We start from the raw sequence: 576,716 nt of genomic DNA, 5'->3' as shown, positions 1-576,716 counted from the left end.
GCGGTGTGGGGCCTGTCCCCCAAACATATGAGTTTCAGAATGGCCTGCTGACGTTTACCCCGGGCTGTGCTGAAGTTGGTGGTGAAGGTGTGTGGCTGACTGGATGAGCAGGTGGAAGAAGAGGAGGAGGAAGCCGAGAAGGAGGAGGTGGCAACAGGAGGCAAAGAATGTTGCCCTGCGATCCTTGGCGGCGGAAGGACGTGCGCCAAACAGCTCTCCGCCTGGGGCCCAGCTGCCACTACATTTACCCAGTGTGCAGTTAGGGAGATATAGCGTCCCTGGCCGTGCTTACTGGTCCACGTATCTGTGGTTAGGTGGACCTTGCCACAGATGGCGTTGCGCAGTGCACACTTGATTTTATCGGATACTTGGTTGTGCAGGGAAGGCACGGCTCTCTTGGAGAAGTAGTGGCGGCTGGGAACAACATACTGTGGGACAGCAAGCGACATGAGCTGTTTGAAGCTGTCTGTGTCCACCAGCCTAAATGACAGCATTTCATAGGCCAGTAGTTTAGAAATGCTGGCATTCAGGGCCAGGGATCGAGGGTGGCTAGGTGGGAATTTACGCTTTCTCTCAAATGTTTGTGAGATGGAGAGCTGAACGCTGCCGTGTGACATGGTTGAGACGCTTGGTGACGGAGGTGGTGGTGGTGGTGTTGGTGGTACATCCCCTGTTTGCTGGGCGGCAGGTGCCAACGTTCCTCCAGAGGCGGAGGAAGAGGCCGAGGCGGCAGCAGCAGAAGAGGCCGAGGCGGCAGCAGCAGAAGAGGTAGCAGGGGGAGCCTGAGTGACTTCCTTGGTTTTAAGGTGTTTACTCCACTGCAGTTCATGCTTTGCATGCAGGTGCCTGGTCATGCAGGTTGTGCTCAGGTTCAGAACGTTAATGCCTCGCTTAAGGCTCTGATGGCACAGCGTGCAAACCACTCGGGTCTTGTCGTCAGCACATTGTTTGAAGAAGTGCCATGCCAGGGAACTCCTTGAAGCTGCCTTTGGGGTGCTCGGTCCCAGATGGCGGCGGGCAGTAGCAGGCGGAGTCTCTTGGCGGCGGGTGTTCTGCTTTTGCCCACTGCTCCCTCTTTTGCTACGCTGTTGGCTCGGTCTCACCACTGCCTCTTCCTCCGAACTGTGAAAGTCAGTGGCACGACCTTCATTCCATGTGGGGTCTAGGACCTCATCATCCCCTGCATCGTCTTCCACCCAGTCTTGATCCCTGACTTCCTGTTCAGTCTGCACACTGCAGAAAGACGCAGCAGTTGGCACCTGTGTTTCGTCATCATCAGAGACATGCTGAGGTGGTATTCCCATGTCCTCATCATCAGGAAACATAAGTGGTTGTGCGTCAGTGCATTCTATATCTTTCACCGCTGGGGAAGGGCTAGGTGGATGCCCTTGGGAAACCCTGCCAGCGGAGTCTTCAAACAGCATAAGAGACTGCTGCATAACTTGAGGCTGAGACAGTTTCCCTGGTATGCATGGGGGTGATGTGACAGACTGATGGGGTTGGTTTTCAGGCGCCATCTGTGCGCTTTCTGCAGAAGACTGGGTGGGAGATAATGTGAACGTGCTGGATCCACTGTCGGCCACCCAATTGACTAATGCCTGTACCTGCTCAGGCCTTACCATCCTTAGAACGGCATTGGGCCCCACCATATATCGCTGTAAATTCTGGCGGCTACTGGGACCTGAGGTAGTTGGTACACTAGGACGTGTGGATGTGGCAGAACGGCCACGTCCTCTCCCAGCACCAGAGGGTCCACTAACACCACCACGACCATGTCCACGTCCGCGTCCCTTACTAGATGTTTTTCTCATTGTTATGGTTCACCACAACAACAAAAATATTATTTGGCCCAATGTATTGTATTCAAATTCAGCGGGATATAAATTTGAGGCCTAGTATTTAGGCGCTGGGTGACCGGTATGGATTTACTAACAGAATTAGACTTGGAAATGCACAGTAGCGTGTGTGTGAAGTTATTCTGAATGACCCTATGTGCACCTTGAATATTATATACCCTTTTAGGGATAGATTTCAAATAGCTCTGATATAGCAGAAACCACTAAATTATGAAATTGCTAAATTGGGAATTGTATTTCAACCCAGAACAAAAAATGTGCTTTGACGGACACTAAATAACTTTCCCAGCCACAACAGGACAGCGGTAACCAGAGATTTAACGGGATATAAATTTGAGGCCTAGTATTTAGGCGCTGGGTGACCGGTATGGATTTAGTGACAGAATTAGACTTGGAAATGCACAGTAGCGTGTGTGTGAAGTTATTCTGAATGACCCTATGTGCACCTTGAATATTATATACCCTTTTAGGGATAGATTTCAAATAGCTCTGATATAGCAGGAACCACTAAATTATGAAATTGCTAAATTGGGAATTGTACTTCAACCCAGAACAAAAAATGTGCTTTGACGGACACTAAATAACTTTCCCAGCCACAACAGTACAGCGGTAATGAGAGATTTAGCGGGATATAAATTTGAGGCCTAGTATTTAGGCGCTGGGTGACCGGTATGGATTTAGCGACAGAATTAGACTTGGAAATGCACAGTAGCGTGTGTGTGAAGTTATTCTGAATGACCCTATGTGCACCTTGAATATTATATACCCTTTTAGGGATAGATTTCAAATAGCTCTGATATAGCAGGAACCACTAAATTATGAAATTGCTAAATTGGGAATTGTCCTTCAACCCAGAACAAAAAATGTGCTTTGACGGACACTAAATAACTTTCCCAGCCACAACAGTACAGCGGTAACGAGAGATTTAGCGGGATATAAATTTGAGGCCTAGTATTTAGGCGCTGGGTGACCGGTATGGATTTAGCGACAGAATTAGACTTGGAAATGCACAGTAGCGTGTGTGTGAAGTTATTCTGAATGACCCTATGTGCACCTTGAATATTATATACCCTTTTAGGGATAGATTTCAAATAGCTCTGATATAGCAGGAACCACTAAATTATGAAATTGCTAAATTGGGAATTGTACTTCAACCCAGAACAAAAAATGTGCTTTGACGGACACTAAATAACTTTCCCAGCCACAACAGTACAGCGGTAACGAGAGATTTAGCGGGATATAAATTTGAGGCCTAGTATTTAGGCGCTGGGTGACCGGTATGGATTTAGCGACAGAATTAGACTTGGAAATGCACAGTAGCGTGTGTGTGAAGTTATTCTGAATGACCCTATGTGCACCTTGAATATTATATACCCTTTTAGGGATAGATTTCAAATAGCTCTGATATAGCAGGAACCACTAAATTATGAAATTGCTAAATTGGGAATTGTACTTCAACCCAGAACAAAAAATGTGCTTTGACGGACACTAAATAACTTTCCCAGCCACAACAGGACAGCGGTAACGAGAGATTTAGCGGGATATAAATTTGAGGCCTAGTATTTAGGCGCTGGGTGACCGGTATGGATTTAGTGACAGAATTAGACTTGGAAATGCACAGTAGCGTGTGTGTGAAGTTATTCTGAATGACCCTATGTGCACCTTGAATATTATATACCCTTTTAGGGATAGATTTCAAATAGCTCTGATATAGCAGAAACCACTAAATTATGAAATTGCTAAATTGGGAATTGTATTTCAACCCAGAACAAAAAATGTGCTTTGACGGACACTAAATAACTTTCCCAGCCACAACAGGACAGCGGTAACGAGAGATTTAGCGGGATATAAATTTGAGGCCTAGTATTTAGGCGCTGGGTGACCGGTATGGATTTAGTGACAGAATTAGACTTGGAAATGCACAGTAGCGTGTGTGTGAAGTTATTCTGAATGACCCTATGTGCACCTTAAATATTATATACCCTTTTAGGGATAGATTTCAAATAGCTCTGATATAGCAGGAACCACTAAATTATGAAATTGCTAAATTGGGAATTGTACTTCAACCCAGAACAAAAAATGTGCTTTGACGGACACTAAATAACTTTCCCAGCCACAACAGGACAGTGGTAACGAGAGATTTAGCGGGATATAAATTTGAGGCCTAGTATTTAGGCGCTGGGTGACCGGTATGGATTTAGTGACAGAATTAGACTTGGAAATACACAGTAGCGGGTGTGTGTGAAGTTATTCTGAATGACCCTATGTGCACCTTGAATATTATATACCCTTTTAGGGATAGATTTCAAATAGCTCTGATATAGCAGAAACCACTAAATTATGAAATTGCTAAATTGGGAATTGTATTTCAACCCAGAACAAAAAATGTGCTTTGACGGACACTAAATAACTTTCCCAGCCACAACAGGACAGCGGTAACGAGAGATTTAGCGGGATATAAATTTGAGGCCTAGTATTTAGGCGCTGGGTGACCGGTATGGATTTAGTGACAGAATTAGACTGGGATATGGCCAAAAAATAACCACACTATTGCTGGTTAAATGCACTTGGTGACGGGCGCAGCTTGCCCCTGATGTAGTATATGGCCAAAAAATGAACAGACTATTGCTGGTTAAATGCACTTGGTGTCACAGCTTGACGAACCACACTACTGAAGGTTAAATGCACTTGGTGACGGGCGCAGCTTGCCCCTGATGTAGTATATGGCCAAAAAATGAACAGACTATTGCTGGTTAAATGCACTTGGTGACGGGCGCAGCTTGCCCCTGATTTAGTATATGGCCAAAAAATGAACAGACTATTGCTGGTTAAATGCACTTGGTGTGATAGCTTGACCAACCACACTACTGAGGGTTAAATGCACTTGGTGACGGGCGCAGCTTGCCCCTGATGTAGTATATGGCCAAAAAATGAACAGACTATTGCTGGTTAAATGCACTTGGTGACGGGCGCAGCTTGCCCCTGATTTAGTATATGGCCAAAAAATGAACAGACTATTGCTGGTTAAATGCACTTGGGGTGATAGCTTGACCAACCACACTACTGAGGGTTAAATGCACTTGGTGACGGGCGCAGCTTGCCCCTGATGTAGTATATGGCCAAAAAATGAACAGACTATTGCTGGTTAAATGCACTTGGTGACGGGCGCAGCTTGCCCCTGATTTAGTATATGGCCAAAAAATGAACAGACTATTGCTGGTTAAATGCACTTGGTGTGATAGCTTGACCAACCACACTACTGAGGGTTAAATGCACTTGGTGACGGGCGCAGCTTGCCCCTGATGTAGTATATGGCCAAAAAATGAACAGACTATTGCTGGTTAAATGCACTTGGTGTCACAGCTTGACGAACCACACTACTGAGGGTTAAATGCACTTGGTGACGGGCGCAGCTTGCCCCTGATGTAGTATATGGCCAAAAAATGAACAGACTATTGCTGGTTAAATGCACTTGGTGACGGGCGCAGCTTGCCCCTGATTTAGTATATGGCCAAAAAATAAACAGACTATTGCTGGTTAAATGCACTTGGTGTGACAGCTTCACCCTGATGTAGGCTTTAGCCAAAAAACAACCACACCATTGAGGGTTAAATGCACTTGGTGACAGGCGCAGCTTGCCCCTGATTTAGTATATGGCCAAAAAATGAACAGACTATTGCTGGTTAAATGCACTTGGTGTGACAGCTTCACCCTGATGTAGGCTTTAGCCAAAAAACAACCACACCATTGAGGGTTAAATGCACTTGGTCGCAGCTTGGATGCACTTGGTCGCAGCACCGCACAAGACACAAAATGGCCGCCGATCACCCCAGAAAAAAGTGACTGACAAACGGTCTGGGCAGCCTAAAAACAGTGAGTGAGCATTTGAATTTCAGCAGCTCAATGATGCACAGCTGCAGATCGATCGATTAATCAAGTGAAGTCCTTTGGAGGAGTTAATCTGCCTAATCTCGCCCTACTGTCGCATCCGCAACCTCTCCCTACGCTAATCAGAGCAGAGTGACGGGCGGCGCTATGTGACTCCAGCTTAAATAGAGGCTGGGTCACATGGTGCTCTGGCTAATCACAGCCATGCCAATAGTAGGCATGGCTGTGACGGCCTCTTGGGGCAAGTAGTATGACGCTTGTTGATTGGCTGCTTTGCAGCCTTTCAAAAAGCGCCAAGAAAGCGTCACAAAAGCGCCAAGAAAGCGACGAACACCGAACCCGAACCCGGACTTTTACGAAAATGTCCGGGTTCGGGTCCGTGTCACGGACACCCCAAAATTCGGTACGAACCCGAACTATACAGTTCGAGTTCGCTCATCCCTACCCGCTCCATGTAAAATCCTCTCAAAAGACAAGAGGGCACTGCCTCCGAATGGAGAAGAAAAAATGTAATTAGACTTACCGGTAATTCTGTTTCCTTGAATCCACCATGACGGCCACAAGTGAGATGACCCTTGACCTCTGTGGGGCAGGAAATAGACAGAGAGTTTAAATTGCCCCCAGCCCTCCTCACCCTCAGTGTTCCAAATTACCAAGGTAGGTGAGCAATATGTGTATTATTTGAGTATGTCTTCATACCCAATCTAGATATGTGAATAATGTATCTATATATATATTTATTTTTTATTGTGGGGGGGATATATATGGGCCGTCATGGTGGGTTCAAGGAAACTGAATTACCGCTAAGTCTAATTACGGTTTTCCATCTCATCCACCATGACGGCCACAAGTGAGAACTAACAAATATTTACATAGGGTGGGAGGCCGCCTGCAGTACTTATTGGACAAATGCTAAATCTGCAGAGGAGGCCAGATTAAGGCTACAGACGGATCCGCAGCGATAATGCAAACGCTTGTATCCGTTCAGAATGGATCAGTTTGCATTATTCTTTTAAAAAAAAAGTCAAAACTGATCCGTCCTGACTTACATTGAAAGTCAATGGGGGACGGATCCACTTTCAATTGCATCATATTGTGTCAGTGAAAAACTGATCAATCCCCATTGACTTACATTATAAGTCAGGACGGATCCGTTTGGCTCCGCATCGTCATGCGGACAACAAAACGCTGCAAGCAGCGTTTTAGTGTCCACCTCCAGAGCAGAATCCTTATCCATTCCGAATGCATTGGGGCTGAACTGATCCGTTTTGGGCCGCTTGTGAGAGCCCTGAAACTGGTTTCACAAGCGGACCCAGAAACACCAGTGTGAAAGTAGCCTAAGGTGATAATGTTTCACGAAGGTGTTGAAACTAGACCACGTAGCAGCTTTGCAAATCTGATCTAACGAAACACCTCCTTTTTTTGCCTAGGAAGAGGCAGTTGCCCTGGTAGAGATTGCTTTAATACCTCTAGGACAAGGAATGTTTTGAAGGGAATAACAACAACCTATAGTAGTTCTGATACAGCGACCTACAGAGGCTTTAGAAAGATTCCTTCCCCTGTTTCGACCTGCAAACTGGACTAGAAGATTATCGTCTTTCCTAAAGGTCTTAGATGCTTCTAGGTACTGTAGAATTGTATTTCTAACATCAAGGGGATGAAATCCTTCTTCAGCCTCATCCTTTGGAGGGACTGTAAAGGATGGTAAAACGATCTCTTGGTTTCGGTGATAATCTGATACCACCTTTAGGAAGAAGCCTGTTTAGTATCCAATTTTGCAAGGTTCTGGTGTGGGCCTGACTCCATGGAACTGAACCTATGCAAGATGTTAGAGTACCTAGTAGGCTCATCGCCTTCCAGATGGAGCATCTGTGAGCGTTTTGGAACTTTGTTACTTTGAGTTTGAGGGATATTATCTTGTCTTGTGGTAGATAAGTCTTCTGATATACAAAATCTAACTTTACTCCCAGAAACTTTATTCTTGTGGCCGGGGTAACATAGTAACATAGTACATAAGGCCGAAAAAAGACATTTGTCCATCCAGTTCGGCCTGTCATCCTGCAAGTTGATCCAGAGGAAGGCAAAAAAACCCTGTGAGGTAGAAGCCAATTTTCCTCACTTTAGGGGAATAAAAATTCCTTCCCGACTCCAATCAGGCAATCAGAATAAATCCCTGGATCAACGATCTCTCTCTAGTAGCTATAGCCTGTAATATTATTACGCTCCAGAAATACATCCAGGCCCCTCTTGAATTCCTTTATTGTACTCACCATCACCACCTCCTCAGGCAGAGAGTTCCATAGTCTCACTGCTCTTACCGTAAAGAATCCTCTTCTATGTTTGTGTACAAACCTTCTTTCCTCCAGACGCAGAGGATGTCCCCTTGTCACAGTCACCGTCCTGGGAATGAATAGATGATGGGATAGATCTCTGTACTGACCCCTGATATATTTATACATAGTAATTAGATCTCCTCTCAGTCGTCTTTTTTCTAAAGTGAATAACCCTAATTTTGATAATCTTTCAGGGTACTGTAGTTGCCCCATTCCAGTTATTACTTTGGTGAGTATAGATTTCTTTAGGTTTATCAACCAACCTAGCTCTGAAAGGGTGTCCATGAAATCTCTTATTATCTTGGAGGTTTCTTCTTTTAAACCTCCAATTATTAGAAAGTCATCCAGACAGAGGACCATATTTGATCCCTTTTTCCGTAGAAACGCCACCATTTCAACCACCAGCTTGGTGAAGGTTCTTGGGGCTGATGAAATGCCGAATGGGAATGCCACATACTGAAAATGATGGAGGGAACCCCTGGTATCTCTTACAGCAAACCTGAAGTACTTTTGAGGGGCCTGATGGATTGGAATATGATAGTAGGCATCTTTTAAATCTATCGACACCAAAAAGGTGCCCTTTGGAATCAGGGGAATGGTAGAAGCAACTGACTCCATCTTGAACTTCCTGTTCGTGTATTAATCTGTTTAAGGGTTTTAGATTTATTATTGTGCGGTAAGAATTGTCGTTTTTTTTTACCATATTTACTCAAGAAAAGTCTTGAGTAAAACCCCTGTCCTACTTCGGTATGAGGTACTTTTATTATGACTCCTGATCTGGTTAGGTCCTGAACTCCCTGCCTTGAATTCCCTTGTTGTGGGTTGTAATTGTGATTTTTTTCTGGAGGGATTGAAGAAAATTCTATCTTATAACCCTGTGCTAAGATTTTTAATGCCCAGGGATTTGATGTGATTAGTTCCCATTTTTCTAGAAAATTCTTCAACCTTCCTCCCACTCTGGCATCATTGTTTGTTTCCCTGCTTGTTTTGGGGATTGAGGATAAATCCCCTACCTTTGCCTCCCTTACTGTAGCTCTAACGACCTGTCTTACTCTTCCCACTATAGGGTCTAGACTGGGAAGAAAATGGACGAAAGGGTCTGTTCTTAGTTTCTTTTTCTTCCGGAAACCCAATCTATTTGTCCGCAGCTTTTTCCAGTATTTTATCTAACACTGACCTAAATATAAATTCACCTGAGAATGCAATTGAACATAATTTGGCCTTAGAGGCCTTTTCCCCCAACCAGGCTTTCATCCACAAGGCTCTTCTAGCTGCGTTAGACAAAGCTGCGTCTTTGGTGGAAAAACTAACAGACTTAGCCGATGCGTCAGCCAGGAAACAGTTGCAAATTTTAATAGTGGGATCGAATTTATGATGTCTTCACTGGGAGTTTTATTTTTTTAATGTTCATCTAATTCTGATAACCAGAAATACACAGTTCGGGCTAAAGATGTGGCTGTAATATTCGTCTTGACGCCAAACAATCGCTGCTTCCCAAGCTTTCCCTAGTAGGGAGTCTGCTTTGCATTCCATAGGATCACTTAACTGTGAAGAATCTTCAAACTGTAAGGCCGTCTTCTTAACTACCTTCGCTACCTGAATGTCGATTTTGGAGATCTCATCAAATATTTTACATCCGGCTGGATCAAATCTCAATCTATTCCTGAATTCCTTTGATACCCCTAGTCCCTTTTCAGGTTCGATCCACTCATCCAGGATCATATCCCTAATGTTTTCATTGATGGGAAATACTTCTACATTTTTTAGCTCGTAATCCCCCAAACATTTCGTCCTGTACCGTACGTGGACCTTATGGCTATAAGTAACTCCTTATGGCTTTAAGTAACTCTTCCATCTCACCAGAGGAGAAGAAGTATTTTTTGTCATCTTCAACAATTTTGCCCTCAGACATAAGTTCTTCCTCAAAACCTTGTGTGGAGGTAGAGGCATCCTCGTCAATGTCCTCTGGCTCAGAGGAGGATTGAAAGGATAATTTAGGTCTTTTTGGTGGTGGGATGGGGCTAGGGGCTCTGAGCGAGGCCATGGAAGATTTGATCTCCTCCTGGATAAATGCTTTTATCTCAGAAAAGATAGATGGTTGCTCTTCCTTCAGTACGTCTGATATGCAGACTTTACATAATTTCTTTTTGTAGTTATCCGGAAGTCTCTTGGAACAAGTAGAGTACTTTAGAGGTCTGGATTTAGACTTTGTTTCTCTAGTTCGGGGAGGTGCAGCTGGAGAGGGATCAGTGCCCTCCTGACGGGATGCTGGAGCTTCGTGTGTTGACATGGTGGCGCTGATGCTGTTTCAGAGCTGCATGAGCGCCACTTTTAACTTTGCCGGCATCTGATGTCATCCTTGTGCGCCGTAGCACTGCCTCCCCCATTAAGAATTGCTGGTGTCAATGACACGCGCACCACACAGCACGCATGCGTCCCGCGTGACTACCAGCATCTGCGGTCTGCATCCTGAATGCTGTGGAAGCCGGCTCGCGATAAGAACGCAACGCTGGCCCCTGCTTGAGCCAGAGCGAACGCCCGATGAGACTGCGGCAGTGGTAGGGAGACCTGAACTGAAATGGGTGTGAATCTGTGGAATGGACTTCCTCAGGACATGGTCACAACAGGAACAGTGGACAGTTTTAAAAAGGGTTTAGATTAAAGGGAACCTGTCATCAACTTTATGCTGCCCATACTAACGGCATCATAAAGTAGAAACAGGTGAGTTGATTTCAGCGGTCTGTCATTTAAAAGTTAAAGTGGTTGCTGAGAACCAACATCACAATCATTGCAGACTGGGCCTGGAAAAGAGTCACGGCCACCTGAGAAGAGTCATGGTTATTCATAAATTATTGCTCTCCCTGCTCACCTGCTGATGACTGACAGGCTTCTACCTAGTTTTCTCCCTTTCTCTCTAGGAGAGAACTGTCAATCATCAGCAGATGGGCGGGAGAGCAGGAGATTATGAATAACCATGACTCTTCTCAAGCAGATTTGACTCTTTTCAAGACCTGTGCTGCAATGATTATGATGCTGGTTCTCAGCAACCACTTACTTTTAGCTCATGAGTGACACACCGCTGAAATCAGCATTTCCGTCACTATTTTATTCTGCCTTCAGTGAGATCAGCATAAAGTTGATGACAGGTTCCCTTTAATTCTTAAAAGTAAATTACATTAATGCTTATAAAATGTGTAGAAATCTGAGTCTCACTTCCTTCTGGGATTCACGTCCCCACCTATCCTCTTGGTTGAACTTGATGGACTTATGTCTTTTTTCAACCGTATTAACTATGTAACTATATTTCTAAATTATTACTTTCTAGAATATTACATATGGTCTTTATTTTCTAAATAGAACATAAAGTATATGTCTTAATTTTGGTGACACGATAGTTCTGTGGTTTGCTAAGGATCAGTATTTATCAGCCTCTGTTTCCTAATTTACGCCTATTAGCCATAAAATGTTGTTCTCCTCTGTTTACCATTTTAACTAGTTTTCTCATAATTTAACAAGCTACCTATACTACATAAAATAATATTGATATACAATGCCTGAATAACACGTCCATATGCTATTCATGGAGTCTACAATGGAGAATTATCGTAGTAGTGTAATGTAATTATCACTAAGAAACAAAATCATTTTCACACAATGCCAGTCGGCTGCACCAAAAGCCGCCAAGAATGCTTGTATGTGGACTTCTGCTCCACTCAAGGGTCAGCTTTGGATTTCTGCACAAGATTCCACAGCAAATACATACTGGATTATTCCAACACGTATTTTAAATCATGTGAACATACCCTTAATGGTAAAGTTTCCTGAGAATAAAATTTACTATACAGACTGTTTAGATCATATACCTGGAAAACATTCAGCCTTTGTTGAAGGGCAGATGATGTACGAACTCCAGCTCTTACTAAGATATAGCATACTATATATGAAGGGGTTGCATAATGAGAAAATGAACTATCTGAAAACATTTTTTTATTACAAGTATACAGTGCTTTTTTAAATGTTACCAAATACTATGCATTAAATGGACATTTCCTGTTCCTGCAGCTCATTGTGAAGCTTTTCTGCATAGACTGGAGCAGATGTGGCAGAGTTATCTCATTGTCATACGAGAGTCAGGGATTTAGTGACATTTAAAGCAAAAATAATAAAACATTATCTCTCTTCTACAGACTTAAGCCTCATTCACATGTCCAGGCTCAAATCTGTGAAAAAGGTTGTCAGTGATGTCTCCATGAAGATAGCCATCAAGGATTCGTTTGTGGTCCGTGGGACCGTTTTTTGCTGTCCGTTTGTCATCAGTGTTTCATGTACACTGTGTAGCCGAAAAAAACATTTTCAAAGCATCTCTTCCTAATGATCCATGAAACACATGTTGCATCCATGGTTTTCATGGACCTACAGACTATAATGGGCGTGATGGATCCATGAACACAGACAAAATAGAGCATGCGTCCATGCTAAAACCACAGACCCACAGACCATGCTAAAACACGAATGTGTGAATACACACATTAAAATGAATGGGTACATGTGTTGTCTGTGGAGAACACGTACAGCACACGTACGTGGAACACTGACGTGTGAATGAGGCTTTACAGCTAATTAATGAAAATAAAGTCCCCTTTCAGAAAGGTACCCTGGCCAGATGCAAGGCAGGATAGACTTCTATTATGACGGAATGCCTCTTATAGACTTCCGTGGTGCATGCCGTCATAGAATTCCGTTATGGTCCGTGGTTACGGAATCCATTATGGAATTCTTCGATAACCCGAACGCTGAACTTGCAAATCACAAGTTCACTCAACACTAACTGTTATCTTGCCAAAGAAAGATGAACATAAGAAATAAAACACTACTAATGAAACACGAAATGAAACACTACTAATTAGCACATAATGTATTTGTTCATGGGCAAAATTGCAAACAGATTTGTAATCAACTTGATTAATCACATAATACAATCCTTCATCACAATTTGTCATAAAACAGATATATATATATATATATATATATACACAGGTAGAAGGGTGTGGGCAGCACAGCTGTCTGGACGGTACGGTCGGATATATATATATATATATATATATATATATTAAATAAGAAGTCACTTAAATTAGAGTCAGGTCTTTCTTTGGGATGGGAGACTCATTTGTAGGAGTACCAATACCCAAGAAGGTGGATAACTAAAAGACGATCGAGTGTTCACAAGACGTCTTTATCAGACACACGCTCAGCCTTTAATACCTTGAGTGTCTTATGTATCTCTATTAGAAATGAGTGAAGTTAGGAAAAATTAGATTCATGTGCTTCAAAGAATTTCGCAAAGAAATTTGATTTGTGACAAAGTAATTTGTCACGAATCAAATTTCGTTGTGAAATTCTGGGTATTCCTTTGTATGTAGCAGGCGCAATGATGGGGAAACGGCGATTGCATTGTCCCCCCATCATTGAACCCCTCAGATGCTGAGTTCATTGCTGGCCGCGGCATCTGAGGCTACAATTTAGGCCTTTCAGGGGCTAAACAAAAAAATTCTCGCCTTATCCATTTGCTTGCATAGAGGCCATCACAGCCATCTTGATTGAAGATACTGCACAAAATTTTGCGTGTTGACGTGACAATGTCACCACGTCATCACGCTGGCCGGGAATGATGATGGCAGTTCGCTGGTGTGGTGTCATCGTACGTCAGCCTGCCCAAGATTTTGTGTGGTTTCTGCACTCAAGATGGCCACGAAGGCCTCTTCACATACAAATGGATGAGGTATGTTTTTTTTGGGGGGGTTTTACCGCCATTTCAGGAAAAATAGATCTGTTACCACAAAGTGCCCGAAAAATTAAATTTTGTCAATTTGTTTGGCTTCAATTCACTCAACACTAATCTCTATGCCCTAGGGTGAGAAAAGATCTGTTCCAGAGTGACAGGAGCATTTTCTTTATAAAAAAAAGTATATTTTGTGCATTCCAATTGGACAACCCCAAATGTTACGCTACAAGGACAGTTTTTCTCCAAGACAGTTTTGATAAATGAGGGCCATAGTGCTATGAAGTCAGTCTTCTTCTGCTCCACCCTTAACCAGCTCTCATGCGATGTATAAAAGCACAATTAATTAATTCATTTCCAGGATAAAACCAAAGTAATATTTATCTTATTCCCGTATAATACAACCCCTCTCCTCCCCATCATTTCAAGCTCCAAAAAATTGCAGGAATCCATCATCTGCATAATAGTCCAGAGAAAAAGTCCCACTGGTGGACAAGTCACAGCAGCCAGAGATTAGCAGTCTTGTGTTCTGGAGAAATGTTGTATTTAGTCAGAGTCACTGTCATCAGACAGAAAACTAAACTGACGGAACTTGATCGGGAGATCTCTCCAAACATCCAAAGTGTCTTTGGTCATCTTCTCATCCTCATACTTGATGACAAAGTTACAGATCTTCAGGCAGGGAACCTCAGTACCTTTGTGCACCATTATAGTTCCCCATGGCTGTGGAACAAATATAATAAGGATATTAAGAAAAGCATTACAGTTTGTCACCCATGCAGGGAAGCCATAAATGATATGTCCTTCTTTGAATTCCATTTTACAGTTTATATACAGACATAGGGGGTCTTTTACGAACTGAAGAAAACTGGCATACATCTGTCGCAGATTGTGGCACAAAGGTTATTTGCAACGCTTTCTATGACTTTTCCTTACTCATACCAGGTCTACAAAAAGGCATGTGTGGCATGTGCGGGGAAGGGGGCATGCCTGTGTTTGGTGTAGAAAATGTTCTATTTCTACGCCAGCAAGGAAGCTGGCGTAAATTTAGACTGGCGCCTCTACATAACTTTGGCGGAACCACCGTCACTGTCTAAAACGCCAGTCTTAATAAATTAACCCTATATATTCTACATACAAATTAGAGTGATGTTTACAAGTCACACCCTATATTACATTCCAGAGCTGTATTTACACATCTGCTGGTCGTCATTGGAAACAGTCAACACATTTGTTGTCAGACACACCCCAGGTTAACATCAGACACCTGTGCAGTGCCTGGCACATGTACCTGGGAGAACCTCTTATAGATCATAGACTTGGCCCAGAAGCTTCAGGTAATGCTTCTGTTGAGGGAGTTCAGTTCGGAAGCTTTAAAGAGTAACTAAACCTTTGAATGAAATTTTAATATGATGTCCCTAATTCCCTAAAAAAACTTTTTCCAATATACTTTATTCATTTTGTACTTTTATTAGTGTTTACTCTACCTAAAGTGCACCATTCACTGTGCGCTTAAAACTCAGTTCTCCGTACACCGCTGACAGGTAGGAAAAACGCTAAGAAAAATACAAAATTAATAAATAAAGTATATTGGAAAAAGTTTTTTAGGGCATTAGGGACATCCTATTAAAATTTAATTCAAAGGTTTAGTTACTCTTTAAGAATTTTGAATGCAGCTCTGAACTATAATACTGGGACTGTAACTCAGAATCTGTAAAAGATAAGCAATGGAATGTCCTATATGTTCAAAACGACTCAACTTGTTATGCACATTAATTGTATAAACTGTCAACGATGGACACTCCCTTTAAGTTACTTGAGAAAATTGTTGGTCATAGGCTACCACATGAGTCCATCATTAAGTATGGAAAGCTTTATCAAATTTAGGCCTCATGCACACGGCCGTTGTTTGGGTCCGCATCCGAGCCGCCCCCATTGACTTCAATGGCGGACCCATTCACTTCAAAAGATGCGGACAGCACTCCCCGCCCAAAAAATATAACATGTCCTATTCTTGTTCGCGCTTTGCGGACAAGAATAGGCATTTTATTGACGGCCGTCCGTTCCGTTAAATTGCGAAAGGCACATGGGCGGCTTCCGTTTTTTGCGGATCCACGGTTTGCGGACCGCAAAAAACGGCACAGTCGTGTGCATGAGGCCTTATAGTTATAATTCATCAAGTATTCTTTAAAATATAGACACTTACCCGACCACAATTGTTGCAAATGATTTCACCATTTGTTTGGTAATCTGCAAACTTCTCTTGAAGGGTTTTATTTTCCCCTTTTTTGTAACGTTTCCTAAAAAAAAAAATTATTACAATATATACATTTATTTTTGCTTTTGGCTTTTAAAGGGGGTTTCCAAGAGTAGAATATTGATTACCTATTCTCAAAACAGGTCATCAATATCTGATCAGAATAGGTTCTACTCCTGGCACGCCTGCCAATCAGCTGTTTGAAGGGGCTGTGGCTCTCCAGTGTGCAATGCAGCCTCTTTCTAGACCAATACCGTCACATTTATTGGACACGTGGCCTATGTGCAGCTCAGTCCCATTTAAGTGAATGGACCAGGGCTGCAATACCAAGCAGAGCCACTATACAATGTACGGCGCTGTGTTTGGTAAGCTGTGGCTCTCACAAGACACTGCAGCCTCTAAAAAAAAAAAAAACAAAACTGGTTGCTGGGTGTCTGATCCTCACCGGTCAAATATTGATGACCTATCCTATGTATTTTACAATTGATGACAGCTATCAGCTAAAAAGAACATAAAATACATACTTGAACTTTTGGTCGGGAACAACGTGATGCATGTCTTCTATCACACGAATGTCAAGTCCAGAACAAACAAGACTCTGACACTTTATACACCAGAAAGTAACTTTCCCAGGGTTCTTCTGGTAAACTTTTTGCAAGTCCTTCTTCTTCTTTACTTTTCTTTCAACAATGGTTTGCTTCTGAAATTCTTGGATCTTCAAAAAAAAAATTACAAATCTTGAAGACACTATGGCCACAATGGATTTCTAATGTGGAACTTTGAATTCCATAAAAAAACAACAAGCGTCACCTCTAGAAATAACTGAATTACCTTTTCAGCAAAGATTTTAGGGTCCATCTTCTGCACCTTTTGGATAGCTTTATGCATCAAGTTTTCTCTGTAAACATTAACACTGTCATGATCAATAGCCCCGGATGACCTAGAAGCCACCAGGACAACAGCACTTTCTTCAGCTCTGGCTCTACCACGGGCCTAGTGGTCAAAAGGAGAACATAGCTTTTATTATTCAATGACAGAATGAAATGCTAAATCAAAGTTGTATTGAATATCATAAATGATTAGCTATTTAAGTATATATAGATAGTACAGACTGAGCGCCCAAAACCTGCTCATCAAATCTGGGTGGAACCAACAGAGGTGCAAGCCCAGAGAGAGCAGACCGTGCCAGTAGTGTGACCAGGAAGCTGTGGAGGATGAGGCTCACTTTCTGCTGCATGGCCCTAAATACTCAGCAGGAGACTGTCTGATCTCTGCCCAGACCTCCATGGAGGAGGAAGAGACACTCTACATACTACTGGGGAAAGAGGAGAACACAGCGGCCATAGAAGCACAATATATTACTGCCTGCCATAGACTGAGAGGAGCCTGATGTGTTACGGACTCTTATACCCCCACACAGATATGTCCCCATCCCCCAAAGCTACCCTATAAACCCTCCCTGGATGTGTCCCCATCCCGACCCAATTATTTCTCACTTGCTTTGGCAATGCTAAAATGTATTTAGTCCTGACAATAAAGCTGATTTGAATTGATAAATAGATAAATGAGATTGATGATAGATAGATATGAGATCGATAAATCTGAAATAGATAAATATGAGATCGATAGATCTGAAATAGACAGATTGATATGAGATAGATAGATAGAAAATATCAACACCACTATAATTTTCAGTCTGGTGCAATTCCTCCAAGACTGGCAGTACTAGGTCCCTCAGTATAAATTTGCAGAAAAGAGACAGTACTCCAAAATGTGGTAAAGGGTGGTGGATCTGTGAATAAACGCAAGTAACGGTCCACACCCTTTACCAAATTTTGGAGTGATTCCTCTTTTCTGCAAAATTATAGATATGTAGATATACATATAACAGTATAGAGAGACTTGTAAACAATACGCATATGCATACATCTACAATTACCTGCACCATTGCAATTTCATTGTGGATTAAACCATACACGATAACTATGTTGCATTCCTTGATATCCAGACCCTCCTCGGCCACACTGGTTGCAATCAGTAGGTTCAATTCTCCGGTTTTAAATTTTTGAATCACTTTCTTTTGCTCATTCTAAAAACAATGACATATATCATAATTGACAATGTAAAAACCACCACTGAGGAAGGGGTAACATAAGACCCCGAAACGCGTCTGGTTCCAAAGCCCCCCCCAAAGGATCCAACTACAACCTACAGATCAATGATGAAGAATACCGCTCGGTAAATCAGTGCCTGTATCCACCAACATTCGGAAGCTTGAGAAAGACCGCCCTAGTGAATATTATTCAGGTGCGAACAAGCGGCCGGTGTGGAACTAACAGAGTCAAAATCCGTCCTAACTCGAAAGACCACGGTCGAATACACACCAAGACCAACGTCCAGAGTAAGACTCAGGCATTCAGCCACACCGAATGGTAAGACTGTTTGAATATATTATCTATCGTGTGTTGGCATACCGAGATTAATCTCAGTGGGACGCCACTGAGAAGCATTTATAGCGGGACGCCACTATATGAACATTCTTCAAGTATTCGCATGCAAGCTGATTAGTGGAAAAGACTTGATTCTGTATCCGAATATTGGTGCAATTCAAACCGGACTTTGTCGATTTTATTCGGATGTTGTTGATGCAACTGTTCCTATAAATCTTATCTCCATACAAGAAATTCGGACTGAATATTCGAATAATATGGTTGCACACCCCTGAATGTTGCTGGTGATTGGAATATTCTATGCGAACTACCACCAGCTATATTTATTGATTTTTAATAGACATTTAAATTATTTATGATATTTTATGTGATATATTTTATGTGATATTTTTGGGATTGTAATTGTTTCACTTTTGTTTGGATTTTATTATCTAGCACACTCCTTTTAATAAATTCAATATTGGTCTCATATCCGAGAGTGCCCAGTAGCTTTGATTTTCAGATATATCATAATTGATAATATATTATCAAGAGAAAGGCGGAGACTTAAAGAATAGGCAGATCAATTTCTTAATATAATTTGGATATATCCATACAAAGAGGTTAGAGCAGGTGGTTGCCATATCCCTTCCTCAACATGCCACTGAAACTGGATTGTACTGTACCTGAGTCATAGATTTAAAGTCACTGTTGCCTCCGGCTCCAATGATGTAATGTGCTCGGACGCCCACTTCTTTGAACTTTTCATTGTCACCGATCCACTCAGACAGAGCGACAGCACTCTGCCGAGTCTTGGTGAATATAATTCCTCTGGCTTTGCTATTCCTGGTAAACTCTTCCATGATGGATCTTCTAAGTTTAAGAAGTTTCTCGTTTTCATACTCTTCTTTCTCAGACAGTTGCTCAAGTTCTTTCTTGTGTCCTGAGTAAATATACAGTAAGTACTTAATATTTCACAGATGTGCAGAGTCTGAATTGATAAAGTATATCCTTAAGGCCTCCTGCACACGACCGCATCTGTATTGTGGGCCGCAAACCACGGATTCTCAAAATACAGATACTTTTTGTGTGCATTCCGCAATTCTCACTTTCATCACTACAAATGGCTATTCCAGTCCTGAGGATAGTGCCTTGATGGAAAATACAAATAATAAAAAATGTATGGCAGCACATGATTACACATGCAAAACATATCACTAAGGATTGGGGATTATTCTAGAATAAAGTGGTAATATACCTACTGTACATGAAAAATGTAAGCTCTTTGCGCACATTTTTGATCAAAGGTGTGTAGGGCCCATCTACCAACACCAAGGTGACCCCTGCAGATGGGTACCTAACACTAACGTTAGTAGATGGGCCCAACACACGTTTCAAAAATGTGCGCAAATAGCTTCTATTTTTTATGCATAGTAGTTAGAGTACCACTTTAATCTAGAATAATCCCTAATCCCTAGTTTTATTGTTTGCATCTGTAATGGTGTGCTACCATACGTTTTTTTATTTTTTATGTTAGTTTGGATGTGCTAGTCTAAATTTTCTTGTAGTATGTTTGGAGGGTAGCTCGCTCCTTTAGATTAAGCACTCCCCGCCCATCTGCCCAGGGCTTCTTAGCAGAGTATAAATATAGCTGGTTCCTACACCGCCCTGAACATTGTAGGCTTAGGCTAGGTCCAGGAGAGGCAATCCTGTTAGTGTTAGGAACCCATCTGCAGAAGCTACCTTGATGTTGGTAGATGGGCCCAAAACACATTTGATAAAAAATGCAAAGAGCTTGCATTTCTCATGTATAGTAGTTATAGTACCACTTTAATCTAGAATAATCCCTAATCCCTAGTTTTATTGTTTGCATCTGTAATGGTGTGCTACCATACGTTTTTTTATTTATTATGTTAGTTTGGATGTGCTAGTCTAAATTTTCTTGCTGGATGGAAATACAGTTGTGTGCATAAACCCTTTATCTTGGGGCTACTCTAAGGGTCCATTTACAGGGACAGATTTTGGCGGCAAAAACCACCAATCAACCATAGGGCAAATGGGTTGGTGCCGTTTAAGGACCTTTTGCACAGGTGGATACAGTAATTGCCTAGATTATCACCACATGAATAATCTTTACTACTTACTCTTTGTCAAAGGCCCTTAAAGAGTCACTACAATCAAAAAACTATAGCACATTTTAACAGTCTATCAGTGAATATTCTAAGTTTTTTTAAATATAATAAACTGGTGGTTGGTTTTCTAGATATAATCTTTTTAAGTCACTCCATGTATTCTACTTTCTGTCCTGGCTCTTTACTTTCATCTTTATTTTCACTTTTAGCACAGCAAACCACCTTGCTTGACTTTCTCAGTCAGACCATTACTCTGACCAGAAAGAGCCCCCCTCTAGTGAATCAATTAGAGAATCACACATTGAGGGATGGAAACTGCTGATATTAAAAAGACAAACAGCCAAAACTTTTTAATTTTTTTTTGTATTAATATTGATTTAAAAAAAAATAATAATAACCCTTTCTGGTGGAAGTGTCCCTTTAATTGACGGTTATCAGTAGACCTCACAGTTAAATTTATCTGTCTTGCACAATAAAACTTCTGTTCAAAGGGCATTTGATTGCCGTGGGCCAATAGCTGGGACCCCACTGATAACCAGAACTGGATCTCAAGCCTCTCATTCCCCATTCCTCCTCATTGCAATACAGCAGTGAGAAGGAACATCAATGGGGCGGTAATCACACAGGGACTATGGATCTGATGAAAACAGCGGAAAGCTACCCCACAGATATTAAATGGATTGGCAGGGTGCATGTCTGACCACCGATTCATTCAAGCTCCTCTACATTGTAGTCATGTAGTGATAAGGAATGGGGATCTTGGCACCCCTGTTCTAGTGGTCGGTGGGGTTGCCGCGGTGGCTCGTCTAGGAATCAGACCTGTTGTCATCGTAATGTTGACCAACCATTCATTCAGCTCCTATCAAGCAAACAGATCAGCGCTTACCAAAGAATAAGTCCATCAGGAATCTATCCGTCTCATCGATCTTTTCAGACAGAGAGGCTCCATCAGACTCATTCAGCATTATAGCCCTCTTCTTCTCCTCAGTATAGAATTTCAGAAGATGGATAAATGCGTCACTCATAGCGGATCGTGTCATAGATCTGCAGGGCATCATTGTACTTCTTCAGATGATGTGCGCAGACGTGCTGCCTACGATTCTCTTCCTTGGCAGCTGGAAAGAAAGTTGTGATAAGTTAGATATGTGACAGTGGTTATTGCTTCGTGCAGCTTTAACAATTGTAAGCACTTTTAAAGCATATAACAAATTAATCAATAAGGTCAACATTACTGCTATAGGACGGATGAACCTTAAACAATGATGCCCACAAAGGGTTGAATTAGAAGATGCAAACAGCTGTCAGAACCAGCAATTAAGGAGGACCTGTCGCCTCTCCTGACATGTCACTTTTAGTAACTACTTGCACTCCTTTTTGTAATAACGATTCTTTTTTTATGACTCTATGATGTGCATTTCTTTTATTATTCCCGAATGAATTACTAGCAGGTTGCAATTAAGGGTGTTACCGGTTGGGGAAGTGCCCCTGCACAGTCTGACATTATCCAATCAGTTTTGCCAGTGTCAGACTATGCAGGGACATAACGCCCATGTGGACCTTCAGTACAAACTGGTAGCAATTCATTCATAACTTACAGCAGAAATAATAAAGAATGGCACAACATAGAGCCATAAGAATAGATGTTCCAGAATTGTCATTACATAGGGAATGCATCGAGTTGCTAAAACAGACATGTCAGGAGAGATGAAAGGTCCTCTTTAAAGGGACACTGACAGGCCCAATTAGCATATTTAGTTATATATATATGTCAGTACAGGTCTTATAAAGTCTATTAAAAACATCTAAGTAGCCCCCCTGTCCACCTTATAAATAGGGAAATATAAAGTTTTATAACCTGCTTGTCCGGTCACCAATCTGCCCAAGGGGCAGGCGTTTCATCTGAAAATGCGCCCAGCCAGCCACTCCCAACTGCCGTTCTGAAGCCCCGCCCAGCTCATCAATATTCACTTCGCTGGGCGGCGGCTACAACTATCCACGGTCACGATCCTGCGCATGGGCAATCGAATCCTCCTGGCATCGTTCATGTCTAATCTTCTGCGCCTGCGCCCCACCGTGGTTAGATCGCGCCTGCGTACACACCCTGCCTGCGTCCCCGAGGCCGCTGCAGCCTCTGCCTCATGCGCCAGGCACTGTTCATAGCAGCGCTTCAGAGCGCTGCTCACTCACATCTCAAAAGGGGTTAATGATAGGTGCCCATGCGCAGGATCGTGACCGTGGAGAGTTGTAGCCGCCGCCCAGCGAAGTGAATATTGATGAGCTGGGCGGGGCTTCAGAACGGCAGTTGGGAGCGGCTGGCTGGGCGCATTTTCAGATGAAACGCCGCCCCTTGGGCAGATTGGTGACCGGACAAGCAGGTTATAAAATGTTATATTTCCCTATTTATAAGGTGGACAGGGGGGATACTTAGACTTTATAAGACCTGTACTGACATAGATATAACTAAATATGCTAATTGGGCCTGTCAGTGTTCCTTTAAGCTCTTGCGGACACAGGGTGTACCTGTATGCCCTGATGCCCCGGTACTTAAAGACACAGGGCGTACAGGTACGTCCTGTGTATTTATCACCGCAGCGCGGCGGGCGGTGATCGGAAATGGGTGCCTGCTGAAATCAAATCAGCAGGCACCCTGGGTCAATGCCGAGGGGGGTACTGTGATCCCCCCATATCGGCGATCGCTGCGGATTAACCCCTTCTATGCCACTGACCGCGGCATAGAAGGGGTTTGTGTTTGAGTGAGCCCATCGAGTCCCTGCGCTGCTGTGGAGGGGACTCGATGTCTCAGAAGGCAGCCCGATGCCGTGCAGAGGCCGCCCAATGACTTGCATGGCATCGGGAACTGCCTTCTATGGGAGCCGAGGAGGCAATGCATTACAATACAGAGTGAAGAAAAAAAAAAAAAAAGTGTTTTTAATAAAATGAATAAAGTAATAAAATTTATAAAGTAAAAAATAAATAAACGCCCTTTCCCCTTATTTTTATATATTTTTTTAAATGAAAAAAAACAAACACACATATTAAGTATCGCCACGTCCGTAATGACCGGCTCTATAAATATATCACATGATCCACCCTGTCCGATAAATACCATAAAATAAATAAAATAAAAACGGTGTAAAAAAAAGCAATTTTTTTCACCTTACATTACAAAAAGTGCAACACCAAGTGATCAAAAAGGCGTATGCCCCCCATTACCTCATCCCACAAAAAATGAGCCCCTACCTAAGACAATCGCCCAAAAAATAAAATAACTATGGCTCAGAATATGGAGACAATAAAACATAATTTTTTTGGTTTAGGGGGTGCATCAGGGGGCCTTCAAATGGGACATGGAAGCTTAAAATTATCCCAGTGAAATCAGCTTTCCAAAAAAAATATGGCGTTCCTTTCCTTCTGCGCAATGCCGTGTGCCCGTTCAGCAGTTTACGACCACATATGGGGTGTGTTATTTCCTGTTTCAGCTACACAGCAAGATTCATTTCTCTCACAAGCAGGGGTTGTCTCTTTCTGTGAAATCTGGCAGTATTGTACTACTGTGACATCCTTTCCCTTACTTCATGTTTGTTTTCAGCTCTGGAGCTCACAGAACAGATAAGAAAGGGTAAATCACACTTACAGAAAAACAGAATGCTACTATAATCTTTAAATGCTGTGCAGAAGCAGTTCTTTTATCAGACTTAGGATCTCAGCTAGCTCTGGCATGCCTCCACCTCCTCTGTGTGTCTGTTACCAGGGACGGATCTTGCAACTCAGGTGGAAGTGAGACCCCTAGTGGCCATGACTTTACAGCTTTTTTTTTCATGCAGATGCAGGTAGATTTTCTAAATGAAGTGATTTAGAAATGTGCTACATTCTCTATTAAATGGAAATTATATTAAAATATAGTGACTCTGTATTTGTAGAATTATACACCATAGATGAATGATATGCAAAATGTCCACTGAATCACTCGCCTTACCTGTTTTCATTTTCTGAACTACCCACTGTTCATAAGATTGGGAGCCATGATCATTTGGTGGGTACAAATCACTAAAAGTTTCAATACTTTTCATCATATCTTTAATTTTGTCACCAAATGGGTTCTGTAAAGAAATAAAAGTGCATGAAGCCAAATAAAATAAGTGACTGTTTTGGATTCAAGTATTGACGAATTCAGACAAAAATTGGATTCCACTGACTATTGCAACCAAATTCCTGCTTAGGTTAGAAATGAATGCAGTGATCTGATTGGTTACTATGGAGAAAGCAACTATTTTTGTCTGCACTAGATAATGTCAAATAAATCATGCAGAAGTCGATTCAGATTCTATATATATCCAAACTTATTTTATAAAAGTATAAAACTCTGGCCTACCATCACCACTGCATACAGATGTCTATATGTCCCAGTGAACAAATTACTAAAGTTGTAAGCGGTAAGCTCCTACACTCCCCCTTCTTGGTGACTTGAGGCAGTCAGAATTTTCTAATTTAATTCTAAATAAAAAGGGATTTGGAGCAATGCATCGGAAGAACAAAGCTCTGGTACCTACAAACATATATTATGAAATTAAACAGCATGAGGTTTTGGTCCTAAAAATGAAACTGGAGGTCACCAGGAAATTCACTAATAAACCAGGCACAATGCCTTGCTGTGCTAGCTCAGCTGAGAGTAATGATACCTTTCACTTAGCGATCCATTGGTTCGTTCTAAATAAAAAGTACTTTTAATCCATATACAAATGAGCAGTTAAGTGCAGCAAGGGTAAAACAGTGGGTAACACTGACATGGAAAAGGATCTAGGAATTTTAATAAACAGCAAACTAAGCTGCAAAAGCCAGTGTCAGGCAGCTGCTGCCAAGGCCAATAAGATAATGGGTTGCATCAAAAGGGGCATAGATGCCCGTGATGAGAACATTGTCCTACCACTTTACAAATCATTAGTTAGACCACACATGGAGTACTGTGTACAGTTCTGGGCTCCTGTGAACAAGGCAGATATAGCAGAGCTGGAGAGGGTCCAGGGGAGGGCAACTAAAGTAATAACTGGAATGGGGCAACTACAGTACCCTTCCGGACAATCATCTGCTATATTAAGAAGTGTAAAGGGGCCTTAAAGGGATTGTCTGAGTTATTTTTTTGTTCTTTGTATGTTTCTAACTAGGCAAATGTAAGGACTTTACAATTCACTTACTTTATCTCCAGTTTCTGCTTTCTCAGATTTCACTGAGGGTCACATGACCTATGATGTCAGCTCTGATGATGTTTCATGCACAAGCCTGAGAGAGCAGATATGTGTCTGTACACGAGACATCACTGTGCTGGCCACGCCCCCTGCACTGCCATCACTGTGCTGACCATGCCCCCTGCACTGCCATCTGCTCTCTCCCTGGATTCTTCAGGAAAAACTTTAACCCCTACAGCAGCACAGACTCAGGGCTGAAGGCTTTACTGAGTAGCTGCAGGCAGTGAGGAGACAAATGCTGGGCACAGGAGCTGACAGAGGAGTTCTGCAGAGCATTGCACAAGAACAGGTAGGGAGAAGATCCAGTGTGTATCAGCAGTGTTATTGTACAGCTGGGACTTTTAGTCCTACCCATAAAACATGCTGCTGAGTCTCTCAGCAGGCAGACATGTCATTCAGGGCAGCACTTGTATTCACTCCCTTTGCAGAGCAGGATGAGGGGCACACATATTCATGAGGAAAACCTCAGAGATTGTAGTTATTGCAGGTAAACAAAGGGCCAGAAGAGAACCAGAGAAATGAGGAAATATATATTTTTTTGCCTAAAACTTGCTTAGTTATATATTGCTGCCCATCAGATTTACAGTGCTACATATATATATATATATATATATATATATATTTTATAACTCGGACAACCCCTTTAAGAACCAATAAACACAATGATTACCTTATTGTTATCTTCTGCAATCTCAATTTGCTTGTATGGCTGCTTCACTTGGTTCTGTAACTTAGCAATGTTTTCTTGTACCGTCTTAATCCCAGAATCAAGGTTGGCACAAATCTAATAGAAGAAATTATAACATACATTTAGATGATATACTGTATTACTGTTTACTTATACATTGTGAAAGAAATAAAAATGGCAGAAAATATGGACGTCAGTTAGCATTGTGCCTTGGACACGTAATATACGGATTACACCTATCAAAAATAATAAGTTATTGGCCCTTTGTAGTGTCTTTCTCTAGGATGGGACATCCGAGCAGGCTGTCTCCTTGATCCAAAGAAAACTAGCAGCTGACCATCGGTTAATGTCACAGTAATCCAGATATGATTGGGTGTGGGCAGTGGCAGCCTGAGGTTCCTTGGGCCCAGCAGAGGAAATTATTCTCAGGGCCTAACCCCTATATTATCAATAAAGTTTAATTGAGTTTTGATTTAACTTAAAATAGACCCTTGTGGCAAGTGAGTGGCTTCAAAGTCAGCTCCAAATGTATTTTTTTTTTGTCCTGGACCTTTGGAGCCCACTATGGTATCAGAGTCTTGGCCCACCTGAGGATCCTCTGGTACTCTGGTGGGCCATTCCGACGCTGGGTGTGGGTGCATTCTACTAATAGAACAGATAACACCTGCAATTACTGACAACTTGGGAAAGATGTGATTCCTACGAGCAACACTGAGAAAAAGTTTTATTTTACAACAGTTTTTGGTTGTCAGACTTGACAGACCCCCTAATCATTTTGCTCAGCTCTAGCCTATCATGCACTAGAGCAGTACATTTTCCTACATTTTCCAGGTGCAAAAACTATACTTCCCAGAAAGCAAACAGATACTGTAGATCAAAATATACAGACATTGAGCAAAACAAGACAGTAATGCTCTGAAGCCTGAAATGAGAATGCAGCTCCAGACAGTACTGTTTATCGCGAATATCGACACTTTGAGAATTCGCGAAGATGTAGCATATAGTGCTATATATTTGTAGTCGTGAATATTCTAGATTTTTGTTTTCATCAGTAACCTCTCTTCTTGCTTGTGGGCCAATGAGAAGGCTGCAATGTCTTTGTCTGAGCTTAGCAACATCCCTAGCAACTAATAGGAAAGTTGCCTACCCCTTACTATATAGGAACCTCCCCAGAAGCCATTTTCTGCTGTTTTTTGCAGTTCTGAGAGAGGGGAGTGACATTGCTGTGCTCTGTGATTTCATCTGGATCCTATTCCTTATCCAATTACATTAGATAGTTAGCTCATATATATAATACAGATAGTTAGTGGGAGATAGTCAGTGTATGTTAGATAGTAATATAGTGTAGCTGATAGGTTCCAGTGCAGGGTGTTAGGTAGTGTGATAGGAATTACTGTTTCTCTGCTGTCCATACATGCATGCTACAGACACAGTGCTGTGATGTCACAACAATACTTAGTGCACCAATCAGTAATATCTACTCAGACCTGATAAAAGGTGAAGTTGCATGTATTGCAAAAAAAAAAAATATGCGCATCATTAGTGCTGATTTGCGCAGTCGTGAAAATAATGACTGGAGATCAAGAATTCTAGAGTTTGCGAATTTATTGCAAATATTATGCAATTTTTTTTTGAAATATCGCAAAAACTAATATTGCCTATGCCGCTCATCACTACTAGACAGTACTACAGTCTGTAATTCCAGAAAAATGTAAAATAATGCATTCAAATTTATAGATAGACTCATTCAATATGAAGACTGTAAAATCAGCAGTGGACACATGCGCTATAGACTTACTTTTAAGATGTGCTCTTCAGCTTTCTTACTGTTATTAGCCCCGCCAACACCTGGCGATGCCGTCAGTCCCAGAATCTGGGGAAGTGGGACCACTGGCTCTTGCAACTTCTGCAACTTTTTGTTCTCCTTTTTCTGTTGCATGTAACGTAACATTATATTATTGTAGACACCGCCCTTCTGGGTGTGGTGACATTCATCAATAATGAGGAGGGAAATATCTGAAACACAAAGCCTGAATGAGCAAACTTAGGCCCCCTACATGTCTCCATACTGCCATCTTGGAGCAGAACTTAAGAGAGATATATGTAACGCACAAGAGCAACTACAGCCCAAGGAGGTGCACTCAGTCGGGTGGACTTACCCTGTCCACACCCAGAAACAGTAAAAATGAAGTGAAAGTAATTGGGCACTCTCAAGATATCTGAACCAATTGTAATTTATTAGCATATATAATAATAAAATAGCAATAAGCAACAGTATATATTGGCAGTAATAATAAACACTAAATATCAATATATATAACACATAACTTGCAGTAAAATCCTATAAAACACCTGGAACATAGAGATCTAAAATGTAATAAAATTCGAGGAATAATAATGAAATACTCGATAATAAAATGTTCGTATAAATATTCAGCCGAATATTCGGATGGAAAAGTCACCCAGCTAATGATAGCGATAACCAGTGTCCTCTGATGTTGTCCTATTCGATTTAATCACAGGGGTATCCAAAAAAATCTACAGTCCCAATCCACTGAACAGACTTTAAGCGGCGTCCCGCTTATAACATCCACCAGCAGTGTTCCACTGGACTAGGGGTTATACGAATAAAAGTGCAGGATGAAATCGCTGGATAAACTTGAACGGTCTTACCGTCTCCCTTGGTAGTTAAACAAAGGAAATAATATGGTCCTCCGAGATGTAGACCAATAGTTTGTCAATGAATTTGCACACTGGCAGTTGTTTAGCACATGTGTTCAGGTCTTCCACATGGACTCAGGCCTTACTGGTTATATTCCAAATGAGCCATTCGTGTGACAGACGATTCCTTCTTAGCGACAATCCACTAAGTTCTCCAGCTTCCCAAGTGGTCCAAATTTCTGGGGTCCTGTCCAGGCTAGATGCGTTTCGGGGTATCATATTACCCCTTCCTCAGTAGCTCTGAGGAAGGGATACTGAGGAAGGGGTAATGTGATACCTGGAAACGCGTCTAGCCTAGACAGGACTCCAGAAATTTGGACCACTTGGGAAGCTGGAGAACTTAGTGGATTGTCGCTAAGAAGGAATCGTCTGTCACGCTGAATATTTATACGAACATTTTATTATCGAGTATTTCATTATTATTCCTCGAATTTTATTACATTTTAGATCTCTATGTTCCAGGTGTTTTATAGGATTTTACTGCAAGTTGTGTTATATATATTGATATTTAGTGTTTATTATTACCGCCAGCTAATTGGTTCAGGACTAGGATCATTTTGATTTTCAGGACCAGGCATAGCTTTTTGCATACGTTAGTTTAATTGTTGTTTTTTTCATGTATGATGCAGGCTTCTTTTCATATTATTTTTATACACATATATGCTTAGGCCTTTTAAAATTTTAGGCCTATAGCTTGAAAAAAATAGTAATAAAAATAAATAAATTAAAAAATCCACTTACATTTTTAAAAAAATTCTGGTAATTTCGTATTACCCATTAATGGATTTTTTTTTATATGTGTCCCTCATTGTGTCCTGCCGAATGTCAGGTCAAAGATTTCCATCAGCCCTGGAGAGAAGACAGAAGTCAAAATGACTTCTGTCTTCTCTCCAGGGCTGATGGAAATCTTTGACCTGACATTCGGCGGCCTGTACATACAGCCGACTAAATCCCACACAGTAAATGTACTATGGCACAGGCTTTAGTGACCTGGACTACCTGCTGTAAATATACTTTGGGCGGTCCATAAGCATTTTAAATGGTCAAAATTGGACATTGTATAGTACGGTACATGGTGATCACTTTCCAATAAAGCTGGAACCAGCCCTGTACTTCAAATGGATCCAGTAACCTCCTCATTCATTGCTCCAATTGATCTGCTAAATTCCCTTAATTTAGCAGAGGGGTGTGTCCTTTCTCACGGAGTGTGTGTTTTCTGCAGCAGCTTTCTCCCTATCACAGCTCAGGGGGCCTGTCCTTTCTGCTGCAGCTCTCTCCCTGTAACTGTCCCAGCTTCTAACAGTCAATATGGCTGGTGGCAGTTGAAGGATGGAACTGAGCATGGGAGACCAACCGCTGTAGGTGGGGCACCATCAAAGAAAATATCTCACAACTTGCAGCATTTTTTGTAACAGAAAGTCAATTACAAATTTAATTCGTTTTTCATGCAGAATTAACATAACATTTAATGGTGGCACAACCCCCTTTTAAGGAATAATAGGGTATTACTAACTTACCAGACAGTTGGACTCCTTCTTCTTCATCTTCTTCTGCTTTAATTAGGGAATTCTCCAATATCTGGGCTGTGCAGAGAATGACATCATGCATCTTCACGACGTCAGGAAATGAAATCTTCAACTGGCTATCTCCACTTATTTTGGTGACAAGGTAGCGATCCTTCATGTATGGATAGAACTCACTGCGGAAATGCTGATCAACCAAAGGAACCTAAAAAACATACAACCTTTAAGGTTTGGTTCTTCGTCTTCTCATGTTCATGATCTTGGTGATAATACCCATTATGGTTTCTTTTAAAGGCTATGGACACCTTCTGGGGCAAATTTGTTATGATTGTATCCTATTTGTTTTGGGCTAAAAAAAATGTTTTACAATAGATCTTTATTAAAAATGTTTATCCGTTTCTGAGTTACAGGGTTAAAAATGTGTCTGTTTGCAGGCTGTCAAATTTTAGTTTTCTTTGAGCTCCATCACTTGACGGTTCATGTGTAACTCTTATCTCTGATCTACTGACCTCAAACACTCATTATAGCTAAAAAAAAATTAATTGATGAGAATATTACTTCAATAAGTGTTTATGAGTTCAGGAGATCAGAGATAAGAGTTATACCTGAGCCGTCGGGAATTCAAAGGAAATCTGAAATCCTGAAGACAGACAGATTTTTAACCCTGTATCTCAGAAATGGCTGAACATTTTTAATAAAGACCTACTGGAATGATTTTTAGCCCCAAATAAGTAAAATGAAATCATAAAAAATGCTGCAGAAGTTGTACATAGCCTTTAATTCAACTCTTTCTTATGTATAATAATATATAACAGGAAAAAGTAGCAATTTGCATATCGTATACCTTGTTGACCAAGACAATAACTTTTGCTGGCAAGTCATTCTTCTTTCTTTCATCCAGATGGTGCCTTGCAATGTACACCGCCACTCTGGTTTTCCCACTTCCTGTAGGCAGGCAGATAATGATATTCTCTCCATCTAAAGCTGGCTTGGCTACTTCCATCTGGTAATCTCGAAGTGTCATTTTAGGAACCGGAGAGGCTCTGCCTTTTCTCATACTATCTTCGTTTTCTTCTACTGTGAAAGAAATTCATTAAAAAGTCAAAGAGTTAAGATAGACATATTAACAAGATGGTTAAAATAAAAAAGCTATATGGAGATGGTTGAAAGTCCTCCTCCCCTACATCTGAATGGTGGTTTCAATTGAAATTAAAGGGACATCTATAAACTTCCTGGATACTATTTGCACAATTGCAGGCTCCAATATCTGAATGGCAGACCTCATTTCATTAAAGGGATATTATGGTAGGTAAAAGTTATCCTCTATCCACAGGATAGGGGATAACTATCAGATCACTGGGGATCCCAGCAGCACCGATCACAAGAATAGGGGCTCCATACCCCCTGCAGGCCCAGTACTGCTCCTCTGAAATGACCGGAGCGTCCGCTTATGGGACGTATGGGGCCTGCAGGGAGCAAGGGGCCACTGTTCTCGTGATTGGTGGGGGTCCCAGCTGTAGGACCTCACCGATCTGATAGTTATCCCCTAGGGCAGTGATGGCTAACCTCTGGCACGCCAGCTGTGGTGAAACTATGACTCCCAGCATGCTCCATTTATTTCTATGGAATTCTGAGAACAGCCAAGCAAGTGTGCATCTTGGGAGTCACAGTTTTAGAACACAGCTGGAGTGTCGGAGGTTAGCCATCACAGCACTAGGGGATACCTTTTACCTACTGGAATACTCCTTTAATGCAGCTGACTCTGAGAGAGATCCTCTGTTGTGAAGTCCCTCACTCATCCCCTTTATCCTTTCTGATTTGGTCTTGAACTGAACAATATACAGTCACAAGAAAAAGTATGTGAACCCTTTGGGGTGATATGGATTTCTGCACAAATTGGTCATAACATGTGATCTGATCTTCATCCAAGTCACAACAATAGACAATCACAGTGCTTAAACTAATAACATACAAAGAATTAAATGTTACCATAATTTTATTGAGCACACCATGTAAACATTCACAGTGCAGGTGGAAAAAGTATGTGAACCCCTAGACTAATGACATCTCCAAGAGCTAATTGGAGTGAGGTGTCAGCCAACTGGAGTCCAATCAATGTACATGACATTGGAGGTGTTGGTTACAGCTGCCCTGCCCTATATAAAACACACACCAGTTCTGGGTTTGATTTTCACAAGAAGCATTGCCTGATGTGAATGATGCCTCACACAAAAGAGCTCTCAGAAGACCTACGATTAAGAATTGTTGACTTGCATAAAGCTGAAAAGGGTTATAAAAGTATCTCCAAACGCCTTGCTGTTCATCAGTCCACGGTAAGACAAATTGTCTATGAATGGAGAAAGTTCAGCACTGCTGCTACTCTCCCTAGGAGTGGCCGTCCTGTAAAGATGACTGCAAGAGCACAGCGCAGACTGCTCAATGAGGTGAAGAAGAATCCTAGAGTGTCAGCTAAAGACTTACAAAAGTCTCTGGAATATGCTAACATCCCTGTTAGCAAATCTACGATACGTAAAACACTAAACAAGAATGGATTTCATGGGAGGATACCACAGAGGAAGCCACTGCTGTAAAAAAAAACAAAAAACATTGCTGCACGTTTACAGTTTGCGCAAGAGCACCTGGATGTTCCACAGCAGAACTGGCAAAATATTCTGTGGACAGATGAAACCAAAGTTGAGTTGTTTGGAATAAACACACAACACTATGTATGGAGAAAAAGAGGCACAGCACACCAACATCAAAACCGCATCCCAACTGTGAAGTATGTGGTGGGGGCATCATGGTTTGGGGCTGCTTTGCTGCGTCAGGGCCTTGATGGATTGCTATCATCGAAGGAAAAATGAATTCACAAGTTTATCAAGACATTTTGCAGGAGAACTTAAGGACATCTGTCCACCAGCTGAAGCTCAACAGAAGATGGGTGTTGCAACAGGACAACGACCCAAAGCATAGAAGTAAATCAACAACAGAATGGCTTAAACAGAAGAAAATATACCTTCTGGAGTGGCCCAGTCAGAGTCCTGACCTCAACCCGATTGAGATGCTGTGGCATGACCTCAAGAAAGCGATTCACACCAGACATCCCAAGAATATTGCTGAACTGAAACCGTTAGGTAAAGAGGAATGGTCAAGAATTACTCCTGACCGTTGTGCACGTCTGATCTGCAACTACAGGAAACGTTTGGTTGACATTATTGCTGCCAAAGGAGGTTCAACCAGTTATTAAATCCAAGGGTTCACATACTTTTTCCACCTGCACTGTGATGTTTACATGGTGTGGTTAATAAAAACATGGTAACATTTAATTCTTTGTGTGTTATTAGGTTAAGCAGACTGTGATTGTCTATTGTTGTGACTTAGATGAAGATCACATTTTATGACCAATTTGTGCAGAAATCCATATCATCCCAAAGGGTTCACATACTTTTTCTTGCAACCGTACATAATACAGAGTAAGCTGGGGAGTTCTATGAAGCCAGTGGAGAGCTCCACAACTGGTGGTCTCCAGCATGACGGGTTTAGCATGCCCAACTTTTAGACTGTGACATCACATGTAGACATCACTGGCTTGACTACACCAAACTAGTTTATATACATTTTGGAAACTCTGTTTTCCTACCCCGGGGATGGACTTATGTATTTAGCTGTTTAATATTGGATATGCAGCTTCCAATTGCCAGTCCTTTGTCTTAGACCATTGCTAGGGCCTAGAAGTTTAGAGTCTGCAACTGAGCAAATGTTTTGGAATTGGTATCTGTAATTCTTGTGGTCGGCAGGTCCACATAATACATTTGCTTTCCCATGCAGTACTTTTTTCCCCATCTTAAAAAATGGATCTTAGACGGAAATGGCTCAAACGGATGACAACTGATGCAACAAGATATGTTTTTTTTTTACAGGATCCATTTTTAAAAATTTTTTTTAAACAGACATGTCAGGACAGGGGAGAGGACCCATTTATTAGATTATTATCTTCAATTTTAAAGTTTTAGAAAAGGGCCACAATGTTACACCTGACTGTGGTGACCTGTTCATTAGTTTGAAGCGTTGCTGCTGCTAAACACTGACAAGGGCAGAAGGATCATAACTAATGTGACTGTATGAGCTTCACGCTGAAGCTGTTCTCTACTCCATTGTGCACTGACATTAACTTACAAAGAACTCACGTGGACAGAGATCGGAACGCTCACCCCCACATTACATACTGTATTCTGTGAGTCATACAAACACATGAATCCTAATAGATTTCTGCACTATTTAACAGACTCAATACTTAGCCGTGAATTGTGATCTTATACTAATATATAACCAACGCATGAGGAAACTGTGCTCCTTGCTGAAACATCATTTTACGTTGCTGGTATAGTTGTGTTAAAGGAGTTTTCCATGCCTTAACCCCTTTGCTACCAGCACTGTACATGTACGGCGCTGGAGAGAAGTGCAAACATGGCGCCAGCTCGCACGTGCAGCGGGATTCATGGCCGGCGGGTCTCCGCTGTTTGAAATTGGTCAAAATGGCCAATTTGCCATTTTTTCATTGCTTCTCTTACCCCCAAAAAGTTATAAAATGTGATAAAGTCACACACACTTCAAAATGGTATCAATAAAAACTACAGATTGTTGCATAAAAAATTGAGTCCCCGCACAGCTCAGTAGATATAACTATAAAAAAGTTTTTCAAAGTTTCAATTTATTATTACACTATTTAAACATTAAAAAAACATATACCGTACATATCTGGTATCGTTGTAATCGTACTGACCCAGAGAATGAAGGGCACAGGTCAGTTTTGCTGCAAAGAATACGCCATGGGAACAAAACCCATAAAACCATGAAGAATTACAGGGAAAGAGCGGCAGCTTGAAAGCACACACCTTCCCCCCTCCCCTTGAGCTGTCATAGGGAGAGAGCTGCAGTAGAAAAGACATGTCCCCTGAGAAAGGACACCCCCCCTTAGATGCCAGCCTGAAGAAATCTAGCAGAACATTTGGAGCAATGAATGGGGTACAGGGCTGGTTCTAACTTTGTTAGAAACAGATTGCCTTCTGCTACATGATATCCGATTTTCCTTTTTTAGATCAATCATTGCATAACCCCTTTAAATATTAATGGAGGTCAGGATAACTGTGAAAAGTGGGGGACAATCAGCTCATCAGATGTCTTTAACATCATGACCAATGGTCATAAATATGGTATTTCGGCATGTAGGTGAATAGGACTGAGCTGCAAAACCAAGTACGGCACTGCGCTTGAGGAGCCTCAAACTGCTGATTGTTGGGGGTGCCAGGAGTCAGATGCCCACCGATCAACTATTGATGACCTAATCCTGAAAACCCCATTAAAGAAGTTCAGATTAAACAGGGCTGGCAGTAATGGTGCCTGTTATAGCAGCAGTTGTATATCATTTTTTAAAAAGTTTTACAAAGAAAACTATCCGGCCAAAACTCCCCCAAAACTGTAGTAACTCGCTTGAAAAAAAATTTGGTTTTGGCACACGACCCTTACCAAGTCTGGGTACGTCTAGCTTACCTGAAGCCAATCATCATTTAAATGCCAACACTACCCCATTAAAAGAGCAGAGAGTCAATGGACATAGTTACACCTCGCAGACTTGTTTGAATTTCTGCCCCAAATCTGCTGTGTGGGAAAATACCCTAATGAAACCAAAAAAACAGAAATCCCATACTTCCTAGGCAAAGTCTGTTCGCAGCGCTCAGCATTCATAACCTGGAAAAGTCTTGAGGCAGATGTTAATATAAGCTGCTTTACTTGCTAAATTTTCACCATTATTTTACAGATCTCTACCCTTAAAGGGGCTGTATTAAATTAGGGGGAAAAAAAGTCATTTTTTTTTTTATCCAGACAGCGCCACTGTCATTGACAGATACAGACAGATGACAAAATACTGACCTATATTTTTATCCTTTGACTGTGACAAGCGTCGAGTCGTCTTGACCACAACCCCACAATCAGCGCAGTCACGTTTTCAAAACTATTTCACATTCCGAACTGCACTAAAAACTCTGGTCTTAAAAGAAAACAATCTGGAAATCTAATTACATTAGCATTTGCAAAACTAAGGAAATTAATGACAAATGCTGAATAAGCAACTCTGCTCGGAACAACATGTCCTGGAGGGACACGGGGAGTCGGGCAGGGAAGTTTAGATAGTACAGAACCTGTTCCGGTCAAGGTATAGGAGGCAGCACAGTAAAGACGACCTCCTGTTTCGTAACTCGCTTCCTACAGACATATTTATGTGGTTTTGCAATTTCTTTTACTGATCTCCATACATACTGTTATGTGTCAGAATAGTCTCTTCACTGTTGATACACTGCAGAGGAAATTCAACTTTCTTGAACTATTTTCTTTCCAGTGGACACCACCTAAGTACAAACTTCTACATAACCAGGACCTTCCCAGAACCATGGGCAGGCCAAATAAATGCGCAGGAACCTGGCTGTCCCTTGGCAGTCGGACCCTCCTGGCTGAGGCACCACTTTCAACTGCATCTGCGTCCTTAGGAGTTGAATACAATGGATGGTGAAGCCTGGAGCCATCAGCTCCCAGCTCCATTATTCACCCTAGTGACTGGCGGTTTGGGGCTGGCAGGCATCTAGCCGCCAGACAGACATGAGCAGATCTGCACTGGGAGGTTTACTCCATTCATTGTGGGAACGTGAGCTAGGTAAGTATTTATTCTGGAGACTGGAGACACTTAAGAGGCATCATATTGTTTTCAAGGCACATAATGGGGGCACTATTCTGTGTTGGGGGCACAGCAAGGGTAAAAAATAACCACTACAAAAAAAAATGTCTGTTCGTCCTGAGTCCCTTAGGCTACCAGTGCCGTACATGTACGGCGCTGGTGCGATGTGTAAACATGACGCCCGCTCGCATGTGCAGCTGGGCGTCATGGCCGGCAGATCTCTGCTGTTTCATACAGCAGAGACCTGCGGCTAATTACCGTGACTGGCAATAATTCCGATCGCAGTAATTAAATTCTTTAGAATAGATGCCGTGATCAAGTGGGATCAGGGCAGCGAAATGCGCAAAAACCTGTAAGCTCATGCTTCCGGGCTTCCTACCTATGCCCCATGTGTCCAATCCGGGAATAGGTAGTTGCGCTGAATACTGGTAGCCTTACTGAGTAGGCTAACAGTATTCAAACTGCAATTCTTATTTTGGCCACCAGATGGCAGGCCAGGATAAGAAATGAGCAAAAGTGAGCAAAATAAGCTAATAATAAATTCCTGATAAACCAAAATAAAAAAAGTAATGTAATAGGCTCATATATGAGGCACATAATGATCACAAAAATATAAAATAAATTAAAAAAATATATCAAAAATAAAAAAATATATAAAAGTTTTAATCACCCCTCTTTCCGTATAATTAAAAAAGAAATACCTAAATAATAAATATAAACATCATGGGTATCACCGCGACCGAAAATGCCAATACTATTAAATATTCTGCAAAAAATTAGCCCCTAAACAGCTCAGTAGACATAAGTGTAAAAAAGTTATAGGGGTCAGAATACGGTGATATAAAAAAAAAATTAGCAAAGTTAAAATATATTTTTAAACTATTTAGACATGAAGAACCTACACATAAGGGGTATCGTTGTAATCATACTGACCCAGAGAATGAAGGGCATGGGTCAGTTTTTGCCATAAACAAAACGTCGTTGGAACAAAACCCGTAAAACGGTGGAGGGATTGCGTTCTTTTTTCCAATTCCACCCCATTTGGAATTTCTTTACCGCTTCCCACAACATTTTATGCCATAATTAATGGTGGCATTAGAAAGTACAACTTGTCCCGCAAAAAATAAGCCCTCATACAGCTATGTGACCGGAAAAATAAAAAAAGTTATGGCTCACGGAAAATAGGGAAGAAAAAATAAAAATGCAAAAACAAAAAAACCTCCGGTAGCCAAAGGGTTATTTTTTTCCAAAATTTAACATTAGTTTTTTACCACAAAAGGCTGCAAAACAGACAAGTGAAAAAAACACTCCAAAACCCATAAACCTCTCAAAAACACCAAAAAAAACTGTGTGACATTAGTTTAATAGTGACCAACATCTAAAAAAAATTTAAATGGTAGCGAAAGTCTGTATTAATATTGTATTTTACCTGATCCCTTGCTGCAGTCAGGGCTGTCTGTTGACTTGTTACAACTTGAATCCAAATCTGAAATAAAAAATCATTTAATTGCATAACTTTTTCCATTACAGCGCTTCCTCCACTCTATTTCTATACAAGCTTGGGTTCACATCACCATTTCGTTTTCCGTTATTCTGAACCGTCAGAAGAACAGAAAAAAAAAACTAAACAAAAAAAATACGGATCCAATATTTTGAGCAACCGTTGTGCTGATTTTGCATCCGTTTTAGCCATTTTCCGTCTGAGATCTGTTATTTTAGATGGGAGAAAAATAAAGGATCAGTTTTTTTGTTTAGTTTTTTCTTCTTCCGACGGATGAAAAGACCGAAAAAACTAAACGGTGATGTGAACCCGGCTTTAGTGTGTCATCTGTCAGGTCCTGGGAGAAGGCCCTGATTTTGTGTGTATTTTGCAAGGTGCTGTGATGCATCAATGAACTTATAGCGTATGAATGTTTCAGCGACAAAAAAGTAGATGAATGCAGTTTGACATCTCCATGGACATCTGCACCAAAAATATCTGCTAGAAAATATTGGGGCACTTTTATCAAGCTAGTCCTGTCTTTGGCTATAAAATTAGGTGTATGTCATTCGTCTGCCTTTCTTTTGCCGAGCATTTATTAAAAGTCGTACAGCCATTGATGAAGTAGACTTACCTCTGACAGTTGTTTTTTAGTAGTTAGACGGGTTCATATTCACTTAGATTGGTCTAATTTACTTGCGCAAAAAAAAAAAAAGTTGCATCTTTGTGGAGAAATTTGCATGTCTCTAGAAAAATGCGACTTAGTGCAAAAAAAAGTTGCACTTTATTACTCAAAACCGACGACGAAAAGTACACCAACCCTGGGGGTGGCCTAGAAATTAGACCGACAATTCAATAATCCACAGCACTCGCCGGTAAATGATGAAAATAGTGGTGATTTATTCACTCAAGCAGCCAGTATACAGCGACGTTTCGACCTCAGTTGGTCTTTGCTCTTCTTTTGTGATTTATATACTTTGGTGCCCATGTGGACTTTTATATGTGGGTGAGACGACCCAAGAATGTAAAAAAAGACTGACACAGCATAAGTCTAAAATTCGTAAACCTGCTTTGGACCTCCCTGTCCCGGAACATTTTTTCAAGGCTGGACATAACGTCTCACAGCTGAGGTTCCAAATTATTGATGGGATTAGACAGCCCCGACGAGGAGGGAATCGAGAGACCTTGTTGAAACGTCTAGAGCTAAAATGGATTCATAGACTAGACACCCTGGAGCCCAGGGGTCTTAATAGGGACTTTAATTTGGGGGATTTTGCCTGATTTTGTGATCCTCATTTCATACCCCTTTATTCCGTGTATAGGAGCTTTTTTAATACTGTAATAAAGACCAACTGAGGTCGAAACGTCGCTGTATACTGGCTGCTTGAGTGAATAAATCACCACTATTTTCATCATTTACCGGCGAGTGCTGTGGATTATTGAATTGTCTGGATGAGTTGGGACCCCCAGCCAGGATCCCTATCTGCACGCACCATTTGGCTTGTAAGCCATTTCCTGGTCAGTACCCAAATGAGTGGGATGAGTAGTGCTGCCAACCCCTGAATTTTCTAGAAATTAGACCTACATACATAGGTCGGAAAGAAGACGCAAAAGTTGGAAAACTTCTGAACTAGGCTCAAGAATCAAAATAGTCGAATGAGACGCAAAAGCCTCCAAAACAGGTGCAATTTCAGTAGTAAATGTGACTAAAAAATAAGTCAGTCTAACGGCTCATGCACATGAACAATTGCCGGCCAGGCCTGTATTACGGCTCGCAAACAGCGGGTCCGCTATAAACGGGCAGCGGCCATTTGTGCACTGCAATCCGGAAGGTGCGGAATGGAGGCACGGAACCTTCTGTCCATGTCTCTGCACCGCAAAAAAAAAAAAAATAGAACATGTTCTATTTTTTTGCGGTGCAGACCGATCACGGACCCATTCAAGTTGAATGGGCCTGCATCCGTCTGTGGTAGCCATTCAGATGGAGCCCGTGCATTGGCAACAGCAATTTGCGGTCCTCAATGCATAAAATGGGCGGCACATGAATGAGCCCTAAAACAGCATTTTTTAGACTAAAAAGAGGCGTAAACATTTTGGTAAATGTGCCCCATTGTGCGTTGGTTTTGTGTTATAATAAGGTAAGATAAGGTTTTTTCTCTTGTATTTCCTCCTATTGGAACTATAATTTTTTCTCCAATTAAAACTCACATCCTGAAAAAGCTTGAAAACAGCGCCACCTGCTGGTACATTTTGAATATGTCAAATTCTGTTTAGTTCACGGTATTTACATAGCATCAATATATATGCCCTCTTTATAAAAAATCTATCCATATAATGCTATCTCCCACCTCTTTATAAAAATCTATCCATATAATGCTATCTCCCATACAGATTTGGGCGACTTCCTAGGACGAGAATTAATTGACATGAACACAAATGTATGCCATCCATGCAGGGATTTGCCACATGAGACGTTTGATGATATAGTAATGATTTGTAATTTACTTCTACTGGAGTTTGGATCAAGGGGTCAAGAACAGTCTTAGGCCTCCTGCACACGACCACGTCACGTTTTGCGGTCCGCAAAACACGGAAGCCGGCCCCGTGAGTTCTGCAATTTTCTGGAACGGAACGGGCTGCCCATAATAAAAATGCCTGTTCTTGTCTGCAAAACGGACAAGAATAGGACATGTTCTATCTTTTTTTGCAGGGCTACAGAATTGAGCAGCGGACAGCACACGGAGTGCTGTCCGGATCTTTTGTGGCCCCATTGAATGGAATGTACATAAGAGTTGTGTCATTTCATACACTTTGCTAGTACGGTAACACATTTTGTTTTTTCCATGCAGAAAAAAAACGCAACATGTGCAGGTGGCCTAAGTGTGGCGCACACAATGTGGATTTCGGGCGCTTTTTCTGCGCAGATTTACGTGTAGAAAAGGACCAGCAAAGTGTATGAGATAAGATGACGCGTGTACACTTTGCTTTTTCCTTTTGTGCAGAAATGGACCTGCCGTGTGGATTTAGAAATCTGCAACATGTCAATTGCTTGTGTGATTTTTGGTGCGGATTTCACCTTTTTCAATTGAAGAGTGAGAACTGCGGCAAAACCACATCAAATCCAAAAATCGCAAGTAACAAATGTGGCTTTTGGTACGGAAACGCTCAGAAATCCTTACGTTTTTTGTGCGGGTATTCTGTTTTGAAATCTGCGTGTGCAGGTACTCTATGGATTTAGGGGGTAATTTATCAAACTGGTAGCAACCAATCAGATTCCACCTTTCATTTCGGAAAGCTCGTTTGGAAAATAAAAGGTGGAATCTAATTGGTTGCTAGGGACAACTAAGCCAGTTCTACTTTACACCAGTTTAATAAATGACCTCCTTAGTCTTGGAGGCTATGGACACTTTTGCAACAACAAAAATTATTGAAAAATAAATAAATAAAATTAAATAAAATATTTTAACAACTTTACAAAATATTACCCTTCTGTGTGTGCTGCTCCAGCGCTGGCCTATGTGTTGTCATGCTTACAGACTACAACAAGCCCTTTGTCTAGTTTGTGAGCGCTTCCGTGGGGTTTCTCTCCGTGCCTCCGCACCGCAAAAAAATAGAACTTGTTCTATATTTATGCGATGCGGACGGATCATGGACCCATTGAAGTTGAATGGGTCTCGATCCATCACGGCAGCAAATTGTGGTCCCTAATGCATGGAACTGCCGATCAACGGCCGTGTGCAAGAGGCCTAAGAGTATTGCCGGAATTACTTCATTTTATATTTTAGATACAATGGGGAAATAAAAATTGGTTGTGCAAATAATCCTTAAATAGACTGTCCAGCCACCAAAAGAAAAGAAAAATGCTAAAACATAATTACTACATTTCAACACCATTCCCATTCTGATAGGCCCCTTGCAGACGAAAGTCGCGGATTTGGCCCGGATGCTTTGTCAGGGAAAATCGCGCGATTCCGCTAGCAAGTTCAGTGAGTTTTGTCCGTGATTGCATTCCGTTGTTCAGTTTTTTTTCCGCGCGGGTGCAATGCGTTTTAATGCGTTATGCACACACGTGATAAAAAACTGAATGTTTACTCACAACATCTCTTAGCAACCATCCGTGAAAATCGCATCGCATCCGCACTTGCTTGCCGGTGCAATGTGTTTTTTCACGCAGCCCCATTCACTTCTATGGGGTCAGCGTTGGGTGAAAAATGCAGAATATAGAACATGCTGCGATTTTCGCACAAGTGATGCGTGAAAAATAAAAAAACGCTCATGTACACAGACCCGTTGAAATGAATAGGTCAGGATTCAAGTCACGCATTGCACCCGCGTGGAATACTCGCTCGTGTGAAAGGGGCCATACTTCCCGGGCTCCTGCGATGACGTGTTGACATGGCTATATCACCTGTGCGGTGCTGACACCAGTGGTCACACGTCCATGTCATCGATGGAGCAAGAAGTGCAGAGACCAGCGCAGCATCCGGGGAGCACCAGGAACGGCGGGGATTGATAAGGTATGTATGGCTTCTTATATCATTCTACTGTAAGTTTTTTTTTTATATGCAAGTGGCTGGACAACCCCTTTAATGCTATTAGGGCTCATGCATACGACTGTATGTATTTTGCGGTCCGCAAAAACACGAATTCGCAAAAAATACGGATGACGTCCGTGTGCATTCCGTATTTTGCGGAAAGGAACAGCTGGCCTCTAATAGAACAGTCTTATCCTTGTCTGTGATGCTGACAATAATAGGACATGTTCTATTTTTTTTGCGGAATGGAAATACAGGAAAGGAATGCACATAGAATAACTTCCGTTTTTTTTGCAGACCCGTTGAAATGAATAGTTCTTCATAGGTTCCCCCCAAAAAACGGAACAGACACGGAAAGAAAATATGTTCATGTGCATGAGCACTTCTAGACATGTGGCTAGACGTATGACCCACTACTTACCAGAACACTCTGAGTATGACATCTCACATACGCTGCTCTCGCCTGTCACATCATGGCTGTCATTCTGCCGGTCAGTCACTTCAGAACGTACGCTGTCATCTAGACAATTGCTTTTATGATTTGCAGGGTCCACATCTATTTCCTCAGCCCCATCTGTTTTGGAAGCAATACGGCTGTTAAAGGCTTGTAATCGTGAGATGTACGGGGAAGGGATAGCTGACAGCTACTGGAGAATTGGAGATGTAAACTGAATACCCAATATGGCACCACCAATGAGGCCAGGTGAGGCGATCGCCTCAGGCAGCACAGGGTGGGGGCAGCCAAAGGGCCATGGTCTGAAGAGAAGGGGGTTAGGTTAAGAAATTGGCATTGGGGAGGGGCGCACAAGGGCTAGGTGCACCCCTGGGTCCGTCTAAGGTCGCGTTCACCTCTCCAGCAGCAGATCCGGCAGAGACAAACTTGACGGGTTTCTCTGTATCTGGCATTGCTGGATTCTATAGTTCGACGCTGGATCCCCATTGACAGTAACAAGGTCTGGCGTTGACCTGGCTGGGTTTCGGCCAGACAAAAGCCATTGCATGGACCGGTCGACAGCTGGCATTTGTGCCGGATCATTGTGCTGCAGGTGAGAATGTGGCCTTATTGATCTAGTGGGCGATTGGAAAGTTGGAGAAAAGGAAAACGGTACAGATATCATGTTACCTATAAATTCTTCATATGTGCCTCCCGTTAACTCTTTAATGAGCTCCATCTTTCCCAGCTGATTTAATATAGCCACAAACACTTTAAACCAGTCCTTCTTCTTAGTGATCCTGCTGAGAAGTTCCCTGTTGGCGTCAAAGGCGTTCTGTTTTCCATTTATCTGCAATAAATCATAGTAATACAGATGTAACAGGGAACTTCATTCACCCAAAAACTCATGTCATGCAGTCGAGGAGACTGGGTGAGAACTGCACAGTGTGAACCTGGCTTAGGGTAAGGGATGCCATATACAGGCCACTAATGAGTGCAGAATGACCATAGTCATGTCGATCTGCGTTTGTTTAAAGAAAATGTCTCACCCAAAATTTTATCTGCAACCAGATATATCATTTTTATATAACCAGTTTTTATTTTCTGATCGCAGATTTTTTTATTCTTTTTCCTGAACATTATTATGGGGGCGGCCATCCTACCTGAGCTGTTCTGAACAGCATCTAGAAAGCATCAAGAAAATTGCTTTACTGCAGCCCCATGGTCCATAGACACAATGGTCAGGGGAGGACCTCAGTGACTTCTATGGGAGAGTTTTCTAGGCCACTCTGTGACCCATGCAGAGGTCATTGTACAAGGAAAGAATAGATAAGATCTGACAATCACCTACTGTGAATGGTGGATCCTGTCTTATCTATACACAAAGGTGATACAATTACAGGCAGGATTAGAGTTACAGATAAGCAGATAACTGCAGAAAAGTGATCTGTACAGACCAAGAAGTTGCGCCTATTAGCTTTGTGGCCGGTGCAAAACCTGAAGGATTTTATGGTTTTTGTGTAAATATAGATGTTGACATGGAAAATAAAAACATCAGCGAAAATATTTTAAAGATATGTTAACCCCTTCCCGACTGCCATACAGCTATATACGTCCTATCTGCACATTCCCCATGCAGATAGCAGGTATATAAACATTAGGGCAACTCTTTAATCCAAGTGCTTGAATTACAGACGTGGACAAAATTGTTGGTACCCTTTGGTCAATGAAAGAAAAAGTCACAATGGTCACAGAAATAACTTTAATCTGACAAAAGTAATAATAAATTAAAATTCTATAAATGTTAACCAATGAAAGTCAGACATTGTTTTTCAACCATGCTTCAACAGAATTATGTAAAAAAATAAACTCATGAAACAGGCATGGACAAAAATGATGGTACCCCTAGAAAACACAGAACATAATGTGACCAAAGGGACATGTTAATTCAAGGTGTGTCCACTAATTAGCATCACAGGTGTCTACAACCTTGTAATCAGCCATTGGGCCTATATATATGGCTCCAGGTAATCACTGTGTTGTTTGGTGATATGGTGTGTACCACACTCGACATGGACCAGAGGAAGCAAAGGAAAGAGCTGTCTCAAGAGATCAGAAAGAAAATTATAGACAAGCATGTTAAAGGTAAAGGCTATAAGACCATCTCCAAGCAACTAGATGTTCCTGTGAGTACAGTTGCACATATTATTCATAAGTTTAAGATCCATGGGACTGTAGCCAACCTCCCTGGACGTGGCCGCAGGAGGAAAATTGATGACAAATCTAAGAGACGGATAATCCGAATGGTAACAAAAGAGCCTAGAAAGACTTCTAAAGAGATTCAAGGTGAACTTCATGCTCAAGGAACATCAGTGTCAGATCGCACCATCCGTCGTTGTTTGAGCCAAAGTGGACTACATGGGAGACGACCAAGGAGGACACCATTGTTGAAAACGAATCATAAAAAAGCAAGACTGGAATATGCCAAACTACATGTTGACAAGCCACAAAGCTTCTGGGAGAATGTCCTGTGGACAGATGAGACAAAAATCGAAGTTTTTGCCAAGGCACATCAGCTGTATGTTCACAGACGAAAAAATGAAGCATATCAAGAAAAGAACACTGTCCCTACTGTGAAACATGGAGGAGGCTCTGTTATGTTCTGGGGCTGCTTTGCTGCGTCTGGCACAGGGTGTCTTGAATCTGTGCAGGGTACAATGAAATCTCAAGACTATCAAGGAATTCTAGAGAGAAATGTACTAGCCAGTGTCAGAAAGCTTGGTCTCAGTCGCAGGTCATGGGTCTTGCAACAGGACAATGACCCAAAACACACCGCTAAAAACACCCAAGAATGGCTAAGAGGAAAAAATTGGACTATTCTAAAGTGGCCTTCTATGAGCCCTGACGTCAATCCTATTGAGCATCTTTGGAAGGAGCTGAAACATGCAGTCTGGAAAAGGCACCCTTCAAACCGGACACAACTGGAGCAGTTTGCTCATGAGGAGTGGGCCAAAATACCTGCTGAGAGGTGCAGATGTCTCATTGACAGTTACAGGAAGCGTTTGATTGCAGTGATTGCCTCAAAAGGTTGCGCAACAAAATATTAAGTTAGGGGTACCATCATTTTTGTCCATGCCTGTTTCATGAGTTTATTTTTTTACATAATTCTGTTGAAGCATGGTTGAAAAACAATGTCTGACTTTCATTGGTTAACATTTATAGAATTTTAATTTATTATTACTTTTGTCAGATTAAAGTTATTTCTGTGACCATTGTGACTTTTTCTTTCATTGACCAAAGGGTACCAACAATTTTGTCCACGTCTGTAAAGCTTCTGCCCCTGCACTGCCGATGTCATGGACAATGCAGAGTCCAGTAATGCCGGCAAGGGACCAATTAGAGAGGTCCCTTGCCAGCAATCTCTCCGATTGCACAGACTAACCAATTGGATCGCTGCAGTGTAAAAGTCCACTCTGCAGATCAGAGCCTGAAATCAGGTACTATATGCTCCGTGCCTCCAATCTGTGCCCCCAATATGTGAGCCCCCTGCCCCGATCTGTGCCCCCTTCTGTGCGCCCTGCCTCCATCTTTGCCGGCCGGGCACTGTGTATGTGCCGACAACTCTGCCCGCCTGCCCCTATCCATGGCCTCTGTCCTCATCCATGGCCTCTGCCCCCATCCATGGCCCATGCCATCTGTGTCCCCTCCCCAGTTCTTATCTGTGCCCCCTTGTGCAGTGCCCCTGCTGTATCTGATGGTGGCGCCTCTGTTCCTGAGCCGCCGCCATCAACAGCGAGTGTCAGCTGTATGCTGACACTCTGCTGTAATCTCTTAGATGACGCTGTCAGCGGCATCCAAGGGGTTACAGCGTGGGACAGCTAAGAGGGTTTACATAGGTTGTAAAACCTTTTTTAAGTAATTTGAGGGGTTTAGTTTCTAAAATGGGGTCATTTATGGGTGGTTTCTATTATGTAAGGACCTCAAAGTGACTTCAGAACTGAATTGGTCCTTGAAAAAGTCGGTTTTGAATATTTTATAGAAAAGTTGAAAAATTGCTTCTTAAATTCTAAGCCTTCTAACATCCTAAAAAAATAAAATGTGATTTTCAAAATCAGACATATAGGGAATTTGAAGTAAAAACTATCTAATGAGGTATCATTATCTGACTTTAATGCATAGAAATTCGAATTGAGAAAATTAAATTTTTTTAAAAAAAATCTGTAAATTTGGGATTTTTGATAATATAAAGGTAAAACTTATTGACGCAAATTTACCCTTAACATTAAGTACGAGATTTCACGAGAAAACAATCTCAGACTGGCTTGGATAAATAAAAGTATTCCAAAGTTATTAGCACATAAACTGACACATGTCAGATTTGCAAAATTAAGCCTGGTAATGAAGGTGAAAAATGGCTTGGTCTTGAAAGGGTTAAACATAAAAACGATATTTAAACAATAGGTCATTTTCTGATGACCCATTCACTTTAAGAGGGCTTTCACATGGGCCAATGTAAAAAGAATGGGGGATGAATGATAGTTATTACGATCATTCATCCCCCTTTCAGTTTGCATGTTGTCGGAATCACATCCCCTGTATACACAGGGCGATGTACTGCCAACAAATCACGTTTTAGCCCTCCTAGTTCCTTTGTTTGGTGATTGGTGGCACCATTGCACGGACAAATTATTTCTTTCTTTCCTGATAATTGCCCCGATCCCTGGCTGGTATAAAAGCGCTCTGAGTTTTATATTAGTGGATAATTAGACTATTAGGGTCGGCCATGCATTACATGATCCAAAATGGTATGACCATGGTGAAGGAAACCTCTGCTGGACAAGCCCTTTAATGCTATTATAGACATGTAGCAACATGTCTACTCTGCTCCTTGGAAAGCTGAGTAATACAAGTGAAACTCGAAAAATTAGAATATTGTGCAAAGTTCATTTATTTCAGTAATGCAACTTAAAAGGTGAAACTAATATATTAGACTCATTACAGGCAAAGCGAGATATTTCAAGCCTTTATTTGGTATAATTTGGATGATTATGGCTTACAGCTTATGAAACCCCAAAGTCTCAATCTCAGGTCCCCTTTGCTCAGGGGGTATGGGTTAATTAGCTGACTACAGTGTGACACTTTGAGCCTAGAATATTGAACCTTTTCACAAAATTCTAATTTTAAGCTGCATTACTGAAATAAATGAACTTTTGCACAATATTCTAATTTTTTTAGTTTCACCTGTAGCTGATCTGGTCCTGAGTACAGATACAACAGGGGGTTGGAAAACAGCTTTTTTTTTACCGTTTTGCTCTCCTGTTGATGCCTAGCTAAGCAGTACTGCCATCCAGGAAAGCTGGGTAAAAACCCTTGTGAGAGCTGCAATGGCTGTTTGACCCAGTTTTACCATAATTTATAAGTAGGAAATTCCTGCTGAGAATTTTTAACTTGAGGTAGGAGGATTGTGTTAGCTTGATCTTGATATCACAGTTGTTCTGCCATGTTATGCCTGTGCCCAGAAGCGGATTGGCCATAGACCTTACAGGGAAATTTCCCGGTGGGCCGATGACCAGGAAACCCCCTGAGCCCGTCTCACGGCTGCCCAGTGGAAGTTTTCCAGGATGTATTTTGTGATGGTCTGTGGTATTTGGCTCTGTTGGGGTGGTATAATGTGCCACAGTATGGTATTGCTGGCCCTTCCTTCCATCAATTTGGACCCGACTACAAAACAGGGCCACTTTTAGTATATTTTCCAGGGCCACTTTAAGTACCCAGTCCGCCCCTGCTTGTGTCTATGAGGCTTTAGTGTGTATTAATAGACATAAAATAGTGTACAAAGTTAAATTTATTTGCACATGGCGCCACCTGCTGGTCATTGTGGATATTGCAGTTGGCAATAAAAAATAAAATAAAAACTACTGTACTGTACTAATTCAATAAGAAAGTGCTTTTGCTTCTCACAGGGGATTTCTCAGAAGCATAACTTTGTCACATAATTACAGGATATTTAAAATTACTTTAATTACATTAAAGTCAATGGAGTTGCGTGACATATGTCTGTGTGCCAGAATGGGACAACCCCTTTAAGGCTAAGACTACATGGCAACAGAAAGGTTTCTTGTACTGCTGGTCAATGGTGTTGCAATGCAATATACTGCGACGTGACTGTTGCAAGAAATCCAGACTTTTGCTCAATATAACTCGCACACAAGTTGCATGCGAGACGCGACGCGCCTGCGACATATCTGAGACTTGGCTGTGTTTTCATGTCAGCCTAAGGCTACGGCTACACGACGACATTGATGTCGCACCAATGTCGCGCGACAATTTTTATGATAGTCTATGGTGTCGCACTGCGACATGCTGCGACACGGCAGTAGCAAAAAAATCCATCCAAGATGGATTTTTCTTGCGACTGTCACGTCGCAGTCGCAGCATGTCGCAGTGCAACACCATAGACTAACATTATAAAAAATGTTGCGCAACACATGTTGCAGTGTAGTTGTGCCCTATGTGTCGTGCACCACATGTCATTATGTAGCCCTAGCCTAACAGTTGAGCTGGTTGGGAAATACCTTGGGGGTGATTTACTAGAAACCGGCTTTTTGCACCAGTCATAGATTTCCCCCTGCACTGCCATAAGATTTGGTTAATTTATGACGAGGCGTGTGTCTTGACATAAATTTGGCGAATCTAAGGCAGTCCAAGCACTAGGAAAGAAAAACTACTCCAGCCCCCAGATGGAGTAGTTTTCCACCAACATTTATACCCGTTTCCAGCACGGCCGCTGACACGCCCCCTAACTGCCGAAATAAATATTGTCACACAGCCGGTTAAAAAGGAGACGTGGAGCATTCTTGACAACGGAAATCAGCATCTAGGGAAAAGGGAGGGGAGTTGCGGGGATTTAATTTGATACTTACCATATGTTATGTACTTTTTCTTACTTATAATGCACTAGCTATCCACTATAGCAGTGACATCTACAGCACCCCACCCCCAAAACAGTGACCTCCACAGCCCCCCACCCCTAAACACTGACCCCCCCCCCCCCCTCACAGTGCCCTGTCCCTTAAAATTGGACTTCCACAGCAGCCCACCCCCCTAACTTTGACCTTTACAGCAGCTTTCCCCTTTAACAGTGACTTTCACAGCATACCACCCCCTTGACAGTGATCTACACAGGGGCCCGCCCCCTTAACAGTGGCCTTTACTGGATCGGGGGCGTGTCCTTTTGAACAGCTCACTCTAAGACAGCAGAACTGTACTGTCTGAGTGTGAGCTGCAGGGAGAAAGTCACCCCCCCTCCCACCCCTGCAGCTGACAGAAGTTGATTTTTACCTTCATTTTTTCAATCCCCGTCGGCTCAGGAGTGGGAGGGGCGTGGCCTAACCAGATCTGGGCGTGGCTTAGCAAGACCTAAAAGTTAATTTGGCTCAGGCGTGGGAGGGGCGTGGCCTAACCAGATCGGGGGCGTGTCCTTTTGAGCATCTCACTCTAAGACAGCAGCACTGTGCTGTCTGAGTGTAAGCTGCAGGGAGAAAGTCACCCTCCCTCCCACCCCTGCAGCTGATAGTTGATTTTTACCTTCATTTTTTCAATCCCCATCGGCTCAGGAGTGGGGGGGGTGTGGCCTAACCAGATCAGGGCCGTGGCTTAGCGGGACCTGGGGGCGGGGTTTTAAGTCTTTTGAGGGTGGACACATTGTGGCAGGGGGTGTGTCTGGGCTCCTTACTGCAAGAGTAACGCCCCTCTAGGCACTTTACTGGCTCATTTGCATACCAAATAAACTAGATTTTCAGAGGATAAAAACATCTATTGCTGGAACAAAGGCACATCTGGAAATAAGGTACTAAGTGCTATTAGGCCATGGCTTTACTTCAATAGCGATTTATCCTGGTGACAGATTTCCTTAAAGCTCTCCTACAGCAGTGAAGATAAATGGCTGGGTTGTTATGGAAACCTGGAGTAAAACTGTATGTGGAGGCTGGAGGACCTGCAAGCTTCTATTGGCTGATAAGGGTCATGTGACCAAGCTTCTATTGGCTAATGCATTTTTTTGGGAATATCTCAGGAACGATACGTCCTAGAGAGCTGAGACCTGGTCTAAAACCTTCCCGGACACCTGATGTACCTGTGTGCCAAATTTCGTGATTGTAAATGCGACGGTGCAGATTCGTTTAGTGGACATACACACACACACACACAAGTTAAAAATTAGTACAAGAGAAGCAAGCAAAATGGATCGACCCTTGATGCAGGCATAAATTGTGATATTTCTGCCTAATATACAAGAAAAACAACAATATATAATTGCTTCAATTTATCCTGTACCACTGAAAATCTGTCTAGTTATGCAGCAATTCGGTATATTGCTCTAGTCTACAACAACAGATTCTGCAGCAGCAATACCTAATGAATGCACCAGTGCAGGGGTCAGCGACCTCCGCCACTCCAGCTGTTGTAAAAACTACAATTCCCAGAATGCTCCATTCACTTTTATGGAGGTTCTGAGAACAGCTGAGCAAGTGTGCACGCTGAGAGTTGTAGTTTTGCAACCGCTTGACTAGCTGCACTACTTGGACAATTTCCCTTACTCCAAAAAGTTACAAAAACTCACAATGTCCGCGTCCTCCTGGCTGCATATTTCTTTACTGAGGCACATCGCTGTCGTCTCTTTAGGCTCCAGTTTTTTAAGCAGCCTCGGAGATAGCCAAGAAATCAGTTTCTCGCAGTAGTCGTACTTGGCCTCTTTTTGGGGGGGTGGTAGGTTTTCGGGGCTCAGGTACATTTCAGCTTGGGTACATTCTGCCTCCCTGACAGCAGTGACAAACTCTTCAAACCAGTTGGGCCTCCTGGTTTCTGATAAGAGCCGATCCAAGAGCATTCTGGCGGCCTCCTGGTTCTCGGTGGCAGCTTTGGCTCTTAATACTTCTTTAAACTCCTGATCCAGACTGTGCATGTAGTCCAGCACCGGTATCACCTGGATGTGGCTGCAGATCCTGGATCTGAACATGACTATCATGTTTTCATGGATCTCGTTGCTGTTGTCTTGCTGCATAGTTGCTTTTCGGTAAAGCTGACGCGACCCTGTAGAAGCTTGTGTCTTCTTCTCTCCAGCTGTACAGATAACACTGTCTCATGCATGCACTGCAGTATTGGAGTCTGTCTTCCTGATCTTCCCCCTCCCAGTTTATATAGAACTGGAAGTCTGGTTTCAGTTTCGTTTCTCTGTTCTATTATCTCAAAAGTCCTGCCCTGCTCCTCTCTCAGCTGGGGCTTTCACTCGCTGCTGCGTCACAAGCTGGAAACTAAAACTGCCTGAGGGCGAAGAGAAGGGATCAGTTTCTATTCTGATCCATAAATGATACAGTATAAAGACACATTTACATGGGCAGAGCAGGCAATTATTAGCAGTCCATACGCCTTGTGTAAAAAGTAGACTAACCCCCTTGGCTGCAGTAATTTCTTGCCAAAATGTACACCTCTTTTTGGTAAATTTTTTGCGGCCAAAGTCCTGGCATCTTCTGCATGCCCCCGCCACACTCTCGACACTCCTATGTGTTGAAGGCGGCGCGAAAACACCAGTGCAAGAAAATATTTTTACACGAGCGTTCAAATAGTTGCAGAGAGGGGGTCGTCAAAAACTAGAGTAAAAATGTCCGTCGCAGTTTACACAAGACAACGGGGGTCATTTACAAAGACCAGCGTTCTATGCACTGCTAGAGAAGTTGCCTAATTTAGGATGAGGTATGAGCCTCGTCATAGATTAGGCGTATCTCCAACAGTCTGTGCGCCTGGAGTAAAAAATACTCCAGCCCGTGACTGAAGTACTTTTTGCTCCTCTTTTACATCTGTTTTTATTAGCCAGAACCAAAGTCCTGGGCCCGACCCGGACCTAGCAGCGCCCTCCCATTCTCAAGTGGATGCACAGCGTAAAAAAACTCCTATTGTCCAAAAATATATTGTCGCAATAGTGTGTTAAAAGTCGCAAAAAGGGGTCTTGCAAATATTTTTATGACAAACACTGGCGTAAGAATGTTAGTAAATGACCCCCATTGTACTTCCCAGAGGTGGTGATTTTGGTGTCAGCATCAACAATGCTTTGATCCATTGAAAGAGCATTTGGTCAATCAACGGTGACTGGCAGCAAATGTACAAGGGACGATTAAAGAAAACGAGCATTCATTCAAATGTTTGTTTCCAATAATCAGCTCATATAGGGTGACTTTTATGGTTGCAGCAAATAAAACATTTTCAATACAATTGCAATACAATTTTCCAATATACTTACTGTATCAATTTCCTTCTGTCTTCATGACCTTCTCCCACTATGGCAGACCCACAGAGGCCTTGCCCGGTTCTTTAGTGTACCTGTACTTTTAACAGACTTTTAATAAGGGATATTTCACATGACCAGGCTCGTTCCGGAAAGCACTGGCTTTGTGAGTCCCTGGCTTTCTTCTGAGGTCTTACAGTCCACGCATGTAAACTATTACGGTACAGACGGAGGTCATGTGTGCTGTTGCAGCCAATGGCTGGCCTCAGCTGTGATGTGTGCCCAAGCAAAACATCACTCCTGGGTCAGGTGCCGTTCAAGGACTCTTCACCTCTTTGACCAAGGCCGGCGTCAGCACCCGGCATACCTGGGCAAGGGCCGGGGCCCACAGCACAGCTGCGAGAGGCCAGAAGCAATGAGCGCTTCCATCAATACAGCTCCCAGCGCTCCCCCCCTCCCCCCTTCAGGCCGCCGGTGCTCTGAATGGTGAAGCAGGAAGACTTCTCCCTGCTCCACCATTCAGGGATCGCGCTGCCGGCTCTGTGCACACAGTGCTGCATAGCAATCTGTGCCTGCAGGGAAGAGAGGACCATGAGCTTCAGGAACGGGACAAGGTGAGTAGTTACTCTGTGTTTTTGTTTTTAATACAGAGGGGTCACAGAGGTCTTTATTACTATGGAGGGGGTGTGGCGTTTCGAAAGTCAGCTATATACAATCACGCACCTGTGTAGAGCAACCTCTAGGCGCACGGGAGTGACTTGTTGAATTTGACTTTCTCCACTTACAGCTTACGCATCAGACACCCAGGCGTTAATCAAGTAGCCTTTTAATCCAGAGATTCTATTACAAGATGTTGCAGGGTAATCCAGATGGTAAAAGAATTATGCCTACAATAACTTCTAACTCAGAAGATGGATGATGCTACTCAGAAAGCTGAGCACACTATGAGCAAGGTATCACTGGGAAAACAGGGAGTGGCTAGGCTAAACTAACTAGAAGCCTGAAAAACAGAGGGGGGGGGGGGGGGGGAGAGGAGCATACCAATGCACAATGCAAGATACTGGAACAGGACACTCCCCGTCTGGTATTGGTAGATACCACTATATATATGCATACAACGGAATTGTATAAAATAACAATAGCTTGCAGATGCAAATAATGTCCATCTACCTGAAAAGGAAATATGCAATAAACATTACTCAAATCAAAAAAGGATAAGTCTTCAGTTCGGGCCATAGAGCTGGTACTGGAAACAGTCTTAGAAGATATTGAGCTTCTTGGGTAGAAGGGATCTCAACATGGAAGTTCTGCAGGCATGAGTAACACAACTTCTGTAACAGGGCGGAAGAAGGTCTTGATTACTCCACCTCTCGCGGTTCTTACTTCCACCTTACAAACCTTCCCATCCGAACTGGAAATGACTTTAGTAATAAGACCAGTAGGCCAGTCGAGACGATCAACTTGTTTGTCTCTTACCAGAACAAAATCTCCTTCCTTTAAATTAGGCCTTGGTTCTTGCCACCTTCTGCGTTCTTACAAGAGGCAGAGGTACTCTCTTTTCCACCTTTTCCAGAACTGACTGCCGAGATGTTGTACCTGCTTCCACCGAAACTTATAAAGGTTGTGCTCTTTTATACACTCGCTCATCCCGGATTTTGGCTTTAGATCTTTGTCTAGTTTTTTAAAGGACTTCAAAGAGTTTCCAGCATTGTCAACATCGTACTGTGCAACAATGTCTCCTCCTTCATTTACATCTGGAGATAAAGGTTCCGAGTCAGAAGAACATTTAGCTTCCACCATTGTCTTAGATGTTCTACTCCTTTTAGAAGAGGCTGTATGGTCTTCTCCTTGACTATGGGCCCGGCTTCTTTTGGTCTCCTTGTCAGGTTTCTCCTTGCTGAGGAGCCTGGCGGAGTAGTTCACCATGGGGTCACACTCCATGTCTGTGGAAGGTTTGGAATGATCAATGACGGATTTGTGGGACCTGCGTCCAGGAGCCGGGACTGTGGGAATATACTCCAGATACCGTCTCTTTCGTCCATCATGTCCTGCAGGGTCTAAGGTATATTTGCAGGGCTTTGCTGGCTGCTTCTGGGGGGTCATTCCTGAATTTTCGGAAGGGCAGAGGTGCTACCCAACTTTTGTTATTATCCTTGAAGAACTCTCTGTCCATGAGGGTAACTAATTCCTTATCTTCCGCTGAAGGAGCTAATGTATTATTCTTAGCAGTAACTTGGAAAACCATTTCCCCTATTCTGTTATTTAATTCTTCCTGCCTAACGATGGGGTCTTCTCTCTGGATGTCTTGGTTTTCAGCTTGGGGCTCTCTTGCACATAGTAGTGGTTGGGATACTGCCTGAAGTAAGAAGTTTGTCCCCCTCTTAATACGTTGGTTCTGAGGGAGTGTACTTGGCAGGGTCTGCGGATTCTGTCCAGACATACATCCCCCACGATGACCCAACCCACTGTAAGTTTCTGGGCATATGGTGCGTTGAAAGGGCCATTGCGAAGTTCAAGGATCTTATGAGCCTCGAGAATGTCTCTACCTAGCAGGAGTAAGATCTCTGCATGGTTATCAAGGGGAGGAATCTCTCTGGCTATGTTCCTGAGATGAGGGTGATATTGTGCGGCTTCACTTCAGGTGTTGGAATCTCATCCCCTGCCTCAGGGCTTTCATTTCCAATGAAAGTGGCTGCGTTAATAGTGGGCACAACCCCTGTCTTTTTAACGGAAATTAAACCTTTAGGGTTTCTCTGTCTGGGACTGAAAGTCTTGTGTCTCTGTTTAGTAGAGCCAAAGATGTTGATCCCCAAGGTGTTGAAGCTCAGATCGTTTTTGGCTCTAGCTGCCCTTGATAAACTTACAGAAGAATAAAAATGGTGGAAAGGGAACGCGATGTTGCTCCTTGTATTTTGAACCTGCTGTTGCCCATTGATCTTGAATATTGAGGGGTAATTTCTCCACAATCAGGCCCACACCATGGGAGGTATCAAGTAAGCTGAGACCTGGTAGCTGCGGGTGTCCTTTGACGATTTCAAGCTCAAGAAGAAGGTCACTTAATTCCTGGAACCCTCGGTGGTCTGTATTGGATAATTCAGGAAAGTCGTATAGTCGTTTATATAAGGCACATTCAACTACTTCCGAGCCGCCGTATGTCTGCTCTAATCTTTCCCATGCGAGACAAAGGCCTTTGACTGGTTCGTAGATATGAACAGTTTTGAGTCTATTGACACAGTTTGAAGACCATGGACCTAGCCATCTAATTAGTAAGTCAAGTTCTTGCATAGGCGGAACACCAAGGGTTTGAACTGTTGTCTTGAAGGTGGCCTTCCAACTTCTATAATTCTCTGGGCGATCATCAAAGTTCGTAAGGCTAGTACTGATGAGGTCCCTGAGGGTGAAGTACTTAGCGATTTCTGATGCGTCATTTCTTTTCTGCATCATGGCGACGGGAACTTCTCCCTCACTGGTGTTATTGGCACCATTTGATACCCTATGTTTGGGGGTTGGAAGATGGAATAGAGTGGCAGCTGGGTACCGCGTAAGCGAAGGCTTCACATCTGGTAATCTTGGCGCCAGCGTCTTGGTTGCTATGCGACTAGTCTCAGGAGGTTTTAATGTGATTTGATGAGCTTAAAGCGGCTTGGTCTCTAATGGCGCCTAAAATTCTGTGTAAGGTGCCAGAGTTTTGAAAGAAAGAGAAATGTTCACTGGACTGGGGTCAACTGTATAGTTATCGGCTGCCTCTTTTTCTACTCGCATGAGTTCAGCAGGCTGGCGTGCAGAGGCCGAATCTTCTGGTGCACATGCATTGATTTTGCTTTGGTTTAGGACAAATTGCAGGGTACGCCTTTCTGAGTCATTAGATATCATTAGAATTCTACAGTAACGGGCATGAATAATCACAAGAATAGCACAGTTAGGGGCATCTGACATTAGCACATCGCTAATGTCAGCCAGTTTAATAGTGAAAATTCTAGTGACAGAAACCGTTTAACATTAGCAGCAGATTCTGGTACATAAAATCCCCATAACGGGGCTGCTGGCATACAGGTCGTGTTCCTCACGCATTGGGCTCGGACTTCATCTGTTCATGGCACTCTCTGGCCATATGGCCGTACTGTCGACAAGTCCAACAGAGGGGCCCCCTCTTGACGTGGGGTGCTGGGGTCATTTCCGGAGGCCTAGATCTGCCTTCATCTGGGACACTTCCAGCCGAAGTTCTCTCAATTCTGTCCGCATGACTCTGAGTCTTCAGATGCAGACCGACCTCCTGTAGCATGGGTACTACTCACTAATATCGCCGCCACAGGCAAGTACTCTTCCTCTCTCTCCATGGTGGCTAGGTAGACACTGTAGAATGCCATTTCGGCCGTCGTCTGGGTCATCTCTTACCAATTTTTCCTGTAAGAACTTGTCTGAGAGCCCCACTATGAACTGGTCTCTTAGTAGCCGGTCCACCTCCCGAAAGGCTCCCATGGCCTATGAGTCTTGCCGCTGTATTTTATTTAGCGTCTACTGTAGGGCATTGAAGAACTGCATCAGGGTCTCGCCCTCTCGCTGTGGTCGGTTAAAGAAGTGGCTCCGCAACTGCACTACTTTAGCACGCCCCCCTGGGCTCTCTTCAGCAGGGAGAATATTTTCTCTAGGGTGTCTCTCTCAGATTCGAGCCTTACCATCACTGTCTGTCTGACATCACCCTCTAGAGCCCCCAATGCAACCTCTGCCCGCAGCTCGGGGGTCAGGTTACACATTCTAACCGCACTTCACTTCCTTTCAGTCCAGTCCTGCAACGTCATGTTTTTACCATCAAATTTTGGCAGATGACGCAATAGTGTCCCCACAGGGATGTACCCTACTGGGGCAGGCATGCAGGGGGCAAGCTGTATCATCGTTGTTTGTCTCCCGCCCCGTTCCCGTCCATAATGGTCGCTGGATCCTGCCGACTACGCCAAGTTGTAAGTCATGTACTGGGGTGGGTTCCCCAGGATACAGCGAAGTCACGAACGAGGAAAGCAACTCCGACACCCGATTTTGCAAAAACAGAATTTTACTAACACGTGGTACTGAAAACAACCACAAATGCTAAGAACATAAAATAAATTTACATACACCCAGCCCAAAGGCTGAGACCCCTGTGTTGCACTGCACAATGCCCTCTGATGGATGCCGAAGGAAATTTTGCTGTACAAAAACTGCCTTGCCTTACCTATTATTACCCTAAAGCAAACACAAACAATTGTTTGGGTGCTTATTACGGGCTAGCCTGCGGTGCAACACAACAGTTTATAATCTTACTGTGCTCTATAATATTCCCCCTCCCATAACTAGTCTGGTGGCACATGCCTGATTATTAATCCTGAGCAAAACGCTGAACTAGATGGACTTCATGGGGCAGTTTATCAGCTCTTAAATGTGCAATGTCCTTGTAGTAACAGTAGCAACACTTTTGGCCCGACACAAAGCAGAGACCCTAACTAGCTAACTACAGGCCTGGTCTCAGTCTCTGGGCGCTAACTCTGCAATGAGGTGAATGCACGATCTTACCGATCCGGGTCTGCTCTTTATCCGCTGATGACTCTGAACCGAACAACCAGTCTCTCCAGCAAACATGATGTCACGCATGAATTTAGCAGATAGCTGGAACATATAAATAAACAAGCGACTGGCTTGATCCCAAACTGAGGAGCTTATAGGTGAGCCCTATAAAACCCTAAGAGCTCTCCCTGACTGCTATGCACATGCAAGGGTCTGCATGGTAGACGATTGCATGCCCGTGTACCTAATACTGTGTGACACCTGAAAACCCTATAATAGTGAGGGGACACGGCCACCGGCTCCCTGCACTTAATACAGACGGAGTCAGGGTCACCTAGAATCAAGCCAGCAAGGAAACACAATAAAGTAAAAGACTTATCTGTACAAACAGCAGAAGCAGCCTCCAGCAGTGAACACCTCATCCTGGAAGTAGTATAAACCGCAAAGTGAGGCCGTATGGGAGGAAATCGTAAAGGAATACGATTAGTCGAAATAAGTGACACCTGGCAGAAGGAAAGGAGATGAGAAAGTGAAACCAAAACAAAGAACATCATACAAGAGGTAGAGAAAAACGTCTGCCAGATCTTCTCACAGAACTGGCGGTGACACATGAGGTCCTGCAGGGTATTAAGCTTGTTCCTCAGCTCTTATTAGCCTTTCTGGAAACCGTCCTTCTTTTCCCTGGACAGTATCTGGGTCTTGGACAATGATCAGCTTTACTCAGCTGCAGCTGTGGTCACTGAAGGGTCTTCTCACTCCTGGACCCATCAGATTCTCTGCTCAAGCATCATTCCTCAGTCTCAGCTCTGCTTCTAAGATGACTGCTGTGTCTCCTTGCTAGCAGGTTCTCAAAACCCCACCTCCTTTGAATATTCAAATATCTGCAGTCTGTTAGCTGTGTTTAAGAAACAGCGGCATCTTGTGGCAAAACAGCAGAATGTCAGTCCATAGCAATTAATTGAATTCACACAGTGTTCAAACAATGAGAGCTGTTTCCCATCTCACACAATGACCTCTGCACAGGTCACAGAACATGCCTAGAAAACTGTCCCATAAAAGTCAATGATGTCCCCTCCTGACCATTGTGTCTATACCATAGGGCTGCCGTAAAGTAATCTTCTTAACGCTTTCTAAAAAATTTTTAACAGCAGCTCACAGGCAAGATGGCTGTCTCCCCAGTGTCAGACTGGTTTGCCTTGGGCCCACCAGTAAAATGTATTTTGGGGGCTCACCATACGGATACATTCAAAAGTCTTTTTTATATGAACTTAGGCTGGTTGAGGTGCTGTACAATAGCTATCTATAGGTAGTGCAGTAAGTCTATTGTGTCATGTGCTACTTGTGCAGGGGGTGGTAAACTAGTGCCCTCTTTTCTCAGGGGCCCACTGGGGGATTCACCTATACCCTTGTAGGCTAGTCCAAGTGCAGCGTCCCACTCAAGTAACTGTGGGCCCCGCAAACGTGTTTTTATCATGTATTAATGTCATGTGATATGCCTGTATTTTGTATTTTATCTCCTGTCATATTCTCCATGTCACAATGTGATTTTACATGCAAATGTCCTTTATACAGGCCTAGTCAGGGTGCACTACACTCGATTCTCCACAGGATGGAGCAGTGTCAGTGAGTATAAATAGCTTAGCTCAGACCTAAGTTAGGCTGTGCAGTCATATGCCGTGTGTGCAGTCCTATGCAGTGTGTGCAGTCCTGTGCAGTCCTATGCAGTGTGTGCAGTCCTGTGCAGTCTTGTGCAGTCCTGTGCAGTTGTGTGTGCAGTCTTGTGCAGTGTGTGCAGTCCTGTGCAATGCAGTGCAGTCATGTGTCCTGTGCAGTTGTGTGTGCAGTCCTGTGCAGTCTTGTGCCGTGTGTGCTGTCCTGTGCAGTCTTGTGCCGTGTGTGCAGTCAGGTGCAGTGTGTGCAGTGCAGTCCTGTGCAGTGTGTGCAGTCCTGTGCAGTGTGTGCAGTCCTGTGCAGTCATGTGTCCTGTGCAGTTGTGTGTGCAGTCCTGTGCAGTCAGGTGCAGTGTGTGCAGTCCTGTGCAGCGTGTGCAGTCCTGTGCAGTCATGTGTCCTGTGCAGTCTTGTGCCGTGGGTGCAGTCCTGTGCAGTCAGGTGCAGTGCAGTGCAGTCATGTGTCCTGTGCAGTTGTGTGTGCAGTCCTGTGCAGTCTTGTGCCGTGTGTGCAGTCCTGTGCAGTGTGTGCAGTCCTGTGCAGTCTTGTGCTGTGTGTGCAGTCCTGTGCAGTGTGTGCAGTCCTGTGCAGTCTTGTGCTGTGTGTGCAGTCCTGTGCTCACACCGTGACCTCACACATAATACCCCTGCAAGGTCTGGCATACCGCACAAGCCTGATTGGGGGCACTACAGGGGGCAGTATAAATATTGGCCACCACAGGGAGCATTATAAATACTGGGGACACCCTTACTAATGAGGGCATTTTGGGAGAAGATTAAATACACACTTTAGCAGACAGCACCACACATAATATGATTACATACACAGAACACCTGCTTGGCAATTTTTGGAAGTTTCAAACCAGGGAATAAGGAGGACAGTTTGCATGTGCAAGGTGCTGTCCGTTCACCCTGTCCCACCTATCTGACATGTATGGCATATCTTAGCGGTCCGCAAAACACGAATTCACAAAAAAATACGAATGATAACCGTGTGCATTCCGTATTTTCCAGAACAGCTGGCCCCTAATAGAACAGTCCTATCCTTGTCTGTGATGCAGACAATAATAGGACATGTTCTATTTTTTTGTGGAACAAAAACGGAATGCACATGGAGTAACTTTCGTTTTGTTTTGCGGACCGATTGAAATGAATGGTTCCGTAATAAAAACGGAATAGACACGGAAATAAAATATGTTTGTGTGCATGAGCCCTTAGGCCCAAGAAAGCTACTGAGAATAAGAGGGGTGTGAAACAGGCTAGGGCAGCGCTAAGGATTGCCCATTAGTGCCGGTGATGTTACCGGAACACTGCTAGGAGGAAGCCTCTGCCTAGCAATGTAAGTTTGTAAAGAAAAAGGCCCTTGCCCTGCGCTGTTGGAGAGCATCGGAACATGAAATGCTCCGATGCTCATCTCAGGGGGGCTGCCTGGGTGAAGAAGGGGTTATGTTCAGGCTCAGCTCTGAACCCGGACAACCCCTTTAATAGTCATTTTACTAGTTTTGAGGTTTTAATGATACAAAGGTGACTAGTCATATTGGTTGTTGTGATGAGCGGATGGTTAGCCTGTCCCCGGCAGATGTTCATCGTGTTTTAAGTCAAATAAACCCAGGGAAAGCTGCGGGCCCGGATAATATATCTGGTCGGGTTTTGCGGGAATGTGCTGATCAGTTACATTTTTAACCTGTCATTGTGCCAAGCGGTTGTCCCATCATGTTTTAAGATTTCAGCTATTATTCCAGTTCCCCAAAAAATCTGTAGTTGTTGGTCTAAACCAGGGGTGCACAACCTGCAGCCCCCAGAGCCATGGTTTGCGGCCCCCATCCTTCTGGGAAGAAACACAGCTGATCGTTCGATCAGCCGTGTTTCTGTCGGGAGCGCCGCACAATTGCAGGATTACAGCTCCTGCAGTGTAGCAGGACGGGTCCCCAGCTGTCAGAGACAGCATGAGACCCGAGGAGAAGACAGAAGCAGTGTATCAGCACTTCTGCCTTCTCCTCACACAGGTGAGAGGTGTGATGTGCAGTTTAGACCCAGCGATCACGTGATCGTCGGGGGCAGAGGACTGCAGAGCCTCACCAGCTCTGCCCTGTACAAAGCCTCGCTCCTCTTATGCCCTAAGCTGAGTTGCGGTTACAATGCTGCACTGCTCTGTCGCTGGAAGATAATGATGGCCTGGATGCAATGCCACAGTTTGGCCACTAGATGTAGCACCGTTGATGGGAGCTCAGCTTCATGGAGGGAGCTCAGTGGTAAAATTGCCAGCCCCCTTGTAGTGGTAAGCAGTGGCACATCCAGTATGTCACCCAATTTGAAGGACAGTAGGCATCCCCTCATAAGCACCTGATAATGGCATATTGGGCAGAGTGCCGTGCATACCGCGTGTTAGGGCACTTATCTCTCAGCGGAGGATGAGTGAGCACTATGCTTTTCTGCAGCAGGTGAAGAGCACTTGTTCCTTCATCCAGATAACAGAACCAGAAGAGTGTTTCCTGCAGAATGTGGAGCAGCCATGCTGGGATGTCATGTGTATCCTCTTCTAGGGGTGCGCCAGAAGAGGGATGCCGCTGCATAAAGACTAGCAAAGGTGCACGAGACTCAGAGATGACAAAGTGGTGCACGAGTGTTGGGAGTGGAGCACTGTCCTATGCCAGAGATGCGCTGAAGCCTGAGCCACAGACCAGGCCCGGGATCACAGGCTGCAGACCAGTTGTGGAGCAATGTCCCTGACTAGGATGATGTGAGGCAGTCACCCTGGTAATGATGATCAGGAGATAAATCACCTGAGCAGAGTCTGTATGAGCATGGACATCTGAAGCGTTGCAGCAGAGCAAGTGAGAAGTGGAATTGGTAAGAGATGTCCAATTTGCCTGCACAATACTAGGCAAGAAAAAGGGTGCGCAGAGCAGTGCTGAGGGAGTGTGGCTGTCCATATAGCTGTCTATTGGAAGAAAATATACTGTACAAAAAAATACAAATAAAAGGAAAATAAAAGTGCAAAAAAAAAAAAAGAAAGTCAGACCTCTTTGGGGACAGTGCTGCAAAAATATATGAAAGGAAAAATTTTTTTTTAGCAAAATGATGGAAAATAAATAAATAACATACAAGTAAAAGAAAACTACAAAAAGGTAAAGTGCAAAATACAATTGTTCACTGTTATATTATGGGGGCGCAGAAGGAAAGGAATGCCATACGGTTTTTGAAAGGCCGATTTTGCTGGACTGTTTTTTTGACACCATGTCCCATTTGAAGCCCCCCTGATGCACCCCTAGAGTAGAAACTCAAAAAATGACCCCATTCTAGAAACTACACCCCTCAAGGTATTCAAAACTGATTGTACAAACTTTGTTAACCCTTTAGGCGTTCCACAAGAATTAATGGAAAATAGAGATACAAAGTTAGTAAAATCAGTTTTGAATACCTTGAGGGGTGTAGTTTCTAGAATGGGGTCATCGGGTCTGAGAAACCCGGGCACAGGATTACAAACCCGGACTGTTCGGGTCATTCCCGTACGGGTGGCAACCCTACGTATTGGTCAATCAGCTGAGGGTGCTATATCAACTTCATTCAGCTGAGGCTGGATCATTTGGAGAAGAATAACATACGTGCACAGACTGTATGTTTGCCGGCTTTAGCTCAACGCGATAACTTCTCAACAGCTGGTGGGGAAGCTGAGGTACGTTGGGGTTTGGCACTGCCTTGTGTGATTGGATTTTGAGTTTTCTTACAGGTCGAACTCAATATGTTAGGATAGGCAGGATTGTATCCGATTCTGTCCTAAGGAATATTGGAGCACCGCAGGGCTGTGTTTGAAGCCCATTGTTATTTACTAGGTTGACCCATGATTGTTGTCATGCTTCAAATCATATTATAAAGTATGCAGACGATACAACAAATGTGGATCTTATTTAAAATAATGATGAGACGGCATACAGGGAGGAGGTGAGAACTTTTGCTGAATGGTGTACAACTAATAACTTTGAACGCTAAAACATAAGGGAGTATTAGAAGGGCAGATGATCGCTAACAAGTGTACGTATGAACGCTCGTTATCGATCATCTTGCAGTGTAATATCGCCATCGATTGCACGATGAACGAGCAAACACTCGTTCATCTGGCAACCCCGCTCTTTCATCGTGCTGAAAGATCAGTATTTGCTGACGGCAGATCGTGCTGTCTAGTTACAATCTGCCGCCGGCAAACCACTGTACAGCATAGGGACGAGCGATAGCAAAGTAATCACTTCTCCCCATGTTGCTGAGGAGATCGCAGCATGTAATAGCGGCTAGCTAACAAGCAATTGCCGGGACGGAACGCTTCCCTCCTGACAATCGTCTGCGTGATCGGGGTGTCTAATACACCCTTAAGGAGTTAGTGATGGATTTAAGAAGGAAACCCCCTAAGGGTCCATTCACACGTCCGTTGTTTCTTTCCTGATCTGTTCCGTTTTTTGCTGAACAGATCTACCAGATCTGGACCCATTCATTTTCAATGGGTCCTGAAAAAAAATCAGACACTGTGCTGTCCGATTTTTTTCAGGACCCATTGAAAATGAATGGGTCCAGATCTGGTCCAGATCTGTTCAGCAAAAAACGGAACAGATCAGGAAAGAAATAACGGACGTGTGAATGGACCCTAAGTATGAGCCTATGATAATGGTACCTTGGCTGAGATTGTTCACAGTGTAAAGTTTCTTGGGGTCCATGTTTCAGACATTCTGACATGGTCTTCGCATACCTCAGCATTGGTTAAAAAGGCGAATCATAGCCGGTTTTTTTCTGCGGCAATTAAAGAGAGCTTCTTTTAGCTCCTTTGTACTTAGAACTTTTTACCGAGGTATGGAGGCTGTACCAGTATGAAAAAAAGGCGTTGCAAAAAGTTTTAAAGGCCGCTGAGAAGATTATTGGGGCTTCTTGGCCTAGCATTGAGAATGTGGCTGAAAACGGGCAGCTCATAAAGCGAGAAGCGTTATTGGGGATTCGTTGCACCCTTACCACAGTCTGTTTAATCTTTTGCCATCACGAAGAAGGTATAGGACAGGGGTCAGCAACCTCTGGCACTCCAGCTGTGGTAAAACTACAACTCCCAGCATGCACACTTGCTTGGTTGTTCTCAGGACTCCCATAGAAGCAAATGGAGCATGCTGGGAGCTGTAGTTTAACCACAGCTGGAGGTTTCTGATCCCTGGTTTAAGAGCTTGCAATGTAACACACATCAGTATATAAATAGTTTTTATCTGTCAGCAATTAGATTTTTAAATAATGAGATGAATTGGTAGGGCCTTAATTATTTTATATTTCTGTATGTATTGTTTTTTAGGGTGCTATCTCTTCTAACTTTAATTGCATGCTTGTAATTTCATTTTCTGTGCTTCTCGTACATTGAAATGACAAAATGACAAAAATAAAAACTTTGAAAAAAAATATATATACTTTTTACATCACCATATTCTGACCCTCATAACTTTTTTATACTTTTTCAGGTATTGCTCTACATTTCTTGATGCTACATTATCATTTATATATTACTTTCTTTCTTGACATTGACTTGGACTTTAGATTATCCCGGACTGCACGTGTTTGGACCCTATTGTGGACCTTGGTGGGCTGTGTATCTGTGCCTGGTTTCACTTTTCCTGGCACATTGTTCATTGTATACAATTTTTTAAGTGTTTGTATGTTGGTCCTGTCTAATAAAATTGTTTCACAGATTTTATATCTATTGGATGTGCATCTTTTTACGGTTTTCTAAGCTCTTTGGCTTCTTGGTTATCGAGCTGCATGGGGGCTCATCTTTTGTGGGATGATTTGTAGTTTTTATATAGTACAGGCATTTCAGATGCAGTAATGTCCATGATGTTTATTTTTTTCTATTGGTTATGTATTTATTTTTTATTCTAGCGGAAGGGGGGTTAAATTTATATATATTTTTTTTTTTTTTTAGTCCCTCTAGGAGGCTATAATATGCACTAGTCAGACTTATTTGCGGTTATCCTATAGAGTGCTGCCACCTGCAGGCCTCCATAGAAGCTGAATCTCTATACATCTTTTGCGTCCCCACTGTAGTGAACGGGTCTGCATCTGACCCACAAAAAATGCAGATCGAACACGGACCCAAACCGCAATCCTGTGCATGAGCCCTAAGGGTGTACATATTCATGCAAGACATTATTTATTCACGCATCAGTTCTGCGTTGCGTGGAAAACGCAGCATGTTTTATATTTAGCGTTTTTCATGCAGCACTGGCCCCATAGAAGTGAATGGGGCTTCAGTGAAAAACGCATTGAATCCGGAAGCAGGTGCAGATGCAATGGGTTTTTCACTGATGGTTGGTAAGAGATGTTGTTTGTAAACCTTCAGTTTTTTATCACTCGCTTGGAAAACGCATCAAAACGCATTGCACCCAAATGAGAAAAAATGTGAACAACTGAACGCAATTGTGGACAAAACTGTCTGACCTTGTTTGCAAAATGGTGCGAGTCGCACTGAACGCACCCTGAACGCATCCGGAGCCAATCCATCAGGCTCGGGTGAAAGAGGCCTAAGGGTAGAAACGTTTCTAAAATAATTATTCTTGGTCTGATTTTTTTTTTTTTTTTCATAAAACTAAAATCTGACATTTTAACAGGATTGTGTAGATTTATTATTTATTTTTATTCTTTTATATATAGTGATACCCACTGTAAACTGGAACAGGGCAGTGATGTTACACTATGGCCTCATGCACACGGCCGTTGCGGTCCCCAATGCACAGGCAACATCCATGCAGCGGGCCGAACCCATTTAACTTGAATGGGTACGTGGTATGTCCGCACTGCAAAAAAATATGACATGTCATATTTTTTTTGCGGTGCGGAACTGCAGTAAGCCGGATTGGAATAATGCACTCTGACGCTATAATATGCAATGACTAGATCAGGTGTAAATGATAGTTAATAGTTTTGTTCGTGACGCCAATTGCAGCGTGCGCACAGGGTACAGTCTCAGGGCCCTTTAAGGTGTTGCAACTCACGTACCAGGTTAGGAATGCCAGAGTGGTGTAATGTCTCTGTGTGATAGTGGCAAGAGTGTCAACGGTGTCTCCTACCTTGGTACAGCTAGACTCTGGGATCCTGGCTCACTTGCAATAAAATTTGTGTGTTGCTAGTAGGAGTAAATGAGAGATTTTGTAGCAATAATTGAGATCCAGACTTGGAATATAGTTCAAACTGGTCTTTACTATATGCAGCTTTAATACATGCGAGATACAGCAATAGTCTTAGTTCCCAGCAGATATTGGCAATGTGTGGCAGGGATCTGTCTTCTGTATCTATCATGTGCCTGGAGCTCTTTGCAAGATAAGTCGTCTGCTTGTGGCTCTGTAATGTGGCAGGAATTAATATCTTCTGCGCTTACTGTCTTCTGCTGTATTGGGGACTGACTAGCTGAGGAGGAATTTGGCTTCTCCTGGTCTCTGGACGGTACTCACAGTTGTGCTCACAGGGTATGCTTCTTCCTGGAGTTCTGGAGGTGGCTGCTTGCTTTCTACCAGCTGAGGTTGAAGGCTTAGGCTGGGAATGATGATCTTTTGTCTCAGCCAAGACAAGATTCTGTCTTGGGAGCTCCTACTCGCACAGCCTTCCCCTAGCCGCGGTGGCTGGCACACTAACTGAACTTCCTTCCCCACCCATTAGGCAGGATGTTGGAACATTCCACACCTCCTCACAGAGGGGGAGCTAAACTGGAATGTACTATTCCAGTCTAGAAACACTAAACTGTAACTAAGTCCCTGTTAACACATTGCTGCCACCTGCTGGTGAACATGAAAATTACAGCAAATACATTTAACAAGGGTTTCAATGCACATTTGTGAGAATATTAGATAAAATCACATTAGATGACAGTATAAATACACTTAACAGGTTGTAGCGGGGTAAAAGAATTCGTAACATAACTCTGGGATGTTACATTCCCCCTTACTTCGAGTTAAGCCGCCCTCGGCTTATGCTTAGTAGGGAGAGGAACCAGCTCTAGGTACCCAAATAAGTACAAAGTGCTGCATGTATTACATATATGACATACACAGACAAAACATATAACGGCTATCCCAAGGTTCCTGCCCGCATGAGTAGGGTGTCCAATTCACAGTTTCCCTCTCTCTGTATAACCAGTAAACCAAATACTGCACTAAGCAAACATTACTGACTGACTTTGTAGTGCTCTGGCCCTAAAACACCAAAGAAAGCATGGGAGGTCTTTATTCCGTAATCCCACCTTTATGTAATGGAATGCCCGCAAATGAAAGGGTGGTTTTATCCTGTATTCCCTTCCTTGCACCAAAGTCTGAAAAATATGGCTTATAGCACGATCACTATGGTGACTAAGGGTAGCTAAATTGTGGCTCTAAGGCTTGAGGTACCATACCTTAGGCAAAGGCTCAGAAGGGGAGGAATTTAGCGTCTCCGTGGACTTCTGGCAATGTCACAGGATGAGGGTAGTATAATCCCATGGAACTCCTGGAAGTAAAACACCTCAGGATGGGAACAATTCTGAACACATAACAAGTGGGAAGGAGGAGTCTATGACTTCTAACCATTCCCGAAGCAGCGGGGTTACCCGTGTAGTTACTGGACCTGCCAGGACTCACCACTTGGTCCTACCTGTGCACTATGAGTAGGCCATTAGTATTAAGCGTCCGCATGAAGGCAGTCCATATAAAGAGAGGAGAGAACAAGAGCTGTAAAATAAGGCATACTGAGTAAGTTGCTACATTTTTGCTTAAGTGCAAATATCACAAATAGTGCATAAAGGTCACATTGCAGCACCTGAAAGAGAATACACACAATGGGCATTGTTATCTTAAACGTTGCATAACAGGTAAACTGGTAATCAGTGCAATAGCATAGCTATAGAAATCGCAAAGAGCTCAGGTATTCGTCGTCTTTTCTTTGGGTGCAAGCTTTTAACATTGCAGTAAACATTTTTAATAAAAGTAGTGCAAATTTTTTTATTAATGCAAGGGTAAGCTCAAATAAATCTTAAGTCCTTTGACTTGAAGTGCTTAATGTTGAATCCTCTGGAAACGATAAAAAGTCCATTGTAATCCACAGTAATGATAAAAGTTTAATTGTAATCCAATGGAAATATAAAATAGCAGCTTAAGTACCGTAGTTCCACAAGGTTATCAAGTAACCTGAGAAAGGGGGTAAAACAATGAACTTGGACGTGAGGGGTTAGATGTAGTTGAAGGGGGAAGTCCTTACAGCTCATGACCATCAGGGTGAGGACTAACTAGGGCAACCTGAAAATAAAAACGTTAAAACACAATGCCAACGGGTCCTCACCCATCAGGAACAGTGCACGACGTGGCTCCCAAATAGTTCCTTATTTTGTTGAAGAGGATGCATTTTTAAAGAAGGACATCCATGTCCTCCTCGCTGCTTGAGCTACTGAAGCGCATCAGGGGGGCGCTCTTGCCTCTGGTAGCTCAGGGTTGCAGAAGTAGTGGTACGCCACTGCCCTCTAGTGGTGTCCTTGGGTACTGGTTGTGCAGACAGCCTGGAGAAAGCAGCTGTAACCTGCTGCAAGCCGGGATCCCTAGCCGGTGCAGAGGCGGTTAATACCTCCGGCTGAAGGGGTTCTGGAAAGCTACTTGCAGGTGCCTGGGGCTTCTTCCAAGGAAGAAAATATGTCAGCACAGAGTTATTTATTTGGCCCACCTGCAGTGTTGGTGGTGCGGCCAGGTCAGGGAATAGTGGCTCGGGTTCTGGCCGGGGCTGTTCTTTGCACCTTGTGACGAAACCAACCTCGCCACGGTGTTTTGGAGGGGGCTGGTTGCTAGCCTCTTGCCTCAGGATTATGGCCCATACTAACTTTAAAGAAAACAGGCCGGCCGCACAGCTTAAATCTGTCTTTGGAATTGTGTTTTATGTTATTATGCGTTCAGTTAAATTGTATGTTATGTGAGGGCACCCAGATAGCTAATATTATTGTATTTGTGTATTCTGAGTGCCATTCACCTAATGATATGCACTCAGACTTGAGCTATCTGGGGATATGTTAAATGTCTGTGTTTGCTGTGGGGGTGTGCCATTGTGTATTTGGGTGGTGATTCCTGTCCTGTTGTTCCCACATGTGTATTGGTGTTTTCCCTTTGTCCTGAGACATAATTGGATTGCTCCTCGGGTGTCGCCAGGCAGAGAGGAGGAAACCATGATGCATTGTGGGGATGTGTTGTGTCTGTGTATCCTGAATTTCTGCATATCTGTACTGTGTCGCAGTCTCCATTCTGGTCCCCTAAGGGCGTGGCCACCAGATGGGGACCTGCATAAATACGGGCGGGTAGCCCTCAATAAAGTGTTCCTGTTTTATCCTTCATCATGCTGAGACTGGTGTTTGGATAACTGATCAAACTGGGGGATTGCTATACGCTGAAGATTTGCTATACTCCCCTGGCATAACTACTAGCTCTTGTAAGAGCTGTTCCTGCTCTCTGGCTGTAGGAGAGGTTCACCCACTGGAACCTGGAGCCTTGTTGTAGGTCCAGCGTGGGTGGAGGACGGTGAGACCCCAACCAAGCTGCGGCGGTTCGTGGGGTCTGCAGGGCGTACGGTGTCAAGTGGAGTGCTTGGAGTCCTCGGAAAGCACTAGGAGCATCTATCGACGGAGGTACCCGGTCGGGGTGCCAGGAGATCCGTTGCATTGGTGGCAAGCAGTGGGATGGCGTCCTAGTGTGAGGAGAAGCAGCTCGGAGACACCGTTCGTGGAGTATATTGAGGGCAACGCTAGTATCCGTACAGCGCCCCTGGCTACAGCAGGATGGAATCGGCTAGTCTTCGAACAGCGTTCCACTACGAGGAGGATGATGACCCGGACTGGAGGGATGCAGTCCGGAAAGGCGTCTGGCACGAGGCCCTGGAAGATGTACAGCGTCGGCGGGGCGAGTGTCTCCCCAGTGAGGAGCAGCAGTTGCGGATGCGAGTGGCCCTGCGAATGCCCCTTCTGGGAGAGGAGCCCCTGAATGAGTGGGTGACAGAACTGGAGAGCCTGGTATGGAAGGAGCTTTGGCTAGATGACGCCTACCAGGCACTCTGGTGGTATGTGATTCGGCACTCTCCCTGGATGGCTGAGCACGACAGACCCGAGGGTGAGGATTATGATGGCCCTGGCCTGTTGTTTGAGGCCTTCGCAGAACCGGAGTTCGGAGATGCTGGAGGGTCCCGGTTCTGGGATATCTATGACTACAGAGAGGCTATGCATGATTGGGCTACAGCGAGAGAGGTGAGACAAGACCTGGCATCTCTAGTCACAAAGGAGTGGGAGCTGGAGCAGGACTACCAATACTTCTTCAGCTCAATTCGGTCCCAATATACACTGCCAGAGAGCTGGGTGGCAGTCCCAGACCTACAACCCTACAGCTGGGAAGACCCGACTGAAGTATCCCCTGCTTCAGTACCAGCTACAGAGGTAGGGGTCCTCATAGACTGGTCCTGTGAGGAACCACAACAGGCAGGTGGAGAAGGGACCGAGGGCTCTCCACCGGGATGCTGGGATGCTGGCCCAGACCCTCAGCGGCAGCCGGAGTTGCCAGGTGTGGACGCAGGTGATCCTGACTCGAAAATGTTGAGGGACCTCACAGACTGGTCCTGGGAGGACCCACAGATGGCAGGTGGAGATGGGACCGAGGTCTCTCTACTGGCCCTACAGGGATGCTGGGCCGCCTGCCCAGATCTCCAGCGGCAGTGCATATCACAGGGAGAGGAGACAACCGGTCTCTCTCCCCAGCGGCAACCTGAGTTCCAGGGGGAGGAGATGCGGGGTCCCTCTGCCTTACAGCAACCAGAGTCCTGGGGAGGAGAGGCAACCGGCCTCACCTTCCACCAGCAGCCGGAGATACCGGGAAAAGGGGAACACAAGCCCCTCTGCATGGGCGCAGATGAGACCGCGGGCTCGGTGCCAGTCCTACAGGGATGCTGGACAGTCGGTCCAGATCCCCATCCATCTCCGCAGGGATACCAGGAGGAGGAGGTAAGCGAGCCCTCCCCTTCCCAGCTACTTCCCAACAGAGTTCTGGGGGCAGGGGATGAGCCTGCGCTACCCACTGATTTCTTCCCAGCGGAAGAGCTGGCATCAGGGCAGAGCGCAGTCGGCCTCTGCCCTCCTCTATCCTCTTCTCCAGAGCCGGACATCCCACAGGCTACCCCAGCGGAAGAGCTGGCCTCTGGGCAGAGCGCAGTCGGCCTCTGCCCTCCTCTATCCTCTTCTTCAGAGCCGGACTCCCCACAAGCGACCCCAGCGGAAGAGCTGGCATCTGGGCAGAGCGCAGTCGGCCTCTGCCCACCAAGTACCTACAGCTCCAAGCTGGAGAACCACAAGGCAGCAAGGAGTCGCAGATGCCCGCTCAACAGCTGGGGACATACGGAACAGAGCCAGGCCCCAAAATTCAACAGGTCTAGTATGGGGTTGTGGTTGGACTGCCAGACTAACTCAGGTACTGACCGTGAGGTCAGGTATCTGGTTAGTCTTCCCTGGAAGGGGGAGATGTGTGACGAAACCAACCTCGCCACGGTGTTTTGGAGGGGGCTGGTTGCTAGCCTCTTGCCTCAGGATTATGGCCCATACTAACTTTAAAGAAAACAGGCCGGCCGCACAGCTTAAATCTGTCTTTGGAATTGTGTTTTATGTTATTATGCGTTCAGTTAAATTGTATGTTATGTGAGGGCACCCAGATAGCTAATATTATTGTATTTGTGTATTCTGAGTGCCATTCACCTAATGATATGCACTCAGACTTGAGCTATCTGGGGATATGTTAAATGTCTGTGTTTGCTGTGGGGGTGTGCCATTGTGTATTTGGGTGGTGATTCCTGTCCTGTTGTTCCCACATGTGTATTGGTGTTTTCCCTTTGTCCTGAGACATAATTGGATTGCTCCTCGGGTGTCGCCAGGCAGAGAGGAGGAAACCATGATGCATTGTGGGGATGTGTTGTGTCTGTGTATCCTGAATTTCTGCATATCTGTACTGTGTCGCAGTCTCCATTCTGGTCCCCTAAGGGCGTGGCCACCAGATGGGGACCTGCATAAATACGGGCGGGTAGCCCTCAATAAAGTGTTCCTGTTTTATCCTTCATCATGCTGAGACTGGTGTTTGGATAACTGATCAAACTGGGGGATTGCTATACGCTGAAGATTTGCTATACTCCCCTGGCATAACTACTAGCTCTTGTAAGAGCTGTTCCTGCTCTCTGGCTGTAGGAGAGGTTCACCCACTGGAACCTGGAGCCTTGTCGTAGGTCCAGCGTGGGTGGAGGACGGTGAGACCCCAACCAAGCTGCGGCGGTTCGTGGGGTCTGCAGGGCGTACGGTGTCAAGTGGAGTGCTTGGAGTCCTCGGAAAGCACTAGGAGCATCTATCGACGGAGGTACCCGGTCGGGGTGCCAGGAGATCCGTTACACACCTCAACCTGCTATCCTGAGTTTCTTGCAAGCATCTAACTTTCCCTGCAGAGCCTGGGTCTTCCTACCAGGTCTCTGGGGTGACTGCAGGGGTTAACGGTTTGGCCAGCAGGGTCACACCGGCAGCAAAGGGGCCTTGGACGGAGCGCATAGGGGTGTATTCTACCTGGTCCCCTGCGTACAGGTTGTGACGGGCCTGTGGTAGATAATGTCGTTTCACAGAGTGGCGGCGATCTCTGACCCAGAGTGACTATCTTATAGAAACCCTACTCCTCTCTCTACTGAAAACCAGATACCAGTCCCAGTGCGCCTGGCCAATTTGGGGTCTCCTGGCTGGGGGTCATCTACTACTTGCTTCACCTACTCTTCAACGGCGGATTTGTATTCCCAGGCCATCTGGGCATAAGCGGTGATCTCCCAGGGGACTTCAGGGTTTAGGCATCCCGGTTTGACAGTAGTAGCAGCACTGGACGGCGGAGTGGAAGTTCCGGCCGCCTCCGCCGCACCAGTAGGTGTCCTTGGCGGAGCAGGCCTAGGCCTGTTAGAGGTATCGGGACCCCCAGGGAGCGGTGCAGGGGCAGGTACGGACCGGGGCTGGGCCTCATGGAGTGCGTCTGCTCCTACCAGATGTCGCGGCCGGTTCCGGTGCTTCCTGGTGGTTATCGCGGGCTTCAGGTGCCATTTGCGGTGCAGGCTGCTCCAAAGCCTGGGCAGCTGCGTCAGCGGTGTCTTCCGCGGGTGCAGGCTTAGCATCGGCAGCCATCTTGGGGGACGTCTCGCCTTCGACGCTGTTAGCAGTAGTGGCGGAGGGATCCACACCCTCCGAGGTCCGGACTGTAGACGCAATGTCCTCTTCTCTGGTGGCGGCATGCGCTGGCGCTGGGGATGCTCCGAACGTGCAGGGGCCAGCTCTCTTGAAAAGCTGAGACCCGGATCTCAGGTGCGGTGGTCTCATAGACAAGCTCTCCCTGGATAGCCATCTGGTCCCATTTTGGAGGAGGGAGCGCCATCTTCCTTGGCTCCACTGTCGGGGTGCTTTCAGGAAGTGAGGGTGGAGCCCAGAGGGAGGAGTCTGCACTCCCTTGGCTCACAATGCAAAGTTCTCGGTGGGCAGGCTTTAGATTTCCCGCTTCTAGGGGGGCGTATTCGGCATCTTCGCACTCTTGAGGGGGCGTTCCTAAGTTTTCCCGCTTCTGGGCATGAAGAAGCAGCGCCATTTTGTGAATATGGCGAATTAACCCTTTGAGTGCTGGAGCGCACGTTTTAGCGCTTTCTGGCACAGCAATAAAGTCAATTTTCAGGGGTTTTGCACAATCTGTAGGCCTTGCAGTACTATGAAACATGCAATTTGATCCGGTTAAGCACACAATTGGATCCGGTTCTGTTGGCACACAATTCAATTCTGTTGGCACACAGCTCGATCCTGTTCCAGTGACGCCAAAATATGCAGTAAGCCGGATTGGTGATATGCACTCTGACGCTATAATATGCAATGACTGGTTCAGGTGTAAATGATTGTTAATAGTTTTTGTTCGTGACGCCAATTGCAGTGCGCGCAGGTTACTGTCTCAGGGCCCTTTAAGGTGTTGAAACGTATGTACCAGGTTAGGAATGACAGAGTGGGGATAATGTCAATAGTGTCAACGGTGTCTCCTACCTGGGTACGGCTGGACTCCTGGATCCTGGCTCATTTGCAATAAAATGAGTGTGTTGCTAGTAGGAGTAATTGAGGGTTTTGCAGCAATAATTGAGATCCAAACTTTGTATAAAGCTCAAGCTTGTCTTTACAGGTTGCAGCAGTAATCCATGTGAGATACAGCATTAGTCTGAAGTCCCAGCAGGTATTGGCAATGTGTGGCAGGAATCTATTTTCTGCTTCTATCATGTGCCTGGAGACCTTTGCAGGATAAGTTGTGTGCTTGTGGCTCTGTAATGTGGCAGGACTGAATAGCTTCTGCGCTATCTGTCTTCTTCTGTATTGGGGACCGACTAGCTGAGGAGGAATTTGGCTTTTTCTGGTCTCTGGACGGTAATCACAGTTGGCTCACAGGGTATGCTTCTTCCTGGAATACTGGAGGTGGCTGCTTGCTTTCACCGGCTGAGGCTGAAAGGCTCAGGCTGGGGACGATGATCAATGTCTCAGCCGAGACATGATACTGGCTTGGATCCCTAAATCTGGGAGCTCCTACCAGCACAGCCTTCCCCTAGCAGGGGTGGCTGGCATACTAACTCTAACTTCCTTTCCCACCCATAAGGCAGGATGTGGGAACATTCGACACCTCCTGACAGAGGAAGGGCTAAACTTGAATGTACTATTCCAGTCTAGAAACACTAAACTGTAACTAAGTCCCTGTTAACACATTGCTGCCACCTGCTGGTGAACATGAAAATTACAGCAAATACATTTAACAAGGGTTTCAATGTACATTTGTGAGAATATTAGATAAAATCACATTAGATGACAGTATAAATACACTTAACAGGTTGTAGCGGGGTAAAAGAGTTTAGTAACATAACTCTGGGATGTTACAGAACCACGGAAAGAAACACCACGGAAGCACTCCATAGCGCTTCCGGTGTTCCGTTCCGTGACTCCGTTCCGCATCTCCGGAATTGCGGACCCATTCAAGTGAATGGGTCCGCATTTGTGATGCGGGGTGCACACAGCCGGCGGCCGTGGATTGCAGACCTGCTATTTGCTGGCCGCAATACGTCCATGGCCGCCCCAACGGCCGTGTGCATGAGGTCTATAGCTGTCATTAAAGGGATTGTGCAGCGATTTATACTCAGGATAGGTCATTAATATCTTATCTGCAGGGGTCCAACACCCGGAACCCCCACTGATCAGCTGTTTGAAGTGGAGGCCTCCTGTTTATTACACTGCCCATTGTCTCAGTAGTGCAATGTAATGATGAGCACTCGCTCTATTCACTTAAATGGAGTGAACACTACGCCACTGCATCACAGGGCACAACGCCAGACCCCTACAGATCAGATATTGATGAGAGTTGCACCTTTTTTTCTGACCCTTTTTATGCAGGTATGCCTTATGTTGCGCCTGATTTCGTTGCAAACACAGTCTACTTTCTACTCCACTCCAAGGCTTATAGTACTTTTCTGCCTCTGTTTTGAGTGGTGAGTTGCGCCTACTTTCATAAGACATGCGCCTAATTTCAGCTCACTTGTGCCCCTTTTTATGCGCACACTAATTAGACCAGTTTTAATGAATATCAACCTGTCGTACTAATAAAGAACCCCCAAAGATCAGACTAATGCCAATACGTCAAATATAATTCATTAAGTGCTTGATAAATAGTCAGCAAAAGAAACAAAGATGAAGCAAATATGCCTGTCTAATTGAAAGGCTATAAACAGGTGAGCTTGATAAATGTCCCCCTATCAGCTTCAGTCAATCCAGAAATACAATGCACATATAAGGCTGAGTTCAAATCAGCGTTCAGCCTTTCTGATCTCCTGCTCCATTATAGGAGCAGGAGAATGGAAAGGACAGATTCAGCACATAACTGAGCCAAACTGAGCCCTCCGGCCTATAGACTATACTGGGGTCTGTTAGGTTTCCGCTCAGAGGAAGATTTTTGAAGCGGAGACAGGGGTCCGTAGGCTCCGTTTGGCTCAGTTATGTGCTGAATCCGTCCTATGACGGAGAAGAACGGAAAGGCTGAACGCTGATGTGAACTCAGCCTAACCCTTATTTAGACAAAGTAGCGGCAGAAGAAAAGAATGAAAATGGATACAAATAGAAATCTTTTATGACGATTGTAGGAAGGCGCAAGGGTCCGTCGTTGACGGAAGGTATGTGTCACCGAGGTTCCTGGCCTCGGTGAAGTAAGAGCCGGTATTTTTAGGTGTCAGCGGCAGCTAATACTGATTGACACTTTGCTATTTTAGTATCGCTGTATAGCTGATCCGGGACGGCTCTTACTGGGAGTAGTCTAAATGATGGGTGGGTGACTACTCCCCACGTTCTAGGCCGGGTCTTGACAATCGCTGGTGTGGAAACTGAGCCCTGTGCTGGGCTAAAAAAGCTGAGTGTGTGTTGGGAAACCAGGCCACCTAAAGCCTGCATTTTGACTGCTGGAGGCAGAACCGCCAACAAGGTGACAATTTTTTGTTATGCACAAGCTTTCTACTTGGTTTGAACAAACACCAACCTTGCAAATAGTGTTTTTTGTTTGACCTTATGTGTGAATAAACAGGGACATTTGAATTAGAAAACCTGTACTTTGCCTCTGTACTGCACCCACTTATCCTAACTACCAGAGCGAATCCCTACACGATGTTCTGTTTTTTCAGGTTTCCCGTCCTTATGGCTCTCCTCAAGGAAAAGAAAAGGCTCTCCGTAAGGAAAAGAAAAGAGCCTTTAAATCTGGAAACAAGGAGGAGCTTAAAACTGTGCAGAAGGAGCTGAGAAGGAAGATCAGAGAGGGGAAAACCATCTACAGGAAGAAGATGGAGGAACAGGTGCAGAAGATAAACACACGCGGGGTCTGGAAAAGCCTGAAAACCATCTCAGGTCACAAACAGGGTCAAATCCAGACTGCAGGTGACTTGGGGTGGGTTAATGAGTTGAACAAGTTCTTTAATAGGTTTGACGAGATACCCACCCCTCCCCTGACCCAATCCCCCATGCTGCTACAAACACCCCCCATCTTCTTCCCCCACCACTACCATCACTGCCTGTTCACCTCTTAGCAACCTTACACCACTCGCCTCCTCTACACCAGAGGACTCCATCGTTCACCCCACTCCCCCCATGCCCACCTTGTCCTTCACCACCATCCAGGTGAGGAAGGAACTACAGAAAATCAAGGTGCGTAAAGCTGCAGGACCAGACGGCATCAGCTCCAGGCTCCTGAAGTGCTGCTCAGACCAACTGTGTGGCATCATGGGTCACATGTTCAACATGAGCCTGAGGCTGGGGAAGGTTCCACAGCTGTGGAAGACCTCCTGTGTGGTACCAGTGCCAAAGACCTCACACCTGAAAGACCTCAGCAGCTACAGGTCGGTAGCATTGACCTCACACTTAATGAAGACCCTCGAGAGGCTGGTTCTCAACCATCTTCGCCCCCTGGTGAGGTCTTCATTGGATCCACTGCAGTTTGCCTACCAGCCTAGCATCAGGGTGGATGATGCCATCATCTACCTCCTACACCGAGCTCGCCTGGAAGCACTGTGATGATCATTTTTTGATTTCTCCAGTGCTTTTAACACTATCCAACCTGGACTTCTGAGGGACAAGCTGGAAATGGCAGGAGTGGACCACCACAGGTCACATCGATACTTGACTACCTCACAGAATGCCCACGGTTTGTTAAATCTCAGGGTTGTGTCTCTGACAAGCTAATCTGCAGTACAGGGGCACCACAGGGAACTGTGCTGGCACCGTTCCTCTTCACCCTCTACACTGCAGACTTCTTCATCAACTCCCCAGGCTGCCACCTACAGAACGTCTCTGATGACTCTGCCATAGTCGGCCTTATCACAGGTGAGGATCAACGCGGGCAACGCGCTCCAGATCAACGCGGGCAAAACCAAGGAGCTGGTGGTGGATTTCCACAGACACAGGCACTCTGCTTTGGTTCCGGTGAACATACAGGGAACGGACATTGAGGTGGTGGACTCTTATAAGTACCTGGGTGTTCACTTGAACAACAAACTGGACTGGAGCCATAACACTGATGCTCTTTTCAAAAAGGGTCAGAGTAGACTCTATTTGTTGAGGAGACTGAAGTCCTTTGGAGTGCAGGGGATGCTCCTAAAGACCTTCTTTGACTCAGTGGTGGCATCAGCCATATTCTATGGTGTGGTTTGTTGGGGGAGCAGCTTATCTGTGGCTGAGAGACAGAGATTAGATAAGCTCACTAAGAAGGCCAGCTCTGCCCTAGGTTGTCCCCTTGATCCAGTGCAGGAGGTGGGTGACAGAAGAACTCTAGCAAAATTAATATCATTGTTAGACAATGTCTTTCACCCCATGCACAAAGCTGTTGTGGAGCTGGAGAGCTCCTTCAGTGACAGACTGCTGCATCCTAGTTGCACGAAGGAACGTTATCGGAGGTTCTTCCTCCCAGCAGCGGTTAGGATTTATAACCACCACTGTTTCCAGAAACCCAGTAGTGAAATTTTAAAGTAAATTTTGTGTTATGTTTTTCTTGTATTTTACTCTTTAACCCCTTCCCGACCTTTGACGTACTACTACATCATGGGAACCACTGCGTTCCCACAATTTGACGTAATAGTATGTCATGGTGATTGCGAGGGCAACGGAGAGGTGCGTGCGCAATCACTGCAGGGGCCCTGCTGTATCCACTGTAAAAGCCGATGCCGGCGGATTAAACCCTTCTATGCCGCGGTCCACCCTGACCGCGACATAGAAGGGGTTTGTGTCGGGTGAGTGATCGCATCGAGTCCCCGCGCTTGCATGGCATCAGGAACTGCCTTCAATGGGTGCCGAGGAGATTCAGCCTCAGGCTGGGTCTCCTAGGCAACCTGTTAGTGTATGACTCAGTGTCATACACTAACAGGCAATGCATTACAATACAGATGTATTGTAATGCATTGCAGAGGGGATCAGACCCCCAAAAGTGAACATCAGAAATAAAGTAAAGAAAAAAAAGTAAAAAAAATGTGTTTTTAATAAAATGTATAAAGTAATAAAATTAATAAAGTAAAAAAGAAAAAAAACGCCCCTTTTCCCCTTATTTTATAATAAAAAACAGAAAAAAAACAAAGACAAAACCCACACATATTAGGTATTGCCGCGTCCGTAATGATCGGCTCTATAAATATATCACATGATCCACCCTGTCTGATAAACACCATAAAAAATATAAAAAGGTGTAAAAAAAAAATTCCATTTTTGTCACCTTACATTACAAGAGCAACACCAAGCGATCAAAAAGGCGTATGTCCCACAAAATTGTATCAATAAAACCGTCACCTCATCCCGCCAAAAATGAGCCCCTACCTAAGACAATTGCCCTAAAAATAAAAAAAACTATAGCTCTCAGAACATGGAGACACTAAAACATCATTTTTATTGTTTCAAAACTGCTAATATTGTGCTAAAGTGAAATACATAAAAAAAAAAATACATATTAGGTATCGCCACGTCTGTAACAACCAGCTCTATAAAAATATCACATGACCGAACCCCTCAGGTGAACACCGTAAAAAAAATAATAATAAACTGTGTAAAAGAAAAAGCAATTTTTGTCACATAACATCACAAAAATTGCAACAGCAAGTGATTCATAAGGCGTATGCCCCGCAAAATAGTGATATAAAAATATAACATGACCTAACCCCTCAGGTGAACACTGTAAAAAAAAAGCCATTTTTGTCACATTACATCACAAAAATTGCCAATCAGACCGTCATCTCATCCCGCAAAAAATGAGACCCTACCTAAGAGAATCGGTCAAAAAAAAATAATATATGGCTCTCAGACTATGGATACACTAAAATATCATTATTTTGGTTTAAAAAATGCTATTATTGTGTAAAACTTAAATAAATAAGAAAAAGTAGACATATTAGGTATTGTCACGTCCGTAACGATCCGCTCTATAAAAAAGTCACATGACCTAATCCCTCAGGTAAACTCTGTAAAAATAAAAAATAAAAACGGTGCCAAAACATCAATTTTTTGGTTACCTTGCCTCACAATAAACATAATATAGAGCAATTAAAAATCATATGTACCCCAAAATAGTACCAATAAAACTGACACCTTATCCTGTAGTTTCCAAAATGTGGTCACTTTTTTTAGTTTCTACTGTAGGGGTGCATCAGGGGGGCTTCAAATGGGACATGGCATCTAAAAACCAGTTCAGAGAAATCTGCCTTCCAAAAACCATATGGCGTTCACTTCCTTCTGTGCCCTGTCGTGTGCCCGTACAGCAGTTTACGATCACATGTGGGGTGTTTCTGTAAACTGCAGAATCAGGGCCATAAATATTGAGTTTTATTTGGCTGTTAACCCCTTGCTTTGCTACTGGAAAAAATGGATTAAAATGTAAAATCTGCCAAAAAGTGAAATTCTGAAATTTCATCTCCATTTTCCATTAATTCTTGTGGAACACCTAAAGTGTTAACAAAATTTATAAAAATCAGTTTTGTATACCTTGAGGGGTGCCGTTTCTAAAATGGGGTCATTTTTGGGTGGTTTCTATTATGTAAGCCTCACAAAATGACTTCAGGCCTGAACTGGTCCTTAAAAAGTGGGTTTTGCTTCCAAACTTCTAAGCCTTCTAACCCCAAAGTCCCCCAAAAATAAAATCTCATTTTCAAAATGATCCAAACATAAACTAGACATATGGGGAATGTAAAGTAATTACTATTTTTGGAGGTATTACTATCTATTATAAAAGTAGAGAAATTGAAATTTGCTAATTTTTCAAAAATTTTGGTAAATTTGGTATTTTTTTTATGAATAAAAATGATATATTTTTTTTAACTTATTTTTACCACTGTCATGAAGTACGATATGTGACGAGAAAACAGAATGGCCTGTATAAGTAAAAGCGTTTTAAAGTTATTACCACATAAAGTGACACGTCAGATTTGCAAAAAATGGCCTGGGCAGGAAGGGGAAAACAGGCCGGGGGTTAAAGGGATTAATTTCTAATTACTCTTATTTTGCTCCTGTTGTGAATGTGATTGCTGCTGTTATGCCAAAATTTCCCCACTGAGGGACAATAAAGGGATTTTCTTCTTCTTATGGATCTGGCCTTCCAATAACTAGATGAACCAGTCTGACGGCAAGTAACAGTAAAGTGACGATAAACGTGGTATGTACAAGGAAACTCCAAAGATACACATCACGCACGCAGGGTTACGGTGTGACTCATCGCTCTTCTATGTAGGGATAGACAGCAGCATTTACCATTGTAAGGATCGGAAAATATGAGTAAAGTGGAACCGAGACCAAGCTAAACGTAATATCGAAGCTCATGTGATATTTACATATAAACAGGTCAACAACAGAGATGCAGGTCATACATGAAAATGGATGGAAACAATAACAGTTGCTAATGGATGACTGCAAGCAGAGATATTAAAAACTATGAGTAAATGATATGGAAGATACATTGGAAAATATTCAATTTCTCATTATACTGTACAATGAATCTTTATTTGCTGAATGTATACTATCTCTTTCAGGCTAGGGCTACACGGCGACATTTGTCGCGTGACTTCTTGTCGAAGAAAAATCACGCAACTTTTTTATAATGATAGTCAATGGTGTTGCGCTGCAAAAATTGGTCCAAGTAGAATTTTTGAGCGAAGGTCGTGTCGCAGCATGTTACAGTACGACGCGTGACATATGTCGCAATGTAGTTGTACCCTTTTTGTAATGCGAAACATGTTGCCGTGTAGCCCTAGTCTTAGGTTTGGCTACACGGTGACGTGTCGCAGAAAAGCTGTGCGACACAAAAATCTGTGCGACTTGTCTGGAACTTGCTGTCACGTGACTATTTTAGAACTGCGTATCCTGCGCAACTTCCATTAAAGTACGTCTAGATTTTTCGTGACTGCAAATGTCGCATTGAGACACTATCACTGCATGCTTGGACGCGTGACACATGTTGTACCCTAAGAGCTTTTTCACTCAAGCAAGTTTCCCGTCCGGATGCAATACGTGTTGTGAACGCAAAGCATCTGGACTGAATCCTGACCCATTCATTTCAATTGGTCCGTGCACATGATCGTCATTTTTCACGCATCATTTTTGCGTTCGGGAAAAATCACAGCATTTTATATATTGTGGGTTGTTCACGTAGCTCGGGCTCCGCAGAAGTGAATGGGGCTTACGTAAAATACAGAAGGCAACTCGATGCAATGGAAGAGATATAGGTCATTATTCTTCAAATCGCATGCAATCCCGATACAATCTGGATGGGAAATAAAAACGCACTGAACAAAATCGCTGAAAAAAACGGATTGGATTTGCAGGCAAAACTATCAGTTTTTCCCTGAACAGACACAATCCTTATCCCTTGGGTGAAAGAGGCTTAAGTCTAGGTCTACATGACGACATTTGTCGCGCAACATAGGTTACAACTACACTGCAACATGTGTCGCACGACATTAATGTCGCGCGACAATTTTTATAATGATAGTCTATGGTGTCGCACTGCAACATGCAACATACTGCGACAGTCGCAGAAAAATCCATCTTGAATGGGTTTTTTGCGACTGTCGTGTTGCAGACGCAGTGCGACACCATAGACTACCAGTATAAAAATTGTCGCGCAACATTGGTGCGACAAAATGTCACGCGACAAATGTCGTCGTGTAGACCTAGCCTAAAGGTTGCCATACACATTAGTCTAAGGGCTCATGCACACAACCGTATGTATTTTGCGGTCCACAAAAATGGATCAGCAAAAAATACGAATGACGTCCATGTGCATTCCGTATTTTGCGGAACGGAACAGCTGACCCCTAAAAGAACAGTACTATCCTTGTCCGTGATGCGGAATGGAAATACGGACATACGGAAACAGCATGCACACGGAGTAACTTCTTTTTTTTTTTTTTTTTTTTTTAAATTGAATGGTTCCGCATACTGTCTGCAAAAAAACGGAATGGACACGGAAAGAAAATACGTTCGTGTGCATGAGCCCTAAAGCAGGGAGGCCTAACCTGCAGCCCTCCAGCTGTTGTAAAACTACACCTCCCACCATGCCCTGCTGCAGGCTGATAGCTGTAGGCTGTCTGGGCATGCTGGGAGTTGTAGCTTTGCAACAGCTGGAGGGCCGCAGGTTGGGCATCCCTGGCCTACAGATATCAGCCTACAGCAGGGAATGGTGGGAGTTGTAGTTTTACAACAGCTAGAGGGCCGCAGGTCGAGCATCCCTGGTCTAAAGTATATAAACCGGATGATTTCAACCAAAACGAACATCTGGCAGGTGAAACATTAGCCACAAACGATTGTTTTAGCCAACTGATGACAGACCGCCATTGTCTGAAAATAGGTTGCCCGTGTTTTACGATTTATTTAATTTAAAGAAATGTCATTTGTGGACAAAAGCTCTCTTTAAAAGGACGTTCCCATAAAGCTCTTTACCAAACATGCATGCCCAGTTTAAACAACTAGACTGGCCAATGTGGACTAAAATTTGTGTGGCCGTGTCTACGTGACGATCATTCACCAGACGATCATTTGTTCAACTGCTGTTCAACCGCTAACCTACTGCTAGCTAATGTGCTTGACCGTCTTAAGCATGTGCAGCGCAGCCTTGAATACCCAAAGTCATTGGGCATGTGCCCTATGAAAGCGGCCGAATGGAGTCTGTGCAGGATTCGGGAAGGCCAGGGGATGATGTTCCCTTAATGGGGGAACATCAATTAAGATATAGGAGTTGGGCACAGAAAGCGTGACTTCGAGGCGGAAAGTGTTGGCCTCCTTGACTTGAAGCAGCTAATATACAGTGGATATAAAAAGTCTACACACCCGTTAAAATGTCAGGTTTCTGTGGTGTAAAAAAATTAGACAACGATAAATCATTTCAGAACTTTTTCCACCTTTAATGTGACCTATAAACTGTACAACTCAATTGAAAAAAAACCTGAACTCTTTTAGGTGGAGGGAAGAAAAAATATAAAAATAAAATAATATGGTTGCATAAGTGTGCACACCCTTAAACTAATACTTTGTTGAAGCACCTTTTGATTTTATTACAGCACTCAGTCTTTTTGGGTATGAGTCTATCAGCATGGCACATTTTGACTTGGTAAGATTTGCCCACTTTTCATTGCAAAAACACTCCAAATCTGTCAGATTGCGAGGACATCTCCTGTGCACAGCCCTCTTCAGATCACCCCACAGATTTCCAATCGGATTCAGGTTTGGGCTCTGGCTGGGCCATTCCAAAACTTTAATCTTCTTCTGGTGAAGCCATTCCTTTGTTGATTTGGATGTATGCTTTGGGTCGTTGTCATGCTGAAAGATGAAGTTCCTCTTCATGTTCAGCTTTCTAGCAGAAGCCTGAAGGTTTTGTGCCAATATTGACTGGTATTTGGAACTGTTCATAATTCCCTCTAGCTTAAATGGGTTTTGCACTTTGTTTTAACTGATGATCTATCCTCTGGATAGATCATCAGCTTCTGGTCGGCGGGGGTCCAACACCCGGGACCCACGCCGATCAGCTGTTTGAGAAGGCAGCGGCGCTCCAGTAGCGCCGCGGCCTTCTCACTGTTTACCGCCGGCCCACTGACGTCACGACTAGTATCAACTGGCCTGGGCGAGGCTAAGCTCTGTTCACTTGAATGGAGCTTAGCCGCGCCCACGCTAGTTGATACCAGGGGCGTAGCGTGGGGGGGCCGGGGGGGCCGTTGCCCCGGGCGCCACACTGCAGGGGGGCGCTGTCCGCTTCAACAACAAAATCTTAAATGGCTGATGCTGTGTTTTTTTCTTCACACAGCAGAGCAGAGCAGAGTGAGGAGGCGGGGCGCAGTACGATCACACTGATAGGCTCCGCCCACCACCAGGCAGGAAAGACAGTGCGGAGCCAGGAGCCAGAAGAAGATAGAAGCAGAAGATGGCTGCCGCACTGTCCCTGCTTCAGCACTTGTAGCGGTCAGAGAGTCTATCCAGAGTCCAGACAGGCAGCCTGAAAGCAACCCTGACAGAGTACGTGACACTGCAGTCAGTGTCATTCCCAGTCCCAGCCTGAGTGAATTAGGTCAGTCACAGTGTGTATGTTGGCATGGGCTGAGGGTAGGCGTTGGGGGTAATATATGAGTGAACTAGTGAAGTGCCACTGTGCCAGTGCCATGAGAGCCATGCCAAGGCTGCCAAGTAGATGGCATCATGGCAGTCAGGGTGCTGGTGAAGGATGACCAGCCCAGGGACACTGACAGAGAGACAGTATGCCTCTCTGGGATGCCATCTGCAGTTTCTGCCCATCTCTGCTGCCCATATACCAGGCCTACCCTGGTATATGGAGTGGACAGCAGAGATGGGCACATGGCATCCCAGAGACAGTACTGTCTCTGGTCATCCTTCACCAGCACCGCCTGACTGCCACGGTCCTGCTTGGACTGGCTCTCATGGCACTTCAGCTTCCTCTTGGGCTTTTATATCCTGCTTTGGAATCAGGTTTTGAGCTGGGTCCCTGTAAGCTTCAGGGCTGCAGCCATGTCTGCCCTCCTCTCAGTCTCAGGTCCAGACAAGTATCTCTGCAGAGTCCAGACAGTCACTGACCAAGTTTAAGTCCCTCTGAGGCTCAGCCTAAGGGTCCATTCACACGTCCGCAACGTGTTTTGCGGATCCACGGATCCGCAAAACATGGACAGCGGCAATGTGCGTTCCGCATTTTGCGGACAGCACATTGCCGGCACTAATAGAATATGCCTGTTCTTGTCCGCAATTGCGGACAAGAATAGGACATGCTCTTAACGGAATTGCGGACCCGGAAGTATGGGTCCGCAATTCCGTATCTGGGCAGCACATTATGCTGCCCCATAGAAATTAATGGGTCCGCAATTCCGTTCCTGCAAAATGCGGAACAAAATTGCGGACGTGTGAATGGACCCTAAGGCTACTTTCACACTAGCGGCAGGACGGATCCGACAGGCTGTTCACCCTGTCGGATCTGTCCTGCCGCTATTTCGCCGGACCGCCGCTCCGTCCCCATTGAGCTCCGGCACAGAACGGCAAAAGGCCGCCAGACTGAAAGTACTGCATGTCGGACCTTTTAGTGCTGCGCCGGCGCTCCGCCCCCGTCCCCATTATAGTCAATGGGGACGGAGCGGCGGCACTGCGAAATAGCAGCAGGATGGATCCGACAGAGTGAACAGCCTGACGGATCCGTTCTGCCACTAGTGTGAAAGTAGCCTTAGACACTGAGCTGAGGCACAATTTTATAAACTAAACAGAGCCTGGCCTGCTGCACCACTCAGACCAGTCAGGGAGTGAGGGCAGCAGTAGTTGTATTTCTTCAGGTAACGATTGCTTGCTGCCCAGAGAGGTCATTTTTGTGGGGAAAATGTGTCTCAGCCCAGGCTCAGGAGGAGTCATTACTGGACCAGGATTAATAATGGAGGATTATTACTGTGGGGGCCTAGGTGGAATATGCACAGTGAGTAGTACTAGTAATATTCTTTCCCATAGGCCTATTGTGCATCAGATTCCACTTAGGCCCCCACAGTAATAATCCTTTGTATTAATCTATTGTTAGTCCTCATTAGGCCCCATGCCCCAGCCAGGCCTCACTGAGAATCTCAGAGGGCAATTTACTTTAATAATACATTAACAACAAAGAGGGGGCAAATACATTAATAATAAAGAGGGGGCCATTATATACAGGGGGAATAATATTATGGGAAATGGGGGACTATCTGTCTGGCTCTAGCACAGTATTGGGGGGCAGCAGGAGGAGTTGTTGAGACACCAGGAAGGAGAGGATGATAGTAAAGTGAGGAACCTAAAAAAATTCTGTGAAACTCTGCAGAGACGAGAAGCGGCTGAAAGAAGGTGTCATGGCGGTCTTATCTCTGAATGAAGACGTTGAGGAAAGTCTACATCACAGGAGAGGTCACTGGATGTAACAGGTATGGGGCGGTATTATACTGTAATAATAATGCCCACATATCTGTTTCATGGTAGGGTTGGGGGAGCAGATTGAGAATATCGCCCACCCTGCTGCATCCTGGCCCCAGACTTCAGGTCACACGGTGCGTGTTCTGAATTCTGGGGGCTCACACCCATCTACTACATTATCTGTACTCAGAGAGTTATCACTGTGTTATCTGAGGTGTTACATAGGACTGCAGTTGAATCTACTACATTATCTGTACACGGAGAGTTATCACTGTTATCTGTGGTGTTACATAGGACTGCAAGTGATCTACTACATTATCTGTTAATGGGAACCTGTCACTGGGATTTTAGAGCTGAGGACATGGGTTGCTAGATGGCCGCTGGCACATCTGCAATACCCAGTCCCCATAGCTCTGTGTGCTTTTATTGTGTAAAAAAAACTATTTGATCCATATGTAAATTAACCTGAGATGAGTCCTGTATGTGAGATGAGTCAGGGACAGGACTAATTTCATGTTAATTTGCATATGTATCAAATCGTTTTTTTTACACAATAAAAGCACACAGAGCTATGGGGACTAGGTATTGCAGATGTGCTAGCGGCCATCTAGTAACCCATGTCCTTAGCTCTATACCCAAAATCCCGGTGACATTTTCCCTTTAAAAGGGGTGTGCCCACGGGCTGGGGGGCGGGGGCGACATTTTTGGCTTGCCCCGGGTGCTGGCAACCCACGCTACGCCACTGGTTGATACTAGTCGTGACCAGGGCCGGACTGGGGATAAAAACCAGCCCTTTCCAGGTTGCACACCGCCCCACAGCATCGCGTCATTATTTACTTGTTTATAATAGGAGAAAGCAGTCATTTTAAAACACGTGTGTAAACATGAATATGAACTTTGCCCCACGATAGCTCTATTGTAGAACCCCCATTGTTCATATTATCACAGTGTTTTCCCAACCAGGATGCCTCCAACTGTTGCAAAACTACAACTCTCAGCATGCTCACACAGTGTTTTACCGCGCCCTTTGACCCGCCCCTTTTTTGTTGGCCACCTATTTAATGATTGTTGCATGCAACATTTTACTTGACCAGCTATTTTAGATATTCTACGGCAGTCCTGTTACAATCCCCCCCAATGAGCCTTTCGGCCAAATAATAAAGATATTTATAAAATCTCACCCATATGCTGCAAAAAAATCAAATAAAATCTGCAATGTAAAATCGATAATAAAGATCAGCTACAAACATAAACATATTTCACATAAAAACTTACAATTACTTGGCTTGGCCCTTGGGGATCTGGGGGAGCTCTGAAAAAGCTTTTATGCAGACGGATCTTCGGATCCGTCAGTATGAAAGTAACCTACGGCCACGGATCATGGATGCCAATCTTGTGTGCATCCGTGTTCTTTCACGGACCCATTGACTTGAATGGGTCCGTGAACCGTTGTCCGTCCAAAAAATAGGACAGGTCTTATTTTTTTGACGGACAGGATACACGGATCACGGTCTCGGCTGCAAAACGGTGCATTTTCCGATTTTTCCACGGACCCATTGAAAGTCAATGGGTCCGCGAAAAAAAACGGAAAACGGCACAACGGCCACGGATGCACACAACGGTCGTGTTCATGAGGCCTAACAGAGGAACAGGACGGGACACACCTCTCCCTCCCCTGCCGCAGCATAGACATCTGTATCGCCATCCTGAGGACGGCGATACAGATGACTATGGAGATGAGCGCTTCCACAATGGAATCGCTCATCTCCTGCTGCTGTGCCCTGCCGCCCCCACTTGCCACCAGGACCACGGCCTTGCGGCACTCAGGCCTGCCGGCCTATCGGTAAATTTTCCCGGTATCCCGGCAGGCCAGTCCGGCCCTAGTCGTGACGTCAGTGGGCCAGTGGAAAACAGTGAAAGGCCGCGGCGCTACTGGAGCGCCGCTGCCTTCTCAAACAGCTGATCGGCAGGGGTCCCGGGTGTTGGACCATCGCCGATCATCAGTTAAAACAAAGTGCAGAACCCCTTTAACTAAGGCCCCAGTTCCAGCTGAAGAAAAACAGCCCCAAAGCATAATCCTGCCCCCACCATGCTTCACTGTGGGTATGGTGTTCTTTTGGTGATGTGCAGTGTTGTTTTTGGCGCAAAACATATCTTTTGGAATTATGGCCAAAAAGTTCAACCTTCATCAGACCATAACACCCTTTCCCACATGCTTTTGGGAGACTTCAGATGCGTTTTTGTAGCCTGGCTTGGATGTTTTTCTTCGTAAGAAAAGGCTTTTGTCTTGCCACTCTACCCCATTCCCAGACATATGAATACGGGAGATTGTTGTCACATGTACCACACAGCCAGTACTTGCCAGATATTCCTGCAGCTCCTTTAATGTTGCTGTAGGTCTCTTGGTAGCCTCCCAGACCAGTTTTCTTCTCGTCTTTTCATTAATTTTGGAGGGACGTCCAGTTCTTGGTAATGTCACGGTTGTGCCATATTTTCTCTACTTGATGATGACTGTCTTCACTGTGTTCCATGGTATATCTAATGCCTTGAAAATTATTTTGTACCCTTCTCCTGACTGATACCTTTTAACAATGAGATCCCTCTGATGCTTTGGAAGCTCTCTGTGGACCATAGCTTTTGCTGTGGGATGTGACTAAGAAAATTTCAGAAAAGGCCAACTAGAGCAGCTGGGGTTAATCAGAGGCACTGTAAATGATGGCAGGTGTATGCTGATTCCTATTTAACATGATTTTGAATGTGATTGCTTAAAGGGATTCTGTCACCAGGATTTTACTTACTGAGCTGTTAACATGACCACATCAGTCTCCATGATTTATATTACAATCTACTAGTATTACTGCCCTGTGTCTTGTAATTTGTCTATAAAATCGCTTTTATTATTATGCAAATTACCTAAATAAGGAGCCCAAGAGGCTGTCCCTCTGTCCGTTGGAGCCCAGCCGCACCCCTTTTCCTTGAGCCCAGCCCCGCCCCACTGCTAATTTATTAAACCCTCATCGCCGACCTCATATGCCTAGTCAGAGCAGGACATGACAGTACCCCCCCCCCCTTCTACGGGTGACCTCCGGACACCCCGGACCAACCTTATCCGGATGGGATCTATGAAAAGCCCTCACCAGTCGGCTGGCGTTGACATCCAGCGCCGGAACCCACATCCTCTCCTCAGGGCCGTATCCCCTCCAGAGCACCAGGTACTGAAGGGAACCCCGAAGAATTCTAGAGTCGAGAATCCTGGAGATCTTGAACTCCAAGTTTCCCTCGACTAGAACAGGAGGAGGAGGCAATGGCGATGGTTCCACCGATTTCACACGTATTTTTTCAGCAAAGACCTGTGGAACACATCATGGACCCTCCAAGTCTGCGGAAGATCCAGCCGAAACGCTACAGGATTGATCACCGCAGATATTTTGTACAGACCAATAAATCTTGGACCCAGTTTCCAAGATGGCACTCTCAATTTGATATTTTTAGTGGACAACCACACAGATCATCCACACACAGGTCCGGACCAGTCACACGTCTGTCAGCCATTCGTTTATACCTCTCACCCATCTTCTCCAAATTCCCTTGGATCCTCCGCCAGATGGAGGATAAGGCAGAAGAGAATCTCTCCTCCTCTGGCATCCCAGAGGAACCAGTCCCAGAAAAGGTACCAAACTGAGGATGAAAACCGTATGCGCCAAAAAATGGCGACTTACCCGTGGACTCCTGCCTACGGTTATTCAACGCAAACTCTGCTAGGGACAAGAATGAGGACCAGTCCTCCACAAAGCACCTTAAGTAGGTCTCCAGGTTTTGATTAGTACGCTCCGTCTGACCATTCGACTGCGGATGTAAAGCCGAAGAGAATGAAAGTTGAATGCCAAGCCGAGGGCGGAAAGCCCTCCAAAACCTGGAGACAAACTGCGTGCCCATATCAGAGACCACATCCGAAGGAATACCATGCAATTTCACAATATTATCCACAAAAATCTGCGCAAGAGTCTTGGCGTTAGGCAGACTAGGTAAAGATATAAAGTGAGCCATTTTACTGAAACCGTCAACTACCACCAAAATCACTGTTCTCCCGGAGGAACTCGGCAGATCCGTAATAAAGTCCATAGACAAGTGCGTCCAAGGACGAGATGGAATAGACAATGGAAGAAGTGACCCAGCCGGTCGAGTATGAGCAACCTTTGACCGAGCACAGGTTTCACAAGCTGTCACGTAATTCTCAATGCTCTTACGTAACCCTGGGACACCAGATCACAGGTGGACTTACCACCAGGATGTCCAGCAAGGACAGTATCGTGATGTTCCTTGAACACCTTGTATCGCAGGCCCTCAGGAACAAACAACCTCCCTGGGGGACAAGAACCAGGGGACCCCTCCTGGGCTCCCAACCAGTGGTGTATCTTGGTTTTGTGCTGCCCTAGGCGAGACAAAACTCGGGCACCCCCCTAATATAAATTTGACCCACCCCTTCCTGTCACGGCGAAACCCCTTCCTCTGTAAACCCCACCCCTTCCTCTTTAGGCTCCACCCTTTCCTGTTTTGCATAACAATATTAAGAAATTTATCGCGATAACGATATATATATCGCAAGAAATACCAGTTTAAAAGAAAAAACACAAGGGTACGTTATACTGTATGGGGCAGCCTCAAGGAGACGTTATACTGTATGGGGCAGCCTCATGGAGACATTATACTGTATGGGGCAGCCTCAAGGAGACGTTATACTGTATGGGGCAGCCTCATGGAGACATTATACTGTATGGGGCAGCCTCAAGGAGACGTTATACTGTATGGGGGCAGCCTCAAGGAGACGTTATACCGTATGGGGGCAGCCTCAACGAGACGTTATACTGTATGGGGCACTGGGCCAGCCACAAGGAGACGTTATACTGTATGGGGGGCGGGGGCAGCCACAAGGAGACATTATACATACTGTATGGCATTGGGGGCAGACATAAGGAGACATTATACTGTATGGGGGGGCCGGGTGCAGCCACAAGGAGACACTAAACTGTATGGGGGATTGGGGGCTGCCCGGCTGCCACAAGCAAGTGTCTGTGTCATAAATAAAGGTGGGATGTCAGACTATCTATGGTGACCCTGGCCTCTCCTTGAGGCTGCCCCAGGCCATACAGTCTTTATGGGGCAGCCTCAAGGAGAGGCCAGGGCCACTATAGACAGTCTGACATCATGCCACCTTTATTTATGAGTCTCACTCTCACTGTGAACCTGCAGTATTTGCTTTTTAACTCTCTTGTCTCACTCTCACTCACTCCTGTTTGTTCCTCTGCCTGGACCTGGTCCTGGTCTGGACACTCCTCGCAGGGTAGGTAGACCAGGAGTCAGGCAAAGTGGCCAACTGTGTGAGGAGGGAGCCGGTCTGGGCAGACTTTTCCCGGCCGGCTGTGGCTGCCGCTTGTGTTTTGAATATTCTGACCCACTGCGCATGCGCAAATAAGACGACTCAGCGCAGGCGCAGTAGGAGCCGGAATTTTCTGCTACTACGCCTCCTACTGCGCTTCGGGCATGCGCACTGGGCCGGAATATTCTGCTACGGGGCCTGCGCCAACAAACCCCCAGCAGAGCCAGTCAGGAGCGGAGGGAAGAGACGCACCTCCCACGTCACTACTGGAAGTGACGTGAGTAGCAAGGCCGGGTAAGAAAAAATTCCGGAAACACCTGGGGTCGGGAGGAGGAGGGAGGAGATAAGTAATAAGTCACTCCTTCACTATGCGGCGCCGGCGATGCTGCCGCTCGCAGCGGCATAGTGAAGGATCGGATCGATCGGCAAGTATTTGTGTAGGCAAACAAGGCATTTTGCCGCCCCATTGGCAAGTGCCGCCCCAGGCAAATGCCTTGTTTGCCTCGCGATAGATACGCCTCTGCTCCCAACACCTCCATCTCCAATTCAGGGTACAGAGCGGAGACCATAACCCCATCCGCTAAAATCGGCGCAGGATCCTCTGAATCACCTCCCCCAGTAAAGCTGCGAGACAAGGCATCTGCCTTGATGTTCTTAACCCCTGGGCGAAAGGTAACCACAAAATTGAACCTGGTAAAAAACAGTGACCATCTAGCCTGTCTAGGGTTCAGACGCTTGGCAGATTGGAGGTAAGCCAAATTTTTATGGTCTGTATATACTGTAACGGGGCGAGACGCCCCCTCCAACCAGTGACGCCATTCCTCAAAGGTCAACTTGATAGCCAACAACTCTCTATCTCCAACATCATAATTCCTCTCGGCGACCGAGAGCTTCTTGGAGAAAAAGGCACACGGGACCCACTTGCCAGGGGATGAACTCTGTGACAGCACCGCTCCAACCCCCACTTCTGATGTATCAACCTCCACTACGAATGGCTGAGACACATCCGGCTGCACCAGAATGGGAGCAGACGCAAAACGCTCCTTAATAGCCAAAAAGGCCTGCAATGCCTCGTCCGACTAAACGGAGACGTCGGCGCCCTTCTTAGTCATATCAGTGAGAGGTTTTACTATGGTGGAATAGTTTGAAATTAATTTTCTATAATAATTCGTAAACCCCAAGAACCGCATCAAAGCTTTCTGATTCTCTGGTCGGTCCCATTCCAGAACCGCCCGGACCTTTTCGGGGTCCATACGAAAACCAGAATCAGAAAGCAGATATCCCAAGAACGGAAGCTCTTGCACCGCAAACAAACATTTCTCCAATTTGGCATATAACTTATTCTCCTGAAGGATCGTCAAAACCTGTCTCACATGATCCTGATGGGTCTTCAGATCAGGAGAATAAATTAAAATGTCATCCAGGTAAACTACTACGAACCTCCCCACCAAATGATGAAAAATGTCATTGACGAATCGCTGAAATACTGCTGGCACGTTCGTCAACCCAAAAGGCATAACCAGGTTCTCAAAATGACCCTCGTGCGTATTGAAGGCTGTTTTCCACTCATCCCCCTCCTTGATTCTGATCAGATTGTAGGCCCCTCTCAAATCCAACTTGGAGAACACCTTGGCTCCAACAATCTGATCAAAAAGGTCAGAGATCAAAGGCTGGGGATATGGATCCCGGACCGTAATACGGTTCAATATCCGGAAATCCAAACACGGTCTCAGTGATCCATCCTTTTTCTTTACAAAGAACAAACCTACTGCCACCGGAGACTTAGATGGCCTAATATGACCTTTTGCCAAACTCTCGGCGATATACTTTCGCATGACCTCTCTTTCGGGTTGAGAGAGGTTGTAAAGCAGAGACTTTGGCAACTTAGCCCCCGGGATGAGATTAACTGGACAATCATAGTCTCGATGAGGGGGTAATTCCTGAGCCCCACCCTCCGAAAAGACATCCGCAAAATCTGAGAGATACTGAGGTAAAGCCGTAATGGACACACCAGAGATAGATGTGCTAAGACAATTATCCGAACAAAACTCACTTCAACCAATGATTTGTCTCGCTTGCCAGTCTATAATTGGGTTATGTTTAGTCAACCATGGCAACCCCAAAACTATAGGAGCTGGCAAATCCTTCATGACAAAACAAGAGATAATCTCAACATGTGAATCACCCACCCTTAAGTGAATACCATGAACAATGTGAGTAAGGCTCCTTTGAGAAAGAGGGGAAGAATCAATTGCAAAAACTCGAATCTGCAAGTACTTAGTCCTAGATTTTGAAGGAAAAGAAAGTCAATTAGGTTTACCCCAGCACCACAATCAAGGAATACTTAAACAAAAACTTTCCTTGACTCTAGCGCCACCATAGCTGGAAGGAGAAAACGGGTACTGCAGAGAGCTTGCATACCTGCCTGCTCCACCACACCATTCATGCTACCAAGGAAGTTTTTTTTTTTTTCTTTTTCTCTTCCACCTGCGGTTTAACACAATAGTAACATAGTTTGTGCAATTTCCTAAAGTCTCTACTATCAGAATGGCAAGAAACCTGACCCAACTGCATGGGTTCCTCCGCTACCCCAGAGTTACCTGTAACATCACCCAAGGAGGCAGTAGAGACGAAACCACTCACAGAAGGGATCCCTTGCGCGGAGGGAGCCCTACACCTTTCTCTAAAACGTCTATCTAGCCGTACTGCTAAAGACATGGCGTTCTCCAAAGAGTCTGGGTATTCATGAAAAGCAAGGGCATCCTTCAATCTTTCAGATAACCCCTGACAAAACTGGCCACGTAACGCGGGATCATTCCACTCTGATTCAGTAGCCCATCTCCTAAACTCAACACAGTAAGCCTCTGCAGTATGTTCCCCCTGAAATAAATTACGTAATCTCGACTCTGCCATCAAGACCCGATCTGGGTCATCATAGATTAATTCCAGAGCCTTAAAAAATTCCTCCACCGACCGGAGGGCCCGAGAACCGGGTGGCAGAGAAAAGGCCCAGGATTGCGCGTCCCCTTTAAGCAGATAAATAATTATACCTATCCTCTGACTCATATCACCTGACGACGATGGATGCAGCCGAAAGTACAATTTGCAGGACTCTCTAAAACAGATAAAGTCATCCATACCCCCTGAAAATCGATCAGGAAGAGCCACTTTAGGCTCCACACAAATTTGACCTGCACCTGATGCCAGAGCATTCTGACACCGTGTGACCGAACCACGTAGCTCCGCAACCTCTAGGGATAGCCCCTGCATGCGGTCAACTAACGCTTCAATTGACGCCATCACAAAACCGCTGAGCAATGACAGTCAAAGTTATGGTGGGTTATAATGTCACGACGGACGTGCACTCAGACTCACAGATAAACGAACAACCAGGCTCTAGGCGAGAAGCAGGGGAAGGGTCACCTCCTAGCTAATCCCTGACCTCTCTCCCTGCACTGCTCAGCCCACATCCAGACCTTGGTGGTAGGAATGATGTGTCCCCGTGCCTGGGCTGAAACACCCTAGATTCCCTGAGATGGTGAAGAGGGGAAATAGGAGCAGCCTGCTCGCACAGAACCTGGATGGGAGAGATTACACAAAACAACCAAGACAGCAAACAACAAAACTAGAAACCACACTTATCTTTTCTGAGCTGGAACAGACAACCTTCCTTCCTAGCTTCCAAGACCAAAGTGATTTCTCTATAACCCGCTCAGAGCAATGGGATGGAGTGCTATTTAAACTAATGACCCCCACCCGTGCACCTGATGGGAGGCGGATCCAGCACGGCTCCAAAACAAAATACTAAACACGTGCTGCTATTCTGGCCGACCTCCGCACATAGTCAGAGCAGGACATGACAAGGGCTCACACGTTCATGTGCAAGAGGCCTTAGACACTGATCGGCCTGTGACCGCAGAGCTGAAAGCAGTGCAGGACCGATGTGGCTCTTGGCTTCCAGGCACAGCATGGCAACGTCTCATCTGGCACGTTGAATAGGTTCTGGGGAGCTTGTGGGGTGCAGCGTTAGAGGCGGCAGAAATAGAACAGGAAGAGTCTGCTGAGGAGGAGACTGGAGGATGGAGTAGGAGGAGGAGAAGAAGAGGCAGGGCTCCATGCAATCCGTGGCGGTAACACCAAATCCACACAGGAGCCACAGGGTTACATGCTTGACAGCCATCAGAAGGTTCACCCAGTGGGCAGTAAAAGTTATGCACCTTCCCTGCCCATGTTTGCTAGACCACGTGTCTGTGGTCAGATGTATCTTGGCACAGACACTGTGTGCCAGAGATACATTCACTTGCCGCTGAATGTGGCCATATAGCTCTGGGATGCCCTTTTAGGGAGAAATTTTTCCTTCCGGGGACCTTCCATTGCGTTGGGCCAATGGCCACAAATGTTCTAAAGGCCTCTGAGTCCACCAGTTTATATGGCAGTAGTTGGCGGGCTAGCAGTTCCGACAAGCCAGCGGTCAGCCGTTGGGCAAGAGGGTTATCCGGCGTCATCAACTTTTTACGCTCGAACATTTGGGCCACAGAAGTCTGCCTTCTGCCAGATGAATGCGATGACAGCACGATGGAAGGTGGAGTGGAGGACAAATGGGAGGAGAGAGGAGAAGAGGCAGGACGTGGAGCACCGGGAGTGTGGCTTTGTGGGTTCTGACGGCGTTGCTCCCACTGGGCTCGGTGATGGGAGGCCAGGTGCCTTCTTAGGGCGGTCGTCCCTAGGTGAGTGTTGGGCTGACCGTGACTGGGTGTTGGGCTGACGAGCGTTGACAGCACAGGCTGCAGATGGCAACACTATTGTCAGCAGCTGACACGTTAAAAAAAGCCCACACTGCGGATCCATGTGCCAGCGTCCTGGGAGCGCAAGATGTGACCGTGCGTGGTGGATGGCTCGCTGCAGATACATTTGCAGTCTGCTTTTTGCCTCCTGTGCCCTGCGAGCTCTGCCTGCTTCTCCTCCCTATCTGCTGCTCCGTCTCTCCCTCTGAACTCCCCTCCTCTTCCTCTCTTGTGGGCACCCACGTGATGTCCATCGACACGTCATTGTCACCTTCACCACCACTGACATTAGAAATCTCGGAGTAGGCAGCAACAGCGGGGACCACCCTCCCTGGGCTGATCTGGGTACTGTCGTCAGACCGCTGGGTGGCTACCGTTAATACCTCCTCTTCCTCATCTGATGCCAAGAATGGCTGCGCATTGTTAAGGTCTGGGAAAGGATGGGAAAATAATTTCTCTGACTGGAGTGGAGGGGATGTGGTGGTGTATTTGGGGGTGCACACAGCAGAGAGTGAGGAGGGTGCAGATAGAGAGGATGAGGAGGGTGCAGAAGCAGAAGCTGAGTGAGCCACTCAACCAACTGTGGTGCGTCCTTTGAAGTAATCACACTCGCCTTCTCCAACTTCCCACTTAGGTTCCGGCCGCCTGGTGCCCCTGCTCGACCACTATAACCCCTGCGGAGTGGCCTGCCTCTTCCTGTGCCTGTCCTTTTCAAAATGACCCTGTGCCTAAGTCCCTAGAGAAGAGCAGTATTTGTGGAAGCAGGTATATCGCAGGCCTCAATCAATATTTGGTGGAAACAGGTATGTCAAACCCCTTAAAGGGAGTCTGTTACCACCATATGGCCATATACAGTGCTTACATTGTCCTATAGCACACCTATACATGAATGTTATGGTACCTTTGTTATTTTCTTTAGACTTGCAGAAGCTGATAAAACTGAAGTTTAATTCATATGAAAATGAGCACCCGCAAGTGCCCAGGGGCGGCGTTCACTGTGTTGGAGCCCAGGCTGCTCCTGCATTTTTTCATTGTTCCCCTGCCCCAGCCTATGCCTATGCCCGCCCTCCTATTCCCTTGCGTCATCCTTCGGTCCGGCCGAGATCCCGCGCCTGTGCACTGTCCTCGCCGGGGCGTGTGCACTGTGATGCCAATTGTGGGCACGGCATCGCTTTAACTACTGCGCATGCGCTGGCAAACACCACATTGCTGCTGGTTTCGCGCCGTTTGCCGGCGCATGCGCAGTAGTTAAGGCGATGCCGTGCCAACAATGGGCATCGCAGTGTGCATGCCTCGGCCCGGCAAGGCAGTGCGCAGGCGCGGGATCTCGGCCGGACTGAAGGATGACGCAAGGGAATAGGAGGGCAGGCAGAGGCTGGGGCGGGGGTGGGGGAAACAATGAAAAAATGCAGAGCAGCCTGGGCTCCAACACAGTGAACGCCGCCCCTGGGCACTTGCGGGTGCTCATTTGCATACAAATCAAAGTTCGTTTTTCCAGCTTCTGAAAGTGTAAAGACAAAGACAAAGGTACCCTAACATTCATGTATAGCTGTGCTATAGGACAATGTAAGCGCTGTATATGGCCATATGGAGGTGACAGACGCCCTTTAATCGGCATTTTGTGGAAACAGGTATATCACACCCCTCAGTCAGTTTTTTGTGGAAGAAGATATAATACACCCCTGTCTCAATCAGTTTTTTTGGGGGCAACTGGTATATCACACCAGAAGAAATTATTTGTTCCAAGAGCGTTTCCCCTCTATATAGCTGCGGTATATCAGAAGAGCCGCACACAACTGCTGCACAGTACAAATGCGCTATAATACACTATCTATGTATATGAAAGTATATTATAAGTATATCGCACCCCTCTGTATCACACATATTGATAGCACACCTATACCAGTCCTTAAAATGACTTTTGTGGCCCTATTAGCTAGCGTCTGGTGTCCCTAACAGCCTGTCCCTGCTCCACACAGCAACCTCTCCCAATACTGGCAAAACACTGAATGTAAAATGGCGGCCAGATCAGGTTTATTTATAGGGTAGGGTGTGTGTCCATGTGCTGAAACGTCTCAATTGGCTGTCCTGTACCACCTGATGGATGTGTCATGGGTCAAAGTTCGGCGCAATGCAAAAGAATATGGCGCCGGCAGACATCGACATATGTTTGCATGTTTGGCGAATCGCGAACGTGCAAAATTCGCCGCGAAATGACCGCCAGGCAAACCGCAAGACCATCTCTAGTCTGGAGGTCTAATGGGGGTCTGATTGGGGGTCTAGAGGTCTAATGGGGGTCTGATTGGGGTCTGGAGGTCTAATGTGGATCTGGAGGTCTAGGGGGGTCTGGAGGTCTGATATGTGGGTCTTATCTGAGGTCTGATATTAGGTCGGGGTCTTACATGGAGGTCTAATCTAAGGTTTAAAACTGGGGTCTTATCTGGGGTCTGACAGAGGTCTAAAGGGGGTTTGGTCTGAGATGGGGGGATCTCATTTAGGGTTTTATATGGGGGTCTGATGTGAAAGGAAGAGGGATTTTTTTGTACTAGCGCACAAAATAAAGTGTTGTTTTGTCCTGATGCAAGTACTAAAAAAGACGTGTCAGGAGAGGTTAGAGGTCCTCTTTAGTACGTCATGGCCTATGGGTGTAGTCACAGAGGTGAAAAGAGTGCACTTGGCCTCCGTCGGGCCGGTATATGTCAGTATACACTTTTTTCTCACTGCGCTTTTCTATGTAGAGGCTATTCTGCAGTAAAAGTACATGGAGCAGTATATTGATGGGGGCCTAGGGGGCGCAGCTCTTCGGCTCCTGATTGTGTAGCCGCTGCCCAGGAACATAGGAGACTATGACATATTCAGTGTAAGTGCATTTCCCATATACTGCATACGATGTGTGAACAGCGCCTTACAGGTTATACTCACATTTTCAGTTTTAGGGTACTTTCACACCTAGCGTTAAAGTTTTCCGGTATTCAGTTCCGTCCCAGGGGCTCAATCCTGGAAAAAAATGCATCAGTTTTATCCTAATGAATTCTGAATGGAGAGCAATTCCGTTCAGGATGCATCAGTTCAGTCCCTCTTACGTTTTTTGGACGGAGAAAATACCGCAGCATGCTGCAGTTTTATATCCGGCCAAACATCCTGAACACTTGCCGGAATGCCGGATCCGGCCTCAAGTTTTCAGGCAAAACAGATACGATTTTGCGGTCTGCGCGTGCACAGACCTTTAAAAGTGTATAAAAAATAAATACTGGATCTGTTTTTTCGAATGACACTGGAGAGACGGATCCGGTATTGCTATGTATTTGTGAGATGATATCCGTTTACGTCCAGATGCAGTAATCCTTTGACGCAAGTGTGAAAGTCCCCTTAATTTCCATTAAAATGTATTAATGTCGGATCCGGTACCAAGTGTTCAGGAAATTGCCGCATTGACGGATCCGGTTTTCCAGTCTGTGCATGCGGAGACCTTCAAAAATGTGAAAATAATAAATACCGGATCCAGTTTTTCCGGATGACACGGGAGAGACGGATCCGGTATTTCAATGCATTTGTCAGACGGATCCAAAAGCAAATGATATCGGTTTGCATACGGATTTCCGTATCCGGCAGGCAGTTCCGGCGACGCTAGTGTGAAAGTCCCCTTATTCAGTAATATACATATAAACATTATTATTTATATTGTAATACAAAGTGACCTAAACCCCGACAAACACACGGCGCCCCCTCCCCGCACACGCCCTGCACTCAGTAATCGCACTCCACGTCAGTCAAAACTACCAGCACTTCACAGACATATTTGCGATCGCAGGCGCCACGTGACCCCTGCCGCCGACCAATGGCAGAGCGGCAGCTGCAGGACCGGTTTACGCCGGTAGGAAGATGCTAAGAGCGGAGAGAAGGAAGGGGGAGGGAGAGCGCGGCGAGAAATGACGTCACAGGGGAGATGGGCGGAGCGATACGCTAGGGAAAATCTAGAGCTTACGCCTTAAGGGAGGCAGTTAGCCAATCAGAGAAGGCCGGGCCACACCCAGGGGAGGAGGCTGACCAATCAGAGACGAGCTTTGACAGAAGGCTGCTTGTGGTACATTCCTTGCACTTCCCAGATTGGAGATAACACGTAGTAAGTGCAGCTCGGCGCTACTCTCCGTACAAACCGAATTATAACGGCCCCGGATCGTCCGCCTGCAGCCGGAGAATGGCGTATCCTGGATACGGAGGGGTAAGTGGCTCTCCCAGGGGGGAGCTGTGTGCCCACATGGTGTAGTGCGCCCCTACTGGCGTCCTCCATCCCCGGAGGAGGCGCATTGTGGTCGGGCGGTATCTGTGTGCGTGCAGTACGTCCGTACCTTACACACATGGGGCACGTTTATCACATACCCCCATAATAGGGCAGGCCAGGACATGCCCGCCAACCAAAGGGCCCCCATCATCCCCTTAAAGAGGTATTCCAACCTCCAACATGTATCCCCCCCCCCCAGGGCTCACCCCACATGGTGTATGGGGCAGGGAATGTATAGTCACATATGGGGATTATTAAACATAGCCGTGCGACAAAACCTGCAACCGCTAGGTGTGTATGTACCTGAACACTCCTCTGCGGCTGTGTTGGGAACCGGTGTCTTCCATGCTGGCCGACTGACCCCCACTGGTTTAAATCTGGCCGAACGTACTAAGTTTTGGCGCGACCAGCTGCCCATCTGACGTGTATGGGGGTCCCCTGACATTAGGGAGAAGGCGTTCATAGCTGAACATGGCCGACTTGGGGAGATGGGTGGCCGCTAGAGGTTTCCGTCAGTGACTTTCTCCCCGTTCAGAACACGCGCATGCTCGGCTGATCATGCGTGTGCGCAGGGGGTTGGGTTCAGCGAACGCCTGTCTGAAATCTTTGCCAGCTTTAGAGATACCGCCTGGCCCGTGGGTACTGTAGGTGTTATCCGCTGATTTCTGAGATACCAGCCGAACGCCTCAGTGACTGCCATAACCTGTGCCAGCGGAGTGGACTGGTGCCCGCGATGTTCTACACCCATCCTGTGTGATTTCCGTACACCAGGGATCCGACGACCCAGCTGTTCTGAAACTACAACTCCCAGAATCCTCCTTTCACCTCTATGGAGTTACAAGAACAGCCAAGTAATTGGGCATGCTGGGAGTTGTAGTTTCACAGCAGCTGGAGCGCGGAAGGTTGCCGATCGCTGCTGTACATGGTGGATAACCATGGCGGCAGATTTCTGCTCTCAGCCAGTTGTCTCCATTACCAGCCGCTCGTCTCTGTCCTGATACCCGTTTTTGCTTCTCTTCCAACTTGACGGATGGATACATCAGGAATGCCGGGGGCTGCTCGTACACGTTCCCGTCGCAGGAAGGAAAGCCGATATTGTAACCAGTTTCACAGACGTTTTTCCTTTCTTACCTGGAGGCTCTATAGCCAGTCTATAAGGGCCCCAGACTGTAACGTACCGACGGTGTTCGGTGTCGCCACCCACCAGAGGAATTGTGCAGCTCTTATTGGATCTCCATCGGGCAGAGGCTACTGCCAGATAGCGGCAGAGGCGGTGTAGTCTCAACTTTAGTAATGTGTATTTGGGTATTTGACCCATGAGGGGGCTTCTGTAGTGGCTGGAGCTGCTGTAAAGAGGGGCTTCCATTCTGGAGATGCTGGTGCAGGCATGTCTGACATGGTCACCCATTAAAGGGGTTGTCTGGGTTCTGAGCTGATCCCAGGCAACCCCCCCCCCCAACTAGAGTAAGGCCTGTATTACACCAACAGATTATCTGACCAATAGTTGGTGTGTATAACAAAAGATCTGTCTGTGTAATTGGGCATCATTTTTTTCTTTTCTCTTTACGTACTGTTTTTTGCGTTCCATATACGGACCGTATACGAAACAATTCGTTTCAATGGATCCGCAAAAAAACGGAAGGTACACCGTATGTCTTGCGTTTCTGTTCAAAGATAGAACATGTCCTATTATTGTCCACATGAGACAAGGATAGTAGTACAGTTCTATTAGGGGCCAGCTGTTCCGTTCCACAAAAAGCCATACGGTTGTGTGCAAGAGGCCTAATATTGGCCTTGGTGGTGAATAGTGTAAATCGGGGACCCGCAACCTCCGGCACTCCAGCTGTTGTGAAACTACAATTCCCAGCATGCTCTATTCATTTCTATGAGATTTCTTCAAAGAGCAGAGCAAGTATGCATGCTGGAGTGCCGGAGGTTGCCTACCCCAGGTGTGAGTGGTGTTGGGGTGTGTGTGTGTGTGTGTATATGGATATAGATATAGATATTTTTATTTTAATTACGGTAGTTTTTATCTTCATAGTCACTTGCATTATGACGCTGTGCTCCCACAAACCAGCAGTAAAATGCATCGAGATCGAGAGGACTCCTGAGGTCTCAGACATAATGCAGAGGACTGAAGGATTTTACTGCTGATTTGTGGGAGCACTGCGTCAGAGTATGAAGATAAAAATTACCGTACATAACCGTACTCGGCACCACTTGCACTATTCTTCGCTTAGGGCTTGTTCACACGACGGCAGAATTTTGGAGCTGAAAACTTGCTAGAAGCCGTGAACGTTCTGCCTCCCATACATTTCAGCCACTAGACCGCTCTGCGATCCTCAGCGCAGCCTCGCACTGAGGAGCATCGGAGGCAGAAAGGACTCGCACTGAGGAGCATCGGAGGCAGAAAGGACGCGGCCGCTGGCGGGTGCCAAATTCCACTGGGAAAAAAGCTGTCATATGATTGGGCCCTTACTCTAGTTTGGAGGCTGTTTTAGAGCTAAAAGATTCACTTTAAGGCCTGATGCACACTACCGCGCTTTTTGCAGATCGGATGTGGACCCAGTACACACAGAACCTGTCCTAATCACACAGGAGGACAAGTTACTTCAGAGCAGTTGGGTAAAGAGCTCACTTGTCAGAGGTTATTGTCCTGAATACAGTTTAATGTGATTTTCAGATTAATCTCTGTAGGAATCAGGGTGGATTTGATTTAAATCATAGTTTTCTACATAAAGACTAATTCTTGCTGGTATAACTTATAATATGCAAGTAGATGAAGATTTTTAGAATAACAACTTTTCATATTAGTTTGATTAGGTTGATTTTGCATTCATAGGTTTGTAGCAGTTAGGATTAAGGTCTTTTTCTCAACTCTGTTCATGTTATAACATTTTTGCTGTGAAGAGGCCTGTGATCTCTGCTGAGTCAAATTCAGTTTTGAGAACTGCAAAAGTAAACAAAGCATCTGTGATGATATCTTGTAGGCAGAGAGACTGCCCAATAATCTTCAGCTACTTTCACACTTGCAGCAGTGTGATCCGGCGGGCAGTTCCGTCGTCGGATGATGTCAACTGATCAATGCATTGAGAAAATTTGCAACCTCTTAAAAGGATGCATGGCAGGGTTAAACAAAAAAATAAAACTGTTACCGGTGCTCCAAGCTCCCTTCTCCTCCGCTACCAGTCCCTGCTGGACCGGAGGTATGACGTGCCTTCTACACGGCTGGCTGTGGTGCCGTGTGCATCCTGCCTGGCAATATGAAAAGGGGTTCCTGGTCTCGAAGAATAGGAGGTTTCCAAGTTATGTTGATTACAGGCTAACTGCAAGGGTGTTGTTGAAATAATAGAAAAACCCTTTAACTCCTCTTCCGATGCAGCACTGCCGCTTTAAACCCCCCCCCCCCCCCCCGCCAGGCTGGCATAGATTTCAGTGATTTTAAATGAGTCGGGATGTGCGGGTCTCGGACACCTTTTTATTATAGTTTTAAATTGTTGCATAAAATAGGGCCTATTAAACAATTTGTGACTTTCTGGTGCGGGGGAGTGGGGCTTAATAAAGCTTCCTCAGTGTCCCAAAGCTCTTCTGAGCGCTGTGCTTCGTTGTTCTTTAGGTTTTGGATCTTAGCGCAAAAGTAGGATGGATCTGCTGTGGGATCTAACCCTGGGTTCACACCTGAGCGTTCTGAAAGGAGCGCTCTGTATGCGCGATTGTACCGGCGTTTGCAATCGCGCATACAGAGACAGGCGAACGCCCATTGTTGCGCGTTCCCGAAAGTCTATGTACGGGAACGCGCGACAAGACGCCCCAAAGAAGCTCATGTACTTCTTGGGGCGTCGGGCGTTTTACAGCGCGATCGTACGCGCTATAAAACGCCCAGGTGAGAACCATTCCCATAGGGAATCATTGGTTTCTCCTTGTTGAGTGTTTTACAGCGTGTAGGAACGCGCTGTAAAACGCTCAGGTGTGAACCCAGCCTAAGATGAATAAACCAGTGGGTCCATTTTAATAAAAATTCAGGATTACTCACCGGTAATCTGTTTTTCATGAGCCCATGACAGCAGCCTTGAGAGAGACCGTCTCCATCTAGGACAGGAAACAGGAACTTTCGTGGAGAGCTCTTAAGGAGGGACTCTGCCCCTGTAGCACCAGTTAATTACGAGAACTTGTCCTAAACACACTTTTTTTTGGGGGGGAAGGGACTTTGCACCTTTCATTTATATACATTTTTTATTTTATTTACATAAGTACCGTATTTAATGCATGTGAAAGTGAAACATTGGGTGGGAATAAATCCTGGGTGCTGTCATGGGCTCATGGAAAAGCGATTACCGGTAAGTAATCCTGAATCCCCTACTCCCATGACCGCACCCTTGAGAGACGACTAGAACTAGCTTTGGGGGGACGACAAAGACGACTACAGCTTGTAACACTTTCCTTTCGAAGGGTAGACTATCATTAGAATCTAAATCTAACTTGTGGTTACAAAAAAAAATGCATGGCGACTTCCATGTAGCTGCCCTACAAATTTGCTCTAAAGATGCATTGGCCCTTTCTGCCCATGAAGTAGAAATTAATCTGTTTGAATGAGCACCGAAACCCAAGGGGGGACTTTCGCCTGCTGAGGAATAGGCCAAAACGATAGCCCCTACTATCCATCTGGCTAGGGTTCTAGATTAAACCTTATTACCCTTATCCCCCCCCCCAAACTGCACAATAAGCTTAGAGGATTTCCTCCACTGACTGGTGACATTCGGATAATGAGACAGGCTTCTTTTAACGTCTAGACAATGGAGCCTCCTTTCCTCTCATTCTTAGGAGATTGACACAAAGATGGGAGAACAATATCTTGGGACCTATGAAAAAGAGAGACCACTTTGGGAAAAAAGATGGGTCCGGTTTAATGAGCACTCTGTCCCCCAGGATGTTAGTATAGGGAGGAGAGGTTGAAAAGGCAGAAATCTCATCCCACTCTCCTAGTTGAGGTGATGGCCACCAAAAAAGCAGTTTTAAAGATAATGTTTTAATAAATCGTTTAGCGGTTCAAAAGGAGGCGCCATCATCCTACCTAGACAACCTAGATTCAGATCCCACGGGGGAACAGAAGACCTAATTACAGGTTTAATTCTACTTACTGCTTTAAAGAATCTCCTAATCCAAGGATGATTGGCAATGGGGAAATCAAAAAAGGCACTCAGCGCAGAGACCTGTACTCTAATGCTGGGTTCACACGGGCGTTGCGGGTGCATTGCTGGAAATGTGCGATTTTAATTTTTTAACTTTTTGTTATTTTATTTTTTTTCCCCGCGAGTGCAAAGCGTTTTAATGCGTTTTGCACACGCGTGATAAAAATTGGCATGTTTGGTGCCCAAACCCGGACTACTTCGCAGAAGTTTGGATTTGGCTTGGGTGTAGTGTAAGCTACTAGAGGACAGGAGGAAGAAACACTAGGCCCTGGATCTCCCAAAACACCAGGGCCTAGTGGGTCCGGAGTGCCGGCAACTCCATACACCGGATGCCCAGAACCCCCCGACTGACGAGCTGAAGATGGCCCCAGATAGCAGCCGGCTCTGACATATGTCAAACTCATGTCCCCCGAGTGCACTACAACTCCCATCATCCTGATAGCTGTAGTATGCCAGGCAGATGGATTTAGTTTGCACGCTGGGGGCTTGACAACCTAGTAGAGAGTCTTCGCCGCACCAGGTAACCCCTTAACCTGGAACACATGCGGGGTTCCTGCAGCCTAATCTTTAGCTCTCCACTATAGGTCCTATACATAGGACAGGAAACAGGAACTGGTGCTACAGGGGCAGAGCCCCTCTTTGAGCTCTCCACGAAAGTTCCTGTTTCCTGTCCTGCTCTCTCAAGGCTGCTGTCATGAGCGTAGGGGAGGATCCAGCACCAAGAAGAAGTTGTTGGAATTAAACTTTCTATGTGTGAAGGTAATCGTGATATATGGAAGGGATTACAATAGGAGAAGATTACAATTGAAAGGAGGCTGTAGGAACCTGTATGGTGTCTGTAGCCTGGATACAGGATGAGATACGGCCTCCGGCCTGGATACAGGTCCTGGACACTGATAAGTCACTGAAGCTGGCGTCCAGGCTGGTCCCATAAATGATCAATGAACCATAAATCTGGTGACCGGGCAGGACAAAGGAGTGGTGTAATCTGGAGAAGACGTTCCTGGGAGACCCTTGCTGCTGAGAAATGCCAGTTGGAAGCCCGGCCATGACTGGCATTTCTATCTGGGTGTGTTTTATTAATGGTTTGTGTAAAAGCTTTAATTGCACGGATCACTTTGGTCAGAGCTGAGCACATTAGGCGCCTATTAGTCCTCAGGGGTATCACTAATTCCTGGAGGGTGAAATGTAATTGGCTTGGTTCACAGGATAATAAATACAAGACCTTTTTATATAATCCGAATCCACCACCACTACCTGACAAGCGTCCACTTCTCCCTTTACACCAGTGTTCTCACTCAGTGGTCGGACGTCTTGGAGCTGACTTCTCTGAATTGTGATTGCCTGTTGAGTGTTTGACACTGGCAGTGTGTGTAAAGCGGCCATTAAAGGGGGTATCCGACCCCTGAAATGCCCCCTCAAATATACCTGGGCCCCTCACAGACAATATACTTGCCTTTGTTCCCGGCACCTGCGTTGCTCCTGGTCTCCACACGGCTGCCGCTGCTTCTCCCCATTTGTGGCTGAAGGCATCGGGGGGGTGGGAAATTCTGCCAACGGTGGATGGGGACAAGCCTCCCTAGCATCGTGTCCATCAGATTCTAGCTTATTCAGACTGTAGTTGTCTCGTGACTAAGTTTGAACCTAGCGGTTACGGATTTATATTGGCGGGGTCTGACACCTGGGACCCCCGACAATCAGCTGTCAGAGGCTGACTCTTTAAGAATGCTTCGGTCTCTTCCTAAGGGCTCATGCACACAAACGTATTTTGTTTCCGTGTCCGTTCTGTGTTTTTTTTGGGGTGTGTTTTTTTTTTTTTTTTTTTTTTTTTGCGGACCATAGTGGAACCATTCACTTCAAAAACTGAATATAAAATAACTCTGCTTTTCTCTTTTAACACATAAACATAGGAAACTGTATTAAGGCTATTAGCAGGTTTAGGCTACTTTCACATTTAGCGTTTGGGGCTCCGCTTGTGAGTTCCGTTTAAAGGCTCTCACAAGCCGCCCCGAACGCATCCGTACTGCCCTAATGCATTCTGAGTGGATGCGGATCCGCTCAGAATGCATCAGTATGGCAGCGTTTGTCCTCCGCTCAGCAGGCGGACACCTGAACGCTGCTTGCAGCGTTCGGGTGTCCGCCTGGCCATGCGGAGGCAAACAGATCCGTCCAGACTTACAATGTAAGTCAATGGGAACGGATCCGTTTGAAGTTGACAGAATATGGCTCAATTTTTAAACGGACCCGTCCCCCATTGACTTTTAATGTAAAGTCTGGACAGATCCGTCTGAGCTACTTTCACACTTAGATTTTTTTCTAAAATATAATGCAGACTAATCCGTTCTGAACGGATCCCATCGTCTGCATTATATGAGCGGATCCGTCTGGGCAGACCCCAGACGTATCCGCTCTGAACGCAAGTGTGAAAGTAGCCTTAGCTGTATACATACACGCACCTAAAGAATTATTAGGAACACCATACTAATACGGTGTTGGACCCCCTTTTGCCTTCAGAACTGCCTTAATTCTATGTGGCATTGATTCAACAAGGTGCTGATAGCATTCTTTAGAAATGTTGGCCCATATTGATAGGATAGCATCTTGCAGTTGATGGAGATTTAAGGGATGCACATCCAGGGCACGAAGCTCCCGTTCCACCACATCCCAAAGATGCTCTATTGGGTTGAGATCTGGTGACTGTGGGGCCATTTTAGTACAGTGAACTCATTGTCATGTTCAAGAAACCAATTTGAAATGATTCGAGCTTTGTGACATGGTGCATTATCCTGCTGGAAGTAGCCATCAGAGTATGGGTACATGGTGGTCATGAAGGGATGGACATGGTCAGAAACAATGCTCAGGTAGCCCGTGGCATTTAAACGATGGCCAATTGGCACTAAAGGACCTAAAGTGTGCCCAGAAAACATCCCCCACACCATTACACCACCACCACCAGCCTGCACCATTACACCACTACCACCAGCCTGTAACAAGGCATGATGGATACATGTTCTCATTCTGTTTACACCAAATTCGGACTCTACCATTTGAACGTCTCAACAGAAATCGAGACTCATCAGACCAGGCAACATTTTTCCAGTCTTCAACAGTCCAATTTTGGTGAGCTCGTGCAAATTGTAGCCTCTTTTTCCTATTTGTAGTGGAGATGAGTGGTACGCGGTGGGGTCTTCTGCTGTTGTGGCCCATCCGCCTCAAGGTTGTGCGTGTTGTGGCTTCACAAATGCTTTGCTGCATACCTCGGTTGTAACGAGTGGTTATTTCAGTCAACGTTGCTCTTCTATCAGCTTGAATCAGTCGGCCCATTCTCCTCTGACCTCTAGCATCAACAAGGCATTTTCGCCCACAGGACTGCCGCATACTGGATGTTTTTCCCTTTTCACACCATTCTTTGGAAACCCTAGAAATGGTTGTGCGTGAAAATCCCAGTAACTGAGCAGATTGTGAAATACTCAGACCGGCCCGTCTGGCACCAACAACCATGCCACGCTCAAAATTGCTAAAATCACCTTTCTTTCCCATTCTGACATTCAGTTTGGAGTTCAGGAGATTGTATTGACCAGGACCACAACCCTACATGCATTGAAGCAACTGCCATGTGATTGGTTGACTAGATAATCGCATTAATGAGAAATAGAACCGGTGTAGCTAATAATTCTTTAGGTGAGTGTATATAAGCTATGCTAGCAACCTATCACAGGTCCTAGCTGGCCGGCTACAGTAAGTTCCTTGTATTAGCTTTCTGTGCATGATAAATGCCATTTGCTGAAGTGAGACGACCCGTTTTTAAGAGTAACTTATCTTTCATAAGACTTTTGAAGTGTTAGAAGTTATGAGATCGGTGGGGGGGTCTTTGTGCTGATACCTTTAATAAGGGGTACCCTATTAGGGGCCCAATGTATGTAGGAGAAGGACTGTACCAGAGGTGTTATGCTCGACCGTAATGGCTGCCCAACAAATTATTGTTCAGCTGACAGTTACCCAATGAGTGCAGAGACTTGGGATTTTCCGCAGTGGGTTTTCATACGGCAGCATTTTACAATATCTGGTCCTCCCCATGGCTTTTGTTTCCTGCTTGGCTGCAGAAATGAGGTGACCATATACCCCATGTGACTGCTGGGGCATCGATTAAGCCAAATTGGGTGGGTTTTGGCCATGGCCACCGTGACTCATTCCCGAGTGGCTCCACCTCCTTGACTCCTGAAAGGTAACTTACAGGAACATCCTTTCATATTGCGCATGCGCCGGCCGGCTGTCTTTAGTTGCCCGGCGCATGCGCAATATGAAAAGCTGTTCATCTGCCCATAATGGGCAGAGCAGTGCGCAGGTGCGGGCCAGTTCCCAGCCCGCCGTCCTCCTGGTGCCGCTCGTGACATCCGCCGGCTGGAGGTGTGTTTTTCTGGGCACATCGCCCAGTAAAGCCGCCCCTGGGCACCTTCAGAAGGTAATTTGCATAAGTTTAAAAAGTGTTATTTTCATTATCTGGGCGAGGGACACATAAGAGAAAGGTATGATCGTAATGAGGGTTAAAGAGTCTATAACCTGATCTGAGCGGTCTAAAACGCTCAGATTAGGTGAAAGACTCCCTTTAAAGGGGTTTTCTTGTTGTCTGTTCAGGGTAGGCCATCAATATCTGATCTTTAGTGGTCTGACTAACAGTTCCCCCATCCTCCGCCCGCCCCCTGCCGATCAGGTGTTTGAAGAGGTTGCCGCCTCCTCACATCGCTATACGTTGTATAGTGGCTGTACTTGGTATTGCAGCTCATCCCCATTCACAAATAGACCATAGGATGAGTGATGTCACAGGACATTATTACTGGAACACGTGTATGTAGGAACAGGCATCCTCAAACTGCGGCCCTCCAGCTGTTGTAAAACTACAACTCCCACAATGCCCTGCTGTAGGCTGATACCTGTAGGCTGTTCGGGCATGCTCGGAGTTGTAGTTTTGCAACAGCTGGAGGGCCGCAGTTTGAAGATGCCTGATGTAGAACCTGGCCGTTCCCTCAAGACTGCGGTGTTGGGCCACATTCACATTCCCGCTTGGAGATCCGGCAGGCTGTTCTGGCACAGAGCAGCCTGCCGGATCCTGTACTTCACCGCCGGATCCCCATTGAGTGCAGTGAGGCTAGCGGTGATCCGTCCACTTCCCAGCATAAGGCCTCATTCTCTCACATTTTCACAGACTGTGCTGAGTGCACAAGCGCACGGCGTCATTGGTTGCTATGATGCCGTGCGCTTTGTGCCGCTGTACAGTAATACTCATATGATCTATACGAGTGTATTACTGTACAGCGGCGCTTATGCACTCAGAACAGCAGTCCAGGTGAATGAGGCCTAAATGCCGATTTCAGACGGACAAAACAGTTGCGTGCATTTGCTCCGGATCAGGCAGCTGGATCTCCTTAACGGAACATAGCCTTAAAGGGGTATTCCCATCTCAAGGATCTAGCGGCCAGAGGTGGTTTGGAACTGCAGGAACAGCCAAGTGGGCTGTACTACTGCGTGTTTCCATAGCTCCTGTGCAAGTGAATGGGAGTTAATGAAATGAGCTTTGCAGATTTTTTTTTTTTTTTTTAGTACTTTTATTTCTGCCGCATGTGAATGTGCGATCAAATATACTCCATTTACCTGAATTAAAGGCGAGTGGATTTGATGAGGAAAACAGTAGAATCTGCGCCTAAATTTGGGGAAGAAAATATGCATAAACTATGCTGCTGCTGTGTGCATAGGCCCTTACCAGGGTGTGAACAGCAGGCTCGGGCCTTGCACACATCACGCAGCACCTGCTCCTGATAACTCATCTATTTAAGGTCTCTGGTTCTTGTTTCCCCAGCCCCCCACCCCACCCCCATCACCAGTTTGTCGCGCTTTATTCTTTTCCAGGAAACCAGTGCAAAAAAGAACTAATGTTTAACAAGGGGGCTTTGTATACGTCCTCCCATGTTTTATTGTAATATCTAAGCACTCTTATTGGTGGACTTATGGTTCATACTGACAAACTGATTTATACTCTACACTACACTATAATATCCACTTTTAAAGGTTGTCACCTGGAATCTGGTACTTGTGTTGCACACCATAGTCAGAATTGACATCTTTAACTAAACAGGATCTTGAGCTTGTGTGTACCATGGGTAAAATTGGGTGTCCCTCTAGCCTGATTGGCTAAAAGGGGTCACCTGATCGGCCCTGTCCTGATTGTGACAGGTCCTCCTTACGGGTGGTAGCCTGCAGAACTGGCAGATTATCGTCATTGTGCACCTTCTGTTCCTGTTGCTCAGCAAGACCCTAGAGAGCTTCTCTCTCTCGAGATCCGGCCGGTGTCTAAAAATGACAGCGCGAAGGCTGCCACCGACTCTGCCATGTTCTCCTATCAATGTTCACTGTATTATACTTTGGCTGGTCATTTTCATGTTCCACCTTCCCTGCTCTGAGCGGACGCCCCCTTTTGTCAGAGGTGGCTTCCTGATTTGGGTGGTTTTGGTAGTTTTAGGCAGCGGACTTGGTTGACCGGGGTGAGTGTGCAGCCATTGATTGTGATAGGTCTGTTGGGGGGGGGCGGGGGGTTGAGCAAAATGGGGGAAAGATGATGGGGAAACGGTTTTACCGATATTCTGTATTTTGACCATTATCGGTATCTGCATCTATTTTGCCGATATTCTGGTAACTTGTTGGGAACACAGATCGCGCTGCTCTCGGCGCTCTCCGTTCTCCCTCAGCAGCACAGGGGAGAAGGAAGCAGCGTCTCCCTCCCTCTGTGCTGCCGCCAATGAGAGGAGGGAAGAGAAGGGGAGGGGCTGTGGCCACTGCGCCACCAATGAAGATAAATCTCTCATTTATTCATATACAGGGGGCGGGAGCCGGCTATGCGATTCTGCAGCTCCCGCCCCATGAGCAATAGCTGCGATCTGCGGTAGTTAACCCCTCAGGTGCCGCGGATCGCAGCTACCGCTCATAGAGGTCGGGAGTCGGCTATGTGATTCTGCAGCCAGCTCCCGCCTCCTGTTATTAATGAGAGATTTCTCTTTATTGGTGGCGCAGTGCGACCCCCCCCACCCCAGTATTAAAAACATTGGTGGCGCAGTGCGCCCCCCCCCCCCCCCCCAGTATTAGTCATTGGTGGCAGGGGCCACAGGATCCCCTCTCCCCTGCTCAGTGTAATCCTGGGGCTCCGATCGGTTACCATGGCAGCCAGGACGCTATTGAAGCCCTGGCTGCCATGGTAAGCTCCATGCTGCTGTGTGCACAAAAATTTACAAAAAAAAAAAAACACGTTAACAAACATATAAATTTTCTGCAGATTTGTGTAGGAATTATAATTTTTTTTAATGAAAATTCCTAGAATATCGGTATAAATTATTGGCTATCGGCCTGAAAGTTCACAAATTATCGGTATCGGTCCTAAAAAATCTATATCTGTCGATCCCTGAAAGATGATGAATTCTGTTTTATCCATGTTAAGTTTTAGAAAGGTAGAGGGGAAGGAGGATATGGAAGATGAGGTTTTGGAAAAGTGGGAAGAGTAAGATGAAAGGAAACATTGTTTGCATAACTATGTCTGTAATTACCTTTTGGTTCCATTCTGGTATTATTCAGTACGTGCACTTAAAGGGCTTCGGTCACCCCCAATTTAGCCATTTTCATTATCGGACATTAGCTATTTGCTAATGTCAGATGAGTCCATATATATCACTGTTACCTGTCTCTGTGCTGTAATTTCAGTAAAAATCGTACTTTTATAATATGCAAATTACTTCACTACCAGCAATTTGGGCAGTTACTTGCTGGTAGCCGCAGCATCCTAGGACTATAAACGCACCCCCTCCTCCACTTGATCAACAGGGCCAGTGAGCGCTCTCCTCCTCTCGCTGGCCCTCTCTGCCCATAAAATCTCGCTATGATCTACTGGCCCCCCACAGCTGGGAAAAGCGACAACCAGATTGGAAGTGTGCACTGAGTGGTTGTCGCTTCCCACCCCCCATAAGGTTTGAGCCTGGACTGGAGGCCATCGATGTATGAAGTGTCGGTGGAGGCAAATCTTTATGCAAATCGGGCTTTTCCATGATTTTCCGCACTTCACCTGCTGCCTGATCTCGGTGACAACTCAGGTTGTTGAAACAGATGAAGCCGCTTCTTTGTCTGTTTCTGAGAAAGTTGGATGATGACTGTAACGGACCGTTTCGGCAGACAAGGGGTTAAAATCCATTTAGGCGATATGCCCCTTTCTGAGAGACAGGCACAGCTACTGCAGAACACCAAACTCCCGAACTGGATACAAAATAGCACTCCAAACTGGAAACTCGCGAATAGCTGCCAGCAGACGAACAGGAAAAGCATACAATCAGCTTACACTCCTGGCAATCAGTCTCCAACAGCATACAAGGAATCCCCCCCCAATAACGAGACAAGGCTCCGTGTTGAGGGTCCAGCAGTGGTCTGACGTGCTGGCACACCCAGCCTGGTTTTTATTACAGTTCTTGCAAATACAGGACAGATACAACACATCCCCACAATGCATCATGGTTTCCGCCTCTGTCCCGGAGACAACCGAGGGCAATCCAATTATCTCTCAGGACAAAGGGAAGTCGCCAATACACATGTGGAGACAACAGGACAGACATCACCATTTAAACACACAATGGGACAATAGAAACGCACCCACACAATTTATAAATTCCATTTTATAAAACATATCACAGAAACCCCAAAACATGCAATAACCCCATAACTAATATATCCTCGGAACCGGGGGATCTGGGTGAACCACATATCCAAAATTCACCCACATCCGTTCAGTAGTTTGGAAGATACAGTTACACTGAAAATATACAAGTTATACAGAAAATAGTCACTAATAAATGTGTCCCCTGTTTGGTAGTTTCAAACTACTGAATGATGTCTCTGTGCACCAAATACAGGCAAGATAGCACCGTGTTGAAAAGTCAGAACAGTGTCTGTGAGTTAAAATGGCCGCCATCTATTGTTCTCACCATGTGCTTCATCCAAGCAAGTAAGGCAAATGATGCAATCCAGGGACAGAGGGCTCCGTCCCAAGTGTCTTAAGACCCAATAACTTAAGGGACCATAATCCCAGGGCAGGAGGCTGGCAAACAGCCCCCTCCAAAACACCGTGGCGAGGTTGGTTTCGCCACAATGACCAATATGCTGGCCGCTGTGACCATTATCTGCCAGCTTTCTGGCACTCCTGAATGGCAAATCTGGGTAACCATTCAATGCCACGTCCTCTGCCTCATGCCTTTCCTTCACTAAGCAGATTTGCCGTTCAGGAGTTTAGGAAGCTGTGAGAGCTCTGCAGGCAGCAATACTGGCTGTCACCCAGCTTTCCCACTGACATAGAATTCTGTAAGCTATCCTGGTATCTTCAGATGAATATTATCACGTGACAGTATATCGTCACTTGCCCTTTTCTTCCACTTTCTACTCCATTGCCAGGAAGCTTGGGTGCAAAGGTTATTAGAGGGGTTCTCCTGCTATAAAAGTAGGGTGTCGTAGTCTGCTGATGTGTGGACGACTCATATGAAATACGTTTTTGATTGATCTTCTCTCCGCTCCCCCTTTCTACAGCCGTATGGAAACATGAACCCACAAATGGGAATGATAGGGCAGACAATGGCACCGAATCTACACGGCGGCTTCTATGGACAACCCCAGTATGCTGCAAGCGATCCGATGTGGAGCTACTTCACAGCAGTGGCTGGACAGGTAAGATCTGTACATGTCATGTCCTCTTACAGCGTTTTTTCTAGAGTCTCTGCTTTCTCTGCATCTGTCACGCCCCCTCCAAATTGATTGACAAGGCCAGACAGGCGTGATGACGTTTTCGCTGCCTGGACTTGACAAAGTGCAGAGGGCACGGCAGTTGCAGAGAGAGCAGAGCCTCTAAGTGTAACGGCAATGCCCCCGTTGCTCCTAGAGGCTCATTTGCATATAGTAAAAAATAATCTTTCTCAGCAATGTGGGCACATGGGACCAACACAGATGCCCTTAGCCACTAAGAGCACCTCCAACACGTTAGGCAAATTCATAGGTGCAAATCTGCTGACAGATCTCCCTTTAAAAGGATTCTGTCAGAAGTTTTTGACCATGCTGAACTGCTAACGACACTAGGTAGTAGCTGAGAACAGTGCAAACATACCTTCTTGCAGAGCTTTTATTATCAGGAGTAGTGTGGATATGAGCTTTAATTCTTCCAGTTTCTGGTCCTTCAACTGCCCTGGAGGCGAAGCTTTACTGTGAAGTGCTGTCTACCTTGAGCTGCATCTGAGCGACAACTCTAGTGGTCTCCTGGTTGGATGCTACAGCTGTCACTCAAAGGGGAGGGGCCTTAATGCAACTCGGTGAAGGGAGCTCTTCACAGTGAAGCGCCGCCTGCAGTGCACTTTCAGGAGCAGAATGGGCAAAATAAAAGTTCATATTCACACTACCCCCTGAAAATAAAAGCTCTGCAAAGGTACAGGTGTCCTCTTCCCAGCCCCCACCTAGTGCTGTCTGCAGTTCTACATTGTTAGGTTTGCTGACAGGCTCCCTTTAAGGGTACATTCACACGACCCTAGTGCCAACGTGCCCATGAGTGCACAATGGCACCACGGTAGGGTGAATGTTCACATGTGCGTTAGAGGCTCTGTTCGGGGCCTTCGTCACAGATCGGAAATAGTGGAGAGAAAAGTCTCGCCTACAGGGCAAACCTTCTCCAGTATGGACCCCATTATAGTCAAGGGGATCAGTTCAGCTCCATCCCTGTCAGTTGTGTGCCATATGCCGTTATTTTTGTTGTTCTGCTCCTATAACCGAACAGAAGAATGGAAATAGATAATGCTGATGTGCACGTGCCCTAATACTGGAGTGTCTGAGTGTTGCCGGGCCTCTGGTGGGTTAGCGGGAGGCGTCAAGAGTTTTTAGTTTTCAGCTGCTCCGGGTTTGGAGCCGTTCTGATGGCTTCATTATTGGGAGTTTTTACATCAGTAGTTCCCTAAAGTTCTCCGCTCCTCATCATAGAGACGTTGATGCAGTATGTTTTAGTTCCTGCTAAGGGGGACCTGACCTGTTTCTACCATTCATGGTAGCCTTTCACAAGAGGCCTGAAGATCTGCTTTTCTTCTGTTTGCAATGGAAATTCTGATAAAGGGTAAATGATGAATGGTGTAATGTTATGTCATATCCTGTGTGAGGAAATGCTTGTACTTCTCAGAGCTCGTTCTGTACATGTCTTACAAATAAGATCTTCTAGGAAGTCTAGAGGGAAAACGGATACCCTGTTAGCCCAGTACAAGGCCTGAGGGCCGTCACTTAAAGGAGTTATGCACTCCTTTCCAGATCTATGACTGGTGTGACCCAATTTGGTTATGGTAATACTTGCCTAATGCCCGGCACTGGGTCCCGACTCATGGTCCCTCACTGGCCGCTGCTCCCCTTGCACCATGTGAAATGGTCGCATGACCCAAGGAAAGCAGATCACTGCTGCGGCCAGTGATTTGGCTGCAGCTGCATCAACAAAGTAGTGAAGGCCAGGGAGCGAATGAGTTGAGACTCAGTGCCAGGGATTAGGCAAGTATGATCACCAACTTGGGTCACGTCTGGTGCGTTCCTGATAAATGCTTGACATGTAAAAGGATTTTTAGGGATGTAAAGGGGTTGTCCGAGTTATGAAAAAAAATATAGCACTGAAAATATGATAGCAAGTTTTATACAAAACAAAAAATATATATATTTCCTAATTTCCCTGGTTCTTTTCTGGCCCTTTGTTTACATGCAATTAAAACAATCTCTGCCCCTCCCCCTGCACTGCTAAGGGAGTGGATACAAGAGCTGCTATGAGTGCTGGGAGAATCGACAGCAACTTGTAATTGTAGAACTACAAGTCCCAGCTGTATAATGACACTGCTAATACACACGGGATCTCCCCCCTACCTTCTTGTGCAATGCTCTCTAGTCTGTCAGATACTGTGCCTAGAATTGTCACTGCTGCAGCTAGCCAGTCTGTGCAGCTGAAGGGGTTAAGAATCTTAGGAGAGAGAGAGCAGTGAAGGGGGGCGTGGCCATTTATCAGAGCAGAGAGAGAAGCTGACATCGCAGGTCATGTGACCCTCAGTGAAACCTGAGGAACCAGCCACTGGAGATAGTGAGTTAATTGGAAAGCTGTTATTTTTGCTTAGTTAGGAACATGGAAAAAAAAATAACTCTGATAACCCCTTTAAAGATATTCCAGGTGCTGTCCCTTTAAGAGAGACCTCTTTAATTTAGCAATTCTGTATTTGTTTCTGTAAAAACCAGTATGGGCGCTGATGCATCTCTCACAAACCACACCTTATCTGTAGATCAAGCGCCCCTTTGGTCAACAGTTTTGCAGCCAAGTATGCATGTGCTGTGATGAGGAAGATGGGAGAAGGCGGTTCCCAGATGCCTGGCAGGGGCTCATCTCTCCTGACATCTGCGATCGGGTGAGAGGCGGCAGGCTGCCAGACACATTAGACCGGGTCCATATCACCGTTCTGTTTTCCATTCTTCTGATTCATCAGCAGAACAGAAAACGCCAGGAAAAAAAAAACGTATTTTGTATCTTTACCATCCGTCGTGCTCCGTTATGTACATTTTGCATCTGGTTTAACAATTTCCGTCTAAGGGTACTTTCACACCTGCGGCAGAGGATCTGGCAATACGGACGCAAACTGATGGCATTTTTCAGATGGAAATGCATTAAAACACCAGATCCGTCTCTCCAGTGTCATCCGGAAAAACGGATCCGGTATTATTATAGTTTTTTTTTTAAAGGTCTGCGCAGACGTGAAAACCAGATCCGTTTGCCGGTACACTTAGAGCCGGATCCTGCATTAATGCACTTCAATGTAAATTAATGCTGGCATTCCGGCAAGTGTTCAGTATTTTTTAGCCGGAGATAAAACTGCAGTATTTTCTCCGTCCAAAAAAAAAAACGTAAGAGGGACTGAACTGATTCATCCTGAACGGAATGCTCTCCATTCAGAATGCATTAGGATAAAACTGAGCAGTTTTTTTCCGGTATTGAGCCCCTAGGACAGAACTCAATACCGGAAAAAAAAAACGCTAGTGTGAAAGTACCCTAAGTCTTTCTGCAACTGCTACAAATTGAAAATGAACTTTTACAATGCTTCAGTTCTAGATGAATGCTTTCTTGCCTGTAATCACTTTTGGGTGTGTTTTTAACTAAATGCTCTTCTGTAGGATGGTGAAATTGACGCTGAAGAACTGCAGAGATGTTTAACCCAGGCTGGAGTTAGTGGCACCTATTCCCGTAAGTCCATTATACCCTGGTTACTGTCAGTACGGCGGTTTTACATGGAACATCGTTCTTAGATGTGTGGTGTGTGAGGGTTAAATAGATCCTGCACCCACTACCAAGAAAGCTGTGGATAAAACTCATGTTGGGTAAGCCCTCATGCACACAACATGGAGGCTGTGTGGCAGCATATGTGGCATCATACAGCTCTGTGCCAATGAGCTTTACGAACCTCCACATGCCCGAGTACAGCGCTCCGTCAGGTGCCATGTGGATCACGTATAATGGCTCCACACAAAGCTTAGCCGCAATATGACCGTGTGCACGAGGCCTTAGCGTAGGGAATAATGTTCTTGGTGATGTCACTGTGAAAGCGGTTAGGATGAAAACAGGGATCGGCAACCTTCAGCTCTCCGGCTGTGGTGAAACTACAACGCCAAGCATGCACATCTGCCTGACTGTTCTCAAAACTCATAGAAGTGAATGGAGCATGCTGGGAGTTGTAGTTTCACCGCAGCTGGAGTGCCGGAGGTTGCTGACCCCTGGTGTGCAACATCTGGTAGTGCTCCAGTGTTATCTGTGCGAGCCAGATGTCTTTCTAATGAGCTTTGATGGGGGGGGGGGGGGGGTGTATAGATTTGTATATGTTAAACTGAGTGGATCGAAGAGGCGCTACTGTCAACATGTTTATCACATTACCCTATAGGCCATTATGCTATGCATTTAAAAAATAAAAATAAAGTAGATGGGTTTTCTGCATATATCCTTTTTGGGGGTTTTCAGGGATTTTAATATTGACAACTTACTCTCCGGATAGGTCATTAGTATCAGATTGGCGGGGGTCCGACAACCGGGACACCCGCCGATCAGCTGGATGAAGGGAAGGCCGCACTCCATGCTGCCGCAGCCGTCCCTTGTTTGTATGGTTGTTGCAATACCAAAATTTTCATTCGATTTCCGATACCATAAAAAAGATACTTGATACCATTCAATACCACACGAAAAAAATAAAACTCCAAAAAAGCATTTTATGGAACGTCCGGCCGATAATCAAACAGTCTGATCCTATTTTTTTGGGGGGACAAGGTGACTAAAAAATGGCGTTCACCACAGATATTTTTTTTATATTTTAATAGTTTGCACTTTTATGGGCGTGTCTATGTAATATATTGTTTATATATAAAATTGGGAAAGGGGTGATTTAAATGTAATATTTTGGGCTTTGTTTTGTTTTTATTTTATTTATTTTTTACTTTTTATTTAATAATTATTAGCCCCCTTAGGGGCTAGAACCTGGGATCTTTTCATCCTTTGTCCTTTTCACCCTAATAAAGCTCTATTAGGGTGAATAGGACTTCACGCTCTCCCTTCTTCCCTGTCCATAGTACACACAGCAGCAGGGAGACTACCATGGCAGCCAGGGCTTCAGTAGCGTCCTAGCTGCCATGGTAACCGATCGGAGCCTCAGGATTACACTGCTGGGGCTCCGATCAGAAGCTGCCACCAATGAGGAGGAGGGGAAGGGACCCTGTGGCCACTGCAACCAATGACTTTAATACTGGGGGGTCGCACTGCGCCACCAATGAAGATACATAACCTTTTAATACAAATACAGGAGGCGGGTGCCGGCGGCAGAATCACATAGCCGTCACCCGACCTGTATGACAGGGCGGTGCTGTCCGTGGCAGTTAACCGCTGCACCTGAGGGGTTAACTGCCGTGGATCGCAGTGCCCTGTCAGAGGTCTGGTACTGGCTATGTGATTCTGCCACCGGCACCAGCCGCGTACAAAAGTATTGATAATTCGATACCCACTACAACCCTACTTGCTTGTTTACCTGCTTGCCGTCGACATCGCAGCGGTCAGCAGGCGTAATTACAAGCCGTCCCATTAATTTACTACACGACTCTGTAGTATTCAAGTGTATAGGAAGGAGCCGTCCAATAGAAGCGAATAGGAAGGCTTGTAATTGCACCTGCTCGCCACTGCGCTGTCTACGGCAAGCAGGTAAACAATTGCACGGAGCGCGGCCTTCCCTACATCCAGCTGATCGGCGTGGGGTCCCGGTTGTCGGGGCCCCCCCCCCCCCCCCCCCCCCTGCCGATCTAATATTGATGACCTATACTGAGGATAAGTCATCAATATTAAAATCCTGGCAAACCCCTTTAATGTAACCCTGGAATATCCCTGTGCTTATCTCTCTGCGGTGGAGGTGTGATTATATTAGCTTGCTCAGGGCAGTATCTCTGATTGCTGGTAATCATTGACTATGACATGCAGATAACCTTTCGTAGCACCTTTTTAGAGATCTATAACTTTGTGTCTTGTCTTTGCCAGGAGTTTTAAACTGGTTTAATACTGATTACTAGGGATGAGTGAATCGAGTTCGGATGAAGCATCCAAACTCGGTTGGCATAAAACTTTGTTGTAATGCTGTACAGTATTAGAATGTATTGGCTGCGATGAGCCGAAGTTATTACTTTGCAAAGTGTTGCGAGACTTTATGTAAAACTTTTTGATTTATTGCTGTAAAAAACCTTAGTACTGAACTCTGGTTCAGTTCCAAGTGGTACCTCCCGCTCCGTAGAGTATTACAACTAAGTTTTATGTGAATCGACTTCAGATGAAGTATTCAAAGTCGATTTGCTCATCCCTACTGATGACCTATGTTGAGGACAGGTCATCATTATCTGATTGGTGGGGGTCCGACAACCCCGTCTGTCAGCTGCTTGAACAGGCTGCAGTTCTCCAGATAGTGTTGTTGCCTCCTCGCAGCTTTTGCTTTTTTTTTTTTTTTTTTTGATGTGACTATTTGCAGGTTTGTACTGAGTGGATTGTGTATTCAAGTAAATGTCAAAATTTTATTGTCTTATTTTCTTTCTATTTCAGCCTTCAGTCTAGAGACCTGTCGGGTTATGATTGCCATGTTGGATGTATCCTTACACAGAATAGAAAGTAAAATATGAAAGTTTGTTGTCATTTCAAACACTTGGCATAGGCAGATGCCATAAATGCAAAAACAAGATTGCTGAAATGAGAAATGTAGATTTGCTAATATAAATTGCATGTAAAAAAAAATATATTTTAAAATGTAATTGCTGGGCCAAAAGGTTGAAATTGCAGGAAGCCTTTGACGTTCTGCCTAGTAGCAACCAAATACACATATACAGTCAGGTCCATAAATATTTTGAAAACACAATTCTAAAATGTTTGGCTCTATACACCACCACAATGGATTTGAAATAAAACAAACAAGATGTGCTTTACCTGCAGACTGTCAGCTTTAATTTGAGGGTATTTACATCCAAATCAGGTGAACAGTGTAGGAATTACAACATTTTGCATATGTGCCTCCCACTTGTTAAGGAACCAAAAGTAATGGGACAGAATAATAATCATAAATCAAACTTTCACTTTTTAATACTTGGTTGCAAATCCTTTGCAGTCAATTACAGCCTGAAGTCTGGAACGCATAGACATCACCAGACGCTGGGTTTCATCCCTGGTGATGCTCTGCCAGGCCTCTACTGCAACGGTCTTCAGTTCCTGCTTGTTCTTGGGGCATTTTCCCTTCAGTTTCTTCTTCAGCAAGTGAAATGCAGCTCAATTGGATTCAGGTCCGGTGATTGACTTGGCCATTGCATAACAACATTCCACTTCTTTCCTTTAAAAAAAACTCTTTGGTTGCTTTTGCAGTATGCTTTGGGTCATTGTCCATTTGCACTGTGAAGCGCCGTCTGATGAGTTCTGAAGCATTTGGCTGAATATGAGCAGATAATATTGCCCAAAACACTTCAGAATTCATCCTGCTGCGTTTGTCAGCAGTCACATCATCAATAAATACAAGAGAACCAGTTCCATTGGCAGCCATTCATGCCCATGCCATGACACTACCACCACCATGCTTCACTGATGAGGTGGTATGCTTAGGACCATGAGCAGTTCCTTTCCTTCTCCATACTCTTCTCTTCCCATCACTCTGGTACAAGTTGATCTTGGTCTCATCTGTCCATAGGATGTTGTTCCAGAACTGAAGGTATTTTTAGATGTCATTTGGCAAACTCTATCCTGGCCTTCCTGTTTTTGAGGCTCACCAATGGTTTACATCTTGTGGTGAACCCTCTATATTCACTCTGGTGAAGTCTTCTCTTGATTATGGACTTTGACACACATACACCTACCTCCTGGAGAGTATTCTTGATCTGGCCAATTGTTGTGAAGTGTCTTTTCTTCACCAGGGATAGAATTCTTCGGTCATCCACCACAGTTGTTTTACGTGGTCTTCCGGGTCTTTTGGCGATGCTGAGCTCACCGGTGCTTTCCTTTTTTTTTAAGGATGTTCCAAACAGTTGTTTTGGCCACGCCTAATGTTTTTGCTATTTCTCTGATGGGTTTGTTGTGTTTTTTCAGCCTAATGATGGCTTGCTTCACTGATGGTGACAGCTCTTTGGATCTCATCTTGAGAGTTGACAGCAACAGATTCCAAATGCAAATAGCAGACTGGAAATGAACTCTGGACCTTTTATCTGCTCATTGTAATTGGGATAATGAGGGAATAACACACACCTGGCCATGGAACAGCTGAGAAGCCAAGTATCCCATTACTTTTGGTCCCTTAACAAGTGGGAGGCACATATGCAAACTGTTGTAATTCCTACACCATTCACCTGATTTGGATGTAAATACCCTCAAATTAAAGCTGACAGTCTGCAGTTAAAGCACATCTTGTTTGTTTCATTTCAAATCCATTGTGGTGGTGTATAGAGCCAAAAATGTTAGAATTGTGACCATATCCCAATATTTATGGACCTGACTGTATACGTTGCAATGGAGTGGAAAAAATCAGCGGCAAATATAGGGGGGAGGAATCTGCAACTTGTAGAACCACAGTAATCACCAGCACACTAACACACCCTTTTTTTCACAAGACACTTAGCTAGACAATTGATAGCAACACACTGAGCATGCTCGACCTAACAAAGGTTTAGAACTATAGGTCGATGACACTACATTGTTCCGCGCGGCTCTGGGCCTGACGTCACACAGCGCGTCAGGTCACGGCGTGCGTACGTCAGGAGGTCAGTCCAGCGTGGGACCATGGACTTGCTGTGGTGTCCGGAGGCCCCCTGCTGGAAAGTTGAGTATTCAGAGCACATTGCGGGCCAGCGGGAGTAATAGCAAGCGCTTCACTCCCGCTCCGTGGTCACGTGACACAAACTAATCCTCGATGCAAAAAATTTGTATCAAGGATTTTCTTGTCGTATTATTCTTTAATTGAGTACTCGTTGCAGCCCTAATGTAGACCTTTGAGGACAATTGTTATTGCTGCATTGTACTTATTTTGAGCTAAAAATATATTTTTTCTATTGGTCTTTTATTTAAAAAAAAAATGTTGAGCCCCTTTCTCTGTACAGCCTTGATATTCTGTAGTAGAAGGCTCTGTATTTTTAAATTTATCCCATCAGGCAGCTCAGCTGACGGCAAGTGTTTGAGCTATTAGTAATTTAGAGAGATGCACAAAGTGAAAGTACGATTCACACAGCTGGACAGTTAATCCTTTCAGACAGAACAGCACAATATTTTTAATAAAAAAACAATTATTTTTTATTTTTAGCCCAAAATGAGTAAAATGCAATTACAAAAAAATCGCCCCCAAAGGTGTACATAGCCTTTAAAGCTTGCAGACTAAGCCTTTCTTCACACAAAGTTGGTGAACTACATTTGGCGCTTACATCTGGAGCTTTTGACTCCAGATATATCCATTGGACTTCAATTATACAGCAAATGCCAGTGTCAACATCTTTTCTTTAATATTTTTATTTTTTCATTTATAAAACCGTTTAGTAGACTAAGATATCCTATTAAAAGAGATACTGTAAAAATAAGTGTATAAAATGTGGAGATCTTCCCGAACTATGCCTACAATGGAAGACTTGCTGTGTGTGAACAGAGCCCTAACTGGTCTGGCTACAGCCTGTCTGTATGTAACATGGCAGACAATGAGAGCACCTTGCTTCAGGACAGAAGACTTCTGAGCTAAAGTTTTTTATTTCTCAAAGGAGGTAGTCTGTAAGTATAAAGTATCCGATAAACTCCTTAAGCAAACCAAAATCAGATGGACCATACTGGCAAAATGGGATTCAATGAATTCAAAGAGCTCTGGGGTGCATTAAATGCCTGGAAACAAAACTTCTGTGCCATTGATCGTGACAGAAGTGGAACGGTGGAGCCTCATGAGATGAACCAGGCCATACTGTCTATGGGTAAGTTACTGAATGTGTGCTAACCGGTTAACGTTCTGTCTTCTTCAGATCTTCTTCAAAGGGTTATTCCAATCTGAAAATGTATGGCCTATCCACAGGATGGGCCCTAAATGTCAGATACTTGCGGGTCCCATATGCGGGATGCACGCTGATTTTAGAGAATGGGTCCTCATCTAGCTCCACTAGGTATGGAGAGGTGGACATTATTGGCTCCCTCTAATGACCTCTATGGGACTTCAAAAATGGAAGTGAATGGAAAAGTCTCACATGCGGCCACCTTCTCATTCCCAGCAGTCTGAGATGTGGACCCATTCTTGAGAGGTTCAGTTTCCACTTCTAGGAACCTGCATTTATTGTAAATTTTATGGTATATTGTGTGGATGTGCCGTAAATGTCCAGATAGGAATAACCCTTAAAGGTGTTTTCCGGTAAATATTTTTAATAAGCTCCTCTAGTGCCCCAGAAACAAAAGATTCATATTTACCTGCTTCCTGTTGCTCTATCCTCCACACTGCCTCCACTCTTTCCATCTTCTGGTCCTGGCACTATAGACATTTGGCTGGCTATGGGCATGGTCAAATGCTCCAATCTAGCCAATGACTGGCTTCAGCAGTGAAGTGCTGAATGTGACCACTTCTTCACCACTGAAGCCAGTTTAAATAGAATGAGAGAATCATATTTACCTGCTAACAGCCATTCCAGGCCTGTATGGTGGTTCCCATACGTCCATCTTCTGGTCCATGGATGATTTACTTCTTCCCAGGCATGGGCATGGGCTTTGGATCCACTGAAGCCAATGACTGGCTTAAACAGTCACCTGTCTATTGTGGACACATCACCACTGAAGCCAGAGGTTGGCTGCAGCAGAACACATGACCAATGTCCATACTAGGGGGAGAAGTAAGCAAGATGTGGACTGGAAGGTGAACATATGGGAATGGTGGAGTGCAGGTAAGTATCATACTTTCAGTTGCGGAGGCATTTCGCAAGCATCTGTTAAAACATAGTTATTCCCAGACAGCCCCTTTAAGTCTATATCGGAATAGCTATTTATGATATTTAAATTTTTGCAGTTTATTTTATGAAATCTGAAAGTCTACAGATCCTGCAGCAATCGCAGCATTATGGTCCCATAGGGCTGATTCACATGACCATGCTCAGCCCAGCAAACATGTTTTATGTTTTGGCAGCACCTCTGTCCAACCGAGGCTCCCTGACCCAAACTGACAGCATCATAGTAATTTGTGACAGTCAGTTCATATGTGATCGTGGGTCTATTGTACTGTGCTCACGTCATGTATACAATAGAGCCGCAAATAGATATGAACTGACTGTATCAGGCTGGCGACACACGGGCCATGTTTCTGTTTTCGGACTGTAGGTGCAGCTGCTTAAAGTGTACATTAGTGATCTTAAAGAGGTCTCATCGTAATTTCAAGTCATCCTCTATCCACGGCATAGGGGATAACTATTAGACCAGTGAATGTTGCATCGGTTAGAACCCTACTGATAATGTGAATAGTGATCCTGTACCCCGCAGGGTCCCCTGAAATGAATGGAGCGGCAGGGCAAGCATGCATCCGGCCACTCCATTCATCTCTCTCTCTGTGGGACTGGCTGAGATGGCAGAGTACAGCACTGAGTTCCCATAGGGATGGATGGAGCAGCAAGGTGCATACTTAACCTGCTGCTCCATTCATTTGGTGGGTACAGGCCCCTCTTACTTATAACTGATGGTCGTCCAAGTGGCAGAACACCCACCGATCTAATAGTTATCCTCTATGCTGTGGATAACTTGAAATTGCTGGAATACCCCTTTAAGTGAACTAGTTTGTTGGTAGTTGCAGGGGTTTATGGTGTACTTATGGTGCAGAGGTGAGAACCATTAACAAGGTGCAAAGCTAAGTGTGCACAGATTTTAGTGACGGGTTGTCTCACTTCAGTTAATACAAGGCACTTACTAATGTATTGTGATTGTCCATATTGCTTTCTTTGATGGCTGAATTCATTTTTCCCCTCACCCATGACGGCACCCATGCGACCAGGACCTCCCATCCAGGACAGGAAACCTGAGAAGATAAAAAGGTTCACACCCCCACCACACCTCAGTTCAGTTTCCTGTCCTCCGGATAGGAGGTACCTGAAGAGCTCTGGCTCATTCTTCGTTTTGGTTCTCGCCTTAAGGAGCTGGGGAGGTCCGGATCTACCCTACCGTAAACGGGATCTATCCCATGCGGCGTCAGTCTCCTTGGGGAGCTGCTGCCTGAGACTGATCTTCCTCCTGCATTCCCCCCTTGCCTCCCGGGGAGCCGCTGTGGCCTGTGTTTAGGCGGCTCCCGGTCCGTTGCTGTCGTATGCCCGGCGTCCCACTTCCGAGATGGTGGCCCGCTCTCTTGGGGGTTCTGCGCTTGCGCGCGGGGACGGCCTTTTCCAGCACTTAGCCGTCATATCCGGGTGCTTGCTGGAAGAGGTGGAGGCATCCTCTGGCATGGATTAGGCGCTCTAAGGGGACCTATTGGTTTAAAGGAGTCGAGGCGCGGAATATAAATTGGCGGCAGGAGAAGACAGCCAGCCTTGGATGCACACAGTGCTGTGCAGGTTCCCACCAGTATGACGGAACCAGGTGAAACAGGACACGCCGACCCACTGGAATCCTTGAGGCCCACAAGCCCGGTATTGGTCCTGAGGAGTGGGGAAGCTGGACTCTACTACTGGTGAGATTTATTCTCTCCTAATTAATGGGGGTGTTGTCTTGCTTTATTGTTATACGCGGCAAAGAACCCTAAGAAATCATCCGGGAAAACGAAGAATAGAGTGTGGAACATGTAGAGTAGCCTTAGCTTCCTCTTACGAACTAGAAATGAGCGCTTTAATACGGTCATAGGTTAAAGCGTCCATTACTTCACTTGGTTGGAGTCGCCAAAGGTCTACAGACAAGCCTTCTTATTATAAGGACTCTGATACAGTTTTTTCCGATGAAGAGGATATAGAATCTGGCCAGGCCCTATTGGAGGATTCTTTCTCTTCAGATGAGGACTCAGCGGGGAGGGCTTTTTTTTTTTCCCCACCAGAAGATACCGAGCCATTACTGAAAGCTGTCAAAGCCACCATGCAATTAGAAGATGTAAAATAACCTATATCTTTTGCTGACCAGGTTTTCGAGGGTCTTGGCCCTAGAAAGCATAGTTTTCCCTGTTCATAAAAATATGGAAGCCTTATTAAAAAGAGAATGGAAAAATCCTGATAGAAATTTTTTAATTCCAAAAAAGTAAAGAGGAAATACCCATTTGAGGAATCGGTAGCAGGAATATGGCATAAAGCTCCGACCGTAGATGCCCTGGTGGCAAAAATAGCTAAAAGATTGGCTCTACCCTTTGACTTGGGATGTATAGTGGATCCTTTGGATAAGAAGGAAGAAGTCTGTCTTAGGCGTGCTTGGGAGTCTGCCTCAACCTGTCTTAAGCCGGCCGTGGCCTCCTGTTGGTTCTCCAGGTCCTTAAGACTGTGGCCTGATTAACTGGAGACTCATATTAGAGACAAAAAAACCTAGAGAGGAACTGTTAGCTTCCCTCCCTATTTTTTCCAAGGCCGCAGACTTCCTGGCGCACCCTTCTACTGATGCGATCTGGTTTTCTGCTAGAGCAGCTGCTATTTGGCTTAAATCATGGAAGGGGGATCAGGGTTCCAAATCTAGTCTCTGCTCTATTCCTTGTGAAGGGTCTAGGTTGTTTGGTTCTTCCCTTGATGACATCTTAGAGAAAGCATCAGATAGGAAGAAAGGGTTTCCAGTTCCTCAGAAAATGCAATTTTTATTTTATTTTGTTTCCCGTAAGCCCCAAGTTGTTTTTTTAAAAGACAGAGGGGTAGACAGAGTGACAGGAGAGATGAGAATAGATTTCCTAAAAGCCCCAGGATAATAAGCCCAAGGATAAACAGTGACACCAGGTCTCAGGTGGGGGGGAAAGACTGTAATTTTTTTTTTTTCTCCCAGCCTGGAAGGCAATATCTTAAAACAGAAGGGTCCTGGGGGTGATAGAAATTGCAGCAGGAATACATTTTCTCTCACACCCACAAAATGTTTTTGTTCAGACAGCCTGTCCCAAAAACCCGGACAGGAGAAAGGCCTTGGAACTAGAAGTTCTTTCCCTCTTAGACAAGGGTTCTACTCTCCACTTTTTTTTTTTTTGTAAAAAAAACAAATGGGACATACAGAGTGATATTAAATCTAAAGAAGCTAAAAAAAAAAGTCCCGGATTTACAAAAATTTCGGGTGGAGACCATAAAATCGACTGTAGATCTCCTCTTCCAGGATTGCTGGATGGCAAGCTTGGATTTGGAGGACGCATATTATCATGTCCCAATCCATGCGCCCTCCCGAAAGTATTTGAGAACAGCTGTCTCAGGGAGAATTACTGCATCTCCAGTCTCCTCTGTACCTTTGCGGTTTCAAGGCCCCCAGACTTTTCACCAAAATAATAGCAGAAATAGTGGCCTTTCTCAGACTGTCCGGAATTACACTAGTACCTTACTTGGCCTTTTTTTTTTTTTTTTTTTTTTTTTTTTTTTTTTTTTTTTTTTTTTTAGAATCTCTCGATCAAAAGAAGAACTAGAAAAAAATATGATTCCTTTGCTCCCTTTTAGGAAATCTAGGATGGAGGATAAATTGGGAGAAATCATGTCTGGTTCCTTCGCAAATTTATACCTTTCTAGGAATTCAGCTGGATTCCCATATGCAGAAAATTTTCTTCCGCTTTCAAGGAAAGAATCAATCAGGGAGCATGTATGGTCAGTGTTCTGTTCCTACCAGTGTACTTTCAGGTAAGCAATGGCGGTACTCGGGCAGATGACGGCAGCAATCCCGGCAGTACCTTATGCGCAGATTAACTCGAGAGCTGCAAGCAAACATCCGAAGATCATGGGACGGCTTCCCTTATTCCTTGGAACAGAGTTTCCATCTTTCTTCAAGGGCAAGACTCTCTCTGCTGTGGTGGACTATTCAAGAGAACCTGTCTGCAAGGATGCCCTGGACATTCCTAAATTCGATCATAATTACTACAGACTCCAGCCCTTGGGGTTGGGGAGCTCACTCCCAGGACAGTTGCTGGCAGGGCAAATGGGACTTGAACGTGAGGAAAACATCATCCAATTTCAAAGAATTAAAGGCAATAGAGGCTCTGAGGTTTGCAATACCAAAGGTAGAACACAGGAAGATTGTTTTTCTATTCCGACAATTCTACAACAGTGGCCTACATAAACCGTCAGGGAGGGACAAGAGTCCCGTCCCTTATACTCCTATGTCAGAACATTTTTCAGATAGCAGAGAAAAGAGCTTTTTCTGTCAGCAGTACATCTGAAAGGGAAGGAGAACGGCATAGCGGACTTTCTAAGTCAAGTTTGGTGCCTAAACAAGGACATTTTTTCACAATAGCAGTGTATAATGTGATGAAAAAATAATTCCAGCCAGCAAAGGAGGCAATATGGACAATCATAATACATTAGTAAGCGCCTTGTATTAACTTTATCTACATAAATGCCATTTGCTGAACTGAGACAATCCCTTTAAGTAAAGTATGTGTTTGAAAGCTCTGCATTTATTTGCATGCAGTTCTGCTGTGGTGCAGCTTTTACCATTTTCTGAATCTGATCAAACGAGATACCCGTCAGGGTCCTTTATGCTGAGACTTGACGATACAGACCCAATGCATGAGGCTGCACCTCTAAAGATTACCATGTCCCCTGCTGATTTGACTCCTTGCACAGTGTCCATTACACTACAGTGCACCTGACATGTTATCACTTAGCACTGCTCCAACTACATGTACACCAACCTCTGGCCTCAGCTGCTCTATGAAATCTAGGAAAAAAAACATGACCTTGAGTTTCTGTGATTTTTATTTCTAGGGTACAGATTAAACCCACAAACCCTGAATGTTCTAGTGAAGCGTTACAGTAAGAACGGCAGGATATACTTTGACGACTATGTGGCGTGCTGTGTCAAGCTCCGGGCTTTGACAGGTAATGATTTATCTATTCATAAAACTATGTGTAACCTCTTAACCCCTTAAGGGCCCTTGCCGCACATGTACCTCACTACTGGACGTGACTTGAGGACCAGGGATGTACATGACGCACCCGCACGTCACTGACAGCCGGACCCCTGCTGCATACATCGGCATCAGTGTTTTCGTATTAACCCCTTGTGTGCTGCTGTCAAAGCTGACTGCAGCATACTGCAGTGGCGGGGACCCAATGGCAGAGAAGGCAAGCCCGATGCCTTCCATAGGCTTTGGTATCGCCGCGTCTGTAACGACCGGCTTTATAAAAATATCATATGACCTAACACCTCAGGTGAACACCGTAAAATATAAAAACGGCGTCAAAAAAGCCATCTTTTGTCACCTTACATCACAAAAAGTGTAATACCAAGCGATCAGTCATTCGCACCCCAAAAAAGTACCAATCAAACCGTCCTCTCATCCCGCAAAAAATGAGCCCCTTTTGCCTCACAAAAAGTGTAATATAGAGCAACCAAAAATCATATGTACCCTAAAATAGTACCAACAAAACTGCCACCTTATCCCATAGTTTCCAAAATGGTCACTTTTTGTGAGTTTCTACTCTAGCGGTGCATCAGGGGGTCTTCAAATGTGACATGGCAACTTAAAATTATCCCAGTGAAATCTGCCCTCCAAAAACCATATGGCGTTCCTTTCCTTCTGCGCCCTGCCCTGTGCCCGTACAGCAGTTTATGATCACAAATGGGGTGTTTCTGTAAACTACAGAATCAGATTAATGAATATTGAGTTTTGTTTGGCTGTTAACCCTTGCTTTGTTACTGGAAAAAATGGATTAAAATGGAAAATCTGCCAAAAAAGTGAAATTATATCTACATTTTCCTTTAATTCTTGTGGAACACCTAAAGGGTTAATAAAGTTTGTAAAATGGGGTCATTGATAGGTGGTTTCTATTATGTAAGCCTTCTAACATCTCCAAAAAATAAAATGCGTTTCACAAAATGACCCAAACATAAAGTAGACATATGGGAAATGTAAAGTAATAACTATGATGTGAGGTATCACTATCTGTTTTAAAAGCAGAGAAATTGAAGTTTGGAAATTTATTTTTTTTGTAAATTTGGTATTTTATATATTTATTTATTTTTTTACCACCTCACATCCGCCCATAGGATATAAATGTCCTATGGGTGGATGTTTATCTCTAAATAGACGTTTTGGAGAGTCCATTCAGAGATGGCAGCTGCACGCTAATCGTGCAGCTGCAGAGTCGGGTGGCCCGCTGTCAGTCACAGCAGGACACCCCAGGTAGAAGGCAGGGACAGTTCCCAGGTGTCCCTGCCTTCTAGTTCGCGGTATACACAGCGCTCAAGTGCTGTGTATACAGATCAGGAAGCGATATGTGCTTCCTGTCCTGGCCCGGTGATCATGTGACCGCCGGGGCCTGGAGAGTGCAGGAGCTGTCGGGTCTTCCACAGACCTCGATCAGCCCTGCACTGAGTACAGCGCTGTATACCATTGTACAGCCTCTCTGGGGGGTGTATTTCCCCTGTAACTGGGACGTCTATGTCAGCCCCAGTTACAGGAGAGATCAATAGTGGGGAATAAAAAAAGTGAAGTTAAATGTCCCCCAGAGGTCTTGTATGACCTTTTATGGGGGATGCAAAGTGTAAAATAAGTGTTTAAAAAAAAAAAAAAAACGAATTAAAGGGTTTCTGTCATCAGAAAAATTGTTATGTAGCTGGCTGAAATTAGCGATGTGCTAATGTCAGCAGAACATAACTGTATCTGTATGACTTATATCTCCCTGCCGCCGAGTGCGCTAAATAATGACTTTTATAATATGCAAATGAGCCTCTAGGTCAGTGGTGGCGAACCTATGGCACGGGTGCCAGAGGCGGCACTCGGAGCCCTCTCTGTGGGCACCCGCACCCTGGAAAAAGTCTATGGTGTACCAATATGCCTTAGACTTTTCCTGCCATTCATCAGCGCAGGCGCACTATGAACAGCGCAGGCAGCACATTGAGGGTAGGCAGGATATTATAGCTAAATGATAAATTACATTGAAGATATACTATATTGGTATTCATTGCTATTGCAGTCTTGGCACTTTGCGATAAATAAGTGGGTGGTAGGGTTGCAGTTTGGGCACTTGGTCTCTAAAAGGTTCGCCATCACTGCTCTAGGTGCTAGTTGGGTGTTGCTGCAGCACCTAGAGGCTCTGTCCTCTCACTGTTTGGCACGCCCTTGTAAAGGTGACTGACATCCTCGATCTCCTTTGTGACCTGCAAATCCCACGCCGTCCATTTTAGTATTAGGCGCTGTGAGTGAAGGACGGCAGCAGGCGAGCGTCCTCCACTCACAGCGCCTAATACTAAAATGGACGGCGCGGGATTTGCAGGTCACAAAGGAGATCGAGGATGTCAGTCACCTTTTACAAGGGCGTGCCAAACAGTGAGGACGGAGCCTCTAGGTGCTGCAGCAATGCCCAACTAGCACCTAGAGGCTCATTTGCATATTATAAAAGTCATTATTTAGCGCGAACGGCGGCAGGGAGATATGTCATACAGATATGGCTAATGTCAGCCAGCTACATATCGTTATTTCTGATTACAGAAATCCCTTAAGTAATAAAAGTCAAAAATGGAAAAATAAAATATACATTAATTGTTATTGTAGCATACGTAACAACCCGCTCTATAAATATCACATGATCCACCCTGTCCGATAGACACCATAAAAGAAAAACTGTCCAAAAAAGCCATTTTTGTCACCTTGCATCGCAAAAAGTGCAACTCCAAGTGATCAAAAAGGCGTATGTTGCAATGAGCCGGACCGTGGTACGGTTACACGGACGCCAAATTATGCAGTGGGTCAGGTTATGGGTATAATAGTCTATGGTTTTGTTTGTGTCGCCAATTGCAGGGTGCGCAGGGTACAGTCACAGGGCCCTTTTAATGTGTTGTAACTCATGTATCAGGTTGGGAATGCCAGAGTGGTGTAACGTATGTGTGGTAATAGCAATAGTGTCTCCTACCTTGGTACGGCTGGACTCCTGGATCCTGGCTCACTTGCAATAAAATGAGTGTGTTGCTAGTAGGAGTAATTGAGGGATTTGCAGTAATAATTGAGATCCAGACCTTTGGTAAAGTTCAAACTGGTCTTTACTTGTTGCAGCATTAATCCACGTGAGATACAGCATTAGTCTGAAGTCCCAGCAGGTATTGGCAATGTGTGGCACGAATCTGGCTTCTGCTCGATCATGTGCCTGGAGCTCTTTGCAGGATAAGTCGTCTGCTTAGTGGCCCTGTAATGTGGCAGGAATTTATCTTCTGCACTTACTATCTTCTGCTATTTTGGAGACTGACTAGCTGAGGAGGAATTTGGCTTCTCCTGGTCTCTGGATGGTACTCACAGTTGTGCTCACAGGGTATGCTTCTTCCTGAAATACTGGAGGTGGCTGCTTGCTTTCTACCAGCTGAGGCTGCAAGGCTCAGGCTGGGAATGATGATCAATTGTCTCTGCCGAGACAAGATCCTGGCTTTGGATCCCTATATCTGGGAGCTCCTACACGCACAGCCTTCCCCTAGCCGGGGTGGCTGGCACACTAACTCAACTTCCTTCTCTCCCCATGAGGCAGGATGTGGGAACATTCCACACCTCCTAGTTCACATGAATGTATGGCTTTTATAGTTTTTTTGCGATCCGTTTTTCACGGATCCGTTCAGTTTTTGAGTTCCGTTGTGTTTCCTTTCCTTTTTTCCGTATGCCATGTACAGTATACAGTAATTACATAGAAAAAATTGGTCTGGGCATAACATTTTCAATAGATGGTTCAGAAAAAACGAAACGGATACGGAAGACATACAGATGTTTTTTTTTTTTTTTTTTTTTTTTTTTTTTTGCGGAACCATTAAAATGAATGGTTCCGTATACGGAACACAAAAAAAACGGCCCGTACACTTGCAAAAAAAAGTTCGTGTGAACTAGGCCTAACTGGAATGTACCATTCCAGCCTAGAAACACTAAACTGACACTAAGTCCCTACTAACACATTGCTGCCACCCGCTGGTGAACATGGAAATTGCAGCAACATACAATTAACAAGGCTTAGAATGCACATATATGAGAATATAATGTGAAATTACACAAGATGACAAAGTTAATGCCCTTAACAGGTTGTAGCGGGGTAAAAGTTTCGTAACATAACTCTGGGATGTTACACGTCCCAAAAAATGGCACCAATAAAACCATCACCACCTCCTGCAAAAATTGAGCCCCTATATTAAAAAAAATCGCTCAAAAAAAATATAAAATAAACTATAGCTTTCAGAACATGGAGACATTAAAACATTTTTTTTTTTTTTTTTTTGGGAGGGGTTCAAAACTGCTATTGTGTTAAAGTGAAATAAAAAATAAAGTAGACCTGTTAGGTATTGCTGCATCCATAGCAACCAGCTCTATAAAAATATCACATGACCTATCCCCTCAGATGAACACAGTAAAAAAAATAATAAATAGCGCCAAAAAAGCCATTTTTTTGTCACCTTAACATCACAAAGTGCAACACCAAGCGATCAAAAATGCATATGCCTCCCAATATAGTACCAATCAAACCGTCACCTCATACTGCAAAAAATGCAACACTAAGCCAATCGGTCAAAAAAAAAAAAAACTATCGCTCTCAGACTATGGAGACACTAAAACATAATTTTTTTTTTTTTTTTGTTTCAAAACTGCTATTGTGTAAAACTTTAATAAATAAGAAAAAGTATACATTATATGTATTGCCACGCCTGTAACTATCTGTTCTATAAAAATGTCACATGACCTTACCCCTCAGGTGAACGCTGTAAAATTAAATAAAAAACTGCGCTAAAACAACCAATTTTTTTGGTCACCTTGCCCCATAAAGTGTAATAATGAGTGATCAAAAAATCATATGTATCCAAAAATGGTACCAATAAAAACATCAACTCTTCCTGCAAAAAACAAGCCACTGCACAAGACGACCGGCAGAAAAAAAAAATACGGCGTTCAGAAAATGAAGACACAAAGTTTTTTTTTTTTTAGAAAAATGCTTTATTATGTAAAACTCAGACAAAGAAAGTAAACATATTTGATATCATTTTGTCCGTAACAACCTGCTCTATAAAAATAGTACATGATCTAACCTGTCAGATGAATGTTGTAAAGAATAGTGCCAAAACATCCCTTTTTTTTTTTTTTTTTTTTTTTTTTCCCTTGCCTCACAATAAACGTAATATAGAGCATTTTAAAATCATATGTACCCCAAAATAGTACCAATAGGACTGGCACCTTTATCTCCTAGTTTCCAAAATGTGGTCACTTTTTGGGAGTTTCTACTGTAAGGGTGCATCAGGGGGACTTAAAATGGGACATGGCATCTAAAAACCAGATCAGCAAAGTCTGCCTTCCAAAAACCATATGGCGCTCCTTTTCTGCTGCACTGTGCCGTGTGCCCTTACGTCAGTTTACGTCCATGTGTGGGGTGTTTCTGTGAACAGCAGAATCGGGGTAATAAATATTGAGTTTTGTTTGGCTGTTAACCCTCGATGTGTTAAAGAAAAAAATGGATTAAAATGGAAAATCTGCCCAAAAAAAGTGACATTTTGAAATTTCATCTCCATTTTCCTTTAATTCTTGTGGAACACCTAATGGGTTAATAAAGTTAGTAAAATCAGTTTTGAGTAACTTGAGGGGTGTAGTTTCTACAATGGGGTCATTTATGCTGTGTTTTCACTATGTAAGCCCCACAAAGTTACTTCAGACCTGAACTGGTCCTTAAAAAGTGGGTTTTGGAAATGTTCCTAAAAGTTTTAAGCCTCCTAAAAAAATAAAATGTTTACAAAAGGATGCCAACATAAATTAGACATATGGGGAATGTTAAGTAATAAATATTTAGAGATATCCCTTTGTTTTAAAAGCAGAGAAATTTTAAATTTTAAACATTGCACATTTTTCAAACTTTTTGGTAAATTTTGGATTATTTTTATAAATAAAGGTGAACTATATCGACTCAAATTTATGACCATCATGAAGTACAATGTGTCACGAGAAAATATTCTCAGAATGGGTTGGATAAGTAAAAGCGTTCCAAAGTTATTACCACATAAAATGGCAGGGTCCTGAAGGGGTTAGAGGGGATGTCTAGTTAGGAAATCTCATTTGTTTCTTTAGGGTTAGGGCGTCTCACCGCTGGGACCCCCAAGATCTCTACAGCAGGGGTCCCGAGTCTACATTCTTCCTCCGTGCAGAACCACAGTGAGGTGAGGCTTGAATGAAGATGCGACCATGCATGTATGGTACCGTTCCAACCAGTCTATGGGAATGACAGCGCTCAGCTGCCTCCATTAGCCCTATAGACCTTGACTAGAAGGACGCATGCCTGACTGCATCTAGGTTCAAAGTTTTCACTGTGGTCGGTCAGTGAGGGGGGAATGGAGGGACTCGGGACCCCTATCCTGGGGATCTTGGGAGACCTTGTGGTGGTTCCTTCTGGAACCTGACCTTTATCCCCTTTCCGGTGGATAGGATTCATAACAAATCCCGTAACAGGGGGATGCTCCTTTCAGGACTCTTAAGGTACGGTCACAGAGTTTTTTTTGGATGAGGTTTTGAGGCAGATCTTTCTACATGATTCTCAGCCAAAGCCAGAAGTGGATCCACCAGGAAGAAGTATAAATGGCTCCACCATGAAGGAGAAATATAAGGATATTTCTGAATCCTTTCGAATCCACTTCTGGCTGGAAAATCTTGCCTCAAAACCTCCTCCAAAAATCTGTGTGGCCGTACCCTTATCTGTTGCAAAGGGTCCTGGAATTACACGAAGTATTGAGATCAGTGGTCTCGTTGAAATGTGGGGGCGATTCAGGGGAGAAGGAACACTTGCTGTTGGATGTCTCCGTAGATTACAAGGGATAATTTGTCAGCAGTTTATCTGTGGGTGCTCTTCTAACAAAAAGGGGTTGTCCAAAGCGGACAAGACTATCAAAGAGCCCAGCAGAATTCTGACTTTCAACATAATGACTCCTACCTGATTGTCTATCACCATTATCGTCTTTGCAGTCCAGCCTCCTGTCTGCTGCTGATCAGGCGCCATCTTGAGTTTTAGATTTCATCCTACCTTGGCCAGTTTCACACGAGTGACCATCACACAGAGAGTGCTTCCAGAACATTCTCCTGTGAAACCAGCCTTTCTCTTCCTCCGTGCTAGGCCGGCAGTCCCATGATGTCTCATCTCTGCACAGCATCACATGGATAGCTAGATACTTTAGTTTTGGGTGGAGTTTCCCTTTTAAATTCAATCAGTTTTATATTATATCTTATCTGTATAGCTATAACTTGTACATTGATGCTGATCACAAACTAAAGTAAAGAATCCATACCAAAACCAGTGACACAGTTGTCGCCATATGTTTGCATGCGTGCCGTTATCCAGATGTGTGCAGAACTGTTGTGATGCATTTATTATTTATGCATACATCTGCTGTTTTTAGGAAGCACCCCTTTAAGGCGACAGTACATTCACTGTCCTGTATTTTAGCCAACTGCACGTTTCTTGTAACTACGTAACCCTAGTATGTGCATTAGGGCTGCACGATAAATCGAAAAAATAATCGAATCGCGATAATCGGCAAATGCGATTTGGCCGACCCGAAAATGCCGCGATTATATATAGGGGCCCCGCGCACATAACTGCCTTTTGCGTGTAAAGTGTTTTACTAGTGTGGGTTTACACTGCAGCGAGGTGGCCGGCCGGCGCGTGACTGGCGTCACTTAGTAACGCTCCTGCTTCCTGAAGTAGGAGGAGCGTTACTAAGTCACGTCAGTCACGCGCCGGCCGGCCACCTCGCTGCAGTGCATTGCATTCATAGTGAGTACAGAGGCCGGACCTGTTAGGAGAGAGATTGTTTCACTCACTCACACTCTCACTCACTCACACTCTCACTCACTCACACACTCACTCACACACACACACACACACACACACACACACACACACACGTAAAACACTTTACACGCAAAAGGCAGTTATGTGCCCAGTTTAGGACACACACACACTAGTAAAACACTTTACACGCAAAAGGCAGTTATGTGCCCAGTTTAGGACACATGAGGGGGACCAGCATAAGATGCTATATGTCTTAAGCTGGCCCCACTCATGGCCCTATGTGTCCTCCACACATCCCCTATAACGGTGCCCTCCACAGATCCCCCACATAACGGCGCCCTCCACAGATCCCCCACATAACGGCGCCCTCCACAGATCCCCCACATAACGGCGCCCTCCACAGATCCCCCACATAACGGCGCCCTCCACAGATCCCCCACATAACGGCGCCCTCCACAGATCCCCCACATAACGGCGCCCTCCACAGATCCCCCACATAACGGCGCCCTCCACAGATCCCCCACATAACTGCGCCCTCCACAGATCCCCCACATAACGGCGCCCTCCACAGATCCCCCACATAACGGCGCCCTCCACAGATCCCCCACATAACGGCGCCCTCCACAGATCCCCCACATAACGGCGCCCTCCACAGATCCCCCACATAACGGCGCCCTCCACAGATCCCCCACATAACGGCGCCCTCCACAGATCCCCCACATAACGGCGCCCTCCACAGATCCCCCACATAACGGCGCCCTCCACAGATCCCCCACATAACGGCGCCCTCCACAGATCCCCCACATAACGGCGCCCTCCACAGATCCCCCACATAACGGCGCCCTCCACAGATCCCCCACATAACGGCGCCCTCCACAGATCCCCCACATAACGGCGCCCTCCACAGATCCCCCACATAACGGCGCCCTCCACAGATCCCCCACATAACGGCGCCCTCCACAGATCCCCCACATAACGGCGCCCTCCACAGATCCCCCACATAACGGCGCCCTCCACAGATCCCCCACATAACGGCGCCCTCCACAGATCCCCCACATAACGGCGCCCTCCACAGATCCCCCACATAACCGCGCCCTCCACAGATCCCCCACATAACCATGTCATACCCAGCCGCGTCAGCGGCTCATATGGAAAAATCCAAGCAAATGGACCTCTAGCACAATTCCTTTAAAATATCGCATCGCGTATCGTTATCACAATTTTTAGGGCCCTAATCGCAATCGCACAAAATTCCCATATCGTGGAGCCCTACACATGCATCACCTTTTTATGTACATGTGGGTTTGAATGCACTAAAAGGGTTGTCTTATTGAAACAAACGTGTGCAATGTATTTCAGTGTTCTCCAACCTGGAGTCTTGACAGGTGGCGTGCGACTTCCAAGGCATACTGGTAGTTGTAGTGGAGATTGCTGTTCTAGAACAATTTGGTGCCCAAAAGACCTCTGGTACCATGAATGATTATGGGAAGGCAGGAGCACGCAGGGCCATTAAATTAATGGGCTTGTGGTGTAGCATCCGTGGCTTTATCCCGTTCATTTTGTGGTGTACGAGAGAAAGGGAGTAAAGGCTATGGCCACCTTTTTGGAGGCCTATTTTATTGATTTTAGATGTCTTTTGGGCTAACGCATATTTATAGGTGTTTTATTCCTTATGACATGTTTTAGCCCAAAATACATCTAAAATCAATTAAACAGGCCTCCAAAAGGTGGCCATATGTTTCACAATATTTAGCAAGCTGCAGAGAGTGGTCCCTCTCTGACCTCTCCTGGGCAATCTTCTAAGCTGATTTATGACCAAATCAAAGTAGACCTTGTATAATAAATCCCCTTGTAAGGTGAAACTCAAATAAGACTCTAGATGGTCTTCTATGTAGATGTTGTAGTTGCATTAGGTTTTATTTAGTTCATGCTTTTATTTTTCTCAAATATTTCTAAGAACTGACTGAAACAAAAATAACCTTTTACCTCTGTCCTTGTTCACACAGACGTTTTTCGACGAAGAGATGCCTTGCAGCAAGGAATGGTCAGCTTTATGTATGATGATGTAAGTATCTGCACAGTACTAGTTGGTATCACTCTGATCCCGCAGTGTTCTCCTAAATTATTCAGACTGATCAAATTTAGAAAACTTAAAAATCTAGTAGCAAATTGTCCACTGGGATTTCTTACAAAAACAGACCCTTTTCAAAATGAAGCCAATGAGGCGTTCAGATGATGTCATTGGCTTCTCTTTTCCTATGTGGGGGATCCTCCAGCGTGCCTAACATGACATGTGGACAGGGATTTTCCTAACCGGTTGTCCCCTTTGGAGGGCTGTGGAAAGGTTAATGCTGCATAGCTGAGATTCAGAGGTTACTCGACTCTCCAGACTGCGTCTTTGTCCTTGCAGATCTAAAAGAAAGCTGAACGCAGAGGGTTCCTCCTTGCACTGATGATGATGAGCGTAGGAGGGGAAAGGGCAGTGCAACTGTTATTGTAGGGTTGTTGCGATAACAAAATTTAGATTCTATTTCGATACAATATAAAAGTATTGCGATACTCGATACCACGCCAAAAAAGCCGCGCACATTACATAAAAAAAAAAAAAATAGCATAGTTTTTCTTTTTCTGTTCCGGCGTTCACCCCATAAGAGGTTTTTAAAATATTTTAATAGTTTGGACTTTTTGGACGTGGCAATATGTGATTTTGTTTATATATTTTATATGTAAAATTGGGAAAGGGGGCGATTTATACTTAATTTTTTATTATTTATTTTACTTTTTATTTAATAACTATTAGCTCCCTTAGGGGCTAGAACCTGAGATCTTTTTATCCCTTGTCCTATTCACCCTAACAGAGCTCTATTAGGGTGAATTGGACCTCACACTGTCCCTGCTGCCCTGGGCATAGTACACACAGCAGCAGGGAGATTACCATGGTAGCCAGGGCTTCAGTAGCATCCTGGCTGCCATGGTAACCGATCAGAGGCTGCCACTGCCACCAATGAGGATGAGAGAAGGGGACTCTGTGGCCACTGCCACCAATTATTTTAATACTGTCAGCGCACTCCATGTTCTCTGATCCTAGGCTACGTAGTAGCTCAGCCTAGTATCGATAAATGTCAAATCCCGGTATCATATTGATACCGGGACAAAAGTATTGATTGGGTATCGATATTTCGATACCCGCAACAACCCTACTCCATAGTTTTCTCTGTGATCGGGGGGGAGATACTCAGGAAGGTTCTCCCCGATCAGGGGGAGCTCAGGTAGTCTGGAGCAGAGAAAGGATAACACTTGCAGAGGAAAAGCTACATATAGAAATAGGCAGAAGTGATGTGTATGAACTCTGCCTGTCCTGAGCTTTCACTTTTAGCAGATTTTGTCCCTGCTCTGGTCCAACGTTTAGCCCCAAACATAGCTTTTTGTACCTTTTTTTTTTTTTTTTTTTTTTTTACAACATTTTACAGTTTGATACAATATTTTTATTTTTTTGACCAGGTCCTATTTGTGATAATTGTCCAGACAGTAAAGGTCTATATCAGTCAGCCTTACCGTAGTTTTGTTCAGGCCTCCTGTAATCTAACTCTGGCTTGATCCTGTCGCCATATACTTTGATGCTTCTTGTGTTTTCCTCCAGTTCTTTGTCACATTTACTAAGATGTTTTGCCTCTTTCTTCTCTTGGGCAGTTTTTGCTGACCACAATGGCCCTCTGAATACCCATGAAGAACATCATGCCAAACATGTGAATTCTACAAGGAAGGAACCAAGTGTATCTGTTGTATACTTTAGTAGCCGATAACGTACATGCGACATAAGTGCTGAAGCCTAATGCGTTAACTTATTTTGTATTTGTATACTAGGGCACAGGGGTCACTGTAATAAAATGTAATGTCACCCTCGCGGATCTGATTTTCTTCCCATTATGGGTATAAAAGCCATTATTTTGTTTTACGCATAAAAAGTGCCTGCTTGTAATACGTTATTATGTTAGAAGGGAAATTGCTGTCACTTCTCTCCTTTTTTTGAGTGTTTTGTTTTTGGGCTTTTCCATATAATATTTTAATCATGTATTCAGACCGATGCACAACTTTACAATGGAACAAATAAACATTTTTTATATACCGGTATATATTTTTTGTTGTTTCTAGCAGAATTTTGATGCATTTTCACGCCTTCCAATATCAAAAAAATAAGTCAGCGGTCCTCAATTTTAAGGAACGTGGAAAATAAGACGTGCTGCCCAAAGCAACCAGAGCTCCACTTCCAAACTTTAATGTACATTGGAGAAATGAAAGCTGCGCTGTGATTAGTTGTGATGTATTTTAGAGCCCATTGAGCCCCTCACTCGTTGGGCTGTTTCTTCTTCCATACAGATTGTCACCCATCTTCCCTAGAGTCTGCCTTGCTGCATAAGTTACCAGGGTTGAACTCTGGTAAAGATGATTAACAGGGGCACCAAACCACCACAAGAGTGCCTGCTTCTTCATAGCACAGGGTTGTGGGGTCTCCTCTTCCTCCTCCGCACAGCTTTGTAAGCTTTCTCTTTTAAAGATAACTGGTCTGCTCTACTGACAAGTCTGTTGTAATAGTGAATTGTATTCACCATAGTTTAACATCTTATCGAGCATCTGTGGTGTGCTGTTCCTCTGTTATTCCTTGTCGAAATGTATTATAAATTGACAACTGGGTGTTACTAGTTGTGGGAGTGTTTCCCTACACAATCTCACACTGTGCAGTCAGTGCCAGTAATACCAGACTGTAGGAGCATGCCCTTGTGAGAAGGGGAATGCTAACACCCAGTTTTCAATTGCAGTTTTCGATTGATGCACAAATTTCTAGGAGGAATAGCAGAGGGGCGGTATAATGTAGAGTTGTACCTGAAGATGCCCCAGAATTCTTTTTCATGGCAAATAAAATTTAGTGGAACAGACATGACTGTTCCGATCATGCCTAATATTTGAATTTATTTTATTTTTTTGCCAAATTAGTAGAAATGTTTCACGCTTGTCTGTACATTTCTTGCCACATTACACTAAATACTGTACATTTTTTCTTTTTTTTTTTTTTTTTTTTTTTTTTTTTTATATATACTGGTTACTCCTTTCATATTTTAACCCTGAAAGTTGTTCTTGCAAGAATCAAACACACATTTGTACTTGTGCAATCAAATGCATGTATTTTATTAGTGTTTTTTTTTATATATATTTTATTTTTTATTTTTAACACCACCATTTGTATAAATAAAGCTAGTGAATTTCAATAATGTCATCCGTATTTTACTGTGTACTGCTTGTCATATATTGGTAGCTCTCGTCCTTTTAAGACAATAGCATTTTGGTATAGAAACTGCGGAAAAACCAGACAATATAACCAGTATGCTTATGCTGTCTTAAAGGGGTTCTGCTAGAACAAGGGTCAGGAACCTGCATCACTCCAGGTGTGGTGAAACTACAACTCCCAGCACGCACACTTGCTTGGCTGTTTTCAGAACTCCCATAGAAGTGAATGGAACATGCTAGGGGTTGTAGTTTAACAGCTGGAGTGCCGCAGGTTGCTGACCCCTGTCCTAGAGCATTTAGCTTTTTTAGTTACCTGAAATGGTGCCACATTTGTCTAGGGCACGGTGTCTGGTATTGTAGATATACCCCATTTACTTGCATATGTCAATACTGCAATACAGCTTATAGGCGAGAGGTGCTGTTTCTTAGGCCTCATGCGCACAAACGTATTTTCTTTGTGTCCGTTCCGTGTTTTTGGAACCATTCATTTCAATGGTCTGCAAAAAAAAAAAACCTGAAGGTACTCTGTGTGCATTCCATTTCCATATGTCTATTTCCATTTCACCAAAAAAAAATAGAACATGTCCTATTATTGTCCGCATTACAGACAAGGATGGTGCTGCTCTATTAGGGGCCAGCTGTTCCGTTCCACAAAAAATACGGAATGCACAATGACTTGATCCGTATTTTTTGCAGACCGCAAAATACATACGGTCTTATGCATGAGGCCTTATACTGATTAAGTCAGTATAAAGCCTCATGCACACGGCCGTTGGGTCCGCAATTCCGGAGATGCGGAACGGAGTCACAGAACGCAACACCGGAAGCACTATGGAGTGCTTCCGTGGGGGTTTCTTTCCGTTGTTCCGCACCGCAAATAAATCTGACATGTCATATTATTTTTTTTTTGCGGCGCGGACAGACCACGGACCCATTCAAGTTGAATGGGTCCGGCCCTCTAAACAGATGTTGCCCGTGCATTGGGGACCGCAATTGCAGTCCCCAATGCACGGAACGGCCGTGTGCATGAGGCCTAATTCTGGAGAAATAGTTTATTTGTAACCTCCTCCACTTAATCCTGTCTCTGAGCTCTACAGGCAGTTCTTTCCTCCTCTGGCTTAGTTTTTGCTCTGATATGCATAGTCCTCTGTGGAGACCTTATGTAGACAGGGCTGTGTCTTTCCAAATCATGTCCAATCAATTGAAATACCACAGGTGGGCTCCAATCAAGGTGTAGAAAAATCTCAGAGGATCAAGAGAAATAGGAGGCCCCAGAACTAAATTTCAACGGTTACAGAAAGGATCTGAATACTTATGTCCATGCAAAATCGTGTTTGTGCATGTATACATCATCACACTCAATAAAAGACACCTTTGATATTTTAGAAACTACCGTTTTATTATCATAACAATGCATATATTCTCTCTAAATACTAAATCATTTTGCAAATATTTTGAATTTTACATAGTGAATTGTACGTTTCCATATTTACACATTTGTAAAATGTTTTCAAAATTTGATACTGCAAGCAATATAGAAATCCTAACTTTGATTTTTTTTTTTTATATTTTTTTAATTGGGCTATTTATATAGCGTATACATTCACTAAAATGTGCTACTTACAATATGTACATACAGTTATATACTTGTAAAATCAAGTGCATGCCATCCGTACCCAAGCAGGGGGACTAGCCCGGAGATTGGGTAAATATCCTTACAAAATATAGATACGTTACATGTGAATTGCTCACGTGGTTTCTAAACATGCTCACACTAATCATGATTGTGGGGTTTATTTTTTATTTTCTTCCTTTTGTGATCTGTGTCGTTTCAATAGCAAACGTGACCTGGCTGCTTCATCGTCTTGTGGGACTGTGACTTAAAATAGATGTTTTTAAAAAAAAAAAGCAACGGATCATCGTGGTCATAGGAAAAGTTAGGCGAACTGTCATATTACAACTAATACAATGCAAAAATTGAGTCAGGCACCGTGAAATAAAATGATATGGATAAACAAAATGAAAAAAGAAAGGCCATGTTGTACATAGCAATCAACCTGATCTCAGCTTTTATCTCTTAAAGGGGTTGTCTTATCTGAAACGAGGGATTAACCAGGCAACTCCCCTGCAGAGAAAATGTAGAACCCCATGATACCCATTCAGATAAGGCTTAATGCACACAGCCGTATCCGTTTTATGGTCCGCAGATCCGCAAAACACTGATTCCTGCCATGTGCTTTTCAAAGCTTCCCATTTCCACACATTCCCCCTATGCAAAAAATGGCTGAATAGGACATTTTTTTATTTTTTTTGCCGGGTGGCAGAACAGACATTCTGATGCGGACAGCTCATTGAAATGAATGGGTCCGCATCCGATCCGCAAAAAAATGTGGATCGAATGCAGACCAAAAATACGGTCGTGTGCATGGGGCCTAAAGTTATCAAAACTAACAAAGACTTCCCAACCAATGAAAAGGCAGCTTTCATTTTTCTTCAGCAGTTATAGAGATGAAAGCTGAGCTGTGATTGGCTGCCAGCTTTTTTTTTTTTTTTTTTTTATATTAAGGCTGATTGAGTTTATTTATGTTATTTGAAAAAGGATGAAAACTATATGGAACTATTTCACAAATCTACAAACCATATATTGCTGGGTTTGGTCTATAATCTCTAAAAATATCTATTTAAATAAATTAGAAATGTTAAAGCATACATGGATTCATCACTTAAGATCTGTACAATTTTCACAGCTTTTATTTGGAAGAATGAAAATCCATGGAGTGAGGCGTATCGGACCTACTGGTTTTAAATGGACAAGGGACGCTTTGGTTTAAGACTGGGGCATGTGTACAGTAGAGGGATGAAAAGATTATGCAGCCTTAAAGGGGTTGTCTCATCTGGATCATTGGTGGCATCATGCTAGGGCAGTGAAAAGCATATTAGACTTTTTCCAGGGCGTGGGTGCCCACAGGGAGGGCTCTGAGTGCCACAGGTTCGCCACCACTGTGCTAGGGTATGTCACCAATGTCTTATAGTTGCGGGTCTATCTCTAGAACAGAGCGCCCAAAGTTTGGGAAGAGTGCACTGCGCCGGCGTGGCCACCACTCCATTCCCTTCCATGAAACTGCTGGATGGAGTTGAGCCCTTGCTTAGCTATTTTCAGCACTCTCATAGAAATGAATAGAGGGCGGCCGCTCATTCACGGTGTGCTCTTGTTCCCTTTGGGAGCTTTGTTCTAGAGATGGGTGCGGGTCCCAGAGGTGGGACCTCTACCTATCCTAGCGATATGCCACCAATGTTTCAGCTGAGAAAGCAGGATCCCCTGTTAAACAGAGGAGAGAGTGGCTTCAAAGGGTGTATGTGTTTTTGGAGGACCCATATATTGGATAGCCCACTGGTCAAAATGGGCAAGCTGTAATACCTAATCTCCCCTGTAGGGGTGCTACAGGGAAATTGAATACCCTTTGGTTGATTCTTCCACAGATTGCCTTCATAAAGGCCTTCACCTGCATGACCAGCTTATCCCAACGGATAAACCAGTAACGCTCCCGACTCACCTGCTTGATTCTAAAACACGGATCGCTATAAAGGATGATGATGGTTGTTGGTATGTTTTGAGCCTCATTCCATTCCACTAAGAGATGTAGCAGAGTAGTTTGTCATTTGGCACAGCTCATCATGACATTATCCATTATAACCTAGTTTTCATTCCCCCTCGCCCAGAAACAAAACCACTATGGATCATGGGTTGTGTCTAGTATTGCTGTCAGCCCCGACTATGGGGCAGATATATTTAGCCTAGCGCCTAGTATAAAGTCTAATGGTGAAAAACACACCTAATTTCTTAACATAGTCCTCTTAATAAAATTGGTCCATTTTCCGCCGGTTTGTCCGCCAGAAATTGAGGTCATAGCTGCCATAGATTTGACCTATAATTCAGTTTGTGGTATAAATTATAGTGACTCTGATGGGCTGCAGGAGGCCACACCTCCTCCTGCTAAGCCCAACCCACTTTTGAAAAGCAACTTTAAGGGTAAAATGTTGTAAATTATAGCTGAACTACGGCAAACGGCATAAATGTCTACTTTTTTTTTACTTAGTTGCTAACTTTGCCGCAGTGGGTGAAATATACAGCAGATAAGATATGATCTTGAGCTTTTACATGCAAAATGTAAATGTCTTCAAATCTCATCCACATGTCACATCAGGGCACTGCAGTGTAGGAGGCAGAAAGGTGCCAATTGCACCAAAAGTCCATAATAAATCTTATGCAGCTTGCAAGGCATGTCAGGTTCTGTTCACACTTGTTTATTTTTCCATAAGGTTTCCTATTTATTTATTTATTTTTGCCTCTCAGAACAACATGCTCCTGTATAGTATACAGTTTTCAAACCAGCACCTGGATCTGAATACTTTTGTAATTGCATGTAATTAAAAATGTAGTACAGCCACTGAGTTATTCAATAAAATGTATCTGTACAGCGCCACCTGCTGCCTGTTCTTTTTCTAATTTCTCTGTCTTGCTCACTGAGATGGACACACATGCTCAGTTCCATCCATTAACTGCCACCAACTGCAGCAGAAAGGACTTGCCCCTTAGAAAAGACTCACCCCCTAAACTGTCAGCTTGAAATAAAACTAGCAGAGCAATGAATGGGGGAGATCTCTGGATCCATGTGAGGTACAGGGCTGGTTTTACAAAATTCATGGGATAACCCCTTTAACACCCTCCATTGCAGGACTGCAATGTAAGGACCAGGACTGGGTGGGACACCACACCTTGGAGATCTTTGGACTGTGTGGTTACAGAATCTTATCAGCGTAAAATCTTGGGTTGTTATCTTTGTACTTTACAGCATATACAGGATATTGTAAAATTTTTACTGCTCACTTACATGTCAATTCCTAATTGTAGCAGAGGTAGTTCAGCGGACTTCTTAAAGGGCTAGTCCAGTTTACAAAACCTATTTTCACTCACGTTGCGGAATGTGCGCAGCTAATCAGCGTTGCAAGACTGAAGTGCAAGGCTGGAAGAAGCAGGAGAGAAAAGGGCCGAGTTTCACTTTTTTTAAAAAAAAATTGTAAATGTTTTTGTTTATTTTGGACAACCCCAAATGGGTTGTCCTAAAACAGACCATGATCTGGCTGATGTATTGGACAGATGAGCCCAGATGCACAATCCTTCTCCATGGAAATAAATGGGAAACAGGAAAGGGGCAAGCTTGGCCGGTATGGATGCCGAGTCAGCCGCGTGACACCCAAAGAGTCTCATGTGTAGTAGGTCCTATTCTCATGCACAAGACATTTCAGGTGTTGTACACTTACATCAGCAGGTGGTCTCCCTGCACAGACTAATGGTGGATAGACCCTTTTGAAAAAACATTGCAGATGAGCATCTTTCAAGGGAATGTGGCTGAGCTGAAATATCAGACATGACCCATGGACATGGTGGCCGTGCTACAATACCAGGCATGACCATAAGCAAGTGTGGCGCTATTTCTTGACAAAGTATTATAGCAGGGGTGTAGCTAGTGGCAATTTGGCAGGGCTAATCGGTCTTGACAAGAGTATTTACATACAGGTCTAAGGCAGCAAATTAAGGGGCTCATTAACTTATATACGCCACGAAGGTGTTTTTAAGTCGCAGGTTTTGTCACATGACATTTCTCCGCTCACGCCACTTTTCCGACATGTCGAGAAAAGGGAGCGTGTCGTGGGTGGGGAAGACGGCAGTCTTTCAGACACGTCTCATTTATCATTTTCTATGCCAGTTTTTGCCATAGAAAATGGCTTAAATCTGCGCTCAATGTAGATGTAAGTCTGTCGCATGGCCTACTGGAGGAAGAGCTAAAGTTATGTGGAGGAAAACGCTGGTCTTAATAAATGAGCCCCTAAATCTTAGCCCAAATTGAAGGAAAATCTAGCTACAGCTCTGGTGGAGGTGGACACCACAAGTGGAATTAGACCAGAACCTCTCATTCTTGATATCGGTGTATGTTCCTGCTGTGAGACCACCAATCTACTCATGAATGAGCCTGTATCCCCCCTACCCATAAATACTGTTTCTTGCAAATCTTCTGCTTACTGATAGTGGTATTACTGCAGAGCTGACACTGTACACAGAATAGTAGACTGAAGATGCACTGATGAATGTGAAAAGCTTAAAATGATAATGTCCAGCGAAGGTAAATAGAGAACGATTTGTATCCAATTGGCAACAACCATGCACCAGGAAGACCTGACCTGACCACTAGGGGCACTGTTACATCACATCAATTCCATTAAAAATGGGTCGTCTGAGATTTTGACATTGATAGCCTATCCTTAGAATAGGTCATCAATATCTAATTTTTGGGGTCTGACTCCCAGCACCTTCTTCAATCAGCTGTTTGAAGGGGCACTCCGGTGAGCTCTGCGACCTACTCACAGCTTATTAAGCACAGTGCCGTACATTTTATAGTGGATGTGCTTGGTATTGCAGCCCAGACCTATTTACTTGCATGGGACTGAGTTTTGTCTAGGCCATGTGACTCATGAACGTGACGTCAGTGGCCTGATGTCACGTTCATGAGTCATGCTTCAAACAGCTGATTGGCAGCGGTGCCGGAAGTTAGACCGCCCACCGACTTTTAATTAGACCCTGGACAATGTTGTACAGAAATTAAAAAATCCACTCACCTATTCCTATCTACTTCGTTCCTGCGTCAAGGCTCTGGTCCCCACCCCTTCCAGTCCCTTGCATGTATACTTTCAGTTGGGGTCATGTGCATCACTGCAGCCATTTAGTGGTGATGCCTCCCCAAATGGCATGTTACCGCTGTGTCACGCAGAGGCCAGTGACTTTCTGCAGTGGGCCAAATGACCCCATTGGGAAGGTTACAGATGGACCTTCAGCACTGAAATGGAGTAACAGGGATTTTTTCCTTTACAGTGCCTTGAAAATATACTCTTCATACTCTTGAATTTTTGCACATTTTTTCACTTTACACACACAAACTTAAATATATTTTATTGGGATTTTTATGAGATAGACCAATACAAAGTAGTAAGTACGTGTGAAATGGAAAGAAAATGATACATGGTTTTCAAAATGTTTAATAATTAAAAATAAAAAAAAAACTGTAGCTTGCATTTGTATTAAGCCCCCTAAATAAAATCCAGTGTGATCAATTGTCTTCAGAAGTCACCTAATTAGTAAGTAGAGTCCACCTGTGTGTAATATATTCTTAGTATACCTACAGCTGTTCTGTGAAGGACTCAGAGATTTATTAGAGAACATTGGTGATCAAACAGCATCATGAAAACCAAGGAACACACCAGACAGGTCAGGGATAAAGTTGTGGAGAAGTTTAAAGCAGGGTAAGGTTATAAAAAGTATCCCAAGCTCTGAACATCTGACGAAGCACTGTTAAATCCATCATCTGAAAATGGAAGGAGTATGGTATAACTGCAAACCTACCAAGACACGGCGGTCCACCTAAACTGGCAAAGAGAGCACTAATTAGAGAAGGAGCCAAGCCATGGTGACTCTGGAGAAGCTGCACGGATTCACAGCTCAGGTGGGAGAATCTGTCCACAGGAAAACTATTAGTCGTGTACTCCACAAATCTGGCCTTTAGGGAAGATTAGCAAGAAGAAAAACATTTTTGATAGCAAGCCATAGGAAGTCCCATTTGCAGTTTGCCACAAGTCATGTAGGGGACACAACAAACATGTGGAAGAAGATAATACCAAAGTTTAACTTTTTGGCCGAAATGCGGACAACTAACACTGCACATCACCCTGAACACAACATCCTCACCGTGAAAGATATTGGTGGCAGCATCATGCTGTGAGGATACTTTTCTTCAGCAGGGACAGGGAAGCTGGTCAGAGTTGATGGGAAGATGAATGGAGTTAAATACAGGGCAATCCTGGAGGAAAACCTGACAGAGGCTGCAAAAGACTTGAGATTGGAGCAGAACAACGACCCTAAACATCCAGCCAGAACTACAATGGAATGGTTTAGGTCAAACCATGTTCATGTGTTAGAATGGCCCAGTCAAAGTCCAGACCTAAATCCCATTGAGAATCTGAGGACTTGAAAATTTCTGCCCACAGACGCCCTCCATCCAATCTGAGCGCGAGCTAGGATGCAAAGAAGAATGGGCAAAAATGTCAGCCTCTAGATGTGCAAAGCTGGTAGAGACATACCCCAAATGTAATTGCAGTGAAAGGTGGTCCTACAAAGTATTGATTCAGAGTACAGGGGGCTGAATACAAACGCACGCCACACTTCCCAGATTTTTATTTATTAAAAATTTTGACAACCAGGTATCATTTTCCTTTCACTTTACATACTTGCTACTTTGTGTTGGTCTATCATATAAAATCCCAATGAAATACATTTAAGGCTACTTTCACACTTGAAAGGCCGCTGGCCTAAAATTACTGCATGTCAGGCTTTTTAGTCCGGCGGCTTTCGCCGTGCTGCGCCGGAGCTCCGCCCCCGTCCCCATTATAGTCAATGGGGATGGAGCGGCGGTCCGGCGGCATGGCGAAATAGCTGCAGGACGGATCCGACATGGTGAACAGCCTGTCGGATCCGTCCTGCCGCAAGTGTGAAAGTAGCCTAAGTTTGTGGGTGTAAAGTAAAAAAAATATGGAAAGGTTTAAGGGGTATGAATACTTTTTCAAGGCACTGTACTGTCTACTTCATTGTCCGGGGTTTAATTAAAATTGGATTTGGGTTTGAAAAACCTCTTTAATGATTCGTCTGCATGTTTTGGCTTTGTTTGGAGCTGTAATTGGGCCCCTGCAGAAACGCATGTGGTCCCTACTGTTTCGCTGTATGCCTATGATTTCATACAGAGGCATAAAGGGGTGACATGCTCATTGGATGGTGTATTATGGAGAGGAGGATAGTTTCTGCGACGCGGCCTGACCAGCAGCACACGGAGGAGGCACACAGCTCAGCCATATGCACGTCTTTGATATTTTATTATTATTAATATACTACATTCATTAGATAATAAATCATACCGCCTCATAATGTATATCAGAGGCCATATACCAATGCAATTAGGTCACTGACTCACATCTCCCAGTCAGCAGGAAATGGTGAATGCAGCAGTGATTCTACATGACTGCACCCTGCACTTAACATGCATGTTTCCGGATCAGCACCCACATATAAAGGGACTCTGACAGGTCACATGATAGCACAATGCAAACAATAATTTCAGGGGACATTTTGCTACGGTATCAAACCCTGCTGAGCACAATGATGTAGTGTATGAGCAGCTGGGGTTGGTAAATCCCAAGTATATGTTATTGGAGATATTAATATGAAATGCAATATAATATTATCCAATCAGACCAAATGCACCGGTAACATCATCAGACATTTGAAGGGGTGTTCCCATCTTATAAAATGACTACCAGATATAGCCGATGGGCTCTTTCTGGAGTAAAAAAATAAATAAAAAATAAGCAAATAAACTTTTTTTTTTCCTTATTCTGGGAAATTGGTAATACTCTCCCTATACTGCCCCTAGTGGCCAAACCAATCATGTCAGATTTCCTGCATGAAGGGACGTAAAGATCCCTCTCTCAGTCAGCATAAATCCATACATACACATTAATATTGCTCTCAAAATGTTACATTACATTGCAAGGCCACAATCGCCATCCATTATTAAGGTGCATTTAGTGTGCCTCCGTTATATGTACAGGGATAACATATAGAAAAATAAACTTATTTTATTTGTGTGCTACATACTGTTTATGTGTAATGTTACATAATGTTTAATATGTGCCTTAGAAATCACAGTCAATGTCAGGTGTCCAGTGGGACCAGGAACGACATACTAGCGGGGACCTGGGAAGCATTGGTAGGGGTGTATGGGGCTGGGGGTATGAGGGTCAGGTAAGTATCACCTGTCATTCTGATAAAAAAAAAACAATGATAAATGCTTTGGAATGAGTGGATGACGGTGTCTCTCATGGTGCCCCAGAGTGAGATTTCTGCTGAATTTACAATTTTCTTTATTAAAGGGGTTATCTGACTTCAGCAAATTGCATTTATCATGTAGAGAAAGTTAATACAAGGCACTTACTAATGTATTGTGATTGTCCATGTTGCCTCCTTTGCTGGCTGGATTCATTTTTCCATCACATTATTCACTGCTCGATTCCAGGGGTATCTGCACTGCAGCAGGCGGCTGGGACAGGAGCTCCAGCACGGTCCCGGCCACCAGAGAGGTTGGTGCTTTTTCCTATAGTTTGCAAGCACGGCCACTGATGCTGGATTGCAGGGTGGTCATAAACCCCTGGAAACTAGCTGTGTATAATGCGATGAAAAAATTTATCCAGCCAGCAAAGGAGGCAATACGGACAATCACAACACATTAGTAAGTGCCTGGTATTAACTTTCTCTACATAATAAACGCCATTTGCTGAAATGAGACAACCCTTTTAAGTGGAGGAATCTTTTAATAAATAAAAATATACATTGTGCACTGCCTGATCCATTTTACCTACTTTTTATGTCGGAAAAAGTGCAATACATGCTATATAAATATAGTGCTTTATGGTATACTTACATCAGACAACAGGCAAAAAATTCTAACTCTAAATATCCCCCTCCCCTCTTACTGTTCTAAATCTCTTGCTTTGTTTCACACAATTTATTTTAAAACTGTATGTCTGTAGCCACCACCAGGGGGAGCTCCGTGCTTAGGAACTTAGACAGTTACCATTGAACTCAATGGCAGCCGTAAAAAACTATTTTCACTAAACTCCCCCTAGTGGTGTCTACAGGAAAAAATGTTCTAGCTGTACGTAGGTAAGCATGAGACGGAGTTCTGAGGTACCTCCTCCAAATTGCGGGCCCCATAGAAGTCACATGCCTGGCAAATGCTGGCAACGATTACCCAAATTTGACAAATCTGTAAGAATGTACCCCATCTAGCATGTGCGAGTTATAGAGCTAGTGTCTTCTTATGTGTCAGAAAGGACTTTAGGACACCTCTGGCATCTGGGCCTGGATGCCACCAGTACCTCTATAACTCAATAACTAGTTGCATATAAAGACATAACCTCAGACACACATAGCTTTCTTGTTTCCAGTTGCCACCACAACCATTGTGAACATCGCCACATTATACTTTGTGGCAATAGTCATACATCCATATTTTAATTCCAGGGTTAAACTGTAATAAAATGTCAAATTTTATTGGCCTTTAGTGTTATTTATTTATTTGTTCATTTGTTTGTTTGTTTGTTTATTTTTGTTAAAAATGACTATATCATCCAGCAGTATATGTTAGGAATTGCCAGGGCTGGGATGACTGGTAGGCAGAAGTGGCCACCTAGGGATCCATTGAGGATAGGGGTGCATTTAAAGGGGTTGTGCAAGATTTTTTATTTTTTTTGCAACATGCCCTCCCCCACTAGCTCAGACCTGTAAAGGGAAGTTTACCTACCTGCTTCCTGGCACTGGCTCTCAGCCAATCACTGGAGACTGGATCCCCTTACGTCATGACAAATGGTCATATGAGGCAAGGGGATCCAGTCTCCTCCACAGCCAGTGATAGGATGTGGCCATGTGAAACTGTATTTTTTCATGGTGGTTGCTCAGCAGAACAGCCAAGTTCTGGAAGGGTAGGATCGGGGAGACAATGCCGGGAAGCAGGTAAGTGAGCTTCCCTTTACAGGTCCCAACCCCTCCCTCCCGTCCTTGCACAAACCCTTTTAAGCCTTGCCTTGGGAACCCAAAAAAAATATTTGATTGGGTTTATAAAACCCAACATAGAAAACGCTTATATTTTCTGAATTGAAGCTCTGGTTTTAAAGATCATTGAGCTAATATCAGCAAAATCAATAGGGATCTGATCATCCTCAAAGGTGTCCTCAATAGAGGTATGAGCACCAATTTCCTTGCATAGGAATAGGGTTTAAACTTATGGCTGTCTGTAGTCACCACTAGAGGGAGCTTGGGTGCTTACTGAATACTGTTAATACAAGGGTAAGTCTAAAATTATGCACACTCTTGTTGACAGATGGAGATGTAATATGTAAAGAAATTATGTAAAAAAAATAATATATTTTTATTTTCTTAAAATTGATAAAAACAAATTCTACAGCCAGGTGGCAGATCTATATCTAAATAATAGTAGAAGAGTATGCAGTGAGCTGCCCTTAGTGGAGATTACAGGCAGCTACAGCGTTATAATTTCATTCTATATCTAATCAGATTTGGAGCTAGAAAATAATCAGAACCAACAGGCAAAATTGGGAATAATGTCTGGGACAGGTAAATTGAATATATATATTTTTTTGATGTCACAACGCTATGCAGCAACCCGCTTCTTCACATTCATATATGTAGTGTGATGGGGTTCATCAGCAAATGTTCGCACTGAAGTATCAATACACATTTAGCCAAACAGTGATATAGTCATTTACCAGACGTCGACACATGTGCTCTAGGGGGCACTAGTGAGTTAGTTTGTTCCTGACTGATAAATGAAATAGCTATCCGTCCGGGTAATTGTTCCTATCACAATAGAAATATTCTCATACTCTGCCATACACAGCACATTTGTTAAAGGATATTCTAGCATCTCGGCTACTCTATTCCGTTATGTTCCCTCAGGTGCTGTTCATCTGTATGCAAATACCCAGGACGTCTCTCCCGTCCTAAAATTAACATGCGGAAATGTTCTGGAAACCTATTAATTGCCCCAGGGACTAAAACTACAGGAAAAACACAGTAAAACTGAGACTTGTCAATCGCTTGGCAGAGCCCAGCATTCTGTGCGTAACAAGCTTTGCAAAAAAAATCTCCTTTTGGCCGTGTGGTTATAAAGAACTCAAGTTATTCAGCCATCAGTCACCCAAATCAGCATCTTGTGAGTCCATCAGATATGCACATAGATACATTTAAAGGCTATGTACACCTTCAGAGGCCATCTTTTGTGTGTGATTGCATTGTAATCATTTTTGGTTAAAAATCAGTTTTTAATTGGCCTTTATTTAAACTATTGAGCTGTTCTGTCACAAAGGGTTAACTGTTTTTCTACCTGTGTGACTGGTACTTTCACTTTCTGCCATCTAATTATTACTGAGAGGTCATAAAAACGTATTTAAGCCAAAAAAAAATATTGAAAATTCTCTTAATTTTTCGTGTTCTAAGGAGCAACTTGGTCAACTAGCCCTATGGTTTGTATAAAGCTGTCCAATATGTTTCCTATCAGGGCCAGTACAGGGTGGGTTTGTAGGGACAGTCTTTTGATTTCCTTGCACTATCAATTCTCAATACTCCCAGGAACTGAAAGGCCTAGTTCACACGAACGTATGGCTTTTATAGTTTTTTGCGGTCTGTTTTTCACGGATCCGTTGTTCCGTTTTGGAGTTCCGTTGTGTTTCCGTTTCCTTTCCGTTTTTCCGTATGCCATGTACATTATACAGTAATTACATAGAAAAAATTGGGCTGGGCGTAACATTTTCAATAGATGGTTCAGCAAAAACGGAACGGATACGGAACACAAAAAAACGGCCCGTACACTCGCAAAAAAAACGTTTGTGTGAACTAGGCCAAACTCACAGCCTACCGGTCACTATCCTCACCGCTTGAGAATGATAGTATCCACGTAGTGGTGCAGAACAGAAAGCGCCTGGGACTAATGACCTGCCTTGGGGGTAGTGGGTGAGCCTTGTACACAGGGTGATAGCTGATAACTTTTTACCCTTCCCAACATCTCCTCCATGATTACTGATAATACATGTGATTTTTTTCTGTTTAGAGATTTTTCATGATTTGGTGATTAAAACTTTATATAAAGTCTTTCAGCTTGTTTTTCCAGTAAAACTAAGCAGATTGGCACGTGGGGCTTGCAGAAATAAAGCTTTGTTCAAATATGCTGAGTGCTCCCAAGTTCCATCCCTATTCACAACAAGCCCCTCTTTTCCCTTCCTAATTGATAGTAGCAAAGAGCTTTACATATATTATCATCACTCACTGTCCCCAGCAGAGCTCACAATCTAAGTTCCCCGCCATCAGTATGTCTTTAGAGTATGGGAGGAAACACGGGGAGAACATACAAACTCCGAGCAGATGTTGTCCTTGGTCAGATTGGAACCTAGGACCCCAGCGCTGCCTAGCCCTGTCAATCAAAAAAAGAAAGAAGGGGCTTACTATGAAGAAGGATGGAACTTGTGTGCCCCGAAAAGCTAGGGTGCACACAACATCTCATTAGCATATTTGAACAAAGTGCTTTCTCTGCTAAATGTAGCAATGGATTAAAAAAATGTAATAATTTCATCCTCTCAATTGTTCCTTTAAAGGTTTAATCAGACTTTTCTCAGTAAATAACGTAAGAAGGAGAAGTCGGCTTGTTGCCGCTTCACCTGATCAGCATCATGAGGGTATAAACGCTTATTATTATATACCTATACATACAACCAAATGGTTTATATTTGGGCATGAGCTTTTTCCCAAACCAATTCAGCTTGGAAAATTTGTCTTTCAGATTAAAATTGATTCTATTTATAGGATTCAGAATTTTGAACCTTTCAAAAGCCCCATGGGCTGAGGTAGATGTTTAAAATAGAAGTCCAGTGGTGGTACCAGTAGTTCTGCAACAGGTAGCCAGAGTTGAATGATGGAACATTCACTCCCTGCAGCCAACACAAGGGGGAGCTCAGGAGCTTATTGCATACTGTTTTATTATGGAGTTCAATGTAAAAAAAAAAAACTGTATTCAGTAAGCTCCTAAGCTCCCTCTAGTGGCGGCAGCAGACAGAATTTAATCATTTACCCAGCAGATTTGGAGCTGTATATCAGGAAAAACTGAACCCCAACTGCTGTAAGGATAAATTACAAACAAATCATCTGCACAGAGTTTTAGACCTATTAAAATTAAAAAATAAATTATGTTCAAGTATGGACTTTCAGTTTCTCAATATTAACATTTATATTTATGTACATACAGTTTCATCCCTAAGGTTCAAAACACAAATAGGGGCATTTATCGAGGCTTTGACTTCATTACTGTGGAGTAAAAAGAAAATTACAAGTCACGGCATATTTGCACCATAATTTGCATCATTTTTGAGGTTCTCAACACTTTTCTAAAGTGGTTAGAAAAGGGGCCAGGGGCTTGGATCCTAGCTGGCATAGATTTGAGTGCCAGAGATGTTCTTGAAGGGGTATTCCCATCTGAGACAATGGGAGCATATCGCTAGGATATGTCCCAATTGTCTGATAGGTGCGGTTCCCTAATCTGGGATCTGCACCTACACAGACAACTGAGCAGGGAAGGTGGTGGCCGGAGCTCTCCCCGTAGCAATTTGGCACCGCACTTACGTGGCCACCCCTCCCATTCATTTCTATGGGGCCAACGGAAATAGCTGAGCCAGCGCTCGGCTATTTTTGGCGGACCCATAGAAATGAATGGAGGGCGGCTGCGCATGCACAGTGCGCCCTCCATAACTTTCAGGGCTCTGTTCTCAGTTCCCACCTATCAGACAATGGGGGCATATCCTAGCGATATGCCCCTATTGTCTGAGATGGGAAAACCCCCTTAATTTATTAAGAGGCATCTGCCTCTTAATACATTAGGCACATCTCACTCTGGCGCACAGGGGATCAAGACTGGAGTATGGGAACCAAAGAGCTCAAAATCAAACTTTCCATGTGATTTCTTTTCGATATCTTCCCAGTTCTGCTACTAAAAGGGACCTAAAACAAGTCAGTGGTAGTCTCCTACCCCAGTGTCCTGTGATCATTGTCAGTGCGACAAGAAGACAGGCGGATGCTGGGCAACGTGGCCTACGATATCCTGCAGAGTGCACCACGTGGAGCAATAAAACTGATTATGCAATAGTATAATATGCCAACAATACATGGTGTTTGCAGTAACTTCAGCGAAGTTAGGCTACCTGCACACTTTGCTGATTTTCGTAATACAGTACCAGCAAAGTGTATAAGATTGGACAAATCTCGCGCACACTTTGCTTCTTTATTCCGTGCACAAATTGACCTGCGGTGCGGATTTTGAAATCCGCCGCATGCCAGTTCTTTGTGCGGGTTCCACCCCTTTTCAAAGCAAGGGTGAGATCTGCGGCGAAACCACATAAAATCCGACCACAAAAACCTGCAGGCAACACATGAAGTTTTTGGTGCGGATCTGTTGCGGCAAAGGACAGAAATCCGCATGGAAATGCGTAATTTCTCTTACACAGCAGGTAACCTTAGACTTACAGATTATACTCTCTGGAAGCATTAAATAGTGTCTGACTCACGCCCAGTGGAAAGTATTCACGTTTTTATATTAATATTATGTCTTTCAGAAATAATTTAATATCATTCTTCATGCGATAAAAAAAAAAAAAAAAGTCGACTTCATAACATGCAAGTGTTAAAAAATAAAAAAATATAAGGTGCCTCGTGATGCTGGCAGTTTTATGTTTTAAGCGTACAGTCTTTCCATGATATCACATCATGACATCTCAAACATACCTTTAGTAAGCTTCAAATGTATCAAAATATACAGTACTTTTGCATATTAGATATCCATTATTTTTTTTGCCCCTGAGTCAAAGTAAAGAAGATTTTACATAGAAAGAGGAAAACAGCCATTAAAAGCACTTACAATAAATTTGAAGGTACTTAGAAAATGAACTCTTTTGGATTATTTTCCAGGAAGACCAGGGTCAGATTCATGCCTGTGCAGGGACATGTTCCCTTTGTGGTGCATGGAAGAATCTGGTAGAGATGTGTGTCTCATTGGGTTCAGATATGTTGTGCATTGCCTCGGCTGTAACTCTAGTGGAGGAGATTGGCGCTCTTGATCCAGGAGCGACGTCAGGTTGTCCTCCGAGGCTGCATTTAGGTGAATCGTGTTAGAAATGGATTCTTTGGATTTTGGGGTGGGCTTTTCAAAGTCCACTAATTCAGGGCTCTGTGAAAATAAATAAATAAATAAATAAATAAACAAATACAATGTTGCAAAATGAAACTTTGCTACTCCTAGATAAAAGGTTATTGAAACGTTTGTCGGCAAATTCCAGGGTGGTCCTAATCTTGCAGCCCCTATATTTAATGTTCTTTAGTCCTTAATGTAGTCATTTATGCAGTAATAAATGTGGATATTACGTTCTGGTCTACTGCAGCTCTTTTCTGTAATTTTCAAAAACATATTCTGGGTCACACAACAGAACAGTTCATTCTGTTGTAAAATGGTATCTCGTGTCATTTGCTCATTCTTTATATTCACTGATGATGGAACCAATTACAAACAGAAGATTATTCCTAATATTACATGAAACTAAACTTTCACTTCTGCTATATTTCCTGGCACAACTTGTGACACAGAATGCAAAGTTCACTGTTGTCATGGCGACGCTCCCTGCCCACTACCATCCTGCTATCTGTGGTGGGCACAGGCGCTCACCTAGCTTCTGCACAGGGCTGGCTGCCAGACTCCTGTGTCCATTGCTTCAAGCTGCAGCCTGGCTGCTAGGTCTGTTTTGGCTTGTGTCTTAGTTCCTATTTATTGAACCTCACCCTGCAGCACTGCAAGGGTTAATTCCCTTTTTGCTCGGTGTTCAGCTGTTTGACGAATGAGCTCATCGACTCACCTATATTATAGCTGCGCCGTTTGTTCCATCCCCGGCCAGAGCAATATATTCATTTTGGTTTCACTTGTTTGCTAAGCCCTGCATAAGAGCTATAATCCATTTGTCTGTCCGACTTCTAACTGTTTCCTGGATCCTGACTCTCTGCTGCCTGACCTGATCCTGTTCACCGAACTGATCCTGAGTCGGCTGCCCTGACCTCTGGATTGTTTAATGGATTCTCCTGAACTCTTCCCGCCCTGATTTTGCCCTTTTATTGAATATGTGTATTTCCTCCACAAACCAGTGTCTCTGATCCCCATGGGTCAGCAGCTAACCAGACCGGAACTATTTCAAGAAGTAGCAGCCTTGTGGCTCTCCTGCAGCGAAGGCCAGATCCCTGTGTAGGGGTTAAAGGGTGAAAACCAGGGGGCCACCAGGATAGCGCCCTCAGAGCAAGCCCAAAGTCAAACCATTTGGTTGGCACAGTGGTTCCACACTCATTGACCAAAACAACTGTATATATCCTGAGCAGTACGAGGCGATAATCTTTGCACTACATCACTATGTGAATTACCTCTATGCTGTGATGTCACTTTGTGCATTTTCTACTACTGTGACATCACTGTGCATATGATTTATGTGTTGTAAGGTCTTTCTGGCAATTATTCCTTTATGTTATCTTTACGGTGTGTATTATCTAAATGCTATGATATCTCTGCATGCATTATGCCTGTATCGTGGCATTACTGTGGGCATGTGCTTGTCCTATGACATGACTGAATTTATCATCTTTGTGCTTTGACATCACTCTATGCATTATCCTTGTGCTTTGACATCACTCTGTGCATTATCCTTGTGCTGTGACATCACTCTCTACATTATCCTTGTGCTGTGACATCACCGTGTGCATTATCCTTGTTCACCGCACTATGCTGTAGTTTTTGTCTGGCTGCCTCTCGGCATGTTTGCCGTGCTACCGCAGGACCTCCGGCACGCTCCCATTATAGTGAATGGGGCCGGAGCGGACTTCCAGTGGCAAGATGGACATGCGGTAGCATGGACCCGGCAGGCTGTTCCCCCGCCGGAACAGCCTGCCGGAAAAGGCTACTGCAAGTGTGAAGAGGAATGTTCTTTTCAGTGTACAGATTCACTGACTGAGAGCATCAGATTGTTATGTACCTGGCCAGCGGCCATGAGAAGGGATCAGGTAGCCCACTGGGCATCAACCCAACTGGAAATTTCCCTGTAGGGTCTATGGCCAGTCCGCCCCTGTTTGGCCATGTACTTGCCTGTGATGATGGAGTAAAGCTCCTGTCTGTTTTGATAGACGCACGGGGATGCTGACTGTTCACTTGTCTGACTGGCGGCCTCTGATATTCTGAATTGGCAGTTACCATGCTGTAGGCTGGGGGAACAAGTGAGGACGATCTCTGCAGGAGCTGTAGAATAGCTTGGATGTCAGCGGTCATCTGTGATTCTAACCTGTAATTATAAATAAACTGTGAATGAATGCAGATAATAAAAATCAACACAATAATCCCTGACAAGTAGATCACAGAGGAGGATGAGGCAGCTCTTTAGTTTAGTGTTGTGAAGTAGCTTGTCTTCCTGTGTGATAAGGACAGGTTCTGTGTGTACTAATAGGACGATGGCCATTTTATTTTCCCTGACGATTGTTCCCTAGACAAAACAAGCCATTATAAATAATGAAAGGTATTTGGGAATATATTTATAAAAAAAGTAATATTTAAAGAGGACCTTTCACCGATTATGACAATGTGAACTAACTATACAGACATGGAGAGCGGCGCCCGGGGATCTCACTGCACTTACTATTATCCCTGAGCGCCGCTCCGTTCTCCTGCTATGCCCTCTGGTATCTCCGGCCACTAAGTTATAGTAGGAGGAGATTTCAGTCACTAAGTTATGGTAGGCGGAGTCTGCCCTTGTTCTGCTGTAGCACTGACCAATCGCAGAGCTCACAGCCTGGGAGAAAATAACCTCCCAGGCTGTGAGCTCTGCGCTGCAATTGGCCAGCACTACAGCAGAACAAGGGCAGACTCCGCCTACCATAACTTAGTGACTGAAATCTCCTCCTACTATAACTTAGTGGCCGGAGATACCGGAGGGCATAGCAGGAGAACGGAGCGGCGCTCAGGGATAATAGTAAGTGCAGCGAGATCCCCGAGCGCCACTCTACATGTCTGTATACTTAGTTTACATTGTCATAATCGATGAAAGGTCCTCTTTAAGTATTTTCAGTAATTTTATTTTCTTAATTCCAGGAGAACCCCTTAAATGAATAATTTCTACAGTTGGGGCTTAGTTTTTCCAGATATACAGCTCCAAATCTGCTGGGTAAATGATTAAATTCTGCCTGTCTGCTGCCACCACTAGAGGGAGCTAGAAGAAGGACACACAGCAGTAGCCTATTCCCACAGCCACCACTAGGGGGCTTACTTTATTATAAGGGGGAAATTATCCCAGGGATCGGAGGAATGAGTGCAGTGCTCACAGCAGTCTCATAGAAGTGAATGGAGTGATGGACACGCATGCACACCACCTCTCTGTTCTCAAGGAGCTGTTCGGCAGCACTTGGAGACCCTGTTCTGGTAATCGCTGTGGGTCCCAGTGGTTGGACCTCCAGATCAAACATTTATCCCCTGAGTGGGGATAAGAGTCACAACCCCTTTAAGCCCCTAACATCCCATTATGACATGGTACACAGGTCGTTCCTGCAACATAACATAATAGTACATCATAGTGATGACTGCAGCGCGGGAGCTCTGTCTGCACCATCATTTGGAGTTGTCTGGCTGTATTTCACAGCTGTCACCTTCCTCTAATGACCAGGATCGAAGCAACTTCACTCCTTCAACCACCGGTCCCCCTAAAACATGATCACAGAGTGCCAATAGGTTGGTATGGCTGCTTATGGCCTAACTATGGTCCCCCAGGTCTGCCATCTTACTGCAACTATTGGCATAATACACTGCAATATAGAAGCAATGCAGTATATTATTTGAGCGATCAGGCTCATGTAAGTTCAAGTCCGCGAGTGGGACTAAAATGAAAAGTAAAATAAAATGTAAAAAATATAAATAAAAAAATGCACATAATTAATATATCTGTGTCCATAATGACTATGAAATGATCTCATTAGTTAATTAGAAAAAAGTTAACACATGGTGAATGCCTTAAAAACAAACCCTAAAAGTTTTTCAATAAATTATCTGTAACCCAAGATGGTGCCATTAAAACAAATAACTTATCCTGCACTAAAGAAGAAGCCCTAATAAGCTACATCGATGGAAAAATAAATTATCACTCTTAGAAGGAAGGAATGGAAAGTCTAAACGTTTTTGTCACATCCTAAAGACTAAAGTAGACCATAGCATTAGACATTTACAACTGAATGTTCCTCGCATAACCAGCAGAGGGCAGACCTGTACAATACTTTGCCATTATCTAATTCTGGCATCAGACCGATTCCTGATGCGCGTTACATATTAAATGAATATCAGCAAAATAAGGTTTTTAAGCTGTTTTGCAAATTCATATGGTATGAAACATGAGTGTAGACAATATCTATCTATCTATCTATCTATCTATCTATCTATCTATCTATCTATCTATCTATATCATGTCAATTTTGTCTGTCTGTCTATCTATCTCATATCTATTTTTATCTATCCGTCTGTCTAGCTCATATCCAGGGGCGTAGCTATAGGGGGTGCAGAGGTAGCAGTGCCCAGGAGCCTGAGGGGGCCCAAAGATCATGGTGCCACATAAGAAGACACTGGTATTGTAGAAAGTGCATGCTGGTCAGGTTACACCTCTGGCTGGCGGGAAGGGGTTAGGTCAGGAACTTGACATGGAGAGGTGCCCTTTAAATGTTTGCCTCAGGCAGCACAAAGACAATGTGCTCCCCGGCCCCTGGCCACAAAGCACTGAAGGAAGGGGGGCCCAAACTGAACTCATACACCAGGGCCCATGAGCCTCTAGTTACGCCCCTGCTCTTATCTCTCTATCTCAGGCATGTCCAAACTGCGGCCCTCCAGCTGTTCCAAAACTACAACTCCCAGCATGCCTGGATAGCTTACAGCTATTAGAGCATGCTGGGAGTTGTAGTTTTGCAACAGCTGGAGGGCCGCAGTTTGGACATGCCTGCTCTATCTTATATATACTTATACATCTGCAGTATACATCATGTATCTCTTATATCCATCTATTTAGCTTTTCGGGCAGTTTCAGTTGATAGCCCGGCCCTAGAATGCACCAGCAGAGGATCTGACACCCAACAATCAGTAGAGCAAAGAAATGGTGTTGTTAGTTTAGGTACAGCGCCATACACATGGTCTGCACCGCATATCAGCCCTGTTCACAGCGCCCCACAACTTATCCCAGACAACCTCTTTAAGGTAAGTGTGCCAAACGCAGCTCTGCTACAATGACAAACTGAGCTCTGCTACATCTGTATGCATATATATATACTGTATATTGTGGAAAGTCACAAGCATGGACCATACAGTAACTGTTATAGCAGGTTGTTAGAGTAATGGCGGCTGCCGTACAGAATACAGAATGGCATTAATAGTACAGAGGCTATTAGGAGATTATCCTCGACAGATGAAACATGTTGAGACTGTTCAGTTCTGGGTGAGAGAAGTGATGCCATTTCTTAGAAGAAGGTTCTGGCAATTTCTTCTAAATTCTATTATTTCTGCAGTCGACATGCGAGGCAGAAAATCTAAGGTGACATTGTCCCCTTTTCTTCTAGTCCCGCCACTTGAGCTAATCCTTCCTGTAGATCTCCATAATAAAGGCCCAAGGCGAGCGCCGAGGCTTGTGGCCGGATCGGGCTGGCTGGTAGAGCGCGCATTCACATGGAACATTAGCTACTGACACATGGAGAGGGCAAAGTCCCCGAGATCATCACACCAAATGCCAAAGACGGAAACCGCTCGGCAGAACATCGCTAGAAGAATGTGACTGTATGCTGCAACAACTCCGGCACCGCACCATGCAAACATGCACACAGCACTGACCCTGTAAAGGGGCCCGAAGACTCCCTCAGGGACCCATCGGCCAGGGGTGGACTGGCCATAGTCCCTACAGGGAAATTTCCCGGTGGGCCGATGCCCAGGAGGCCGCCTGAGCCCTCCTCACGGCTGCGGGTACTTAATGACCTGATGCATCGGCATCTTGGCTGGCGGCCTTATGCATCATTACATAATAAGACACCATTATGACATCATAATCATAATGCATCATTCATCACATGACAGCGATGACATCGAAATATATTGCGACCTTATAAGACTCGATTAGGATCTCATAATGCATTAAAGGGGTTATCCGAAACTATAAACTGCCCCCCCATATGCCGGGCCCCTCACACGGAATATACCCTGTTTGCTGAGCCACTTCCGGTCTCCGCACCGCCACTGCAGCTTCTACCCATGCTCGGATGAAAACATCCGGTGTCGGGGGAGAGCAGCCAATGGCAAGGGGGACGGGGACGAGCCTCCCCAGCGTCACACGTCTGCTCCCTCCAACACTGAATGTTTTTATCGGTGCACGGGGAGAAGCAGCAGCGGCGGTGCGGGGACCAGGAGCAGCACGGGGAGCGGGGTAAGTATATTCCATGTGAGGGGCCCGGCGTATGGGGGGGGCAGTTTATAGTTTCGGATAACCCCTTTAAGAAACCTAGTGCACTGTCATAATGCATTCGTATAGAGTTTATAAGACACCACAATGACATCATAATGCATAAGTTATGACATCATAAGAGACCGATACCACATTCTAAGGCATTAATACTGAAATCACAAGACACCATCATTTATAAGGCACCATTATGACATCATCATGCATAAGTTATGACATCATACAATAATTGTAGAGTTACGCCTTCGGCTTCATTGCTCAGCTTTTGTGAGGACCATAACAGTGTTCCTGGTGTGATATTTGCGAATCAGCAAGCCCAGGATGAACAGTGCTTACGGGTTTTGCTGCAGATGGAATTGTGGGAGGGCAGCGAAAAAGAAGTGAAGGACAAGGCAACATGAATATGTATTACTAAGCAATGCCAAACCTGTGACTGCAGCCTATGTGGGGTTTCTGGAACGGCTCTTCACCATATTAGTCATTTACGGCATAAATTGAAGTTCTGTTTCTCAGTGCTGAGTATAGAGGGTGATCAACCATGGCTGAGAACCTCTGGGGTTCTTCTGGATCTTTATACTGATGCCCTGTCCTTAGGAGAGGTCATCAGTATCAGGTTGGCGGGGACGACACCTGCATCCCCACCCATAGCTCCAGTATCAGAGGTAAGTGCTGGAGCTCTGAAGCTCTGTCCACGGGGTAGTGGATGGGGCAGGTTACTGCAGGGCTGCTCCACCTGAAGTGAACTACGTTCAAGGCACTGACCTGGCCTCCAAATTCACAAACCTTGATCCAACTGATCATCTGTGGGACGTGATGGAAAAACAAGTCTGGTCCATGGAGGCCGCACCTTGCAACTTACAGGATCTATCTTGGTGCTGGATACCAGAGGGCACCTCCAGAGGTCCTGTGGAGTCCACGCCTCATGGGACCTATACAATATTAGCAGTCAGCTTTAAGGGGGTTTTTAGCTGGTGACCTATCTTCTGGAATGGGCTGAGGCTGCGATACCAAGCACAGCCGCAATACAATAGACGGCGCTGTGCTTGGTGAGCTGAGAGAAGGTTGCAAGTACCGGTGCTGATCGGTGGGGGGTCCTGGGTGTCAGTCCCCGATCGATCAGATACTGATGACCTATCCAGAGTTAAAAAGTCTTGGAAAAGCCCCTTTAATGTTTTGGCTGATCAGTGTATGACTTTACCGAATTCACACATTCCGGTTTTATACAAGTGAATAATAAAGAAGCTTATAGGACAACCAGAGTTTGACCCCTTTACAAGCACCAGACCTACTTCTCTTACCTGTTCATCTGCTCCTGCATTAGATCTAACCTGTGCTCCACTTCTCCGTACGTCAGCTCATTGTCGCCTTCGCTGATCCCCCAGGCTACATTGTTCAGTGCGTTGGTTATGCTCTGCTGTGGCCTGACGTTTTCTTTCTCCCAGCATCTTGGGCTTGCTATATCTGTCACAAAAAGAAAAAAAATAAGATGTCAGTACCTAAATTTTTGTCCTAGATATAGCATGCTGGGGTCTGTAGTTCCACACGACTGCAATAGACATCAGATAGAGCACATTATAAAGACATACTGATTATGCAGCTCGCAGAGGACGATATTCAGGAGTATATAGGGGAAACACGGCTGTATCTTTAGAAAAAAAAAAATAGTTTAACAATGTGTATAGATTCCTATATGTATCCATGGTTACAGACTACAAACCAATCCTTTGTAGTCTGATAATCTTGTCATGTGTTTTTGTGTTTCTCTATTTCATCTCCTCCCGGGGAGTGGAGTAAAGGTGGGCATACACATTAGATAGCTGACCCCAAACGCTTCATTGGTCAACAAGAATTTGGCATGGGGGGGGGGGGGTGCCGTTTAAAGTTTTGCCTCAGGCAGCACAAAGGCTCTCCTGGCCGCAAAGCATTAAGGGAAGGGGGGCCCAAGCTGAACTCTTGCACCAGGGTCTATGAGCCTTTAGCTACACCTCTGAATAGTATTGGTGGTTTCTATAAAATGAGCCACAAACTCAGCTCTGCTACATCTATATTTAAAGCTAGCCATAAGTAAATCAACGAAATGGATCTATAAAAAAATTAATAAATTGGCAACGATTTCCCTTATGTTTATTGGTGCCGACCGATGGTCATGTGTCGTCCCACATAAAGCATATGCCCAGGGGCGTAGCTGAAGGTTCATGGGCCCTGGTGCAAGAGTTCAGCTTGGGTCCCTTTCCCTCATTGCTTTGTGGCCAGGGGCAGGGAAGCACATAGCCTTCCTGCTGCCTGAGGCAAAAATTAAAACTGCACCCCCCACCATGGCAAATTCTTAACCTAACCCCTTCCCTCCAGCCAGAGGTGTAACTTGACCAGCAGGAACCTTCTATAAAACAGGGGTCTTCTCATGTGGTACAAGGGTCTTTGGGGCCTCTCAGGCTCCTGGGCCCGGTAGCGACTGCTACCTCTGCGCCCCCTATAGCTACAGACCCTGCATATGCCCCTCTGATGCCCAGCATCACCCTAGTCTAAAATATTGGAGAAGTGGTCAGGTCAGGCTGTAATTTAACCCATAAAACAAGAACAAATAAACCAGTTGAACAGATATTTGTTCCAGTTAACACTGGTGGGGGGCATCTTCTTCTATCATAGTCTAAGCTTGTTCTTGTGCCCTAATTCCCTCTGCCAGTGTCGGCAGCAGGCCGGATACCTTTGATGTCCCCTTAAATCTATAGAGAGCAGTTTTAAGAAAAAAATGTTATTGATCAGCTTTGGTGCAGGCGGCCATGTACATCGTGTATCTCCGCCGGTATTACATACTGCAAGGTATCCTCCGCCTGATTGTCTGCTGTCTTTATTATAATGGAAACAGCAGTCCATTCCAACCTACCCGGGTGCAGGGTTACACGTCTGTTTCTTACAGACCAGATCATTAGATTCTCTGTTCAAGCCTAAACCTGTACAGATTACAAGGAATTCTATGCAGGTCCCAGCGATATCTGAACACAGCGCACCAGCGGTCTGCAAGGAGAGGGCACCATGGTAGCCTTCAGGGACCTTATTTGGCTCGATAAGTAGGAGAAACTCTAAGATATTCTCAAAGGGGTTTAAAGTGCCAGTTCTCCAACGTTCCCAGGGCAGACAGCAGCAATATGTGGACGTGCCTCAGCGCTGAAGGATACAGAATCTCGTGTCATTTAATAAGAACCAAAGGATGAATAATAGATAGATGATAGATAGATAGATAGATAGATAGATAGATAAAGGTAGATAGAGATATATAGAAATGGATAGAGAGATAGATACAATGAGAGATAGACAAAAAGACAAGCAGATGGATGGATAGATACATAGATAGATAGATAGATAGATAGATACCTAGATATGGGGATAGATAGATAGATAGATAGATAGATAGACAGATAGATAGATAGAAAGATGAGATAGATAGAAAGATAGATAGAAAGATAGATATAGATAAAGGTAGATATAGATGGATAGAGAGATAGATAAATAGATAGATAATAGATATATATATACATGGATAGATACCTAGATATGGGGATAGATAGATAGATGGATAATAGATAGATAGATAGATAGATAGATAGATAGATAGATAGATAGGAGAGATAAATAGATAGATAGATGGATAATAGATAATAGATAGATAGATAGATAGATAGATAGATAGATAGATAGATAATAGATAGATAGGAGAGATAAATAGATAGATAGATACTTAGATATGGGGAGAGATAAATAGATAGATAGATACTTAGATATGGGGATAGATAGATAGATAGATAGATAGATAGATAGATAGATAGATAGATAGATACAAAAGATGAAACATAGACAAAAAGACAGACGGGCAGATAGATAGATTAACTCTCTAACTAGATAACCAGAAATAGTTATGATATAGACAGATAGATACATGGAGATGGACCAGTCATACTTACATTAACCCCTTCACTTCCCTAGACCACCAGAGATACCAGAATTAACCCCCTGTCTGTCCTAGATCACCGATTACTGATCGTGCATGTAGACTATCTCTAAAGAGGAATACTGGAACATTTCTCACAGATGACACTGTTGTGCGATATCTAAGTGACATACCATGAGCCTCATGCAATTTACATCTACTGTATGACAGATCTTCCCGACACGGCTTGATGTAACAAGTAGGAGGACGCGGTTATTGTCTCGTACCTATAGGTCTAGACTTGATAAGAATAATTATGTTTTCTTCGGTTATTATCCGATTCTCCGAGGACGCAGTTATTACAATAAGTCACGGGGGCCACGTTTTTACCAAGAAGACACTGGTTTCTCTTTGTGCTTAGAAGCTTCTCAAGGACAACCTCAGACTTGCTGTAATTGGATTCCTCCACTATATAAAGCAATCGATAACATTAGACTAGGAGCATACAATTTGCTGCGAGACTACGGCCAAAAATAAATCCTCATCGGGTTTCATTGGAAGTCGCCTGTGTTAAGCTTTATTACATTATTTGGCTATTATCAGGTTTTGGATTCATGTCTTCTGTCTGTAATGTTTAAGTAGGAAAGCAAAATCAAATATAAAAATAAATAAATAAAATATTCTGCGCATTCCAAAAAGACAGATTTGGATCCTGCACAGACTTGATGAAAATGCTGACTTTTTTTTTTTTTTGCAGACTTTCTAAATTTAGCACAGACTAAAATCTGCAGTGGGTTGCCTTGGTAAGAGTTGCTATGGCTGCAGGGACACAAAGCCTCATCCGAAATAATTCTGTGGAAAGAAATCTTTCAGTTGGAAAAGTCGATCAGGACAAGTTTGGGAAAAGAAGCTTTTGAGCGAAAGAAAGAAAGAAGAAAACTTGCCTTGCTCCCCAATAACCTGCCCAACGTCATAGGAACTGAGTCAATAAGCAACATTCAGTAACTGTATACAAAATGTTTTGAAAAAGTTATTTATTGTGTGTTCTATGCCTTTAAAAGGGCATCTGTCAGCAGTTTTGTACCTATTACACTGGCTGACCTGTTACATGTGCGCTTGGCAGCTGAAGACATCATGTTCATATGTGCCCGCATTGCTGAGAAAAATGATGTTTTAATATATCCAAATGAGCTTCTAGGTGCAACAGGGGCGTTGTCGTTACACCTAGAGGCTCTGCTCTCTCTGCAACTGCCGCGCCTTCTCCACTCTGATTGACAGGGCCAGGCAGTGAAAATGCAATCATGCCTGGCTCTGTCAATCAAAGTGCAGGGGGTGTGGCAGGTGCAGAGAGAACAGAGCCTCTAGGTGTAATGGCAACGCCCCCGTTGCTCTTAGAGGCTCATTTGAATATATTAAAACATCATTTTTCTCAGCGATGTGGACACATATGAACAAGGGACCAACACAGATGTCTTTGGCTGCCAAGTGCACATGCAACAGGCAAGCCAGTTTCATAGGTACAAAACTGCTGACAGATGCCCATTTAGAACCTAAAGTTATAGATTAGAAAACTGCATAAATAGCAATTCCAAAACATAGTCTAATAAACCAGAATCCTTCCCTATACCAATGGATGCTGTAGACATGCATGCCAGCCAATATTTCTTACCTCGGTAAGACAGGCTTCTTTTCGTAAAGGTGATCTTATCAGAAGGGCACACAGCTTCTTCAAACTGAGGTGCTGGAGTTTTTGGGAAAGCAGAGCTAAGGCCACCAAGTTCTGCAAACAACGGCTTCTGCTCAGTAAGGGAAGAGGCCAACGAAGACGATCCACTTCTCCGTTTCTCAGCATTCGTCTTGTTATAGGAATAATTTCTCAGGTCATCTATGGAATTGTCTGAACCATCTTGGCTGTTGTCCTTACTGGCGTCTGCAAAATCAAAGGCAAACAGATGAGCAGTGATGACAACGAGCTTGCAGCAGACCCATCATTTCTATAACGTGTAAACCTACACCACACACACATATATGGCACTTACTTCAAAACAGTCATGATTTTTGGAGGACTGAACTGTAAAAGGGAGGGGGATGTATGATCATTTTCTTAATATTTTGGAGGTGCTTGAGTACAATGAGGAACTTAAAGAGCACCTGTCAGCATGATCAACCCTATTAAACCACGCATACTCCCTTGTTAGGCAGCCTTCACATAGTCAGTGTTTGGTCAGTGTATGATCAGTGATTGTCACACAGAGATAAGGTATAATGGAAATATTTGCCTTTTCTGTGTTTTTGACCTACACCTGGTTTTGGCTCACAATCACTAATGGAAATCACTGAGCACACACTGACCAAACACTGACTGTGTGAAAGTGATGGCCTAAGGGTGATGATGCTGTATCAAACGATCCGTTAGTGGTCGACATCAGTGGCGCCGTTGTACAGAAATATTTCCATCAGAGCACTGTTTCACCGCTGCCTATCCACCAGAGCCACTACCCCCTCACCTTATCCTCAGTCTCATGCGCCAGTAAGTGTTAAATCTGATGCTGCGAGCTGAACTGCACATGCACCAATAATTATCATATGAAATAAAGTGTTAGTAGTTTACCCAGCCAAGGTACTGTGCTGGGAGGATAGCCACGCTAACCAGTCAAGTCCTGGCTGGTTGACCTACCAGTGAGACTGGAAGCCAAGCAAATCGGATTCCTGGCTTAAGGTTCAATCCCAGAGCTAGATGGGTAATTTATGTCTGTTACTCAGTCATTGCCAGTTGCCTGTGATTTTTTTGCATCCTGGCTCCTGCGCTTTGTGCTACCCATTACTACTAAATGTGAACTCCTCTTAATCTGACTGTGGTTTGTTTTCTGGATTAACCTCTCATCTGCTGATTTGCCTTCTACAAATTCTCATGGTATCCTGACTGTGGCTTGTTTTCTGGATTAACTTCTTGTCTGCTGATTTGGCTTCTACTATTTCTCCTGGTATTCTGACTGTGGCTTGTTTCTGGATTAGCCCCTCATCCTCTGTTTTGCACTATACATCTCTCCTGTTTCTGACCCTGCTTATCTACTATTCTTTGCAATTCAGTATGATCAACCCTAACAGGCAGCATGACTGGTTTAACAGGGTTGATCATTCATGAAAAAGCCACAACATGTCAGACATAGGGGGTCATTTATTTAGACTGGCATTTTAGACGCCGGTCTTAGTAATCCCAGGAGCCGGCCTCTTCATAACTTTGGTGCATCCACCGCCGGTATAAATCTTTGCAGATTTAGAAAATGTTCTGCCCCTAAAACAAACCACACCCCCTTTTTTAGACCTGGCGTGATTGGGGAAAAGTCGCAGACAGATATACACCAGAAAACTGGTGTATATCCCATAGTAAATGACCCCCATTGTTCCTACCCATTAATGCTCCATCAAGCAAATGGAAAAATCCTACATGAATAATTCAAAATTTGGCGTCTGCAACAGCCATAACTCACAAATCAGCAAAAAACAAAACAAAAAAGTTTTTTTGTGCTACAAAAAAATGCTCTCAGGTTTCTTCCTCCAGGTGCCAGTGTGCTAATATGAATCGGTACCACACTGCCACTCCTTACTAAAACAGGTACAACATATCAGAGGCTGCCTTCCATATGCTAGTTGTTCATTTGCATTCACAGAACATTTGCATAATTGACATTTTTACTCATTTTCTACTTTTATTCTGCATGATTTATACCAGTATGTGTTCCAAATATGACTAAGATGATCTTATTTTTTTCCATATATTTTTAACATCATCTAACAAAATAAAATTTATCGCATTTTGCACCAACCCGAGATGAAGTTTTTCTTTAGCTTAGCACCATATGTTACCATTTCAACAAACTGCTGGGACATAAATACAGAAAAAATAGCAGAAAAGCACAAAAGGCAAGAGCAACCGAAAGGGGAATTTCCATCTTGTGAAGTGGTTGCTTGGTGGCCGACCCCAGGGATGGCTTATCCTGAGAATGCTTCTGTGGTGTTCCGTGTTTCCGTTCCGCAAGAAGATAGAAACTGTTCTATCTTTTTGCAGAACGGACGTATCACGGACCCCATTCAAGTGGATTGGTCTGCGATCTGCATGCAGCTGCCCCACAGTCGGTGCCGCAGCACGGGCACGGAGCCCTTACATTCGTGTCAAAGAGGCCTTAGGCTCAGTTACGGGTTAAAAACACTGAACAGGTGCATATCTTTTCATGATATCTTATCTGAGAGTAGGATTCGCTTCTGATTTTGGCTCACCATACACTAACTGCTGGAATTAATTGACCAGATAACTGAAGTGTGAACTCAGCCTCACAGGTCAATGTTAGCGTCAGGTATAATGTATAGATGCAGCCAAGCTAAACTTGACTCTGATAACACATGGCACGGTGTTATCTTGGTTATCTCGTGAGAAAAGCCATTGAAATCCATTGAAAAGTTAGTTATCTTTTTCTTGCCTTTCTTTACTTAAAGCGCTAACCATCAAGTTTAGCTCGGCTGCATCTGTACTAAACCGTTGCAGTGGCCCAAGATTCTAATATAGTGGGAAAGAGCTGTCTCATTTTACACCGTCTGCTGCTTCCACATGGATTGATAGATAACCTTTTGTTAGCCACTGATACAAGTGGAGAGGGTGTCAACAGTAAGTTTGTGTGGACGTCACTGTTTATTATTTCCTTCTTCTGATCCGTCAGAAGAACAACCCCCAAAAAAACGTATCCTGTCTTTTGAGCATCCGCCTTCACACGGTCAGTATTTGTGTTTAGTACCCACTCCTGCTTTTGACTTCCAAATCATGATCAAAATCTGAAGTAAAATACTGACCGTGTGAGATAGAGGCCTCGTGCTCAATTTGCATGAGTTTTGGCCATTTGCCTCTGAAATCAGTTTTATTCAGATGGAAAAGAAGTCCTGCATGAAGTACTTTAATGATCTCTATCACACGGTATTTGGTCAGTTTTTGAGGAGAAAAAATAGTGGCCCACAGAGTGGGGAGGGTAGCAACAGCAAGAGGCATCAACATAGTGGCCCAGTCACAGAGTGGTGAGGGTGGCAACAGCATGAGGAGTCAACATAGTGGCCCAGTCACAGAGTGGTGAGGGTGGCAACAGCATGAGGAGTCAACATAGTGGCCCAGTCACAGAGTGGTGAGGGTGGCAACAGCGAGAAGAGTCGACACAGTGGCCCAGTCACAGATGGGGAGAGTTGCAACAGAAAGAACAGTCAACATATTGGCCCAGTCACAGAGTGGTGAGGGTGACAACTGCATGCGGAGTCAACATTGTGGTCCAGTCAAAGAATGGGGAGGTGGGGACAGCAACAGTGGCAGTAACAGCACAAAATGGTGGCAGTAGGAGAAGATAGCAGCAGAGGCAGCAGATGTGTGGCATCAGGTGTGTGGCAGCATCAGAATAGTGGCTGAAGAATGTGTCCAAAAAGTAACTGGCCATTTTTCACAATGATCTAGCGCTGTATTTCTGTAGTGATGAGATCAGGGGCGTAACGATCGCGGTGCGACCGCGGGGTGGAGGCGATATATGGGCGTGGCTGGAGGCGGAACATGGGTGGGGCCTGTAAGGGGGCCCTTTATCTATTTTGCCCGGGGGCCCTGAGGGTTCTCAGTCCGCCCCTGCACACAGGCACGTCTTCTGAACGTTGCCAGCCCCGCCCCCCAGAGCGCTGCGCAACCACGCAGGGGAGAAGAAGGAGCCAGGGCCCTCACCTCAGTCCGTGTCTGGCTGCCGCCCACAGACAGACAGTGGTGCCCGACCAGAGAATATAAGCCCAAGTTGTGTGTCACTGCTGCCACCCTGCCCAGTGCCCACTCCAGTATACCCTGTATTGTCATGTCACTCACTGTGCATGTTAACCCTGTACTGTTAGTCACAGTACAGGGTTAATATGCACAGTGATGTCACATACAGTACAGCCAGACTAGGGTTAATATGCAATGTGACATCACAGTACAGGGTTAATATGCACTGTGACATCTCAGTATAGCCAGGGTTAATGCAAAGTGTTAATATGCACTGTGAATATAAGCCCTGTACTGTGTTGACAACAAGCCCCCTCCATGTATCTTTTTGGGAGAGTCGGAGAAACGCTGTATCTCTGCCTCTCCCATAGAGATGAATGGAGGGGGCTTGCCGCTCTGAAGCCTAGCAGAGCCAGCGTTCTGGGCGCTGGGCAGCAGATCGGGGCACACCCCCCCAATCAGACATCTTATCTCCTATCCTTTGGATAGAGAATATCTTGTGTTCGTGGGGGCCTCATTTTCGAGTTTCGCCTAAGGCCTCACAAAGTCTAGAGCTGCCTCTGGTCATCCCTCTGCCGAATGGTGATAATGCGGCTGTCTCTATGCAAGTAACTCAGTATACATCTGGCCATTTGCACAAGGAAAACTGAGGGACTCCCTGCCTCCATCTCCATAGCATACTGCCATGGTCTGTCGGGGTCATTTGCCTGGTCTTCCTCATTCCCCTCGAGCTCCTTATGCTCCTCCTGCTCCTACTTTTCCTCTCCTGGTGCTTGGGGCGATAAAACACCTATTTCTGTATACAATTCCTGGGCACTACTGCCCTCCTCCTCGTCCTCATCCTCCTCCTCATCCTCCTCCTCTGTCAGTTAAGCCCCTACAGGGCTCAGGTGGCCGTTAAATGTAGACTCCACGTTTCCTGTCCCCCTGGCCAGCCAGACTTATCAGCATCTGTTTCAGGATGTCAAAGAGTGGAATGACATCATCCATCCTGTAGTCCTGGTGACTGACAAATAAAGTGACCCCCTCAAAGGGCCTGAGCAAACAGCAGGTGTCACGCAAAAGCTGCCACTGGCTAATGTCGAAGTTACACAGGGGAGTACTCCTGTCTGCATGCATCATCAAGAAATCGTTCATTGCCTTCTTCTGCTCATATAGTTGGTCCAACATGTGAAGGGTGGAGTTCCAACGTGTGGAAACATTGTATATGAAGTGATGTTGAGGAATAATATTGTGCCTTTGCAGCCTCAAGGAGGGCATGTGTTTCACCGTAAGAGTGGCTGAAGTGCATGCACGGTTTCCTGGCCATTTTCAAGATGTCTTGCTTTTGGGTGGAAGACTTCAGAAACTGTGTTACAACCAGATTAAAGATGTGCGCCATGCCCTCCTTGACACAGCACCGACAGAATGTTCTCGGTGACCATGGTTCTGATCTTCAGTTGGCGAGGAGACAGCCAGCCAGCATTTGATTTGTTGGCTGAATACATGGAGCAGTTACTCATTTTTCCCAGGCCACTTTATGGTGACGCTGAATGTGTTGACGCAGGTGCGTGGTGCCAACATTGGGACCCTGGCCGTGCTTCACTTTCTGCCCACAGATCCTACATACGGGCGCGCTGATGTCCTCCGGTGACTTCATAAAAAATTCTCACACCAGTGAATATGGTATTTTGCCCCCACCACTGTGTAATGACTGGCTGCCACTGCGTCTATGAAGCCATGCACTGCTAGTTGTTTATGGACAGGTAGGCTCCTGAGTAGCAGACGGTCAACCCTGGGCACGTTTCGCTTCAGATCTCTCATAGCTACCACCCTGCTGGCTCATGGCCACGCTTGCACCCTGCTAGCTCAGCCGCACACTGCCACCCAGCTACTGTCTCATGGGTAAGCTGGCACCCTCACACCCTGATGATGGGGGTGAGGGTGGCACGTGTGATCATCCACTACTGTCTGCTCATCACTTATGTCACACTCACCAGTCTCATAGCCGCATCCCTTACCCCTTGCAACAACTGCTCCCACACGATTGTCATCATCGTTACTTGCACGCCTACAGGAGGAAGCAGCAGACCACTCCTCCAAATCTGGGCTGGGAAGTAGCTGCTGACTGTCCTCAAAAATATCCTCCTTGTTGAAAAACAGAGCATAGCTGGCGGCATACATCACTTGCCTGGCAGAAGGAGCAGCAAAGTACATGAAATTACAAAAGTAGATCCAGGTGCTGGTTTGCAGAATATTTTTCGTGGGACAACCCCTGTAAAAGAAAAAACGTTGCTCCAGTTCTCTCGGAGGCTCACATGACAGCATTCAAATCCAATAATTCAAATCACTGCCATTGTCGATACCCTTCAGAATTCCCCAGTGCCATGTGGCTGGACTGTGGCCTGGTTCACCATGAGAAGCTGCCATGTCTATAATAAAGTGTCTCAATACAAACACATATTCAAAAATGGCCAAGACTAAAAGGCACAGTCCTGGTATTCTGGAGGTCAACAGGAATTAATTCCCATTGTCTGACTTACATTATTATTACCCAAAAGGACAGTGATCTATTAGATAAATGCTAGGAAATAATTGCTTTTCAAACGCACAGGCTACAAATACCAGTTTAGAACTGGTACCACAAGCAACTCACGTGGCTACTGGCTAACCCTGATAACAACAGATGCACTCAGAGGCTCGGACTGGCCCACGGAGAGCAGATGAACCCCCCTGTCTGGCCATAAGCCATGTTGGGCCCCTAGTCCCCCACACTTAGATACATTGCATACAGTATGTCAACCGGTCTATATCCATAGAAAAACGGAGTACATTATCCAACAAACTACCCGGTGTATTATACATATATCAGGCTGAGATGACTTATAGGAGAAGACGCAGGATGGCCAGTGTCCTTTTTCTCCATGGACGCCGCAGGGGCCCCCATAATCAATCATTTTGCAGCATCTTGCTGCTGCCGTTTAAGCATGTGTTGCTGGCTCATATAGCTAGGAGGACCCTAGTGCAAGGCAAGAGCCAGTCAGCAGGATACTGACAGAACAGTCTGAGGCACTGACTAGGCAGCGGGCTACTGCAAAAAAAAAAAAAGCATTTGACACAGTTGTTGGAATTTGGGAACGTTGGTCAGGTGACATTTGCATTGGACCCCTAAAGTGAATTTTTAGGCTCTAGGCACCCCAGCCCGACACCGTCCAAACAACACTGGGCAGTATGGACACCCCAGTTATGTTCCGCTATGAAATACTTGCAGGTGCCTCCTAGTTCTCATTCCATCTTAATATACATCCTTGGCTTTTACCGGCGGGCTTAAAACCCTACGGGCTCCCCCATCTGAAATCCGTCTAAATCCTGTCATTATATTTGCCAGAGAAAGGTCAGCAAAAGAAGCCAGCGAGTTGTTAATTAAACACTTTTCTCAGCAACTCTGTCAAAATGAGGAGACAATAATGAGAAGCGACGTAACAAGCGCAGAAATTCTGGTTTTCAGCACCAGTGGAGACATTTCTCCTGTCATCGGAGTGGTGTCCTGTATGTACAATGGTAATAGATAATGAAATGTGGTAAGAATCCAAACTGGACTGTAATAGATTTGCTTTTACTACACTTTTCTCAACCTCCTTTATTTTCTCATCAACATCGAATCCGCAAAGGGTATTTATGTTTTAGCTACCAAATGTTCCCGGGGGATGGCGCAGTACAGTGAAATGTGCACCTCTGGTAAATTTTTCCATAGATTTGAGGTCCTCAGAATGCCGTGGTTTCATATACTTAGCTCCAAATCCCTTACATAGGCATCCATGATACATGATAAAATTGTGGCTAATGCTAAATCAACTGTATGCAGAACCGTTCTAAGCTCCCTCTAGTGGTGGCTGCAGAGAGAAAAAAAAACTGCTAAAGCTGACCATTTAGGGTGGGTTCAAATATGCGTTGTGTATTCTGTTATACTGTTATATAACTGAATTTAAGGAAGGAATGTAAAAAAGGAAACCTGCAGAGCAGGGATGCCCAACCTGTGACCCCCCAGCTGTTGCAAAACTACAACTCCCAGTATGCCTGGACAGCCTACGGCTATTAGGGCATGCTGGGAATTGTAGTTTTGCAACAGCTGGATGGCCGCAGATTAAACATCCCTGCTTTAGAGGCATTCTGTCGACATTTGATCTGTCGACAGGACTTTTTTTTCTGTCTTATTTAACGGAGCAAGTTGGAACCGTTATTTGTGCCCATAGAACTCTATTAGTATGGATCAAAACAGAATACTTCTGAAGGGTTCCGTTATGCATTCCGTCCTTAAATTCCGTTATATTCCGTTATAACCCTGTTATATGGAATGGTATAACGGAATATAGAATGCATATGTGAACCCACCCTAACTCTTGTAAGACTTAATTGGCTTTTCCCATTTTGTAAAGTGATGGCATATCACTAGGATCGGTGGGGCCCAACCTTTGGGACCCCGTCCAACTATTCACAGTTTTTTCCTGCATAGTGGCCTAGGCATTTGCTGTGCAGGCAACTGCAGCATAGCAATGGGACTGGCTGCAGTTCCCTTTCGGCAGAGTGGACTGGTACTGTGCAGGGAAAAGTTTGATACGGTCACAGCAAATCTTTGATGCAGTTCCTTAATTCTCAGGATCAGTGGTGATCGCAGATGTCACTCCACCGCCAATTCAAAAGTGATGGCATATCCTAGCTATATGCCTTCACCTTATAAAATAGGAATTTCACTTCAAAAGTTTTCTCTCTCTCTCTCTTTTAAAGAAGACACTCCATAGTCTGCAGTTTTCTTAAAGGGGTTATCCAGGCTTTATTAACATTTTATTTTACCAGAAAATCGCTGAAAGTCACCCTGTAATCCCCTCCCGCCATTGGTCCTCGGTCACTACCAATTTCTGATTATTTGGCTGGAGCTATGAGATCCTGTGCCTGCAGGTGACTACTCCAGCCAACCATAATGGATGCAGCAACCCTGACACTATAACGCATCACAGCAGAAAAAGTCTCCTCTGAATGCTTCTTTATGATAAATGTTGACCATTAAAAATGATGCTATGTGAACGTGGCCAGTCATGTGGAGGAGCTGAATGTCTAGGTCTCTTCTGAGCCAAACACTGACAGTGATGGTTAAGTTCAATGGAGAGAAAAACTGCAGTTACGGGTAGTACGTAGGGGTGCTGGGGCAGCTAGTGCCATGAAATGCTCACCTCGGTCAGTTGTGCAAGAGGCACAACACTCCTACAGGCTCTGAAGGGTGGCCTTGGTAGGCTTCTTGATGCTTGTTCTCCGGTCCGTGATCAGGCCTGATGCAGGGAGGATAGCTGAATATGCAATGGATGGGGGCGCAGCCATAAGACAAGGCACCAAATGATCTATAAAAATGCTGCTTATTGTAGGCAGAACTATTTGTTTTAGGACCACACAAGCCTCTTTGTCAGGTTAAATACAGGAATTGTATTGAACCTGATGAAGGGACCCGTCTGGCCCTGAAACGTTTTGTTCTGCCTACAATAAACATTTTTATAGATCCTTTGGTGCCTTGGATCACAGCATCACCGCCATCCACAGCATATTCAGATGAAGGTTATATTGGTAGTTTAGCAGATGTTTGGCCACTGATGTCTATTTAAAGGGAACCCGTCAGCCTGTTTTTGCCTTCCAAACCAACCGGAATACCTTTATGGTATCATGATCTGGTTCCTGATGGTGTCCTTATCTTCATTGTCTGACTTCTGAATGCACTAAAAATGATCTTCATTCCTCACTCCTGTAATATGCTAATGAGTCATTGCAAACCAAGGAGGCCGGCAACTACTGCCTTAAAGCTGAGACACCGGAGCCTATACCGGGCGAACGGAGCGGCGCCCAGGCATACTAGTAAGTGCAGGGGGACCCCTGGGCGCTGCTCTGCCCACAGGTATAGTTAGTTTTTAGTTTGTATACGAGTGAAAGGTCCTCTTTAATGAAAGTGAAATCTCATTTGAGCCAGACCTTACTGATTCCTGGACAGTAAATGATATGTCATGTCTACTGAGGACACAGCACATCGATATTGTGGATTGAATAACATTTACAGCCTATATATATATTTATATTTATAGAATACAGATGAAAACCTGAAATGCATAACTAGACTAAACTAGAATACCTTCATCTGATCTTCCTTTAAAAGACAATTTCCTTCTTCGAAGTTTGCAGTTCTCTCCTTCATATTCAGCATCTGTTTGTGATCTTAGGAGCGCAGCCTGGGTAATGAAGCATACACGTTAATGACCCATAGATACAACTATCTTATCTGAGCAAAGCATGTTATGGTACCAATAAACCCGTTTTATGCATGAGCAGAGTGGAAGATGGGAGTGGTAGTTTTGGTCCTAAGGTTGGTAGTAGTGCTCACAGTGGCCACCTTCCCCCCCCCCCCCCCGCTCTTGCTCAGCCTGGGCCTGTGCAGTGACTGGAGGGCATACCCTTTCTTGCCTTGGGGCACACCCTAGTCTTGGGGCTCCTGTCTGGTGGTGATTTAGGAGCCCTTCATGTGAAGTGTTTTGGCAGGGTGCCAGTGGCTGGCAGATGATGGAAGAGTCAGTAACCAGGCCAGTTGATATCAATAAATAAGTCTCTTTTTAGTAAAGTGTAGAATAGGAGTAGTAGTACATCCAACAGTAATAAGTCTTAGTTTCAAGTAGTTTGCAGAGCAATTCTTCTCCAACAGCATTGTATGGATAGCAGCAATGATGGGGATTGTAGTACTCCTCTCTGTCTCTCTCTGCAGCACCTTGGGCCTGAAATGAAGTTCCTTGTAAATGTTTCTGTAATTCCCGGGCTGAGGGGAGTAGATTTAAGTTAGGGCTGCTCAAACTGTCTCAAAGCGTGGAAGGAAATGCTAGCAATGTTCCCTCTCACAGCAGCAAAATATCTCTCTGTCATAAATGAATTAATAAGGATAGCCACAGCACTCTTCAGTTTATGCAAAAATGTTGTATTCTTTTCATTCCATCAGCAGCATACAATGCGTCGTTTCGACTCAAAGAAGTCTTTATCAGGGCTTAATAAAGACTTCTTTAAGTCGAAACGTTGCATTGCATGCTGCTGATAGAATGAAAACTGAATAAAACTGAAGAGTGCTGTGGATATCCTTATTAATTTGCTATCTGAAGGGATCTCTAGCCTGGACCTTTTCTCCGTGGGCACCACTGTTTGGACCTGATTCTTAGGTACCGGGACCATTGGTATGTTTTATCCCATGATGGGATTTGTAGTGCTGCTTACTATTTTGTATCATTCTCTGTCATAAATGTACACAATACCTTACTGACTGACTTGCAGATTCTGGACCTTCTGATTTCTCTTTCTCTCTGAAGCACTTTTGTTGATAAAGTTGCTTCCTCGGCCATACATTGTGTCAGAGATGAAGTTTCTCTGAGCTTTGGCCTAGCTCTGAGGAGCTTGCACAAGTAGGAGGTCCTCCTTCTTCCTCAGCTAGACTCTTACTACACACTAACATGGGGGTGGACCCAAGTCTATCTCCTAACAACCTAAAGGGATAAGCCAAGGTGTTAACCCTAAACTGTCCATACAGTGCTATTAAGTAAACAAATACAGTAAATCCTAACAATTCCATCAGCAACATAACATTACAACAATTTAACCTTTGCAGTGACTCTTTTTTTTTTTACGGCTTTTTATATTTTTAGGGCTAAACTATGTGGGTATCTATGACCATAGGACATAATATCCTGCATCCTCCTTACATAATCACCCACAACACACAGGCTAGACTTGATTTTCTGTTGGTTTGACAATATCATCCAACATCACAGTTGCATGGCTTCTTTCTCCACTTTCTACAGTGCAGCATGGGTCAAGCCTTTTCTAGCAAATCAAAATATGAGATCAATATCCAAGCTCCAACGCCAAGTTGAAGTATATTCAAGATATATTTAAAGATAGTGTTCTAGTAATACTAATAGTAACACATAATAAATATAGAAACGATACACACCTTTGAGATTTCATCTCTTAAATTAAAAGTCAACTCCAGATTTGTGAGAAACTGATCTGAAAATTCTGGATACATATCCAAAACTTCCAAAAGGTCATCTCTTTGGATTTTGTGCATATCACAATATGTCAGAGCTCGTACATCAGCATTTGATTTTCCAGGTTTGGCGTAAAGGTGGACCATCTCTCCAAAAATATCGTTCTTTCCTGAGGGGAAAAAACAAGTCTTTTAAAATAAAATATATCACCCCCTCAGACGGCAGCTATTATGTGAGCCGAAACACAGCTCATTAATATAAAGACTATTCATTCAGCTCCAATGTGATAAATAGTTCTCATGCATAAATTGGATGCATATATACCATAATGCTTAGTAAAAAGACAAGAAAAATAAAGAATATGTAATATGAAATACCACTAGTCTACCAAGAAATTCCAATAAACAACTGGAACAATAGGGATGGCCACTGGGCCACCAGGATGAATAACGTACAGAATAACCAAGCATGTAGTCTACGTCACCACATCAGCTAGTAGGCTACTTTATGTTTCAGTCATAAAACAGCTACACAGACACCAAGATGCCCAGTAGAAATTCTCTTACTGAAACACCCCCGTCTATATGCCCTGTTAGGCCATAAGAACTTCATAGATGGGGTTCCTTGCTCAGGACTTCCCTCTATGAGCCAGAACAGGGAGCCACACTATATGTATGGCTCCTGTTCTGCAGACCACCATGTAATACTACATTTCCCCTACAGTGACTATGGCCTCCACCTGCAAAATCAGTTGTTGCCCAGTGTGCCATAATTGGGACAAGGGCTTATCAGCTGATTCCCCTGGGGTTTGCATTCTTAAAGGGGTTTCCTCTGATGAGACAATCACAGTAACTCAATAAAATAATCCTACAATGACATATCCCTAGATCAAAAGCAAGTTCCACCAAATCACTGGAGCAATACAGTCTACTTGGTCCTGATTGGAGAGTGAGTGGACAAGGAGGTCCATGGTTGTAGACTAAATGAAAATTGGATACTAAATCACTGCATGTAAGGAAATAGACACTGGTGGGCAGATTCCTCAAGACTGACGTTTCATAGTCCACTGGAAAGTCCATTGGAGCAAGATGCACAACATGTATTAAGAGGCACAGGCCTCTTACTAAATTTGGCTAATTTTATGGTAGTCTGTGCATCAAGGTATCGAGTTTATGTCACCCAGAAACCAACATTTGTGGAAATTCCCTGTCTGTTTGAAGTCAGCATGAATCTGTCCCTGGACATTGGGTTAGGAATAAATTCAGAAAAAGACTTGTATGATCCAATGCCTTGATGAAGCGCATTATGCGCGAAATGCGTTGCTGGAGGAAGCCATGGAGGTTTTAATATGCTAAATTAAAAGTTATGTTACTGTCAAGGCGCTGGATCATACAAGTCTTTTCCTATATCAGCTATGAGCTGACGTAGATTTGAAATATAATTTCCACCACGTTCTGGTGGAGGGCTGTGCCCCTCCTGTTACGCCCCTACCACTTTTATCATCTTATGGTGGTGGTGCATCATAAATTATGACTTTCTTACTCCATAAAACTGGCATTGCAGCATTGATGGATCTGGCCCTACATATATAAATCCGTTGATTGTAACCAACTGCTTGATCCACCCTTGCTTTCCACATTGACAGGTACAACTTAGGGGTCAACTACTTTTTTTAAACTTTTAGTTTATTGAAATGGGCTGTTCAGTAGTCTACCCTCACCTGATTCAATTGTGCAGAAATAGGAGAGATAAAGCAGAACATATTAAACTGTGGCACAGAATGATGGTGCTCTGTGGACCAGGAGCCGTAATCTAATGGTCCACATGATCGTCCTACAGCGAACCTTGCTCAAAATTTGCTCAAAAATCTAAAAATAACAATACTGCTTTTCATTGGATCTACAGGGAACCCAGAAGATCTTACCTAAAATTGCCACTACTATGTCATCTTTCAGAATCTCAATAGAGCCCCTTGACAAAAAATACAACGCCGTGAGCACATCTCCTGAGTGAACGAGAGTATCTCCGGGGGGCGCATGTGTGGTTTTAAACTTCATAGCCAAGGCTCGTAGACATCCTTTACTCGCTCCGTTGAATGCCTTGCAGTTCTGTAGCAATGTTTGATTGAGATGCAGGCAAATATCTGCTTGCAGGCATTCTGGGAATCCCTTGAGTACCTGGGAATACATAAATTGTAGAAGAGCAATAACTTGATGGATTAGAAAGACATACAACACCAGGAAACAACCAGTGACGGGACACTTAGGGGTAAAATAGCCGATTTTCCCATTGGTCAACTAGTATAACTTTCATAAGTATGCAGGGGAACATCTCCACATGTTGGCAGAATTCGGACAATTCATGTGGTGCACAATTTTTGGAGTGATTAGTGGTACAGTTTATATACATAAGTATATTTTCTATGGTGCAGTTTGTCTCCCTTGAGAACAAAGAACTGGACTGTTGAATTTCAACATGCCCAATTCTTTTTTCCCCGATATAAATCAAACAGAAGTTAGCTGGACACACATTGCACATTAAGAAAGTCATTTGGACTCCTTAGTCTATTGTGTACGACCACCTTTATGTTAAAGGGCCTGCCTCCTGACCCTTACTTAGTTGCCAGGACCCTGAGGACTCTCTCGGTTTCTGCTCATACAATGTTCAAGAACCCTAGGCATTAACCTTTGATGTGTCCGCTAGACGGCTACATATGTCCCCAGTTCATGTTCACTCCATACAAAAATAATAGGTGAGCACAAATCCATATATTTGGAATCAGGGTCTAGTCCCAGTTCACATGTAGAGTAGAGTAACGGAATGTTCCAGTAAGCTCATATGCCTGGTAGGACTAACCAGTACCTCGACCAGGATATATGTTGAAAGTCACCAGGTCTCCTTCACAGTCTTGAACTGAAACAAAGTAAATTTTGCTCTCCTCTCTTCAGCCACTGAAAGGCTTCTATGACACAGGTCACTTGTCTCCTCCACGTTCCCAATCCTCGACAAGTATAACTGAGGAAAATCAAATGTAGTTTGCTCTATTGTAGGGGGCAAAAAAGGTGTCTGACTGCCAGGAAAGGTTAAAAACCATACATTTATTTGCCCTACTCATAAACTTCTTGTATAAAACAGCTTATCATAAAAGCATGTCGGCTCTACGCAATTTGCCCAACCCAGGGTTTCGTCCTCTCATGGCTTCTTTCGAGGCATGACCATACTGGAATTTTGTGAGTAGGACAAATAAGTGTATGGTTTTTAACCTTTTAACCCTACTTTCACACTAGCATTTCTATTTTCCAGTATTGAGATCTGTCATAGGATCTCAATACAGGAGAAAATTCATTGCCAATGGGAACAAAACATAACTGAACAGAACGGAGTGCACCAGAATGCTTTCCTTTCCGTTTGGTTGCGTTCCCATACCGGAAAGCAAACCGCAGCAAGCTGCGGTTTTCTTTCCGTCACAGCATGCAGAGCAAAACGGCATGACACACAATGCAAGTCAATGGGGGACGGATCAGTTTTCTCTGACACAATAGAAAATAGATCCATCCTCCATTGACTTTCAATAGCGTTCATGACGGATCTGTCTTGGGTATGTTAAAGATAATACAACCGGATCCCTTCATGACAGATGCAGATGGTTGTATTATCAGTAACGGAAGTGTTTTTGCTGATCCCTGCCAGATCCAGCAAAAAAGCTAGTGTGAAAGTAGCCTACCAGTCTACACTATCTCTCTCTACAATAGAGCAGACTACATTTGTTTTTTCTTGGTTAGGGCGCCTTCACACATTGGAGATTTTGTTGTAGAATTTTCTGCACCTGAAAATCTGTTCCATTCATTTGAATGTGGCGGCAAGCACATGGATTTCTGCAAGCCCCATTCAGGTGAATAGAACTAATTTGGCATGGAAAATCCTGCAACAAAAGCTGCCTGGTGTGAAGGTGTCCTTATACCTGTGGAGGATTGGGAACATGGAGGAGATAAGTGTGCTGAATAGTGCTGAGTGAATCGAACTCCACGAAGTGGAATTCGATCAGAATTTCAGGGAAAATTTGATTCGCCGTGAAGCTGAATCTCCTTATGCTTCGTAGTAACGAAATAATTTTTGGAATGGTGGTAAAAAAAAAAAAAAATCATACCTACTTCATCTGTTTGAGTGCAAAGAGCTGGCTGCCACCATCTTGATGACGTCATAACGGGCCACGCTAGACCTTCAATCAAGATGGCGGCAGCGGTGATCAAAAGGATGAGGTAAGTCAAATTTTATTAATTTTTAATTTTTATATGTTACGCACTAATATCAATGTCAGATGCCCCGATCAGCAATGAACGCGGGGTGAGCAATGACCGGGAGCGGCGCACCCACTACTTACAAAGAAATGCGCTGTGTGATGAAGTAATTCATCACAAAGCGAATTCTTTTTATTTTGAAACAGCCAAATCAAATTTTTCAATACTTCACCCCTCATTAGTGCAGAACCATTAATACCTGTGTCAGAGAGGCCTTTCAGTGGCTGAAGGGAGGAGAGCAATGTCCATGCGTTCATTTTCCTTCTCCCCTGCTTTTCCACACTTGACCTCTGTGTCTTTACTGTAGAAGTCTTGACAATTACTATTTATCGGGTTTTATATATGGGTCAATAAAAAAAAAACTCCAGCTGAGAGGCACTGTTCCCTTTGATCAGTGATTGTGCGTACAAGAGACAGGGTTGCCAACCTGAATCATTATTTTTTCTTGGCCAACTTATCCAAAATTCAAAAACGGCTAAAGTTTTTGACTGACAAACTGAAAAACCATAATAAAATAAAGATGATAAAGGTTTTAAGCAATATATGTCTATAGCACAATATATGAGTTCATTATCAACATTCAGTAATCTCAAAAATCACTGAATCACCATCAGTCTCCAAAAAAAAAAAAAAATTGGATGCAACAATTTTTTTTAAGATACTAGAAAATAGTCTTATTTTTATAGACTATCCAGGAATTTGCAGACAGTTGTCAAAACTGCTGACAACCAGAAATCAGGGGACTGGCAAGAATATGCCACACAAACCCTTCTCTTCAGTTTATATTATATTTCTAATAAAGCACAAGAGTGAGGAGGTCTGGCTTTATTACCCTCCAGTTGTATTTTCTGTAATGGACAAGTAGTCTGAAAATATTTGCATAATTGCATTGAAAACATTGTAGCCAAAAAAGTATAAATTAATTACATTAAAGGTAATGTCCCATGAAGAATATTCTACATTTTCCAAACCAGCACCTGAATCTGAATATTTTGGTAATGGCATATAATTAAAAATGTAGTATGGCCACTGAGTTATTCAATAAAAGTTATCTGTATTGCGCCACCTGCTGTTTGTTATTTTTCTTATTTCTCTGTCCTTCTCAGTAACAGGTGGTCGCACATGCTCAGTTCCATCCTTCAACTGCCACCAACTGGATCTATCGTTAGAAGCTGTGGCAGTTACATGGTGAGAGCTGCAGCAGAAAGGACACATCCCCTAAAAAATAACACACCCCCTGAGAAAGGACATGCCTCCTGACCTGCCAGCCCGAAATAAATTTAGCAGCACACTTGGAGCAATAAATGGGGAGATCTGAGAGATTGTCATGTACAATATGATGTCTGATTTTCATTTTTAACCCATAAAGTCTAACTTACACATAGCTATTGACCGAAACAATCCAACAAGGGAGGCCACCATACACATTACATGATCGGCTAAACCCGCCAAAATTGTCAGGTTCAGCCAACATAGATCTAATGTGTTTGACTTTAGGGTTTCTCTGCATTTAGGCTTTTAAAGGACCACGTAGGAAATACAATTCTATAGTAACTCAGCACAAACTGGATAAAAGACTTATTTAAAATTTTACAAAGTCTCTCTATTCATAAATTTTACAAGATGCGTTTTCATATTTGATGAAGTTCATTTTAGGCACTGTGACCCCCACCATGGAAGAATCTATATATACCGATGATAAATAAAACATATTTTACTTCTACTGGTTCAGCGTCAGATATTTCTAAAACCCAAAGACTCCGCTTTCCACTAAAGTGTCCATTTGAGAATCACTGAGAATGAAATGCATGTAACCAAATCAACGCTGCTGATGGATTTTCCTAGTGCCGACCCAGAATGCAGTTCATGAGCTCACGATTTCAGACACACACCCCGAGGGCAACTTCCATTGAAAGCAAATTAAGCCAAGACTGTTTTTGGAATATAAGAAGGAACTGGAGCATCTGGAAGAAAAACCCATAAACAACCAACTCTATGCAAATGTTGCCTTTGTCAGATGTGAGCCCATAGTGAACCAATGATCTCAAATGTGAGTCCTGATGGGCCTTGCTACTGCTGGACCCAGTTGTGGTAGACGGGCTGTGGGCATTCATTTTAATGGGGCCACAAAAGATGTGGACAGCAGAACCTGTGCTGTCCGCATCCGTAGTTCCATTCCACGGCCCCGCAAAACAGATAGAGCATGTCTTATTCTTGTCGGCGAACAAGAAAAGGGATTTATGTCATAGGGCTCGCCATGTGCGGTCCCTAAAATATGGAACGTACATGGCCGGTATCTGTGTTTTGCGGATCTGCAATTTGCAGACCGCAAAACACTTACGGACGTCTGAATGGACCCTAATATGCAAAAAAATATCCACACACCCACCGCCATAAAACCCAAACGTAAATTAGACAACTTATGCCTCCTTTGGGTAAATAGGGGCCTATGGACACCTGTGAAACATGCAATGGGGACTTACCTTATATCTATACAGCAAATGGCTACTGCAAAATGCAAATGGAAGCAACTGCAATGTATAATCTAGTTATTTCAAATTCACTCTAAGCAAGTCCATCATCATAGACCAAAACGAAGATTTTTTTTTTTTAAGTACATAGTTTAAAGAAAAATGCCCTAATTGAAAAGACAGTAGCCTCCTAAAAATTAAGTCCTAATAAGATCTAAATGGAGATCTATATTTCTTGGGTTAATAAAAGTCCCAGTATGAGGTCGCTCCTATCAGGGCATTTCCTTCAATTTATTCTGTAATGGGCACATCATTGGGTAACTAAGGGTCCAGGGTATGAATCCTCCTCATGGGCACTTAGCAACTCATCAAAAACACACAGAATGAGCTTGTGACAGCCAAAAAGGGTGTGTGATGAGGGTGGAGAGGGAGTGGGGCCAACAGCCCGGTACAGTTATCCTCTTTTAAGCCAGTTTTCTAGAGTAAAAGAACACTGAAATATTTTCCAGCCAGGGGCATCAATACAGGCACACGGACTGACGGATGTTGTACCTAATTTATGACGAGGAATATGAATTAGGCGCAGCCTACGGCTGCACCGGTCCATGATAAATCTGCCCTACTGTTACTATGTTGCAATATATCCCTCTGACTATCTTTGATTATCCCTCCTTCTTTCCAAATTTCACCTCATTTATCCCTCCCCCCCTCTCCCATCCATCCCATCCATCCCATCCCCTGTCATAAGAATTTTAAGAATTTTGCTAAAAAAAATTAGTCTGATAAAAAAAAAAACATTTACATTTTTCCCTCTTTATTTCACAACTTCCACAATCTGGGAGAAACATTACCTATGGGCATCACTTTTCTGGGCAATACTTTCATTGAAGCCATAATTATTCCATCTCCCTGAAATATAAATTTTAAGTGCCTGACTGGTCCAGAAACCACATTATCAAACTCCTGCTAGACATAAGGAAAGTTCACCCTTCTGAATGGATCGAACAGATTTGTAACCTTTAGACAGTCTCACTAGAGACCAGCCAACTTCAGAGCTATAAGAAGATACAACCCTGCCGGGCTATACTTTAAAATAAGTTTATTCCTGGTTTTATAGAAATACGTTCACTAGGGAACAGGCAACTATTGGCAGGCAGTCAAACAGGGAATTCATCATTATTTATAGAAAACTTCCAGAGACCACCCAACGATAGCCACATGTTGAGGTAATAGCAGGTGATATTAAAATAAAAAAGAATGTCACTATGAATGTGAGGAGTTTGGAAGAAAGACGTAACAGTGAATAATATTAACATCGGTGCTCATATACCAGCCTCTCACTGCTGACTTCCTGTAGGATGGAACAGCTGTCACAGAGCTGTTTTCTGGCCCAATGCTGTCATGCAGCCTACGCTTCAAAGCTAAGTTGATTAAGAGTGTGGTCAAGAGGAAGCGAGTTTTAAAATCTTAAGTTTTGCAAATATTAGTGGTGATTTTTTTTTTGTTAAATGCAATCATGTCATTATTCATGTTACGGCATTGGGCGTGGAACCACTGTTTCAACCTACATATTTGATTTTAGGCTACTCCTAAGGGCATTATACTGGCATACCCCTGGTATCCACCCTTTAAACCCTGTACAGGGATCTGGATGTTTCTGCAGAGGAACCACAAGGCCTCTACCTCCTGGAGTAGTCTTTGTATGATTGACAGCTGACCCACGGAGTCACGAGACACCTGTGCAGGGGTCAGGTAAAATAGTAGTCAGGGACAGCCTGAGTGAGGTCAGGGCAGGCAGAGTACATGCTATACCATAAATAGTCTGAGGTCATGACTGGCAGAAAAGTGTGAATATGGAGATCAGGCACAGGTCAGGTCACACAGCAGAGGGTAAAAATTTGGAAAACAGGCTGAAAGTCAGTAAACAGGCAGGCAATAGAACAGCACACCTTTGCAGGATACTAACAAGCTAGGAAACCTATTGCTCAGGCAGGTGCCTTCAGTACCCTATGGCAGCAAGCAATAGGCTGAAGCATATTAGGGAGCTGGCCTTTTAAGAGTCGGAGTAGCGGTGTGTGCCCCACGGGCAGAGGAGGAGAGGCCTTGCCAGCAGCTAGCAGGCAGGCGACAGCTTGCATGGAGAACCACAGGAAAGAGGAGAGCAGTGAATAGGTCCATCCACACCATTGGATAAGCAGTTAAGCAGTGTTGATCCCGGGCCTCTGTAACAATTGGTTGTTTATCCTTTTTATTATAAATTTCTAAGAATTAATAGAAACTAGGACACCTTCCTAGCTTTGATTCATATTACCAAACACCCTCTGACTTGTCTTCAAGAAGTTCTAGTTATAAATGGCTACCCTCATCTTCAAACTGTACCCCATTCCAAATCAATATATTGAAGATCAAATTGCATTTTCCAAAATATATAATTTTCCAGACAATGGGTACATATGTGCACCATAATAGGCAAGCTGTTCTGGTAAGGGTACTTTCACACTAGCGTTTTTCTTTTCCGGCGCTGAGTTCCATCCTAGAGGCTCAAATCCGGAAAAGAACTGATCAGTTTTATCCTAATGCATTCTGAATGGAGAGTCAGTCCTTCAGGATGCATCAGGATGTCTTCTGTTCAGTCTTTTTGACTGATCAGGCTTTTCAGAAAAACGTAGCATGCAGTATTTTTACCTCCGGCCAAAAAGCCTGAACACTTTGACTGAACGCCTGATCAGGCTTTTTTCCCATTGACTTGCATTAACGCCGGATCCGGCCCCGTGTGTTCAGTCAAACCGGATCCGGCTTTTGCATGTTAAACCCCAAAAATGTGAAAAAAAGTTAAAGTCCATAAATGGCGGATCCGTTTTTTCCAATGCATTTTTCCATTGTGATCGAAAGCCTGATCAGGATTCAAATGTAATCTGTTTTCACACGTTTTTCCGGATCCGGCGGGCAGTTCCGGTGTCGGAATTGAACGCCGGATTAAAACAACGCTAGTGTGAAAGTAGCCTAATGTTGGTAACAATGGACTTAAAGAAGACCTGTCACACAAAAATGCAATGCAATTGCCTTAGGGGTCCATTCCCTTAGGGTCCATTCACACGTCCGTTGTTTCTTTCCTGATCTGTTCCGTTTTTTGCGGAACAGATCAGGACCAGTTCTGGACCCATTCATTTTCAATGGGTCCTGAAAAAAATCGGACAACACAATGTGTGCTGTCCGTTTCCGTTGTTCCGTTCCGCATGTCCGATTAAATATAAAACTTGTCCTATTCTTTTCCGCAAAAATCGGATCCTGCTACAATACAAAGTCAATGGTTCCGCAAAAAACGGATGACATTCGTATGTCATTACGTATGTCATCCGTTTTATGCGGAATCCGTTCCTGGAAATTAAATCCTGCCCACAGAAATCACTTATTCACTTTAAAAAAAAATTTTTTTAAAGAAATCCAAACAACTTTATTTGCTTTGTGAAATTTATATATGTTTACATTTCTTGCGGGTCCGCAAAAAACGGATGACATACAGATGACATACGGAAACATTTTCAGGAACAACGGATCCGCCAAAAACGGACTGAAATTCGGGATATAGAAAAATACTGACGTGTGAATGTAGCCTTTGAGTGATTTTACTGTGTTTCAGCACCAGGCCAGAGTTACTGTGCACTCCCCGTCAGATTGTCATCACCATTGACTCTCAGCTTCTATAGCTCACCAGCTAATACACTATGAAGATACTAATTCCTGTAATTTGTGTATAAGCTTCTGAGTTGGTCTTACTGTTTTTGAGTACTGATTAATGCCATCTAGTCCTGTTCCAGCCTGTTGGTTCAGTTCTGGTTCTTGTTTTCGAGTTGTATTATAAGGTTATTTTTAAGTACTGATTGGTTCTGTCCCCTTTAATTTTGTCTCTTTTGTGTCTCTGAGTGATCTTAGAGACACATCTCAGGACATCCGTGATGCACACCGGGAGAGACTGAGGTGTATAACTCTGGTTACACATACACATTAGGGGGGACTCCACTTGGAAGTTTATCCTTGGTAGGATGTAAGTATTGATTTGCCCTATCTTCTGTACACTCTGGGGTGTTGGTCATGTGTTATAACGTGGTAGACTGCCATGTTTATAGCATGGGTGACCAGATCCCTACCCCTAGGCTAGTGATGTTTATTTACTTTTAATTTTTCTGCATGTGATTTGTCAATGTTATCTTATATTTAATTACACTTAGTAAATATATTTTTTCACTTAGCCTGTATAAGCATATTCCTTCACAAATAGTCAAATTCACATTTGAAAACACAAGTATCCCTCACTTACCTACCCCTAACCACAGACTCTTCTGAAGCTATCTCCAACCTAAAAATCTTCATGCTGAGCAGAGAGTACCGATGTGAAGCAAAGGATTGCTTAGATTCTCTATCTTTGTTTTGGCACTATCAAGTCTATTCAGGTCTTAAAGGATCTTTCCATGTTCTAGATGTTGATGACCTAGCCTCAGGATAAGTTATCAAGATCAAAAGGGAAAAGGTCCGACACTTGGCACCCCCACTGACCAGCTGTTCAGTGCCGGAAAAAACACAATGGACTAAGCTGGAAGCAGAAAGCTCTGTCCACTGTGTAGTGGCCGTGGCGGTTTCCTGCAGCTTAGCTCCTATTCAAGTGACCCTGCATGGACACTATACAGTGAATGGAGATTTCTGCTCTCGACTCCATTCACTGTGTATTTTTTTTCCGGCACTGGGTGTCTGTTGAAAACAGTTGATCAGTGGGGGTGGGGGGTTGGATCGCCACTGATCTGTTGTTGATGACCACTCCAGAGGGTAGGTCATCCATATCTAGAACCCAGAAAACCCTTTATTATTAGCAGTTATATAAATAGCTACAGTACTGTATATGTCTAAACCATGTTTCCTGCCGTTCTTTAATTATACTGTAGGTAACCATAGAGTGTGCTAATTGCTGAATAATTTCACAATAATTGGCAGAAACAACATTTCAGAAATAAAAGATTAATGTAGAGTACCAATTATCAATGCTGAAAAATAGCCTAATGCCTGAAGGAATGGTGATTTTTTTTATTGTTCTCTGCTTCAGTAAACAGATACATAAAAATCTAAATTCAATGACTTTACTCACAATGTGATCCATCTTTCTGACAATTACGTAAAACTAGATTTCCAAACACATAATATAAAAACATCACCGTTTATTGTGACTATAGCATTTAAAAAAAATAATGTCGTGAAGGGAACCTTCAAACTTTAACATGTTTTATTTTGCACTTACATAAAGGATATGTCTATCTTGGCAAACAATTATTCTTTATTGCTGCAATCGACCTAAAATTTTTAAAAATGAATCAACTTGGCAAATAGTCTTGAGCAACAATTTAAAGGTGTCCTACCGCTTTGTGCCTACAGCTTCTATGCTGACCTATATGTCTCCTGGGCTACAGACTACAATTACATCTTTGGTAGTTTGATCCCGAATTCTTTCTCCATTCCATCTGTACCCTAATTTGAGATAACTCAGCAAGATGGAAGGCAGTATGACTGCAGGATCAGACTACACAGGACTTTATTTGTAGTCTGTAACCACGGGGACACATAGGACTATACAGGAGCTGATGGGGCAAAATGATTAACCAAGACTATTTGCAAAGTTGCGATATAAGGTTGGATGGTTCTCCAATTGGATTGCGTGGGTGTTAGGAGATGGTTCCCAAACCAGATGCATATAATTAGTAAGACTCCTGTACTCCACTTGGGTTTCAATATAATGCTTTTATTCTGTGCGGTTCCAGTCAAAAACTTTTTTCGGCTAAACAGCCTTCTTCAGTACAACTGGAAAGGCATATAAAGTGTCACAATAAGTGTGCAAGGGCCTAGCTGCCACTAAAAGACTACTAGGGACGACAGGCACCAATCCTGAAGTCTCGTCACTATGCCTTGACCTTCTCCACCTGGTGCTTACTAAAAACTACTTTTTGTTTGAGGATGATTTTTACATCCAGAAACAGGGAACCGCAATGGGGGCGCACATGGTGCCCCCCTACGCTAATTGTTACATGACCATATTAGAAGAAGACTACATCTATACAAACACAGAGTTCCAACAACATGTTGTGACCTGGAAAAGATACATCGACGATGGAATCCCTACAGGATTTCTTCATCTATCTAAATTCCATCTGGCCTGAACTTCAATTCACCCTACACCACAGCAACACATCAATAAATTTCCTCGATACCATAGTTTCTAAAGATCTCAATGGCCATCTTCACACTGACTTATACACAAAACCCACAGACCGCAACAGTCTACTACATTATTCTAGCTTTTACCCCACTAGCATGAAAAAGTCCCTCCCACGGTTACAGTTCTAAAGAATATCCCGAATAGTAGACAACACGGAAACAAAAGAACTGAGAATAAACAAAATGTCAACACGATTTCACAATAGGGGCTACCCTGACACCGTGATAAAGGAATGTCTGCAACCCAGCCAGAAGGTCAGGGTAAAACAGGCCCAGAGGGTACCATTTGTACATACATTCCACCCCTTTGCACACAAGGTCCAACAGATCTTGCGAAAACACTGGCACCTCCTACACCAGGCGTACCCCCACATCGAGGCCTTTTCGCTCCCCCTCCTACCATGCAACAGACGCCCTAAGAACCTAAGGGACATGCTCGTACGGGCAGATGTGGGCTCCAACATTAGGATACAAAGGCAGATGCTCTTACAGACACAACACAGAGGCACATTTCCCTGCCTGCATTGCACACAATGCTCCCATGTCACAAAGGGTGACAAGATTTTCCACCCCCTAACCGGCAAAGGGCTCCCAATACGGGGTTTTTTCACATGCGACTCCACCAATGTCATTTATGTCATCAAATGCCCCTGCGGCTTGGCTTATGTGGGCGAAACGACACAGACCATTAGGGACAGAATATGTCAGCATAAATCTAACATCTGCTGTCTAAACAATCATCTGCCCATTCCCGCACATTTCGCATCCAAACGTCACACCATTGCCCAACTGCGATTTCAGGTGGTGGAACAAATAACAGTCCCCAGAAGAGGCGGGGATTTATCCCGCATCCTTATGAACAAGGAAGCCATGTGGATCCACTGTCTACAAACGTTGGAACCCAAGGGGCCTAATTGGGAATACGAAATAGGAGGCTTCATATAGCCCCTACAGAAAAGCAACCTTTCCTCTCTTTTATAATAAAGATCCGGCAGCTATTCAAATCGATCATGGACAATACCAGCAAATGAAATGTACACAACAATTCAATATGTGTAATTCAGTTATTTTAATATGATTGACGGTAACCATGGCATTAATAGGCTTTAATCTGAACATGACAACAGTATGTATGTTCCTATATATATGCTTCATCGATCGAACATTAATCACATGTATCTCTGTCTGTACTGTTACGATCATGAATAGCAACCGCCATTCCCACTATGAATTTTGCATAGAGTTGTTTCTATATCCAAGATAGCACTAACGGTACCTCTATTCTCATTCTAGAGCAGATATTGACTTTTACCAGTCCCAACAAGAGCCGCATAGATTATATCCTTTTTTGGCATATCCTTTTGGTTATAGTCCTTGGGTAAATATATGCATCATCATTATCAAGTCTTATCCTTTGCCACAACATAGTAACCAATGATCTGTCATAACCTACCAACTATCATTATCATAACCTACCCACTATCATAATTATAACCCTTCCCTCAAGCCCATAGTCTTAGCCCTCTCCCTGCGCAGAACATCATCCCAGCATTGGTCAGCCCCTGGACGCATGCGCTATCAAGTACACTGTTTCTGGCAACCGACCGCTCTTACGCACGCTGCGATGTTGCGCGCGCATGCGCAATTGATTCACAGGAGCTCCGGTCGCCATCTTTAATCCTCCGGTAGTACGTCACTCGGTACCTGCCCCTCCAGTCCCGCCGCCACGCTGACTCTCTTAATAAGGGGATCGGAGACACAGTTACCCCTATGGCAATCCGGCGCACAGGCCGAAGCCTACCGGAACGCACGCCAAACAGGGCCATAGAGTCCACGTGATACGCAGCTTCCTGCCACCCACCGAGGGAACCTCGTTTTTAATGCTTATCATTCCACTGTATGTGGCCTAATCCGGGTAAGAACCAACCAATATATTGCTACATGTCATGGTCTTTATGCCTCTATTACTATTGTTTCTCTGCCTCTACTATGCATAACTATGAACGGTACTTTATATCATGCCTTATACTAGACCTGATGATATTTTCTGATAAGCAGCTTACCCACTTACTCATGTACCTACCCAGCATCAATAAAGGCCATACTACAAGGGGCACAATATGATATTTAGTACTAGAAGACCCCACATATATTATACCTACTATTTTAGCTCCTGACAGGATGTACATTTTGTTGTAATCTCTCCTATTCACTCCTTAATTCCACCTACCCTCTGCACACATTTGCCGATAACGTATTATGATGTCTGATCGCCCAACCTGAACCCCCGCAAAACATCCAAGTGATCCATTGGAAAATTAGCCCACCTCCTACGTCCTCCACGCCGCTGAAGGCACCTCCGATGACAAGGATCCCCCAGGGTCCCCAGATGACGGACTGCGTTCTTTCAATATGTTATATCGATATTATTTTCTTCTGTTCAAATTGTATACCGATATACTATGTGCTGTATGATTATTGCACACTTATTGTGACACTTTATATGCCTTTCCAGTTGTACTGAAGAAGGCTGTTTAGCCGAAAAACGTTTTTGACTGGAACCGCACAGAATAAAAGCATTATATTGAAACCCAAGTGGAGTACAGGAGTCTTACTAATTATCTGCAAAGTTGCTTAATTTTTTTAATTTTTTTTATATTACATGGACTAGACTAAGAAAATTTCTGCTCCCCTGCTATGGATAACAATTACTATTGCCAACACCACAATAGCCCCTCTGTGCAGGCTTTCTGTACTGCTGACTCTACTATAATACAACCAGGGCTGGTGCAAGGATTTTTGCCACCCTAGGCAAGAGGTAATTTTGCCGCCCCTTGACTCCGCCCATTGACCCCGCCCTCTTTTTCGGCCACCTATCGCCACCACATACAGTGCCATTATGTAATTTGCCCCCACTAATACTGCCCCCACATACAGTGCCCTCCATTATGTAATTTGCCCCCACATACAGTAATATTGCCCCCACATACAGTAATATTGCCCCCACATACAGTGCCCTCCATTATGTAATTTGCCCCCCCCAGTGCCCCCACATACAGTAATATTGCCCCCACATACAGTAATATTGCCCCCACATACAGTAATACTGCAACTGCCCCCACATACAGTAATACTGCCCCCACATACAGTAATACTGTCCCCCACACACAGTAATACTGTCCCCCACACACAGTAATACTGTCCCCCACACACAGTAATACTGTCCCCCACACACAGTAATACTGTCCCCCACACACAGTAATACTGCCCCCACACACAGTAATACTGTCCCCCCACACACAGTAATACTGTCCCCCACATACAGTAATACTGTCCCCCACATACAGTAATACTGTCCCCCACACACAGTAATACTGTCCCCCACACACAGTAATACTGTCCCCCACACACAGTAATACTGTCCCCACATACAGTAATACTGCCCCCACATACAGTAATACTGTCCCCACATACAGTAATACTGTCCCCACATACAGTAATACTGTCCCCCAGTGCCCCCACATACAGTAATATTGCCCCCAATACTAAACTGCCCCCACAGACAGTGCACAGAGTCAGACTCCATTATGTAATTTGAAATTGCCGCCAAAAAAAAAAAACACCCCCACCCCCGTACATACTTGTGTCGCTCGATGTATGCCGGCGGCGGCAAAGGAACAGCCGAACAGGAGGAGGAGTCAAGAAGCCGGGCGGCGCAGGTCATTATTGCAGAGCAGGCGCAGCAGTCAGATGATGTCAGACATGGATCACAGGTAGGGGGCGTGGCGCGGGCGGCGGCTAGTAGGAAAGTAGATGGATCTCACAAGTAGGGGGCGTGGCATGGCGGCGGCGGCTAATAGAACTCGGGATTCGGACTCCAGAGCGCCGGCGCCCCCAGGCAGAGTGCGCTCTACGCGGTGGCCTACTCTGCTTATGGGTGGCGCCGGCCCTGAATACAACTGCATATCTCTAGTGAGAGCCTTGGCCTCCTCGCAGCTCACCAAGCACAGTGCTGTCAATTGTATAGTGGCTGTGCTTGGTATTGCAGCTCAGCCTTATTCACTTGAGTAGGACTGAGATTTGCCTAGGCCATGTGACCAATGAACGTGACGTCACAGGCCTAGGACGAGGCTTCTTCAAACAGCTGATTAGCGGGGGTCCAGGGAGTTGAACCCCACAGATCAGATAGTGATAACCTATCCTGAGGACAGGTCATCTGTATTAAACACTCAAACAACTCCTTTAACCCTCACTCATATTCTTATCTTTTGAGATAAGTATCTCTTTAAATCATTTTACATCTTTCCTCTGTTGCTGACCATTCTGAACATTTAAACTAAATTTAAGGCAAGATGGTCACTTTACTGTACCACAATGGCCATTATTACTTGATAACACCCATTCAGGTGAGAACAAAAATTTCTTCTATGCAGAAACTATGGCAACTTCTACTTACACAATGTTACTAGTGTTAAAAAAAATTCAGAGTTAATTAACACAGATTGTTGCAATCAACCCGCTAATTTCTATGTAAATGGAGTCATTTTAGTCGTTGCTAACTATTTTTAAAATATCTGTAAAACCTGATACGGTGCAGGGTGTAGCAGCTCTAAAAAGTTTTGACAGGTGAATTCAAGCTTTGCATTATGTGACTTTATCACTTCTATTTTTGTATGTACACGTTGTATGACACTGCAAGGGAACGGTGCATGATAAAGAGCGTCTAATTATACAGCAGGATTCCTGAATATTTCTGTCTTGTGCCGCAGTCTGTGAATGCTTGATTATCTACAGAAAATCCATGACTCATCAGATTACCAAACACATGGCACTATATGGCTGTGTTCACACGTTGCTTTGTATCCCAGTTGACTAGAACAGTGATAATTAACAAACATTAAAGGGGCTTTTTAAATTTAAAGGCTATGTACACCTTCAGGGGCAATCTTTTTGTGATTTCATTTGATACATTTTGGGCTAAAAATCTTTTTATCAATTGATTTTTAATAAAAATATTGAGCTGTTCTGTCACAAATTGTTAAATGTTTTTCCTAGCTGTGTGAATCCTAGGTTTCACTTTCACTTTGTGCCAAATCATTATCTCTAAATTACTAAATGGTTCTAAACACTTATTTAAGCCACATTCTTATTGGTTAGATAAGGATTGAGCTATAATGAGTGTTTATAAGGTCAGAGATCAGAGCTAAGGAGCCTGTCAGAATTCGGCTACAAGAGAATCTCAGCCATGTACAGAGAAAATAGCTCCCAATTTTTTTAAATAAAGACCAATTGAAAAAAAATTGTTTTAACTCTAAATGAATGAAATAATAAAAAAATGCCCCCAGGTATATATAGCCTTTAAATAAAAAAAATGATGTAATAAATTTAGATCATTGATACCTCACCGACCTTCCGATGCTCCCGTTTTCATGCTTGCTGAGTCCCCTGACAGTCTTTACTCCCAGATGGCTCCCTTTTTGGCATATCATGTGACCAGAAAAAAGCAAACCGAATCGATTCATTCATCATAATGAGTTCTTCACCTCCGAGGACTGTCTCTGCTGCTAACAAAACTCCCCTGTGCCACTACATTGACAGGGCTGGACATCTCGATCAGCCCTGACAATTTCTGCTCCTCTGCTCTGAGTAGTGGCTCAAGCACAGAGGCTCTGCTTCTGCTTCCTGAGCATTGTCAGGGCTGAGCGAGATGTCCGGCCCTGTTAATGAAGTGGCAAGGGGGAGCTTCATCAGCAGGGAGGATAACCCCTTGCAGGTGAAGAACTCGTAATGATAAATGAATCGATTCGTACCAATAGATTTGATCATTACTACATGTGACCTGTGCGGCCGATCACTGGATAAATAGGGAAGTCACTGCTTCAACAAGTGATTGGCTTCAGCATTCAATGTCTGTGCCGAGAAGAACCAGAAAATAGAGACCTGTGGACAACCTAGGAATCATCGGAATATGTGGAATGGTCTTTGACTTGAGACTGGACTTAGTGGTTTGACATAGGAAGGCTGGGGACAATGAGTGATAAGAATCTTCTCACGGGCTGAGGAATGTGCAGGAAATAAACTGGTACTGTGAAGACTTTCTATTGTCTGGATCAAAGGACATTTTTACACCTATGGCCACACTGGAATGTACAAGTATAAGTTGGTTGATAAATCGTTATTGAAGTATTGTACATGAAGCCATCAACCACATGTAACACATAGCTGATACCCTGCTGCAATAGCTGGGATTAGACACTTGCGCTTTCCCTTTCCGCTATTGAGATCTGTCATAGGATCTCAATAGCGGGGGAAAACGCTTCCGTTTTGTCACCTATTCATTGTCAATGGGGACAAAACTGAACTGAACGACACAGAGTACACCAGAATGCATTCCGTTCCGTTTGGTTGCGTCCCCATCGTGGACAGTATAACGCTTTTTCTGTCCACGATGCGGTGTGGAACAAGACAGATCCGTCCTGACACACAATGTAAGTCAATGGGGACGGACCCGTCTGACACAATAGAAAATTGATCCATCCACCATTGACTTTCAATGAGGTTCATGATGGATCCATCTTGGTTATAATAATATGCATTTATAACGGATGCAGGTGTTTGTATTATCAGAACGGAAGCGTTTTCACTGATATATGACGGATCCAGCAAAAATGCTGGTGTGAAAGTAGCCTAAACTGATAATAGCCTCAGATGATCCCTCTGTCACCCCATCTCCACCCCCACAATGTGATCAAGGGCTGCCGGTGGGTTGATGTGGAAGCTAGGAGTCTACTAAAGACCACCATGTCTTCCATCTGTTTACCAGAAATGCCAACCATCCAGAAATTCCTTGACATGAATAGATATGCATATGATTTTTTTTTAGGCTGGTGCTGGTTGAATAGGTCATTGTGGTTGCAATTATCATCTTTTTATTATAAAAGAGGACCTGTCACCACAAAATGCAACACAGTCTGCAGGAGGAAGGTTATAGAGCAGGGGGAGATGAGCAGATTGGGGTATATAGTTTTATGGGAGAATATTCCGTAAAATGTGTAATTTATCCATTTAAATCTCTGCTATTTCTGAGGTGTTCTCAGTGATTGACACAGAGAATGCTATCAGTGACTGATCGCACCTCCCATGTGAACAATAAAGTCAGAAATAGCAGGAATTTAAATGTATAAATTGCAAGTTTTTCTAATTCCTTTCCCGCAACTATATATCAATCTGCTCAGCTCTGCCGAGCCTTTAACATGATGCTTGCAGATTGTGGTGACAGGTAGGGATGAGCGAACTCGAACTGTATAGTTCGGGTTCGTACCGAATTTTGGGGTGTCCGTGACACGGACCCGAACCCGGACATTTTCGTAAAAGTCCGGGTTCGGGTTCGGTGTTCGTCGCTTTCTTGGCGCTTTTGTGACGCTTTCTTGGCGCTTTTTGAAAGGCTGCAAAGCAGCCAATCAACAAGCGTCATACTACTTGCCCCAAGAGGCCATCACAGCCATGCCTACTATTGGCATGGCTGTGATTGGCCAGAGCACCATGTGACCCAGCCTCTATTTAAGCTGGAGTCACATAGCGCCGCCCGTCACTCTGCTCTGATTAGCGTAGGGAGAGGTTGCGGCTGCGACAGTAGGGCGAGATTAGGCAGATTAACTCCTCCAAAGGACTTGATTAACTGATCGATCTGCAGCTGTGGATCATTGAGCTGCTGATCCTCAATTGCTCACTGTTTTTAGGCTGCACAGACCGTTTGTCAGTCTCATTTTTCTGGGGTGATCGGCGGCCATTTTGTGTCTTGTGGTGCGCCAGCACAAGCTGCGACCAAGTGCATTTAACCCTCAATGGTGTGGTTGTTTTTTGGCTAAAGCCTACATCAGGGTGAAGCTGTCACACCAAGTGCATTTAACCAGCAATAGTCTGTTCATTTTTTGGCCATATACAAAATCAGGGGCAAGCTGCGCCTGTCACCAAGTGCATTTAACCCTCAATGGTGTGGTTGTTTTTTGGCTAAAGCCTACATCAGGGTGAAGCTGTGACACCAAGTGCATTTAACCAGCAATAGTCTGTTCATTTTTTGGCCATATACAAAATCAGGGGCAAGCTGCGCCTGTCACCAAGTGCATTTAACCCTCAATGGTGTGGTTGTTTTTTGGCTAAAGCCTACATCAGGGTGAAGCTGTCACACCAAGTGCATTTAACCAGCAATAGTCTGTTCATTTTTTGGCCATATACAAAATCAGGGGCAAGCTGCGCCTGTCACCAAGTGCATTTAACCCTCAATGGTGTGGTTGTTTTTTGGCTAAAGCCTACATCAGGGTGAAGCTGTCACACCAAGTGCATTTAACCAGCAATAGTCTGTTTATTTTTTGGCCATATCCCAGTCTAATTCTGTCACTAAATCCATACCGGTCACCCAGCGCCTAAATACTAGGCCTCAAATTTATATCCAGCTAAATCTGTCCCTAGTGCTGTAGCTGGGCGAGTTATTTAGTGTCCGTTCAAGCACATTTCTTGTTCTGGGTTGAAATACAATTCCCAATTTAGCAATTTCATAATTTAGTGGTTCCTGCTATATCAGAGCTATTTGAAATCTATCCCAAAAAGGGTATATAATATTGAAGGTGCACATTGGGTCATTCAGAATAACTTCACACACACCCGCTACTGTGTATTTCCAAGTCTAATTCTGTCACTAAACCCATACCTGTCACCCAGCGCCTAAATACTAGGCCTCAAATTTAAATCCCTCTAAATCTCTCGTTACCGCTGTACTGTTGTTGCTGGGCAAGATATTTAGTGTCCGTCAAAGCACATTTTTTGTTCTGGGTTGAAGTACAATTCCCAATTTAGCAATTTCATAATTTAGTGGTTTCTGCTATATCAGAGCTATTTGAAATCTATCCCTAAAAGGGTATATAATATTGAAGGTGCACATTGGGTCATTCAGAATAACTTCACACACACGCTTCTGTGCATTTCCAAGTCTAATTCTGTCACTAAATCCATACCGGTGACCCAGCGCCTAAATACTAGGCCTCAAATTTAAATCCCTCTAAATCTCTCGTTACCCACCGCTGTACTGTTGTTGCTGGGCAAGATATTTAGTGTCCGTCAAAGCACATTTTTTGTTCTGGGTTGAAGTACAATTCCCAATTTAGCAATTTCATAATTTAGTGGTTTCTGCTATATCAGAGCTATTTGAAATCTATCCCTAAAAGGGTATATAATATTGAAGGTGCACATAGGGTCATTCAGAATAACTTCACACACACGCTTCTGTGCATTTCCAAGTCTAATTCTGTCACTAAATCCATACCGGTGACCCAGCGCCTAAATACTAGGCCTCAAATTTAAATCCCTCTAAATCTCTCGTTACCCACCGCTGTACTGTTGTTGCTGGGCAAGATATTTAGTGTCCGTCAAAGCACATTTTTTGTTCTGGGTTGAAGTACAATTCCCAATTTAGCAATTTCATAATTTAGTGGTTTCTGCTATATCAGAGCTATTTGAAATCTATCCCTAAAAGGGTATATAATATTGAAGGTGCACATAGGGTCATTCAGAATAACTTCACACACACCGCTTCTGTGCATTTCCAAGTCTAATTCTGTCACTAAATCCATACCGGTGACCCAGCGCCTAAATACTAGGCCTCAAATTTAAATCCCTCTAAATCTCTCGTTACCCACCGCTGTACTGTTGTTGCTGGGCAAGATATTTAGTGTCCGTCAAAGCACATTTTTTGTTCTGGGTTGAAGTACAATTCCCAATTTAGCAATTTCATAATTTAGTGGTTTCTGCTATATCAGAGCTATTTGAAATCTATCCCTAAAAGGGTATATAATATTGAAGGTGCACATAGGGTCATTCAGAATAACTTCACACACACGCTTCTGTGCATTTCCAAGTCTAATTCTGTCACTAAATCCATACCGGTGACCCAGCGCCTAAATACTAGGCCTCAAATTTAAATCCCTCTAAATCTCTCGTTACCCACCGCTGTACTGTTGTTGCTGGGCAAGATATTTAGTGTCCGTCAAAGCACATTTTTTGTTCTGGGTTGAAGTACAATTCCCAATTTAGCAATTTCATAATTTAGTGGTTTCTGCTATATCAGAGCTATTTGAAATCTATCCCTAAAAGGGTATATAATATTGAAGGTGCACATAGGGTCATTCAGAATAACTTCACACACACGCTTCTGTGCATTTCCAAGTCTAATTCTGTCACTAAATCCATACCGGTGACCCAGCGCCTAAATACTAGGCCTCAAATTTAAATCCCTCTAAATCTCTCGTTACCCACCGCTGTACTGTTGTTGCTGGGCAAGATATTTAGTGTCCGTCAAAGCACATTTTTTGTTCTGGGTTGAAGTACAATTCCCAATTTAGCAATTTCATAATTTAGTGGTTTCTGCTATATCAGAGCTATTTGAAATCTATCCCTAAAAGGGTATATAATATTGAAGGTGCACATAGGGTCATTCAGAATAACTTCACACACACGCTTCTGTGCATTTCCAAGTCTAATTCTGTCACTAAATCCATACCGGTGACCCAGCGCCTAAATACTAGGCCTCAAATTTAAATCCCTCTAAATCTCTCGTTACCCACCGCTGTACTGTTGTTGCTGGGCAAGATATTTAGTGTCCGTCAAAGCACATTTTTTGTTCTGGGTTGAAGTACAATTCCCAATTTAGCAATTTCATAATTTAGTGGTTTCTGCTATATCAGAGCTATTTGAAATCTATCCCTAAAAGGGTATATAATATTGAAGGTGCACATAGGGTCATTCAGAATAACTTCACACACACGCTTCTGTGCATTTCCAAGTCTAATTCTGTCACTAAATCCATACCGGTGACCCAGCGCCTAAATACTAGGCCTCAAATTTAAATCCCTCTAAATCTCTCGTTACCCACCGCTGTACTGTTGTTGCTGGGCAAGATATTTAGTGTCCGTCAAAGCACATTTTTTGTTCTGGGTTGAAGTACAATTCCCAATTTAGCAATTTCATAATTTAGTGGTTTCTGCTATATCAGAGCTATTTGAAATCTATCCCTAAAAGGGTATATAATATTGAAGGTGCACATAGGGTCATTCAGAATAACTTCACACACACGCTTCTGTGCATTTCCAAGTCTAATTCTGTCACTAAATCCATACCGGTGACCCAGCGCCTAAATACTAGGCCTCAAATTTAAATCCCTCTAAATCTCTCGTTACCCACCGCTGTACTGTTGTTGCTGGGCAAGATATTTAGTGTCCGTCAAAGCACATTTTTTGTTCTGGGTTGAAGTACAATTCCCAATTTAGCAATTTCATAATTTAGTGGTTTCTGCTATATCAGAGCTATTTGAAATCTATCCCTAAAAGGGTATATAATATTGAAGGTGCACATAGGGTCATTCAGAATAACTTCACACACACGCTTCTGTGCATTTCCAAGTCTAATTCTGTCACTAAATCCATACCGGTGACCCAGCGCCTAAATACTAGGCCTCAAATTTAATCCCTCTAAATCTCTCGTTACCCACCGCTGTACTGTTGTTGCTGGGCAAGATATTTAGTGTCCGTCAAAGCACATTTTTTGTTCTGGGTTGAAGTACAATTCCCAATTTAGCAATTTCATAATTTAGTGGTTTCTGCTATATCAGAGCTATTTGAAATCTATCCCTAAAAGGGTATATAATATTCAAGGTGCACATAGGGTCATTCAGAATAACTTCACACACACCCGCTACTGTGTATTTCCAAGTCTAATTCTGTCACTAAACCCATACCTGTCACCCAGCGCCTAAATACTAGGCCTCAAATTTATATCCCGCTAAATCTGTCCCTAGTGCTGTAGCTGGGCGAGTTATTTAGTGTCCGTTCAAGCACATTTCTTGTTCTGGGTTGAAATACAATTCCCAATTTAGCAATTTCATAATTTAGTGGTTTCTGCTATATCAGAGCTATTTGAAATCTATCCCTAAAAGGGTATATAATATTCAAGGTGCACATAGGGTCATTCAGAATAACTTCACACACACGCTACTGTGCATTTCCAAGTCTAATTCTGTCACTAAATCCATACCGGTCACCCAGCGCCTAAATACTAGGCCTCAAACGCAGCCGCCTGTCTACAGCCAATGTGGACAAGCTGACGTTCATAAAAATGAACCAGGCATGGATCCCACAGGATCTGTCCGTCCCTTGTCCAGATTAGACATTAACTACCTCCCCTTAACCATATATTATTGGACTCCAGGGCACTTCCTCATTCAATCCTATTTTTATTTTCATTTTACCATTATATTGCGAGGCTACCCAAAGTTGAATGAACCTCTCCTCTGTCTGGGTGCCGGGGCCTAAATATATGCCAATGGACTGTTCCAATGTTGGGTGACGTGAAGCCTGATTCTCTGCTATGACATGCAGACTGATTCTCTGCTGACATGAAGCCAGATCCTCTGTTACGGGACCTCTCTCCTCTGCCTGTGTGCTGGGCCTAAATTTATGAAAATGGACTCTTACAGTGGTGGGTGACGTGAAGCCTGATTCTCTGCTATGATATGAAGACTGATTCTCTGCTGACATGAAGCCAGATTGTCTGTTACGGGACCTCTCTCCTCTGCCTGGGTGCTGGGCCTAAATATATGCCAATGGACTGTTGCAGTGGTGGCTGACGTGAAGCCTCATTCTCTGCTATGACATGCAGACTGATTCTCTGCTGACATGAAGCCAGATTGTCTGTTACGGGACCTCTCTCCTCTGCCTGGGTGCTGGGTAGTGTTGAGCGCGAATATTCGAAAAGCAAATTTTTTTCGCGAATATCGCAACTTCGCGATTTCGCGAATATTTCGAATATAGTGCTATATATTCGTAAAAACGAATATTCGTTTTTTGTTTTTTTCCCCCCCCCCACAAAATTACAGTACACATATAATTGATTGTTTCCCAAAGGTCCAACAGCTCAGATCTTACTCACATTGCCTAGAAAGTGATTGAGGCGCGAATCTTCGTAAGGCGATGTTATTAGCGCACATGCGAATATCGGCACGTCCCAGAACAGAGGCAAAGGGCTTTGCATTCATACATTAGTGAATTGAGTTGCGAATCTTCGTAAGGCGATTTTATTAGCGCACATGCGAATATCGGCACGTCCCAGAACAGAGGCAAAGGGCTTTGCATTCATACATTAGTGAATTGAGTTGCGAATCTTCGTAAGGCGATTTTATTAGCGCACATGCGAATATCTACACTTGTCCCAGAACAGAGGCAAAGGGCTTTGCATTCATACATTAGTGATTGAATTGAGCTGCGAATCTTCGTAAGGCGATTTTATTAACGCAAATGCAAATATCTACACTTGTCCCCAGAACAGAGAGGCAAAGGCCTGTGCATTCATATAGTATAGCACCATATTCGCGAATACGTAGAACTTCGTAAAATTCGATTTACGAATATTCGTATTTTTTATTTTACTTTCCACCTTACAGATTACATTGATCTGTACTCTGTCAACTACTGTCATCACCCCCCACTGTATCTCGATTGATTCCCAAAAGTCTCACATTCCCTAGAAAGTGATTGAGGTGCGAATCTTCGTAAGGCGATTTTATTAGCGCACATGCGAATATCTACACTTGTCCCAGAACAGAGGCAAAGGGCATTGCATTCATACATTAGTGATTGAATTGAGTTGCGAATCTTCGTAAGGCGATTTCATTAGCGCACATGTGAATTTTGCATAGCATATGTATTATGCGATGCGAAAATTCGAATTATCGCATATGCGAAATAATAACGAATTTGAATAATCGCGAATATTTTACGAATATTCTTTCGAATATTCACAAAATTTCGCGAATTCGAATATGGGACATGCCGCTCAACACTAGTGCTGGGCCTAAATTTATGACAATGGACTGTTGCAGTGGTGGCTGACGTGAAGCCTCATTCTCTGCTATGACATGCAGACTGATTCTCTGCTGACATGAAGCCAGATTCTCTGTTACGGGACCTCTCTCCTCTGCCTGTGTGTGTGCTAGGCCTAAATATATGCCAATGGACTGTTGCAGTGGTGGCTGACGTGAAGCCTCATTCTCTGCTATGACATGCAGACTGATTCTCTGCTGACATGAAGCCAGATTCTCTGTTACGGGACCTCTCTCCTCTGCCTGGGTTCCGGGGCCTAAATATCTGAGAATGGACTGTTCCAGTGGTGGGTGACGGGAAGCCAGATTCTCTGCTATGGAACCTCTCTCCAATTGATTTTGGTTAATTTTTATTTATTTAATTTTTATTTTAATTCATTTCCCTATCCACATTTGTTTGCAGGGGATTTACCTACATGTTGCTGCCTTTTGCAGCCCTCTAGCTCTTTCCTGGGCTGTTTTACAGCCTTTTTAGTGCCGAAAAGTTCGGGTCCCCATTGACTTCAATGGGGTTCGGGTTCGGGACGAAGTTCGGATCGGGTTCGGATCCCGAACCCGAACATTTCCGGGATGTTCGGCCGAACTTCTCGAACCCGAACATCCAGGTGTTCGCTCAACTCTAGTGACAGGTTCTTTTTGCATGCAGCTTGCCAATGCACTCAGTATACTGAGCTACAGACAATGTATTTCTTATGATCATCATTCACTTTGGTTTTCCAATTTGTAGTTATAAAATGTTGGCTATATGTGATTTTTGAATGTCCACAAAAAATAAAAATTCAGGTTGGCAACACTGTTGCATACAAGCAGGGAATAATAGGATGCATGTCGGAGTTAGGGTCCATTCAGATGTCTGTAATTGTTTTGCGATCTTACCGGCCATGTGTGTTCTGCATTTTGCAGACCGAGGTAAAGGGCTGCTTAGCCAGCCTAGCACCTGGACCCCTCTCCATTTACTGAGGGATCATAGAAAGAGGTCCTCTACTCAGCCAGTTACAGTATTTGGCTTTTGGTAGGCTGATTCTGCTAATCACTAGGGCAGTTTCTTTCAGAGAAGTTTTTTTGTTTTGTTAAGGCAATACCTTTAACCCTCCCCTCACTGATCGTTCTGGACAGTGTTGGTGCCGGCAGGAAAGGACAATACTGAGGGGCACAGGTTTAAATAGTGGGGCAAAGGTTTAAAAGTACTATCAGGAAGTATTACTTTATTGAGAGAGTAGTGGATGCATGGAATAGCCTTCCTGCAGAAGTGGTAGCTGCAAATACAGTGAAGGAGTTTAAGCATGCATGGGATAGGCATAAGGCCATCCTTCATATAAGATAGGGCCAGGGGCTATCCATAGTATTCAGTATATTGGGCAGACTAGATGGGCCAAATGGTTCTTATCTGCCGACACATTCTATGTTTCTATGTTTTGAATGCATACTGTTTGGGGGGGGGGGGGGGGTGTGGTTGCAGAAGGAAGAGGGGTCACTTCTAAGGGCTACTTCCTAGCTTGCCATAGAGCTACAGTCATAATGGTCTTGTTCTAAAGCAGATAATCTAATCTTTGAAACAAGACCAATATTGTGGCCCTAGCCCTGATACACTTCGAGATATTGTTCTTAGAAATGGGTCAGTGTGAATGCTGTATATACCTGCAGTTTTCACTCCTCACCCATATTTTAACAGCTGTATCTCTTCATGTATCTCACCTAGCATTGTGATCTTGGTCTTGTTTAAAGCTGACATTGTGTCACTACAAGAGCTTTGAGACGTTCTCACAGCTCTGTGTCTCCACCCCTGTGATGATGTCACTTAGAGTTTGGAGGTGTTCTCACTGTTCTGTTTCTCCGCCCCTGTGATGAGGTCTTTACTCCCAGCTGTCTCTCCTGCGTTTGATTTCCCTGCCTTTAAATCACCCCTCCTCCTATTGCAGGGCGTGGATTATATTTCTCTTTTCAGTTTTAGCTCTGCCTTGAGTATCTTCACTTCTTAAGCTACTAGTTCTCTGGACCTGTGTTCTGCTGCTGCAAGCACTCCGGATATTGCCAGCGGCCCTTGGATCCGTCTTCTCTGCGGCTGCAGCTCCATCAGCTAAGTGTGCAGACTTTGTTGTGTACCTGGTGATTTTCTGACTGGATCTGAGGTGGCCTCGGTTCCCTCCATATTCTGAGCAGGGCATCGGTGGCCGTGCCCCTTCCACTATTGTAGGGGTTACAGGGCTCATCAGTCTAAGGTACGCGGGCATGCCTCGTTCCACCATTTGGATCCGGGCATGTGCTTTAGCAGCATAGGGAGAGTGTTGAGGGTCTGACAGGGGTCACCCTTTCTCTTCCCTAGTTTGGGTCCGGTCAGTAGCTCTTCTTACTGTGTATGCTCTGGTTACCCTTAAACAGCCGTGACACATTGTCAGCTTTCAAACAAGTCCAGGCTTACACCTGTAGGTGCTACCCAGCTCAAGAAAAGTAGTGCCCCTTCACCTTTAGTTGTCTGTAATCTCATCCGGCTTGGGGGAGTGCTGACAGACTGCAAGACAAGAGAAAAAAAGATTCTCTCTCCATGTTTTAGGCTACTTTCGCATCGCACTTTTGTTGTCCAGTTTTGAGATCCGGCATGGGATTGCAAAACTACAGCAAAACACTTCCGTTATTATAATACAACCGGCTGCATCAGTTCAGAATGGATCTGGTTATATCATATCTAAATTATTATGCCGGATCCAGCACTAAAACCAATGACTTACATGGTGTTTGGTGCTAGATATGGCATGCTTGCAGCGGTTTTGTGTCCTGCATGGGAATGCAACAAAGATGAACGGAATGCATTCTGGTGCACTCCATTCTAGTTAGTTCAGCTTTGCCCCATGGACAATGAATAGGGACAAAACTGAATAGTTGTGCTGCAGTTTTGGCACCCTGTGTTGGATCTCAAAACCAGAGGGCACAATGCAGATTTGAAAGTATCCTTAACTGTACATGTCCCCATGGAGATTGTATCATACAATTCTGTGGATGCTATCACTGCCCCTTCACCCATCTATCAAAATCTACAATAAAAAAGTGACATTTTTGGGAGTGTTTTTCCAATTTTGATGTTACTTTTTGGGGGGGGGGGGGGGTGCAATAATGGAGAGCACAATTGTCCACATATAGTTTGAGCAGTTTGTTCCTGTATAGTATATACTAGGGATGAGTGAATCCATTCTGAACTAACTGGATTTGTTACGAATTTCACAAACATTCTGCTGCCAAATGAATCTAAAATGGCGATTCGCTTTGGATAAATTGCACAAAACTGTTTATGAGCCATTTTACTGTGAAAATTGGTGGGGGAAAAAATACGAAGGAAGACTATGGAGGATCACATGATCCTGGGAGTGAGGGGACTTGCCCTTATTGGCTCAAAGGCTAACAGACAGCCTGTTAGCCAATCAGTGGGCAGGATTTTGGCAAGTGCTTTTGCTCAGAAGGAAGGAACTCCATTCTTGGACTAGCTTGCAATCTGATAGCATGTGTTTTGGCTGATAGCAATTACAGACACAAGCCAATAATCAAGGTGTTATTGGGAGCGTATAAGTAGAGTGTAGAGAGATTATATAGATAGAATTAAGTTGATTTAGGGTTTTATAAGGGAAAAAAATAGAGAGTAAGGGACTGGTCACTCAGAGTTGTGTGCTTCATATAGATTCTGGCAAGATCTGCATAAAAAAAAAAAATCCTGCAAAAAACTAATTCTTTTATGTAAATGGACAGTCAGCTAGCCTTTTTTTTTGTATAAACCTCAAGTTTTCTACCGTTCATAGGCTTATTGCTTTGTATTTTGTCAAGATATTGTGCAGTTTTAGCAAACACATTTTACTGCAATACCTGCATTAGTATACTTGTTTTAGAGAACACATTGCATTACTTGAAGATACTGTGCAGTTTTAGCAAATTAATTTTACTGCATTAATATAGCAGTTTCATTCAACACATTATATTGCCATTGCAAATAGTAAATACCAGTGTGCAGTGTGTTTGTAGAAAGGAGAGATATTTAATTGCACCTATGTCTATAAATTGCAGAAAAAAACACTTGCAATTTTGCTAGTACTATTTAATAGTCTGTGTACCAAATCTGTGACTTTTCAATTATAGGCCTTATAGTAAAGTATCTGGCAAACGTAAGAGTGCAAAATTAAAGACCCAGGTCTCATCATCCGAAAGTTAGAATGTGGGTGACTGCAGTAGTGCAAACAGCAGTAGCAGTACCAGCCTTTCAGTCAGTATCTGAAGTAGTAGTAGGCCACAGTTCTCCCTGGCTTCCGATAGGCGCCACATTATTATGGAAGACTAACAGGATGACATTATGGAGTGGATGGCTCACTCCCCCTCTCAGTCACAGCAGAATTATGTTGATGTCACCTCTGAGTCTGAGCCTTGGAGCCAGAGGTCTTCAGAGGTCACAGCATTCCCCCTGCTCCTCCATCTTGCGGCCCCAGAGAAGCCTTTCACTTGCATCATCTCTGTCTTCACTTCCCCACAAGGTGTCTTCTTTTTTCCTACGAAGAGACAACAAAACCCAATATTGTATAGAAGATGCTCAAGATAGTTTCCCTATTGATGAGCTGTGTGAGTCTTTGGATTGCCATTAGGAAGAGGTTCAGACCTTATGCATAGCTGTGTTGGTGATAGTGGTAGTAGTAGTGGCACTTGTAGCCTCAGTAGTGGCAGTAGAGCAATCATAATGACTGTGGCACTCGGGGCAAATGCAGAGCAGGGAATCGGAATCGGGGGGGGGGGGGGGGGGGGGTCCATGATGACATATCACAATCTGATAGAAGTGGCAGTGAGAGCCATGATAATGATTTTGTGTTGGACAGAACCTGGGAACTGGATTGGGGTATAGAGGAGATGGAGGAGACACCACAGGAGAGTGGTGGCAACAGAGACTGGAGGCAACGTACAGCTATAACCTTCAAAATAACTGGCAGGGCCAGATCTGCTTCTATTGTGGTCTGTTTAGAAAAAGTTGATGCTGCTGATACTGTGGGTGCAGGTTCAAAACATGCCAGACCTAGCTCTGTGCAAATATCTCCTGTATGGAGGTTTTTCTCCTTAAGGCTGGCTCATAAAACCACAGCCATGTGCAAGATCTGCAGGATTAAAATAAGCCGTTGGTGTTCAAGCATTAACATAAGTACCAGGACTCTACTGTTGGCATCACCTGATCCTGTGAGAAAATAGAACTGTCCAGCATTCCAAATCAGAACAAGTCTGTCTTCCTTCTCCCAATCTTCTTTATGGCAGCCAGGCCATATCCTCAAGCAATACAGTGTCCTTTTCATCATAATAAGCTTCTTCTCTTCCTGCTTGGACCCCTTCTCCTCTTTGTCCTCCACAACATTGATAGACATCTATAGCGGGATGTGTGGCCATGAGAAAACTTTTCACAACCAGCAATTTGTTTGAGTGTAAGCTGAACTCCCACCTGGCCAAGTTGCTGGTGGATTAGTTGCAGCAATACCACTTAGTTGAGGTAAATGTGGCACAGTTCCGTGTCTCACCCAAGTTTAATTCTGTTCCAATTTCTATAGTGTTACTACTTCTGGCCAGTTGTCCATAAAAATTGTTCTGTGCACTACATCCAGTGGGAAAATATAACTGTTCAGCAATTAAAGCAAGTCTATCCTCCTTCTCACACATCCACAAGCAGTACAGTGTCCTTGTCATCGTCCTCATCAGTTACTTGTTCTTCTGCTCAGACTCTTTGCTCTGCGTCATTAATTGATAATTAAACTCTACATGCTTAGCAATCTTGTGAGAAAGCTGAATTCTAACCTGGCCAAATTGCTGGCGGTGCAGTCGCTACAGTACTACTCAGTTGTGGGAATTGTCATACAGTTCCACACCTTGACCAAAATGTAGCTCTTCTTTAGAATTTTATTCTACTCTAAGCCTACAATCGGACTTTTGGCTAGTTATTCATCGTGTTGCTGTCCCATGCCTTCAACGAAATGTAATTCTTCTATGCCGTCAGCTGGACTTTTTGCCAGGTGTTCATTTGTTTTTCAAAAATGTTTTTTAAATTGTCTCGTTTTCTAAAGGACTGTGGCCTTTCTCCGGCACATACTTTGTTCCTTGACCCTATGGACTTCTAGGCAGGCAGATTGGAATAGTGGCTGGAAATGTCCCAGTTTGCTCTCGCTGTACTGTCTTTTGCAGCATTCAGTGTCATCTCAGAGAGGATTTTAAGCTTTGCAGGTCCCAAACGGACAAACTTGTCCTCTGCTAGTGTACAAAACATTACATCATTACATTTGTCAAAATTAATGAGGCATGGATATGTTCCAGCTGATGAGTACAATTGCCACTGGTGACAGTGGCTAATGATCGCCAGCCCAATCATGCCACTGTTGCTGTCTACCTTCCTACTATCATGTTCTATATGGCTTGGATGCTGAACCTCTAAAGAATGTGCTGGAGCCTAACATTTTTTTATTTTAAGCCATGGGAGTACGGGCTCCAAAAATTAGGCATTCACCTGACAGAAAAGAACTTGTGATTATGTGGCTCGGGGTACATTATGCGGTCACTGGATAAAAATTTTACTGTAGGCCACTGGAGTAGAGGCACCAAACATTAGGCATTCACCTGACAGAAAAGAACTTGTGATTATGTGGCTGGAGGTACATTAGGCATTCACGTGATAAAAAATATACTGTAGGCCAGTACAGGCCACAAAAATTAGGCATTCACCTGACAGAAAAGGCCTTTTATGCCGCTGTAGATACATACGACAAGGACCATTCTTTGTTCTGTGTGGTGGCGGATATGTGTGGGCTGGCATGAGGAAATTCAATTGCATGTGCTCGTCACAGGTGTTGAATTCCTCTGAGATCCATGCCTCATTCATTTTTAGAAATGTGAGGTAGTCCACACTGTCGTGAGCTAGGCGAGTGTGCTTATCGGTCACGATCCCCCCTGCTGCGCTAAATGTCCTTTTGGGCAAGCCAAGAGTTCCATGGCAAATTGTGCCAGCTCTGGTCACAAGTCAAGCCTGCACATCCAGTAGTCCAGGGGTTCCTCGCTTCTCAGAGCGTCCACATCAGCCATTAGCCCAATGTAGTCAGACACCTGTCGGTCTAGGCGTTCCCTGAGGCTGGATCCGGAGGGCGGCTGTCGATGGGTTGGCTGCAAGAATGATCTCATATCCGAAGTGATCAACACATCTTCAAACAGCCCTCTTCTTGCAGGCACGGTAGGATTGGTACCTGCACATGTTTTGCTGTAGGTGGAAATTCCTCTTCCAGCGCCCCCAACAGCAGAATGCAGCATCTCTCTCAGCAAGGCCTGGAAATACTGCATTCTGCAAGCTATCTGTGATGCTGGTAACATGTCTGCCATTTTGTGTTTGTACCGGGGATCTAAGTACGTTGCCACCCAGTACTGGTCCTTGCCCTTTATGCTTTTTATAGGGGGGTCCCCCTTCAAACACTGGAGTATGAAGGCCCATATTTGCACTAAATTGGAAGCGGTGGAGAGCCCTGGATCCTGCTCATCGCCCAGGATAATGTCGTCCTCGGTCTCCTCCTCCAGCCACGGACAATACCAGGGATCCCCGAAAAGTTTAAAGTCCCTCTCAAAGCCTGCTCTTCTTGCTCCTCCTCCTCTTCCCAGGCACCATCCTCTTTTGACTCCTGCTGACTTGTCTCAGATGGAGTAATTCATTCAGCGTTGCGACTTCCTCATCTTCCAGTTCCTGCTCCTCGATGGCTTGATCAATGACACAACGCAATGCACTGATGGTCCCCTGGCTGCGACTGACCAGTTTGGTGATCTCATCAAATGGCCGCAGAAGTCTGTATGCGTTGAGCATGAGCAGCTACTGGCGCGGTGAAAAAAAACCAAGTTTCCCAGGTCCTGCTGCAGAGTTCGTACAGGTAGTCATTAATGGCACATTGGTGGAGTTCCAGCACATCGGGTTGTCACAAATTAGATGCCTGATGGGCAGGTGGTGTCGCTGCTTAACATCAGCAAGGCGAGCCATGGCCGTGTAAGATCTTCTAAAATGGCCAGAAATTTTCCTGGCCTGCCGCAAGAGGTCCTGGACCCTGGGGTATTTGGCAACAAATTGCTGCAGGACTAAGTTCAGGACTAAGTTTAGCAGATTGGCACCGTTGTAGCACACCACTTTTCCAACTGTCAAATTGAGTGGGGATAGCCACTGATCGGCCTGTGACTGCAGAGCTGAAAGCAGTGCAGGACCGGTGTGGCTCTTGGCTTCCAGGTACAACAGCCGCTGCACAGCATGGCAACGTCTCACCTGGCACGTCGAATAGGTTTTAGGGAGCTTGGGGGGTGCAGCAGAAGAGGCGGTAGCAGTAGAAAAGAAGGAGTCAGCCGAGGAAGAGACGGAGGATGGAGTAGGAAGAGGAGAAGAAGAGACAGGCCTGCATGCAATCCGTGGCGGTAACACCAAATCCACACGGGTGCCATGGGTTACATGCTTGAAAGCCGTAATAATGGTCACCCAGTGGGCAGTAAAAGTTATGTACCTTTCCTGCCCGTGTTTGCTAGACCACGTGTCTGTGGTCAGATGTATCTTGGCACCAACACTGTGTGCTAGAGATATATTCACTTGCCGCTGAACGTGGTCATATAGCTCTGGGATGGCCTTCTGGGAGAAATATTTCCTTCCGGGGACCTTCCATTGCGGTGTGCCAATGGCCACAAATTTTCTAAAGGCCTCCGAGTCCACCAATTTATATGGCAGTAGTTGGCGGGCTAGCAGTTTCGACAAGTCAGCGGTCAGCCGTTGGGCAAAAGGGTTATCTGGCGTCATCAACTTTTTTATGCTCGAACATTTAGGCCATGGAAGCCTGCCTTCTGCCAGATGAACGTGACGACAGCACAGTGGAAGGTGGAGTGGAGGACAAATGGGAGGAGAGAAGAGAAGGAGCAGGACGTGAAGCGCTGGGAGTGTGGCTTTGTGGGTTCTGATGGCGTTGCTCTCACTGGGCTCGGTGATGAGAGGCCAGGTGCCTTCTTAAGGTGGTCATCCCTAAGTAAGTGTTGGGCTTACCGCGACTTATGCGTTGACAGCACAGGCTGCAGATGGCAACACTATTGTCAGCAGCTGACACGTTAAAAAAAGCCCACACTGGGGAGCCATGTGCCGCCAACTGTGACCGTGCATGGTGGATGGCTCGCTCCAGATACATCTGCTTTTTGCCTCCTGTGCACTGTGAGTTCTGCCTGCTTCTCCTCCTTATCTGCTGCTCCGTCTCTCCCTCTGAACTCCCCTCCTCTTCCTCTCTTGTGGGCACCCACGTGACGTCCATTGACATGTCATCATTGTCACCTACACCACCACTGATATTAGAGATCTCAAGTAGACAGCAACAGCGGGGACCACCCTCCTTGGGCTGATCTGGGTACTGTCGTCAGACCGCTGGGTGGCGGCCGTTGCTACCTCCTCTTCTTCATCCGATGCCAAGAATGGCTGCGCATCGGTAAGATCTGGGAATGGATTGGAAAATAATTCCTCTGACTCAGGTGGAGGGGCTATGGTGGTAGTGGTGGTGGTGTCTTTGGGGGTGCACACAGCAGAGAGTGAGGAGGGTGCAGATACAGAGGATGAGGAGGGTGCAGAAGCAGAAGGCTGATGAGCCACTCAACCAACTCTGGTGCATCCTTTGACGTAATCACACGCACCTTCTCCAACTTCCCACTTAGGCTCCGGCCTGGTGCACCTGCCCGACCCCTACCACCCTATAATCAGTATTTTGTGGAAGCAGGTACAGTACAGACCAAAAGTTTGGACACACCTTCTCATTCAAAGAGTTTTCTTTATTTTCATGACTATCAAAATTGTAGATTCACACTGAAGGCATCAAAACTATGAATTAACACATGTGGAATTATATACATAACAAAAAAGTGTGAAACAACTGAAAATATGTCATATTCTAGGTTCTTCAAAGTAGCCAGCTTTTGCTTTGATTACTGCTTTGCACACTCTTGGCATTCTCTTGATGCCTTCAGTGTGAATCTACAATTTTCATAGTCATGAAAATAAAGAAAACTCTTTGAATGAGAAGGTGTGTCCAAACTTTTGGTCTGTACTGTATATCGCACCCCTCAATATGTATTTTGTGGAAGAAGGTATATAGAACCCCTTAATCAATATTTGGTGGAAACAGGTATATTGCTCCCCTCAATCAGTATTTTGTGGAAGCAAGTATATCGCAGGCCTCAATCAATATTTAGTGGAAGCAGGTATATAGAACCCCTTAATCAGTATTTTATGGAAACACTGGCAAATGTAAGGTTATGCACATGGGAAGGAATAATGGAAATCACCAGTACATACTAAATTGCTAAATGGTAAAACACTGGGTAACACTGACATGGAAAAGGACCTAGGAATTTAAATAAACAGCAAACTAAGCAGTAAAAACCAGTGTCAGGCAGCTGCTGCCAAGGCCAATAGGATAATGGGTTGCATCAAAAGGGGCATAGATGCCTGTGATGAGAACATAGTCCTACCACTTTACAAATCACTAATCAGACCACACATGGAGTACTGTGTACAGTTCTGGGCTCCTGTGAACAATGCAGACATAGCAGAGCTGGAGAGGGTTCAGAGGAGGGCAACTAAAGTAATAACTGGAATAGGGCAACTACAGTACCCTGAAAGATTATCAACATTAGGGTTATTCACTTTAGAAAAAAGACGACTGAGGGGAGATCTAATTACTATGTATAAATATATCAGGGGGCAGTACAGAGATCTCTCCCATCATCTATTTATCCACAGGACTGTGACGAGGGGACACCCTCTGTGTCTGGAGGAAAGAAGGTTTGTACACAAACATAGAAGAGGATTCTTTACGGTAAGAGCAGTGAGACTATGGAACTCTCTGCCTGAGGAGGTGGTGATGGTGAGTACAATAAAAAAAATCAAGAGGGGCTTGGATAAATTTCTGGAGTGTAATAATATTACAGGCTATAGCTACTAGAGAGGGGTAGTTGATCCATAGAGTTATTCTGATTGCCTTATTGGAGTCGGGAAGGAAGTTTTCCCCCCTTAAGTGGGGAAAATTGGCTTGTCCCTCACAGTTTTTTTTGCCTTCCTCTGGATCAACTTGCAGGATAACAGGCTGAACTGGATAGACAAATGAATTTTTTTAAGCCTTATAAAATGTTACTATGTTACTAGGTGTATCGCAGGCCTCAATCAGTATTTAGGGGAAGCAGGTATATCAATCCCTTTAATTTGTATTTTGTGGAAGCAGGTATATCGCTCCCCTCAATCAGTATTTGGTGGTAGTAGTTATATCAAACCCCTTAATCCGTATTTGGTGGAAGCAGGTATATTAACCCCTTAATCACTATTTTGTGGAAGCAGGTATATCGCACCCCTCAACCAGTATTTTGTGGAAGCAGGTATATCAAACCCCTTAATCAATATTTTGTGGAAGCAGGTGTATTGCAGGCCTCAATCAATATTTGGTGGAAGCAGGTATATCAATCCCCTTAATCAGTATTCTGTGGAAGCAGGTGTATCGCGGACCTTAATTAATATTTGGTGGAAGCAGGTATATCAATCCCCTTAATCAGTATTTTGTGAAAGCAGGTATATAGAACCCCTTAATCAATATTTGGTGGCAGCAGGTATATCGCACCCCTCAATCAGTATTTTGTGGAAGCAGGTATATAAAAACTCCTTAATATGTATTTTGTGGAAGCAGGTATATCGCACTCCTCAATCTGTATTTTGTGGAAGCAGGTATATAGAACTTCTTAATCAATATTTGGTGGAAGCAGGTATATCGCACCCCTCAATCAGTATTTTGTGGAAGCAGGTATATCACAGGCCTCATTCAATATTTGGTGGAAGGAGGTATATCGCACCCCTCAATCAGTTTTTTGTGAAAGCAGGTATATTGCACCCCTCAATAATTTTTTGGGGGGGCAACAGGTATATCACACCCGTTGCAAATAGTTGTTCCAATAGCGTTTGTCCCTCTATATACCTGCAGTATCACAGCAGAACCGCACACAACTGCTGCACAATACAAATTAACTATATACTTTCTATGTTAGAAAGTATATTATAGGTATATCACACTCCTCAATCAGTTTTTTTGGGGGCAACAGGTATATCACACCAGTTGCATTTAGTTACTCCAATAGCGTTTGTCCCTCTATATACCTGCGGTATCGCAAAAGAACCGCACACAACTGCTGCACAATACAAATGCACTATAATATACTTTCTATATTAGAAAGCATATTATAAGTATATCACACCCCTCAGTATATCACACCTATCGATAGCACTCCTATATAAGTCCTTAAAAGGACTTGTGTGGCCCTATTAGCTTGCGTTTAGTGTCTCTAACAGTCTGTCCCTGCTCCACACAGCAACCTCTCCCTACACTGGTAAAACACAGAATGTAAAATGGCTGCCAGATCGGGTTCTGTTATAGGGTGGGTGTGTGTCCATGTGCTGAAATGTCACAATTGGCTGTCCTGTCCCACCTGATGTGTGTGTCATGGGTCAAAGTTCGGCGCAATGCTAAAGAATATGGCGCTGGCGGACACCACCATAAAAGTTCAGCAAATCGCGAACGCGCAAAGTTCGCCGCAAAACTACCGCCGGGCGAACCGCAAGGCCATATTTACTTGAGAGTGTGTGTAAACAGAGGCGGCATATGGCCACGTTAAGACATAATTTTTGGAACACATTGTTTTTTCTGACACTGTGTGTGTTCAAACCCTATCTGTCTCCAATAAGGGACAATTTTTTCATTTTAAAAACGCATAAATGCAGTGTGTTTTTAAATGGGCTATTTGTTAACAAGGTCAACCATCCATTTATGCATAAATATGTATGCCAGTTTCACACTGACATTATTTGTTATTACTCTCACTATGTTAACGAACTTTAAGGGGTGGGGTAGTGGACAGAGAGAGCAAAAAAATTGAAGAAAAAAGAAAGAAAGACAAGACAGAAAAAATATAAGTCCCAGGAGACTTCAGAATATGATATACTATAAAAAAAATCTGGGCAATTGGGGAACTTTTGATTTGGGTACAATATATTCGAACACTAAGCAAATTATTTTAAAAAATTTGACTTATTGGAAACAAAAGAAATTTTCAGGAAGTTCACTCATCTCTAGTATTCTAAATACCTTAATGACCAAGCAATATTAACAATTTTCCTTTTATTATCCTGAAACAAAGCGAATTGTGATGGAGCATCTGCCGAGGTTATTGCTACACTTGTAAAATACAATCTGTTCATCCTTCGATACATGCAAAACATATGATTTGCTTATCATTTCTGAATAGCAGTTGTCACTTAGAACATTATCAGCGGCACTGACATGTCCTCAAAGCCTTTAAATGTGAGATATATATGTCATTATGGACTGAATCATAATTCACACCTTTCACAATCTATTATAATCTATTAACATGTATGTCTTCAGTACAACTTGGAAAACATATATATAATTTATTAAGATAATAATTTGTCTACAGAATTTTTTTAAACTGATTATTACTGAATTATTATCCAAACCCTTGCATAGACATACTGTAGTTAAATAATGCAGTTGTGGCTGCATTTTACCACCTCTAGGGGGAGCTTACTGCCCATGAATTATTTATTCAATTATAAATATGTGGTCAGTTCCACAGCTCCCTCTAGTGGCTGCTGCATGCAGTCAGAATTTTGTCATCTAAATACTGGACCTAAAAATTACATGATGAAGATTGAGTAGCTTGGTAATATAATTACACTGAATAGTCTGAATAGTTCCTGTTTCTCAAGGCACTATAAATGACACCTTTTAATTTGTAGACGGCTCCAGTATTTTAGAATGACATTTTATTTTTGGTTTGCCTGCCTGAAGGGTTTCTTCTCTCTTTTACCAGTAAGTTGTATAAGTTCCTGGTGCTGCCATAGCCACTTGAAGTTAAATGTTTTCTTTCTCTTTTGTATTTTGTTTGGGTTATTCTGTGTGTTGCATTTCCCTGTCATATGTATTAAAGGGAGTCTGTCACCACATTTGACCATATTAGACAGATCCTATAGCGTTATATGTGCCACCCAGCAGTTAAAAACGGTACCTTTGTTGCATATAACCGAGTCTTCTTTCTGCCAAAAATGAACTTTGAAGATTGTGTAAACGAGCCCTCTCAAGTGCCCAGGGCGGTATCTCAATCTTCCGAGCCCAAGACCGGACCTCCCTAACGGCTCATAACCCTGCCCTCCTTGTGCCTGTGCCCGCCCGTTTACTCCCCTCCCCTCGCCTTTTCCATTGCGGCTGCGCGGACAAATTCGTAGCCGGCGCATGCGCAGTAGGTATTGCTAAACGGGCGGGCACAGGCACAAGGAGGGCAGGGTTATGAGCCGTTAGGGAGGTCCGGTCTTGGGCTCGGAAGATTGAGATACCGCCCTGGGCACTTGAGAGGGCTCGTTTACACAATCTTCAAAGTTCATTTTTGGCAGAAAGAAGACTCGGTTATATGCAACAAAGGTACCGTTTTTAACTGCTGGGTGGCACATATAACGCTATAGGATCTGTCTAATATGGTCAAATGTGGTGACAGACTCCCTTTAAGGCCTGAGGGAGACTCCTGTTCATCCTTCCTTTTGGAGGAACAGTCCTGATATTAGTACCAGGGTCCTATAGGGTGAGTTAGGACATTAGGTATTCCTGTGTATGAACTCACCTACCTCTGGGGTCTGTTCATACTGGTAGTTTAGTCAGGACTTTTATTAGGGCTTTACTAAGAGGTGTCCATCTACTTTCCCTAGTTTCCAGGCCTTATTCCCTCACCCCTTTCCATCCTATGTTCGGGGGGGGGGGGGGGTGTTTCCCTCCCACACCCGAATGTGACAGCAGGGCAGTAAAAGGGGAGTGTCTATATAACTAGCTGGGTGGGAGGAGCTATAAACTAGCTGGCTGTTGTTAGGGGCGGTGCCAGAGCTGTGGCAGAAAAAGTAAGAGTGCATCATGGGATTGGTTGGATATAGCAACAGGAAGTGCTAAATACCAGATGGAAATAAACCAGAGTGATTGGTTTACAAGGACAGCAAAGTCCAGATTTAAAAAAGAAAGAGCATGAGGAAGATGCTTGTACACGAGGAAACAACTACATGAGCATATGTGTTAAAAATCCTGGAAACTCCCTTTAAGGGTTCATTTCTTCATAGTAGCTATAAGTCCTATTAGAACATACAGTATGGGCAGGTGGTGGTGGTGGGGGGAAATCTCCTGCTCTGGACTTTCTTTTATCAGCCAGATCAGAGGACAGTTCTGTATAGCTTTTCCTATTCTGCCAGAATCATGTATTGGTTGACCGTACATCTGAATGACCACCCTGTAATTTCACCAGGAAATGCCTGGGAAGCTTTCCTCAGCAAAATCAACTGTTTGAAAGAGGTGCAGGACCCGGAGTGATGAAATGGGGGCTACATTTTGAAGAACATTTTTTTTTTTACAGTTCTCTTCATGATCTATATTACATGGTATCATAATAGTGTTGTAAAAAAACCAAAAGTTCATCGTTTAACTTACGGATGTAGTGGGGTACCCTTAGGAGGTCACTGTCAAGGGAGTGGGGTGCTGTGAAACTCACTGTTAAAGGGACGGGCTGCTGCAAAGGTCAAAGTTAAGGGGATGGGCTGCTGTGGAGGTCACATTTTAAAGTGGCGGGGCACTGTGTGGGAGTCAGTGTTAAGGGGTGGGGGACTGTGGAGTTCACTGTTAAAGGGGCGCGTGTTGTAGAGGTCACTGTTATGGGAGATACTGTCGATATCTTTTAACGACACACACAAACATTAAATCAAATAGATGAAATATACCCGTGTGAAGCCGGGTCTTTCTGCTAGTATATAATAAAAGTAAACAGCTGAGAATGTTGGACTGATGGTGGACAATCACTTTAAAAATCAACTATTGCAATGTCTTGAGTTCCACTGCTTTGACAGTAAAATCCCCTTGAATGATAATGGTGAGACCCTAGTCTACATTTAGTGGATGGACGCTTGTCAAAGTTATTTTCTAGGTATAAAAGCTCATTAGAGACATCTCTGTATTAGCCATTGACATTCCTGTTCAGAATAATTTGGCCAACTTCAATTCTGTCTTCTTTAAGAATAATAGAAGTCTATAAAAGGGTTGTTTTACTCTTACTGTAACAGCTACATTGGTATTTTCAATTCACATGGTTGATTGAATCTACACATTCAATGCTAACAAAGGTTATAATGATCTTTGTAACTAAGCTCCATAATTAGCCATAATAGGAGATTATAATTAAAGCATATAAATAATTATTTTTTGCCTGAAACCAAGCCACTTGTACTTCTATTTGATCAGCTTCATTAGTAATGCATGCATCTGAATTAAAATACCAGCTATTGTATGCAATAAAATATCTGACAACAGATAATATTAATATTCGGTGGGGAAAAAAGAAAGCTGCTGTGTCTGACAAGGTATAGCCCCTATCAAAAAAACTCAGACTAGCCCTTAATGGCACTTCAACCACATCAACCCTTATGGAACTTCAACCACATCAACCCTTACGGCACTTCAACCACATTAACCCTTATGGCATTTCAACCACATGAACCCTTATGGCACTTCAAGCTAATTAACCTTTATATGGCACTTCAACCACATCAACACTTACAGTACTTCAACCACATTAACCCTTATGGCACTTCAACCACATCAACCCTTATGGCAGTACAACCACATAAACCCTTATGGCAGTACAACCACATCAACCCTTATGGCAGTACAACTACATTAACCCTTATGGAACTTCAACCACATCAACCCTTATGGAAGTACAACTATATCAACCCTTACGGTACTTCAACCACATCAAGCCTTACGGTACTTTAATCAGATCAACCCCTACGGCACTTCAACTACATCAACCCTTATGGCATTTCAACCACGTCAACCATTTTGGCACTTCAACCACATCAACCCTTATGGCATTTCAACCACATGAACCCTTTTGGCATTTCAACCACATCAACTGTTTTGGCATTTCAACCACATCGACCCTTATGGCACTTCAACCACATCAACCCTTATGGCACTTCAACCACATCAACCCTTATGGCACTTCAACCACATCAACCCTTATGGCACTTCAACCACATCAACCCTTATGGCACTTCAAGCTAATTACGGTACTTCAACCACATCAAGCCTTACGGTACTTTAATCAGATCAACTCCTACGGCACTTCAACTACATTAACCTTTATGGCATTTCAACCACATCAACCGTTTTGGCACTTCAACCACATGAACCCTTATGGCACTTCAAGCAAATTAACCTTTATATGGCACTTCAACCACATCAACCCTTATGGCACTTCATCAACCCTTACAGTACTTCAACCACATTAACCCTTATGGCACTTCAACCACATCAACCCTTATGGCAGTACAACCACATCAACCCTTACGGCACTTCATCAACCCTTACAGTACTTCAACCACATTAACCCTTATGGCACTTCAACTACATCAACCCTTATGGCAGTACAACCACATCAACCCTTACGGCACTTCAACCAGATCAAGCCTTATGACACGTCAACCATTTCACTGCACTTCAACCACATTCTATACCCTTATCATATTGACAGTTTGTGTGGTTTGGCATGTTTGAAGGTTTTTTGGAGTGGACAAAAGCTTTGTTGTATCTCTCAGCAAGTACCCAATCTCAACATATTTAATTTTTTAAACAGTATGTATATTTTCGCAACCATTTTTTTCTATTGCTTCGATGTATTTGAAATAAAAAAGGATGCAACTTTGCATTCTTGATTAAAAATGCCCTACATTTTGTGTATGCAGCTTCTATGCAAACCTATGTATGTCTATATTGACAAACTACACGCAAGCCCTGTGGAGCCGACAACCCCTGGGGACCTACCTATTCTCCCTAGACATAAAAAACTACCACTCACCTGTCCGCGTTCCCACCACTGCTCCATTACTGGACGCTTCTGGTCCCTGAACCCATGACCGCTGCAACCAATCAGAGGCCTCATTGGCTTGAACACTACGTCACAGAAGTGATGTACCATTAATGCTGGAAACAGAAAAGTAATGGGACCGAGGACAGGTGAGTGGGGTTTTATATGTTCATTTGGACAGGGGAAGAGCCCAGGGTTTGTTGTGTCCAAGGTTGGACAACTCCTTTAATCCTGGACTCTTGCATTGTTCCACTACCTTGCCTCCCTCTTCATAATCTACAAACAATAGAAGCTGCAGCCACAAACAACATATTTTTATAATGTTTATAGGTGCCTTATAAGCAATGAAAAAATTGGCTGCAAACATCTTCTTATCCCCGGGACACAAGCCCTGGTAGTGGTGGATATAAGTGGCCTGAAAACCATGTCCAAAGGCAGTAGGTGCATTTTTCAAATTTGGTAGTTAATGGATGCATGATTCTGCTGATAATATGTACGTTTTACCGACAAAGCCAATAACAATCTACGTGAATACCCTTTCCTCCGCATTGGTTTTCAGCTGCATGTGGCTGTCACAATATTTTAAAAAATGCAGTTAATCCCCCAATGTACTTCAGTGCTCAGTCCCTTTACAGAAGACTTCATGTGGCTACCATAAAGAGGTTTTCCAAAGCAACAAAAATTGGTGTCAGCGGGTTCAGAATGGCTTAAAGGGAACCTGTCACCGGGATTTTGTGTATAGAGCTGAGGACATGGGTTGCTAGATCGCCACTAGCACATCCGCAATATCCAGTCCCCATAGCTCTGTGTGCTTTTATTGTGTAAAAAAAACTATTTGATACATATGCAAATTAACCTGAGATGAGTCCTGTCCCTGACTCATCTCACATACAGGACTCATCTCAGGTTAATTTGCATATGTATCAAATCTTTTTTTTTTTACACAATAAAAGCACACAGGGCTATGGGAACTGGGTATTGCGGATGTGCTAGCGGCCATCTAGAAACCCATGTCCTCAGCTCTATACCCAAAATCCCGGTGACAGGTTCCCTTTAAAAACATAAAAGAATTGATACTTGCCGATCCCAGTCCTTGTCATTCTGACCCTTTTTAGGTTCCCGCTAATGTGTGCTTCTTGTTCCCGTCTCAACACACAAGAAATGTGTTCACTCAACCAATCACTGGGCATTTCCAGGCATTTCTCGTGTGTTGGGACTGGAGCAGGAAGCAGAAAGCAGCGGAGACTTGGTAAGCATTAGAATAGCAGTGGTTGTGGATTGGTGGAGGAAAGTATTGGTTGTTTTATATTCCTAACCCAATATGAGCCCATTGTCACCAGTTTTGTGTTTACGTGTGCATCTGTTCATCAGTAACCAAGTTAAGTCTTTGCTACAGAGAAATGTATCAACAGTTTAATCTCTTGGATTTATTCCATAAGAGCTCTACTATGAAAAGGGGAAATGGAGGGGATTCATAATACGTAAGTAGTTGTCACATCCCATACCCAGGACAGAAGTGAGGGGAGTTATTCACACCTGAATACACATGGAAGCACTTGTTAATGGTTGTAATGCATTGTAACAATTTGTAATATCCCCAAGCTCAAAATAAACTAACTTTGTTCTTTTGTTCTGTCCTAACACAATGATTTCATGCAGGTTGAGTCATTCACAAGGCGCATGCCGTCTTCCCCGTCTCATGAACATACAATTCAGAGCCATCTATGGTAGCAAAGCGAATCTTAATCAAAGTGAGTTCTAAAATACAAGCCACTTTATATAAAAATAATTCCTGATAACATTCACTGGACAGAGGGCAATAGTCCCTGTGCCTTCATACGGCTTGAGATGCTTGACAATATGTTACGCAGGAAGAAAAATTGTGGTTGTTAGTAGAAAGTGTGGGATCCTTGTAGACAGCTGCCAGTTCTCTTCTCCCCCCAAAACAAGTGAAGGGTAATACAAGTGAAATTGGAATGGGGGTATCTGTGAAATATTGGCCACTAGAACTAGAAGCAATGCTTCTAGGACAGCTACATAACCCAGCGCATGGCAATACATGGCACATATGATTCAGCCAGTTTCTTAGGGAATCCGACAGAAGAAAACATTTATATTCCTCCGTATCAAATTGGAGGCATATGGAGATGCAGTAGACCCCCATACAAGTTTATGGGCTCACAGTTGTATGGACCAGTAAGTAATATGTACTTATAAAGGAGTCAGTTATAGTATATAACCATTATTTATTACATAAATTCACACCATTCAGCAAATCACTAAATAGGACAATTGTACCAAAGAAGGAATAGTACATGGACTTTGGATATAATAAAGATCGCCTACATAGAGGAGAACTATAGGCGAATATTCATTATCAGCTTACTGACGGAATTAATCAGCTGATCGGAGGAACAGACCGTCATATCCGGTCTTAGAATCTGTCACTTTCTGTATTGTGGACAGCATCGCGAAGCGGTAACAGAGGAAGACGCTGAGGACGCCGAGGACGCAGAGGAATACGTGAGCACCAACGACACACAGGATCGGAGCGCTCCTAACAAAGACATCCCCTCACAATAGCCTCTTGGAACCCGGCTATACGGGGTAAGACCATTTGATTTCTCCCCCTCTCTTAAGGTGACCGCTCTTTGGGACACAAGCATACCTACATCAGCAAAAACCTTTAAACTCTTAATCCATTTTAACTACAGTGCACATCTATATAGGACCTACATGCAGACTGATCACCTGCATTAGTAGGTCTCCTTGTATAATTTTTATAATTTCTGTGTATGTTTTGAATTTTCTTCCAGCTATAGGAGGATATACTAATTGTGACTAAGCAGTACGATTGTCCTATTTAGTGATTTGCTGAATGGTGGGAATTTATGTAATAAATAATGGTTATATACTATAACTGACTCCTTTATATATACCCATCCATCTGAGTGCCCTCCATCTCTTGAGTTTATACAGTATATCCAATATTTTTGGCAATTGGTACTGCCATATTGGAGAGAGCACCAATCCGTACTTTGCTGTCAGTAGAGTCTCTGTAACCTGCTTCTAATATGTACTTATGCTTGAGGTTCACATGGATGCTTGTCTTTGGTAAAGGAATAAGCAGTAGCATTCACTAGAGATACAGGAGGGCCATGCTTTCAAATAATATTAGGTTTTATCCAGAATGGGGAGAGGAGAAAAAGCTGCTGCTGGACTCCTCTGGCTCATCATCTTCCAGAGAACAAAAGGGTGGGCCAAACCTTCTCATCCCCAACATCTACCATCGGGGGAAGGTCAGGACATCCTCATGTTCAACAGATAGTTGTCCGGTGCGGCTAAAATGGTCAAATTCAGCCGACTTTCAGCTAAAATGTATGATCCAGAATGTTTGGGATATTATTAGACCAAATTCCGTGAAGTTCTAGAAAGTTTATCTGTGAATGTTATACTGAATTATTATATTAGACAGCTTGTATTTGAGTTATTCCATGGTCCCACTGCACACATATCATACGGAAAATGGAAACATATTTAGAGGCTGAATCATTTCTAATTTCTGGGAGCGTAACAAAGCATGTGCAATGCAGCATGATAATAGCAGGAAAGTGGCCTATATCAGCAGTTCATCATGAATAAGGCCTCTGGCATCAGTGTCTGGTTTAATGAATGTATACAGTCTTAATTTCTGCCCACACACGCTGATGAAGGCGGCTTAGATGCGGGAGAGAATTTAAGTCCATTCTTCACTTTTGCACCGGCAAACTACTCACAATGTTGGGGGTCATACAATACTTTATACTTCTGCTGACCACTGATGCTAATGGGTAATTGTACATGCTGTGTTAGCAGCCATAGGAAAGGGGGGGGGGGGGGGGTAGTCAGAAAGCCTAGTGCACAGGAAAACAGCAACGTGTCATTGTGCCAATGAAATACTACTTGCAGGAATCTTGTGCAACATGTGCATACTGTATTGTGGGGAGGTGTTAGATATTATGAACTGTAATGCTCTGCTTATAAGAGTGAATAAACATTTTAAAACCATACATTGCTGCTGGTGTGGCCTAATGGAGGGGCGAAGTCTAATGCATGAGATGGAACCCTTAGTGCTGTACTCGGCTGTCTCTGTCAGTCCCATATACTTTGAATTGAGCTATAGAGGGCATGCCTGACCACTGCCCCATTCCAGCTCCTCCTCACTGTGGTCAGGCAGCAAGAAGGAACCTGGGAAACCTTTCTAGTGATCAATCTCCATCAGTCCCACAGACTTTGAATTGAGCATGCCTGACCACTGCTCCATTCAAGCTCCTCCTCACTGTGGTCAGGCAGCAAGAAGGAACCTGGGAAACCTTTCTAGTGATCAATCTCCATCAGTCCCACAGACTTTGAATTGAGCATGCCTGACCACTGCTCCATTCAAGCTCCTCCTCACTGTGGTCAGGCAGCAAGAAGGAACCTGGGAAACCTTTCTAGTGATCAATCTCCATCAGTCCCACAGACTTTGAATTGAGCATGCCTGACCACTGCTCCATTCAAGCTCCTCCTCACTGTGGTCAGGCAGCAAGAAGGAACTTGGGAAACCTTTCTAGTGATCAATCTCCATCAGTCCCACAGACTTTGAATTGAGCATGCCTGACCACTGCTCCATTCAAGCTTCTCCTCACTGTGGTCAGGTAGCAAGGAGGGGACTGGGAACTCTATTCTAGTGAGCAATCTTCGCCAGTCCCATAGACTTTGAATTGAGCTATAGCAGTCACATATGAGTCTGGGTGTTTTTTTGGGGCCCAAAACATTTCTGCTGCACCAGTATTATAAATAGTAAATAGTACATGGAGGTCACTAGGGTCATGAACATGAGACACATTTGCGTCAGACACTACATGGCACAAATCATGTTTTAGATAGGATTGTTTTCCTGTGTTCTAGTTATAATCCCTACAATCGTTATCGAACTACACCACCCATCATGCTCTGCTGGCTACTGGCAAGGTTTCAGCTTTCTTATATTTGAAATTCAGTCTCTAAATATTCTACTTCTATCACTCCAGTTCATGCAAAGGGATGAAGCAAAATACCAGGTATAACATATGAACCACACTTAAAGGAAAGTTATATAAAATACCTCCTGTTCTTACCAGTGGTGGTGTTAGTCCAGGAGACAGGGGTTGAGGCAGGCACAAAAGAGATAAATCTATTATAAGTATGTTAGAATAAAGGCAACACAAACATTTATAGAAAAAGATCTAAACATATAAATAACTAAAATGGAAGAAAATTCTAATTCATCTACGTGTTATATAATTATTCATATATAGCTTATAATGGGTCAATATACATGCAAAGCGCTGGCATGCTATGGAAGGCATGGTGTTTTTTGCATCATTGTTATACTAGACTTATTTATACTATGCAGTACCCCATAAATTAAAAGAGAGAGTTCGTGAGTTGTCTTCTTCCTTTTGGACATTGGCCAGGATATGTTATACAGTTAAACTTTGCTAAGCAGAAACCCTTAAGTGCAACCATTTCAGTGCCTAGAAGTGTCGTCACCCAGCTGAATAACACCACAAGGAGTATTCATTTGGATGTATCACTACAGGGTATGTGGAAAACTGGGTGACTTTGACCATTCTGGACTGTTTTGGTTTTAACCTTTTTTACTATTGGCTAATGGCCAACAAATGTTCGTAAACAGGTGATCGGCTTTGTTGAAATTCTTTGGCTGGTCTTTGCCTTAAGATATGTGTTCATGGACAATCACTCACCAAATTTTCATTTGCTCTTACCAATTTTTTTTAAACCGTGTCCCTCATCCAACAGTACAGTCTGGCATGTTGAGGGTTTGAATGTATGATTGGTTGGCCACACTGATGACCGATCTAGATCTAATGCGTACATCTGGCTTTACCAAGGTTGAAAACCAAAACAACGTATAAGTAAAATCTTTAACAATTTAACACAACTTATTGATATGTATATCCAGGTATTTTTCTTTATTTTACAGTGGAATATCTTCAAACAAGTTCTACTACTTAGATGTTTGGTTGACATGTAGACTGAATTCAAAAATGTTAACCAGAATACTTTTGATATTGGGCATGGCAGAAAATCCTCTACGAAATCTCTAATTTGATATCGGGCAAGGTGGGAAAATCCTCTTTGAAATTCATTCATTATATAAAGTGATGTACTCTAGGTTTAAAGGAATTTAAAGGAACTCGAAACCTACAAATGAATGACAATGTCAACAGGGGACAATGTTGCCCACACTGTCAGTTTGCAGCATTTTCTACATGTTACTGAAACAAACAGTCATGTCAATTTCCTGCAGATAACACACGTGTTAATATTGTGGTGACATCTTCTATCTTCATCTAGTGGCTAATATAGCTGGGGCTAGCAAAGGAGGTGGGGTTAACAATCTTATAAACCTTGTCATACTGCAGAGAGGGCACAGCAGGGAATCTCCTGCTCCAGCTAGTTGCTTTATACATAGACACAGAAATTTGAGGAGGAAGAAAGAAGCAGATGGATGATCTCCCAGTAGACATAGAACAGATTTCTTTATAGATATCTCAGTTTTAATTGCAATATGAGACAAATTTAGACCAAGGGAAAGGAGGAGAATAATTAAATAAGTGATGAGATATGTCTCTGTTTTTGTATTTTCTGTGTTTAGTGTCCATTAATCTACAAATCTGACGTGAATGACCCACCTTTCCAGTGTTGGCCATCTGCAAAAGTGGCCAAGTTGGATATAATTCCAGTTAGTTATCTGAGTTCAAGTAACCAGTAGGACAAGTTTTCATGGTTCCATGCATTTTTTTTTTTACAAATCTTTATGTCTTTAAATGGGTTTTCCAAGAATGATTTAAAATGGCCACCAGCAACCTGACCTAGAATGTGAGTAGCACTGCTTGCCACCACTTGCAGAGCTGCCCAGGGGAGCGACAGGACGGGGCCTCACTGCACACTACACTGCTCTATTATAGATGGTAATGATGTGATCCTGCCTACAATATGCCATCATGGCTGAGCAGCCTGATAGGAACACTAACCAATATGTAGTATATACAAGTGCCAAAGAGCAGTGTGTGGTGAGGCCCTGCACCCATTCCCTTAGGCAGCTTTGCAAATGGCAGCAACCAGTCCTCATCCCATTCTAGGACAGGTTACTGACAGCCATTTTATATCATGCCCGGAGAACCCCTTTAGTCTCAAAATCTGATCATGACAAGGACATGGGTTACAGTTGGTCAAATCTTGGAACTTATTTCTAGTTCTATAATGTTACATAGTTGGACGTTGACTTGCTTAACATGATCTAATCATAACTTATATTCCTGACATTATTAAAATATTTTCTAATTTTAAGTAGATGCAGTACATTAAGTATGACATTGAAGATACCAATTTTAAATGTAATATACAGTACGGTTAATAATGTAATACAAATATATCTTATATAATATACTGTATATATCTATTACTGTACTAGATAATAATTGCCTTTGTTACCTGTTATTGGGTTAATTTCTGTATGTGTTTCCTCATATTTTTTGAAGTCCATTGAGGTTAAAGCAATCCATAAAGTGATCAGAAATGAAGGTACTATGCCGTTTGTTGCACAATACTAATGTGTGATAATATAAAAACCCTATGAACTGTCATCTCCTTTAGACCTCTGTGACCTTCAATCTACTCTAGATGCCTTCTTCAGATACAACTCATTCATGGTCACCTCTTCCCAAGTAAGACAATTATCGAATACTGATGCTGACTTTGAAGCCTGTAGCTAAAAGCTTCAAAATGTTTAATTGCTTTTCTGTTTTAAGGGTTTTCTTAGCCTCAAATCGGTTATCTCATCAGACTTTTCAGTCTGCAGCTCAATACCTGCAGGTCTGGCTCTCGGTACCCACTGCAAACAGCTGAGATTGCCAGGTAAACCATATGTTCTGGTGCATGGGAAATATAGTACTAGGTAGCGGCTATTCACATGAGTCCATTAGAGTCAGAGCTGCCCTTATAGAGCAGCTCTCAGTTCTGGTTTAGAGGAAGGTGTCCTTTGTGACACAACCATATTAAGAACCCATTTCTCTATCCTGTAGAATATGTAACATTAAACTTTATAACATACTTACCTCTAAAACTGAGCATTGCTCCCACTCCACCAGCCACCAGGTCACACTGCCGTTTCTTGTTGTCACCACTGCAGGTTGCAGTGTCTTCTAGCATCACATCATGTGACTGACAGCCAATCTGCTTTCTTAGTGACAGGTCCTCCGTGAGTCACTGCCCCAATGAGCTATTGGCTGCTGTAGTCACAGTAATGTGATGTGGTGCTGGACGACACACCATTGCACAGCGATGTCAAGATAACATAAAGGGGTTGTCCCATCTGGACATTTATAGCATATGAATAGGCTATGCCATAAATGTCTAATTGGTGCAAGTCCCACCACTTGGGAACCAGCTCCTATCTCAAAAACAAGGTCTCGTCATGAATACAAAGAAAGTTGCATGTGTGTGAATACCACTGCCTTCTCAAACAGCTGATCGGGGGGTGTCCCGAGCGTAGGACCCCCATTGATGTATTAAAATCTCGGAAAACACCTTTAAGGCTGTGAAAGACTGTAGGAGTGGTTATGGGCTCTTAGCACTTAAGATCATGGACTCCTTTGCAGTCTGTAGAACCATGATACACTTCTGTTGGGTTAACAAAGTAAATATTATCATTTTCATTTGTATTGCACAAAATTCTGACCAGGCCAGATTATTGGGACAACATTCGGGAATGAATGTTCATATGAAAGGTCATTCCTGATAATTGCCCCCTGTAAATATGCACCGATTACCTGATAAATTTGTAAAATTCTCTTTTGTTGGCTGATCCAACATTTATGTGGCACAAAATACATTTTTTGCAGCACATTGCGCTGGGTAAACAGGGATATGTTGGTGACAAACAATGAATCTGTATTAGGATGAATGATCACAGCAGTGATCATTCACCCCCATACAGAGGGGATGACTGCTACATGTAAATGCAGCTTTAAGACGCTAACAATTTATTCCAGATCACTTCCTAATATATCAGCCCATGTAAATGGACCCCCAAGAGTATAACTGTGGCCAAGGATTCAAGACACTACCCTAATGTTTGAAAGATCATTCTACTCCGTGGTTTAGGAAAAAAATTAAAACATTGATGAGCCTTTATAAAATTAAAGGAGAAGCGCCACAAAGACCACTTTTTTTTTTTGTTAGAGGTCAGTGTGGTGATAAAACACAGGCCCAACATCCAGAGAAATGTAGTGGCACTACATGCCAGCAATTAAAATAATGACTTCCAATGTAATGCATGATTAAACCTATAGGGTGCCCCCTTATGAAGTCCATCTTCCCTAATAAAAACATAAAGGTGAGGATTTTCTCTTTAAGAGTTCCCTAAAATATTTTTTCATTATATTACCTCCCTCCCATAGGAACATTCAAGGACAACAGTGTGAACAAACCAGTACAACAAATTACAAAGTATATAATAAGTGTATAAAAGTAAGAGTAACCTAAGTACAAATCATATTAAGTTTTGATATATATGTACTGTACAATATTATAGTAGAGTGCAGTTTCATTTGAAAAAGATTAGTAGCATACCATATTCATGTCTATCCCATTGGTGTAGGTCCACGCATGTTGAAAGTATTCTTCAAGCCTCTGACGTAAAGGATTGGGAATTTGGTGAAATCTTATGAATTCTTTTACTCGGAGCATTTGCATGTGGTACCGTGCAGTTCCTGAATATAATCTTTGGATTATTGCAGACACATTTCCAAAAATACTTGCATACATTAATGCTGGATTGAAAAACAAAACAAAACAAAAAGATATTAGGTGAGCAAATAAATGCTAACAAAAAGAAGATATATATGTATATATATTTATAAAAAAAACTTACCTTAAAAATGTTTTCCTACAGTATTTATATTCCACACAACCTACAGTATGTAGATCACTAACGGGAATCTATCTAAAAGGTGTGCCTAATGTCAGCTGTAACTGCAGAAAATTGGTGTTTTTGGATAGAGAAGAGTCCATACACTGATACAGTCTCCAGGATGGGATGGAATATTACTCCTCCCACCAGAAACCAAAGAGCTGCATACAAAGCCTTATCAGTGGGTTAGGTTGCTATTCTTCTAGGCCACCATCAGTGCAATATAGCTGTTAGATGTTATTAAGTCCCTAGCCCTCTGAGGATAATGAGATGACTCTGCGAACTCTGCCACTTAAAGGCAAAAACATATTTTATTTAGTTTTTCCTTGGACAGCTGCACTTCTGGTCATTCAACTGTACAGAAACTACAAACCGGATTCCAAAAAAGTTGGGACACTAAACAAATTGTAAATAAAAACTGAATGCAATGATGTGGAGATGGCAAATGTCAATATTTTATTTGTAATAGAACGTAGATGACAGATCAAACGTTTAATCCGAGTAAATGTATCATTTTAAAGGAAAAATACGTTGATTCAAATTTTCACGGTGTCAACAAATCCCCAAAAAGTTGGGACAAGTAGCAATAAGAGTCTGGAAAAAGTAAATTTGAGCATAACGAAGAGCTGGAAGACCAATTAACACTAATAAGGTCAATTGGCAACATGATTGGGTATAAAAAGAGCTTCTCAGAGTGGCAGTGTCTCTCAGAAGCCAAGATGGGTAGAGGATCACCAATTCCCACAATGTGGCGCAGAAAGATAGTGGAGCAATATCAGAAAGGTGTTACCCAGCGAAAAATTGCAAAGACTTTGCATCTATCATCATCAACTGTGCATAACATCATCCGAAGATTCAGAGAATCTGGAACAATCTCTGTGCGTAATGGTCAAGGCCGTAAAACCATACTGGATGCCCGTGATCTCCGGGCCCTTAAACGACACTGCACCACAAACAGGAATGCAACTGTAAAGGAAATCACAGAATGGGCTCAGGAATACTTCCAGAAACCATTGTCAGTGAACACAATCCACCGTGCCATCCGCTGTTGCCAGCTGAAACTCTAGAGTGCAAAGAAGAAGCCATTTCTAAGCAAGATCCACAAGCTCAGGCGTTTTCACTGGGCCAGGGATCATTTAAAATGGAGTGTGGCAAAATGGAAAACTGTTCTGTGGTCAGACGGGTCACGATTCGAAGTTCTTTTTGGAAATCTGGGACGCCATGTCATCCGGACCAAAGAGGACAAAGACAACCCAAGTTGTTATCAACGCTCAGTTCAGAAGCCTGCATCTCTGATGGTATGGGGTTGCATGAGTGCGTGTGGCATGGGCAGCTTGCATGTCTGGAAAGGCACAATCAATGCAGAAAAATATATTCAGGTTCTAGAACAACATATGCTCCCAACCAGACGTCATCTCTTTCAGGGAAGACCCTGCATTTTTCAACAAGAAAATGCCAGACCAAATTCTGCATCAATCACAACATCATGACTGCGTAGGAGAAGGATCCGGGTACTGAAATGGCCAGTCTGCAGTCCAGATCTTTCACCTATAGAGAACATTTGGCGCATTATAAAGAGGAAGGTGCAACAAAGAAGGCCCAAGACGATTGAACAGTTAGAGGCCTGTATTAGACAAGAATGGGAGAGCATTCCTATTTCTAAACTTGAGAAACTGGTCTCCTCGGCCCCCAGACGTCTGTTGAGTGTTGTAAGAAGAAGGGGAGATGCCACACAGTGGTGAAAATGGCCTTGTCCCAACTTTTTGGGGATTTGTTGACACCATGAAATTCTGATTCAACATATTTTTCCCTTAAAATGGTACATTTTCTCAGTTTAAACTTTTGTTCCGTGATTTATGTTCTATTCTGAATAAAATATTAGAAGTTGGCACCTCCACATCATTGCATTCAGTTTTTATTCACAATTTGTATAGTGTCCCAACTTTTTGGGAATCCGGTTTGGGAATGGGGCCAAGCTTCAGTCCCCTGCATGAGTCCACGTGTATGAATAAAACAAGGGGATGCAGGACTAAACCAGGGCTCTAATCACTTAATTTTCAGAATTGGTGAAGGTCCCAGAGGTTGGACACCTGAGACCATAAAGTAATGGCATATACTAGAGATATTGTACTGTATTTTGTCATTTTACAACATGGGAATATCCCTTTAAGTTTCATAGATTTGCAAAAAGCACCCAAAAACAGACACATTTACCAAAGAGTAAAACTCCCTGTGACACTCAAAGTACAGCATGTGATCATGCCTCAAACCCATGCCGACTCTAGTGGCATAACATGTAATATTCTCCTGATATTTATACTAATGAAACCTATTTCTAGACCATTAGTCATTGCAAGTTACCTTCAGAGACATGGAGACCTTAGAAACCTGACTGAGCTAATTAGCAGTTGGTTTAGAGGCCTCACTGGGGAGAATTATAGATCACCCTCTTGCACTTAAGCAACAATTATCAAGGTTGGATATCATCGCAAGTCCATAAAGCAGAACAGCAGTAAAGGATGGAAGCCGTATTCAAATTGATAGTCATAATGAGAAAAGTGGGAGTTCCAGGCTTATTTCATAACCTTCCATTGCAATTAATTTCCTGTCCAAATTGAAATGGATGAAAATCAATGTTGAATTACTTTTTGATATTCACTTGTCTTCTTCTCTATGCCAACTGTCTAGTTAAATGCCAATTCTCCAGTTCAATTTTTTTTTAAGTAACAAATGTAACCAGCCAGCAGAATGGCATCTATTATCCGCTGACCTACTATACTGAGATCCCATCGATTGATATGATGAAGGGGCTATGGTTTTTTTGAGGCACCATAACTTTGGGATTTTTTTGGAGGATTGAAGTAGTGTTGTACAGATACAGAAACCCTTTGAAGTTCTCTGCACAGTGTTTGGACAGGAGCAAAAAATGCTCAAGGGGCTTGGCCATTCCCATCATCAGTTGGGGGGCCCAGAGGTCATACTCTTACAGCAAGTAATGGCATATGCAAGTGATATACTATCGCTTACCAAGATGACAAAACCCCGTTCTCCCACTTGAAAGGGAGCTGAGCTGCAGTACGCCAGTATGACCCCTACACAGTGGATGAAGCCTTTTGTTTCTGGCTTTGTCCACTGGTTAATTGCCAAAAACAGCTGATTGGTGAAGAGTGCCAAGTGTTGGAACCCCACTGAGCTAACATTGACAAGCTATCCAGAGGATAGGAGGGGCATTGTGGCTGTCAATTAAAACTTGTTTGTGATCTCTCAGGTACAGATGTTGTGTTATACATATAGGTCATCATATGGGAATGACCACCTACCCATATGTGTACCTCATTTTTACGAAAGGGGTCAAACAAGATCTCAACCTATCAATCATCACTAACAGTTATAGCTGGCAAGTGACAGGAATGCCACTTGCTAATTACCAAACGAACCCCTTTTATGAATTGAAACAATATGAGGTGTTGCTCCAAAGACTACATGATCTAAAGTGTCCGAACACAAAAAGAACATATAATCTAGTATATATCACATTTATCTATATGCTACAAAAAGCTACATGGTCGTTCCTGCACCTCAGTGAGCCTCCACAGCCTCCAGCCCCATAGGAGAGCTCAGGAATGATTGGACTCCATGAATAGGAACGGACATTGTTGAAAGTTAGTGGCCATTCATTATGAAACAAAAAGCCCCCAAAAATCACCTCCCAACACAGTTTGTTAAAACTCATATTTGCTTTACACAGCCCTTACTGGCTTCAACAATTCTTTACAGATAAGGAGATTTTAGATCTTGGTACTTACAGCCGATCAACATAACACAAATGGAAAATACTTTTTCCGAGTTGGTGTTGGGCGACACATTTCCAAAGCCCACGCTTGTCAGACTGCTGAAAGTAAAGTAAAGGGCTGTCACATACTTGTCCTTGATAGACGGGCCAGAACTGGGATCGCTGTAGTTGTACGGTTTCTTTATTTGATCTCCTAAAGCATCCAACCAACTAATCTTGTGAATTAAGTAAGGTCGTTCCACGTTGCCAATGGCATACCAGATGCAAGCTAGCCAGTGAGCAATTAATGCAAAAATGCACATGAGCAGCATTAGGACGGCAGCACCGTATTCTGAATATCTGTCCAATTTCCTTGCAACTCTGACCAAACGGAGTAACCTTGCAGTCTTTAAAAGTCCAATGAGGGTGGTAGTCTGCGAAGATAAACATACTGAATTAGATGGTATAAGTTATAAAATTATGATTTCTGTTAGAATTAAGAATTTTTATTTTTCTTGGGGGGTCTGCTCACTATGAAGTTATGGTTTCCATTTCTACAGGATCATGATGGATTGGTTATGATCTGTTTGATGGATCTGTCATGATCTATTATGATCCATTAGGATCTGTTCCCCCATGACTGTGTTGCACTATCAGGAGCAGCGTGGCGCTGTTTTTTACTAATTATATATTTTTTTCTAATAATGGAAAACTCCTTCAACCAGTATAAATGTCATACCTTCTGAATGATAAATAAAAATATATCATTGTATACCGCTTTACCCATATTTCTTCAGAAAATACCTCCCAACTGAAAATGCCACCCAGCACATTACAATTAGAGATGAGCGATATTCTCAAAAATTCGATTTGGTTGATTCGCCAAATTTTTTCGAAAAATTCAGTTCGATACAAATTTATTTGTGACGCATCACGTTAAAAAAGGCTATTTCCTGGCTGCAGAGAGCCTTTATAGTGGTGTAGAACACTGTGCCTTGCAGTAACACCCATAGGGAGTCTGCTGTGGTAGTGAAATAATACTGTGAGTCAGTATGACATGCAGAGGACAGGCGTCGCTCTTAGAATCACTGCATACTTCACTTATTTGAGCAGTTACGGGGCCAAAACTGACCAAATAACTCAAGTGTGAACTTAGCCTTACAGGTCAATGTTAGAGTCAAGAAGAGGCACACTCCTTTTACACCATCGGCAGCTTATTTCCCATAGATGTCTACAGAACCTGTTCTATTAAACGCTTATACAAGTAGAGCCCCCCGACAGAGTGGAGAGGGTGTCAGCAGTAAGTTTGTGTTGACGTCACTGATTATTTTGCCCTTCCTCTGATCCATCAGAACAATAACCCCAAAAAAACGGATCCTGTCTGTGGAGCATCCACCTTCAATCGGTCAGCATTTGGTCAGTAATCCAAAAGTATTGCTAAAGCCCAAAAAAACAGGAGTGGATCCAAAACAGAGATGACACGTAAATGGAATATTTTCATGCCTTCTGTGTTTTGTACCCACTACTGCTTTTGGCTACCAAAGCCAATTCTGATGCAAAAGAGTGATCATGTCATGCAGGCCTTACAGCTGTTACATAGACAAGATACGTTGTGCGTCTCATTTTTCCTTCCTTCTGACAGATCAGAAGAAGGGTAAAATAAATGATGATGTCAGCCAGGCCAAAAGGCAAAATAGTAGCCCAGTCATGAAATGGCGAGGGTGGGAACAGCATGAGAAGTCCACAGAGTGGCCCTATGACATATTTGGAGAGGGAGGGACTACAGCACCACCAACTTGGCCAGGAGCACATTCAGCTTCTGAGCGGTTGGATGACTGCACGCATACTGTTGTCTCTTCGCAATCGCTTCGTTGATCGATTGCTGACGGAATGACTGACGAGGAGTAGGAGCACGAGCATCAGGACCAGCAGATAATGGGAAGGACAGACAGCTCCCTTCGACTGAGGTGGTGGAGCTTTGACTGCCTGAAATCGGGTGCGTACCACTGGGTGATGCAGCGGTTGCTGCAGCAGGCTGGACCACCACATCGGAGCCATGGTTCTTCCAGGCCACTTTATGGTGACGCTGCATATGTTGACACAGGGCCATGGTGCCAACATTGGCACCCTGGCTACGCTTCACCTTCTGCCTATAGATTCTACAAATTGCCATGTTCACCTCCTCCGGCTGCTTAACAAAAAACTGCCACACCGCCGAGTAGGTGATTTTTACCCTCAACACTCCACACTGACTGCTACCGCCACTGCTATCGTGAACCTCTGCACCACTGCTTTCCGGGCAGGTAGGCTCCTGCGAAGCGGGTGGTCTACCCTGGGCACGTTTGGCTCCCGACCTCCAACTGCTGCCACCCTGCTGAATCCCAGCCACGCTAGCGAATTGCTGGCTCCGCCGCTGCCTCACGGGCAAGCTGCCACCCTTTTCTCCCGATAATGATGAAGCCCCTAATTCACCTGTCTGACGAACCCACCGACTCTTGGCTGGGGGTGTCTGATGTCACTTGGGACGAAGTGGATGACCGAGTCAATCATTCAAGAACCGCTGGGTTGCTGGTCAAGACATGACCGCCTCTTGCTGCGACCCCTGCTGCCACGCCCCCTTACTCTGCTGCGACCTTTGTCTGCGCCAAAAACATTTAGGCCTCTGCCACTCCCGTGTGCAGGGCCTGGCACTTCTCTGTCTGACATACTGTTAGATCAAATAAATAAATAAAAAGGAAATTAAGACACACCCAAAAAGTCTGTAATTTTCTCACTTTACCACACAACGGCTAATAAGCCCTTTTTTCCCCACTAATACATGCCACAAAAGGCTTTAGAACATATAACTGCATCACTGAATGTCAAATAATATATATTTTTTTTGCCTCTAATACACTCCAAAAAGGGCTATAATTTTCTCACTTTATGACACAACGGCTAATAAGCCCTTTTTTCCCACTAATACCAGGGGAAAAAATGCTTTAGAGCATATAACTGCACCGCACAAGGGCAAATAAGGCAAATAAAAAACCCTGTTAATGGCTGCATCAAACAGCACTTGCACCCCAATAACAAGAACGGTTTGCTGGAATTACAGAGCTGTATAATGGCAATTTGGATCCGCAGTCAGTGCAGCAAGGTGTAATAGGATTGTTCCTATTACCCAGGCTGTTAACTCCCCTACTGAACCCTGTTCTGCTTCAATACTGTGGAATGATTCCTCACTATCTTTTCCCTGAACTTCTATACAGCAAAATAAAAGTTTTAAAGTATTTTCTACCACTGTTCCTAGCGCCTGCTGACGTCTCTCCCTGCACTAAGTACACTGGAAAATGGCTGAGGCTATTTATAGGGCTGTGACATCTCAGGGCTAGCTGGCTGCTGATTGGCTGCATGCATGGCATTGTGGGTGATCCCTTGTTCCCAGTGTTCCTTGCTCCATGTCCTAACAGGTGCAGCAGCCATTTTAGGAAAAAAATTCGATTCGTTACCAAGAAGTGTGAGGAAAATCGGATTCGGTGAGAATCAAATTCTTTCTGAAATTCAGATCGAATTCCACTTCGTCAACTTCGATTCGCTCATCTCTAATTACAATCATGGCCGCCTTCATGCAATTTTGTGTCTAAAAAAAACTCCTAAAACTCCGAAAAATAAAAGCTCAAGATGTGTTGGGCTCATAATTTATACCTATGTCTACATTCATATATCATCACGTATTCACCAGAAATGAATAGACCAAAAATCTCAATGATCCAGGCATGGAGTTTCCCTTAAATGACATAGTCGAAAGCAGCATCACAACTGTCACGTGCTGGAGGCCAGAGGCAGACCTCCAGGACGTCAGGGAACCAGGACACGGCAACATAGTCCAGCAGCAACAAATAGCAAGAGCTGCAACAGGACATATGCAGGAAGTATGCAGAGGCACAATACTACCACTGACTGGCAATACTCTGGAGCGGCGTAACTAAGCAACTCCCTGGTATTCATTAGAGCCTCAGATGGTGAGGATAGACTTGAGCCAGTAAGGTAGTTGCCAGGGGCTACTCCAGAGCAATCCCCGAGTCAGTGGCAGCTGGTCCAGACAGACCAGAAGGTACCTGAATTAGGTACCGGCAGGAAGCGTAGACAGGCAAACAGAGAAGAAACAAGGAGCAACGGCACAACCAAGAGAAACACAGATGAGAGATACAAAGCACAGAACAGGCTAGAGATTCAGGCAGACAAAAGATTTAAGGCACACAGAGATTTGTGGCACACGGAGATTCCCCCTCCGGGGAAGCCAGGGACCATCTTCCGAAGGCGGGACACAGAACAGACAACAAACAGAAGCAGTTAAGCACTGCCAGGCTATCAGATGCAGTTACACACTGCTAGGCAAACAAGGAACAGATCATGACATAAAATGATACAGGGCAGGTACAGAACAGAACAGGACATGGCATTAAACACCATAACAGAACAGGTACAGATCAACAAAGACCAACAATCCAAAACCAGGTCAGACATGCAGAAGGGTAACAGGAACCCCAGGACAGAAACAAGGTGCTACACCTGGCCAGGCACAGACAAAACTGAACTGACCTCCAGCCCCCAAAGCCCACAGATGAGGGCACCTGGAAAGCCCCACCCAGGCACAGAACCACAGGCACAGAACAGTGGAGTTAACCCTAACAGAACCGTAGTACAGAACACGACACAGAGGCTGCAGGCCGTTGCCCCTGGCAACCAGCATACATGGAGACACCCGCAGCCAGTACACCAGAGCACAACCAACCCGTGACACCTCAGACAACCAGGGAAGCATCACGGGAAGAGTAAACATTCCGTGACACAACAGACACGGGGAAAGCAACATACACAGGCGTGTTCAAGACACCGCAGCCAGCATGCAGCCCCAAGCAACCAGCCTGCACAGTTAACAGCCTGCAGCCAATATGCAAGGGAGCATGCAGCCAGCCTACATGGAAAACTGTCACAATGAACCGCACTGTGACAGCAACACTGCAGCAATTTTTGGTGGCTGCTGAATGCCAGTGTGGTTTATGAAATTGTGAAAGCACAAATATAACACCCTGAATTGTGCTCTGGGTGGTTGCCCTTTTTCTTTTGTGTAGGTGTTTTGGGTATACGGTGGCCTAATCTTCACCCAGAGAAGGAAATATTTGGAGAGAAAAAACATGACTAAAGGCTATTTAGATGCTACAGATTTCCATATCTCTGCCCAGTTCCTCCTGAAAACTCAATCCCCCATATGTAATCTAATACAGATGTAGTAGAGTTAACACACATGCTTTATGAGACGTGTTATCTAAACTAAATGCGTTAAGCAAACACCTTCAATTGCTTTTGTTTCAAGATAACACGATGAGTTAAGAGTTTGTGTGTTAACCCTGCTACATCTGTAGGCAGTAGGAGGTTATTTTAGGCTAGCGCTGGACCCTTTTACCTACTGGATCCCTACTGCACAGGATGCTTTTGGTATGTCCAACCCTTGTCCCTCTCCTATCACAGGATATGCCGTCTCTTGTCTCTCCCATGTTCATAAGGAATAATTATTTTTGTAGGAATATTTTTAGGTTTCTCTTCTACATGCTTATAAATTTTGCACTGGCTATAATAGGGAGGCAGATGGGAGCAGTTAAATTCCATAGACATAGCCTCACTAATTAGGAAGAAACCTGCCTCCATCAGGCTGATGTTCAGGGCTATGTAAGGATTGAGTAGTATTTTAATCATGACTTCTCAAGAAGCTAGAGACGCGTTTCTATTTTTTTATGATAGGCTAAATTCTGTAGTCTGCATATTTAGTAGCAGCATTAAGCTGACATCATAGATGCCTGCTGTTCTTACATGTCCTAATTCAGAATCAGATCAAGTCGAGAGAGATTACTGCAGATAGGGGTTATGTGGAGGTATACATCCAAGGCTAATATAACTGTGTAATGGAAAGCAAGAATACATTGTCCATGTCCTAGTAACGCCAAACAAAAAGGCTGCTGCCAGCCAAGGTGTGCACCGCACGGCCTCAAATTTACAAACTCCTATAAATGCACAACACGCCAGCGGTGATGTTTATACAAAATATTTTATTGAACATATGTGCAAAAAGTACAGTACATGATAAAACTCAGAAGGGAATGCAGACAAGTGTGGATGAATAATACCCCCTATGACCAGTATGTACAGTACAGACCAAAAGTTTGGACACACCTTCTCATTCAAAGAGTTTTCTTTATTTTCATGACTATGAAAATTGTAGATTCACACTGAAGGCATCAAAACTATGAATTAACACATGTGGAATTATATACATAGCCCAAAAGTGTGAAACAACTGAAAATATGTCAAATTCTAGGTTCTTCAAAGTAGCCACATTTTGCTTTGATTACTGCTTTGCACACTCTTGGCATTCTCTTGATGAGCTTCAAGAGGTGGTCACCTGAAATGGTCTTCCAACAGTCTTGAAGGAGTTCCCTGAGATGCTTAGCACTTGTTGGCCCTTTTGCCTTCACTCTGCGGTCCAGCTCACCCCAAACCATCTCGATTGGGTTCAGGTCAGGTGACTGTGGAGGCCAGGTCATCTGGCGCAGCACCCCATCACTCTCCTTCATGGTCAAATAGCCCTTACACAGCCTGGAGGTGTGTTTGGGGTCATTGTCCTGTTGAAAAATAAATGATGGTCCAACTAAACGCAAACCGGATGGAATAGCATGCCGCTGCAAGATGCTGTGGTAGCCATGCTGGTTCAGTATGCCTTCAATTTTGAATAAATCCCCAACAGTGTCACCAGCAAAGCACCCCCACACCATCACACCTCCTCCTCCATGCTTCACGGTGGGAACCAGACATGTAGAGTCCATCCGTTCACCTTTTCTGCGTCGCACAAAGACACAGTGGTTGGAACTAAAGATCTCAAATTTGGACTCATCAGACCAAAGCACAGATTTCCACTGGTCTAATGTCCATTCCTTGTGTTCTTTAGCCCAAACAAGTCTCTTCTGCTTGTTGCCTGTCCTTAGCAGTGGTTTCCTAGCAGATATTCTACCATGAAGGCCTGATTCACACAGTCTCCTCTTAACAGTTGTTCTAGAGATGTGTCTGCTGCTAGAACTCTGTGTGGCATTGACCTGGTCTCTAATCTGAGCTGCTGTTAACCTGCGATTTCTGAGGCTGGTGACTCGGATGAACTTATCCTCCGCAGCAGAGGTGACTCTTGGTCTTTTTTTCCTGGGGCGGTCCACATGTGAGCCAGTTTCTTTGTAGCGCTTGATGGTTTTTGTGACTGCACTTGGGGACACTTTCAAAGTTTTCCCAATTTTTCGGACTGACTGACCTTCATTTCTTAAAGTAATGATGGCCACTCGTTTTTCTTTACTTAGCTGCTTTTTTCTTGCCATAATACAAATTCTAACAGTCTATTCAGTAGGACTATTAGCTGTGTATCCACCTGACTTCTCCACAACGCAACTGATGGTCCCAACCCCATTTATAAGGCAAGAAATCCCACTTATTAAACCTGACAGGGCACACCTGTGAAGTGAAAACCATTTCAGGTGACTACCTTTTGAAGCTCATCAAGAGAATGCCAAGAGTGTGCAAAGCAGTAATCAAAGCAAAAAATGGCTACTTTGAAGAACCTAGAATATGACATATTTTCAGTTGTTTCACACTTTTTTGTTATGTTCATAATTCCACATGTGTTAATTCATAGTTTTGATGCCTTCAGTGTGAATCTACAATTTTCATAGTCATGAAAAAAAAGAAAACTCTTTGAATGAGAAGGTGTGTCCAAACTTTTGGTCTGTACTGTATATCCATACATGCTTGTAACAAATTGCCACTGTCAATGTGATACAACAAGGACCCCCGCAGAGCTGCTGCAAAAAAATTGTGAAAAAAATCACATCAGAAAATCATGCTGGATGTGTCAGGAATTCCATAAGGCAGCATAAAAAATATAAAAATATTTTTATATATATAAACCTACTCCAAAAGAGGAGTCACCACAGTGACCATATAGTCACATCCCAGAAGGAATACCACACTGGAAGGCTGAGGAGACACTGGAGCATGGAGGATAGGCAGCACAGCAGGGGCACCGGTGATCACATAAACAGCAAAGGCATAAAAAAGTACATGGCAATGAAATAACCAACCTGGATAGGGGGAAAAACCCGACGACCGTTTCGCTCTCTGACTTTTTCACAGGGCACAATACAACTGCCAGGAATCACAATACTTATAGCCCAATCCCTTCTCACTAGCCCAATCAGATGCGGCCGATCAACAGCTGACCTGTTGCACCTGTGAGATGTGATCACACCGCCGGCCTCCAGCAAACGTGCCGTCACCACGGAACACGCCCCCAGTTGCATCATAGGTCATGAGAGCGGAGCGGTCCCTCCCCCTGGCCCACGTCATAAGCGCGTGACCGGGGGTGGGCTAAACACGCCCTAGATAGTCACATGACCCACTCTGGGCGTCTGCGGCTGCCAGGCAACCACCTCAAAGCGGCCGGAGGACGGAAACTCCAATAATCACAGCTAAGTGCAGCAGTCAGATGGATACTAAAGGAGGTGGGCAATACACTAATGCATCCTCCATTATATAAAGAGTACACCCTAGCGATCTATATACCTATATATCATTATTAAGCCGATAAATCCATGTAAAATGCTATACAAAAAAATCATTAAACATTATTAAATATTAGATGCAAGTGATAATTGATACAATACAGTCTAATATAATGTAATATACATACTCCTAATCAGAATCATAGCTCAATGCAAATAACCCACATGGTATTGTTTGCCCTAGTTGCAGGGTGTCATCTACCATCCCATATGTAGGTCTAAACAATTTTCAGTATTAAATACTGGACAGTCAAAATTCTATATACCTGTGGCAGTATCCTGAATTAACATAGCAGAGATGATCATACAAAAACAGTATATATATACATATAAAAGTGCCAAACAACATTGAATATACTAAAAATGTACACAAATGTACATAATTCATAAATATACATATAAATATTTAATTAATAGATGACCATGATTGCAATTCAAGCATGATCACACAGTGTAAGAATACCGTAAACCGAATAGTCGAAAAAATATATGATACATAATCAATGAACAATAATAAATAAATGAATAATAAAAAATAAATAAAATATTAAATATAAAATAACTGTGCCAGTGCAAAAATACCCGGGTCCTTGTTGTATCACATTGACAGTGGCAATTTGTTACAAGCATGTATGGATATGCATACTGGTCATAGGGGGTATTATTCATCCACACTTGTCTGCATTCCCTTCTGAGTTTTATCATGTACTGTACTTTTTGCATATATGTTCAATAAAATATTTTGTATAAACATCACCGCTGGCGTGTTGTGCATTTATAGGAGATTGTCCATGTCCTCCAGAGTTCAGTAGGATAGGATGCAAAAATTAAAAGATGCTGAAATATTGAAGAAATTGAACTTTCTAATTGTATCTCAATCTATATGAGCCGCAGGGGTGCACAGACGGCTATAGAGGAAGTCAAATGGCTTATAGTGGGGCTGTCACGCTCTGGAGGCCCAAGGAAGACCTCTGGGACGTCTTGCAAACAGGACACAGGCAAGATTCAAACCAGGGACCAACAGAGTACTTTATTACACATGTGATAAAAGAACATGACAGTAAAGCAGGTTAGGCAATAGTGATAGCACTACCACAGAACCAAGTGCACCGGCAGACTAGAAGCAAACCCCAGAGGGCAGAGAGCCAGTGAGTCCCGTTCTTCACAGAGCCCCTGGTGGTAGGGATGAGCTTGGCTGAGGGTTCACTGGTTGCACCTTCAGGAAGGTCCGGGTACACTTGACTGCTACTTGCAAGCACCAGCGGAACAGACAACAGAACTGGAACCCAAGCAAACACAGGACATGGATCAGACGACAAGACAAACGGGAACCAGCACAGAAGTAGATGCCTGGACCCCATACGGAACGGAAGCATGGCGGTCACAGGCAGAGCTGCACACAGACTATAGATCCTCCGTCCGGGGAAACCAGGGACACTCTCACGAAGGCAGGACAGACAAGGAACAGACTCGATTAGAAGCAGTTGGCACTGCCAGGCTGGACATAGAACAGGCAGGATCGGAGGCAGTGGCGTACAATCCATGGGGCCCCGGTGTGAAACTGATCCATGGGACCCCCTCCCCGTCGCCCCTCCCCCCCAATCTGCCTCCACCCCCCCACTACCTACCCTACCAGTGCTGTAACTATAGTGTTATGGGCCACAGTGCAAACATTTTTACAAAGAACCGGCAGATTTTCTTACTAAGTGGTCTTTCCGTGCGGCTAATCCGCTGCATTGAGTGCCAAGCCCCATTCTGGAAAGCAGAGACACGGAGCAGTAACATGATTGACTGTGATCTTTTTACTACAAAATCACGGTGACAACTTTATCTCTCTGTGATTTTGTAGTAACAAGATCACAGAGAGGCACAGAGCATTATCAATCATGTCACTGCTCCGTGTCTCTACTGTTCGGCTTGGCTCTCTTTCATGCAGCGGATTACCCGCACGGGATCTGCTCGTGTTAAAGAGCCCTAAGCCCAATGCATGGCTACACTCACCCAGTCCTAATAAAATCTGGTCCTACCTCATCCAGGGTGTCGCTGGCATCGGCGTGATGTCCGCTGGATCCATTACAAGGTCCCTGTGGTGAGAAAAAAAGAATAATCACATAAGGAAGGGATGGTGACTGCCCCTGTGAAATCACCAGCAGGGCGCACTGTGCTGGCCTGTAAGACTGAGCCATGCCAATGTATAGCAGTGTAATCTAGGACATTTCCCCTAAGTGCAACCACACAGTACTAATGCCCACCTTGTGGCCCCTCACAGTAGTTATGCCCACCTTTGTTCCTGTCACAGTAGTTATGCCCAGATATGTGCCCCCTCAGAATGGTTATGACAGATTATGTGTCCCCTCACAGTAGTAATGCCAGATTATGTCCCCCCATAGTAGTAATGCCAAATTATGTGTCCCCTCACAGTAATAATGCCAGATTATGTGCCCCCTCACAGTAGTAATGCCAGATTATGTGCCCCTCACCTAGTAATGCCAGATTATGTGCCCCTCACAGTAGTTATGGCAGATTATGTGCCCCTTCACAGTATTTATGCCCAGTTATGTGCCCCCTCAAAGTAAATATGCCAGTGTTGTGCCCCCTCAAAGTAAATATGCCCAGATATGTGCCCCTTCAGAGTGGTTATGCCAGATTATGTGCCCCTTACATTAGATATGCCCACATATGTGCCCCTCACAGTGGTTATGCCAGATTACGTGCCCCCTCACAGTAGTTATGCCTTCATATGTTCCCCCCTCACAGTAGTTATGGCAGATTAGGTGCCCCCTCAAATTAGTTATGGCAGATTAGGTGCCCCTCAGTAGAGATGTCAACTTTTGTGCCCCCTCACTCTAGTTGTGCCCATCAAACAATCCCCTTCCCCCTAGTCTGCAGCGTTAGAAAAACATACTTACCTTCTTCCCTGATTACAGGAGGCAGATTGCCGGGCTTTCAGCACTCCTCCCACAGCCAGCAGCGCAATGTGGGGCCAGCAGGGGGAGCTCCTGAACTCTGAAGATCAGTGAAGCAAGGAGCAGAGAGGTTCCCCTGCTTCACTATGGAAACACCTGGCCGTGTGAGTGAGTGAGTGCGCACTACCCCCCTCTTCCTTGACCCTCAGCCCCCATATTATTCATGTAATGGAGGCATGGAGCGCTCTGATGGGGCCCGAAATTGCCACTGTACTTCATGCCGGGCCCCATCAGAGCACTCCATTACATGTGAGTACAGCGGGACCCCTGCCAGCGGCCTGGGGGGGTCTACAGGCGGCCGGGCCCGGTCGCAACTGCGACCCCTGTATGTACGCCACTGATCGGAGGCAGTTTAGCACTGCCAAGCTATCAGACGCAGTTAGAGCACTGCTAGGTTAAACATGGAACAGAGTGGATACATCAATGACACAGAACAGGTACAGAAGATAACCCAAGGCATGGACAAGGATAACAACATCACCACAGAGCAGGTACAGAACATCAGACAAGGCAATAACATCAATGCATACAAAGCAACACCACAAACAATGGAAGATAGCAAAACCCCCTTGGTCAGCAGCAAGGGGCTACACCCAGTAAGGCACAAGACAGACTGAACCCAAGCCCCAAAGCTCACAGATAGATATAGCTGGATTAACGAGGGCACCCGATAAACCACACCCAGGAACAGACCACCCAGGAGCAGCTCCCGATGTACTGGAATACATGAAAACTGCAAGCACTAAAGCTTCAACTTTTTTTTTTACTGAAAACCAAATGGATGCAGCATAACAATAAAATGTGATTAAAAATGTCCATAGCCTACAAACAGTAACAACTAGACCAGGGATGCCCAACCTGCAGCCCTCCAGCTGTTGCAAAACTACAACTAACAGCATGCCTTGACAGCCTACAGCAAGGCATGATGGGAGTTGTAGTTTTACAACAGCTGGAGGGCTGCAGGTTGAGCATGCCTGAACTAGACTTAACGCAATTGCAGCAAATTTCCAGCTGTGAAAAGTTGCACAGGTTTCCATTCACTGGAAGGAGAAATCTTGAAAATAAGAGATTGAAACACCAGGTATATTAGATAGTGTTAAGCGGAATTCAGGGAAAATTTGATTCGCTGCAAAGCCGAATTTCCTCGTGCTTCGTGGTAGTGAATCGATTTTCCCTGAATGGCGGTTAAAAAATCAAAAAAATCATACTTACCTCCTCCATTTGAGCGCAAAGAGCCAGCCACCATCTTGAAGATCTCACACGAAGTCCCTTGTGCGGTGACATATGAGGTCACCACACCAGCCGACGTGATGACGTCATCACGGGCTGCGGGAGTTTCCGCGCTAGATCTTCAATCAAGATGGTGACGGCCGGCTCTTTGTGGTCAAAAGGAGGAGGTAAGTATGATTTTTTTAATTTTTACAAAAAATGTACACTCTATTATTACTATCGGATGCTGGGATCAGCATCTAAGAGGTACAATGAGGGCGAGAAGGGAAGCACAATCGCCGCACCCGGTCATCGCATGCACTACTTACAAAGGAATGCGCTTCGTGATGAACTAATTCATCACAAAGCAAATTTTGGGGTAAAATTCGACGAAGCAGTTGAATTGCATTTTGCAATACTTCGCTCATCACTAATATTAGACATTTATTTTGCAGAGCTTTTCAATGGCAATTATTGTATAAATTATGATGTATAATGAAGATTTGGTTTGGGCTAAAAATAAAGTATTAAATGAACTATGTGTTAATTATACAACTGAGTAAAAATGATGAGGAAGGAAATATATCTCTTGGGACTTGATCATCTATATTTAAACATGAAAATCTCATGCTAAATCACAATTTCAAATAATATCTCGGGGGAATGGAGCACCAATGATATAGCCTTGGGTTTCTTCACACACTTTCAGGAAATAGCTCTGTACAAACCATGATTGAATTTCTACTATTTAGCAGATATAAATTTCCTTGCTGTAAGAATTGTAACCGTTCAGGGACTGAGGTTTATAAAAATGATTCCTTCCTGGTAAATATTTAACAAACTGAAAGCTGCTGAAGGAACATATATATGCCTGATGGAGGGAGTCTGGGAACACATACCTGCATATTTTATAAGGAGAGGTAAAAAATGTACCCAGAGAAAGACCCTCAACTGTGTACCACTGTATTATTACTGAATCTCGGATTCTTCGCCCCCGGCCTCGCCTACTTCTCTTGGCTCCCTCAATGTAAACATTCTGTTTGACACTGCTGCAGCCAATCGCTGGCCACAGTGGGGACCTGATACCCTTGAGTCACATAAACCACATGACCATTTGTCATGAAGCAAGGTGTGCTGCAGGTCACCACTGCTGCCAGTAATTGGCTGCAGCTGTCACGTGACCCGCTTGAAGCAGGATGTTGACTCGGGCACGCCAGGGAGCTGCAGAGCTGGCGGTGGAACCATCGATCTGGGAACCAGTGGCAAGGATCAGGAAGCACTGTACCTATCCCAAGGATGGGCCGTCAATGTAAGAGTCCTGGAAACCCCTTTAAATGGCTTCTGTCAGCCCACTAAACCGTTTTTTTGGGGGGGTTAATAATAATCCCTATACTGCGAGCTCCCTTTACATAAGCTAAATATTCATTTTGGTTCAGTAGAATTTGATAAAAAGCTATTTTTATAATATGTAAATTACCTTGCTACCAGCAAGTAGGGCGGCTACTTGCTGGTAGCAGCCGCATCCTCCGATCCTAATGACACCCCCTCCGCATTATGATTGACAGGGCCAGGGAACGGAATCGTTCTCTGCTGGCCCTGTTTGAATTCCAAATCTCGCGCCTGCGCCGTACCTGTCTTTAATCGGCGCAGGCGCACTGAGAGGCGGCCGCTCTCTCTGCCGCTCCATCCTCAATGCGCCTGCGCCGATGACGTCCCATCTACACCCGGCGCAGGCGCATTGAGGATGGAGCGGCCAAGAGAGCGGCCGCCTCTCAGTGCGCCTGCGCCGATTAAAGACAGGTACGGCGCAGGCGCGAGATTTGGAATTCAAACAGGGCCAGCAGAGAACGATTCCGTTCCCTGGCCCTGTCAATCACAATGCGGAGGGGGTGTCATTAGGATCGGAGGATGCGGCTGCTACCAGCAAGTAGCCGCCATACTTGCTGGTAGCAAGGTAATTTACATATTATAAAAATAGCTTTTTATCAAATTCTACTGAACCAAAATGATTATTTAGCTTATGTATGCAGAGCTCGCAGTATAGGGATTATTATTAACCAAACAAAAAACGGTTTAGTGGGCTGAAAGAAGCCCTTTAAATGGCACGCTATCACTTATTTGGATGGGCACTGAAGGAGATTTTTTTAAAAGTTTTTTAGGATTACTGTGTTCTTTAGTACATCCTTCACATGCTTTTTTATTTTTTCAATTTGGACTCTCCTGACCCGTTTTCATCATGTAAGGTTACTTTCACACTAGCGACAGGGCTCAACAAAAACGCTCAGGAAGGGTGGGTTCCCACTAGCATTATGCCATTCCGTTTATTACGGATTATAATGGAATGGCCAGATGGAATACAAAACGGAAGCCTTTAAGAGGCATTCCATTTTTACTCCGTCCTAATAGAAGTGTATGGGCCAGCATAACGGATACAATTGGTTTCTGTTATGCAGGACGGAGAAAAAAGTCCAGTCGAAAGGAAACCAGGCGGAATCGTTATGCTTGTCCATAGACTTCTATTAGGACGGAGCAAAACGGAATAACTCTTAAAGGCTTCCGTTTTGCATTCTATCTTGCCATTCCATTATATTAAGCTACAAACGGAACCTATAACGGAATTGCATAACGCTAGTGCGAACTCACCCTTACTGATGATATAACGATCTGCATCGGTTATATTATCTTTAACATAGCATTGATGGATCTGTCATTAACTCCATTGAAAGTCAATGGAGGACAGATCCGTTTTCTATTGTGTCTATTGGATCCGTCTCCATTGACTTGCATTGTTGGTCATGCCGGATCCGTTTTGCTCCGCATCCCAGGACAAAAAGAAAACCACAGCTTGCTGAGGTTTGCTCTCCGATATGGGAACGCAACCAAATGGAACGGAATGCTTTTTGGAGCATTCTATTCTGTTCAATTACGATTTTGTCCTCATTGACAATAAATGGGGACAAAATGGAAGCAATTTTATCCGGTATTGATATCCTAGGACGGATCTTAATGCCGGAAAATAGAAACGTTAGTGTGAAAGTAGCCTAAACCATTCACTTTCCATCCTGTATCTATCACTTCCTGTTCCTGTATCCAACCAAACCCATAATGCACCTCTCCTTCCTCTGCCACAGCTCCGGCACCGCCCCTAACAACTTCCATCTAGTTTATAGCTCCTCCCACCCAGCTAGTTACATAGACACTCCCCTATCACTGCCCCGCCCATGGACATAACATCAAAGGAAATAAGAAGGAGCTGCGTGGACATGGTCTTGTCCATTTTTACTTACCTCATCTGAGCCAGATCCAAAAATCAGAAGATCGAAAGGTATTGCTGCGACCATATCTATTAGGAACCAGCCTTTGAAGTAATGAATCGCTATTTTTGCAGGGTCGCTGACAACTTCTTCATTATGATTAACGTATGTGGTCCGGAAGTTTATGAGTATATCGATTATGAACATGATATCTACCATTAGGTCTACAACATTCAGGGGGTTGCAGGAATATCCACACGCGCGCCTCTTCTGCTCCTCTAAGTCATTCAGTAGGAAGGCAGCTGAGTAGGGTGTGAAAATGGCAGTGTATATAACAAGCAATAAAATTAGCCAGTCCCATACGGCTTTGAATGGGCTATAGTGCAATATAGTAAACTTATTGATACGAGGTGTTTGAAGTTTGTATTCCGGTAAGACATCGGCTCCCAGTGAGAGGACCTGTGGAGACACATCATTAAAGATGACAATTAGTGAAGATGTATTCCTTGTATTACCATAAAAGCTGACTTTTTATTACCCACTGCAATATTCCACCGCTCTCTATAGGACACACATTTTGTGATCTTATTCAATGGTCTTATTCTATTGTCATATTCAGATGCACACACAAATGTAAATGATCTTATAGTATAGTTTTAAAGTTTGGAAAGAGACGAGAATCCCTCAAAGCTGTTATCCCACAAATTTAAAATTCTTTTATTTACTCACTTATCTGGTTTTCCAGAGAACTTTCTTCCCTTTCTGTTGACGGGCAGCAGCTCACATAAGACAATCAAGCACCTGCATCTTTCAAGATGCATTACATTTAGCTCTTGTTTCCTCCCCCGTATAGGAAACAATCCCATATATAGCCCCAGAAATACATACAGTATGTAACGCTCCCACAAATTTCTTCTCCACTGTCTAGAAAGATATGAATTTAGAAGTAGAGATGAATGAATGGAAAGTGTCTGTCTGGACCACTTCACCTGCTTCAGTATGAGATCACTAGACCAACACCGAGGAGAAGGGGAGCAGGGAAGGACGAGGAAGACCAGGAGGATAAACAGCAGGGGGCACTACCGTTTTCAGGGAGGAAAATGTTATATACATTAAAAATTAGCAATATTTTTATTGCATGTACTGTACATTACAATAATATTTCATTTGCAATGCCCCTTTTATTGCATGGTAGTACTTTTTGTGGAATAACACCTTTAACCCCTTTGTTCCCCCTGTCATAAGAGGTGTATAGAGCGGGTCATGAGCTCCATACACAGTCAGTACCCAGCTGTAATGACCAGAATTGAAGCCCAATCCTGGTCATTTAACCCCTCAGATGCTGCTGTCAGTAGTGACCGTGGCATCTGTGGGGATATCGGAGCCCCACAGCAAAAATCACTGATCCATTTCTATGACAGCCTAGGGCCTTCTGAAGTCTCCCAGCATTCTCATACTGAGCTGCCTGCAGAGCTGTGCCTGAGGCATAGCCTGACAGGCAGCCTGTAAAAATCCTATATGCTGCAATAGTATTCTATTGCAGTTTATGGGACAAGTGATTAGACGATCGCAAGTACAAATCCTCTAAGAGGACTAAAAGTGAAAGTGGAAAAAAATATGTTTTTAAAAAATATATTTCACAAAAATAAAAAAAATTCAAATCACGGTTTCCTACTTTAAATATAAAAATAAACAAAAAATAAACATATTAAGAATCACTGAGTCAAAAACTGTTCAAACTATTAAAATATTCAAGTATTTTTCCTGCGCAGTGAATGCCGTAATAGAAAAAAATAAAAGTGTGTGATCTGGCATTTTCAGTTATCTTAGTCTTCCCCAATTTTTTTTTAATAAAGAGTCATCAAAAAGTCATATGTACTCCAAATTGATAACGATAAAAGCTACAGTTCACCCCACAAAAACAAGTCCTCACATAGAGTAACTCTGTAGATGAAAACATAAAAAAAAGTTATGGGTGTCAGAAGATGGCAATGCAAAGAAATTTTTTTTTTTTTTTTAAAGTTTTTTTTAAAGTAGTAAGAGAAAATGAAAACGATATAACTTTGGTATTACCATAATTATACTAACATTTGACATTGCCCCAATTATACAACAAAGCATTTCTCCCTGTTTTTCAATACAAGTGAAATGTCATTAAAACATACAACTTGTCCCACAAAAAATAAGCCATCATAAGGGTGCACGAACAGAAAAGTTTTTTCAGTTTTTTCCTGACTTTCCTCCTTCACTTCACAAAGCAACAGAGTTACATAATAATATTTTAAACAATACATCTCCAGCACTCTGTAAAAACTTCACTTCTTTATTGCAAAATAAAACATCTTCTACAATGATTAAAAACCACAACTACGCGTTTCGGACATAGCATACCATGATTGAGGACAAGTCATACTATGTCCGAAACGTGTAGGTCTGGATTTTAATTGCTGTACAAGATGTTTTTAAGGATTTTTCATTAAAGAAGAAAAGGAGTGCTGGAGAATAATAAATAATAATAATTTATAGTTTTTGAATTTATTAATTGTGGATACACCTGTTTCCGGCTCAGGACATCTCAGAGCAACTGTTAGGGTCCATTCACACGTCCGCAATTTCGGACCCATTCATTTCTATGGGGCAGCAATTCTGATCCTGAAAAATATAGAACATGTCCTATTCTTGTCCGCAATTGCGGACAAGATTAGGCATTTTCTATTAAGTGCCGGCGATGTGCGGTCCGCAAAATGTGGACCGCACATCGCCAATGTCCGTGTTTTGCGGATCCGCAAAACAGACACGGATGTGTGAATGGACCATTATTTGGACATCCAACAGAGACAAGGCGGTGAGCATGATCAGTTTTTTGTATATCTTATGATAATATTTTACCTGCTTTCACCACTAGGGGGAGCTTAGGTGCTAAGTGCATACTGTTGTACTATAGAGTTCTATGTATAAATTGTCTTCAGTAAGCTCCTAAGCTCCCCCTGTTGGTGGCACCAAGTAGCTAGAATTATATGGTTATTTAGGGGATACAGAACTATCTATAAAAATGGAGTCCTAAAATGCTTTAGAGATTCTTGATTAAATGAATCAGCACAGAATGTTTGGATAAAAAAAAAGTGAACAAACAAGTATTAAACGATAGACACTCACTTTAAGGTACTAATGACCTAATGCCTCATTATTATAGATTCTACTCTTCTGACTCGCATACAGAGGAATAATGAACATATGCAAATGGGACGTTACTAGACCTTGGACCCTAGTCATCATACTGCATGAGGTGATGGGAGTCCCGCTGGTAAAGAGCGGGGCTGGATTTTTCATTGAAATCACTTATCTTGGGAGAAGCTCCCTCATAAGTTCAGCATTAGATTCTCTCTTTTAACAAACGGCTGAGTGTTCGGTAGTTTTATACCTCCAGATTTCATGATAAAATAGAAAATATAGTACAACAAAATATAATGCACGTAGCTTCTGAAATTATGTGCTCGCAACAGTAAAATAGCTGAGTTGTTAGGAACACCACCGGCAAAATGGACTTGAAGAGAAAACATCTATTATCTCATGGAATGTACTCAGTGGTTAGTGCTCCATGAAACAGCCATGGCCTGAAATTACTACAACAATTTCACATTGTTACACTAACCACCCAACAATATAACTGATTTAAAGAGCTTTTATTTCCCAGTAGGTTGGCGCTTGCTGTAAAGCACGCTCCTGTATTGCCCTACAAAGCATCTAGTAGCCAAATATGAGGCTACAATTGCACCTGCAAAACGATAAAATTGTAGGTATAAAAAGTGCAAGGATGTTAATATAAACAGAAGTTAATGTAAAATGGATTTTTTTTTTTGTGTCTATTATAGTCGTGGAATTTTCATGCCTTTTCTCCACACAGGTTGTATAGACATATTCTCCTGCCTGATGTGGCGCGAGAAGAGACACCGCTGCACGTTGGGCATCACAATTCTTGTGAGAACCATCTGTAACCCAGCAAATGTCAAGCCTGAGGTCTATTCAAATGTGCATGATACTCATTGGGCATCAGACGGTTGTGTTATACTTTTATACTTGTGTCAATCCATAGGCTAATTTTAAAAATGAAAAATCATACATAAATTAGTACATGACAGATAGAACCAGCGCTGCACCTCACATGGATCCAGAGATCTCCCCATTCACTGCTCCAATTATTCTACTCGATTTATTTCAAGCTGCCGGCTTAAAGCACTTGTCCATACTCAGAGGACATGTCCTGTCTGCTGCAGGTAGTAGCAGATGAAGGACGGAACTGAGCACGTCCTTCTATCTCAGTGAGCAGGACAGAGAAATTAGAAAAGAGCAAACAGCAGGTGGCGCCGTACAGATAGATTTGATTGAATAACAATACATTTTTAATTACATGCAATTACAAAAGTATTCAGATCCAGGTGCTGGTTTGAAGACAGTAGAATATTATTCTTGGGACAACCCCTTTAATCTCTATTTTGCTGATCTGATAACTATGTTCCTTTGTACGTAGCTGCAGTCTTTTTGTCCTTGTAGACTAAAAACAGCCTGTTCCAGTATAACATGTACAACACATCAGTCTTTACACTGTAGTCAAGAGGCAACCATTGGTACAAGGAGAAACATGTAAGAAATGGCTTGTCTGAAAATGGACTTTGTCCACTTCTAGTTGAGATCTGGCCAGAGTCTAGCACGGGTAGGAGCAAGTGTTTCATAAGTCATTCTGCATTAGTCAGCTCAGTAGGCTAGAGTAAAAAATTATCTCATGTCCAAAGTATGTGAATTATGGTTGGTATTAGAGATGAGCGAATTTCTTGAAAATTAGATTCGGCTGATTTGCCGAAATTCACAAAAAAATTTGCTTCGTGACGAATTACTTCGCCACGAAGCGTATTTTTTTGTAAGTATCGGATGCAATGACAGGGAGCGGCGATAGCGCCGCCCCCGTCATTTTACCCCTCAGATGCCGCGTTCATACACGATCGTGGCATCTGAGTGTACAAACAGTGTAAAATTAACATAAAAAAAACATTACATCAAACGTCCATTTGCGCGCTAAGGGCCGGCCGCCGCCATGTTGCTTGAAGATCTCGGCCGAAATCATGTGCAGTGTGAGATTAGGTCATCACGCCGGCCGTCGTGATGATGTAATCTTGCACGGCACGGGATTTCGGCCAAGATCTTTAAGCAAGATTGAGGCTGGTGGCCATTTGTGAGAAAATGGAGGCAGTAAGTTTGAATTTCTGGATTAATCGATTCGCTAACACGAAGCACGAGGAAATTCGGCTTCTAGGCGAATCGAATAATTCCTGAAATTCGGATCAAATTCTACTTTGTGGGATTCGATCATCTCTAGTTGGTACACTCAAATAGCTATACATTAGAGACATCTAAGGACAGATAAATCAAGTTCAAGACAGACAAAATGCATGGCATGGACCCTAATAGTCCTAGAATGGAAGAGATGCCACTAAATATTCAATTAAATCTTGACGACGTGCATTTTTAGTGTTAAGTTACAAAGCCAAGTAAGGCCGGGTTCACGTCACCATTTATTTTTCTGTTCTCCTGATCCCTCAGAAGAACAGAAGAATAAAGAAAAAAACGGATCCTGCATTTTAAAGAGGACCTTTCACTTGTATAAACTATGTGAACGGAGTATGCTGCCATATAGAGCGGCGCCCGGGGATCTCACTGCACTTACTTTTATCCCCGGGCGCCGCTCCGTTCTCCCGTTATAGGCTCCGGTACCTTTGCTCCTTAAGTTATAGTAGGCGGGTCTTCCCTTGTTCTGTGGGCGTCTCCTTCTCCTAGGCTACAGCGCTGGCCAATCGCAGCGCACAGCTCACAGCCTGGGAGAAAAAAACCTCCCAGGCTGTGAGCTGTGCGCTGCGATTGGCCAGCGCTGTAGCCTAGGAGAAGGAGACGCCCACAGAACAAGGGAAGACCCGCCTACTATAACTTAAGGAGCAAAGGTACCGGAGCCTATAACGGGAGAACGGAGCGGCGCCCGGGGATAAAAGTAAGTGCAGTGAGATCCCCGGGCGCCGCTCTATATGGCAGCATACTCAGTTCACATAGTTCACATAGTTTATACAAGTGAAAGGTCCTCTTTAAGCATTCGTTATGCTCATTTATGCACATTTTGTTTTAGATGGCAAAAAAAAGTCCTACAATCAGGACTTTTTTTCCCATCTGAAATAACAGATCTCAGGCAGAAATGGCTAAAACATGGCTAAGACCAAATGTGCATACAGTAAATAAGCATAGCAGATGCTTAAAATAAAGGATCTGCTTTGTTGAGTATTTTAGTTTGACAACCCCATCGAATGTTCTTACATCTTCTAGGAAACTGAAGTTAAAATTTATCAAAAGGGATCTGACAGCGAGTAGTGACAATATGCTAATTAGAAGCCACATGTAATTAATTGATACGACAACTTTAATGAGAACTTTCTGCATTTGTTGAATTAATTGTCGTGTTTAAAGAACTGTCACATTGGGAACCTTGAATAAAAAGGAACGACCAAATGTGCAGGAAAGTGTGAAATTCATTTGTGATATGATGCGGTGAAAAACTCTAATTTTTACATCAATCATATTTGCCTTGAATGGAAATGGATGGTGTAGATTTCCTTCTGTTCTAGAACCGTAGTTAACATAAATGGTCAGATATAAACATTCATTTTAAAATGTCCTCATTAGCAATAAGTAAGTGCACAACTACATTATAATGTTACAGGCTGTGGTATAATACTGAGTATATGGAAGACAACAGCTCAGAAGGAAGGAAGGTTTGGAAGTCTATATGTCCCAGGAGATCAGCCATTTCTACCCAAATCTGTAGCTGGCTGTAAGGCAACTGGCTGCATTATCAGCCCTACCCCCATTGCTCTGTCTGCTATTCGAGACTAGGAATGTTAAATTACATCCTTAACTAAATTGGTACACTGGCAGCCAGTCTCCATCACTGCCCCGCTACTTCTATTAGGAACATTATTCATTGAGCTACTACTACTACTCCCATTTTAGCCATCACCACCACTTCCCTCCTCTCCTTGCTCTGTGAACAGTTGCACGGATGCTTCTAATTGTTAATCAGCTTTTGCTATAAATGTTGGGCTGCCCTCTTACTCCTTTCCTGAAGATAGGTTCCTAGTTTACTAGTTTAACCTGTGAAGGTTTGCTATTTTGATTGTCTGCCAGTGTACCGTACTTCTGCCTAATTACAGACTCTGATACTCCTCTACCTGCCCTGACCTTAAAGGGGTTATCCAACCTGTAAAACATGCCCCCCAATGCCAGATGTTATGATCCGTGCGACGGGAAGATGCAGCAGCGGCCGTGCTGGGAGCAGGAGCTATGCAGGTGCCGGGGAGGGTGGTAAGTCACATCTATATGAGGGGCCCGGGCATTGGGGGAAATATTTTACATGTTGGATAACCCCTTTAAGGCCCTATTACACCTGGAGATAATTGTTCAGATTATCGTTAACAAGAATTCGTATGAACACTCGTTAGTGATGATCTGGCAGAGTAATACTGCCACTGATTGCCCAGATGAATGAGCAAACACTTGTTTACCAGGTAATGCGAAAAAAAAATCCTCATTTGTCGTGGCAGATCATGCCGTGTAATCACTATCTACTGCCACCAAGCAGTGATTCAGTATGGGGATGAGCGATAGCATAAGCATGTAATGGCAGCGGTCTCCTCCTCCTCCTAGTGACCAGGCGATTGTCGGAAAGGAACGCTTACTTCCTCTGCAGGTGTAATAGGACCCTTAGCTTGTCTACTGTACTGACCCTTTGCTGCCTGCCCTGACCCTGAATAACTTCACAGAATTGTACAAATTTTTCCTGCCTTGACCTCTGCCTAACTACTATGAGTATTGTCTGATCCTTCAGTGCTTTTCACCAGTGTCTCTGATCACTGTGGGTCAGCTGCCAGCTCCATCAGCACTATTCCATGAGGTAGCGGCCTGGTGGTTCCCCTGCAGCGAAGGTCAGATCCGTGTATATGGGGTTAAATGGTAAAAAACAGGAAATTTCCAGGAAAATACTATTGGGAATAGTCAAAAGTCAAACCAGTTATTTGGTACACTGGGCCCACAACCATTGTCTGTTACATAAGCTTAATCTCTCTTAGCTATCTGCCAATCGATAACCACCGAAGAGCTCAGGTGAAAATTGGGAAATTAATCTTCTCTGGAAGATTTCGACATAACCGTTTTGTACACTATCGTGTGGACAAGTTTCTTTAGTTTTATTGTAATTTTCTTTGTTTAGTGCTTATTCAACCTGTAATTGGAAAAATGTCAGAATTATACAATAATTGTCTGTCCTTCTGCAGATTATCCAAACATTACAGTGGAAATGCAGAGTCTCAGGCCTCTTTCTCTTGAAGAAACTGATGATTGTGGGTGGCCCCAGCATCAGGACCTCCCATGGCTGGCCTTTTTTCGAATAGCCTATTGGTAAATGGTTCAAACTAGACAACACCTTTAACCCTCATAGTCACCCAATCAATAAAGCTATCCACACATGGGCCAGAGTGTCTGCCTGATCTAACAAAAATGTTGCATATTTTGGGGTAACAAGCACTAGTTAACGTTAGAAGTAACTGTTTATACAGTAGACCAGACAAGGGTATAATAGATCCTCCTCTTTTCTTATATACAGAGTTACCAGCAATATAGCAGGGATTGATGGAACGGTCCAATATCTCCTCGTTGATGAAGCATCTGGCCATTTGTGGTTGGGGGTGGCATTTTTTGTGTGTACACTTTGAACCTTTTCAGTAAATCTAATCAGTATTTACTAATATTATACAATAACAATTAAAGTCAACACCTAAAGTAACTTCACACATGATCTAGTTTTCCATATCCAAACTGGAAGATATACTGTATGTTTCGCTCCATAAGACGCACCAAAGATTTTCATTAGACCTCAGATGAGATCAGCAATCAGCCCCCCAATATTAATCAGACCTCAGCTCACAGCCCTAATCAGACCTCCAATGTTAATAAAACCTCAGCTCAGACCCCAATGTGAATGACCCCCCCAATCAGACCTCAGATGAGACCCCCATGCCTCATATCAGCCCCCCATGCCTCATATCAGTCCCCAGACATATGTAATCAGCCCCCAACTATATATGATCAGCCCCCAGCCATATATGATCAGCCCCCAGCCATAATTAGTTCAGCAGCCCCAAGCCATATGTAATCAGCCCCCAGCCATATGTGATCAGTCCCCAGCCATAATCCAGCAGCCCCCAGCCCCAGATCACAAAATAAAAAAATCCACTTACCTCTTCTGCTCTGGGCACCACCACTCCTCTCCTCCAGTGCTCTTCTTCTTCCTGCTGTCGGCTGTGCTGTGACCTGACGCGCACAGCGTGAGGTCACAGAGCGCCCTCACACTGTGCGCAGCCACAGCACAGCCATCAGCCGAGGACCCAGGAAGCGGTGAGTACAGAGCCTTCACTGCTTCCTGGTCCTCCGGTACTAATAATCGCTTCCAAAATGGAAGCGCTCATTAGTCTTCACTCCATAAGACGCAGGAAAATTTCCCCCCCCCACTTTGGGTGGGAGGAAAGTGTATCTTATGGGGCGAAAAATATGGTACTTCACATTGGATAGAACATGAAGTATAAATACAATAAATTCTGAAACTTGTAATGATAAGGCTGGTCATTAGCGTGATGATAAATACAAGAATTTGCTATTTTTAGTAGATCCCATTAATAATGTATATCCTTGGGAGGAATACTGAATCCCTATGTGGACAAAGAATGACTTTTACATGACTGTAATCACTGTGTCCGTTTCTCGAGGTGATTATTCTGCCAGGGTGCCTGCTCATGCACAAGCACTGTCTCACAGGCAAGAAAAAGTCTGTATGTATAACAGAATTGGCTTGACATTTTGCAGTCTTGTAAAAATGGACTCTTTATATGCATTTTGGTTATAGCAGATTGCCACTTATTATTTTTAGGACCTGGACTTAAGAGCTCTGGTGACAACTGCTGAGATAACCAATTGATTATATCACTATCCCCACCACTTAGTTCTCAACATGCATCCCCCCCCCCCCCCAGAAGTTTTCTCGTTAGTGGGTCATCTTGCACCTTTATAATGGATCCCAGTTGCAGTATTATTTAGGAACTGTAAAGCATTGTAACTTGAGCTGTATAGGACTATTATGCAGGTGATTATTGCAGTATTTAATGGCCATTCTATGGTGGTATTGTTAGCCCTTAGGGAGAGATTTATCAAGACAGGTGTTCCCCATATGCTAGTTTTGATCTCCTTGCACTAAGATGCACCTAATTATCAGCAGACAGGTGAAGATGAGTTTTAATAAATTTGTCACATCTCTGCCCCTGGTGTAAAATTGAGCTATAACTTACACCAGTTATAGTAAATTCTAGAGGTCCGTGCTAATCCCCAACCCCACCTGCTAAGTCCTGCTACTATCCTCGACAGTTAAGAACAGTGGCAAGAAGCTTAAAGGGACACTGACAGGCCAAATCAGCATATTTAGTTATATATATGACATTACAGGTCTTATACAGTCTATTAAAAGCATCTAAGTATCCCCCTGTCCACCTTATAAATACCGAAAAATAAAGTTTTATAACCTGCCTGTCTCGTCTCCAATCTGCCCAAGGGGCGGCGTTTCATCTCAAATTGCGCCCAGCCAGCCGCTCCCAACTGCCGTTCTGAAGCCCCGCCCAGCTCATCAATATTCACTTCGCTGGGTGGCGGCTACAACTCTCCCCAGTCAAGATCCTGCGCAGGCGCGATGTAACCACGGCCGGGCGCAAGCGCAGAAGATTAGACGAGGACGATGCCAAGAGGATTCAATTGCCCATGCGCAGGATCTTGACTGGGGAGAGTTGTAGCCGCCGCCCAGCGAAGTGAATATTGATGAGCTGGGCGGGACTTCAGAACGGCAGTTGGGAGCGGCTGGCTGGGCGCAATTTGAGATTAAACGCCGCCCCTTGGGCAGATTGGTGACGAGACAAGCAGGTTATAAAACTTTATTTTTCGGTATTTATAAGGTGGACAGGGGGGATACTTAAATGCTTTTAATAGACTGTATAAGACCTGTAATGTCATATATATAACTAAATATGCTGATTTGGCCTGTCAGTGTCCCTTTAAAAAGTTGCAAATTATGAAGCGTGCCATAATATGCAACTTTTTTACACCACAATTGTGGCATAAAATCCTTAGTTTATGCCCCACTTCAAGTTTTACTGGTAATATTTTAGAATAATTGTACATAAGGGATAACAAAATGTATGGCCGTAATATGTCTATCTAGATTTTTTCCAAGCTAGTGGGTGGACACTAGCTGGTTTCACACTTTTGCACACACTATACATGATCTTGCCTAGGGACTCTCTGCAGCACACCATGAGATGCAGCAGCAGTAATGCAGGACATTATACAGCAGAACTACACAATTTAGATGTAAATCCAGCACTTAGGTTAGACAATAAATCATTCAAAATCAGCATCAATTTCTCTGTGTTAGTCTCTCTGCCTCTGTCTGTCTACAACGACCCCTCCATTTTCCTCATCCTCCTCACTCTCCCCTCTCCAGTAATCTCATCCTTCAGCAAACAGGCAGCCCATCAGCATTGATGAGCTGGGAATTGAGAGTTAGTGAAGGGGGTAGGGTGGAGCAGTCTAATAAGAAGTGTAGTAAGCATCATTCACTTGTACTCTTTATATCTGTGATAAAATTGAAACAAGACTTACTCATTAAAGGGAGACTATTAGCAGTACTTATCAGGAGTAGTGAAGGCTATTGCAAGTGCCCACGGTGGGGCTTTATCAGGGGCGGTGGTGCAAAAGTTCAGCTTGGACCTCTCCTATCCTCAGTGCTGTGTGGCCAGGGACAGGGAAGCACATAGCCTTCATGCTACCTGAGGCAAAAATTGAAACAGAACCCCCCCATGCCACATTTTTGATGTAACCCCTTCCCTACAACCAGAGGTGTAACTTTTCCAGCATGCACTTTCTATAATACTGGTGTTTTCTTAGGCAGCACAAGAGTCTTTGGGCCCCCGTAGGCTCCTGGGCCCGGTAGCGACTGCCACCTCTGCACCCCCTATAGCTACGTCCCTGGCTTTACTGTGAAGGCCTCTCTGCTCTCGGCGTTTAGCGGCTTCATAGCCTCTCCCCTCTGCTCATGCCTTTGTAGTATCTAACCTGGAGATCAGTATATTTGTCACTTAGAGCAGAGTTGAGTGGCTGTGAAGAAGGTCAATACATGGAGAGCAGAGAGCATGTCACAGTGAAGCCCCACCTTGGGCACTTGCAAGAGCAGAATCTAGCAGAATAAAACTTCATATTCACAATACTCCTGGTGATAAAAGCTCCACAAAATGCATGTTAGTACAGCTCTCCAGCCCATACTTAGTGCAGTCAATGGTTTAGCATGGTCAAAATTGCTGACAGACTCAAATTAAATAGCTATATTATTTGACAACTATATGGTAGCCTAATCTACATACTATATTACAATATTACTTGGACACTATATGAAAGCATCATTTAAGCTCTACAGGGCAGTATTATTTGAGAACATAGTGTATTATTTAGGTACTATACAACAGTATTATTTTGGCACTGTAGGGGAATATTATTTGGCCACTATTATGTGGTATCATGTAGGCTCTTCATGGCAGTAATATGTGAGTACTATATGGTGGCATTATTTATACCCTAAAAGGTAGTATTATTTGGGAACTCTATAGTAGCATTACCTATGCACCATATAGGGTTATACTTTGGATAGTATAGCAAAGGAATGGGAGCATTTTCTATAGGTTTTTATCCAGTCATGCATCTATATAAAGGGTTAAGCTCAGGGGCGTAGCTATAGGGGAAGGAGGAGAAGCGGCTGCTTTAAGGTCCAAACTCAGAAGGGGCTCACCCAGGAGAGATTTTATTGTCAGGGCCTCATAAACAGTATTATACAATTATTATATACATTATATAGGGACACTGTAGGAAACAGACGGAGCGGCTGCCGGGCCTGGTCTGAGAGAACGATCTTAACTAGCCACAGGAGTGGGGGTTACATGGGAGATAGGGGTTGAAAGTTTCTGGGGGTCCATTCAAAAATCTGCTGTGGGACCCAGTCATTTCTAGTTACATCACTGGTTAGGCTAGTTTCACATATGCAGTAAAGGTATCCAGCAGGCTGTTCTGGCAGAGGATCAGCCTTCCGGAGTTCACCTTATCCGGCCTAAATGGATACGACCTTTAACTGAAAGAGTCTATTGACCATAATGAGATGTGGCGGGGATTACTGGCAAAGAGCTGAGATTAATTTTGGCTAGACAAAAAAAAATAGCCCTCATGCTCTAAACCAGCCGAATCCCTGCTGGATACCGATTTATAGTCAATGGAGTCCAGTGGTGCACGGTATTCCATGGCTATGCTGGATATGGAGAACTCTGGCAGGCTTTTCCTCTACTGGAATAGCATACTAGATACCTTAACATATATGTGGACGTAGCCTTAGTTGTATGGTAAAACAATGGGGCATGGACAGCAAGCATGGTCCGTCAGTTGCCATTTTAAACAGATTTTAAGTAATTTTAATATACCTGGTGGTCTAGAGTAGTGAAAGGGTTAGCAGTTAACAGATCACTAGCAAAAATACCTTTCCTAAGAAATGGAAAACCCTAAGAAATGGAGGCAGAGGATGGACAATTTGCCAGCCTCTAAAACTGGCCATTGTCGAAAACACCAAAATTTAGAAAACTATAAAATAGGCTAATATACTACAAACTGTCAGAAAAAAGCTACAAAGTATAGTTTAACCACTATTTTTATGTGATACAAATGTTAGTAACAGATCATTTCTTATTATTTCTCTTCTACCACACTCTTGTAAAATCATTTAATTATTCCTTTATTATTATTTGTTTAATAGAAGCTCACAAAATATCTTTTAATCCACATTCAAATGCAAAGCCACAATATCTAAATGTTAGCATGCAAACCAATTAAATTCTGAATACATTAACAATGTTTATTTTTCACCAGCGAAGATGAGCATTGACTTGAATTGTGCGATTATGTGATGATACATCAATGAATATTCATTAGACTGGACATAGTGGTTCAAGATCATGAAAATTAATAGGAGGCATTAACTATACTATAAAACTACTCAGCTTCTAATGATTTACATAAGCATATTTACAGATGTTTGTATAAAATAAATTGCACAGATATACCTTGGGGGAAATTAATCATTAAATCCATGCCAGTTTTAAGGCATAAAAAAGCTGCAATCCTTGTGTTTGCAACTTTTTAAAAGCCACTGTGCCTAATGTAGGTGCCAGTGGAGATTCTATGGTGCCCTTGACATTTTTGTGAAAAGGGTACATAGTAAGGGTGGGTAGGGGCCAGTGGGCCTGGCATAGCTATCTACTTTTATGCCAGTTATCTAAAATCTATGTGAGCTCTGAGATGGCGTAGATTTCGATTTAGATCATGCTGGAGGATGGCCTGCACCTCATCAGAGCAATTCTTTAAATGTTTTTAAAATGCTGTTTAGAACAGCTCAGGCAAGATGGCCGCCCCCATAACCATGTTCAGAAAATAGAATAAAAAAAAAAAATCTGTAATCAGAAAATAAAAACTGATTAGAAATTTTTGTACTGTCAGGGTGGACATGTACAGGTTCTGTTTTTCCCCCCTAAATGACACCTCCAAATGTATTTGATAACTTGAATTTGAAGTAATAAGAAAAAATAAGAAAACCTTAAATCATAAAAATAAAAAAATGGGGTAGAATATGATGTAAAAAAAATATTCGCTTTCAGAATGGAGCATTCCAAAATGTCAAACTTTAGTCTGGGCATCAAAACCCCAAACATCCCTAGTTTTGAAAGGGTTCATTTAGAAGAAGATGAAAAACATCTGAGGCTGGTATTTTGCGAAAAATTAGCAAGTATCAAAATAATTCAGAGAGATGTACTTAGAATAGGTCATCAGTATCTGATGGGTGGGGTCCAACACCCGGGACCTCTACTGATCATCTGTTTGAGAAGGCAGCCATGTTCATGTGTCACGTGGCCTAGGAGCAGCTCACCCGACATCTACAGTGTTGTGCTTGGAGAGCTGCGAGAAGGCAACGGAGCTCACAGGAGCGCCACTGCTTTCTCAAAACAGCTGATCGGTGGGGGTTCCGGGCATTGGACATCAAACGATCAGTTAAAAAATCTGAAAAACCCTTTTAAATACAGACCATGGACTGTTAAAAATAATAAACATGGGCTGAACGATATTCTTTATTCTATAATACTGATATTATATTTTCTATGATATCTATAATTTTGAACAATAAATGTTATTATAATTAGTAATTATAGTTTATGTTAAAGGAGTTGTCCTATCAGGACATATCCTGCCTATATGCACTATTAGATCATATGGACATAATAAAAAAGGGGTCTTCAACTCAAGTTCTCTCTATGAGCGGAGCAGCAGACCTCAACAAACAGTGGATCACGCTCAATTGATTAGATGGACGACCATTCATGGTAAAAACTTTTTTCCATCTAAAGCGGATAATGCTCCATGGAAGCAAAGACTAGAAGTGCGGGTGACATACCCTTCTGTCATTGTCATCAATAACATTAACATAGAAAAGTAAAAACAGTTACATTTTCTACAACATTTTAGAAATTTCACAGCAACCAAGCAATTTTAACCAAATTTGCGATAAAAATGTAAAATGTTTAATCTTTTTGTTACCTGTGTAACCTTTTCCGTAACATTGTGCGTTCGCTCCTTAACCTTGGGTGCTATAATGGCCTTTTCAGAAGATGGAGGTGATGACGCCTTTTTTTCATTTTTTATGTCTGAAAAGTTCAAAGTGAGCTGTGGAATTTTGTTGATTGTGCTGTATTTGTTCAGGTTTGAATCGGATGTAGAACCCAAAAGACTGGATTTGATATGATTAAAAGGGCCTGGAAGTAGTTAAAAACACAAGTTATCAATATGCAAATAATATAACCCTTTTGATGAAAACACCAAAGGAGCATAAGTTCGTAAAAACTTATCCTTTCATGGGTTTAAATGACACGTAGAAATAAACAACCTTTCAAGCTTTTAGTTGCATATTAGTAGTATAAGTAAGTTCAGTGCTAGTGTGTGACAGCTTTGTGTTCAATAAAATAAATAATCGGTAATAAAGGATCATATTTAAGCACCAATTGTAGACAAAAAGGCCCCACCCCTGAGGTGCTATAACTCCACCCAGGAGCATCTTCAATGGTAACTTTCTAAATATGGGAAAGCGCAATATGTCAGCGCTATATAAGTCAGCTAAATAAATAAATATGACTAAAACCTCATGCCTCATTTAAAGCTGAGTATAAGGTGGTTTATGGAGGCGCAAGTAGTCCCAGCTTCTCTAGGCTAAGAAGCAGTAGGCACTTCATGCCTCACACCTGCAGAGTTTGTGGTAGCACGTGGGCCATCGACTAAACTCTCCTAAGTCCCTAGTTGGCAATTTTGTGAAGGGGCCCAGGAGATACAAGGTATCCTTTTGTGCAAGGTCCCTTCTTCTAGCACCATATAAAGTTTCTAGCGGAAAGTCCCTCTATAGTACAGGGAACATATCAATATTAGGGATGAGCGAACTCGAACTGTATAGTTCGGGTTCGTACCGAATTTTGGGGTGTCCGTGACACGGACCCGAACCCGGACATTTTCGTAAAAGTCCGGGTTCGGGTTCGGTGTTCGTCGCTTTCTTCGCGCTTTTGTGACGCTTTCTTGGCGCTTTTTGAAAGGCTGCAAAGCAGCCAATCAACAAGCGTCATACTACTTGCCCCAAGAGGCCATCACAGCCATGCCTACTATTGGCATGGCTGTGATTGGCCAGAGCACCATGTGACCCAGCCTCTATTTAAGCTGGAGTCACATAGCGCCGCCCGTCACTCTGCTCTGATTAGCGTAGGGAGAGGTTGCGCTGCGACAGTAGGGCGAGATTAGGCAGATTAACTCCTCCAAAGGACTTGATTAACTGATCGATCTGCAGCTGTGGATCATTGAGCTGCTGATCCTCAATTGCTCACTGTTTTTAGGCTGCCCAGACCGTTTGTCAGTCACATTTTTCTGGGGTGATCGGCGGCCATTTTGTGTCTTGTGGTGCGCCAGCACAAGCTGCGACCAAGTGCATTTAACCCTCAATGGTGTGGTTGTTTTTTGGCTAAAGCCTACATCAGGGTGAAGCTGTCACACCAAGTGCATTTAACCAGCAATAGTCTGTTCATTTTTTGGCCATATACAAAATCAGGGGCAAGCTGCGCCTGTCACCAAGTGCATTTAACCCTCAATGGTGTGGTTGTTTTTTGGCTAAAGCCTACATCAGGGTGAAGCTGTCACACCAAGTGCATTTAACCAGCAATAGTCTGTTCATTTTTTGGCCATATACTAAATCAGGGGCAAGCTGCGCCTGTCACCAAGTGCATTTAACCCTCAATGGTGTGGTTGTTTTTTGGCTAAAGCCTACATCAGGGTGAAGCTGTCACACCAAGTGCATTTAACCAGCAATAGTCTGTTTATTTTTTGGCCATATCCCAGTCTAATTCTGTCACTAAATCCATACCGGTCACCCAGCGCCTAAATACTAGGCCTCAAATTTATATCCCGCTAAATCTGTCCTTAGTGCTGTAGCTGGGCGAGTTATTTAGTGTCCGTTCAAGCACATTTCTTGTTCTGGGTTGAAATACAATTCCCAATTTAGCAATTTCATAATTTAGTGGTTTCTGCTATATCAGAGCTATTTGAAATCTATCCCTAAAAGGGTATATAATATTCAAGGTGCACATTGGGTCATTCAGAATAACTTCACACACACCCGCTACTGTGTATTTCCAAGTCTAATTCTGGCACTAAACCCATACCTGTCACCCAGCGCCTAAATACTAGGCCTCAAATTTATATCCCGCTAAATCTGTCCTTAGTGCTGTAGCTGGGCGAGTTATTTAGTGTCCGTTCAAGCACATTTCTTGTTCTGGGTTGAAATACAATTCCCAATTTAGCAATTTCATAATTTAGTGGTTTCTGCTATATCAGAGCTATTTGAAATCTATCCCTAAAAGGGTATATAATATTCAAGGTGCACATTGGGTCATTCAGAATAACTTCACACACACCCGCTACTGTGTATTTCCAAGTCTAATTCTGGCACTAAACCCATACCTGTCACCCAGCGCCTAAATACTAGGCCTCAAATTTATATCCCGCTAAATCTGTCCTTAGTGCTGTAGCTGGGCGAGTTATTTAGTGTCCGTTCAAGCACATTTCTTGTTCTGGGTTGAAATACAATTCCCAATTTAGCAATTTCATAATTTAGTGGTTTCTGCTATATCAGAGCTATTTGAAATCTATCCCTAAAAGGGTATATAATATTCAAGGTGCACATTGGGTCATTCAGAATAACTTCACACACACCCGCTACTGTGTATTTCCAAGTCTAATTCTGGCACTAAACCCATACCTGTCACCCAGCGCCTAAATACTAGGCCTCAAATTTATATCCCGCTAAATCTGTCCTTAGTGCTGTAGCTGGGCGAGTTATTTAGTGTCCGTTCAAGCACATTTCTTGTTCTGGGTTGAAATACAATTCCCAATTTAGCAATTTCATAATTTAGTGGTTTCTGCTATATCAGAGCTATTTGAAATCTATCCCTAAAAGGGTATATAATATTCAAGGTGCACATTGGGTCATTCAGAATAACTTCACACACACCCGCTACTGTGTATTTCCAAGTCTAATTCTGGCACTAAACCCATACCTGTCACCCAGCGCCTAAATACTAGGCCTCAAATTTATATCCTGCTAAATCTCTCGTTACCGCTGTCCTGTTGTGGCTGGGAAAGTTATTTAGTGTCCGTCAAAGCACATTTTTTGTTCTGGGTTGAAATACAATTCCCAATTTAGCAATTTCATAATTTAGTGGTTTCTGCTATATCAGAGCTATTTGAAATCTATCCCTAAAAGGGTATATAATATTCAAGGTGCACATTGGGTCATTCAGAATAACTTCACACACACACGCTTCTGTGCATTTCCAAGTCTAATTCTGTCACTAAATCCATACCGGTCACCCAGCGCCTAAATACTAGGCCTCAAATTTATATCCCGCTGAATTTGAATACAATACATTGGGCCAAATAATATATTTGTTGTTGTGGTGAACCATAACAATGAGAAAAACATCTAGTAAGGGACGCGGACGTGGACATGGTCGTGGACATGGTCGGACATGGTGGGTGACGTGAAGCCTCATTCTCTGCTATGACATGCAGACTGATTCTCTGCTGTCATGAAGCCAGATTGTCTGTTACGGGACCTCTCTGCTCTGCCTGTGTGCTAGGCCTAAATATATGCCAATGGACTGTTGCAGTGGTGGGTGACGTGAAGCCTCATTCTCTGCTATGACATGCAGACTGATTCTCTGCTGACATGAAGCCAGATTGTCTGTTACGGGACCTCTCTGCTCTGCCTGTGTGCTAGGCCTAAATATATGCCAATGGACTGTTGCAGTGGTGGGTGACGTGAAGCCTCATTCTCTGCTATGACATGCAGACTGATTCTCTGCTGACATGAAGCCAGATTGTCTGTTACGGGACCTCTCTGCTCTGCCTGGGTGCTGGGCCTAAATTTATGACAATGGACTGTTGCAGTGGTGGCTGACGTGAAGCCTGATTCTCTGCTATGACATGCAGACTGATTCTCTGCTGACATGAAGCCAGATCCTCTGTTACGGGACCTCTCTCCTCTGCCTGGGTGCTGGGCCTAAATTTATGACAATGGACTGTTGCAGTGGTGGCTGACGTGAAGCCTGATTCTCTGCTATGACATGCAGACTGATTCTCTGCTGACATGAAGCCAGATCCTCTGTTACGGGACCTCTCTCCTCTGCCTGGGTGCTGGGCCTAAATTTATGACAATGGACTGTTGCAGTGGTGGCTGACGTGAAGCCTGATTCTCTGCTATGACATGCAGACTGATTCTCTGCTGACATGAAGCCAGATCCTCTGTTACGGGACCTCTCTCCTCTGCCTGGGTGCTGGGCCTAAATTTATGAAAATGGACTCTTACAGTGGTGGGTGACGTGAAGCCTGATTCTCTGCTATGACATGAAGACTGATTCTCTGCTGACATGAAGCCAGATTGTCTGTTACGGGACCTCTCTCCTCTGCCTGGGTGCCGGGGCCTAAATATCTGAGAATGGACTGTTCCAGTGGTGGGTGACGGGAAGCCAGATTCTCTGCTATGGAACCTCTCTCCAATTGATTTTGGTTAATTTTTATTTATTTAATTTTTATTTTAATTAATTTCCCTATCCACATTTGTTTGCAGGGGATTTACCTACATGTTGCTGCCTTTTGCAGCCCTCTAGCCCTTTCCTGGGCTGTTTTACAGCCGTTTTAGTGCCGAAAAGTTCGGGTCCCCATTGACTTCAATGGGGTTCGGGTTCGGGACGAAGTTCGGATCGGGTTCGGATCCCGAACCCGAACATTTCCGGGATGTTCGGCCGAACTTCTCGAACCCGAACATCCAGGTGTTCGCTCAACTCTAATCAATATGAATATGACAAAAAAAAAATCTCTGCATGTCTACATATTAAATCGTATGCAGATAATGGTATAGTATCAACCCATAGACTTCTATGGGTACCATATTGAAGTTCCATACAACGCTGAGCCCTAAGTTAACACAAAGGATGAACCAAGGAACCATATTTATCCATTGTATCAATTATTCACAGAAATGTGTTTTTCACTTTTTTAAATGTGCACAGGACATTGAATGTAATAGGTGCTTTGGTCTTTCCATATGCTGCCAACTGCATTGCTCACCTCATACAATAATATATCAGGGATCCTCGTGGTGAATTTGTTAAATATATCAATTATTACCTTTGTTTTTGTCTTTTAGAAGTTGTCAGAAAAAAATGAATAAATGATCTACTTACACTACAAACTATGAGTACATTAGGGCTTGTCATTGACATGTGATGCAGTGTGCTCCATTTAATCCAATAAGTGTATATAAGATAGAACGTTCTGAAGTATGAAAGATCGTTTGCTTTATTCCACTCGAATAGTGCAGACCCTGCAATTATCTAGCATTATTTTCCCTCTGAGTAATTCTATGACTCACTAAAGTCACCAATGCGATCAGTCTTGGAGCTGGATGCAACCATTGAATTGAAGGATACATTTCATTAGCCAGGAAACTAAAAACTTTGTGTGACAAAATATCAAAGACACTGAAGCTCGCAATAAAAGCCATATCTAATCACTGCAGTCGTATCGATCCTGGGGAAATGTAGATTTGTATAATTGCTTGGTGCAGTTTATTCTCACTGTGTAAGTGATATGGCTACGATGAATCCAATGGAATAATACATTTTGCAATTTGATTTGTTTCCTAATGCTGCTTTGTTAGAAAAATAAGAGTCTTACTTATAAGGCTCATTCGAGGTTAGCAGAGGACCTGTGCTCCTGAAGGCTGCACAGATTTCCCAGGTAAAGATTGTGACTAAAGGGACGTTTACTAATTATTGTTCAGATGTGAAGACATTAAGGCAAGGGCGTAGCTATAGGGGGTGTAGAGGTAGCACTCGCTACCGGGCCCAGGAGCCTGAGGGGGCCCAAAGAACCTTGTGCCGCATAAGAAGACACTGGTATTATAGAAAGTGCATGCAGGTCAAGTTACACCTCTGGTTTGAGGGAAGGGGTTAGGTCAAGAGTTTGGCATGGCGGGTGGGGTGTGCCGTTTCAATTTTTGCCTCAGGCAGCATGAAGGCTATGTGCTTCCCTGCCCCTGGACACAAAGCACTGGGGGAAGGGGGGCCCAAGCTAAACTTGTGCACCAGGGCCCAGGAGCCTTTAGCTACGCCCCTGCATTTTTAATAAGCAAACTGTATGCAAACGCATGTCATTTTTTCTGATTGATCAGGCATTTTTTAGACTGATCAGGATCCTGATCAGGTGTTTGATCCACTAAAGTTATGTAGAGGCGCCAGTCTAAATGTAAGCCAGCTTCCTAGCTGTCTTCCATTTAGACCATTTTCTATGCCTAAAACAGGTGTCCCATCCCCCCCACCCCATTTCTGTATAGTAAATGGCTTCCTATGTTCATAATGAAAACTAAGCAATGTATATTGAAAAAAGCTTTGCTCAATCTCTGCGGTATGCATGGAGGTCCATTGTCCTAAAGAGTTAGGGGTACTTTCACACTAGCGTTAAAGTTTTCCGGTATTGAGTTCCGTCCTAGGGACTCAATATCGGAAAAAAAAGCATCAGTTTTATCCCAATGCATTCTAAATGGAAAGCATTCCGTTCAGTATGCATCAGGATGTCTTCAGTTCAGTCACTTTTACGGTATTTGCCCGCAGAAAATACCGCAGCATGCTGCGGTATTTTCTCTAGCCAAAATTCCGGAACACTTGCCTTGGCATTAATTTCCATTATAATGTATTAATGCCAGATCCGGTACCAAGTGTTCCGGAAAACCGGATCCGGTTTCACGGTCTGCGAACGCGCAGACCTTTAAAAATGTGGAAAAAATAAATACCGGAACGGAACTGTCTGCCGGATTCCTCTGATGCTAGTGTGAAACTACCCGTATGCATGGAGGTCAGACATGCATGGATTTCAGTAGATATCTTAAAGGGAATTTTCAATCAAATTCCAGAATTGGCCAGGTATTAGAAAATAAAAAAATTAGACCAACAGGCAAAATTTGGAAATTATTGTAAATATACTTAAAAAGATATCAGCATTTTTCACTTTACTTATGGCAGCCATTTTGAAAAAGCAATAAAAAAGAAGTATAGTCATATGCTTTGAATTAGCTTTTCTGAACCTGATGGTAAAACTGTCTCTTTGTTGCTCTTGGGACATGCTGAAACAATGATGTTTACCGTAAGCGTCCTTTATTTTTGGAGGATCTCCAAACATGAAGGAAAGTAAAAAAAAATCTAAGTCAAGTTTGCTATGCAAATGATAGAAAAAAACCGGACGCGGACGCGGATGACAATCTTGTGTGCCTCCGCGTTTTTTCACGGACCCATTGACTTGAATGGGTCCGCAAACTGTTTTCCGTGAAAAAAATAGGACAGGTTATATTTTTTTTGACGGACTGAAACCACGGATCACGGACGCGGATGACAAACTGTGCATTAGCCGAGTTTTTAACGGACCCATTGAAAGTCAATGGGTCCGCAGAAAATCACGAAAAACTGAACAACGGACACGGAATGAAACAACGGTCGTGTGCATGAGGCCTTAACTAGCAGTTCTCTATTCTGGGTAATATAGAGGCTCCCAAATATAAGGACCACCTTTCAATGACATCCAAATTTCCTATAAGGCCATCTGGTCAGGATTTCGCTTTGAAAACATAAGCTCCTTTCAAGGTATAAAAATAGAGCTTATCTTTGGCGCAAGCATGTACATGTGAGTATTTAATATTAATATAATCATATTAAATATTACTATCAATAATGATAGTAACATAGTAAAATAGTTTATACGGCCGAAAAAAGACATCTGTCCATCCAGTTCGGCCTGTTAAATGATAAACGCTGGAAAAACAACAACAACATAATTTATGTAAAGAAAATAAACAATCTGAGTGATATGTGCCCCGGGGGGAACACATAAGTCATAGTAAAATGTACAACAGGGGATTCTGCATATCATGTGGATATAAAGCACATTTTATATCATTAAACATTCACTTAGAAGATTAGTAACTCCATGAGAACAATAAACAAATAGTCACAATGGTTAGTAAGCATACCATGTGTTACAGCCTCATAATCATACACAGCATGCAAGCTAGCAATTTCACACTCAAATACCACACTGAATCGTTTGCCGCAGGCATTTATTGACACCAATGTCTAGAAAAAAGGTAGAGAAATGCATTACCTGATGCATATATTTTACCAGCAGTTTTCTATAGAAACCAGTTTATAGAATAAGATTCATTACATTTAGAGTTGGCCATACAGGGATCAATGGCTCCTAGAGTGCAGAAAGTTATCAAGAAAAAGTTACTCCGTTTGATCGAGGATTCCTATATGTCTAGGGATGAGCGAATCGCTCAAAATTCCATTTGGGTATGATCGGGCTAAAACGGTTGACCAATTTGATTCTGGTCCAAATTAATTCTAACCGAAACAAAAGTGCTCCAATTGGCCTGAAAATTGTTTGACACTCTGAGGTCTTCTAGGACTCAACTTCTAGGCTCAACTATATGTATGACCCATGGTCTCTCTATTCACAAAATATGTAAAAAGTCTATATTCTACAAATAGTTCCAGGAAAGCAGCTGTGAGGAACCTGAGATCCTCACCACTGATCTCAATTACTCAGGGAATTGTTCATAATGAATTAATAATTAATATTCTAGTGTTTTATGGTGTGACATAAGAACTGGTTATCAAACACTGACTGGCAACGACCTGCCACAGGGATGTCCAGCAATTCCAAAATCTGGTCTGTTTTGCTTTTAAAAGATCAAGGTCAGCAGATATGGGTATAAATATCATAGCGACCACTCCTGCACCAGCAAAGGGGGATGCTGAAGGGAGCTGGGCTTAGTTTATTTTGCTGAAGGGAACTGGGCTTAGTTCATGTTGGGACTGTTGCCAGGTTGGCTCCTTCTCTCCATAGATATTAGAATCTTACCAAACAAGGTAGAGGAATCTGACATCTGAGTCAGACCACTCATCTCTTTGGTCTCAGACCTTCTGTTCCACGATGCAGAAGAACATCCAAACTAGAATAGCTTGTCTTTCACAATAACTTACTCAAAGTCATAGTTAGACTTTCCTTCACTTAAGAGGAAAGGTTCAGTCTGCTGCCTAGCCCTACACCTAAATAATCTGGCCAAGGCAGGAAGGGATGTTGTTGTCCCGACCACTAGGAACCCAGGAGTGTTCTGCTCCTTTAAAACTAGATCCCTCACTCTCTGACCTATGAATGTTCAGATTGAATCATCTATTTCCTGAAAATCTTTGTCTGTCCAAAGTAACCTCAAGGTTCGGGGATATCGGATTGGATGTTCTCAATAAATACAACAATGCACAGGGCAAACCGTTTCAGTGGGCATCATACTTCATAAAGCATGCATGAATATCTAAACTTCAAAAAATAAACCATACCCCCTGCCATCCAGGAATGTGAAACTAGTTTTAAGGAGACAAAAGAGGAGTAAATGAAGAAAATATGCAATACTTGCTTCTTTCAAATTTACCTCTTTGCTACCAGAGGATGAATATTGCAATAACTAACGATGTGTCTGGCAGCAAAGGAGTTAACTAGATCTCATTATTGTACCTCCAACCCTGTAAAATTAAAAAAATAAATACATCAGTGGTTAGGAGTTCCACTTTATACTGAGATATCAGCCTATCCTTATGGCGTGCTGCCGCAGAGAAAGCTAGCCATCGGAAGCCAAACAAATTGACAGATTCAATAATGCACCTAGTTACTATCAGGCCAGCAGAGGGCACCATATCTCATAGACCATGCAACAGGCAAATTAACATGCCGGGCAAAGTGGCGCTCTTAAGCATTAAAGAAAACATTTGTTAATCACACATTACCTTTGATATCGCGACCATTGTCTGATATTCAGCAGAGCAAAAAGAAATATAAAAGAAAATATTCTAAATAGTTTAGACTGAAAAAAGACAAAAAAAATTACAAAGAAAATGATGGTTGTTTAAAAGGGTTTTCCAAATTTTTCAAACTGATCCTCTGGATAGGTCATCAGTATCTGATCGGTGGGGTCCGACACCCAGGAGCCCCACCGATCAGCTGTTTGGGAAGACTCCGGCGCTCCTGTGAGCTCTGCAGCCTTCTGTCTGCTTACTAAGCACAGCGCAGAACATTGTACAGCGGCTCTGTTTGGTATCGCGTTCAGCCCCATTCACTTTTATGGGGCTGAGCTGCTCCTAGGCCACATGAACGTGTTGAGAGAAGGCTGTGAGTGCCGATGTCTTCTAATTCAGCTGATCGGCAGAGGTCCTGGGTATCGGACCCCACCAATCAGATACTGATGACCAACCTAGAAGATAGGTCATCAGTAAAAAGATTTCAGAAAACCCCTTTAGGGTAAAGAAATGAAAAAGTCACATAAATGTTGAAATAATAGGACCCAAACCTTATAGTCACATGGCTAAAAGTTGCATTTTTTTTTTGTAAGAGGTTTGTTTATTTTCCAGAAACAGCACCATTCTTGTCCTTCGACTGTGCCTGGTATTGCAGCTTAGCCTCATTCACTTCAATAAGGTTATTCTGCATTACCAGACACAACCAGTCAAGCATATGCACTGCTGCTCCATTCATCTCTCTTGTGCTATCTTGGCTACCTTCAACAGTTCCACAGGCTTTGAAAGGAGCGGTAATGTGCATGATCGACCACCGTCTTGTGTGTCCAGTACAGGTCATCAATGATGGAGCCACAATGAGAAGGCTCTTTCCCCTGTATAGTTTCTAGTGCTAGTGCTGTCAGTTACCTGAAACAGCTGGTTGGTCACCGTTTTGGTCATCAGTATTTAAGTCCTGGAAAACTTTATTAAAAGTTAAAATCTTGAGTGTCTACAGCCACCACTAGAGGGAGCTCAGGCTCTTACTGAGTACTGCTATATTATTAAATTGCACATAAAGTATGCAGTGAGCTCCCAAGCTCCCTCTAGTGGTGGTGGCAAGTACACAATATTTTACCTTTGGCATGCCTCTTAATAAGTTTGGCACGTCTTTTGGATGTCCGTATGGCAGAAAATCTATGCTATGCCTGCTATGAGCGAGGGTAGATTGGTGCAATAATTTATGCCAATTTCTGGTAGGAGCTATAGTTAGTATATCTGTCAAGCTCTTCTCCTAAACTCCACCCACTTTTCTCATCACTGGTCCTATTTTACATGTTATTAACCCTTTAACACTGTCTTTCTAGAAGAACGCTGGCAGGAAGCAGTGAAGGATTATAGAAATACAAAGGATTGGTTTTTTAAGGTCACTGTCTGCTATTTCTAATACTGACTTCTCCTCAAAGGGAATGCAACACAGAACACTGCAAGACGCTTGGGAGAGAAATGTTTTGGAGAGAGACGCTCTGACCAGCACAGAGCAGAGATCAAGCGATCAATACCAATATCTGTTCCAAATAGCAATGTCTCCAGGTCTAGCTGTTGCAATACTGGTTCCTTGCAACAGTGGTGCTAACTTAATATTAACCCTTAACATCTCATTCAATAAATCACGCACATACCTCTGGATTTGCCTTTTTGGACAATTATCTGTAATATTAAGACCTTAGAAACATCTTCTTGGATGCTTACGGGATACATTTTCAAATGTCACAGAAGACAATAAAACCAATACCATGAATACTGCCAATTATTACATCACCTAAGCCAACGAGGCCATTTCAATGTTGTAAAGTGATACTAAAGGTGATAAAGGACTCCATATTTTAGTATCCTTCCCACACACATACAGTCCTTGGGAAAATCACAGTTGCCTGTGGCTGCCACTAGGGGGCAGTAATCTGCATGACCCTTCTATTAAAGAGAACAGGAAAAAATCTGCAGGTTGCATGAGATTGCAAAAATGTCCCCCAAATTTTCCGGTAACAGCATCACTAAAGCCTTTCCCGGTAACAGCATGTCCATGAGACTGCTACTGGGAAATTCTTGCCTAGTCCTAATGTAATTACACAGATCACATATCATTGAAACCCAAATGAATTAATCTACATATATTGAGTGAAGAATATACAGTCTTCTAGTACTGCATAATTCAATTACACCTCTGGGTTATATATAATATTAGGAAACGGGACCAACAAAGCTTCTGTGGTTGGAGCTATCAGAAAATTGGGGAGGGCAGACAGAAATGCCAAATTATCCTCAGCAAGTCCAGCGGTAAACTTTAAACTGTTCTTTACCCGTCTGATTCTATCTGCAGACTACATTGTTGTAAAATGACTTACAGCATATAAACAGAACAATTGGACAGAAAGAAAATTTTAAAGGACCAAAAAAAACTGAAAATTTACAAAAGTTAAAAAAAAAACACCACTTTCTCCCTTGATCTCCTCATTTCATTTGATCCTCATATTGCAGTTTAATACTGAGAACACAAAACAAGTAGCTCTTCTATATGTGTTCCAGGAGAATGCCATGTTCTCTTTCCTCCTTCTCACAAACCCTTGCAATCGGAGACTTAGACCTGCCCCTTTACTAAGTCCAGCCCTGTCTGATGTCTGACAACCACAAAATGAAAGAGATTAGGTAAAACTCAATCTCTTGTTCTCATCAATAATTTCTAGAAGACAAGTTCAGGTGCTGGCGGACTGACGGACAGTGCCAGCAAATGACTATTCGGTTTACTCTTACCATTCATTTCTAGATTTACTGTTTTCCCAACTGCCCTTATCTAATCATAATATTTATAACAGCAAATTGCTAAAATAATACAATACAAAATACAATAACCATAGACTTTGAATTGTCTCTTGTCAATTTATAAAAATATATATATATTAGTAAATCTGGATCGGTTAGCAAGCAACCAATAAAACTGCCATTACTGCAATCAAAAAGGTTGTCAGCCAGCTTTCCCAGACTCCTAAAAAGGAAATCTGTTCTATAACTAGTCATGGACAACCCTAGGCAAACTGGTGAACTCGGAAGCTATACTGGTTGTCACCAAGCTTTCCAAATGTTGACAAGAACATTTAGCATCTTAACAGATGAGGCTATGTACACCTTGTTTGTTTACTCATTTTTGACTAAAAATCATATTTTCAATTGGCCTTCATTAAAAAATATTGAGCCATTCTGTCACAAAGGGTTAACTGTTTTTCTAACTGTGTGACTGATACTTTCACTTTCATTTTCACTTTGTGCCGGTCATCTAATAAAACGTATCTCTAAACTACTGAGAGGTCATAAACACTTATTTAAGCCACATTCTTATCAATAAGATAAAAACTGAGCTATAATGAGTGTTTAATATGTCAGAGAGCAGAGATAAGGAGTCTGTCAGCTCCCAAAATGACGGAAAATACAGAAAAGCCACAGGCTGCTACTACAGCATCTCAGCTCTCTACACAAAAAAGGGCTCCATATTTTTTATAAAGACCAATTGAAAAAAAATATTTTTCGATTAAAATAAGTGCAATGCACTAATAAAAAAAAAACTTGCCCCCAAAGGTGTACATAGCCTTTAAATGGTTTGTCTGACCCCAACAGCAAACTTAATTATGGCTTGGTAAGTGTTTAAAATAAAGATAGTGGTAACTGCTAAGGTTCCAGCTCTGAAGCTCCTGGCCTCGCTCCTTCTGGTCCCAAGGAACAGAGAGAGAGCAGCAGAAGGAGCAAGGACAGGACCCTCAGCAGTGGAATGGAGTGGCAGTGGCATGTTTTGGTGATTGCCTGTTTTCCTTTATTTTAGACAGTTTCCTGACCTTGCTTTTGGGGTCTGAAAACTCCTTTAAAAGATTTTCATTGAAAAAGCATACAATTCGTCATAGAGAGGTGGGGGCATTTCTAGGTTGTTTCTGAATGTTCCCACCTGAGCATGGGTGGGGCTTGAACATCTCATAATTTGGGATTCAGATGTTGCAAGGTATGGTAGATCATTTTCCCTTCTGGAAACTGTTACATAATTTCAGCTACAGGTATATGCTTATCTTAAGGTTAAAGCCTGTGACGTTTCTTTTAAAGAGAGTGTATCATACCTTCACTTGCATGTCGGTCTCTGAAAACACTTTTGGGATGAATGGTAAATCCTTCAATATCATGCACTGAAGATGCTCGTCTCATGCTACAAATGCTTTCTTTTGACCGTGAATGAGACAAGTGAGACCCTGCCTGCATTGTGTCCGGGAATAGCTGGTCCCATTGCCGTTTAGGTGAAGAATGGTCCAGAGGTCCAGTTATGTTAACCAAAGGTGAACACTTGTTTGAATCGATCAGTGCTTTTGTGTCATCTGCTTCTGATGGGCTGCAACTTTCCTTTGTAGGAGATTTAAAGTGCTTCATAGCCATAGAGTCATCACTGTGCTTGGACGAGTCCACTATGACGGCATCGGGATCTTCCTGCGGTAAGGACTGCTTTCTGTAATGTAAAAGTCTCAGTGATGGTAACCGGAATCCAAACAATTTACCTGAAAAGAAAGGAATAATTAGATTTTAATAAAACATAAAAAGGTATGTCGTCTTTATACACAAATTTCTACAATTCTACAAGCAATAGGTAGATTGCAATCTCCAGCTCAATTAATAAACATTTTTATGATTAAGCACCCAAAGTTGTCAAACACCTTAATGTCTTAATGACAATTAGCTAGAGCCGACAGCAGCTAAAAATAAAGCCTCTTTCGGGTAGGCCCAGACAGTCTGCACATTACACAGAAAGCCCACTTATTTCAAATAGTACCATGTACTACTTAAAGGGAACCTGTCATCAACTCTATGCTGCCCATACTAACGGCATAATAAAGTAGAGACAGGTGAGATGATTTCAGCGGTCTGTCATTTAAAAGTCAAAAAGTAAGTGGTTGCCGAGAACCAACATCACAGTCATTGCAGACTGGGCCTGGAAAAGAGTCACGGCCTACCTGAGAAGAGTCATGGTTATTCATGAATTCCTGCCCACCTGCTGATGACCGTCTTCTACCTAGTTTTCTCCCTTTCTCTCTAGGAGAGAACTGCCAATCATCAGCAGATGGGCGAGAGAGCAGGAGATTATCAATAACCATGACTCTTCTCAAGTAGATTTGACTCTTTTCAAGGCCTGGGCTGCAATGATTATGATGCTGGTTCTCAGCAACCACTCACTTTTAGCTCATGAGTGACACACCGTTGAAATCAGCATTTCTGTCATTACTTTATGCTGCCCTCAGTGAGATCAGTGTAAAGTTGATGATCGGTTCCCTTTAAAGGGATTGTCCCATAAAAATATTCAGCATTCTTTGAAACAGCACCTGGATCTGAATATTTTTGTAATTGAATTTAATTTAAAATTTAGTATAGCCAGTGAGCTATTCAAGAAAATGCATCCGTGTAGCGCCACCTGCTGTCTGTTCTTTACCGTATTTCTCCGTCCACCTCACTGAGGTGGTCACACAGCACTCAGTTTAAATCTTCAACTTCCACCAGCAATATATTGTTAGAAGCTGTGGCAGTTAAAGGGAGAGAGGCACAACAGAAAGTACATGCCCCCTGAGAAAGAACACGGTCCATGAGCAGCCAGCCTGAAATACATCTAGCAGAAGAAATGGAGCAATGAATGAGGAGATCTCTGGATCCATGTCAGGTACAGGGCTGGTTCTAGCTTTGTTAGAAAGAGATTGCCATATACTATGTGATGTCTGATTTAATTTTTTTTACATCAATCATGGCCTAACCCCTTTTAAGTTACCCTGTAGTGGTGCTTTAGGGATGTTGAACACTTGCTGTTGGTTGTTAACAGATGACAGTTGAATGTTGGGGAAACTTATAAATGGATGGTACAAAGACTATGGATCATTCTAAACTTTTTTATGATGATTTTTGAGAACACAAAGAAAAACTTTTAAGTAGCTTTCCAAATGCAATAATTTCCTGCAAATAACTTACACGTAGTAAGATACTGTAAGTCAGCTAATGTCTGTGTAGCTGAGATGCCTCTGTAAGCCAATCTCAGTCTTGGTATTTAGATCCTGCTTTGTATGACACCCCGCACACTGAATACTTGGTTATCCCTCCTCTCTCCTACCTGTAGTGCAGGCCATTATACATTATATGCTCTGCATATCTATTGCTCCCTGACTCTCTCTCCTCCTTCCCTGTCTCTGGAGGGATGATATTTCTCATACTGGGCAGCAGAATAGTTTTTCAGTAGCAGATCTGCATTGTGTACCATAAGTACGGTAAATATAGCACTACTTTTTACTTGTGGTAGAGGGCACATAGCCATCTGTAAATAGAAGCAATGTCTTTGAGAGGAATCATGTGAACTGTAATCCCTTTTGTTGATGATCCTGAATACTGCAAGCCCTAGTGGCATTGAAACAAAGGTGCAGCACAGAGCTGGGTAAGATGTGAGAATTAAAAATAACTATTCCTGTTGTGATCCATGGTGGTATTACGTGATGAGCAATCAGCATGCCATTAGGTATTTTAGCTCTGAAAGCCTCATTAAATCAAGAAAACACACAGGAAAGTGTAATTACGTATACTGAAGAGGAGAACAAACTGCAGGGAGATGACTGATTATCACTACAGAAATCATGAATATCTCATTGACAAGTAGACACCTCCAAATAAAATATGACTTCATGTGCCATAATATGGCGCCTCCAAATGGTAACATATTTTACCCTAAAAGCAAAGCATCTATCTGAGTAAATCTACCCCGGTAATACAGCACGTTTTGGAACAAGGCACTCATTCAATCACAGATTAATATGATATCTAGAGACATAAGAAGATAAAGTATGGGTCAAAAGAATATTTATACTAAATGATAATGTTATAACACTTTTGTCACTATAAATGACTATAAAAGTAATTCAATAACCTAAAACTGCTGTGTTGTACTTAGCTTTCTAATGCAGCCAGACATGTATAGTAATAGAGGGTATAGATGTTATGGCTCCAGTATATTTGTACATGTAACAGGCAATGTATGAAATCAGGCATTGTATAAAATGTCTACGTTTTCTACAGAATGCCTAAAATATTCAAGCAAAGTATGAAATTCTTAATATTTTAGACATCTCCTAGGCAGCCTATATAATGCCTAAAGGCAAACTAAGCAAAGTGCAGAAGATTCCCTTCCAGAGTTGGTCGCACAGCGACAGAGCCATAAAATCTCCCAGTGCCACAAAATCTCCTCTTGCGCGAGTAAGACAATTTAGTGCCAATCTAGCCGTCCTTGTTGCAACAAGTGAGGACAATACTCATTTCTTTCTTTTGTTTTTCATTCACACGGCGGGTCCGCAATACACGGGCACCCCACATCACGGATGTGGACCCATTCACTTGAATGGATCCGCAGTCCGGGAGATGTGGAGCGGAACGGAAGCACGAATTGGGAGCCCACGGCAGCACTACAGAGTGCTTCCGTGGTGTTTCCCTCCGTGCCTCCGCACCGCAAAAAAATAGAACATGTTCTATTTTTTATACGGTGTGGACGGATCACGGACCCATTCAAGTTGAATGGGTCTCGATCCATCCCGGCCGCCACACGGATGTTGCCCGTGCATTTGGGACTGCAATTTGCTGTCCCCAATGCACGAAACGGCCGTGTGCATGAGGCCTAAGACAGTTCTGTTTTTCCGTTATTTTATAACAAGTGTACTTTATTTAGTATTTCTTTTCTTTCATGTTTTCACATCAATAAAAGCTTCTTGACATTTCATACTTGGACTAAAGAGTACTCGTCTACATATACCTAGGCAAAGTATATAATAGATTGAAATACACGTACACGTAGAGTAAATACCATTTTCCTTGCCTACAGTAGATATACACACTAAAATACAGGGTGGGCCATTTATATGGATACACCTTAATAAAATGGGAATGGTTGGTGATATTAACTTCCTGTTTGTGGCACATTAGTATATGTGAAGGGGGAAACTTTTCAAGATGGGTGGTGACCATGGCGGCCATTTTGAAGTTGGCCATTTTGAATCCAACTTTTGTTTTTTCAATAGGAAGAGGGTCATGTGACACATCAAACTATATGCTGTGAAGATACGAGATGTGCAGCACCTGAAACTACGGATACTGGAAGCCTGTGCTAGCATTTCTCCTGCGGTGTTGCTATCAGTGTGTGAAGAGTGGGAGAAGAGGGTTGCATTGACAATCCAACACAATAGGCAGCACATTGAACACATTTTATAAGTGGTCAGAAACTTGTAAATAACTCATGAAAGAATTAAGTTACGTTAAAACCAAGCACACCATTGTTTTTCTTGTGAAATTCCCAATAAGTTTGATGTGTCACATGACCCTCTTCCTATTGAAAAACCTAAAGTTGGATTCAAAATGGCGGACTTCAAAATGGCCGCCATGGTCACCACCCATCTTGAAAAGTTTCCCCCCTCACATATTCTAATGTGCCACAAACAGGAAGTTAATATCCCCAACCATTCCCATTTTATTAAGGTGTATCCATATAAATGGCCCACCCTGTACATCTGTGTAGAATAAGCAATCGGGTTGTGCTCTTTTTTTCCTTTTGTAGAAAATTCTCTAAAAAAAAAAAAAGCAGCAGCTCTACATTAATGTCCTCGAGCATTGTCAAGGTAACAAAAACATCCATGGTTTGTTCTAATCTCTACAGTGTATAAGAAAAAGTAACTTTTTTTAGGAAATGCAGAGATGGCAGGGACACTTGGGTTTGCATAAAAGCTCTCAATCTCATAGCCCAGCAGAGTTTTAAAGGGTCAATGCAGATGTGAGATGACATACAGATGTAGAGATCATTAACATAACATACGACTTTATTGATCCTGAAGGACATTTCAGTGTCACAGTGCTGTACATAGTACAGGAGAAGGAGACAGAAAAAGATAGCACTATAGTACAAATGGCAAAATGAATTGGACATGTAGGGCGAGGTGTAGCTTGGCACAGTTCATGTATGATGCCTTACAGTACATCACAGGCTATATCAGTCTTCCGCTGAACGCGCTCCTCTGTTTGCCTACAGTAGTAGGGTAGAGATGAGCGAAGTTCTCTAAAATTCTATTTGGCTGATTTGCTGAATTTTACAAAAAATATTTGCTTCCTGGCAAATGACTTCATATCGATTTCTTTGTAACTAGTGGATTCAATTACAGGGAACGGCGATCGCTGATTGTGGCATCTAAGATCCATAAAACAGCATTTTAGTGTTTGCAAATTGAAATTATTTTTTTAAATTATACTTACCTCATCCATTTGAGCCGCCGTGGCCATCTTGCTTGAAGATCGAGCGTGAAATCTTGGAGGGCGTGTGATGACATCATTACGTCGGGCGGCATGGTGACGTCATACGTCACCGTGCACGAGAATCGTCAAGCAGGATGGCCTTTTCGTACTCAAATGGATGTAAGGAGGCAAGTATGATTTTTTTAAAATTTCTACCGACATTTCAGGAAAAATCAATTCATTACCACGAAGCACGAGGAAACTCAGCTTCTTGGTGAATCGAATTTTCCCTGAAATTCGGATGGAAGTCCACTGCCTGAACTTCGATTTGCTCAACACTATACAAAGGGTGTAAACTATTATCCATAATAGCCAGCAGCTTATTAAGTATCCATTTTTCTGCCACGACCTCCAGAGTGTCCAGTGTCATTCATTCCATTGAGTCAGGTGGACACGCTATATACATTTCTAATTACGTGTTCAGTTAATGCTTGCTTCCTCTGAATTCCTCAAGATTTGAGTCCCTATCCTTAGGACACTTAGAAGCCTCCACCTCGATCTGCCAGGAACGCCTATGAAATATCTAGAAATACCTCATTCAAAGGGGTTGGTCCCATAAAAAATATTCTACAGTTTTTAAACCAGCAGCTGGCTCTGAATACTTTTGTAATTGCATGTGTTCAAAAATTTAGCATAGCCACTGAGTTATTCAATAAAATGTACCAGTATAGCGCCACCTGTTGTTTATTTTTTGCTTATTTCTTTGACCTGCTCACTGAGATGGCCGCACATGCTCAGTTTTATCCTTTTACTGCCTCCTGAGCTGTGATAGAGAGCTGAGACACGCCCCCTGAGCTGTGATAGGGAGAGCTGAGACACGCCCCCTGAGCTGTGATAGGGAAAGCTGAGACACGCCTCCTGAGCTGCAGCAGAAAAGACACTCCCCCTCTAGCAGAGCAAAGAATGGGGAGATCTCTGGATCCATGTGAGGTACAGGGCTGGTTCTAGCTTTGTTAGAAAGAGATTGTCATGTACTACATGAAGTCTGATTTAGATTTTTTATATTAGTCAAAGGATAACCCCTTTAAAGTCCTGTTAGGAGGTAGACATGCAGACATTTTAATAGACCTTACACAGCACAAAGAGGAGAGGATAGCGGTGGGTGTAGCGCCCAATAGAGCCGTTTTCCATATGGAACCATAAAAAAGATGGAACCCGATTCCTTAAAATTGGAACTTGGGTTTTTAAACATACTGTATGGGTAGTTGGTGCACCAAGGCCCATGATCTTCAATATATGTTTCTGACTAAAGAGAGAACAGTACAGGTCTCGTTTAAACTGGGCTTCTATGTCGTATTTTGTGTACCTCTACACATGCAGGAAGGGGCACTGGATGTGGAGGTGTTTACTAGCCCATGTATTGATGCAATTGTTTTGTTCCGGTTTAATGTTGCATTCACTATAGTGCGGCATTACTTCAATCAATCATCCTCTAGCTACAGTAACACAATGTGATATGAGTCAGATCAGTCTAGAGCTTCCACGCATTTCATTCACGTGCTGAAGCATTTCTAACGCACAGCAGTAAGTACACCCAGAGAGAACATATATCTGAACATGTGGACGGCATTTTTTACATCATTTTATTCTATAAAGGTTCAGCAAAATTCCAGTTTGCAAGATGTTCTGAATCTGCCAACACCAGAAACAGAAGACTGAGCGGAGAGAGCCAATTATGTGATTTGTCTAAAAAAAAAAAGTGATAGGCGAATATTATATAAAAGCCGTCTATTTCAGGCTGGGGACCAGAAAATTCATACAATTTTGTCTATGACTCTAGCATATCTACATCCTATCAATTTGTAGTTCGCTGATGCTACGGTTTTACTATTAAAAGGAATGTATCATCTTATTATTTTTTACTAATTAAATATTGAAACTTAGGCTACTTTCACATTGGCGTTTTGGTTTCCATTTTTATGAGTTCCGTTCAGGGCTCTCACAAGCGGTCCAAAATGGATCAGTTTTGCCCCAATGCATTCTGAATGGGAAAGGATCCGCTCAGAATGCATCAGTTCAGTCTCCCTTCCGCTTTGGAGGCGGACACCAAAACACTGCTTGCAGCGTTTTGGTGTCCGTCTGATGAAACTGAGCCAAACTGATCCGTTCTGACACAATAATGTAAGTCAAGGGGGACGGATCCATTTTCTATGACACAATCTGGCACAATATGACGGATCCGCACCAAACTGATTGTATATTTTCTATTCTGTTCTCTGTACGCAGTCGTTTTACCTGAACTGCTGTAGTGGCATTACGAGAGATGTGCATAAAAGTGAAGAATACAACAACAACAAAAAGTCACTTCCCCACAACCCCCCCCTTTAGTGGTTAGACAAGACCGCCCACACTCGCCATACAACTCCCTATCCACTCAGCAATGCAAACAATATAAAAATACTGGACAAGAGTCAAGAGTTTACCTTGGTGCCCCACAAAGTAGTTTTTCCCACTTAGTGCCCCCACAGTAGAATGCCTCCTTAGTGCCCCACACAATAGTTATGCCCCTTTAGTGCCCCCAAAGTAGAATGCCCCCTATGTGTCGACCACAGTAGTATTTCCACTTAGTGCCCCTTTCACAGAATAGTTATGCAAACTTAATGCCCTCACACAGTAGTCATACCACCTTATTGCCCTCACACATTAGTTATTCCCCCTTAGTGTCCTCTTTACAGTAGAATGTATCCTTAGAGCCCCTTCACAGTAGTTATGCCCCCTTAGTGCCTCCACACAGTAGAATGCCCACTTTCTGCCCACCACAGTAGTATGTCCCCGTAGTGCCCCCTTCACAGAGTAATTATGCACCCATAGTGCCCCCACACAGTAGTCATGCCCCTTTAATTCCCCCACACAGTAGTCATGTCCCCTTAGTGCCTCCACACAATTGAATGCCCCATTAGTGCCCAAACACAGTAGAATGTCCCCTTGTTGCCCTCACACAGTAGTTTTGCCACCTTTGTGACCCCTTACATTTGGGCTGCTCCTGTAGTGTCCATAAAATAAATAAATATACTCACATAGCCCTGTTCCCCCAATGAATGGAGCCCACCATGCTCTCTCCAGCAGCAGGCAACATGCAGTGACATCAACGCTCCCACTTAGCTGAGCAGGAGAACAAACAGGCTGGGTACAGACCAGAAGATGATCTTGGGCCCATGTGGTCTTCTACTTAGCCCAGCAGACGAGATGATGTCACTGCCTCACGCCTCCTGGGGAGATCACAGGGGAATGAGGCCATAGTGGGTGACAGACTCAATAGTCAGACTTGGGCCTGAATTTCTGGCTTCAGTCCAGATGCTGAGTTTGTCATTATGGCCTAGGACTCGTTAGCCAGCACGCAAACAAAGTAATCATCACTGTGTGTGTGCTGGCAGATGAGGCCTGGGTCTCCCTGCTACTGCAGGCTTTGGTTATTTGTAGCCAGTGAAGGGACTGGCATAGAAGAGAGGTGATAGGTGAACAAAGGAGCAATGACTTAACCAGGCAGCAGAATTGAGCATGGATTGGAGAAGTACATGAGTTTTTTAACTAAGTCCTCAGAGGAGAATGCTATAGTAATCTAGGTGGGGCATGATGAGGGCACACAGAAGAATTTTGCTTCACTCAAGGTTGAAAAACTTTTTGAAAACTGTATTGAAAAGTATAATTGATTACGCTTTTCAAGAGAGACTGTGATAGTATTATAGACCAAAAAGTTTTCTAATGTACCAGTAAGGGGTTAGTGCCGTTCATTGTACCTGTAACAGAGAAGGTTACTTAAAGGGAACCTGTCATGTGGATATTTGATTATAATCTAATTATTTATTTACAATCATTAACTACTAAAAAGTACCTTAGATGTATTCACTTATTGGTGTGACAGATGGTTACCTCACAATATACACACAAAGATGCCGCATGCTAATGAGCTGGTTTGAGTCCAGCGTGATGTCAGTGAGTCCAGCGTATATTTAATTCAGAGCTATAGCCACTCCCCTGCCCACCTGCTGCTGATTCATATGGAAACAAACTATCAATCAGCAGCAGGTAGGCGGGGAGAGTCAGGAGCTCATAAATATTCAGGACTCATCATTATGAGGTGGTGCTTTTCAATACAAGATGTTGGCAGATTGAGTGGGTCAATTAAAGAACGTGACCCAGCATTTTGCTAAGAGAATCAGTCACTTATTTATGTTGCCCTTAATTAGGACACCATAAAACTGGTGACAGGTTCCCTTTAAGTAATTTCTACCAGACAGAAGATGGCACAGGTCAGTGTCAACTGGTTTGCGCTGGCATCCAGTAGAGGAGGCTATAGTCGCAGATAAACCAAATAAGGTCCTAATGACTGGCTTTATCCACATAATTACTTTATTCACACATCACTAAAATATTCATACGCAGCTGTGATATGTGCATGTTGAATTAACTGTTTCCCAATGATTGGTAAAATTCTGCTGCAAAAATGATGTGTAAAAAAATTATTGCCCATCTTTTAGATAATGCTTTTATTTAAAAAACAGGCTGCAAGCTATTAGTCAAAGAAAATATTGAGCATGGACCCAAACATAACAGTTTTTGAGTCAATTCTCGCTCACTGCCGTCATTATTGTATAGTTTCACTCATTTGGAATATCAGACGAAAGCAGCTGTGGTATGTTTCTACTGATTTAACAAGGGAACTACCCTAACAAGAGATACCAAGCACAGCCGTTATACAATGTACGGCGCTGTGCTTGGTAAGCATGGAGAAGGCCGTGGTGCTCAGGAGAGCTCTGGTACCTTCTCAAACAGCTGATCGGCGAGGGTCCCCGGTGTTAGACCCCCACCGATCAGAGACTGATGACCTATCCAGAGGATAGGTCATCAGTATATAAGGCTCGGAAAACCCCATTAAGACTTTGCACTATAATAAGTCTATATAGGTCTATACATTTAATGAGTAATACATTGGAAATGTGAACGAGGGACAATCATGTTCCTGGGAATCACAAAAAGCCAGCAACTAGGCAATATTCTCCGCCAGCTTTGTTATTTGAAAGCAGCTCCTGATATGAAAGCTGCCTGAATACCTTGGACGACACACAATGCACCCAAAGGTTTTAAGGTGTAATGGAAATATTCTCCGTAGGATCCTATTTGTGGCAATATCTCAGCAATTTTCACAGGGACTGAAAATGCATCAAGCACCCGTGCTTGCTTGGAAAGCAAAGAACTCATAAGCTGGAACTTAGCAACAATACAAGTCGGTCTTCTTGCATGAATTGTAACCATGGAAACGCTACAGTTATCTCACCAGAGACAAACATACCTGCACCATCAAGAAAAAAATGGGAAAGTTTCAGACGGTTCTTTACTAGGTCACTGTACGTGATGGAGGTCTGCTAATGTTTAGCATCTCACCCAGCTCTGAGAACGCTGATGGTCTGGTACTATAAATTATGTACAGTCTATTTTATTTCTCCACTCAGAAAATTTGAGACATCATTAATTTGCATCTATTCTGGCCTCTGTTCTGTTAGGAAAATTCTCTTGGCAGGCTGAATAATGAAGCCTAGTGAAGTTCTACCTGGGAAAACAATGGAAACTTAAAGGGAATGTGTCATCAGATAATTACCTATTGTTTTTTTATGTTAAACATATTTTTAAAGAATTTTTAATTATATTATTTTTCATTTTCCATGTCAATATATATATTTAAACAAAAACCACACAATCCTGCAGTTTTTCGCACTGGCCACTAAGCCTAATATTAGACGCTACTTCTTGCTCTGTTCAGATCACTTTACTGCAGTTATCTGCTTATCTGCCATTCTAATCCTGCCTGTAATGATATCACCTCTGTGTATAGATACGACATGATCCACCATTCACAGTAGGTGATTGTCAGATCTTATCTAATCTGTCCTTGTATAATGGCCTTTGCACGGGTCATAGAGCTGCCCAGAAAACTCTCCCATAGAAGTCAATGAGGTCCCCTCCTGACCATTGTGTCTATGGCCCATGGGGCTGCAGTAAAGCAATTTTCTTAATGCTTTCTAAAAAAAAAACTCAGGTAAGATGGCCGCCTCCACAATCATGTTCAGGAAATGATAAAAAAAATCCGTAATCAGAAAATAAAAAGAAATTAGAAAAAAAGATGTGTCACTTTCTGGTTTTAACTAGCAGATAAAATGTTGGCGAGATTTTTTTTACATTGACGACAATGGAAAACGGACTGAAACAGAAGGGATCTATTGCTCCCCGTTAACATCAGCACTGGATTTTCATCCCAGAATCTGTAGATGCAGATTGTCTAGCGCTTTAGACTCCGCCCATCAAGTGCCCAGATATGGATCTCCTCCCCCTATGACACCGTAAGGACCTGATGAATGGCCAGCTTTGGACAATCCCTATTTTTTAATGTGTCCCCAGCAATCAGCTCTGGAGAAATCAGTGTTAAATTTTCCTGCAGCGCCATCACAGGGCAAACAGTGCATTACACAGTGGCCATTTAAATCATGGACAGGATAGGTTCTGCAGAGCTAGAGACACGGATCGCAACTAGAGGACCTACCTTTATTAACTCATACTTGCCTAATTGTATATGAAAATATGTTTTTAGACAATCCCTTTAACATAAATATAGGGGGTCATTTATTAAGACTGGCATTGTAGACGTCGGTCTTAATGACCGCTGAGCTGGCGGTGGATCTGCTGTAGTTATGTAGAGACGCTGGCTTCTACATAACTTGGGCACATCCACTGCCAGTCTAAATCTATGCCAACTCCCTTGCTGGCGTAGATTTAGAACATTTTCTAAGCCCAAAATAGGAGAAGAAAATGATAAATGAGAGGGGCCTGGCGGCGCACCCAATTGCATGCCACACCCCCTCTTTTTAGACCTGTGGTGAACGCGGTACAGGCATACTTACTGCCTACAGTTTTGTGTCAACAGTTCTTATCGGGATCCATGTGTCTCCAATGGTAACAGAATAGCAAGAAAATGATCCTGCAGTCATCCTCCCATCTGAGCCTTTCTTCTAATCTCCTTAGCAGAGGGATCTGACAGACTAGAGCAGGGATAAGTAACCACGCCAGGTGTGATGAAACTACAACTGCCAGCATGCACACCTGCCTGACTGTTTTTTGAACTTCCATAGAAGTGAATGGAGCATGCTGGGAGTTGTAGTTTCACAACAGCTGGAGTGACGGAGGTTGCTGACCCCTGGACTACAGTAACACAAACTGCATGGTCAGACTACACAGGGTCATCAATATCAGATCAGTGGGGGTCCGACTCCCGGCACCCTTGCCAATCAGCTGTTTGAAGAGGCCAGTGGCATCATGTTCATCAGTCACATGGACTAGGCGCAGCTCAGTCTCATTCAAGTAAATGAAGCTGAGCTGCAATACCAAGCACAGCCACTATTCAATGGATGGCGCTGTGCTTGGTAAGCTGTGAGGAGGCGGGTGTGCCGGACTCCCACTGATATGATGTTTATGACCTATCCGAAGGACAGACTATTAATATTAAACTCCTGGATTGATGTAAAAAAAATTAAAATCTGACAATTTCCACATTCATTGCTCCAATTGCTCTGCTAGATTATCTTCATCTTGGCAGCTCGGGGGACGTGTCCTTTCTGCTGGACATCTCTCCCTGCAACTGCCACAGCTTCTAATAGAAGATATGGCTGATGGCAGTTGAAGATTTAAACTGAGCACGTGCGACCAGCTCAGTGAGATGGACAAAAAAATAAGGAAAGGAGCAAACAGCAGGTGGCGCTATACAGGTAGATTTTATTGAATAGCTCAGTGGCTATATTCAATTTTTAATTACATGCAATTACAAAAGGATTCATAGTGCTGGTTTGGAAAATGCACAATATGCTTGGTGACACCACCCCTTTAAGTAGAAAATCCAAATAGCCAAGCGCCTTATACATCTCACCTGATAACATGGCTATGCATGCACTCGGGTGTATTCATATCTATATTCCATATTTCTTAATTCTAAAACCATTTCCATGCTCAGTGACACTATTTCATTTCCCATTGCTTAGTTAGAGCCAGCCAATAAATCATATGTTTTCCAATGAAAACCATTAGCCATTTATGGATTCCCCCAAATTGATCTACTTACAAACAGGATTCGAGCCGGGTCTGCAGTTATTTCACTGCCACGTGAACTACTTATTGATGCCTTTAGAGGATTTTATTGGAAAAACATTAAAATGAATAAACTGATGAAAAATAACAATTAGAAAAGGTAGAAGCAAAAAGTGGAACTACTGGATGGATGGAAATGTAATGGATGGAAAATGTAAATATTTGCCATCAGATACAATGATAGATGAAATCATACATCAACTGGGCCGAAAATAAGTTCAAAAGATTGTTTAGAGTATAGGAATCCCCGCCCGAAACAGCGCCCCCTCTTGTGCAGTGGCTATGTCGGGTATTGCAGCTCAGCCACTTTGAACTGAATGGCTACAATACCAGACACAATCCGTGCACAAGCGTGGCGCTGTTTCTTGGAGAGAAAAAAATCCTTTCTCTAAAGCAGCCCTTTCAATCTATAGACTTGTATTGAGAGTGCTCACTTATTGCCTTCCTGCATACGACTGTATCCGTTTTTGCAGTCCGCAAATGCCGAGAGCCTGCCGCAAAATGGACAAGAATAGGACATGTTCTATTTTATTAGGAAGCCGTGGAATGGACACAGAGAGCTGTCAACATATTTTGTGGCCCCATTGAGACGAATGGGTCCGAATCTAAACCGCAAAAAATCGGATCGGATGCGGACCAAAACTACACTGTGTGCATGAGCCCTTAGTGTATGAATAGACTGGAGAGTACTCCGTGCAGCAAAAATGAGTTAATGACTGCCATACCTTTATGATGGGCGGCCTGCATCATTAAAGCCCATGTCATAGCATATTTAGAGCGCAGGCTTTAGCCGTCTGCCTGAGTTAATATTGGTTCCCCTGCTGTGAAAGACGCCCAGGACCCCGGAGAGAAGAAAGTCGCGACTTTTACTACTTCTCTTTTCTCATATTCACAGTTCTCAATGAGCACTGTGTGCAGAATCAAGGCATTGGTGCTGCCTCTATTCATCTAGGAGGCTGCCGCCGGGTCTAACTAGGCTTAGCTTTAAAGGGGTTTTCCGAGTGTTCAGTAATGATGACCTATCCTCAGGATAGGTGATCAGTATGTGATCAGTGGGGGCCGACACTCGGGACCCCCCGTTGTTCAGCTGTTTGAAGAGGCTGTGGCGCTCTAGTGAGCGCTGCGGCCTCCTCACAGCTTACCACACACAGTGCCACCCACTCGATAGTGGCTGTGCTTGGTACTGCAGCTCAGCCCCTACACTTGAATGGGATGAGCTGCGTCTAGGCCGATCAGTGTGACGTCACTGACCTAGGTAGAGGCCGCGGAAGTTACCGGAGCGTTACGGTCTCTTGAAACAGCTGATCTCCTTTAGTAGTAACAACTATCAATGTAAAAAAGCATATTTATTTAACAATTTTTAACAAACTATAAGCTTAACAATTCAAAAATCGCACATTTTCGCAATTTTAATGTGCATTTATGCAAATAGAAAATGCAAAAATTTGTTAAAAAAGCCTGTATTATTCACTACAAATTCCACATAAACCATGTCACTAGCCCAACACGTGATAGAGATATAGCTGACCTGTGTGAAAAACTGTTAGCTTTGTCTGGCCTGAAGACAGAAAGTTACCCTGGTCCTAAACTGGTAAAAAGAGTATTCACATTTTACAAAATTATTTGTCATCACGTCATGATTGGAGAGGGTCTGACCTCTGGGACCCTCATCGATCCTGACAATGAAGGGGCCACAGTGATAATTTTATGCTTCCACATTTTCTTATCTCTGCATTGAGGTGCTCCCACCACCAGCTGTGCAGGGAACTGCAGCATGACTCCATTCACTCCAATGGAGCTGAGCTGCAGTTTCTCTGCACAGCAGGTGGTCAGCAGCACCACAGCATTGGATAAAACAGTGAAGGGGATGCAGTGCTAATGGCGCCCCCTGGAGTTTAATCTATATAGTAATGTACATGTCCACCTACTAAGGTGGTCACACATTCTCAGTTTCATCCTTCAACTGCTACCAGCTTTATTTATTTATTTACTGCTACCGGATTTATTATTAGAGGCTGTGACTGTTACAGGAAAACTGATGCAGGAGAAAGGACATGTCCCCTGAGAAAGGACACAGTCATGGAGAAAGGACATGTCCCCTGAGAAAGGACACAGTCATGGAGAAAGGACATGTTCCCTGAGAAAGGACACAGTCATAGAGAAAGGACATGTCCCCTGAGAAAGGACACAGTCATGGAGAAAGGACATGTCCCCTGAGAAAGGACACAGTCATGGAGAAAGGACATGTTCCCTGAGAAAGGACACAGTCATAGAGAAAGGACATGTCCCCTGAGAAAGGACACAGTCATGGAGAAAGGACATGTCCCCTGAGAAAGGACACAGTTATGGAGAAAGGACATGTCCCCTGAGAAAGGACACAGTCATGGAGAAAGGACATGTCCCCTGAGAAAGGACACAGTTATGGAGAAAGGACATGTCCCCTGAGAAAGGACACAGTCATGGAGAAAGGACATGTTCCCTGAGAAAGGACACAGTCATAGAGAAAGGACATGTCCCCTGAGAAAGGACACAGTTATGGAGAAAGGACATGTCCCCTGAGAAAGGACACAGTCATGGAGAAAGGACATGTCCCCTGAGAAAGGACACAGTCATGGAGAAAGGACATGTTCCCTGAGAAAGGACACAGTCATAGAGAAAGGACATGTCCCCTGAGAAAGGACACAGTCATGGAGAAAGGACATGTCCCCTGAGAAAGGACACAGTTATGGAGAAAGGACATGTCCCCTGAGAAAGGACACAGTCATGGAGAAAGGACATGTTCCCTGAGAAAGGACACAGTCATAGAGAAAGGACATGTCCCCTGAGAAAGGACACAGTCATGGAGAAAGGACATGTCCCCTGAGAAAGGACACAGTTATGGAGAAAGGACATGTCCCCTGAGAAAGGACACAGTCATGGAGAAAGGACATGTCCCCTGAGAAAGGACACAGTTATGGAGAAAGGACATGTCCCCTGAGAAAGGACACAGTCATGGAGAAAGAACATGTCCCCTGAGAAAGGACACAGTCATGGAAAAAAGACATGCCCCCTGAGAAAGGACACAGTCATGGAGAAAAGACATGTCCCCTGAGAAAGGACACAGTCATGGAGAAAGGACATGTCCCCTGAGAAAGGACACAGTTATGGAGAAAGGACATGTCCCCTGAGAAAGGACACAGTCATGGAGAAAGGACATGTCCCCTGAGAAAGGACACAGTTATGGAAAAAGGACATGTCCCCTGAGAAAGGACACAGTCATGGAAAAAGGACATGTCCCCTGAGAAAGGACACAGTCATGGAGAAAGGACATTCCCCTGAGAAAGGACACAGTTATGGAGAAAGGACATGTTCCCTGAGAAAGGACACAGTCATAGAGAAAGGACATGTCCCCTGAGAAAGGACACAGTCATGGAGAAAGGACATGTCCCCTGAGAAAGGACACAGTTATGGAGAAAGGACATGTCCCCTGAGAAAGGACACAGTCATGGAGAAAGGACATGTCCCCTGAGAAAGGACACAGTCATGGAGAAAGGACATGTTCCCTGAGAAAGGACACAGTCATAGAGAAAGGACATGTCCCCTGAGAAAGGACACAGTCATGGAGAAAGGACATGTCCCCTGAGAAAGGACACAGTTATGGAGAAAGGACATGTCACCTGAGAAAGGACACAGTCATGGAGAAAGGACATGTTCCCTGAGAAAGGACACAGTCATAGAGAAAGGACATGGAGAAGGACACAGTCATGGAGAAAGGACATGTCCCCTGAGAAAGGACACAGTTATGGAGAAAGGACATGTCCCCTGAGAAAGGACACAGTCATGGAGAAAGGACATGTCCCCTGAGAAAGGACACAGTTATGGAGAAAGGACATGTCCCCTGAGAAAGGACACAGTCATGGAGAAAAGACATGTCCCCTGAGAAAGGACACAGTCATGGAGAAAGGACATGTCCCCTGAGAAAGGACACAGTTATGGAGAAAGGACATGTCCCCTGAGAAAGGACACAGTCATGGAGAAAGGACATGTCCCCTGAGAAAGGACACAGTTATGGAAAAAGGACATGTCCCCTGAGAAAGGACACAGTCATGGAAAAAGGACATGTCCCCTGAGAAAGGACACAGTCATGGAGAAAGGACATTCCCCTGAGAAAGGACACAGTTATGGAGAAAGGACATTTCCCCTGAGAAAGGACACAGTCATGGAGAAAGGACATGTTCCCTGAGAAAGGACACAGTCATAGAAAAAGGACATGTCCCCTGAGAAAGGACACAGTCATGGAAAAAGGACATGTCCCCTGAGAAAGGACACAGTCATGGAGAAAGGACATGTCCCCTGAGAAAGGACACAGTCATGGAGAAAGGACATGTCCCCTGAGAAAGGACACAGTTATGGAGAAAGGACATGTCCCCTGAGAAAGGACACAGTCATGGAGAAAGAACATGTCCCCTGAGAAAGGACACAGTCATGGAAAAAAGACATGCCCCCTGAAAAAGGACACAGTCATGGAGAAAAGACATGTCCCCTGAGAAAGGACACAGTCATGGAGAAAGGACATGTCCCCTGAGAAAGGACACAGTTATGGAGAAAGGACATGTCCCCTGAGAAAGGACACAGTCATGGAGAAAGGACATGTCCCCTGAGAAAGGACACAGTTATGGAAAAAGGACATGTCCCCTGAGAAAGGACACAGTCATGGAAAAAGGACATGTCCCCTGAGAAAGGACACAGTCATGGAGAAAGGACATTCCCCTGAGAAAGGACACAGTTATGGAGAAAGGACATGTTCCCTGAGAAAGGACACAGTCATAGAGAAAGGACATGTCCCCTGAGAAAGGACACAGTCATGGAGAAAGGACATGTCCCCTGAGAAAGGACACAGTTATGGAGAAAGGACATGTCCCCTGAGAAAGGACACAGTCATGGAGAAAGGACATGTCCCCTGAGAAAGGACACAGTCATGGAGAAAGGACATGTTCCCTGAGAAAGGACACAGTCATGGAGAAAGGACATGTCCCCTGAGAAAGGACACAGTCATGGAGAAAGGACATGTCCCCTGAGAAAGGACAGAGTTATGGAGAAAGGACATGTCCCCTGAGAAAGGACACAGTCATGGAGAAAGGACATGTCCCCTGAGAAAGGACACAGTCATAGAGAAAGGACATGTCCCCTGAGAAAGGACACAGTCATGGAAAAAGGACATGTCCCCTGAGAAAGGACACAGTCATGGAGAAAGGACATTCCCCTGAGAAAGGACACAGTTATGGAGAAAGGACATTTCCCCTGAGAAAGGACACAGTCATGGAGAAAGGACATGTTCCCTGAGAAAGGACACAGTCATAGAAAAAGGACATGTCCCCTGAGAAAGGACACAGTCATGGAAAAAGGACATGTCCCCTGAGAAAGGACACAGTCATGGAGAAAGGACATGTCCCCTGAGAAAGGACACAGTTGTAAGAGGCAGCCCTGATCATCCAGCAACATTTCCAACACATATATATATAGCAGACTGTCATGTTTCCCTCCAGCCACCAGAGGCCACTGTGGCTGAGTAGGACAGTGAGAGGAGTTGTTTCCAGAGGACAAGGAGTTAAGTGTTTTTCCCGGGCTGAGCAGAGAGCCTGGGCTGAAGGTGTCTGAGTACACAGGAAGAAGGACGCTGTGCACTGAGAGGGAGATCCACAGGGAAGATTAGAGTGATTGCTCCCTGCCTGCTGTGACACAGTATCTGGGACATTAGAGTGTGTTTGCTCTCTGACTGAGCTGATGTGTCCTGGTGTAGAAGAGAGACTGCTGTAGTGTGAGGCACTTACCAGAGGAACTGTGAGTGAATTCCAGGCCCTGCCTGATTACACGTCCAGAGCTGCTGATTATCTCTAACCAGAGTTACAGAGACTACAAAGAGAGGCCAGAGCTGAGCCACGCTGAAGCAAGCAAGCAAGCAACCAGATCGGGACCCAGACTGTACCTGCCTGCATGTGCGGACACCGAACTGTGAGTGCACTGATGCTAACCTGAGCTAGGACATAGTGGAATAGGATTTAGTTTAGTGCACCGTAGAGGTGCACCCCGGGTAGTGGGGACAGATAGGACTACCTAGAAGAGAGTAGCCTGCTATTGTCTGTACTTGTGTTTGTGATTCATTTGTGTTCTTTATGCAAGTTTCCATTATCTTTATTGTGAATTCTCAAGCTGTTCATATTGTAAATCTGCTTCTCCGGCAGTTAGAGTTCTCCTTTAATAAAGCCGGTTTCTACTTCAGCCTCCTTGTCTGCTGCACTGTACTTGAGTCCTGCTCTACGGTCTCTTCCTCTGCTGACCGTTACAAGTGGCGCTGCGAGCAGGGTACAGTCACAGAGATGGAGGCGGCTGAAGGCAATGTGCATGATGTTAATGTGAGTACCTCAGGCAATGGTGGAACCCTTGCAAGGGCCCTTCCTATTGGCACGTTGTTCAACTTGCTACCCAAATTTGATGGCCAGAACATGACACTGTCAGACTGGGTGACAAGGTTACAGAGTGCTGTTAGGATTTACAATGTCAGCCCAGAACTACAAGTAGAAATTGCTTTGGCCGCTCTCGAGGGTGAGGCCCGAAGAAATGTTCTCCTACAACCAGAAGCCACGTGCAATACATTGCAAGAGATGGTGAGATTCCTGGAAGAAATATATGGGGAAACAGCCAGTGCAGGGCACCTCCGGGCGAAGTTTTTTTACCGGATTCAACGGGAAGACGAAGGTGTCTCTCAGTACGCTACAGCCCTACAGGAAGTGTTGGCCGAGGTACAAAAAAAAGAGGCAGATGGGGTTACTGGCATGGGACCCATAGACCGGATACTTCGGGAACAATTTATTCTGGGGCTCTACAGCAATCCCCTGAAACAGGCTCTGCGGGAACGAGTCAGAGTAGACCCTACCCTAACCTTTCGACAAATTTTGGCAGAGGCCGTGACGCGAAACAAAGAAGACGGCTATGCTTCTGGAGTAATACGGACCCAGACCGTTACACCCCCCGGGGTTACAAGAAATGAGGAAGCCCTGGTCAGAGTGGTACAAGACTTGCAGAGCTCCCTGAGTGCCATGCACGAAAAGTTGACACACCTGGAGAAACGGATAGAGTCGCGCCATACTACTGAGGCTGCCTATCCAGCCCGACAACAAACCTATCAGGCGACTCCGTGGGTTCCTACACCCGAATGCCCTTATGCTAGTTTACCATACCATCAAGCCCCTCATTACCCTTCAGTGGGGCCATCCAGCCAAGCTCTGAGGGCACCTCCCACTCGCAGGCAAAAAGTGGGCCGTCAAGGGGCACAGTGTTGGCGGTGTGGAGATCTAGGACATTTCGCCAGAGAGTGTCGGAATAATCCAGCTGGACGCCAAGAGCCGCCGTTAAACTACCGACCCCTGCAGTAGTGGGGCGTACTGCAGGGGAGGTGGAGAGCCAAGTTACCCAGCAAAACTCCGAACACCTGGTCGCAGGGTGCCCCACTATACGAGCTGAGTTCGAAGGTGTTCCTGTCGACTGCTTAGTGGATACTGGGTCTCAAGTGACAACTATGCCCGAATCATTCTTCTACCGTTACTTTCAAGCGCTGGCCAAGCCAGAACGAGAGACACTGGTCCGGGTTACAGCGGCTAACCAACAACAGATTCCTGTCACAGGGGTCGTATGGATGAATGTACGGCTATGTAGACAGGAAGTGGGGCGGAAAGGTATCTTGTTGGTCCCCGAAACGTTCAAAGAAGATGTGCCGCTCTCGAGGGTGAGGCCCGAAGAAATGTTCTCCTACAACCAGAAGCCACGTGCAATACATTGCAAGAGATGGTGAGATTCCTGGAAGAAATATATGGGGAAACAGCCAGTGCAGGGCACCTCCGGGCGAAGTTTTTTTTACCGGATTCAACGGGAAGACGAAGGTGTCTCTCAGTACGCTACAGCTCTACAGGAAGTGTTGGCCGAGGTACAAAAAAAAGAGGCAGATGGGGTTACTGGCATGGGACCCATAGACCGGATACTGCGGGAACAATTTATTCTGGGGCTCTACAGCAATCCCCTGAAACAGGCTCTGCGGGAACGAGTCAGAATAGACCCTACCCTAACCTTTCGACAAATTTTGGCAGAGGCCGTGACGCGAAACAAAGAAGACGGCTATGCTTCTGGAGTAATACGGACCCAGACCGTTACACCCCCCGGGGTTACAAGAAATGAGGAAGCCCTGGTCAGAGTGGTACAAGACTTGCAGAGCTCCCTGAGTGCCATGCACGAAAAGTTGACACACCTGGAGAAACGGATAGAGTCGCGCCATACTACTGAGGCTGCCTATCCAGCCCGACAACAAACCTATCAGGCGACTCCGTGGGTTCCTACACCCGAATGCCCTTATGCTAGTTTACCATACCATCAAGCCCCTCATTACCCTTCAGTGGGGCCATCCAGCCAAGCTCTGAGGGCACCTCCCACTCGCAGGCAAAAAGTGGGCCGTCAAGGGGCACAGTGTTGGCGGTGTGGAGATCTAGGACATTTCGCCAGAGAGTGTCGGAATAATCCAGCTGGACGCCAAGAGCCGCCGTTAAACTACCGACCCCTGCAGTAGTGGGGCGTACTGCAGGGGAGGTGGAGAGCCAAGTTACCCAGCAAAACTCCGAACACCTGGTCGCAGGGTGCCCCACTATACGAGCTGAGTTCGAAGGTGTTCCTGTCGACTGCTTAGTGGATACTGGGTCTCAAGTGACAACTATGCCCGAGTCATTCTTCTACCGTTACTTTCAAGCGCTGGCCAAGCCAGAACGAGAGACACTGGTCCGGGTTACAGCGGCTAACCAACAACAGATTCCTGTCACAGGGGTCGTATGGATGAATGTACGGCTATGTAGACAGGAAGTGGGGCGGAAAGGTATCTTGTTGGTCCCCGAAACGTTCAAAGAAGATGTGCCGGTGATAATGGGCATGAATATCCTGCGAGAATTGGATCAGATCATGTTCACCAATCGGGGGCCGGGTTACTGGAAACAAGCCACCCCGCACAAACCTACCCAGAAAGCATTTCAACGGCTAATCCGTTTTTGTGGAACACAGAAAAGTGTACCAGCACACCAGGCGGTGGGAACGATCCGAGCGCCAGGAAAGGCTACCTTCACCCTTCCCCCTGGTCGGGAGACCGTGCTGACGTTACCCGTGGGAACTTTCCGTAATCTTGAAGGCATGGAGGTGTTCGTTGAACCAACAGGCCTAGGAGAGCTGGGTCAGGACGTCCTGGTGGCCCGGACACTGGGAGTGGTCCAGAATGGACGAGTACCCATAAGAGCTGTGAATGTGGGATATCTAGAAGTTCCCTTGACGCCAGGGGTGGAACTGGCTCGTGTGTACCTACATCAGGGAGAAATCCTGAGTCAGAGAGAAGTGACTCTAGCTCCGGTAGGGGATGCTGGTTGGACCCTGGCAGTTACTGCCAGTGCAGAAGAGGCGCCGACCCCAGAATGGAATGGGGGAACCATCTTGGATCAAATGGAGATAGATGTTAAGGCTCTCAGTTTAGACCAACAGCGAGCAGTTGAAACCATGCTGTGGGAGAATCAGGCTGCGTTTGCCCGCCACGCCAATGACTTTGGCTGCACGAATGCTATCACACATGATATACCGACGGGGGACACTCCACCAATTCGGGAGAGATATCGACAGATTCCGCCCAAGTTGTACCAGGAAGTGAAGACGCTATTGAAACAGATGATAGATTCCGGAGTGGTGCGGGGAAGCCAGAGCCCTTGGGCAGCCCCAGTGGTGCTTGTCAAGAAGAAGGAAGGCACTATTCGATTTTGTGTGGATTACCGGCGGTTGAATGCTTGCACTGCGCGAGACTCATATCCTCTGCCACGCATCGAGGAGTCTCTGACGGCTCTAGGACGAGCCAAATACTTCTCCACCCTGGATCTAGCAAGTGGGTACTGGCAAGTACCAGTGGCTGAGCAGGACAAGGCAAAGACAGCATTCATACTCCCCATGGGGTTATTTGAATTCAACAGGATGCCATTCGGACTGACTAATGCCCCTGGAACCTTCCAGCGGCTGATGGAGAGATGCCTGGGAGACCTGAATTTTGAAGCCACTCTGATATACCTAGACGATATCATCATATACTCTGCTACTTTTCAAGAACACTTGAATCGGCTAGGGCAGGTACTCGAGCGACTGCGATCCCATGGCCTGAAGGTAAAGCCAAAGAAGTGTCATCTCTTCAAGAGGGAGATCGAGTACCTGGGCCATAGGGTGTCCCAAGACGGAGTGCTACCGTCCCAAGAAAAAGTGGCTGCAATACGACAATGGCTAGTGCCGAGAACACTGCGTGAGTTGAAGGCCTTTCTGGGACTGACTGGGTACTACCGGCGGTTCATCAAAGACTACGCAAAAATAGCGGGCCCTCTGAATGAGTTGTTGAGAGGAACGGCTGGGCAACCCAAGGGCCAAAGTATCCCCTGGGGACAGAAACAGGAAGAGGCCTTCCAGGCCCTGAAAGAAGCCCTGACATCGGCCCCCATCTTGGCTTATGCCGATTTTGATAAACCATTCATCTTAGCTACTGATGGCAGCCTCTACGGACTTGGGGCAGTCCTGTCGCAGGTACAAGATGGACATGAGAGAGTGATCGCTTATGCCAGTAGATCCTTGCGAGATACGGAGCGAAACCCCCATAACTACAGTTCCTTCCGGCTGGAACTCCTTGCCCTGGTGTGGGCTATGACGGAGAAATTTGCAGGATATCTGACAGGAGCTAAGATCTTCGTACGGACGGATAACAATCCCCTGGCCCATCTGGGTACTGCCAAGTTGGGAGCCCTGGAGCAACGCTGGGCGGCTCGCCTCGCAAAGTATGACTTCTCAATTCGCTACCGCTCCGCTACAGAGAACACTAATGCTGATGGTCTCTCGAGGGTTACTTTTGAAACTCCAGTAGGGGATATGGATGAACAAAAGGAAGAAGATGAAACTCCTGACTTCCGCAAGTTCGCTCCCCCAACAGTCGCGGCCCAGACAAGTGGGGAGGCCCGTAAGCTACCCAAAGCATTGGGGAGAACTAATGAAGAATGGGGCAGATTGCAAGATGAAGACATTGGACTGCAGCAAATGAAAAGCTGGGTAACCCAGTGCAGGAAACCCAACAAAGAAGAAAGGACTGATCTGGATGCCGAGATGAAGTCCGTTCTACATCAATGGGACAGACTGGAAGTGCATGGAGCTGATTTGTTCCGCAAGTGGCAACAGCCTGCCGACCTAGAGGCGAGGTGGCAGGTAGTGATACCCAGAAGAATGGCACGGGAGATAGCCAAAGAGGCTCATGAGTTTGGAGCTCACTTCGGGCCAGTCAAGACATACCAGTGGCTGCAGCGTTATGTGTATTGTCCGCGACTGGAGGCCACAGTTGAAGAAGTTTGCCGACAGTGTCGAGTGTGTGAACTCACGAAGAGTACAGAACAGAGAGCACCCCTACAGTCCATCCAGACCACAGAACCGCTGGAAGTGTTGATGATAGACTATCTTCTTGTGGGACAATCGTCAAGAGGTCCACAGTATTGCCTGGTCATGATCGACCACTTCTCCAAGTTTGCAGTAGTCACCCCAACTCGGGACCAGACGGCCGAGTCCGCGGCACGAGCCATTTGTCAAGACTTCATTCGGGTCTATGGGTGTCCAAAGCGGATCCATTCAGATCAAGGGGCGTGCTTTCAAGGAAAAGTGATGGAAGAGCTACATCGACTCTACGGCATTGAAAAATCCAGGACAACTCCTTATCATCCCCAAGGAAACGGAGCCTGTGAGCGCTTTAACCGCACATTGCTGCAAATGCTGAGGACACTAGAGGAAGACAAGAGGGCACACTGGCCTGACTACCTGCCAGAATTAGTCTGGGCTTACAATAATCGTGTCCACACCACCACCGGTTACACCCCATACATGTTACTGTTCGGTAGGGCTGGTCGAGAGATCGTGGAATTAAACCTAGAACAGCCAGAAGACCTAATAGAGCGATCAACCACCTCATGGGTGAAAGAACACCGTCGGCGTCTCCAGACCATTCGCCGGTTGGCAGGTCAGCGGTTACAGGAGAGAGCTCATACAGACCGTCCTCCAGTTCAGGAGGTTCCATTGCAGCCTGGGGATCGGGTACTGGTACGAGAGAAACGTCCCAGAGGCAAGTTGAGTGAGCGTTGGGAAGTACAGCCGTATAAAGTGATCAAGAGAGTGTACCCTAATGGTCCGGTCTACGAAGTGCAGGTTGAGAATGAAGAATTTGCTTCACGGACTCTACATAGGAATATGTTACGGCCATGCCGGTCCAAAGATCCCGCACCTGTTCAGAGGACACCTCCTCCTGCCCCATACTCAGAACTTGTTATCTCTGATGGAGATTATGGTGAAGACTGGTGGACTGCTCCCAACACCGAAGAAGCCTCCCAGGTTACAGGTGATGAAGGCACTGTCACAGAACCATTGCCAGCCCGTAATGGAGAGGGGCCCTCGGACACACCCGAACCTCCTATTGTGGTGGGTGAATCCAGACTGGCAGTTCCTAGTGGATAGAGTCAGGTCGTAACAGATAGCCAGGACCTCCGGAGATCCAGTAGGCTTACTGCAGGGGTTCCACCAAACAGGTACGCTGCTGATGAGTTCATTTGGTCCACCTGTATGTATTGTGGACAATGTTGTACTGCTGTATAAAAAGTTACATTAACCATTATTTCTATGGACTATATAACAAGGCCGAGGACGGCCACCTTTAAGTGGGGAGGCATGTAAGAGGCAGCCCTGATCATCCAGCAACATTTCCAACACATATATATATAGCAGACTGTCATGTTTCCCTCCAGCCACCAGAGGCCACTGTGGCTGAGTAGGACAGTGAGAGGAGTTGTTTCCAGAGGACAAGGAGTTAAGTGTTTTTCCCGGGCTGAGCAGAGAGCCTGGGCTGAAGGTGTCTGAGTACACAGGAAGAAGGACGCTGTGCACTGAGAGGGAGATCCACAGGGAAGATTAGAGTGATTGCTCCCTGCCTGCTGTGACACAGTATCTGGGACATTAGAGTGTGTTTGCTCTCTGACTGAGCTGATGTGTCCTGGTGTAGAAGAGAGACTGCTGTAGTGTGAGGCACTTACCAGAGGAACTGTGAGTGAATTCCAGGCCCTGCCTGATTACACGTCCAGAGCTGCTGATTATCTCTAACCAGAGTTACAGAGACTACAAAGAGAGGCCAGAGCTGAGCCACGCTGAAGCAAGCAAGCAAGCAACCAGATCGGGACCCAGACTGTACCTGCCTGCATGTGCGGACACCGAACTGTGAGTGCACTGATGCTAACCTGAGCTAGGACATAGTGGAATAGGATTTAGTTTAGTGCACCGTAGAGGTGCACCCCGGGTAGCGGGGACAGATAGGACTACCTAGAAGAGAGTAGCCTGCTATTGTCTGTACTTGTGTTTGTGATTCATTTGTGTTCTTTATGCAAGTTTCCATTATCTTTATTGTGAATTCTCAAGCTGTTCATATTGTAAATCTGCTTCTCCGGCAGTTAGAGTTCTCCTTTAATAAAGCCGGTTTCTACTTCAGCCTCCTTGTCTGCTGCACTGTACTTGAGTCCTGCTCTACGGTCTCTTCCTCTGCTGACCGTTACACAGTCATGGAGAAAGGACATGTCCCCTGAGAAAGGACACAGTCATGGAGAAAAGACATGTCCCCTGAGAAAGGACACAGTCATGGAGAAAGAACATGTCCCCTGAGCTGCCAGCCTGAGAAGAGTCTAACAGAGCAACATAAATACAGTCTAATATAATACAAGTAGACATCCACTCAAAGGGTGGAGGGTATATCTCCGGGTAAGACACAGTCACATCATTCGCTGGTTAGATATCAAGGTGATGCAGCATGGATCAGTGTGTTATGTTAACGGTATCATCCATAGGTGAAAGTCCGCTCTTAGGCAGTGAGATACTATCCCTGTATGGCTACCATGTCCCTGTCTAAAAGCGGAGTAATCGCCCCGAAAGGGACGGCCCCACTGATTGGTGGCTCACCCTGTACACTAAATCTCTCTTCCTATTATAAGGTTTCCAATATGGTGAATGTCTATAAATGATCACAAGGACCTCAGAACCGTGAGTGACCACTTTGTGGCAAATATTTGGCTTACCCGGAGATATACCCTCCACCCTTTGAGTGGATGTCTACTTGTATTATATTAGACTGTATTTATGTATTCTGTAGACAGATTCTTTATTTGATGTGGGAGTATCTTAATGTATATTTATTAAAAGTTATATTTTAAAAGGGTAATTTTCTTTTCTTGGTATGAATGGTATGATCTGCAGTATAGAATACATTACTGTCTATATAATGTCTCGTCTACTGTTCTTTTGTCACAAATATTGCATATTACATAAACCCGGTGCAGTCAGTTGCACTCTCGGCTCTCACCAGTCCTACAGGCGGTGTCACTGCTTTCCCAGAAACAGCGGCTTCGGTGTAACATCATTGTTTGATAGAACGCTACAATGTGTAATCGGCCAGCAGAGATACTTCTACACTGCAGGCTCACTGCATCCATCATATAGATGGCGGCATAAAGACACATAAACATCATGGGAAATATATAACACGAAAAATTGGTTATATTGCCGTATGTCATTCTAGGCGGCCGAATGGCTTACAATGTGACTTGCCTGGCAGAACCAGAAAGTGTCATTTACGGCTGTAAAAACAGCTGGATTATATCAGAGCATGTGGATACTATATAGCATTATTTTTGAACACTGTATGTATTCGAAAATACAGGCAATTATTTAAGCAGTTTATGGCAGCAATATATTTGTACTGTGTGGTACGCTTATCTGTTTTCTGTATGATGCTATTTTGTGGATATGGCAGTATTATATTTGCACTGTATGGCGTTATTTATAGTGTTGATCGAGCATGCTCGGCCGAACACCAGTTCGGCTTGAGCATCTCGATGCTCGACACATGGCGGAACTCGACCGAGTACCACATGAGCTCGAGCGCAATGCTCAAGTCTCCTCCTGTTGGCCAGGCTTTGTGAGCAGCAGAGGGCAGTAGTGGAATACCAGCTGCAACATGGCCGTCGCCTTTCAAGTCAGCTTCCGCTCTTTACATGCGAGGAGTGGGCATTGATGTCTGACCTCTGTGAGGTTTTACACAACTTTGAGGAATCAACACAGATGGTGAGCGGCGAGAACACTATTATCAGCGTAACCATCCCACTTCTGTGTCTACTTTTAGGGTACTTTCACACTAGCGTTTTTCTTTTCCGGCGCCGAGTTCCGTCCTAGGGGCTCAAATCCGGAAAAGAACTGATCAGTTTTATCCTAATGCATTCTGAATGGAGAGTAATCCGTTCAGGATGCATCAGGATGTCTTCAGTTCAGTCTTTTTGACTGATCAGGCTTTTCAGAAAACCGTAGCATGTTGATTTTTACCTCCGGCCAAAAATCCTGAACACTTTGACTGAAAGCTGGATCCGGCCTTTTTCCCATTGACTTGCATTAACGCCGGATCCGGCGCCGTGTGTTCAGTCAAACCGGATTTGGCTTTTGCATGTTAAACCTGAAAAATGTGAAAAAAAAGTTAAAGTCCATAAATGGCGGATCCGTTTCTTCCAATGCATTTTTTCATTGTGATTAAAATCCTGATCAGGATTCAAATGTAATCCGTTTTCACGCGTTTTTCCGGATCCAGCGGGCAGTTCAAGTGTCAGAATTGAATGCCGGATTTAAACAACGCTAGTGTGAAAGTAGCCTTAAAAGCTCGCTGCTCACAATTAAGGACGACGCTTTGCATGTGGAAGAGGTGGAAATGGGGGAAGACAGTACACAGGGTGATAGCCAGACCACACTCCGTTCGTCTTCTCAGAGCGAATTGGACGATGAAGAGGAGGAGGAGCAGGAGACGATTCCTTCCGCTACAAAGGGTAATACCCACAGAAGTTTTATTCCATCTGTTCAGCGTGGGTGGGCAGATGAGGAGGAAGAGGATGAAGAGATTGAGAAGTCTTGCCTGTTGGTACTCTGGCACACATGGCTGACTTCATGTTAGGCTGCCTTTCCCGCGACACACGCGTTATAAGTATTTTAGACAACACTGATTACTGGTTGTTCACCCTTCTCGACCCCCGCTACAAAGAGAACTTCTCATCTCTCATTCCTGTGGTGGAGAGGACGAGCAAAACGGTGCAATATTAGAAGATCCTTGTTGACAAATTGCTCCAAAAATTTCCTTTTGACAACGCTGGCGGCAGAATCCGTAGTTCCTTGGCCAACCGAGGAGGGGAGACAAGGGGAACACACAGTAGTTCCAACAGAGGCAGGGCAACACTCTCCAAGGCCTGGGACAGTTTTATGACACCCCGCCAGCACCCTCACCCTGATGCGCGGCCTAGTGTCACAAGGAGGGAAAATTTTGGAAGATGGTGAAGGAGTATGTAGCAGACCGTGTCAATGTCCTCAATGATCCCTATGTGCCTTACAACGACTGGGTGTCCAAGCTGGACACGTGGTATAAACTGGCGCTCTACGCCTTGGAGGTGCTGGCCTGCCCTGCCGCCAGCGTTTTGTCTGAGCGGGTCTTTAGTGCTGCTGGGGGCATAATAACTGATAAGTGCATCCGCCTGTCAACTGAAAAAGGGTGACAGGTTGACTCTTATAAAAATGAACAAGGCCTGGATTGACCATGACTTCTCGACTCCACCAGAGGAAAGCGGCTGAACATAAAGGCACTTTAAATGTGTTGTTTATAATGTACTGAATACACTGTACTCCCATGTACCCCTTCCACCACAAAAAAGGGTATATGGTTCAATCTTCCCTTTCTCATCCTCCTTCTCCTCTTTCATCATATCAACACATGCTTATTCATCGCATATAATGCCCTTTGCATATAATGTTTTACAGGGTCAGCTCAGCTGCAGGCCCTCGTATATAATTTTTTAGAGGGTCAGCTCACCAGCAGGCCGTCGCATATAATGTTTTACAGGGTCACCTCACCAGCAGGCCCTCGCAAATAATTTTTTAGAAGGTCAGCTAACCAGCAGGCCTTCACCTACAATCTTTTACAGGGTCAGCTCACCTGAAGGCCCTCGCATATAACTTTTTTGAGGGTCAGCTCACCAGCAGGCCCTCACCTACAATGTTTTACAGGTCAGGCCACCAGCAGGCCCTTACAAAAAATGTTTTACAGGGTCAGCTCACCAGCAGGCCTTCACCTACAATCTTTTACAGGGTCAGCTCACCTGAAGGCCCGCACCTAATTATACCTAATAGGTAATTTGCATGCATGATGCCTTGGATGTGGTAGCCGTTTCTCAGGCTCCCTCTCCGGAATGATGCCCTCCTTTATGTGTAATAAAGGGTGTATTGGAGTGCCGGTTCCTTGTAATTTTTGGCAGCCCTTTCATAGGCTTTATGAGTGTAGGAGTCTCACTACCTGAACAATTGTACCACAATGTGAATGAGGCCCTTCTTTATGTGATATAAAGGTTGTATAAAATTGCCTCTTCCTTGTAATTTTTGGCAGCACTTGCACTATATATTTCTTTGGTTTTGTGCATATTATTGTCAGTCTGTGGCGTACTACTCGGACAACATCGTTCCCAGCAGCGACCTGGGAGTCCAAGATGCATCCAGACATCCTCCCCATGCTGTTCTCAGTGGTGTTTCCATCAATTTCTGACTTTTTCCTATGAACCAGACACCCTCCCCTCTTCAGAGCAGGGGGTACCTGGTTTAATGCTCAGGTTCTCCCATTGACTTCCATTATACTCTGGTGCTCGGTAGAGCACCCGAGCATCCCGATGTGTTCGGCCAGAGCACCTGAGCATTTTGGTGCTCGATCAACACTAGTTATTATTATCTGTTTACTGCATGACACTATTCTGTAGATGTGGCAGTATTATATTTGCACTATTCTGTAGATGTGGCAGTATTATATTTGCACTGTATGGTGTTGTTATCTGTTTACTGCATGGCCCTATTCTGTAGATGTGGCAGTATTATATTTGCACTATTCTGTAGATGTGGCAGTATTATATTTGCACTGTATGGTGTTGTTATCTGTTTACTGCATGGCACTATTCTGTAGATGTGGCAGTATTATATTTGCACTATTCTGTAGATGTGGCAGTATTATATTTGCACTGTATGGCGTTGTTATCTGTTTACTGTATGGCACTATTCTGTAGATACTATATGGCCACAATATGCTTGCAGTGTACTGTATTGTCCTGTTACCAGTCTACTACATGACACCAATAACTCTTTAAATGGCACTACCTCTTTAAAGCCTTACGCAGACGTCCGTGGAACACGGTCCGTGAGATACCGGACTGGCATTGCCGGAACGCACGGCGTCATAGTGACATGACAAGGAATACCGTAATACAGCATTGTATAACGTGACATTGTGAGCTGTAGGCAAAACTGTTTGCAGTCCTTGAGCTGCTGCCTTCAGGGATGTCATTTTTACTATTTAGGAGGCAGTGTCAAAACCTGACGCACTGGAGAGTTTTTACCAAACATTTCAGTGATCCTGAGGGCATCATTTACTAACTCTATGTGACCAGATGGCATCCTCAAGCTTTAAAAGAGAGACTACAGCAGAAATGACCCCGGCTCTAGTCACAGGCAATCACAGACGAGGACCTCAGTAGATACAGGACGTGACAGTTTCTTCTCTTATCTTCAGAACAGCCCAGAGAACTTCCGAAGATCGTCACAAATCACTGACGCATCATCCGGCTACAACCGCGCCTTTCATCTCCGCAATAGTTTTTCTTTTCGTTTATCAGACGGTCTTTGATATCTGAACTGTCACTTTTATACACATAAAATGCAGAGGCTGTCAGTGTTCCCTGCAAAGGAGGCGCACAGGAAGCACGCCTCACAACCTCATTTATTGTAAGACCTTCTGAATCCAATCAGATAGAAAGACATAAAATAGATGCATAATAGATGTGAGATGGATGATATAAAGATAGATGCAAAGATAGATAGATAGGGATAGGGTTGAGCGAACCAGTAGAAGTTCGGGTTCGCCCAAACTTCCAGTCAAAGTTCGGGTTTGGGACTCAAACTTGACCTGAACTTGATCCTAAACCCGAACCCCATTGAAGTCAATGGGGACCCGAGCGTCACATTATTTTCCATTATAACATGGTTATATCGGAAAATAATAGCATTCTTAAGACAGAATGCAAAACATATGGCCATTTAGGGGTTAAAAAAAACCTAAAAAACAACTCACCTCATCCACTTGATCGCGCTGCAGCAGCTTCTTCTACCTTTACTGAAAAGAAACTGCCAAAGGACCTGTGATTTGCGTGATGACATCACCATGTTATAATGGAAAATAATAAAGCGAAGTTCGGGTCCCCACTGACTTCAATGGGGTTTGGGTTCAGTGTCAAGTTCGGGTCATGTTCGGATCCCAAAGCCAAACTTTGACCTGACGTTTGTCCGAAACCGGCGAACCCGAACTATTCCCATCATCTATCTATCTATCCATCTGATCTATCTACCTTACTATGTTGTATCTATCTTTGTATTATCCATCTATTAACCATGTTATAATGGAAAATAATAAAATCACCCAAACACCGAACCTGAACTTAAGTGAAAAAGTCTGAGTTCGGGTCCGGGTACGCAAACTCGCAAAGTTCGGTATGACCCCGAACTTTGCAGTTCGGTTTCACTCATCCCTAGAAGCAATGCATCTCAAAAAAGTTGGGACAGGAGCAATAAAAGGCTGGAAAAGTAAATAGTACTTATAAAAAGAACAGCTAGGGGAGTAATACATACACCTGACGATTTTTTGACAGATGATCGCTAACGAGCGTTTGTATTCAAGCCAGCAGGTGGCAGCACTGAATTGTAATATAGCGTTTTATGTATACAATAATAGAGAAAATTTCTCTACACAAATTGAAATCTGATGTCTGCAAATTGTGGTCCACTTGGGAACAAAAAAAGAAAAAAGTTAAAAAAGTAAAAAAAATTTATAAAAAATCAAATCACCCCCCCCCCCCCTTTTCCCCCAACTCAAAGTACAAATACTTAACCTCCCTGGCGGTATTCCCAAGCGTGACTCGGGGTTAATTTTCGCTGCCAGGAGCTGTAACCCGGAACGCTCGGGGTAACATTGCAGAGCTGTCAGCGGAGTCCCCTTACCTTCTCCTGGCGATCCAGCGATGTCCCCTGCTGAAATCACCGGCGAGAGCGCTGGCCGGCATCTGACTTCCTGGTTCCGTTCATGGGCATCTCTGCATGCGAAAATACCCATTCTATTAAAAACGTATCCCAAACGGTGAATGGCGTAACTGAAAAAATGGCTGATTCACCTTTTTTTATCACTTTACCTCCCAAAAAATAAAAGTAGATCAAAAAGTTGTACACCCCCCAAAATGGTATTAACAAAAACTACAGACTGTGCCGTGAAAAAGGAGCCCTCACACATCTCCATAGACATGACTATAAAAAAAAAGTTGGGGGGGGGTCAAAATTGTGAAAAATGATGAAAAAAACATAATTTATTTTTTCTTCAGTATTAAAATGCAAGAAAACTATACATATGTGGCATTGTTGTAATCATACCGACCTGGAGAATGAAGAGCACAAGTCAGTTTTACTGCGTAGTGAACGCTGTAAAAGCAAAACCCATAAAACTGTGATGGAGTTGCGGTTTCCCCCCCAATTCCCTAGTATATACCCTAGTATCTAGTAGTGCAGTATCCCAGTATTTAGTAGTGCAGCGCTCTAGTATCTAGTAGTCAGTGCCCCAGTATCTAGTAGTGAAGTATTCTAGTATCTAGTAGTCAGTACCCTGGTATCTAGTAGCATAACTCCTAACTTTGTAAACGAACAAAGAGGTAAATGTTGTGCGGTGCGCTAGGCCACGCCTCTAACTCCGCCCATGACATAACTATACACCTAATTCCAACCAGTCCCCTTAATGACCCACATAGTAATTATTCCCTCTTCATGCCACCGCACAGTATTTATGCCCACAGAATTATGGCCAGCTGTGGCCCCAGTAATATGCCCACATTGTGCCCCCAGTAATATGCCCACATTGTACCCCCAGTAATATGCCCACATTGTGCCCCCAGTAATATACCCACATTGTGCCCCCGTAATATACCCACATTGTGCCCCCCACTAATATTCCCACATTGTGCCCCCCAGTAATATGCCCACATTGTGCCCCGCAGTAATATGCTCACATTGTGCCCCTCACAGAATGTAAAAAAAATAAACACCACATACTTGCCTTCTTCCTAGCAGAGACAGCTGCCAGAAAGCGGGACATACCTCCCCCGTACCAGGACAGCGGGACAGCCACTGAAATACGGGACTGTCCCACCGGATCCGGGACGGTTGGAAGGTTTGTAGTATTGCAGCACTACCAATACTACCAATAAAAATCACTGTTGAGCAGCTGCAACAGGAGCCCCTGACGAAGCTTGGAGCGAAACCCGGGTCGGGCGTGCACAAGACTGCTGTGTTTTATCTCTTTTGCTTTGCCTATACCACTACTGACGTTTGTGAGTATAATAAATGTTTATATATATATACATTGTGTAGTGTCCCACTAGGTAAAGGTGGGCACTACACAAGGGGTAATATGTTTCCCTGTGTTATCTGGGTATTAGGTCTGTTAGGGTGAAGTTCAGCCTCCTAGACATTAGAGGGAGCTAGAGAGCCCTGAGTATATATAGGTAGGCCCAGACAGGGAAGAGTTAGTGCAGTCCAGGTGGCTAGTAAGTAGTGCAGTCTAGCCAGCCTGAAGTTCCTGAGTCTATGTTAGCTCAGAAGAGTCACCCCATGAGAAGAGTTTTCCTCCTGGGAGAAACCTGCAGTTCCCACAAGCAGAGCAGAGCCAGTGTACCAGCTAATCAAGTAAGCTGAAGGGCAGAAGGGACATTGAGCTAAGGCAAGTGATATATACCTGAGGAAGATTGCTACCAAGGATAAAAGCCAGCATTTGGGCATACCGGCCTTGGAATACAGCCAGCCAGAATAACTGAGGAATAGTGCAGCCTGATCTGGGAAGTGTTGATTGTTACCCTCTGAGTATCTTGCAAAGAACATTTGTCTCCCATTTATAAAGAGCCTGCTAATCTTTATTGCTTCAATGTGGAACTGAACTGTACAAAGTTGAACTGTTGTTCCAGTAAAGCAAAGTTTGGTTTACCATACCACCGTGTTCCTCAATTACTACAACTATAAATCGGTGTGCCACCGTTACAGGCACTGGCGTCACGTTTCTTAAAGGGACCTTGCCCCAGGCACATTAAACACCTGCAACATCCAGGGCACCTCATCCACCATCAGGCCTGGTCCCTACATCCAGAGTGTGCCTCAGAGGACCCCTGTGCCAGCCTTTCCTTCACTTCTGTACGCCTGCCCAGGGTTTTCCTACAGAACTGTGAGTAACCCTCGCTTGCCGATTAACCGTGACCTCACAATCGCAATACCCTGCAGGTCTGGCGTGCTGCAATTGGTGACAGTGCTTCACTATCAGAGCGAATTTTCTGTAGAATTGACTATGGGAGGAAAAGAATAAGAGGAGCTCGTAATGACGGCTTTCGTCTGATGTGCTTGTATACCCGCGTGCGCTTGTGAGTATAATACCAGGAGTGCATGGGGTTAATGATAGCAGCACTTCACTATCGGTGTGATTTTTGATATTCCACAGGAACGAGTGGAGGGGGAAGTTATCTGTGGGAACCAATATTTTACCCATATACGCAGAGGCGGATGGTTATCTTGAAAATTGTTAATAATGGCGCGGTCCTACAAGAGCTGGATTCGTCCGCACAATGATGCGTAAGTGCTCTAGAGCAGCAGCTCCCATGCGCCACGCCGCCGATTGACAGCTTTCTCCCTATACACAGTACAGGACGGAAGCTGCCAATCATCCACCCCTCGTGAATACCAGGACTACAGCACTTGGGTCCCGCTAGAGTTCTCAGTGATTTTAAGAAAGCTACCGCACAGCTGACTCTGTGGTGGAACCAGGGAAGGTCACAGGTCTCTCGGATAGGGCAGTATAAACTGGCAGTACAGGAGACTCCCTGAAACCAGAGGCTAATCTGTTTTGATGGATGAATCCATAAGATTCCCTGTCGCTTGGTGTCATCAGGTTTTGTAAAACAGTGTCGCATTCCTGGCGGTCGCAGGTCCTCATACTGTTTGTTTGATTCTCTATTTCTAATCAAGTGTCAGCACGGAAGCCACATCCACAGTATAACAATGGAATCACACCTCGCCCACAAGGTCACAGAGCTGCTATTCCAGTGCGAGGTTTATAAAGCTGCCATTGAGTGCACAATAAGCTGCGTCCCTCGGATTTAAATATGTTAGAATGTCTACCAGGGGAATCTGCAAACACTTGCATTGTCACAGAGACATTTTAGCATTCTATTAACCCACTGAGACATGCTGAAGCAGCGATTTTAGAAAGAAGCAATATTTTACAGCATTCCCATCTATTACGTTAAAGAGTCACTGTACTTTTATACAATTTCATTTTATTTAATAGAGAATGGTGTAAATAGGAAATTTCTAAATCAATTCATTCAAAAAATCTACCTGCATCCACCTAATAAAAAAAGGTGGAAAGTCATGGCCACTAGGGGGCTCACTTTCACCTAAGTTGCAGTCTACTGCCTGTTGTCATACTAGATCTGTCCCTAGTAACAGAGACTCAGAAGACAGCTGAGAGGAATTGGGGGCGTAAAAAAACAAACCCCTGGTGGTGAGTTTGAACCGTGCACCACCGCCAATTTACCATGTGCTTTTAATAAGATAGCTTGTACAGCTTTATTCTACTTTGCCCAGATTGCAGGCTGACAGCCTGGGAGAGGCATGTGTAGGATATAGCTGGGTGCTACTTTGCCCAGATTGTAGGCTGTAAGCCCAGCAGAGGCATGTTAGAGTAGGCCCCATCTGATTAGAAGCCACCTTGTCGTCTGGTAGATGGGCCCGACATATTTTTGATCAATTATATGCGCAAAGAGCTTCTAACTGCCCTTGCAGTAAGTATGGCCACCAAGCAGTTATTTTTTTATTCAGTATTTGCTTATATCTTTGTGCAATTGACTAGCAGTGTGCTGTTACCTGTAGTTCTACTAATTTCAAGGAATCGGGGGCGTGTCAGAGTTAGCTGAGATCCTGAGCCTGCTTCTGAAAATTATAGGAGCCTCCTGTGTGTCTGTAAGTGTGATTTTTACCCTCCTTAACTGTTCTGTGAGCTCCAGAGCTGAAAATACACATAATGGGAAGTAAGGAAAAGGACATCACAGCAGTACAGTGTTGGCAGATTCCACAGAAGGGAGACAGTCCTGCTTCTGAGAGAAATGCATCTAGCTGTGCAGATGAAACAGGGAATAAAATGGCTGAAGGAGACATTAGGGAAGCCCAAAAAAGACCTGTTTAAAAAAAACTCAGGTGAGCTTTAAGGAACACTTTTATTAAGACCGGCATTTTAGAGGCCAGTCTTCATAACCCCTATAGCTGGCACCAGCCTCTTCATTACTTTGGCAGCTTCCTTGCTGTCTTACATGTAGACCATTTTCTACACCTAAGGGTACTTTCACATTAGCGGCAGGGGACTCCGGCAGGCTGTTCCTGCGGGTAAACAGCCTGTTGGATCTGTCCTGCCGCTAGTTCACATGTGCCCCCGGAATGCCGCTCCGTCCCCATTGACTATAATGGGGGTGGAGTTCCGGCGAGAGGCAGCCGGACTGAAAGTACTGCGTGTCGTACTTTTTGTCCGGCTGCCTCTTGCCATGCGCTGCCGTGCTGCTGCCGGGACTCCGCCACCGCCCCCATTATAGTCAATGGGGATGGAGCAGCAGTCCAGGGGCACACATAAACTAGCGGCAGGATGGATCCAACAGGCTGTTCACCAGCCAGAATAGCCTGCCGGAGTCCCCTGCCGCTAGTGTGAAACTAGCCTTAAACAGGCGTAGAAAATGGTAAATGAGACGGACCTCCCGGGCACCTCCTTCACCGCCCATCTCCTTCCTCGCTCACACCACGCCCCCTTTTTTAGACTTAGCGCGAGCGGGGAGAAGTCGCAGATTGTGGCACAAAGGACCTTTGCGACACAATCTGGGCCAGAATTACGCCTAATTTAGGTGTATGTCTGTTTGATAAATGACTCCCTAAGTGTTTTAACATCTTACTTTTTCTGGATGAACAGGTCATACATAGAATTTGGGTGACAACCACTGATGATTACCCTTACAGAGCCCAAAGGGATTGTCATGCAGCTTTCAGTCTTCACTGTACTTCTGGTATTCTATTCTTGAACTATGATGCTCATAATCAAAACACAGCAATGGGACATGCCAAGAATTTTTGAGAATGTTGATGTCATGTACAAGAGAGTCACTCATAGCCACGGAAATGCCATGAAGACACAACAACGTCAAGATTTTCCTAAGGGACTGTGCAAAAGTCACGGTGATTAAAGAACTTCATCTCTAGGCTGCAAAGACATGTGTGTTAAAATGAAAAAGTGTCCGGTCAGCAATTCCCTTTCACTTGGAAATAATTTTGAGTGCAAGATATAAAATGCATGCTGACCTCACATGAAAAATGATAATTGGATGCATGTAGAACAAAAGCACCTCCATTTATTCCTAACAATGCCTATATTCTTAGCAAACAATAAGTGCAAATATAGATTAACCTCCAAAGTGCAAAATCATAAAATCTATGAGAGGGGTGAAGGCAAAAAAAGGACCTCATGAAAAAAATGAATGGTATATTGGGAAATGCAGACATGAGTGATTTATGCTTCAGGCATTTTTCAATACCATTTATAATAGGATACCAGAATTCCATAGTCCCAAAGAGGTTGTCTACTTTCGATATTCTCCTTTTATTCGAAGGGCTTCTCAAATCTAAAGCTAATCAGATTGTATTCCACTGCTGTGCCTCCTGGCAATCAGCTGGAATCTGTGCAGGAACCTGACAGCAAGTGTTCATTTTCCCTGCAGTGTGTCATGAAAGGGTAGGGAAAAGTGCGGCCCTGAAATCCACCTGCACCACTGTCCTTACCTACTGGCACAATCTGCCCTGAACGGTGGCCTACAACTTGGCGACGTACCCTGACTTAAAGGGGTTATCCAAAAATGACACCCCCAATGTTTGGGCACCTCACATAGAATATACTTATTCCCAACGGCCACCGCTGCATCTCCCCGTTGCACAGATCAAAACATCCGGCGATTGGGGGGGTTGGTTTGATCAGCCAATAGCAGCCTGCGACGGAGATGAGCCTCCCTAGCATCGCGGGTGACGCTGCTCCAGCCCCCCCCCCCTGTTGCCGGATCCGCGCGATGGGGAGATGCCATGCGGGGATAAGTATAATCTATATGAGGTGCCCGGGCATTGAGGGAGTCATTATACGGGTTGGATAACCCCTTTAACTAAATACAAGGACCTTGGTCAGAACCAGACAGGCAAAACCAGGACCGGATCAGAATCCAAAAGATAAAGTCAAATACACAGCAAAGTGAAACCAGGAGATAACGTCAGAGACACGGTCAGCAGGCTAGGTGAGGTCACAAACTGGCAGAGTTTAAAACCGGGAGGTCACATGACAAAATCAGGGAAACAGGCAAAAGGTCAGCAATTCAGGGTAAGAAACATAAAAGCGGGCAGGAATACTAATCACAGGCAACTGTGGCCAGCAGCTGCCTATTTAAATAGCCCGTCCTCAGGAAGCATGTGATGCCGGCACCGCACCTGATTGATCCTTGCTCCTTTATATGTCGAGCAGCCCCACTATCAGCGAGGCTGTAGAAACAGAGCAGTGCCTGACTCGCCGCAGGATCGCAGACCGGAAAGTACAGGACACAGTGCCACCACAGGATAAATGAAGCATTACATGGTGCCTATAGAGAACCATGGGCTGTGAGCCTAAGACACAGACGTGGTGGGTCTTCCAGAATTACAGATGTTCTTTGTAGCTTCTGTGGCTCATTGATTCTATCTATTAACACAGAATTCTCTAAGGTTACATGCTCACGACAGTGAAAAAAAACCTCCGTTAAAAATGGACACTCTCTCAGTTTTTCATGGCCATTTTGAATCAGTGTGTGCATCCATTTTCTGCATCCATTTACATCCGTTTTGCATTAGTTTTTCATATCCGTTAAAAACAGACATGAAAAATTGATGAATTTGATTGGCAGTTATTTCTAGACCCACCCTTCTGAGAACACCCACAGGATGGTAGGCCCCCAGCTTTACTAATGCCTCCATGTAGGCCCCCTGGTAAAATAATGTCCCCCATAGTGCAGGATTTTTTTTTTACTGCCCCCAGCTTTAATAATGCCCCCAATGTAGACCCCCATCGTCTCTTCCCTCTTCACAGAACGGGACCTGCCGAAGGTGCGCGATGACGTCACTGCGCGCTCCCACGTGGTTACGTCACCACGCAGATCGCAGGTCCTTCGGCAGGCCCTGCTCAATGAAGAGAGAAGAGACTGCTGCACTGTGAGCAAGTGGATAAGGTGAGTTTTTTTAACCCCTAAATGGCCATATAGATAAAGTGTACCCGTTTTTAATGGCCGTTAGACGGGTGCACTCCTGTCAATCGGCCATTAATAATGGTCCCATTGATTTCAACAGGGTCCGTCTGGCCGTGAAACGGTCAAAAAATGTCGTATTTTTGGACGGACGCTATTCAATGTCCGTTAAAAGAACGGCCATGTGAATAGCCCCATAGACTTTCATGGGCCGTGTGTCAGCCGTTACTTAAATGGCCGTCACACGGCCATTATTCACTGTCATGTGCATAAGGCCTAACGTTTATTTCACTAATGCCTTTCTGAGAGACGAAAGTTAAGAATGGACACATTCCATTGTATGGGGCAGTCTGTCAGCGAAAAACGGACAAGATAGAACATCCGTTAAAAGAATGTACATCACATGTTAGTTTTTCACTGTCGTGTGCATGTAGCCTATACTATATAAAAAAATGGGGTTTGTAAACAAAAACAAAACTACTTAAAAGAACACTACCATCATTTCTCCCCACTTATTAACAGCCTGCATATAAACGTTCTAGGTTTTTATTTTTTAATGCAAGTGGATGGCTTTCTGGATATTATTTTTTGAACTATCAATACTGTTATCCTAATTCTACAACCTACTATTGTATTAAGGCCCCTTTCACACGAGCGAGTTTTCCGCGCGGGTGCAATGCATGATGTGAACGCATAGCAGCCGAACTGAATCCTGGCCCATTCATTTCAATGAGCTTTTTTTTTCACGCATCAGTTCTGCGTTGCATGGAAAACACGGCATGTTTTATATTCTGTGTTTTTCACGCAGCCCTGGCCCCATAGAAGTGAATGGGGCTTCAGTGAAAAATGCATTGCACCCGCGCGGAAAAAACTGAACAACTGAACGCAATCGCAGACAAAACTGACTGAACTTTCTGGCAAAATGGTGCGAGTTTCACTGAACGCATCCGGAGTCAATCCGTCACGCTCGTGTGAAAGAGGCCTAACAGATAACATCTTTCCCTTGCAGCAGCAAGAAAATGATTCCCCATCTATATGGGAGTTTTGTCTCTCTGTGCTGACTTTTGTTTAATTTTCAATGGCTTAGTCCAGCCAAAATGAAAAGCAGCCAAAAATCCTTTCAAAAATAGTTTTCTTGGAATATTGAGTTTCAAAAAAAATTCCTTTTCGGATGGATGTGTCCCTTTAATACTGCATTTAAAATATATATTTCCATTCAAAGCTTTAAATGGCATCACAGGATACATTTACGCCTTTTAAAAACATTTTCTCATCAGGGGCATTCTCTGAGAAAGCAGCCCCTGGGGGTGATCAGCTGGTCATCCTGGATCCCATTCTCAACACACGGAACAGCTTATACAGAGAGGCTCTGCATTCTGGTTCACAGACAGGGGCCCTTAATGGGGGATCCCCGTCTATGATGTCCATATGCCTTATGGCAGTGATGGCAAACCAACCTTTTACAGACCGAGTGCCCAAACTGCAACCCAAAACCCGCTAATTTATTCCAAAGTGCCAACACGGCAATTTATTCTGAATACTACAGTTCATTATAGTATATCTTCCATGTACTTTATCATTTAGCTATAATAGCCTGCCTACATTCAATGCGCTGCCTGTGCCGTTCATAGCGCACCATGATGCGCTGATGAATGGCAGCAAAAGTCTAAGGCATATTGGTACACCTTAGACTTTTTCCAGGGTGCGGGTGCCATCGGTTCGCCACCACTGCCCTATGGCATATAACCAGAGTTCGCGTTCATGAGACAACCCTTTTGAGAACAACTCTGGAAAGAAGGGAAATGCTAGTGCACCCTCATGAGTCTTCCAAGTCCGCATTTTGCTTATTTTAGGCTACTTTTACACTAGCGGCACGGACCTCCGGGAGGCTGTTCCGTCGGGTAAACAGCCTGTCGGATCCGTCCTGCCGCTCTGTCCCCATTGACTATAATGGGGGAGGTGGCGGAGTTCCGGTGAGAGGCTGCCGGAATAAAACTACGACATGTCCGACATTTATTCCTGCAGCCTCTCGACGTGTGCTGCCGGAACTCCGCCCCGCCCCCATTATAGTCAATGGGGACGGAGCGGCAGTCCGCGGGCACACGTTCACTAGCGGCAGGACGGATCCGACAGGTTGTTCACCCAATGGAACAGCCTGCCGGAGGTCCGTGCCGCTAGTGTGAAAGTAGCCTTAGGGGAATAATCTGCAAGACACAAGTTTGACCTTTTTAAGTGGGAACACTATATCTGCTTGTGTTTTAGCTATATCTATACAGAACATGCACATATCCACTTTAAATTGCATCTTAAATGTTGTTGACATCATTAGTTTGCACAGGACGTATCATCAATACGATCTAATAGCTTAACAACCCATAACTAGCAGCAACGATTAGCTGAAAGGTTAGCTTTAAAAGGGAGTAGTAATTAAAACACCCTGCAGCCTAGAACATCCACCATCTGGTGGTCAATAGTAAGCAGGACCACCGTATAGCGATGCAATAAAAATGAAGTAAACCCTTTAGAACAGGCATGCTCAACCTGCGGCCCTCCAGCTGTTGCAAAACTACAACTCCCAGCATGCTTGAACAGCCTACAGCTATCAGCCTACAGCAGGGCATGGTGGGAGTTGTCGTTTTACAACAGCTGGAGGGCCACCGGTTGAGCATGCCTGCTTTAGAAGGAGTCTGCCAGCTGTGGATCTTGATGATTTGCGTGGATTCTGTGTGGCAGAGCATTCCTCAGACAACCATTGATAATCCCATTGATAACTTGCCAAGGCGTGTAAGCGCATGCATTTTTGTGCGTAGCACTCACACTTGATACTGAAGAAATCAAGATGTTTCGAATATTTGGTTTCCATTTTTTATCATTTGCATAGAAATGACATGTCTATCGATCCCGTGATTTCCATCATTCCTTGACTTTTCTTTAGTGTTGCAATTTCAGTGTTGAGAAGTGTATCTATACATTTCACTCATATCGTAAAACAGAAAGCTACAAAGTTACAAAATCAAATGCTTTATTATTGACTTACGATTTTCTGCCTTGATTGGAAGAATTTGGCTTAATTTATCTGGAGAACTTGGGCTTTCATCCGTTGTCACGTGATCAAAATTAATGATGAACATCATCGCTACACCTTCCTGGTTCTTGACTGGTATGACATGTGTGCTGCAGATGAACGTGGATCCTGAAAATGGAAAAATAATTAGAATTAATTCAAATATTGCACACTCAACGTTATTATTAACTTCACAATTTTCAATCCCAGAACAGTGAAATTGGCAATTGATTTGGATTGCAACTCGGGGTAGTGGGAGCGACATCATTCATGGGTTACAATTACCTAGACCTAGATGATTGCTAGAATCCAGTGCAACCGAAGAGAGAACCAGGTGAGTATGTTTCAGGCATGGACTATAGTGCAGAGGTAGGCAACCTCCGGCGCTCCAGCTGTTGTGAAACTACAACTCCCAGCATGCTTACTTGCTCTGCTCTTCTAAGAACTATCATAGAAATGAATGGAGCATGCTGGGAATTGTAGTTTCACAACACCTGGAGTGCAGAACGTTGCTGACCCCTGCTTTAGGGAATGAAGAGGAAGCAATCACACTGTGCCCTGGGGCCCCTGAGAGGTATTAAAAGCCTACATGCCATAAACACCTGTATCAGGCATGCCCAGGTACAAATTGTGCATCAGTTCCTAGGAGCTTCAAGCTATGTCTCTGCTATACTGTATATGCACTGCTCATTTATATTCTGTGTTGCCCATGGGTCAGCATAGGCGCTGTGACTAGATTGTGGCTATGCAGCCCCAGACACAGCAGCTGTGATGAGATGTATCCTCTTGGACCTTTCTATCATAGCCTGTATTGATTTTTTCAGGATTAGGACAAGACGGGCTAGCCTTTGCTCCCCACTCACATTGATAAGCCTTGGGTGCCCATAACTCTGTCACAGTTTCACTAATTGTTTGTGATACTAACCACCACATACTAGTTGTTTATAGGATTGGAAAATTATATATAAAATATACAAATAATAATAAAAATAATAATAAATGCTACAATGTAACAAAATAGAAAGAATAAATAGCAAAAGTTTTACGAACTTTAGGAGTAAAAAGAAGAATTCTTAGTCATTTCTATAATACATTTCTCCCCTGCTTTGCGATGAGCAGTTGGATCCTAATTTAAATGCATCATCTAAAGTTAAAAGTTTAAAATATAATTAAAAGTTTTGTATGTTTCTACTTTTAGCTTGGTCATTAATGTGTAACGGTTAATTTGCTGCCATTGATTAGTGCAATAATACACCGTGCAGATGTCCTAGTTTACAAGTAATTGACAAAACTTCTTTGTTGAGAAGTAAGGCTTTTTTTGCTGACTAGGAATCAATTTCTTAATATCTCAAAGCTTGGCATACTCAAACAAAAATCTTCAAGTAAAAACACTTTCATGGAGAAAAGAAAACAACATCTAATCTAGCAATAAAAGGCCAATGTATGCTCTGGGGACTGTCCGTATAAAGAGTTGCCTTTGTCCATAATCCCTACTTGTTAGAAGGCTTCCTTTGACAATAAGTTTCCCACAAGGTGCCCACTTGTCCCAAAGATTCGATGTACATGGCTTTCCCAGCATAACCAACACCACAGAAGCAACAAAATATTACACAATGTCCACAAAGGATCCTGAACAGGGACCTCAGAATTCTTTGATAAGGTATATTAGGTAGAGAATTACTCCACAAATGCCACCCTCCACCATTGAAGGTTGGGACTAAAAGTGGCCAGTTCAAGTGTTTGATGGGCACCCAGATGACAGGTCACCACACTCTTATGGCTTGAGACAAACCTGTCAAGCTAGCTTGTTAGCGTTGGCATATGGTATTTTTGAAGCTCTTGTAGTTGTCCTCCCTCTCTCAAGCCTTCTTGATTTCTGCAAACCCAAAACAAACTGAGATGGCTCCACAGTCCTGAGGTTCCTTTACCCTTCTGCAAGAGTCCACAGATACCATAGCATGTGAACAGACTGGCAGTACTTTGCACAACCCATAGACAAAGTCGTTGCATGCCCACCTACTGGCTCTAATAATGTTTCCCAAAAATTCTGTTCACACAGGGCCACCAAAGATCTTTTTTTTTTTTAGGACTTCTAGAGCAATAACCACAAGACTATGTAAACCTCCAATTCACAGTGACAAATGTCAACTTTCACCAGTGACACTTATCATTACTCTCAAAACTGGAACAGCAAAGCTCAAGGATGAATGCACCATAGAGGCAATCTGTTATGGGGCCCTTAGGGAGAGAGATCCCAGCCCTGATTGATCCAATTTCCTCTGCCATTGGGGTTAGAAACCTGTGCAGGACTTTTCAGAGGAACTGCCTTTGCGAGCAAACAAGACGGTGAAAAATTGGTAATGAAAACAATATAGAGAAGGAAAAAGAATGTCCTTTTGTCCAGGATGCAGAACCAAGAAAACCCCTTTCTTACCCACAGCCCAATTCCAAGCAAAAAAAAGGCCATTACTGTAGTGCCATAGATGGGTTGACTTCTCCTTTTCTAGAGGGCTCATAGTTTGGGTGATATTATTAGATATGCTGCTAGCTATGCTTAAAGGTTAGACTTTGACTATAGAGTAGTTACCACCAAAAGGGGGCACTACAGAGACAGTTTTCCTTCTCTTGGTAATCAGCTAATCTGCATATCCCTTTTCCCAGGGATCACTGCATGACCTACAAGACTCCTGTCACTAACACTACCTTCTAAGATCCTGGCTACCCAAAAAGGCATTCTATCACCGCAACAGTAAGTGCAATGGTCAGTCTTCATTCTTTCTTTCTGTATTAGGGTATGTTCACACAGCAGATTTATTTTGCAGCAGAAACCTCTGCAGTTTCTGCTGCGGTTGTTCACTGTGATTCCACAGACCAGCTCACGACCTTGCTAATCCATGAGGGGACACCCTCCACGGCTTCAAGCGGCATCCATCTGGACACCGCGCCAAGAAGGGACACGTCGGTCACGGCTTTAAACTACCAGCCTCTGGAATTTTGTGAACAGGCCTTTACTGGTATAAAAAGGCTAGGTAAGACTTTGGCCTCATGCACACGACCGTTGTGTGCATCCGTGTCCAGTGATCCGTTTTCCGTGATTTTCTGTGGACCCATTGACTTTCAATGGTTTCGTTGAAAACTCGGAAAATGCACCGTTTGTCATCCGTGTCCATGATCCGTGTTTCCTGTCCGTCAAAAAAATAAGACTTGTCCTATTTTTTTGACGGACAACAGTTCGCGGACCCATTAAAGTCAATGGGTCTGTGAAAAAACACGGAGGCACACAAGATTGTCATCCGCGTCCGTTTTTTTCCTATCATTTCCAAGGCAAACTTGACTTAGATTTTTTTTTCACTTTTCTGCTCTGGTGATCCTCCAAAAATCAAGGAAGACCCACGGAAGAAAAAACGGACACGGATCACGGAACAACGGAACCCCGTTTTGCGGACTGTGAAAAAATACTGTCGTGTGCATGAGGCCTTATTCTGAAGAACTTTCTCTGACTTCCTCTCCTTTAGCGTGGCTTATCAATTTGTTATGATCAAGCTGTTCAAGTTTTATCCATTGTGTCTTCAAAACCATCTCCTGAAACGGCTACACAGCGGCACTCGCTTCAGTTCCCATGGAAACAAACAAAATGAGTTTAGTAAACAGAAAATAAGCAATTTAGGATTGTTCCACAAATACTAAAAATAGCAATGCTGGAGGATAGGCAGCTCGGCCGGCGCAGACTTATTAAATAAATGCTGTAGCTTCCGCCATGGAGAATAGCAGTCTTTAGGCTAATGAATAATGTTTCATAAAGCTGTCTTAGCGGAGAGGGGATTTTTCATCTGACTGTACTGCCATGATATTTCCCTTTTTGTGCAGGCGTCAGCATTTACAAACGGTTTTTTCTATTGTTTGTTTACATTCCCGGCCTAAAAAAAGAAAAAAACATGCCGTTTTATCTGGAAAGCTCCGGACTGCAGAAGACAAAGCACAGTCGGTCTCATGTATCAGCCTAGCCTCAGGGTAAGGTACTGCACTTTTGCGTCTTTTCCCCCTTTTTTTTTTAATGACAAAACACCAGCTACAGATGTTAGCTCAGGCCGGGTTCACATCACCGTTTCGTGTTTCCTTCTTCTGATCGATCAGAAGTACAGAAAACAAAACAAAAAAAGAGGATCTTTTATTTTGAGCATCCGTTATGCTCAGTTACGCTTATTTTGCAATTTTGCATCCGTTTTGGCCATTTCAGTCTCAGATCTGTTATTTTAAACAGGAAAAAAAGTACCTCGTGGAGGTATGGCTAAAACGGATGCAAAATGAGCATAACTGAGGATAACGGATGCGCAAAATAAAGGATCCTTTTTTCTGTCCTCTGTTCTTCTGACAGATCAGAAAAATAAACGGTGATGTTAACCCGGCCTTAGGGTACTTCCACACTTGCTGCAGAGGAATTTGCCAGAACTGCCTGCCGGTTCCATCAAGACGTATGCCAACTGATGCCGGCTCCGTCTTTCCGGTGTCATCCGGAAAAACGGATCTGCCATTATTTTTTTCTCGGTCTGCGCATGCGCAGTCTGGAAGGACAGATCCAGCTTTGCGGTATTTTGAATGCCGGATCCAGCACTAATACATTCCTATAGAAAAAAATGCCGGATCCGGCATTCCGGCAAGTGTTCCGGACTTTTGGCCGGAGATAAAACCGTAGCATGCTGCGTTATTATCTCCGTCCTGAACAGTCAAAATAACTGAACTGAAGACGTCCTGATGCATCCTGAACGGATTGCTCTCCATTCAGATTGCATGGGGATAAAACTGATCAGTTATTTTCCGGTATAGAGCCCCTAGGATGGAACTCAGTGCCGGAAAAAGAAAAACGCTAGTGTGAAAGTACCTTTAAAGGGTTTCTCTGCTTTTGTTATATTGATGACGTATCCTCAGTCACACATCACCGCATGAGATTTCACAAAGTTTCTTCAATCATATGGCCGCGATGGTCTCACGGTGAGCAAATGGATGAGGTGAGTATGTTTTTTTTTCCCTTTTACCGCCATTTCAGGAAGAATTGATTCGTTACCACGAACCGTGAGGAAATTCAGCTTCGTGTCGAATCAAATTTTTCCTGAAATTCGAATCGAAGAGTCCACTTCGCTCACTTTGATTCGCTCAACACTAGTCGTAACCCCTGGAAACGAGCAGTGTAAATTGTGATGGAAAAATGATTCCAGCCAGTAGAGGAGGCAATATGGACAATCACAATACATTAGTTAGTACACTTTCTCTACATGATAAATGCCATTTACTGAAGTGAGACAATCCCTTTAAGCAGTGCTGCTATATTCTTTTTAGAAAGAAGAGACTTTCTCTTGGCAACCCTTCCAAACAAGTCATACTTGTTCAGTCTCTTTCCAACTGTGCTGTCATGAACTTGAACATTTAAAGTGGTTTTCTCATCTGAGATCACTAGGATATGCCCCCATTGTCTGATAGGTGCGAGTCCCAGCGGTATCTCCTAAACATAGCCCTGAAAGTGGTGGAGGGCGCAATAATTTCTATGAGGCCGGCGAAAATAGCCGAGCGCTGCCTCAGATATTTCCGCCGGGCCCATAAAAGTGAATGGGAGCGGTGGCTGCACAAGCGCGGTGCGTTCCTATTCACTTCTATGGGGAGAGCACTTGGTGGTGGCTGGACAGGAGTCCTCCAGCCACCACTTTGGCCTGCTCCTTTCTCAATACAGGTGTGGCTCCCACCGCTTTCAGACAATTGGGGCATATCCTAGCGATATGCCCCCATTGTCTCAGATGGGAAAACCCCTTTAATATGCTAACTGAGGCCTGTAGAGTCTTAGATGGATCCCTTTGCAACTTTTTGCAACTTCTCTGAGCATTGCATGGTTGGACCTTTGGGTGAAGTTGCTTGGACTTCCAATCCTGGGAAGATTGTCAACTGTCTTTAATGTCTTCCACTTGGGAATATTTCTTCTCACTGCAGAATCATGAATTTGGAGGCCACAGAGCAAGTAACATGTTAACTGAGAATTCTCTAATGGGGTATATGAAAATAGGTTTTCTCAACTTGATAACTTCTTTAGGTCACAAATGGCCTGGTCTACCAGGGGTTCCAAAAGAAATGTTGAAGTAGGGGATGGGTAGTGGCAGAAAACAGACGGAGTATCTGGGATAGCTTCATTCACAATGTCCACATTACCTGTCACTCCAGTTTACGGCTTGTGTCACTAGAGATGTGATACAGAAGGGACGGCACTCCCTTTGACATCACCGTGCAGACATTGCAAAGCTGAGCCATAAAAACCTTAGTCTCAGGCCTGATTAGCATCTGTCAGGAATGGTAATGGAAGCCACCTAAAACTGCCAACGCATCTTATCTTCCACCGACACATGTAAATGGACGACAGCCTGATGAGATGCTGTTCCGGGTTGACCTTTTACACAAATGAACTTTGCAAAACCATTAAAAAAATATAAGTCAGAGGATTGAGTTAACACGTTGGAGCCATCCGGGATGTGCCTCAGTGGCCGAGCCGGAGGAGCTTGTGTTTTAATTGATTGTCTTATGGTTAATAATTTAACGCCCTTCTCAAATGGTACCAGACAACATTCACCTACAGCGGCCGTCTTGTCTTTTAATGGAAAAAGGAATGCAGATACGATCATTGTTTACCAGTCTGTTTAAAGGAAATGTACGGCCTAAAAGAAGCTGAAACGCCGTCATTTAGCACAGAAACTCTCTCCTATCAGGACTGCGCCAAAGTCAGGATTTAATAATATTACCTTTCATTCTACAAAGGACATTTTTGACATTATTATGACATCATATATTTCCGGAGCAACTGACTGCGGAGACACTGCGACCAACATTTGCACAAAATTTAGAACATGGCTCAGAATTTATGCAAATCTTTACTTAAAGGGGTTATTCCACCTCAACATTCCATATGTACCACAAATGTCAGATAGGTGTGGGTCCCACCCCAGATCCCCCGAACAGAGTCCTCTCAATTCACTGATCCATCCAGCGATTGACTATTTTTGGAACTTACATAGCAGTGAATGGAGGGTGACAGCGACCGCTTTCATGGCCGCTCTCCTTCCACTTTAAGGGCCCCGTTCTGGTCATAGGAGCGGGTCCTAGGAATGGCACCTATCTGCATTTGTGGCACAACTTCGCGATATTTCATAAAAGTTAAGATTGGACAACCCCTTTAAGAGTTTTAAAAGGGTTTTCCCACTAAAAACATGTATTTCCTAGGCACGGGATTGGGGGTAAGTGTCTGATCTGATGGCTGGGACCCCCAGGAATAATGAAAAACAGAGGTCCTTTATGAGAATGGAGTGGAGGTTGGCATTAATAATGAAAAATTCGATTTGGCAGCTTCGCCGAACTTCACCAATTCGTTATGAATTACTTTGTCACGAATCACTTTCTATAAGCGGGAACAATGATGGGGAATGGTGATCATGCAAACCGTGTGATTTAACCCCTCAGATGCTGCGTTCAGAGCTGATCGTGGCATCTGTGACTCACATTCAGTCTTTCGGGGGGTTAATCAGGGGTGAAAAAAAATTATACTCACCTCATCCACTTGCTCACAGAGAGGCCGTCCACTCCTGCCTTGATTGAAGAAAACGGTGAGTGTGATGACATCACTGATGATGTCACCGTGTTTGATCGTTGGGGGTCTGACACCCAGGACCCCCACCGATCAGCTGTTTGAGAAGGTCACAGATACATTCATTGGTCACGTGGCCTAGGCCGTAACTCAGCCCCATTTAAGTGAATGAGGCTGAGTGCAGAACCTATTGTGTAGTGGACTGCCATGGTGCCGCTTCCCTTCACTTCAAAGGTGGCAGTGCTGGGGTTGCTATCTCCATCCACTACACAATGGATCTAACTCTGTCATTCTAGCGCCAATTTCCTGAGCTAGTGATACTCTGAAACAGCTGATTGCAGTGGGTGCAGGATACTGGACTCCCGCCGATCAGATATTGATGACCTATCCTAAAGACTAGCCTTCAATATTAAAATTCTGGAATACCTATTTCAGCTGATCTTTAACCCCTTAGTGACCAAGCCTGTTTGGGCCTTTATGGTCCAAGCGTTTTTCTTCCTTTTTTCATGGTCTCGTTCCAAGAGCTATAACTTTTTTATTTTTTCGTCTATATAGCTTTATGAGGGCTTGTTTTCTACGGGACAAGTTGTAGTTTTTAATGGCACCATTTTGGGGTACACATAACTTTCTGATTAACTTTTATTAACTCTTTCTGGGAGGGAGATGGGGAAAAATAGCAATACTACCACTGCGTTTTTACATTATAAATGTTACGGCGTTCATTTTTCAGTGCGATTACAGTGATACTAAATACTTATAATTTTTTTGAAAGTTTTACTACTTTTTTCCAATAAAACCCCTTTTATTAACCAAAAATGATTTTGCATTGCCACTTCACAAGACCCATAACTTATTTTTTTATTTTTCTATGGAGTTGTGTGAGGGCTTGATTTTTGAGGGACAACTTGTATTTTTCATTAGTATAATTTTGTAGTAAATGCCGCATTTTGATCGCTTGTTATTAAGTTTTTTCACCATAGGGGATAATTTATGTAATATTTATGTAGTCCGGGTCGTTATGGACGCGGCAATACCAAAAATATGGGGGATATTTTCTTTTTGCAATTTTTTTCATTGAAAAGCGTATTTTCAATGGAAAAAAAAGCATATTTTTTTATTTTATGGAATTTTTTTATTTAATAAATGTGTATTTTTTTTTCTATTTCTTTTTACTACTCAAAAGTCCCAGAAGGGGACTATAATATACAGTATTTTGATTGCTTTTAAAATGTAATGCATTATCTCTATAATGCATTACATTTCAATAGCAATGCTATTCAAAGATTGACCAGCAGGCTGCGCCAGAGAGGCACAGCCTGCTGGAGAGAACTGAAGACAGGCTCGGGGCCCTGATCGGAAGCGAGGTAAGCTTCCCAACACATCAGCACCCTGCGATCGCATTTTCGGGGTGCTGATGGGAGACAGAGGGAGTCCGCTCCCTCTGTCACCACTTTACATGCAGCAGGCGCCATTGCGCCCGGCATGTAAAGATTTAAACAGACAGGATCGGCACTTCTGCCGGTCCGGGCTGTTAGAGCAGGGTCCTGGCTCTCATGTGAGTGCCGTGCAGCACTTGGACTGGGCCGCCGTAAAAACACGGCGGCCCAGCCTAAGGCCCCTTAGTGACCGCCGTAAAAACACGTATGGGTGGTCACTAAGGGGTTAATAAAAATGGCCACCACTGAATTTACTGTCCATCTAATAATAGCGTCCACGTGTTTTCATCCCTGCTTTATTACGTGCGTTGTGTGATTTACAATCCCATGGCATCTGCTCGAGTTTGTAGGGATTTATAATGTGTAATTCCACGCAGGTTTACAGCAGTTAAGCCCATTCATGTGGTTAGCGAATATACCGTTTTGATAAATATCCTGTGATGAACGAAATCATAGTTCATCTATTAATCCCACAGGAAATAGGTTTAGCCGGAATACACCAAGCAAGGCGAAAATCTTCCCCTTGCATTTTATAAGGGAGCTCAACGGCATTTACCACTTCAGAAATTTCCACGCTTACACGGCGTTACCTTTTCAAGAATTTCGCTTTGCCTCTGCCTGCTGCATGACATTTCATTTTTCTAAATATTCATCTTCTTTGTATTGTCAGCACTTTCCGGCCATCTGTTTTTTGCTTGCTGGCTCCGTCTCATGATTCACTGTCAAACTCTCTTATGTCCTACAGTTCCACGCTGCGTGTGCATGACCTTTCCAACCTGATATAGGAAGAGCATGCCAAAATAGGGAAACCCCACTGTCTTCATTATTGAGCGCCCTTATCCTGGGAGCATGCACACCACTGCCAACTATGGCAAGCATCTGTTCATTAAAATACAATCAAGCACAGGCTGTTCTGTTCGCGGTGAGGCTGCTAGGTGTACTCTTCGCTTTGGGCTGCGGTCTCACACCAGAAGTCACGCTGCAGTGCGGCATATCATCGCTTTTTTTCTTTCGCAAAACAGGGAAATGAGCATTTACTATCCAAACCTGGTGATCAAACGACGTTACTATAAGGTACCGAAATAACACCATTCAACCATTAGAGGGGCTCTGCTCTCTCTGCAACTGCCGCATCCTCTCCAGGCAGTGTAAAAGTCATCAACTCTGGCCCTGTCAATCAAAGTGGAGAGAATGCGGCCGATGCAGAGAGAGCAGAGCCTCTAGGTGTAATGGTAACGCCCCCGTTGCTCCTAGAGGCTCATTTGCATATATTAAAACATCATATTTCTCAGCAATGTGGACACATATGAACATGGGGCCAACAGAGATGTCTTCAGCTGCCAAGTGCACATGTAACAGGTCAGCTGGTGTCATAGGGACAAATCTGCTGACAGATGTCCTTTAAACGGGTTATCCCATGATTAAAGTAAAAAAATGAAAGTCAGACATTATATTGTGCATGACAATCTCCCCGCACCTCACATGGATCCAGAGATCTCCCCATTCATTCCTCCAATTGTTCTGCTAGATTTATTTCAAGCTGGCAGCTCGTGGGCATGCTCGGGGATGTGTCCTTTCTCTCCCTGTAACTGTCACAGTTCCTAACAAAATATAGAGCAGGTGGCAGTTGAAGGATGGAACTGAGCATGTGCGACCACCTTAAAGGAAATCTTTCACCAGGATAATTGCTATTGAACTAAAGCCATGGCCTAATAGCACTTAGCGCCTTATTTCCAGATGTGCCTTTGTTCCAGCAATAGATGTTTTTTATCCTCTGAAAATCCATTTTGTTTGGTATGCAAATGAGCCAATAAGGTGCCCAGAGGGGCGTCACTCTTGCAGAAAGGAGCCCAGACACGCCCCTATCACAATGTGTCCACCCTCAAAAGACTTAAAACCCCACCCCCAGGTCCCACAAAGCCACGCCCCCTGCCCCTCCTATATCACATCAAGCCATAACTCTGCCCCCCTTTTCTCTACTCCCAGCACGAGGGCGTGTCTGGGCTCCTTCCTGCAAGAGTGACGCCCCTCTGGGCACCTTACTGGCTCATTTTTATTAAAAGGTTTTAAACATTACAGGAAGGTACAACATGTCACTAGGATCCGTGAGTTCGGATTCTAGATCCCCCATTCTGAGAATAAAGCGGTTGCGCTGGCAAATTCTCAAGATCGTTGGGGTTTCTGGAAGTCTTAACATTATGCAACCACCTTCTGTGATGGGAAGACCCCTTTTAACAACTGAATTAAAAGAGTTGGCCCATCTCAAACATTGATGGCATATTTCTAGGATATGCCATCAATGTCAGATAGGTGCGGGTCAATGTCAGATAGGTGCAGCAATTTTCAGAACTCCTAAAGTGGTAAACAGAGGATGGCTGTGCATGCATGGCTGCTCTTTGCGGGTGCTGTTCTGGAGATAGGTCCCACCCTCTTTGACCCCCTCCTATCTGGCATTGATTGCTCTTTGGGGGTCCTGTTCTGGATATAGGTCCCACCTCTTTGACCCCCTCCTATCTCCAGAACAGGACCCCCAAAGAGCCATCAATGCCAGATAGGTCCCACCTCTTTGACCCCCTCCTATCTCCAGAACAGGACCCCCAAAGAGCCATCAATGCCTGATAGGAGGAGGTCAAAGAGGTCGGGCCTATCTGGCATTGATGGCTCTTTGGGGGTCCTGTTCTGGATATAGGTCCCACCTCTTTGACCCCATTCTATCTCCAGAACAGGACCCCCAAAGAGCCATCATTGCCAGATAGGAGGGGGTCAAAGAGGTGGTACCTATCTCCAGAACAGGACCTCCAAAGAGCCATTAATGCCAGATAGGTCCCACCTTTGACCCCCTCCTATCTGGCATTGATGGCTCTTCGGTGCTCCTGTTCTGAAGATAGGAGGGGGTCAAAGAGTTGGGACCTATCTGGCATTGATGGCATGTCCTAACAATATGCCATGTTGGTCTGAGATGAGCCAAACCCCCTTTAAGAATTTTCACCTGGAGCTGCAATATTTTTTTTTAGTACTGAGTTCAACTTGCAAATAGGGGGTCCCTGGTCCTGGCAGCGAGGAGGGCACTGTAACTGAACAGAATCAATAAGACTTAGATCTCTCTTTTCTTTTCTCTCTTTCATAACCATTTTGGCTTACTGCATTAACACACAGATAATGTACACGCTGAGATGGCCATTATTCCAGGTTGTAAATCGTATACATTGTGGTTTCTGAAGTCATAAACCGGTAATGGTAAAATAAACCTGCTGGGCTGATGATCCTACAAATATTGCATCCCAGCCATAAGCGGCTTCCATCTCTGGTCATTTGTTTTACACCAGTGCGTCAAGAGGGAATCTCTGAATAGTTATATAGGGGACATTAAGTTGAAGGGTACTCTGTAGCAGATGGCAAAGACAACAACGTTTTCCATCAAGAGAGGCAGTAAAAAGGCTATTGCCGCCTCATGGGTACCTGGGGAAAACTGAACCTTGTCTTCTACACAGTAATGAACGCATAGGTGCTATTTCAATATAAGTCCTAGCCAAAGGTTTACTTAATGAGCGGGATAAGCGAGGGGGAATACAATGGAAAAAACTGAAATAAAACAAACAGAATTTTTATACAGAAATTGCTACATAGGTTACAGTGACAGCCTATATAATCCTGAAGCGTACATTCCAAGCTCACAAAAGAAAAGAGTTACATACTCAGGGGTTGTCAGGATTAAAGGGGTTGTCTGTAATGCGCCATTCCTCTATTATTCCTTCTAGAAATTGTGAATGAATTGCTAGCAGTTTGCAATAAAGGTCAGTGGTGATGCTACACGGGTATTGAATTATCGCTGCCAGATTCACCCACAGATTACATTTGATCACTGGGGGTCCAAGCAGCAGAACGTCTAGTATTTATTTTTTCTTTTAATACAAAGTGATGGAGTCAGACAGAAGGCGGTATCTGAATCTACTGCTGTGCTTCTGTATTGCATTGTGCAGGTTTGGAACTTTTTGGCTTTTGGCTTCTCGTCTCAGGAGGCTGTTGTAATACCCCAGAGTTGTATTACCATTCCTACACCCTGTTATTGTCTTTAATGGGCTAACCATAATGTAATCTGTGCATTTATTCCACGTCCTCTTACACTGTGCATTCATTGTTCTGCTACGTAACTGTTATTTGTTGCATTTCATGTAATGTGCCTGGATTACCAGCAGGTGGCTGCGTATATGGCAAAGAGATCTTTGGATAGAGTGGAACTTACCATTCCATTCTCCCCCTTTTGGGAAGAAGTGAACCAGTCCAATTTCCTACCAAGGGAGGTGCTGCATGAAAGTTTCAGTCAGCCTGAGTGCAGTCTAGTCGTTGGAAGGAGAGGAGTATCACCCCGACTCCTTACAGATTTACAGACAGAGTATTGCGAGGGGGGTCAACAGCCAATGGCACCCCACTCCAAAGGTACCAGAACAGCCCTAAAGTCCAGCGACCAGACTAAATCCGAGTTTAGCATAGCAGGGAGAGAAAGCAGAATAGTCAAGTTTGCCTGCCAGTTTACCCTAAAACCTGCTGGAACCAAGAGAAAGACCAAATATTGTCTGGATGCAAGTTGATTCAAGTAAAGCTGTTGAACTTTCACCAAGTCTGGACTTGAATATTTCTTCACCTCCACCATTACTCTCTCCTTTATTGCTTCGGAGCCTAACCTTGGGGAGTGACGGTATCCAGGTAGGAGCACCGTGACACACAGAAAACTGTTAGGACCGCACCACACCACTCTGCATTCTGATAAACCTGGGGCGCGATCTGCCCGGAGGGGAAGGGATGCTGCATTGTGACTTTTTTGTCTGTGGACTTTTAGCAGATACCAGAGAGACCTTACTCAGTCGTCAACTGTAATAAGAAATGAGATCTCGATTTACCATCTTGGGCTGTAAGAATGGCATCAGTGAACATGGTATATGGGTCAGTATGAAGCTTAAAGCATTTCTCATCCAATGCTGAGAACCTCTTTAGTGACTCCAGCAAATGACAGGCAGAAGACGAGACATTAAAGGCAAGAGTGACTTCTTTAATTAAACTGGAATGGAACCTAAATGTTAAAACCTTTGGGCAACGCTGTTAGAAATGTAACTAAATCTGCTTGTCCAAGCCTGCGTAATGGGCAGAAAAGTAATACTATAAAAAGTATCCTAGCATGGCGGCATTTTCTCGCTCACAGAGTAATAACATACAATGAGGTAAGTTATGTGAAAATAGGGGCGATAATATCTCATGATTTTGGGTTCGGATACCGGTAAGTATCCTATGGTCTATAATAAAGGCTGTCACACAGAGGCGGACATTTATCAAACTAGATACTTCAGGTTTTTGGTGTAAAAACGTAGCACGACATGCAGGGGCGCACCACCAATGAGGCCAGGTAAGGCGGTCGCTTCAAGCAGCACCAGGTAGGGGCAAGAGCGGGGCAGCAGAAGGGCAATGAGTGCTGTCATTGTGACATAGGGGTTAGGTTATGAAATTGGCATGTGGGGGGGGGGGGGGGGGCGCCATTTCAGTTATTGCCTCAGGGAGCAGAAAGGCTAGGTGCACCCCTAACAACATGCCAATGGCTACATTTCTAAGACATTTAGGAGACACCCCACTTTTTTATGTAGAAGTCAAGACACACCACTTGAAATGTTGCAGAAAAGTCACATCCTACGCGAGGCAACTCCCCGGTGTATTTTTTATGACTAAGGCATACAGTACAATGCAATTGCACCAAATACATGAAAACTGTGCACCATTTAATAAATTTGGTGCAACCACACAATACAAAACCAGATTTAAAGCGAACCTTTCACCAGGATTTCACATAATAAACTATTACCAGTACCTTATAGATTATCCTCATTGTGTTTCAATGCATTATTGTGCCGCTTTCCTGGGATGGATATTCATGAAAAAAAACGAGTTATAAAGTCCTGTCTCCAGCTCCTGAAGTCACGCTCCTGAAGTCAAGGGGGTAGCTCTTCCCTCACTCCGGGCTGTACCTCGCCTGCCCTAACCCCGCCTCTTTGTAGTGTAACTGACACCCGGCTCAGTCTCCGGGACCGCGCTTGTACAGTTACACTACATAGAGGCGGGGTTAGGGCAGGGGAGGTACAGCCGGAGTGAGGGAAGGGCTACCCCCTTGACTTCAGGAGCGTGACTTCAGGAGCTGGAGACAGGACTTTATAACTCGTTTTTTTTCATGAATATCCATCCCAGGAAAGCGGCACAATAAAGCATTGAAACACAATGAGGATAATCTATAAGGTACTGGTAATAGTTTATTATGTGAAATCCTGGTGAAAGGTTCGCTTTAAAAGTGACATAAAAACGATCTCAAATCATAAATGTCCACCAGAATCTGTAGAAGTTAAGTAAGACAATTTTTACCTTATTTGCAATTTCTAGTCCTTCGAATGTCAACCATATAAAAATATGACTTCTTATCCATGGTTTCTAAGAGATGTTCAATGCACATGTTCAATGCATCCTTCAAGGAGGATCTGCTGGCTCTCCAGACATGCCTATTTTAATAAATCATTCGGGAGAATCTTTTTTGATAGAGCTCTGCATTGTGCCATTCCTCTGTTACTACTCCTGGACATTTATAAAACAGGAGTAGTAACTACTTAAATTCCCCTTTTAATAATGATTTTGGAGCATCTTCTCATATAACTTTACTTTGTTTCTTTCCACAGTCATTGCTACTAGAAGTTTATTAATTAATCTGCAACTGGAAGTTGGGGGGGGGGGGGTGTCTCTCCACAGTCTGACATTATCAACAGTGCTGCCAGTATCAGGCTGTGCAGGGACACACACCCAAATGGTAACTCTCAGTTGCGGAGTCAACTTCTAGCAGCAATAACTGAGGGACGGAAAAACTGTTATTTAGAAAGATGTTCCAAAATCATAATTTCATGATTAATACAATTATGTAGTAAAAAAAGACATGTCAGAGGAGGTAAGAGGTCTTTAATATATTGACAACTGGGAGATACCATTTGGGGGGGGGGGGGTGTCCATACACACTCTGACATTGTCCAATCAGTGCTGACCGTAGGCAACACCCTTTTCACAATGAAAATGTTAACAACCCAGTTGTCAATTCATTGGGGGAGGGGCTGGTAAACAGGAGAACTAGGCATTTCTAACTGATAAAACATATTACAAAGTTTCTTGTGGTCGCTTGTATGATTCATTTATGCAAAGTTGTGTGATAAGTTAGTGACCATTTAACGTTTACTACAAAGTTCTGAAAAACCTTTCTTTGTACAATATTGCACATCTTACGATTAAGCTAATCTATAAAAATTAACACCTTCCTGCAAATAAGCATATCGTTATATCCTAACTGCTGTGCTCTTACCCTAATAAGATGTAATGGTAAATCCAGTGCACAACACAGGCAAAGCTTGGGTGCCAGCTGTAGTATACCATTGGCATGTCTGGGATTGGAGTTACATCTGATACTGATCCTCTATGCCTTTAGATGCCCTGGTCAATAACTACCACGACATCTATGGAGTTTGATAGGTGGAGGGTCACTAATGGGCAAGTGATGTCCCACAAAGCGATCTTGAGGTGCGGATGGGTTTACATGCCAGCCAGCGTCCAGACAAAAGCCTATAAAAGAGGCCAAACCTGAGGAGTAAGGATAAGCGAAGTACTGGAAAATTTGATTCGGCTGCTCCGCTGAACTATACAAAAAAATTTGCTTTGTGACGAAATATTCGTTACAAAGTGCATTTCTTTGTAAGTAGTGGGTGCAATGACAGGGAGCGGTGATTGCACTGCCACCCCATTGTACCCCTCAGCTGCCCCATTCATAGCTAATTGCGGCATTTGACAATATTAAAGTGTAAAATTTTAAAAAATACAGTAATAAAATCTTACTTACCCTCATCCATTTGATTGCGAAGAGCCAGCCGCTGCCATCTTGATTTTTAGATCCAGCGTGAAATCTCACGCAGCCCTTGATCACGTCATCATGTCAGCCGATGTGCTGACATCATACGTTACCGTACAAGGGATTTTGCGCGGTTTCTTCAATTAAGATGACGTCGTCTGGCTCTTCGCGCTCAAACGGATGAGGTAAGATTCTTTTTTTTTTTTTAAACTGCCATTCAGGGAAAATTGATTCGTTACTACGAAGCACGAGGAAATACAGCTTTGCGGCAAATTTAATTTCCCCTGAAATTCGGATCGAATTCCACTTTATGAACTTTCATTCGCTTAACACTACTGATAAGAAGCTATTGTCACAGATTATTTTTGTAGGAATTTCCTTCTTACTACTTATTGATTTACAGGAATTTCCCATTCATTTTCAAAAATAGGTTCTGCAGCAGCTATTCACCATGCAACAAAAATAAACTTTTCGTCTTCTACTGGGAATAAAACATTTGTCCTATACTAAATCGAGTGTGTGAATTACAAATCCGAAGTCAGAAATGTTGTAACAAGTCACAAAATTTTGCTATGCATAAGTATGCCTAAATAAATTAAGCACTTGGAAAGCATTAAATAATTTTGAACAGAACGAGTTTTACTCCAACAATTACCTGATCTACATCAAAGTTTGAAAATGTAATGGAATAACAAAATTTCTTAAAGTCTAATTTTTCAGTTTAAAAGCCATACTTGAGCAAGGCCCAGTACTATTAAAAGTGCTTCAGGCATCTGTATTTGCGTTTGTGAACGGTCATATTTTCCCATTGCAAAAACCAGAAGTAGTCCCCCATCATGTTGGGATTCCAGCGGCCTTGATACCTGTTCTCCATTGTAGAAATATCTTTATGGAACCGCTCTCCATGTTCGTCACTTACGTGTCCCACATTGTCAAGATGGGAATGTAAGAAATGCACTTTCAATGACATTCGACACCCACGTTGTTCATATGCTGTAAGCATGTTGTCTACTAATTCAGCATAGTTTGCAGCTCGTTTGTTCTTAAGGAAGTTCTGCACTACTAGCACAAATGCATCCCAAGCTGCAAGTTCCAGAGGGTTGAGTTTCGTTCTGAATGTGTCATCATGCATTAGTTTGTTGATTATGGGGCCAATAAAAATTCTGGCCTTTATTTTAGCATCAGTTTTCAGTGTGCTAAGCTTCTCCTTCAAATACTGGAAACCATTTCCATCACGATAAAGTGAAATTACAAAATTTTTCATTAAACTAAGTTTATTGTGAAGTGGTGGAAGATAAACTTAAAGTGGATCGATCAGTGATTTGTGTTGTACATTGTACTGACCAACTGTGTGCTCGACTCTGAGAGGCCACTGTCTCATTTTGTAATGATTGTTGTCATCAGGACTGTTCCATAGGCACAATAAACACATATGCTTTGTTTTACCTAACTGTAGGCCAAGCAGCAGTGCTACCACTTTCAGGTCAGCACAAATTTTCCATTTATGATCTGAGTATTTGATAATTTTTTGAATTAACTCCATAGAAGAATGGGTCTCTTTCATTCCAACCGCATGAGCCAATGGAACAGATGTTTCTTTTCGTTACCATTGTGCAACAAGACAGCTTACAAACTTGTTTTGCTAGAGTGTATGAATAGCCTCCATTCATCGGGAACATGTAACTCCATCATAAGACCATTTACATCAGTACAGAAACAGACATCGCTTTCCATTGCATAGTATGCAGCTAACTTGGTGTGTCGATGACGAAAGTGTGAAGTTGTGGTGCCTCGTTGTAGCAAATTCCATTCCTGAAGTCTAGAAGCTAGCAGTTCTGACTTTTCTTTAGATAATGACAGATCTCTTACCAGATCATCTAAATCTAATTGGCTCAGCAAGTGCGGCTGACCCTCCAGTTGTTCTGGATCGGGAAATACATTGTGACAATCAACATCTTCTTCTTCATCAGGATCAGAACAGTCTGTTCCAATTGCCATTCCTGCTGTGGGAGGGGCAGGCACTGGATTCTATACATCGTGTGGTACTGGTTTAAGAGCAGACTCATGGTCAGGATACACAATTTGTGACTTATTTCTCTTTGAATATCCGGCGATTTTAGTCATGCAAAAGTAACAGTCTGAATGGTGATTTTTCTGCTCACGCCAAACCATAGGCGCTGAAAAAGCCATTATTTTCCTTTTACCATTGAACCACTGCATTAGCCCAGAGTAACACACAGTGCAACAAACATGAGGTGCCCAGCTTTTATCTTATTCTCCAATTTTACAGTCAAAGTAATACTTGTAAGCAAGACGCACTCGCTTTGTCAGATTCTTGCGCTGATCATAAGTAGTGTATTTGCCACATATGTTGCAGAAATTGTCTGGATCGTTAACACATTTGCGTTTATCCATCTAAAGTTTCAAAACTGATAGCACTATAACAGATCACTTTATCAAAATCTGTCCAGCTTGCCTTATATACTCACTGCTGACATCAGCCTGAGTGCTTCCGAACAGGTCTGGACATGTCTATTGGAATATCTCCAATATAATGCATTAATATTATAACTGAATAGGCTTTGAATGTATTACTTAAAATCTAGACGTGTCAGGCAAATTCCAAGTTCATATTTGGAATCAGCGCGCTCATTTTAGTATAAATCAGATGTTTTTCTCTCAGTAGCAAAATCATTGTTGCGTGGAAAATGGTGCACAATATGACAAGTCACTTTATCTAAATATAATGGCTTTTATTTGATCAGGGAATTCCTTCATGACTTGTAATATTCTTCTGATTTACAGTAGGTAACTAATCTGATGCACGGTCAATGAGTATTAATATTATAATATACTCTCTGTGTATCAGTAGTCTATCAAAATCGCCAGAAATGTGGTGTGTGCCAAGAAACGCGTGCCCAAAAAATAATAATAATCAATGTTCCTGTATAATATTTGCGTTTGCTTCCATAGGCAAATGTTGACTCGTGTTGATATGTGCTCCCCCATGAGTCATTTCTCCAGGTCCCTTTGCATTTGTGACATTACAAGCTGTTGGGCACATTAAAATATTCCATCTGCAGCATCATTTATTTATCCAGTAACAGGGAGGACATGTTAACACATCATCTGTAAAATCCTGTTGTTATAGCAATGCTCACCCAATGCAAATAGAGATGCGAGTAAGTTGTGCAATTTGCTGCTGCTGCAAAATGGCCTTTATATATTGTTGGCATAATGCATTTCACACAGCGGGAATAAGTAAATGCATAATTGCATATTAAATACCAAATCAATGCAGATTCTAGTATACATTATGCAACTATTTAAAAATGCTGCTCACAATGATTTAAAGGGAACCTGTCATGTGGATATTTGATTATAATCTAACTAATTATATACAATCATTAACTACTAAAAAGTGCCTTAGACATATTCACTTACTGGTGTGACAGATGGGCCATATTCATCTATATGTATAGAATGCAGTGTGGCTAGGGTAACAATAAGGTATACAGCACAGGACTCCACCTGACAAATCTACAAGTAAGGGCTCATGCACATGACTGTTGTTGGCCGTGCCTGTATTGTGGCCTACAAACAGTGGGTCCGGCCGTTTGTGCACCACAACATGGATGCAGACCCATTCACTTGAATGGGTCTGCAATCCGGAAGGTATGGAACGTAGGCATGGAACCCCACGGAAGCAATACAGAGCACTTCTGTGGGTTTCCTGTCCGTGCCTCCGCACTGCAAAAAGATGGAACGTGTTCTATTTTTTTGATGTGCAAACGGATCACGGACCCATTCAAGTTGAATGGGTCTGCATCTATCTGCGCCAGCCACACAGACAGTGCCCGTGCATTGGGGACCGCACATTGCGCGTGCGTTCGTGTCCATGAGCCCTAAGGATGACTTATTCAACCAAAGAAGATCGGTAGTATAGTAATTATAGTGACTAAGGATATTACACAATTTGAGCTCAAATTACTAATGGCTATTTCCGATGGCCGTACAATACAAAGCCATTTATATAATATAATACAATAGAAACCCATGAATTCAAACCTGTTTCTATGTTACTTTGTTGCATTTGCTGTAAACATGGAGGTAAAACAAAGAAAATTTACAAATACAGTTTAATCAAACCTCTGGAGACACACAAAACATCTTTACTGAGTTATCTTCTTCCAGGAACTCTTAAGGGAACGCATTTACATTACATTTTACTGCTGAAGCCTAGAAAAAGTTTCCTTCTTATGGTTAGAATACAGCAACAGTCACAAATTTCCCATATATTTTATTAAAATGATATGCTCTGGACAAGTTCTAATTACTGTACAAATCATGAAATTGCTGAAGGAGCCATACTGAACAGTTATATAAAAAGAATCGAATGGAAAACGCGGCCAAAATGGGCGCAATTGAATTGTTCTCTAGAATGGTCTTCATTACGCAGCATAAAATGACAGCAGTAAGATACAGTTATACTAATCTCAGAAAATACTTACCATGTGCAACCTTTAATGAGATGAAGCAAAGACATGGAATAATACCTAATTAAATGAGGACCTTTTTCAGTGAGCAACCAGCAATCTAATGAAATTAAACTCTTGAGATGTTTTAATGGTAAAACCCAATCTGAAATACAATATTGGTTTTTTAGAACTTATATTGGGAAAAGGTTTTTAAAGTAAAAATCCATGATGGCATCTGGTTATGGAATACAAATAAGGATGTCCTGCTAAAGTTAAAAAATCATCAGGAAATGTAAATTATTCTGCCCTCTTTGGTAAAGTTTGAAAATGCTACTGCCATTTTAAGAAGGCTGGGTGATAATCAACATCCCCACCATAATAACTTTAATCAGGAGTTGGCATAGAGCTAAACTGGTCTAGAAGAGGAAATTTGCCAATACATGTCTCCGTAAGGATGTAGGTTTTGGTTATTTTTGGCCATACACATTAGAAGAATGTTAATTTACTCATCCTGCGGTCCGGACCCGCTTCCAGCAGTTTTCATTTGGGTGAGCCCGAATACCGGGCCTGCTATGTTCATCCATGTAGGCTGCGGTCTACTTCCTGGCAAAGTCTCCCATCCTGTACCCATAGGGCGCACTCCCTGAGACTCTTAAAAAACCAGCACACCCTAGAGGATCTCCAGCAAATGGCTGGCAAACTTAAGTATTTTCAACCTTCCCCAGTTGGAGGGTGCCTGACCAATAAGTCTCTTAGCTTCCTAAGTTCCTTCTAGGTGTGCTGTATCTTGCTGTCTGGCCATGTACAACCTCTGCCCATTTACCCGTATTTGATTCTGACCTGACCTGAGCCTGTTACCTAAATTGATCCTATAGTGCCTGCCCTGACCTAGGACCTGTTACTATATTACGCGCACTCCTAATATGAGGGTGCCCAAGCAATAAGTCTTTTAGATTGCTAAATTCCTGGTAGGTGTGCCGTATCCTGCTGTCTGTCCGTATAACCATTTTTGATCCTTTACTTCCTGACCTGTGCCTGTTATCTGAATTGATCCTATACTGCCTGCCCTGACCATACTGCACACACTCCGCCAGCCCTCATCTTAGCCTGTCCCTGATTACAATTCCTCCTGACCCCTCAGTGCCCTGCACTGGTCTCTCTGAACCCCGTGCATACGTTGTTAACACACAGTTACTACTCCAGAAGGTAGGGGCCTGAGGCTTCTCCTGCACCAAAGTCCAGATCCCTGTATAGGGGTTAACGTTTGAATACCAGGGAACTGCCAGGATAAAGCCCTTTAGTTTAGCCCAAAGCCAAATCAGTGGTTTCTACACCCCGTGCTGCAATAAACATAATCCAAACCCGGTAATTTTGGCATGACCAGCTGGCCATCTTATGAGTATGGGTGTGTCCTGACTTTTCCACGACAGCAGATGTTAGGTGAAAGAAGGGTTAGGCATGTTCTCCATTTTATCCTAAGGGGATATAAGCCAAAGACAGAGATGTCTTACAGAAGCTCATTCTCCTCTCCCAAATGAAAACACATGCACACTCACTATGGAGGAGGGGGGGAGGAATAGGAAGAAATAGCTTTTGGGCAAAGGAGCATTTTCCAAACAGCTATCTAAGGCCATATTTACAGTGTTGGCAAACTAAGGATGTCTGGGTAAGAAACCGCACAAGTCATCAATAGCAACACAGACAACTCTTATCTAATATTATGTACACAATGTCAAGTCAAATTAATTAGAAGGAGGGAAATAGACAATTGAATCACCTCTGCCATTCTACTGCATTTGTAGTGGGCACTGGGCATCATTTATGCAGGCCTATAAAAAAAGAACTGAAAAATCTGGTCTTGTACCAAGCCGTCCAGCTGCACAGAGAGATGTCGGCTTTTTTCTAACCTTATCAGATATCAGGTGCAGATTTATGGACAGAAAGTTGCAAAGTTCTCCCTAACTAGTACACGTTGCCAAGAACTGCTGACGAAAGTGAAGCTCCTTTACAGGATAGACACAAGACTCTCACTGGCACCACTGTCACATGCAGTTTTTTGCCAGAAACATGATAAGAACTGTCCAACTGCTCCACTTATCAACCCATAGAATAAATAAGGAGAAAATTGTACTGCTGGAGTCTTCCACTTCCTTTAAGAAGCAAACTGTTTTGGACATATAGTGATGGCTCAGAAGTAATACTCCAGCAGTGTGATTTGTTCCATTGCAGCTCAATTGCATCCATACATTTTTAACCATTTCAATGTCGGCCGAGGCTGATCAGTAGTCTCTCTGTGTGGAGGACTTCCAGTGAACTACAAGATTACATCATTATTTCTCAAATCAGTTCTGGTAGCTCTCAGGTAACTCCCCGTCCACCCAAAACCCCCTGCTTATTCCTCTATATTTCCGTCTAGAGCTGAGGAATATATCATTTCTGCACTATCGGACCAGAGTAGCGGTGGTCTGATTGACGAGCCCATACAGTGATTAGAGGCAGAGTTATAAAACTTCCCTGACTCACAAAGTATATACTTTGAGTGCTGTATGTAAAATCTCCAGTGTATTTTTTATGAGATGCAGCTTCACACTGCTCTGCCTCCTGCTTGTACTAGCTGATCAAGAACCCTATCACATGCAGGATGCAGGGAAGACAGGCTGAGGCAGAATCACATATGGTAGAAATGCAGTGACACTGCAGTGTGAGGTAGGTGCTCCATGTCACCTGCTGCAAGGACACAGAGTAGAGCCAGTGTAGTATGTGAAGATATTCTGAACTCCTGCCTATGAGAAACCAGAGGCATCATAAGAAGTGTAGGCTGCATTAGGGGAACCACATCAGAGAGGCAAGAAGGAATCAAGACAGAAGACAACCAGTAATGGGAACATAAACTCAAACAGGTATACACATGGCACACACAAGAGCCTCTACATTATCCTTCAATGATAATTTAAAATGGAATTTTCCTTTAAGTGACCCTAATCACGAGCTGCAGATGCAGACTTTGGCACAGAGTTCTGTTTTCACATATGCTTTATTGATCTGTTCCTCTAGCCGATTTCTTCACAAGTAAATTGATTTAAATGGGTCAAATGACCTGCAATGTTCTCATGGTATAGAACGACAGACCAACAGTTTGATGGATATTGAACAGGAACCAGTTGAATAAGTTGACCTTTTTGTACTTTAACCCCTTCAGGACCCTGACATTTTTCACCTTAGGGACTGGGCTATTTCTGGGCAAATATGACGAGTGTCACTTTATGTGGTGAGAAGTTTAAAACGCTTTTACTTATCCAAGCAATTCTGAGATTATTTTCTCATCACATATTGTACTTCATGACAGTGGTAAATTTGAATCAAAATATTTCATTTTTATTTATAAAAAAATACCAAATTTACCAAAAATTTAGAAAAATTAGCAATTTTCATAATTTCAATGTCTCTGCTTTTAAAACAGATAGTGATACCTCCTAAAATAGTTATTACTTTACATTTCCCATATGTCTAATTCATGTTTAGATCATTTTGTAAATTACATTTTCTTTTTTTGGGACATTAGAAGGCTTAGAAGTTTAGAAGCAAATCTTAAAAATGTTTAAGAGAATTTCCAAAACCCAAATTTTAAGGACCAGTTCAGGTCTGAAGTCACTTTGTGGGGCTTACATAATAGAAACCACCAATAAATGGCCCAATTTTAGAAACTACACCTTATTCAAAACTGATTTTACCCTCTAACCCTTTAGGTGTTCCACAAGAATTAAAGGAAAATGTAGATGAAATTTCTGAATTTCACTTTTTTGGCAGAGTTTCCATTTTAATCCATTTTTTCCAGTAACAAAGCAAGGGTTAACAGCCAAACAAAACTCAATGCTTATCACCCATATTCTCTAGTTTACAGAAACACCCCATATGTGGTCGTAAACTGCTGTACGGGCACACGGCAGGGCGCAGAAGGAAAGGAACGCCATATGTTTTTTGGAAACCAGATCTCACTTGTATAATTTTAAGTTGCCATGTCACATTTGAAGCCCCCCTGATGCACCCCTAGAGTAGAAACTCCCAAAAAGTGACCCCATTTTAGAAATTATGGGATAAGGTGGCAGTTTTGTTGGTACTATTTTAGGGTACATATGACTTTTTGGTTGCTCTACATCATGTTTCAGTGTCTCCATATTCTGAGAGCCATAGTTTATTCTTTTTGTTGGCCGATTGCCTTAGGTAGGGTCTCATTTTTTGTTGGAAGAGATGTCGGTTTGATTGGTACCATTTTGGGGTGTGTATGACTTTTTGATCACTTAGTATTACACTTTTTTGTGACGAAGATGACAAAAAAAATGGAATTTTTGGCATTTTTTTATTTTTTTTATGGCGTTCACCTGAGGGGATAGCTTATTTGATAGTTTTATAAAGCAGTTGATTACAGATGCCTTGATACCTAATACGTCTATATTTTTTTTTTAAATCATGTTTTAGTGTCTCCTTTTTTGAAAAGTCATGACGGTTGAGATGACGGTTTGATTGGTACTATTTTGGGGTACATATGTCCTTTTGATTGCTTGGAATTACACTTTTTGTGATATAAGGTGACAAAAAATGGCATTCTTTGCTCAGTTTTTATTTTTACTTTTTTACGGCGTTCACCTAATGTGGTAGATTATGTGACATTTTTATAGAGCACGTCGTTACGGATGCGGCGATACCTAATATGTCTGTATGTTTATTTATTTTAAACACTATTTTATGGTGAGGGACGCTTTTTTTTTTTTACTTTCATTTTTTTTAAATAAAAAAAAAACTATTTTTTTTCACTTTTTTTACTTTTTATATTTGTTCCACTGTGGGACTTTTCACGGTTTGATCCCTGCTTCAATTAAGTACAATACATTCTGTATTGTACTGAATTGAACAGTAAGACACTGATAGTTGCTTAGGAGACCCAGCCCTCAGGCCATTGCAACCATCGGCCTCCTGTAAGCGCGGGGCGCCAATGGAGTCAGTGGGAGCCCCCTCCCTCTGTAAACCCCGCACATGCGCGGTCAGCCCTGACCGTGGCATGTGAAAGGGGTATTCCGCCGGCATCACCGTACATGTACGTGATAATGCGTGAAGGGGTTAACATTGCATTTAGTTTTTATTACTTTTGCACAATAAAAGCCTTTTTTGGATCACCACATGTGAAGAGCCGTCTTCAAATGCTTTCAGTACACCTGCGTTTTTCCGGATCCGGCGTGTAATTCCGGCAAGTGGAGTACACGCCGGATCCGGACAACGCAAGTGTGAAAGAGACCTAAGTATGGTTACCACAGTGAGTTTGGCCATGCTGTTGTGGTCTGTAGAAAAGGTCAGCAGGGGAGAACAATCTTTTTAAAGTCCACGTGGTCCATCAATGATAATTTAGTTGACAGATCCACCACAATGTCACCACTTCCATGATAGACAGAAGCCATATTACAAGAATGAATTAAGTCCAATTTAGAATCTACAGTCCAATTAGGCATCTTCAGCTCCTAAATCAGCACGAAGTATGAATAAGAAAACACTGTTATATTCAGCACTCAGCTAATTGATTGTGGCTGGTCTCAGTCCTCTGTAGGGCACATTGATATTACAACATATTAGTACAGTAGTTTATGAAAGAATCTCGAGCTGGTGGAGGGTATCTAATAAGAAATGCCTTCATCTGCTTTCCCTCAGGTTTAGTTAACCTAATGTTCTCTTACAGATATGCAGCATTTTAGTTCAGGCTCATGGTGATGTCATTTTACTGCATGAGAGATAAGCAGGAATATCATAAAAATAACTCCAAGTGTCCGTACAAGTCCTTCCTTTTTCTCCCTCCAGTCACACTTTATAAGGGAAAGAGCTGTTATTACATATAATCCTAATACTGGAACCAGCAAAAATGTGAGATTAGTAGCCGGCTCATTCTTTAAAGTAGTGAACATAAAGTAGTTGACCTGATTTGGTCAAAATTTCAAATCAAGACGACTTCCCCTGCTTAGCAGGTCTAGATCTCATATTAGGAACAGCTGTTTAAGCTGCTGGTGTTACAACACAATGTCAGTATGCTGCCACACATAGCTGCTGTGCTGTCGTTTTCGTGCGGCAAAAAAAATGCACTTCAAAATGTTATGCTGCGTTTTTATCTAGTAAAGGGAAACACACAGCAAAACCTAATTACATTAAAAGGGTTATCCAGCTATTGATAATGATGACCTGTCCTTAGGATAGTTCATCATTATCAGATCGGTGGGGGTCCGACACCCGGCATTCCTGATCATCAGCTGTTACGGGAAGGCGTAATCTGAACTCTGGTGAGTGCAGCCGACTCTCGGCATCTCTCCCAAGCACAGTGCTGTACATTTTGTAGTCATTATGCTTGGTATTGCAGCCCAGCCCCATTCCGCTTCAATGCACTGGGCCACTTAATCGATGTACGGTGACATCACATGGCCTAAGAAGCCACAATGATCACAGCATGTCAACCTCTTCTAACAGCTAATTGGCGGGGCTCCTGGGTGTCGGACCCTGCCAATCTGAAGTTGATGACCTATCCTAAGGATAGATCATCAATATTTGCTACTTTAATTACAAAATAGAGTTACATTAAGGTAAATACAGGCATGTTGTTGCAAAAATGCATGTTTTTTTGGTGTGGTTTTTTTTAGTCACGACATGTGGCAGCACGCTAATTCTATAAATTATAATGACCACTTCCACCACTAGGTGAGGTGTCTTTCCTGAGAACTCCGCATTGTGCAGTTCCTCTGTTATCCTTCCTGGAAATGTGCGGTAAGCCATTAAGGAGCTGGAGCGGAGGATAGGAGTGGCAGTGGCTATGACTATAGGATGTGTTGCGGTGGTTTCCCTCAGGCTGTTGCCACCTTGAGCCAATGCAGTGATAGGAGGGTGCACCCTTTCCTCCCTCAAGGCACTCCCTGTAGTTGAGGCTCCTGCCTGATTGTACAGTAGTTTGAGGTGCCCTTGATGTTGGTAGTTGTATGGGTGCGTGGCATGAGGTGTAGTAGTGCAATTACCAGTGTATGGTGTGGTAGGTGTCAGGAAGCGAGGCCAAAGGTAAAAGAATAAATGCCTATTATTTGAGTGCAAAATAGAAGTTGTATTACATCCAACAGTAATCTGAAACCTGAAACACACTGCTTAATGTTGTGATTGTGTTTGCTGTACTTGTAAATGTGTTCTCATAAAGTTGCATAGGGAGGGGGAGGTTCTAACAAGCCTCCCAGGGATAACTCCGCCCCCTCACTCAGTGGACAGTGCAGGAAGAAGAAGGTCAGTGTGTGATGATGTCTGAGGACAAGCTGAACCTCAGCAGCCATTGTGGAGAGGTATCCAAACTCCATGCTTAGTTTCATGTACCAGCCCATAGAAGGGGAAAGATCACAGTATCTCCAGACAACTCAGAGAGGGGATGAGCATACTGACAAAGGAAGGTAACTGTCATTTATCAGACTCCAGACTCCTTTGCATTAGGTGGACAGATCTCAAGCTACCCACCATAATTAAAGACAAAAATACCCATTTGTCAGAGTATAGTATTCCTAGAGGAAGATACCGAAGTATAGGATTATACTGCACAGCAGACATAGTTCATCCCTCCAGCCTGGAGAAATAAGAGAGAGAAAGACTGATTGTTATAGAGGACGATTCCTTATGCAACTTCTGGGAACTAATGTGAATCACTGTGAAAGCCGCCTTTATGTAAATGACTGCTACATACCTTGATGATCTGTGGAACAGCTTCAGTAAAGTACTGGGAGTTTGTTAAAAGCGCTAGTCTCCCTTATTCTATATCATCATTTCAAATACTACCACAAACATTTGCACCTAATGGTGCTGGCATCACGAACCGGGGGCCCAGCAGCAAAAGCACCTAACACCAATTACTATCAAGGGCACCTCAACCAACATCTGGCTGGTGTTCCCTGCAACCGATAGTGCCCCAGAGGATTTTGTTCTGTCTTCCCAGCCACTGCACTGCTGGCCTCAAGGGACAACTAAACCGTGAGTACTACTATCCTCGGCACCTTATCACCAGTACACTCACGCGTGCATCCTCCATAGGGAGCCCTGGCATGCTGCATGTACACAGTGCAAATCCAATCCCAAATGGCAAGCAATAAGGCAGTGGGTGTGTCCAGAGAAACTGGTCACAAGAGAGAGCGCAAAATAGGGTAGTACGTTCTGTACACAATAAAAATTGGTTAAAAAAAAAGTGAAGGCTCACCTTTAAAGGTTGTGCTATAGATAGGCACAACCCTATTGTTGGCATGCAGAAAATCTGTGAATCAGAGGCCGGATATGCTGCCGTAGGAGTAAATCCTTGGTGCAAATAATGCCTATTCTTCAAGGCGACAATATGGGGAAAAAAACAGTACCTCCTCTTTCAGACTCAAAGGATCCAATGCCAATGGAACTTAAGATTAACAAATCTTCTTTATAACAAACAAGTCAGGTACAAAATAACGCGTTTCAGGTGTACTGGGGCCTCCTTCATCAGGTATCATACCTGATGAAGGGGGCCTCAGTAGCCCTGAAACGCATTGTCTTGTACCTGTCTTGTTTGTAATAAAATAGATTTGTTAATCTTAAGTTCCATTGGCATTGGATCATTTGCGCCTGAAAGAGGAGGTACTGTTTTTTCCAAATGGCAAGTAATAGCACTTTTGGTTTGCTTTAGCTTGCTAAAGTGTCTCTCTCTCTCTCTCTAGAATCTCTGGCTGGCAACTGTAATCTGGCAATTATGGCTGCAGTGTCCGATGCAGGATGCAGGTTTTAGAGGAATGTCTATCCAGAATGTGGTTAAGTGTGATAGGTGTCTTAACTGTAGTCCCTCACAAGCAGCAACGTCTGGATAGCTTAAGTAGCATTTTACCTTGCTGACTCCTATGCTTTAGCCATGCAGATTCCTAGGTCTGAGTACTCATTACATAGCACAGAATTACAGTAAATAAAATAAAAAACACTGCAGATAGCCCTGTTTTAGAGTATTGCAAATGTAGAATAAATTAAAGGGTACTGAGTTTTCAGAAAACTTTTGATCATAGAGATTGGGTCTGAGTGCTGAAACCCCCACCGATCACTAGAATAAGGGGAGAGAAGTGTTCACAAATCTATGAGCCTCTCTCGATTCTGTCCCCCGCAGTGAGTATTAGCGCTGCCCACTAGACTCCTCAGCATAAAAAGATTTTAAATGGATAAATCCTAAATTCAACATAATCTTTTCTCAAAAAAACATATATCAATCAAGCTCAACTCCCGCTCCTGAATGCAGAATGGACGACATGTTCCCTTTAAAGCTTTCTACAACATTTTTGTTGTCTGTTTCTAAGGGGGCGAACCTTGACACTAGCTATAAATATTAACATAGAAAACACATAAAATATTCAACTTTTTCTGTGCATTTCAACTGTTTACACTTTAAGAATTTTTCATCTGTTACTTTTAGTTCCATATAGAGATGAGCGAATCAAAGTTGGAATTCAGGAAAAATTCGATTCACACTGAATCCGAATTTCCTCACGCATCGTGGTAATGAATCATATTTGTTCCTAAAATGGCTGCTGCATGGAACAAGGACTTCTGGGAACGAGGGATCACCCACAATGCCATGCATGCAGCCAATCAGCAGCCAGCCCAGTGATGTCAAAGCCCTATAAAGCCATCTTGGATTCAGCCATTTTCCAGTCTACTTAGTGCAGGGAGAGACAGTGGTAGAAAAGACTTGAAAACTTTTATTTTGCTATATAGTAGTTCAGGGAAAGGATAGGGAGGAATCATTCCACAGTATTGCAGCAGAACAGGGTTCAGTAGGGGAGGTTACAGCCTGGGTAATAGGAACAATCCTATTACACCTTGCTGCACTGACTGCGGATCCAAATTGCCATTATACAGCTCTGTAATTCCAGCAAACCTTTTTGTTATTGGGGTGTAAGTGCTGTTTGATACAGCCATTAACAGGGTTTATTACAAGGAAATATTTCATCTTATTTACCCTTGTGTGGTGCAGTTATTTGTTCTAAAGCCCTTTTTGGCTTGTATTAGTGGCAAAAAAAATTATATATTTGCCGTTCAGCGGTGTAGTTATATGTTCTAAAGCCTTCCGTGGTGTGTATAAGTGGGGGAAAAAAGGGCTTATTAGGCGTTGTGTGGTGAAGTGAGAAAATTACAGACTTTTTATTTATTTATTTGATTTAACAGTATGTCAGACAGAGAAGTGCCAGGCCCTCCACAGGGGAGTGGCAGAGGCCTAAATGTTTCTGGAGCAAGCACAGGTCGCAGCAGGGTAAGGGGGCGTGGCAGCAGGAGTCGCAGCGAGAGGCCTGAGCTCCCGGTGTCATCTAGCGGTCGTGTCTTGACCAGCAACCCAGTGGTTCTTGAATGGTTGACTCATCCCAAGTGACATCAGACACCCCCAGCAAAGAGTCGGTGGGTTCGTCAGACACAACCCTTAGTTGGCATGGCCCGGGAGCAGGCCCTGTGCTCTCACCTGTCCTTAACCTGCCTCTGTCCTTTTCTGTTCCCTCAGCCAGACAAGTATTATATGCTCAGCTCCACTATACAGCAAGGACGAGCTACTAGAGGACAGTCAGCAGCTACTGGTCAGCCAAGATGTGGAGCTGACATCCGCTGGGCAAGTAGTGATAAGGAGAGTGGCGTGGGAGCTGGTGTTGCGAGCGGTCAGGCTCCTGACCAAAAGACCTTTGAGGAGGACATCAGTGACATGCAGACAGTACTCGATGATTATGATGTAGCTGATTGCACTTGGGAGCCTGGTGAAGTAGGGGCTTCATCATAATCGGGAGAAGAGGGTGGCAGCTTGCCCGTGAGGCAGCGGCGGAGCCAGCAAGTCGCTAGTGTGGCCGGGAGTCAGCAGGGTGGCAGCAGTGGGAGGTCGGGACCAAAATGTGCCCGGGTTAGACCACCCACTTCGCAGGAGCCTACCTGCGAAGTGGGTAAAATCACAGAAACAGCGGCGGTAGCAGTCAGTCAGTGTGGTGTGTTCGGGGTAAAATCACCTACTCGGTGGCGTGGCAGTTTTTTGTTAAGCTGCCGGAGGAGGTTAACATGGCCATTTGTAAAATCTATGGGCATAAGGTGAAGCGTGGCCAGGGTGCCATGTTGGCACCACAGTCCTGCATCAACATATACAGCATCACCATAAAGTGGCCTGGGAGAACTGTGGCTCTGATGTGGTGGTCCAGCTTGCCGCAGCTACCGCTGCATCACCCAGTGGCACGCACCTGATTCCAGGCAGTCAAGGCTCCACCACCTCAGCCGAAGGGAGCTGTCTGTCCTTCCCATCATCTGCTGGTCCTGATGCTCCTGCTCCTGCTCCAACTCCCCATCAGTCATTCCGTCAGCAATCAATCACAGAAGCGATTGCCAAGAGACAACCGTATGAGTGCACTCATCCAACGGCGCAGAAGCTGAATGTGCTCCTGACAGAGTTGCTGGTGTTGCAGTCCCTTCCTTTCCAAGTTGTGGACTCTGCACCTTTCAGAGAACTAATGATTTGTGCCGAGCCGAGGTGGAGAGTCCCAAGCTGTCATTTCTTTTCCAAAAAGGCAGTACCAGCCCTGCACCCACATGTAGAACAGAAGGTGGGCCAGTACTTGAGCCTGTCAGTGTCTGCCAAAGTGCATGGCAGTGGAGCTGTAACTACGGTCAGGGACAATCCATGTCCTTTACGGCCCACTGGGTAAATGTGGTTCCTGCACAGCTACACCAGCAGCTTGGCCAGGTGTTGCCGCTCCTGCCTCCACGTTCTCACACCGTTGGTCCTGGGACAAATCCGACTCTGCCTCCTCATCCTCCACCGTGTTCTCAGCTTCCACTGCAGGGACAATTCACAATGCCTTTCCAGCATACCACATATGCAGGGCAGGGCAATTCACGCTGTTCTGCACCTCGTTTGCCTGTGCAAACTGAGTCACACAGGGGCGGAACTGTTCATCAAGAAATCGAATCCTGGCTTTCTCCATGACAATTCAAAAATCGGAACTATGGTGACCGACAACGGGAAGAACATGGTGTTGGCGCTGCGTCAGGGAGGGCTGAGCCATGCGTCCTGCGTGGCTCAAATGTTCAATCTGGTTGTCAAGCGGTTCCTGAAGTCTTCCACCCATCTGCAAGACATCCTTAAAATGGCTAGTAAACTTTGCATGCACTTCAGCCACTCGTACACCGCAAAGCACACCCTCCTTAAGCTGCAGCGGCAGAATGGCATCTCTCAAGATAGGCTGATATGCGACGTTTCCACCCGTTAGAATTCCACCCACTATATATTGGACCTACTATACGAACAGAGAAAGGCCATAAACGATTTCTTGACGATCCAAACGGACAGGAGTACTCCCCTGTGTAACTTTGATGTCAGCCAGTGGCAGCTCATGCGTGACACCTGTCGTTTGCTCAGGCCCTTTGAGGAGGCCACGTTATTTGTCAATCGCCAGGACTATGGGATTAACGTCATTCCACTGCTTTATGTCCTGGAACAGATGCCGGTAAATCTGGCTGGTCAGAGTACTGGAAACAAGGCGCCTAGATCCCATGGGCAACATGAGCCCTGTGGGGGCTGAACTGGAGGAGGAGGAGGAGGACGACATTGGAGCACAAGACAGGAGAGGAGGAGCAGCCAGAGGAGCTACAGGGCTATTAGGAAGACGATGCAGAGGACCCAGACACACCATGGCACCTTGAAGCCTCGCTACCAATCCAAAATGGGGGCCTTTTTTTACACCCTCTGAGAGGGAGGACAAACTTAACTACTGTAGAGACATCCTATGTAGTCAGTTGGCTGCTGCCTATCTGCGCCATCGTCCATCCTCTCGTAGGTCTGACTGGGGGGGGGGCCTATGTGCTCACGTTCCTCTGCCATGGCTGCTGTGGAAGGGTGGGGGGTAGGAGCAGTTCCAGCTCCATCAGCAGCAACTTGAGTCTAGAGTCGCTGATGAGCAGCTTTGTTCACCAGCCTAGTAAAGAAACTACTCACGAGCAGCAGCAGCAAAACCTGGAGCAGGACCTGGACCAGCAGGTGGTGGCATACTTAGACAGCACCCTGCCACTCCACACTGACGATCCGCTGGACTACCTGGGCAGCCAAACTGGATTTGTTCCCGCAACTGGCAGAGTTTGCCCTGGAAAAGCTGTCCTGCCCAGCCAGTAGTGTGGCATCAGAGTGGGTGTTTAGTGCGGCGGGGGCCATAGTTAGTCCAAGGAGAACTCGCCTGTCCATCCAAAATGTGGTGAGACTGACCTTTGTCAGGAAGAATCAGGCGTGGATCAGTCAGGATTTCCACCCACCAATGCCTGATGCATCAGACTAGATCATGTATAGTGCCACCCCAACACTTTGACAAAAGAGACCGGTTTCTTCTGGCTACCTGCCTCAGCTACTATTCTGATGCTGCCACCCACCTGATGCCACACATCTGATGCCAAGTGCTCCTTCTTTCACGCACCATCTTTAGCTGGTACTGGTATTGCCACCTACCTCCCCACTTTGTCCCCGGGTCACTCTGTGGTCTCCTGATGCTGCTGCCACCTCCACACTATGTCACCTTGCCACTCTGTGGTCTTATGATGCTGCTGCCACCTCCACACTATGTCACCTTGCCACTCTGTGGTCTTATGATGCTGCTGCCACCTCCAAACTATGTCACCTTGCCACTCTGTGGTCTCCTGATGTTGCTGCCACCTCCACACTATGTCACTTTGCTACTCTGTGGTCTACTGATGCTGCAGCCACCTCCATATTATGTCACCCTGCCACTCTGTGGCCTCCTGATGCTGCTGCTACCGCAACACTATGTCACCTTGCCACTCTCTGGCCTCCTGATGATGATGCTGCTGCCACCTCCACACTCTGTCATTGTGCCACTGTGGCCTCCTGATGCTGCTGCCACCTCCACACTGTCATTGTGCCACCCTGTGGCCTCCTCCTGATGCTACTGCTGCTGCCACCTACACACTTTGTCATTGTGCCACTCTGTGGCCTCCTCTTGATGCTGCTGCTGTCGCCACCTCTGCACTCTGTCATTGTGCCACTCTAGCCTCCTGATGCTGATGCCACCTCCACACTGTCATTGTACCACCCTGTGGCCTCCTCCTGATGCTACTGCTGCCACCACCTCCACACTCTGTCATTGTGCCACTCTGTGGTCTCCTCATGCTGCTGCTGCCATCTCCACACTGTCATTGTGCCACCCTGTGGCCTCCTCCTGATGCTGCTGCTGCCACCTCCACACTCTGTCATTGTGCCACTCTGTGGACTCCTGATGCTGCTGCCACCTCCACACCATCATTGTGCCTTCCTGTGGCCTCCTCCTGATGTTGCTGCCACCACCTCCACACTCTGTCATTGTGCCACTCTGTGGCCTCCGGATGCTGCTGCCACCTCTACACTGTCATTGCGCCATCCTGTGGCCTCTTCCTGATGCTGCTGCTGCCACTACCTCCACAATCTGTCAGTGTGCCATTGTGTGGCCTCTGTCACAACCAGACAGCTGAGAAGCTCTGACAGAGGCCTTTCAGAACCTCCCCCTTGAGTTCTGTGTTGTGGTATTCAGCTCCTCCTCTCATTAGCGTCTCTCAGCTGTTATGTGTTGGACTAATTGTTTCCCTTTAAATTCTTCCCCAGAATGCTTTTCTGGGCGGCTTATATTTCTTCCTGGAGTATGTGTGCTTGCCCATCTGGTTCTCCTCTCCTCCACAAAGTTAAGTGTTACACTGTTATCTGTTATTTTCTGTTTGCTGGATCCCAGGTGACCCTGACTCCCTCCGTGTCTGGTGTAGGGAGCCGGTGGTCGTGTCCCCTCACTATTGTAGGGTGCTCAGGGATTTATAGTCAAGGTTCGTGGATATGCATACCTCCACCATTCGGATCTATGCATAGGCTGAGCAGCCAGGGAAAGTGCCAGGTCTTCTACAGGGGTCTCCCTTTCGTTCCTTAGCTTTTGGATCCAGCGAGACATTTATGCATGTTGTTTTGCCTTGTTACCTGTACACATTCCGTGACATTATAAGCCGCCAAAACCGTCTTAAGCATGGATCCGGTTTCACTTTTGGCTGAACGCTTCCAGGGTCTTTCATTGGAGGTAGCTGACCTCCGTAAGACTTTTTCTCAGCTTCAAGTGACCGGTTCAGCTTGCGTTCATGGAGCTTGTTCTGAGCCTAAGATCTCGCTCCCGGATACGTTCTCCGGGGGTAGTGAGAATTTTGTGCGTTTTAGAGAGGCTTGCAAACTCCATTTTCGCCTTCTTCCCCATTCGTCTGGTGATGAGGAACGGAGGGTGGGGATCATTATATCGCTGCTCAGGGGTAACGCTCAGTCCTGGGCCTTTTCGCTGCCGGAGGGGGCACGGCCCCTCCGTTCAGTGGATGAATTCTTTTTAGCCCTGGGTCAGATATATGATGATCCGGATCGTATTGCTCTGGCGGAGTCTAGACTACGTCTCCTATGCCAGGGTAAACAATCCGCAGAAATATACTGCTCAGAATTTCGGAGTTGGGCAGCTGATACTGGTTGGAATGATGCTGCACTCCGAAGTCAATTTTGCCATGGTCTTTCAGAGGGATTGAAAGATGCATTTGCCTTTCATGAAAGGCCTATTTCTTTGGACTCTGCTATGTCTCAGGCCGTTCGTATTGACAGGCGTCTTAGAGAGAGAGGAGAGATCTCTCCTTCCTGTCATACTCGGTCCCAGGACTGTGCAGCGGTCCCATTCTCTGCGCAGGGGTCTCAGTCGCTGTCAGCCCCTTCTGAGCAGGAGCCCATGCAGCTGGGGTTGATTGCTTCTGACAATAGAAGATTCAGCCCGCATGGGAGGGTTTGTTTTTGTTGTGGAGGTATTAATCATTTGGCAAATATTTGTCCCTCTAGGAGATTCAGGCAGTTCTCTGGGTATAATAAAGAAACAAAGAGGAAAAAATCTTTGAAAAATGTTCCGTCTGTTACTATTGGCAGGATTGAGGCGGAGATTGAAGATTTTCCGTTTGCTTGTAGTTCCCGTTTTGTCCTGCCGGCTAGGGTGGCGCTAGAGAGCAAGAACATTTTTTGTGAGATTTTTGTGGATAGTGGAGCAGCGGTCAATCTCATTGATAATCACTTTGCGATAACTCATGGTTTCCAGGTGTGCGCTTTGAGAAAGGATATTCCTGTATTTGCTATCGATTCCGCTCCACTTTCTCAGAAATCATTAAAGGGCATAGTTCACAATATCCGTTTAATTGTGAGTGATGCTCATGTTGAGGATGTGTCATGTTTCGTCCTTAGCGGTTTGCCCACCCCGCTGGTGTTGGGGCTGCCCTGGCTCACTAAGCATAACCCCACCATTGATTGGCAAGCGAAGCAAATAAATGGTTGGAGTGACTTTTGCAGAGAGAATTGCCTCATGACATCTGTTTCTGAGGTTGCTACTAAGACTGTACCATCTTTTCTCTCTGAATTTTCGGATGTCTTCTCTGAGAGTGGAGTCCAGGATTTGCCCCCGCACAGGGAGTACGATTGCCCTATTAATCTCATCCCAGACGCCAAGCTGCCTAAATCTCGTTTATACAATCTTTCTCAACCTGAGAGGATCGCTATGCGTGCTTATATCTCTGAGAGTCTGAGAAAGGGACACATACGACCCTCGAAGTCACCTGTTGCCGCTGGTTTTTTCTTTGTTAAGAAAAAAGATGGTTCTTTAAGACCTTGTCTGGATTTCAGGGAGCTGAACAATATCACAATTCGTGACCCTTATCCGCTTCCTCTGATCCCGGACCTATTTAACCAGGTTGTTGGGGCTAAAGTCTTTTCCAAATTAGATTTAAGAGGGGCATACAACCTGGTCAGGGTCAGAGAAGGGGACGAATGGAAGACGGCCTTCAATACCCCTGAGGGCCATTTTGAAAACTTGGTTATGCCTTTTGGTTTGATGAATGCCCCAGCCGTTTTCCAGCATTTCGTGAACAGCATTTTTTATCATTTGATGGGAAAATTTGTATTGGTGTATTTGGATGACATTTTGATTTTTTCTCCCGATTTCAAAACTCATAAGGAACATTTACGTCAGGTCTTGCTCATCCTGCGGGAGAATAAATTATATGCGAAACTGGAAAAATGTGTGTTTGCGGTTCCAGAAATTCAATTTCTGGGGTTTCTTCTCTCCGCTTCTGGTTTTCGCATGGACCCAGAGAAGGTCCGCGCTGTGCTTGAGTGGGAGCTTCCTGAGAATCAAAAGGCGCTGATGCGTTTTTTGGGCTTTGCCAATTATTACAGGAAGTTCATCTTGAATTATTCTTCTATTGTTAAACCACTCACTGATATGACCAGAAAGGGGGTAGATTTTTCTTCTTGGTCAGTAGAGGCGCGTAAGGCTTTTTCTGATATCAAGGAGAGTTTTGCTTCCGCTCCCATCTTGGTGCAACCTGATGTTTCGTTACCCTTCATAGTTGAGGTTGATGCTTCTGAGGTGGGTGTGGGGGCGGTCTTGTCTCAGGGTTCCTCTCCTGCCAATTGGCGACCGTGTGCCTTTTTCTCAAGAAAACTCTCCTCCGCAGAGAGAAATTACGATGTGGGAGATAGGGAATTGTTGGCCATCAAGTTGGCTTTTGAGGAATGGCGCCATTGGCTAGAGGGAGCCAGACACCCTATTACCGTATTTACTGACCATAAAAATCTGGCCTACTTGGAGTCAGCCAAGCGTCTGAACCCGAGACAGGCCAGATGGTCGTTGTTCTTTTCTAGGTTTAATTTTGTTGTCACGTTCCGCCCTGGAGTTAAGAATGTGAAGGCAGATGCCCTGTCACGTTGTTTTCCGGGAGGCGGGAATTTTGAAGACCCGGGTCCCATTTTGGCTGAAGGTGTGGTGGTCTCTGCTCTTTTTCCTGAATTGGAGGCAGAGGTGCAGGCAGCCCAGTCAGAGGCTCCTGATCTTTGTCCTCCTGGGAGGTTGTTTGTGCCTCTCGCTTTAAGACACAAGATTTTTAAAGAACACCACGATACGGTCCTTGCTGGGCACCCGGGGGTAAGAGCCACACTGGATCTCATCGCTCGGAGATTCTGGTGGCCTGCGCTTCGTAAGTCGGTTGAGGGTTTTGTGGCAGCCTGCGAGACTTGCGCTCGTGCCAAAGTCCCTCATTCACGGCCATCAGGTCCTCTCCTTCCCTTACCCATTCCTTCCCGTCCTTGGACACATCTGTCCATGGACTTTATCACGGACCTGCCTCGTTCCTCGGGGAAGACTGTGATTCTGGTGGTGGTGGACCGTTTTAGCAAAATGGTGCATTTCATCCCTTTTCCTGGTTTGCCCAATGCTAAGACGCTGGCGCAGGCATTTGTTGATCACATTGTCAAATTGCACGGTATTCCTTCAGACATAGTCTCTGATAGGGGCACGCAGTTTGTTTCCAGATTCTGGAAGGCTTTCTGTTCTCGCTTGGGGGTTCGGTTGTCATTCTCTTCTGCTTTCCACCCGCAGTCGAATGGCCAGACAGAGCGCGTCAATCAGAATCTGGAGACATATCTGCGCTGTTTTGTGGCGGAGAATCAAGAGGATTGGTGTTCTTTTTTGTCCCTTGCTGAGTTTGCTTTAAATAACCGTCGTCAGGAGTCCTCTGATAAGTCACCATTTTTTGGTGCATATGGGTTTCATCCACAGTTTGGGACTTTCTCGGGAGAGGGGTCTTCTGGTTTACCTGATGAGGACAGATTCTCCTCGTCTTTGTCATCTATTTGGCAAAAGATTCAAGATAATCTAAAGAGCATGACTGAGAGATATAAGCGTGTGGCTGATAAGAGACGTGTGCTTGGTCCGGACCTGAATGTTGGTGATCTGGTGTGGTTGTCTACCAAGAATATCAAATTGAAGGTTCCCTCCTGGAAGTTGGGTCCTAGGTTTATTGGGCCTTACAAAATCCTGTCTGTCATCAATCCTGTTGCATACCGTCTTGATCTTCCTCAGACTTGGAAGATCCATAATGTTTTTCATAAGTCCTTATTGAAACCTTATGTTCAACCCATTGTACCCTCGCCTTTGCCTCCTCCTCCGATTATGGTTGATGGGAATCTTGAATTTCAGGTCTCTAGGATTGTGGATTCTCGTCTTGTCCGCGGTTCTCTTCAGTACCTTGTTCACTGGGAGGGGTATGGTCCTGAGGAGAGGATGTGGGTCTCAGTGACTGACATTAAAGCCTCTCGTCTCATCAAGGCTTTCCATAGGTCCCATCCTGAGAAGGTGGGTTCTGAGTGTCCGGAGTCCACTCGTAGAGGGAGGGGTACTGTCACAACCAGACAGCTGAGAAGCTCTGACAGAGGCCTTTCAGAACCTCCCCCTTGAGTTCTGTGTTGTGGTATTCAGCTCCTCCTCTCATTAGCGTCTCTCAGCTGTTATGTGTTGGACTAATTGTTTCCCTTTAAATTCTTCCCCAGAATGCTTTTCTGGGCGGCTTATATTTCTTCCTGGAGTATGTGTGCTTGCCCATCTGGTTCTCCTCTCCTCCACAAAGTTAAGTGTTACACTGTTATCTGTTATTTTCTGTTTGCTGGATCCCAGGTGACCCTGACTCCCTCCGTGTCTGGTGTAGGGAGCCGGTGGTCGTGTCCCCTCACTATTGTAGGGTGCTCAGGGCTTTATAGTCAAGGTTCGTGGATATGCATACCTCCACCATTCGGATCTATGCATAGGCTGAGCAGCCAGGGAAAGTGCCAGGTCTTCTACAGGGGTCTCCCTTTCGTTCCTTAGCTTTTGAATCCAGCGAGACATTTATGCATGTTGTTTTGCCTTGTTACCTGTACACATTCCGTGACAGCCTCCTCCTGATGCTGCTGCTGCCGCCACCTCCACGCTCTGTAATTGTGCCGCTCTTTGGCCTCCTGATGCTGCTGCCTCCTCCACACTGTCATTGTACCACCCTGCGGCCTCCTGGGCAAAATAATCAGTAACATCAACACAAACTTACTGCTGTCACCCTCTCCACTCTGTCTAATGGGCTCTACTTGTATAAGCCTTTTAATAGAACAGGTTCTGTAGACATCTATGTGGAATCAGCTGCCAACGGTGTAAAAGGAGTGCGCTTCTTCTTGGCGCTAACATTGACCTTTAAGGCTGAGTTCACACTTGAGTTATTAGTTCAGTTTTGGCCCTGTAAGGCTGAGTTCACAAGGGTGAGATTTCTGCGCGGGTGCAATGCGTGAGGTGAACACATTGCACCCGCACTGAATCCGGACCCATTCACTTCTATGGGGCTGTGCACGTGAGCGGTGATTTTCACGCATCACTTGTGCGTTGCATTAAAATCGCAGCATGCTCTATATTGTGCGTTTATCACACAATGCAGGCCCCATAGAAGTGAATGGGGCTGCGTGAAAATCGCAAGCAAGTGCGGATGCGGTGCGATTTTCACGCATGGTTGCTAAGATGAAAGTCTATTCACTGTATTATTTTCCCTTATAACATGGTTATAAGGGAAAATAATAGCATTCTTTAATACAAAATGCTTAGTAGAAGGTCAATTGAGGGTTAAAAAATAAAAATAAAAATTAACTCACCTCCTCCTCTTGATCGCGTAGTTGCCGATCTCTTCTTACTTCTTTAATTATGAGCTGCCGGCTAAAGGACCTGTGGTGATGTCAAATCACATGGTCCATCACTGGGTGTGTTCAGTGAAACTCGCACCAATTTGCAAGCAAGTTCAGACAGTTTTGTCTGGGATTGCGTTCAGTTGTTCAGTTTTTTCAGCGTGGGTGCAATGCGTTTTGATGCGTTTTTCACAAGTGTGATAAAAAACTGAAGGTTTACAAACAACATCTCTTAGCAACCATCAGTAAAAAACGTATTGCATCCGCACTTGCTTCCGGAAGCAATGTAATTTTCACTGAAGACCTATTCACTTCTATGGGGCCAGGGCTGCGTGAAAAACGCAGAATATGGCTACATGCACACGACTGTTCCGTTTTTGCGGTCCGCAAAAACGGACAGCCTTTAATATAACTGCCTATTCTTGTCCGCAAAGCGCGGACAAGAATAGGACATGTTATATTTTTTTTTGCGGGGCCACGGAACGGAGCAACGGATGCAGACAGCACACGGAGTGCTGTCCACATCTTTTGCTACCCCATTGAAGTGAATGGGTCCGCATCCGAGCTGCCAAAACTGCGTCTTGGATGCGGACCAAAACAACGGCCGTGTGCATGAGGCCTATAGAACATGCTGTGTTTTTCACGCAACGCAGAACTGATGCGTGAAAAAAACGATCATGTACACAGACCCATTTAAATGAATGGGTCAGGATTCAGTGCGGGTGCTGTGCGTTCACGTCACGCATTGCACCCACGCAGAAAGGTCATTCGTGTGAAAGGGGCCTAAATGCCCAAATAAGTGAAGTGGGCTGTGATTCTAAGGCCTCTTTCACACAAGTGTGTCGGATTGCCTCCGGATGCGTTCAGGGTGCGTTCATGAAACTTGCACCATTTTGCAAGCAAGTTCAGTCAGTTCTGTCTGAGATTGCGTTCAGTTTCTTCACTTCTATGGGGCCAGGGCTGCGTGAAAATGAATATAGAACATGCTGCGTTTTTCACGCAACGCAGAACTGATGCGTGAAAATATTTTTTTATGTACACAGCCCTATTGAAATGAAAGGGTCATGATTTAGTGCGGTTGCTGTGTATTCATGTCACGTATTGCACCCGCATGGAAAACTCGCTTGTGAGAAAGGGGCCTAAGAGTGTCGCCTGTGATATGCATGTCATACTGACTCGTGTTACTGCAAGGCACAGTGTTCTACACCACTATAAAGGCTCTCTGCAGCCAGGAAATAGCAGTTTTTTAACACGATTGGCCACAAATAAATTCGGATCGAGCCACATTTTTTCAAAAAATTCGCTGAACCGGCTGAATTTTTTAGAAATTTGCTCATCTCTATCCATATACCATTCAGCCAATAGATAAAGATGCTATGACACAAGAATTTGTATTTCCCTCAATAGAACTTTTTTCGGTCTGCCCTTTACCATAGGTACGTAACAAATCTTCTAAAACAAGTCTGAGCTCTATGCCCTCATTGATTTGTGTCTCTGCTTCCATTGTTTGCGGCAATCTCAGAGGGCCAGCTCCTCTCCAGCTGTCCTGTTATCTCTTTACACTGTGTATGTGTTTGTATTGTCAGTTAAGTACATGGTAACAGGTTAGGAAACCCCTTCTGTGTAGGAAAAGAATTGATGTTGTCTCTGTATCTGTCAGCATTTAGCTGTCTGGGTGCTTAGAAAACGGAGAAAAAGAAGTCTGATTGCACAGGTTGAATACATATACTTGTTCCTTATAACTGGTCCATAAAGGCACCGCCGATCGCTCCACACTTATTTGTCGGGTGACCACAACTTTTATGTGGTGCCCAAATCGTTGATTGTCAACAGCATTTTGTTCTGTATAGCCAAGGATATGCTGCTAACAGACAATAAATCTGTTTGGGGAAGAATACAGTTTTAATAAATTTTTTGCAGATCGCGCGCGAAACCAATCATTTCTATTGGTACACAAAAAACGTAGATAGCAGGTGAATGCAGCATCCACATGGCCGGTATAGGTATTGTGGGCATCCGTGGTTTGTGGACTGCAAAATGGATTTGGTCGTGTACAAGATGCCTAAGTGCTAAATTCTGGCATCTCTGTACTTCCTCTGCCAACTCTTCCTGGTGACCAATCACTCTTGGTTTTGGCTTCCAAAACTGCATGAAGAAACCTGACCGTGCGGTCGTACCCTTAGAAAACTTGCCTATGTTTGTAGAACGTGGGGTGGTGCGCTATCACTGCGCAGTTAACATCAGACACATCGAAGAATAATTTTTAGCACTGATGAGATCAGTTACATCAGAGCTGCAGGGGGTGGTCATTACCTAACTGTACAATACAACTAAATCTACAATTCGTAGTATTGCCCATGTTAGGAATATTTTACATATTCTTTATCTGCTAATATAATTGCCTGTCCTTGATGTCTGCCGGCCTCTAACTGGCAAAATAACACAACGCTAATATAAAGTATTTCACAATACTTTGGGGTGGGGGGAAGGTATTTATCAGATATCATTCTCCCTACACCACTTTTCTGGTGGAAAAAAGTTGCAAAACTTTTTAAATGCCCATTGCAACAAATCTTTTCACAAATGGCGTTTCTATGTTACCCTCACCACTTTAAGAAAAAGTAGCATGGTGAAGGTGAGGAAGAGTGCGGCCAGAAGCCCTGACACATTTATCTTCATTTACGCCAGTTTTCTAGCGTGAATGAAGATAGGAATGTACGACAGCTCGAAACTGTCCTAGATTTCTGTCTAGGCGCATAGACTGCTAGAGGATGCATCTAATTTATAATGAGTCTATCGCATGGCTATGCGCAAGGAAAAAATGAAAAATGATGGCTCCTGGTGGGGAGGAAAAAAACTGAAGTAATGAAAATTGTCCTAATCCTCAAAGGCTATGTGCACCTTTGGAGGCAATTTTTTTCTATTATAGCATTGTATTTATTTTTAGCTAAAAATATTTTTTTTTCCGAATTGATCTTTTTTTAAAATATGAAGTTTTTTTCTGTACAGAGCTGACGGACTCCTGATCTCTGACCTCCTAAACACTCATTGTAGCTAATTTCTTTCTTACTGATAAGAATGTGGCTTAAATAAGTGTTTAAGACCTTTTAGTAGTTTAGAGATAAGGTTTATTAGATGGCACAAAGTGAAACTGAAAATACCAGTCACACAGCTAGAAAAACAGTTAACCCTTTGTGACAGAATGGCACAATATTTTTAATAAAGGCCAATTGAAAATATAATTTTTTGCCAAAAATGAGTAAAATGTTATCATAAGAAAAAATTGCCTCTGAAAGTGTACATAGCCTTTAGGGTCCATTCACACGTCCGTTGTTTCTTTCCTGATCTGTTCCGTTTTTTGCGGAACAGATCTGGACCAGTTGCGTACCCATTCATTTTCAAAGGGTCCTGAAAAAAATCGGACAGCACAATGTCCGATTTTTTTCAGGACCCATTGAAAATGAATGGGTACGCAACTGGTCCAGATCTGTTCCGCAAAAAAACGGAACAGATCAGGAAAGTAACAACGGACGTGTGAATGGATCCTAAAGGGGATTTGGAGCTTTGTATTAGTAAAGTGAATCTCTTAGCAATATAAACATAATTTACTAAACTAAATTCATCATATTTTTTTTACTTATGAAAGGGACTCTGTAACCCCGATTTTAGACCATTATCTACAGTTATCCATGAGTAGTACTACAGATATGGAGTCCAGATCACTGTTTTATTTTTCTACTGCCCCCATTTCCCCGCTGTCAGCGCTCATAGCTGCATTGAAATACATTGTCAGGACTGTTAGAGCAGCACAGCAGTCCAGACTTTCTATTTCAGTGCAGCTTTGAGTGCTGACAGCGGGGGAATGGGGGCCGTAAGAACATAAAAAATATTTTCCTGGACTTTTTATCTGCAGTACTACTCAATTTATTACTATAGATAAATTGTCCAAAATCAGGGTCTTCATGCACACGGTCGTGTCTGTATTTCAGTCTGCAAAAAAAAAGAACGCAAAATATGGACACCTTCCATGTGCATTCCGTATTTTTCTCACTGCCATCAATAGAAAGGGCTATTCCTTCCACAATATGGACAGTATTAGGAAACTTTCTATAATCTGTGGAACATCCACATGTATTCGCAGAACATACGCCTATGTGCACGGCCCAAGTGTGCTAAATGAAAAATGAGGATGATGGACAAATGAAGAATATGGTTGTGTGCGTAAAGCCTTAGACTAAAAAAATAAATAAAATAAAATGAAAAAAATAATGGCGGCCAAGGTTGGACTCTCTATTTTTCGACTAAACAACTGTCATATTTGTGTCACATATATCCAACCCATATGAAGAGAACAAACACACGTTTAACCAGACCTACAGAAACCGTCTCCTTGAGTTATGCTGTGAGGCAGCGTCTTGTGAAATGTAAAGCCTGGCTATTAATATCACAAGCTCAGCGTTGCGTTGATGACTTTCAAAGTCCTCTACATGGCAGAATAACTGATGATCCTAGGGGCCCATCACTGCTTTAAATTTTTAAAGCGTCCAGATAGAAATTCAATATGACCTTATTATAATACACTTCATTATTCACATATACGGTTGGGGTATTAGGGTCTTCACTGTCAATTTAAATTTATAAAGGCGTCATGATTCCAGTTACCATCATTCCTTACTGTAATTTGGATCGCGCCGTCTACGATGGCCGGTGCTGACACAGGGCAATTGCTCCCTTGGCTTGAACGTAATGACAGAATGTAATGACAGAGTCAGGACAGAGTTGCGGGGCTGGTTTTGTAAGGGCAGCCTCAGGGGATGCCGATCAGTACATCCGCAGAGGTCATTAGTCACCATTAGAGATGAGTTAAGTTTTGAAAAATTCGTTTCGGCAGCTTCGTCGAAGTTTGACAAGGAATTCAATTTTTTACGAATGAATTTGTCACAAATCGCTATGTTAAAACTCCATTCAGCCTATCAGTCAATGGAACCGTTTTTAGCAGCTGCTCAGACAGAAGTGCATAACGGCCCTTAAAAACTAATACGCTAGTGCAATATGGCCATTTGGGTTTAAAACAAAAAGTACTCACCTGATCCACTTGCTAGCACAGAATTTGTCCGCTCCTCTCTTGATTGAAAAAGACCTGCTGAAGGACCTGCGCTGCGTGTGATCACCATGTGCTCCCAGTCATCATCCCCACGTGATCACGCTCAGAGTGTGAGGTGATGTCATCATGCTCGGCGCGGGTCCTTTGGCAGGTCTTTTTCAATCAAGAGAGGAGAGGACTGCCTCTGCGTGAGCAAGTGGATGAGGTGAGTATTTTTTTTTCTGTTCTTTTTTTTACCACTCCAGCCGCCATTTTAGGAAAAATTATCGGTTACTTAACACGAATTGCACGGAAATTCATCTTTGTGGCGAGGCGAATTCCACTTCAGATGCTTCGCTTTGCTCGACACCAGTCACCGTCTCTGACTGTAACATATATGTTTTTTACTTTCTAGATAAACTACCATATTCTTGCCTCATGGGTTAAATCTTCCAAAAATGTGTTTTCCTTCTGTTGCGATCATTAGAATAATTGTGTCTTGAAAATCCAGTTTGGAAGAAGCGACTGATGGTCTCTATATGGCGCCCAGCGGTAATCCTATAATCTGGCTATATGTATTACTTCCTATTTAAATCGATAGCTGTTACTGTAGCAACTTCTGCTGTTTTCAGTGAATGAATGACAGTGGAGATTTAAAATTCCCTGGGGGTGGGGGGGGGGGGAGATCAGTCTAATCAATTGCCATTTCTTTAATACATCTATGAAATATGACAATAGAAATGCTTTAAAATAAATCTAATCTGTAATGCTTCAGGTGGGAACTGCCAAAATACTGCAGACTATCAACATATCCTCTGTCCATAGGATTGGTTTCTTTCTGATCACTGGTGGTCCAACCACTGAAGCCCCCACATTTACAAGAACATGCGCCCTGGGCACCCTACAAATGGAGTAGCCGATCGAGCATATGTCCTATCGCTTCATTCATTCTCTACTAGTTAAACTCTGTATTTGGCTATCTCTCGCAGTTCCTCACAGAATGAATGGAGGGGCAGCACATGCTCAACTGACACTTCATTCATTCGGGGGCCTGCGACCCTTGTTCTCATGATTGGTGGGGGTCCAATCAATTGGACCCTCACCAAACAAATACTTATATGTTTTATCCTGGGGGTAGGAGACAAAATTTTTCATCATGGCACAACCTCTTTAAGGAACTTTTTAGACTGCTCAAATTAACATTTTGCAGTGGCCTGGCAATAAGGAATGTTGTTGACATCAGGGCCAGAATGACGGATAAATGGAGTAGATGGCCGCCTAACAGCACAATTCCTGAATTAAAAAAATGCACTGACATAAAAAAATCTCCTATTGTTTAAACAAAATTGTTGTTTTTGAGGGTGTTAATGGTCCTGTTTGGTAGTTGGGTCCAAATTGATGGAAGGCAGGGCCAGTAATACCATATTGTGGCACATTATACTAACACAACAGAGCCAAATACCACAGCCCATCACAAAATACATCTCCAAAAACTTCCTCTGGCTGGTCCCCTGTGCATCGGCCCACTGGTACATTTTCCTGTAAGGTCTATGGCCAATTCACCTCTGCCAGACCCCCACTGCTCTGATATAGGATAGGTCATCAATAACAGAATCTTGGAAATCCCCTTTAATGTTCCATAAATTCACGGCAATTTTTTAATGTTTCTATGCCAAAGGTTTTTTGCGGGCAAAATCTGCGACTAGTCCCCGCTCACACCACTTTTGCAAAGTGGTGAAAAAAGGAGCGTGGCATGGGCGGGTAAGAGGGAGGGCCGTCCGGCACATCTCATTTATCATTTTCCACTACAGTTTTTGGCAAGCAAAATTACCTTAAACTACACCAGCAAGGGAGCAGGGCCAGGGGTAGCAAGATCCAAAGTTCCACCGGCAACGCAGAGAGATTAAGACCGGTGTCTAAATTGCCGTCCTTAATAAATGTGCTTGATCTGTACTTACTGTGAATTTGCGGTAAAACGCTGCAGTCAAGTCTCTCAAATATGCACAGGATTTCTTGTGATGCCCTATATCGTTGTATCTTCGAATGCAATTTGAAATCTGCTCTGTAGGTTTTTGGTAGAAAATACAATATTCTGTTTCATTCTGAACAGAAGCATACAAAGTAGGGCGATGGCCAATGGTTGGCCAAGGCTCCAGCAGACAGCTGGGTATTATAGCTTCATTAATTACAGCTGTGTCTCAGGGGGGAAATAATGGCCCAATAGGGAACTGATTCCTCCACTATGTAAGGCTGCTAAGGAACTGAATGAACAGCCTTACTTTCTTAGAAATTACTTAAACTGCTGAGCGATGCACTAAAGTTAAGCCTCTTTTACAGAGAAGAAGCAATTTGCTTTGTTTTCTAACACTCAGGATCACATACAGATGTATCGGAGTGGAGTTTGTCACTAGGCTAGGGCTATACTATGCACTGCTGCTTCCCAAGACCCATAACTGTTTTTTTTTTTTTTTCCCTTCTATGAAGTTGTTCGAGGGCTTGTATTTTTCATTGGTATCATTTTGGAGTAACTGGCGTTTTTTGATCACTTGTTATTATGTTTTTTCGGTGGCAACTAAGAATAAATTTGCAACTCTGTATTTTTTATTTTATTTTTTACGGCATTTATCATAGAGGATAATTTACATACCGTATTTTTCGCCGTATAAGACGCACTTTTTCCCCCCCAAAAGTGGGGGGAAAATAGCAGTGCGTCTTATACGGCAAATGTCGCTTATTTTGCCCAGTTTTCAATGATACACCCGCCGCGATGCCGTGCGGCGGGTGTATCAGCTGTGAGGGAGGAGGGGCTGGGGGCGGCATCTGCTTTAATAATGGCAGCGGGGCCCGTGCAGTGACTATTCTACTACACGGGCCCCGCTTACTGTATAATCATATCCCTAATAGTTAATCGTTGTATGCATGTAAAAGCATAATGAGCGATAATGATGAGCGCTGTGTATTACTTACAATTAGAAGCGCTCGCCGTTCGGAGCAGAGAGGAGGGAGGAGGCAGGCCGGGAGGACGGGCGCTGGCAGTGTGAGTCATACGTCACGCGCCTGCGCAGCCCACTTTATGAATGAAGCAGGCGGCGTGGGCGCATGACGGATGACTCACACTGCCAGCGCCCGTCCTCCCGGCCTGCCTCCTGCCTCCTCCCTCCTCTCTGCTCCGAACGGCGAGCGCTTCTAGTTGTAAGTAATAGACAGCGCTCATCATTATCGCTCATTATGCTTTTACATGCAGTGCACACAACAATTAACTATTAGGGATATGATTATACAGTAAGCAGGGCCCGTGTAGTAGAATACAGTCACTGCACGGGCCCCGCTGTCATTATAAATGCAGATGCGACCCCCACCCCCATTATAAAAGCAAATGCGACCCCCACACTTATGGAGGGGATCTGTGGATGACACATAGCATAAGATGCTATATATGTGTCATCCACAGATCCCCCCATAACGGTCATACACAGATCCTCATAACAGTGCCATCCAGAGAGGATCCCCCATAAGTGTCACCCACAGATCCCCCATAACAGTGCGTCACCCACAGATCCCCCATAACAGTGCGTCACCCACAGATCCCCCATAACAGTGCGTCACCCACAGATCCCCCATAACAGTGCGTCACCCACAGATCCCCCATAACAGTGCGTCACCCACAGATCCCCCATAACAACAGATCCCCCATAACAGTGTGTCATCCACAGATCCTCCATAACAGTGCGTCACCCACAGACCACAATTAGTTCAAAAGCGCACCTTTTGGTTCAAAATATTTTTTTGCTTATTTTCCTCCTCAAAAACCTAGGTGCGTCTTATGGGCCGGTGCGTCTTATAGGGCGAAAAATACGGTAATATTTATGTAGTCCGGGTCATTACAGATGTGGAAATAGCAAACATATGGGGAAGATTTCTTTTTTTGCATTTTTTTTTATTGAAAAGCGCAAAAAAATAAATGTACAGGATTTTTTTTATTTTTATAAATTATTTTTTTTTCCTTTTTTTTTTACCACTTAATAGTCCCACAAGCAGACTATAACATACAGCTTTTTCAGTGCTTTTAAAATGCTATTCTGACATTTACTGAAGTCTGGTCCCTACATCAGACCCCAGGCAGCCTTCACACACATCGGACCCCACGATTGCATTTGTGGGGTGCCGATGAGAGACAGAGGGAATCTGTTCCCTCTGTCAGCACTTTACATGCGGCGGGCGCCATTACCCGTAGCATGTGAGAGCCAGGTCCCGGCTCCCCAAGGGCACCATGCAGTGCTTAGACTGGGCCGCCATAAAAAAGTAAAAACACGTATGGGTGGTCACTAAGGGGTTAATCAGTAGCGTCATCAGAAAGATTTCTCACCTCACTGTGCCACCATTCAAAGGGCTTTTCTTTCCATTTTCTGTGTCATGACGGGACTTAAAGGGACCTGCTAAGTACTGAAACATTGGCGAATAACACTTGTTTATCAGTAAGGTGAATAAGGGTAGGTTGACATGGAAGATTTTATCCTCGACAAAATCTTCCACATATCCCATGGCAGAAACTACTGTACTGTGCTGCTATGGGTTTTCATGTTAATGGACTTAAACTAGGAGCAGGCTCCCACTGCAGCTTTGCAAGGGGTCTGCGATGTAAGTGCGCCAAGAATGGACCTGTGCATTCTTGACACAATCTTATAAAACATGTGGCAAAAATCCCTGGTCGCATGAACTGCATCGAAAAGAATGTCTAGAATGTTATCAACTGTTTATCTTTTCCCCCTCCCCTTGCTAAATGCTTTGCACTTTTAAAAAGGAAAACCCTTCCAGAATGTATCAGCTCCACTGAAGTATCACATTACACATGTGAAACAAGTCCATGGAGAGGGAAGGAGTGAGGAAGTGCTGAGTAAAACAGGACTCCAGGAGTGACATTAAAGAGATTGCAGCAGCTACGTAGGAACTTTATCTCCGCCCAAGTGCTTAATTCACAACTATACTGGTCAGTCCTTCGCTGTAATGTCCTCAGTGACCCTGGACTGCTGAGTGCATAGGAGAAGGTTGGGAAGAAGATTCTCCTCTACTTTATGTGTGCAGTGGATGGCAGCTAGTCTCCACCTACCATCTTCAGAAGAACTTCAAACTAGACATTCCTGACGCACAGAAAACTATTAAGAAATGTCAGATACAAGTCATATAGTGACCAGACAGTGTTATTCCTCATGTACACACACTGTACTATTGATAAATGCAGTTTGTTGAAAGGTTAGGTACGCTTTATTTCTGTGACAGCACCAGTATATTTTGGATGTGTAATTAAGACAATAAATTTGTAGATTACTACAGGGTGGACATTATGGCACTGAATCAACCGAGACTGAACAAAGAATAAAGTACATTGCTCCCAACGCTTTACCCTTCCGTCACATTGAAGTGGATATAACATATGCCACAAGGTTACCAGTTTCACCACTATATATGAATGAGGAAGAAATGACACTGACATGATACTGGAACTGACTATGGCTACAGTAGTGTTGTGATGCAACTCCATTCCTGCTACTGCCACGTTCTTCCCTGCGGGCACAGACGTCATGCTATTAACTCTGCTTGCCACTGATCATCTCTGCCCTGCTTTTTTGTCAGCTGTGCTCCCAGCTGGGATCTATGTCTATCTGTGCCAGCTGTGGCCAGCATGCCTCCTGCCAGGACCTCTTAAAAGGCCAGCATGCAGGGTTGTAACTACCATAGCGGCAGACCATGTAACTGCTATGGGCCCCAGGGCAAGAGGGTGCCCAGTTGGGACCATCTCTTCTTCTAATGGGGGTGAATACTTGGTCAGGACTCTACCCTCTATAGAAACAACTTTTAGCAAACGAGGCAGTGGAAAAAACTGCTATGGGGCCCTTAGTTCTCTATGTACGCCACTGCCAGCATGCGTTCATCAAAATGTTTCCCCAGCCAATGGCTGGCTGGCTGTCCCTGTGTATATTTGGCACCCTCCTCAGTGGGAGAGTGCCTAATTTTAAGGGTTTCTAGCATCTAGTAACCAGTGAAGGTGCGATTATTATCAATTGTTATTATTAATAATGAATAAAGATTATTATTATAATCTGCTCTCTCGCCTCCTGTCATGAACTTTGGTATGTGTCTCACTTTGCTCCTTGCCGCCTGCCCCAACCTTAGAATTGCTATTTAGATTATACATGTACTCAGCCTGCCCAGACCTTCAACTGTATTCAGACTATGCCTTTTGCATGATCCCTTGGTGCTTCGCACCGGTATACCTGACCCCTGTGGGTCAGCGGCCAACTAGACCATGACTACTCCACGAGATAGCAACCTGATTGGCTCCCTGCTGCGAAGTCCAGATCCCTGTACAGGGGCTAAAGGGTAAATACCAGGAAGCCACCAAGACAAAGCCCTTAGGTTTAGCCCAGAGTCAAACTGGTTAGTTGGCAGAATAGGTCCACACCCACTGTTTGTTACAAGTACATTAAGAATGGAAGCCATGATGGTCACGTTAAAGTGACTTGTTAAAGGGTAATGTTGCTGTTGACATTCCCTTTAACATTAACATATTAACATATTCTTAACATAATCATGGTTGGTGTGATGGAACAGTTCATAAAAGGATGCTCATGAATCCAGGTTGAATTATATTGGAGTCCTGAAATTATTATTTTTTATCATTTTCGTACAATTAGCATCAATCTAAGTTCCCTATCAATATGTCTTTGGAGGCTGGTAGGAAACTAGAGAACCCGGAGGAAACCCACGCAAACTTGGGGAGAACATACAAACTCCATGCAGATGTTGTCCTTGGTCGAATTCGAACCTAGGACCCCAGCACTGCAAGCCACCATGCTGCCCAAAAAAAGCAAAAAGAAAATTATTATGAGAGTGTCAAATCAACTACTGGCTTATTAATTTCTTAGCAGTCAACTGATTTAAATTTTTTATTTTTTGCATCTGCATTTATTTATTCCGCGTACATGTATTTATAGTAAAACATGCAAATTTTTGCTATTTATACTCCTAATTAACAACTGCATTTGGCAAGGAACTCCTCCTAATATTCTGTATACCGCAAAATATTTTCCTCCCAGCGACATAATTCTAATACAACGATTTAAACATGGAAATTTTATTCTAATATTACGGCTCTGATCCCCTTCGTTTAACAAGGCAACGCTGTTAATCTGTTTCTGCTGTGGGGAAGTAGAACGATTTGCATTATTATGCAGCGGAGCTGATGAACGTCTCTTCGAGAAGACACGTCTACCAGTGCATTCTTTCGGTGCGTTAGAAGAAATGAGCTCTACATCCATGTTAATGGACAAATTACATTTTCCAACAATGTTTATTCCTCGAGGAGGATAATATCATTAAAGAGATATGCAGCCGAACCCTTTATAATTGTGTAATCTTATAAACCATGTGAAGCTTTCGAACACGGGACCTGACTCATGTCATGATCTATGTCAGACATATAATATGACAAGTAGGGCTACAAAGATGTCTCTGAGCACCTCCAGTCTGAGAAGATGTGTGTGTTAAAATTCAGCCCAGGAGCAATGCATGATTTGTGACATTAGCCAAGGGCCTCTGTCCCAGTCAGTATTAATAGGCCCCGGGCCTATAAGGGTATTTGGTATCAGACAGCTCCGACAGTTTACTATTTTATATATCACAACATTTGGGGTCACCACAGAAAAGGACAATGTCACATTTGGATGTATAATTCGTAGTCAAAGAGGTTGACCAGTGTTTTAAAAAAAATTGTTTTATTTGAAATGAATGAGGCTGAACTGCAATACCAGTCTCAGCCTATATACAGAAGTGGCGGGGTTTCTGAAAGCAAACCTTTTTTTCTAATTCTAGACAACCCCTTTAAGGCCCAATCATAAGCTAAATCTGATATTAAAGAGGTTTTCTGATATGAAAATCGGGTGAATGGTTTTACAACTGTGATTAATAAAATGACCGTCTGCGGTGAAATAGTCTCTTTAAGGGCTCATGCCCACGACCGTTGCCGGTCCGCAATACACGGGGCACCGGCTGTGTGCAATCCACATCACGGATGCGGACCCATTCACTTCAATGGGTCCGCAAATCCAGAGAGGTGCGGTGCAGAACGGAACCACAGAACGGAAGCACTACAGAGTGCTTCCGTGGAGTTTCGTGCTTCCGTGAGGTTTCGTGCATGCACTACTTTTTTGCGGTGCGGAATGGGTCCGCGATCCGCATGTGGCTGCCCCAAGGTCGTACCCGTGCATTGCGGACAGCAGCACGGGCAATGAGCATTTACGCATGAGCTCTAAGGCTACATGCACACGTTCAGGATTCATGTGCGGAGAATCCGCACTGAAATCCGCAGGTGTTCACAGGCAAATCCGTGCGGTCAATCCGCATTAATTGGTGCGGATTTGCATGCGGATTTGCGTGCGGATTTGGTGCGGATTCGGTGCGGATTTTCTGCATGCGGATTTCACTAAGTGACTTAAGAAAATCCGGTCAGGAAAAAAAAAATTTATTGACATGTCGCGGATTTTAAAATCCGCACCGCAGGTCAAAATCCGCACGGAAAAAATCTGCATCGTGTGCATTGAGAATTTCAAATTCTCATAGAATACAATGTACATGACCTACGGTGCGGATTTTCCGCACGCAAATCCGCGCGGAATATCCGCACGCAATCCTGATCGTGTGCAGGGGGCCTTAAGGAGAACTCCGGTGACAACCAACATTTCCCATTTTAAACATTTATTATGACATCTTCCCCTGTTTAAGTTTTTTTAGTAGCCTGTGGGGTATCTGCAATACCATCCCAGTACTGAAAAGTGCACAGAGATGATGTCAGTAGTTTGCAACAAATTATTAAACCATGTAGCCAAGATCTCAAACTAAAATCCCATGTGGAATGGCTCTTACAAAATTCAATACATACAAACTGGCAAAAAAAAAACTTTCTAGCCCTATTATGATCTTCTATTGCTGTGTCCAGCCAATCTATCATCAGCTTTAACAGCTTTTTTTTTTTTTTTGTAAGACTGCTTCATTAAAACAGCTACCTGCGCGGTTGCCATGGGTTACTGCCATTGTTACCATGTTATCAATATATCAATATTGATGTTTAGAGTTCTATTAGCCAAACATACGACCTCTGAAGTCAGTTAATTAGGGCAATTTTACTAGATGTCAGCAATAAAATGATTGGTACTCTCAACTACTTTTTATTGACTTCTACTGGTTCTCGAGACATTAATCCACACAAGGCCAGGAACAGCAATTCTTCACTTAGTTTCTACTGTCCCCCCTCCTTCCCCAAAAGATAAATATAATATATGGCACACTGAGTAGTTAGGTAAAAAATGGAGACATATATTCAATGTGCTGTCTCTAATTGCAGAATCCATCCAAAACAGTCATTTTTCACAAATTGATATTTGGCCCTGACAATGTACAGAGGAGCAAGACTATAAATCCACTGCAGACACTATCGCTCAGATCCCCAAATAGTATTTTTTCTTAGCAAAATGGTGGTTGCTAGTGTTGGGCGAGCATGCTCGGCCGAACACTATTTTCGAGTCTCCTCCCTGCGCATTTGTTGGCTGCCTCACTGTAAGACTTCATTCACACGTCCGCAATTCCGTTCTGCATTTTTTCCGGAATTGCGGACCCATTTATTTCTATGGGGCCGCACTATGTGCTGCCTGGATCCGGAATTGCGGATATGCACTTCCGGGTCCGCAATTCCGTTCCCGAAAAAAATAGAACATGTCCTATTCTTGTCAAGATTAGGCATTTTCTATTATAGTGCCGGCGATGTGCGGTCAGCAAAATGCAGAACGCACATTGCCGGTGTCTGTGTTTTGCGGATACGTGGATCCACAAAACACACACGGATGTGTGAATGGACCCTAATGCCATAGCCATGTTGGTTACTGGCATTACAGTGATTGACTGGCCGGAACGCGTCATCGGGTGCTATATAGCACCCGATGACACGTGGTTCGGCTCAGTCTTAGTCAGGGAGAGCTGCAGCAGAAGGAACAGATAGTGTAGGGACAGGCATTGTTTAGTGTTAAAAAGGTGTTATAGAACCAAAAGTCCTTTTAAGGACTATTGTTTTATCTGGCTGCAATATATATTATTAGTACAACCTGCGCTAAATTGCATGCAATTGTTTGGCCGCTGCTGACAGTGACACAACCTCTGCTACATTTGTTGTGTTACATTGGCGCATCCTAAATATCTGTGACATTCAGCGCAATTGTTTGGCCGCTGGTGACAGCGGCATTACTTGCGCAACATCTACTGTATAACGTTTGCGCATCCTAAATATCTGTGACATTCAGTCTAATTTATTTACGCATACACTTATAAAACCTGCGCTACTGTACATGTGACATACTTACAAGCATATATACCATTTAATATGCCGTGCTGCTGATGGTGCACGCAGAGGCCGTGGCCCTGGGCGCGGTGAAACTGTGCCTGCTGCCAGAGCGCAAGAAACACACTCATCCACGATACCTAGCTTCATGTCCAAGTTTGCAGGGAGGCTTTGGACACCAATCTCGAAGTCAGACCAGTGCGACCAGGTGGTCGGTTGGATTGCAGCAGATAATGCTTCCAGTCGGTTAAGCACCAGCCTGTCTTCCACAAAGTCCAGTCTCAGTAGCCAAGAGTCTGGTCAACAGAATCCTCACCCTGATCCTCCTTCCTGCCACCATGGAGAGTCTTGGCAAACAAGTGATCCCACACTCGGATATTCAGCACCATTCATTGATTTGGGCCTCTTGCCAAGCCCGCTTGAAGAGGGACATGAGGAGATCTTGTGCAATGATTCGCAAACTCTTGAGCATCCACAGTCAGAAGACGATGATGGCAAATAGTGTTTCACAAGTTGGATGATGATGATGAGACACAGTTGCCAATATGTCAACGGCAATTAGTGTCTCAAGAGTTTGATGATGAGGATGAGACACAGTTGTCAATAAGTGAGGTTGTTGTTAAGTCAACAAGTCAGGAGGATGACCAGGGTGAGGAAGTGGAAGAGGAGGTGGTGGACGGTGAAATCACTGACCCAACCTGGGAAGGTGGCAAGCTGAGCGAGGACAGCAGTACAGAGGGGGAGGGATCCACAGCACCGCAACAGGCTGGAAGAGGCAGGGGGTTGGCAAAAGGGAGAAGGCGGGCCACACCAAACAGGCCAGCAACTGTTCCCCGTCATTTGCAACCTGTGCCGTACTAAAATAAGCAGGGACATGAACACTAGTAACCTCACCACCACCAGTATGATCTGGCACATGGCATCAAAGCACCCTAATAGGTGGGCCGAACGCCTGGGTCCATAATCAGTGTCTGCGAGTCACACCACTGCCTCCTCTTCCCCTGTGTTACGTGCTGGCCAATCCCCTGTCCAAGGAGCAGGCCCGGATGCCTCCCGCCCTGCACCTGGACCTTTGCAAGCACCATCAGCTATAAAAATCCACTTCTGTGTCCCAGCGCAGCGTACAGATGTCCATATCCAAGGCCTTTGAACGAAAGCGCAAATACCCAGTCACCCACCCACAGGCTATAGCACTAAATGAGCACCTTTCCAAATTGATGGCCCTGAAAATGTTGCCATTTAGGCTTGTGGACACTGAGGCTTTCCGCTGCCTGATGGCGGCGGCCGTCCCTCGTTACTCAGTCCACAGCCGCCACTATTTTTCTGGGTGTGTTGCCCCTGCCTTACACCAGCATGTGTTCCGTAAAATCACCTGTGCCCTGACCAACGCAGTTATTGGGAAGGTCCACTTAACTACTGACACATGGACAAGTGCTTGTGGCCAGGGACGCTACATTTCCCTGACGGCACACTGGGTGAACTTTGTGGAGGCCGGGAGCGAGTCGTACCCTGGGATGGCACAGGTGGTACCGACGGAAAGGATTGCAGGCCTTACTTCCATCAGGATTTATGCCACCACCTACATTAGTGGCTACAACCCCCCCCCCCTTCACCTCCTCCACTTCTATATCTGAATTGTCATCTTGCAGCACCAGTCAGCCATCAGTCAGTAGCTGGAAGCAGTGTAGCACTGCAGTGGAGAAGCGGCAACAGGCCGTGCTGAAACTAATTTGCTTAGGTGACAAACAGCACACCGCAGGGTATAAGGGCTCTCGCCACTCAACCGAGAACTAGGCATGGTTGTGTCTGATAATGGCCGTAATTGGTGGTGGCTTTGGAGCTCGGCAAGCTCACACACATCCCATGCCTAGCCCACGTGTACAACTTAGTGGTTCAGCGGTTTCTCAAAACCTACCCCAATTTGCCTGAGCTACTGGTGAAGGAGCGCCGCATGTGTGCCCATTTCCGAAAGTCATCTACAGCTGCCACCGGTCTGGCAACACTGCAGCAGGGCTTGCAATTGTCAGCTCACAATTGTGCGACGTGAACACGTTCTGGAACTCGACGTTCCACATGTTGGCCAGGCTTTGTGAGCAGCAGAGGGCAGTAGTGGAATACCAGCTGCAACATGGTTGTTGCCTTTCCAGTCAGCTTCCGCTCTTCACAAGCGACGAGTGAGCATTGATGTCTGACCTCTGTGAGGTTTTACACAACTTTGAGGAATCAACACAGATGGTGAGCGGCGATAACGCTATTATCAGCGTAACCATCCCACTTCTGTGTCTACTGAAACGCTCGCTGCTCACAATTAAGGCGGACGCTTTTCATGGGGAAGAGGTGGAAATGGGGGAAGACAGTACACAGGGTGATAGGCAGACCACCCTCAGTTCTTCTTCTCAGTGCAAATTGGATGATGATGAGGAGGAGGAGGAGCAGGAGACAGTTTCCTTTGCTACAGAGGGTAGTACCCATAGCAGGTTTATTCCATCTGTTCAGCGTGGATGGGCCAAAGAGGAGGAAGAGGATGAGGAGATTAAGAGTCATTCCCCTGATGAGGACAGCAAAGTCTTGCCTGTTGGGGCACACATGGCTGACTTTATTTTAGGCTGCCTTTCCCGTGACCCTCGCGTTATATGCATTTTGGCCAACATCGATTACTGGTTGTTCACCATTCTCGACCCCCGCTACAAAGAGAACTTCTCATCTCTCATTCCTGTGGTGGAGAGGACTAGCAAAATGGTGCAATACCAGAAGGTCCTTGTGGAAAAATTGCTCCAAAAATTTCCAGCTGACGACGCTGTCGGCAGAGTACGTAGTTGGGCAACCGAGGAGGGGAGACGAGGAGAACACACAGCAATTCCAACAGAGGCAGGGCAACACTCTCCAAGGCCTGGGACAGTTTCATGACACCCGCCAGCACCCTCACCCTGATGCGCAGCCTAGTGTCACAAGGAGGGAAAAGTTTTTGAAGATGGTGAAGGAGTACATAGCAGACCGTGTCAGTGTCCTCAATGATCCCTCTGTGCCTTACAACTATTGGGTGTCCAAGCTGGACACGTGGCACGAACTGGTGCTCTATGCCTTGGAGGTGCTGGCCTGCTCGGCCGCCAGAGTTTTGTCTGAGCGGGTATTTAGTGCTGCTGGAGGCATAATAACTGATAAGCGCATCCTCCTGTCAACTGAAAATGCTGACAGGTTGACTCTTATCAAAATAAACAAGGCCTGGATTTCCCCTGACTTCTCTACTCCACCAGAGGAAAGCGGCTGAACATAAAGGCACTTTAAAAGTGGCTTATATGGTGTATTGAATACACTGTATTCCCATGCACCCCTTCCACCACAAAAAAGAGTATATGGTTCAATCTTCCTTTTCTCGTCCTCCTCCTCCTCCATCATATCAACATGCTTATTAGGCTGCCCTCACTCCTAATGTTTTAGAGGGTCAGCTCAGGAGCAGACCCTCACCCGTAATGTTTTAGATGGTCAGATCAGCAGCAGGCCCTCGCCCCTAATGTTTTAGAGGGTCAGATTAGCAGCAGGCCCTCACCCCTAATGCTTTAGAGCAGGGGTGCACAACCTTTTTTGGCCTGGGGGCCGCATTGTCACATTGAGGGGCCGCAAATAAAACAAAATGTTGATCGGCGCTCATCTGCTTATTACACAAGCCAGTGCAAAGTGACTGGGGAGGAATGATCACTGCCACAGTCATTGCACCTTTATTTAGATTACATGGTAAGTTGTGCTGCAGATAATCGTACATGTTTCATCCTGATAAAATATGCAAATCAGCCGACAAATAAGCAATTCCTTGTTTATCGACTGATCAGCTGCACGATTATGGCGGCCAGATACATACATACATATGAGCGTTCCTATGAACATTTTTTCCCAGTAATTGTCTCAAATATCGTGCTGCAGCATAGCCCCTGAAACTGAAGAATTATACTTACCTGTTCCTCACCGCTCCAGTTCTTCGCACTGCCCCCGCCGTTTACACCTGGCAGTGCATGGACATGGTCATACACCACTCAAGCAAATGGCTGGCTTAGGCTACTTTCACACTAGCATTTTAGTTTTCCGGTATTGAGATCCGTCATAGGGGCTCAATACCAGAAAAAAACGTTTCAGTTTTGTCCCCATTCATTGTCAATGGGGACAAAACTGAACTGAACGGAATGCTCCAAAATTCATCCCGTTCCGTTTAGTTGCATTCCCATACCGGAGAGCAAACCGCAACATGTTGTAGTTTGCTTTCCGTCCTGGGATGCGGAGCAAGACGGATCCAGCATGACCCCCAATGCAAGTCAATGAGGATGGATCAGTTTTCTCTGCCACAATCTGCCACAATAAAAAACGTATCCTCAATTGACTTTCAATGGAGTTCATGACGAATCTGTCTTGGCTATGTTACAGATAATACAACCGGATCTATTCATAACGGAAGCAGATGGTTATATTATCAGTAACGGAAGCATTTTTGCTGAACCCTGCCAGATCTAGTAAAAACGCTAGTGTGAAAGTAGCGGTGATGTGGCCACAAGCATCATATCACTTCTGAAGCCAGTTATTGACTGGAGCCGTGCAAGTGACCATCGCCATGCACTGCCAGGTGTAAACAGCACGGGGACCGGAAGATGGAGGCAGCGGGGGCAGCGCACAGGACCGGAGCAGCTGGAGCAGGTAATTATGAATCTTTTATTTTAGAGGCCATGCTGCAGGAACTTTAAAAAAATAACATTTTTACCAGAAAAGTGGCAACATTTACTTCCATCCTGCCTCCTATTCATAAATCAGTGCTTTCCTTCACTGCAGAGGACTGAGCTCACTGGTTATTACCCTCTCCTGCCAATCCAGTTATAGGCGCCATGCAGTAACCAGTAAGCACTTTACATTGCTAGTGGGGAAGGCGCCTATTGTTAAACACTTTAATGACCAGGCCCGAAAAGGCCTTATAAACCAGACACTTTATTGTGATTTAGTGCTCATGGTGGTTCAAACGGTTGTAACTATGTATTATCTATTATTTGTTGGACTACCAAAATAATTTTTGAAGCATTTTTTATTTGGGGGAAACTGTGCAAATAGTTTTTAAAAAGTATTTTTTTTTTTCAAACTATAGCTCCTTATTTTTAAAATATGCAAACTGATACCAAAATAAATGATTATAATTAGTTCCATATTTTGTGTAGGCCGTTTTGTTATATAATATATATAGCTTCATCTGAATAGGGCGGTAACGGTGACGGTTTTGGCTGGTGTAGGTGTTTTTTCATTTATGTATTAAATTTTTTCATTATTTTTTTTTTAACTTAATTTTTTATATTTTTCTGCTACATAATATGTCCCCCAAGAGGTCATAAAAAGACCTTGGGGACACTGTCACTTTTTAAAATTTTGCAATTTTTCCTTTTTAGTTTTTACTTTTATTTGTATTTTATTGTATTATTTTTTTTCTAAATGGTTTATTACTTATTTTTTTAAGTATATTTTTGCCACATAATAATAATAAAATACAAATAAAATAAAAAGAAATAAAAAAACTGTTGGAGGACAATGAACACTTTTCCTTTTTTCTTTTATTTGTATTTTATTATTATTTTTCTTCTAAATATATTTTTGCCACATAATATGTCCCCCAAGGGGTCCTAAAAAGACTGTTGCGGGACAGTGAACTTTAGCACTTTTTCCATTTTAATGTATTTTATTTTTTCATTTTTTAATAATTTTCATTTTTTTTGTGCCACATATTTAATTTATCTTTTCTTTTATTTATATTTTATTGTATTTTTTTTTCAGTTTTCAAATTCTTTTAAATAATTTTTTTACCAATTATTTATTTATTTTTTACATATTATTACCACATAATTTGTCCCCAAGAGGTCACTGAACGACCTTTGGGAGACAATAAGTGACTTTTTTTGTACTATTTTCTCTGTAACTGGAGCATCCAAAGGAGCCCTAGTTACAGGGAAACTAGCCTGCTGGAGGGGGGCTTTGTACCAGGGCAGAGCTGATCAGGGTCAGGGTCTACTGACCCTGCAGCTCTGCTCTCCTCTGCCCCCAAGACACCCAGCGATCACGTGATCGCCGGGTCCACACTGCAGAGCTCTCATAGGGGTGAAGGCAGAAGCTCTGATAAAGCGCTTCTGTCTTCTCCTCGGCTTCCCCGCTCTCACTACTAGCCAGGGACCCTTTCGGCTCCTGCTACAGTGCAGGAGCAAAACCTGTGATCCATCTGCTGTGAGGCGCTTCGGGCAGAAACACAGCTGATCGCAGGATCAGCTGTGTTTCTGTCCAGCAGGACGGGGGCCGCAAACCATGGCTCTGGGGGCCGCATGGGCCGCAGGTTGTGCACCCCTGCTTTAGAGGGTCAGATCAGCAGCAGGCCCTTGCCCATGTTTTAGATCAGGCATCCTCAAACTGTGGCCCTCCAGCTGTTGCAAAACTACAACTCCCAGCATGCCCGAACTGCCTACAGGTATCCCCCTACAGCAGGGCATTGTGGGAGTTGTAGTTTTACAACAGCTGGAGGGCCGCAGTTTGAGGATGCCTGTTTTAGATGGTCAGATCAGCAGCAGGCCCTCGCCCATAATGTTTTAGATGGTCAGATCAGCAGCAGGCCCTCGCCCATAATGTTTTAAATGGTCAGATCAGATTCACTAGCAGTCCCTCGCCCCTAATGTTTTAGAGGGTCAGCTCAGCAGCATACCCTCACCCCTAATGTTTTAGAGGGTCAGATCAGCAGCAGGCCCTTGCCCCTAATGTTTTAGAGGGTCAGCAGCAGTCCCACACCCATAATGTTTTAGATGGTCAGATCAGAAGCAGGCCCTCGCCCCTAATGTTTTAGAGGGTCACCAGCAGGCCCTTGCTCCTAATGTTTTAGAGGGTCACCAGCAGGCAATCAATCATAATTTTTCAAGGGTCTGTATGATGCCCTCTTTTATGTGTAATAAAGGGTATATTGGAGTGCCAGTTCCTTGTAATTTTGGAAGCCCTTTCACTTAGTGCATAGGCTTTATGAGTGTAGGAGTCCCACTACCTGAACAATTGTACCACAATGTGAATGAGGCCCTCCATTATGTGATATACAGGTTATATCGGAGTGCCTCTTCCTTGTTATTTTTGGCAGCACTTGTACTTTATATACAAGTAAATATACAGGAAAGAATGTTTCCTAACAATGTTTCCTCTAAAATCTATTTTATCTTCGGTTTTGTGCGTATTATTGTCAGTCTGTAAAAGTGGCGTACTACTCAGACAACACCAGCAGCGACCTGGGAGTCCAAGATGCATCCATACATCCTCCCCATGCTGTTCCCAAACCATTTCAGTGGTGTTTCCATTCATTTCTGACCTTTTCCTGTGAACCAGACACCCTCCCCTCTTCAGAGCAGGAGCTGCCTGGTTTAATGCTCGGGTTCTCCAATTGACTTCCATTGTGCTCGGGTGATCTGTAGAGCACCCGAGCATCCCAAAGTGTTCTACTCGAGCACCCTGCTCAGGCAACACTAGTGGTTGCAGCTATTAATATTAAAATGAAATGGAAATAAGATCTCTCTCTTTATAGAGGCAGCTGTGTTCAGACTTACCTTAAGGGCTTATGTAATACCCCAGAGTGGTATTACCATTCCTTCACCCTGTTACTGTCTCTAATGGTCTAACATTATGCCATCTGTGTATGTATTTCCAGGTCCTTTACACTGTGCATTTCTATTATTGTTATGAAACTGTTATGTTCATGTAATACGCCTGGTTCACCAGCAGGTGGCTCTATTTATCTGGCAGAGAGAGGCAGATTCTTAGATAGAATAGAACTTACCATTCCATTTTCCCCCTTTTGGGTAGTCTTGTTTCTTACCAAAGTGAGGGGTTGCAGTTCTAGTTAATTTCAGTTTAGTCTAGATAGTGGAGCTGAGAAGACATGAAAGATGTAGCAGTGAGGGAAAAGTTCCACCTCCTGCAGCAGAAGTCTCAAAAGGGAAGTAGCTCATAGAGCACCATGACTCCTTGCAGATTTACCAACAGAATGTCACAAGGGGGCCAACAGCCAAAGGCACCACAGGGAGAGAACAGGCAGAAAGTCCATGCTGCAGACCTCAATTTGCGGTCTGCAACGCACAGGCCCAAAACATGTGCCCACCGTCTGCGGACGCGGACCTGTTTACTTGAATGGGATCCACAATCTGCATCCGATGGTCTGCACTGCAAAAAGTAGTGCATGCACTACTCCGTAGTGCCTCCGGTCCATGCCTCTGTTTCGCACTGCACTGTACCATTGGGATTGCAGACCCATTCAAGCCACAGCACGGGCCCAGCTGGCACACATTTGTGTGCATGAGCCCTAACTTGAATTTGACTAACGACTCTTAATTTCTCACCAAGCAAATTTAATACAAAATCGCAACATGCTAGCAAAACCCTTCACAGACCGCAGCTCACAACACAACCACTGGGTGGCTACAGAGAGACACACACTGGATACACATCTTGTGGCTGAGTACTGAAAAATCATGTTTTTTTTTTATAAAGTTGGTTTAAAAATATTTTGTATTATTGTTGTGTCTGTGGTTTTTGTTTGTCACTCTTGGAGCTGCCCCTCCTTTTTAAGGGTTGGTGGGTTGGGTTTTGTGTCTTTTTATGCAACTTTTTTTGTATTTTCTTGAAAATAAATTTAAAAAATCTGAAAAAAAAATATAAAGTTAGTTGATCTCACACCACACATATCTGATATGTTAAGAAAAGAGGAAAGGGGAGGAGGGACACCTGTAGTTGATGCCCTAGTGGTTCATTATGGCTTCACAGCTACTTTTGTTTGGGTGACAAACTCAGGCTAGCATGACTGTTGGGCAACACTAATGTCTCCCAATTGAGGAAACCATTGCTGCTAGCAAGCTGCTGAACATTTTTCCTTTATAGAGGTTACACAATTTTATCACAAAAAATACTTGCTGTGGGCTCCTAGCTTTACAAGCATACATTCTCCCATTTTGGCACATTAATATGACCCAATTGCATTCTGCTCATATATAATCCATTTCCATTAAAATTACCCAGATCAGTTTACTAACAATATAATAAATGTAACTAATAGAGGATACAAAACTATAAAACAAGTAGGATTGCATGTACTGTAGGAATATACGTAGAGGGCAATGGGGCAACATGGTGGATCAGTTCATGCCCTGCAATGCTGTGGTCCCAGGCTTGTATCTTTTCTCAACGTGAAAGCACAGCATTTTCATGCAGCAGTGACTAGTGGGAGCCCAGTACAAATATATTTTTGTACAGCTTCCATTCTATCCTCTCCTACTTAAATAACAAGGCCAGGTTCCTGCAAAGTCATCTCTCCTGGCCCTATCAGCTAAGGAGAGGAAGGGGCTGGCACAGGAAGTAGGAGGAGCACTGGTGCACAGAGTGGCTCGGTGCACTTAACTGCTCATTTGCATATGGATTCTGGAGTACTTCTCCAGAATGAAGCAAGGGATCACTAGGTGAAAGGTATCAGCTGAGGTAGCCCTACATGTTATAGTGTCTGGTGCAACAGTGAATTTCCTGGTGACACATTGCCTTTAAATAAACCACAGAGCTACATTTTTAAGCTGGTTGTATGATATCTGTTCATTGTGTATTGTTCCCTTGCCTTAACTGGAGCAATCTTGTATCACTGTGTATTTCCACCGCTGATTAATCCTCGTTCACCTGTACAGTACGTGGTGTGGGTGTGATTAATGATATACTATACTTGAATGGTATCCATAGTAACAAAGCTTTGTGTTCCGCTCCGTGAATTTGGGTTACAGGGTTTTGTGATTGATAGGGGCAGAGCGTTGAGCAACCTTACTAAGCAACTTCTATTTTAGTGTATGTTATTATCCTACGTGGCTTCGTAGATGACGTGGGACTATATATCACAGCACGTCTTACGATCTGTGCTAATCGGTACCGATGGATTGAGTGGTGGACTTATGAAAACTGTCTAAAGGACTTATAGTCTCTAGTCTTTAGTCGCTATCATCTACATCACAGGCTCCGCTAATTTTTCCCATCACTGATAGACATCTTGGCGTTACCCAATAGACTCCATAATACGTCAGTAGGGTCCACTAGTGCCTGCCGCATGAAGGTTTGTCCTGGCATTGTGGCATCTATTGTTAAAGGAAGCCATTTGTGAACACAGCCTTAGATACAGAGTGTTAAATGGGTTATGTGAACCTGAAAGGGTTAAAAGAGTATGTATACTGCTCCAACTATACTAATATATAGTATGTTCCAATTTGGTCCCCAAACATTTTCTGTAGGACAAGGGGTGCAGGGCCCGGGCTTTGTTCATCTGCAGGCCCCACAGGATCAATTATCCAGTCTGAACTGTAAGAACAGGATACCTACAGGAAAAGCAGCGCTGGATGCATCGTCTACACAGAGCGGCCATTGCCAAGAGATCCGGTAGGGAACGAAGGTACTGTAAGCAATGCCTGTTCCATCCTTTGCATCCCTGGTCGCCAAGAACAGCCCCGGAAGGGCCAAATTTGGAGGCATAAACCAGATTTAATATAAATCATATTTAAAGAAACCCAGACAGAACCCTATAGACAGCCCTGATTTATCATAGCCTGTATAGTATTTGCAAAAATAATAAAATAGTGTAAAACTATCATAAAATATTATGACAATATAACTAGTGCAATAGAAGTCAAGGCAATAGAAATAGACTTAGAGGGAATGCCCAGCTATGAACACATTTTGTTACTAAATAAATCCAAAATTAGAATGCCTAAAGGCTATGGGGGCATTCTTATATTATTATTGTATTCTGCTTACCTTGGATTAAAAATCATTTTTCCTATTGGTCTTCATTAAAAAAATTCAAATGTTTGGCTCCTACGGCTTTTAGTTTCACTGCATCAGTAGAATGATGCTTCTCCTTCTCAGTAAACCTGTCAGACAGCTGCTCTGATGGCTCGATCTGTAGCCATTATCTTTACTTTCCCAAAAGCTCAATAACACTCATTTAAACTGAATTATGATCAAACGTTTAAAGCTAATGGCTTTAATTAGGGTTGATGAGGAACGCACACATAACAGCTATCATTCCAGCTTTCAGTGCAGCTCTCTGATGGGTTCCCATAGTCTGCAAATGCAGTGAAACTAAAGCCTGTGGAAGAAAAACTGTTGAAAATCTTTAAAAAAGACCAGTTGAGAAAATGATTTATAGTCCAAGATAAGTAGAATGCAACAATAAAATGTAGTCCCGAAGGTGTCCTTTAATGTCTTAATAAATCGTTAGCGTGCTCGTACACTGTGATTGTGCGGTCTACTAGTTTCAGGGCCACACCTGTACTTGACAGGCTGCACCTGCACTTTCTGCTGTTTCAAATGACAAGTACAGGTGAAGCCTGGTAATTACCGGTAACTTGCAAGAGCATCCTACCACACCGTAAACAGGCACTCTTAGGCTGGGGCTACACTTTTCATAGATTTTTAGCTATTGAGTGATTGCTGCAGTGCACAAGATTGCATACAAGTGCCAGTACCTCAGAATAGGGTACTTGCAAATTGTTTCTGGTTATTTAAATGTTATGTAATGTTATTTAATGCTTTGTACAACCTGGCCTAGTTTTGTATAGATACGTCAGGGTTAACAAACCTGACTTTGCCCCTGTGGGAAGCTGGGAAATGGACTTGGGTACGTGCATAGTTTAGGTGGTAGTGTGTTAGCTACAGAGGTGAGAGAAGCTACATGTACTCAATACTCAGAGGACTAGGCCTACATTCCACTCATTACCTCGGAGAGAACCACAGAGAGAAAGCCATTTCTACTTCACAGTACTCTAGAGAGAGATAGGAAAGAACAAAAAGGTCCAGAATCTGCATGGCCAAGCAATGGAGCCAGTCAGTAAGGTATTCGCTGTTTAAGGCTGATAGAGACTTTACTGCAGTGAGAGACATTGCTAATACACCCTTCACACTTGGACAGGGTCCTGGCCAGCTGTATCTTAACCCTGTATTCCTCAGCTGGGAATTACAAACAAGTCTTCCTAGAAACATATTGTCAGCCTTAGAGTCTGCAGAGAGATACGGGAAAGATACAGGAAAGGAGTACCACAACCCCCATCCATGCTTCTATCCATACATCATTATCTGGGAAGATTTGCACTTTGAATTGTTTGGAACTGTTTTTTGATACAGTTGGATGTACTACAACTCCCATTCTGAACTTTAGTAAAGGGAGACTTATTTATTTTCTATAACTGACCTGGTTACTGACTGTAGCATCAGCCACAGCAAGTGCATCTGCTGCCTTGCACCCGTGCAACACTCATAACACCATGGGAACCTCAACTACCACGAGGCAGGAGCCCCAACATCAGGGTTTTACCCTGAGGGAAGAAAGAGTGCAGCCTTCTGTCATTGCCTGGTGTAAGGATTGCCACTGTGAGTTATGTGAATAACTGTTTCAGCCAGAGCCACCACCACTCCCATCATCAGTTACCCTCCTCCCAGGCTGGAGCACAAGTGAATTTACTGCTTTGGACTATAGCTGTCATGCCCTATTTAAAATAATTTAAAAGTGCTACAAAAATATGTAGTCTCAGCCTTACAGCCCTTAGTGTTGTACAAAATTTCTACTTTCCTAATAAAGAACTCCATATACCTTGCGTTGAATTAAATTCTGCGGCTACCACCAGGGGGAGCTTAGGAGTCTGCTGCATACGATTTACCAATTGTGCTAGAGCTCCACTTGTTAATGCTACAAGTAGCCATACATCTATCATTTAAAGGTGTAGTCCTATCTACAGGATAGGGGTTAAGTATCTACTGGGACTGCTGGACTGTTCACAAAAAAAGGGTAATGTTCCCCCAACAGAATGGAGCAGCAAGTCCGGCATGCATGCTTCCCCTCCTTTTACTCTCTGTGCTAGAGTTATCTAAGTACAGATATAGCTGATGGTTGGACCAGCATTTAGCGGACATCTATAGTTAGTATTAGTTATACCCCTACGGTATGTCAGCATCGTTCTAATGTGAAATGGTCACTTTTTGCATCTTGATACAATCACAAATAGAAATTTAGATGAAGAAAATGTCTGTATCTGATCTTATCATCAACACTTTATAGGGGCCAATGATAGGGTGGGTGAGTGATTTTCACCATAAACTGGCAGAGATTAGCAAAACCGATTTGTTGGCTGATCAGATCTTCTATCGGGGCATAAAAATGTTGGGTTGTCAGTAGCGCATCTCCAAATGTAAACAGGGGGTGTACTGCCGCCATAATGTAAATTGCATAGTTTCTACCCCATGCAGTTTCCCTCGGTTGGTGTGAAGGCTTTTTAAATGAGAGCCGATTAACTTGTTTTATCATTGATCGGCGATTGTTATAACCCAACATTGGGCCGACTAAAAGGACTCTAAGCGTCAAAAGGTTTAGATCTGGCAAATTTCCATAATACCTGACCACATAGTAACGTAGTAACATAGTATATAAAGGCTGGAAAAAGACATCTGTCCATCTAGTTCAGCCTGTTATCCTGCAAGTTGATCCAGAGGAAGGCATCCGGTTAAATATTCTGTGCATTTAAGATAAAATGAACCAATATCCTTCTGGTACCGAACACAACGACAGAAGAGAATTATGAGCTAAGTTATAATGTTGCATCTGACTTTTAAATCAAGCATTTCACTTTCTTCTAAATTTGAGACAGCTTCCAGACGCCAGCTGGAGCCACAGTTTGGTAGCTGATGTATGAGTTATTCTCCTCTGCAAATCCCTAATTTCTTTAATCGTGTTCATTACTTGAAGAGGTTGTCTGACTTCAGCAAATGGCATTTATCATGTAGAGAAAGTTAATACAAGGCACTTACTAATGTATTGTGATTGTCCATATTGCCTCCTTTGCTGGCTGGATTATTGTTCCACCACATTACACACTGCTCGCTTCCAGAGGTTATGACCACCCTGCAATCCAGCAGCGGTGGCCATGCTAGCACACTATAGGAAAAAGTGCCCTCCTCTCTGGTGGCCGGGACCTTGGGAGTGCCATAGGCAGGCATGTCAGTCAGACCCCCTTGTATCTGATCTGCAGTGGTGGACATAATCCCTGGAAAACCCTTTAGAGACAAGGCAGCCAAGTGATCAGCAAAATACAGCTTTAAAGATGCTGCTGCAAGGTGAGGGGTGACAATTCAGACATCACCACCTACCTAAACCATCACTAGGCCTGAATAACTTCAAGCGACACCTAAATCCACAAGGGCTTGCTAGTGCCAACGTATTGCCATCAAAACAGCCACCATACCCCCTCATCTTTTGTGAGAATCTGCACTTTGTACTTTATACTTCTGGATGTGCCGGAAGTTATATAGGTAAGTTAGCCATGGGGGGGGGTGCAGGCAACCAGAACTGCTGCCAAAACTAGACCCTAAAAGGTAAGCAGCTCTGTAGTAAGCAGCCGTGTAGTTCCAAAGCCTGGTTCCAAAGCATGTGAAAACAGCTGATTGGTGGGGGTGCTAGGAGTCAGAGCCACGCCAATCTGATATTGAGGACTTATCCTAAGGATAACTATGTCCTGGAAAACACGTTTCACAAGACAAACAGTCCTGTCACTATCTTATCACTTTACTGCATTCCCATTATCCACGTGGTATCCTCCCAAAACTCCTTTCCAATGACTCTCACCCAGCCTTCAAATAGTCCCACCCAAATGAAACCTGTACTACTTGCATTTGGACATTTTGCATTTAGTTTTTCAAGGAAGAAAATCAACAGACTCTCAATACGCAAAATCATTCCTTTCCCTACTGCTGGAAAATGAAGTTTGTTTTGGAACTTGGTGCATCCCAGGGGGTAATGTAGCTTAGCGTATTATGCCTGTATCAGCAAAGTACTTTTAAATGGCATCAACCAATCACACAATGTATTTCCAGAAATCCTCATTAAAATGGAAAACAAAGTTCTAGTCATTCATTACATTACACCAGAGTTCCAGTAATTGCTTTTATAATACAGAAATTCCCTTTTATGTAGGTTAACTATTTCAGCGGAATATTTCCTTTCTATTAGATGGAACATACACTGCTGGCAGAATACCCTTTTTCTGTTGGCTCACAGCCAAACCCGACACTTGAAGGGGTTTTCCAGATATTTACTGGCAACAGATTAGAAATCCACTTATTCGAACAGTACCTTGGGTATCATGCAGAGTTTGTCTTCTTGGTGGATCCTGATGTATAGCCTATCATCCACTGCCAGTGGGTGGGCTGTCAATTTAAAACACCCATTCACTGCCCCTGAGGAGCAGGCTGGGAGCATCAATCATTGTCAGAATTAGGTTGGTTTGACATAGTCTTAAAACAGTTGCATCTTAAGGGGAACCTGTCACCAGTTTAATGGTGTCCTAACTAAGGGCAACATAAATGACTGATTCTCTTAGCAAAATGCTGGGTCACTTTCTTTAACCACCTCCGGACCGCCTAACGCACATGTGCGTTCCGGAGGTGGCAGGTTGGCGCACAGTCACGCATCGGCGCGTCATCTCGCGAGACGCGAGATTTCCTGTGAACGCGCGCACACAGGCGCGCGCGCTCACAGGAACGGAAGGTAAGCGAGTGGATCTCCAGCCTGCCAGCGGCGATCGTTCGCTGGCAGGCTGGAGATCCGAATTTTTTAACCCCTAACAGGTATATTAGACGCTGTTTTCATAACAGCGTCTAATATACCTCCTACCTGGTCCTCTGATGGTCCCTTTTGTTAGGATCGACCACCAGAGGACTCAGGTAGGTCAGTACAGTCCCACCAAACACTACACTACACTACACTACACCCCCCCGTCACTTATTAACCCCTTATAAACCCCTGATCACCCATGATCACCCCATATAAACTCCCTGATCACCCCCCTGTCATTGATCACCGCCCTGTCATTGATCACCCCCCTGTCAGGCTCCGTTCAGACGTCCGTATGATTTTTACGGATCCACGGATACATGGATCGGATCCGCAAAAAGCATACGGACGTCTGAATGGAGCCTTACAGGGGGGTGATCAATGACAGGCGGGTGATCACCCATATACACTCCCTGATCACCCCCTGTCATTGATCACCCCCATGTCATTGATCACCCCCCTGTAAGGCTCCATTCAGACGTCCGCATGATTTTTACGGATCCGATCCATGTATCCATGGATCCGTAAAAATCATGCGGACGTCTGAATGGAGCCTTACAGGGGGGGTGATCAGTGACAGGGGGGTGATCACCCTGATCATCCCCTGTCATTGATAAGCCCCCTGTAAGGCTCCATTCAGACGTCCGCATGCGTTTTGTGGATCCGATCCATGTATCCATGGATCCGTAAAAAATCATGCGGACGTCTGAATGGAGCCTTACAGGGGGGGTGATCAGTGACAGGGGGGTGATCACCCTGATTACCCTGATCACCCCCTGTCATTGATAACCCCCCTGTAAGGCTCCATTCAGACGTCCGCATGCGTTCTGTGGATCCGATACATGTATCCATGGATCCGTAAAAAATCATGCGGATGTCTGAATGGAGCCTTACAGGGGGGGTGATCAGTGACAGGGGGGTGATCACCCTGATTACCCTGATCACCCCCTGTCATTGATAACCCCCCTGTAAGGCTCCATTCAGACGTCCGCATGCGTTCTGTGGATCCGATCCATGTATCCATGGATCCGTAAAAAATCATGCGGATGTCTGAATGGAGCCTTACAGGGGGGGTGATCAGTGACAGGGGGGTGATCACCCTGATTACCCTGATCACCCCCTGCCATTGATAACCCCCCTGTAAGGCTCCATTCAGACGTCCGCATGCGTTCTGTGGATCCGATCCATGTATCCATGGATCCGTAAAAAATCATGCGGATTTCTGAATGGAGCCTTACAGGGGGGGTGATCAGTGACAGGGGGGTGATCACCCTGATTACCCTGATCACCCCCTGTCATTGATAACCCCCCTGTAAGGCTCCATTCAGACGTCCGCATGCGTTCTGTGGATCCGATCCATGTATCCATGGATCCGTAAAAAATCATGCGGATGTCTGAATGGAGCCTTACAGGGGGGGTGATCAGTGACAGGGGGGTGATCACCCTGATTACCCTGATCACCCCCTGTCATTGATAACCCCCCTGTAAGGCTCCATTCAGACGTCCGCATGTGTTCTGTGGATCCGATCCATGTATCCATGGATCCGTAAAAAATCATGCGGATTTCTGAATGGAGCCTTACAGGGGGGGTGATCAGTGACAGGGGGGTGATCACCCTGATTACCCTGATCACCCCCTGTCATTGATAACCCCCCTGTAAGGCTCCATTCAGACGTCCGCATGCGTTCTGTGGATCCGATCCATGTATCCATGGATCCGTAAAAAATCATGCGGATGTCTGAATGGAGCCTTACAGGGGGGGGTGATCAGTGACAGGGGGGTGATCACCCTGATTACCCTGATCACCCCCTGTCATTGATAACCCCCCTGTAAGGCTCCATTCAGACGTCCGCATGCGTTCTGTGGATCCGATCCATGTATCCATGGATCCGTAAAAAATCATGCGGATTTCTGAATGGAGCCTTACAGGGGGGGTGATCAGTGACAGGGGGGTGATCACCCTGATTACCCTGATCACCCCCTGTCATTGATAACCCCCCTGTAAGGCTCCATTCAGACGTCCGCATGCGTTCTGTGGATCCGATCCATGGATCCGTAAAAAATCATGCGGATGTCTGAATGGAGCCTTACAGGGGGGGTGATCAGTGACAGGGGGGTGATCAGGGAGTCTATATGGGTGATCACCCCCCTGTCATTGATCACCCCCCCTGTCATTGATCACCCCCCCCCCCCCCCCCCCTGGTAAGGCTCCATTCAGACATTTTTTTTGGCACAAGTTAGCGGAAATTTTTTGTTTGTTTTTGTTTTTTCTTACTAAGTCTCATATTCTACTAACTTGTGTCAAAAAATAAAATCTCACATGGACGCACCATACCCCTCACGGAATCCAAATGCGTAAACATTTTTAGACATTTATATTCCAGACTTCTTCTCACGCTTTAGGGCCCCTAAAAAGCCAGGGCAGTATAAATACCCCACATGTGACCCCATTTCGGAAAGAAGACACCCCAAGGTATTCCGTGAGGGGCATATTGAGTCCATGAAAGATTGAAATTTTTGTCCTAAGTTAGCGGAAAGTGAGACTTTGTGAGAAAAAAACAAAATAAAATCAATATCCGCTAACTTATGCAAAAAAAAAATAATTCTAGGAACTCGCCAGGCCCCTCATTGAATACCTTGGGTCTTCTTTCCAAAGTGGGGTCACATGTGGGATATTTATACTGCCCTGGCTTTTTAGGGGCCCAAAAGTGTGAGAAGAAGTCTGGGATCCAAATGTCTAAAAATGCCCTCCTAAAAGGAATTTGGGCCCCTTTGCGCATCTAGGCTGCAAAAAAGTGTCACACATCTGGTATCGCCGTACTCAGGAGAAGTTGGGCAATGTGTTTTGGGGTGTCATTTTACATATACCCATGCTGGGTGAGAGAAATATCTTGGTCAAATGCCAACTTTGTATAAAAAAATGGGAAAAGTTGTCTTTTGCCAAGATATTTCTCTCACCCAGCATGGGTATATGTAAAATGACCCCCCAAAACACATTGCCCAACTTCTCCTGAGTACGGCGATACCAGATGTGTGACACTTTTTTGCAGCCAAGGTGGGCAAAGGGGCACATATTCCAAAGTGCACCTTTCGGATTTCGCAGGCCATTTTTTACACATTTTGATTGCAAGGTACTTCTTACACATTTGGGCCCCTAAATTGCCAGGGCAGTATAACTACGCCACAAGTGACCCCATTTTGGAAAGAAGACACCCCAAGGTATTCCGTGGGGGGCACGGCGAGTTCCTAGAATTTTTTATTTTTTGTCACAATTTAGCGGAAAATGATGATTTTCCTTTTTTTTTCTTTTTTCCTTACAAAGTCTCATATTCCACTAACTTGCGACAAAAAATAAAAAATTCTAGGAACTCGCCATGCCCCTCACGGAATACCTTGGGGTGTCTTCTTTCCAAAATGGGGTCACTTGTGGGGTAGTTATACTGCCCTGGCAATTTAGGGGCCCAAATGTGTGAGAAGAACTTTGCAATCAAAATGTGTAAAAAATGCCCTGCAAAATCCGAAAGGTGCACTTTGGAATATGTGCCCCTTTGCCCACCTTGGCAGCAAAAAAGTGTGACACATCTGGTATCGCCGTACTCAGGAGAAGTTGGGCAATGTGTTTTGGGGTGTCATTTTACATATACCCATGCTGGGTGAGAAAAATATCTTGGTCAAATGCCAACTTTGTATAAAAAAATGGGAAAAGTTGTCTTTTGCCAAGATATTTCTCTCACCCAGCATGGGTATATGTAAAATGACACCCCAAAACACATTTCCCAACTTCTCCTGAGTACGGCGATACCAGATGTGTCACACTTTTTTGCTGCCAAGGTGGGCAAAGGGGCGCATATTCCAAAGTGCACCTTTTGGATTTCACCGGTCATTTTTTACACATTTTGATTGCAAAGTTCTTCTCACACATTTGGGCCCCTAAATTGCCAGGGCAGTATAACTACCCCACAAGTGACCCCATTTTGGAAAGAAGACACCCCAAGGTATTCTGTGAGGGGCATGGCGAGTTCCTAGAATTTTTTATTTTTTGTCGCAAGTTAGTGGAATATGAGACTTTGTAAGAAAAAAAAATAAAAAAAAAATCATCATCATTTTCCGCTAACTTGTGACAAAAAATAAAAAGTTCTATGAACTCACTATGCCCATCAGCGAATACCTTAGGGTGTCTACTTTCCGAAATGGGGTCATTTGTGGGGTTTTTCTACTGTTTGGGCATTGTAGAACCTCAGGAAACATGACAGGTGCTCAGAAAGTCAGAGCTGTTTCAAAAAGCGGAAATTCACATTTTTGTACCATAGTGTGTAAACGCTATAACTTTTACCCAAACCATTTTTTTTTGCCCAAACATTTTTTTTTATCAAAGACATGTAGAACAATAAATTTGGCGAAAAATTTATATATGGATGTCGTTTTTTTTGCAAAATTTTACAGCTGAAAGTGAAAAATGTCATTTTTTTGCAAAAAAATCGTTACATTTTGATTAATAACAAAAAAAGTAAAAATGCCAGCAGCAATGAAATACCACCAAATGAAAGCTCTATTAGTGAGAAGAAAAGGAGGTAAAATTCATTTGGGTGGTAAGTTGCATGACCGAGCGATAAACGGTGAAAGGAGTGTAGTGCCGAAGTGTAAAAAGTGCTCTGGTCATGAAGGGGGTTTCACCTAGCGGGGCTGAAGTGGTTAATTGACCCAGTCAATCTGCCAACATCTTGTATTGAAAAGCTCCAGCTGATAATGATGAGTCCTGAATATTTATGAGCTCCTGACTCTCCGCGCCTACCTGCTGCTGATTGACAGTCTTTTTCCATATGAATCAGCAGCAGGTGGGCAGGGGAGTGGCTATATCTCTGTATTAAATAAACGCTGGACTCACTGACATCATGCTGGACTCAAATCAGCTCATTAGCATGCGGCATGAGGCATCTTTGTGTGTATATTATGAGGTAACCATCTGTCACACCAGTAAGTGAATACATCTAAGGTACTTTTTAGTAGTTAATGATTGTATATAATTAGTTAGATTATAATCAAATATCCACATGATAGGTTCCCTTTAAGGTCTGAGTTATGATCACAACCACTGTCATTCATTAACCATAAAACCCTATGGTCATCAAAATTCTGTTAATTTGGGGGCCCAAATGTTGGGTCTATAATGTTGATCCTAAGATTACTCGGTATTATGGACACGCAAAATTGGGTTTACGCTGAACTTACACCACAAGCCCCAAAAAGTGGTTGTCTCCTTTAACAAAACCATATCAAGTGGCTAACTTACATAATATTATATTAACGTATTATTATTATTGATATCAATAATAATATTATTATTATTTAGTTAGTACTGATTACAATAGTCCTGTTTTAGCTGGAATATCCCCTTATCCAAACTACAATCTGTTACTTTCACCGTACTCAAGAACTAGAAGACATAGCAAACTGCTGCTGGCGATCATTACCTTGCAGGGCCTGGACCACAGAGGGACTTTTACATCCATGCAGTTTCCTAATAAGTGTGTTTGGATAGCTCTGGTTCCGAAACCAGGATTTCCTAATAATTAATGAAACATAAACTCCAAAACAAAAAAACAAACAAAAAACTATACTTCAAAGGGATTGTCTCTCAGAGAAGTTGTTGCTTTTCAACCAACCCCTAGTAAACACTTGATATTGCCAGGGCAAGTTGCGGTTCACCATCCATTCCCATTGCAGTCGTTTTAGTTTGCAACCATATACAGTAAGTGAATGGTCGTCCATATCCGGGCAAGTCTCTCAGTGCAAGATCTGCTCTTTGTAATTTAGGTAATAGAATAAGGTCTTGACCTGGGGACCCCCACAAATGTCTGGTGCCCATTATCTCCTCAGGACACCATGCCATCGTCTTTTGTACACATCTTTTTGCCTCTAATATTCGAGGGAAGCATCTCCAATAAGCTGCGTACCTTTGCAGCGGCATGTTCCGTGACTGCAACAGTGTTTTCTTTTTCTTGTAGCCTCTCATGATCGGCTGCTATCAGTGCCGTTAGCTTCGGTACCCAGTAGCAGTAAACTGTAAGGTGGGAAGATCCCAGTTCTGACACCTAGCAGCCGAATAGGAGAGGCTACAAGAAAAAGAAAATCACTGCCAGACTGATGGAAGATGTGGCTGAAGAGGTATGTGGACTCTTGGAGCTCTATAAGGATGTGACAGTTCATCTTCACATTACATCACCTCCAAAATCAGTTTCAACGTAAGCATATCACCACGTTGGGTAGATGCCGCAAAAAAACACCTTCCTTGTGAAAATCTAGTCCTTAGGGTCCATTCAGACGTCTGCAATTTTTGTCCAATCTGTTCCGGATTTTGCGGACCCATTCATTTTCAATGGGGCCGGAATGGATGCTATGTGCTGTCCGCATTTCTGGATCCGCAATTCCGTACTCGAATTATTTTTTTTGAACATGTACTATTCTTGTTCGCAACTGCGCACAAGAAAAGGCATTTTCTATTATAGTGCCGGCAATGTGCGGTCCGCGAAATGCGGAACGCACATTGCCGGTGTCCGTGTTTTGAGGCTCTGCAATTTGCGGATCTGCAAAGCACTTACTGACGTGTGAATGGACCCTAAAAGGGGTTGTCCCACGAAAAATATTCTACAGTTTTCAAACCAGCATCTGGATCTGAATACTTGTGTAATTACACGTAATTAAAATTTTTGCATAGCCACTGAGTTATTCAATAAACTGTATCTGTTTAGCGCCAAATGCTGTTTGTTTTTTTCTTATTTCTTTGACCTGTTCACTGAGATGGACGCACATGCTCAGTTTCATCCTTCAACTGCCCCATGAGCTGTGATAGGGAGAGCATGGACACGCCCCCTGAGCTGTGATAGGGAGAGCATGGACACGCCCCCTGAGCTGTGATAGGGAGAGCATGGATACACCCCTTTGCTGCATCAGAAAAGACACGCCCCCTCGAGCTGCCAGCCTGATATAAATCTAGCAGAGCAATGACTGGGGAGATCTCTGGATCCATGTGAGATACAGGGCTGGTTCTAGCTTTGTTAGAAAGAGATTGTCATGTACTATATGATGCCATTAGTCATGGGATAATCCCTTTAACTCCATGAAATTCTTTTTATTTAAATAAGTTTTTTTTCTTTTATTTAAATACGTTTTTTTGTGCTCTGTGGGCAGGCCGCTCTGACCCTGATATCTCCTGCACCATCACTACCAGCTCTGAAATCTCGGGGAGAGTGTGTGAATAACACAGGGAACCCCTACGGAATGCATGCACATAAGTGCTCAACCAGAAGTAAAGAAATAAACTTTACTGTTTCCAACACATAATGCATTTTGGGGATACTGTCCCTTCTGCTGATGCAAATGGACTATTTTGTGCCCAAAATTGCTTTTTCTTTTATTCCATAGCGCACACAATCAAAGAAAAGGGGGGCTGGACAGCGATACTGGCAGAGAAATGGTGCACAAAACACAGTGGCCCTGCCCATGGGGCACCGAAAGTCTTGTTTACATAAAAATAAACAGAAGCATTTCTTAGGATTAAAACAGGGGTGGGGAACCTTCGGCCTGCAGGCCACAAACGGCCCACAGGATCTTTTCATATGGCTTCCGCTTCCCCGTCCCCGTGCTGAAGCATACTGTGTTTTTCAAGCCCTGCTGCTTCCAGGCCCTGCTCTGTGTCCTGACGCGTACAGTGTCAGGATGTAGTGCACATAGGCGCGCACTATGATCTGAGACTGTGCGTCATCAGGTCACAGTACACAGCGGGATCCACAAGAAGCAATGCAGGGAGCGGAGAGTCCTGGATCCGGAGGATCTGGGGGTCCGATCTGAGGCTGATTTGGGCTGGGGGGGATGTCCGATCTGAGACTGATGGGGGCTAGGGCGGTCTGATCCCCCAGTTGATCTGAGGCTGATTGGGACTGGGGGGTCTGATCTGAAGCTGATTGGGGGTCTGATCTAAGTCTGATAGGGCTGGCGGGTCTGATCTGAGGCTGATGTAGGCTAGGGAGGGTCTGATGGGAGGCTGATCTGAGGCTGAGGGAGGTTGGGGGTCTGACCTACTGTAATTGTATGTTTGACCAAATATAGCCATCTAATTTTGAAGTTGAGAATTTTATATGACCCTTAAACAATGCTACAAATATCCAAATGCCTTACATGGCGGTATGATAACTTTAAAACCAGTTTTGTTGGTGAGAGACTCCCTTTAACAGACTCAGGTTCAAGAAGAAGGAGAAGGAATGAATGACAGATCTGTTTGGCAAACAGTAGCGCATCTGATGTAGGCTTTACAACACCAGCCGCTACAGTGGAAAAGCAAATTCCCACTGTGGCCTAAATAATTCAAAACATATCAACCCAAGTGACAAATGCTGCTGACGTTCTAGCCGTATAAGGCTTATAGACATGATACGTTATTATGGAGGATATACCGTATAAGAAGGCATCCACTGTGCATGATTTGGAGGCTAGTTCTTGAGTAATACATATGTACAGGTGTGACTCTTCAGGTGTGTGACCAGTGCAGGGATACACAGAACCTCCCTTGGGCTTGTTATGGAGAGATGGGATCTGTCTACATTCCCTAAGGGCGGCTGTATGGTCATGTTATTTGGGCACTGCGTGGTAAGGTTATTTGTGCAAGATATTCTTGTATTATTTAGGCAGTATATGGGGAGGGGGCATCAATAGAAGGCACTGCACAGGACTGCATCCAACCTAAGGCTCACCCTGCTTGTACAGTATATGCTTAGATGTAATGATCAGCAAAATGAGACCTGCGAGTGTCAGTTGCCTCCCCAACTGGTAACACCTTTATTGAAGACTGCAGGCAATTCATTCATGAACTTTTAATAAGAATAATAGAAGAATGACAAAACATAGATACAACATAGAGAGTAGCTGCTTAGTCCAGAATTTTTATTACATGGAGAATGCAAGTTGATATGTCAGGAGAGGTGACAGGTCCCCAACCTGCAGTATGCGTACCCCAAGAGGTGCACACCACAGGGTAAAGGGGTACATGGGACTACACTAGCACCTAGTAATAATTGCTAGGGCCTCTTGGTAATCAACTGTATTGCCATCCTCAGGACAGCGATATAGTTGATTGCTGCAGTCGGGCATGGGAGCTGACGTCTCCCTGCCCCGCTGCCTTCTCTCATACACTACAGGCACTGGGCAGGTGCAGGAGGTGCAATGTCATCATCAGGCCGGAAGAGACCTTGTGTCCTGCTGCACAGCGCAGACAGCGGCATGGAGGTATTTGCATTTGTTATTTTCATTTGCTACCGTGGGGCAGCACTATTGGGCCACTATGGGGGGAGGGGGGCTTTATTATAACTGGGGTAGCACTTCTGGGGTGCTGTAAGGGGGTCATTGTTATAAATGGGACAGCACTATTAGGCCACTATGGGGGGAGGGAGGCTTTATTATAACTGGAGCACCACTATAGGGGCACTTTAGTGGGATCATTATTATACGTGGGGCAACACTATCAAGGCACTATGGTGAAAGTCATTATTATACCTCAGTAAGCACTATTGGGGTACTATAGGGAGAGTCATTATTATAACTGTGGCAGCACTATTGGGGCACTATAGAGGGGGTCATTATTATAACTGGGGGAGCACAATGGGGACATTAATACTACAGGTGAAACTATAAGTATGGAGTTTTAATTACTATTGGGGGACACTAATACTACTGCAGGGGATATTTTTTTCTACTAGAACAAATTATGGGGACTTTATTAATACTTGGGGCACTATAGGGGGAATTCATATTTATACTACTGGGGCCACTATAGGTGGGCATTATTACTTCTAGGGCATCTGGGGGCTATAATACTACTGGGAGGCACTGTGGTGAGCTTTGTTACTGCTTGGGCACTATACGGGCATTAGAATTACTGAAGGCACTATAGGCAGGCATTATTACTTATGGGTGCATAATTACTACTAGAGGCATTATCGTGGGCTTTATTACTACTTGAGGACTACGGGGAACATAATTACTAGTATGTGCAATATAGGGGAATTATTACTTCTGGGCCACAGTGAGGGATATTATTACTATTGAGGACCACTGTAGGGGCAATATAGGAGAGAACTATGACTATTGGTGGGACTTTAGAAAGCACTATTGCTGTGAGCACTCTAGGACATTATCAGCTTAGCACTATTATTTTTTGGGGAGACTATGTTTATGGCCCAATTATTGTAAGGTTGCAATAATTATTGAAGGGGGGGGGGGGGCACTGTCTGTGTTGCACTAGTATTGTCAGGGAGACTATCTGTTTCCGATTATAGTATTGGGGAGCACAGTGGGCACAGTATTAAGGGTGGCAGGATGGGGGGGTTCAGAAGGTTGGAGAGGATGATGGAAAATTTAGAAACGAAGAAGTCTGTGTGACAAACTCTGCAGAGATGAGACATGCCTGAAAGAAGTCATCATGGTGGTCTGGGCAGAATGGAGAAGATAAGGAAAGATCTATATCAGAGGAGATGTTACTGGATGTAATAGGCAGGTGGTGCTGTATTCTCCTGTATGGTAGCCCTGAATGTAATTTAAAAAGTAATGGTTATCTCTCATGGGTCCTAATGTGATGTCATATTGACAGGAAGGTTAATGCTGCATGCTGTGCTATTCTTTATGTCAAATCTGACGGAACCGCTGACAGAGGCTTCGAACAGTGGCTGTGACGGTGGTCTGGGAACAGCCTTATTTGGTTAACATTTATCACTGTTCGCTTCCTTGGGGGTACCCGGTTCAAAATTCTTGTCACTAGTGGGTACTCAGCTTGAAAAAGTTGAGAATCACTGCACTAGACAATCTGTGCAAACAAGCTCCTGAGAGCCGCTAGTGGTTAGACCCCATTCACATGCATTGCACTGTACATCCGGTACTGAAATTCTGCAATTAGGCCTCAGTGAGTATCTGAATATTAATACACACTGTCTTATATGTAGTACCTTTATGTCCATCAATTTTACAGGAAGAGATAATTGATTAGACGTCTTCTAAAATGAGCAAATCAAATGCCTAATGAAAGCGTTAAAATAAAACAGAAAAATATTTATTAGTATAATAAGTAAAAGGGAAAAAATAAATCGGGATAAACCCTATCAAACACCAAATAGGCAGATATCCCGATGTGAATGAAATAAGGGAAGAATTAACTGACTGACTTGACAAAAATCTGTGTGTCTATAAATAAGATGCAAAACCCAAGAACGTCAGATGTGATCCCTAAGGCTACTTTCACACAAGGTTTTTGCTGGATCGGCAGGGTTCAGCAAAAACACTTCAGTTACTGATAATACAACGCTCTGCATTCATTATGAATGATCTGATCCGGTTGTATTATCTTTAACATACCCAAGACGGATTCGTCATGAACTCCATTGAAAGTCAATGGAGGACGGATCCGTTTTCTATTGTGTCAGATTGTGTCAGAGAAAACGGATCCATCCCCGTTGACTTACATTGTGGGTCATGACCGATCCGTCTTGCTCCTCATCCCAGGACGGAAAGCAAACCGCAGCATGCTTTCTCTCCGGTATGAGAACGGAACGCAATGCATTTTGGAGCACTCCGTTCTGTTCAGTTACGTTTTGTCCCCATTGACAATGAATGGGGACAAAACAGAAGCGTTTTCTTTTTTTCAGTATTGAGACCTTATGACGGATCTCAATACTGGAAAATATTAACGCTAGTGTGAAAGTAGCCTAAGGGTATGGCTACATGGTCAGGTTTCTGCATGCAGTTTTGGAACACAAAATCAGGAGTAAAAGGCGATAAAAGGAGAGAAAGTATAAAGGACAGATACAAGTCTCCTCTTTTTTCAATTCTCACCTGGTTTTGGCTTTCAGAACTGAATGCAGAAACCTGACCCAGTGGACGTGCCATAAGATGATAAAATGTCCTACAGCCCTGACACTACAGATTGTATACACAAAGGCTGAACTTTATGTAATGCCTGTGTATTGGGTGAAATAGGATGCACAGCGGCTACAGACGAAGAAAACCTGGTCAAAAATGTTGGTATATAACAACTTATTCTTCCAATAAACATTTTTTTATTTTAACATCTTCAGTAGGCAGTAAGTTGCTCATTATGTCCATCAACCCAACAACCATATGAAGATCTCCTTCCTCTGCTCTAATATTACAAGTATCAGCTAATTCTCTAACCACCGATAACTTCACACTGTTAAATAAAATCCTCCCAGCTTTTAGCAATCCTTCCAAAATCTGCAACCTTCAGTGTGACTCAGCTTTTTTGAAGCCAATCTGATGCTTGCCGAAGCCTACACCGCTTCCCTGCGCTTTCACTGCCGATGTGCTCACTATTAGAAATGTCAAATGGAAATTAGTTAGACGGAGCCCTTCAAAGTATACAGGTCTTCTGCAGTCATATTATTATTAACTCTGGTGCCCTCTCACATGACGCTTGAAGATATCATCTCCAGTAAGCATCTACCCATACTTTGTAGGCTGTATTCAATAGGGAGCATTGCAAGATGACTGTATGTATTGTACCACAAAAAACCTCAAATGTCAACTCAAATATCTGAGGATATTAAGGGTGGTAGTGCTGAGCGACAACATCATTTTTTAAAATAATATACTCCAAGTAAGGCCTCATGCACACGACTAGAGATGAGCGAAGCGAGCTTCAGATGTTACCAGTTGGGACCGAAGCTAAGTTCGGTTTTAAGCTTTCAAGTACCGAAGTTATTCAACGAAGTCACGCGCGACTTCACGAATGACTAACTTTGGCTTATGCCTTCTAATACTGTACGGATACGAATCTCCATACAGTATTAGGTCTCTTTCACACAACCGTTTTTTTTTTCCATTTACAGGCTGTTTTTTTGCGTTCCATATGTGGTCCGTATACAGAACCATTAATTTCAATGGTTCCGCCCCCAAAAAAACTGAATGTACTCCGTATGCATTCCATTTCCGTATTTCCATTTTTCCGTTCCGTTGAAAAATAGAACATGTCCTATTATTGCCCACAAATCACGTTCCATGGCTCCATTTAAGTCAGTGGGTCCGCAAAAAAAAAAAAACGGAACACATACGGAGATGCATCCGTAAGTCTTCCCTATCCGTTCCATTTTTGTGGAACCATCTATTGGAAATGTTATGCCCAGCCCAATTTTTTCTATGTAATTACTGTATACTGTATATGCCATACGGAAAAACAGAACGGAAACACAACGGAAACAAAAGACGGAAGAAACGGATCCATTTAAAAAATGGACCGCAAAACACTGAAAAAGCCATACGGTTGTGTGCAGGAGGCCTTAATCCGAAGTTTTGAATGATGCTAGCTCTGTGGTCCCCCAAAAAAAAAAAAATATAGAACATGTCCTATTGTTTTGCAGGCATTTCTATTATGTGTGGCGTGTTCTGTTTTGCAAATTACAGAACGCACATGGCCGGCATCCGTGTTTTGGGAATCCGCAATTCGCCAACCGCAAAAAACACGGCACGGTCAGGTGCATGAGGCCTAACTGCCTGCCTTTTTGTAAATGAAAACTAGTGAGATTCATCAGTACTGCACAAATATTATCATAATTCTTAGGTTATGACCACATGATAAGGCCTCTTGCACACGAACGTGTGCGCCCCCTGGCTGTGTTGCAATGCATGAACACCGACCGTGGGGCAGCCGCAGCGGATCGCGGACCCATTCACTTTAATGGGTCCACGATCCGGCTGTTCTGCAAAAAGATAGGACATATTCTATCTTTTTGGGGAACGGAAGTACGGGACGAAACCCCACAGAAGCACTCCGCAGTGCTTCCGTAAGGGTTCCGTTCCATGCTTCCGTTCCACACCATTCCGCATCTCCAGATTTGCGGACCCATTAAAGTGAATGCACACTGAACGGTGCCCGTGTATTGCAGATCCGCAAATGCAGTCCGCAATACTACCACGAAGCGCACACGTTCATGTGCAATAAGCCTAACTTGTGGACGTGCAACATAACCTTAGTGGTGATTTTAGAAGTGTCGTTATGTAGTCGTATAACCCTAGCTATACAAATGATATTCAGAGTTCAAAGTCTTTGCTCATACATGGAAGTGCACAGACTAAAGTCTCATGCACGCGACCGTATGCATTTTGCGGTCCGCAAAAAATACGGATGACGCCCACGTGCATTCCGTATTTTGCGGAACGGAACAGCTGGCCCCTAATAGAACAGTCCTATCCTTGTCCGTAATGTGGACAATCATAGGACATGTTCTCTTTATTTGCAGAACGGACATACAGAAACGGAATGCACACGGAGTAACCTCCATTTTTTTTCCCGGACCCATTGAAATTAATGGTTCCGTATACGATCTGCAAAAAAAAACGAAAGGGACACGGAAAGAAAATACGTATGTGTGCATGAGCCCTAGGGGTGCATTCACATGACTGTGTGTATTTTGCGGTCTGAAAAACGCAGTCCGTGTTGCATCCATTTTTTTTTTTTTTTGTGGACCCATTGTAACAATGTCTATTCTTGTGCAAGGCTGCGGAACGGACATACATTTTTTGCAGCCCCATTGAATGGTTTCGCATCAAATCTGCAAAAAATTGGGATCGAATGCGGAGAAAAATACAGTTGTGTGAATGGGGCCTAATATAAAGAGGCAAAAAAGAAAAGATAATGCTGCGTGCTTAAATATGTGCAGAGAACAAGAACACTGTAACCCACACCGTACATCTGCATTGACACTGTGTGCAATAATATGACACATTTAAGTGCAGCGCACGTCTTCCTACTGATTCAGAAATTACTGCCTAAACGTACATTACTATTTCACATCTGCAGACTTGAAACTACCATAGTTATCCCAAAAAGAAAAGATAAATATACAGCCACTTTATATGGGTCAATTAACTTAAAGGGAACCTGACAGGGGCGTTAGCTACAGTGGAAGCTGCTGCTACAGGGCCCAAACTCAGAAGGGGCCCACCCAGGAGCAGGACTAAAAGATGCTATTGTCAGGGACCATTCAACACCAACAGTATTCTACAGTGACATTATATACAGTGACATGACATACAGTATATACGTGTAAGAAATGGACAGAACGGCTGCCGGGCCTGGTCTGAGAGAGCGATCTTAAATAGCCACAGGAGTGGGGTTTGCATGAGAGGAGGAGGTTACAAATAAGTTGCGGGGGGGGGGGGGGCTTTCAAAAAGTTGCTTTGTGACCCATTGTCACGGATGTAGTAGGGGAGAACACCAAAGGACAACAAGAAATAAGGGGAAAGACACTAGGCCTCACCGCTAGGGAAAGAAAAGGGTCACCACCTATAAAACCCTGCTCCTAGGCCTAACTCCTATCCGTATGGGTACCTCTCGATGGTAGAGATACCCATACACAGGAACCTAGAAAACCCTGGTGACCCTCAGATGCCCTAAAGATAATGACAGGGCAGAGACCACCCGTTCCTTCCCTGGTGAAGGAACTAGCGTCTCACTGAGGCCTAGTAAACAACCGGGGGGAAAAGATACAAAACACAACAAGCGGAACACTTAACTTCAGAGGATGATGGATGAACAGGACTTCCACACGAACCACACTGCAGCTCTTCCAAGACCAAATGAAGCTATCCCAAGCAAGGAGTGATGGGAAAAGTCAGACTAAATAGGGCGAGGTAAAGGTCACATGATCCACACCTGAACAGGAGGTGTGGACATACCAGCAACACACAGAAGAAGTGAAACCGAAAGAGGCTGTCAGATCACTAATGCGTAGATAGTCTTTCAGACCTTCTGAGACCATTCATTTCTAGTAACGCCACTGGAAACTGCCACATTGCACAGGCAGTGTGATGTACCAGAAGCGCGTTATCAAACGGATTGAGCTGAACAAATTGATACATAGTTTTGTGGGAGAAGATTCTATTTAACTTGTAATCTATTGAATAAAATCTCTGATCTTTCTACGCATAGGAGTCCAGTGGGTGGAGTCAGTGATGGACTGCTATCTCTCTAGGCATATTCATACAGGAAAGGCTGTCAGTCACTGAGTAGGACAACCCACTGGACTCCTAAGCCCACAATGAGCAGGGATTTCAAACAATAAGAAACAAGTTATACAGGATCTGTTTACACAAAATAATATATCAATCGGCTCAGCTCCTCCTGCTCTGTACCATGATGATAGTAATGTAAATGTTTGAAATCTCTCTTCTCCCTCTTCTCTACCTGCCACAATACATCTGAAGAGTGCCATGTCAGCTGTAAGACTAGATTCTATAGATATTTCAAGAGAAATGAAGACTGCAATAATGAAATTAGATGTCTCTCAAAATTTCAGGCCACAATTCCGTTGAAGCTTTCTTCACTGACAGTTAATGGGGTTGTCTCACAAAGATTTAGAAGGGCACAGGGATATCATAGAGGGGGCTCCTGCTCCTTCTTGCTTCCTTAGTTCCTGAAAAGTCTCAAAGGCCTGGCTGTCAAATAAGAAGAACCCAGTATTATTAAGGGAGCATGGTAGGTGGGGGCCTAGTACAAATTTTGGGACTCAGGGGCTTTGAATTTGCCTTTGTGCTATAATGTGTGTACTGACACATCTGATGATTTCTCTGGATCATTAGTTTTACCACCGAGAATGACACCGTCATGCAGCGTAGGAACTGCCATTAGTTTTACAGCCGATTAGTCAAAGGCTTCTCTTGAAGCTCTTGAGACATATAAAAGCCGTACTTGGGCACACCAACGAGTGACAAGCTAATATTTTGACTCATGTGATTATATTACATTGGTTATTACCGATAGCCTGCAGAATATTACACCTGCTATTAATTTGCACAGTAGCAAAGCTCTGTACATCTGGATGATATCACAGTACACAGCAGGACCCGGAAGAAGTGGTGCAGCGAGTCCTGCACACGTAGCGCCGTCCAGAGCATGCAACAAATTTATTTAGAAAAGTGATATTTATTTTTTTATTTTATTTTTTAATGTCTGATGTGAGGTCTGATGGGGGCTGTGGGGTGCGATCTGAGGCTGAGTGCGGCTGGGGAGGTCCAATCAGAGACTGATAGGATCCGATTGGGGGTCTGATCTGAGCTTGATGGGGGCTGGGGGGGCTGATGGGGACTGATCTGAGGCTGATGGGGGCTTCGGGGGCTGATGGGGACTGATCTGAGGCTGATGGGGGCTGGGGCATCCAATCTGAGGCTGACAGGGGCGGGGGGGGGGGGGTCTGATCTGAGCCTGATAGGGTCTGATCTGAGGTTGATGGGGGGATGATCTGAGTGCTGATAAAGAATGGTGGTCTGATTTGGAGGTCTGCTTTTAGGTCTGATAGAAAATATTTATTTTCTTATTTTCTTCCTCCAAATCCTAGGTGCATCTTATAGTCCGATGCATCTTATAGTCCCAAAAATATGGTACTTTATGAAATATAGAAAATAGTGCTGAATATCAACAAAGGCTATATTAGTCATATAGTCCTCTTACAAACACATTGGTAAACAGTAACCAGAAACCGGCCAGTCCCTTATTAAATCAGAGGAGAAAAACCCTTTCATTTATATGATATTTAATCAAAAAGTCTTCACAAAGTTGGTTGGTGTCAAGAATTTTTCCGATCTCTTCCTCTAGCACAACTCCTGAATGTGTTACATTAATTTAAATAGTTATTGACAGTGTTTATTTTTTACAATGGTTGTCTAGGCAACCAAGATATATTTCTATTTTCAGCAGTGTTTTCATCCATCCACAGACATGAGTGGTTTGCAAAAAAATGCAGTGTAAGGCTACAATCATTTCCTTTTCAAGTGGCAAGGATTTTTATCAGGTAATTCTCTTTGGTGTTAAAGTATTTAGTGGCAGCCCACAAGATATGCTATGAATGTCTGGGAATCTCTGAATTGAAACACAGGGAACCACACCTATGTGGAGAAGAGATCTCCCTGTCTGGTGAGGTGGCTGCCGGCCACCTGCAGAGGTGGGACCCACATCTATAAGAAATGTGAAGTATTCTGCATGTTGATTTCGCAGCAATTTATAATCATATACATGTGGTTAGAAATGGTTGGCATAGCAGTAACAGCCAGAGGACCCACCATAAGAGTGACAAAAGAAAGAGCAGTATAACCATACCTTTTGCAGAGCTTTTATTATCAGGAGTAGTGTAAATATGAACTTTTATTCTGTAAGATTCTGCTCCTACAAGTGCCCTGAAGACAGAGCTTCATTGTCAAGCACACTCTGCTCTTTCTACTGAACTGTTTCACAGCCCCTCCCCTCTGCTTTGATTGACAGCTGAAGCGCCCAACCAGGAGACCACTACAGCTGTCATTCAGAGAGGCTGCCACATCCTTTGAGCTAAAAGAGTGGCCATTCCTGGACCTACAGACCAGCAATGAAAACCACAACAGTTAGTTTGTTCAGTTTATTGGAGAAGGATAATGATGGCAGTAGCTTACCAGCACTTGGTGTGACTCTTCTTCTAAAGCACTAGATTTATATATTGGTGAACATTGTATAAATTAGTATTCCATTCTGGTCTTGATTCACTTGAATATCCTACAATGACAGAGTCCAAGTGCAGAGAAAGGTGAAAATGTTGGTGCATTGTTACAGACAAGAACGAGTAGGATCATGTGCCCCCCTAAAGAGGCTGGATATACAGGTCCTTCTAAAAAAAATTACCATATTGTGATAAAGTTCATTATTTTCTGTAATGTACTGATAAACATTGGACTTTCATATATTTTAGATTCATTACACACAACTGAAGTAGTTCAAGCCTTTTATTGTTTTAATATTGATGATTTTGGCATACAGCTCATGAAAACCCAAAATTACTATCTAAAAAAATTAGCATATCATGAAAAGGTTCTCTAAACGAGCTATTAACCTAATCATCTGAATCAACTAATTAACTCTAAACACCTGCAAAAGATTCCTGAGGCCTTTAAAAACTCCCAGCCTGGTTCATTACTCAAAACCGCAATCATGGGTAAGACTGCCGACCTGACTGCTGTCCAGAAGGCCATCATTGACACCCTCAAGCAAGAGGGTAAGACACAGAAAGAAATTTCTGAAGGAATAGGCTGTTCCCAGAGTGCTGTATCAAGGCACCTCAGTGGGAAGTCTGTGGGAAGGAAAAAGTGTGGCAGAAAACGCTGCACAACGAGAAGAGGTGACCGGACCCTGAGGAAGATTGTGGAGAAGGACCGATTCCAGACCTTGGGGGACCTGCGGAAGCAGTGGACTGAGTCTGGAGTAGAAACATCCAGAGCCCCCGTGTACAGGCGTGTGCAGGAAATGGGCTACAGGTGCCGCATTCCCCAGGTCAAGCCACTTTTGAACCAGAAACAGCGGCAGAAGCGCCTGACCTGGGCTACAGAGAAGCAGCACTGGACTGTTGCATGTCATTCGGAAATCAAGGTGCCAGAGTCTGGAGGAAGACTGGGGAGAGGGAAATGCCAAAATGCCTGAAGTCCAGTGTCAAGTACCCACAGTCAGTGATGGTCTGGGGTGCCATGTCAGCTGCTGGTGTTGGTCCACTGTTTTTTTATCAAGGGCAGGGTCAATGCAGCTAGCTATCAGGAGATTTTGGAGCACCTCATGCTTCCATCTGCTGAAAAGCTTTATGGAGATGAAGATTTCATTTTTCAGCACGACCTGGCACCTGCTCACAGTGCCAAAACCACTGGTAAATGGTTTACTGACCATGGTATTACTGTGCTCAATTGGCCTGCCAACTCTCCTGACCTGAACCCCATAGAGAATCTGTGGGATATTGGGAAGAGAAAGTTGAGAGACGCAAGACCCAACACTCTGGATGAGCTTAAGGCCGCTATCGAAGCATCCTGGGCCTCCATAACACCTCAGCAGTGCCACAGGCTGATTGCCTCCATGCCACGCCGCATTGAAGCAGTCATTTCTGCAAAAGGATTCCCGACCAAGTATTGAGTGCAGAACTGAACATAATTATTTGAAGGTTGACTTTTTTTGTATTAAAAACACTTTTCTTTTATTGGTCGGATGAAATATGCAAATTTTTTTAGATAGGAATTTTGGGTTTTCATGAGCTGTATGCCAAAATCATCAATATTAAAACAATAAAAGGCTTGAACTACTTCAGTTGTGTGTAATGAATCTAAAATATATGAAAGTCTAATGTTTATCAGTACATTACAGAAAGTAATGAACTTTATCACAATATGCTAATTTTTTTAGAAGGACCTGTACACTTATACTTGATAATGTTACAAAAGTCAACTACAGAGCCGTGTGTAACATAAAATACAATAAAAGCTAATCCAGAAGAAACTAGAACCAAGATAACCATAGACACATATAAATCCAGTGTGCACTAGCCTATACACACTGTGTTATGTTATGTTACAAGAATCTGCTCTGTCACAATGAGTGGATTATGGTTGCTAATGCAGAAAGAGAAATGCCTTTTATTGAGTCATTGGAAATAATGATATTGCTTTTCATTCCATCTTGCTTGCATCTAGCTCTAGTAGGCTCTTTGCATCAGAAAATCAATACACACAACAGTTGTTAAACTTTCCTAAAGGATAACTGTCATTTTTTAAAATTTGCTAGTTTATTAGAGCTAGGCATGTATACCTGAGTTAGTCTGTCAATGATTGCCAAAAGATCTGTAATTACCTTACAATAACAGCTTTCAATAATGTCCTCTGTCCCTTTCCACTGCTGCCTTAAAAGACCGTTGCTATGGCTCATCTGTCTCCGGCTAGGAAGACAGAGGAGGTCCTTAACACTGCATGCCTGCATTAGGCTTCAGTGTGAGGAGGCGTGTCTCTCAGTAATCCAATCTGATTGGCTGGCAGGGAGCTGCAGGCTACAGCAAGTTTGTATATGACCTGAGGGAATGCAGTTTTGGCCTCAGAGAACTGGCAGAGGAGCCATCTTGAGAAGATCCTCGTAATGTAGGATTCAAAACAGCCGTAACTAAGGGGAAAACTCGAGGAAAACAGTTGTAAGTGAAGAAACTAAAAGATTGCTTTATGCATAATGCTGCTGCAGATGTTTTAATGAAAATATGAAAGTTATCCTTTAAGTACAGGACATCAATACTGTGAACAGGAATGTAATTTTCAGGATACAATTGACATCTGTTTACCAACCAACAAAGCACTGGGCTGCTCTGTGTCTTCTTAACGATAGCTGAAAGCACATTTTCAGAGATCTGAGCCAACAAAAAAACATTTTGGTTATGTGCCTAAGGATTTAGGAGCACAGTCACATTTCCAGTTTTAACTGGATGTGCAGTGCCCCAGAGGACCACTGCAAAGGGTTAATATGCCATTTAGCATTAATATATTTTCCATGCTTTGAGTGTGATGGTTGCACAGCTTAGTTACTGCTCTAAGCAGAGAGGAGGTTGGATTTTCCCCCTTTGAAATGTGTAGACTGATTGCATCAGCCATTGAGTCTCGCGTAAGCAGCCCAAGTTTGAGGAGCTGCATGGGTCTGTGAAGTGTGAGAGCTACTACAAGAAGTTCTCCATCCCTACATGCTGAGGACAAGTCCCAAACTCCTGGAAGAAAAAGGACAGATGCCTGCAGAGTTTTTAGGACCACAGGGCATTGTGCATGATAGTAAAGGTGACATTAATTTATGGCTTTGAATTTTGCTGCTTATGGAGAGGGTATATTGCCTCCAGTACACACCACACATATAACGGACTGGCTGTCCGTTTGAGGATCTGCGCCCCACTGTGGGAACTGCAGTACTGATTGTGAGAGTTTTGCACACCTGTGATCAATTTGGAAGGATTGCAAAGTATTTAGAGAAAGACACAGGGACTGCTGCTGCATCACCCATCATCTACTGTAAAGAGACTATTCTTTGTTATGACTAAACTGAGTCTGGTCATCGTCTGCACCATTCGCCAGCCCTCGACCTGACCTCCTGCCTTGAACCCTGCCAACTGTTCATCCTCAAGGCCACCCAACTACAACCAGGCAGGAGCCCCAATCCCAGGTTGTCTCACAAAGGAAGAAAGGGTGGGCCCTCCTACAACTTCATTGCCCCGGAAGAGCCAGGGTGAGCGCCGTGAACTGTGAGTACTACTACCACCCTTATAGCCACTACCACTCCTTCAGGTTGCTGCAGATGCACACTACAAAAGCAGATGGACTTTACAGAGCTCTCATTCTGGTAAACTAGGAATGTTAATTTATTATATGAACAGCCAATTATCTTTAAAGGGAATGTCCCCAGCAAGACAACCGCTGACAATTCTCTATGTCCCCTATACTGCACTGGACCCAACCCTAGGGCTAGTGTCTGCACCAGCCATACCAGGGCAAATGCCTGGGCCCAGTGGGCATTGAGAGCCCAGGGTGATCTGAATAAACATGCTCTACTCTTGTTGAGGGTGTGATAGGCATACACAACGAGACCATGTTGCCCAAGTTTTCACATATACTGTGAGCTAATCCTCCACCCTTGATCTGTCAGAGGACAAAGTTGTTTAGGAGGAGGGGCTCCCACTTGAAAGATCTCAACCAAGCCATGAATCAAATGGTTACCTACTCCTACTTTGATTGGGCACCATGTGGGTGGAAGTGGGTAAAACCTGCAGTAACTGCATATACAGTATCTGTAGTGTATATATGATCTTTTTTTAAGTCCACATTGATATCAAGTGTATTCTGAAGGATGCGGTGCTATTAAACCAATTGTCATCTGGTGCAAGCAGAGTGGTCTACCACGACAATTACACTGTAGCATCCATCTACTGGGACAATAACACTCTAACTACACTGCCTCAGTCAATCAGGAGAGGAAGTTGCACTGAACTGTAGGGTAAGCTGCAGTCCCTATCCTGGGAATACCCCATCATAGGGTATGAAATCAGCTGGCCTTAGACATACAGTAGCAGAGGAGTAAGAACCTTGAACGGTACGGTCTGGTATCTGCCAGGTCCAACCCTTTTCCCTGAAAGAAGTGCTCCCTTATTGAGGATAAAATAGATGAAGTGGTCCCCCCAGCATGAAAAGGAGCTAGTGGAGTAGGTGGAGCAGGCTCTGCTACATACAGGGTGCAGATTAAGAAATGTCTCAAAGGTCAGGGGGACCTCTATTGCAAATGCAAGGTGGATGAGACACTAGAATTGGCCAAGGAGCTGGTTACCCACTGCCTGATGCAGCGTCATGAATCCATGGACTATAGGCTACAGACCCCACGCTATAGAAGCACCTGTCCTCCAATATGGGAGATACCAATTGGGCACATGTATTAAAATGTTCTGTTAGTTATGCCATGCACTGCCTCTTTGTGCAATACATACTTCATTTAAATCAAGCAAAAATCTGCAGAAAGCAAATCAAAACTTCTTGCATTTCTGAACTGGAAAAGTGAAGCATGAATAGGTTGTTATGGACAAGTCGTTTTTTATTTCCCAAAGACAGTTTGATACATGAGACCCACTATGTGTAACGAAACAATTCTGTGGTATAATTGCTTGCGTATTCTGGAGTGTTGCCGTGACCTAAATAGTAAACTCTCGGGACAGTGATTCATCTTCTAGTATTTTGGACTTTTATTTCCAGCTCTTCCCAGTGATGATGTATAATATTTGTTGAAGTGTCAGTAAAGTGCTATATCCCATATACAACACAAGGAAGCTATTAGAATCCCCATGGCACAGCTGCTGACAACACTGAGGGATGCATGATGTGCTTATTGTAGTGTTCACAGGTAGAGATGACCTTGTGGTTCACCCGGTGGTCATTTTGCGGCGAGCTTTGCGCGTTTGCGATTCTCCGAACGTGCAAACATATGGCGCCATATTCTTTTGCATTGCGCCAAACTTTGACCCATAACACATCCATCAGGTGGGACAGGACAGCCAATTGAGACGTTTCAGCACATGGACATACCCCCACCCTATCGGCAGCCATTTTACATTCTGTGTTTTGCCAGTGTAGGGAGAGGTTGCTTTGTGGAGCAGGGACAGGCTGTTAGGGACACCAAAAGCTAGCTAATAGAGCCACAAAAGTCATTTTAAAACTAATATACGTGTGCTATTGATAGGTGTGATATACTGAGGGGTGTGATATACTTATAATATACTTTCTAATATAGAAAGTATATTATAGTGCATTTGTATTGTGCAGCAGTTGTGTGCGGTTCTGCTGCGATACCGCATCTTTATAGAGGGACAAGAACTATTGGAACAACTATTTGCAACCGGTGTGATAGACCTGTTGCCCCCCAAAAAACTGATTGAGGGGTGTGATATACCTTCTTACACAAAATACTTATTGAGGGCTGCGATATACCTGTTGCTCCAAATATTGATTGATGGGTGCGATATACCTGCTTCCACAAAATATTGATTAAGGCGATTGATATACCTGCTTCCACCAAGAATTGATTGAGGCCTGCTTGATACCTGCTTCCACAAAATACTGATTAAGGGGTTTGATATACCTGCTTCCACAAAACATTGATTGAGGCCTGTGACATACCTGCTTCCACAAAATACTGATTAAGGGGATTGATATACCTGCTTCCACAAAATACTGATTGAGGGCTGCGATATACCTGCTTCCACAAAATACTGATTAAGGGGTTTGATGTACCTGCTTCCAAGAAATATTGATTGAGGCCTGCGATATACCTGCTTCCACAAAATACTGATTAAGGGGATTGATATTCCTGTTTCCACAAAATACCGATTGAGGTCGGCGACATACCTGCTTCCACAAAATACTGATTAGGGGTTTGATATACCTGTTTCCACCCAATATTGATTGAGGCCTGCAATATACCTGCTTCCACAAATACTGCTCTTCTCTAAGGACCTAGGCACAGGGTCATTTTAAAATTGACAGGCAGAGGAAGAGGCAGGCCTTTCTGCAGGGGTGGTAGGTGTCGGGCAGGTGCACCAGACCGGAGCCTAAGTGGGAAGTTGGAGAAGGCACGTGTGATTACTTTAAAGGACACACCAGAGTTGGTTGAGTGGCTCATTCAGCCTTCTGCTTCTGCACCCTCCTCATCCTCTGTATCTGCACCCTCCTCTCTGCTGTGTGCACCCCCAAAGACACCACCACCACCACCATAGCCCCTCCACTTGAGTCAGAGGAATTATTTTCCCATCCATTCCCAGACCTTACCGATGTGCAGCCATTCTTGACATCGGATGAGGAAGAGGAGGTAGCAACGGCCGCCACCCAGCGGTCTGACGACAGTACCCAGATCATCCCAAGGAGGGAGGTCCCCGCTGTTGCTGCCTACTCCAAGATCTCAAATGTCAGTAGTGGTGAAGGTGGCGATGATGACGTGTCGATGGATGTCACTTGGGTGCCCACAAGAGAGGAAGAGGAGGGGAGTTCAGTGGGAGAGACGGAGCAGCAGAGAGGGAGGAGAAGCAGGAAGAGCTCGCAGGGCACAGGAGGCAAAAAGCAGACTTCAAATGTATCTGGAGCGAGCCATCCACCATGCATGTTCACTTCTGGTGCTCCCAGGAGGCCGGCACATGGCTCAACAGTGTGGACTTTTTTTAACGTGTCAGCTGCTGACAACAGTGTTGCCATCTGCAGCCTGTGCAGTCAAAGCATAAGTTGAGGTAAGCCCAACACTCAACTAGGGATGACCGCCTTAAGAAGGCACCTGGCCTCCCATCACCGAGCCCAGTGGGAGCAACGCGGTCAGAACCTAGAAAGCCACACTCCCGGCGCTCCACGTCCTGCCTCTTCTCCTCTCTCCTCCCATTTGTTCTCTACTCCACCTTCCACCATGCCGTTGTCGCGTTCCTCTGGCAGAAGGCCCAAATGTTCGAGCGTAAAAAGTTGATGATGCCGGACAACCCTCTTGCTCAACGGCTGACTGCTGGCTTGTCGGAACTGCTAGCCCGCCAACTACTGCCATATAAACTGGTGGACTCGCAGGTCTTTAGAAAATTTGTGGCTATTAGCACATCGCAATGGAAGGTCCCTGGAAGGAAATATTTTTCCCAGAAGGGCATCCCAGAGCTACGGATGTAGTAGAGTTAAAACGTGTTATCTAAACTAAATGTGTTAAGCAAACACCTTCAATTGATTTTCAATGGCTTTTGTCTAAAGATTAGTTAAGAAATTTGAGTTAAGAGCTTGAGTGCAAACCCTGCTACATCTGTAATTATATGGTCACGTTCAGCGGCAAGTGAATATATCTCTGGCACACAGAGTCGGTGCCAAGATACATCTGACCAAAGACACGTGGTCTAGAAAACACAGGCAAGGGAGGTACATAACTTTTACTGCCCAATGGGTGAACCTTCTGACGGCCGTCAAGCATGTAACCCGTGGCTCCCGTGTGGATTTGGTGTTACCGCCACGGATTTCATGCAGACCTGCCTCTTCTTCTCCTCCTTCTACTCCATCCTCCGTCTCCTCCTCGGCTGACTCTTCCTTTTCCACTGCTACTGCCTCTTCTGCTGCGCCCACCAAGCTCCCCAGAACCTATTCTATGTGCCAGGTGAGACGTTGCCATGCTGTGCTGCGGCTATTGTTCCTAGAAGCCAAGAGACACCCTCTGCGGTCACAGGCCGATCAGTGGCTAACCCCGCTCAATTTGACAGTTGGTAAAGTGGTGTGTGACAACGGTGCTAATCTACTGAGCGTGCTGAAACAGGGCAAAATGACACACGTGATGTGGCTAAGGGTACAGGACCCAAAAATTAGGGATTCACCTGACAGAAAAAGGTCTTTTATGCCGCTGTATATACATCGAGTGTCCTGTCTCAAAGGACGCTCAGCGCAGCAGGGGCGATCATCACTGATAAGAGCACTCGCCTAGCTCAAGACAGTGTGGACTACCTCACATTTCTAAAAATGAATGAGGCATGAATCTCTGAGGAATTCAACACCTGTGACGACCATGTGTAATTGAATTTCCTCATGCCAGCCCACACATATCCGCCACCACAAAGAATGGTCCTTGTCTTATGTATATACAGCGGCATAAAAGACCTTTTTCTGTCCGGTGAATGCCTAATTTTTGGGTCCTGTACCTCTAGCCACATCATCACAAGTTCTTTTCTGTCAGATGAATGCCTAATTTTTGGGGCCTGAACTCCAGTGGCCTACAGTAAAAATTTGTATCCAGTGACCGCTTAATGTACCTCCAGCCATATCATTACAAGTTCTTTTCTGTAAGGTGAATGCCTAATTTTTGGGGCCTGTACTCCCGTAGTCGACAGTAAAATTTGCATCCAGTGACCGCCTAATGTACCTCCAGCCACATCATCACAAGTTATTTTCTGTCAGGTGAATGCCTAATTTTTGGGGCCTGTACTGGCTGACAGTAATATTTGTATCCAGTGACCGCCTAATGTACCTCCAGCCACATCATCACAAGTTCTTTTCTGTCATGTGAATGCCTAATTTTCGGGGCCTGTACTCCCGTGGCCTAAAATAATTTTTTCTAGGCTCCAGAAGGGCACATTTTTGAGAGTTTCCCTTTAAGATGCTTAAAAATGGCCCCTGATTAAAATACATATTTTTTGTGGGAATTTTTGCCATTGATCCCCCTCTGGTATGTCATTGTCCATGTTGTGGGACCATTTCTAGTAAGTATTTGGTGGCTGCAAATATGACCTGAAGGTTTTTCAGGTTCGCCTGCCATTAAAGTCAATGGGGCCCATTGCGAACGCGCAGATCGCGAACACGCGTTCGCGAAGCGTCCCAGAAGATGTTCGCCCATCACTATTCACATGCCAGCTGCTGCTCAACTTTAATATATATGTGCAGTACCCCAGAGCAGAGGATAGTTGTAAATGGTTTGTCATTTAATGTTTTGTAATGTTATTTTTTATGCTATGTAATGTATATTCAGCATATCAAGGTATGGTTGGCAAAGCCAAGGTTAACCATCATGGCTCAGCGCTTGCAGGGGGCTAGATGGTGGCTGGCTCTACCCACAACTTGAGAAAGTGTAGATTGGAGAAAGTTGTCAGGTGAATGCCTATGCTCCTTGTACTTAGGCCACAAACTACAGACTCACCTATCTCTGCAAGATTAAGAGAAAGAGGAGAACTTAGAATCTGCATAGCCAGGCCAATCATAGGAGTCAGCAAAGTAACCTGCTACTTCAGCTATTCAGACTTTGCTGCAGTGAGGGACACCATTAAGACACCATTTACATTTGGACACGTCCTGGCCAGATGTGCCTTCAAAACCCTGTATCCCCTCAGCGGACACTACAGCCATTATTGCCAAGGTACTGTTGCCAGCTGTAGATTCTACTGAGAGGAACTTTAGCAAGATAGTGTACAAAGAGTGCCATAACTCCCAGCTTTGTCAGTCTCCATACCTCCGCGCTATCTGAGAAAAGGATTTGGAGTGTGTACAGACGGAACTATGTTTTATTGTTTTTTGGATGTACTACATTCAGATTTTTCACTTTTTTTCTTTTATATCTGGCCTGGTTTTCTGAATCTTACACAATGCACTGCTTATTGCACGCTACATAATCTGCCTTGCACCCATACAAGCATCTAAAATCACAGGCACCCAATCTATCATCAGACAGGAACCCCAGAATCCCGGTGTGCCCCAAGGGAAGAAAGGGTGTCCCTACTTTCACTACATGGATCTAGGGAGCAACGCTGTAAGGACACTGTGATTAACAGCCACAGCCACTACCGCTCTCATCCTCCACTCTGGCTTCTCCTGAGCCCCTGCATATGGAGTATATCGATTGCCCACAAGAAGGCCCCAAGATTAGGCTTTGCATGCAGTATGTTCACATACCGTTTCCTAACTACATTCAGGTTAGATGGTAGGAAAACTCTCAAACCATAAGCCGAACACATCCATAGAGTCTAATATACCTGCCACACACCAAAAGTGTATGGCACGGCATGCCTATAGAGTGGCATACAGTACATTGCAGAAGGACAAAACTGATATATGAACAAGTTCATGTGCATGAACAAAAATATTAGAATGATTTATTTCCTTTCTTTCCACAATTGTATGTGTCCCACGAGCTGGATGCTAAGGGGAGCCAAAAAAACAATCTGTCCTGACTAAGATAATTATAAACAGGGCTATGAAAGCAAACCAAACCTTTTGACCGGGTGAAGGTATAGCTAGCTACAAAGCTTTGATTTTTGTTCCCCCAATAATTCCTGCTACACTGCTTACTTAATTCCTTTTCCTGCTTGAAGTTTCAAATCTAGAATCCCCTGCCATTATGAGCCTATGGAGGGGTAAGTAAGAGTGGTCCTCAGCTGTTCTTCTTTCAAAGAGTATACTCAAGAATCAGTGCTGAAGGTGTCTACAGTACCTTTTAACATCCCGATGTCCAAAATTCATTGTGAATTTCTTAATATATATGTTAGCTCCATTTTTCGGAAACACAGCTCCAAATCCCCAGCCTAGGCAAACAGTTAATACGCATTATTCCAACTGCTAGAATCACCACTAGAAGGAGCTAAGGAGCTTACTGCACCTACTGTGTATACAATAAACGTAAATCGTTTTATCGTGAAACAAAAATGGTTTGCAGGGTGGACAGAGTGTTTTTAGAACATGAAAGAACGGATACCAGCACAGATCTGCTGCGACTGCCGTTCAGAGGCTGCCCAGGTCATTTTGAGGCTTGAGACTGGGGTAGGAGCCAGAAGTAGAAAGCAGTTGGAATCCAGGCAGCAGGGCAGGGGATCAGTTGGGGTGAGCATGGATTCTTTTATATTTTAAGCCTCTCTGACCCTACTGCAAACTTTGTTGTTTTACTGAAAAACCCCTTTAACAGTGTGTAGCATTGTTTCCTCTAGTGGAACCAGAGTCTATCATTTAAAGGAGTATTCCTATCTCATAAAGTGATGGCATATCATTATGATGTTGGTGTGAGTTTGATCTCTGGAACCTCCTCAGATCCTGAAGATGTAGAGGGTGCAGCTTTGATTCAGGGGAACTACAGCATAGCTGCATCTTCATTCAGTTCCCTAAGTGCACCTCCGCAGTAAAAACAGTGAAGGAGCAACAGCACTGAATTAATGCTGCAGCTCCATCATCCTCAGGATCGGTACGGGTCCCAGAGGTTGGACCTCCAATGATCATAGTGATGTCATGTCCTAGAGATCTGTCATCACGTTATGAGATGGGAATAACGCTTGTAACTCTAGGTCCATGGAGATCATTTGGCACTCTTAGGAATGGTCCTAAAAAGTAATCAGCACATCACTGTGGACCTGTTTAGGGAGGAACATTATTCTAACCATTTTTTGCACTAACTGCGTTTCTGCAGCCAATCTTCAAAATCACCATCTCATTCATATTCTTGTCTCTTCTCTCCACTAAGTAAAAGCATAAAATGCTTAAAAGACTTTAGCAACAAACCAGTTAACAAAATCCAAAACCTTTATGATTGCTTCGCCTCCTCGGATCTTTTCCCCACTGCCCTATTCACTTCATACCGTAATAACTCCACCATCGCCTGAGGCCCAGTACTCCATAATGTTCTGCACATTTTCCTTGCGCTGGAGAACCTTCACACTAGGGACACTTTTACACTTGGGGCAATTTGTTATTTTGCTACATGGTGAAACCTAATTTGTAATATCGCCATTCTTAACTAGAAAATTCAGTTTAATCCAAAATGTATGAAGTCTCTGGGACTGAGAAAGGCTGCAGAACTGTTCACCTGTGATAATACGGCCTGCTAGAGAAAGCGCCAAAGTTATGTACAAGCCTACGCCTCCACCTGACTTTAGCACCTCCTCCAGCAGTGAAGAGACAATTAAGACCTGCATGGAAATCGCTAATCTAAATGAGCTTCTAGTTACTAATGTACGCTGAATACTCTGTCCAATCTACGAGTAGCATGCTATCGAGTAGGAAGGGTTTAGGAGTCCAGTGGGTGGTCCTACTTACTGACTGACAGATATTTCTGTATGCCCACAGGGAAGGCTATTAACTATGCCCGCCCAATGGACTCTCAAGATCAGAATCTTTTCCTACAAGACTATATACCAATCTGCTCAGCTCCTCCTGCATCTCCAGCATTATAACATGATGTTCAAACAACTCAACAGGCTCCCTTTAATGTATGATCAATGGGCCTCACAGGTGAATTGCTAGGATAAAAAAATATAAAGTAGAAAAACAAAATTATTCAGCAATTTGTTTCTTAATTGGTGTTGTCTACTCTGTCTCTTTTTTTATCAGTTCTATGAAATTACAAATTATATTAAAAGTCATTACCGGATTATCAGAGTTTCTGGATTATTTGATAATAGATAAAAGGAATTTACTACGATATGTAGTTTTGTATCTGTATAATCAGTGATGGATTGAATAACCCATAGGCCCTGAGCTGTTCAAAAATCTCAGGGCCCATCATTCTGTGCTTTACCCTACAGGGAGGGCCACTCGAGCCCTCTTGATGGCCATAGGCCAGGTACACAATGATCCGATGCTCAACGGCCGTAGGTGGCCTCTTGAACTCAACTGTATTACTGTCCTCAAGGTGGTGATACAGTTGAATACTGTGGTTGGGGCAGCAGTATTTTGTGCTGTCCTGTGGATTTGGTTCTGCTGGGGCAGTATTCTGCACTGCACTACGGTATTTCAGGCCCCACCTACTTGTTTTTGTCCATCTTCTGTCAGTTTGAACCCACCAACAACATGGGGCCATTTTTTGTAAAATGTAAAATGCTATTATGCAACAGCGTGGATAAACCCGTCTTGGCGGACACGTCACCACTGTGGCAAATCATAGGGATAAGTGATTGATAAGGGTTAGACTTAAGGGAGCCACACAGATCATGAGAACAGGGGTCCGCAAGTGCTGCCAAACTTCTCAATGAGAATGGAGTGGTGGTACGTATGCTTTCTATGGGAATGTTGAGAACAGCACTTGCGGCAGTCCATAGAAGTGAATGGAGCGACGATGCAGACCACCGTTCTCCTGGGATCACAGTGTCCAAACACTTATGTGGATAGTGGATAAGTGTTATTACTGGAACAACCCCTTTAACAAATACAAACCCAGGAACAACGCTCTAACCAGACCCTCTTACTAGATACAGCTCAATTTTGATCACAAACTGGCAACAGTATCATCTGCTATTGTGTATAATATATATTTAATATTTATTTCATTTATTTATTCAGCGCAACTTATACAGAATCAGAAGGGATAATATCATGTCACTTTGCATTCCATGGAGACCCTAGTTTATGTGGATATTAGAAGTAGTTGATGACTCAATGGAAATATCTCCAGATCTTGTTCTTCTGGTGCTTTCCTCAAGAATGACTCATTGAGTCTCAGTACAATGACAGCACCTTGTATTTTCCTTGAAGTTCCCCCCCCCCCCTCCTTGCAGGGAGGTGTACATACATCTCACATCCACTCTAGCAGCCGTTTCATCTTAGGCCTGAACAGTAGATGTATAAATCACTTAGGGAATATCAAGGCGGCAGCAGGTTTTGTAAATTCCACATGTTACACTGACAAAGGAAACCTAAGCCACTGAATAAGACTTAGGCCTCATGCACACGACCGTTGTTGTGTCCCGTGTCCGTTGTTCCGTTTTCCGTGATTTTCTGCGGACCCATTGACTTTCAATGGGTCCGTGGAAAACTCAGCTAATGCACCGTTTGTCATCCGTGTCCATTATCCGTGTTTCCAGTCCGTGAAAAAAATACCTGTCCTATTTTTTTCACGGACAACGATTTGCGGACCCATTCAAGTCAATGGGTCCGTGAAAAAACACAGAGGCACACAAGATTGTCGTCCGCGTCCGTTTTTTTCCTATCATTTGCATGGCAAACTTTTTCTTAGATTTTTTTTTGACTTTCCTTCATGTCTGGAGATCCTCAAAAAATAAAGGAAGACACACGAAAACAAAAACGGACACAGATCACGGAACAACGGAACCCCTTTTTGCGGACTGCAAAAAAATACTGTTGTGTGCATGAGGCATAAAAATCTGTTAAATGAAGCTCAGGTCAGAAGAGGGATCGCAGATCGTGCCAGCGCTCAAGTAACAACTTGTTGTGCCTGCGCCAGATTACAGTGCAGGATCTGCTTGACGTCAGAGGAGCAGGGAGGGGAGGTGCGAGGCTCAGCCAGAATCGCCGTGGCTGGGCTCCACTAACGCTAGGACAGCCCCTTGGGCTCTTTTCACAGGTAATTAGCATAAATATAACATATTTTTTTTAAGGCCTCATGCACACTACCGTTGTTTGTCTCCACGTCCATTCCGCCGATTTTAGCGTTTCAGATGCGGACCCATTCATTTCTATGGAGCCGTTGAAAATGCGAATAGTGCACCGTTTGCCATCCGCAGCCGTGATCCATGGTTCCAGTCCGTCCAAAAAATATAACCTGTCCTATTCTTGTCCGCGGAAAATGGTTCGCGGACCCATTCAAGTCAATGGGACCGCTAAAAAAAACGCGGAGGCACACAAGATTGTCATCCGCGTCCGCGTCCCTTTTTTTTCCTATCATTTGCATGGCAAACCTGTCTTAGACTTTCTTTTTTACCTTCCTTTATGTCTGGTGGTACTCCAAAAATAAAGGAAGACACACGGAAACAAAAACGGAAACGGATCACGGAACAACGGAACCCCATTTTACAGAACGGAACACCACAACGGTCGTGTGCATGAGGCCTAAGGCAAACCATAGCATTCATATGTGAGACACAGGTATATTTCTAAGATACTCAAGGAGACCTCAGTGAACCTGTTAGCAGCTTAGGGCGGGTTTACATCACCTTTATGGATTCCGTTTTTGTTTTCTGGTATAACATGGTTATAACGGAAAATAACGGAATCCATAAGACGGAAATTAAAATGGAAGCCTTTAAGAGGCATTCCGTTTTGATCCGCCATAATAGAAGTCTATGGGAATCATAACGGATCCGTCTGGTTCCCGTTATGCAAGACGGAAAACAAAGTCCTGTCGACAGGACTTTTTTCCTGTACTGCATAACGGAAACCAGGCGGATCCGTTATGATTCCCATAGACTTCTATTATGATGGAAATTTTGGATGGAGTTGAAAGGGAAACAAACAGAAAATCCACCATTGTTTTTTGGGTTCACCATGCTCCGTTATATTTCCATCTGCAGAGCTTTATGAGCCCTTTTTTTGTGGTATGAGTTGTAGTTTTTATTGATACCATTCTAGGGTAGATAAGACTTTTTGATTGCTGATTTTTGGATGGTGGCAATGGGGGAGAATACGGGAACACTATCCCTCTGAAACCGCCTAGATGCCACAGTTACTATTGACTAAGTGGTTCCCCGCTGGTCTCTGGTGACCTGATGACACGCTGCACCGGCAAATGACTGCTCCAGCCAACCACTGCAGCATGGGATTTAAAAGGTAAGTACATGCCTCTTCACTTATTTTATCACATTTACAGCTGTCAGACTTGCTTTGTGATAGGCCAGAAAACCATGTTTTTTATTCTCTAAAAACCTTTAGTCCTTCTACAGACTGCACATTCCAGGAGTCATGAGCAGAGAAGGCACAGCGTATAATTTCCTGCCAAAGTGAAACCATGACTAGTAACACAACAACAAAAATAGTAAGTTATCTACATACTGAGTCAACATCTGAAAATACCGCTGTATCCAACGCTATAAAAACACCTCAAAGGTGGCACTGATGAATACACCCCAACATTACATGCAGGAAGGTGGGATGCTTGAACAATGCTCTAAAAAGATATTCATTTATGAACAGACATGATTTAGAAGACTTAAAGGAGCTGTCCAACCTAGGAGCCGACCCTTGGCAGTATCGTGTGTCAATAAAAAAAATTTAAATACTAGTGGCTAACTGTTCTAGCACAGGTGACCGCAGAGGTCAGTGACTGGCCACAGCAGTCAAGGGATAAAGTCTATTCCAGCCTGGAAGGAACCCACTGGGCTTCAGTGGAAAGGCAGTTTGACAAATTAGGCCTGAAGTAAAAGTATAAAAGTCTCTCTTTACTTAGTGCCCCAAAAAAAAATTGTGGCACATCCAGCATTATAAAGTACAAAGTGCAGTTTCTGGCACCAGATGAGGAGGTATGGTGGCTGGTTAGATGACAATTTAATAGCACTTGCAGGATATAGTTGTCCACTGTGATACATGTTTGTATGGCCTAGTCGTTAGGTAGGTGATGGGTGACTGAGCCGTAGTCCCTTACCTTGCAGCAGTGTCTGTAAAGCCGAAACTATCATTAATCACTCTACTGCCTTGTTGCACTGATGTTTTCTGGATGCAGTCTTCTGGTTTCTGAGGATCTCACAGGTGTTGGTCTCACAGGAGAATTTGATACGGTCCCTAGAAGTAGGAGCGCTGACATGTGCTTCCTCTCTCTTTTCTTTCTAGACTGGAACTCCCCCTCCTGGCAGGAAGTAGGACCACTCCTACCAAGAGGGAATGAACAGGATGGTTAGCCCTATTCCTGCCAACCATTGGCCAACCATTCCTCCTCTAGCTGCAATAAACAGCTAATAAACATTAAAATACATAACAATATATAAGAAAACATTAACAAATGCAGATACCCTCAGGTCTGGGGTACCTCAATGGCCCATCCTGATGCGACTGGTAGAGGGCAGACACAATTATGGTCAGAAATGTGCACATACAGCTTCTAATTTTTACATAGTAAGTATAGCAGTAATGAAATTCAGACGTATCTATGTTTCCAGTGTTTGCTTGTGTCTTTGCGCATGGAACAGTGTGCTGTGGCATATAGTGTTTGTTTGCTTTTGTACAGCCGCTGTAGTAGCGTGCATCTGTACTTTGTTCCATATTGTTTGGAGTTGCCTGTCTAATTTTGTTTTTTTGCACTATCCAAAGGCTAAGCCAGTGGTGGCGAACCTATAGCACGGGTGCCCGCACCCTGGAAAAAGTCTATGGTGTACAAATATGCCTTAGACTTTTCCTGCCATTCATCAGCGCAGGCGCACTATGAACGGCACAGGCAGGGTACTGAATGTAGGCAGGCTATTATAGCTAAATGATAAAGTACATGGAAGATATACTATATTGGACGGTAGTATTCAGAATAAATTGCTGTGTTGGCACGTTGAGATAAATAAGTGGGTTGTACGGTTGCAGTTTTGGCACTCGGCCTCTATACAGTTCGCCAAAACACTGGGCTAGGCAATCACTTAAAAAAGGCTGGACAACCCCTTGAACTTCTAAATCTGCTGGTAACCTGGCACATCACTGAGGGGAGCAGCCTGGATTTTGCTTGGAGATGTCCACACTTGCAAATAACAGATTGTCAAGTTGTTGTTTTTTTCTCCCTTGCAACATCACAAACACAATCAGCAAAGCAGAAGCTTCTGTCGGAAATGGCTGTTAAACCACAAACCACCTATTCTGATACAGCAGAATCTAACACAACATCGTATCGCCATGTGGTTTCAAAGCAACCTCACATCAGTTTGAGTTCATGCATATTTCTAAGCTGTCCATCTCAATTCTGCATAACTACATCAGAGATTATGAAACAAGCAGACTATGTCAGTCCAATGAAGTAATGATATACATATACCGGGTATGTTCACATCTCTGTCAGAGGCTACGCTAACAGATTCCATCATAGTTGATGGAAAAAACAGATCTGCCCTTTTTTTGTGTGTGTGTCAAATTGGCAGACACTGCTATGGACCTCTACCCTTTAATGGGGTGCATCAATTGCTAGTGGTCTTTGCCACTGGACGGATCTGATTAACTGTCATGGTTTCCTCAAGATGAGCCATCAGTATCAGACTGATGAGGGTCCGACACCATGTACCCCAACTACACAGCTTCGTCCATTGTGTAGTGGACTGAGCTGGTCACTGCAGTCCTGCTCCCATTTGCTTCAGTGACCATTGCTTTGTGGTGGTGCAGGGAGTCAGACCAGTGCAAATCTGATATTGATGGCCTATTCTGAGGATAGACCATGAATATCAAAATCCTGGACAACCCCTTTCAATACAAATCATGACACCGTTTTGAACATATCTTTAACCACTTCAGCCCCGCTAGGTGAAACCCCCTTCATGACCAGGCCACTTTTTACACTTCGGCACTACACTACTTTCACCGTTTATCGCTCGGTCATGCAACTTACCACCCAAATGAATTTTACCTCCTTTTCTTCTCACTAATGGAGCTTTCATTTGGTGGTATTTTATTGCTGCTGACATTTTTACTTTTTTTGTTATTAATCAAAATGTAACGATTTTTTTGCAAAAAAATGACATTTTTCACTTTCAGCTGTGAAATTTTGCAAAAAAAACGACATCCATATATAAATTTTTCGCTAAATTTATAGTTCTACATGTCTTTGATAAAAAAAAAATGTTTGAGCAAAAAAAAAATGGTTTGGGTAAAAGTTATAGCATTTACAAACTATGGTACAAAAATGTGAATTTCCGCTTTTTGAAACGGCTCAGATTTTCTGAGCACCTGTCATGTTTCCTGAGGTTCTACAATGCCCAAACAGTAGAAAAACCCCACAAATGACCCCATTTCGGAAAGTAGACACCCTAAGGTATTCGCTGATGGGCATAGTGAGTTCATAGAACTTTTTATTTTTTGTCACAAGTTAGCGGAAAATGATGATGATTTTTTTATTTTTTTTTTTTTCTTACAAAGTCTCATATTCCACTAACTTGCGACAAAAAATAAAAAATTCTAGGAACTCACCATGCCCCTCACAGAATACCTTGGGGTGTCTTCTTTCCAAAATGGGGTCACTTGTGGGGTAGTTATACTGCCCTGGCAATTTAGGGGCCCAAATGTGTGAGAAGAACTTTGCAATCAAAATGTGTAAGAAATGACCGGTGAAATCCGAAAGGTGCACTTTGGAATATGCGCCCCTTTGCCCACCTTGGCAGCAAAAAAGTGTCACACATGTGGTATCGCCGTACTCAGGAGAAGTTGGGGAATGTGTTTTGGGGTGTCATTTTACATATACCCATGCTGGGTGAGAGAAATATCTTGGCAAAAGACAACTTTTCCCATTTTTTTATACAAAGTTGGCATTTGACCAAGATATTTTTCTCACCCAGCATGGGTATATGTAAAATGACACCCCAAAACACATTGCCCAACTTCTCCTGAGTACGGCGATACCAGATGTGTCACACTTTTTTGCTGCCAAGGTGGGCAAAGGGGCACATATTCCAAAGTGCACCTTTCGGATTTTGCAGGGCATTTTTTACACATTTTGATTGCAAAGTTCTTCTCACACATTTGGGCCCCTAAATTGCCAGGGCAGTATAACTACCCCACAAGTGACCCCATTTTGGAAAGAAGACACCCCAAGGTATTCCGTGAGGGGCATGGCGAGTTCCTAGAATTTTTTATTTTTTGTCACAAGTTAGCGGAAAATGATGATTTTTTTTTTTTCTCTTTTTTCCTTACAAAGTCTCATATTCCACTAACTTGCGACAAAAAATAAAAAATTCTAGGAACTCGCCATGCCCCTCACGGAATACCATGGGGTGTCTTCTTTCCAAAATGGGGTCACTTGTGGCGTAGTTATACTGCCCTGGCAATTTAGGGGCCCAAATGTGTGAGAAGTACTTTGCAATCAAAATCTGTAAAAAATGACCTGCGAAATCCGAAAGGTGCACTTTGGAATATGTGCCCCTTTGCCCACCTTGGCATCAAAAAAGTGTCACACATCTGGTATCGCCGTACTCAGGAGAAGTTGGGGAATGTGTTTTGGGCTGTCATTTTACATATACCCATGCTGGGTGAGAGAAATATCTTGGCAAAAGACAACTTTTCCAATTTTTTTATACAAAGTTGGCATTTGACCAAGATATTTTTCTCACCCAGCATGGGTATATGTAAAATGACACCCCAAAACACATTGCCCAACTTCTCCTGAGTACGGCGATACCAGATGTGTCACACTTTTTTGCTGCCAAGGTGGGCAAAGGGGCACATATTCCAAAGTGCACCTTTCGGATTTTGCAGGGCATTTTTTACACATTTTGATTGCAAAGTTCTTCTCACACATTTGGGCCCCTAAATTGCCAGGGCAGTATAACTACCCCACAAGTGACCCCATTTTGGAAAGAAGACACCCCAAGGTATTCCGTGAGGGGCATGGCGAGTTCCTAGAATTTTTTATTTTTTGTCGCAAGTTAGTGGAATATGAGACTTTGTAAGGAAAAAAGAAAAAAAAAAGAAAAATCATCATTTTCCGCTAAATTGTGACAAAAAATAAAAAATTCTAGGAACTCGCCGTGCCCCCCACGGAATACCTTGGGGTGTCTTCTTTCCAAAATGGGGTCACTTGTGGCGTAGTTATACTGCCCTGGCAATTTAGGGGCCCAAATGTGTAAGAAGTACCTTGAAATCAAAATGTGTAAAAAATGGCCTGCGAAATCTGAAAGGTGCCCCTTTGCCCACCTTGGCTGCAAAAAAGTGTCACACATCTGGTATCGCCGTACTCAGGAGAAGTTGGGGAATGTGTTTTGGGGGGTCATTTTACATATACCCATGCTGGGTGAGAGAAATATCTTGGCAAAAGACAACTTTTCCCATTTTTTTTATACAAAGTTGGCATTTGACCAAGATATTTCTCTCACCCAGCATGGGTATATGTAAAATGACACCCCAAAACACATTGCCCAACTTCTCCTGAGTACGGCGATACCAGATGTGTGACACTTTTTTGCAGCCTAGATGCGCAAAGGGGCCCAAATTCCTTTTAGGAGGGCATTTTTAGACATTTGGATCCCAGACTTCTTCTCACACTTTCGGGCCCCTAAAAAGCCAGGGCAGTATAAATACCCCACATGTGACCCCACTTTGGAAAGAAGACACCCCGAGGTATTCAATGAGGGGCCTGGCGAGTTCCTAGAATTTTTTTTTTTTTGCATAAGTTAGCGGATATTGATTTTTTTTGTTTTTTTTCTCACAAAGTCTCACTTTCCGCTAACTTAGGACAAAAATTTCAATCTTTCATGGACTCAATATGCCCCTCACGGAATACCTTGGGGTGTCTTCTTTCCGAAATGGGGTCACATGTGGGGTATTTATACTGCCCTGGCTTTTTAGGGGCCCTAAAGCGTGAGAAGTCTGGAATATAAATGTCTAAAAATGTTTACGCATTTGGATTCCGTGAGGGGTATGGTGCGTCCATGTGAGATTTTATTTTTTGACACAAGTTAGTGGAATATGAGACTTTGTAAGAAAAAACGAAAACAAAAACAAACAAAAAATTTCCGCTAACTTGTGCCAAAAAAAATGGCTGAATGGAGCCTTACCAGGGGGGGAGTGATCAATGACAGGGGGGTGATCACCCATATAGACTCCCTGATCACCCCCCTGTCACTGATCACCCCCCCTGTAAGGCTCCATTCAGACATCCGCATGATTTTTTACGGATCCATGGATACATGGATCGGATCCACAGAACGCATGCGGACGTCTGAATGGAGCCTTACAGGGGGGTTATCAATGACAGGGGGTGATCAGGGTAATCACCCCCCTGTCACTGATCACCCCCCCTGTAAGGCTCCATTCAGACGTCCGCATGATTTTTACGGATCCATGGATACATGGATCGGATCCACAGAACGCATGCAGACGTCTGAATGGAGCCTTACAGGGGGGTTATCAATGACAGGGGGTGATCAGGGTGATCACCCCCCTGTCACTGATCACCCCCCCTGTAAGGCTCCATTCAGACATCCGCATGATTTTTTACGGATCCATGGATACATGTATCGGATCCACAAAACGCATGCGGACGTCTGAATGGAGCCTTACAGGGGGGTTATCAATGACAGGGGGTGATCAGGGTAATCACCCCCCTGTCACTGATCACCCCCCCTGTAAGGCTCCATTCAGACGTCCGCATGATTTTTACGGATCCATGGATACATGGATCGGATCCACAGAACGCATGCAGACGTCTGAATGGAGCCTTACAGGGGGGTTATCAATGACAGGGGGTGATCAGGGTAATCAGGGTGATCACCCCCCTGTCACTGATCACCCCCCCCTGTAAGGCTCCATTCAGACATCCGCATGATTTTTTACGGATCCATGGATACATGGATCGGATCCACAAAACGCATGCGGACGTCTGAATGGAGCCTTACAGGGGGGTTATCAATGACAGGGGGTGATCAGGGTGATCACCCCCCTGTCACTGATCACCCCCCTGTAAGGCTCCATTCAGACATCCGCATGATTTTTTACGGATCCATGGATACATGGATCGGATCCACAGAACGCATGCGGACGTCTGAATGGAGCCTTACAGGGGGGTTATCAATGACAGGGGGTGATCAGGGTAATCAGGGTGATCACCCCCCTGTCACTGATCACCCCCCCTGTAAGGCTCCATTCAGACGTCTGCATGATTTTTACGGATCCATGGATACATGGATCGGATCCGTAAAAATCATGCGGACGTCTGAATGGAGCCTGACAGGGGGGTGATCAATGACAGGGGGTGATCAGGGAGTGTATATGGGTGATCACCCCCCTGTAAGGCTCCATTCAGACGTCCGCATGATTTTTACGGATCCATGGATACATGGATCGGATCCGTAAAAATCATGCGGACGTCTGAATGGAGCCTGACAGGGCGGTGATCAATGACAGGGGGTGATCAGGGAGTGTATATGGGTGATCACCCGCCTGTCATTGATCACCCCCCTGTAAGGCTCCATTCAGACGTCCGCATGATTTTTACGGATCCATGGATACATGGATCGGATCCGTAAAAATCATGCGGACGTCTGAACGGAGCCTGACAGGGGGGTGATCAATGACAGGGCGGTGATCAATGACAGGGGGGTGATCAGGGAGTTTATATGGGGTGATCAGGGGTTTATAAGGGGTTAATAAGTGACGGGGGGGGGGGTGTAGTGTGGTGTTTGGTGGGACTGTACTGACCTACCTGAGTCCTCTGGTGGTCGATCCTAACAAAAGGGACCACCAGAGGACCAGGTAGGAGGTATATTAGACGCTGTTATGAAAACAGCGTCTAATATACCTGTTAGGGGTTAAAAAATTCGGATCTCCAGCCTGCCAGCGAGCGATCGCCGCTGGCAGGCTGGAGATCCACTCGCTTACCTTCTGTTCCTGTGAGCGCGCGCGCCTGTGTGCGCGCGTTCACAGGAAATCTCGCGTCTCGCGAGATGACGCGCCGATGCGTCCAGGAGGAATAAATCAACCACCTCCCGGACGCATCGGCGCGTTAGGCGGTCGGGAGGTGGTTAAAGGGGTTTTCAAAGACCAGCATATTGATGGTCATCAATATCAGCTTTGCGGGGGTCTGACTCTCTGTAAGCTCCTTAGCTCCCTCTAGTGGTAGCCAGCATATTACCATTTAAAGACGACCTGTCACCTCTCCTAACATGCCTGTTTTAATAGCTACATGCATCCCCTGTGTAATAACAATTCTGGAGCATCTATTCTTATGGCTCTATGTTGTGCCATTCCTTTATTGTTCCTGCTAGAAGTTATGAATGAATTGCTAGCAGTCTGCAGTAAGGGTACAGAGGGGCGGTAACCAGTCGGGGGCGTGTCCCTGCACAGATTCCCTCTATCCAATCAATGCTGCCATATTCAGACTGTGCAGGTACACCCCCCAAACTGGTTACCGCCCCTCTGTCTTCTTACTGCAGACTGTTAGCAATTCATTCAACTTCTAGTAGAAATAATAAAAGAATGGCACAACATAGAGCCATAAGAATAAATGATCCAGAATTGTTATTTAACTCTTTAACTCTATGGTAAGTGGGTGGATTACAGGTGAAACTCGAAAAATTAGAATATTGTGCAAAGTTCATTTATTTCAGTAATGCAACTTAAAAGGTGAAACTAACATATGAGACTCATTACAGGCAAAGCGAGATTTTTCAAGCCTTTATTTGTTATAATTTGGATGATTATGGCTTACAGCTTATGAAACCCCAAAGTCACAATCTCAGGTTCCCTTTGCTCAGGGGGTATGGGTTAATTAGCTGACTACAGTGTGACACTTTGAGCCTAGAATATTGAACCTTTTCACACAATTCTAATTTTAAGCCACATTAATGCAATTCCTTTTAATTTGCATTACTGAAATAAACGGACTTTTGCACAATATTCTAATTTTTGGAGTTTCACCTGTATGTGCAGATAAAGTAAGAAATTAATCTGTGCTCAATATTAAATCTAAAAATGACAGGATGTTAAAAGGTGGATGTTCACTTTAATGTCGATCCTCAATTTTGTTTTGTATCCATCTAGTAATTACGTTTTGGCACCTAATGGAATGCTTGAATGTCAGATTAAAGGAACTTCATTCTCTTTGAAATACCTTGCAAGTTTCCACACGATTGTGCACAACCCATGGAAGTGGTATTTGTACATCAAAAAAATAATGATGTACGTCTGAACATGATAAGAACCACGATTCCAGTTAATCACATTGCTATATACCAAGTCATGTTCCTATTTACCAAGATCACTTCCTATATGGCAGGACACATTGACTCTGTATTCTATAATAAGAAAATACCCATAGGTATGGATTTCCTGCGGCCCTATTTCTTTATGGCTAGCTAATATTAGATTTACACTAATAAAAGTCTATTACTGAAGATATATCCACCACTTGTCCCATTTACTTCTCTTTACCCCCAGGCCATGAGTTGCTACTCTGCCAGAACCAGCAATAATTCTCTTTCTATTAAGGAACAAAATAGGATCAGATACTGGATATGACAAGAGGTATAAAGCAAGTATGACGAAAGATATTTCTGCAATACCTGGAGACCATGTGGCAGGTGGCAAAATACCATTCAAAGCAAAAAAATGACTATCTGCTATAGTAATATCCTTACCGTTCTGCAAGCTGTTGAAATGACAACATATATACAGTCGGGACAAAGGCCATATATAACATAGAGAGAGCCCTGGTGGAGAGGTAAAGTCCAGTGTAAGTGTTCCCCGTCTTAGGGTGGTGTGAACTTGTGCAAGGTCTCCCCAACATTAGCAAGCAAGGGAAGGGAAACCTGTCATAAGTCAATGCACCAATTTTCTCCTGCATAAAGGAGGCGCATTGGACATGTCTACTACAAGATTATGGGGTATGGTGGTATGACCCAATCATACCGTAGCTATATGTATATAGCTATATTTCAATATATATTTATGCAAGTATATGTGATATTGGTGTAACTAAGATTCCAATGCAATATCAGTAGCATTTCTCTATCCATTTGTAATACTAGAGTCTTACTTTATGTGGCAGAGAACCCTATGGTGTTCCTCAGGTACCAGGGCCCAGGGGGAGATTTAATAGCATGATATCTGTAGTTGTGTGTCTAACAAGAATGTACAAGCTAGTTGAGGGCTCCTGGTCAGCACCTTGTTGATGTTCTTCAGGCCTTGCTCCGAAGTCGTACAGCACTCTAGGAGACCCGATATACAGCATTTCCACATGCTTCACATCACCCTCTTCCCGACCTACAGTCCATCAGCACCTCCACAAAGGACATGCATGGCCAAACTGTCTCATAGGTTCAAGCGCAGGTTCTCCAGGACCTTCATGTGGACAAACTGCATTCAGTCTCTTGGCACCAAACCACGCCCTTTAATCTCCTCCTCTCCACCCCTCCTATGAGCACTGTGGTGCAGCCTTCCAGCCTCACAATGCACACAGCCACATCAATGTGAAGCTTCTCCTTTGCCTATCCATGTTAGCCGGCAGCTAAGAAACCAGAATTTTCACTGCCAGTTACCATGACATGACATGGCAGTTCCACCATGTACCCATGTACCATGGCCTGGCAGTCCTTGCAACCCAGGACCTCAAGGTGCACAGACAGTGCAGGGAACACCACATATCCCACAAGCAACACAGGATGACCCTCTACAGCCATCAAGAGGGAACAAGAAGAATAGACTGGCAGGGGATCTAGGAAGCATCAGAAACAGAGTTAAAGGGGATCAGTAAGGAGAGTGTTACTTCTTTTGTTATTTTAGAACATTCCAAGATGTCTTTTTAATATTTTTTTACTGGCTGGACAACTCCTTTAACCGCTTCCAGACCGGGCTATTTGCCCCCTTCCTGACCTGGCCTTATTTTACAAATCTTAGATATGTCAATTTATGTGGTAATAACTTTGGAATGCTTTTACTTATCCAAGCCGTTCAGAGACAGTTTTCTCGTGACACATTGTACATGTAAATGGTAAATTTGAGTCAATATATTTCATATTTATTTATAAAAAAAATCTAAAAGTTAACAAAAATTTGTTTTCTAAATTTGAATCTCTCTGCTTTTAAAACAGATAGTGATACCTCATAAAATACTCATTAATTAGCATTCTCCATATGCCTACTTTATGTTGGCATCATTTTAGTAATGTCATTTAATTTTTTAGGACGTTAGAAGGTTTAGAATTTTAGAAGCAATTTTTGAAATTTTTAAGAAAATTTCCAAAATCAATTTTTTTTAAGGACCAGTACAGTTTTGAAGTCATTTGAGGAGCTCACATAATAGAAAGCTCACATAAATGTCCCATTTTAGAAACTACACCCCTCAAACTATTCAAAACTAGTTTTAAAAATGTTGTTTACCCTTTAAGTATCCCACAGGAATTAAAGCAAAATAGAGGTAAAATTTTAAAATTTCACTTTTTTTTTAAACATTTCCTAATTTTATCATTTTTTTTCCTGTAACATATCAAGGGTTAACAACAAAACAAACCTCAATATTTATTACCCTGATTGTGCAGTTTACACAAACACCCCATATGTGGTCATATACTATGTTGGGTTGCATTTGAAGAGACCCCGAGGTTCCCCCACAGATCCCCCACAGTTAAACCACCCAAGGAATTTTCTAAGGGGTGTAGCGAGCACTTTGAGCAACAGGCATTTCATAGCATTTATAACCCTTGGCTGTGAATTTTTTATGTTTTTTTTTCAAGAAAATGGTGCTTTAGGCCTAAACTTTCTTTTACACAAAAGATAACAGGAGAATATCCCCCAACAATTTGCTACCCATTTTCTCCTGAATACAGTAACAGCCCAGTTGTAGTCGTAAAGTGTTATTTTGGGATACTCCAGGGCTTAGAAGGGAAGGAGCAGCATCGGGATTTTCTAACATGGAATTTTCTGTCATGATTTTTAAGAGCGATAACTTTTTAATTTTTTTGTTGACTGAGGGCTTATTTTTTGTGGGACAAGCTCACTTTTTATTGGCTCTTCTTTGGGGTACATTTGTCTTTCTGGTAGCTTTTTATCTCTGTAACGTGGTGCCAAAGGCGCACTCGGTCTCCCATCAGCCGCAGACCTGCTGCTTAGCTTCGGGAGCAAGGATCTGTGTTTGACCTCGTTCCCAGGGCGGCTTTGATAGCTGGGAGGCTCCCTGCTCCTAGGTCTGCCTTGAGCGCCGAGCTGATTACTCGGTGCTCGACTGGTCGGTCATGTGACGCTGGCCACGTCACATGACCCTCACTCCCCACTATAAATACAGGCAGCCTGCTGGCCACAGGTTGCCTGTTAATTTAGGTTCCTGGCAGTTGTTGGATACCTGTGTACTTACTTGATCCTGTTCCCTGACGATCCTTTGCCTGCTCCTCCTGTACTGCGCATCCTTCCTTGTATATTGACCTCGGCTTCCACCTGACTATTCTTTGCGGACTCCTTTGGTGCTTCTCAACTCTCCTGGTATTTATGACCCTGGCTTCTCCTGACCTTTCTTTGCTTATCCCTCTGTACTGCGTTGTCCTCTTGGTTTTGACCCGGTCCGTTCACTATCCGTTATTTGTTTTGTCTGTCCTTCCCACACGTATCCTAAGTTAGGGACTGCCGTCCAGTTGTCCCCTGTCATCAGGACTCGTGAGGCAAGTAGGCAGGGCCAGGGGTGAGGGTGGAGCTCAGTGGTAACTATCCTCCCCCCTGTGTGTGTGTGTGTGTGTGTGTGTGTACGTGACCGTTACAATCTCATTTTTGTAAATATATTTTTTTACACCCTTTACTTGATAGGGTAGATCATGTGATATTTTTGTAGATATGGTCGTTACGGACACAACGATACCAAATGTGTCTATTTTTTTATTTTTTACGCTTTACGCAAGAACATTGTTAGAAAAAAACATGTTTTTGTGTTGCCATTTTCTTAGAGCCATATTTTTTTTATTTTTCTTGCTATGGTTTTGTGTGAGGGCTTTTTTTTTTGCAGGATGAAGTGATGTTTTTATTGCTACCATTTTGGGCTACATATAACTTTCTGTTTGATTAATATTATGTTTTTGGCAGGTGCGGTGACTAAACAAAGCTGTTTTGGCATAATTGTTATTTGTTTTTTTTACGCTGTTCACTTGATGGGGTAGATCATGTGATATTTTTGTAGAGCCAGTTTTTACGGATGCGGAAATACCAAATAGATTTTTATTTTTTTTTAACGTTTTACACAATGAGTTTTTGTGTTGCAATTTTCTAACAGGAGAACTACACCCCTCAGACAGGCTGTACAGCATAATACAGCACTGTAAATCCTCAGTGCAGGGCTAATCGAGGTCTGTGGAAGACCCGGCAGCTCCTGCACTCACCTGGCCCCGGCGGTCACATGACCACTGGGCGGGGACAGGAAGTGCAAATTGCTTCCTGATCTGTATACACAGCGCTCGTTGAGCACTGTGTATACAGCGATCTAGAAGGCAGGGTCACCGAGGAACGGTCCCTGCCTTATCCCTGAGCAGCCCTGCTGTCACTGACAGCGAACAACCCACTCAGCATCTGCACGATTAGCGTGCAGCTGCCATCTCTGAAAAGACATTCCAGAACGTCCATTCAGAGATAAACTCGACTGCCCAGGACGTTTATAGTCAATAAGCGGACGGCAAGTGGTTAAGGAGATATAGAAGGATGCATCTTGTTAAATTGTACGCATAACAACATGCATGCAGAATTACATAAACCTAGAGAGCTTGACTGCATTACTGAACCCTTTCCCAAGAGCTACCCATACCAAGGGAACCCACAAGATGACAACTGCATCTATGACAATGACAAACATTTGTAATGCGCTTTTCTCACAGGGACTCAAAGCGCAGGGATGGTTGTGCGGCTGGGGTGATTCCCTGGGAAGTCCGTGGCAGCCGGAGAGTTAGCATCTAGTGCTGATATAAACATGATAAGAAATCAGACCCCATTAATAACAATGGACTAGCACAGATGAGGAACCACCATTGTTTTACCAAATTCCAATTTTACAAATTTGCCAAAAATAGAACCTCCGTATGTCATTAGATAAAGGAATATCATCTCTCAGATGTCATCAGAACAATTTCTATAAAGCTGAAAACAGCAATCACATTCGGGTAAAGCTTCTATCTGTCTGGGACTTGTCAACAGATACTGACAGGTATATAACGGCATAATGGATGGTGTTTGCATTGTTAATGTGTAGGAACATGACAAATGCTTATGTTATGTAAACAAGGTATTACTTTGTGTATGTATTTATCCCCTTCAACATCGAGTCATTTACCCAGCCCCACCCCGACCAGGCACATCTTCGAAAGCTGTAAAAAAAATTCCATTTGGTTATTTAAATATATGTTGCATCGTTTTACAGTGATACAAAGATTTTTATTTTTATGACATATTTATTATAGTATTTTTGTCTTGTTTATTCTTTATACCTGGAAAAAAAGTTAAACAAATTGTCACTTTCCAATTATTTTTTTAAATAGCACAAAGTGCAACTAAAATATATTTCTAAATTGGTTTCCCTTTCCATTATAGCCAGTTTTATATAGGGGATATATATATATATATATATATATATATATATATATATATATAAGTTTACATTGAACAAGGGTGGGCATAGAAGTTGTGGTGTGTGTTAGTGGTGAGCATCACTGCAGAACTGGCATGGGTCTGCTAAGACCCCACAAATAGTGCAGTTACCTAGACGATATTATGATCGATAATAACAAAGCGGGAAGCACCACTGCCATCACCAGATCTATATACACATCGTTCATTGGGAACTGTTTATGCAACGACCTGCAGGAGAAGAGCTGGGAGGAAGGGAGTGGTAGCTATTGCACTGATAGGGGTGGTGGTGGTTCACAGTGGTGTCCTCACTCCAACAATTGGAAGGGCCAGGAAGCGAATGGAGGGGCACAATCATTTTTCCCCACTGGGCACTCCCTGGTATTATGGGCTCATGCCTGATGGTGGCTGGGGTGACCTTGTTATTAGATATGTGTGGTGATGGGGTGCAAGGCAGGAGGCCTGAGCTGGATAATTGCCGATAGTGTTGCAAGGCAATAACCAGGCTGTAAATGGGAGTAAAAAATACAAGGCACTTTACTGAAGTAGCTTTGGCAGTTCATAAGCGCATTCACTGGTAGTAATAATTTCTTTCCAGAGTGCCCTTGTTGCTTCACTGCAACTGGCATCACGAAAACAAGTACTTTTTTCTCTTAAAGGGCCCTGGGCGGAGGTGGCATATCCACATTAAAATTGGATGAAGGGTTTAGGAGTTTCAGCTATTTTACATGTGGCACCCTGTTTTTAAAAGGGACCAAAAGTAATTGGACCATTGACTCAAAGGCTGTTTCATGGGCAGGTGTGGGCAATTCCTTCATTATTTTATTCTCAATTAAGCACATTAAGACCTGGAGTTGATTTGAGGTGTGCTGCTTGTATTTTGAAGATTTTGCTGAGAAGTAAACATGCAGTCAAAAGAGCTCTCCATGCAGGTGAAACAAGCCATCCTTCATCTGCGAAAACAGAAAAAAAACATCCGAGAAGTTGCTACACTATTAGGAGTGGCAAAATCTACAGTTTGGTACATCCTGAGAAAGAAAGAAAGCCCTGGTGACCTCAACAATACAAAAAGACCTGGACGCCCACGGAAGACAACAGTGGTGGATGATCACAGAATAATTACTATGGTGAAGAGAAACCCCTTCACAACAGCCAACCAAGTGAACAACACTCTCCAGGATATAGACGTATCAATATCCAAATCTACCATAAAGAGAAGACTGCATTAAAGTAACTACAGAGGGTTCACTGCATGGTGCAAGCCACTCATAAGCCTCAAGGATAAGAAGGCTAGATTGGACTTTGCTAAAAACATCTTAAAAAACCAGCACACTTCTGGAGGAATATTATTTGGACAGATGAAACCAAGATCAACCTTTACCAGAATGATGGAAAGAAAAACGCATGGTGAAGGCATGGTACAGCTCATGATCCAAAGCATATCACATCATCTGTAAAACGCGGCGGAGGCAGTGTGATGGCTTGGGCATGCATGGCTGCCAGTGGCACTGGGTCCCTAGTGTTTATTGATGATGTGACACAGGACATAAGCAGCTGGATAATTTCTGGGGTTTTCAGAGACATACTGTGCGCTCAAATGCAGCCAAACTGATTGGTCAGCGTTTCATAATACAGATGGACAATGACCCGAAACATAAAGTCAAAGCAACCCAGGAGTTTATTAAAGCAAAAAAGTGGAATAATCTTGAATGGCCGAGTCAGTCACCGGATCTGAACCCAACAGAGCAATTCACTTGTTAAAGACTAAACTTCAGACAGAAAGGCCCAGAGACAAACAGCAACTGAAAACCGCTGCAGTAAAGGCCCGGCCGAGCATTAAAAAGGAGGAAACACAGTGTCTGGTGATGTCCATGAGTTCAAGACTTCAGGCAGTCATTGCCAACAAAGGGTTTTCAACCAAGTATTAGAAATTAACATTTTAGTTACAAATTATTTAATTTGTCCAATTACTTTTAATCCCCTAAAATGAAGGGATGGAGTTTAAACAAATGCTTTAGTTCCTCACATTTTTATGAAATCATTTTGTTCAACCCACCGAATTAAAGCTGAAAGTCTGAACTTCAACTGCATCTGAATTGTTCTGTTCAAAATCCATTGTGGTAATGTACAGAACAAAAATTAGAAAAATGTTGTCTCTGTCCAAATATATATGGACCTAACTGTATATCAGGACAAGGGGTCAATTGCTCTTACCATTGTCTTTACACACAGGCAGTTTCACTAAGTACATAGCTTTGTTACTTTCACCAGATTACAAATTATTATAACAGGAATAAACATCAGCCTGGTTTTATGCTGATGATGACGTGTTAGGGCGCTTTCACACGCGGCAGATTTTGTGGCAGAAGTGCCTCACAGTATAAATATTTCCCCAGATAGTGCCCTCCATTCTGTTGGGTCAGCCCATGACAACAGCCAAAAATAGGACATGTTATATTTTTTAACGAGTGCTATTCACTGGCCACAAAAAAAAACGCCCTGTTAACAACCCCATAGACTTCTATTGGTTCTGAAAACTGCATTTTGATGGCCGTTACAAAAATGCCGTCACACAGTCGTTTTTCATGTTTGTGTGAATGTAGCCTTAATCTTCATGCCTTGTAATAAAAGTCTGAAGAAAAGAGTCTCTGTGTATGTCTATACAATATATGTTTTTGCATATGTATGTATGTAGTTTCTAGTTAAAGTACCCCAATAAACAATGGCTTTGTGCCCCCTAAAACAGTATCACTGGAACGCACATGGATAAAGACTGCCATGAGTATCCCCGCTAATCCCCTGAAGTGTGATCAGAGGGATCATTGAGCAGAGCACACCCTATGGCCCTTCAGCTAACATCTGGAGCTGGTGGCCCCCTACCTCCCCAAAAAAAGCACAAAAAATGAAGGTACAAAATATGTAAAATAGCTCCCCTAAAAGGGCTTTTCCAGATCAGAAAACATTAATACTAGGTTTACATTAGCAATGGCATCTGTCTGGCCAAAAGCCTGCACTCATGATGGAAAGTGGCAGGATGCCCCTTGGATTCCATTGTAGTAAATTCGGATCTAGTGGTTTCTGGCTATTCTGGATACTGTGAACTCCGGCAGGGGGTTCCTCTGTCAGAGCAATCTTACAGATATCATAACACTTCTGTGAACATAGCCTTACTTCAATGCCATGCCAGCTTCGGTGCTCCCCACTGGGTTCCATTAACTCTGCTGCAGTGGCCTTCTCTCTGCTCACCAAGCACAGTGCCGTACATTGTATATCGACTGTGCTTGGTATGGCAGCTCAGCCCCATTCACTGCAATAGGCCGGAGCTGCGCCTAGGTCACGTGACAGATGAATGTGATGTCAAATGGCCTAGAAAAAACTGGAGAAGGCAACAGCGCTATTACGAGCACTGGTGTCTTCTCAAACTGCTGATTGGTGGGGTTCCCGGGTGTCAGACCCCTACCGATCAGATACTGACGACCTATCCTAAGCATAGGTCATCAGTAAAAAAAAACATTTGGAAAACCCCTTTAAATATAGTTATAACCCATGGATAATGAACTAATGCCAAAGTACAGGAAACATTTCATAGTAATGTTACAGTAGCGATGATGCTCACAGTGATGTCACAGTACGGGGATGGTACACAAAGTGCTGTCACAGTAAAGGCACACAATGATGTCACAATACATATACATAGAGGTCACATTGCAATGATGCACAAAAACTTCCATAGAGGTGAATTGAGAAGTTGTGGCGCTTGCACATTGCGTTCTCCATTCCCTTCTATGGAAGCCCCGGAAATAGTGGAGTGCTCTTCCTCAGCTCTTTCTAGAACTTCCATAGAAGTGAAGGTAGAACATGCCACACATGTGTCGTGGGCTCTTCTTCACTCTTGGGGCCCCATTCTAAAAACAGCTGTGGGTCCCAGAGGTGGGACCCGCACCTATCCTAGCAATATGCCATTAATGTATGAGATGAGCAAACCCCATTAAAATTTACTTGCCTACGACGAGTACTTGCAAAGTTTCCAAAATGTCATTAATTCTGTGAAAAATATTAACTGTTATACAGCTCAGGAAGCGGTTTCTTGCGGTTTAATTAAGAGCTGTAACTTGATGCCGTGGACTCTACAAAGTGTGATTGCTCCGAAGCTTTGAAATAACATTCATAAAATACAGAACGTTCTTATTCCTTGTAACAACATTAAGGAAATACGTCTCAGCAGATAAAACTCAGAAGATTTTATGAACTTGAAATTCACTTGATGGAGCTATTACCAATAGTGCATCCATTAGCGCCAGACGGAGATGAAGTTACTTGGAAATCTATAGACGAAACGTGATTATTCCTGATCACTTATGATGCTGTATTGGCTTATGATTAGTTTTACTGCATAAAGTCATTTTAGATGCACTCTAACAACTGACAAATCTCATATCTGGAAGTGAGTTATTGTAGGTGAATACACAGCCAATCATGGTCGTATACAGGGCCTTCAGTATTTTTATGGAAGGAAGGAACCCTATTAAAGGGTATGTTCGGCAGAAGGACATTTTTGTGTATACAGTATAGGGCAGAATGGGTTGGAAAAAAAAATAAAAAGAAGCATTACACCCCTGCCACTGCCATTCTGAGGCTTAAACAGGGTTGTCCCAAAAAAAATATTCAACGGTTTTCAAACCAGCACCTGGATCTGAATACATTTGGAAGTGCATGTAATTAAATATTTTGTATAGCTGTATAGTCTGTATAGCACCACCTGCTGTTTGTTTGTTTCTTATTTCTTTGTCCTATTTACTTAGAAGGCTGCACATGCTCAGTTTGATCCTTCAACTGCTTTCTGAGCTGTCATAGGGAGAGAGCTGCAGCAGAATGGATACGCCCCCTGAGAAAGGACACTCCCCTGGAGCTGCCAGCTTGATATAAATCTAGCAGAGCAATCGGGACCATGAATGCGGAGATCTCTGGATACATGTGATTTCCAGGGCTGGTTTTGGTTTTGTCAATTTTTACATTAATCATGGGATTAATCATGACCAGGCATCTCCTGCCATTGCCTGTATGTTGGAACAGAACCAGAAAGTGGAGACCAGCAAGGACCCAGTAAGTGTTGGAATGGCTGTGGTGGGGAATTGTTGAGGTCAGTAATTACCTTATTTTTTATTTACCCATTCGGCCCCATATATAAAAACCATAATCCCACCAGACAACCCCTTTAATAAGACCCCGCTCTAATTCTAATATGCATAGAGCTCTGCTATCATTGCTACAGCTGCTGCTTTACTTGTTTACATGAAGTCCTTTTATGAAACCTCACAAAAGAACCACCCCTTTGAGAAGACCAGTCAGTCTGGACAAATAATTCCTTTGAAGCTAAAACACCAGGTTACAAGTGGGGCCACACAATCAGTTACAAGCCTACAAGAAAGTGAAAAAGTGTTTTTATCTCTTTTGTAGGTAAGACTTTCTTTTATACCTTTCCAAATCTCTTATACCTATGTATACTGTGTCATGTCCTCGGAATAGGACGTTACCTGATCAGCGGGGCTCCAACACCCAGTATTCCTGACGCTTAGCTGTTCTGCAGCAGCTCCAGAACTACACAGCTCTGTCCATTGTACCAGTGCACCGCTGCTCCGACTGAAGTGAACGGGAGCAGAGCTGCAGTAACCAGATCCATCCACTGCACAACGGATAGCACTGTATAATACCAGCACTTGCTTCTGTTGCTGAAGCTATTTTGAAACTGCTAATCAGTGGGATTGCAGGGTGTCAGGCACACCTATTCTCAGGATAAACCACTGGTCTTAAAATCCCATAAAACCACTGTAATCCTTTACCTACTAGAGAAACGTTGTGCCAATTAAAAAAAAAAAATGCATCATCAGAAAGTGTTTAAATAAAGTTTTATGTAACATATTTTTAAACATCTTATAAACATTTTGTGATTTTTTTTTCACTTTCCTTGTCACTGTATGAAAAAAGAATATAAAATAATATATATATATATATATATATATATATATATATATGAAATATACTGGCCAGATAATAAACTGACACTTCCTGTTCTGTAGAGACCACTTCCTGACAGACAACTCTCAGACAGGATTACAATGAAAGGTAACACCTCTAATATAAAGCTGGAGGCTTATAACACAGGATCCACCATTGACACCACAGCTTAACCCCTTCAGGACACAGCCATTTTTCACCTTCAGGACGCAGACTAATTTAGAAAATCTGACAAGTGTCACTTTATGCGGTAATAACTTTAAAAGCCTTTTACTTATCCAAGCCATTCTGAGATTGTTTTCGCGTCACATATTGTACTTTATGACAGTGGCAAAACTGAGTCAAAATATTTCATTTTTATTTATAAAAAAATACCAAATTTACCAAAGATTTGGAAAAATTTGCAACTTTCCAAAATCCTATTTCTCTACTTTTTAAAATAGATAGTAATACCTCCTAAAATAGTTATTACTTTACATTCCCATGTCTACTTCATGTTTGGATCATTTTTAAAATAAAATTTTATTTTTTTGGGAAGTTAGAAGGCTTAGAAGTTTACAAGCAAATCTGAAATTTTTTAAGAAAATTTCCAAAACCCAAGTTTTTCAGGACTAGTTTAGTTATGAAGTCAATTTGTGGGGCTTACATAATAGAAACCACCCATAAATGGCTATTTTTTAGAAACTACATCCCTCAAGGTATTCAAAACTGATTTTACAAACTTTGTTAACCCTTCAGGCGTTCCACAAGAATTAAAAGAAAATGTAGATGAAATTTCCGAATTTCACTTTTTGGGCAGATTTTCCATTTTAATAATTTTTTTTCCAGTAACAAAGCAATGGTTAACAGCCAAACAAAACTCAATATTTATTGCCTTGATTCTGTAATTTACGACCACATATGGGGTGTTTCTGTAAACTGCTGTACGGGCACACGGCATTGCGCAGAAGGAAAGGAGCGCCATATGGTTTTTGGAAGGCAGATTTCACTGGGATAATTTTAAGTTGCCATGTCACATTTGAAGACCCCCTGATGCACCCCTAGAGTGCAAACTCCAAAAAAGGGACCCCATTTTGGAAACTACGGGATAAAGTGCCAGTTTTGTTGGTACTATTATAAGGTACATATGATTATTGGTTGCTCTATATTACACTTTTTGTGAGTCATGGTAACAAAAAATAGCTGTTTTGGCACCATTTTTATTATGTTCATCTGACAGGTTAGATCATGTGGTATTTTTTATACAGCAGGAGGTTACGGACACGACAATACCAAATATGACTACTGTTTTTGGTTGGTTGTTTCAGTTTAACATAATAAAGCATTTTTGAAAAATATGTGTCTCCATATTCTGAAAGCCATAGTTTTTATTTTATGGGCGACTGTCTTATGTAGGGGCTATTTTTTTTTGGTATGAGATGAAGGTTTGATTAGTACTATTTTAGGGTGCATATGACTTTTTGATCGCTTGGTATTACACTTTTTGTGATGTAAGGTGACAAAAAATGGCTTTTTGACACACTTTTTTATTTTTACTTTTTTACGGTGTTCATCTGAGGGGTTAGTTCATGTGATATTGTTATAGAGCAGGTTGTTACAGATGTGGCAATGCCTAATATGTATACTTTTTTTTTTTTTTTAAGTTTTACACAATAATATCATTTTTGAAACAAAAAAAATCATGTTTAATGTCTCCATAGTCTGAGAACCCTATTTTTTTTTATTTATAGACGATTGTTTTAGGTAGGGGCTAATTTTTTGCGTGATGAGGTGACAGTTATATTGGTACTGGTCTGGGGGGCATATGCCTTTTTTTTTGCTTGGTGTTGCACTTTTCATGATGTAAGGTGACAAAAAATTTGTTTTTTTAGCATAGATTTTATTTTAGTTTTTTGATGGTGTACACCTGAGGGGTTAGGTCATGTGATATTTTTATAGAGCCGGTCCTTATGGACATGGCAATATCTAATATGTATACTTTTTGTTATTTATTTAAGTTTTACACAATAACATCATTTTTTAAACAAAAAAAATCGTGGCATCCGAGTGTAAAAACTGCGTAAAATTAACAATAACACTATTTTTTTAATCAAACTTACCTCCTCCATTTGCTTGCGACGGGCCAGCCACCATCTTGCTTAAAGATCTGGAGCGAAATCTCGTGCGGCGCGAGATTACGTCATCACACAGGCTGGCATGGTCAAGTCACGTCATACGTCACCACGCACGGGGTTTCGGCCGAGATCTTCAATCAAGATGAAGGCTCGCTGCCCGCCGTGAGCAAATGGAGGAGGTAAGTTTGAATTTTTTAGCTTTTTACACTATTTCAGGTTAAATTGATTCGCTGACACGAAACATGAGGAAATTCAGCTTCGAGGCGAATCAAATTTATCCTGAAATTCTGATCGAATTCCACTTTGTGGGATTCGATTCGCTCATCTCTAGTCACCACACCGGCCGGCGTGATTACGTAATCTTGCGCCACACGATATTTCACTCAAGATCTTGCCGGCCCGTCGTGAGCAAATGGGTGCGGTACAGGGTCCTATGGTCCATGGGACTGCTGTAAAACATATCTCTGAAGGTTGTTAACAGCAGTTTAGACTCATAATCTTATACAGAACATAAAATCTACCATCAAAAACTAAAAACAGTTTAGAAAACAAAATATTTATCAGAATGTGGTTACAATTAGTATACAACAAAGATGATACATTCCTTTTAAAGGAAATAAAAAAGAGAACCTAAAACAGTAACTGATACAATGAATACTAGACACCCCCCAGCTCAGAACCTCTCCTACTGTATGAGTTGCTCTCATTCTGGCAGATTCAAGCAGTCCTGGTATTGCATGGAAGGCCATTCAGCTGAATGGTCACCACATAATACTACATTTCCCTTGTGCTATTGTCCTGGTGTGACGGGATTGGTATCCAGAACCCCAGCGGACACATTTTGAAGGCGTTGCCAATGCCATCAAATGCAAAGTAACTTTCCAGCCTTTCCAGTTACTTTTCTAGGAGGATCCCCAAAGCTGCTGAGCCACAGAGCCCGCTGCCCTGAGTGCATCCTAGATCTTTTAGATTTTCATTAAACTTCATTGGCTATGCAAAAGCGATTAGTAGCAGCTGGAGAGAAACAATACAGTCTATATGAATATCTATCACTATTGTGTAAGACAGTCCTCCTATTTACTCACCTGACTGTATGTTTCTTTCTGATTGGTGCAGTCTACCTTTGTAAGTGTTGTGTCTGTAAAGCAGATAGCACCAGAAACAAGTTTTTTGACTACATATGTCTGACTGGATCATCCTGGATTTTATATGCTTCAATAAAGACGGATTTGTTTTAGAATTTGCTGGAATATCTTTTTCTTTTCTGCCGTTCTTCTATCCTCCCATGTCTTTCTGCTCTATGCAATATCCTGCACGACTGTATGAATGACTCACATACCGTATGCAATAAATAGCGTTCCCAGCAGCAGCCGCTATAAATGTATTCATCTATTATATCAAGTTATATGTACTTACAAACAAGGCAAACAAAACTGATTAAACAGAAAGCATTTAGCGCAGGAAAGATAATTAGCGCGTGAGTTAGATAAACAGACAGGGAAATTATTTTCCAAACCCAGTTCATATTCGCAATGAAAACACCGTTTGTCACAGTAGGACGCTGTAACTACTGCGACACATCCAAATCTGCATAATTATGCTGCAAAAATGCAATTACATAGCTTTCTGTTTTCGGATTTATATCAACATTGGTCAATTCCTAGGATATCCTGCAGATCAGGGCTTGTCGTTTTTAGTCTTTTACTATAGAACATTCTCAGATTTCTTCCTTTACTGCCAGTATAAAGCACTAGAAAGGCATGCTTTTAGTCTTTCCAAAGGCAGAGGTGAAGCTTCAAGGCTCTTATGCAATGGGGATCTCTAACTGACACCTCAATGTCAGTGTAGGTGTTCCCTTTTGGGGCCAAAGGACCGTTGAGACACAGGGTTTAGGAACAGCGTCAAAAAACTGCTCCTTCTATAGTTAAAGGGGTTGTCCATTTATAAAATTATTCATGTCTGCTGTGATGTCATTGGTGAAGCAGGAAAAACAGAGAAAGGCATCAGAACAGGAACCACGGGGATTAGGTAAGTGAGCATGGGGTATTTTATTATAACATTCTAAACAGTTTTCAATAAGGGCTTATTCACACGAGAGCGATTGGCCCAGGAAACACGGTCAGAGTGTCGGATGAATCTACTAGGCCAATAGCGTCTCCCCTGACCTGACTGTGTCAAAGTGTTTTATGATACAGTTAGTTTATATGTGATGGTGGGTCTATTGTACTGTATTCACAGGTCAGGGGAGCCATGGTTCACTTTTTACATTTAGTCCTAGACTACTGATTGCCTCATCTTGCCATGTGTTTTTTATACAAATGAACTAAAACTTAACTTTTATTAATTCTTTTCTTTAACTAATCTTATCTAACCTACATTCTTTAAAACTTTTATCAGGTGTTCCCTTTTTGCAATGCTATATTTTTATTATTAGTCACTGTTCTGGTAGCTGCGCGCTAGCTCCAGTTACTGCCTAACATCTATTTGTGCCTGCTTTATATTGCTCTTGTTGGGTTCACCTAGTGCTTAAAATCTTCTCGTGCACTGCCCCCAGACATGTTTCGCCAGCTATCTGGCGTCTTCAGGGGATTGGGCAGTAGGGAGGCCCAGGTGATGCATCTGACACATGGAACAAGTTTCCTGGGCCGATCACAGGCGTGTGAATCAACCCTTAATGTTGTATGGATGGCTATCCTCTTTAACTGCAGAGGGTGCATAGGTTGCAGTGGTTTCTTGGTCTAGGTCCTAGGATCTCAACTGTCCATCTACCAGTCCCCTGCAGCTCAAGTTCCAATGCTTCCCACTACCCCACTCTGTATTTTCCCGCTCCAGCAATGACGTTCAGACATGTACAAGAGATTATTGGAGGACCCCAAAAAGTCAGAACGAGAGCGACAAAGGATTGGTAAGGTAAGTATCACTTCTTTTATTAAATTATAACATTCTAAACAATTTTCAAGAAATATGGACCTTTTACTATAGAGCGCACAGAGCTCGTTCATTGGCATTGGGTCAAAACTGTCCATCTACCAGTCAAATGCCATCACTGTTAAGACTCTTCCAGTCATATGTCGATCTCTGTATTCCCTGCTCCAGCAATGATGTCCCAACTCCCCAAGTTATACAAGCAATCATTGGAGGACCCTCAGGAGTCAGAAAGGGACCAACAGGGGAATCGGTAAGAGGAATGTGACTTCTGTTATTTTATAGCATTCTTTCCAAAAGATTTTCAAGGCTGGACAATTCCTTATAACGGGACGCTCCTTTTATTGAGCCATTTTAGTATACTGTATTAGGTATTTGCATCTTAAGAAACTCCCAAACATGCATTACTTGAACTGCTCCCTTTATAAATTTGAATGTTAAAGGGATTCTGTCACCTCCCCTAAGCCAAAAAACGATTTTAAAGCAGCCATGAAGCACAGTTTACCTGGATTAGGCTGTGCTCTTTTATCTTGCAATCCGTCCAGCAGTTACTGCAAAAAACGACTTTTATTCATATGCAAATGTGTCCTGAAGGTGCCCAGAGGGGCGTTTTGTTCTTCTTAGAGAGCCCAGTACCGCCCCTCTTACAGTGCCCAGCCTGCCTTCCTTGCACTGTCTAACCGCCCCCAGCCTGCCACAGCCTCTCCTCCCCCTCCCTCACGCCGAACGAACTTTCGCACAGGCGCAGTACCCACTGAGGGCTGCGCCTGTGCGATCAGCAGGAGACTGAGGGCAGCAGCTTCATCTTCGTCACTGGGCATGCGCCGAGCCCAGTGACGTCCGATGCTCGCTCTTCCCTCAGTCAGCAGGGAAGAGCGAGCATCGGACGTCACTGTGCTCGGCGCATGCCCAGTGACGAGGATGAAGCTCCTGCCCTCAGTCTCCTGCTGATCGCACAGGCGCAGCCCTCAGTGGGTACTGCGCCTGTGCGAAAGTTCGTTCGGCGTGAGGGAGGGGGGAGGAGAGGGAGGAGAGGCTGTGGCAGGCTGGGGGCGGTTAGACAGTGCAAGGAAGGCGGGCTGGGCACTGTAAGAGGGGCGGTACTGGGCTCTCTAAGAGGAACAAAACGCCCCTCTGGGCACATTCAGGACACATTTGCATATGAATAAAAGTCGTTTTTTGCAGTAACTGCTGGACGGATTGCAAGATAAAAGAGCACAGCCTAATCCAGGTAAGCTGTGCTTCATGGCTGCTTTAAAATCGTTTTTTGGCTTAGGGGAGGTGACAGAATCCCTTTAAATGTTAGAATGGGGCAGCTCCACAAGTTAAATTAAACCATGACTGGAGGATGATGGCCTTGAAAGAGCAAAACAATTCAATAACGTCATATCGACCCACTCCAAAATCATTACTGATGCAGACTCTTATGCAATGAGAACTCATTCTGAATGCATTAGACTGGGATCCGGCACCTTGCGTTTTAACAGCCTTTTATTGTAATTGTTAAATGTTTTCCGACTAATAGAAACAGTAAATACAGGAAACCCCGTAACGGATGCTTATTGAAATAATTGGATTCTTCACGTTCCACCACAATAAATACTTAAGTGGCTAATTTACAGGTATTGGCAACATTGAAGACAGATGGAAGACAAGTGAAGGGCAAGTCATTTAAAGGGGATGTCCAAGATGAAAATTGACTCCCAAGGTTGATCTCTACAGCTCCTTTCATTCAGTGAATCCTTTACAGCACTAATGTATTCAGACATCTCAGACATTTCAGACTTGTCGTAAAGATATTGTATAGATAAAAATCACTATTTGTGTCAAGGTCCACATAACACCAGGAATACTAAAGGTTAGAATACAGACAGCGATGTAAAAAATGCTATCATGGGCTTTCTAGTCTATCACTGCAATGGTTGACATCTCAATACAAGGTGAAATGCAATGAAGAAGTATTTGTCAGAATGAGCACAATCTCAATGGACAGGACCCAAGATAATGAAGGAAGATAATGATAATGATGGAAGAAGAAAAGATGTCTGAAAGTAGTTTTATTAGGTTTTATTTTATCTTCAGATTATTCCAATCTTGGTGGTATATCAAGTTTCTCATACTTTCCTGGGTCCCATTCACTGGGATTGTGCTCTTCAAAATAAGGACAGCTCGAGTTCACCAGAGCTGAAGTCACTCTTATAGAGTCTCTCTCTTTTCTCAGAGAGGGGTCCTTAGCTGAGATGTCCAACCCTATTTTGTCTATGTTGACAGGTATGATGTTTCCATGTAAATTGGGGCTGGGGCGTAGAATCTCCAAGAAATGGGAATTAAGTTTTGGGAGGTATGACATAGTTATGTACTCTACATTCAAGGCAAAAATACCTTTTCCTTTAGGTGATACATATAGCTGAGTCTTCCTCTCTTCGGAAGCTTGATGGCACATGGAGGTAACAAGTAGCAAACTAGTACATGTGTAGGTTTTACTCTCTTGAATTTACATGCCCATAAAGAATAGACATAGGCATTAAGCAGAGTTGGTTCCTGCCTAGATTGAGGTCACCTTGCCGGGGTAGGTGGGTTCAGATATCTTTGGATTAAAATGTATTTGCTAAGAACCTCATAATTATTTATCAAATCAATGCGGTATTAGTATATATATAATACATTTGAGAGTGCTGGTATGTCCTGTTTTTATTTTACAAACTTTCTCTACAGATAAATTATGTAGAACGGCACCTGTCAGCAGATTTGCACCTATGACACTGTCTGACCTGTTACATGTGCTCTTGGCAGCTGAAGACATCTGTGTTGGTCCTATGTTCATATGTGCCCTCATTGCTGAGAAAAATAATGTTTTAATATATGCAAATGAGCCTCTAGGAGCAACGGGGGCGTTACAATTTCACCTAGAAGTGCACTTTGATTGACAGGACCAGGCAGTGTAAACGTGATCACACCTGGCCCTGACTTATCTTAAAGTCAATCAAAGTGCAAAGGGCCCTGCAGTTGTAGAGAGAGCAGAGCCTCTAGGTGTAATGGCAACGCCCTTGTTGCTCCTGGAGGCTCATTTGCATATATTCAAACTTCATTTTTCTCAGCAATGCAGACACATATGAACATGGGACCAACACAGAGGCCTTCAGCTGCCAAGCGCACATGTAACAGATCAGCCAGTGTCATAGGTACAAATCTGCTGACCGATGCCCTTTAATGTGGGTTCATGGAACACTCTGGTCATAGAAAAAAAGTTTAATTTCAACTTTGTACGTTTTCTGTCAGTTACATTGCTAAACATCTTATCTAAGTTTACATTTCCTCCAAGATAGCCGTACATACTTGTTAGATAGCAGAGAGCTGTGTTCATGTGTGATAACATCATAAGCCTTTGGTACAACAGTTATCATTAAGTGGAGAAATGATCCGGGGAAATATATATTGCACACGTTATTCTAAACCAAAAACGTTTAAAACAAGTTCATTTTCTCATTTAAATAGCACCAATATATACCACAGAGCTGCATATAGATTGTCATCACTCCCCTTGTGCCTTATTGGGGCTCACAATCTAAATTAAGCTATCTATATTTTTGATATGTGAGAGGAAACAGGAATACCTGGAGGAAACTCTTGCAAACTTGGGGAGAACATACAAACTTCAGATGTTGTCCATGCTCAGATTAAAACCCAGGTCTTCAAGGCAACAGTACCAAGCCCTTTAATTTAAAAGGACAATATCTAGCACTTAGAGGGATCGGAATACTTTTGTAATTGCATGTGATTAAACATTTAGTATAGCCAGTGAGATTCAATAAAATGTATCTGTATAGCGCCACCTGCTGTTTGTTTTTCTCCGTATTTTTTGTCCGTCTCACTGAGCAGGTCGAACATGTTCAGTTTAAATCTTCGCCAGCCACCAGCCATATGTTCTGTTAGAAGCTGTGGCAGTTGCAGGGAGAGAGCTGCAGCAAAAAGGACACGTCCCCTGAGCTGCCAGGCTGAAGATAATCTAGCAGAATAATTGGAGCAGTGAATGTGGAGATCTCTGGATCCATGTGAGGTACAGAGCTGGTTCAAGCTTTGTTAGAGATTAGCACATACTATATGACTTCTGATTTTGATTCTTTACACCAGTGGTGTACATAGAGAAGTAAGGGCGCCATAGCAAGGATCAAACCAGGCCCCCCACATAGGACAGAAGGGTTTGCGCCTAAACATCTTTCACTGACCCTTAGGCCATTTTTTCCACTGCCTCATTTGCTAAAAGTTGTTCCTTTAGAGGGTAGAGTCCTGACCAAGTTTCCACCCCCCAGTAGAAGAAGAGATAATCCCAACTAAGACTGGGCCCCCTCTTGCTAATGGGCCCCATAGCAGTCTCATGGTCTGCCGCTATGGTAGTTACGCCCCTGCTTTACATCAATCATGGTACAACCCCTTTAACAGAAAAACAGATACAGAACACATGGCAGAAACAGAACGGTCCAGTTCCATGTCAGTGATAGAGATAGTGATCACATGGTAGGCAAGGGACACATTGGGGGACATTTACTAAGCATGTTGTGACAGAATTATGGCGTAAAATGCGCGAAAAAGAATGGAGTTTTTATTTGTGCCAAGTCTATCAACAGTTTTCTCCAGAATTTTCACCATAAAGACTGCATCACACCAGAAATGAGTGGGGGGGCTATCAAATTGGCGCATATTACGTCTCATTTATCATTCTCTTATCAGCAGAAATGGCTCCAATTCTTACGGACAATTAAGCCAGCTTTTGTGGCGGTGTTTTATGTAGAAAGTCGCATTTATTTCATAAAGATGCAACTTTTTGTCAAAAAGTCGCATTTGTGAAAAGAAAACTCGTGGTGGGAACAAGTGATAGGTAAGTATTAAAACAGAAGGCTTTTATCTAATACAAATGAGATAAACAACAGGGTTTTGTCAGTAAATTGACATTCAACAAAAACTAAATAATAACAAAAACATCCAGAGTCTGAGACAAAAGTGGTAATTTACCAACGGAAATGTCGCAAATATGCTTCAAAAGTTGCAATTGTGATCTGGCAGGGTTGGCTGAAATGGCGCATTTTGGTTTAAAAAAGTCACATTTTAGTGCTATTGGTGTTCAAATGTCACAAATCGAGAGAAATAGGCAGACAATCAAGTTTATATTTTAAAGTCACATTTTAAAAGTTGCGTGTGCCTTTTGATAAATGTGGTGAAACAAATCACCACTTTTGATTTGTAATGTTACTATTTTCTTGGTGCAAATTACGCCATTATTGATAAATGTCTCCCATTCAGTTGCAATGACCTGAGATCACTTTTATTTACTACTAGTTTTTAGAAATTGGATAGAATGGGACACATTTTTTTAAGTCTAGCTGTGCTCAGAATATCCAGAGTGGCATACGCATATACCTCAAACCACCGCACCTGTCTGGAACAAAGTACTGAAAATGTCAAGTAGTACACAAATATAATGAAAGTTTTCCGAAATTATATGCATAAGGCTACATGCACACGACCGTTGTGTGTTTTGCGGTTCACAAATCCGCAAAAACACGGATAGCGTCCGTGTGCGTTCCGCAGTTTGCAGAACGTCACGGACAGCCTTTAATATAACTGCCTATTCTTGTCCGCAAAGCGCGGACAAGAATAGGACAGGTTATATATTTTTTGTGGACGACGGAACAGAGCAACGGATGCGGACAGAACACAGAGTGCTGTCCGCATCTTATGCGGCCCCATTGAAGTGAATGGGTCCGCATCCGAGTCGCCAAAACTGCGGCTCGGATGCGGACCAAAAAGACTGCCGTGTGCATGAGGCCTACGATGCATATAAAAAAAAATGTTGTATCAGTAAAAATAACAGTAGGTGTCCATAAATATGACACATATATGAATGAACCATATTTATTAATGCAGCTAAGGGCTCATGCTCGCAAAAGTATTTTCTTTCTGTGTCAGTTCCTTTTTTTTTTTGCGGACCCATTGGAATGAATGGTTCTGTTTACTGTTCACAAAAAATTCATTTCAATGGGTCCGCAAAAAAAAAAGGAACTGACACAGAAAGAAAATACTTTTGCGAGCATGAGCCCTTAGCTGCATTAATAAATATGGTTCATTCATATATGTTTCATATTTATGGACACCTACTGTTATTTTTACTGATACAACATTGTTTTTATATGCATCGTAGGCCTCATGCACACGGCCGTTGTCTTGGTCCGCATCCGTGTGCCTTCCGCTTCCATATGTCTGTATTTCCGTTCCACAAAAAAATAGAACATGCCCTATTTTTGGCTGCATTACAGACAAGGATAGGACTGTTCTGTTAGGGGCCAGCTGTTCCGTTCCGCAAAATACGGAATGCACATGGACGTCATCCGTATTTTTTGCGGATGCGTTTTTTGCACATGCCTGCCCTATATACCCTGTAATTGCCCTGGATCATGATGATCATATGATGATACAAGATTAAAATTTACCAAGCAAAGGAAAATACTGTGTGCTGCAAACTACTTGATCACGACTAAACAAGTCCTCGCTGGCACCAGCAATCAACGGTGTGCGGTACTCCAAATTTAACAGATAATACTGTTTTCTAGTGGTTTTTTTCCATGGTCATTAATGCCAACTTTAAATGTCATCCAATCAGAATACACCAATTTTTAATCTAAAGGGATATTCATTGACGACCTATCCTTAAAGGGGTTTTCCTGGGAGTTTTATCACTGGCGTAATTAGAAATGACTGGGCCCCCCAGCAACTTATATACTGTCACTGTATATAATGTCATTGTATAATACTGTGGATACTTTTATTTCTCCTCCTGGGTGGTCCCCTTCTGAGTTTAGGCCGCAAAGCATTCTCCCCTGCTTCCCCTATAGCTATGCCCCTGAGTTTTATACTCATGATCTATCCTAAGTTTATAAATGCAGTTCATTTCTTTCCCATCAAGAGTGATGGAATCTGTGACTGAGCCTCCGGAGGTGAGCACATCCTCAGCAAGAAGACCCATTGAATGCACAACTGAATCTAATTTCCAAGTCAATCCTGTGGCGGCATACTGTTGTTACCTGGTGCTCCATGGCTCTCAATTCTGTAGACTTGTGCTTCTTACTTTAAACAGATTAAATCCCAGCCAGTGTAACATATTTCCATAGAAATAACATTAATCTACCATGAAGTTATACTCTAATAGAAATAGATTACTTCTTCCCAAAGAGAACCGAATGGTAACAGCAGTCGCCGCCTAACCTTAGGTGAACTAGCATGCTCTCAATGATCTAATATTATTCCCTGTCAGATCCTTCTTTACAGCTTGGCAATTCACAATTGCCGTCACATTGAAAATGAAATGTTATTGCTCATTTTTGCTCATTTGAATGTATGGCATTGAACATAATTTAAGCATTTAGTATTATTATATTTGAAAAGGTCAATAAGGCTTCATTAACATGGAATCAATACTTGGATCTGGTACAAATGTAGAAAGAAAACTGGTCAGTAGATGCTGAAAATAATTATTAGATGAAGATTCTGGTGCGGAAATGAACAGAAATATAATCAGCCGTTTCATCAGCAAGGCCTCTTTTCCACATCTATGATGACATCCATGATAAGGTGGTCATCTGTAAAGGATCCATGTTTGGTCCGTGTGTCCGTTTTTTGCTTTACGTGTGTCTTCCCTGTTCCACGTACACTGCAAGGCTGAGAATTCGTTTCCAGAGCAACCAATGGTCCATGAAAATCACTGACAGAGAATGGATACCATCTGTGTTGTGTCACAGTGGTTTTCACAGACCCATAGATGCATGTGTTTGGCCAGCATCACGGACCAAAATAGTCCATGTCTCTATGGTTTTTCCACTGATCCAAGGTCAATTGAAAATCTCTGATGTGTAAACGTGTTCTGTTCTTGGAGAACATGTACAGCACACGTCCGTGACTCATTGACATGTGAAAGAGGTCCCCCGGGATCCTAGTAACAAGCCTAAAAATAAATCTCCTGTTTTCTTCATGTCTCAGATGGTACTTGGTCTTGTATACACCTGATGTTCATGAGATGTATTGCTAGTAAGGAGGTATTGTACTAATTTCCTGAAGACAACTGTCTTGGCATATGGACATTTTAGAGGGGAGTCCTCCATTTAGGACCCTCTCAATGAACCAAAATGGAGAGTTTGTCTTTATGAATGTCTGGGGTTCTGGCTGTCCTTTTATTATATGGATGTCCATTCAGTCTGAGTGACCACCGTCTGATGCTACATGCCTCCTTCTGTGGATAATGTAAGGGGAATGCATGGCTGGCTTTGACTCCACTGGCAAAACCAGCTTTTTCTGCTGAGAGCAGGACCTGGGGTGATCAGCTGTTTGCTGTGGAGGGCCATATTTTAAATATGACTGTCTCTGTTGAGCTGGAGAACTATCATGAGAAAAACCCTTTAATCAAATATATGTTGTCAAGTATTAGATCTATATTGGCCCAAGCCACCTTTTTCATAGGATTTGGTTGTACTTCTTCTGTCTATGTGTCTTCCTGACTCCAAAAGGAATAAGCTGCCAGAGGTGTACACATGGCCAGATCCCTATATAGGGTTCATGCTCCTATAGGCTATGATTGGATTTTACTAATTTTGGGCTAAAAATTATTTCTTAAATTAATCTTTATAAAAAAAACTGACCAGGGGTTAAAAATAAGCACTTGTCAGTCCTGTCAGCTGACAGCTCATGAAAAGGGAGATATGAGATCTGCACACCCTATGTAGTGGGTGCTCGTAGAGGACATGCGTCAATTGATTCCTAGGAGAAATCCACGGCACACCATTTGTTCTTCATCAGATAGTGTTTTTAATACATAGTAGTTTTTACATCATTTTTGTTCCATCCAAAGCAAGTAATAATGCAATAGAATTGGCCAAAAAGTACAACCCCAACGTTTCGGTCGGTTGTCGACCTTTATCAAGGGATCTGTGGCCTAAGTCATTTCAGGAGCGCAACTTGAAATGACTTAGGCCACAGATCCCTTGATAAAGGTCGACAACCAACCGAAACGTTGGGGTTGTACTTTTTGGCCAATTCTATTGCATTATTACTTGCTTTGGATGGAACAAAAATGATGTAAAAACTACTATGTACTAAAAACACTATCTGATGAAGAACAAATGGTGTGCCGTGGATTTCCCCTAGGAATCAGCTGACAGCTTATGTGAATCCTTATCTCTGATCTCCTGACTTCATAAACACTCATTAAAGCCATATTCTTATCAGTTTGATAAAAAACAATTTGCTATAGTTACTGTTTACGAAGTCAGGAGGTTAGAGATAAGGCTTCACACGAGCCGTCAGCTGATGGGACTAAAAAAGGATACTCTGCAAATAGACCCCTTTAATTTAAGCCCTGTATCTCACAAACAGCTGAACATTTCAATACATTCCAATTGAAAAATAATGCTTTTTAGCCCAAATGCTTTTTAGCCCAAAATGAGTAAATACAATCATACAAAACATTGCATCACATTGCATTCTAAAACATATTGAATCAAAAGGCAAAATGCAGCAACAGAGAGTAAAAAGAACGGTATCATTTTATTACACTCTGCAGGCCCTATCAGGCATTATGCTTGGTTTAATAGAGAACTTTGTGATGACTGACCCTCCTTTAAAGAGGAGTTATCGCCTCTCCTGACATGCCTGTTTTTGCCACTACTTGCTTCCCTCTAGTAATATCAATTCTGGATTATCTATTATAGATAATTAGCTTGCAAGTCCTAGTGAAGGTGTGCTTTTCAGTTTGTCTGCCTGAGTACTAAACTCTGCCTGTTTTCTGACTCTGAGCCTCAGCTGCCTGCCCTGACTTCTGCCTGTTTCCTGACTATGAATATTGCCTGTTCCCTTAGTGCTTTTCCCTGGTGTCCTATAACTACCATAGGTCAACTACACCTAGACTATTCCAAGAGGTAACCTGGTGGCTCCTCCTCTAAAGCAAAAGCCAGATCCCTGTACAGAGGTTCAAGGGAAAAAAACTGGGGATAGCAGACATATTGCCCTTGGGTCTAGCCCGACATCAAACGGGTTAGTTGGTACAGTGGATACACATCCACTGCCTGGTAGAGTTACCAAAATAGACATTTAGGAGAGGTGACAGAACCTCTTCAAGGGTCATAAAGGTGTCTATAGACCAATGCAGCCCTTAATGAAGGTATCCAGAAATTCATCCCAACTTTCACTTACTCTATTGCAGTATGCAAAACCTTCTCCAGGTGCATACAATGCTAATAGCTTTACTCTCTACTACTGTTTCAATCTAGGTAAAATACCAGCACTTTTGTTGTATGTGGAGACTAAATCTGAGAGCAGTAAAATGAGTTGCAAATCTAGCTCACCTTGTGCAATAATACTCCGCGTGCACGGAAGGACCAGGGAATCCAAGACGTGATAAGAAGAAGAGAAATCCGGCACAATGGATGCTTTGCAGTAAAATCTTCCGTTTATTTCAGCAGCATAACTCCATGTGCAGACATTGCAAAAACACAAGCAGTATTCTGATTGACGCATTTCGGACTAAGTCCTTAGTCGTAACCAACTAAGGACTTCGTCAATCAGAATACCGCTTGTGTTTGCAATGTCTGTATATGGAGTTATGTTGCTGAAATAAACAGAAGATCTTACTGCAAAGCATCCATTGTGCCGGATTTCTCTTCTTCTTAGCAGTTAATTTACTTTATAAACACTGGGTGTAAATTCAATTTCTTCCCATATTTTCACGGTGAACAATATTTACAATGTAGCAAAGATTGGTTAGATAATATATGCAAATATGTGATCCCACAGAAAAAAATCACTCAATATAATAACCTCCCCCCTTAGTGTGATTTGGTCATACGGTTTACATTAGTCACATAGGAAACAGCAATAGAGAAGATACAAGTGACACATAGCCTCTACTTTGTACACATAGTAAAACGCGCCATGTTCTCATTTGCCTGAGATCAATCTTTCACTGCATTTCCATAATACACAGCGTTGCCTGCTTTGCATAAGATGTTGGGTAATACAAGGCAAATGAGTGATGACACAGGCAAAGTTAAACTTCCATTATGGATGCTTGAATGACTCCGGCAGAAAAATCACATTTTGAAGGAAAGAAAAAAGTGGCCAAAATCCTATCCCAGCGTACAATGTGGTCATAACAAATGCACAATTGCTCTATCTTCATGCAGCAGGCAAGGCGACTACTGCTGTGCAGCTGTCTATGGAGCTTTTAAATTGGAAGGAGTTATCTGTATGCATCCACAGCGGAGCTAATAGAAGCTCAGATACTGTAGGAAATTGTTCCATTGAGTCCTGAATTGAATTCCTATTTCAAACATGGATTCTGATGGAAGGCTTTCATGACATGTCACTTACAAATTTAACAAAAAAAACTACATCCAAGGGTAGGGGCTCAGCACCAGGGGCCACCAACAACATGAGAACGAATACGTTCCAGCACTGGTTTTCATAAAGAGTTTATCTATGCTCTACAATCAATGGGAGTTATGTAAACCCGTAGACATAGGTTCTCATCAATATACAATTTATGACAGGTCTATGGCAGGAACACATCAGAAACAAGGGAAAAAAGGAACAAAAACAAAAAATTGCAGCAGGACATCCAGTCAGGGGTGTTGCTTTGGATGGCTCAGTGGTTAGCACTGGTGCCTTGCAGCGCTGAGGTCCTAGGTTCAAATCCGACCAAAGACAACATCTGCATGGAGTTTGTATGTTCTCCTTGTGTTTGTGTGGGGTAACTCTGGTTTCCTCACACATTTCATAGACATACTGATTGGGAATTTAGATTGTGAGCCCCATTGGGGACAGCGTGATGCTAATATCTGTATAGTGCTGAGGAATATAGTAGTGTTATATAAGTGAGTATAGTAAATAAATGATGCATATGTAATGGTCACGCCTGGACCTTATTGTCTCAAAGGGGTTTCTAGCCTTTCAGTTTTTTTTTTAACCGTCACTAGCATCTTGTTTTACCTGCTCTCTACTGCTCTGTCCCAGCTCCCTGGGTCCTTGGCTCCCTTCTGTGGTCTTCTGGTCCCCACCCTATCAACTTTGGGATGGAGAGGGTCATATGTACCATTTTAGTCAAGGACTGGCCTCAGTGGCAACATGTCCTTGAGCAACACGTCACTGCTGGGTCATGTGAGGCTTGGGGACACATCACTGCAGAGGTGCAAGTTTGTCCAAAAGTTTACAGGATGATGAAGGAAACTTAGGAGCTGGAGTGGAATGGTGGAGAGCAGGTGAGTATGATTGCTCGTGACAGTTAAAAACATAAAAAAAAGGGGCCCAAAATTCACAAGTTTGTTTCCAATCATTGTCTTGTGTAAATATCCTGTTTGACGGCTGATCATGCACTTTTATCATTAGTATGATTAGGTTACATGTAATCTAAAATCTAATCTGAATTTGCCTCTAAATCCTGCAGTTCAGACTATACTCATCAAAAGAGTGGATTTAGGCTTAGAAGAGCTCTAGGTACTCTTTGACCCATAACTTCTATAAGCTGGAGCGAGCAGTACCACCACCAACACATCCCATTGTTCATCTCGTATCAGACATTTCTGCCATATCTGGTGGCTATACCATAAAAGTCCAAGACAAGAAAACGCCTTTAAAAGTATTGTACTAAGATATTAACTTATCCTTTATCCACAGGGAAGAGGATACGCCTCTGATTTGTGGGGGTCCGACTGCTGGGTTCCATATCAGTACCAAGAACAAGGGTTCCATGTGTCGAAAAGAGTGGAGCGGCAGTTGAAGCATGCGTGCTTTCACTCCATTCCTTTTCTATGGGACTGCTGGAGCTAGTCGAGCGCTGTACTCGGCTGTCCCATGGAGAATGGATTAGGAGGAAAGTTCTATGTCTTGGTACAAGCCTACAAGAAGCAGACACAATGATCAATCTGTTTCTATTATTTCCTGCTGTGAACGTCTGGACGTCAAATAGAATCCGCTTTCTGATAATTCAGCTCCACTGACAAACAATAGCCTAGCTACCAACAGCTAATAAAGTAGTCGAGCGCCTGGGAAACATATCCCCGAACAGTCTTCAGTGAAGCAGAGCAAGAAAAAATATTGCTGGTCCTCCGGGAAATCCTACACACATCATAGGAAGATCACGTGACCAGATCCACTGGGAAACACCACCTGAAATCCAGTGCACGGCAAGCCTTGATGTACACAGGAAACAATCTACGGCCACTTCTAAATGCAGGAAGCATCCATCATGTTCTAGAGGGAGATGGTTCTGCAGAAACTGCAGAGTAAGCTTCAAGGCGTCAGATATCAGATACTGGAGGCTGCCACATATATCTCTTCTCAAACTCAACCCCCAAGGTATTAAGATAAAGGATTTCATATAGAACTATGTAAAATAAAAGCAGGCTAACGTAAAGGGGTTATTCTATGATTAACGTAAAAAAAAACTTAAATCTGCCATCATATAGTACATGACAACTTAACAAAGCTACAACCAGTGCCTCACCGGAGCTCATATATTTGAATGCTGTACAGAGAGGAATCTCCGTAGAGCATTAAAATAAAGTTTCGATCTAGGATCCGAATTTCGCTTCGCTCATCCCTAGCAATTACATATCCACTAAGGGTACAAGCCACAACCAGGAGTGAATTCACAAAAGAGGAGAAGTCGTATCTGTCCTTTATACTTTCTCTCCTTTTATGATCCACTCCTGATATTGGCTTCCAAAACCACTTCAGGAAACCTGACCGCGTGGCCGTACCCTAAGCTCACACTTTATGCTTTTCCTTTTTGCCTTTGCTAATAATTAGTGTTGATCACGAATATTCGAATTGCGAATATCGGCATTTCGAGAATTCGCGAATATTTAGAATATCACAAAATATATTCGTAATTGCGAATATTCGATTTTTTTTAAATACCAGTTCATGCGAATTTTATGCAAATTTTCGGAATCAAGAGAATAATGCCTGGAGATCACAAGTTCGCGAATTTCCGAATATATGGCGAATATTCGCCCAAATATTCGCGAAATATCGCGAATTCGAATACTGCCCCTGCCGCTCATCACTACTAATAATGTATCCATGTTACCTTTTTTATCTGGTAGTAATTTTAGGCCTTATTATTACACAGAAACCTGATCTTATAAAGTAGAAATGTTAGCATGACCCTAATGTATTCTGTTTACACTTAGGCAAAATACAAACACAGATAAAGCAAAATTGTAACCTTCAGAAGAAACAAGTTGTTTGGAAAGGTAAGTTGCCAATTTTTCGAATACTCAATTTTTTTTTCATCATGTACAATCCTTTGCTATCTAGTAAGATTTCAATTGTGTGTTGTAACACAGCGGGACTTATTACTGCATTGCAATCACTATACAATGTTACATTTCTATTTACATACAGTCTGCGCTGACATGATTTACTGGCTTATGGTCATTCTTCTGCCAATGTTATGGTATAAGAATGACCTGAAGTATCTACAGCAGGGGTGCACAACCTGCGGCCCTTGATACCATTCTGTGCGGCCCCCAACCATCTGGTACCAGACACGTATTTTTATGTCTTGTGGCTGCTGACATGTATTGTTCATGTATTATTTCATTAGATGGGAGTTCTGGAAGTGAAACTAGACATTAATGGTACATACTGTATGTTCAATATGCCATGAATACAGTATTTCAGTTGTTAATACCCCTTAAAATTTTATTTTTGGCCCTTGACCTTGGTTCAATCTGACAATGTGGCCCCCACCCAGAAAATGTTGTGTTCGTATTAGCTGTTCCTAGCTTCATAGTCTTCAGCTTCTTGTCTATTAGTAAAAGCCCTGCATCTGTCTTGGCATTAAGTCTCACCTAGAAGTTCACGTCTATGTATTGATTTACAAAGAATGATGACATTAGCAGCTTGGATGCAGAAGTTCCTTATTAGCTACTAAACTGGCAGCTTCCCATATAACCTCTGACCAGTCTCCAGGCAAGGCCGTGAATCTACTACTGACTGCTAGTGGATGGGAGTGCCAGTGACAGGTGAGAATGTGTTTTTTTTTTTTTTTTTTTTTTTTTTAACTCCTGCATCTTGTTTGGCCATCTGAAAGTGGGTTTCTGGTCTTGGGGTACTTCTTTAAAGGGTCTGTCTCATCTCAAACACTGATGTCATAATGCTAGGATATGCCATTAATGTTAGATAGGTGGGGGTCCTATATCTGGGATCCACTCTTATATCCACAACAGCCCCCCCAAAATGAAGGACAGCGCACCACACATGCGCACTTGCTCTTCATTAGCTTCAGAAAAAGAGAGCACAGAGCACATGCATGGCCACCTCTCCATTCATCATGGGACTGCCAAAAATAGCCAAGCCAGAACCCGACTATTTTCTGAATTAGAACTCCAACAGTCGTGAATGGAGGGTGGCTGAGCTTTCGCGGTGTGCACTCCTTTACTTTGGGTGGCCTGTTCTAGGGATTGGAGTTTGTCCCAGAGGTGGGACACCCGTACCTATCTGACATCGGTGACATATCCTAGCGATATGCCACCAATGTATAAGAAGCGACAACCCTTTAACTATGCATTTAAAAGAACCAAACTTGGGAAAAAAAGTTTGCTAGTTTTACATAAATTAAGCTTAAGGGAACTTCACTCACTGTTTGATTGACGGATTTTAAGATGGATTACTCTCTGGCATCACTATTTTGAGTGAAGGTCATCTGCAAAGTTTGAGACATCTTACATATAACAATGGGGATTTAGATTTTTTTCAAATTCTGTATTGTAAAAATCCATCTGTAAGCTATGTACTTATGTACATATTCATCCACCATTTCTACATCTATGGGAGGGAGACTCGAGACTCATAGGCCTTCTCTGTGTTTAGGTGAGGAAAGCAAGGCTCTCAGACTTTCTCTATGTGTGAGGGATGCAGGACTCTCAGGTTTTCTCTTCATGTAGAGGAAGCAGGACTCACACGGATTTCTATATGCGTGAGGGATGGCAGGACTCACAGCCTCTCTGTGTGCGATCAGGGAAAACAAAGATTCATAGGCTTTATTTATGTGTGGGTGAAGGAAGCAGGACTCTCAGACTTTCTCTGTGTGTGGGTGGTAGGACTCACAGGCTTTCTGGTGACAGCGACATTACCTGCGCTACATCTCCTGTATAACGTTTACCCATCTTAAATATCTGTGACATTCAGTCTAATTTATTTGCACATACACTTACAAAACCTGCGCTGCTGTACGTGTGACTTGCAAGCATATATACCATTTAATATGCTCAAGGCGAGCAGAAAGGGACGGGGAAGTGGCCTGTGCTGCTGATGGTGCATGCAGAGGCCGTGGCCCTGGGAGCGGTGAAACTGTGCCTGCTGCCAGAGCACAAGAAACACAGTCATCCACGATACCTAGCTTCATGTCCCAGTTTCCAGGGCGGTGCAGGACAACGCTTTCGAAGTCAGACCAGTGTGCGACCAGGTGGTCGGATGGATTGCAGCAGATAATGCTTCCAGTCGGTTAAGCACCACCTTGTCTTCCACAAAGTCCAGTCTCAGAAGCCAGGAGTCTGGTCAACAGAATCCTCACCCTGATCCTCCTTCCGCCCACCATGGAGAGTCTTGGCAAACAACTGATCCCACATTTGGATATTCCGAGGAGCTCTTTTCAGCGCCATTCCTTCATTTGGGCCTCTCGCAAAACCCGCTTGAAGAGGGACATGAGAAGATCTTGTGCACTGATTCCCAAACTCTTAGGGCTGTTTCACACGAGCGGATGCCTGTGCGTGACATTCGCTCCTGTGAATGACAGCCAAGACCCGATGCAGACTGCAGAGGCACAGAGCATTAACATGACTGATAATGCTCCGTGCCTCTCTGTGATCTCTTTACTACGAAATCACAGTGAGATAAAGTTGTCACTGTGATTTCATAGTAATGAGATCACAGAGAGGCACGGAGCATTATCAGTCATGTTAATGCTCCGTGCCTCTGCAGTCTGCATCGGGTCTTGGCTGTCATTCACGGAGCGGATGTCACGCACGGCATCCTGCTCGTGTGAAACAGCCCTTAAGCATCCACAGTCAGTGAAAGATGACGGTGGGGAACGGCAATTAGTGTTTCACAAGATGGATGATGATGATGAAACAAAGTTGCCAATAAATCAACGGCAATTAGTATTTCACGAGGATGAAGAGGATGAGACACAGTTGTCAATAAGTGAGGTTGTTGTTAGGTCAACAAGTGAAGAGGCTGACCAGAGTGAGAAAGTGAAGAGGAGGTGGTGGACGATGAAGTCACTGACCCAACCTGGGAAGGTGGCAAGCCGAGCGAGGACAGCAGTATAGAGGGGGAGAGATCTGCAGCACTGCAACAGGCTGGAAGAGGCAGTGGGGTGGCAAAAGGGAGCAGGTGGGCCACAGCAAACATGCCTGCAACTGTTCCCCGTAACACCCCCTGTGGCAATCTCCCTTGCCAAAGGGGTAGGTGTGCCGTAATCTGGCGCTTTTTGAGGAAAGTGCGAACGATAAAAGAATAGTTATTTGCTGTACTAAAATGAGCAGGGGTGTAAACAAGAGCAACCTAACCACCACCAGCATGATCCGCCACATGGCATCAAAGCACCCTAATAGGTGGGCCAAATGCCTGGGTCCACCCTGCGGGTCACACCACTGCCTCCTCTTCCCCTGTGTTACGTGCTGGCCAATCCCCTGTCCAAGATGCAGGCCTGGATGCCTCCTGCTCTCCACCTGGACCTTCGCAAGCACCATCAGCTACCATATCCACTTCTGTATCCAAGCACAGCGTACAGATGTCCATACCCCAGGCCTTTGAACGAAAGCGCAAATACTCAGCCACCCACCCACAGGCCATAGCACTAGATTCGCACCTTTCCAAATTGCTGGCCCTGGAAATGTTGCCCTTTAGGCTTGTTGACACTGAGGCTTTCTGCAGCCTGATGGCGATGGCCAGACCACGTTACTCAGTAGCCAGCCGCCACTATTTTTCCCGGTGTGCCGTTCCTGCCTTACACCAGCATGTGTCCCATAACATCACACGTGCCCTGACCAACGCAGTTATTGGGAAGGTCCACTTAACGACTGACATATGGACAAATGCTTTTGGCCAGGGATGCTACATTTTCCTGACGGAACACTGGGTGAATGTTGTGGAGGCCGGGATCGAGTCATACCCTGGGATGGCACAGGTGCTACCGACGCCAAGGATTGCGGGCCCTAATTCCATCAGGATTTCCACCACCACCGACATTAGTGGCTGCCCCCTTCTCCTCCTCCACCCCCTCCTCCACCTCTACCTCTGAATTGTCATCTTGCAGCACCAGTACTGATGCCCTCCTTTATGTGTAATAAAGCGTGTATTGGAGTGACGGGTTCCATGTAATTTTTGGTAGCCCTTTCACTTAGTGCATAGGCTTTATGAGTGTAGGAGTCCCACTACCTGAACATATGTACCACAATGTGAATGAAGCCCTCCTTTATGTAATATGCAGGTTGTATCGGAGTGCCTCTTCCTTCTCGAACTCTTTCAGTGGTGTTTCCATCAATTTCTGACCTTTTCCTGTGAACCAGACACCCTCCCCTCTTCAGAGCAGGGGGTGTCTGGTTTAATGCTCGGGTTCTCCCATTGACTTCTATTGTGCTCGGGTGCTCTTTAGAGCACCTGAGCATCCCAAAGTGTTCTACTCGAGCACCCGCGCACTTTGGTGCTCGATCAACACTAATCATTTTATTTGTTGGACATTTTTTCATGAGCAATGCAGATTTTTTTTTCATCAGCACCTAGTCTCTTCCTCATGCTGGTTCTCAGATATGTGTGAACCTTCTGTGGTTTACTGTGTTTACCAATCAAGAGATATCAATATTGAAAACGATGCATTAAGAGTCCTAAGATGATGAATGCACAATCTTGAGGGAGCACTTTAGAAGCACTCCTCTATTTCTAATAAAAATGTAATCACTTTATGTGTACATACTTTTCAGCCCAAATTGTGTTCTGTTAACAAGGGTAATGTCACAGATGAGATCAGAAATTCTCTCTCCTACTCACACCAGAACCATACAAGCTACTGCAATGCAGTAGCATCTGTCATTTATCTAAGGTTTCCAAACCAACTGACAACCACTGGTTTACAAAGACTAAAGAAGGCCTCAAAGTAAAGATGTCTCAGTATGGTTTAGTTTTTTGCCATCCAAGACAGAACTGGTAGGCCTGTGGGGCTTGTTTCCTCCTGTGCACTCTTTTCATGACTCTTTGAGACCCCATGTTTGCTAACCAAGTAGTTCCTCTTTAGAGGGGGATCCAAAACAGTTATCAAAATAATTTTGGAGTCAAGATTATTATTTTTTTAAATATTCCATTGGTTTTCATATAACACAAATACATACAAGAAAATAAACACAGGTAACAAAAAATAAAAAAAAGTGTAATTTTAAAGAGGAAAAAAGGTTTACAGTTAAATTTTATTTATTTTTTTGCCACACATCATTAATCGTCAAAACCAAGTGTATTTAGATTTTCTTGTGTGTTTTTTTCCAGCAGAACCTTTGCTATATCAATTTCTTTAATGGTGACTACTAAGTGAGTGATATGATAGCTATGAGAGTTCTATGTAGTATTGAAGAAGTCCTGTTGTTTCTATAGAATTTGAAGCTTTGAACATTGAAATTTCCCTGTGGTTGTACCATTCGCTTCTCCATGGGAAGTCAGAACCTATATAGGACCATTCTGAGAACGCCTAGGCTCCTGCCTAATGCAGTTTTCTTCCTACCTCTTCCCTATAGAAAATATGGGAGGTTCTAACAAGCTTTTTTTGCATCCATATGTCTTACATTTCCTTTTTTGAACATATTAGTCTCATGTTTTTTTCCTCATTTCGGAGGAACAACTGGTCAGAGGGTTATGCTGCCCTTCTCTTACACTGCATGAAAGAGTCATGAATGATCCATTGTCCATGAAAGAGTCGTGATCCATTGACTTTTGTTTACCAAAAATACAAATATATGGTGTTCAAGGTTGCACTGGCTCACTAGGGTACCATACCAGAGGATCCTCTGGTGGGCCAGGGCTCTGCCAATAACAGGTCTCTAATACATCAGGTCTCCAAAATGACAACCACTTTTGAATTTAATTTTGGAGTAAAAGTTATCTCCTGTTAACTGATATATGAATATTAAATCAGTTGGCTTCTATTGCTGATATGTACTGTGTGTGCAATCATAAATACAGTATACAGTTAATATTGCAATTCATAGGGAACATGCCCATATTCTGTATAGAGGGATGATGGCCCTCAGAATCATTTCCTCTGGTGGTCACCTCACACTTTTTTCACATTCTTGGAACTTGGTTAGTGATAGCAGATGTGTACTTCCCAAATATCAGGTTTACTTATTTGTCTTATATGGTATATATCCTTCTTTCTATGTAAACTCTTGATTTGTTATGACAGCTAAATCCTCTCTCTGCATTAGTGGCTCCTCTATGTGCAAAATACCAAAATGACTCCACATACCTCATCATAGATGCATTTATGCAGAAAAATATGGCATGTGGCACAAGCTCATAGACACAAGGTCTTATAGCAAAATTCAAAGAGCTTTGTTGTGATGGAGCCTTCCATCATATTCCATTTTACAATTAAAGAGGTTTTCCAGGTGTAAAATGATGTGTGTGTGTATATATATATATATATATATATATATATATATTTACTAGCAGGCTTCGCTCGGGTATATTTAATCTATTTCATTTAATGTTTGTGTGTGTCGTTAAGATATCAACAGTATCCCCCATAACAGTGACCTCTACAGTACCCCGCTCCATTAACAGTAAACTCCATAGCCCCTCACCCCTTAACACTGACCCCCCACAGTGCCCCGTCTCTTTAAAATGGGACCTCCACTGCAGCCTATCCCCTTAACTTTGAGCTTCACAGCATCCCGCCCCTTTAACAGTAAGTTTCACAGCACCCCACTCCCTTGACATTGACCTCCTCAGGGGACCTCCCCCTTAACAGTAACCTATATAGCACCCCTTAACACTGACCTCCATAGGGGAACGTCCCATTATCTGTGATCTCCACTTAACAGCACCCCGCCCCTTAACAGAGACCTCCACAGCACCTGTCCCTTTAACAGTGACTGCCACAGTACCCCGTTCCCTTAAAAGTGACCTCCACAGTACCCCGCTCCCTTAACAGTGACCTCACAATACCCTGCTGCCTTAACAGTGACCTCATATACAAAACAGATGTCTGGCACTCCACAACTTAGAGAATTATTTCTTCTCTTGGTGCTCAGTGAAGAAATGATATCCAAATGTTGTAGAATAAAATTCACGGCACTCATAAATAATTAGGAAAATAGAAATTGAGTGTTTATTCAAGCCACCATTGGTTTTATATGGCCAACGTTTCGGTCCCTTTCGGACCTTGTTCACGGCCTCCAATGTGATACTGACCGGAAGAGAGGTGGCGCCACCTTTCTTCCGGTCAGTATCACATTGGAGGCCATGAACAAGGTCCAGGAGGGACCGAAACGTTGGCCATATAAAACGGAAAACCAATGGTGGCTTGAATAACCACTCAATTTCTATTTTGCTAATTATTTAACAGTGACTTCCACAGCAGCTGCCCCTTTAATAGTGGCCCCTGCCTCCTTAATAGTGACCTCCACAGCGCCCTACCCCTTTAAGGCTAGGGCTACATGACAACATGCGTCACAAGACATTTTGTTGCACCAATGTCGCACAACAATTTTTATAACGATAGGCTATGGTGTCGCACTGCGACATGCTGCGACTGTGACACGACAGTTGCAAAAAATCCATTCATGATGGATGCATGTAGCAGCATAGTTGTGCCCTATGTGTCGTCGTGTAGTCCTAGCCTAATACTGACCTACAGCAGTGAAGAAAAATGGCTGGGTTGTTATGGAAACCTGGAGTAAAACTGTGCGTATGTAGAGACTAAGGGCCTGCAAGCTTCTATTGGCTGATAAGGGACATGTGACTGTGTGTATGGCAGTTGGGATATGAAGAGAAAGACTTGCAGGCTTGTATTGGCTAATGCAGGTCATTTTTTGGGAATATCTCAGGAACGGTACGTCCTAGAGAGCTGAGACCCAGTCTAAAACCTTTCCGGACAACCTGATGTAATTTTGTGCCAAATTTAGTTAAGATCGCTCCAGTGGTTTGGTCGCGTATAAAAAACAGACAGACAGACGTTGGGACAGACGGACAGAAACTAATTTTTATTATATAAGATATATATATATATATATACACTGTATATACACTCACTTAAAGAATTATTAGGAACACCATACTAATACGGTGTTGGACTCCCTTTTGCCTTCAGAACTGCCTTAATTCTACGTGGCATTGATTCAACAAGATGCTGATAGCATTCTTTAGAAATGTTGGCCCATATTGATAGGATAGCATCTTGCAGTTGATGGAGATTTGAGGGATGCACATCCAGGGCACGAAGCTCCCATTCCACCACATCCCAAAGATGCTCTATTGGGTTGAGATCTGGTGACTGTGGGGGCCATTTTAGTACAGTGAACTCATTGTCATGTTCAAGAAACCAATTTGAAATGATTCGAGCTTTGTGACATGGTGCATTATCCTGCTGGAAGTAGCCATCAGAGGATGGGTACATGGTGGTCATGACGGGATGGACATGGTCAGAAACAATGCTCAGGTAGCCCGTGGCATTTGAACGATTGCCAATTGGCACTAAGGGGCCTAAAGTGTGCCCAGAAAAAATCCCCCACACCATTACACCACCACCACCAGCCCTCACAGTGGTAACAAGGCATGATGGATACATGTTCTCATTCTGTTTACGCCAAATTCGGACTCTACCATTTGAATGTCTCAACAGAAATCGAGACTCATCAGACCAGGCAACATTTTTCCAGTCTTCAACAGTCCAATTTTGGTGAGCTCGTGCAAATTGTAGCCTCATTTTCCTATTTGTAGTGGAGATGAGTGGCACCCGGTGGGGTCTTCTGCTGTTGTAGCCCACCTTTCTTTCCCATTCTGACATTCAGTTTGGAGTTCAGGAGATTGTCTTGACCAGGACCACAACCCTACATGCATTGAAGCAACTGCCATGTGATTGGTTGACTAGATAATCGCATCAATGAGAAATAGAACAGGTGTTCCTAATAATTCTTTAGGTGAGTATATGTATATGTATATATGTATATATATATATATATATATATATATATATATATATATATACAGTTGCAAGAAAAAGTATGTGAACCCTTTGGAATGATATGGATTTCTGCACAAATTGGTCATAAAATATGATCTGATCTTCATCTAAGTCACAACAATAGACAATCACAGTCTGCTTAAACTAACAACACACAAATAATTACATGTTACCATGTTTTTAGTGAACACACCATGTAAACATTCACAGTGCAGGTGGAAAAAGTATGTGAACCCCTAGACTAATGACATCTCCAAAAGCTAATTGGAGTGAGGTGTCAGCCAACTGGAGTCCAATCAATGAGATGAGATTGGAGGTGTTGGTTACAGCTGCCCTGCCCTATAAAAAACAGCAGTTCTAGGTTTGCTTTTCACAAGAAGCATTGCCTGATGTGAATGATGCCTCGCACAAAAGAGCTCTCAGAAGACCTACGATTAAAATTTGTTGACTTGCATTAAGCTGGAAAGGGTTATAAAAGTATCTCCAAAAGCCTTGCTGTTCATCAGCCCACGTTAAGACAATTTGTCTATAAATGGAGAACGTTCAGCACTGCTGCTACTCTCCCTAGGAGTGGCTGTCCTGTAAAGATGACTGCAAGAACACAGCGCAGACTGCTCAATGAGGTGAAGAAGAATCCTAGAGTGTCAGCTAAAGACTTACAAAAGTCTCTGGCATATGCTAACATCCATGTAAGCGAATCTACGATACGTAAAACACTAAACAAGAATGGATTTCATGGGAAGATACCACAGAGGAAGCCACTGCTGTCCAAATAAAAAAAAAATGCTGCACATTTACAGTTTGCACAAGAGCACCTGGATGTTCCACAGCAGTACTGGCAACATATTCTGTGGACATATGAAACCAAAGTTGAGTTGTTTGGAAGAAACACACAACATTATGTGTGGAAAAAAAGAGGCACAGCACACCAACATCAAAACCTCATCCCAACTGTGAAGTATGTGGTGGGGGCATCATGGTTTGGGGCTGCTTTGCTGCGTCAGGGCCTTGACGGATTGCTATCATAAAAAGAAAAATAAATTCCCAAGTTTATCAAGATATTTTGCAGGAGAACTTAAGGACATCTGTCCACCAGCTGAAGCTCAACAGAAGATGGGTGTTGCAACAGGACAACGACCCAAAGCATAGAAGTAAATCAACAACAGAATGGCTTAAACAGAAGAAAATGCGCCTTCTGGAGTGGCCCAGTCAGAGTCCTGACCTCAACCCGATTGAGATGCTGTGGCATGACCTCAAGAAAGCGATTCACACCAGACATCCCAAGAATATTGCTGAACTGAAACAGTTCTGGTCAAGAATTACTCCTGACCGTTGTGCACGTCTGATCTGCAACTACAGGAAACGTTTGGTTGAAGTTATTGCTGCCAAAGGAGGTTCAACCAGTTATTAAATCCAAGGGTTCACATACTTTTTCCACCTGCACTGTGAATATTTACATGGTGTGTTCAATAAAAACATGGTAACATTTAATTCTTTGTGTGTTATTAGTTTGAGCCGACTGTGATTGTCTATTGTTGTGACTTAGATGAAGATCAGATCACATTTTATGACCAATTTGTACAGAAATCCATATCATTCCAAAGGGTTCACATACTTTTTCTTGCAACTGTATGTGTATATATATATATATATATATATATATATATATCATCAGGATATGTCATCAACATCTGATCGGTAGGGGCGGACTCCCAGTACTCCCTGCTGATCGGCTGTATGAAGAGGTCTCTGATGAGTGGTGAGACCCCTTTGAAGGCTAGAAATGTCACATTTGTCAGTCACGTAGCCTATTTGAAACTCAATCTAATTCAAGTGGATGGGCCTATGCTACAGTACCAAGCACAGCCCCTTTACAATTTACAGGACTGTTCTTGATATGCTGTGAGGGGCCCACTGGAGCCCCATGGTCATCTATATCAGAGCATAGGTTCTCAGTGGTAGTTCCAGTGGTTTGAGGCTGTTGAGAACAGCAGATCATTAAGAGGTTCCAGGTATCAGAATCCCACTGATCTGATGTTGATGACCTATCCTGAGGTTAGCCATCAATATCTGGAGTCTGGAAAACCCCTTTAATTTGTAATTCAGTGTCCAGTTAAATAGAACTGATATAAAGGAGCACTTGATATCAAACTGGAGTGTAAAAATGTAATAATTTTAATGGTTGTAATATATATAGAAAGGGGAAGGAAAAAAGAATGTCAGATCTTGAGTAATTAGGTAGCCAGTAAATCTTGACAGGGCAAGCTGTGCACACCGGCTTTCAGTTTCCTGACTGAAAGTTTTGAACAAAAGTATTTTTCTTTCTTCGAATACTATATAAAACCCCTGAAATTGAAAAGAAGCAATTTCAGTCAGTAGGGTACCGAGTTACAAAAACTCACACTTGCTGTCTACACACTATGGAAGTATCCATTTTGATAATACAGGCAATCAATTTTGTTATAAACATGGAGCTATAGTACATCTCATACTCTTTTTGAAAGCTCACCTGGCCAGAAGGGAACGTTTAAGGACAAAGCCTTGATTTTCAAACAGGAAATTAGGTCGGAAGGAATTTTAAGAACTATGGAAGTCACCCAAAGGCTACTGAAGATTTAGTATGAATATTATTTAGTTGTATTTCAGTAAAAAAAAAAAAAAAAAAGCACTTTTAGAAAAGCGACACCACCTATGACTATTTGCCATCTGATTCTTCTATTCATCTTCCCCTGGGTACCATTTAATAGGTGGTCTCTAGTTCAACAGGAATAGGCATTCCTTAAGATCTCCAGGGACTTTCTGGGGACAAATGTGCCTAAAGGTGCGATGTTCTGCCTAAATTAAAAGAAGACTTTCTAAAGTATGGTAACCATTCGTAAAAAAAAATAAATAAATAAATATATATATATGTATAATCTTTGCAGCTGTTGTATGAACAGATCTGTGACCAGACACTGAATAAGGAAGTGCACTCTTCCTCTCCCCCAGCTATGAATCCTAGCATGGATCTCCAGCATCAGTTACATATTTCCAAATAGAGACATGAAAGAAGATATAATTTCTCTGAAACTGAGACATCCCGTCCCCTGACCAGCTATTATCTTCTTCACTAAACAATCTCCCCCTGAAGATGCTTTAGTTCTTTTTGTCAGAGGAAACTTCCAATAATTAGCAAACATAAAATGGCCTACAGTATTGGACTGGGGTTCCTTTGGCTTAAATGAGTTTTTTTTTTTGTATTCCCACCCCCTCATTTTAAACTTTGTTAATATTGCACATGGAGGAAATATCATCCATTATTTTACTAATTATAGATTATTTTGGGAAAATACCTTAGTGGCAAGTGATTTTTTCCAATGAAAGGAATCTTCAAAAAAGGCTCTCGTGTTGGAACTTTGGGGCTTACTATTGTGTCAGAACCTAGACCCACCAAAGGATTTAATGATTAACGACACTCTGTTGGGCCAGTACAACCCTAATGGTATCTAAAATGCAGGTGCAGTAAAAATTTCACATCACCAGACCGCTAACAGACTACGATATCCAAACGATATACAGGGATGGCCTTAGTGGTTGGAGACCTGTGAAGCTTTTCCATTGGGCAATGTTATTTGGAGACTGTATGTTATATCTATGTGTGTACTATATGATTGTATTATTTGGGCAATACATAGTATACCTTGAAATGGGAGTAACAATGGAAGGTATGACACAGGGCACCATCCTAAGTGTGGCTCATTATATTGGGTTTACACCTAAAACCTCATTGAAACTGCAAAGACTAGGAAAGAATAAGACAAGAATAAGATCATTTACTTTCCATTAGTCGTTTATTTTACTGTTTTTCTCAAGACCATCACCTAATGCAATTTAAGTCCATATTTTACACGTCATAAAACAAGTGCCGATTAGTAGGCGATGAGCGGCGGGGACATATCATAATTGCAACAGAACATTATTTTAATTTTGCGCTTCGTCCATATTGTAGATGCGTCTGGTTGTAGCGATGAGTCACTCACATTGGCAGTAATTTTCAAAGTATATAAATGGCAGGATACATTATCAGAGTAATATACAGTGTAAAATATTATGACAGCTCAAACAATAAAAGTAGATTTACTGTGTGCACAAAGGAGGCAGCCATTAATGTGGGCTCTAGCAGCATTCATTAGGTAGCTGCTTATCAGCACATTGTGAATCAGTGCATTATAATTATTAGTCGTGACATTTTCAGGGACTGTAGATCTCAATATATCAACAGTCTATTTAATAACCGTTCTTTTTGCTAGTGAAATGTAATAGATACTGATTAAAATTGGAGGTTCCCATTATAACCATTTAAGCCTCATTCAGGTTAACAAATTGCAACCGTATCCAAGATGTAACATCCAGACCCCCAAAGCTTTTCTTTATATTATGTGCTTAGTGCCAAGTAGATGTCTTCACCCAGCTACTCCTCGTCACTGCCCATCATATTTCAACAATACTTAAAATTGGCAGCTGCATCCCCCTCCTCCCCTCTCCTTTTTGTGTAGTATTAGCTGCTTTGCTCTAGCTTATAGTTTGAGTAGTAAGCATGTTTCTGAGCATTCACAGAGAACATGCAGAGGGAGAAATCTGTACATATTTAAAAGCATACCATCAATTCAAAAAATCCACAGCTTTCTCTATTCTGCCAAAGGCAAAACATGATTGCAATTCCGTGTTAAAATCTGCATGTTTATCCCTGCAGATTTGCTGCCAATTTACTGTGAGAGCTAATTCACATGGCCGTTTTTCATATCTGTGTGGGAACCTAGCCTATAACAACCACAATACTGTCCACACACCGACCCCATAGTAATAAATGGTAAAAGTCACTTGAACCTTGTCCTGAATGGGCACACACAGAGTCGGACCATAAAAATTAAAAAAGCTCAGCCTGCATCATCAGCTCCCATCATGATCCAAATGTAATCACAAAATATGGCAGTTGTTGCTGGATACAAAAATACTTTTTTTTCATATGTCCTTGTAAATTAAGGCCTCTTCACGCGGCCGTTGTGCTCCCGTGGCTGTATTGCAGGTCGCATATGGCGGTTCCGCAATACACAGGGCACCGGCCGTGTGCATTCTGCATCATGGATGCGGACCCATTCACTTGGAGATGCAGTGCGGAACGGAAGCACTACAGAGTTCCAATCTGTAATCCTGACCTGCTTTCATTCCACTTCCAAAAGGGGGGAAATGTTGCAAACTTTGACCTTGTGTGCCCAAAATATGCATAAAATGCCGCACAAAGGCATAAGTTGCAATGTTTTTATGCACAAAACTGGCATAAGCAGACTTAATAAATGACCCCCCATGTGTGCATATATTGTCATATGCTACTATGAACTAATGGTCTCTAAACTGTGGCTCTTCAGGCTATGGTAAAACTACTACTCCCATCTTACCCTGACCAGCACAATTCAAGTCATGTTGGGAGTTGTCGCTCTGGTACAGCTACACAGCCACAAGTCTTGGAACACCGAGGTTTCTGCAGGCAGTTTTGGAAGTCAAAATCAGGAGTGGATCATAAAATGAAAAAGGACAGATACAAATTCTCCTCTATTTTTTTTAATTCACTCTTGGTTTTAGCCTCCAAAACTGCATCATGAAAACCTGACCGCGTGGCTGCACCCTCATATAAACTATCAGCAGATACTTGGCTCTGAATTTTTGGCTTCAAATGTACAAACTCCTGAACCCACCTCATGCGATAGGGAGGAATAATTCTGGCCCTGTCCACAGAAGAAGTGACGTCCTGTCCCAAAAATCTGGTAAAGGACATGACATCTACGGAAGCTGGGTTTTCAGTCGTGCCACGTGGCCTGGTGATGGTCAGTTCCCAGTGTTCGCCAGCGAACACATGCGGGCTGCCATCTTTAGTAAGGTTAGACTCACCCATCCGGCGATGCACAGGTAAACCCTTACCTGTGCCGGGAGCTGGTCTGAAATCAAATGCAGTCACCGGGAGCAGGCCGTTCCGAGAACGGCCCCCGGGGGCCTTCATCGGGCTGTTCTCGGTACTGCCTGCTCCCGGTGACCGCATTTGATTTCAGATTGGCACAGGTAAGGGCTTACCTGTGCATCGCCGGACGGGTGAGTCTACCTTACTAAAGATGGCAGCCCGCATGTGTTCGCTGGCGAACACTGGGAACTGACCATCACTGCTGGTTTCCAACAGTATATATATTGACAGTGTATAATAAGTATATTACAAACGTTCTCTTTCAAACATGTCATTAAGGAATTAGAGGGGTGGGGGGTTGTGAGACTTGCATCATCCCAGGAAATGGCTCCGGTCATCACCTGCCATCAGAATATAAGTTTATGTTCTTTATGTTTCTTATTATTATTGCATTTAGGGAAATGTTTTTAAGTTGGTGGTAATTTTTTGTTTTCCGGAGATGCTTCTCGTGATGTATTTTGTCAGGGCAATATTGAGTCTAGAGAATCAGGTAAAATGAATGATGCAGCCGCGCCGAAGCCTCACAACCTTTGATGAATTGCTCTCACTATGTGATTATGTGTAGTCTGACTCACTTGAAACTACCGGTAGTTTTACAGATCGCTGAAAAGCATGATCCGTATCAATCTGAAGGGAACGTCGCGTTCTCTCCTCAGATGCAATCCAAGGTATATTACTGGAGGCACCGGGGAGAGATGGATACTTGCCGGAAACGGATGATTTGTAGACATCATCAGCTTGGTCATTTAATAGCCTCGTTCACTTATAGGCTAAACAAATATGCTTCTCGAACAGCTCGTTAGCAAAACACACAATTAACTGCTATGTTTTCTGTGACACACATGATACTTGGTAAATAAGCTTCCATCTGTTCTGAAATACTCCTACATCATGAAGCGAGCACATTCTGCCTGTCACACCATGTAAATACCAGCTACGGAGTTTGGATAGCCTATTTTTAAAAACACAAATGTTGGCAAAGATATGACGTGTCTGGAAGCCGGGAAAGAAAGAGGCACCTGCTGGGGACTGAGCCTTGGGAACAGCGGAGAGACACGAGACGTGAGGGATCACCCCGGGGATGCTGAAGAATATAGGACAAGGCATCCAGGTAGAAATGTATACATCCTTTATCCATCCAATCCAACTGATTAAACAACAAACTTTGGAGTCATACCGGAGACCTGATGAAGAACCCTTTAAAGGGGTCGTCTCACGTCAGTTAATGGCATTTATCATGTAGAGAACGTTAACACAAGGCACTTACTAATGTATTGTGTATTGTCCATATTGCCTCATTTGCTGGCTTCAATAATTTTTCCATCACATTATACAATGCTCGTTTCCATGGTTATGACCACCCTGCAGTCAATGAGTGGTGGTCGTGCTTGTACACTATAGGAAAAAGTGCCAGCCTCTCTGGTGGCCAGGACTGTGGGAGTGCACATAGGCTGGTGCTTTTTCCTATAGTGTGCCAGCATGACCGCCACTGCTGGATTGCAGGGTGGTCATAACCATGGAAACAAGCAGCGTATGATGTGATGGGAAAATGAATCAAGTCAGCAAAGGAAGCAATATGGACAATCACAATACCTGAAGTCGGCCATTTTGAATCCAACTTTTGTTTTTTCAATAGGAAGTGGGTCATGTGACACATCAAACTTATTGGGAATTTCACGAGAAAAACAACGGTGTGCTTGGTTTTAACACAACTTTATTCTTTCATGAGTTATTTACAAGTTTCTGACCACTTATAAAATGTGTTTGCTGTGAAGATACGAGATGTACAGCACCTGAAACTACGGATACTGGAAGCCTGTGCTAGCATTTCTCCTGCGGTGTTGCTATCAGTGTGTGAAGAGTGGGAGAAGAGGGTTGCATTGACAATCCAACACAATGGGCAGCACATTGAACACATTTTATAAGTTGTCAGAAACTTGTAAATAACTCATGAAAGAATAAAGTTACGTTAAAACCAAGCACACCATTGTTTTTCTTGTGAAATTCCCAATAAGTTTCATGTGTCACATGACCCTCTTTCTATTTAAAAAAAAAAGTTGGATTCAAAATGGCCGACTTCAAAATGGCCGCCATGGTCACCACACATCTTGAAAAGTTTCCCCCCTCACATATACTAATGTGCCACAAACAGGAAGTTAATATCACCAACCATTCCCATTTTATTAAGGTGTATCCATATAAATGGCCCACCCTGTATATATATATATATATATATATATATACAGTACAGACCAAAAGTTTGGACACAACTTCTCATTCAAAGAGTTTCTTTATTTTCATGACTATGAAAATTGTAGATTCACACTGAAGGCATCAAAACTATGAATTAACACATGTGGAATTATATACATAACAAAAAAGTGTGAAACAACTGAAAATATGTCATATTCTAGGTTCTTCAAAGTAGCCACCTTTTGCTTTGATTACTGCTTTGCACACTCTTGGCATTCTCTTGATGAGCTTCAAGAGGTAGTCACCTGAAATGGTCTTCCAACAGTCTTGAAGGAGTTCCCAGAGATGCTTAGCACTTGTTGGCCCTTTTGCCTTCACTCTGCGGTCCAGCTCACCCCAAACCATCTCGATTGGGTTCAGGTCTGGTGACTGTGGAGGCCAGGTCATCTGGGGCAGCACCCCATCACTCTCCTTCATGGTCAAATAGCCCTTACACAGCCTGGAGGTGTGTTTGGGGTCATTGTCCTGTTGAAAAATAAATGATGGTCCAACTAAACGCAAACCGGATGGAATAGCATGCCACTGCAAGATGCTGTGGTAGTCATGCTGGTTCAGTATGCCTTCAATTTTGAATAAATCCCCAATAGTGTCACTAACAAAGCACCCCCACACCATCACACCTCCTCCTCCATGCTTTACGGTGGGAACCAGGCATGTAGAGTCCATCCGTTCACCTTTTCTGCGTCGCACAAAGACACGGTGGTTGGAACCAAAGATCTCAAATTTGGACTCATCAGACCAAAGCACAGATTTCCAATGGTCGAATGTCCATTCCTTGTGTTCTTTAGCCCAAACAAGTCTCTTCTGCTTGTTGCCTGTCCTTAGCAGTGGTTTCCTAGCAGATATTCTACCATGAAGGCCTGATTCACACAGTCTCCTCTGAACAGTTGTTCTAGAGATGTGTCTGCTGCTAGAACTCTGTGTGGCATTGACCTGGTCTCTAATCTGAGCTGCTGTTAACCTGTGATTTCTGAGGCTGGTGACTCGGATGAACTTATCCTCCACAGCAGAGGTGACTCTTGGTCTTCCTTTCCTGGGGCGGTCCGCACGTGAGCCAGTTTCTTTGTAGCGCTTGATGGTTTTTGTGACTGCACTTGGGGACACTTTCAAAGTTTTCCCAATTTTTCGGACTGACTGACCTTTATTTCTTAAAGTAATGATGGCCACTAGTTTTTCTTTACTTAGCTGCTTTTTTCTTGCCATAATACAAATTCTAACAGTCTATTCAGTAGGACTATCAGCTGTGTATCCACCTGACTTCTCTACAATGCAACTGATGGTCCCAACCCCATTTATAAGGCAAGAAATCCCACTTATTAAACCTGACAGGGCACACCTGTGAAGTGAAAAGCATTTCAGTTGACTACCTCTTGAAGCTCATCAAGAGAATGCCAAGAGTGTGCAAAGCAGTAATCAAAGCAAAAGGTGGCTACTTTGAAGAACCTAGAATATGACATATTTTCAGTTGTTTCACACTTTTTTGTTATGTATATAATTCCACATGTGTTAATTCATAGTTTTGATGCCTTCAGTGTGAATCTACAATTTTCATAGTCATGAACATAAAGAAAACTCTTTGAATGAGAAGGTGTGTCCAAACTTTAGGTCTGTACTGTATATATATATATATTTAGTACTGCCACTTCATTGGTCCCCCTCCAGTCTCTGCTCACCGGGCTCTAGCAATAATGTGTCGACATGACATGTGACTGCTGGAGCCAATCACTGGCCTTAGCAGATACTACCGAGGTCATCACTACAGCACATCATCGTTGGAGTCCACTGAGCAGAGACCGGTGGGGGATCCAGGAGTGGTGGGGAAATTGGTGAGCATCACTCAGTTTGTTATTTTATATCATTTTAAGCTTTTGGGGTTAGGAAATTTCAAGCAGGTGCACAACCCTATTTAAAGATGAAATAAAACATCAGCTGTTTTTACTAATAAATAATGAAGTAAAGACAATTTGATAAGTCAATTGATATCTACTTTAATGTGGAATAAAGTTCAGGACAAAAATGTGCTCACATTAACATATACCCTGGGGAAGAAGAAACTGAAACGGCTGAATTACACCGGTACAGAGATGGGATATTTCCAATTAACTGTTAAACCTTCTGTTACTCGGGGTCATACAGCAAATTGAAGCCATTTAGCCCCTGTCAACTGTGACTTAGTGGGGTAAATGTGATTAGATACAAGCGTTCAGATATACAGAAAATGTAAAGGTGACACAGGAGAAGACTATTTCTAGGAGGCGAGTAATGTAAGAACACGTGGCTGAACGTCCAGATACAAGGGTGATGTAACATGAAACTTTGCCGACAGAGTTCTGGGCTTGTGGAGCTGCCAGTCATGAGTGGTAACAACAAGATGTTGCACAATTCAAACTATATCCTGGATAATCTTGCTAGCTGTAACCAGAAAATCCAATAAGGATCTGCAAATTATATTTGAACTGATACCATGCTAGGCAGGAGGACTTACTGTACTTGAAGGGTTATTGTAAAAAAAAAACCTAAGACTTCAGCACTCACCACCGATGACAATGACATTTCTTACCAGCCAGAGTTCCGTGCAATGCAACCCAAATGTTCTATCAAGACTGATCCTATATTACTGTTCAGCTGTCACGCCCATGGTTATGGTCGTGACTCCTTGGAAGCCACATGCAGTTGCCCACGGTCTGGGTGTTGTGTCAACCGCAGCTAGGGGCACTTAGTTGTTTGCCTCAAGTGCGGTTGCCGCGGACAACAGGTATGCGTGCGGTTGCCTCTGGCTTTGTGTGTGTGTTTGTGTGCACTTTCCTTGTCTGGTGTGCACGAGATTTATGTAGGTGTGCACTGTGACAATTCCCTTCACTTGTGGCTGCCCGTGGCAACGTTTTGTATTGTGTACATGTGGTGGCAGTGTCTTGGCCTCCTGGCTGACTCCCAGGACATGGTTGCCATGCATTTCGTTGCCTGCGGTAACAGCTGCAGTGTAATTGTTTATGGATGGCTGTCTTCCCTTCCCTGGTGTGAGAAGGGTTAATTCCCTTCCTAGTCTGTGAGCACTGGGTGTGTCTGCATGGGTGTGGCTACATGGGCAATTTAGCCTCAGTTGAGACCTGATGTCTGAGGGGTACTCCAGGCATGTTGCTGGAGTCATCCTCCTGGTCTTCTACCATCTGCCAGTGAGGGCCACCCTTGTGGTCATAAACTTTATGTCTGGTGTTAGATGATTTCTTTATGGTCTATCTGTTTATTGCAACTATGGATGTCCTGGTAACCTGTGTGATATGTGTTGTCTGCTGTGTCCCTTAGTGTTTTGTGGTCATCAGTTCATGCACGGGTTCCAGTCAGCGTGGCTGTGGCAGGTAGGTTTGGAACTGCTTTGGTTCTCCTGCCATATCCATATGTTGTATTTGTTCCCCTTTCATTGCAGCTTGCAGGTCGTCTTACCCTGCTCCTAGTTCAGGGCCACCCTGAGGGCTAGTAGGGACCCCAAGGTTTCCGGTGTATGAGCCCTCCCACCATCAGGGTTGGCTCATACGCCTAGGAGTAAGGGTCAGTATTAGGGATGTGTTAGGAGGTGACCTGCTCCCTGATCCTGTGGTCCTGGCCAAGCAGCGACCAAACATCTTCTGGCACCGCACGACTGAGAGTTTCCCCCATCCTCAGCCATGACATCAGCCTAGTATAAGGTTGTGTGGACTCCATACATTCTCCATTTACATAACTCATGAAGCCTAAACCTGCAATACATTAAGAGGGTCTTCAGAGCAACAGTAGATAATTAAAATGGGTTGTCCGTCAGGGCAAAGTTTGCAGATAAGTTCACAGACTGGTTAAAAAAATGAAAATATCAATCCCTCATTGTTCCCCTGTTGCTGCTGGTCTAATACTTACTAGATCCCTGCTGGTCTCCACTTCTTGGTCCAAGCTTTACCCACAGGACTGGCAGAAGATGACCACAAAGCCAATCAATGAACTGTTTTGGTCAGTGATTAGCTGAGCAGGCCTTCCATGGCATTTCTTGTGTGTTGAGGCCAGACAAAGAAGAGGAGACAGTAAGCATCAGAATGGCATCAGACCTCACTGGATCCCCACTGTTCTCCACTTCCTGATCTGATCTCGATATACTTGAAATGCTAAGAAAGCCCACCAATCAATGGCTGATGGGTCACTGCTGCGTCCAGTGATTGGCAGAGTGATCATCTCCTGCCATTTTCTGTGTTCCCAACCCAGACCAATGGAGACAAGCAGGAACCCTTTAAGGAACCCTTTAAGCATCACAACATCATCAATGAGAAATCAATGAGGCAGAGAATTGATTCTAATATTTCCTTTAAGCCACTCAAAAATTGTCACAATGGATAACCCCTTTAAATTCCTTACTGTTACTCTGAAGACCCTATCAGTGCATAGTTTGCTTAAGCCTCATGAACATGGTCCATCAAGTCATTTGGATTTTGTAATGTGATGTGAGTTTACATGTATGGGATCTGGGGTAATTGTGGTCAATACTAGCTAAAGGGAATGAATATTTATCCAATTCCCTCTATGACCTAAGTGGTCCTTTAGGTGGACTTTAACAGTACTATAGTGCATGATGGAGCAATTTTGAGTTTATAACAGTGTTCCTATGGTCAAAGTCATACCAATTATTCAGCAATATTACTTGGAAATGGAATGTATAAATTCTGTCTTATCTGATATTATAGTAAAAAATGAGAAAAATCACCTGCACGTGACATGTAGCCACCATAAATCAACGTGGCGTATTAGTATTGGGCTAATGCCTTAAGTAGCCGACGTTGACAAGTCAAGTTGCAAAATTTGACATCTGCACCATCTGCCAGGAGAAGAGCCACGAGTCGTCTAGGAACAAAAATAGCCGGGTAGAATTTTTTTGCCTTTAGCGCTGATGCATTTGTGGCAATATTTGTTAATTAAAGATTAGCTTAACAGATTTCCCAGCTGGCTTTGACATATTTAATTAAAAATAGATCCAGCATGCCATGCCAAAGATTGTTCTGCCGGAGCTATATATAGAGCAAGGATGGGATAAGAAAATGGAGTTTTCCTTTTTTTTAATAAAATGTCAAGCAGCTCACATGTCCAAACTGTTGCCAAGCTTTCATCTACCATCAATGCTAAACAACTTGCATGAAATTAGAATTTTGCTTTTCCATGACAACTTATAAAAAGAGAATTCGCAAAACACGGATGCCGTCTGTGTGCCTTCCTCAATTAGCAGAACGGAACGGATGGCCCATTATAGATGTATAATCTTTGAGGGGACACGGAACGCATCTTTTTCAACCAAACCACGTTCATGTGAATGCGATCGTAGCCTCACTGCCGACATACATTTAACGTGCCCTTCAACATCCACGTGTAGGAGTAAGTCCTCCTCCTGTGTTATTGTGGAGAGTCAGTTTAGGTTGTCTGACATGTTACAAGTGTAATGTGTATTTTCTCCCTAAAGAATATGGACATTGGCTAGGTTTGAGTTGTTAAAGTTTACCAGCTAACATGATGTGCACTTGAAGTGGTTCTCCAGGATTTTTAAAAGGGTTTTCCAAGAGTATCTGATCGGTGTGGATCCGACACCCAGAACCTCAGCCGATCAGCTGTTTGAGAAGGCAGAGGCACTCAGAGTAGCTCAGTGGCTTTCTCTCTGCGAACCAAGCCCAGCGCCGTACATTGTATAGTGACTGTGCTTGGTATCGCAGCTCAGCCGCATCCACTAGGTCATGTGACCAATGAACATGGCCTAGGCAAAGCTGGAGAAGGCCTTAGCGCTACTGCAAATGCCAATGCGTTCTCAAACAGCTGATAGGCGCCGGTTCAGAGGATAGGACATCAGTAAAGAAAACTCTCGGAAAAACCTTTTAATTCGCATTCCAATCTGTTCTCAAATGCTTTCCACTGCTCCATTCTGGTTCCCTGACACTCTTCACTAGTCTTCTGGTCCCTATCTGTCAACTTTCACATGAACAGGGTCAATGGAGCCAATGCAGCCAATGACTGCCCTCAGTGGTGATGTGTTCCCTAGGGGCGCTGGGCAGTGAGCTATTGAGGAGCAGAGGATGTGAGGGGTAGTCACTATGTCTGTCATGATCAGTCATGGTGGATTTCTTCACACTATTGCTACTTGGGGCCTTTCAGTGAATGGAGGGAGCACCTTTCATCCTCCTGTGCACACCGTGGTTCTGGGTTTCTGTCTGATGGTAGCTGGGGTGCCCGTGATGTTAAGTGTCTTATAGGGAGTGTAGTCAATAACCAGTCCAGAAATAGAATAAGTGTCTCTCTTTACTGTAGTGCAAAATGGGAGTTGTAGTACATCCAATTATAGCAGTCACAGTTCCAACTGTACAATGTATAGATTTAGGCAATAATGGGGGTTATGGTCCTCTTCCCTCTTTGTCTTGCTAAAGTCATTTTAAGTAGAACATAAGGCAGGCAACAGTAACTTGGTAATAATGATTGTAGGGTCCACTACAGGATACAGGGTCTTGAAGGCATGTCTGGCCAGGATGAGTCCAGATGTGAAGGGTGTTTTAACAGTGCCCCTCAGAGCAGCAAAGTCAGACTGGCTGTAGTAGCATATTACCTTGCTGACTCATATGCTTGGCCATACAGATTCCAAGTTCCCCGATTCTCTCCTTCTCTTTCTCTTAATCTTGCAGTAATTCGCACAGAGCTCTGTTAGTCTCTGAAGCTTTCTGGGCCTGTGGAGAGGAAGCATAAACCAACAGCTTCCTCTCTCACTGAACTCTCACGTAAAAGCCTCACTAACTGAACTGGGGCGGATCTTGGATCCCCATTCAAACTCTTGCAAAGGGGCAGAACCAGGAGAATTAACCGTTGCTGTGCAATCCATACAGTTATGCTGAGTATAATGTATAACATAACAATACATGATTTAACATTATATTACATTGCATTAAATAACAAAACCGTTTGCAGATAACCCCTGCTCTAAGTTACTACACATAACCCAGCAGTGAATTGCTGCTTAGGGACATGTCACTGCCGAGGCTAATCACTGACTGCAACACAGCATGTTACCCCATTTATAAGGAAGTTGACAGACTGGGACCGGAGGACAAGATAGGCAGCAAATCAGAACAGAGCAGTGGGGAGAAGGTGTGTATGGATATCTCCTTAGGTATTCCAGGCTGGGATGCCAATTAAAAGTTTTTTTCCGAGAGTTTTTTTTTTACTGATGTCCTATTCCTCTGGACCCCCGCATGTGCAACCTCTTTCATTTGTACTTTCTCTCCTTTACTTGGATGGACCCATTGGGGGAAAAGGGTTCCTACGTTTTATTATATTGTTTTTGTACTTTTGTACCAAAACTGTATATAGGTGGTTCATCCCCGAGGCCATGGACCACTGTGTGGTGAAAAAATACTCTCAGTGCCTAGAGAGCTGGAAAACAAACTGATAAGAAATAGATATTATCGCCCATCTAAGCGTAATTTGTCTATTAAAAGAAGACATTTTGGAATACTATTCTAAAAACTAAATAATATATATATCAGTAGACAAAGCGAATGCGTCTGGTCGCTCTATTTACGGTCGGGACAGATTTGCGCTATTACTACCACTTGAATAGATAGGCAATTCTGTTTTAAGCATACCTTTTCAATATAATAGGAAATATTAAAGTGACACAAAGTGCTCCATTTATTTCCATGCCGTGAACTGCGCGTTTGGCAGCACAATTTATTTTATGTAAGAATTATTATAATAATGCGCTTATAAAGGATAGCCACAGAGGAAAATGAAATCCTGAGCGCAGCGGCGGCATGGCAAACCCGAGCGACACACAAGTCCACTGTGTCAAATTTTGTTACGTGATTAGTCAGCAAAACTAGATTACCATTGAGGTCTCTGGAGGAGAAGGCTGCCTGGGGCTCACATTATAACAGCTCTTGATTTAAGATGTGATTTTTCCTACAGTCCAGTTATAAATTACCATCATTTTCCAAATATATATGGTAAATCATTTAGCAAATTATTTATTTTAAAGCTTTTGGAGAAACGTAATGAGCAAGTCTAAATTTCACATATAGCAGTTAAAGGGTTTTTCGGGGAAGAATATATATATTTTTAAATGTTCCGGTTAGGTTAAAAAAAAGTCATTACATATCTTGCAAATTGCCCTGGTGGCGCCATTCCATCACTGTTCCAGTCCTGCTGTTCTCCACTTTCTGGCTCCAGCTGAACACAGGAAGTAGACAGAAATGCCGCTTAGTCATCCACTGGCCGCAGTAGTGACTATCCTCAGCCAGTGATTGGCTGAGTCGACATTTCTAGCCATTTCTTGTGTATCCAGCCAGGAGTAGAAAATGAAAAGCAGCAGGAACTGGAGCAGAGTTGGAACCGCAGTGGTGGGGGATCGGTGAATAATGATTGCTTTTTAAATTTTTCAGCAGAGCAGGGGCTGTATAATATAAAATTTTCAAAAAATATAATTTAGTCTATTAAATGTCCCACTATTCCTCAGCCGTTCCTGCACACATGACCGCTGAGTGATTGGCTGAAGCGGCCACAAGAATGATGAACAGCATATGACTGCGCCATCTTAGGGCCACTTCAAAGTTTCCAATCTTAGGCACAAACATACGCACTGCGGTTAAGTTCATAGCACATCAATGAAAGGGGTTTCCAGGTGTACAATATTGATGGCCTATCCTCAGGATAGGTCATCAATATCTGATTGGTGGGGGCCCAACTCCGAGCAACTCCCCCAATCAGCTGTTTGAGGAGGCTGCACCATTCTGGTGAGCGCCTCTGCCTTTTCCAAGGCCAGTGATTTCACGTTCATCGGTCCCATGGCCTATTCGCAGCAACTGATGAACTGATGTAACTGCTAAAAAGATAATATCCAAAATGAGCAATTAAGAGTGCGTCCATTAGTAGCATAAAAACAGCAGATACCATAACTCATAATACATCATGAATAGTCCCGTATACTTGAGCAAAGTAACAATTATTCCAACTTTGAGGATAACTTCCCCAATATAAGAACAAACAAAAAACAACAACATAATTAAAGGAACACTTTGAGGGTCCGACATGTCTCTGAAGATTGCACAGACAAACCAATGATATCAATAGATGCAATGTAATACTTGTCTTCCCTAGAGGTGGAAACACACAGAAGCTGGGAACTTCAAGGAGTTGTCCAGGGGTCTTGGGTTTTTTAAATGATGGCTTATCTTAAGGATAAGCCATAGCTAGATGACTGGTGATGGTCTTAAATCCCACACCCCGCCGATCAGCTGATCTGTGTGACTTTGTCTACAGGATTCAGTGGCAGAGCTACACAGCACTGTCGACAGTGTAGCAGCAGGAGTTCACTACTGCAGTGATGCTCCCATTAAACTCAATGGGAGAAGGCCTGAAGTAGAGAACTCCCACTGCTACATTTTTACTAGTGCTGTGTAGCTCTGGCACTGAATCCTGTAGCCAAAGCTACACAGATCAGCTGATCAGCGGGGTGCGGAATTTACGACCCTCACCAACCATCTAGCTATAGCTTATCCTGAAGATAAGCCATCACTTTAAAAAACCAAGACCCCTTGGCAACTCCATTAAACATTTTTTAAAATCTTCATAAATTGGTTGAGAAATGTAAGATGACTTAGCAGCCAAACACTGACCTCAGTTGTATTGACACCACTACTCAAATGTTTAGGTTAACACGTCATCGCTGAAGGGCATCATATAGAGACTGGCAGGGGACCAGGAAATGGAGGCATCAGGGGCTAGTCAGGTGAGTAATACTTTTTTTTATTGTTTTATACCATTTTAAATGTTTTTTTGTCGTTAACAAATCCAGGTGGTTGGACATCCTCTTTAAGTCTCACCCACAGATTATAGCTGCTAAAACTGATTGCTGGAGGTCCAACCTGTTCAGCAGAACAACCAGTGATCAAGTTATTTTCACTGGACCTTTAGAGACTGTGAAAGTAGCACAACACCTATTACAATAATAACAAAAACATGAAGTGACATAATTATGCCACAAAGGCAACTTTTCATTGCTTTTCAAAAGGAAATGTGGAACTTATGGGAATTATATGAACAATGTTATAACCCAGATCACCGTCATCAAAACTGAAGGTACAAAGTGCACCAAAATACCTTTTCTACTGATGTGTTAAGCAACAGTAATGATTTCAAAGTCATTTCATTTGACCTCTACTGAAGCACATCCCTTAAATCCTGTCCTATAGTTGGTCCCTCGGGATGAACACAACAAACATAAAAGGGAACTCAACATATTGCTGGAACGAGCCAATGACAGACATATATAGAATTAATCGATAGGACTCTAAATATGGATGCCAATTTTAGAGATCTTCTTGGCGGACCTTACCGTCTTTGTGATAATAGGTGACCTCGACTTTCCGTTCTTCTGACCCCAGCAAAGCTTGAGCTATCTGAGCAACGTCATGCCTTTTGGTCTCCGGTCCATGTAAGAAGTCACAAGTGCATGGTTTCTGCATGACATCGGGCCTTGAGAATCCTGTCATTTCGCAGAATCCGTCATTGCAGTAAATAATTGCACAGTTCTGCACCCTGGCGTTTGCAATAATGAATTTTTTATCTGTAACAGGAACATAGTTTACAGTTAGAGGTTATCTAACACATGATACATCTAGTGGCGTAGCTAGAAAAGACCCGGCCCCACAGGCAATTTTGAATGGGGCCCCTCCCAGTAATTTTTTCGCAACACCTTCCTTTCATGCCGCCCCATTCCTGTGGCTAGTAAAGATTGCTCTCTCAGACCAGGGTCGGCAGCTGTTCCATCCGTTTTCTACACTGTCCATACTGTCACTGTATATAATTGTGTAATACTGTTGAGGGAGCCATGACAAAATCTTTTAGTTCTCCTCCTCCATGAGGATCCCAAAGCAGCCGATTTCCCTATAGCTACGCCCCTGGATACATCATCTTCCATAACATAATTTCATCCAACTCGTCTTCCCAAATCTATCAAAGAATCAGCAGAAGTGCGTGTCTACTCAGGGGCGTAAACAGGGGAGGAGATTTATGCAAACTAGGCTTCCCTGAAGACCAATAGGACTGCAGGATATTGTTACAGATACATAGCCCCCAAAGAGCTGCCGATCGCATAGAAGATCCCGTAGAATAGTGGCTGTGCTCAGTTTTGATGTCACCTATCTCCAACTAGAAGACACAAATCTAATTTATGGCATACCACTGTGACTACTGCAGGACAACAGATAAAATCTGATGTCTGCCTTACAGAAACTATACAAGCATTTGGTATCATTATTATTGACCTTTATTTTTTACTTCTGGAAAACCTCTTTAAAGCCCTCTGCTGAGAAAGTATTCACATCTGTTGTCACCCAGGAGGAGCATATTACCTGACCTCAGGTACGCACACACAAGGTATAACTTCACTAGAAGACAATTAATCTTATGAGCATGTTTTGATCTGGAGTGACCAAAGAATAGACCCTCATTCGTGGGATACACACTTATGGGTATGTTTATTAAAATGGCGGCATTCTGGTATAATTTCACAGTATTATTAAGCTTAAAAGAGGAATACATACAGTATGTTATGATGATTGTATGACAATGCAATGGGTGAGAGAGTTGGATGCTACACGTAAGGATGGTAAGAGCATCAACTTTGGTCTGTGGCCTTCGATCATATGTTTCTGAGAAGAAGCTTTAAGCTAGATTAGCACATGCTTTATGGATTTTTCAAATATGCAAAACCATTGCAAATAGCCCCTTCTGAGTCTAGACAAAGGCCTAATCTGCATGGAAGACTTCCGAACAACGCTAGTGTGAAAGTACCCTTAGACGGAAACAAAAGTACTGCATGCAGGATCTCAAACAGAAATGGCTCAAACGGATGACAACTGATGCAACAGGATCCGTTTTTTACAGGATCCAGTTTTTTTTTTTTTCTCTCTCTCTCTCTCTTCAGCTCACAGATGAGAAGAACGGAAAGCTAAACAGTGTTGTAAACTCAGCCTTAGAGATTATTAGGTTGACCACAGTTCCATTTTCTTCACACCCCCCAACTTGAACTCTGTTTGAACACTGTCCCTCCTGAGTTGGAATGGCTCATGTGAAGCCTCATCTCTGATTTCCTGACCTCATAAATACTCATTTAAGCCATAGTCTTATCATTTTGATAAGAGTTTAGCTATAAGGAGTGCTTGGGGAAACTCAGGAGGGACTGTCTAAAAATAGACTAAAGGTATAACAAAACCGCTGAAATTTTTCAAAAATTATTTTTAGCCCAAAATGAGTCAAATAAAAAATTGTCCTAAAGATGATCATAGCCTTTAAGGAGAACAGCTGTGATTGGCATTTAAGTGGCAAAGCTTCAGGGGAAAATAATATGCAAATAAGTATCTCCTAGAGGAAGAGAATTGCCTGGCTAGGGCCAATCATCATAACTCCTATAAGCTGCCTCCAAGGTATCTTACTCAGCCATCCACCATCCCACTCTATATTGATAAAGGGCAAGCACCCACAAACAGTTTAGGAACTTCTGCAGAAGGGTATATGGCTTGGTTATTTTCCTTATCAAGAAAAGTTAAACATTGATTTATAGGGAGCCCCTTGCAATGGGTTCTCTGGGAGACATTTCTTTGCAACTTATTTTACCATAGGGCATTGCCAACCCGACAACATTCACTGCTGGTCTCTTTAAGGAGAACCAGTACCTCCCCTAAACTTCTATTTGTGATTTATGTACAGTACAGTATGTACTGTACATAAAAGTACATCAAGAACCATGTTTGGTCAATTAGGGGCCTGGGGCATGATATTTAGCTAATGAAGACCACACTGGTGGTCTAAATTCTTAATGGTCGTGTGGTATTATAGGTGATGCGTGTCCAATAAGAATTCAGACTGCTAATACAATGCGGTCTTCATTAGTTAAAGGGGTTCTGCACTTTCATTTAACTGATGATCTATCCTCTGGATAGATCATCAGCTTCTGATCGGCCGGGGTCCGACACCCAGGACCCCCGCCGATCAGCTGTTTGAGAAGGCAGCGGCGCTCCAGCAGCGCCGCGGCCTTCTCACTGTTTACCGCCGGGCCGCCCGCCCACTGACGTCACGACTTGTATCAACTAGAGTGGGCGCGGCTAAGCTCCATTCTAGTGAACAGAGCTTAGCCGCGCCCACTCTAGTTGATACAAGTCGTGACGTCAGTGGGCGGGCGGCCCGGCGGTAAACAGTGAGAAGGCCACGGCGCTGCTGGAGCGCCGCTGCCTTCTCAAACAGCTGATCGGCGGGGGTCCCGGGTGTCGGACCCCGGCCGATCAGAAGCTGATGATCTATCCAGAGGATAGATCATCAGTTAAATGAAAGTGAAGAACCCCTTTAAATATCAGGCAGGTGCGGCCCAATTGGCCATGTGGTTCTTGACCGCAGATAGCCACAACCTGACCAGATCATGACTACGCTGTGTGGTCTTATCCTAACTTTTCAGAAGAGGTCAATGCAAGGACTTTTCTGGGGGTTTCTGTGTTATAATTAGTAGCATATAGGTAACGGATGTTACAGTTCCATTATGCTGATAACCTCATTTGAAGTTCAGAAAGATTTTCCTGCCGCTCGTTTATGACAATAAATAGACTTTCCTCATGCATTGGGTTATAGAAAGTTAATTAGATCATCCGTCTGCATTCCTTTTACAATGTCACTTGTGCTAATCTGACTCCCTGAAAGAATTAGTGATTGTCACATCCGCCAGGTTGTGCTGGAGTACAGTCAAGGCTGAGATAAAAGTTTATACGCAAGCCAAAGCAATGTATCCATTTCCATATGAATCATTGTAATATTCTATCACAATCAGCAGGCCTGTTCTCGCTTCTTCATTGTGTCAATAGATATAAATCATTTTGGCAGTTGTTCTGTTCTGTGACGAAGGTAGGTAAAGCTACTTTTTTCTTCGAAATAAATTTAGACTCTTTCTGTATAAAAATGTGGTTGAATTTAAAGGGTTTCTGTGGGCTAGAGATACTGATTACCTATTCTCCGGACAGGTCATCAATATCAGATCGGTGGGGGTACGACACCTGATACCTTCATTGATCAGCTGTTCTGGGTGCTGGAAACTATACAGTGTATTGAGCTGGAGGCGGACAGCTTCATACCCTATGCAGTAGGACTGTGCTGGAGTCCTTCAATATGCCAAAACCAGAAAGCACACAGTGTACAGAACCCTCTGCTTCTTTTCCATTCATTATCAGTTCCCAGTGATATGACTGCCTGAAAACAAATGATTAGTGGGGGTGCTGGATGTCAGACCCCCACCTATCTGATAATCCTGACCTAGGTCATCGTTACGTCATCAATATCTGTCGTCCAGAGAACCTCTTTAAGGGCTCATTTACACTACTGTATAAGTCAAGTTGTAAAAAGCCATGATACCGCCCCCATAGAAGTCTTTGGGGACCTATGGTTCCTCCATATACCTATGATGTCAAACACACTACTATATTCCTTTGGATGCCATATTAGGCTTAGGGTGGAAGCAGAATTCAAGTTATGATGAATCTGTACATGATGGATACCAACAGGGTCCATCGAGCTCTGCCATAGCATCCATCATTTTGCCAAAAATATAGGGCTGCAAGCTGGGCTATTTCTTCCAGCAAAAATGTCACCTTCATGAGTGTATGGGTGTGTACAACTGTCTTTACTGGGTTGGACTGGATTTCTTCTTGGTTCTCCAATTTCCTCCTCTACTCTTGGCTTCCAGCAAAATCTGTCTTAGGGCTCATGCACACAAACGTATTTTCTTTCCGCGTCCGTTCCGTTTTTATGCGGACCGTATACGGAACCATTCATTTCAATGGGTCCGCAAAAAAACAAAAACGGAAGTTAGGCCTAGTTCACACGAACGTATGGCTTTTATAGTTTTTTGCGGTCCGTTTTTCACGGATCCGTTGTTCCGTTTTTGAGTTCCGTTGTGTTTCCGTTTCCTTTCTGTTTTTCCGTTCCGTTTTTCCGTATGCCATGTACAGTATACAGTAACTACATAAAAAAATTGGGCTGGGCATAACATTTTCAATAGCTGGTTCAAAAAAAACGGAACGGATACGGAAGACATACGGATGCATTTCCGTATGTGTTCCTATTTTTTTGCGGACCCATTGACTTGAATGGAGCCACGGAACGGCCAAATATAGGACATGTTCTATCTTTCAACGGAACGGAAATACGGAAATACGGAATGCATACGGAGTACATTCAGTTTTTTTTGCGGAACCATTGAAATGAATGGTTCCGTATACGGACCGTATACGGAACACAAAAAAACGGCCCGTACACTCGCAAAAAAAAATGTTCGTGTGAACTAGGCCTTACTCTGTTTGCATTCCATTTCCGTATGTCCGTATTTCTGTTCCGCAAAAAAAAATGTCCTATTATTGTCTGCATTACGGACAAGGATAGTACTGTTCTATTAGGGGCCAGCTGTTCTGTTCCGCGAAATACGGAATGCACACGGATGACATCCGTATTTTTTGCGAATCTGTTTTTTGCAGACCGCAAAACACATACAGTAATGTGCATGAGGCCTTAATGTGTTTGTCTGAGATTCTCAACGTCCAGGCATATGCCTATATATAGTCAAAGGAGCATTGCCAATACGTCTCCATACAGGACTGGTGTCTTTATGGAGATTCAGAAGCGAAGTCTAGGCACAGTAGGCCAGTTTCTAAGGGTGGCCCCGAGGATGAGCACCTGCTAAAATGAAATTTTGCCTATGAGCAGCATGTACTCATATGTACATTTTGGTTATTTTCTAATTGGATACTCACAGTTCTGTGAGAATGACAGGAGGACACCCAGAGAGGAAAAAGGGCAAGGCTGCAGAGAGCGCTAGATGAGTTGTGAAAAGTGGACCCCAATTTTCTGTTTAATTGTATGAAAGAAGATACATAAATGACTACAAGGAAAAGTTCGGTCTAAGGCGCCACACAGTCTGCTGCTAAAATGTAAATCCGGCATTGCCGCGTATAATGGTGCTGTAGGGGGGCACCATATGGCAACAAAGGAAGTGTTTACAGAGCTGACCGGACTCCTTGGACCTTCTTATCAGCTCTTGGAGACAGAGGAGAGTGTCTATCTGAATGTTCTGGGAATGGAAAACTCCTGTAGAATCCAACCAATGAAACAGGATATCCCCACACCCTCTCTATTACCCAGGACACGGGTGATGACTAGTATCAGTATCCATGAGCAGAATTTCAATCCGATACAAAGGTATTTATTGTGCACTCGTGAAGCCTGGAGCATGTATGTCTGATTGTGAACATGACATGAAGAAATCCTCCAGATAAGCCCTCTTCACATAACGTTTGGGAGAATGGCTCTTCGCTAAGTCTTTTTTCATAAAAAAAGAAGAAGAAGTCAATGTTGCTGTTTTCATCTCACAGCGTTCTATCGCTCGAAGCTTTTATTTTATTTCTATGACTACATTAGCTGTTTAGGACCTTATGGGCTGTAGATGTTTTAGAAATGAGCATGGAAGTTAATGTGTATATGAATATTGGAATTTCAGCATAGTTTTATTTTATTTTAATTTACACCATTTACCATAACTAAAGAAATAACATTATTTGATTTGCTATTACGAGGTAAGGTAAGGGATCCATGCACCCTATCCAGACTCCCATTTTGGCTTTCCTCTCGTCCCAGTGACATGTGGCTCCTCTCTTCAAGAACTTCTCTACTGGCCTGGGCAATGTACGGACATCATTACTAAACGTCACATATATCATAGGCCTGAAGAGTCTCGGGGGGGGGGGGGGGGCAATGCTGCCCTGGAGCCTGCACAGTCACAGCTATGTACTGAGCCTGCATCCTGGAACAGGCTAGAAGCTTGTACACATCGGGGCCATTGCACGGATACAGGTAACATGGGGCGCTGGACTGCACAGGAATAAAACTGTGGGAATTTGGGGGGCACTCAAATCTCTGGATACAAGCGGCAGACCATGCAACTGCAATGGGGCTCAGGGCAGGAGGGGGCCCAATTGGGATCATATCCTCTTCTACTGGGGGTGAAAACTTGGTCAGGACTCTACCCTCAAAAGCTTGACTCCATTCCACATGTTATTTTTTACTGAGACCCCCTTTGTAATTGATGCTCTACTGTAAAAGACTTCCAAGAATGTTTACTGTCGACCACCGATGAAGGAGCAGTAAGCCCCAAAACGCGTATGGTGAAAGATAGTATCCTTGATTATCAGGATATTTGATGTCACTTGCTTTTTAACTTCAATATACTGAAAGTGGAAGCGCTTCCTTACTTCACCTGACCCTCCGCATACAAGTACAATCCAAGAACACATCTAAATAGGAACCGGCCAATCTCATACCACGTGGGGCGCCACGTGAGACGCCGACAGAGTGTAATTCTCAGAGACTGCTGCCATATATCCACATGCCGACAGCATACATCTGAACCAAGCGGATGGGTAATGTAGCCAGTGTGGCACTAAATTAATATGAGCATGATGTTAACGCAACCCTCAGAAATATTGCGATACATTGTTACACTGTCAGTATACACTTGAACCCAGTGGACGGGCAACGTAGCCTAAGTGGCACTCAACATGATGTTATTGTTGGCTATATAAAAAGCAACTGCATGAGATCCTGGATACAAGATTTTGGATCTATACATTTTTTAACCAACAGCAATAATTATTTGCACACAAGTGACAGTGGACGTATATTTTATGCACTGACAGAGATCTCTTCCCCTCCAAGAACTATAAATTATTTCCCTTCGTGTATTTATGTGATATTTTGTACCTAGGGGGAAACATCAGTATTTTAAATATCAGCGTTCGAAATTTTGGGAGGAAGCGAAGAGCTGCACAAGTTATATATATATATATATTGAACGTAGTTGCGCCGCGTTAATACATCTGATTAACAGGTGTGCAGACCCCGGCCTTATCCAAATTGGGACGCATATCGGAATGTCTAATTGTGTTGTATATACATAATGAGATATCTTTGTATGTTTTTTACAGTATATAATTCTTTTTTTATATAACCCTATTTTACATCCTAAGTCTATATATTGGGATCTTGAATAAATTATCATATAAGAAACATAATGGTCTACACTTCCATATATTATCCAGAGATTTAAGTGCCCCCCAAATTCCCATTTTCGTATCTACCTATGTATGATTATTTCTGGGCTTAGGGTGTTGCCCTTGGAGGGAGCACCTTTTCCAGACTATACTTGTTGGGGAGCCACTGATACCACAATTTAGTAATAAAAAAGTATTTGGCGGACACCTACGATGTAGGGAGTGAAAAGTGTGCAGTTTAAAAAAATTGCATACGGGTATATGTAATCCCTGAGAACATCTCTGGTCAAATAAACTGTATTAGTGTTTGTAGGTCGATTCTTCCCAGTAACGACCATACCAGTAAAAACATTTGCAGTTATCACAAACTGTGTCTGGCGCTTCCTTTTACATTTAGTTGCTATTCCAAATCCAAAGATGAGTCAGTCCAAAATGTCACATATGGCAAGTTGCTGTGGGTCTACTAGTTGCCACTGACCTTCAGTACGATGGGTGTAGTCCCATGTGTATGGTCCATCAACATTAAATACATTTTCCCCCACCATGAGTGATCTGACAAACTTTTAAAGGACTGAGAACTGGGGTCCCATCAATGGGGGCCCCAACTGCTATGCCCAAATCAAATTGTTATATACACATTAAATAAACAATTGCAACAAACTTAAAACTAACCAAAAAGCCAAAGCAATGTCAAGAGGTTGTGCACTTTTTAAAATTTCAAGCCCAGAATGATCTAGCTATAAAAAAAAAAATCTACTCATCTGCCCCTGCCACTCTGTTCTGGCTCATTGACCCTCTCTTCTGTGGTCTTCTGCGGCCCCTGTTATGTAAACTTTCTGATGGACGGGAAAACGTCCATCAGTGTGCCTGCGCCGATTACGTCTTCTCTTTCGGTGATGTCATCGGTGCAGGCGCACTGAGGGAGTTCTGAATAGGCGAGCCTCCTCATCTCAAAGTGCCTGCGCCGAATGAACACAGCCGCGCGATTTATGAAATGCTGACATGGCTGGCCGGAGGAGGAGATCGCGGCTGGCCCTGTCAATCAACACGACGAGGGGGCGTTTTTTTGCATCGGCTACCAGCAAGTAGACGCCCTACTTGCTGGTAGAGACCTCATTTACATTTTATAAAAGTTTGTTTTTATAAGAAACTGCTGAAGGAAAGTAAGTAACACCATTATATTTTTATATATCGCATTATAAGGAATTTAACTAGCCCAAAAACAAAATATGACTTTAGTGGGGTGACAGAAGCCCTTTAAAGGGGTTGTCCCATCTTGGACACTGGGGGCATATCTCTAGGATATTTTCCCAATGTCTGATAGGTGGTGCTCCCACCTCTGGGACCCGCACCTATCGTTATAATGGAGCCCGCAATGTGACGGAGGACGACCCACGCATACGCGGCCGCCCTCCATTCATTTATATGGGAATGCTGAAAATAGTCGAGTGCTGGCCCAGCTATTTCCGTAAGCCCCAGAGGTGGGACCTGCACCTATGAGTCACTGGGGGCATATCCTAGTGATATATACCCTCAATGTCCAAGATAAGACAACCCCTTTAACTGGCTTGAGTGGTGATATGTGCATCAAGCAACGTGAACATCCACAAGGCCAAAAATCCACAAACAACCATTTTTTTACCTTTTAAAAATAAAAAACACCCTATACCCCCTATACCGTTCATTAAATTAAAATTATCAGGCAATCACCATGCAAGGTAAGTAATATTGGTATACAGGCATATGTTTAATACCAATCGCTATTTGACCAGATTTCACTGAGATACTTTGTATTATAACTCTCCACTGTGCTTACTGACAAACCAGGTTGTACACAGATACTGGTATTCTACTTGTCTAAATATTATGGATAATAGATATCTGTATTTGTAAACAGAATATAGAAAGGGGTATTTGTATACATGGACTAGGAGTATACTTGAATATAGAATATAGTAAAATTATGCTTCCAATAGATATATTTGGGCACCAGTTTTAGCATTATTTCCAATAAGCAACCATATATTACCATGGAGAACTCTTTAATAGTGTTGAGCGAGCATGCGCGGCCGAATACCGTGTGTGTTCGAGCGCAATGCTCGAGTCTCCTCCTTGCACGTTTGTTGGCTGCTATGCAGCCAATAAACGTGCAAGTAAGTGCTACCACTCACTGTAATGCCGTAGCCATGTTGGTTACTGGCATTACAGTGATTGGCTGGCCGGAACGCGTCTTCGGGTGCTATATAGCACCCGATGACACGTGTTCGGCTCAGTCTTAGTCAGGGAGAGCTGTGCTGTAGAAGGTAGAGATAGTGTAGGGAAGTGGATTATTATGTTTTTGTTAGGCAGGGTTGGTGTTAGAGACCCAAAAGTCCTTTTAAGGACTATTGTTGTATCTGGCAGCAATATATATTTTGCGTTAAATAGCTTGCAATTGTTTGGCCGCTGCAGACAGCGACATTATCTGCGCTACATCTCCTGTTTAACGTGTGCGCAGCCTAAAAATATCTGTGACATCCAGTGTACTTTTTCCTGATGAGGACAGCGGAGTCTTGCCTGTTGAGACTCTGGCACACATGGCTGACTTTATGTTACGCTGCCTTTTCCGTGACCCTCGCGTTATACACATTTTGGCCAACACCGATTACTGGTTGTTCACCTTTCTCGACCCCCGCTACAAAGAGATCTTCTCATCTCTCATTCCTGTTTCCTGTGGTGGAGAGGATGAGCAAAATGGCGCAATACCAGAAGGTCCTTGTTGAAAAATTGCTCCAAAAATTTCCAGCTGACAAAGCTGTCAGCAGAGTATGTAGTCCCTTGGTCAACCGAGGAGGGGAGACGAGGGGAACACACAGCAGTTCCAACAGAGGCAGGGCAACACTCTCCAAGGCCTGGGACAGTTTCATGACACCCCGCCAGCAACCTCACCCTGATGCGCGGCCTAGTGTCACAAGGAGGGAAAAGTTTTGGAAGATGGTGAAGGAGTACATAGCAGACCGTGTTTACGTCCTCAGTGATCCCTCTGTGCCTTACAACTACTGGGTGTCCAAGCTAGACACGTGGTACGAACTGGCGCTCTACGCCTTGGAGGTGCTGGCCTGCCCTGCCGCCAGCATATTGTCAGAGCGGGTATTTAGTGCTGCTGGGGGCAAAATAACTGATAAGCGCATCCGCCTGTCAACTGAAAATGTTGACATGTTGACTCTTATCAAAATGAACAAGGCCTGGATTGCTCCTGACTTCTCTACTCGACCAGAGGAAAGCGGCTGAACATAAAGGCACTTTAAATGTGTTTTTTATGGTGTATTGAATACACTGTATTCCCATACACCCCTTCCACCACAAAAAAGGGTGTATGGTTCAATCTTTCTTTTCTTGTCCTCCTCCTTCTCCTCCATCAGATCAACATGCTTATTGGGCTGCCCTCACCCCTAATGTTTTAGATGGTCAGATCAGCAGCAGGCCCTCAACCATAATTATTTCGATGGCCAGCTCAGCAGCAGGCCCTCGCCCCTAATGTTTTAGATGGTCAGCTCAGCAGCAGACCCTTGCCCATAATGTTTTAGATGGTCAGATTGGCAGCAGGCCCTCGCCCATAATGTTTTAGATGGTCAGCTCAGCAGCAGACCCTCGTCCCTAATGTTTTAGAGGGTCAGATCAGCAGCAGGCTCTTGCTCCTAATGTTTTAGAGGGTCACCAGCAGGCTCTTGCTCCTAATGTTTTAGAGGGTCATTAGCAGGCTATCAATCATAATTTTTCAAGGGTCTGTATGATGCCCCCCTCTTTTATGTGTAATAAAGGGTATATTGGAGTGCCAGTTCCTTGTAATTTTTGGCAGCCCTTTTACTTAGTGCATAGGCTTTATGAGTGTAGGAGTCCCACTACCTGAACAATTGAACCACAATGTGAATGAGGCCCTCCTTTATGTGATATACAGGTTGTATCGGAGTACCTCTTCCTTGTAATTTTTGGCAGCACTTGCACTTTATATACAAGTAAATATACAGGAAAGAATGTTTCCTAACAATTTTTCCTTTAAAATCGATTTTATCTGGTTTTCTGCATATTAGTGTCAGTCTGTAAAAGTGGCATACTACTCGGACAACACCAGCAGCGACCTGGGAGTCCAAGATGCATCCAGACATCCTCCCCATGCTGTTCCCGAACCATTTCGGTGGTGTTTCCATCAATGTCTGACATTTTCATGTGAACCAGACACCCTCCCCTCTTCAGAGCAGGGGGTGCCTGGTTTAATGCTCGGGTTCTCCCATTGACTTCTACCGAGCACCCAAGCATCCCGAGGAGCACTTTGGTGCTCGATCAACACTACTCTCTAAATGCTACACAGCGTCCTGTGAAATCTGGCCAAACAGCAATTGGTACATATCCCTTCATACTAAAAATACTTACGGTACCTAATCTGGTGGTTGCCTGATAATTTGAATTTAATGTATGGGATAATTTATAATTTTTTTTAAGGCAAATAGAAGTTATATTTTTATAAAAGTTATTGGGTGGTCCTAAGTGGGAATTTATGGCCTTTTCATTTAGTATGTTCTTACTGATTTCCACAAGACCTCCCAAGGGATACTATAATAAGTCACTGTTGGGTCATGTGCTGCTTGGGGACATGTCATTACTGAGGCCAGTGTTTGGCTGCAGTGGTACACGTGACCCTGTCCGTCCGGAAGACCAGTGAAGAGAGGTATGGAGCTGGAAAGGAGCGGTGGGAAACAGGTAAGTATGAATGAGCTTGAAATAAAAAAAAATAAAAAAGCGCACAAAGGATTCTTACATCTGTAGAGAATGATGTGTCTGAGTGGCACGTCATAAATATACGTAGATTCTAGGTGGGGAACATACACGCTAATAGTAACTTGTGCAAAGGTAAATTTTCTCCCAAGCTTCCTAATGATATAAATGATGCAAACATCTTCATCCACGTCCATTTCATGAATTGGAAATACTTATTAGTGGATGATGTTTTGACAGCTTGATTATACAGCCGTACAGCACATTGAGCTATATCCTCCGTACGCTGGCAGTGCACTATATACTGCAAAGTCCTGCTCCTCGTGAAAATCTTCCTCTACAATCCCCCAGTACAAGGGCTCATGCACACGACACGACCGCTGGATGTTTTGCGGTCCACAAATTGCAGATCCGAAAAAACACAGATACCGGCCATGCGCATTCCGCATTTTGTGGAACGGAAGGGCCGGTCACTACCAGAACAGTCCGATCCTTGTTCGTAATGAGGAAAATAATGGGACATGTTCTATTTTTTGCGGAACGGCCATGCAGACATACGCACACGGAGTCATTTTCCGTTTTTTTGCAGCTCCATTGAAGTGAATCGTTTCACATACGAGCCGCAAAAAAACTGATATATTCGTGTGACTAAGGGACTTTACGACACGCAGGCTCTTATCATGTGTCACCAGGGCGGTGTTATCACGGCAGGCTTTGCTAGTGAAATTTCATCTTAACTTCAAAGCTAAATGTCTTTGGTTTAGTAAGACGGGCGAGATGTGCTGCATGTACGTCAGCCGCACTCCCCCTGTCTTCCCACCGCTCCGTGCACTGTAGGGCGGTGATATTGTATCACAGGGAGAGACCCTACAGTGATGGCCCTGAGGAGAACACAGGTGATAAAGGGAGTTCAGGGCGACCTTCTGCTTAGAGGTCAGTTGGGTTTCTTTCCAGAAATGGGGCAGCCTGATCTTCATCTTCAGTACCAGGACAGTCAGCAGACAGAGGGGGCTGCATCGCCCACTGACCTCTAATGGGCTCTGAAGAGTGTTTACAGGTCCGTCTTGTGAGGTGCCCCATCCTTCCCTGTGAGGCACCGTAAAAAGAATAACAACTGGCGGGACCTCGGATGCCAACCTGATGTAGGCCAATCCTCGTGTAGTGCACATTAACCCCGTACTTGTAGTATAATAGTGATAGACAAATAACTGTAGATAGATAGACGGATGGACAGACAGACAGAAAGATAGATAGATAGACAAATATGAGATATAGATACATAGATAATATATAGAGAGATTAGATAGATAGATGGATAGATAGATGATATTGATAGATAGATAGATAGATAGATAGATAGATAGATAGATAGATAGATAGATAGATAGATAATGGATGGATAGATAGACAAATATGAGATATAGATACAAAGATAATAGATAGAGAGATTAGATAGATAGATAGATAGATAGATAGATAGATAGATAGATAGATAGATAGATAGATATAGACAGAGAAATAGATAGTAAGACATAGATAGATGGATAGATATGTAGATAGATAGATAGATAGATAGATATGTGATATAGATACATTGATAATAGATAGAGAGATTAGATAGGTAGATAGATAGATATAGACAGAGAGATAGATACAGATAGTAAGAGATAGATAAATAGATAGTAGATAGATAGAGACAGATAGATATGTGATATAGATACATAGATAATAGATAAATAGATAATAGATAGAGAGATTAGATAGATAGATATAGACAGAGCGATAGATACAGATAGTAAGATATAGATAAATAGATAAATAGATAGTAGATAGATAGATATGTGATATAGATACATAGATAATAGATAAATAGATAATAGATAGAGAGATTAGATAGATAGATATAGACAGAGCGATAGATACAGATAGTAAGATATAGATAGATAGATAAATAGATAATAGATATATAGATATGTGATATAGATACATTGATAATAAATAGATAGATGTTTTCTGAAGGCCAATGTCTGCACTGTTATGTGTCCTCCCAGAATATGTTGCTGGTATACATTATACTATAAATTAGTTAAATATATAAATAATCAGATAAATATCTTGTAGATGATAGATTAGATCCGGGGTGCACAACCTGTGGCCCCCAGAGCCATGGTTTGCGGCCCCCGACTTCCTTCAATGAAACACAGCTAATCGATAGAAGTGAATGAGGGAGGAATGACTGCGGTTATGGTAGCGATCATTCCTCCCCAGTCACTTTGCATTAGCCGATGTAATAGACTGATGCAAACACGCGCTGATTAACGTTTTTTTTTGTGGCACCTTGAAATAGTGCGATGTGACAATGCGGCCCCCAGACCAAAAAAAGGTTGTGCACCCCTGGATTAGACAGACAGCGTATGAGGCAGACAGGATTTCTGGAATTCCTTTTGCTTCTTCCTTGTGGCGGTATCTCCATCCCTACAGCAAAATGTTCTCTACATTTCCACAACTTCTCAATAATCCACAGCGTCGGATAACTCGTCTCAGTGAAATGCTTATTACGGGCATTTTTCACTTTCATTAGTTGCAGTATACGGCGCTGTAATATTTCATGATATTATAACACTCAGCCTTTGAGCAATTATAAAATCTATGAAATTAATGAGACATATATAATTACCTGAAGTGTAATGAATGTAAAATGCCTGTGCTGAGTCTGCAGGGCCGCTCCTATCGGTGACTCTGCTGTCACCGCCACCTGTGTGCTATTTACATGGCATTTACAGAACATAACACATTGTAACGCACCCCCCCCCCACCCCTGAAGTTCCTGTGCTGTATATGATGTGTCTTGCTCTTTAATGACCTATGCGTGTAGAAACCATTCGATTATTATTCAGTGACTTTTCAGCGCAGCATCCAACTGGAAAAGACCACTCCTGCTTATATTTATGGGATTTGTGTGCTCACTAGAAGGACTATAATCTGCCTCATCTGGAGCTTTCATCGCAGTCGACCGGGATACTGTACATTGACCCAAAAAACACTCGTACATTCTGTAAGCACCAATGTAGCAGAGCTGAATTTGACAACAAACTCCATGAGAGATATAGATGGAGGTGGACTCCACATTGTGGATGTAATATTAGGCTTTGCCATATAGGTGCACTAACAAACTCAGCCCTGCTACATTTTACAAACTCAGCCCTGCTACATTTTACAAACCCAGCCCTGCTACATTTTACAAACCAAGCCCTGCTACATTTTACAAACCCAGCCCTGCTACATTTTACAAACCCAGCCCTGCTACATTTTACAAACTCAGCCCTGCTACATTTTACAAACTCAGCCCCGCTACATTTTACAAACTCAGCCCTGCTACATGTTACAAACTCAGCTCTGCTACATGTTACAAACTCAGCCCTGCTACATGTTACAAACTCAGCCCTGCTACATGTTACAAACTCAGCCCTACTACATTTTACAAACCCAGCCCTGCTACATTTTACAAACTCAGCCCTGCTACATTTTACAAACTCAGCCCTGCTGCATGTTACAAACTCAGCCCTGCTACATTTTACAAACTCAGCCCTGCTACATTTTACAAACTCAGCCCTGCTACATTTTACAAACCCAGCCCTGCTACATTTTACAAACCAGCCCTGCTACATTTTACAAACTCAGCCCTGCTACATTTTACAAACCCAGCCCTGCTACATGTTACAAACTCAGCCCTGCTACATTTTACAAACTCAGCCCTGCTGCATGTTACAAACTCAGCCCTGCTACATTTTACAAACTCAGACCTGCTACATTTTACAAACTCAGCCCTGCTACATTTTACAAACCCAGCCCTGCTACATTTTACAAACTCAGCCCTGCTACATTTTACAAACCCAGCCCTGCTACATGTTACAAACTCAGCCCTGCTACATTTTACAAACCCAGCCCTGCTACATGTTACAAACCCAGCCCTGCTACATTTTACAAACTCAGTCCTGCTACTGGTGCAAAACTGACAACAGTAAGTGTTACACTTTAAAAATGTAGCAGAGCTGAGTTTGTGATTGCATGATGAATACATTCCTATAGAATATAAGTAGGTGTTACAGATTGTTTTCACAGTCCCGATTGTTTTTTACATTTGGATAATGTTGTTAATGGGTTTCATCTATAGTACAGATACAGGTGAAACTGGAAAAATTAGAATATTGTGCAAAAGTCCATTTATTTCACTAATGCAACTTATAATTAGAATTTTGTGAAAAGGTGCAATATTCTAGGCTCAAAGTGTCACACTCTAGTCAGATAATTAACCCATACCCCCTGAGCAAAGGGTACCTGAGATTGTGACTTTGGGGTTTCACAAGCTGTAAGCCATAATCATCCAGATTATAACAGATAAAGGCTTGAAATATCTCGTTTTGCATGTAATGAGTCTCATATGTTAGTTTCACCTTTTAAGTTGAATTACTGAAATAAATGAACTTTGCACGATATTCTAATTTTCTAAGTTTCACCTGTATTCTAGACCAGTGATATGTGACTGATAGTAAATATGTATCCATCAGATGTCTCCTAGTGCAACATCATTACATAACCCAGGCTGCAGGGAGGCTACATTGTGTTACACCTGGAAGTATGCACAGCGCCTTCCCCTTCATTCATAGATTCCATCTATCTATGTATATGTAAATATATTGTCACGAATAAGGGTCACATTTTAAGATTTGAAATGCGTAGACGCTAATGTGGAGTGTCTGTACTGTGTCATTGGATATTTTATCGCCTTAAAGAATAAAGACTAGCACTTTTTCATAGGAAGATGAACGTCTCTCCTTGTTTTGGATATGTAAATATATATATATAAATGTATACACACAGAACATAGTGTCTCTCTCTATTAAATAGATAGATTGAAAGAGAGAGAGAGATACAGTAGATAATGGATAGGTAGATAGATAGATAGATAGATAGATAGATAGATAGATAGATACAGTAGATAATGGATAGATAGATGGGAGATAGATAGATAATAGACAGATAATAGATAGATAGATAGATAGATAATAGATAATAGATAGATAGTGTGCTAGATAGATAATAGATAGATAGATACAGTAGATAATGGATAGGTAGATAGATAATAGATAGATAGATAATAGATGGATAATAGATAATATAATAGATAGATAATAGATAGATAATAGATAGATAGATAAATAGATAGATAGATAGATAGATAGATACAGTAGATAATGGATAGGTAGATAGATAATAGATAGATAATATAATAGATGGATAAAATAGCAGCACAGTCCCTTCTTCTCCAGCCAGTCCGCAGGCAGTGGGGACCAGTCATGCAGGTTGTCACTGTGTCCTGTGTCAGTAGAAAGTTGTCACCACATCTGGAGCTCCCACTCTGAATGGTCACATTATACAATGATACAACGCACATGGATACACAGGCTTGTAATAAGCATATAATGGACAAGGGAGGATATACTCACTCTGCCCTTCAAATTTCCTGATAATGGTTCCCAGAAATGTGTTTTGTGGGGCCACATGCCCTCTTCTCACAGGCATTGTTGGAACTGGGTGGAATTCCGTCGTCTCCTTCAGAGTCCACGATGCTTCTGCTGGGCTGTCAGTGGATCAGGAGCAGCATCTCCTCTCCTTCACAGAGCATGCTGCACAATGGAGCCCAGGGATGCTGCACAAGGGGGGTCCTGGAGTGCTGGTACCCTGGTACACATGCAGGTGCAGGAGGCCCCCCTCCCCCCCGAAGCAGGGACTGTGAGGGTCTCTGTCCTTCCCCTCCTCACCTCCAAAGCCTCAGGCACAGCTTGTGATGTTATGAGAGGAGGAGGAGGAGGAGGAGGAGGCTCAGAGCAGCCACTATAGGAGGCTCCATGGCAGCAGGAAGAGCATGGCTCCCTTATTGCAGCAGCCCCCTCCCCTCCATCACATCCCCCTGTGTGCAGCTGGCACATCTCATTCTCAGCATAGGGAGCTGTCAGGAGCATGCCATCTACAGTACAGGCCACTGCTGGGATGTGACACAGAGACGTGCAAGAAGTTACCAGTCTTAGTCAAAGATGTTCTGCAGCAGCTATCACTTTGTGACAATGATTGCGTTCCTGTAACACAGCCTACATTGAGTAAATTATGACCATATTGATGACCATCTACCAGTGTGTATTAGACAATTGCTTGACTTGCAATTCCTCAATGTGCTGTAATTATTAGAATCCATACCTTTACTGATGGGATTACATTTTGCCATCTTGGGTGGCTCTATGAATCCTTCATTGGACGCAGGTTTGGTGTAAAGTCCAGTGATTGACCAGGGGGTGAGATAAATGTTGGCATAGATGTCTGATGGGGTTCAGGGGACAGCTATCTTAGGTATAACGCCACCATTAAGGGGGTTATCCAAACTATAAAACATGCCCCCCAATGCCCGGGCCCCTCATATAGACTATACTTACGCAGCAACCACATCGCCCCTGGTCCCGGCACGGCCGTCGCTGCATCTCCCGCGATGTTAGGGAGGCTCGTCCCTGTCGTGGCCTGCTATTGGCCCCCCCCAATCGCCGTATATTTTGATCAGCGCAACGAGTAGGTGGGGACCAGGAACGACGAGAGTGCCGGGGAGCGGGGTAAGTATAATCTATATGAGGGGCCCGGGCATTGGTGGCCATGTTTTATAGTTTGGATAACCCGTTTAAAGGGGATGTCTCATCTCAAACATTCATAGTATATCGCTAGGCTATGCCATCAATGTCAGATGCCAACTCTGGGACCCGCACCTATCTCCAGAATGGAGCCCAGAAAGTAAAAAAGGAGGGCATCCTGCGCATGCGCAACCTCCTCTCCATTCATGACTATGGGAGTTCTGTATATAGTCGAGCGAGTGTGCTCAACTATTTTTGGAAGTCCAATTTTGGTAAATGGAGAGCGCACTGTGCAAGCGCCGCCACCGCTTCGTTCACCACTGTGGGACTGTTGGAAAGCGTCGATCTAGCGCTGGTTTATTTTCGGGACTCCCATAATGGTGAACGTTGGATGGCTGAGCATGCCGGCTGCTTTCCATTCACTTTGAGGACCCTGTTCTGGAGGTAGGAACAAGTCCTATCTGACATCGATGCCATATCCTGGTGATATTCCATAAATGTCTGAGATGAGAAAACCCCTTTAATCTCTTGACAGATTTCTGGGAGATCACAGGGAGTTGTCCTATTTAAGGAATGATAATAATGCTATATGATGAGAGTGAGATATAAAAGGATCGTCACATTTTTAAATAAAGCCTCTGCCCACATGATCAACCCTATTAAACCAAGCATACTGGCTGCTAGGGTTAATCATGCTGATAAAAACAATACCTTAATTATCTCTGTAGGTTGCAGCGCTCCAGAGACATGAGGGTTTTTATATTTATGCAAATCAGGCCGTTGGAGCACCAGGAATTTGGAAAATTCAGAGTAATGCCTCATTCACACGTCAGTGTTTGGTCAGTGATTTCCATTAATGATTTTGGGCCCAAACCAGTTGCGGCTCTAAACACAGAACGACGAGCAGATCTTTCCTGTATACCTTATGTCTGTGGACAGGGCCGTCTTTAATATTGATTGGACCCTGGGCAAAAATTTACTTGGACCCCCTGGATCCCGCCTTCCCACACCTTAGCAGGCAATCACGCCCTCCACCACAACACACACACACAAAAAATCCACACCACTGGTAGAGTCCAGTGAATGACTGTAAATACTTCCAGTTCTGAAGACTCCAGCGGCTCAGGATCAGTGCTCTGGGCAGCTGGGCTCAGGCTGGAAGTGGGCACCGCTCTGCAGGAAGGAGTCCAGGGATCGGCTCACCCTAGTGTTACAGTGCACCCCAGCACCCCACAGTATGCAGTATAGCACCCTATAGTATACAGCAACCCACAGTATGCAGTATAGCACCCCACACTATACAGTACCCCACAGTATATAGTAGAGCAGTATAGCAGCCCACAGTATACAGCCCCACACAGTATACAGTCCCACACAGTATACAGGCCCCACACAGTATACAGGCCCCACACAGTATATAGCCCCCACAGTATACAGGCCCCACAAAGTATACAGCCCCCCCCCACAGTATACAGGCCCCTCACAGTATACAGTCCCACACAGTATACAGTCCCACACAGTATACAGCCCTCCCACAGTATACAGGCCCCACACAGTATACAGTCCCACACAGTATACAGCCCCACCACAGTATACAGTCCCACACAGTATACAGGCCCCCCACATTATACAGTCCCACACAGTATACAGCCCTCCCACAGTATACAGGCCTCCCACAGTATACAGGCCCCCCCACAGTATACAGCTTCGCACAGTATACAGGCCCCCCACAGTATACAGGCCCCCCACAGTATAAAGTCCCACACAGTATACAGTCCCACACAGTATACAGTCCTCCCACAGTATACAGGCCCCCCCCCACAGTATACAGGCCCCCCCACAGTATACAGGCCCCCCCACAGTATACAGCCCCACACAGTATACAGCCCTCCCACAGTATACAGTCCCACACAGTATACAGTCCCACACAGTATACAGTCCCACACAGTATACAAGCCCCCCACAGTATACAGTCCCACACAGTATACAGCCCTCCCACAGTATACAGGCCCCCCACAGTATACAGGCCCCCCCACAGTATACAGTCCCACACAGTATACAGTCCCACACCGTATACAGACCCACACAGTATACAGGCCCCCCACAGTATACAGGCCCCACACAGTATACAGTCCCACACAGTATACAGTCCCACACAGTATACATGCCCCCCACAGTATACAGACCCCCCACAGTATACAGTCCCACACAGTATAATGCCCCCCACAGTATACAGACCCCCCCCCACAGTATACAGGCCCCCCACAGTATACAGTCCCACACAGTATACAGCCCTCCCACAGTATACAGGCCCCACACAGTATACAGTCCCACACAGTATACAGCCCCCCACAGTATACAGTCCCACACAGTATACAGGCCCCCCACAGTATACAGTCCCACACGGTATACAGTCCCACACGGTATACAGCCCCCCCCCACAGTATACAGGCCCCCCACAGTATACAGCCCCACACAGTATACATGCCCCTCACAGTATACAGGCCCCCCACAGTATACAGGCCCCCCACAGTATACAGGCCCCCCACAGTATACAGTCCCACACAGTATACAGCACTCCCACAGTATACAGGCCCCTCCACAGTATACAGGGCAACCCCCCACATTATACAGGCCCCCACACAGTATACAGCCCCACACAGTATACAGGCCCCCCACAGTATACAGTCCCCTACAGTATACAGTCCCACACAGTATACAGTCCCACACAGTATGCAGTCCCCACACAGTATACAGCCCTCCCACAGTATACAGGCCCCACCACAGTATACAGTCCCACACAGTATACAGCCCCACACAGTATACAGGCCCCACACAGTATACATTCCCACACAGTATACAGTCCCACACAGAATATAGCCCCACACAGTATACAGCCCTCCCACAGTATACAGTCCCACACAGTATACAGTCCCACACAGTATACAGGTCCCCCACAGTATACAGTCCCACACAGTATACAGCTTTCCCACAGTATACAGGCCCCCCACAGTATACAGGCCCCCCCCACAGTATACAGGCCCCCCCACAGTATACAGTCCCACACAGTATATAGTCCCACACAGTATACAGCCCCACACAGTATACAGGCCCCCCACAGTATACAGGCCCCCCACAGTATACAGTCCCACACAGTATACAGTCCCACACAGTATACAGGCCCCCCACAGTATACAGGCCCCCCACAGTATACAGCCCCCACAGTATACAGGCCCCCACACAGTATACCGCACCCCACTATACAGTAGTTTACAGTATATTAGCATAACAGCCCCAGTCACCTTTTTCTGATGTAATCTTCACACAAAAAAGCTCCACAGTTAACTTCTGCAACACTCCTGCTAGGACCTGTGATGACCTCATAGCCATGTGACCAGTAATATTGCTAGGTTACTGGTCACATGGTGATTATGTCATCTAAGGTCCTAGATCACATTCACAGCTCTAACACAGTACGATGCCTGGGGCAGGCATGGCATGGCAGCACCCCCTGTGTAGCTGACAGCCTGACACCTGGGGCAGTGGCTAGCAGGGCTCAAGAGGCAGCTGCCTTGGGCCCCCCAGGAGCAACTGGGCCCGGGGCAGCTGCCCCTTTTGCCCCTTGGTAAAGACGGCCCTGTCTGTGGAGGCTCCAATCCTGGTTTTGGCTCACAATCACTGATGGAAATCACTGACCGAACACCGACGTGTGAATGAGGCTTTAGTAGAGGAAGAGGAGGAGGTCCAATTTCAGGACCTTCATCTATCAACTAGAGCAGGCAGTGTCTATCACACTGGAGGCATTACATTGATTACAACGGGCACAATATAATGCTTCCGTTTCCCTGTGGTGGCGGTATTCCAACCTTGAACATTAGGGGGATATTGCGATATTGCTAGGATATGTCCCTAATGTCTTATAGGTGGTGATTTCACCACTGAAACCCCCACCTATACCTAGAACGAAGCCTGCAAAGAGCCGGAGGGCGCTCAGCACGTGCGACCACCCTCCATTTATTTCTATGGTAGTGCCAAAAATAACTGAGCGCTGGCTCAGCTATTTCCGTAAGCCCCATAGAAGTGAATGGAGCGGTGGCCGCAATTGCACGTGCATTTTAATGGGACTTCCAAAAATAGATGAGCGTGCCTTGGCTATTTTCGGTGGTCCTATAGAAATGAATGGAGGGCGGCTGCACATGCATGGTGCACCCTCTGGCACTTTGTGGGCTCCGCATCTATCAGACAATGGGGGCATATCCTAGCAATATGCCCCTAATATCCAAGATTGGATTACTCCTTTAATGCTGCGGCCCAAAATTACAGCGGAAGGTGGACACCCTGCACTTAGCTTATCATCAGACCCTTCTAACAAAAGGACATAACTCCTATTTCATGGGATTGTTCCATGGTATGGCCAGCAAAGGGACAGGACATATTGCATCAAGCCGGGACCGCAGGGGGATAACTTGTGAGGTGACGGTGTAACGAGGAATAATACCAGTTAGTTCTTTACTCATAGTTTTGGCACTCCCTGGGCCGGGCTGCAGTGAAGGGGAGAACAGCACTGGATTCTCCGGGGCACACTCTTCTACAGGGGACACCGGCAAGGTGGTGATTGAGGTGCCCTTGATGGTGTTTGGATTTTCTGGGTGCTTTTGCGGCTGGGCCCCTGAATTAGGTAATATCGTGACACCAGCACCTTGGTGGTGCAAAATGATGAGAGTGGTTGTAGTATTGAGATGGAAGAATGAGACAGGGTTCGAATCCAACTAAGAACTTTACTGTAAACAGGGTCTTAACAGCAATTTACATCCAGATATAAACAGTCTCTCATGTATATGGAGCTTGAATGCTGTAAATCCAGGTAACAGGCTGTATATGTGGCTATATCTCAGGCTATGGTAGGAGATTGTGTACTCACTGGTATTTAGCTATTTGCCTTGTTCTTAACTCAGTAAAGGTGGTTCAGGACCTTATCTTCTACACACCAATGCTACAACAGATGGCCTGTCTGTCTTTGAAATAGCGGTGAGGCTGCCGGAAGCTAATAAATCCTTCACCTTGATACGAAGGCGCCTAAAGCCTAGAATAATGGCTATTGTCCTTCCTTGGTCTTTTTACGTAGAAAATTGTAAAATCCACTTGGCCCTCCAGAAGAGTATACGGTAGAATAAGATCTCACCTCTGCCTGTTTTCCTCTCTTGACACTAAGACAAACGAATTGGCTCCTCTGGGCCGTGGAGCCAAAGAGAGAGCTGAGAGGAGAGGGGTCCTCTCCTTCCTCCCTGCTCCTCACTCCAGCTCCTCCAACCAACCAACTCTAACTAGGCCTAAACTCTGGTAAATATAGACTATGGTGCTATCCCCATCTAGTGGTGGAATATGTGTAGCGCACCTAACAGCCTGTTAACAGGGATTTTAAATAAAGGTGAAATACAGCATGATATAACATACACTCACCTAAAGAATTATTAGGAACACCATACTAATACGGTGTTGGACCTCCTTTTGCCTTCAGAACTGCCTTAATTCTACGTGGCATTGATTCAACAAGGTGCTGATAGCATTCTTTAGAAATGTTGGCCCATATTGATAGGATAGCATCTTGCAGTTGATGGAGATTTGAGGGATGCACATCCAGGGCACGAAGCTCCCGTTCCACCACATCCCAAAGATGCTCTATTGGATTGAGATCTGGTGTCTGTGGGGCCATTTTATTACAGTGAACTCATTGTCATGTTCAAAAAAACAATTTGAAATGATTCAAACTTTGTGACATGGTGCATTATCCTGCTGGAAGTAGCCATCAGAGGATGGGTACATGGTGGTCATGAAGGGATGGACATGGTCAGAAACAATACTCAGGTAGCCCGTGGCATTTAAACGATGGCAAATTGGCACTAAGGGGCCTAAAGTGTGCCCAGAAAACATCCCCCACACCATTACACCACCACCACCAGCCTGCACAGTGGTAACAAGGCATGATGGATACATGTTCTCATTCTGTTTACGCCAAATTTGGACTCTACCATTTGAATGTCTCAACAGAAATCGAGACTCATCAGACCAGGCAACATTTTTCCAGTCTTCAACAGTCCAATTTTGGTGAGCTCGTGCAAATTGTAGCCTCTTTTTCCTATTTGTAGTGGAGATGAGTGGCACCCGGTGGGGTCTTCTGCTGTTGTAGCCCATCCGCCTCAAGGTTGTGCGTGTTGTGGCTTCACAAATGCTTTGCTGCAGACCTCGGTTGTAACGAGTGGTTATTTCAGTCAACGTTGCTCTTCTATCAGCTTGAATCAGTCGGCCCATTCTCCTCTGACCTCTAGCATCAACAAGGCATTTTTGCCCACAGGACTGCCGCATACTGGATGTTTTTCCCTTTTCACACCATTCTTTGTAAACCCTAGAAATGGTTGTGCGTGAAAATCCCAGTAACTGAACAGATTGTAAAATACTCAGACCGGCCCGTCTGGCACCAACAACCATGCCACGCTCAAAATTGCTTAAATCACCTTTCTTTCCCATTCTGACATTCAGTTTGGAGTTCAGGAGATTGTCTTGACCAGGACCACAACCCTACATGCATTGAAGCAACTGCCATGTGATTGGTTGACTAGTCACTAGATAATCGCATTAATGAGAAATAGAACAGGTGTTCCTAATAATTCTTTAGGTGAGTGTATAATATAACAAGCTTTGCAATGTCCACGTACACGAGTGGGACGCCGCAATATAACCTGTTCCGGACATAGGGCGTACCGGTACACCCTGATTTCCCGATCGTTAAGGACACAGGCCTGTACGTCCTATGTATTTCCGATCACCGCTGCCGGCGGGCGCAGCGGAGGGGGGGGGGTGCGGGGAATGCGGCAGTGAGGGTGGGCGGTGCTTGGGGGGGCGGGCAGGCACGCGATCATCCATCCGCCCCCTCTCTCAGGATAACCGAGCGCTTTGCAGAGTGTCAGCACATTGGTGACACTCTGCTTGAAACGCCTGACATCTGTGCTGGCACAGATGTCAGGCATTTAACCCCTTCCATGTCGTGGTCCGTAGGGACTGCTGTATGGAAGAGGTTAAGAGGGAGGGAGCTCCCTCCCCATCACCCACTGCTCTGCTGTGGCAGCGAGTGATGGTTACCATGGCAACTGGACGCCTTATCCATGGTGCTGATCAGACTTATGCTAAAGGTCCACTGCATCTTCAGGAACCAAGTGGGTCTGGGTCAAAAAGATGTAAAAAAAAAAGTGAAAAATAGTAAAAATCAAAACACACATTTATCACTGATTAAAAATGAAAAAAATAAAATTCCCTACACGTTTGATATCACCGCGTTCGTAACAACCTGATCTATAAAACGGTCATGTTACTTTACCCGCATGGTGAACGCCATAAAAAAAATAAAAAAATATGATGAAATAGAAATTTTGCCCACCTTACTTTCAAAAAAAGGTAATAAAAGTGATCAAAAAAGTCGTATGTACGCCAAAATAGTACCAATCAAACCATCACCTCATCCCGCAAAAAATGAGACCCTACCTAAGATAATCGCCCAAAAACTGAAAAAACTATGGCTCTCAGAATATGGAGACACTAAAATATGATTTTTTTTGTTTAAAAAATGATATAATTGTGTAAAACTTACATAAATAAAAAGAAAGTATACATATTAGGTATCGCCACGTCCGTAATAACCTGCTCTATAAAAATATCACATGACCTAACCCCTCAGGTGAATTCCGTGTAAAAAAAAAAAAGGTGAAAAAAAAGCAATTGTTTTTCACCTCACATCACAAAAAGTGTAATAGAAAGCGATCAAAAAGTCATACGCACCCCAAAATAGTGCCAATTAAACCATCATCTCATCCCGCAAAAATCATACCCTACCCAAGATATTCGCCCAAAAACTATGGAGACACTAAAACATGACTTTTTTTGTTTCAAAAATGAAATCATTGTGTAAAACTTACATAAATAAAACTTACATAAATAAAAAAATTGGATACCTATTAGGTATCGCCGCGTTTGTGACAACCTGCTTTATAAAAATACCACATGATCTAACCTGTCAGATGAATGTTGTAAATAACAAAAAATAAAAACGGTGCTAAAACAGCTATTTCTTGTTATCTTGCCTCACAAAAAGTGTAATATAGAGCAACCAAAAATCATAAGTACCCTAAACTAGTACCAACAATACTGCCACCTTATTCTGTAGTTTCTAAAATGGGGTAACATTTTTGGAGTTTCTACTCTAGGGGTGCATCAGGGGGGCTTGAAATGGGACATGGTGATCCAGCAAAATCTGCCTTCCAAAAACAGTATGGCATCCCTTTCCTTCTGTGCCCTGCCATGTGCCCATACAGCGGTTTAAAACCACATATGGGGTGTTTATGTAAACTACAGAATCAGGGCCATAAATATTGAGTTTTGTTTTGGCTGTTAACCCTTGCTTTGTAACTGGAAAAAAATTATTAAAATGGAAAATCTGCCAAAAAAGTGAAATTTTGAAATTGTATCTCTATTTTTCATTAATTCTTGTGGAACACAGTTTTGAATACCATAAGGGGTGTAGTTTCTTAGATGGGGTCACTTTTATGGAGTTTCTACTCTAGGAGTGCATCAGGGGGGCTTCAAATAGTACATGGGTGTTTCTGCAAACTACAGATTTAGGGCAATAAATATAGCATTTTATTTGGCTGTTAACCCTTGATTTCTTACTGAAAAAAATGGATTAAATGGAAAATTTGCCCAGAAATTTAAATTCTCAACTTTCATCTCCATTTGCCAATAACTCTTGTGCAACACCTAAAAGGTAAACAACGTTTGCAAAATCAGTTTTGAATACCTTGAGGGGTGTAGTTTCTTAGATGGGGTCACTTTTATGGAGTTCCTACTTTAGGGGTGCATCAGGGGGGCTTCAAATGGGACATGGTGTAAATAAACCAGTCCAGCAAAATCTGCCTTCCAAAAACCATACGGCGCACCTTTCCCTCTACGCCCTACTGTGTGCCCGTACAGTAGTTTATGGCCACATATGGGGTGTTTCTGCAAACTACAGTATCGGGCAATAAATATAACATTTTGTTTGGCTGTTAGCCTGTTAACCCTTGCTTTGTTACTGGAAAAAATTGATTAAAATGGAAAATTTGCCAAAAAATCTAAATTCTGAAATGTTATTACCATTTGCCATTAACTCTTGTGGAACACCTAAAGGGTTAACGATGTTTATAAAATCAGTTTTGAATACCTTGAGGGGTGTAGTTTCTAGAATTGGGTGGTTTCTCTTATGTAAGCCTCACAAAGTGACTTCAGACCTGAACTGGTCCCTAAAAAGTGGGTTTTTGAAAATTTGTGAAAAATTTCAAGATTTGCTTCTAAACTTCTAAGCCTTGTAACATCCCCCAAAAATAAAATATCATTCCCAAATTTATCCAAACATGAAGTAGACATATAGGGAATGTAAAGTAATAACTATTTTTGTAGCTATTACTATGTATTATAGAAGTAGAGAAATAGAAATTTGGAAATTTGCAATTTTCTTTTACAAATATTGGGTACATTTTGTATTTTTTTTATAAATAAAAATGTTTTTTTTTTACTTCATTTTACCAGTGTCATGAAGTACAATATGTGATGAAAAAATTATCTCAGAATGGCCTGGATAAGTCAAAGTGTTTTAAAGTTATCACCACTTAAAGTGACACTGGTCAGATTTTAAAAAAAAATGGCCTGGTCCTTAAGGTGAAATAAGGCTGTGTCCTTAAGGGGTTAATGCGGCATGTAAGGGGTTAAACAGCGCGGATCAGCGCTCCTGTCGATCCTGGCCGTAAGAGCAGAAGAACGGCACTCAGGTCAGACCAGTGCATCGCTTAGACTGGGCAACCGTAAAAAGGTGGCAGCTCAGCCTAAGGTCTCTTAGTGACTGTTGTAAAAAGGTATATTGGTGGTCCCTAAGGGTTTCCTAAAATGAATGCTTCTGTGAAGCTTTGTGGGTGCTAAGGGTAGGGCTTAAAAGTCCTACGAACGGCGATTTAAATGTTGGTAGACATCAGAAAACATTGTCAAAGTGCACAGCCGTCTTAAGCCATTCAGAAAGCTTGTCCTGTAAGTTCACATAAGGTGAACCAACACATTAAATATAACCTGTAATATACATCTTGTGCAAACCAAAGTGAGTGACAGATGTATTCATTGCAAGAATTAGCCATGGATGGAAGGCTTCTCTTATTCAGATGAACCTTCACATATTCATTCATTACTTCCTGAAAACAGTATACACTCTACTACAGTCGTGGCCAAAAGTTTTGAGAATTACATAAATATTGGAAATTGGAAAAGTTGCTACTTACATTTTTATAATAGCAATTTGCATATACTCCAGAATGTTATGAAGAGTGATCAGATGAATTGCATAGTCCTTCTTTGCCATGAAAATTCACCAAATCACAAAAAAATACATTTCATTGCTGTCATTAAAGGACCTGATGAGATCATTTCAACAATCGTCTTGTTAACTCAGGTGAGAATGTTGACGAGCACAAGGCTGGAGATCATTATGTCAGCCTGATTGGGTTAAAATGGCAGACTTGACCTCTTAAAAGGAAGGTGATGCTTGAAATCATTGTTTTTCCATTGTTCACCATGGTGACCTGCAAAGAAACGCGTGCAGCCATCATTGCGTTGCATAAAAATGGCTTCACAGGCAAGGATATTGTGGCTACTAAGATTGCACCTCAATCAACAATTTATAGGATCATCAAGAACTTCAAGGAAAGAGGTTCAATTCTTGTTAAGAAGGCTTCAGGGCGTCCAAGAAAGTCCAGCAAGCGCCAGGATCGTCTCCTAAAGAGGATTCAGCTGCGGGATCGGAGTGCCACCAGTGCAGAGCTTGCTCAGGAATGGCAGCAGGCAGGTGTGAGCGCATCTGCACGCACAGTGAGGCAAAGACTTTTGGAAGATGGCCTGGTGTCAAGAAGGGCAGCAAATAAGCCACTTCTCTCCAAAAAAAACATCAGGGACAGATTGATCTTCTGCAGAAAATATGGTGAATGGACTGCTAAGGACTGGGGAAAAGTCATATTCTCCGATGAAGCATCTTTCCGATTGTTTGGGGCATCAGGAAAAAGACTTGTCCGGAGAAGAAAAGGTGAGCGCTACCATCAGTCCTGTGTCATGCCAACAGTAAAGCATCCTGAGACCATTCATGTGTGGGGTTGCTTCTCATCCAAGGGAGTGGGCTCACTCACAATTTTGCTCAAAAACAAACTTCTTCCAACAATCCAACAACAGTTTGGTGAAGAACAATGCATTTTCCAGCACGATGGAGCACCGTGCCATAAGGCAAAAGTGATAACTAAGTGGCTCGGGGACCAAAACATTGACATTTTGGGTCCATGGCCTGGAAACTCCCCAGATCTTAATCCCATTGAGAACTTGTGGTCAATCCTCAAGAGGCGGGTGGACAAACAAAAACCCACTAATTCTGACAAACTCCAAGAAGTGATTATGAAAGAATGGGTTGCTATCAGTCAGGAATTGGCCCAGAAGTTGATTGAGAGCATGCCCAGTCGAATTGCAGAGGTCCTGAAAAAGAAGGGCCAACACTGCAAATACTGACTCTTTGCATAAATGTCGTGTAATTGTCGATAAATGCCTTTGAAACGTATGAAGTGCGTGTAATTATATTTCACTACATCACAGAAACAACTGAAACAAAGATCTAAAAGCAGTTTAGCAGCAAACTTTGTGAAAACTAATATTTGTGTCATTCTCAAAACTTTTGGCCACGACTGTACATCCGTAGATGCAAATCCAGATACCTATGGAGTCATTTCACTGGTAGCAGAAGCCAGAATGTCCATATTTTTGAATTGTCCTTTTATGGGATATTCTCTGACCATTCTAAGACCACAACCGCTTTTATCAAAGGTCACCATAAGTCAGCATAAATAAAATATAAGTAAAGCTGGGGAATGGTGACGTCTCCCTGCTTCAACATTGCATGCAACAGTATCTGTGTCCTCAAGACGCAGATATAGCTGAAAGCGGGACATGCCGCATCCTCAAACTGTCTCGCTGAATCCGAAGGGTTGGGAGGAAGGAGTTGTTTGGTGCACTGCGCCATTCACCCCATGGTTTAAGCGGCCCTGGTTCCAAAAACAGCCAAACCAGTGTGCATGCTGGGAGTCATAGTTTCACCACAGCTGGAGGGCCGGAGAATGCTGATCTGCACTGGGAGAGCACTGCGATCCCTTCATTCTACCAATCAATGAGGCCACAGGGCACATGCTCTCTCCAATCAAAACTTTTGACAGATCAGAACCTGTTTCATAGTACATTGCACTGTATGCTTTTCCATAGGATGGTGGGTAAAACTCAGAATAGAGTCGTCTGCAAAAAGCAAACAACCTTGGACAACTGAACGAGCGGCATACAGAGATTGGGCTTATATTGTTAGCGCTAAGGTTGGAATAACAAGGGGTGAAATCAGTTTTATTGATTTTTTTATAATCAACTCAACCCTGTAACTGCTGAGTATTTGCACATTACACATGGCATGACTCGGGATGAACTCCGCCACGCACGCTTCGCTCACAACCTCGACCACTATAATGACAATGAAGGAAATCTGCAATATCATGAACAGGTCATTTCAATCTGCATAGATTACAGATTAGAATGGGGGGGGGGGGGGGTCCCACCTCTCACACCACTGGGACCCCCACCAATCTCTGAAAGGTGTCCCGTGTTCTGCTTGAATGTCAAAGTCTAGCAAGTGGAGTCTCCAGTAAGTAATCCATCATTTATCGCCAAACCTGTCGATTATGGTACATCCTCTTTAATAGGGAGCGTGTCCCTATGAGAAGCCTCACCTATTATTCGTACTGAGAACACCTAAAAAGAACATCACTCTTTGGAGTACCTGTAAACTCTATACATTACTCAAAGAGCACATTGACGTCAAAAGAACTGCGTGATACTTCATTTCACCTGTGGTGGCGCTGCAGGCTTGCTGCTGGGTTCTTCTATAGATTGATCATTGGAGGGTACCTTGTGATTAGTTTCAGGGGACCCGTCTAATAAAAATGGGTGGATAACCCAGTGTAGCCCTTTATCTCACATTGCATCTCTCCTGTCTGACATTTAAAGGCATTCTTTATAGAATACCACTTTAATGGGAAACTGTTAGCGGGCGTATGTTGCCCTGTCTGTGGGCAGCATAAGCTGGTGACAAAGACCCTGATTTGCAGGGTCACTGACGTTTTTGTACAGCCATTTTCTGAGTATTGGAGTCCACTCAGTGTTGTGCTCCAGGCCCCCTATGGTTGCTGATTGGCAGCTTTCTCTCTATACACAGTATTGAGAAAGCTGTCAATCATCTGCAGCTCATGACCACACAGGGGTATATTTATCAAACTGGCTTAGTTGCCCATAGCAACCAATCAGATTCCGCCTTTCATTTTCTAAAGGAGCTGTGAAAAGTGAAAGGTGGAATCTGATTGGTTGCTATGGGCAACTAAGCCAGTTCTACTTTACACTAGTTTGGTAAATCTCCCCCACAGACTCCAGTCCTGCTGAAACTGCTTAAAGGGGTTGTCTCACTTGAGCATATAAACAATCACAATACATTAGTAAGTGCCTTGTATTAACTTTGTCTACATAATAAATTTCATTTGCTCAAGTAAGACAATCCCTTTCAGCTCTGAACCCGGACATACCTCCATTTTCACCCAGGCAGCCCCCCTGACTTGAGCATCGGAGCAGTTCATTCTCCGATGCTCTCCTTTGCCCTGCTCTCCATGGGGCTGCCGGGAAGCTCGGTGACATCACCATCACTAATGGATGGACTTTAGCGCTGCCGTAGCCAGTAAAACAGCTAGGGCAGCGCTAAAGCACGCCCATCAGAGTCGGTGACGTCACCGAACACAATGCCGGGCGGAAGCTTCTGCCCGGCAGTGTGTTATTGTAAACAAAAGAGCCCCTGCCCTGCGCGGTCTAGCGCAGGGCAAAGGAGAGCATCGGAGCGTGAGATGCTCCGATGCCAACATCAGGGGGGCTGCTTGGGTGAAAATAAGGGTATGTCTGAACCCGGACAACCCCTTTAAGGCTGAACAAAGAAAGGTCTTCGCATCTGTGGCATCAGATCTAGCAGGCTGTTCCAGCAGAGAGCAGCCTGCCAGTTTTCGCCGGATATGGCATTGCCAGATTCTACAGTTCGCTGAAATCACATTGAGTATAATGCGGTCTGGCGGTGATGCGGCCATTCTTTGGCATAAATGCCAGATTTCAGCCAGGAAAAAATTTAATAATATATATACTGTATATATATTTGCATGTAACAGTTATTGTCCAGCTGAGTACAAAAAGGGAAAGTCGTCCCTCCGAGGGAGAATGGTGCAACCGCACCTCTCACCGGAGTACTGCTCAGAAACGTAAATATATGAAAATCTAAGGGGCAGTAATGTATTAAAATATAACATTTAATGATATAGATAAGAATATTATCCCCTTACACACATAGAGAGACAGACACAAGTGAGACCCTAAATGCGCGTATCCCGCGGGGAGGCAGGTCACGCCAGATGGAGCCCCATGGGCAGACCCTTGTTCAATATGTGTGGACCCTAGGGGTCAAGGGGAACCACGCGTGATGGTGAAGATTAACGTCAGCGTCCTGTGTAGCAATGTAAGGACCAGGACGGTGCCTTATGAGGGTAAGAAAGCAAGGAAAGATCTTACCGTCGGTGCGTGCGCCTATAGCAATCAGCAGGCGCAGAGTGGACGCACACATAATGGGCAGGTACAGCACGTCGCTCAGTTGGCAATGTGTCAGTGTCCAGCTGCTACAGAGCCACTCGCACATAAGCTTTAGGAGCGGGGGGTCATGGTCACAGACTCTCCACTGAAGGACAACATAGTGGGCATTAAAAGGCAGGGAGAACCACAGTAACTAGGGGGGACAGTGATAAGCAGTAAGTTACAGATAGGGGATAATATTCTTATCTATATCATTAAAAGTTATATTTTAATACGTTACTGCCCCTTTAAATTTCATATATTGTCCAGCTGCCAGCCGTCATTTGTACTGGATCAGGCTGCCAGATCAGGCATGCTGCAGATGAGAGGGACCCTACGCTGTAATCAGGCTTACTATCACCAGTTTATGCTGTCCACAGATAGGACAGTGACAGATTAAGGCTCCATTCACACGTCTGCAATTTTCCTTCCGCATCTGTTCCGCAATTTTGCGGAACAGGTGCGGATCCATTCATTTCAATGGGGGAGTAGTTGCTGTCCGCATCAGCACTTCTGTGATGCGGTTCCGCAAAAAAATGAAGCATGTCCTACTTTTGGCCGCAAATTGCGGTCTGCTGCCCCATTGTACTCAATGGGTCCGCAAAAAAGCGGATGACATGCGGAAAGACACCAAATGTCATCCGCATGTCATCCGCTTATCATCCGCATATCATCCGTATTAACAGCATGTATTCCTCCTTCCTTTTTTATTTCTGCGGAAACACGGAACGGATGTGGATGCACTTTTGTAAAAAACTGAAGGTTTTTACGGAAACACGGATCCGCTAAATAACGGACCGTAAGGAAAATTGCGGACGTGTGAATGGAGCCTAAGGGTCCATGGTGTCATAAACTCCATTTTACCCAATCTATTAACCCCATCTCAATAAATACAACACTCAGAATAGTATTAATCATCTTTATTCAATGGTTGGATAAAGTTGGCCCCGGTGTTACTTATGTTACTTAAATAAATATATATATATACTGAATTTAACATGAGAAATCCAATTAATCACCTTAAATTAATTAACTCCACATAGTCCACTCAAAGAGTGACTATTACACCAAAGCTAACACCGTGACATAAAGTTGCAAGGGAAATGGGGGGGAGGGGGTTTCTTCTCTGCCGCTCACCAACTGAACAATAACTGTCCGATCTTTTCTTTTATAAGTACTCACGTGTGAACAGTGGAACCATTCTCCAATCAAGAAGAAGAAGATATTCCTTGAAGTCCAGATCGCACGAGGCATCTGTTGCCAGGTAAGAAACATAACCATCAATACTTGCACATGCATTTAAAGGTGCCATGACACCATGTCACCCTTAGGCCTCATGCACACAACAGTTTTTTTTCACGGTCCGCAAAAACGGGGTCCGTGATCCGTGACCGTTTTTTCGTCCGTGGGTCTTCCTTGATTTTTGGAGGATCCACGGACATAAAAAAAAAATCGTTTTGGCGTCCGCCTGGCCGTGCGGAGCCAAACGGATCCGTCTTGAATTACAATGCAAGTCAATGGGGACGGATCCGTTTGACGTTGACACAATATGGTGCAATTGCAAACGGATCCGTCCCCATTGACTTTCAAAGTAAAGTCAGGAGTCCCTTTACTTTCACACTTGCGTTCATATAATGCAGACGGTGGCTCCGTTCAGAGCGGATCCGTCTGCATTATATTGTTAAAACATTTCTAAGTGTGAAAGTAGCCTCAGACGGATCCGTCCAGACTTTACATTGAAAGTCAATGGGGGACGGATCCGTTTGAAAATTGAGCCATACTGTGTCATCTTCAAACGGATCCGTCCCCATTGACTTACATTATAAGTCTGGACGGATCCGCTTGCCTCCGCACGGCCAGGCAGACACCCGAACATAACTTGAAGCGTCCCCATCACCATGGGAACGCCTCTACGTTAGAATATACTGTCGGATATGAGCTACATCGTGAAACTCATTTCCGACAGTATATTCTAACACAGAGGCGTTCCCATGGTGATGGGGACGCTTCAGGTTAGAATATACAGAAAAACTGTGTACATGACTGCCCCCTGCTGCCTGGCAGCACCCGATCTCTTACAGGGGGCCGTGATCAGCACAATTAACTCCTCAGGTGCCGCACCTGAAGGGGTTAATTGTACTATCATATCCCCCTGTAAGAGATCAGGGCTGCCAGGCAGCAGGGGGCAGACCCCCCCCCCCCAGTTTGAATATCGTTGGTGGCACAGTGTGCGCCCACCATCGGGCCCCCCCTCCCTCCCTCTATTGTTATAAATCGTTGGTGGCACAGTGTGCGCCCACCATCGCCCCCCCCCTTCCTCCCTCTATAGTTAAAAATCGTTGGTGGCACAGTGTGCGCCCACCATCGGCCCCCCCTCTCTCTATAGTAGTAACAACCATTGGTGGCAGTGTGCGGCCTCCCATTCCCCCCCCCCCATCATTGGTGGCAGCAGAGTTCCGAACGGAGTCCCAGTTTAATCGCTGGGGCTCCGATCGGTAACCATGGCAACCAGGAAGCTACTGCATCCCTGGTTGCCATGGTTACTTAGCAATAGTACAATTGTAGAAGATTCATAGTTACCTGCTGGCTGCTGCGATGTCTGTGTCCGGCCGGGAGCTCCACCTACTGGTAAGTGAAAGGTCTCTGCAGCGCATTGCTAAAGAACTGTCACTTACCAGTAGGAGGAGCTCCCGGCCGGTCACAGACATCGCAGCAGCAAGCAGGTAAGTATGAATCTTCTACTGTTGTACTATTGCTAAGTAACCATGGCAACCAGGGCTGCAGTAGCTTCCTGGTTGCCATGGTTACCGATCGGAGCCCCAGCGATTAAACTGGGACTCCGATCGGAACTCCGCTGCCACCCCGGATGGGGGGGGGGGGAAATGGGAGGCCGCACACTGCCACCAATGGTTGTTACTACTATAGAGAGAGGGGGGGCCGATGGTAGGCGCACACTGTGCCACCAACGATTTTTAACTATAGAGGGAGGAAGGGGGGGGGCGATGGTAGGCGCACACTGTGCCACCAACGATATTCAAACTGGGGAGGGGGGGGGGGTCTGCCCCCTGCTGCCTGGCAGCCCTGATCTCTTACAGGGGAATATGATAGTACAATTAACCCCTTTAGGTGCCGCACCTGAAGGGGTTAATTGTGCTATCATATCCCCCTGTAAGAGATCGGGTGCTGCCAGGCAGCAGGGGGCAGTCTTGTACAAAGTTTGCAGTGTATTCTAACTAGAAGCGTCCCCATCACCATGGGAACGCTTCTGTGTTAGAATATACTGTCGGAAATGAGTTTTCACGAAGTAAAAACTTAGATCAGAAAAAGCTTTTATGCAGACGGATCTTCGGATCCGTCTGTATGAAAGCAACCTACGGCCACGGATCACGGACACGGATGCCAATCTTGTGTGCATCCGTGTTCTTTCACGGACCCATTGACTTGAATGGGTCCGTGAACCGTTGTCCGTCAAAAAAATAGGACAGGTCATATTTTTTTGACGGACAGGATACACGGATCACGGCCTCGGCTGCAAAACGGTGCATTTTCCGATTTTTCCACGGACCCATTGAAAGTCAATGGGTCCGCGAAAAAAAACTGAAAACGGCACAACGGCCACGGATGCACACAACGGTCGTGTGCATGAGGCCTTAATTGCATATGCAACTAGGTCTGTCCATTCACACGTCCGCACTTTGTGTCCGGATCCGTTCCGCAATTATGCGGAACGTGTGCGGACCCATTCATTTTCAATGGGGACGGAAAAGATGCACTTCCGGTCTGCGGCTCCGCAAAAAAATAGAACATGTCCTATTCTGCCGGCCCTGTGTTTTTTTTGTGGATCCGCAAAACAATGCGGACGTGTGAATGGACCCTAAAGAGATTATCCCATGACAAATATTGTACTTTTTTTAAAAAGCACCTTGATCTGAATACTTTTGTAATTGCATGTAATAAAATTTTTTGTATAGCTACTGAGGTATTAAATGAAATCTATCTGTATAATGCCAACTGTTGGCCTTTTTTTTTTAATTCTCTGTCCACCTCACTGAGGTGGACATACATGCTTATTTCCATCCTTGTACTGCCACCAGCTGCAGCTGAAAGGACACACCCCCTGAGAAAGAACACCCCAACGGCCCAAACTGTCAGATTGAAATAAATCTAGCAGTAGGAGCAATGAATGGGGAAATCTCTGGATCCATGTGAGATACAGGACTGGTTTTAGCTTTGTTAGGAGGAGATTGTCATGTACTATACGATGTCTGATTTTTTGTTTTTAAATTAACCATTGGGATAATCCCTTTAAAGGCGGTTATCACATGACTAATATAATAAAATGAAAATCAGACAAAATATAGCACATGACAACCTATTTCTAACAAAGCTAGAACCAGCCCTGTACCTCACATGGATCCAGAGATCTCCACATTCATTGCTCTGATGGATTTATATCAAGCTGGAAGCTCAAGGGGAGTGTCCTTTCTGCTGCAGCTAAGGGGGCGTGTCCATTCCACTGCAGCTCTCTCCCTATCACAGCTCAGGAGGCAGTTGAAGGATGAAACTGAGCACGTGCGGCCTTCTCAGTGAGCAGGACAAAGAAATAAGAAAAAAAAAACAGCAGGTGGCGCTATACAGATACATTTTATTGAATAACTCACTTGCTAGGCTAAATTCTTAATTACATGCAATTGCAAAAGTATTCAGATCCAGGTGCTGGTTTGAAAAAGTCAGCTCTGCTTCCCCCTACAAACAATTTTATCTGTACAATGTTAACTGTTTATTCTAGGCAGCTCTGTGCCCTGTGCAGAGGTCATTGTACAAGGAAAGAATAGATAAGCTGTGACAACCACCTACTGTGAATAGTGGATCATGTCTTATCTATACACAGAGGTGATATCATTACAGGCAGGATAAGAATGACAGATAAGCAGATAACTGCAGTAAAGTGATCTGTACAGACCAAGAAATGGCGCCTATTATTATTATTAGGCTTAGTGGCCGGTGCAAAACCTGCAGGATTGTATGTTGTTGTTGTTGTTGTTTTCTTTATATAGATATTGACATGGAAAATTAAAAATAACAGCATCAAAAAATATTCAAAATATGTTAAACATAAACCCATGATTTAAACAATAGGTCATTTTCTGATGACGCATTAGATAATTTGAAGGCCTTGGGCGGATGTTTCAGCACCATGGACATCTCCCAGCTCGGGGTCGCATGCAGCTCTGCACCATTTAACTAGCTGTATGATCTCCCTCCAGAGCTGGATTATCTAAGTAAAATAATCCTACTAAGATATTAGCATAAAGCTAATGTGATCTGCGTGCTGGAAAATGCATTTTGTAGTAGTGTACCGCACCATTGTAGTATATCAGGTTTTTAATGTCATTTTAGTACATGCCCTTAGGAAGGAGAATACTTTGTATGGGGATATCACTGAGCTGCTCCTCATGATAATGAGCTGCTCTGGTACAAGGAAGGCGAAGGCTACCTTATTGTGTCTCAAGGCTTGCTCTGGTAAGGGGTCCTGTGTTATGGTGCATCCCGTAGGAAAAAGGTTTATTGGAAGACAATTAACGGGCAGCTTTGTGAACACAGAAAGGCGTCTGCTGTCTCCTGTGAGGTGACATACAGCAATATACAGCTTCTCCTTTACGGATCGATCGCCCTCCATGACTTCATCACTTATCAGCCAGGATGGGCACCAGATTACTTCCGTGCCAATATGACCATACATTTTTTTTTTTGCCAAGAGCCAAATAAACAAAGATGGTACAGAGTCGACATGTAGATTTCACCTTGCATTAAAGGGGCGTCCCATAGAAAATATTCTATATTTTTTCACACCATCACCTGATCTGGATACTTTTAAAATTGCATGTAACTAAACATTTAGTATAGCCACTGAGTTATTCAATAAAATCATCAGTATCAGTAAAGCGCCACCTGCTCTTTGTTCTTTTCCTCCTCTTCCTGTCCACCTTTCATACATGCTCCACTTCAATTGCTCTAATTCTATCTACTGCTAGAAGCTGTGACATTTATAGGGAGTGAGCTGCGGCAGAAAGGACATGCCCCCTGAAAAAAGACACACACCCTGATCTGCAGTGGAAAGGACATGCCCTCTGAGTCACCAGCTTGAAATAAATCTAGCAGAGCAATTGGAGCAATGAATGGGAACGCTCTGGATCCATGCAAGGTAGAGTGCTGGAAAGAGATTTTCATGTAGTATACGTTTATAACTGGACCATGAAACAATGGAAGAAGGTGGCCCGGTGTTATGAATCACATTTTCTTTTACATCATGTGCTCAGTGTGTGTGAATCACTTACGTGGGGAAGACATTACTCCAAAATGCTCTATGGGAAGAAGGCAATCCAGAAACCTTGGATCATGACATCAGTGTGGACGTTACTTTGACATGTATCGCCTACTTAAACATTATACAGACCATGTACCACCATTCTTGGCAACGGTATTCCCTAATGACAGTAGCCTCTTTTAGCAGGGTCATGTTCCCAGTCACATTGCAAAAATATTATGTGAATGTTTTGAGGAACATTGCCAAGAGCTCAAGGTGTTGACTTGGCCTACAAATTCCTTGGATCTCAATCTGATGGAACCAAAAGTCCGATCCAGACTCCACCTTACAATTTACAGAATCTGCTGTTAATATCTTGATGCCAGATACCACAGCACACCTTCAGCGGTCTTGTGGAGTCTATACTTGATTTGGTAGCACAATATTAGGCCTCATGAACACAGCTGTATTTTTGGTCCACGTCTGATCTGCATTTTTAGCAGATCACATGCAGTCATGCAGACCCATCTTTATGGGCTCTGCAAAAAATTCAGACAGCACACGGATGTCATCTGTGTGCTGTCTGCATCCGTATGTCCATATAGAACATGTATTCTTGGTCGCAAACTGCTGTCCATGCGTCCACAAAAAATGTGGATGTCCATCCATGTGACATCCACATTTTGCAGACTCATTGCTTGGAAATGCCAGAGATAGGCCAATTTCCGTCTTCCATTTTTTATTGTGGTCCGCAAAAAACGGATGACAAATTGAAACAATACGGACATATTTTGTGGACATGTAGAACGGATGCTGGAGCAAAACAAAATCCCAGCAAATAAAAATGCGGGCTAAGATCTGGGGTTTAAGGGGCCACAAAATGGCAACAGGTGTGTCCATGAAGCCTTAGGCTGACTGTTTCAATGTTATGGAAGATCACTGTATATACAAACCGTACCGTGCTCAGAGATGAACCTAAAAAAACATCTTCACTGGGAAGAATAACATCTTCACTGGGATTTTAGCACTAGGACTGGGATAATGAAGCCGTAGATCAAGTCAATCGGTGATAGGTGCAGAGATAAGTTCAACAGCAGACAATCACACTCAGGTCTGAAGCTCAAAGAGTATCATCAAGGTGAGGATCAAGTACATTTAGATGAGGAGCAAGGAGAATAGAGTTGCATCAAAACAAGTCTAAGAAATACCGAATAAGAAGTAGTACACGTGTAGTTTGCTAGGTCGGAATTCATCATGCTATCTGAGTATGTTATCGCTGGTTTTATTTTTGATGGGCATAGACCTATTGTCCTGAAGGTGCTCTGTGTTTTTTAATTGACGACAATCAGCAGTGGTCGATACAGATGAGGGAATCGATTCGTACAAACTGATTTGTCTCCTACACCTGATGGGGCAGCACGGTGGCTAAGTGGCTAGCACTAGTGCCTTGCAGTGCTCGGCTCCTATGTTCTCCCCATGTTTGTGTGGCTTTCCTCAGAGTACTCTGGTTTCCTCCCATACTCCAAAGACATACTAATAGGGGGACCTTAGATCGTAAGCTCCACTGGGGACAACAAACGATGCTCTGGAATATGTCAGCGCTATATAAGTAAGATAAATAAATATTATATATAATATTATAATAAAATAAATGATTGAGAGGGCCACACAGCGCCTGTGCTGCTGCTCTGGGTAGCGGCCAAGCGTAGAGGCTCTGCTTCCACTACTGGAGTAGCAACTGCTGGTTATCAGCACATGAATAGTCGCTTCTCCGAGAACGGAAGCAAAGCCTCTGGGAAATTATCAGGGCAGGCTGAGATATCTGGTCCTGTCAATCAAACTGCAGGGGGAGCATCCTCAGTTTCGTAGACACCCTGTGGCGGGTGATGAGAAGAATCAATTCATAAAAATCTATTTGCTTATTTTTACTACTGAACCAAAAATGTATGGATCGCCAGGAATGTGGCTCTGAAATGGTTGCTGGTAAGAAAGAGCTGTTATAACTTAGATTCTTCTTAGACCCTGCTATGGGAGAAATAAGAGGTCAGAGGAGTATCTTCACCCTTCAGTAGCCGAGTGTTGGAGGAATCTAAGACTTGAGGGCAGATTTATCAAAACTGTCTAAAAGAAAAAAAAACATCTTTGTTGCCCATGGCAACTAATCTAAAAGAGATTAGATAATTTGGGGATTCACTCACTGTCCAAATGGTGAGGTGCTTCAGTGGAGTGGATATGATCCAAACATAAATGGAAAAAAGAACCAACGCACACTCAGGGATATATGCAAAAAAGGAGTTATTTATTTTGACAAGTCTTCCAAAAGAAGCAAAATTACAAAGAACAATTGCCAATAATTAGAATGTGACAGTTATCTTGACGTTTCGGTCACAGGCGGTCACTAAAAGATAAAAGAACACATTAAGGATGAGGGAAAGTAGTGAGATTAATACTGTGGAAAAACTAATGTACGGATGTAGTAGGGTTAAGACTCGTGCTTTATGAGATGTGTTAACTAAACTAAAGTTAACTAAACGCGTTAAGCAATTGCTTTTCAATGGCTTTTGTTTCAAGATAACGCGATGAGATAATGAAATTTGAGTTAAGGGTTTGAGTGTTAGGCCTCTTTCACACTTGCGTTGTCCGGATCCGGCGTGTACTCCACTTGCCGGAATTACACGCCGGATCCGGAAAAACGCAAGTGTACTGAAAGCATTTGAAGACGGATCCGTCTTCAAAATGCTTTCAGTGTTACTATGGCAGCCAGGACGCTATTAAAGTCCTGGTTGCCATAGTAGGAGCAGGGAGCGGGGGAGCAGTATACTTACAGTCCGCGCGGCTCCCGGGGCGCTCCAAAGTGACGTCAGAGCGCCCCATGCGCATGGATGACGTTCCATGCGATCACGTCATCCGACGACGGAACTCTATGCCGGAAGACAACAACGCAGGTGTGAAAGAGCCCTTACCTCTGCTACATCTGTATAAGAGAAAGGATCAATGTATAAATGAAAACAGACATTGGATGTAGTCTGTACACAGGATAGAAGGGGCCTATGGCCTATGTTGGAGCTACAATAGAAAACCAGAGCTGGGGTCTTGGATAGACTGATTGTAGAGTTCCAATGAAGGGGTAGGTGACTTAACAATGAAACTTAGGAAGTATTTAGTAGTAGTTCAAAATAGGAGAACATGTCAGACCATAAATCATGGGGATATGTGCAAGGAAAGAGATAAACCTAAAATGGGGAATAGTGGGTCATCAATAAGTCACCTTTGAGCAATATTAGCAACCTTGTAGAATAGAGTTAGAAGAGCTGACAATCAATGAGTCACATATTGATGATAAATAGCCATATGTAGATAGTAATGTGTGTATTGTAATGGTGGCCATACTATGTAGATAGTCATAGTAGCCATAATATGTGTATAGTAATGGTGGCCATATGTAGATAATAATAGTAGCCATGTGTAAATAGTAGTATAATAGATGGCATATTGGTGGTTCAGGGTGTCTGGTGGAGTAGTAGAAGAGGGGCAGCAGCCCCAGTGCCGGCGGAAGAACTACTACTACTAAATACTTTCTAAGTTTCATTGGTAAGTCACCTTCACCTACATTGGAACACTACAATCAGTCTATCCAAGACCAGTAATGAGCGGCAGGGACAATATTCCAATTTGCGATATTTCGTGAATATTTGGTAGATAATTTGTCATATATTCGCAAATTCATGAATTCGAGATTATTTTCTTGATCGCGAAAAATCGGCAATGTAATATTAGTGTAATGCGCGCAAGATACAGGCGTGGGTCACTATAGCTACATTTTTCAAGCTGCTAGAGGTTTCCTGAGACTGGAGAAAATGGTTGGCACGGCAGAACATCACAATAGCTTTATATGCAGATAGAGTGCTCCAATATATTCGCGATTGCGAAATCGGCACCAATTATGCGAATATTTTGGCGCAATACGTGCAACTTCACATTTTAACAGGTCTGACTAATTATTAGTGATTGGTGCGCTAAGTATTGTTGTGAACCAGAGGATAGATCATCGGTTTAAACAAAGTGCAGAACCCCTTTAAAGTTTTGGAATGGCCCAGCCAGAGCCCAGACCTGAATCCGATTGAAAATCTGTGGGGTGATCTGAAGAGGGCTGTGCACAGGAGATGCCCTCGCAATCTGACAGATTTGGAGTGTTTTTGCAAAGAAGAGTGGGCAAATCTTACCAAGTCAAAATGTGCCATGCTGATAGAAAGTATTAGTTTAAGGGTGTGCACACTTATGCAACCATATTATTTTATTTTTTATATTTTTTCTTCCCTCGACCTAAAATATTTCAGTTTGTTTTATAAATGAGTTGTACAGTTTATAGGTCACATTAAAGCTGCAAAGAAAAAGGGGGTCAGTCAGCACATCCCAAAGCGCAGGGGCACGTTGCTATGGCTGAGAACAGCTCACTGCAAACCAAATAAAGTACAAAATTGCATCATAATTGCAAATCCTATACTAATAAGTTAGAGATGCTTGGCAAATAATTTTGTACAAAATAATTTGAGCCCGTCTGCCACACGTCAAGGCGATCTCTAGTTAGACGGGTTCCTAACACTAAATTTTACCTGTTATGTGCCATGACGGCTACCATATAATTTAGAAAGTGCAGGTTCCACATGCATGCTGGATCCGCCTGAATTTCTGTCATTTTTTGTGCAAAAATGGCCTCCATTATATCCACGGAAAGCAGTTACCAGCATGCATGCCGGGCCCACTCCACACCACTCCCGGCGCCACATGGCCACCAGGGACTGCAATGAGAGTCACATTAAAGGTGGAAAAAGTTCAGAAATGATTTATCTTTGTCTCATTTTTTTTACATCACAGAAACCTGACATTTTAACAGGGGTGTGTAGACTTTTTATATCCACTGTATGTAGTCTGAATGCTGGGGGCCCCACTACTGGGACACCCACTGATCTCCAGAAAGGGGGTGTCTACTCCACTTGGATGACTCTGTTAGTCGGGGAGTGCTTGACTGTCACTCCAGCCAAACTCCTTCTTACTGTGATTGTACAGTGAGGAGACATGGGGGATTGGGCCTCCCATTTTCATGACTGCAGGGCTTCCCAGCAAATATTCATCATTAATCCTGATAAATGTTATTTGTGGAAAAAAAAAAAAACTTAAAAGGGGTTTTGCAGGTTTAGAAAAACATGGTTGCTTTTTTTTCAGATAGAGTGCCACACCTGTTTACTGGTTGTGTTGGGTATTGCGGCTCACCTCCATTGATGTGTATTAGGTTGGCCTATAAGACCACACACAAGTGCCTCTGTGACATTGATATCTGACTCCTTTCACGTCTTTTCTTTACATCTACAGAGAACTTCTCAGAGATCTTATCAAGTGGAAAAATTTTATAAATTGTAGAGAACTCCTAAAAATTACAAATCTGTAGGTTAGCAGGATTTCCTACATTGTTAGGGCTCATGCACACAAACGTATTTTTGGTCCACATCTAATCTGCATTTTTTGCGGGTCGTACGCGGACTCATTCACTTCAGTTGGGCTGAAAAATATGCGGTAAGCACACCCATGTTCTGTTCATATCTATATGTCCATTCCGCGGCCCTGCCAAAAATTATGGAATTATGGAAAAGCATAGGACAGTTCTATAGAGGGCAGGACGTTCCATTCCGCAAAATGCGGAACACACGGCCAGTAGCCATGTTTTGCGTACTATAAAAATGAGCCCTTATATATATAGCTACACCTGTGCTTCACCAGATCTTGTGAACTACAACTGCCAGTAACAGCCTCACATGACAAGTCTTTCTAAAAAGAAGCCAGCACATCTGTCTTCTCTCATCCCTGGTGATGGGTCAGGAGCAGCCATGTATGTGGCATTACATTCATAGACATACATTTATATAAATGCGTCCAAACAATACATTGACACACCATGTCCGAGCGATTTTGACTCTCTGTTCTGGCACATAGAGGGGGTCACAATAGGGAGACTCTCCCTCTATATGCCCTAATAAGTCAGATGGACTGGGATGTCTTGGTAAATACCCCTTTAATTGTGCAGTGGACATAATTAGTTGAGTCTTAGGCTAGGGCTATGTGAGATGGGGAAACAGCTCGCATTGTCCAAACATTGTGTTTGTTTAAATGAAGTTAAATGTTCTGGACTGACGTTCTGCTGTTTGGCCACAAGATGCTGCTGTTTCCCAGGCACAGCTGACTGACTGCATATATGTTTCCATATTCATGAGGAGTGTGGTTTGAGAACTTGCTAGAGGAAGCTGCCGCCATCTTGGGAGAGCTGAGGAGTTGTGTGTGAGCAGAAAAGCTAATGGATCCAGGAGTGAGAGGACCTTCTCTGTGACCACAGCTGCAGCTGAGTGAAGCTGATTGTCATCCAAGACCCAGAGCCTGTCCAGGGAGAGGAGGACTGTTTCCAGGAAGACTAACAAGAGCTAAGGAACAAGCTGCATACCCTGTGGGTCCTCGTGTTTGCTGGAGAGACTGGTTGTTCGGTTCAGAGACATCAGTGGATAAGGCTGGGTTCACACTTGAGCGTTGCGCAAACGCGCGTTTTACGCGCGTTTTTGACGCGCATTTTTATGCGCGTTTTTGTAATAGTAAACGCGCGTTTGACGCGCGTTTGTGTGATTCACTACAGTGTCCTATGGCCACAAACGCCCCAAAAGTCGCTCATGTACTTTTTGGAGCGTCGGGCGTTTTACAGCGCGATCGTACGCGCTGTAAAACGCCCAAGTGTGAACCATTCCCATAGGGAATCATTGGTTTCTCCTTGTTGAGCGTTTTACAGCGCGTAGGAACGCGCTGTAAAACGCTCAGGTGTGAACCCAGCCTAAAGAGCAGACCCGGGTCGGTAAGATTGTGCATGCATCTCACTGCAGTTTGGCACCTGGAGAATTAAACCAGACCTGTAGTTAGATAGTTAGGGTCTCTGCTTTGTGTCAGGTCTAAAGAGTTGCTACTCGTAGTACAAGGACTCCATTACTAAAAGGAACATTGCACATTTGGGAGCTGATAAACACCCCCACAAACTCTATACAGTTCAGCGTTTTTCTCTGGAGTAATAATCAGGCACGTGCTACCGGACTGGTTGTGGGAGGGGGGATAATATAGAGCACGGTAAGAATGTGAACCGCTGTGTTGTACCGCAGGCCAGCCCATAGTAAGCACCCAACCAATTGTTCATGTTTGCTTCAGGGTAATAATACCGTAGGTACTGTGAGGCCGTTTTAGTTGTGCCCGCCAGTAGGTAAATTACCGTGAAATTTCCGCTGGCATCCATCAGGGGGCGCCGTGTTGTGCAACACAGGGGTCTCAGTCTTTGAGCTGGGTGTATGTACACTTATTTCATGTTCTCAGAATTTGTGGTTGTGTTTATTATCACGTGTTAGTAAAAATTCAGTTTTTCAAAAGCTAGTGTCAGCGTTGCTTTCCTCGTTCGTGACTTCGCTGTATCCTGGGGAGCCCACCCCGGTACACGGCTTACAGCTACACAACGACATGTGACAAATAGGGCACAACTACACTGCGACATTGATGTCGCACCAATGTTGCGCGGCAATTTTTATAATGATGGTCAATGGTGTCGCACTGCGACATGCGACACGCTGTGACAGGGAAAAATCCATCTTGTATGGATTTTTTTGCTACTGTCGCAGCATGTCGCAGTGTGACACCTCAAACTATCATTATAAAAATTGTCACGCAAAATGTCGTGCGACACATGCCGTCGTGTAGCTCTAGCTTTATAGTTTCTATTGTGTTCTCTCTCTCTCTATTTTGTCTCTGTCCCCTTTAATGTATAAGAAAAAGTATTTAATATTATATATCTAATTTCAATAATTATTTGCCATGCGATCATCTTCAGATTCGCAGTAGTATATCCTGCGTGTATAGACTCAAGTGTCTTGAATTTGCAAGCAATGAACGCTCTCTGTACAAGCTCTGGCCGTTCTTACCACAGGACAAATAGCTTGCGAGCACTGAAAAATTAAAAGGTCATTAAGATACGAGACTCGCTTGCTACTTTTAGCTGTAGAAGAAATGTATCTTGCTAGTGTCTAGTTAGGAGCCTGATACCGTTTAGATTGCCAATTATGCTAACAGAAATATTAAGCAGCACAGAGAGAATTATCCAATGGAAAAAAGTTAAGACACTTGAAGGTAAGTGGGTGGTAATGTCAAGTAAAGGTTGTGTGCGTTCCAATACATTATAAAAAAGAAACTAACGTAAAACATACAAAGCAGGCCCTTAATCGCGCATCACAAAACACAAAAAAAAGTTAGAAATATCAATTCAACTATTTGCCATTACAGTATGGTATCTGCAGTGCATTAGACCAGAGTTTGTCCCAAGGTTTCCCCTACAATATGCCTACACAAGGCTATTCCATTGCAGGTACCCCAAGCCATCAGCTATAGGCTACATTCACACGACAATTTTGCGGAACAGGTGCGGACCCATTCATTTCTATGGGGCCGCAAAAGATGCGGACAGCACACCGTGTGCTTTCCGCAGCCATTGCTTCGTGCCGTGGCCCCGAAAAAAAGAAAAAAAAAGAACATGTCCTAATCTTTTCCGCAAATGCGGACAAAAAAAGGGATTTTCTATGACAGCCGAAGCATGTGCGGTCCGCAAATTTCGGAACGCACATGGGCCGGTGTCTGTGTTTTGCAGATCAGCAATTTGCGGATCCACAAAACACCACGTTCGTGTGAATGTAGCCATAATCTGTGAGTAACCTGACAGCAAGTGTTTAGTACCACCACCAGTCATTAACCCTGTAGGATCTTTCATTATTACATTTTTGCTTTTTTCTCTCCGCCTTCCAAGTGTCATAACTGCTGTATTGCATAAATTTTTAAAGGGTGTGAAAGTGATGATTTTTATTGGGTTTGTAAGTTAAAACCTCAACCCCTGCAGTGCCCACAAGATATCTATATACAGTATCTATCTGTGTATATATATATATATATATATATATATATATATGAGAAATTCGTATAATTTTGGAGTACGGTACTTATAACTAATTTAATTCAATTTTTTGGAAAGCAGCGGGGTAACCAAAAAACTGGAAATTGCCCATGCTCCAGACAGGGCTTTACATGCATTTTACTATGGCAGGCCTGTGAGCCATCACAAGGCCTTAGGCTACCATGAAAAAAATAAAAACCTTGAAAGAGATTAATTCGCCATATTCCCTATAACTTTTTTGTAGTTATCTATACAGAGCTGCATGAGTACTTATGTTTGCAAGGCGATCTGTATTTTTCATTGATGCCATTTTAGGGTGTGTATGGCTTTTTGATCGCCCCTGATCCCCGCTCGGCTGCTGCTGCAAAACATCCGGCGATGGGGGGGGGGGGGGGGGGTAGCCAGCAGCAGGCAGAGACAAGAACGAGCCTCCCTAGCATTGTGGGTGATGCTAAAGAGGCTTGTGTCTATCGCAGCCTGCTATTGGCTGCTCCTAGATCGTCGGATGTTGGTGAGATGCACCAGCAGCCAGAAGCAACATGGGTGCCAGGGAGCGGAGTAAGGCTACTTTCACACTAGCGTTCGAGCGGATCCGTTCTGAGCGGATCCGCTCATATTAATGCAGACAGTGGCTCCGTTCAGAACGGATCCGTCTGCATTATAACTTAGAAAAATTGTCTAAGTGTGAAAGTAGCCTGAGCGGATCCGTTCAGACTTTACATTGAAAGTCAATGGGGGACGGATCCGCTTGAAGATTGAGCCATATGGTGTCATCTTCAAGCGGATCCGTCCCCATTGACTTTCATTATAAGTCTGGACGGATCCGCTCGCCTCCGCACGGCCAGGCGGACACCCGAACGCTGCTTGCAGCGTTCAGGTGTCCGCTCACTGAGCGGAGCGGAGGCTGAGCGCTGGCAGGCGGATGCATTCTCAGTGGATCCGCCTCCACTGAGAATGCATTAGGGCCAGACGGCTGCGTTCAGGGCCGCTTGTGAGCCCCTTCAAACGGAGCTCACGAGCGGACACCTGAACGCAGGTGTGAAAGGAGCCTAAGTATAACCTGTATGAGATGCCCGTGCATTTTGGGGGGCATTATACGTAGGTGTTGGATAGCCCCTTTAACCAGTTTAAGACAGCTCACTAACCAAGCGCAGTTTCCATTTCTTCAGTACATGCTTCTTTTTTTTTTCCATTTGGTTATATAAATACATTTAAAAAAAAATTCACTGATTTTTTTATCTCATTTAAATTTTTGTAATTTTTCTTTTTTGTAAAAAAAAATAAAGGAATAACTATAGTCTATTTCACATTTTATAAAATCTTTCTTTTTAATACCACAATGTGCAACAAAAACATATATTTCTTTAATGATATCCTCTTTCCTTAACGGTCTTTTTGAGATATGGGATATATGGGTTATGGTCGCTGAGGGATGGGGCTAGAAGTTACCGTGTGGCATATGGTGGCTTTTATTTATTTATTTTGTCTGTATTTTTTTAATTTTACATATTGTGCCCCCCATAAAGACATTTAACATATTTTGTTTGATTCGCTGATTTTTGCTTTAACAGAGGGTGATATATTGACAAGGCTGTACAACACTGCAAAGCTGACCTGGGCCTGCTAAGACTCCACAGCTCATGCCTACTCCCTTCCTTTGGCAATCACATGACCACTGGGACTGGAGTGGGCAGCAGCATTGCCACTTCCTGATCTCTATTGAGCACTGTGCCTAGATTGATAGGGAAGCCAAGGATGGTGAAAACCCATCCTTGACTTCTCTATGTGGAGCCCTGCTGTCACTGACAGCTTGCTCCTCGCTTCCCTAGCTTCACAATCAATGCACAGCTGGGGTCTCTGGAAGGAGGTTTTATATAGTCAATGGGTGGTCAACATTGGTTAAGAAGGGAGCATCTATAGAAAGTATTGCACAGGGCACCAACCCACATGATGGCAGAACGTCTTATATCAATGCAATATAAGAAGTTATGGATTCATAATTATTCTGCAACAAACTGTGAATTGCATTGAAAACAATTTATGGCCTCCACAAGCATCTTCAGTATTCAGCTAATGGTTTCTGTAGGACATTGGTGGAGAACATAAAGTACTTCACAAGGGTGTGATAAGAATCACATAGATCCCGGTTATACAGTTCCCTGAAATATTCATCGGCTCAGGAATGGGGATTCAGTTTAATATATTTGGTTCCTAAGATGGATTTGAACAGAGATGAGAGAATAACAGCTGTGCGCGATGAATGATATCAATGTGTAGATGTCTCACTTTCTCCATTATACATTGAAGACGCCATGCTATTTATATACTGCACAGATCCCAAAAATAGATGGAAGTGTTAGAGATGTTTCCATACAACTGAGGTCTCCAGAACAATGGAGGAGAAAGGTGAGAAGAAGGGAAGGATGAAATCAGTCTCTAATGGTGTTTTCCATCTCTGGTGGCATATTTTATAAATAACCTTCACATTTTGGAGAGAATATGCTGATCCAGCATCTCTTCTGTTTCCCCGAAGGAAGCTATGCATTTTTCATTCTGCAAGAACATGTACACAAAAAACAACCAAGCTTTTGACTTAAGCACAATCTAGCTTTCATACTCCTACCTCTCCATACTAAAGACAGCAGTAATGTATTCAAGCATACGGTAGCAATTCCTCGTGTTTTTAGAATGGAATGTACTGTATAGAACTAAATAATAAACGCATTACCTATTATTTCCCATAAGGAGGTGAGTTTTCATCCAAGGGCAGGTATCATTGTCGAGCACTTGTGTTCTGAAGGCATTTTTAAATCTGTCATATAGATTAACCCCTTAACCCTGTATGCAATAGTTGTAGTAAGTATGGAGTGGGTTCACACACTGAGCTTTCTCCATACATTGTGGCTACTGGCTGTATAATACAGATGATACCCACCAGCAGTGACCAGGAACAGAGATGACAGTCTATTGCAGTGTATGGTACATGCGATCACAAGGTACAAAGTACTGTGAGTTTTTAAAAATATAAAAAAACACAAAAGTATAAAAGGGAACCTGTCACCGGGATTTTTGGTATAGAGCTGAGGACATGGGTTGCTAGATGTGCTTTTATTGTGTAAAAAAAACGATTTGATACATATGCAAATTAACATAAAAGAGTCATATCTTATTGTGTGACCAGAGAAGAGTCATATTTTCAAGCTTTGACTCATCTCAGGTTAATTTGCATATGTATCAAATCGGTTTTTATACACAATAAAAGCACACAGAGCTATGGCGACTGGGTATTGCGGATGTGCTAGCGCCGATATAGCAACCCATGTCCTCTGCTCTATACCCAAAATCCTGGTGACAGGTTCCCTTTAAATATTCAAATCACCCTCTTTCTCAATCAGTAGACCAATGTCGCTTACAGCAGAGAGGTTGTGAATTAGCTCAATGCAGAGAATGTTTAACAGTGAAGCTCTGCCTCCTATTCACTTTCAGGAACAGAATCTGGCAGAATAAAATATCATATTCACCCTACTCCTGATGATAAAAGCTCCACAGAAAGTACCGTATTTTTTTCCCTATAAGACTCACTCCCCTCCCAAAAAAGTGGGGTTGGGGGGTGGCAGTGCGTCTTACAAGGTGAATGCTGGCATTTTTCACTGGTGACGCTAAAACATCGCCGGCCGCTATGCTGCACAGCGTCGCCTGCGATGTATCAGCGGGGAGGGAGGAGGGGCTGGAAGCCACCAAGTGATGTTGGAATTGTGGCGGGCCCGGTGCAGTCACTGTACTCTATTACACCGGGCCCGGCTCACCATAGTCTTTATATGTAAAGTGTAGACATGGTAGGTTTGTTAAAGTATGGCAATCCTCTACAGCAGTAGTGCAATCCCCTGTAGTACTCAATATGAAACTTCAGTAGAAGGAAGGCCTGGAGCGTAATGTCACTCACTATGTCACGCGCATGCTCCTCCTACTTTATGAATGAAGCAGGCGCGTGATGTAGTGAGTGACGTTACGCTCCCGGCCTGCTTGCTACTAGAGTTTCATAGTGAGTACTACAGAGGGTTGTGCTACTACTGTAGAGGATTGCCATACTTTAACTAACTTCCCATGTCTACACTTTACATATAAAGACTACGGTGAGCTGGGCCCGGTCTAATAGAGTACAGTGACTGCACCGGGCCCCGCCGCGATTCTAACATCAGTTGCCAGCCTCTACCCCCTGCATTGGGGGTCAGTATTTACACAGAGACACTGTTATGGGGGGTCTGTGGATGATTCTATATATGTGTCATCCACAGATCCCCCCATAGCAGTGTCATTCACAGATCCTCCCATAGCAGTGTCATCTACAAATCCCCCATAACAGTGTCATCCACATATCCCCCCATAACAGTGTGTCATCCACATATCCCCCCATAACAGTGTGTCATCCACAGATCCCCATAACAGTATGTCATCCACAGATACCCATAACAGTGTGTAATCCACAGATTCCCTATAACAGTATCATCCACAAATCCCCATAACAGTATCATCCACAGATCCCCATAACAGTGTGACATCTAAAGATCCTCCATAACAGTGCATCATCTACAGATCCCCTCCATAACAGTGTCATCCACAGATCCCCATAACAGTGTGACATCTAAAGATTCTCCATAACAGTGCATCATTTACAGATCCCCTCCATAACAGTGTCATCCACAGATCCCCATAACAGTGTGACATCCACAGATCCCCCATAACAGTGCGTCTTCTACAGTTCCCATCCATAACAGTGTCATTCACAGATACCCCATAATAGTGTCATCCACAGACCACCAAAAGCATACCTTTTGGTTCAAAATATTTTTTTCACCCTCTTTAACCCGTCTTATGGGCAGGTGCGTCTTATAGGGTGAAAAATATGGTATGTTCGTCCTGCTCTATCTAGTGATCAGTATAGTCACAACTAGTGTTGGGCGAAGAGAAGCATTTTAAGTGGAATTCGGTCCAAAGTTTAGGAAAACTTCAATTTGCAACAAATCTGAATTTCTTTCAAATTTTCATTATTAAATGAAAGACAACTGCTGGCTAATTGGCCGCACAGTTCATCCCTGCAGTATGGCTGCAACGTGTGGCCATACCTTAAGGTAGAGTGGCTTTGGTATATCTGACTCATAGCGATTCGTGAAGAATGAATTTTTAACAAATTCTTTGGCTCAATTTGTAACAAATTTCTTGGCTAACTTCGGTGAAGTTACAGAATAAAATTAAAAACATCGCTCATCTCTAGTCACAACACAACTGCTGACAGATTTCCTTTAAATTGGACACTGGGGAATGAGTAGCGAACCTATGGCACTTATGGCCCAAAGTGGCACACATGAAAATTTTCCTGGCATATGCAACATCATCCAGTGGAAGATACTTCAGGATTATAGTGAGGAAGCAAGGTTGTGAGTGATATCCAGAGTGCAACTGCACTGTGCTGCCATCACTGTTTGGCCTCATGCACACGACCGTGGTGTGTTTTGCGGTCTGAAAATAGCGGATCCGCAAAACACGGATGGCGTCTGTGCGCGTTCCGCAATTTGCGGAATGCCACGGACAGCCTTCAATTTAAATGTGGACAAGAATAGGACGTTTTTTTTTTTGCGGGGCCCCGGAACGGAGCAACGGATGCGAACAGCACACGGAGTGCTGTCCGCATCTTTTGCGGCCCCATTGAAGTGAATGGGTCTACATCCAAGCCGCCAAAACGGCGGCTCGGATGCGGACCAAAATAACGGCCATGTGCATGAGGCCTTATAAAGATGCTGCAGTAGACAATGTATATTGGGGTCTTCTTGTTGTGACTATTATGAGAGTCCATTGACTGCCACTGTTATGAGGGTTCTGTAAACAAATAAAAAAGAGAGAAAAACACAAGACAGCTCCTCATAGACAGGAAAATATGACTTTTGTAAATGTATTGTCCAGGTTTTAGTGTTTTGGCAATCAGCTTTTTATGTTGTGTACAAGAAACATTTTTGAAGGGTTCTGGTGCCTTAATCTCTTTGCCTGGTTTCTGCTTCTAAAGTCTAGTTTAGACATATTAATGTATGTTGATCCAAAAAGTTGACCCCTTGTGGCGCAGTTTCCCGGTTAAAGACTCATAGGGCTCCTATATTCCATAAGCCAATATTCATTAAATTATGTGCATATAAAGCAATATATTTATGATCTGGATTGGATGAGTTCAATAAAGAATTATCTCTGGGGCAAGTTCTCCTCCAGACAGACCTAACATTTCAGGGAGCAACACAGCAAGGCAATATGAGACCTCTTGGCTACCATGTTGTATTCACAGGGATATGAAGCTTCTTCTACTACAGTACAATACGTGCAACAGTGGATGGATCATGGAGGTCCACCAGATAATGTTATGTTTCTATCTAATAATGTAATGGCATATCAATGATCAGTGGGGGTCCACCCTCTGGGACTACATGGAGCCTGATTGACCAGTCATATGCAATGTCCTTTTGGCATGCTTTGGAGTGGTATATGTCAGCATACTGTCACGAGGGTGTCAAGAACCACGCCTGACTCCGTTATACCTGGGGTCAGGAAGTCGCAGCGGTTGGCTGCGCGCTCTATGTAGAAAGATAGGGCTGTTTCTTTATGGTAGCTTTCTGGATTTGCTTTGCAACCCCTTTTGGCTCACTCAGGGAACCGTAGCTCCTTCTCCTCAGCTGTTCCTTATCCAGCACTCCCAACCTCCTTATATTCCCCTCTCCCACTTCTCTGGTTGCCAGATATAGAGCTTCCTGCCTGGACTTCTATACTGACCCACTGGAGCTGTGTTGCTGCGTTCCCTGGTTGTTGTTCCAGAACGTTTCCCTCCGGATCCCTGTTGGGCCTTTGTGGTCTGCTGTTGTCGCCCACCTGGGATTATATTGTATTGTCTGTCCTCTCCTTGGTGTTTTCCTTTTAGTGTCAGTGGTGCGGACTAGTGATCCCACCGCCCCGTTCACTACCTAGGGCTCATCTTAGGGAAAGCCAGGGTTTAGGCACGTGATCGGCGTACGGGTGAGGAACCCGTCTAGGGACGTCAGGGCAGTCAGGTGCCAGCCGCAAGGTGAGTCAGGGGTCACCACCTTTCCCTCTCCCTTGGGCAGAGCCTTCCCTTTTCCCTCCCTTTGCGTGACGCTGGTCATTACACATACCTTATTTTCAACAGTATGAAATAGTATGAAACTCAACTGTACAATACAGAGGTATCGGTATTGAAAGATCGGTCAAGCTGACATCCATTCAACCCATGTAAAATGTCCTTAAAAAAGCACCAATTGGCTTGCTAGATAGTCAATCTCTGCTTGTTATAGGCAGAAATCTACCTGTGTGAAAGGACCCTTAGGCAAAGGGAAAGATTCACTACTTTATCAATAGAGATGAGCGAATCAAAGCTGACGAAGTGTAATTCGTTTAGAATTTCAGGAACAATTCTATTCACAACGAATGTGAATTTCCTTGCGCTTCGTGGTAATAAATCGCAATTTTCCTAAAATGGCTACACGTGTGAGCACTGAGGACATGGGGCAAGGAACTCTGGTAAGGCGGGATCACCCAGATTAAAATGCCTGCATGCAGCCAATCAGCAGCCTGCCAGCCCTTTGAAGTCACAGACCTATAAATACGTCAGCCATCATAAAGTCAGACACTTTCCAGCTTTCAGGGACAGACGGGTGTAGACGCTAGGGACAGCAAGTGGAAAAAAGATTGTGGAAAAAAAAAGACAGAAAAAACGATTTATAAGTGCAGGGAAAGAATAGGGAGGCATCTTAGTGCAGGGAGAGACATCAGAAGGCGCTAGGGAGATTGATAGGAAAGTGATTTACAAGTGCAGGGAACGATTATTTGGGGATCCTAATAGTCATTAGACAGCTCTGATATTCAAGCATTTTGTTATTGGGCTGCAAGTGTTATGTTGAAAAGCCTTTAGAGGCTTATATCATAGCATCTTATTCAGTACTACAAGAAAAATATATATGCACTGCACTGTTGCAGTTATTTCTGGTGAAAGCGGATAGGGGTGTATTTCAGTACAAGAAGAAAAATATATATGCACTTCACTCTTTAATTGTTTTCTGGTCAAAGCATATAGTGGCATATTTCAGTCCAACAAGAAAAATATATTCTCAGGTCACTTCTGCAGTTATTTCTGGTGAAAGCATATAGGGGCGTATTTCAGTAAAAAAATATATATATCTATACACGCACTGCACTGTTGCAGTTATTTCTGTTGAAAGCAAATAGGGGCGTAGTTCAGTACAACAAGAAAAATATATACACACTGCACTGTTGCAGTTATTCCTTTTGAAAGCGTATAGGGGTGTATTAAAGTAAAAAAAGATAAATATATACGCACTGCACTGTTGCAGTTATTTCTGGTGAAAGCGTATAGGGGCGTAGTTCAGTACAACAAAAAATATATATTATCAGTTCACTTCTGCAGTTATTTCTGTTGAAAGCTTACAGGGGGCGTATTTCAGTACAACAAGAAAAATATATACGCACTTCACTCTTGCAGTTATTTCTGTTAAAAGCATATAGGGGACGTATTTCAGTACTACAAGAAAAATATATACGCACTTTACTCTTTATTTGTTTACTAGTCAAAGCGTATAGTGGCCTATTTCAGTCCAACAAGAAAAATGTATTCTCAGGTCCCTCCATTTTTTTTCTGGTGAAAGCGTATAGGGGCGTATTTCAGTAAAAAAAGACAAATATATACGCAATCCGCTGTTGCAGTTATTTCTGGTGAAAGCGTATAGGGGCGTATTTCATTACTTCAAGAAATATATATAGGCACTTCACTCTTTAATTTGTTTCTGATCAAAGCGTATAGTGGCCTATTTCAGTCCAACAAGAAATATATATTCTCAGTTCACTGCTGCAGTTATTTCTGGTGAAAGCGTAAAGGGGCGTATTTCAGTACTTCAAGAAATATACATACACACTTCAATCTTTAATTTCTTTCTGGTCAAAGAGTATAGTGGCCAATTTCAGTGCCACAAAAAATGTATATTCTCAGTGCACAGCTGCAGTGATTTCTGTTGAAAGCGTATAGGGGTGTATTTCAGTACTTTAAGAAATATATATATACGCACTTCAATCTTAATTTTTTTCCGGTCAAAGCATATAGTGGCCTATTTCAGTCCAACAATAAATATATATTCTTAGTGCACTGCTGCAGTGATTTCTGTTAAAAGCGTATAGGGGCGTATTTGAGTACTTCAAGAAATATATATACTCACTTCACTCTTCTATTTTTTTCTGATCAAAGCGTATAGTGTCCAATTTCAGTCCAACAAGAAATATATATTCTCAGTGCACTGCTGCAGTGATTTCTGTTGAAAGCATATAGGGGCGTATTTCAGTACTTAAAAAAATATATATAAGGCCTTAACTTTTAAATTTTTTTCTGGTCAAAGCGTATAGTGGCCAATTTCAGTGCAACAAGAAATATACTCAGTGCTCTGCTGCAGTGATTTCTGTTGAAAGCATATATAAGCGTATTTCAGTGCTTCAAGAAATATATATGCGCACTTCAATCTTTAATTTTATTCTGGTCAAAGCGTATAGTGGCCTATTTCAGTCCAACAAGAAATATATATTCTCAGTTCACTGCTGCAGTTATTTCTGGTCAAAGCGTATAGGGGCGTATTTCAGTACTACTAGAAAAATATATGCGCACTTCACTCTTTGATTTTTTTCTGGTCAAAGCGTATAGGGTTGTATTTCAGTACAACAAGAAAAATATATTCTCAATGCATTTCTGCAGTTAATTATGGTAAAAACATTTAGTGGACTATTTCAGTACAAAAAGAAAAATATATTTGTTACTTTTAGGGGTGTTTTAATTTCTGTTTAATTTGTTTAGTTCAGCTACAAGTATGTCAGGCAGAGAAGTGCCAGGCCATGCACAGAGGAGTGGCAGAGGCCTGAATGTTTCTGGCGCAAGCACAGGTCGCAGCAGAGGAAGGGGGCATGGCAGTGGGAGTCGCAGCGAGAGGCCTGAGCTCCCGGTGTCATCTAGTATTTGTCTTGACCAGCAACCCAGCGGTTCTTGATTGGTTAACTCGGTCATCCACTTCATCCCAAGTGACATCAGACACCCCCAGCCAACAGTCGGTGGGTTCGTCATACACAACTCTTAGTTGGCATGGCCCGGGACCAGGCCCTGTGCCCTCACCTGTCCTCAACCTGCCTCTGTCCTTTTCTGTTCCCTCTCTGTGAGAAGTACTATATGCAGTGGGCTCAGCTTTACTTTTCAGCGAGGAAGAGCTACTAGAGGACTGTCAGCAGCTACTGCCTAGCCAAGATCCGAAGGAGACATCCGCCGTTTCCTCCGCTAGGCGGGCAAGTAGTCATGAGGAGAGTGGCATGGTAGCTTGTGTTGTGAGCGGTCAGGCTCCTGACCCAGAGACCGTTGAGGAGGAAATCAGTGATGTGCAGACACTACTCGATGATGATGAAGCCAATCACACTTGGGAGCCAGGTGAAGAAGGGGCTTTGTCATCATCCGAAGAGGAGGGTGGCAGCTTGCTCGTCAGGAGCTAGCATGGCCAGGAGTCAGCAGGGTGGCAGCAGTTGGAGGTCAGGAGCCAAACGGGCACAGGGTAGACCACCTGCTTTGCAACAGCCTACCTGCCCAAAAAGGAGTGGTGCACGGGTTCATGGAAGCAGCGGCGGTAGCAGTCGGCCAGTGAGTAGTGTTGGGGATAAGATCAGGTACTCTTCTGTGTGGCAGTTTTTTGTGAAGCCACCTGAGGAGGTCAACATGGCCATATCTAGAATATGTAGCAGAAGGTGCAGAACGGCATCTTCTAACATAGGCTGATATGCGACGTTTCCACCCGTTGGAATTCCACCCTCCATGTGATTGACCGACTATACGAACAGAGAAAGGTCATAAGCTTTTTCTTGATGATGCAAGCGGATAGGAGTACTCCATTGTGTAACTTCGATGTCAGCCATCGGCAGCTCATGTGTGACACCTGCCGTTTACTCAGGCCCTTTGAGGAGGACATGTTATTTGTTAGTCGCCAGGACTACGGAATGAACAATGTCATTCCACTGCTTCATGTCCTGGAACAGATGCTGGTAAATCTCGCTGGTCAGGGGACTGGAGATGTGGCGCGTAAATTTAATGGGCACATGAGCCCTGTGGGGGCTGAACTGGAAGAGGAGGAGGATGGGGAGGAGGACATTGGAGCACAGACAATGAGTAGCCAAATGGGTGGTTTTTCTTCTCAGCTGACAGGACAGGAGGAGCAGAAGCAGCCAGAGGAGCTCCAGGGCGATGAGGAAGACGAGACAGAGGACCTGGACACACCCTGGCAGTATGGAATGGAGATGGAGGCAGGGAGTCCTTCCGAGTCACTTGCACAAATGGCATGATGCATGCTCACTTGCTTGCGTAGTGACAGCCGAATTGTCACCATTCGGCAGAGGGATGACTTCTGGCTCTTTACCTTGTTGGACCCCCACTACCGGTCCAGAATGGGGACCTTTATTACACCCACCGAGAGGGGGGACAAACTGAACTACTACAGAGACATCCTATGTAGTCAGTTGTCCGCTGCCTATCTCTGCAATCGGCCATCCTCTTGCAGGTCTGACCGAGGGGGGGGGCCTCTGCACTCACGTTCCACTGCCATGGCTGCTGGGGATGAGTTGGGTGGTAGGAGCAGTACCAGCTTCATCAGCAGCAGCCTGAGTCCACAGTCACTGATAAGTAGCTTTCTTCACCCGCATAGTGAAGAAACTACTCACCAGCGGCAGCAGGTAGACCTGGAGCAAGACCTGAACCAGCAGGTTGTTGCATACTTGGACAGCACGCTGCCACCCCACATTAAATATCCACTGGACTACTGGGTAGCCAAACTGGATTTGTGGCCACAACTAGCAGAGTTTTCCCTGGAAAAGCTGTCCTGCCCGGCCAGTAGTGTGGCATCAGAGCGGGTGTTTAGTGCAGCGGGGGCCATAGTTACCCCAAGGAGAACTCGCCTGTCTACCCAAAATGTGAAGATACTGACCTTTGTCAAGATGAATCAGGCGTGGATCAGCCAGGATTTCCAACCACCAATTCCTGATGCATCAGACTAGATCATCCATGGTGCCACACCAACACTTTGATACAAGAGACTGGTTTCTTCTGACTTCCTGCATCAGCTACTACTTTGATGCTGCAACCTGCCTGATGCCACACATCTGATCCCAAGTGCTTCTTCTTTCACCCACCTTCACCACTCTGTAATCTCCTCATGCTGCTGCCATCTCCACACTATGTCACCTTGCCACTCTCTGGTATTCTGCTGCTGCTGCCATCTCCACACTATGTCACCTTGCCACTCTGTGGTCTCTGGATGCTGCCGCCACCTCCAAACTATGTCACCTCGCCACTCGGTGGCCTCATCAAACTGCTACCATCTACAGACTGTGTCATTGTGCCACTCGGTGGCCTTTTCATGATGCTGCTGCTGCATCCTCCACCTCTAGACTCTGTCATTGTGCCACTCTTTCAAAGTGTTTTTTTTCCCAGTAATATTGATGGGTGACTGCAAAACTCCTTTTGCTGTATGAACTGAATGACGTGGCAAATTTTTATCTTTCAAATTAGTTTTTTTCGGTAAAAATAATAGGTGACTGAAAAACTCATTTTGCTGTATGGACCGAATGACGTCGTGTGAGGTCGTGTGACGTCTGAAACTGTGAGGAAAATATATATTGTGAAACAACAAATATACAAAAAGTACATGAAAACAATGACAACCTCCTGATGCTGCCGCCACCTCCATACTCGGTCACTGTGCCACCTCGGTGGCCTCCTCATACTGCCGCCACCTCCAGACTCTGTCATTGAACCACTTGGTGGCCTTCTCATACTGCTGCCAACTCCAGACTCGGTCATTGTGCCACTTGGTGGCCTCCTCATTCTGCCGCCACCTCCATACTCTGTCATTGTGCCACTCGGTGGCCTCCTCATACTGCCCTCACCTCTAGACTCTGTCATTGTGCCACTCGGTGGCCTCCTCATACTGCCGCCACCTTCAGACTCTGTCTTTGTGCCACTGGGTTGGCTCCTCATACTGCTGCCAACTCCAGACTCTGTCATTGGGCCACTCTGTGGTCTCCTCATGCTGCTTCCACCTCAGCTCTATGTCATAGGTCGACTTTGTAGGCTTCTCATGCTGTTCCCACCCTCCCCACTTCATGACTGGTCCACTATTTCAGCTTTCGGCCTGGATGACATCATCAATTATTTGACCTTTCTTCTGATCTGTCAGAAGGAAGGAAAAATTTGATGCACAACAGAGCCTGTCTGTGTAGCAGCTGTAAGGCCTATATGTTCTCATCAGAATTGGCTTATGATTTGGTAGCCAAAAGCAGGAGTGGGTACAAAACACAGAAGACATTCAAATATTCCATTCACGTGTCATCTCTGTTTTAGATCCAGTCCTGTGGTTTGTTTTTTGGCATTAGCAATACTGATGGATTATTGAGCAAATGCAGACCGAATGAAGGCATATGCTCCACAGACAGGATCCGTTTTTTGTGGGTTATTGTTCTGACGGATCAGAGGAAGGCTAATTAATCAGTGACGTCAACCCAAAAATTACTACTGACACTGTCTCCACTCTGTCAGCGGGGCTCTACTTGTATAAGCGTTTAATAGAACAGGTTCTGTAGACATCTATGTGGAATCAACTGACGATGGTGTAAAAGGAGTGCGCTTCTTCTTGGCGCTAACATCGACCTGCAAGGCTGAGTTCATACGTGAGTTATTTGGTCAGTTTTGGCCTCATGACTGCCCAAATAAGTGAAGTGTGCAGTGATTTTTAGAGCGACGCCTTTCATCTGCATGTCATACAGGCTCACAGTATTATTTCATTACCAAAGCAGACTCCCTATGCATGTTACTAAAAGGCACAGTGTTCTACACCACTAGAAAGGCTCTCAGCAGTAGTGTTGGGCGCGAATATTCAAATCGCAAATTTTAATCGCAAATATCTGCACTTCGAGAATTCGCAAAGATTTTGGATATAGTGCTATATATTCGTATTCGCGAATATTCTAGATTTTTTTTTCATCAGTTACCTCCCTTCTTGCTTGTGGGCCAATGAGAAGACTGCATTGTCTTTGTCTGAGCTTAGCAACATCCCTAGCAACCAATAGGAAAGTTGCCTACCCCTTACTATATAAGAACCTCCCCAGCAGCCATTTTCTGTAGTTTTATTGAGTTCTGAGAGAGAGAGAGAGAGAGCAATGTCATTGCTGTGCTCTGTGCTTTCCACTCATTACATTAGATAGTTAGATAGCTTATATATATATATAATACAGATAGTTAGTGGGATATAGTCAGTGTAGGTTAGGTCCTGATATAGTGTAGCTGATCCAGTACAGTATGTCAGGTAGTGTGATAGGTTCTGCTGTCCATACATACATGCTACAGACATAGTGCTGTGATGTCACAACAATACATAGTGCACTAAACAGTAATATGTATTCAGACCTGCTAAAATGTGAAGTTGCATGTATTTCGCAAAAATATGCGCATCATTAATTGACGATTTACGCAATCGTGAATATATTGGAGCACTCTATCTGCATATAAAGCTATTGTAATGTTCTGCCGTGCCAACTATTTTATCCAGTCTCAGGAAACTTCTAGCAGCTTGAAAAATTTAGCAAAAGTGACCCTTGCCTGTATTTCACGCGCATTACGCGCATATTACATTGCCAATTTTCGCAATCAAGAAAATAATCGCAAATTCTCGAATTTGCGAATATATGACGAACATTCGCCCAAATATTCATGAAATATTGCAAATTTAAATATTGCCCCTGACGCTCATCACTACTCAGCAGCCAGGAAATTGCCCTTTTTTTTTAACGTAATTCGGCAAATATAAATTTTT

At 43.7% G+C, this 576,716-nt stretch overlaps 3 protein-coding genes across 3 annotated transcripts; 1 reads left to right on the top strand and 2 right to left on the bottom strand.

The window, feature by feature from the left end:
• Positions 1–14,059: 14,059 nt before the first annotated feature.
• On the bottom strand, positions 14,060–53,204 carry IFIH1 (interferon induced with helicase C domain 1). The gene is given in 17 exon segments (XM_044303603.1): positions 14,060–14,579; positions 16,063–16,156; positions 16,638–16,828; positions 16,945–17,106; positions 18,053–18,202; positions 19,229–19,485; positions 21,561–21,699; positions 21,701–21,789; positions 24,651–24,774; positions 26,588–26,701; positions 28,404–28,621; positions 30,844–31,054; positions 31,694–31,926; positions 39,009–39,065; positions 44,016–44,168; positions 44,718–44,877; positions 52,648–53,204. Coding segments are annotated over 17 exon segments (2,970 nt in total). The 5' UTR covers positions 53,089–53,204; the 3' UTR covers positions 14,060–14,402.
• A 50,538-nt stretch (positions 53,205–103,742) lies between these two features.
• Positions 103,743–146,766, top strand: GCA (grancalcin). Its single transcript, XM_044303096.1, has 8 exons — positions 103,743–103,900; positions 118,756–118,893; positions 122,389–122,458; positions 125,333–125,376; positions 128,559–128,706; positions 134,608–134,721; positions 144,642–144,700; positions 146,326–146,766. Exons 1-8 carry the CDS (start codon positions 103,877–103,879, stop codon positions 146,350–146,352), a joined length of 624 nt encoding a protein of 207 aa, XP_044159031.1. The 5' UTR covers positions 103,743–103,876; the 3' UTR covers positions 146,353–146,766.
• Positions 146,767–161,419: 14,653 nt separating this feature from the next.
• Positions 161,420–530,781, bottom strand: KCNH7 (potassium voltage-gated channel subfamily H member 7). Its single transcript, XM_044303361.1, has 17 exons — positions 530,489–530,781; positions 512,483–512,713; positions 337,538–337,693; positions 293,554–293,982; positions 289,412–289,432; positions 279,525–279,739; positions 263,748–264,173; positions 247,681–248,080; positions 243,535–243,734; positions 190,854–191,106; positions 188,893–189,098; positions 187,039–187,135; positions 176,784–177,044; positions 172,488–172,650; positions 166,809–167,001; positions 164,553–164,861; positions 161,420–162,949 (listed from the first exon to the last, which is right to left on the bottom strand). Exons 1-16 carry the CDS (start codon positions 530,562–530,564, stop codon positions 164,592–164,594), a joined length of 3,597 nt encoding a protein of 1,198 aa, XP_044159296.1. The 5' UTR covers positions 530,565–530,781; the 3' UTR covers positions 161,420–162,949; positions 164,553–164,591.
• Positions 530,782–576,716: the final 45,935 nt, after the last annotated feature.

The sequence above is a fragment of the Bufo gargarizans genome, chromosome 8 (genome assembly GCF_014858855.1).
Source record: "Bufo gargarizans isolate SCDJY-AF-19 chromosome 8, ASM1485885v1, whole genome shotgun sequence".
NCBI lineage: Eukaryota > Metazoa > Chordata > Amphibia > Anura > Bufonidae > Bufo > Bufo gargarizans.
The sequence above is the reverse complement of the archived record's forward strand: the minus strand, read 5'-3'. Positions and strand labels throughout refer to the sequence as shown.

What these genes read in the sequence shown, in the direction of transcription:
- GCA (XM_044303096.1), top strand. Translation starts at nt 103,877, where the DNA reads ATGGCGTATCCTGGATACGGAGGG. An exon ending in TCACAGCAGTGGCTGGACAG is followed by an intron (nt 118,894 to 122,388) that starts GTAAGATCTGTA and finishes GCTCTTCTGTAG; the next exon opens with GATGGTGAAATTGACGCTGA. An exon ending in CAAGCTCCGGGCTTTGACAG is followed by an intron (nt 134,722 to 144,641) that starts GTAATGATTTAT and finishes TTGTTCACACAG; the next exon opens with ACGTTTTTCGACGAAGAGAT.
- KCNH7 (XM_044303361.1), bottom strand. Translation starts at nt 530,564, where the DNA reads ATGCCTGTGAGAAGAGGGCATGTGGCCCCACAAAACACATTTCTGGGA. An exon ending in TAAGAGATGAAATCTCAAAG is followed by an intron (nt 187,136 to 188,892) that starts GTGTGTATCGTT and finishes TTCATTACCCAG; the next exon opens with GCTGCGCTCCTAAGATCACA. An exon ending in TAAAGGAAGATCAGATGAAG is followed by an intron (nt 177,045 to 187,038) that starts GTATTCTAGTTT and finishes TTGATTTTGCAG; the next exon opens with ACGCCAGTAAGGACAACAGC.